The sequence below is a fragment of the Muscardinus avellanarius genome, assembly GCF_963383645.1.
Source record: "Muscardinus avellanarius genome assembly, chromosome: 14".
Classification (NCBI taxonomy): Eukaryota; Metazoa; Chordata; class Mammalia; order Rodentia; family Gliridae; genus Muscardinus; species Muscardinus avellanarius.
Window position 1 is genome coordinate 60499719 of NC_137800.1, and position 576716 is coordinate 61076434.

The window sequence follows — 576716 nt, forward strand, 5'->3', positions numbered from 1 at the left end:
CCCTGAAGGCCCATCCCAGCTGGATGGCAGGGGCGCCTGGAGCCTCGCGGCCAGCTTACCCTGCAAGCCAGTCCTCTTACTCTTCCCCAGCACTTAGAAATCCAGGGCACTGGCAGGGCCAGGCCGGGGCGGGAGGTGGCAGGTGGCAGAGAGATGTCCGTGTCTTCCTCCTCCCTGGGCTGGACGACCTCCTCCCTTTCTTCTCCTCTTCTTCCTCCCCTCTCCTCCTGCCCTCCGCCCTGCTCCCGCCCGCCCTGCCCGGCAGCGGGGGCCTGGGTCGGGGCGGGTCACACGCCGTGCGCGCCCAGGCTGAGCACCGAGAAGGCGGCGCGGTGCTTGCGGAGCAGCAGCCGGATTTTCTCGTCGTCCGAGTCGGGGTCCAGGGGCTTGTTGTACTCGTCGTCCTCGTTCTCCGAGGCGGCGCGGTCGCCGCCCGCCGCCCCCGGGGCCCGGGGTGTGGAGGACGAGGGCTCCAGGGCGCTCTTCTTCCTCCACTTGGTCCTCCGGTTCTGGAACCACACCTGGGGCACAGAGACTCAGAACCACCGCGCCCGCGCGCATGCAGGAGGGACCCTTGTTTTCCTCATGTATTTATTTAGGAACCGAGCATTCTACCTCTGAGCTACACCCCAGTCCTTTTAACATTTTGAAACCGGGTGTTACCACGTTACCAAGGGCCTCGCCAAGTTGCTGAGGTTGGCCTCGAATCTGTGATCCTCTTGTCTCAGTCTCCCCAGGACTGGGCCATACCCCTGCTGTAATCTTTATTTTTGTAGGAAAGTACGTGGCTAAATCTTGGAGCTGACAGCAGTACTCACATTACTTGGGGGGGGGGTTAAAATGTAAGAAGTGAGCCGGCAGCCCTTTCACCCGACCTGCCACCCTTCCCCCCACCCTCCCTGCGGGCTGTGGGCTGGCGCAGGAGAAGAGCCTGCCTAGCCTGGTGTGGCTGCAATCCTAGTGCTTGAGAGGCTGAAACAGGAGGATCACAGGTGTGAGGCCAGCATCAACAGTTTAACTAGACCCTCAGTGACTTAGTAAGACCCTGTTTCAAAATGATATAAATAAAAAATATAAGGCTGGAATCCCCCTGGTTCAACCCCCAGGACAAAATTTAAAAAAATAAAATAAAAATAAGAAAAGTTTCCCAGGGCTGGGGAGAGAAGGGGTAAGCAGCTCATCTGTAGCTGCTTGCCTGGCATGGGCCAGGTCCTGATTTCATCCCGGGATTGCAGAAATAAGTAAGTAAGTAAATAATCATCCTGCTCTTAGGTTCATAACTCACAGAATGTCACGAATAACTTCCCCCAAATTAGAAAAGTGGCAGGTCCATAGCGTAACGGAATGCTGCACACACCCAGAGAGGCAGAGCGTATACGGCCGCCACGTTGCCTCCTTCCTCTGCACCAGGCGGCTCTCAGCCAGCAGAGTGGCATCTGCTGTGAGTGCCACGGAGACTGGTGGCCCCGGATGCAGGGTCCCCACCTGCTCCCGGTCCCTCCAGGGACCTGCTGCCACTCCACTGGGCGGGTGGAGTTCTGGCACAGATAAAGGCTTTCTCCTAGACTGCTCCCACTCGGGCTCGGGAGAGCGCTGGTGTCAAAGTTGAAGTTACCTCCCAGCGTCCAATCAGAGGTGAGTCTCCTGGGGCCCATTCATAAGGCATCCCAAGCTGGGTGGGTGGTGCTTGCTTCTAATGCCAGTATTTGAGAGGCTGAGACAGGATTGTAGGTTCACCACCCACCTAAGTAACTTAGGCCCTCCACAATTTAGTGAGACCCTTTTTTCAAAATAAAAAATAGCTGTGTGTGTTGGCACACGTCTATAATCCCGGTACTTGGGGGGCTGAGACAGGAGGGTTGAGGTCAGCCTCAGCAACTTAGTGAGACCCTGTTTTCGAGCTGGGGGTGTAGCTCAGAGGTAGAACGAGCCTGGTTCCAATCCCCAGCACCACAAAATAATAATAATAATAACAATAAAAAACAGGGATGGGAAGCCAGGCGTGGTGGTGCACACTTGTAATCCCAGTACTTGGGAACCTGAGACAGGAGGATTGCGGTTTGCTGATAGCCTCAGCTACTTAGTGAGACCCTGTTTCAAATTAAAGAATAAAAATAGGGCTGAGGGGGTGTAGCTCAGAGATATAATGCCCCTGGATTCCATCCCCAGTACCACAAAAATAAAAAACAAAAAAACAGGGATAGTATAGCATAGAAGTATAATGCCTCTGGATGAGAGAGAGAGAGAGAGAGAGAGAGAGAGAGAGAGAGAGAGAGAGAGAAAAGAAGAAGAAGAAGAAGAAGAAGAAGAAGAAGGAGGAGGAGGAGGAGGAGGAGGAGGAGGAGGAGAAGAAGAAGAAGAAGAAGAAGAAGAAGAAGAAGAAGAAGAAGAAGAAGAAGAAGAAGAAGAAGAAAGAGGAGGAGGAGGGGGGAGGAGGAGGAGGAGGAGGAGGAGGAGGAGGAGGAGGAGGAGGAGGAGGAGGAGGAGGAGAAGGCTACTGGGTTTATGCTCACCTGCCTAAACCCAGCATTGGCCACTGCCACTGTCTCCTCCTCCTTTTGGTATTGTGCATTGAACTCAGGAATATTCTACCTCTGAGCTATATCCCCAGCCTTTTTAAATTTAAAAACTGTCTCTCTAATTTGCTGAGGGTAGCCTTGAACCCGCAAACCTCTTGTCTCAGGCTTCCCATCCCATCTTCCTTTGGATAGGGACAAGTAGAGAGAGGTATTAGCTCCATTTTAAAGATTGTTAAGCCAAAGCTAGATCCTTTTACTGAATTCTGGATCAAGTAGAATCCAGTTCCAACCTGGCCCAAAGGCCTTGGGACTCCAGGCCAAGAGTAGGGGAAAAGCAAGCGGAGTCCTGTGGATTGCTTTTGTTTCCATAGTACTGGGGATTAAACTCAAGGGCATTCTACCCCTGAGCTACTCCACCAGCCCTTTTATTTTTTTTTTCTTTTGAAACATGGTCTCACTAAATTCCCAATGACCTCACTAAGTTGTAGAGACTGGTCTCAAACCTGTGGTCTTTCTGTTTCAGCCTCCCAGGTACTGGGATTATAGGCATGCACCACCATACCCAGATATGGATTGGGGTTTGAGTCTTACCAGCCAGGAGAGTTGGAAGCAAGAGGCTTAACTGAAGTTTTTTTTTTTTTTTTAAATCTATAAAACTAATTATAAGAGCTGGGTGTGGTGGCACATGCCTATGATCCTAGTAGTTAGAAGTCTGAGATTGGGAGGATGGCAGGTTTGAAGCTAGCCTCAGCAACTTAGCAGGACCGTGTTTTCAAATAAAAAATAAAATTGAGCTGAGGATATATCTTAGAGATAGAATACCCCTGGGTTCAATCCCCAGAACCAAACAAACAAATAATACTGAGCTCAAGATTGCTGTGAAGATCAGGTGAGGCACTACGTATAAAGACTCAGAAGAGGGCTTGGTGGATGACAGACATTTGTGGGGGGTAAATATTATACTCTCGAGGGCCAGATGGGCAAATGGCACCCAAACACCAGGGCAGCCTCCCTCCCACACAGGCGTCCTGTTTTGGCAGAACCTCCCCCCAAGGCTGCCGGCTAGCCCACGCAGACTCACCTTGACCTGTGACTCGGTCATGCCCAGAGAGTATGCCAACCTCGCCCGTTCAGGACCAGCCAAGTACTTGGTCTGCTCAAAGGTTTTCTCCAGGGCAAAGATCTGGTGGCCTGTGAAGGTGGGCCGCGAGTGCTTTTTCTTGTGGAGGCTATCACTCAGGGCATCTGGGGCTGGAGGGGAGAAGGAAGTGGGGTTAGCAGGGTGGGTTGGACCCAGGGCCTGGGTGCTGCTGTGGGTGCCAGCCCTGCCCTGCCTCTCCCACAGGTGGGCTCCTTCCCAGGGAGAAGCCACTGAGCTTGCCAGGGCACTCGGCCACCTACCTCCCGAGCAGCTTTCCTGACATTTGAATGACAGTGACTGCCACCTCTGCCATGTCTGGGTGGGCAGGGCCCTGAGAGGGCAGATGCCCCAGCTTAGAGCTACTTAGCCTCCCCTCTAATGTTCTCACTACTCTATGATGTTGCCTTCTCCCAAGGGACAGTAGAAATTTCCTCTCTGTCCCAAGACACCAAGACGAGGATGTCCCTTCAGGACACCAAGACAGGGATCAGTACCTTCCACAGGCAGTCAGAGCCCCAGGGCTCTATGAATTCTCCCCTAAGCCCCAATTTCCTTGGAAAAGCAAGGAGTGCCAAGCCATGTTACCAGATCTGGACATCACATGGCTACGGTGACACTGGAGAGGCTGGCGTGGAGGCTGGAGGCCCAGCCCCAGCCAGGGCAGCCCACCAGGAGAGCGGGTGGGGACAGCAGGGCTCAAAGGAGGCAGAATCCCCGCCTGTCCACCTTGGGTCAGTGCAGTCCCACAACCCACACCTGGCTCTCGTTGCAGGTGTGGAGATGGGCGCAGAATGTGAGGAGCCTCTGGAGAGGCCTCGCTTCAGCCCACAGGATGTGAGGAGCCTCTCGAGAGGCCTCGCTTCAGCCCTTGCTCCCTTTGGCCACTGGCCCTCTTAGCTACTTTCTTGCCTGTGTGTGTGCAGTCAGGACTGAGGAGCAGGGGCGTGGAGTGGGGTGGGGGAGAAAAATGGAGGGAAGGGCGAGGTAGCTTGAGGCTTAAAGTACGCGCACGCGCGCGCGCACACACACACACACACACACGCACCCCCATGCACCCACACCCCCCCACCCCCAAAAGAGGGTTCCAAAGATGAGGACTTCACCCTCATAAAAGCCTGAGTGTCAGGAGGAGGAAGGGTGGGCTGCCCTGCAGTGTGGCCCAAGCAGTGAGCAGAGGGGAGGTGGCTGAGCTTATGGGTTTCCACGGTTGGCCCCAAACCCTACTGCAAGCGGGCGAGCGGGGGCAGTTTTCCTCCTGGGGGAGCATCTGCCTGCTTCTGGTGAAGGAGTGGTGGCCTGGGCCCCACAGGTGGCGCGGGGTGAGTGGCTAGCTGGACCCCGGGTTGGGTGGGTGGGCTGTGTGACCTGCTCTGGGCCTGCAGGTCTCAGGTCCCTAGGAGGTAACAGAGATGGGAGTGGTAGAGTGGGGTACAGGACACTGTGTTCAAGAAAAGCTGGGGGTGGGGTGGGGTGGAGGGAGCACTTCAGCCCCTCTCAGAGCTGAGGTAAGGGACCCGGGTGTCTGAGCTGGGCTTTGTAATGGCGCCTCACCGTCCCGGTCTGGGCGGTGCGGGCCTGCCAGCCTGGAACTGAGGTGTGTCTAATACTTACTGTTGCTGCAGGGCCGCCCGCCTCTCCAGTCCTGGCCCGTGTCGGCCCAGCAGTTCCGGGTCCGGGTGGGATACTCATTTCCAGCCTTGGAAAAATTGCCCACCTGGGGGCCGTAGTAGACCCCCTGGGAGCTGAGTCCCCCAAAGCCTGCCACGTGAGGGTAGCCAGACAGGAGGCCGCTGTTTGGCGTGGCCACAGGCCTGCTTAGGATGTCTGTGATTCCGTGGGGCGTCCCGGCGGCCAGCTGGGGGCCCAGCCCTGGAGGGCTGAGCTTGTAGAAGGAGTTCTGCACCGAGTACTGGCATACGGGGGCCTTCATCTCCGGGAACTGAGCCAGTGGTGCATTGTTCAACAGGAACGTCCCCTGCAGGTTGGACTCCATGCTCTCCAGGTTCCGCGGGGAGAGGTGAGAAGCCTAAAGCCAGGCGCCCTAGAGCCTGAGACCCCAGGTTCCGGCGCAGAATCTCATGGCAGCTTGAGAGAGTCAGTGGCGGGAGCCTCCGACTGCCCTCCACCTAAAGCATCCGGCCCAGCCCTGGCCCAGGGACCAGGCACCCACGTCAGCTGCTCGGAAGTCAGGTGCCACCCGGACAGGTGGGGGCCTTCCCAGCGCTCCTTCCCTCTCTGCTCACCCAGGCTGGACAGGGCGCTCCTCACGCTCAGCGCAGCCCCCTCCTCAGCCTCAGAGTCTGGGGACCCTCCATGAGAAGTTTTAAGTTCAGAGAAGGGACATTTCCCTGATAAAGATAGGCCCCATTAGAATACAGATCGGAGACTGGCTGAGCTGGCAGAGGTGCGCCGCCATTGGTCAGAGCTCACACGGGCCTCACATTGGCTTTTACTAGACAAATTGCACTTTGAAAGATTGACTGTAAAATCAGCCAGGGCGTGTGTGTGCATGTGTGCATGTGTGCGTGCGTGCGTGCGTGCGTGCGTGCGTGTGTGTGTGTGTGTGTGTGTGCAAGGGAGAGAGAAAGGGAATTAGCTCTAGAAGCTCTGTTTATCATCAAAGGCTTCACCTGCCCCCCCTCCAAGTCCAGCATCTAGGAAAAGGTGAGTGTCCAGGACCCCAGAGGCTCCTGAGGCACCCGGGAGTTGCAGTTCCTGAAACTGCTTCCCCTGAAAAGAAGGTCAGACTCAGAGGTCACTGCCCTGAGCTGCCGGCACTCAGGCTTTGCAGAGGAGCACAGCGGCTTCGCTCCGGGAGCTGGGATGGGTAAGCACAGAGGCATGAGGCCTTCTGTCCTGGGGGGAGGCAATTCCCTGTTGAGAGCCTGCTGGGCAGCCTGGGTTGGGGTGGGCAGGCACAGGCTCTCAGGGTGGTGGGCATGTGTCTCTCCCTGTCCTCTCAGGCTGGAGAGAGGGGATGGGCTGCCTGTGTGTTCTCACCCTTCCTCTGGGCAGCCCTCTCATCCCCTCCGAACCTCTCCCTCATTTGTGCCTCTGAGGTAGCAACAGCCACGTTCTATCTGGCTTGGGTCTGGCCTTTTCATCTCCGGTGCTGAGATTACCCTGCTTCAGTATTGGAGCCTGTGCCCAGCACTTGGTGGGGCTCAGTCGATATTTGGTGTGTCGGACTGGATTGAATCTTAGAGTACCCATATGATTTCCTTTCTTTCTTTCTTCCTTCCTTTCTTTCTTTCTTTCTTTCTTTCTTTCTTTCTTTCTTTCTTTCTTCTCCCCCTCCCCCTCTCTCTGGGGCAACCTCTCCAGTTCACAAATGGGGAAACCAAGACTTGAAGGGATCAGAGCTCATTTTCCGGGGTGTAGTGGTGCATGCCTATAATCCCAGGACTTGGGAGGATGAGACAGGAGGATGTAGGTTCAAGGCCAGACTCAGCAACTTAGCAAGACCCTCACTCAGTAACTTAGCAAGACCCTGTTTCAAAATAAAATAATTTAAAAGGGCTGGGGGTATAGCTCAGAGGCAGAATGCCTTTGGGTTCAATTATTGCCCCTCTCCCCCCAAAAGAATAGAAACCAGGAAAAATAGTGACTGCTAGACAGATGGTCTTGTGCCCTGCCTCTGGCCTGGCAGCCCCAGAGCCCTCCTGACCAGGCCATGGGCTGTGTGGACTCTTCCCACCCGTGGCCCGCTCTTGGGGAGGCAGGAGACAAGAAGAGCTCTCTGCTGGCCTCCTGTCTCCAGAGGAAGGTGGAGGCCCCAGGCTGGGGTGGGTCCCTTGTCACACACAACGTGATTCTGAGCCACCCTCTCTGTAGCTCAGGTTGAGGTTAAAGACGACCTTACAAAGGACTTGGAGATTCTCCTACAACTTTGGATTTATTTATTTATTATTTTAATTAATTAATTTATTATTTTATTTATTTATTTATTTATTTATTTATTGCGGGTCTGGGGATAGAACCCAGGGGCATTTGACCTTCGAGCCACATCCCCTGCCTTATTTTTTTTATTCTTTATTTTGAAATAGGGTCTCACTGAGTTGCCGAGGGCCTCACTAAGTAGCTGAGGCTGTCCGCGAACCGCGATCCTCCAGTTTCAGCCTCCCGAATGCTGGGATTCCGAGCGTGCACCACCACGCCCGGCCAACTTTGGATTTAAAACAAGAAAGAAGCTTCTTATTAATCTCAGTTGGCTTTGCTACTAGGCTGTGCGGCAACATCATTTAGGAAACTTTGACTCCAGGTGATGCCATAGGCTCCTCCCTGGCGGCAGCAGCTGTGACTCTGGAGCCCTCTCACACCTTTTTTTTTTTTTTGGTACTGAGGAGTGAACCCAGGGGTATTCTACCTCTGAGCTGTACCCCTATCCTTTTATATTTTTTTGTTGCTGAGGCTGTCCTTGAACCTGTAATCCTGCTGTTTTAGCTTCCTAAGGACTGGGATTATAGGCATACACCACCGTGCCTACCTGAAATCTTTTTTAACAGCCCTCTGGGTCATACAGATGTTTTAGCAATGATTGGCTCATTGGTCTGGGGGGCCTTTCAGAACCAAGAGAGAGCTTGGGGATGGGATGCTATGAAGAAGAAAATCTGTCATGAATAATTTCCTTCCTTTCTTCCCCCTCCCTCCTCTCCCTTTCCCTTTCTTCCTCCCTCTTTCCTTTCTCTTTCTCCTCTTTCTCCTTTCTTTTCTTCTTCTTTCTTTTTTCTTTTATACTGGAAATTTAACCTAGAGGGCATTCTGCCTCTGAAGTACACCCTCAGTCCTTTTTTTTTTAAATTTTGAAACAGGGTTTCCGTAGGTTGCTGAGAGTCTCACTGCTTGCTGAGGCTGTCCTCAAACCTGCGATCCTCCTGTCTCAGCCTCCCAAGTACTGGGATTATAGGCATGAATCACTATGCCTAGCTGGTTCGATTTTTATTTAATGCCAAGGCTGACAATGTCTGGGAATCCCAGAATGACAAATGGAAAAGACTTTAGCAACCATGAATTCATCCCTCCATTTGACAGACAAGAACACTGAGGCTAGTATGGTACCAGCCTTGCATGAAGTCTTAGGAACTAGTTAGGAACAAGGTTATCTCCTCGATAGCAAGGGCTGGTTGTTGGCTGTTTCTTCGGTTGGTACTGGGGATTGGACCCAGGGATGTTCTAACACCAAGTTATACCCTTGGTCCTTTTTAATTTTGAGACAAGGTCTGGCTAAATTGCTCAGGCTGGCCTTGAACTTGCAATGCTGGTGCCTCGGTCTGCTGAGTAGCTGGGCTGACAGATGTTAAGTTCTGGTTCCTGAATGTTAATTGGTATTGGGTATAGGGTTCAGAAGGCTTCATAGGGAGAACTAAGATGCCTGGTGCCTGCCAGCCACGAGCCTGGCCAGGGCCCCAGGCGGCTTGTGGTGTCCCCACATTCGTACGTCCCCCCATCTCATGGCAGCCATTTACCCCTTCTCTGGGGCCGTCTCCCTGGGTGGGCCATCCTAATCACTAGCTGGGCACCGGTGCAGCCCTCTCCTTTGGTCCCACCCACAGACCACACTTCCTACTCCAACCCAGGCTTCACCCCTGCCCCAGCACCTCAAAGCCCCAGGACGGCCAGGAAGCAGAGAGGGAGCCCTGTGCCATGTGTCGGTTTCTTTATTAATTTTGACATTGGTTCAGCTGGTGTAGGATGAATGGTCTATACATCAGAGTGGGCTGGGGACATCCTCTCCCCATAACAGAGCATGAGAGAGTCCAGAAAGGATTCGTTTTCATAACAATTAAAAAATCAAGGTAATTCCAAAACTTCTAAAAAGCGTCTAATGTGCACACTGCAGCATTCTCTAGGCATCGTGTGGAGACCCCAAACTCCTCCCTAACCAGCTCCTACTAGCAGCGGATGCAGCCATGCCGCCGAGGCTGGGGCGGCGGCCAAGCAGCCATGCCGGGCGGGGCGGGAGGTGCCAAAGCCGAGCCGGGGCCGGGCGCTAGGAGGGGCCACGGGGCTGGAGGCGGCGGCCGGGGAGGCCGGGGAGGCCGGGGCGGGCGAGCGGGCCCGGGCCGTCCCGGGACCCCGCGGGGGGCGGCATCTCGCAGCGCCCGGCCGCCCCGCCCGGAGCAGAAGCGCCGCCGCCGCCTCCTCTGTGCTACTGGGAAGGCAGAGTCCGAGGCGCCGGGGGGCGGCGGGGCCGCCGGTCTCTCTCCCGGCCCTGGGGGGCGCCCGCCCGGCTGGACGGGGCCGTTGTGCTGATTCGGGCCTCCCTCGGCCGGAGGAACTTAAGGCTCTGCCCGGGGGGCACCCGGCAGGGGGCGCCGCCCGCCCTGGCCGGAGCTCCACCCTGCGGCTCGGACCCCCGCGGGCCTCCCTGCGCCCGCGGCCCGGTGCGGGCTGCCTGGACTTCGAGCACCAAGTTGGCTCTGGGAGACCTTAGGGTGGTCCTGACGTCTAGGAACTGGCAGGTCCCTCTGCTCGCCCGGCTCCGGCCCTTCCTCGTTGGCCTAGACAGCCCGTGGCTCCTTCTCCCCGGCCTGAAGAAGTCCTCAGGGTCCGAGCTGCTACAGCTTGGTACATACCGCTAAAGTGTTTCTATTGGTTTGCATAGTATTTATTGTTTTTCATATACACAAGGCCGATTACTGTACAGTTTACACTTTGAACACAGACTATGATAGAAGTGCTTGAAGATAATAGAAAACTTCTCTATTAGGACATGCTGGTGTGACCCTGGGCAGCCACCAGCCCTTCTCCAGCCAAGAAGGCCTTTGGATGGGGCACCTGGCTCCCTGAGCCCCTACAGCTAAGCCTGGGGTCCTCGCCTCAGATGCTTAAGTCCCTAACACCAGGGACCCCGAATGCACTCTCAGTGATGATTTCCATTGGAAGATGGTTGATGACTGAAACTGGCAGAGAGAGAGAAAGACAACATAAAACAATTCCAGCCTATCCACAGGAGAGTCCTTACGGCTTCAGAGGTCACAGTAAAACCAGTGTGGAGAGTGAAGGGGAGGCGCGTGTGCGTCCTGGGCATCACAGAGTGTGTTCTGGGAGGCGCAGTCCACAGGCGTGTAGCGGGTTGTCGCAAGTGGAATGGAGGTGTGTGTTAGTGGGGCAGGCTGGCAGATGAGGACAGGGGACGAAGGTACTAAACTGATTTCACGCCCACTTATTTTTTTTTTCCTTTCCAGGAAGCCCACATGATTTCTTACGATAAGGTTGGGGGGAAAAAGTACCCTGTATGAAGTCGAAATCAAAGCAATTTAAAAACACAAAATGAAAAATCATCCCCCGCCACAAAAAAGCCCTTATTTGCTTTTGTACCGGCGTGCTCTCTGCAGAGCATGATTTCTGTCCCTCTCTCTCCTCTCCCCTCTTCTTGTTGCTTTTGCCCTGATTCCGGACAGAGATCCGTAGTCACTAGAGGCAGGATTGGAGACTGTAGGTCATGCGTCTACAGTCAGTCGTTCATGCGAATAGGAGACTAAAGGAAGTCCCTTACAGAGGTCGTTCCGTGGCCTAGAGGAACTTGTACGGCTTCCATCACCCTCCGGTCCAGCTCTCCTGTGTGCATGGCAGAGTGTGTGGAGTTCAGGGGTTGGGTGTTGAGGTGTGATCCTGAAGGACACAGAGAAAGAAGGTGACACTTAGAACCGGAAGGTGCTACTTCCGGCAAAGAACCCCAGACCGAGTTTTGTTCTAGTGCCAGCCCTGAGAGCCAGGAACAAAGCAGGCATATCTTTGGCCTCTGGAGGGCCAGAGGCATGATGGCTTCTCTCTGGCTCTGGTCAGAGATCCCTGGCTCTTCTTGTGCCCTGTGGATGGGCAAACTGCTGCAACAGAGATCTTTGCAAAGCAGGCACATTCTCCCTGGAAGATTGTGTCCCTAAGGCTGGGGAGCAGCGGCTTCCCTGTGGAGCAAAGTCCAGCTCCTGCAGTGGGAGACTGATAGCAAGGCGCCATTCCCGTGCCCCGCCCCCACCCTACCCACAGGGCCTCATCCTCCAGCCTGGCAAGAAAAGTCCCTGTTTCCAACACAGGCTGCGTGAGATTCTTCCTGCAGGGGCCTAGGGACAACTGGGGAGGAGGTGGAGCTCTAAATAAAGAGAAGGTGGTAGTCTCCTGGGTGGGGGAGGAAGTGATGGAGGACAGCAGGAACTCATTCTGAGGCAGGCTGTCCCCGGGCATGGGGCCATGCTGGGCCCAGCAGGTGGCGGAGTCAGGGAGGGCAGCTGGGCCTTCACTCCTGGTGGTTCCCCAGGGAAGAGAGGTGGTGCCAGTGCGAGGTGGGAATGCCAGGCACTTCTGACTGAGCCAGCTGGCCCTTTGAAGGGCAAGACCCTACCCAGCCTGTGCCTCCTGCATGCCACCCTCCGCCCTTGACCCAGCCCCTGGGAGGCTGTGATAGCTGTGGCTCTGAGATGCCCTCCGCCACTGTCTTTTACTTAGAGACACAGCTGGGAGCGTCACCCCAAAGTCCAACTTCTGCCAATCATTTGCTGCCTGACCTCACTTAAGCCACTTACCTGCTCCATGAATCGGTTTCCTCAGCTGTCAGAGGAAGGTAGCAAGTACCAACCTCGTTAGATTGTTGTGATGTTTAAGACTATTATTGGACTCTCTGAAAATGCTATACTGTCATTGCTCTTTCTTTTACACACACACACACACACACACACACGTGCGCGCGTTGCCCTTGTGGTCCTTCCTGTCTCAGCCTCCCAAGTACTGGCGTTACAGGTCTGCACCTCTGCATCCAGCTCCCTGCTTTTGTTTGTTTGTTTTGTACTAGGGTTTGAACCCAGGGCCTTCCAGCTAAATTGCTGAGCCTGGCTATGAACCTGCAATCCTCCTGTCTCAGCCCTTAAGCACTGGAATTACAGGCCTGTTTCACTGTGTCTGGCTCCATATCTTTAAATGAACTACAATCATGGTTCCTTTCAGCTTTTTATCTACTTTATTTATTTATTTATTTTTTATTCATTTATTTTGTGGTACTGGGGTGGAACCCAGGGGCTTTTCCATCTCCGGGCTATACTCCCAGACCTATTTTATATTGATGTTTTTATTTATGTATGTATTTATTTACCTATTTACTTATTTATTTGTGTCAGCTCACTTTTAATTTATTTTTTTATTTTTTATAAGTGGAACATATTGAGAGTGGTGCACATTTACATTGTGCTTCATGCCCTTCCCTCTCCCTTTTCCTCCCCTCCCCCACTAGAGAGTGTTCAGGTTAATCATGTTGTATTTATGCTGTTACACATATTCGTATGTAGCTCCTCCATTGAACAACCTCAGCTTTCTTCCTCTCCTATCCTTCCATTCAAGCTTTGCTGAGATTTCCCCTCCATCATCGGGAGTCCCTCTGGTATTACCACTACTCCCTGGCTTGGACATATTAGAGAAAACATATGTCCCTTCTCTTTCTGTGCTTGACTAATCTCACTTAACATAATGTTCTCTAGTTCCTTCCATCTTCTTGCAAATGATATAATTTTGTTCTTCTTTATAGCTGAATAGAATTCCATTGTGTGTATTTCCCATAGTTTTGCAATCCATTCATCTGTTGATGGAGATCTAGGTTGGTTCCATATTTTGGCTACTACAAACTGTGGTCAGATAACTTTTTAAATGTGAAGTCTACAACTGTGCCACATGCTTCTAGAAGATTTGGGAGGGAGAATCAACACAACTCATAAGCCGGGCATGGTAGTGGTACACGCTTGTAATCCCAGCGCTTGGGAGGCTGAGACAGGAGGATCGCACAGGTTGGAAGCCAGCCTCAGCTACTTAGTGAGGCTCTCAGCAACTTAGTGAGACCCTGTTTCCAAATAAGTATAATATAGGTCTGGGAGTATGGCCCGGAGGTAGAAAAGCCCCTGGGTTCCACCCTCAGTACCACACATACACACACACAAAAAAACTCAGCCAGGCGTGGTGGCACGCGCTTACAATCCCAGCACTTGGGAGGCAGAGACAAGAGGATTGCGCAGGTTTGAAGCCAGCCTCGCTGGCTTAAGAGACCCTGTTTCCAAATAAGAATATATAAAATATCTGTCTCGGAGTGTAGCCCGGAGGTAGAAGGATTTCCAGGAACCCCAGTAACTCGTAATAATCTAATATAAATATATACGTGTGTGTGTGTGTGTGTGTGTGTGTGTGTGTGTGTGTGTGTGTGTAGTAGGGATTAAGCACAGGGGCATTCTACCTCCAAATTAAACCTCTAGCCATTTTGTTGTTGTTACTGGGGACTGAACCCAGGAGCATTCTACCTCCAAGCTACATACCCAGCCCTTTTTATTTTTTATTTTGAAATATGTCTTGATAAGTTGCTGAGGCTGCCCTTGAACCTGTGCCCCTCCTATATCAGCCTCCTAAGTACTGGGATTATAGGCATGCACCACTTCTCCAGGCTTCTGTCTTTCCTTGTAAACATCTGTGTTATTTCCCTGGCTGGACTGTAAACCTCTGAGGGCAGGAGGCCCTTCCTGGTGTCCCTGCCTCCCTCCCGATCCCAGGGCCAAGCGGTCCTCAACCTAGACACCAGTGAGATCTGGAGCCTCACCAAGCCCTCCGCCCATTTTTGGCCCAGGCGCCCACGGGGAGGCGTTTCAAGCCCCAGTCATTCTGGCCTCGCTGCCACTGTGTTTTGGGTAGACTGAGACGAGGGCGGCAGCGCGGGGCTGGGATAAGGACAGGGCTCCAGGCACCGCCCAGGGCTCCACATCACTGCAGCTGCGCCGGAAGTTCCCACCCTTTCCAAGTCCAGAGGCAGCCCGTCTACTCCGAGCGGTCATGCCAGGCAGTTTCTTCTCTCATTTCCTCTGTGCTGTGGCACCTGTTGCCAACCCGACCCACACAAGCCAGCTTGTGGCTCTCTCTTATCTCCCCCAAACCCTGACTTGCAGCAGGTCTTGAACACCACAAAAAGCACCTTGCCTCCCACCCCCTCCATCAAGACTACTGATTCATTTTAAGTAGCTGAGGCTGGCTTCGAACTTGTGTGATCCTCCTGTCTCAGCCTCCCAAGTGCTGGGATTGTAAGCGCGTGCCACCGCACCCGGCCTACTGATTCATTTTAAGCTTATTAAAATATTCCACGGCTAGGGCATTAGCACATCTTGCAATCACACTATCTGAATGGAAGGTGTCCTTAAAAGGGAAAAAAAAAAAAAGCCAGGTGTGGTGGCGCATGTCTGTAATTTCAGCTACTCTGGAGGCTGAGGCGGGAGGATCTCAAGTTTGAGGTCAGCCGCAGCAACTGAGCGACAATCTCAGCAACTTAGCAAGACCTTGTTTCAAAATAACAATAATGAATGTCTGGCATGGCGGCACACGCTTGTTCTTAGCTTATTTTTATTCAGGGGTCTTTTTTTTTTGCGGGTTTGGGGATGGAACCCAGGGGCATTTGACCTCCAAGCTACATTCCCTGCCCTATTTTTTATTCTTTATTTTGAAACGGGGTCTCACTGAGTCGCAGAGGGCCTCACTAAGTAGCTGAGGCTGTCTGCAAACCGCGATCCTCCGGTCTCAGCCTCCCGAATGCTGGCATTACAAGCGTGCGCCACCACACCTGGCTCAGGGGTCTTTTTGGAACTGGGGATCAAACCTAGGGTGCTGTACCTGCAAGCAGGCATTTTGCCACTGAGCTATATCCCAGCCCCTGGCACATGCTCGTAATCTCAGCATTTGAAAGGCTGAGACAGTAGGATCACGGTTTGTGGCCAGCCTCAGCTACTTAGGCCCTTAGCAACTCAGTGAGACTCTGTTTAAAAAATAAAGAATAAAAAGTAGGGCTGGGGGTGTAGCTCAGAGGTAGAATGCCCCTGGGTTCCATCTCCAGTATCGCAATAAATAAGTAAATAAATAAATAAATAAATAAATAAAATAATAAAATCGGGTTTATGGTGTAACTTGGAGGTGGAATGCCCCTGGGTTCCATTCCCGGTGCCACCAAACAAAACAATACAACAACAACAAAAAGGACTGGGGTTACAGTGGTAGAATGCCCCAGGCTCAATCTCCAGTAAAAAAAAAACAAAAAAAAAAAAAACAAAGAACATTGCAAGTTTGAAGCCAACCTCACCAATTTAGTAAAACCCTGCCTCAAAATTGAACATAAAAAGGGCTGGCACTGGTAGAGTGCTCTTGGGATCAATCCGTGGTGCCAAAAGAAAAAGGAAACAGAAACGGCAGTGGCCTTTATCTGCCACAGCTTTCCAGACAGTCCCACAGGCGGACCTACAGGCAGAGCCGCACGTATGCAGCGGTGCCAAGAGCCGGGGCCCTGCCAGGCTCTGGGTGATCGGCGCCCCGCACACCGTCTCCCTAGTGGCACTGGCACCTACTACATGGACCCGAATCCCTGGGCACAAAGCAAACCACCACCTGCTGCGTTAGCCACAGACAACTGTGCCTTAACTAAACAGCTTCTCCAGCAGTGCCGGGAGCTCCCTGGCCCTGCCAGGCCTCGCACGAAAGCCTCCCCATTACTGGCGGGGACGGCGGAGACGAGAGGCTGTGCTCAGTCCTTCTCAGTCCTGCCCTTTGTGTGTGTGTTCTGTATCTTTTTAAAATCATGTTGTAGCTGGGTATTGAACCCAAGGGCGCTCTACCTCTGAGCTACATCCTCAGTCCTTTTTGTTTTGAAACACAGTCTTGCTAACTTGCTGATGCTGTGATCCCCCTGCCTCAGTCTCCCAAGTACTGAGATTACAGGTGTGTTCCATCATGTCCAGCTGGAATACGCTCTGTGTGTGTGTGTGTGTGTGTGTGTGTGTGTGTGTGTTTGTTGCTGGCGATTGAACCCAGAGGGCATACTACCTCTGAGATAAACCTCTAGCCCTGTTTTTCATTCTTTATTTTTATTTTTATTTTTATTTATTTATTTATTTTGCAGGTCTGGGGATGGAACCCAGGGGCATTTGACCTCCGAGCTATACCCCCTGCCCTATTTTTTTATTCTTTATTTTGAAACCGGGTCTCACTGAGTTGCAGAGGGCCTCACTAAGTAGCTGAGGCTGTCCACGAACTGCGATCCTCCAGGTCTCAGCCTCCCGAATGCTGGGATTACAAGCGTGCGCCACCACGCCCGGCTAAATTTATTTTTAATTAATTTATTTTTGGTGGTACTGGGGTTCCTGGAAACTCTTCTATCTCCGGGCTACACTCCCAGACCTATTTTTATACTTTTTTATTTGGAAACAGGGTCTCTTAAGCCATCACACGTGGCTGGCTTCGAACCTGCGCCATCCTCCTGTCTCTGCCTCCCAAGTGCAGGGATTATAAGTGTGCGCCACCACACCCGACCCTTCATTCTTTATTTTATTTTATTATTATTATGATTTTTTGGCGGTACTGGGGTTCCTGGAAGCCCTTCTACCTCCAGGCTACACTCCCATACCTATTTTTATATTTTTATTTGGAAACAGGGTCTCCTAAGCCAGCGCGCGTGGCTGGCTTCGAACCTGCACGATCCTCCTGTCTCCGCCTCCCAAGCGCGGGGATTACAAGCATGCGCCACCACGCCTGGCCTCATTCTTTATTTTAAAACAAGGTCTCACTAAGCCTCACTAAGTAGCTGAGGCTGGCCCTGAACCTGTGATCCTCTTGTCTCAGCCTCCCAAGCACTGGGATTACAAGTGTGTACCACTATGTCCGGCTGAAACCTACATTTTTAATAGACTTTTGCATGGCTGTGATACAGAGATGTACGGCACTCTTTGAGAAAGAGCGCACTGGCACTTGGCAATTTATAAAGCCCTTTCACAAACATGAAGTCATCCAACAGGAATCCTGGAAGGGAAACACTGGTATTACTGCTACCGTATGGCTAAGACCCTGAGACTCAGGAGGGTCACGTGACTTCCCCAAGTGACACTGCTGCCCCTGCTCAGTGCAGAGTCCACGTGTGCTCATTAACTCTCCACATGGCTCTTACAGTTGTTATTTCTAAACTTGCTTTTTTGACGCTGGAATTGACCCCAGGGCCTCGCCCGTGGTAAGCACGCGCTCTGCCACCGAGCTGCATTACTGCCCTGTAAACGTTTTTACTACAGTGTAACACACTTCCAGAAGAATCTGTTTATTTGCACCCCCCATACAGGAGTCTGTAGTCCAGGACAGCTGAGAAGTTCAGGAAGCCTGGACATGCAAGTACTCTCTAGACGGTACATAACAACCTTTTTGTACTTAGAAATGCTAGACAATCAGCTGGTACGGTGCCGCACGCCTGTCACCCTACTACTTGGAAGGCTGAGATCGGAGGATCACGGGTTTGAGGCCAGCCTCAGCAACTTAGTAAGACCCTGTTTCTAAATAAATAAAAAGGACTGGGCGTGTAGCTAAGTGGTAGAATGCCCTGGGTTCAATCAATCCCTAGAACAAAAACAAAACAAAAAAAACCATGAGGCAATCTTTAAACCCTACCCTGGGGGGGACCATTTTAAACAGCAAAATCACTAGTAAAAAGCAGAGGAATACATAAAGCTCGGCACTACATAGACCACAGGAAGGATGCTTGTTGTACCGCGAGAGCTAAAGTGAGCTGGCGTCTCCTTGCTCGACCTTCGCTGGGATAAGCACATCTGGCTACTCAGACTTTCCACCAGTGTGCGCGTCTGTGAACGGCCGCGGACGCACGGTGAGCGCTGGCTTTGGGTGACATTTTAGCAAATGGGTAAATTGGCAAATGAATGCCAAGGATCAGCTGTACATGGCTGTGAGTGTGGTGTAAACATTAAGATCTGGAGCCTGCCGCCCTCACTGTCTTTCTGCAGCCTTTGCTTTCATCGGGAAGGTCTAGTGGTTAGAGCTGCCTCCTTGGTCCTTTGGGACCCAGGCAGGATAGATAGATGATAGACAGACAGACAGACAGATAGATAATAGATAGATAGTACATAGATGATAGATAGATAGTAGATAGATAGATAGACAGATAGGGGCAGTCTACCTCCAAGCCACACCCCCTGCCCTTTTTATTTTTTATTTTAAAACAGGGTCTCTCTAAGCTGCTGAGGTCTCATTAAGTCGCTGAGGTTAGTCTAGATCCTGCTGTCCTCCGGCCTCAGCCTCCCAAGTATGGGGATTACAGGCCTGTGCCACTGGGCCCAGCCGCTGCGTGCCTTACATTGGCAGGGCACCCACATCGCCCTGGAGCCAGCTCCTCAGTGTCCTGACACCGCGCTCAAGTGGTCTGGTCGTCAGTCACCTCTGTGTGTGTGTGTGGGGGGGGGGGGTTAGACTTCTTTATAGATTACTACAGCAAATTTAAAAAAGAAAAAAAATATATACTACTAAGTTCCTCCTTTCCCCTTAGCCTGGCTTCTGAATTGCCTGTCCCCTGTTCAGAAACATTGGTAAAATCTGAGTCAAACAGAATCTCTCATTTAAAGCTGTCACTGTTGCTACCATAAGAAAAGTAAGGCAGAAGAGTATATTTTTACCCCCTCCCCACTCTTCCTCCTTTTTTTTAAGTGCTGGGGAATGAACCCAAGGGCACACTACCTCTGGGCTACACCCCGAGGCCTTTTTATTTTATTTAAAATTATTTATTTTTGTACTGGGGATGAAATCCAGGGACATTCTGCCTTCTAGCTATAATCCAGCCCCATTTTAAAAATTCGTTTGAAGCAGGGTCTTCTAAGTTGCAGACGGCCTTTCCGCACTAAGTAGCCGAGGCTGCCCACAAACCCATGATCCTCGCCTCCACCTCCAAGTTCTGGGATTACAAGATACCAACCTGCCCAGCTTTTTTTTTTTTTTTTTAAACAGTGTTTACCAAAGTTGCTAAGGCTGGCATCAAACCTGCGATCCTCCTGTCTCAGCTTCCAAGCCCTGGGATTATAGGTGTGCGGCACTGCGCACGTCTCTTACTCTCCTATCTAAAATCCTTGGCACCTTTAGGCCAGGTCTCAGCTAACCACAGCCTTTCCAACCAGCAGCACTGGGGTTAACACTGTGACCTCCTTAAGCTGCTGAGGAGTCAGGTCTAACTTTATCCTCTAACTGGATCGGCCAGTCCTCTTTTTGCCCAAGTGCTGAGACGTGACAGGAAGCCCCAAGTCAGCGTTTCTGGTGGAGCAGGAGGCAGAGGGCCCTGCTTTTTGCAGAATGCAGAAGGCCAGCACCCACTTGCGTCCCTGCCCCAGAGCCAGGCCCCGGCGACTTGGACGGCAGCAGCGCAGTTGGTGAGGTGCGGGGGTGGCGACTTCCTAGCTCCCTGTCGGCTCCCACCCCGAAGCATCCTGTACTGAGCTGCCCCGAGCGGGGCACAATGCAGGGCCTCGGGGCAGCTCAGTACAGGATCCTTCAGGGAGGGCGGAGATCGGAGCTGCTGGCCCAGCCCCCAGCACACTGCACACGCACACTGCACAGCACAGGCCCCTTGGTCCCGCATGCGTACCCGCACCATGCACCAGAGCCCGGGCCCAACCCGGGACCCTCCTGGCTTTCGGGGGAGTTGCGCCATCTTCCCCCTTGGGGATGCTAACTTAGTCTCTTTCTAGAAAGCCAGGGAATAGCCGGGGGGCACGAAGCACCCAGGAGGATGGAAGCCTGGGACTGCGCAGGCCTTCAGCTGGGTTCCAGGCCCTGCTCCAAGTCTCTGAGCTCTTCCTGGGCCCACATGAGGAATCGTCACAGCCCAGGTGGGCTCTCCTGCACTCCGTGCCCTGGCCGCACCCTCTTGAGTCCCACTGCTTGGCTTCCAGAAGACAGTGGCTGCCTAGATACACCTGGCACTTTTCACTCATCAAACACTGTTTCAAAACTGTATAGAAGCTGGACTGTGGCTCAGTGACAGGGCATGTGCCTACCATGCTCAAGGCCCCAGGGTCCATCCCCAACACAATAAAACAAAATCAGAGACAAACAAAACCCCAAAACCAGATAGGCATGGTGAGGGCAGGGCGGGGGCTCCCCAGTACCCAAACACACACAAAACATCAAATCCCCCGAACCCCAAGCTTCCAAAACCGCATCTGTGCATGCCCCGAGTCAAGTGGAGGAGACTGTTTTCTTGAGGAGGCTGGGGCTCAGAGACAGTGGGCTGGGGATGGGATCTGGCCTGGGGGCAGGTGGAATGAGCACAGGGAAGCAGGTCGCACAGGCGAGCAAGCAGCGGCCCCGGGAAGCCGGGAAGCCGGGAGGCCGGGCCATGCGGGAAGTACCGAGGGCACCGTTACCTCCCGAGAGGCTACTCCGAGGACGAGGACGCAGGCGAGCTCACTGCTTGCCCCGCTTCAGGCTGGCCCGCTTCACTATCTGAGCCCCCTTCCTGCCCTCTAGCAGGTCCGGCTGCAGGCCACTCCCTCTGAGCTCCACCTGGAGAGAGGCAGAGGCAGAAAGCAGGACAGATGATTCACAGACAGAGAAGACAGGCAAAGGAACAGAAGTGCAGCAGGCGCCGGGGAGAGGTGCTGGACAGAGGTGGCCGCGCTGGCGAGGCGCACGAGCTCCGGGGCGCTCCGGGAGCCTGCAGCCCCCAGTACCTTGGCGTGTTTCATAAAGTAATCTATATCGGCCTCCAGCTCACGAGGGTCCTCCGGGGGCCCCTCCACAATCACCTCTTCGTGCTCCTGGGTGTCGTCGGCGCCAGACGAGTCTATCTGCCGAACAACTTTGCGAACAATCTGGGAGAGAGAGGGAAGGGAAAGGGTGGGTTGGACCTTAAGGACAGGGCTTGAGAAGAGCAGGTCCCCAGGAGGGGGAGCTGAGGCGCTGCGGAGAGCGGCAGGCCTCTGGCTGCCATCACCCCCGCCGTGTGTGGCCTCCATCTCCAGCCCCAGCATTCCTCTGGCGTCCACAGACACCTGTGCCATCCTACTGTCAGGGCCTGAGGGTAGGAGGCACTTCCTTTCCAACGAGAGCAGCTCCACCCACCACCCAGGCCTTCATTCATTCATTCAGTGTTCAGATACCATTTTCTCTGCATCTACTGTGTACTGGGGGCGGGAGAGGAAGCCCTACACAAGGCCTGGCACAGGGAGGGAAGCCGGAAGCGGCCTCGGGCCCCTGCAGCATGAGCCATGCGTGCTGCCGTGTTCTTTCTCCTAGAGGAGGCGCCTGGCAGTCTGGGGATGGCACACTGCTCCTGTGACCGTCTGTTTTAGAGGCCCGGCATCACAGGGCTACGTGTGTGATGTTTCACGGGGTCCGGTCCTCCCGCAACTGGGTAGCAGGAGCCACCCAGGTTGAACTGGAGGCAGAGGCTAAAGCAAAGGCCACATCCTGACTGCCGGGATCGCTCAGCACCTCCACTGTCCCCTTCCAAGCGGCAGGGCAGTGGCCTCCACCAGCCCCTTTACACCGGCACCGCTGTGAGCTCCAGGCCTCTGCCCCGCCTGGCTCTCCCAGCCCAGGGGACTCGGCACCCACCTTCTTGGTGACAATGTTGCCCTGTTCATCTGTGAATTGTTCCTCTGTCACCTGCTCCCCCGGAATATTCTGAAGCTCGTTTCCCTGGAATTAAAGAAAGAGTGAAAAACCCCACCCAGGTTGAGAAATAGGGGCTTGGGAATAAGAGTGGAGGATGAGGAAATAGAGAGTAGTGGTAGCCACATCCAGCCAATGCCCAGCTGTGTCCACACCAGGGCTCTGGAGCGCGGGGGCCCAGCGGGGCCACGGGGCCTGGAGACAGGGCGGCCCGGAGCCCGCAGGGCCTGGCGTGCCCAAGCCCCAAACGAGACCTTATACAAGGCCCTGAGGGAAGAGGGGAGGGAAGAACTGCTTTAGATTTTCACCACACTTTATAGGTTAGAAGTCCTGCCACAGACCTCTGCCTGGAATGCGACTTTCCCACAATGCCAAGCTGGTTGGTGATAGAAACGGTACAAGAGCAAGCCAAGGCTGGGGGCTGAGCGCTCTGGGGCCGTCTCCATGCTAGGCTGGGGGAGGCTCCACGTAGGCCCCAAGGCCACCCCAGGCGCGCTCCCCCACCCCCCCGCAGGGCGTTCCACTTCTGAGCTACAGCCCCAGCCAGGGCCTAAGCTGCTGAGGCCGCCCTCCAACCTGAGAGCCTCACGTCCCTGCCTCCCACGTACTGGGATCACAGGTGCGTGTCACAGCACCCGGCTTCAGGTCCCTCTCTTTTGGCACACCTCCCGGCCTGAGCTGGTACCTTCACCTCAACCCACTGGCGCACATACAGCGGCCCCAGCCCTGGCCTCTGGTGCCCCAGCCCCACCCTGCGCCTGCCTGCGTTACCTTTAGGAGGACCCGCCGCCGCACCACCCTGGTGGAGATGGTCTCCTCGTCTTCACGGAGGCCCTCGCTCTCCCCCAGCTCCTTGTCCAGCTCCTGGTGTATGTGCCTCAGCACGAAGCACAGGGAGCCCTTGACAATGTGCATGACATTCTGACAGCTGACCAGGAAGAAGCCCAGGAGCACCAGGCTGACCAGGAGCTGGGTGACAAAGGTCCACATCCTCACCTCTCGCCAGCTCGGCCCTCCGGCCGCCCCAGGGCCCCACCTCTCATTCTCCTCTTGGATGCCTGAGTCCCCCAACGGCCCCTTCCATGCTCTGTCTCTGGCTCTCGGTCTCTCGCCTTCCCTCTCTCCGAGCAGGAGACCGACCGGAGGGGCCTCTCCCGAATGGCGCCTCAGCTAGAGCAGCCTGGTGAGTGCCCCTCTAGTCCGGGGCCCCGGGCTCTGCCCTCGCTCCAGGGTGACGTCAGGCTTCTATAATTTTAGCTCCCTGCCCAGTTGCTGGAGCTGTCCAACTGGGCTAGAAGGAAGCCGGCAGGTGCTGCGTCCCGCACACTGAAAATGCGCGTCGAGGCGCTGCCCAGCGGAACGAGGGGCGCCCACTTGTCTTTCTGCCTGTCTCTCCCTGGGAACAGAGGGAAGTTTGCTCCAGGAAAGTTTCTCAGTCAGGGACTCCAGAAAAAGACATTTTGAGAATGTGGCTAGTCATATATCTCCTTGGGCTGCTGTTGCAGCGATTAGAATGATGTATGCCCAGCCTGGCGTGATGGCACACGCCTGCAATCTCAGCACTTAAGAGGCTGAGACGGGAGGATGGCAGGGTCGAGGCCAGCCTTGGCAACTTAGCGAGGCCCTCAGCAATTTAGCAAGATCTTGTTTCAGAATAAAAAATTTAAAAAGACGGGGGTATAGCTCATCAGTAGCATGGCCCTGGGTCCCAGTCCCCCAACAAAACAAAACCAAAAACTGAACAAATAATGATGATGTATGCTGTGCTGGAGGGCTGGGACCAGCTGATACCCCTGCGAGGGCTGATTTCAAAAATAGCCCCAAGGGTGAGTAATTTGTTCAAGTCCAGCCAAATGAGCAGGCAGCTGTCCAGTTCCAATGGCGAAGCCACCTGGAAGCGGGTCCGTAATTACCGGCGTCAGTCCCTTCCTTGACAGACACAGCAACCTAAGCTCTCGTGTGGAACCGGTGTGTCTATTTAAGGTCTGTCCTTGAGGGCTCTTCCCGTGCTAGGCTGCTGGTGCCCAGTGGGCAGGAGCCACACCCTACACTCGCGCTCAGAGTCAGATTCACAAGTGCAGCTGCCCTGTGTGGCTGGAAGGGATTTTGCTTTCTGGGTCAGGCTGTTCCCCTTAAGTAGAAGCCCCGTCTGCAGAAAGAACGAAGCCCCAGGACACCCTGCAACTCACACCGTGGGCACCAAAGGGAACCAGGTGCCTCCTCTGTGTCTGGTTCCCTCGTCCATCAAGTGGGGGTTCGAGAGCTCTACCCCCACGTCTCACGGCTTCTGTGGGCCCACACAGTTTGTGAACCTGCCGCTCTGGTGGTGGCCAGCTCTTGGGACGGGCGCCCGCCCTGGCCTTGCTCTGGGCTCGCTCCTCAAGGCTCCTCAAGAACCCGGTTACACTTCCGCAGCGGGGCTCAGGCATGGCTCGGCGCACAGCACGTGCCCGGCGCGCGTGGAGGCCCTCTGCTCAATTCTAGCATTGCAAAAACAAAGCAGAGACCTCGCCGACACCCTATCAAGGAAGCCTTTAATTTTTCCCGTTTGACATAAAGGAGCCGGGAAAGAGAATTTAAGTAACTTGCCTCAGTTGAAAAAGCAAATGAAGAGTCCGATTTCAAGTTCCTGTCAGCCCTCAGCACAGTCCACTTCTTTTTTTCTTTTCTTTTTTCTATAGTACCTGGGATGAAACCCAGGGGCCTTCTACCTCCAAACTACACCCCCAGCCCTATTTGTTATTTTTATTTTGAAACAGGGCCTCACTAAGTAGCTGAGGCTGGCCTTGAACCTGCGATCCTCCTGTCTCAGCCTCTAAGTACTGGGATTACAGGTGTGTACCACGACACCCGGCTGGAACAGCCTCATTTTCAACAAGACAATGCCTGGAAAATGAAAGCTCAGCCCGTGCGAAAGAGCTGGTCATGGGGGAGATCTAGTTTCAGCTCATTTAAGAAGAATCCACGGGTAGTGCGTGTGTGCTCGTGGGTGCACACACGCGCACGGCTCAGGGGTTAGCACTTGCCTGGCATGCATGAGGCCCTGGGTTCCATCCTTGGACACACACACACACACACACACACACACACACACACACAGAGAGATATTTCCACCCAAGTCTCCAGGAGAATGAGCAGGTCACAGTCAGTTCAGCCCACCTCCCAAGCCCACACCACAAGCATCTTCTCTCTATCACTGTTTTCAGAGCTTCAACAGAAATACTAGTAAACAAAAGCTTTACAGACTGCCATCTTCAATGTGGCCTCACTTCACACTCCGGGGGCCTGTAGGGTGGCAGAGGCCAGAAGTCACCAGCAGTTCCCAGGCCAGGAAGGTGGGGGCCCATTTCTGGGCTGGGTGTGGGCCCCATACACAGGCAGCCCAGACGGCCGGCTCAGGTGCTGGCTCACTGTGCCTGAGACAGCCCCGGCTATCTGGGCCTGCACCTCTTCACTCCTTTGCTTTAGGGGCTGAGGACTGAACCCCGGGGCGTTCTGCCTCTGAGCTACATCCAGCCCTTTCCATTCTCTATTTAAAACAGTCTCCAGGCCCGGCGTGGTGGCGCACGCTTGTAATTCCCGCTTGGGAGGCGGAGACAGGAGGATTGTGCAGGTTCGAAGCCACCCTGTTCCCCCCACCAAAAAAAAAAAAAAAAAAAAAAAAATATATATATATATATATAGATAGATAGACAGATAGATATAAATAGATATAGATAGATAGGTAGATAGATAGATAGATAGGTAGGTAGGTCTGGGAGTGTAGCCCGGAGAAGGGTTTCCAGGAACCCCAGTACCACTAAAACGGGGTCCCGCTAAGTTGTTGAGAGTCTTGCTACGGTGTCACTGCCCCTCCTATCGCAGCCCTCCTAGTCCTGGACCACAGGGGTGCGCACTGCCTCCGCTGATTTCCTCATTGGTAGCCTGGGGGCTGGGTGGACGGCCTAGACGCCTTCTCTCTGACTCCCCTCCTGCTCTGAGGCCTGACACAGAGGGACAGTGGAACACGAGGCCCCGCCTTCCTTCTGAGCGCTGGGGGGCACTGGGGGACACTTCCTCCTGAGCTCTGAGTGGAACACGAGGCCCCGCCTTCCTTCTCTTTTCCTGGGGACCCAGAACAGACCCAATCAGGATCCACCTGCCTCCTGGGCGGGGCGGAGGCAGGAACGCGCAGTGCAGTGTCTTCAGGCTAAAAATGGACACAGCCGCCTGTCCGGTGGGAGCACACATTCTTGGCAGAGAAGCTTTCTAAATAAAACTCTATTTAATCCTAACAGTTCATTATAGCCAGCAGCTCAGAACCTCTGTAGTGTCAGCCTAGCCCTGGAGTCCTCAGGCATGCTCTGGCCAGGGCCAAGGTTAAGGGAGGAAAGAGGGGAAAGAAAGAAAGAGGGGAAGGGGAGGCCTGGGAACCGTCCAGGGGAGGACGTGGGGCTGGGGGAAGAGCAAGTGTCAGGGAGGCCTGGGCCACGTCTGTACACACATGCTAACAGTGTGTGCTGACAGGGGGCACGTGGCACACACCTGCAATCCCAGTACTGGGGAGACTGAGGCAAGAGGATTGTAGCAATTTAACCAAACCCTTTGCAACTTGGAGAGGCCCTTAAAAAGAAAGAAAGAAAAAGGATGTATCTTGGAGGTAGAAAGGCCCTGGGTTCAATTACTAGTACCAAAATAATATGATAATAATAAAAAATATGTACAGAACAGCAATGCACATTTTATAAGAACGTAAATCACCAGACGTGGTAGCACACACCTGTAATCCCAATACTTGGGAGGCTGAGACAGGAGGATCACAGGTTTGAGGCCAGCCTCAGCAACTTAAGTTAGCCCCTCTGCAATTTAGTGAGACCCTGTTTCAAAATAAATAATAATAATAATAATAATAATAATAATAATAATAATAATAAAATAGGGCTGGGGGGTATATCTCGAAGGTAGAATGGCCCTGGGTTCCATACCCAGTAACTCAAAAAATTAAATTTTAATAAAAGAGCTGGGGGGTGTAGCTTGCAGTAGAACATCCCTGGGTCTGATCCCCAGTACGAAGAAAAAAAAATATAAAAGACATACGTTAGTAAAATATTTAGGATTTGTTCAAATTAGTATGTGAGGGCAGGGGGTGGGGGTCCAGGTGAGATCCGAGGAGCCATGAGTGGGGAGTGGTGGAATGTGGGAACAGGAGGGAGGACCAACGCAAAGGAATGGGGGCGACGGGGAGCATGCAAAAACAGGTGGGGATGTGGGCATGGTGGCACATGCTTGTCATCCCAGCATTCGGGAGGCCGAGACTGGAGGATCGCGGTTCGCAGCCAGCCTCATCTACCTAGCGAGGCCCTCTGCAACTTAGTGAGACCCTGTTTCAAAATAAAGAATAAAAATAGGGCTGGAGGTGTAGCTCAGAGGTAGAAGGCCCCTGGGTTCTATCCCCAGTACCCCCCCCACACACACACACACGTGGGGGAGAAGGGCGGGGAGGGAGAGGCCAGGGGTAGAAGAGCTGCTGCTGTCCTGCTGCCTCCCACCCAGAAGCCTCCCAAGGACGCAGGGTTCCAGCCCCATGCGCTCGCAGTGCCCTCCTCACACCCGGTGAGGACGCCGAGCCGGGAGCAGACCAGAGGCACCCGGACTAGTCAGCCCAATGCCCAATTCTCAGGGACAGGATGGACAAGGAGCGCGCACAGAGCCGCGGCCTAGCTGGGCGTGAGGCCCTGGCTGCGGGACCGCGGTGGCAGGTGGATGGTAGCAGCCACGCTCAAGCCCTCCTTCCTCCCTCGGAGGCCAAGGGGAGACTGCGACCTTGCTCCTAGAGAAAGTGAGCCCCAGTGCGGCTGGGAGAGGAAGGAAGGAAGCTGGCTCAGGCTGTGCAGGGTCTCCCTGCGCTCACCTGTGTGGCCGTGGAGAGGATGCTCTCGGCCGCCCGAACGTGCTCTCTGTGGGCTCGGCCCCGCTCCCTGGCTGCCTGGGGGCGCTCGGCCTCGGGCTGTTCCGTCCCCCAGTGCTCAGAGGCAGACACCAGCACCTTCTCATAGTCCTGTGACCTGCTGGGCTCCCGCCCTGAGACAGTGGTGACGGTCCTCTGGAGTGAGTGCGGGCCTCGTGTGATCTCCTCCTTCCAGGAGCTCTGAGCGGCAACTTGCGGGTGTGAGACCGTGGAGCCTTCTCTATCCCATTCCTGTGGTCTGGGGTCCACAGAGGTGGCAGATGGCAGGAGAGAGAAAGGACAACTGTCACTCTCGGTCTCTGCGCTCCTAGATGTCCCCGTGTGGGGCTCATCCAGACACAGCCTGCACAGTCCTTTACCCTCGGGGCGGGGGTAAGAGGAAGCTCTTGCTGCGTGCCTGGCAGGGCTGTGGACACCAGCGTGCCGGCCCCTCCTTGAAGTGCACCACCGCTCAGGGCGAGGGTCTCCATGTCCCTGCCTCACATCCTCAGGCTGCCCGCACCCCGCCCTGGGGGCTCCACTCCTACTTGACCGTCCTGACCCCACAAGGCCAGCGGTCTAGAACACACTGCCTGGCTAGCGTGCTCCCCTCTAGCTGCTCCTTCTCATTGGCTTTTGCTGGTTTCTCCTAGTTTCCTGGGTTTTTTATTTTCTTCTTCTTTTTTTTTTTTTTGGTACTGGGGATTGAACCCAGAGGTGTTTTACCTCTGACCCTAGCCCCCCTTTTTTGGTGGTACTGGGGTTCCTGGAAACCCTTCTACCTCCAGGCTACACTCCCAGACACCTATTTCTTATATTTTTATTTGGAAACAGGGTCTCTTAAGCCAGCAAGTCTGGCTTTGAACCTGCTCGATCCTCCTGTCTCCGCCTCCCAAGCACGGGGACTACAAGCGTGCGCCACCATGCCCGGCCACCCTAGCGCTTTTTATGTGGAAAAGGATTTAAGTTGCTGAGGGCCTTGCTAAGTTGTTGAGGCTGTCCTCAAACCTGCGATCCTCCTGTCTCAGCTTCCCAAGCACGGGGATTATAGGTGTGCATCACCATGCCTGGCTGCACCCAGGCACTTTCTAATAGGTGCCTGTTACACAGTAGGTGCTCAATAAGATATTTTTGGGTGAGTGAATGAAATTCGCCTGTCCACACTCGATGGCTGGCCCAGGTCACAGAGCCAGAAGTGTACAACGAGGCCCAGGACACAGGCTTCCCAGCTCTCCAGTCAGTGACCCTGCTGTATACTTGCAGCTGTGAGCACACAGTAGGTGCTCAATACATGTGCATGGAAAGAATGGCCTTCCTGGGCTGCTGGGATGGCTCCCTGTGCCAGCCTTTCACGGGGCACTTGAGGCCTTGGTCTGCCCAACCTCTGCCCCTCGCGGCCGGATTCGTCTGGGAGGCAACGCCCATTCTTGCCGCTTCATCGTTCGGTGACCATCCTGTCCTTCACTGCCGTCCACACTGCAGGGGGCCCCCGGGAACAGCTCAGACAACCCGAGCTCTGAGCGGCCCAGGAGAAACGTGGAGCAGGAGGATGTGGGGACATCCCGGCTCCTCGAGTGGCCACGGCCTTCTGTGGGGAAGGCTTGGGAGGCCTGGAGGAAGGCGCCTCCAGCCTTCACATCCTATGCCAGGCCAGGGAGGCCAAAGCTACAGCCGGCTCCGCCTGCCTCCCTCATCTCTGCCACCCAGGGCGCTGTCACCTCCCAGCCTCGTGTGCCTGCTGCCGGGACACGGGAGTTGAAGGGTGCCCCAGCCCTGGGCCGGAGCCCTGCTGCTCGAGTTGTCAAGCAGCGACAAGCACGGGCTGCCTCTGCGCTCAGTTTTGCCCAGATAAGCCCCAGCCTCTTTCTCGGAGGGATGAACAGAAAGGCCACCGTTATCAGCTCCGTCACTTGTGGGCTGTTGACCGTGACCACAGGCAGATAACTCCAGGTGTTTAAACATGGCGTTGGCCAGAGGCCCCAGAGCCACGGGCCTCCCCAGCCTCATGAGCTGGTCCCAGCACACTCTCTCTTGTCCAGAGCCCCTCGGCTACTCCTGCTGGCCACGCCCAAGGGGTGACCTGGCAGAGATGGGGCCTCTGCAGCTCTCGGCATTCCTGAATGGTGATTTTGGAACAAGCTGCATAATGCCTGTTCAGGGCATTCAGAACACACGGTCAAGGCGCAGCAGCACCTGAGCCTTGCCTCTGCTCGCTGCCGCGCGCAGCCTTATCCAGAAGCCCGGGAGAGACAAAAGGGACCCGGCCCCACCCCGCGGCCCTTACCTGTCCAGGCTCCGCTCCAGCACCCGACTCACGCCGGGCGAGTGTGTGATCCGGGCTTGCGCCCTCTGCTGGCCTGAAACAAGACACACCTCACTCTCTGAATCCCGCCCTGCACCTGCGCAGTCCTCCTGCCTCTCAGAACCTGGCGGCTGCTCTTCTGACCTCTGACCTTCCTCCTGGTCAAGAATATCGATAAGGCCATTTGTGGCATCTGAATCCACTGTGTCGTCCTCCACGAGGTCCAGAGAGCCCCGCTCGGGGCCCTGCGGCTCCTCTGAGAGCGCCCCCTCCAACTTCCACTCGGGGCCTGTGGCGTCAGAGTCCTCGGCCTTGCTGCACTCCAGAGAGGAGTCCTCAGCAGTGACCAGGGAGGGCGTGAGGCCCGCGGACCACACCTGCATGTCAGACATCTCCAGCATGGCGTCATGCTCCGTGGCCGCCAAGGGGATGGCGTCTATGACGGCCACCTCGTTCCAGTACTGGTCTGCGCGCAGCGGAGAGGGGAGCGCGTACTGCAGGGAGGCGGGGGACAGCAGCTCGTCCTGCAGCGCGGAGTAACCTGGATGGGCAGACAGAGGGCGACATGCTCCAGAAGCGATTTAGGTCACACACGCTCACGTGCAAGGCCACTCGCACGTGCAAGTCCACGCGCACGCACACACAGGCACGGCCACAGAGACGCATGCACATTCCGGGGCAGGGCCGGTCCAAGCTCCGAGTCCAGCGGCCGGGCCTTGTGGCTGCTGCTTGGACCCTGGGCCGGAGGAGCCAGGCTCGGAGCTGGGAGGGAGCAGCCAGGGATGGGCGGAGAAGGGGGCTCCTTTGTGGCATGGCAAAGAACAGAGATGGGAATTTGTTTTTATCCAGTTCAGAGCACTAGATAAAGGCGGCTTTATCCAAAGGACCCAGCCTGCGATCTGCTCCCATCACATGGGTCCCCCTCTCTCCCCCGATGGGCAGGAGTAAATGTTGTTCTTTGCTCAGAACCTTATGTTAGCGCAGTCCTTAGGGTCCTGCTTGGGGGGTACAGCCCACCCAGGACCCGGACTGGTAACTGGGCCCTCTTGGAGGGGTCTCACGGGCTCACTGAACAGCCACAGACCTCAGCGCAGTGGTCAAAGGGGAAACAGCCTCTGGTTTGGCATGGAGTGACTTCCTCACAGTGCACATGGGTTCCCAAGACTCTGAATGACCTACAGTGGCACGAGTGGGAGTTCTAAGGGTTCAAAAGTGGGGCAAGGCCCGAGGACACCCCAGCGGCAGGTGTGTCTGCGCCGGAGCTTCCTGTCTGTGCCCTGGCGGTCTGTGCAGTCACCTGCTGCGGCGGAGCAGCTAGCGCCTGCCTTGAGTGCATCCTGCAGCCGGTTCACACACCTGCCCTTGCTCATGGGCGCCAGGGTCCTTGACAGCGCTCTGGCTGGCCTTGCTCATGGGACTGATGTTTAGAAGGGACTAGGGCGTGGAGCGAAGGGCAGGCCTCCACGTGCAGCCGTTTACTGGAGGGGTGGGTGTCAGTGCACCTCCAGGGCCTCCTCAGCCCCCTCCAGCCAGGAGTCAAAGAGGACCTCTCAGAGCAGGTGCCAACGTGTGGGAAGAAGAGACTAGAAGACAAGAGACTCCACGAGGCTCAGCTTGTCTGGGGAGCTGGGGAGCAGGCGTGCGCCTGCAGCCACTGACAATCCAGCAGAAGGAAAGAGGTCCCTGCCATGGGGGCTGGGCCCCTACAGAGTACAGGGAGCTTCCTGCTGCCCTGGCCGCCCAGCCTCGGCCTGAACCCGTCCATCTGCCAGCCACACCTCTCACCCCGCGCCCAGCCACTCCCAGGCTGGATCTTCCTCCAGTTCATCCCAGCCACACAGCCTCCTCCCACCCAGAGTGAGATTCCCTGCTCTCAGCTCCCAGCTCCAGGCTCGGCTCCCCCACCACCTCTCCTTCTGTTGGTACCATCTCCACGTGTCCCCATTTATCCACTAGCTCAAACACAAAACATTTGCTGATGTCCGATTCCGTGCCAGGCGCTACGCTGAAGGGTTGGGAATTATACACACACACACACACACACACACACACACACACACACACACACACGGCCTGTCTTAACGGTGCACTTTATTTTTTTGAACTGGGGGTTAAACGCAGGGCCATTTTACTTCCAGGCCATACCCCTTTTTATTTTTCAATTTGAAACAGGGCATTCTAACTTTGAGTGATCTAGCCCTATTTTTTATTCTTTATTTTGAAATGGGTCTCACTGAGTTGCAAAGGGTGTTACTAAGTAGCCGAGGCTGTCTGCAAACTGTGATACTCTTGTCTCAGCCTCCCAAATGCTGGGATTACAGGCATGCGCCACCAAACGCTTGGCCCTTCATATTTTTTATTTTAAAACCAGGTGTCACTAATCGGGTATAGTAGCACACGCCTGAAATAGGAGGATCGCAGGTTCATGGTCAGCTGGCCAGCCTCAGCAACTTGTGAGGCCCTCTGTAACTTAGTGAGACGCTGTTTCAAAATAAAGAATAAAAAAAAAAAAATACAGGGTTGGGGCATAGCTTGGAGGTAGAATGCTCCTGAGTTCAATCTCCAGCACCCCCAAATAAATAAACAAATAATAAATACATATAAATAAATAAAACAGGGTCTCACTAAGTTGCAGAGGGTCTCAAACCTCAAACTTGTGATTCTCCTGTCTCAGCTTCCTAAGTACTGGTATTATAAGTGTGTGCCACCGTGCCTGGCTCTAACATATTATTTTATAAGTCACAACAACCCTACAAGAAAAATAATATTTCTACATTATAGACTAGGGAGTTAGAGGTCTAGCAACTTGCTTAATGTTACATCACTAGTAGGTATAGTCTTTTTATTTGGTTTTGCCATTAAGCAGTCTCCCTCCCTCCCCCCCTCCCTCTTTCCATACTGGGGATTGAACCCGGAGGCATTCTACCTCCAAGTCTGATTTTATTTCTTATTTGGAAACAGTCTCACTAGGTTGCTAAGAGCCTCGCTAAGTTGCTGAGGCTGGCTTTGAACCTGTGATCCTCCTGTCTCAGCCTCCCCAATACTGGGGTTACAAGCATGTGCCACTACACCCAGCTCCATGAATCTCTCTTAAAAATAGCGCTACTGGGTATAGTTGAATACAATTATGTGCATATTTATTTATTTATTTATTTATTTTGGCGGTGCTGGGGGTGGAACCCAGAGGCTTTCTACCTCCGGGCTATACTCCCAGACCTATTTTATATTTTGTTTGGAAATAGGGTCTCACTAAGTTGCTGAGAGGTAACCTCACTAAGTAGCTGAGGCTGGCTTCAAACCTGCGCGATCCTCCTGTCTCAGCCTCTCAAGCGCGGGGATTACAAGCGTGCGCCACCACGATGTGCATATTTAAAGTGGATAATGAGATAAGTTTGAACACGTGAATAACCCCACAAAGCCGCCTATATGAGCCGGTAGGACACTCCCAGCCTGGGAAGGCTTCCTTGTAATCCCCCCTCCCTGCCGTCCCACTCGAGTAACTGCTGGACGACCGCTCACTGGCTCCTTCACTCTTCATCAGTCCGCACTCCCCGAGTCTCGCCCAGGTGGAATCATTCAGTCTCTACGCTGTGGGCCTGGCTTCTCGCGCTCGGCCGAGTTACCTGGCTTTCATCCATGCATGCTGTGGTCATTTCAGGAATTCGTCCATATTTGTTGGGGAGCCACACCCCACTGGATGGCTAGAGCAGAGCCTGTGCACACTTACCTGCTAAAGTTATTACAACTAACCTGAGAACCCATAATTTTTTTTTTTTTAATGTGAGAAAACAGCTTGGAGTGGAGCGGCTGGATCACAGGTAGGCTGTATGCTTCGCTTTTTGAAGAAGGACCAAGTATTTCCCAAGGTAGTGGTGTCGTTTTACACGCCCACGTCCTCATGCACACTTGGTGTGGTAAGTCTTTCACTTCTTCCATACCGCTTTCGTGGTACTGGGATTTGAAGGCAGTCTCACTCCTTGCTGAGGCTGTCTCTGAACCTGCAATCCTCCTGTCTCAGCCTCCCAAGTACTGGAATTACGGGCTTGCCACTTCCCTGGCTCTAGCTTTTGTCATTGGTATAGATGTATAATTGTATCTCCTTGTAGCATTTTTTACTCCTTTTCTTCTTCATTGGGGAATTGAACTCAGGACCTTGTGCATGCCAGGCAAGCGCTCTGCCTCTGAGCTACAGACCATTCTTCCTTACAGTTGCAATCTGTATTTCCGTAAAGACTAATGATGCCACACATCTTCTCCTGTGCTTCCTGGTCATCTGTATAGATTCTGGGCTAAATGTTCAAACCCTTTGTCCGTTTTAAACATTGAAGGCGGGCATGACAGCGTACTGGAGTGCACTGGGAATTTTAGAAGGATTGCAGGTTTCAGGTAAGCCTAAAAAAAAAGGCCTCCCAGCATTCGGGAGGCAGAGACTGGAGGATTGCGGTTCGCGGACAGCCTCAGCTACTTAACAAGGCCCTTTGCAACTCAGTGAGACCCCATTTCAAAAAATAAAAAGACTAAAAAATAGGGCTGGGGTGTAGTTTGAAGGTACAATGCCCCTGAGTTCCATCCCCAGTACCAAAAAAAAAAAAAAAAAAAAAAAAAGTCTTGGGGTATAGCTTTGAGGTAGAATGCCCCTGGATTCATCTCTAGTACAAAGAAAAAAAGTAGTTTTCTTTTTGCGTTTTAAGAACTCTTTATGTATTCTGAATATGTCCTAAAATATCAGATTATATCCTAAAAATAAATCAGATAATTATTTGCTAATATTTTTCCCACTCTGTAGCTTATCTTTTCATTTTAAGTATGTTTCAAAGAACAGAAATTCTTAATTTTACCAAGTCCAATGTATCAAGTTGTTCTCCTATGCAATGCACTTTTCATGTTGTTTTCAAGAAATCTTTGCCTCACCCAAGGTTTCCAAGGCTTATTATGCTTTCCTCATGAAATTTTAAAGTTTTACGTGGTTTTGTTTGTTTGTTTGTTTGTTTGTTTTTTTGTTTTTTGGTGGTACTGGCGTTCCTGGAAGCCCTTCTACCTCCAGGGCTATGCTCCCAGACCTATTTTATACTTTTTTATATTTGGAAACAGGGTCTCTTAAGCCAGCATGTCTGGCTTTGAACCTGCACGATCCTCCTGTCTCAGCCTCCCAAGTGCAGGGATTACAAGCATGCGCCACCACGCCTGGCAAGTTTTAAGTTTTATGTTTAATGCACAATCCATTTTGAGTTAAGTTTGGCATGTAGTCCAAGATATGAATCCAGATTAATTTTAGTTTTGATTTTTCATAAATGTTCATAAAGGACATTGGCCTGTAGTTTCTTTTTCTTGTTTTTTTTTTTTTTTTTTTTTTTTTTTTCCAGTATGAGGGTAATGCTGGCCTCACACAATTAGCAGAGTATTATCTCACTTCCAAATTTCTATATAAGTTGTCTCTTCCTAAAATGTTTAGTAGAATTCACCAGTGAAGCCACCTGGGCTTGTAATTTTCTTCATGGACATATTTAAAGCTATAGATTTAATTTCTTTCATATATATGAGGCTACTAAGTTTATTTCTTCCTAAGTTTTGGTAGTTTGTGTATCTGAATGAATTTGTCAGTTCATCCAGGGTTTTTTTTTTTTTTTTTTTTTTTTTGAGGGTCTGGGGATGGAACACAGGGGCATTCTACCTCCGAGCTACACCTCCAGCCCTATTGTCTAGTATTTTTTATTTTTGAAACAGGGTCTTACTGAGTTGCAAAGGGCCTCGCTAAGTAGCTGAGGTTGTCCGCGAACCGCGATCCTCCGGTCTCAGCCTCCCAAATGCTGGGATTACAAGCGTGTGCCACCACACCCGGCTGACATTGGTAATTTTTGTCTTTTTTTTTTTCCTGACCAGTCTGGTTATCAGTTTTATCAATCTTTTCAAAGCACTAGCTTTTGGTCTCACTGATTTTCTCCATGGCTTCTCTTTCAATTTCACTGGTTTCCACCCTGGTCTTCATTCTTTCTTTCTTTCTACTATCTTAGGGCTTAATTTCCTCTTCTTTTTATTTTCTTAATTTCTTGAGGTGGAAAGTTGAGGTCATTGATTGGAGAACTTTTCTCTTTTCTCATATAGACATTTAGTGCTTTATATGTCTCTCGAGCTGGGAATGGTGGCACACACCTGTAAACCCAATCAGTACGAGACAGAGGATCGAAAGTTCAAGAACAGCCGCAGCAGAGAGAGGCTCTCAACAAACCAGTGAGACCCTGTTTCTGAACAAAAAATAAAAAGGGCTGGAATTACAGATTAGAAGTAGAATGCCCCTGGTTTCCTCACCATGCACACACAAAAATGTCCTTCAAGTATTATTTTGGGGCATCGCACAAATTTTGGTGTTTTGTGTTTTTATTTTCACTCAGATAAAAATAGTCTAATTTCCTTTCTGCTTTATTTTTTGACTTCTGGATTACTTAGAAATATATTATTTAGTTTCTAAATATTTAGGATTTTCTAAATATTCTGGTGTTGATTTCTAATTCATTACACTGGGGTAAAAATATGATGTGTATGACGTCAATCCTTTTAGATTTATTGAGACCTATTTTATCTGTTTTGATGTATTATTGGCTATATTTTTTGTGACTTTAGTGGTTGCTTTAGGATTTAAAGTGTATACACTTAATCTATCACAGTCTACTACATAGCTATCATCTATCTATCACAGATTGATAAATATTATACCAGTTGGCATATAGAATAAGAAGCTTACCATAGCATACTTATATTTTTCTCTCCTAATTTTTATGTTACCATTTTCATGCATTTTGCCTTTTTATGTGTTTAAAAAATCTTGTACTGCATTATTATTTTATTTAAATATTCAGTTGCCAAGACATCCTGCTGCCTCGGCATCTATGTGTTGAGACCCCCACTCCACATAGTTTATCGGCAGAACGCCCCGAGAAAGAGGTATCGTCTCTGGCCAAAATATCCCCCACTTTTACCCTTCATGACTATTAATATTTCCTTTAACTTTCTACACGAATTGCTCCAGTGATGTGAAATTAGGACTATAAATAGAAACTGAGTCTGTGGAAATAAAACCTCTAATAATTTGCCTAAACGTCCTTGGCTTTGTTCAATAATAATAAAAACTGGCCAGAATTCAGATGCTGTGATAAGCATTCCAGCTGCAGCAATTACAAAGGGTCTCTGACCCTCACTATCACTAACTTAGGTTAAGCTATTAACTCAGGTAAGGTAGTTCAGTTTAAGGAAACTTTGTTTACCCTTGAGATCCTGCCTAGAGACAGAGAAGATAAAAACCTTGTGTGTGACCTTAAAGCAATTTAGTTGATAAACAACTTAGTTGCCCAAATACAATAGACTCAAGGAGAAAGATTGGTGACTTTTACGCCCAGTGTAAATATTCCTGAAGACAGAGAGGCTGACCTCATGGTTAATGAATATGACAAAATAAAGGACAGACGTTCTAAATATATATGTATGAAGGAAAGGAAATACCATGTAAGAGTAAGAAAAGCATTTTTGCATGAAGAAGAGCTTATCATAAGAAAGTCCCAACTGGGAAAGAAAGGAATTAGAAAGTTAGAAGCAGGTTGCAGAGGGTTTGTGACAGAGAAATGGATTATTAAAGATGGTTAGACTTTTAATAGGCTTATTGTCTAAAGAAGAGTGTTCAGCAGTTAAGGAAATATATCTGACAATTAAAACCAAGAACTTTGTGGTGTTGTTTGTGGTATTTTGTCTGCAAAACTGTGTTGTGAGTTTGCTTAAGCTTTCAGATTTAGGAGATAAAATGCCAACACCTGGAGAAACTTTATCACATCCACCTGAATCACCACGTCTCCCCACACTTGCTGTATGAACTGAGCCCAAAAGATGGAAAGTTCCAAGAAAGCCAAAGAAGATTCCCCGAGAAACCCCCAAGCCTTGGCCATGCTTGTTTATTTTGGGAAGTGGCCCCCTGGGACTGCTTATCTGCAAAGACCTTGGAAAAGAATCAGGAGTCAGGAGTCAATCTCTCGAAGATCAACAGCCAGCTGAAGGACTAGTTTTATTACCTTTGTTTACATGTCATTCATTATTACTTCACAATGATTACACCCACCTCCCTCTCCTCTTACTATTAACTTTACTGGTGAAAGGTATAAATTTCTTGGAGTTTTTGTAATAAAGTGTCATTGGCTCAAGAAGCCTTTGTCCACCTCAAATTCTTTCCCAAGCGCCGTACCTAAAAACTTAGGGAATTCATAGAGGGGAAGGAATTGCTGCAGATAAGTTTCTGCAGAACTCCACCTGCCTTTTGTCCCATCTTTCTGAGGATTTGACCGGGAGCTGACAATAACGACCCAACTGAGATTAGTCGGCGACATTCAGTTATCTGTGTGTGACTCTGTGTGTGTGTGTGTGTGTGTGTGTGTGTGTGTGTGTGTGTGTGTGTGTGAAAGAGAGAGAGAGAGAGAGAGAGAGAGACAGAGACAGACAGACAGACAGACAGACAGACAGACAGACACTGGGGATTGCGCATAGAGGCATTCTACCTCTGAACTATATACCCAGCCCTTTTTATGTTTGATTTTGAAACAGGATCTCCCTAAGTTGCTGAGGCTGGCTTAAAACCTGTGATTCTCCTGTCTCAGTCTCTCAAGTACTGGGGTTACAGGTATGAACCACCATGTCCAGATCCTAAATATTAAACTAACTTTAGAGATTTTTTTCTTTTTACTTTTTTTTGTGGTACTGGGAATTGAACACAGAGGTATTCTACCTCTGAGTTACATCCTCATACCAATTTTATTTATTTATTTTTTTTGTGGGTCTGGGGATGGAACCCAGGGGCATTTGACCTCCGAGCTATACCCCCTGCCCTATTTTTTATTCTTTATTTGAAACCGGGTCTCACTGAATTGCAGAGGGCCTCACTAAGTAGCCGAGGCTGTCCACAAATTGCGATCCTCCAGGTCTCAGCCTCCCAAATGCTGGGATTACAAGCGTGTGCCACCATGCCCGGCTCAATTTTATTTCTTATTTGGAAACAAGAGTTTCACTAGGTTGCCAAGAGCCTCATTAAATTAAATGCTGAGGCTGTCCTTTAACCTGTGATCCTCCAGTCTCAGCTTCCCAAGTACTGGAATTACATGCGCCACCACCCCCCCTCCGACTTAGAGATTTAAATAATGAGAAAATAAGTCTTTCATGTAGATCCACATTTCTGTCCAATATTATTTTCCTTTGGTCTGTTTATATTATTATTATTATTATTATTATTATTATTATTATTATTATTGTTGGTGGGGTACTGGGGTTCCTGGAAACCCTTCTACTGCTGGGCTACACTCCCAGACCTATTTTATATTTTTATTTGGAAACAGGGTCTCTTAAGCCAGGGAGGCCGGCTTTGAACCTGCGTGATCCTCCTGTCTCTGCCTCCCAAGCACGGGGATTACAGCGTGCGCCATCACGCCTGGCACAGGACTTTAAAAAAAAAAAAAAACAAACACAGCTTATAGCATAGGTCTCCTGGTAATAATTTCAGATTTTTTTAATGTCTGGAAAAGTCTTTGTCATCATTTTGAAAGTCTAGGCTACATTAGAGATGCTTGGTCTTTCCTTCTTCTCTTTCTTCTTTTTCTTTGGTGCTGGGGATGAAAACCAGGGTCATGCACATGCTAGGGAAGCATACTGCCACACAGATACACCCTATCCTTATTATTTTCTTTAAATATGTAGTCTATTTTAAATCTACAACTTTTTGTTTGTATTGTTTTCAGGAAGACATCTGCTGTCATCCTTATTTTTGTTCCCACATACAAGACACATCTTTTTTCCTCCCTCTTTGGTTGTTTTATTATTATTATTTTTTGTTATTTACTTTTTTTTTTTTTTTTTTTTTTAGTGGTACTGGGGATGGAACCCAGGGGCATTCTACCTCCGAGCAATATCCCCAGCCCTATTTTTTATTCTTTATTTTGAAACAGTCTCACTGAGTTGCAAAGGGCCTCAGTAAGTAGCTGAGGCTGGCTTCGAACCTGCACAACCCTCCTGTTTCAGCCTCCCAAATGCTGGGATTACAAGTGTGTGCCATCATGCCCGGCTGTTATTTACTTTTTATGGTATTGGCAATTCTACCTCTGAGCTCCACTACCAGCCCCCCTCCTTTTTGGTATTGTAGTTTTAACTGAGTGGCATTCTACTACTGAGCTATACCTCCAGCCCCGTTTTATTCTTTTTTTTTTTTTTTTTTTGAAACAGGGTGTCACTAAGTTGCAGAGTGAATCACTAAGTAGCTGCGCTTGGCCACAAACCTGCGATCCTCCTGTCTCAGTCTTCCATGCACTGGGATTACAAGTGTGTGCCACCGCACCCGGCTTACTTCCAGCCCTTTTTATTTTTTGTTTTTGAAATAGGGAATTCCTAGGTTGCTGAGAGCCTTGCTACTTGCTGAGGCTGTCTTCGATCCTCCCATTTCAGCTTCCCAAGTACTGGGATTACAGGTGTGTGCTACCACATCCGGCTGACTATTCCCATTTCTGAGGCACTAACCGATGTCTGTGAATGTTTAGTTTTTGACTACTGGGTCAGTACTTAGCAGAGACGTTTGGAGGATGCTCTGCAGGTCTCCACAGTGCTCTGCAGCTGTCACCTCTCTGGTCCTGTGCCATGGGAGCTCGAGTCACCTCAGTGGGCCTGGTCTCAGTAACTTCTCAATCAGGCAGTGAGCCAGACAACGGGAGGGGTCGCGTCGTTTGTTTCCCAGGCCACGTGGGTCACTGTCTTTTGCTGATTGCTATCCAATGTCCTGACAGCTATGGTTTCATATATTTCGCCCATTTTCTGGTTGGCCATACATAATGTGCATTTTAAACAGCTCCTCAGATACAGCTGGACGGCCATTCTCTCACTCACGGAGTCTCAGCAAGAGCCGGGGAGAGCTGGGAGAATGCAGGTCTGCTGCCATCTCCGCAACACCTGAGTGCTCTGCCTGGGTATCCTTTGCAGCGCTGTCTCCTCGAAACCTCCTTGGCATCCATTTTCATGGGATTTTACCCAAATTAAAATGTGTGGGTGAAGAGTGCCACACAGTCCCCGTTGGGAAGCCCTCCTTCTCAGAGCCCGCATCCCCTCTGTGGTGGCATCTTGGGGTGCATTCTTGGCCTCCCCCTCCACTCCTAGGAGACACACCCACCTACATGGGCATGGATCTGAAGCTCCTGGTCACTGCAGCCCTTGTGCTGGGGATCACTACTACCGAGGTGGAGCAATGCTCACTGCAGCCCAGTACAGCCTTGTGAAAACATCTCACAGGTGTCTGGGCTGGACCAGATGGCAACTAGATCTACTGAGTGTCCTAAGCTGAGCCCAGAAACACTTGTCTTTCTAGGACTCTCACGCAGCCCGTCATACATGGGTTGCCAGTCCATCTCCCACTGTAGAGGCCCCTCATTTCAGTGTTGAGGAAATCGGGTAAAAGGCCACCATACCTACTGTTCAGGCACAGGATGGCCAGGAAGTCCCACCTCTTCACCCTGGTCTCTCAATCAGATGTAGGACTTAGCCTATTTTTGTGTGTGTTTGGGGGGGGACTGAGGGAGGAACCCAGGGGCTTTTCTACCTCCGGGGTACATTCCCAAACCTATTTTATACTTTATTTGGAAACAGGGTCTCACTAAGTTGCTGAGAGCCTCACTAAGCAGCTGAAGCTGGCTTCGAACTTGTGCCATCCTCCTGTCTCAGCCTCCCAGGTGCTGGGATTACAAGTGTGCGCCACCGCCCCTGGCAGGACTTCACCTATCTAAGTTTAGTGCAGACTTGGCCTTGGATAGGAGCCACACTTCACTAGGTGCACGCATTAACAGTGGATATAAAGAAAATTCCTGTTCAATTCATCACTACTAAATGGAGCTGATATGGATGCGAGCTGCCCATTTCTTTTCCTTTTCTTTTGGTACTGGGGATTGAACGCAGGGCCACTCTAACTCCAAGATACACACCTTTCACTTTGAAACAGCGTCTCAGTAGGTTGATAAGGATCTCACTAAGACGCTGAGGCACGCCTCAGACCTGTGACCCTCCTGACTCAGCCTCCCGAATACTGGGATTGCAGGCACGTGCCATTACACCCAGACATTTTTCTTTCTCATATGAGAAGTCAGTTCCATTTTCAGCAGCATGCTTTTTTTGTGCGTGCTTTATGGGCAAGTTTTTCCTTTATGTCTGTTCCTGGGGGGGAATAGACATATACAGTGGTCCCCTCCTGTGCAGAAGCAATTCACTGGCCTTTCAGGTGATCGTGCTTCGGCCAGTGCAGGCAGGTGGGACAAGCACAGCCCTGGTGAGGGGCAGGGAACCTCCCCTCGGGAAGGGTTCCTACTTCCAGACCTTGCTTGCTTTTCTCAGACTGGCATGAAATGCGTCAGGAGTCACCGCCTGGGTGCCCACGGCCTCAGGAGGAGCCTCAGATAAGCTGAGAAATGAGGTAAGGCGGCCATCCACACACAGGGCTGGGCTGCTGCCGGGACAAGCTGTCCCACAGTCCTGCCGGGACAGCCAGGGGCCCAGGAGCTGCCGCTTCCTACTGCGCCTGCGCCCCGCGGCCTCCTCTCCAGGCCAGCGCGCCTAGAGGAGTGGGATGCACAGGTCTGCAACTGTCGTGAGAGTCTGCCTGGGCTGAGGGAGGGTGCACGTGAGGCTAGAGCCCGTGGGGAAGCCAGGAGGAGCAGCGGCAGCAATTCTTTCCTCTTTGTTTGGGACTGGGGGTTGAGTTGGGGGTGTTCTACCTCTAAGCCGAGCTACACCACTTTTCATGCTTTTATTTTGAAATGAGATCTCTCTAAATTGTCCAGACTGGTCTCTAACATCCTATACTCAGCCTCCCAAGCACTGGGATCACAGGCACGCACCACAGTGCCTGGCTGAATCCTTTGGAAGCAATAGTTAGATCCTGTTATTCTTTTGCTCAAAACCCACTGAATAATTGAGCATCTTCAGGATAGCCTTTAGAGCCAGCTCCTGACCCCTCTGGCCTCCTACCTGTCCCTGTCTCCCTTCTTCCCTGTGCTCAGCCTCCCCCCTCACTGTCCTGTGAACAGGCAGTGGCGTGCCTTCTGGAAGGCTGGGCTGTTCCTCCCCAGGTCTCCCTCCTTCCCGCCTTCCTGCTGTTTAAGCCTCACCTCTTATTCCTGGCTCTTTCTCCCTCGCTTACGGTAACCTGCCCACACAGTATATAATCCTCTCTGTGTCAAATCGCCTGCTGGCTCTCCCGATGTGGAAGGCGGAGTGCCTTGAAGGGAGAGTTTTGTTTTTGTCTGAGGACTGGCTGGTCTCCCTGGCCCAGCCTGGCATGTGCGTAAGCTGGACAAGCCTTTGCTGACTGGGCTGAATGACTGCAGCAGAGGCTTTCCAGCGGGGACAAAGGTCTGTAGGCTGCCTGCAGCTCTGGATGCAGGGAATTCCAAGAAACCTGATATTTCTGCAGGTATCTAGTTAAGGCACAGAAAACCAGACTCTTGCGTGTTTGACTTGATTGAAATAGACAGCAGGGAGGAACATCCCAGAAGAGCACCATGTTTACTTCTCATGACAGGGAAGGGCCAGAGGGCCTGGGGACAGGGGCGGTGGGCACAGGGATATTAAGATGCTGATGTCACTCAGGAAGGGACCAGGGTTTTGTCAATTGGATTTCTAGAAGTCTGCAGGACTTTTCAACTGCTCTCTTCTCCCTTTCATTTTTTCTCTCCTTTTCTCTCTTCCTTCCTTTCTCTCTCTCTTTCTTAGATTGTCCCCAAGGGTATTCTATCACAGGCTACATCCTAGCCCCTTTTATTTCAAAATAGGGCCTTGCTAAGTTGCTGACGCTGGCCTGGAACCCACGATTCTCCTGCCTCAGCCTCCCAAGTACTAGGCCTACAGATGTGCACCACCCTGCCCAGCTCCCCTCCTGTCTAAACAGTCACTGGTCTACTTTGGTCCTGCGCCGCTCCCTCCTGGGCCCTCAGGGGAGCAGGTGCCATCCCTGCAGGGCTGGGTGCTCTCCAGCCCTTGGTGGCGAATCTGAAGTGAGCGGAGCACATGCAGTCGCAGCACTATCAGGCGACACAAATGCCTGGCCGTGCACACGCCTGCACACACGTGCCCATGGAGACAGCCATGGGGGAGGGCTGGGAGTGGCTATCCATGCCTCTGGGGGAAGGGGCAGCTCTCACAACTGGTCCAGGGAGAGACAGTGGACAGGAAGAACAAGAGAATGAGGAGCCAGAGGTCAGGATGAGGTCAGAGGTGGGAGGGAGCAGAAGGGGCGTGATGACAGACCATGAGCCCACTCCTGGCTACACTAGATGGCGTGTTTCAGTTGACGCGGGAAGCGGGAGAGAGTCTGGGGTGGGCTGGGCATGCTGGAGGCCCATACCTGGCCTCCACCTTGGAGACACAGGTCCCACGCGGCCAGCATATGGATGGCCCTGGACACCAGGAGTTGGGGAGCACTGACATGGCCGTGCAGCCTTCAGGGGTGGCGTGTCAGGCACCCGGGGAGGGAGATGCACCGCAGAGTTACATTTATTTTCCAGGTCTGTAGGACCTTAGGGATCTAAGACAACTGGCTGATCTTAAAGGACAGAGGTGCTGGGCCACATGGGGGGGGGCAAGGACCTGGGGCTTCTGCGTGGTGGCCCAGCTAGGGAAGGGAAGGCATGGGGGGCCTGAGGCCTGCTCCCCCACGGTGGTACGGGGCAAAGGCGGGGCCTCCGTGGGCAGGGTCACCTTGGGCTCCCTGCCATGCTGAGCCTCACCACAGGGTGAGGGCTGCAGATGGGATGAGGAGAAAGGGAAAGAGAGTGGCGAGGAGGGAGACTGGGCTCAAAGGCAAGGACCACCTGGCCTCCCCGGCCACCCGCGGCTGGCCGGCCTCCTCCTTCCTCACTTTCTTTCTCTCTTCTTTTTCTTTGTGTGTGTAGTACTTGAGATTGAACCCGGGGCCATTCTATCTCTGAGCCACATCCCAGCCCTTTTTAAAGATTTTAAATTTTGAAGCGTGGTCTTGCTAAACTGTAGAGGCTGACCTCAAACATGTACTCTTCCTGTCTCAGTCTCCCAAGTACTGGGATTACAGGTTTGTGCTACTGCGCTTGACTAACCACAGGATTTCTTTCTTTCTTTCTTTCTTTCTTTCTTTCTTTCTTTCTTTCTTTCTTTCTTTCTCTCTTTCTTTCTCTCTCTCTCTCTCTCTCTCTCTCTCTCTCTCTCTCTCTCTCTCGTTCATTCGTGGTACTGGAGATAGAACCAAGGGGCATTCTACCTCCAAGCTACACCCCTAGCCCTATTTTTTATTATTTATTTTGAAACAGGGTCTCATTAAGTTGCAAAGGGTCTCACTAAGTAGCTGAGGCTGTTCTCGAACTGTGATCCTCCTGTCTCAGCCTCCCAAATGCTTGGATTACAAGCGTGCGCAACCATGCCCAGCTACAGGATTTCTTAGTGAATTCTGTCCGGCTAATTCACTGGGACATTGGGCCAGAACCCTCTGCCCTTTGATGTTCTATAGATAGGGACACTGAGGCCCCTAGGGGGCCGCGTCTTGCCAAGAGCTATACAGAACATTTGTGCATTGTAGGGTGAGGAACTGGCCAGCTACTACTACAGGCAAGCTCTTTCCCACCCAACCAGGCCTTGCTGGGGGTGAGTCCTGGGGGCTGCTGTGTGTGGTCACAGAGGCAGGAGACCTGTGGGATGCTCACCTGCACAGGAGCAACCCCCCATCTCTCTTGCCTGCCTCTGTTCTCCCTGCAGGAGTTCAGGGTTGACAAGCTGACCTTCTGCCAAGGAGCGATGGCTTTGAGGGGCCAAGTGTCCCAGGAGGGGCCAGGAGAGCTGGGCCAGGCACCTGCCACAGTCAGAGGACACTCACCATTCATCTGGAAGGGTGACAGCGAGTAGTCCCGGTCTGCGTGGCGCCGCTCAGGCTTCAGGTTGCGGCTCTGCCTGCCCGAGCCCTCCAGCATGTTCATCATCTCGCTCCGGTCAATGTTACGCAGGGCCATGTACAGATTTTCCACTGATGGGGGAAGAGAAGGTGTGCTGAAGGAGCGAATCCTAATGATGCCCGAGAGGCCCGGCATGCTGTGCTGGCCTGAGGGCTGGGCCACGAGGAACCCAGGGAGGGGAGGAGGACCACATTTCTAGAATGTGGGGCCTCCTTTTGTCAGAATCTAGCCCAGATGCCTCTTGGGGGAATTTCTTCAATGCTACAACAGATCTTTAAGGGAAAAAAATGAATAGTGGCCTTTTCTTGTACTTCGGTGCTGGGGACTGAACCCTTGGCCTCCTATATACTACCACTGAGCTACAGCCCAGGCACCTCAGTGGCCAGTTTAGAAGTAAAGCATAGAAAGGCTGGATTTTTTTAAACCTTATTTTTGTAATCTAAGAGGAATACTACAAAAAAAAAATGGAGATAAGAATGGCTGGGTTTTCACTGGACATGACGGTGCACACCCATAATCCTAGTACTCGGGAAGCTGGGATAGAAGGATCATAGATTTGAGGCCAGTGCAGAGTAACTTAGTGAGACTCTGTTTCAAAATACAAAATAAAATAGGGCTGAGGGTGTAGCTCAGTGGTAGAGAGTTCTGGATTCAAACCCCAGTTTCAATAAATAAATAAACCATGCATAAATAAAATAAAAATAAAAATGTTTTTATTTTTGTCCTTATAAAATTCTGAGTTCTAGCGCCGGGCGCGGTGGCACACGCTTGTAATTCCCCGCGCTTGGGAGGCGGAGACAGGAGGATCGCGCAGGTTCGAGCCAGCCGCGCTGGCGTAAGAGACCCTGTTTCCAAAAAACAAAAATAGGTCTGGGAGTGTAGCCCCGAGGTAGAAGGGCTTCCAGGAACCCCAGTACCACACACACACACACACAAAAAAAAAAAAATTCTGAGTTTTTACCAGTTAATTTGAGATACAAATATAAACATTCAACTTCTTCTTAGTGTTGTTGAGAAAAGAAACTCGGTTGAGGAGGTACTGAAAGAGTGAGACCCATCCCTGTAATCACAGCGCTTGGGAGGCGGAGACAGGAGGATCGCAGGTTCAAAGCCCAGCTTAGCAACTTAGCAAAACCCTGTTTCAAAATAAAATTTAAAAGGCTGGGGTGTAGGTCATAGGTAGAATGCTCCTGGATTCAAGCCCTAGTATTAAAATAAATAAAACAATTAATTAATTTAAAAAGCTGGGTATGGTGGCTCACACTTGTAACCCAATACTTGGGAGGCTGAGACAGGAAGATTGCAGGTTCAAAGCCAGCCTCAGCTACTTAGTGAGACCCTCTGCAACTTAGTGAGTCTTTGTTTTAAAATAAAAAAAATAAAAAGTAGGGCTGGGGGTGTAACTTGGAGGCAGAATGCCTCTGGGTTCAATTCCTAATACCACAAAAAAATTAAATGAAAAGGGCTAGGGGTGTTGATGGGCGTGGTGGCGCACGCTGGTAATTCCTGCGCTTGGGAGGCAGAGACAGGAGGATCACGCAGGTTCGAAGCCAGCCTCGTTAGCTTAAGAGACCCTGTTTCCAAATAAAATATAAAATAGGTCTGGGAATGTATCCGGAAGGTAGAAGGGTTCTATCTCCAGTACTACCACCAAAAAAAAAAAAAAGGGCTGGGGGTGTAGCTTGGCAGTGGAATGCCTCTGGATTCAATCCCAATACCAGAGAGAGAAATTTTCCCTCTGGGTTGAAGAAAGAGATTCCTGGGGGAGGGGATGAGAACTGCTGCAAACTGCACCCACATTTTTTTTTTTTTTTTGGTGGTACTGGGGTGGAACCCAGAGGCTTTCTACCTCCTGTCTATACTCCCAGACCTATTTTATATTTTATTTGGAAACAGGGTCTCACTAAGTTGCTGAGAGCCTCAGTAGCTGAGACTGGCTTCGAACCTGTGCTATCCTCCTGTCTCAGCCTCCCAAGAGCAGGGATTATAAGTGTGCGCCACCACACCCGGCTGGCCACCCACATTCTGCCCAGCGATGCCAACACTCCTTTGGATGAGAAATTCAACAGAAAGACTTTGAAGATGTTAGCCACACATCCTGCATAGATGCTCTCATCCAGCAGCCCTGGTACAATTTTTCTCTGTACCAGAGATGGAATAAAGACTATGGCCAAGATTCAGTGGTGATGTGTTCTAGCAGGATGGCTTGGAAGACCTACTATGAGAGGTGTGTAAGTGTGTTTGTGTGTGTGTGTGGTTTGTATAAGGTGTGCCCCTTGGAAGAGCTCATGTATTTGGCAATGCAAAAATGTTCAGAGTGAAATAATGCAATCAAGAGGGTTCTAGTGTCATCAGTGGCTAACTCCAGTGATGGGCTGATGATTTGAGTGGATTTGCTGGGTGGTAACACAGGAAGGAGGGGCATGGCTGGAGGAGGCGTGTCATGGGGGCATGGCCTTGGGGACTATATATATGTGTCTCTGGCCCCTCCTCTCTGCTTCTGCCCTCCATGATGTGAGAGCAGTGTCCCCCCATGTACCCTGCCACCACCACCACCATTTATGTTTGGGGCCGGCCCTGTGGACTGGAACCTCTGAAATCACGAGCCCCAATGAACCTTTCCTCCTCTAAGTTGTGGCTGTCAGGTATTTAGGTTACCATGGTGAGAATGCTGACTGAAAGTCCGTGTATGTGTGTGTGTGTGTGTGTGTGTGTGTGTGTGTGTGTGTGTGTGAGAGAGAGAGAGAGAGAGAGAGAGAGAGAGTGTGAGGGGGAGGGGGAGAGGGAGAGGGAGAGAGAGAGAGAGAGGGAGAGAGAGAGAGAGAGAGAGAGAGAGAGGAAAAAGGCCAATATCACAGGTGGGATTTGAAGGGAGAATGTGTTGGCGAGGAGCAGGTCATAGCCAGGCTGTGGAAAGAGGCTTTCTCGGCCTTACGGTACTGACTCTTTGCATTTTCGCCTTCCCGGGCAATCCAGAGGTTCAGCAGGGCCGTGCTCTGCTCCAGCAGGGAGTTGGGGTTTTCCACCCGGATCCTGTTGATGTCCTCCACGCTGAACTGCAGCTCCCGGGCCAGTTCTACAAGCAAAGAGCCGAGAGCAGGTGTGAGCCCAGGGCATCACGGCGATCTCCCTTTGCGGCTGGCACTTCTCCTTGCCAGGGGATGCCCAGCGGCACACGAGGGGATCCAGCTTTGTATCCCTGGGAAGCCGGGCACTGGAATGAGTGAGCAAGGGAGCCAGCAATGCCCCGTGTTTCCTTCAGGGCTACAGGCAGGAGAAGATGAGAATGAACTTCTCAGCCAGGCCAGCAGCTTCTCCAAGACCACAGGGCAAGGGAATGCTGCGCGAGGAGGGAGCGGAGGCTGCCGGCCCCACTGCGGCCTGGACTGCACCCGAGGCCACGCGCGCCCTCCAGGGCCAGTGTGACCAGCGGCTCTGTCACTAGCTAGTTATACTGCCAGGTCACTCTGCTGAGCTGGGTCTCAGTGCTCCCAGTTGTAAAATAAGGTGAACTAGATAAATCCTAAGATCTCTTGGGCTGCCAAGAGTTAATCCTTTTATTATTATTATTATTATTATTATTACTATTATTATTATTACTATTATTATTATTACTACTAGTAGTAGTAGTAGTAGTGCTGGGGGATTGAACCTAGGGACATTCTATCTCCATCCTATACCCCCAGCCCTTTTTACTTTTTATTTTGAAACAGGGTCTTGCAAGTTGCTGAGGCTGGCCTTAAACCTGCACTCCTCCTGTCTCAGCCTCCCGAGTAGACTTCTGCTTTTCACTGGGATCCCACGGTGTGGGCTGGCAAAGGGCCCTGACTGGGAAAACCATCACATACACAGAGGCTGATGAGACTGGGCTGGATGCACTTCCCTGCTGACCTCTAAGGAGGACAGAATGGAGGGACGAGACCCAGTGTTTTCCACCCCAATCCTTAGCTCACCTGCCCAGCTGAGGCCGAGGTGCTCTGATATGATAGCCAACTTCATATCTGCCCGGTCTGTCCCACTGAGGAAACCTGGAGAGATGCGTGAAACCTTGTTCAGGGCTCAGCAGGCACGAGCACGGGCTTCTGGTGGGTGCCATCACACGGTGGGCTGCGGTATGTGTTGGCTGATGGTCGAGTCTATGGGGAGCACAGGCTCCCCATGCCGCAGACAGGGCGGGCTGAAGAGATGGAGAGCCTTGCCAGGGTGAGTGGACACGAGCCCACTCACAACCTTCTTAAGAGGCAGCAAGCAAGCCAGGGGCAGCGGCACCACCTGGAATCCCAGCTACTCAGGAGGCTGAGACTGGAGGATCACAAGTTTGAAGCCAGACCGGGCAATTTAGCAAGGCTCTGTCTCAAAATAAAAAATAAAGAGGGCTGGGAATATAGCTCAGTGGTAGAGCGCCCCCGGGTTCCATCCCCAGTACTACCAAGAAAAAAAAAAAGAAAGGAGGGGAAGGGGGAGCACACATCACAGGGAGGTCCATACTCGGTGTTGATTCGCTGAGGATGCTGTATCTCAGGGCCAGGGGTGTCAAGGTCCTCCTCCTGTCCTCAGTTCCACTCCCCTGCAGCAGAAAGACAAAGAAAGGGTGCTCTGGGTTTTGGGCAGACTCCTCTTAGAGAAGGTGCCTGGTGCCCTCATGCTTCGGTATGGAATGATGCCCCCGTCCTGGTAACAGTAAAGTAGCTCCATTCCTTTGGAGGCTCAATGCAGAAAAGTATGGGAAGAGCTGGGAGTGCAAGGAAGTGATGAAACCCATGTATTTATTAATAATAAAGAGAGCTGGGCGTGGTATGCATGTCTCTGATCCCAGTACTTGGGAAGCTGAGACAGAAGGATCACAGGTTCAAGGCTAGCCTCAGCAACTTAGTGAGACCCTCAGCAACTTAGCAAGACCCTGTTTCAAAATAAAATTTTTAAAAAGGGCTGGGGGTGTAGCTCAGGGGTAGAATGCCCCTGGATCAAATGCTCAAATTCCAGAATAGCAGTAATAATAATGATGATGATGGCAAATTCATGTGGCCCTTATCAGGTACAAGAAGCTATTTAGTGCTCACGACAGGCTATGAGATTGTTGCTGTTGTTATCCCATTTCGCCAATGAGGAGACTGAGGCCTACAAAGGCTAAGCAACTTGCCCAAGGTCACCTAGCGAGTGAGCTGTGGAGCCAGGGTTTGAACTTAACACCACGCTGGTCTCTCTGGATTCCTTTCTGCTCAACGACACTGGCCTCGGGTTTAACATGGGGCTGAAGGAAATCTCTTTGGAGAGAAGCTGGTTCACCCTCATCCCCAGAGTAAAAGTGAGTTACAGGGCATGTGAATGTGGCCTTGCCTCTTTCTGGTTTAGCATGAAAGGCTAATGATTAAAACAACAACAACGACGACGGCAAAACAACACCAACGAGGACCATGGAGACACCCTGGAGACAGATGATCGCTCCGAGGCCCCTAGCAAAAGGCGGTGACTGGGGAACTCTGACAGGTATCGAGAAATGAACATACTTGCTCATGACTCCTTTGCTGAGCCCCAAAACCTGGGTGTTTGCAGTGGCTGAGGACACCAGGAGTCCCTTCTTTGAGGGCCTAGCACCCTGGGGAAGATAAGCAAGTAAATGAAAAAGAGGCCCAGTGACAGCTGCCCGTGGCTGGGTGACCTTGGACAACTCGCTCAGCTCTAAGCCTCCGATGCGGCCACGAGGGGAGCCGAAGCCCATCACCCTCCGGCCTGACACCTGTCCCTCGAGTCACATGACCAAAGCCGGCCGACTCTGCAGAGAGGGCCAGAGCGCGCTTCCCCTACCAGGCCCCAAACACATGTCCAGAGGTGCGCGAAGGCGGCCTTCAGCAGGACGAGGCCGGGCCGGTCCCGGGCGGTCTGTCCGGGGAGCTCTGGGCACCTGCCCGGTGCTTCCTGGGCGCCGGCTCACCTTGGTGCAGGGGGGCATGGTGATGGTGAGGTGGCACAGGATGTGCTGGCTGTCCTCGTACTTCATCGCTTTGCGCAGAAACGACAAGAATCCTCCTGGCTCGCGACTGCTATCTCTCACCTGAATCCAAACACAAAAGCAGAGTGCGCGGCCGGTCAGCGCCCAGGGCGGCTGCCCCCAGTGTCCCCGCCTCCCGAGCTCTCTAGACCCCGGCCAAGGCGGGCGTGAGGCGGCGGCACCTTCACAGGTATGGCCAGCCGGTTCTCCCGGAAGGACTGGAAGTGGAAGCTCCGTTGCTGGGCAGCTTTTTTGACAGGTACTAGGTTTCCAGAAAGTTCCGCAAAAAGGGGCATTCCTTCCAAAACCTGTAGGAAAGGAAGAGCAAGCGTAGCTCGTCAGGTGGAAATGCCCACAGCCTTGCCTTCCGCTTTGGCTGTTCCCTCCCTGACTCAGGCCCTGCTGCCAGGACCCCCCGCAGGGGCGCATTCTGAGAAACTCCACTGTCTGTTTTGGAAAAGGCTTTATTTGCAGGGTTATGATGAATGAGTAATGCTTCCTTACTCTAAAGGGTTTTATAGTAAGCAGGACTTTTCATACATCCTGGAGTAGGGCATTGGGGTTGCTGCCAAATCCTGCAGGACTCCACCAGGAAATCACACAGCTGAAAACATCCTGGGCCTGATTTCACATCTGTCTAAAGATGTGGGGTTCGTGAAAAGTGCTAGAGAGACCATGGCCGTGTTTATGTCACCTATAAGGCTCTCTTCTGTGGACATTCTCAGGAACCCACTTGATAGCTGAGGAAATCAAGGGCCAAAGAGAAAACTACTTTGCCCAGGGAGTGTGCGTGCGGCTTCAGCACCCAGCAGCGGAGTCCCAGCGCTGTGCTTTTGCTGCTGGGCCTTCAGCCTTTTCTGAGAAGATTCGGCTCTGGCTCTACGACCCGATCCTGCCTTGTTACACTCCCCAAACAAGTGGGTACACTGGGATCAGTCCCAGGTTTAAATCTGGTTGCCATGACAACCTGTATCCTTTTCCTACCAATCATTCCTGCCTCCCATCCGCTACCAAAATCCAGCAGTGCAGGTACAAATGTAGGCTCTGGGTCAGACAACTTGGACACACCTACTCAGCTGTGTGGCCTTGGGTGAGTTGTTTAACATCTCTTTCCCAGGCTCAGGTTTTCTTTTTTCTTTTTGAAAGGTGGGTGGTACTGGGGATTGGATACAAGAGCATTCTTCCTCTGTGCTACACCCCCAACCTTTTTTATATTTATGTATTTATTTTTGTGGTGTTGGGGATTGAACCCAGGGACAGTCTATCTCCGAGCTACATCCTCAGCCTGGATTTTTTTTTGTGTGTGTAGTACTGGGGGTGGAACCCAGGGGGTTTTTCTACCTCCAGGCTATACTCCCAGACCTATTTTTACTTTATTTGGAACCCGTACCTGGAATCCCAGTACTTGGAGGCTGACATAAGAGGATCACAGGTTCAAAAACAGCCTCAGCAACTTAGCAAGACCCTTTTTTCAAATAAAAAATAAGGCGGGTATGGTGGTGCATGCTTATAATCCCAGCACTTAGGAGGTTGAGGCAGGAAGATCCAGGTTCTTGGCCAGCCTCAGATACTTAATGAGGCCCTCTGCAACTTAGTGAGACCCTGTTTCAAAATAAAGAATAAAATATCGGCTGAGAGCCAGGCATGGTGGCACACACTTGTAATCCCAGCACTTGGGAGGCTGAGACAGGAGGCTCGTGCAGGTTCGAAGCCAGTCTCAGCTGCCTAGTGAGGCTCTCAGCAACTTAGTGAGACCCTGTTTCCAAATAAAATATAAAATAGGTCTGAGAGTATAGCCCAGAAGTAGAAAAGCCCCTGGGTTCCACTCCCAGTACCACACACACACACACACACACACACACACACACACACACACGGACGTCAATGAATGTCACCTCCTATCACGAGTAATCAAGGTAGTTGTCGGCTGCCCCTGAGCTATGCATGCGGGTGTCCCACATATTTGCCGTGTCGTACCTACGATGCTTCTCAAGAGACAGCCTAGGAGCCCCTCCCCTCCATGAAGGGAGGACTTCCTGGCTGCCCTGAGCCATCAGTGTTAAGGTTTGGACCTAGAACATCACCCAGAGCCTCGTATTTTGAGGGCTTGGTCCCCAGAGGTGGGGCTTTGGGGAAGTAGCTGCATCGTGAGGGTCTGACCCTGTCAGTGGATTAACCCATCAATGGGCCAATGATCTGACACATTATTGGGAGGTGACACATTATTGAAGTCTGACTGGAGGAAGTGGGTCTTTCTGAGAGTGAGCCCTGGAAAGGTGTACTTATCCCTGGCCTACCTCCTTCCTTCTCTCTCTCTCTTTCTCTTTCTGTTTCTTGGTTCTGTTGTATCCACCCACTCCCTGCCATGACGTTCTTCCTCACAACAGGCCCAAAGCACCGGAGCCCAGTGCCTATGGATGGAACCTCTGAAACGATGAGTCACAAGAAATCTTTCCTCCTTTAAGTATCTTTTCTTGGGTATTTTGTCATAGCAACAAAAAAATCAATACAATCATGTCCCAGAAGCCAGCCATGGGTGCCCCACCCTAGCTCCAGGGCTTTGTCTCCTGTGCGAAAGGCCCTTCCAGGGTGCATCATCAAGGGACCCGGAGCCGTACCTCTATGTCCCTGCTGCGGGCCACCTCTACAAAATTCTCATGCTGCTCCAGGGTCTTGTCCACTTTATCGTCTGTCATGCAGTAGCAGCGCAGACGGCCTTCCCTGGGGTCATTCATCTTGGCAAAAATGACAAACTTGGCCATGTAGGGCACTGCAGTAAGCTCTTTGTATAACAGGGTGGCAAAGTTCACGGCTTCAGCGGTCCGGGGACAGTCAGACAGCCAAAACCTTAGGAAAGAGGGTGAGTTACAAGTGCATCCCTGATGCCGCTGCAGAGCGATCCGCCCTGCCAGGCTGTGGGCAGGGCTTCAGCGTGGAGGGGAAGCCAGCGAGGCAAGCCTGGGAGGCCGGCAGGTGGGCACGAGGGCCCAGCCTCACCTGGCAGAGACGTTGGTGGTGAAGTTTGCACACTCGTTGGCATACACCAGCTTGGTTGTTCCCGTTATATCTTCCCACTGGGCCTGGTCGGTTCCGCCTGCAACACCGGCAGAAGAGGGGCTGGGGGACACGCTGCTGGACGTGAACGTGGAGCTTACCAAAGCGTAAGGTCCCAGCGTGTGCAGGCGGAGGTGGCCCTTGTAGGTGGCACCTCTTGGCTGGTGGCACCGCGCCCACCTGTTCTCAAACTCTCCCGAGGGACCTGCAGCACCCCCTCTCCCAGGCCTGGAAGCCTCTTCCATGGGACCACAGACTTTCATTCAGATGCATTCAGCTCTTGGAAGAGCACCCCCGCCCTCTAGCACGTTCTAGAAGGAGGTCAGAGGGTGGCGGGGCCACCTCTCACCAATGACACTGCAGAGTAGGCGCAGGCTGGTGGTGTCGCCCTCCCCACTGTCCCTTGGGTTGTCTGTCCAGGAAGGAGGCAGCGGGATCCGAAGCCCGATGGGGCGGTGGAACTTCCGGCGCCTTGGCTCCACGGTGACAATGGGGCTGAACGTGGCCTGGTTGCCCAGGAGCTTGGTGACCAGCTCGTCTGGGACAGGCTGGGCCTGGAAGTGCCAAAGAGGGGGGCGGTGAGCCCAGGGGAGCCGAGGGCTCCTGCTGGCCCACCCGGCAGGGCGGGGCCTCATCACCTGCAGAGCCAACTTCACTTTCTTGGTGACAGCGTTCTCGGGGAACGTCGCCTGCACCAGGGGCACCAGCTTGCTCTTCAGAGAGCCCCCTTCAGGGCCAATGGTGTCGTAGTCCTGGCAGAGCCGCGACATGATCACGAAGTACAAGGGGAAGTCGGTGGTGATGATGCGGCAGACCCTCTTCTTCTCCAGCTCCTCCAGGCTGCCCAGCTCTGCAACGACCGGGCACAGGGCGCGCCGTGCTGAGGCCTGGCCTGGCCACCGAGGCGCCGTCTCTAGGGCACAGCACGCGCCCTCCCCACACCTGGCGGGGAGGTGTCCTGGAGGGAGGTGCGCGGGGCCAGAGGCCCAGCAGAAGCAGCGCAGGCAGAGAGCAGGGCTGAACTCCCTTCCCTCTATCCTGGGGACCCAGAGCGTGGCCGCAGGAGGCCATTCCTGGTCACTTGTGACCTCTCAAACTCCAGCAGCCCAGGCAGCCCACCCCAAATGCACAACCTGGAACCCCATCTTCCAGAAGAGGGGCACCGGCTCTGGGGTCCTAGGGCCCTGATACCTTCGTCCATGCCATTCAGGATCTGATCCAGGTATCTCTCCCCATAGCGGCTCTTGTGTTCCTTCCACACGGAGCCATTTTCGCTCCTCAGAACCACGAGCTCACGGTCCCCACGGCCATGGGAGGCAAAGTGGGGTATCTCCACAATCACAGGGCTGCGGAAGGGACAGAGCAGCTGGTGGGCAGGTGGCTGGGACGGGGATGGAGGGGCAGTGGAAGGGGCCCAGGGCCACAGTGAAGCCCGCGGCGGCAGGCCGGGAGCAATGCGGGCGGGGCCGGGCGGGATGGTGGCTCTCCTGCTCTGGCACACAGCTGAGCGCAACCAAACCATCAGGCCCTTGCACCTGATTTCAAACCCAACTAACACTCTAGACAGATGACCGAGCCTTGCTGGGCCTCGTCGTCCTTGTCCATCAAATGGACATAACACTTCCTCCAGAGGGAGGATTTAAGGGCTTTTTATTTCTGGTAGTGGGATTGAACCCAGGGATGCTTTACCTCTGAGCTAGACCCCCAGCCCTTTTTATTTATTTAATTTTGTTGTTGTTTTGAAACAGTCTGGTTAAATTGCTGAGGGCCTCGCTAAGTTGCTGAGGCTGTCCTTGAGTATGCAATCCTCCTGCCTCAGCCTCCCAAGTACTGGATTACAGATAAGTGCCGCCATGCCTGGTTTTAAGGGCTACATTTAAAGAAGAAACCAACGAGGAGTCTTTGCAAGTGGCAGGGGACAGGGGGTGGGTGAGGATGGGAAGAGGGGTTTGTCCCAATATTACACCCCAGGGCTGAGGGACAACCAGGATCTACGCAGGCCCCGGCCTGCTCCAGCAAAGGTGAGGAGTTTTCCTAAGGTGGTCCTTAGGGATAGCACTGTGGTGGCCTTCCTGTGTCACCATCACAGCCTACTAATTAAACTGGGGGCCCTCAGAGTCCTTCTCCATTCCCTTCTCTACTGTCACAGCAAGATTTGAGTCAAGCTCCACCATGGCTACAAGGCTCCTTAGGTATGGAGAGGTGGCAGAGAAATGAGAGGCCTGGGCTCTGGGGGCCGTGCTGGAGTTGGCGGAGCAGGCTGAGCAGGCAGGAGCAGCTAGGAGCCCTGCCCCACGCACGGGCTGAGGAGGGAGCGGGGGCTCCTCACCTCAGGAACTGGGCCCCCGTGGGCCCCAGCGCAATGATCCTGCTGGCCAGGCCTTCCTCCTCTGCCAGCGGGGGCGGCGTGCTCAGCTTCTGCGGCTTCACCAGGCGGCAGGTGATGCGCGTGGGCGCCGCGCAGGTCCGCGGCGGGATCACCACCCGCAGGCCGTTGTGGCGACTTCCTCTCATAGAGCCTCCCCGTGCGTCCACCATGAAGCTCACCAGGAACCTAGAGGTGCAGGCAGAGCCACGTTGGCCACCCACGCCCCTGGGGTCAGAGAGCGGGCCCCTGGGTCCTGTGCTCTCACCCTGTGTGGACGGGGCTGGCCACCGGGCTGATGTTGTCTGAGGTCTCCGTGGCTGGGCTGCTGGGAATGAGCGAGTCTTCATCGTATTCCTTGGATGCCTGTGGAGGAGAGCAAGGTCCTGTATCCTTTCTCACAACCCCCTGGGCACTAGAACAGGGCGCCAGGCCCTCTGGAGTACAGGAGGCGAGCATCAGGCCCTCCTGGGCCTTGAAAGGGGGACATTCCTGGCCTCACAGTCATGTGGCAGGTACAGGGACCCAGGCTGCCCTGTAACAGGCTCTTGACCATTGCAGAGACCATTGACTCAAGAGAAACAGAGTCCATCTGGCCCCTGTGACTTCCAGATAGATTCTCAGCTCTGTGCTCATTCATTCTTGCCCTGGTCTCGAACACCCTCGCCAGGCCTTGCCTGGCCCAATCGGATCTGTTTTCCATGTCTTACCCCTCTGGAGCCTTCCCTGGGCTCAAGGCTCCCCTCCCGGCACCCAGGGCTACCTGGTCTCCTGTGACCCAGTCCGCACTTCCCTGGAGGACAGCAGCCGCTTGGGAGCAGAAGTCTACAGTCCTCCTACCTACAGCCCTAAATAGGAAGCCAGCAAACTGCTACTAGCTTGAGTTTATGACTTAAGCAAAGTGTTGGAGAGGCTGGAGCCGCAGCCCAGTGGCACAGCACGTGAGCCTTAGCACCCCACTTGCTCCCCCAAAAAACGGAGTTGAAGAGAATGGGCGGTTTGGGGGACCACAGGACCCAGGCCCGCGTTGCTGGTTTTCTGCTGCTGTCTCTGGCACCACAGTATCGGTATCATCTCTCAAATGCCACTGTCAGCATGCACTTAGCATCATGACACCCTCTACCACAGGGCCCTTGAGTGGACAGCAGAGGCTGCCTTATCCCTGTGCACCACTTTTGGGTACAGGGCTATGGCTGCTGCTTTCAGACACACACCCCTGAGTGGGCAGCGGGAGATGCCAGTTTTGGCTAGAAAACGGACATGACTGCTTCTGCCATCAGGCCCAGGGCAGCGACGGTCAGCCTTAAGGACAAGACCATTTTCCTTTTTTCCTAGGAAATCCCCTTGCTCTGGAAACAAGTGCCACAAACCCTGGCACCCTAATAACACCAGCCTGGGAGCAGCTCTCTGGGCTCTCTTCCGGTCTATGTTGGAGTCTGGGCTCCCCATACTCCCTGGAGGAAGGCTAGACAAGATGTCCCCTCTCGTGAGGGACAGGAACAGTGTTCTGTGACTTGAGAGCTTCTGTGACTTGGTTGTGCCCCCAGCCAGTGCGCGGTGGTTTAGGCGTGAACAGGGCCTGGGTCTAGAACTGTAGTGTCAGTCTCAGCCACACTCATCATGGGACTGTCACGATGGTGTATCGCACACCCAGGAGCCCTCAGCATTTGTGTCTGGGATAACAAGAATGTGGAGGACACAGGCCCCAGGGCACGGGGACTTGCAGATGTGATGTGCCTCCAAGCACAAGCTTTCCAGCGCTGGTGTCCAAGGTCGCCTCAAAACAAGCACTGTCACATTTTCTTTAAAGAACAAAGTTGCCGGGCGTGGGAGGCAGAGACAAGAGGATCGCGCAGGTTCGAAGCCAGCAGCGCACGTTGGCTTAGGAGACCCTGTTTCCAAATAAAAATGTAAAAATAGGTCTGGGAGTGTAGCCCAGAGGTAGAAGGGCTTCCAGGAACCCCAGTACCACCAAAAAAAAAAAAAAAAAAGAACAGATTAGCTAGGCTTGGCGGTACCTGCCTATAATCCCAGGATTTTTTTTTATGGTATTGGGGATAAACCCTTCTACCTCTGGGCTACACTCCCAGAACTATTTTATATTTTTTATTTGGAAACAGGGTCTCTTAAGCCAGCGCGGCTGGCTTCGAACCTGCATGATCCTCCTGTCTCTGCCTCCCAAGTGCGGGGATTACAAGTGTGTGCCACCACGCCCGGCTAACCCCAGGATTTGGAAGGAGGATCTCAGGTTTGAGGCTAGCCTCGGCAACTTAGTGAGACCCTGTTTCAAAATAAAAAATAAAATAGGGCTGGGGGTGTAGCTCAGAGGCAAAATGCCTCTGGGTTCAATTCCAAGTACCCTCCCCCCAAAAAAAAATCAAAGAAGAAGGAGAAGGAGGAGGAGGAGGAGGAGGAGGAGGAGGAGGAGGAGGAGGAGGAGGAGAAAGGGGAGAAGGAAGAGAAGGAGCAGACAAAACGATGTCATCTGCAAAAAACTGTAGAATATTATGCTAAGTAGATTAGCCAGTTTCAGAAGGTCAAGGGTCATGTTTTCTTTCATATGGAGATGGAGGGAAAATAGGAAACCAAAGGGACCTCAGATGAGTGAGGAGAGGGGCGGGGAGAAGAGTGGAGGGGACTGGGGAGGCGCTGGGGAGGAGACAGTTACAGGAGGGAGACAGACCAACTCTCTTAGGTCCTCACGAAGGTCTGGCTGCACTCTGACGGGACGGGCAGGGCGCGCGGGGGACGGGCGCAGAGGGAAACCCCCCAGGTGCTGTGCGCATGTTTCTTTCAACCTCACTCAATGTGTAATTACAAAGTACCAGTTAAAGCATACAAAAGCAAAGCCGAACAAGCGCCACTCCGGGTGCAGGTCCTCACGCTGCAGACGGGGACGAGAGACGCGGCGCTTCTCACCTGCTCTGGCTCTTCAGATCTGATGATCACCGTCTCGGGCGTGACGCACGGGATCCTGGGGATGGCTGGAGACTCCACGCTGCGCGCAGGAACAGTGGGCAGTCAGAAGATGAGTCCCTCAAGAGCTCCCACTTCTCCCCGGAGACCTGGGTGAGAGGCCTCGGGACCCGCGTGGTGACTGAACCCCCTCGCCCCACGTGCACCTGCGGCGCGACCGCGCTGCCTCCCGTTCACCAGCCTGGTCCCTGAACCCCAGAGCCTCTCCTGCCCTGTGCCTTGCTAAGGGCCCCTCTCCTCCGGGAAGCCCTCCTGGCTCGCCCAGCCCACACGCAGAACCCTTCTCCGCAGCTGTCTAGCGTCTATTAGACTCTTACTCTGGCCTTACTATACCATTCTGCATTGCACTGCAAATACTCTACGTGGGTTTTGTCCTGCCAAACAAATCTGTAAGTTCTTTATGGCCAGGGGCTGAGTTCCCTCTTTCTTTCTTTCTTTTTCTTTTTTTTTGAGGGAAGGCGAGTGGTACTGAAGATTGAAACCAGGGGAATTGTACCCTGAGCTACACCCTCAGCCCTTTTTTTTTTTTTTTAGAAACAGGGTCTGGCTAAGTTGCTGAGGCTGGCCTCAAACCTGCAATCCTCCTGTCTCGGCCTCCTAAGGACTGGGATTATAGGCGTATGCTGCTGAGCCGAGATGGGTTATCCTTTGTAGTATCATTTATCCTCCCCCTTTTATTTTTGGTTAAATATTCTTGTTGACGCCCTTTCTAAAATATATGAGGCTGCTTTTGGTATGGTACAAAATGAACACTCTTGCAGGGTCTCCGGTCTTTCTGGGCACTGGGCTTTCTCCTGGCCACAGCCTTCCACCCCACTGGCAGCAAACCTGCGGCCCGGCCCTCTTGTTGCCCCGCGCTGCCGCCCTCCCCTGGTTTCAGGGCTCCGCCTTGCCGCGCGGTGACCCCCAGCGAGCTCTTCCTTACACTTGGTCTAGCTTTGGCATGAAATCCAACAGCTCTCTCTCTTCGTCCACATCCCTGGAGTCCTGCTTCTCAGCCTTGGAGCCAACAAGTTCCTCCCCTGAAACAACACAAGCTCAAGTGAGAGACGGGCTGGAGATGGATTTTGTCTTTTTCTTCTTAAAAAAGAAGTTGCTCCCCAGTCTGCCTCTCCATGCTTCCTTCTAGCGAGTGAGGGGAAGACCAGATGCCCAGGGGACTGATGGCAACGTCTGCCTGTCGTGCACCATTCTCGCACCTGGGGTACAGGGCAGAACAGCCACCTCTTTTCATATTTGGACTGGAGCTTGAACTTGGGGGCACTCTACCTCCAAGCTACATCCCAGCCTCTTTTAAAAAATTTTTTGAAACAGGGTCTCACTAGGTTGCTGAGAGTCTCGATAAGTGGCTGAGGCTGGTCCTGAACCTGTGATCCTCCTGTCTCAGCCTCCCAACTACTGGGATTGCAGATGTGCACCACCGTACCTGGCTCAGTTCTTAATCTCTTAGCCTGTACCAGGCTTTGTAGGAGGGACAGCAACACAGCCAGAAATGTTCCCCTGCAGGACGGCCCTTTTAGGGTGTGAGGCAACACCAGGTTGTTATTGTTCTTTCTCACTGGGCCAAGACAGAGGAACGACTACACAGCAACAGAACCCACTCGTTTCAGAGGGCCAGAGGGGCATTTCGTAGCCACGGGCCCCAAACCTCCTTAGTTCCAAAGCTCATTGCAAAGTTCAAGTCGCAGCTGGGTCGGGGGTACCTGCCCCGCACACCGTTCCTCTCTCCCTCGCCTCCCCCAGAACTAGACTTGGCCTGGCCCTGGCCTCGTGATCTGGAGCCGACAGGATGGAGTCACAACCGCTCATGCAGGCATGGCCACAGACAGTGACGTGAGCACAGAGAGGGAGATGGACCGGCGGGAGCCCGGCACGGCCTCATGGGTGGGATGTCCTGACTAGTCAGGCCATCGGAAGATGGAAAGCAGGAATGGATTAGCAGCCTGCACGGCTCGGGTGGGATGTGCTCTGGTGAAGAGACCACAGGGGACAGAAAGCGTTTCATACCCATTATAGTTATGTGAGCGGTTCCTGGAAGGCAAAGGAGAGCCACGTTGAAGGAGGTTAGAGCACGGCACCTTATCAAGGCACACGGGGGACGTGACTGTCTAGTGGACAGGGCGTGATCACTGAGCTGCACGCGGGAGGGCAGAGCAAACCCGGCCCACCGCCACTGCTGCGCGTGGCAAGGGTCTCCTCACACTTGGGCGAGGAGACGAGGCTCACTGAGGGAGGGATAATCGGGAAAGCGCACCGTGGCCCACGGAGTTGGAGCCGTAGCACTTCACAGTAACGAGTGGCACCGAGGCCCACGTGGGATCAGAAGGGCAGCTTGTTAAATGCATTCTCACAGATTCTGAACAACCTGCTTGGTATTTATTCAAGGCGCAAGGAAAGCACCAGGTAGAACGTCAGTGCAGATCTGAACCGATCTGCACAGAATCGCCTCCCTCCTATCCACACGCGTCTCATCTGCAAACACGGCGCACCAGAGACACCACGGGCTCTAATGCCCGGGCTGTCAACTCTCCACCACCTAAGACTATAGGAGGGCGTCTTCTTGGCGATAGCATTTGTAAAAGGCGGGTGTTCCTGGTTTCAGTGGCTTCTGCAGAACCCGGGTGGCTGTGAGGGCCCCCGGGTACAGCCTGGCAGATGACAGGGAGGCACTCGGGGCTCGGCGACCCTCGGTCCCCTCAGGGTGGGCTCGGCCCCTCCCGCCACTTTACCTTCGTCTTCAGAGACATCGAGGATCTCATCCACCGTCTCGGGGTAACTCATGCGGTGTTTGTCACTGACTAACTGAAAGGAGAAGCGGGGATTCAACCAAGCAGCGAGCGCTGACCCAGCCCAGCAGTTTACCTGGCCATCATGAGGCAGGAGGGGAGGTGGGACAGGAGGTTTGTGCCCAGTGCAGAAAGTCAGACCTGGGGGCGCTTGTCTTGGGAGCCGGAGGTATGGGCTCCAGCGCCGGGCCACCCCTGCCTTCCAAGCCCACCCGCCTTGCTGCCCCTGCCCAGGTCTGGCCGCCACGGCAATTCCTCCAGCCACTAGGTGGCAGTGCCGCCCGCCCAGCCGGTGGCTGCTGTCCCTGCGCGGGCGCCGGGTCCCCAGTCCCCGGCTGGGCTGCGGTGGTGCCGCGGGGCGGGCGCACGTACCACTGCGCTGCTCTCGTCCGTGACGACCTTGAGCACATCTGTGACGGAAATGTAGCCCAGACGCTTGGCTATGGCCAGAGGTGTGGTTCCATTCTGGAAAACAGGGTAGCAGGAACGCGCAGTCAGACCGGGGAGGACAGTCCACCCCTCGTGTAGCGGGTCCCTGCTTCCCCTAGCATGGTTCAGAAGGGTGGGGCGGGCAAGAGCAAGGTGGCTGCTCCTGTGTGAGCACCCAGGGCCCTCCCTCGGGGCAGGGGCCATGGCACTGGCCTCCATAGAGCTGAGTGTGGGGCCTTGGAACGTGGGTAGGGAGCGAGGCCAGGGCAAGGCCAGCACTGCCCAGGAGGGCCACCCCAAAAGAGGAGGGCTGGGCATGGTGGCCACTCTTGCAACCCTGCATCCGGGAGGCTGAGACAGGAGGTTCGCAGTTCCCGGACAGCCTCAGCTACTTAGCGAGGCCCTTTGCAAGTCAGTGAGACCCTGCCTAAAAAAAAAAAAAAAGACTTAAAAAATAGGGCTGGGGTTGTATCTCAGAGGTACAATGCCCCTGGGTTCCATCCTTAGTACTGAGGGAAAAGAAAAGGTCTGTCCAGAAGTCACCACGTGCTGTTTGGGAATGGAGCTACTAGCAATGAGCACAGCTCTAAAGTTCATTCTTTGAGTGTCAGTAACTGAGCGTGCAACAGTTAAAGCCGTCCCTATACTGCAACTAACTACCAGGCCAGTCAGAATCCACCTATCACCAGGGGTAAGGTAGGGACATATTTTTAGTTTGTTTTTTAAAGAAGGAGCTAAGTGAAAATCACCTGAGACGGAGCTATTATTCTCTGAGGTTCTCTACTCCTGGGATGTGACCCAGGTTCCATCCATACTCAGCCACAAGGCAGTTACAATTTCAGAAGCCATGACTGTAGTCAAGGGTCCACACGCAGCTCCCAGAGCTGGGAATGGCCACCCAAGTAACGAAACCTCATGCTGTTAGATGAGGTTGGTTCTTACTGAGCCATGATTGCTGTGGCCGCCAAGAGTAACCCAGGCCCTGAAAGACCAAGCACCCCATACCCAAGACAGTTTCGTCTATCTTATAAGAGCTGCCAACACGAGTATTTAACAAAAAACGAAAAGGGTAAATTCTACATCAAAGGATAACCTTCAGTCAGCACTGAGAAACGATCACAACACCCCGTGCCTGCAGCCCGGGAAAGCCCCAGGTGCGCGCCCTGACCGCCATGGGTGAGGGGTCTTTCTGAGGGCCGCTGCCCAGGCGGAGTAGTTTCTGAGTCAGGACAGGGTGTGTACTCACCGAGCTGACCTCGTTGGGGGAAGCACCATTTTTCAGCAGCAGAGTCACTATGTCGGTATGTCCTTGTTGAGCCGCCTGGTGCAAGGGGCTGTATCCCAGCTATAAAGCAAGGTGGATATTTTGGCAGAATCAGCTGGCTATTACAGAAAGAACAGTGCAGCTATCCCAGAGCCCATGAGCTTTCTATATGTCACATAGAAAATGTATTTATGGTCTGGGTTTGGCGTGTCCCCCCAAAGACACATGTGTTGTGAGCGTGTCCCCAGTGCAGCAATATTCCGAGGTGGAATCTCTGAACCGGGCTCTACTCTCACCAGGGGGCAAATCACTGAAGGTTTAATAACTCAAGTGGATTTACTGGGTGGTCACCCGGGCAGGTGGAGCGTGGTGGGAAGAGGTGGGTCATGGACACGCGGCCTGGGCGCTCTGTCCTGGTCACTTCCCGCTCCTCTCCCTGCTACCAGCCCCCAGTGAGTTGAGCTCGGCCTTCCTGCGCCACACTGTGCCGCCATGATGCCTGCCGTGGTGCTGGCCAGCGGCGGGCTGTACCCAAGCCGTGGGCCAAATCAGCCTTTCCTACCCCGTGATGTCCACGTCAGGTATTTCGGTCGGAGTGTCAGAAGGGTGGACTAAAACAGGGCCCAGCTTAGAGTGGTGCTGGAGACCCTGGTGTGTGCAAAGGAGTCCTGGCCGCGTCCTAACAGGAGACATAAGGAGCCAGTGCGCGAGTCGGGTCTCGGCGCCCTCTACCTTGGTCTTGGCATTGACGTCAGCCTGGTGCTGGAGCAGAAACTTCACCAGCTTGATGTTTCCGTAGTGACTGGCCACATGGAGTGGAGTGTAGCCCATCTGAAAGGCAAGAGAAGAGCCTGGGTGACGAGCAGACCGAGAGCCACCAGGAGCTGCGCTCTAGTGGAATCCTTACAGGAGCAGCTGGTTAGCAGGTAATGAATGGGGAAGCCTTCTGGAAGGTCGGCAGCCGCTATGAAGTCTCACTGTTGCCAGACCCCCCTGGCCTGGGAAAGACAGGTTCAGGGTCAGGCAAGGGAAGGCTGAGATGCTTGCGAGTGAGCCAAACAGAAGATGGAGGGGCAGCCGGAAAGCTGAGGCTGAACCTGCCAGGAGTGTGAGGCTGGGTCAGCGCCAGCCCGCGGGGTGCATGAGGACACCGGAGATAAAGTGGAGGGGGACACAGTGGGGCCTGAGGACCGCAGCAACACTTAGAGACAGTCAGAAAAGAGGTTGGGTGCAGGGGACAGCTGTGTACCAGAACCCAAGAGGATGCTAAGAGCAGACGGCCTCGTGGGATCGCGCTGACCCTGGAGACAGCAGACTCATTTCTACTAGAAAGGTGAAATCCTATAGTAAAACCCCCCAGAGTCATCCAGAGTCATAGCATAGTGTCACTGCTTGAAATTAGTGGGCTGTGGTTTCTTATTCATGTTCCTTTGGCCTGTGAAGGTGCTAATTTATTATTATTATTATTATTATTATTATTGTTATTATTATTATTATTATTTATTTTATTTTATTTTTGGTACCGGAGATTGAACCCGGAGGTATTCTAACTCTGAGCTATAGCCCCACCTCTTTTATTTATTTTATCTTGAAACAGGGCCTTGCTAAGTTGCTGAAGGTCTCATTAAGTTGATGAAAGCTGGCCTTGAACCTATCCTCCTGTCTCAGCCTCCCAAGGACCGGGATTATAGGCTTGCAATGTCACACCCGGCAAGGAGCTAGTTTTCCAGGAATTGGTTCTATTGAATATTTTTGTTTTTGGTGCTGGGGAGGGAACTCAGGGTCTCATGCATGCTGTTCCAGCTTTCCACCACAGAGCTGTTTCCCTGGCCCGTGGAAGAGTATGCACGAGGAACTTTCTAGTCCCAAGTGCCCCCAGGGAGCCAGAGCCAAATCCCAGAGACTGTCTCAACACAGACCCAGTGGGCCCCACCCTCAGGTGACAGGCTGCCTTGGGGATCCTAGAGGCAGTGCTAACCCATAGAATAGGGTTCCTCAGGTCAAGACCCTAAAATACTAAACTGGGTCCATGAGAGAAGTTCCAAAGACCCAGGATATTCCTGGGCTTTTAGCAGATCCTGCTGTAGACAGTTGGAGAAAAAGAGCGGGTTCCAGGTTCTCCTAAGGGTGCGTCAGCATAGCAGTGCTGGCTGGTGCTCCAGGGGCTCTGGAAGGCCTGGGTGGGTGGGCCTGTCACTCTGTCCTTTCCTTTTAGTACAGATGCATTGTAACAAAAGGGGTAAGACGCCTTTCTTTCACAAAGCATCCTCCTCCCCGGCTGGGAGCGCCCTGTCCCCCGGGCTCCTCGCTGCCCTCACACCATAGACCACATTTCTGGTCCTTCCTGTCTCTTGAATCGCCTCCACACCAAACTGCCAATGCCAGAGGCCCGCCTCCAAGCACGACAAAGAGGGTCTCCTCACACCACCTCTCAGAGCTCCGTCCACACAAGGGGCTCCAAGAAAGTCAAGCTGGGTTCCACTAAACGCTGGACTAGAAGGGGCTGGGTTTTTGAGTGGCTCCGAGGAAGGCTGCTATTTTGACTTGCTTGCTACTCATCAGGGAGAGTCTTAGAATAATGATTGAACTTTGAAGAAATTGCTTCAGAGGCTCAAAGGTCTAGCACACTTTAAAAAATTCTGAACAATTCTCAAAAGAAGAGATACAAATGGCCAGAAAATATATAAAAAAATGTTCCGTGTCATTAGAAATCAGGGAAATGCAAATCAAAGTTACACTGAGATTCCATCTAACTCCAATTAGAATGGCAATCATCAGTGATACCAACAGTAAGATGCTGGAGAGGATGTGGGGAAATAGGAACCCTTATATACAGTTTGTGGGGGTGTAAATTAGTGCAACCACTATGGAGATCAGTACTGAGGGTCATCAAAAGGCTTAGAGTGGAACCACCATACGAGCCAGCCAGACCACTTTATTTATTTATGTGTTTGTTTGTTTATTCATTTATTTGCGGTACTGGGGATTGAACCCAGGGGCATTTTAACTCCAAGCTACACCCCCAGCCCTATTTTTTTTTTTTTTTTGGTGGTACTGGGGATGGAACCCTGGGACATTCTACCTCTGAGATACACCCCCAGCTCTATTTCTTATTCTTTATTTTGAAACAGAAACAGGTCTCGCTAAGTTGTGAAGGGCCTCACTAAGTAGCTAAGGCTGGCTGCGAACCTGCGATCTTCCTGTCTCAGTCTCCCAAGTACTGAAATTACAAGGATGCGCCACCACGCCCGGCTATGCCACTCCTTTTTATCTTTCCAGAAGAATTAAAGTCAGAATACTAAAGTGATACATGTTTACCCATGTTTATAGCAGCATAATTCACAATAGCGAAATTATGGAAACAACGTATGAATGGATAAATAAAATGTGAGATATACACACAATTGAGTTTTACTCGGCCTTAAAGAACAAAATTATGTCATTTTCAGGAAACTGGATGGAGCTAGAGAATGCCAGGCTAAGTGAGAGCGGCCAAGGGTGGTATTCCTTCCCTACATGGAAGCTAGAGAGAAAACAGAAATGGATCTTCAGGTAAATGAGGAGAAGGGCCAGTAGGGAGTGGAAGGGGCCAGGGGCAGGAGGTCAGAAGGGGAAAAAGGTGACCAGGGAAGAAAACAGTTCAAATAATGTTACATCCATATACGGCGGTATCACTACCAATCTCTCTAACATGCATGGGGAGGGAAGAGGAGAATGGGGCGGGAGGAGGAAGGAAACAGCAGATGTGCGCATGCAAGTTTGTATCCCTCTGAGTCCCACAGGATGTATAACTACATGCACCAATAAAAGTAATGAGAGAGATTCCCAATGGAAAGCGAGGTCGTCAGGATGGTGCCTTTGAACTCCCACCAGCAGCCCCAGGAAGTGGCAGGGAGGGGAGTTTCTCCAGGTTCTAAGGATTCTGTCTTGGGGAAGAGGGGGTTCTGGGCAGGACCGTCAGGCGCATGGGGGCAGGGAGGGGAGAGGATGTGGACGGAGCTCGGGGTACCCGCCTTACCCGGGTGGTGGCATCCACTGTGACGCCATGTTTGATCAGCACATCTGCCACTGGAACGTGGCCTTCCTGTGCCACCAGATGGAGAGGAGTAAGTCCACTCTGGAAAGAAAAAGATGATGATATCTTAGGGCCAGGAAGGAATTCTAGGCTCCACCAATGGAGCTCTGAGGTTTGGGAAGCTGACCTGACTCCATAGTCATCAGCCCCTATTTGACCAGCTGTTTGGCAAAATGCTTACCCAGGTGGTGGCATCCACTGTGATGCCATTTTTGATCAGCACATCTGCCAATGGAACGTGGCTTTCCTGTGCCACCAGATGGAGAGGAGTCAGTCCCTGAGTATAAATTCCTTATCTAAAAAGCAAGGTGGCTACAGGAGTTCAAGGGTGGCAACTATTTCTGCTCAGGGCCAGATTGTCAATAGCTTAGACCCATGTCTCTGTAGCACATAACTAACTTTGCTGGTTGTGGTAACAAAGTAGTACTGCTAACATGTGTTCTTGAGTCCCAATAAAGCTTTATTTACACAAACATGCGGAGGGCCAGATCTGACCCATGGGTCATAGATGAACTTTACAGTTCCTTCCAACTGTAGCACTTCCTGTTTCCATGGTAAATTTCAGAGCCCTGGTTTCCTAATCTGGAATATTTGAATTAACAGTGACCTATGTCAAGACGAATTGAAGAGCATTTGAGAGAGCGCAGAGCACGTGCAATCACTTCAAGAAGCACAAGGTGCCATTTAAACATAGCGTACTATCATGGCATCCCAGCCAGCATGGCCCTGTGAGGGAGGATCCCACCGGCCGTGACTTCTGGACTTCTCATGAGGCTGGTGATGTGTCAGAGATCGTGTCTGCTGCATGGGCATTGACATGTCAGAATGTTCTCTCCCTGTCCCTCACTCAAATCTGTGGTAACGGCAGGATGAACGGGGCAGATTCCTCTAGTCACGGGCAGTGTCCACACCACTGTTCCCATGTGTCCTCCTCCATCTGCGCCTGCCCAAGGCTTGCCAGAGGACGTGAGAACTGTGGGTGCTCACTCCAGTCACTGTTCCACCACTGGCTTCTCAGACAGGTGCGTGGCCTGCTTCTCAGGGTCACGCCAAGAATTTGCCTTGAGGGTCGCATGAGTGAGAATGTTTCCAAAACAGAGACCCAGCACCACTGTTACTGTCTCTTACGTTAATTGCTTTATCTGGGACAAGGAAAACACCCAGAAAGCTTGAAACATAATGGTCCCACTATGACAGTTCTCTCTTTGGGGGTCACCTGTTCAAACCTATATGAAAAGAGCCAGTGGGTCTAGAGATTTTTAGGAAATCTGAAATTACCATCAAGGTGCTCGCCTTCCTGAAAACACTATGAAATTTATCATCTAAGGAAATAGTTCTTCATATTGTATAATTCCATTTATAGGAAATGTCCAGAACAGGCAAATTCATAGAGACAGATTGGTGGTTGTACAGAGCTAGGGTTTTGTGGGGAATGGGAAGTGGGTGTTAATGGACATGAGGTTTCCTTTTGCGGTGATGAAAGTGTTCTAAAGTTAGACAGCAGACGTGATGGCTTCCCAATTTTGCAAATATACTAAAAACCACTGAACTGTATAATTTAAAGGGTGGATTTTTTTGTGGATTATATTTCAATGCAATTGTTGTTTTAAGAAGTGATTCTTAGTCGTTCTTGGTCCTGAATTCCTTTGGGAGGCTGAGGAAACACGAACACATCTTACCAAGAAAAACGTTCATGTGCCCACCTCCCCAAAGTCTTGTGTAAAATGATTTTTCTGCAGTACTGAGGATGGAACGCAGGGGCACTCTACCTCCAAGCTATACCCCAGCCTTATTTTTTATTCTTTATTTTGAAACAAGGTCTCACTAAGTTGCAGAGGGCTTCACTAAGTAGTTGAGGCTCGCTGTGCGCCTGTGATCCTCCTGTTTCAGCTTCCCAAGTACTGGGATTACAAGTGTGTGCCACCATGCCTGGTTTAAAATAAAAAAATTTAACATACTTTATTATTACTATTTTTTTGTGCTAGGGATTGAACTCGGGGGCATTCTACCTCTGAGCTATAGCCTCAGCCTTTATTTTTTTCGTTTGACTCAGGCTCTTACTAAGTTGCTGAGGCTGACCTTGAACCTGTGGTCCTCCTGTCTCAGCTTCCCAAGTATTGGGATTACAGGTGTCTGCCACCATGCCTACCTTGTTGTATAAAAATTTAGGAAGCTTTGTGCTCACAGACCCATAATCTCTGGATTTTGAACTCCTAGTCTAATGCATAGGTTAGTATTTTTTAATCATCTCCCAAATGAACTGGACATATAATATTAAATTATTGAATACACTCTGAATGTGGACAATGGCCTATCTTTAGGACAGGGTACTCTGGATTTTCAAATCGCCCTTCTTTCTATGCTTGAGTGAATCTGTCTAGAAAGACAGCGTGGACAGGAGAATTGGCAAAGGCTTTGGTGTTGGATGGGCTTACAGTCCTGAAACCTTGGGAACAATCAACTTCTATGCTTATTCACTTATAAAACTTATTCACTTACAAGACATAAAACTTACACAGAATATTTATAAAGTTTAGATGTGGAATGCCCCTCAGAAAACTTCCTGTTGGCAGTGCAGCAAGGTTCAAAGGGCGGTGTGTGCCTGGAGGAGGTGGGGCCTGGGGGCGTGGCCTGGAAAGCCCGGCTTCCTCCTCTGGATGCCATGGGTTGAACGGCTTTCCTCTGCCATGCCTTGCTGCCATCATGTCCCTGCCTTGGAGCCAGCCAACCACGGACTGACTGTCCGAAACGGTGAGCCAAAATAAAACCTCCCTCCTCTGAGTCGGTGTCAGGCATTTTGGTTGCAGGGACAAAAAAGCGAATGCACACATCCGTAACCAACTCAGAAGCTGGGCACACAGTAGGTGCCCCTGAGGACACTGACACCTAGTGAGACAACACCGCCCTACAGAGATGGCGGGCTGAATCGCGTGTGCTGCGCCTACCTTGTTCCCCAGGTTGCCGTTGGCTTGCTTTGTGAGGAGCAGAGCGACCATCTCCGCATGACCCTCCTGGGCAGCCAGGTGAAGGGGAGTCACGCCTTGCACCGACTCTGCGTTCGCAGAGGCCCCGTACTGCAGCAGGCTGCGGGCCACCTCCAGCTGGTTCTGCTTGGCGGCGATGTGCAAAGGGGTGTAGCCGTTCTGAAACGGGAGAAGCCACCGAGGTTGGCAATGAGAGCGCTGAGTCCACGTTAGTGCAAGAAGGCGGGCTGGGCCCTGAGCGGGCGTGTCACCCAGGAGAGCAACTGAAGTAAAGCAGCAAGCTAAATCCATCTGCTCTGCAGGTGGCTCTCCAGCTTCCACAGCCAGCAGCTGTCCTGCCCTCTTTCACCATCTATTCCATGTTATCCTGTTCAAACTGCTGGGCGGGAAGTGCTCTGTCCCGAGCACAGCCAGGATTCCACCAGGCAGCCTGTGGATCAACCAGAAGGCCAGGCGGATAAACAAAGATTCCCGCTTCAGCAGCAGAATGCTCCAAAGCCCCCAACTTTTCATCAAGGAGCAGAAACAGCAGCCTTTTTGCTTTTCCTGGCCCCCGAGGCTGTGGGCCTCAGGCGGGGCGACCTGAGTGGCTGAAGGGGGCTGGGTGGTGTGCGGGAGCCATGCCAGGGGAGGGCACGAGGATGCTGGAGCCAGCCAGCGCCGCCCTCCACCTTAGCAGAGTAGCCTGGGCGAGGCTCCCCCTGCACTGCCTTTGAAAGCAGATAGCAGCGCCTACCTGGTTCACTTCTCAAAGTTTTTAAGTGGATCAAGTGTGATAATGTACCGGAATGGGCTTTCCAAAATTAAGATACAGAAGTGAAGAAAGCTTTGTGCCCGGTTTTGCAGTGCACTGCTTTGCAAGACATTGTAAGTTTAAGACCAGATGGAGGAGCCTAGGTCAGTAAAGCACTTTGGTCACCATGTTCTGCTCATTCAGCCGCCTTTTTTTTTTTTTTTGGTAACAAAACTCTCTCCATGAATGAAGCTGCACATGGGAAGGCTCCTTATCCCACTGCATACAGGTGAAAGCCTACAGAAAACTGCATTTATTTATTTATTTATTTATTTATTTATTTATTTATTTATTTTGGTGGAGGATGTTGGCATCAACTAGAAATTGCTTTTACCTCTGTTATTTCCTTGAGCTTCACCATGACCATGGGGCAAGCATTTTTATTATTATCCGACATTATGAATAGAGAAGTCAATTCTCTGGGGCCAAGTGCCTTATCTAAGGTCATACAGAAGACAGGACAACGGATAAGCCAAAGCTGGGTTCTCTCCACGGCAGCAGAGCTTACCACACTTTGATGCACACGCAAATCCCTTCGGACCTTGTTCAAACAAAGATTCAAATTTAGAAGTGTGGAGAGGCCTCAGGATGCTACATTCTCAAACAGCGCCCAGATAGTGTTGATGTTGCTGGTCCAGGGACCACACTTTGAATAGCAAGGCCCTGGAGCTTTGGGGCTGCTGGGCCTAAGGATTCATTTCCTGGACTTATGTCCTCCTAGCCCCAGAGCATAAGGCTACCAATGTGCTGCTGTTTCTAGAGCATTCCTGGCTGGACCTGAGGACCGGTTCCCCTTCCAGACCCTGCCTTAGGATGGCAACTAACATCTCTGACTCTGCCAGGATCACAGCAAGGAGAGGGTAAGGGAACAGAAGGGGCCGGCCAGTAGAGTTAAATCCAGTTATACCAGGACGAGGGCCATGGAAGAGGAGAGCAAGGTTGGTCTGAAAAGTAGCTTTTATGGGGTAATTCAAAAGCTGTAATTTACCCTCCAATTAAACCGGATTAAAAACTTATTCTCTCTGCAGAATGATGTTTTTCTTGAATTCTTCCTCTTAAATTGGATGAGGCTAGGAGAAAACATGGGATTGTCCTCTGGAGCTTGTGCTCACATAACAAGATCGGCATTTGGGTTATAATAAAAATTAATAAAGCAGAATGATTTTTGTTCTGTATCAAAAGAAAAGAAAGGAGATGTTCCACAGGTCAAGCCTGAGATGGAGCCACTTCCAAATGTCACGTCTGACGTAAGCACTAAAGAGTGTCTCCCCGACACTATCTCAAGGAAATAGGATGCGATGGGAGCTCGGCCGGTGCTGGCCCAGGGCAGGGTTCTCCAGGGGAAGCGGACAATTGGGACTGCTTTTAATGTCCAAAGGGTGCCCACGGGGGCACGCTCAAGTATCCCGGAGCCCCTGGCCACCTGTGCAGCTGTGGGCATCCATGCCGGCAGGAACAATTTCCTGTCCTGGCCAAGTGGGGCTTGCCCTATGGATGTCGAAGTCTGCCGGGTCATCTCAGGCCAAGATGGAGGACGAGAGCTACTGACCATCTCTGAACATGGACTGCCCACTGGGCTTCCCCCAGGCCAGGACTGAGGTCATGTTGGTCTGCTAGGGGTGACTAGGACCAGGGTCAACTGGGCCAGAGTCAGGGTGTGGGTAGGCAGAGACATGTGCCAGGCAAAGGCTTTTTCTTCGGAGGAAATGAGCTTATCCAGAAAGCAGGGAGGGAGGGCTGTGTCTAAGTGTTCCAACATTAGCCTCAAATTAGGAGAGTGGGGTTGAGTTTGGGTGCAGAGGGATTTGGATGTGAAATTTTACAAAATTGCCAGACTACTTTGTAAACTATTTTTTGCTGTGGAAACAAAGCCCATCTGTACAGGGTTTGTGCTCGCATTTAGCTCTCTTTAAATATCACGAACCTGGCTCTGTTTCCTTTTATATAAGCAGGAGAGTGGGGAGGAGGAGGAGAGGAGGAGGGGAGTCCAGCCTTTTATTTTTAGAGGCAGGAGTAAGTCTTAGCACAGCCCGTATTCCCCCTGCGTGGTGACGTGGGCTGGTCAGCACGGTCGCAGGGACAGAAGCCAGGGAGATGCTGCGTCAGCAGAAAGGGATGCTGTGGGGCGCGGACGTGCGCCCTGCTGAGCAGGGAAGTCTGAGGCCTGTCCTGATTTTCTCCTGCTCAGGTGCATCCAAGTCCTCTGGTGTCAGCCAGAATCCCACAGGAACCCACGTGGCCTCGTCAGCCGCACTGAGACTCCACTAACAGCCATTTGCCTCGGGCTGCCTGTCAGACCACAAGCTACTCTCCTGGCCACAGCCCGCCCACCCGACACACCTTCCCACCGGGGCAACCCGCGCCCCAAGGCGGTGCCCAGCCTGGCCGCCCTGCCCCCTCCCTTGCTGTGTTCCCTGGGGGCCACGGACTCTGCTTACTGAGCAGTTGATTTCAGAGGCTGGCCCCCTGGATGCATGGCTACTCGTGAAGTATAGCCATACATGAGGTGGGCCTCACGAAAGAAAGAGGAAGGAAGGAAGGAAGGAAGGGAGGGAGGGGCACCGTCAAACTCATGAGAGAAATGAATTTTGGGGTAATCAGTCACATTCAGAAAAGGCTCTTCCCTTCCAGGTTCCAGCGAGCTCCCCCGGAGGAGCCCCGGGTGTTTATCCAAGTGGGTCCATCTCCCGATGGCCCGATGGCGGGCCATAGGGAGCGGGCGGCAAGCTTCTCAAGCCCTGGTCTTGCTGAGCGGGACCTCACGAGTCTGCTTCAAGCTGACCTTTCTTTCTTCTTGGTGCTGGGGATTGAACCCAGGGGCATTCCATCTCTGAGCTATGCCCTCAGCCATTGTTGTTGTTTTTTTTGTGTGTGTGGTACTGGGGGTGGAACCCAGAGGCTTTCTACCTCCGGGCTATACTCCCAGACCTTTTTGTATATTTTATTTGGAAACAGGGTCTCACTAAGTTGCTGAGAGCCTCACTAAGTAGCTGAGGCTGGCTTCGAACCCGTGCGATCCTCCTGTCTCAGCCTCCCAAGCGCGGGGATTACAAGCGTGCGCCACCACGCCCGGCATCAGCCCTTGTATTTTGAAACAAGGTCTCAATAATTTGCCGAAGATCTCCCTAAGTTGCGAAAGCTCAAACCTGTGATCCTCCTGGCTCAGCCTCCCAGGTACTAGGATTTGTGTGCCTGGCTCAAACTGACCTTTGACGGCCAGTTCATAACACTCGGCCTCCACGGGAGCACGGCTGGGTGTGAACACCCAGGCAGGGTGGGGGCTGCTGCAGAGAAGAGTCCTCACTTCCCATCCCACCCGGGCCCGCAGGTCCCCGAGCAGCGGCAGCCACCCTGCGGGGAACGTTTGGGAAGGTGGGTGAGATGCCTGCGGTAACATAACAAGAAGACACAAAGCCCTCGGTGCTCGAAGCCACCCTCCACGGCGGCTCAGCCTCCCATCTAGAGGTGGGGGCGCCTTACCCAGGCCGGGCTGTGCGGGGAGCCGCCCCGGGGAAGTAGCAGCTTCACGATGTCCAGGTTGTTGTGATGGACGGCCACGTGCAGGGGGGTCAAGCCGTTCTGCAGAGGGCAAACCAGAGGGAAGGGGGCGGGCATCACCCCAGTGCCATTCCACGGGAGTCCTCTAGGCATACACAAGCTATTTTTGGGTCCATAACACTGGTTTTTTGTTTGTTTGTTTGTTTTTTGTTTTTGTTTGTTTGTTGGCCCTGGTATTGAACACAGGGGCATTCTACTTCTGCACCCACAGGCCTTTTTATTTTTTGGTTGGAAACAGAGTCTTGCTGGGTTGCTGAGGGTCTCTCTAAATTGCCGAGGCTGGCCTCTAACCTGTAATCCTCCTGTCTCAGCTTCCCAAGTACTGGGAATACAGGTATATGTTACCATGCCCAGCAAAGCACCTATTTTCTATGGGTAAAACTGGCTTAAAAATCCACCAAAAGCCAGGCCAGGCTGTAGCTCAGTGGCAGAGCCCCAGCATGCCTGAGACCCTGGGTTCCATTCCCAGCACTACACACAGGGTTTTCCGGTGGTGAGGTGATGAGGCTTGCCTTCCCCCTTCCGTCACCCCGGGAGGGGAGAGGGTCAACCCACCTTCCCGGCTGCATTGGGATGCGCGTCGCGTTCCAGTAGCACCTCCGCCACCCTGACCTTCCCGTACTTGGCTGCCACGTGGAGAGGGGTAAATCCTTTCTGAGGAGAAACACAGGCCGTGAGGACTGAGGAGGCTGGGCTGCCTCCGGGGGCCTCTGGAGGGCAGAGGCCAGCCTTCCTGCTCTGGACACCGCAGACCCCGCCCGTGAGTCCTGTGAGTGGTCTAGAGCAAGTGCCCAACGCAACTGCCCCCTAGTGACGAGGGGCTCAGGGAGCGGTCCTTCCAGCTGCCTGCGGCCCCTGATCCGCACAGAGCATCCAACGGGAGGCCCCAGCCCAGCCCCAGCCCCAGCCTGCGGCTTCTTAAAAACCTGAGCGCGTCGCTTAGGTTGGCCTGGAAGCCTCTGCCTCGTCCTCCCAAGGAGCTGGGGCTACGGGCGGGCGGGCGCCGAGCAGCCAGCCTCTCGCTGCTAAGAACGGGAGCGGCATACCTTGGTCATGCAGGCCTGGGACGCTTCCTTTTCTAGGAGGGCCAGGGCCGTTTCCACGTGGCCCTCCCGCGCCGCCGTGTGCAGGGGTGTGTGCCCGGCGGTGGTGGCCAGGTTGGGGCTGGCGTTATTTTCTAGCAAGAGCTTGACCATGCTTGTGTGGCCGATGCGAGCTGCACAGTGAAGAGGGGTCTGGTCATCCTTGACCACGAAGTGAAAACAAAGGGACAAAACAGGAGATGTTAATCTTACCCAATCCAATCTCTGGGCATCAGAGGCCCAGAGAGGCTACGTGACCTGCTCGAGGTCGCACAGCCGCATAAGAGGCTGGGATGTCGAGCGCCTGAGTCACAGAAGCTGACGTAGGCTGTCTTATTTAATCCTTACAACTCTTCAATTAGTTGTTCTTTTTACTCCACCCCGAGGCTTGGAGCTCCCATTATAAAGTGGGAATAATATATCCGCCTCATAGGGCCAGGGTTAGGATGGAGCAGATCACGTAGAGAGCGCCACGCAGTGCCGGGCGCTCGGCACTCAGCAGCGTGGGAAGCCATCGTCTGGATGTGCCCGTGTCCCCCTCTGATCTTTCCTCTGGTTTTCTCTGTGCCGGGGTCATGGGAGAGTCTCAGTGGCTAAAGGGGGGAGATGATGCCTCTGCCGCACGCCTGCCTGATTCCTCCCGCGGCTGACGGCACAGGTCTCCGACCTCACCGGGCCCAGCCATCGGGGTGGCTCACACAGTCACCGTGGGGGCCTTCTGCCGCCCACAGTTAGGAGGCCTGATCTTTGCCCAGGGACTTGCAAGCCCAGCTGCTATTTTTATCGGTCCCCTTATGGTCTGCAACCCAGGGGACCCGTGTTTTCAGACCAGGAGATTCTTGACTGCTTTTCACTAGTGATAGTTTTCAAAGAGTTGCTTTCGTCCTTCTGCCATGACTAGTCATCAGCCCAGCATACACTGCTGGCCAGCCATGCTCCTCGGGCTTTCATTCCTTCTAGAGAAACGTGGCTTTAAGGCAGAAATGCCCGGGCCTTCTCAGAACCCCTGCAAAGCAGAATCTGAGCTTTCAGTGTGACCTAAATGAAGGGACCAGTGACCACTGAGCCAGAGACGCTGCCGCGCGGCCCTCCACACAAGCAGTCCCCTCACCCCGCGCTCCTAGTTCCCAGGACCCTGTCCTCCCTCCCGGGACTCACCTTGGCCTTAGCATTGACTTTGGCTTTGTTCTGGAGCAAATATTTGGCGACTTCTGTGTGCCCGGCTCTAGCCGCCATGTGCAGTGGGGTTTCCACTTTCTGTAAAATAGCAGAATAACAGAACTGTAGAGACACACTGGGTTTACAAAAGGGGACACACATAGCTTCCTAACGCCAGCCTGAAGCACTCTGGTGGGCTTTTGTCCAGGAAGTGGGCTTGCTTCAGCAAGCAGCCCTTCAGTCTGGGGTGTGTGTGCGGGTGTGTGTGTATTTGTAGGTATACTTAAAAAAATCCAGATATAATGAATATTCAAAAAATGTAAGTGAAGCCAAGCATAGTGGTGCACGCCGGTACTTGGGAGGCTGAGACAGGAGGCGCACAGGCTGAAGGTCAGTCTCAACAACTTAGTGAGACTGTTTCAGCAATATGTAAAAAGGGCTGGGAATATAGCTCAGAGGTAGAATGCCCTTGGCCTCAAGCCCCAATATCCCCCATCCCCCTCAAAAAGTAAAAGATTTACAGAGAACATTCATGCAAGTTCCACAATATTATCCAAAATAAAATCCCAAAGTATTACAGATTCGTAAGTAACAAATTTAACTGGGCGAGTGCTATGGTTTGTGTTTAGAATGTCCCTCAGACCTCATGTGGTAGGCAAGGCAGCCATGCTGGAGGTGGGACGTGGCTGCTGGGGAAGGGTCTCTGGGGTGTGGCCTCTAAAGGCGGGGCATAGCTGGAGGTGTGGCTTGGGAACCATATATGTCCCCCAGCCCTTCCCCTTGTTCTCTCTGCTCCTGGCTATAAGGCTGTGAGGACCTCCAGCCTGGCTCCCAAGCCAGCTTAGCATAGGCTACAACCTCCAGAGCTGTGAGCAAGTAACTCTATCTCCCTCCGCGTGTGCTCGTCCTGTTTGGGTTACAGCGGTGAGAATGCTCCCTGAAACGGAGGGCGCCAGCATACAGGGGTATTCTCCCCACATCTGGAGCCTTCGTGACCCCAGAATCCCACCTCTGTCCCCAGAGAGGAGACTTCAAACACCCACCAAAGGCACCCCGGAGCCCCCGCAGGACCAAGGGCTTACCACGTTGGAGACATTGGGCGAAGCCCCCCGCTGCAGGAGGTTCTTTACTATGGGAAGGTGTCCCATGAAGGAGGCCACGTGGAGAGGCGTCAGGCCGGACTAGAAGAGACAAGAGTGGAGATCGCTGAGTGGCCCCAGAGAAGTGCCGGGTGGCATCTATTACTTCTAGGTGTTCAGCAAACAGATTCCCAAGAAGTGGGAGTGAAATGAGATAAGTTTACTTTCAGGAAAATGGCCAGAAGAAAATCACTGTAGGGCAAGTACTGCCCACTTTTACCACTCAAAATAGTGCTCCTCGACTCCAGGCCCAGGCCCCTGGTGTCAGTCACCCGCCTCACAGCTTTGCGCGGTTGACTTGCACCCCCACACACACACACGCGCGCACACACATACCTGCAGCCACACGGGAGCAAGAGCAACTAGCTCCCAGAGAGCACAAGGGGTGGACGGCAGGCGGAGCCGGCTCCACGTGCTTCTCCTACCTCAGTGACCGCGTCGATGGAGGCTCCGGTCTTCAGCAGCAGCTCCATGACCCGGATGTGGTTCTTCTTGCAGGCGATGTGTAAGGGGGTAAAGCCATTCTGCACCGGCACAAAGGGAGACGAAGGCCAGAGGCTTAGGCGCTGGCAGCGAGCACCTGGCTGCTGGAGGCAGCCCGCCACCCGCTGGTGCCCCAGACCAACGAGTGAGCTCGCGGCCACCCTTAACCTGGTGACAACGGCGCAAATCACACCAGACTAGGCGGCTCTTAGTTTATGCACTAAGCTTGCTCCTGAGTACACTGTGTAGAAACATCTTTTAAAAGCTTCCTTCATGTTTCTGTGCTAAAAGAGCCTGTTTCATAAAAGCTCCTTTAAGGGCAAATTTACAACAAAGAGTGATCTGGGGAGCACGTTGTGTTCCCGACTGCGGCTCTAGGGTGAAGTAGTCGCAGGCCCCTAGCATGACATCCGGGGATGGCGCCGCGGGGGGCTCTGACTTGTCTGCCTGGCCTTCTAGTGCTGTGCCCCTGGGGCAGTGGCTCTCAAACCTGGGGAGGTGGTGGAGGGTGGTTTGCACTCTCTCAGTCCATGGCCCGGTCTGGACACTCTTAGGGGGCAGAGGCCAGAGATGATACTGACCGTCCTACAATGTACAGGACAACAAACACCAGCCCAAGTGCCCACAGCAGCAAGGCCGAGGTGCCCGCGACCCTAGGCCGATGGTCAGGGGTCAGTGGAGACGCATCTGGATGAATGAACCACCTTCTGCTGTCCCTGAAAGATGCCCCCTCAGTTCTCCTCCTCTGGAATTGCCAAGGGGCATGCCGGGGAATGGGCTGCAGCCCACCTGCCCAGGTCACTGGACTGACCTGAGAGGCCCTGGCCTGGGAGGAGGGAGAGGAAGCTTGGCCATGGGCGGCCCCTCCCTCAGGCCTACGCTCCCACCACAGGGAAGACCAGGCAGAGGGAGGATGCTGAGCTCAGCTGCTGTGCCCTCCCCAAAGCCGGTCAACAGCCAGGCCTCTCTGAGGCATGGGCACCTGGCCAGGGCTGAGTGGCACTCGACCCGTATGCACCAGGACACTGCTTCTGAGGTCAGAAACCCAGCCCAGGCCCCAAGGACCGGGGCGCTGCTCGGCGGGAGGGTGAAGGCCAGCAGGCAGAATCCCAGGCCTTGCAGGCCGTGACCCGGCTACTCCAGATGCTCGGGTCCCTCCGCCCCGCCCGCCCCCACGGCACCGGCTCCAGCAGCGGCCACTCACTAGAGCTCTGGAGTTCGGTTTGGCTCCTTTATCCAAAAGGACTTTGGCCACCCTGTGGTGGCCGCAGTGGGCTGCCACGTGGAGCGGGGTCAGGTGGTCCAGGGTGATGTCATCTATCTCCGCGTTGTATTGCAGCAGCAGCCGCACACAGTCGAGGTGGTCGCCCTGAGCTGCCATGTGAATTGGGGACAAGCCGTTCTGGGTGAAGAGGAAGAAACAAGCAATCGCAAATCCTTCTGGATGGAGCCAGGGCACTGTGGACTGTGCCGCCAAGCGCTCTCCTAGCACGCCTAGCCACTCTCCATGCACGCCTAGCGGGCCGCCTCCTCCACACAGCTGTCCCTGATTAGTGGCTGTGCCAATGTTTCTTTCTTTTCTTTTCTTGTTTGTTTGTTTGTTTGTTTGTGGTATGGGGATTGAACCCAGGGGCATTCTACCTCTGAGCCACACCCCCAGCCCTATTTTGTTTTTTATTTTGGAAACAAGGTTTCACTAAGTTGTTTAGGCTGACCTTGAACCTGTGATCCTGTCTCAGCCTCTAGAGTACTGGGATTACAGGCATGGGTTACCGTGCCCAGCCTTAATGTTTCCTTCCTTCCTTCCTTCCTTCCTCTCTTCCTTTTTTCTTTTCTTTTCCTTTTTTTGTGTGGCACTGGAGATTAAAACCCAGGTCATTCTACCTTTGAGCTACACCCGTAGCCCTGTTTTTTTTTTTTTTTTATTTTGACACAGGGTCTCACTAAATTGTGGAAGGCCTTGCTCAGCTGCTGAGCCTGGGCATGTTCCTGTCTTGGCCTTATAAGTGTCTGAAGCCACACCTGGCTCTAATATTATTTACATGTCCTGGTAAATGCGTGCCTGGTCAATGCGTGTGACATACAGTGGTCCTTGCTCCACGTGGTTTTGAGTGAATGAAGGATGGCAAACTAGAACCTGCGTCGAATGCCTGTTTTTGGCCCCTAACAAACGCACCTCAGGGGCTGTAGATGAGTCTGGCTTCTGCCTAGCTTTGCTCCGACACACCCTCTAAATTCAACCTGAAGAGCAGGGTGGAGGGCCTGCAGGTGCAGAGGCAGCTCCGTGTGGCAAACAGCTTGCCCCTCTGACAGACCCAACCCTCCCACTGGAACCTGGAAATGGGATTTTGTTCTGGCTCTGGTGGCGCTGGAAAAGAACAATCTTCCTTTCTTTTTAACTTCACTCCTAACTGACCCAGGCTCTGAAGACTTCTAGAAATCTTAGCTCCTGTCTTTCTCAAACTAGGATGGAAGAGACAGGGACTAATTTAGAGCAGGAGTAGGCAAACTACAGCCTGTGGGCCAAATCTGGCCTGTAACCTAATTTGCAAATTAAGTTTCACTGGAATGTGACCACTAGGCTGCGCACTCCTGTGGATGCTTTTACCTCCTTGTCGTTCAGATAAGATGCTTGTGGACCTCGATCTGAGGTCATTAGAACCTTCTGTGAGATGGGCGTGGCTTGAGCGCCGCATGCCCACACTCGCGGTTAGCTGTAGCTGTACCTCTATTTTGCAGAAGCGGGTCCGGTCCAGGTCAGGCCGGCTGACCTGGAGCCCTTCCTGGAAGGAGGCACGCACCTTGGTTTTGGCTTGGATGGGCGCCCCGTGGTCCAGCAGGATCTCTGAGACTCGCACATGCCCGTTCCGAGCTGCGCAGTGGAGAGGCGTCAACTCGTCCTTTACATGACAGAGTGGAGAACAGAAAGCCGGAAAGGCACCCTCAGAGGCCACCCGGAGAGAAGGCTGCCTGAAGCACAGAGCCCCTGAGAGGTGCTGCTGGCCTCCCCTTCGGGGCCGGCACAGTCTTACTATGGGCTTCAGCTGCGCCCTGGCAAAGCCGCAGGCTCCCTAACCGGGACTCCAAGAGCTCTGGAGGGCAGACCTCCCTCCGCCCTGCCGGGAAGGCTGCGAGCACCCACCTTGGTCCTCGTTTCTATCTGGGCCCCCCGGTCCAGCAGGAGCCGCACCATGATGACATTCCCCCTGCGAGAGGCGATGTGCAGTGGCGTGATGCCATTCTGTGGGCAGAGAGCGGGACTATCAGGACACGGCACCCGAGTCCTTGGCCGACTCAGCTGTGCGCACCCCCTCCCCAGGCCCCATCCCACAACCGCCACAGCACCGCAGGGGTCAGGGTGCTTCTCCCCTGGAAAGATTTTTAGACCTACAAAGACCCGATGGCATGGTGGTTAACCCCTCTTTGGCCAAGCCCAGGGACAATGCAACAGACAGAAAGCAAGCTGGCTGCTGGGAACCGTCCCCGCCTCCAGACTGCCCACGCGACGAATGAGTGAACGTGTCTTAGAGCATTCTCAAGACAACACAGGTGCAGCCATTAGGGACCAGCCAGGAAGCGGCAGAGAGATGCCAGGCGGCTTTATCATGCCGGCATTTCTGCAACACGGTTACTCCTGTGGTGCCAGAGCGAGAGACAGGACGCTTGGTTCAGAGACCCCGAGTCCCGGGCAGCGTGGGGGTTACCTGTGGTGTGAAGTTCACACTGGCGCCCCTGTTGAGGAGCAGCTGGGCCACGTTGAGGTTTTCGTAGTGAGCTGCGATGTGGAGGGGGGTAAACCCCGTCTGCGGCACCAACAGAGGGGTACAAGAGCTGTCATATGCTGGCATCGCCAACCAGAATCAGCCTGGGAAGCTGAAGAGGTTGGTACCAGATACCAGAGGACCCAGTACGCAGGCAGATTTTGCCAGGTGCAACATCATGGAGGGGCCGGGGCACCCGGCGGCCGGTGGTGCTCCAAGGCCGCGCCCCGGAGTGCGCCCTCCATTCTCGCCCACGCCCACCAGGGACTAGAGCCACCTTGCCCTCTGCATGGCACGCTGAGTGATTGTTATGAGGATTTAATTCACGAACACGGAAGAGTCCACGGCCTTTTATTTTGTACTGGGGACTGAACCCAGGAGCATTCTACCTCCAAGCTACACCCCAGCCCTTTTATTTTATCTTGAAACAGGGGCTCCTTAAGTTGCTGAGTATCCTGCTGAGCTGCTGAGGCTGGCCAGTGATCCTTCTGTCTCAGCCACCACATCTGGCGTGGAGCCTATGATCTTAATTCTAGGGATCAACTGATTCAGCCCTCTAAAAGGGCCTACCATTCAGCTAGGTGGCCAAAGACAGACCTTTGGCCCCTAGGTGGGTCTGTGGTGGTGGCCCTGGCCCCGCCTGGCGCACTCACCTTGGAAAGCACATCTGGGTTGGGGTCATTCTGCAGGAGCACGGCGGCCGTCCGTGTGTCGTCGTTGCGGGCTGCGATGTGCAGGGCCGGCAGGCGCACCTTGCCCTTCGTCCCATAGTTGATGAGGTGCGCCACTACATTCTCATGGCCCTGCTGCAGGGCCACAGCCAGAGGGGTGAAGCCGTCCTGGCCAAGAGGGAAAGCTGGGGTATTCTATCGGACCACTCACCGTCCTCCAGATGGGACACCAGCTGCGTTGCTTTATTTTATTTTATTTTATTTTATTTTATTTTTTGTATGGGGGTTTGGACCTAGGAGCATTCTACCTCTAAGCTACACGTCTAGCCCCATTTTATTCTTTATTTTGAAACAGGGTCTCACTAAGTTGCTGAGGCTGGCTTCAAACCTGTGATCCTCCTGTTTCAGCCTCCTAAGTACTGGGATTACAAGTGTGTGCCACCACTCTCAGCTTACATTTTTCTCTTTTGATACTACAGATCAAACCCAGGAGCATTTTACCTCAAGCTACATTCTTAGCTTTTTTTTTTTTTAAGTTTTGAAACAGGGTCTCGCTTAATTGCTGAGAGTCTCACTAAATTGCTGAGGCTGGCCTTGAACTTGCAATCTTCCGGTTTCAGCCTCCCAAGTACTAGAACAACAGGCATGTGCTGCCATACCTGACTCTTTACTGCCTTTTGATTCTATGCCTACCCTCCCTGTGAGCTAATGTCAGGGTCCTGCCTTGAACATGGCAGAATATCACCGACCACCTACCAGATGTTAGAAACCAGGCCGGGCCATGTGCATTCATCCGTGAGGTACTGGTACCTCGGTTGTGTGCTGAGGGCACAGGCCCACACAGCGGGGAAGCACAGTAGCAGTCATGTGGTCCCTGAGTCACTCACTCTCAACAGTCAGGAGCCTCAGCCCCATCTAGTCCCGTCTCCCCATCTCACCAACCAAAGTCTCGGATCTGCAGTGACTCACCCAAGGGTGTACCATGGGTTGGCCACAGAGCCTTTCCCATAAAGCCCAAGAAGGCAGACCTGTCAACCAGATCCTGCCAGCGCTCGGTGCTGGCGGTCATGGGCAAGACACCCTTGAGTTCAGTACCATTTATTTGCTCTGTCTCTGGGAACTCTCAAAACCCATGGCTCTGAGTCTCACTTCCCTGCAGAACGAGGGCCCTGGAGCCGCGCAGAGACCTGAAGAGGGCTCCGTGGCGCTCTGTGTCAATCGTGACTGGACATGCCCGGGCCACAGCCCAGGAAGGTCTGGCCCGCGGGATGTCACACACCTAGGACACTGCTGAGCACGTTCCCCAGGGTACTTACTTCTGTGGCCACGTTCTGATTAGCTCCATTTTCCAGCAAAAACTTGACCACTTCGAGATGATTCTCTTGTGCTGCCATGTAGAGAGGTGTAAAGCCTTTCTGTAAACCCAAAGAAGAGGCCATGAAACTCCCCACTGTAGTGAGGACGCGGCAGGCCCTGGGAACCGGAGGCCCGCTGTCTCTTCACTCCACTTTCACGCACCCGGGGAGGCTTCCCACAGTGAACACTCACTGTTACTTCCAACCAGTGGAATTATTACAAAAAGCATGACTCCCACGGAGGTCTCTGTCACTCACACCAGCACCGTCTACCCACCTCCTCAGCCCACGCAGTCTCTCCCGGGTTTTATTAGTTTTTAGTACTGGGGGTTGAACTCAGGGGCTTTTTACTTCTGAGTTAAAGAAGTATAGGGCCCTTTTTATTTTTTATTTTGAAGTACAGTCTTGGTAAATTGCTGAAGCTGGCCTCAAACTGGTGATCCTCCTGTTTCAGCCTCCCAAGTACTTTAATCACCGGTATGCACCACCACACGTGGCTGGTCTCTGTCGTTACTCCCTTCTGGATGAACTGCAGGCTATTTCCCTCCCTGCTCCCCACACGGTTTCTCCCTCAGCGAGCCAGGACTAAATACATTATTTGACCATTTTACTCACCAGAGGTGGGGTCTGCAATGGCTCAGCCCTATCACACTTAGTGTAGTCTAACTATGAAAAAATAATATCTCTGCTTGCATCCGTGTTGCTATTAAGTCTAGACTCAGCTACAGCACACATATGTATTAAGACAGTAGCCACTGTGCCCACTATGCATAGAAAAGAGGAGTGACCAGCAACCAGAGAGGACCATCACCTGTGACTGGGCGTTGACGTTGGCGCCATAGTTGACCAGCTCCCGGACCACCTCGTCCTGACCAGCCAGGGCCGCGATGTGCAGAGCTGTGTTCCCTTTCTGAAACACAGGGGGGCAGAGGAGGTTTCCTGGGCCTGCGTAAGTGACCGTCACTGGCAGGAGAGTGGGTACAGGATGTGAGGCCCAGTGGACCTTGTTCATGGTCAAAACAGGTAGAAAATGGACATGTGTCTTGGGTTGTTACATATGTTAAAATAGTATCAAAAGTACGGGGAAAGCTCCCGTGGTGACGCACGCTTGTAATCCTGGTACTTGGGAGGTTGAGACAGGAGGATCACAGGTTCTCAGCTAGCCTCAGCAACTTGTGAGGCCCTCCAAAACTTAGTGAGACCCTGCTCCAAAGTAAAGAATAAAATAGGGCTGGGGGTGTAGCTTGGAGGTAGAATGTGAATGCCCCTAGGCTCAATCTCTAGTAACACACACACACACACACACACACACACACACACACACACACGAGAAAAGAAAATCCTTGTTCTTTTTGGTGCTAGGGATTGAATCCAGGGGAGTTTTACCTCTAAGCTACACCCCCAGCCCTATTTTATTTTACTATATTTATTAATTTATTTATTTTTGGTGGTACTGGGGGTGGAACCCAGAGGCTTTCTACCTCCGGGTTATACTCACAGGCCTATTTTATATTTTATTTAGAAATAGGGTCTCACTAAGTTGCTGAGAGCCTCACTAAGTAGCTGAGGCTGGCTTCAAACTTGTGCGATCCTCCTGTCTCAGCCTCCCAAGCGCGGGGATTACAAGCATGCACCACCATGCCCGGCATTACTATTTTTATTTTTAAACAGGGTCTTGCTAAGTTGCTGAGGCTGGCCTCGAAACCGTGATGCTCCTGTCTCAAACTCCCAAGTGCTAGGATCACAGGCACACACCACTGCCCCTGCCTGGCTGCATCCTGTTCTTTATGAGAAGAAACGCTGATAGTAAACACCCTCAGGTGCATGCGTACACACCTGCACGTACAACTCCTCAGAACCTGAATGTGGCGCAGTGCCTTGTCAAGGATGAGAGTCGCCACTCTCACGACGTGCACTGAAAGGCTGCGGGCAAGCTGGCCTTCCCTGGACTCAACCAGGAGCGTAGAGAAGGAGCCGCAGATGCCCCACCTGACACCTGAAGCCCAAAGCTGGACTGAGGGACGTAGGCAGCACGAGGATAAAAGGGCAAGCACCGAATAGAAAAGCTGAGAGTGACACGACCCCCACACGCGTGGGGAGAAAGAAAGTTCGAACATAAACGGGACGGCGAGAGAATAACATCTGGCCAGAGAAAGCACAGAGTACTCAAAGTGTTAGTACGCAAGCTCTCACCAGGTAAGAAAGGAGAAAGGCCAAGGAGATAAACCCTGGGAGAAAACAAGGCCCACAGTTGTTTTCAAGGTTTTTTGTTTGTTTGTTTGTTTGTTTTGCGGGTCTGGGAATGGAACCCAGGGGCATTCAACCTCCAAGCTACATCCCCTGCCTTACTTTTTATTCTTTATTTTGAAACAGAGTCTCACTGAGTTGCAGAGGGCCTCACTAAGTAGCTGAGGCTGTCCGCGAACCGCGATCCTCCAGTCTCAGCCTCCCGAATGCTGGGATTACAAGCATGAGCCACCACGCCTGGCTGTTTTCAAACTTTTAAAAGATAAAAGCCAATAGCAGAGAAGCTGGGCATGGTGGTACGCACCAGTAATTTCAATACTTGGGAGGCTGAGATAGGAGGATTGCAGGTTCAAGCTCAGCCTTGGCAACTTGGTGAGATTCTCAGCAACTTCATGAGACCCTGTTTCAAAAAAAAAAATTAAAAAAAAGAACTGGGGGCCGGGGTGGTGGTGCACACTTGTAATCCCCGCACTTGGGAGGTGGAGACAGGAGGATCTCACAGGTTCGAAGCCAGCCGCCCTGGCTTAAGAGACCCTGTTTCCAAATAAAAAAATATAAAATAGGTCTGGGAGTGTAGCCCGGAAGTAGAAGGGTTCCATCCCTATACACACACACACACACACACACACACACACACACACACACACAGGCCGGGTGTGGGGGCGCACGCTTATAATCCCCGCGCTTGGGAGGCTGAGACAGAAGGATCGCACAGGTTCGAAGCCAGCCGCAGCTACTCAGTGAGGCTCTCAGCAACTTAGTGAGACCCTGTTTCCAAATAAAATATAAAATGGGTCTGGGAGTATAGCCCAGAGGTAGAAAGCCTCTGGGTTCCACCCCCAGTACCACAAAAAGAAAGAAAGAAAGAAAGAAAGAAAGAAAGAAAGAAAGAAAGAAAGAAAGATAAAAAGAACTGGGGATGTAGCTAGATGTAGCTAGGAGGTTGAACACCCAGCCTCACAACCCCCAGCACCACAAAAAAAGTTATTAAAAAAGGAAAAGAACCAATAACAGAGAGTAGAAAATGAGGCTGTTTCCAAGGATATGAATTTAAGGTGCACTCAGGGTTTCTGGTCGGAATCTGCTCCAGATACTGAACAGCAACCCCAGCAGGAAGGCTGGGCCGGCAGCGGTGGCTGTGTCTGGACGCTGCCCTCCGCTCCCTCCCTGCCGGGCTCCTCTGACTCCTGAGCCGGGGCAGAAAGCCAGTGGGCCTGCTCAGGGACATTGCGGGGACAGGCTCCAAGCCACACGGTAGTGCGTGTGAGTAACGGGACCACACTGGGCGTCCCCTCTGCCCCCTGAGTGGGGAGGGCAGTGAGCGCATTTCCCCAGCTCACCTCCCTTCATATCCCGGAGTTCCTCGTCCGTAGAGTCAACCAGCCTCAAATTGAAAACATTAGGAGGAAAAAACTGTACCCTACTTAATACGTACAGGCTTTTTACTTATGATTCCCTAAGCCATACAGAAGAGCAGCTATCTTCTGGCATCTATAACATGCTAGCTGGCATAAACCATCTAGAGATGGTCTGCAGTCTGCGGGGGCTGTCACTGGTGAATGCTTCAGCATTCTCTTAGGGACCTGAGCATCCGCAGGTCTTGGTATCTGTAGAGAACATGGTGTGAGTGTGTGTGTGTGTGTGTGTGTGTGTGTGATTGGAGATAAAAGCCAAGAGTGTTCTACCTTTGAGCTATGTCCCCAGCTCTGTTTTATTTTGAAACAGGGTCTTGTTAAATTGCTGCGGCTAGCCTCTAACCTGCAAGCCTCCTCTCTCAGCCTCCTAAGTACTGGGATTACAGGCATGTACCATCACGCCTGGCTTCTCTGCTCTTTATCAGCTTAGGTGCTGAGCTCAGGCCTCTAGGGGTGGAAGAAGGGAGGTAGGGAGCGAGCACATTTGCTTTACGCTGTTCAATTTCTATGCACAGCTTAGGAGCCCAGATTGGTTTTGGCTTCTTGCTTTATTTTATTTTTAATCTTTCTCAGGCTTGGGAGACCCATTACAATTCCACAATCTGTTGCGAGTCTTTCTTAGCCCACGGTTTGAGTTTCACCTCCCCCCCACCCCCCGGCGTGGCATTCGAAAACCACACTGGCTTATAAAATTTCTATATATAAAAAAGACACAGCAAGTGTTCATTGCAAAATAACAATCAAAGGGGGGAATCTGGAAAGAGCAAAAGCGCTGAAGCATAATGTTTTCATAGCTCCTGGGGAAACGCCAGGGAGGAGCGGCTGCCCCAGCCCACTCGGAAGCTGTCAGATGGTGTGCGCTCACAGCCAGTACTGAGAGCGCCAGAAAAAAATAAAAAAAGCCGGTAGTCCCAGCACAGCAGCAGGCAATAGGGACGAAGGTTCGAGGCCAGCCTCAGCAACTTAGCAAGACCTTTTTAAAATATAAAAGGCTGGGGACTTAACTTGGAGGAAGAATGCCCCTGGGCTCAACCCTCAGTACCTATAACAACACGCCTTTACCCACAGAAGGAGCAGGCTGGAAACACTCGATGACCACAATGGCTTATCAATGCTGTTCGTTATGAGGTCAGAAAAGAAAATGCCCCTGTACAGCCAGAACAAGCAACCCCGTTCATTTCACCAGAGCGCAGCGAGATCTTCTCATGTTGGGGAAGTGACATGAAAATTACAGAATCCTACAAGAGACACGTCTACCTTCATAATATTTTGGTCGTTCACATCACACCCATAGATTATATCTGTTCTCAACACACTGTGCTCTGTGCTCTCTGCCTGACAGGCGGCAAAGTGTCTGCTGCAGGGAGCTGGAGTTGAGGCCGTGTGAGAACCTACTTAGTATATCACAGATGCGAACAAGAGGCGGGGGAGGCTATGAGCGCGGCGGCGGCACGGCCGGAGGAGGAGCGGGCGAGGAGACCGCGCTTCAGCTCGCACGTGCGGATGCTTTATCTTGTTTAGTTCTGGTTTTAATTTTTAATCTTAATTTACTTTAATTTTGGTTTTATTTTTAAGTGCTGGGGATTGGACGCAGGGGCACCGTACTTCCCAGCTACACCCCGAGCCCTTTTTATTTTGAAACAGCGTCTTGCTAAGTTTTTGAGGTTGACCTTGACTCTGCAATCCTGTCTCAGCTTCCCAATATTGAGATTATAGGCATAGACCATATACTACCATGCCCAACTTAGCTTTTTTTTTTAAATACTAGCTTTATCTTGCTTAATACATAATTTATTTGGGGGACCGAGGGTATAGCACGTGCTTAGCCTGCACAAGGCCCTTGGTTCTATCCTTAGCATTATGAAAACTATGCGTACATAGATAGGTAGATATAATGTATGTATCTTTTAATCTTTATCTTTTTTCAACTTATAGATGTATAGGAATAGATGTAGCTCTACGCCAAACACCTCCTCATAAGAGAGAATGCTGCTTTAAGTCAATGGCAAGGAGAGGACATCAGTTTGGGGGGACACAGGCGATCTGCCAGAGAAGCACGTAGGAGAGGAGTCCAGACGTCCCCGCCGTCAATCACGACAGGCACTGGTATCCACGGATCCCTCCCTGTACTCCACGCAGCGTATGTACTAGATGTTATAACCCCCAGTTACAGTGGAGGAACGGGGCTTCCTGTCCTGGGGTCTGAGTGCCCTGCCTACCGTCTCAGGCACGAGGCCTCTCGGCTGAGTTTGAACCCAGGGCTCTGCAAGAGTCAAGGTCCCTGAGAGGCTATGAAGCCACCCTGAAAAGAGGGTTGTGTGTGTGTGTGTGTGTGTGTGTGTGTGTGTGTGTGTTACTGGGGGTGGAACCCAGGGACATTCTACCTCTGAGCTACACCCCACTCCTATTTTTTATTCTTTATTTTGAAACAGGGTCTCACTAAGTTGTGGAGGCCCTCACTAAGTAGCTGAGGCTAACTTTGAACCTGTGCGATCCTCCTGTCTCAGCCTCCCAAGTACTGGGAATACAAATGTGCGCCACCACGCCCGGCTAAAAGAGTCGGTTTTTATCTAGAACCAGTGATCTGGATGAAGTGGAGGTCCCCTGACCACTGACTCCTCCTGGACGCGGGAAGGTTTCTGTGTCCAGGTGGCTTTAGGAAGTGACTAGAAGGACAAGAAGAATTCAGAAACGGGCCTGGGTTTCGCTCCTGAAGGGCAGCTTTCTAGGACAGGGCCCTGTGACCTGGAATTCTGGATGAGAACCTCCCATCCCCAAGGAGATGACGTACCTTGGTTGTTGTTTCTAGAATGATTTCTTTGTGCAGAAGCTCTACCACCATCTTCACGTGGCCTTCTTTAGAGGCCAGGTGCAAGCCATTCAACCCGTTCTGGAAGAGCAGAGGGAAGGAAGGCGTGGTTAGTGTGCATCCCAGGCCTGAGGCGTGCTGAGGAGTTCATGGAGGACCCAGAGGGACCCGCCCCAGCCTCCCTCAGGTCCTCATCGGTAGGAGCGTCAAGACCAGGAAATCAAGCAAAGGCAGGGTGAGAACAGGACCGCCATTCCCTGGACGGAGCTCTCCCCACACCAGTGGGGGCCTTCAAAATGAGATCACGGGCAGGCTGTAGGCGTTGCTACGGCTTGAGGTGTCCCCCACAGGCCCAGGTGTTGGAGCCCGTGGTGCCTTTGGGAATGGTAAAACCTTTAAGAGGTGGAGGCCATCAGGAAAAAGTCAGGTGGCTGGGCGTGCCCTGGAAGGGATCTCAAGATGCAGTTCTCTTACTTCCAATCTTCTGCTTCCCAGCTGCCAAGAGGTGAGCACCCTCCCCTGCCACACTCCTGCCATGATGGGCTGTGCTGCCACAGGCCCAAAGCAATGTGGCCCAGTGATCGTGGACTGAAATCTCAGGAACTGTGAGCCAAGATAAGCCTTTCTCTTTATTAATTTGATTTTCTCAGACATTTTGTCACAGTAACAGAAAGTTGACTGACATGAGCATCCTCTCCTACCTTTTTTCCTTTTGGTAATAGAGATTCATCCTAGGGGCATTCTACCTCCGAGCTATATCCGCAGCCCCTTTGTTTTGCTAGCTTGCTTCGGGTCTGAGTTGCTGAAGCTGGCCTAGAATCTGCGGTCCTCCTGACTCAGCCTCCTGAGCACTGAGATTACAGGCTTGTGCCGCCACACAGGGCCTGGGTATCCCACTTAATTGAAAGGATTGTTAGATCTGACTGAATTCCCACAGCAGCAACCAGGAAACCAAAGAGCTAATACCAGAGCACCCTCAACATTTGTAGAGACACAGGTGCATCTACCGAGGTGATGAACCTTACAATAAAGTCACATGAGAAGGAGTAGCACCCACCCAGCTTCGTAATTTCTTCGACAGAAAAATCGGCATTAAAATAGCACTTTTGACAGCCTTCCATTTCAAATGTAGCCAAAGAAGACTGCCTGTCTAGTTAAGTTGTAGGAAAGGCAAAGGAAAACAAAACATATTCTTTGTGCCCAGCTGTCCTCTCACAAAAGCAGAACTCTGGAGAACCAATGCGAATTCCAGGCTGGCTGGTGGGCCTACCTTGCAGAGCTCGTGGCCTGGCTCGGGATGGGCCTGAGTGTCAACTCACCTGCTCCCTGGGCTTCTGGCCTTTGCACCGAAAGGAGGTGAAACTGTTTGGCAAAAGCTGATATGAAAAGCTGCTCAGAGTGACAAATAATTCCAACAGCATGGTGGAGAGAAAGCCCAGTTCCAGTGGATGGGCAGATCTTGGCTCAGTTCAGAAAATGATGTTGGTCAGCGAGAGAGCTCCATCCATGCCTTTTTATTTTCTTCTTCACCTCCTTCCTCCCTGACAGTCAGTCTCCTCTCCTCTCCCACTCCTTCAAGGCTCTCTCGCTCTCTCTCTCTCTCTCTCTCTCTCTCTCTCTCTCTCCCTCTCTCTCTCTTTCTTTTTTTCTCTCTCTCTTTTTGGTATGGGAGATTAAACTCAGAAACATTCTACCCCCCAAGCCATACCCCCAGCCCTTTCTTTTTTATTTATGAAACAGGGTGTCAGTAAGTTGCTGAGGCTGGCATCAAAGTCACATCCTTCTGTCTCAGAATCCCGAGTACTGGGGTCACTGGCGTGCAGCCCAGCCTAGCTCCTGTTTTGATCGCCTTTTTCCTAGTACCTTTCCAAGGGTTGCCTCAGCCGCTGCAAGCTCTGGTTAATAAAAACACTCTCATGAGCAAGATGGGGGCTCCTGACACGTGATGGGTGCTCCCTGACCTGCTGTCCCCTGCACCTCCGTAGCGCCTCCCTAAGTCCCTACAGGGAGATTCTCATTAAAGCATCAATTTCCTACCTGGAAGTGGCAGGGCACATACCCAGGAGTGGACTAGCCCTATGGCTCTGCCACTGCCAGCCCCGGAACGTCACTTGAAGCCACACAGGAGAGAGGAAGGTGGACAAAACTCTCCACTCCAGAGCCTGGGTCAGGACAAGTGTAACAGTGGTGAAGGAGGGAGGGGGCCGCAGCAGGAACAGCCTGCGTCCTGTTTAGAGCACCTCAGCGGGCCACATCTCTGCCCAGCAGCTCGGTGCTCCAGGGTTCCAGTGTGTGCACGCGGCGGGTACGCGGCACAGGTGGGCAGGTGTGTGGGCCGAGGGGAGGCCCCTTCGCCAGGTACCCTCGTGGAAATGCCCGACGACAATTACCAGCCCTTCCCTCCTCCTGCAGAGTGCACACAGTGGGAGGTAGGATCCGAAGCTGTGGGCATGCCTCGCACATGAGCGAGTTTTTCAGCTCAAGGAGAGGCTGGGCAGCCGCGGTGTGAGAACAGGGAGCTGGGGGAGGCGGGAGAGCAGAGGCACCGCCCACCCCTCCCAACTCAACCCGCAAAACTCAAGTTCACAGAAGAGAAATCTGTCAGGAGAGGGTGCTCTGGAGCCAAAGCTCTCTCCGCAGCCGCAGCCGCACCTCCACCAGGGCCAGGGGGCAGGTCTCACCGAGGAGTCCCTGATCCTTCTCCAGCACTTCTGTCTGTTGCAAGTCTCAAGCCTAGAAGGTTCCAGCCCCGCAGAGCTGGGGTTACCTGGGAACTGCCAGAGTCTGCGGCTCTGGGGACTGTTACAGTCCATGTACCATAGGAGGTGCCTCTCGCTGGCAGGGAAGGGGCCGAGGAGCAGACCTGGGGTTCTGGTGCTTCCTGGGCCGCACGGTCACGTGATGGGCGTCCCTTGGTCCCGAATACCTCAAAGCCGGGGAGCTGGCAAGCCCAGGAGGAAACACCTAATGCTCATCACTGACACTCAGTGGCTCCTCTGTGCCCCTCCCTCTCCCTCTCTCATAACAGGGATTGAACCCAGTGGGCATTCTACTTCTGCACTACCCTCGGCCCCTTTTTTATTTTTAGTTTGAAACACAATCTCACTAAGTTGCTGAGACTGGCCTGGAGCCCGCAATCCTCCTGTCTTAGCCTCCCAAGCACAGGGATCACAGGCGTGTGCCATCAAGCCCAGCACAGTCCCCGTTCTTCGGAGCCAGTGTCCAGATCTCAATTGAGAGAGAGTCTAGATACTCTGTCTGACCGGGGAATGCTGGAGTCCAAGGGATATTTAACATCCTCAAATTCTCCCTCCATCTGCAGCTGAGGAGATCAAGGCTCAGAATAGTCCAATGATGTAGTCGCCGTCACGGTCGCCCAGTCTGTCTAGGGAACAGATGCGCACAGATCCAGCAGCACCTGCACCTCTCAGTCTGACTGAGGACGCTCCATCCCAGACCCTGGCTCAGCGATCTCTTCCTCTGTACGACTCTTTCTTCATCTTTCTTATTTTATTTTATTTATTTATTTTTGTAGTACTGGGAATTAAACCCAGGGGTGTCTTACCTCTTAAACGAATTCCTCAGCCCTTTAAATTTTTTTTTTTTAATTTTGTGGGTCTGGGGATAGAACTCAGAGACATTTGAACTCTGAGCTACATTCCCTGCCCTATTTTGTATTCTTTATTTTGAAACAGGGTCTTATTAAGTTGCGAAGGGCCTCACTAAGTAGCTGAGGCTGTCCGCGAACCGCGATCCTCCAGTCTCCGCCTCCTGAATGCTGGGATTACAAGCGTGCGCCACCACGCCTGGCTTTTTTCTTTCTTTTAAACAGGGTCTCGCTAAGTTGCTGAGGGGCTCACTGAGCTGCTGAGGCTAGCCTTGAACCTGAAATCCTCCTGTCTTTGCCTCTCAAGTACTGTGGTTACAGCCGTGCGCCACCATGCCTGGATTCTCACGTTACTTTAACTGAGTTGTGCTTAACACAATCTCTAAGTTACTTCCCATCGGTCACTGCAGTGATCGGAATCCAATGTCCTCATGATCCAGAAAACCAGACTCCATTAGGCTCAGCTAATGAGGGTGTACAAGAAGACCAGGACTTGAATGCACAGCAAGAATCACTTGTGCAACAGGACCACACATACACTCGTCTCAACCTCAGTACAGTCACGGCTGCCACCTAATGTTGAGTATTTACTTAATCCAATCGAGCGAACACTTAATCCAGCACCCACTGTGCCTGGCAGTGCACTGCAGACCAATCAAACATAATTCCTTTCCCTCGAAGAACAGGTTTTTTTGTGGAAAGTAGATAAGCAGATGCATGCAAAACACAGAATCATGCAAAAACAAAACAAAAGCTCAAACACAATAACAAACCACTTAAAATGGCACGAGAAAAACTAGCAGTGGGACTTCCGGGAAGATGGCGACTGAGAAAAGCGGGGCTTAAGAGCCCTGTTAACAACAAATCTCCATTACCACAAAATCAGCGCCTTTCATAGCCAGAAAACACCATCACCAGTGAAACAAAAAATCACCAGGCTCCAGAGAGAAAGCGGATTGAGAACAGAGCCACAGAGGAGATACACCGGCCTCGCGCCCGAGGTCGCGGCAGACGTGGCAGCAGCGCCATACTGCCAGAGGCACCAGCGAATTCACGGGACGGCTACAGCAAGCCGAGGTGAACCACTGCGGAACAGCTAGGCGGGATTTCTCCGCGCAGAGAGCATCTAAAGCTCCCAGTGGCCGAGCTCAGCACACGCGGCAGGGATTCAGAGTAGAAATCAAAACCAAGTAGAAAAACGCCAGCCCCACAGCCGAGGGCGTAGCAGCGGTGCCATATTGCCACCGGTGGCAGCAGCAGCGAATTCAGCGAGGCCAGTACAGCCACATCTGCGTACTCAAGAACAGTGATTCAAATTGCGGGCCACAGAGGAGAAATCCCAGTACTGTACTCCCTGGGACTTGACCCAGTGGGGGAGGGGCGGTGGCAGAGATATCACACCATAGGAGAACGTGCAACCTGGCACCCCCCACAGTCTAAAGCAGCCTCTATCGACTCTCTGAGTCGGAGACTCTGTGATAAAACCCAGTAAAGGAGTAGTGGGGTCCGAGATACTACTGACTCGAGATCCAGAACACCTTAAGGGAAGTCATAGTGACCCAAGGGAAGAACCCAGAGAAGGCACAAACATCGGAAATCATGGGAAAGAGGAATAATACTGGAGCAATTAATGCCCACAACCCCACAACATCAGAACCCGATAAAACAGAAAATCAGAGATTTCTAGAAGATCAAATCAGGAAAATAACTGTAGAAATAATAGAGGTGCTTCGAAAAGAACTCAGAGAGAGCCAAAAAGAGATAAAGGATGCAATTAATGAAGTAAAGGCCTCAATTCAAAGCACAAACAACAGATTAGAACACATGGAGAATAGAATCTCACTCTTAGAAGATGAGCAATCCAAAAATGAACTCATAGTTTCTAATCTAGGAAAAAATATCTGACAGCAGGAATCTGATATTGAAGAAATATTGGCCCATTTTAAGAGAGCTAACCTAAGAATAATTGGAATAGAGGAGGGAAAAGAAAGTGAAACCAAAGGGATCAACAATCTCTTCAAGGAAGTAATAGCAGAAAATTTTCCAAACATAGAGCAAGAGGTTGATACAAAGGTCCAGGAAACTTATAGAACTCCCTTTAGACAGGATCGGAGAAGAGGATCCCCACGCCACATAATTGTCAAAATGACCAATGTGGAAGCCAAGCAGAGAATCTTAAAGGCAACAAAAGCAAAGGGCCAAGTGACATTCAGAGGCAAACCAATTAGAATCACTCCAGACTTCCCAAACCAAGTTATGAGAGCCAGAAGGGCTTGGAGTAACATATTCCAAACTCTGAAAGAAAACAACTTCCAGCCAAAAATTTCCTACCCAGCAAAACTTTCTATCAAATTAGATGGAGAAATAAGAAGCTTCCATGACAAACAGAAACTGAAGGAATTTATGTCTTCAAAACCAGCACTAGAGAAAATACTCAAAGAGATTAACTACAAAGAAGAAATAGGTAACACACACCAGAACCAGAGAAACAAGAGTTTCCATCCAACAGACAATTAAGATCTGTGGAGATTCATTATTTATGTTAGTCTTTTACCTATCTCTAAATGGTATTGTTTGCCTTTATTGTTGTTAATTTTTAGGATTTCTAGTTGGAATATTAATATACCTTCAGATATAGCAATTGGAAATATTTTATCCCATTCTATTAGTAACTGTTAACTCTGTTTACATTGTCTTTGGATATACAATTTTTTTATTTTTTTATTTTTTAGGGAGTCTGTATACTCTTCTGTTGCCTGTGTCATTGAAATCATAACCAAGAAATCACTGCCAATTTCAATGTTGTGAGGTTTTATGACCCAGATTTTCTCCTAAAAGTTTATAGTCTTAAGATTTATATTTAGGTCTATTATCTATTTTGAGTTAATATTTGTATATGGGATTAGGTAAGGGTCCAATTTTATTCTTTTCCATGTAATTATTATTTTTTAACAATATTTAGTTAAAAGATTATCATTTCTACCACCAAATGTTCGTGGAAACCTTGTCAAAAATAACTTGACAATATAGGGAAGAATTTAGGTCTAGGCTTTTATTTAACTCCAATGGTTTATATATCTGCCTTTAGAATAGTACTACACTGTTTCAATTATTGTAGCTTTATATGCTTTGAAATCAGAAAATATATATCTTCTAGCTTTGTTCTTTTTCAAGATCGTTTTGGGTACCTAGAGTCCATATTCCATATTAGGATAGATTTTTTTCTGAAAAATAAATATATAAATATATGATAGTTTCACCTAAAAAATAGAAAAAAATATTCTCTGGTAAGAAAGAAAGCAAAAAGAAATATTGAAATGTTATCTTTAAGTCATCAAAAGCTTGGTATCAGACAAATGAAACTGTTATGTGAGATTATCATTTTTAATTTTAGATAAATTGCCATAATACTAGATGTCAACTACTAAGCCAAGCATGGGAGGGAGGGATAGGGAGAGAATGGGGTGGGGATTGGGTGGGGGCTGACTGGGAAAAGTGTGCATGTATGTCTACAAAAGTATGTATCCTACTATGATGTATGAATACAGTGCACCAATAAAAAAAATAATAATAAAAAAAATAAAAAAAAAAACCTAGCAGTGGCACAGAAGAGAAAAGAGGCGGTTATTAAGGAGGCCAGAGCGCTCCCCAAAGGCTCCATGGCCCCACGGCACCACACTGCCAGTTCACCAGCCACCGCAGGGTGAGAAGCCATGTCTGGCCTGAGCTTCTAAACCCAGATGCTGACGTCCTCCCTGTGTGTTTACTTATTTGGGTACTGGGGATTGGACCTAGGGTCATTCAATCTCTAAGCTACACCCCCAGCCCTATTTTATTTTTTATTTTTGAAACAGGGTCTCACTAAGTTGCAGAGGCTGGCCTCAAACCCACAATCCTCCTGTCTCAGCCTCTCAAGTACTGGGATTCCAGGCATGTACTCCTGTGCCCAGCTACCACAAGCCCACATTTTAGAGACCATGTTCCCAGCTCTTCTTGTCCAGGGCATCTGAATTGGGCACAGGCAGGAACATCCAGTCTCAGTGGGGACTGTCCCCAGCAAGTGGCCGCCTTAGGTAGACGATTGGCCGGTGGCTACAAGTATCCTCGTCCAGTCACTGACGCTGTTGGATGCCTGAAAACCAACTTCCTGCCCATTCACACCGAGGAGCACGCACCTTGTCTCACAAGAGAGCTAGTTTGCTGCGGTCTGGATATAGAATGTTCCCTGGAAGAGCAGTGGTCAGAGGCGAGACGACTGGATCATAAGGACTCTGGTCTCATCAGTGCGTGAGTTCATTAGTGGACTAAGGAAGATACCGCGTGGTAAGGTCGGCAGGTGGGGTGTGACTAGAGGGGTGGGTCACTGGGGGTGTGGCCATGGAAACTGTGTGTGTGTGTGTGTGTGTGTGTGTGTGTGTGTGTGTGTGTGTGTGATGTATATACGGTCTCTCTCTGCTCCCCACTGCCACCCCCTGAGCTCTGCAGACCTGACCTGGACGGAAACCTCTGAAATCTCCACCACTGTGAACAATAAATCTTCCCCTAGGTTGTGGCCATCGGTCACTCTGAGTGCCAGGAGTGAGACCGCTGACTGAAAGCCTGTTCAGGGCCACCTCCCACATCTGAAGAGGGGCCTCACACACAGCACTTTATGGCTTCCTCTCCCTTATTGGAACACATTTCCCTTACTGCTCAAGCGAGAAAGGGGAGGAGCACAAGTACTGTGCACTTGTTCTTAGCTATGACTACGGGCAGAGATGAACTGTAATTTACGCCCCTTCAAAGCCAGGAACCATATGTTTCATGTTAGTTCAATCGAGTGCAGTTGGCTGCCAAAAGCCAAAGGCAGACTGCTGAATCTCGCCAAGTCTTCCCAGCTACTCCATCCGACCTGCGCAGACGCCTCTCCTGATAACCAACGCCAGACAGCTATTCAAGGGGATGATGAGCCGGACAAACCCCATTTTTCTTCTGTCAAGGGCGTGGTGGCGCACGCTTGTAATCCCGCGCTTGGGAGGCGGAGACAGGAGGATCGCACAGGTTAGAAGCCAGCCATGCTGGCTTAAGGGACCCTGGTTCCAAATAAAAAGTATAAAATAGGTCTGGGAGTGTAGCTCGGAGGTAGAAGGGCTTCCAGGAACCCCAGTACCACCAAAAAAAAAAAAAAAAAAAAAAAAAAAAAAAAAGAACAAGGTGCAGTGGATAAGCAAAAATGAAGTGACTACAGAGGAGGGGAAGCTTTCGTGGAATCAGAAGCTGGGACGCAGTGAGTACTCCTGGCCAGTCTCACCTGCGAAGCTCTCCAGGGCAGCAGCAGCATGCACTCTTCCCCGGCCCCCTCTGGACCCACTGCACGCGTCAGGCCGCGGTGTGGTCCACGGCTCTCGGCGGCTCTGTTGTGTTTTCCTTCCTCCCTCCATTCAGGTGACGTTATCTACCAGTCAGTCAGTCAGTCAGTCAGTCTGTCTGTCTGTCTGTCTGTCTATCTCCATCTCCCTCTCTATCTTCTTTCCCCTATTGCATTGGGGCTACATCAGAATGACAGCTCCAGCCCTTTTTATTTTTTATTTTGGAACAGGGTCTTGCTAAGTTGCTGAAGCACTTGCGATCTTCCCGTCCCGGCCTCCCAAGTACTGGGATTAAAGGTGTGGGCCACTGTGTTGGCAACTGAAGTCATTTCTCTTAGGGTATCTTCACGTTCTTTGATTCTCTTCTCAGCCGTATCCAGGGTACAGATCAACCCACTGAAGAAACTCACCACTGAGTTTTAAATGTTTACCATTTCATTTCACTCTTTCTTAAAGTTTCCATTATCTGATGAAATTCTCCATCAGCCCATGAATGTGGTTCACTTTCACTATGCAATACTTTAAAAATTTTTTCCTTTTTAAAAAATTTTCTTGTGGTACGGGGAAATGAACTTGGGGACATTCTATCACTAAGCGACACCGCCAGCCCTTTTTATTTTTATTTTGAAACAGGCTCTCACTAAGTTACCACGCACTAGCCTCAAACCTACGATCCTCTTGCCTCAGCCTCCCAAGTACGAGGACCCCAGGTCAACCTTCAGCATCTTAATCATAGTTATTTAAATGCACTGGAGAGCGAGGTGCGGTGGGACCCACACCGGTAATCTCAGTACTTGGGAAGCTGAGACAAGAGGATCACAGGTTCAAGGCCAGCCTCAGCAGCTTAAAATCCATCAGACAGTTCCAACATCTTGGTCATCTCTTAGTCTGCCTGTGCTCATCTGCTTTGTCTCTTGGTAATGGTTTGTTTTCTCCTGACTGGTGTGTGTTATAATTTTTAATCGAATGTTTTCATGTGTAAAGAGCAGGAGAGATGGGGTACACAGGGTCGTTTCTTCATCAGTCCCTAGCGGGGGCTGGAGAGAGAGCCATGATGAGCCAGAGTCCTCAGCACCTCAGCACACCACTGCCTGAACGTTGCTCTAGAGGCAGGCTGCTGCTGTCCTGAGCCCGGCAGGGCAGCCACAGCTCCAGAGGTTCCCAGGCCCCGAGCTCCCTTAGCTCTCAGCTGCCCCGGCCCCCAGCGCTGTGCTCCCGACCAGGCTGGTGGCAGTGGGAAAGCGCTTTCTGTTCTAGTCCAGTCTCCAGTAGGCTATACATACCTCAACCTCAAAGGTGGATTTAAAAAATATATTATCTGGACACGGTAGTGCATGTCTGTAATCCCACTGCTTGAGAGGCTGAGACATGAGAATCACAGGTTTGAGGCCAGCCTCAGCAACTGAGTGAGGCCCTCAGAAATTTAGTGAGAACATCTGCAACTCACCGAGACCCTGCTTCAGAATAAAAAATAAAAAGGGCTAGAGGTGTAGTTCAGAGGTAGAATGCCCCTAGGTTCCATCCTCAGTATCAAAATAAATACATAAATCTAAAAAATTCTTCTTCTTTTTAAATAGTCAGCCCTCCCCCTCTTCTCCATGGCTGCAAGCCCCGCCTGTTCGTACTGGTCTGGAACTTCCTGCCCATCCTCCAGCTGTAGCAGACCTCTGCTTGTTAACGGGGCAGGATCCGGGCTCACTATGTGCCCCGGCCTTCCTCAGAAGGAAGGAGCTCCGGCTTCATCTCTCCTGGAGCAGGGACTGACCTATGGCCAGAATGCCTTCCCTGGACCAGAGGTGGTCTTTTTTTTTTTTTTTTTTTGGTGGTACTGGGGGTGGAACCCAGGGGCTTTTCTACCTCCGGGCTATACTCCCAGACCTATTTTTTACTTTATTTGGAAAGAGAGTCTCACTGAGTTGCTGAGAATCTTGCTCAGTAGCTGAAGCTGGCTTCAAACCTGTGCGATCCTCCTGTCTCATTCTCCCAAATTCTGGGATTACAAGTGTGCGCCACCACGCCCGGATCCAGGTAGTCTGTTTCTAACCGTCCCCCAGGAGAACCTATTTCTGTGCATGGTGTGAAAGGCAGGTCTGGTTTTTGATCACAGGTAGAAAGAGCGTGGGGGCTTAGCATCTGGTCCTCATCACCTTCCCTGTCTGATAGGGGAGGCCTGGGATGAAAGCTCCCTCCAGACACACCGGCCTGCGCTTGGCCTCCAGGAGTTTCTAAGACTGTGTACACAGCTGCCTCTCCCTCCTATATGATGCTGAAGCTGAGGGAGTCTGTGTGACCCTCCCCCCGCCGGGCTTGGCCCCTCTGAAGTTTAGTTTACTTGATTACCCTGCTGCCTTAGTCCTCAGATGACCTCAGGAAAGAAAATTATAATTTCGCAGATTGTGCAGCTTTTTTCTTGTTTATAAGCTGTGCTAGTCAGCTTTTTGTCACTGTGACCAAAATATCTGACAAAACATAAAGGAGAAAAAAATTTATTCGGGCTCATGGGTTCGGGGTTCAGTCCATGGTTGGCAAGCTCTAAGGCAGAACATCCTGGCAGAAGAATGTGGTGGAGGAAAGCCGCTCAGCTCATGGCAGCTGGGGGGCAGAGAGAGCAAGAGAGGAAGGGGTTAGGGACAAGACAAGCCCTTCGAGAACACGCCTCCAGTGACATACTTCCTCCATCTCCCCACCTCCCAGCAGCCCATCCACCTGTCAATGGATTAGTCCCGATGACATCAGAGCTCATGACCTAATCATCGCCTAAAAGTCCCGCCTCTGAACTGTGCACACTGGGCCACGTTTTGAACACACGAGCTTTGGGGACTGTTCCAAAGTCAAACCATAACAGAGGGTGGGAGCAACTCTCTTCAAAGCTGCCTGCATTCTACATAACCCACAGAAAGGGCCTCTGAGGACACTGGCACCGTGTGATCTCATGCTATGTGGTCCCAAATTAGAGGATCACCTTTTCTAGGCCCTTCTTTGGCAAAAATATTTATGCTAAGCACTCACATCTGGACATTTTCATCGGCCTTTGCTCTTTTCAAGTAAAATGTCAATTTAGAGGAGCCCAATCTGTCTACAGGGAGGGGACAGAGATCTCAGCCAGGCTGTGTTTCTTTTACCATTTTTAAGAAGAAGAAAGAAAAAGCCATATTCAGCCTGAATGATTTAATTTGAAGGGTTTTTTTTTTTCCTGTACCAACTGTGAGAAATTCCATTGGCAAAATACACAATTCCAGACATTTGCTCTCAGTAAATTAGTCCTGTTTAGCTCCTCTGATTGCCCCAATTACACTAATTTATTTCCAAATGTACCAATACAGTAGACATATCATAGGAAATTCAACAAATTCCTCTGTCAAAAGCAGAGGAAAGGTTTCAAACAGAATGGCCTCACTGTCCCAAGGATCACATCTCATTGGAAATCCCAAGGATGTCTCGGAAGCAGCCTCTGGGCCCCTGCTCTAGTCTCAGCACATTCGCTTCCTTATCGCACAGCTGTTTGTCTCACCTGCCTGCACAGGGCAGGCTGCCTCAAGCTCCGTCCCTATGTCCCGGGACTGCAGACCTCAAGGACCACCCTGCCCCCCCAACCCTCCTGCCCCATATCTGCTAAAGCTCCTTCTTCCCACTCCCATTTCTTCTTTGAGCTAAGCAGTGGCCTTGGACCACGTGCGAATGCAGTGTCCAGGAAGTATGACCTTCTCATTCATCAAACTAGTTGTTCGCCATCAGGCCAGGCACAGAGGCAAGGGGACACTGTTTGGGGAGGTTCTGATGGGGAAGGAAGAGCTGGGAATACCAGGATAAATAGCCCATAGCACCGGCTGAGGAGACTGAGCAGGAAGAGAGACTTCTAGATGATGTGATCTTGGCATAACACTCCCTTTTACCTATGTGGTCAGTAAAGACCAGTCTGAAGATCCTGCCCATGATAAAGACTGGGATGTCTACACATGGAGTTATATACCGAGGTTTCTATGTTTAACAGCCCATTTTCCTGTTCGGTCTGGATTCTCTGTTGATAATAAGCAATGGGCATATCAAGAGGGAAGATTTTGGTGTCTAACTACCATCTGCCACTAGTGGAAATCACTGGATAAATGGCTGACCCAGGGCTGGGACAGGAAAAGTGCAAAATGAGCCCCGAAAGCATGGAAATACTCGGGAATGACGGGGATATATCAAAGGACGAAGAAGGCAATGTATCAAAAGGGCTCGTATTGCCCTAATTTATATTTGAACATTAAATTGTGGTCATCAGGTTTAAAGCCCATTGCACAGAATAGGAATCTACAAGTGTGGACACATGGAACAAACAATGAAAAAACAAGGAAGTGGGAGAAGAAGAATTTAACACCCAGCAGAAATCCAGCTAACGGATGCAGAAGAAATGGTGAAAATGTCCGTTTGCTCTTGGAACCTGCCCTGCAGAGCGGGAACGGACACAGGCGCAGTCATCAGCAGATACCAAGGCTCGAAGTTTGATAAGAAACAAACATCAACATCATATCAGAACATTGCCTTCCCCCATCTGAACATGAACCAACTGCAAAGGAAACAGGGACGATTTTAAAATAGAAAACTGTGGCGGCACCATCTTTACCTGGTGGTAAAGCATCATCAGGGATGGGGCGGGAGCATGGTTTGTGCATTTCTCCTGTCAGGAGGCAATGCCCGAGTCCTGCCGTAAGAAGTGCCAGACAGACAGAAATATGTTCAAAGTGCGTGATGGACTGTCGTCCAAACCCCGAGACAGGCAAAGCCTGAGGAACTGTTCCAAACTGAAAGAGACGGATGAGACAGGACACCTAACGCTAAGTGTATTCCTGGAAAGAATCCTGGAACGGAGGAAGGGAGTGTAAAAAAGGGTGGGGGTGGGAGCGAAAGAGGAGAAAAGGGAAAGAGAGATGGGGGAACAGACAGCAGGGAGATGTTGTCAGAGGAGTGTAATGGAGTCCCCGGGTGGGGTAGCCTGCTGTATCACTGTGGATTTCCTGGTTGAGAAGTGTGCGGGGTGGTTATGGGGAAAGCATCCTTACGTGTGAATGGTAAGGACGGCTGATAGAGAACTACATCATTTGTGTGATATATGATATGTAGACGGAGGGATAGACAAGTGGATGGATAGATAGAAAGGCTGGGCAGGGGTGCTGTAAAATGGCCACAGGGGCTATGGAAGAGGAAAATGCAGGAATGCTTCGTAGTTTACTGGCGACTTCTCCATAGTCTGAAACTACTACCAATTTTTAAAAAGAAACCTGGAGGAGCAGGACATGGGGCACATGTGTATGATTCCAGTACTTGAGAAGCTGAAACAGGAGGATTACAAGTTCAAGGTCAACCTCAGCAACATAAAATTTAAAAAAGGGCCACAGGTACATCTCAGAGGTAGAATACCCCTGGGTTCAATCTTCAGTACCAAGAAGGAAGGAAAGAAGGAAGGAAGGAAAAGAGGAGGCCAGAAGAAACTGCAGTGAGGGCTCAAAGAAGTGGGTGGAGGGGAGTCAGCAGTGCTGTGGGTAGTTCCTGGCTCTGGCTATGGTGTGGAGGACAGTGGTCTGCTGGGGTTTCTGCAGGTCCAGGGGTTCCCAGCCAATGTGAAGATGCGACCATATCTATCCATCCTAGTCCTCCTCCTCCTCTTCCTCCCTCCCTAGGGATTGAACCCAGGGGCATTCTATCTCTGAGCTATACCCTCCCCCACTCAGCCCTTTTTATTTTCAAACAGGACCTTGCTATGTTGCTGAAGCTGGCCTTGAATTTGCGATCCTCCTGTCTCAGCCTCTCAAGTACTGGGATTACAGGTGTGCAACACTGCATCCATCCTATTTCTAAATGGCCCTGGGAGTGCAGCCTTGACCCAAGTTCTGGTATTAGTCCAGGTTGAGTTTAACCCATCCACACTGTTCTCAACCCCAGCACGCCAGGCAGGATGGACACCTCTTTCCGAGGACGCGCCACAGGTGCGCCAGCACCAGCCCACCCAGGGCCTTTTTATTTTACTTGTGAGTTGGTGGCTCTTCAGAGGCCATTTGGTGGGAAAGATCTAAGCATATATGACCCTGGAATCCAATGAATTCCAGGCCAGAGAGAGGGGAAGCAACTGTCACAGTCCTGGTGGGCATCGCCCTCTCCTCCTTTGCAAACCCGTCTCTTCCATAAAGACAGGGAAGAGAGCCTAAGAGAAGGGCCCGGGAGGGCGGCCCCAAACCAGAGCCGCAGCCAGATGGGAAGGAGCGGCCTCTCTGAGCAGCTCCCGTCTTCACTTTATTACGATCTAAATTTAGCTCGGTACCCAGGTAGCTCTTAAGATTCATAGTTTACTAGACACTCGCGAGAAGGAAAAACACTCTCATTCTTTTCATTATCTGAAAAAAAGAGAGAGAGAAAGAGGCACCCACAATGATTTCAGAGCTCTGCTGGGACGAGGCAACCTCAGATTACCTCCCCTGTGCTCCCCACTGCACGGAGCTCGCAGCAGCTCCCCGCTCTGCAGTCCTGTGGCTCAGCAGCAAATCCACTGCAGAGCGGAGCTTGCAGGGCCCTGGGGAGCCGAGGAGGAGGAAATGTAAGTTCCAGTTAATGAGAGACCAGGGCTCCGAAATTAAGCTCAGCAGCTGAGAATGTTTCCTGTGAACTAGAAAAACTCTACGTCCGAGATGGTGGCATTTCTCTAAAGAAATAAAATTAAATTAAAATAAAAAGAACAAGCCAGGTACAATGGCCCATGCCAATAATCTCAGGACCTGGGATGCTGAGACAGGAGGTCTGCAGGTTTGAGGCCAGTTTTGGCAACTTAGTGAATGTTAGCAACTTATTAAGACCCTGTTTCAAACTAAAAGATAAAATGGGCTGAGGATTTAGTTCAGTGCTAGAATGCTCCTGGGTACAATCCCTAGTCTGTCTGTCTGTCTGTCTCACACACACACCAAAAACCAACAACAAAAAAGTTTCGATTGAAGAATTTTCAATCAAATATAAACAATTTCAGGCCAATTCGCTTTCACGGTCTGTTCCTTCCGATCAGGAGCAGGATTGCGCTCAGCCTTTTCTCCATCAACTGAGGAGTCTTGCCCAGGACCCACATCAGGGGTCATCTTTTTTGGTGGCTCTCCCTGCCCCCCCCTTTTTTTTGCAAAATCAGACCCTATTTCCTGCCCTGCAAAAGTGAACTGCTCTGTGTGCAGATCCTGTGAAACTCAGTGATAACTCCCTCAACGCCCCATCACGTAAACCTGTATGTATTCACCTGTCTGCCCCTGAGGCCGGGTTCCCTGAGGCCCTGTGTTTTTTTTGGCAATCAGTTCTGACAGAGTGTTTTCCACAAGTCTGCAGAATTGAAGGCACCTTCATGCAACCTGCCACAAACACAGACCTCTTAATTTTTCCTTAGTCTCCTGAGTAAGAGACTTGCATCCAATGTTCGCACTGTAAATCCACAGCCATCCACCTGTACAGCAGAGTCGGGAGAAAGTGCTTTCTTTGCAATATGTTCCAGATCTTTCCTGAGGACACTAGCCTCCCTTTTCCTAGTCCCTAGGATCCTGTTGTCATGACAAACGGACACCTTTATGTAACAGAACCAGTCAACTAACTCTTCCTTTACTGCAAGGGAAAAGAGGAGGAACCCAGCCCAGGGGCAGATGGCTAAGAGGAATGGCAGTCTCTGCTGTGCAATTTCAAACCCATCTGTGCAGGGCTGGGACGCAGGCTGGAGGGCAGGGTGCTGATCTTTGCAGCAGAAAGGCTCTGCACCTGTCCTAGCCTCGCCTGTCAAGCACCTGCTCTGCCCAGCTCAGGAGGGTGAAGCAGGCATTCACAGTGGTCCTGGCTGGGGAGGGCTGTGGACAACCAGGCACCCTAGGACTGCAGGCCACGATGACCAAACTCAGTGGGTCATTCTGTTGCATGGCGAGGGATCGAATGGCTTTACACCTGCCAATGGAGCGTGTTTATTTATTTATTTTGGTACTGGGGATTGAACCCAGGGATTTTTCTTCCTATGAACTATACCCCAGCCATTTTCATTTTTATTAGTTCATTTTATTTACAGTTATTATTTTTCAGAGGGGGAGTACTAGGGATTAAGCCCGGGGGTGTTCTACCTCCGAGGGGTGTTACACCCACAGCCTTATTTTATTTTGCATTTTGAAACAGACGTGCACCTGCTCCATGCATCTGCCAGATCCCCTGCACAGGCCCCCACTGCACACTGTACCCCGCTACCACCCGCTGCACAAACCCAGCCGAGGGCCTGTCTTCATCCTGCTCTGCCCTGGTTCCTCGCCCAGGCCTGGGGGCTTTGCTCCACCTCCACAGCCACAACTCTCACCCAAGCCACTTGGATTTTTCTCCTGGCACCGCAGCAGTGTCATGGCTGGCCTCCCTGAAGACGCCCGCACCCCTCCAGATGTTTTCTAGGGTAGTCAGTGTGAGCCCTTAAAGTGCAGACTGCTCGTGGCCCTCCAGTGCTGGATCCTGTGATTCACTTTCCTCTTCTCCCAGGATAAGGATTGGAATCCTTAAAATGACTCTTGCAAGCCCGGCATGGTGTCTCACGCCTGTCATCTCAGTAGTTGGGGGGCTGAGATAAGAAAGTCACAGGGTTGAGCCATTTAGGGAGACTCTCCGCAACTCAGTGAAACCCTGTTTCAAAATAAAAAATAAAGAGCTGTGCCAAGATGAAGCTGAATATCTCCTTCCACCACTGGCTGCTAGAAACTCATTGAAGTGGACGATGAACACAAACTTCATGCTCTTTACGAGACGCGTCGGGGTGAAGATGGAAGGGTCATGCGGTCCGAGTCAGTGGTGGGAACGACCCACGAGGTTTCCCCGTGAAGCAGGTATCTTGACCCACGGCCGTGTTCCCCACTACTGAGGAAGGGGCCCTCCTATCATAGACCAAGAAGAGCTGGAGAGGGAAAGCGCAATCTGTTCGGGGTTGCACTGTGGATGCCAACCTGGGCATTCTCAATATGGTTATTGTAAAAAAAAAAAAAAAAAAAAAAGAAAGAAAGAAAAAGTAGAGAAGGATATTCCTGGACTGTCCGATACCACGGTGCCTCATAGCCTGGGGCCCCAAAGAATAGCAGAATCCAAAATCTTTTCAATCTCTCCGAAGAAAATGATGTCCACCAATACGTAGTCAGAAAGCCCTTTAACAAGGAAGGTAAGAAACGCAGGACAGAGCACCCGAGATTCAGCATCTTGTTACTCCACATGTCCTGCAGCACAAACCCCAGCACGTTACTCTAAAGAAAGGGCGTGCTCAGAAAAACACGGAAGAGGCTGCAGAACACGCTAAACTTCTGGCCAAGAGAATGAAGGAAGTTAAAGAAAAACGCCAGGAACAGATTGCCAAGAGATGTAGGCTGTCCCCCCGAGAGCTTCTACTTCTGAGTCCAGTCAAAAATAAGATTTTTTAAGCGTGACACATAAATAAGATCAGACCTTAAAAAAATAAAATAAAATAAAAAGGGTTGGGGGGATAGTACACCAAAGGTAGAACACCCCTGGGTTCAAACACAGTATCCCCCAAAAATGACTTTTGCAAGCAGGGAAGGAGTGTGCTAAGTAGGACAAGTAGGGCGCACGAGCACAGCTGCACTGACCGCTCACGGGCTTGGCGGCCTTGGCCTCAAGCTCCTGGGAAGCCCGCACACCTGCTGTCCTGGCCGCTCTGTCCTCTCCGCCAGACCCCGTCACCTCCGTGGGCAACTCCAGCCTGGCCGACAGGAGCCCACGCACACCCCCCAGGCCCTCGCACGCTGTCACAGCTGTTGAATGTGGCGCTCCCTCCCTTGAGGCCCAGCTCCCCGCTTCCCCGCCCACCCGCTCTCTGCTCGCCCCATGCTGGCCTCCCTGGAGCTCTGCCCTGTCTTCTCCTCAGGCACCCTGTCTCTTGCTCCCTGCAGCCTTCTCCAACCTGCAACTTGCGGCCAGGCCTCTTATGTTTCAGAATAGCCCTCTCCCGGGAGGCGGGAGCACAAGGGAGCAGGAGGAGTCTCTGCATGGGCAGTGGAGGCCTTGGCAGGAGGTCTGAGCTGGGAACTTAGATGGGGGTCCAGCCCAGACAAACACGGGAGGAAGTCAGAGGCAACACGGGAGGAAGTCAGAGGCAGGCGCTGGCCGAGGCCCCCAGGGGCGGGAGGCCTGCAGGGTGTGACCCACAGCTGTCCACGGCACACCTGCTTCATGCCAGGTTTTCTTCTAGGCGCTGAATACTCTAAGCTGTATTTCTTCATGACACCTAACTTGGTTCTTGGGTTGCCTATCAATCTGTTTGACTATTTGATTAACAGCCCTCACTGCCCAAGAATTAAGAAAGGCTACGCTTCGAGAGAACTATGAACTGTTTTTGCTCTATTAGTGCTGCCCTAGAGCCCAGCACTCCACATTCACACAGAAAGGTCCAGGAGACACCAGGAGCCGGCATCTGACGCTCTAACGATGCTCGGGTCAAGAACAGAACTAGAGGTTCCTTTAAAGACAGCTGCGTATGTGTGTTCTTAGGTAGGAACTTCTTTTCTATAAAGCAAATAACAGTGACAAGAATAAAAACTAATAGACACAATCTCTGAGCTAAGGAAAGTGCCCGGAATCCGCAGATGTCCCTTACATAAGCCGGGAGCTCTTTCCACACCACCAGAGCGGCTGCCTCCTGTGACTGAGGCCCGCTCTTCCCCACGCCAGATCAGAAAGTACGGCTTGCGGCTTACAGGAGGAGGAGCACCCGCTGTGCTGCTGCTGTCCGTCTACTGGCTCAGAACATCCCAGCAAAAGCAGTTCCCCGGGAGCGACTCCAGGACAGGGGCCTGTTTTCACCTTCCAACAGTGGCTGTCCCTTTCCTTTCCTAGTTCCTCCCTGGCTCCACGTACAAGGAAAGCACAGGCCCTGCGCTCTCCCGCCGCTGTCCTCTAGGTCCAGCCTTCGGGGAGGGCGGGGCAGGGAGGAGGTTGCGGAGGGACACTGGTCAGTAATATTCCGTCCATCTGTGAAGGTATTACTAACAACCTTACCAGCATGTCCAGGGAGGGAACCACAGCAAGAGATGTGTGCCTGTGTGAACGTATCCCTGTAAACCTCACTCTGATGCATAATTACATCACACACAAAAATGCAAAGAAAGAAAGAAAATGCTGGATATGTGTGCTCATCAGAGGAGAAAGCTCTAGTACCATTAGGGCTCCAGCCCTGTGCACATCATAAAGAAGTGGCATCTTCCTGATGGGGTGCTAATGTGCTTAATGAGGGCGAAGGTTCTGCTTTTCCAGCCCCACCCCTCCCAGCCCCATCCTCTCCCTTCAAAAGCAGAAACCAAACACCCAGCAGGTCACGGTGGTGTATACCTGTCATCCCAGGACTTGGGAGGCAGAGACAGGAGGATCACAAGTTCCAGGCCAGCCACAGCAACTTAATGAGACCCTGTCTCAAAGTTGAAAAATAAGAAGGTCTGGAAGTATAACTCAGAGATAGAATGCCCCTGGGTTTATTCAGAGAAAGGAAGAAAGAAAGAAGGAAGGAAAGGAGGAAGTAGAAAACAAGGAAGGAAAGACATTCAACACACAGGGCAAGGCTCAGATGATACAACCAGCTCCTTTCGGGGTCCAGCCTGCCTGCAGCCACCAGTCACCACACAGTCACTAGCCAGAGACGCAGGCCAGCAGGGCCCTGGATCTGGGGAGCAGGGTGAGACGGCCCTGGGCCTTTGCACTGTGGCAGACGCTTCTTTTGTTTGTTTGTTTGGTTCTGGGGATTGAACCCAGAGGGAATCTTTTGTTTTGAGACAGGGTCTCACTACGTTGCTGAGACTGTCCTCAAACCTGCAACCTTCTGGTCTCACACTCCTAAGTACCGGGATTACAGGCGTGCGCCCCCATGCCTGGCTACACTCTTCTTTGAAAGAAAGAGGCTGGTGGAGCCAGTGGCCCTCCCTGTGCTCTCCACAGGGAGAGCTGCAGCTGTCTCCTGGGACCAGCGGATGGTGTCAGCAAGGTGCAATAACGCCTGTGCGCCCACTGCCCCCTGAGCCCGGAGTGGGCGAGGCAAGTGCTCTGAGCAAGGGAGCAGAGGGATCCGGGTGGCACCCAGTGGGAGCACGCAGGGTGCAGGCGTTCCCGGATGTCATCAAAATCTTCCAATTTCACACAGGAAATGAGCCTGGCTCAAGTCTTAGCAGCGTTGTCCCCAATTCGGCTGAGTGGATTCCTCTGAGAATCATTAACCCTTACACAGCGTCTGCCTCCACCACCAGGGCTGCAGAAAAGCCCAGCAGGGAGGAAGAAAGCCCCAGCACTCCGCAGAGCCCACACCTGGCCATGGATGAAGGGGAGGGAGCAGCCCTTCCCGGGGGCTTGCGCACGCTCCCACCCAGGACGCCCCTATCCTCACACTTCCCTCCTGGCACCTCTGCACGCCAAGGCACAGGATTCCATCTCCATCCGCTACCCAAAGGCCTACCTCAGCCCTCGTGGGGCGTGGTAAGAAGCTCAACAGAACCTTGGGGCCTGTGGATGGAGGTTGGAGGGCGTTGGCCTTGGGGAGCCCGGTAGCAGGGGAGGGCTTGCTTCCCCTCACGCAGCCTTATCCGCCTCCGCTCCCCCTGCTGGGCTAGCTTCAGCCCCACCCCTCCTCCATGTCCTGTCACAGGCCCCTCTGTCCCCCCTGATCCTTTAGCTGTGAATTTGGGTCACCAGGAGACAGACTGGATCCAAGTGGAGCCTTAGCCTTGGGAACAAGAGAGTAGTCTTGTGCGTTTCTGGCAGAGCCAGGAGGGACAGGGAGAGAGAGGGACAGGGGACAGAGGCCCATTGCCCAGGGAAAGCAACCTCATTCAGCTGTGGATTTGTCCCTGTTGGAGGAGTGGCGCATGCCTGTGATCCCAGTACTTAGGAGGCTGAGACGGGAGGATCGCAGGCTCAAGCAACATACTGAGAGTCTGCTTTAAAAAATAAAAATGCAAAAGCTGGGGATGTCGCTGAGAGGTAGAATGCCCCTGGGTTCAAACCCCAGCACTAGAAAAAAAGAAGTCAAGGAAGGCTCTGTAACAGATGAACCAGGAGGTGCAGGCCTGGAGACACGGCCAGCCAGAGGGTGAGCGTGTGGGAGAAAGACGGCCTTTCCAACAAACGGTACACATCTGAAGAAGAATGGAATGAAATCCTCTTTCTCAGCCTGCACAAGAATCAACTTGAGACGGAGCGTGACCTAAGAAATCAGACCAGAAACTTTGCAGATACTAGAAGAAAACACAGGACCAAGCCAGGTATGGGGGCGCATACTTGTAATGCCAGTATTGGGAGCTGAGACAGTGAGGCCCTCCACAACTTAGTCAGAATCTGTTTCAAAATAAATAATAAAAAAATAGGGCTGGGGGTATAGCTTGGAGGTAAAATGTCCCTGGGTTCAATCCCCAGTATGAAAAAACAAAACAAAACAAAAAACAAGACAGAACCAGCTCTCCAACACAGACACTGGCAGACGCTTCCTCGAAGTCTCTAAACCCCTAAAGCTCAGAAAGGAAAACCACGATCAATAAACGGGATGGCACGGATTAAAAGAGCTTCCTTGCAGCAAAGGAAACAGTCAGGAGTTTCAAGAGAGAGCCTACAGAATGGGAGAAAGTCCTCGCCAACTGCTCCTCTGACAACATCTAGAGTATGTAAAGAACTCAAGAAACCTGGTCAGAATCAAAGCGATCAGACGTGGTGGCGCACGCTTGTCATCCCCGCGCCTGGGAGGCGGAGACAGGAGGATGGCGCAGGTTCGAAGCCAGCCGCACGCGCTGGCTTAGGAGACCCTGTTTCCAAATAAAAATGTTAAAATAGGTCTGGGAGTGTAGCCCGGAGGTAGAAGGGCTTCCAGGAACCCCAGTACCACCAAAAAAAAAAAAAAAAAAAAAAAAATCAAAGGAGCAGGAAGGGCGGCTGCGGGAGGCTGCGGGGTGGGGAGAACAGGGAGTGTCTGTGGGGACTGTGGGGACGGAGTGTGTTTGCTGAGTTGTGGGGTTCTGGGGAGGTGGGAGCTCACAGCAATGTGTTTTTAACACGACCAAGCCACACACTTCAACACGGCAAAGACAGTAGATTTCACTTATGTGTATTTTGCAGCAACTCAAAGCGATTTTTAAAATAATTAAGATGGTTTAAAAAAGAGAAAAGTCACCATTTTTCAATTTTGTGTGTCTGTGGTACTAGGGATTGAATGGAGGGACATCCTGCCTCTAAGCTATACCCCCATCTCTTTTCATTTCTTTTTAAATTTTATTTATTCATTTGTTTATTTTAGTACTATGGATTGAACCAAGGGGCATTCTACCTCCGAGCTATACTCTCAGCCCTATTTTATTTATTTATTTATTTATTTATTTATTTATTTATTTTTACTTTGAAACAGGATCTCACTAGGTTGATGAGAACCTCACTACTTGCCGATGCTGTCCTCGAACCTTTCAATCCTTCTGTCTCAGCCTCCCAAGTACTGGGATTACAAGTGTGTGCCACCATGCCCGGCTCTTTTTAAAATTTTAAGACAGAGTCTCGCTAAGTTGCTGAGGCTGGCCTCAAACCTGAGATCTTCCTGTCTCAGCCTCCCAGGTACTGGAATTACAAATGTGTGTCACCATGCTCAGCTACCATTTGTCAAATTATTTTAAATTAGAAATTGAATTTATGCTTATTTGTAAACAATGGCAAACACCAACAGACCTAAAACTCAAACCAGCCACCCATCCACAAGCCTGAGCCACACAGCAGTTCTCTTCCTGGGGGTTATTCCTCCTCTCTTCAGTCAGGTCCTTGGACCAACACCGCGGCTCCAGCCTACGGCCCTCCAGCCGGCCACAGCACATTGGGTTTCCTCGGCAGTCCTGCCCAGCAGGCCGAGCTGCCACTGCTCAGCTTCAGAGCCTGTACAGTGGCCGCGCCATCCCCCGCCCGCAGGCTCGCCTCACACCAACAGTCAAATCACGTGCTTTCTTCTCCACCCAGCTGAGAACCCCCAGAGCGGCTGGTGGACAGAGGAGACTGAAGTTCTCAGACACTGGCCCCTCAGAGGCCCTTCCTCCTCCACTGCAAAGGCCACGGGTTCTGAGCCAACGACAGGGCCTAGGGCACCTTCTAAGGAAAGCAACCCTTCTCCCTGGGCCCCGGCCTCCGACCCCTGCTGCAAGGTAAACTCGACCTCAGCAGCAGGCAAGCCCCTGCGGATCTTGAAGCCTCTGGGAACCGACAAACAGAGGTGGATTTAAAGCCCTTGGGAACTGGCACCGGCAGGAGGCGGTCTTCCATCTCTGTCCCACTTACCTGGTTGCAGGTGTTAATGTCCACCCCATTCCGCAGGTGATCCAGAGCTTTGTCCAGGTTACCAGCTCTCGCTGCCCTCAGGAAGCTGGTCGCAGCATCGGCCTGTGGGAGAGGGCACAGCCTGTGAGTGGCCCCTGCCTGCTAGTGATCTCATGCTCCGCTGGCCTGAGCCCTGGCAGCCACCCCACCTGCCCACCCAGGTGCCCAGATCTTTGGCTGGACACTGCGTTCTCCCCTCCAGTTGGTCCCAAGCACGTTAAAATTCCCATGTCAGTCCCAAGCAACAGTCCAGGTGTGGCACCTCAGTACCTGTTCTGAGGCCCAAATATGAGGCCGCCTTGGATATCAGGCCTCCCATCTTGGATATATATATATATATATATATATATATATATATATATATATATATTATTAAGGAATGAACTCAGGGGCATCCTATCTCCAAGCTGCATCCCAGGCCTTTTTGTTGAGGCTGGCCTTTAACTTGAGCTCCTCTTGTCTTAGCCACCCAAGTACTAGGATCGCAGGTGCATCACCACGCCTGGCCTGGGGGGAGAGGGGGGTCCTAGGCAGGCACTCTTGGCTGGGGGCCAGCTTCGAGGGCGGTCTCATTCCAATGATAAGTGCTCAGCATGGCGTGGGGTTCGCTGCTCTGATGTTTCGGGGCTCCGTGTTCTTGCTGAGAGCCTATGGTACCACACAGGTCCCCGCTCCATGCTCCAGCCATTCATGAGAGCAGGCATCAGAGGAAGCAAGCACCTGCTCTCTGGGCTGTTTCATGGTTTTTTTTTGTTTGTTTGTTTGTTTGTTTGTTTGTTTTTTAAGTAAATGGCTCAGAGCACTTACTAGGTGCTAAGAACCATTATCAGCACTTGTGTATATTTTTATATCCATGCACATACACACATATGCGTCTCCTCTTCACTTCAGAAACCCATTTAGAACCATTGCATTGAGGTTACTGAGGCACAGAGAGTGGAAGGGACCTGTATGGGTCCCACAGGATGCCTGAAATCCATGGGTTGACCTACCTCCGCTGCTCCCGACACGCAGCTCCCCCTCCCCATCCAATTTCTGATTCTTTATGGTTTTTTTAAATTTCTTCTGCCCCTCAGCTGTTGCCCAGCCACCTACCCAGCACAGCAAGCAAGACCCTGCTGCAGCGAGCATTGATTTGCCTTACGATGAAGGACAGCTCGAGTATGAGCTGGGGCCAGGAAAGAAGTCAGCTAATGCAAGACAGATGGAGTGCAGAGGGCAGGACTGAAGAGCAGCTCCCGCCCTGGCAGAGGCCCCAGGGCACTTAGCCTCCCTGAGCTCCTATATTCCCATCTGTGAGCTGGGAGGGGCGAGCTTTCTCACACCCTTGTCCTGCCTCCAGAAAAGAACACACTGCCGGGCACGGTGGCACGCACCTGTCATCCAGTTACTTGGGAGACTGAGGCAGGAGGATTGCAGGCTTGAGGCCAGCCTCTGCAACCTAGCAAAACCCTCTCTCAAAATAAAATATAAAAAGGGCTGGGGGGTGTAGTTCAGTGGGAGAGTGCTCCTGAGTTCGATCCTCAGTACCGCGAAGAAAAGAAGGAGGAAGGGAAAGGAAAAGAAAGGAAGAATAACATACTCTATCAATTTCTAGCACCTGGGCTAAGTTTACGAGGCAAGGGTGTGGCCGTGAGAGGCCATGGAGGCCATGGGGAGGCCTCTGGTACCGTCATCCCCGCATCCTCAGCCTTCCTCCCGCTGGGCAGGTCTGTCTACTCCTCCATTCCTGTCCTCGGAGGACTTGCTCTGGGGAACTGCATGGTGCTCCCCAGGGGTCTTCTGCACCCTGCAAATGTGCCCTCAACTGGAAAAAGTCCTGCAGGTAAAATTATGTCGCGGCTCCTGAGATGAGATCATCCTTCACTCCCCCGCCTGGCCCTAAATCCAAGGAGAAGTGTCCTCAGAAAAGACAGAAGAGGAGACACACAGGGAATAAGCGACTGAGGGTGTGATGACGTCGGAGAGAAGCCGCCGCACGCTGACTGGCAGGAAAGTACTCGAAGGCCAGAGGCAGGAAGGGCATGGCGCAGCCAGAGCTCGCCTTTGACCTCAGACCTGCGGCCTCTGGGCCGGGAGAGGATGCGTTTGTTTCTGTGGTTTAAAGCCACCAGGTCCATGTAAGTGGTCACAGCAGCCACATGAAATCATCCTACACAGGCGACATCTACAGCCAGCCCCCAGAAACAGGACCCTGCAATGAATTCTGATCACTGCGCCCCAAGAGGAGCCTGTACACTTGGCCACCAAACAGTGATTCTGAACCTGGGAGACAGAGACAGGAGGACTGCAGGTTTGAGGGCAGCCTCAGGAACTTAGCAAAACTCCTAGCAATCTAGGGAGACCCTGTTTCAAACAGAAACTAGAAGGGCTGGGGTGTAGCTTGGAGGTAGAATGCCCTGAATCCCATTCCCAGTACCAAAAAGGAAAAAGAAAAGAAAAAGAAAAAAAGCCCACTAGTGAACCCATGGTGGAAGGAAAGTCATCATCAGCAATAGGGTCTTCTCTGAAGCCTAATTTCTGGCCAGTCCTCCCTCTTGCAGGACCCACGTGAGTCCCTTATTATGTAAGTTTGAACCCAAGTACACAGACTCAGATCTAACTGCCTGCAGCAACACGTTTGGGGGTCCTCTCTTTCTTGCCCGCCCCCCGTGGGATGCCATGTTTTACCCCTCCTGGCCTGTCTCCATCACTCCCAGGACCCTGAAGCTCTACCTCCTCCTGAAGCTCCCTCATTGAAGGCCCCTCCTTCAAGGCCTGCTGGGATCCTGCCCTGACCTGATGCTGCCCTGGGGTACTCAGGACTTAACAAACCTGGATTTTCCTTTAAAGCTTGATTTTCAAAATGCACTTTAAACATGGCTTTCTCTAGTTACTGAATTTATGCAAGTCTTGTCTCCCCTAACAAATTATTTGCTTCTTGGGGCAGGAACCAAATCTTCTATTTTATTTTATTGGGGCCGCAGATTGAACCCAAGGGCATTCTACCTCCAAGCTACACGCCAGCCCTTTTTATTTTTCATTTTGAAACAGGGTCTCGCTAAGCTGCTGAGGCTGTCCATGAACACACAATCCTTCTGTCTCATCTTCCCAAGTACTGGAATTACAGGTGTGTGCCACCATGCCTGGCTTCTATCGCTTTTAAATTCTCCAAAGCGCTAATGTCTGCAAGGTCAAGAACACATGGAACCCCTGGCTCTGGGCTCTCAGCAAACATCTGCAGTGGAGGAAATAGCTCAGTAATGACACGGCTGGTTCCCCATACGTGAGCTGGGGTCCCAGAGAAATCAGACTCAAGACCTGTGCCTGTGTTCAACTTGGAGGAAAAGTACACTTATTTCTCAAGAATGAGCACGTTTCAGACACATTTCTCCCACCAATTAACTGTCTTCTGCAACACAATAATAAGATTCAGGATAAAATATCTGAGAATGAGCTGGGCGTGGTGGTGCGCACTTGCGATCCCAGTACTTGGGAGGCTGAGACGGGAGGATCAAAGGTTTGCTGCCAGCCTCAGCTACTAAGTGAGGTTTTTCTGCAACCTGGTGAGACTCTGTTTCAAAATAAAGAGCTGGGAGTTGTGATGCACGCTTGTAACCCCAGTACTTAGGAAACTAGACAAGAGGATCGCAGGTTCCCGGCCAGCCTCAGCTACTTAGTGTGGCCCTCCCCAACTTAGCCAGACCCTGTTTAAACATAAAGAATAAAAAATAGGGCTCGGAGGTAGAATGCCTCTGGGTTCAATCTCCAGTACTACAAAAAATGAAATGAAATAAAATAAGGCTGGGAGTGTAGCTGAGAGGTAGAATGCCCCTGGGTTCAATCCTCAGAAACCTGAGAACTGGTAGAAACAACCAAACAGAATGTCAGTGAGTGACACTGTTTGACTGGTCAAGGCTTTGACTCTAGGACGCAAAGCAGAATGTCGGACAGACAAGCAGAGACACGAGGCCAAGGAAAGACAACCAAGACTCGACATGGGGAGCCCGAACAGTTTCTGTGATTTCTATAATAAAATTGTTAAGTTATACTAGCAGTCACTAAGTCAAGCACATACAGCAAGTGTGTGTTTACATATATACACAAACATATGTGTATATATATGTAAATCCATACACACACGGTTGTTTGTTTGTTTGTTTGTTTGCAGTACTAGGGACGGAGCCCAGAGACACAGGTATGCTACGCAAGCACCCTACCACTGAGCTATACCCCGGCAGTAGGTGTAGTTGATATTCCAATTTTAAAGTTGGTGAAACTGAGGTTTGGAGTGGTTCATGATCTATCTGCCCAAGTTCTGCAGCTCGTTAACACTCGAGGACTCGGCCAGGCGGACCGCCTGAAGCCGATGAGCTCGAAGGGCACTCTCCGTCACTGCGCCTGAGGACGGCCATCAGACAGCCCTGCCAGGCTCGGGGCCGGGCGGGGGCTGCAGTTAACCCACAAGGAAGCTGAGTGTCTGGCCAGCCTCTTCGTTCAGACCAACACAGGTCTCCAGAAAGGAATCAGCTAGCTCCTGACCTTCCTTTTGCTATGATGAAATGGAGGCCCAGGGAAGTGCTGTGCCTGACCAAGGCCACTCAGGTCCTTAGAAGTGAATCCCACTTGCTAAGGCTCGTCACTTTTCCCCGGGTCTTCTGCAGGCACTGAGTAGGCAGGACAGCACGGTCCCCAGGGTGTCCTAGACTGACTGCAGATGGACCGCTCCCACTGGCTACCGCGCCTCTCATTTTAGCTCTACAGTGTACTCACTGAAGTCCTATTTCAAGTCCAGTATCCTGCTAAGGTAAAGAGAGAGAGAACAGAAAACCAGAATGTAGGTCCTCGCTCTCGTGATTTGAAAACTGAAGTGGCTGAGTTGTACGGGGGTCATTCACGCACACGGCACCTATGACACGTGCTACAAGCGCCGCCGAGGATCCCGAGGTGCCAGGTGGTGCCCAGCCTCAGAGACTCTGCTTCTTGCTTACTCTTCAGCCTCAACTGTCCATCCATTTAGCTCGACTACTCCAATCCGATTAATCCCCTATGCTGGGTGCACCAGAACAATAAGTAATCCAAAGGGCAGGCGGAGGCCAAAAGGATCCAGATGTAAGAATATTTAACAGAGCAAATATAAGCAGAACAACACACTAGCCATACTATCTCTGGGCTGTGACAAACGGGAGGGAAGTTACCAGTCCTCTCTGAGCCCCATCTCAAAAGGCTGTTGAGAGAGAGGAGACCAGGAACCTAAAGAAGGCCAGCTCTCGCTGCATAAAGAAAGTTAATCCACAGCCATACGCCCAGGCCACAGCACCGAGTGCTCACCACTCCACGGGCCCCGCCAGGCTGCCCTCCAGTCTCCATCCAGTCCTCACGCTCAGCTTCCTTTCATTTAATTCCACCAGTGTGTGCATGTCTGTGCGTGCTGGGCTCCACAACACACCTTTTGCTACATCCCTGGGCCATAACCCTGAAGATGGCTCCACGTGGTATCTCCAAGCATCCTTTCAAACCAAAAGGTTACTTTAAGCCAGGCATGGTGGCACATGCCTGTAATCCCAGTACTTGGGAGGCTGAGACAGCAGGTCACGGACTCAAGGCCAGCCTTGGCAGTTAGTGAGACCTTCGGCAACTTAGCAAGACCTTATTTCAAGATAAAAACAAAATAGGGCTGGAGTCTAGCTTGGAGCTGGAATGTCCCTGGGTTCGATCCCCAGTATCAAAAGAAACAGAAGAAAAAGTTTACCTTTCACAAGAGTCTTACTATATATATGTGGTACTGGGGTTCCTGTAAGCCCTTCTACCTCCGGGCTACGCTCCCAGACCTATTTTATACTTTTTTTTTTTTTTTAATTTGGAAACAGAGTCTCTTAAGCCAGCGCGGCTGGCTTCGAACTGAGCAATCCTGTCTCCGCCTCCCAAGCGCGGGGATTATAAGCGTGCGCCACCACGCCCGGCCTTACTATATTTTAAGCACTCTGCATGGATTAATTCATTTGCTCCTCTCACGAGTCCCATGAGGAAGGTATCTTTACCATCTGTTTGCAGACGAGGCACCTGGTCACAGAGAAGCCAAGTAACTTGCCCAAAGTCGCATAGCCAGCCCACGGGCAGCCAGGACCTGGAGCTGGTAGTGTACCTCTAAGGGCTTACTCTTTTTTTTTTTTTTTTTTGGTAGTACTGGGGATGGAACCCTTCTCTGGACTATACTCCCAGACCTATTTTTTTTAATATTTTTATCTGGAAACAGAGTCTCTTAAGACAGAGGCTGGCTTCAAACCTGCGCCATCCTCCTGTCTCCGCCTCCCAAGCACGGGGATTACAAGCGTGCGCCACCGCGCCCGGCTAAGGTCTTACTCTTAACCATCGTGTTGTCCTTTGCAAGCACTCCTTGGGTTTCTCTCAAGTTCAGCTCTGATGGAGGGTCCCAAATTTATTTGGCTTGCCGCCCTTCCTTTACAGAAAAAAAGTCACTCAGTGCCCACCTAGAAGTCTACCTTCTTTGAGGGGATAAACAAAAAAGTGCAGTGACAAAATTGTGTTTTTATGTATCTATATTTCATTCCAGTGCCCGGGGTGGGGGTGGCACAGCCCACTTTGGGAACCTATGTATGGGTCGCTGGACTCTCAGCTACCCCCAATGCCAGCAGTACTGCCCTGGAGAGGACACTGGACCCAGGGGGTGGTAGTAGCCCCTGGTGCAACTGGGAGTCATGGAAAAATAAGGGGGTGGTGGGAGCACCCAGGCTGCTGAGTTAACCTTTTTTCTGTAAAGGGGGTAGGAAGCCAGGAAGTTTGGTAACCTATGCCTTCGCCTGCCTTCAGAGGCTGAGTGAACAGGGAGAGACCGGCAGGAATAAGATTCCTCCTGGGACTCAGCTCTATCTGGGCTGCTCTGAACGGGGGTGAACCCTGGTTACCTGAGACACCCGGACTATTATTAACTTTGCACTTCCTGAGTGGAGGGATACTAATATAGTGACAGACAGGCGAGAAGTGGAAGGGGACCAGGGTCCGGGGAGGCAGAAGCCGGAAGCCACCACTAAATGTCAGCATGCTGGTAACACAGGCGCAGCCAGCCGTCTAAAGCACTTAGAGGCCGGTTGCAGTGGCGCCCACCAGGAATCCCAGTACTTGAGAGGCTGAGACAGGAGGACCACAGGCCAGCCAGTCTCAGCTACTTCATCAGACTCTGTTTCAAAATACAGACTACGAAATAAAAAAACAGGAGCTGGGCGTGGTGGCACCTGCTTGTAACCCCAGCACTTGGGTGGCAGGAGGATCTCAGGTTCATGGCCAGCCTCAGCAACTTGTGAGGCCCTCCACAACTTAGTGAGACCCTGTTTCAAAATAAAGAATAAAATAGGGCTGAGGGTATAGCGTGGAGGTAGAATGCTTCTGGGTTCCATCCCCAGTACTGGGGGGAGGGGGGGCAAAAACGGGGCTGGGGGAATAGTTCAGGGGTAGACCGCCCCTGGGTTCGATCCTTGGGATCACAAACATAAACAAAGCCATCAGAGGCCAAGCCAGTCAGATATCCCAGGCCATTCAATCTTCTCTGGGGCTTGAGGCCGCCACCATTTCCCTATCCCAGACGGGCTGGCTTTCTCCCTGTCTTTAGTATACAACCCCACCTCAGAGATGGTGAATGGCAGCTCAGCCACCATCAGCATCTGTGAGCAGCTTTAAGGCAAGCTCTCTTTCCCCGGCATCCTTTTTGGGCATAACGGGCTCAGGCAGAGTCATGGTCGGCAGTGCTGGGAGAGTGGCGGTCCCCGGGGGGGACGCAGCGGGCTGAGGACCGAGCCCCGCAGCCCCCGCCCCGGCGGCCGGGCAGGTGGTCGGGGTCCTGGGGCGGCCTCGGGGCTGGGGTACTAAGTGCGGCGCTTCCCTTACTCCTCTGATTATGCGGAAGCAGAAGTGAAAGCCGGGCCGCCGCGACTGTGTCTTTCATTAGGTTTCTTTTTAGAAAGTTGGTCCAGCATCCCCATAAGACTGCCATTGGCAAAGATGAGCGGACTGGAGCGGCCGCCGCGCAAGCCGGGTCTCGGGCTCTCCTCCTGCGCCAGCGCCGCGGCGGGCTGGGGAGCCCCTCGGGTCCCGGTGCGGTCCGCGGCCCCAGCCTCAGTTTCCCCGCCGCGCCCTCCCGCCCCGCACTCACCGCCATGGCCCGCGCCGCTCCGGCTCGGCCCGTCCGCAGCGGCCGCCGCTAGCCCGCCCGCGCCATGGCCGCCCGCCGCCCAGCCGGCTCGGCGGGACCTGCGGCGGCTGCAGGCGCGGCCGCGGGCGGCGGGGGGCGCCCCAGCCCGCAGGCCGAGCCGCGGGTCGCCCGGCTCCCGGTCCCCGCCGCTCCAGATCCTCCCCAGGGCCGCGCCGGCTGTGCTCCCGGGCCGAGCCCGCCGACTCCTGAGCTCATTTCGGGGGCGCATGCCAAAGGGCTGGCAAAGAGGAGGGGGCCCGGGGCCTGCCGAGGCAGACTTAGCTCTGAGCGAGCAGAAATGGTGAGTAAAAGCTGTGTCCGGGCCGGCCCCAGCGCACCTCTGCTCCGGCCACAGATGATTTTTGTATCCGGGCTTTGTGCTGTCTTCAAATACCAGTCTAGCGGGGCCCGGTGGCTGAACCTGTAATCCCAGCGCTTGGGAGGCTGAGACAGGATGATTGCAGGTTTGAGGTCAGCCTCTACAAGTTAGTGAGACCCTCACAATTTAGTAAGGCCTTGTTTCAAAATAATAAAATAAAATAAGAAGAGCTGGTGGTGTAGCTCAGAGGTAGGCTGGCTCTGGGTTCAACCCCCAGTACCAAATGATGCAATACCAAATACTCTTCCCGACCCTCAGGCCGCCAGCGAGGTGGAGTGGACGGTGGAGTGGACGTGGGGCCATGTGGACGAAGACACTGAGCCTGAGGGCGGGAGAGGCCAGGGGCATCTCTAGGGAACAGTGGGCCACACTGACCCCAAGTGCTTCCACAATGGCACACCGAGGCTCCTAACAGAGGGTCCAGTGACGGGAAGAGAGGGTGCGCAGGCCCTGCCCAAGGGCCAGAAAAAATTACCAGGCTGGGCTGCAGGAAGCCCTCCCCAGAGCCATGCGGCGGCTGGGGAGTCCCAGAGGAGCGGGAAACGGAGCATCAAGGTGAAAGGCCGGGCCTGGCGCTCACTTGTAATCCCAGCATGTGGAGGCAGAGACCGGATGATCTCCGTTCTGGGCAGCCTCGGCTGCCTAGTGAGGCCTTTCACTACTCAGTGAGACCGTTCCAAAAAATAAAAACAAAAAAGGACCTAAAAAATAGGGCTGGGAGTGTAGCTCAGAGGTACAATCCCCCTGGGTTCCATCCCAGTACAGGAAGGAGGAGGAGGAGGAGGAGGAGGAGGAAGAGGAGGAGGAGGAGGAGGGAAAGAGAAAGAAAGAAAGAAAGAAAGAAAGAAAGAAAGAAAGAAAGAAAGAAAGAAAGAAAGAAAGGTAGGTGAAGAGGTCACTGAGATCTGCAATGGACTCCTGGCTGTGTGGGTGAAAAGATTATTTGAATACGGCAGCCCCAGGCTTCTCAAGGCCCTCAAGGCCACTGGAGACTGAAGCTGGGGACAGGCAGGCTCTGGAAGGCCCCTGGGAAATGCCCACCTGGCTGTGCTAAATGGCAGGTGTCAGTCACGGAGCCCTTGCCCCTTCCCACTGGTTGAGGAGACACAGGTCATCCACAGGCCTCTTGCTGGAGGCCTCTTAAAACTGCCTCCAGAGGTGTTCGCATGCCCTGTGCTGAGTTTCCATTAATAAATGATGGTTACTGGAACAGCCCTGGTTTCATCCCTCAAGGGATTCTAAAGCACTGTTCCAACATTAATATTTAGAGTATGTCCTAAACAAATGGAAGGCGAAGAATATGTGTGATACTTTCAAAACACAAGTGCAACTGACCCACACAAAGAACCGACAAATAGACTTTCTCAGCTATTTGAGGTAAAAATCAACATATTATGAATTGTGTGTTTAAGATGTGTGATCTGGGCCCTAATCATTTCCATGCAACCATCAGCACAATCAAGACAGCGAACATATCCATCGCCTGCAAGGGTCCTGCTCTGGCCAGCTGGCCGACATCCTTGCCAACACTTGGAATGGTCAATCTTAGGTTAGACATCCTAACACATACAGAGTAGAATCTCATTGTGTTTTAATTTGCATTTCCCTAACAACTAATGTCTTTGCAGATTTTTTTTTTTTTTTTTTTTTTTTTTGGTGGTACTGGGGTTCCTGGAAGCCCTTCTTCCTCCGGGCTACACTCCCAGACCTATTTTATATTTTTGAAACAGGGTCTCTTACGCCAGCACGGCTGGCTTCGAACCTGCGCGATCCTCCTGTCTCCGCCTCCCAAGCGCGGGGATTACAAGCGTGCGCCACCACGCCCGGCTACTTTGCAGATTTTTATCTGCTGTTCCTGTATCTTCTTTAGCAATGTGTCTCTTTGCATCTTTTGCCCAATTTAATTGGATTGTTTCCTTTCTTGTCATTGAATTCTGAGAGTTCCTGTGTTCAGAATATCAGTCTCAAAGATGAGATAAACTAAAATCTTACAAATGAAATGTTTTAAAGTTCAAAAGCTAAAAATCCCAGTCCAGTTTCGGTACCCAGTTTTTATAACTCTTAAACCCAGTGTTATTTATGTATTATACAGGGCTATAGATTGCATACAATCTCAAGGAAAAAGATGAGATAGCCATATAGACCAGAAGCCGAAGACAACCCACAACACTGTGAATGGAACAGGGAAACCACTGAGGTATCATCAAAGACCACTAGTGCTCAGGACTGCCAAGAACTCTTGACATTAGCCGTGACCCCATTACAGTTGAGGCTTCGGGACTTAGATTTGCAAGAAGTCAAGAAGAGGAGAAGGAAACAGTTGTAGGCCTGTTGCTTAGTAAGTCCTGCGGTTAAAGGAATTGAGATGATCCACACTAAATAAGAGAAGTCTAGCCAGGCGTGGTGGCGCACGCTTGTAATCCCAGTACTTGGGAGGCTGAGACAGGAGGATGGCAGGTTCAAAATCAGCCTCGGCAACTTAGCAAGGTTCTCAGCAACCTAGTGAGATCATGTTTCCAAATAAATAAAATTGGGCTGGGTCTGGGTCTGGCTTGGAATCCCTCTGGGTTCAAACCCCAGGAGGGAGGAAGAGGAAGAGGAGGAGGAGAAGGAGGAGGAGGAGGAGCAGGAGGAGGTGGCAGTGGCAGAGGCTAGAGGATATAGCCCTTAAAATGTACGCTCCTTAGCTGGGCATGTTGGCAGGTTTGGCAGGTTGGTAGGAGGATCATAGGCTTAAAGCCAGCCTCAGCAACTTAGCAAGACCCTCCGCAATTTAGAGAGATCCTGTTTCAAAATAAAAAATAAAGTAAGGTTGGGGGTTTGGCTCAGAGGTAGAGTGCCCCTAAGTTCAATCCCTAGTACCATTAAAAAAAAAAGTATGCTCCTCCAGGGCCTGGAGCCCCCAGAAAGGCCTTCATTCCAAGGTGCCTGGCACCAGGACTGGCTCTCCACTCCTCACAGCAGAGCAGCTGCTGCCAGCTCTGGAGTCCAGTCTTCCTCTCCTGCCTTCCCTGCCTAGCCCCCTGCGTGACCAGCCCTGGTTACAATGCATGGTGTAGGATGTCAAACCAGACTTCCCTAGTCACCAGGATTCAAATTGATGTAGAAAAGTTTTCAATTGGACAGAAAAAACTTTCAGCTCTAAAGAATAGAAGACTTAATAGAACTCATTATTCAGAAAGGGGTGTTTCTAAGCCTGGCGTGGTGGTGCACACTTGTAATCCCAGTACTTGGGAGGCTGAGACAGGAGGATCGCAGGTTCACTGATAGCCTCAGCTACTTAGTGAGGCTCTCTGCAACTTAGTGAGACCCTGTTTCAAAATAAAGAATAAAAAATAGGGCTGGGGTGTAGCTCAGAGGTAGAATGCCCCTGAGTTCCATCCCCAGTGTTGATGTGGCAATTTGGAAGTAGTGCATAAATTAAACAACTTGGGAGTTTCTCTTCGGGCCTTGGGGGTTCATAAAGACGAGCCATGATTTAAACTGACTGCACTCCCAGCCTTTCATTGCTACTACCCTCAGACACCAGTAAACATCCTGCTCCTCCTCTGCCTCATATTTTATTGTTGTTTTGTTTGTTTGTTTGGGGGAGCACAGAGGATTGAACCCAGGGGCCGTCTTTTTCTGAGCTATACCCCCAGCCCTATTTTATTTTTTATTTTAAAATACTATTTATTTATTTGTGTGTGTGTGTGTGTGTGTGTGTGTGTGTGTGTGTGTGTAGTACTGGGGATGAAACCCCACGATATTCTACCTCTGAGCTAATACCCTAGCCCTATTTTATTCTTTATTTTGAAACAGGGTCTCACTAAATTGCAGAAGGCCTAAGTAGCTGAGGCTGGCCGAGAACCTGCGATCCTCCTATCTCAACCTCCCAAGTATTGGGATTACAAGCGTGTGCCACCACACCTGGCTTTCTTTTTCATTTTGAAACACTGTCCTGCTGAATTGCTGAGGCTGGCCTCTAACCTGTAATCTTCCTGTCTCAGCCCTTTTTATAAAAACAAAACAAAACAAAACAGGGTCTCACTGAGTTGCTGATAGCCTCACTAAATTGCTTAGGCTTGCCTTGAATCTGCAATCTGATCCTCCTGTTTCAGCCTCCCAAGTACTGGGATTATAATAGGCTACACATTAGGCTTTCTCTTTTCTTTTCTTTATTTTTTCTTTTTTTTGGGTCTGGGAATGGAACCCAGGGACATTCGACCTCCGAGCTATACTGTCCGCCCTATTTTTTATTCTTTATTTTGAAACAGGGTCTCACTAAGTTGCAGAGGGCCTCACTAAGTAGCTGAGGCTGTCTGCCAACCACGATCCAAATGCTGGGATTACAAGCGGGCACCACCATGCCTGGTTTAAGGCTGCACTTCTTTTTTTTTTTTTTTTTTTTGTGGTCCTGGGGATGGAACCCAGGAGCCTCTACCTCCTGGCTACACCCCAACCTATTTTATATTATTTATTTATTTATTTATTTATTTATTTATTGAATTTGGTGGTACTGGGGTTCCTGGAAACCCTTCTATCCCCAGGCTACGCTCCCAGACCTATCTTATATTTTTTATTTGGAAACAGGGTCTCTTAAGCCAGCGAGGCTGGCTTCAAACCTGCCCAATCCTCCTGTCTCCGCCTCCCAAGTGTGGGATTACAAATGTGCGCCACCGCGCCCAGCTATATTTTATTTTGAAACAGGTTCTCACTAAGTTGCTGAGAACCTCAGTAAGTAGCTGAAGCTGGCTTTGAACCTGTGTGATCCTCCTGTCTCAGCCTCCCAAGTACTGGGATTACAAGCATTGCAGGTATTTAGCAGGCCCAGGAGATCTGCCAATGACAGTCACCACAAACACACAAACCGAGGGAACAGAATTGATGGGCTAAGAGAAAGCCTGAGGCTCCCAGCAAAGGCACCAGGCTGCACGTTCCAGCCCACAACTTTGCAGACCCTGTGGGGTTTTCCACGCTCGCTGAATACTGTACCCACGATCTCTCTGCAGCTCCCGCAGCCTAGGAGTACAATGACTGCCGGGGCTCTGGCTGTGGAGTTCTGTCCTGTAAGCCACATTAGGCTCTGTCAGGAAGAGGCCATGAGGGGTGGAGAAAGGGAAGAAACTTACTGGAGGACACCTAAACCATCTGCTCACTCCTGCCTTGATGAGACGGGCTGTCCCTGGAGGGTGGGGACCTGGGAATGGCGGAGAGAGCCAGGGGCCTGAGGCATTCTTCGGCTGGTCCATAAACCAGGAGAACATGCATGTTTTTTGTTTGGTTGGTTGCTCAAATGCCTGGAAGGAAGAATCCCCAGTGAGCAGGGTTTCCAGATGACTATCTCCCAGGATACTTTGGGGGAATGGTGGCCAGTCTGGTCCATGAGGGGACTTTTCTCTGAAGGGACCTCAGAGCTAAGATTCGGGGCAAACCCAGAGCTGCAGAAAAGGGTGTCCTGGGACCTCAGCGGTATGGCTAAAGCTGTTGGAAACTGCCCATGAGATCAACTCAAACTGGGATCTTAAACCTAACTCAAACCAAACTTAATAGCGACAGCACAATCTGCCTTTCTGCCAGGTTCTTAGAATACCTGCCCTTAGTAGGTCGACGCAGTTGAACTGTGTGCCTTTCCATTGAGCGCTGGCTTCCACATCGTAAAGCAAAAAGAACTCCACCTACTTCTCCAAGCATGGGGAGAACGTCACGTAAACATGCCTAGCTCTGCTTCTGGTGCATATTAGGGACTCAATCCATGACAGTCGACGCTCCTCCCTCTCCTTCCCAACTACAGCTTTGGCTAAATGTCTCCCCCAGAGGTACAGGCCGTTACTGATCTTGCTCCTCCCCTGGAAGGTTAGCCCCTAGTTATGGCTTATCCAGGGCCTGACACCCATGGTGGAAAGAGGACCTCTAGATGCCCCAAAGCTCACGGGAGCAGCTAGGGCTCTGGCGCTTCCAGCTCAGTTCCATTTTCCCTTCACAGAAGAAAAGATGTCAAGTTGTGTGTCCAGTGGAAGCTGGATTACTAAGCCCACGTCTGCCAGGTCTCCAAAGCAGCCCCGCTGCATCACGGCCTGAAGACAAGAGCAGCCGGGCTCCTGACCCGTCTATCTGCCGCGTCTCCTGCACACACAGGGAGTCACCCTGCTCCTGCAGGCTCTGGTGCCCCTGATAAGGGTGGGAACAGGCGCTCCACCCTTTACTGAGAAAGGCGGGCTTTTATCAACACTTGGGAGCTAGCCATGAGCCACCCTGGGGAGTGAGTGACCCACCAAGGGCATTGCTCTAGGAAGCTGTCCTTCCTCTCACACATACACCCGTACTGTCCCTCTCTCCCCTTCTCCCCAATCAATTATGAAATGTTCCATAAGACCGGAGGATTGCAGGTTTGAGCCCAGCCTCCACCACTTAGCAAGGCCCTGTTTCCAAATAAAAACTAAAAGGTCTGGTGGTGTTGCTCAGTGGTAGAGTGCCCCTGGGTTCAACCTCCAGTACTGAGGGGAAAAAAGTTCTGTTGAGGATCCTCGGGTGCAATTCACTGGTTCAGTATGTGCACACCCCCAGCACCAAATAAACAAACATTAGGTTGAATTGAGTAAGAAACACAGCCTGACCCCATTAAACTGTTGTTTTGTCTTAATGTTTATAGGACAGAAGAAAAAGAACAGAATCTCAGTTGTTTTCTATTTGCCAGTGTGGGTTACAGTCCTGGTGGTCAACCAGGTGACCCTGGGCTTCAGGCCTCCCTGGACGGCGGGACGGCAGGTGCGGGGGTCTATTTAGGGAGCAAGCAGAGTTGGTATCAGGCCCCTGGCACTGGCAGTAATCTCCACCATGCTCCTTTTAAGAGGGTTGGCAGCCCTGGAGTCTATTTTTAACCTATGAGAAAGGTGCTACATGGATTCTAGAGAGAGCCAGCGTTCAACCAGGATCAGGATCACTGTGGGGGTGGGGGCTGAATCTAGGGTTTTCTCTTCATGTGCACGGGAGATTCCCCTCATTCCTGGGATCAGACATTGGCTGCCCTTCCAAAGGGATCAGCTTCAGCTACAGGCCACTGGCACAGGGTGCAGTGGTGTGTGTGTGTGTGTGTGTGTGTGTGTGTGTGTGTGTGTACTTAAGATTGAACCCATGGGGTTTCTACTTCAAGCTACACCCCCAGCTGTATTTTATTTTTTATTTTGTAATGGAGTTTTGCTAAGTTGCTGAGGCTGGCCTTGAACCTGTGATCTTCTGTCTCAGCATCCCAAGTGCCAGAATTACAGGCATGGGCCACTGTGCCTGGCTCCATGGGTCTCTTATGCATCTGTCCCATCATGTTTTAGAACACTCACCCTTTCAGCACCACAGAGCTCACGGTCAAAAGCTGGCCAGCGGGAGACACCATGACAAGGCTTCCTGATGGTTGGAGCCCCACTCCAGTCCTGAGCTGGAGAGGAGGGTGAGAGGGGACCCCAACAGCAAGCATGCAGAAGGTAGGATTATTTCCCCAACAGGAAATAAACGGGCATCCAAATATCACTGAGTTCATCAAACAGCCGGATGAAGGGGAGAGAACGTTTTACGTTCAATAACAAATCTTAGCTTCAGTATCCATCTCTCTTCTTGGGTAAGAAAGAACTGAATTTTCTTCCTGGGGGCCCTAGGGCTTGAGCCAAGGGATATTCTACCTCCAAGCCACACCCCCAGTCCTATTTTATTTTTTATTTTGAAATAGGGTCTCGCTCAGTGGTTGAGGGCCTAAGTTGCTAAGGCTAGCCTTGGTCTTGTGAGCCTCCTGTCTCATACTCCAAGTACTGGGATTATAGGTGTCATTACCACACCTGGCTCAAGAACTATATTTTCTAAAGAACTTATCACCTGGAAAACAAGCAGGTGCTGTGCTGAGTGGCGTGTGTTCACTGGGGAAGAAAGCGTGGGGCGTCTTCTCAGCCCGTCCATTTGGAATCGGAGAAGCACTCCACGTGGGCTTTTGCGGTTGAAGACCACCACGTTGAGTTGCTCAGCCCAACCTAATGGGAGATCCTGCCAGGCTTAGACCAGACACAGACGTCAGTCTTGGTATGACGCCGGCCACACGGCAGAGACTCTACAAATGCTGGATGAAGAGGAATCTCAGTGAGCCCGGCCTCTTCTGTTTTAAAATGAGCCGCATCAGTGAAAGGGGGAATGGCCAGATGTCCCTGTGGGCGGCGACAGTGTCCACTTCCCGGTGAGCTGTCGGCCCTGGGGAAGCAGCCTGAGTCCCCCTGCAGAGAAAGGACCGACCCCTGGGCAGCCCAGGCCGAGAGCCACCCTGCGGCCTCGCTCTCCGCCATGAAGCCCAGGTTCTTCCCCTCCCGGCTGCGGGGACGCGAGCCTGCCAGACGCAGTTCTAAGGTACTTGAGGAACTGGCCGCATTTAGAACTGACATTTCCAAACACATTGCTGACTGGGGGACCCAGGCTTCGGGGAAATAACACGTGTTTTGGAAAACATGCATGAACTGCACTGCCAGAAAGATCCCATCTCCTGAACTCTCCAGAGCCTCCAACCTCACGGAAGCCTGACTGCCCTGGCTGGAGTGAGAGGAGACAGCGAGCGTTAGAGAAGCCCCCCGGCTAACCTCACCTCCATGGCGCTGATACGGAAACTTCTTTGTTTGCTGAATGAGCTTGAGGACTGGCAATGAATTCCACGGTCCCAGGGTTTCTGAAGGATCCTTAAGGGTCCCCAGACAGACCTGAGGGTGGCATGCTCACCCGGAGCAAGCCACGGGCCCACCCTTCCTGAGAAATGCAATCCTGCTGGGCCTGGTGGCGCATGCTTGTAATGCCAGCACTTGGGAGGCTGAGACGGGAGGATCGTCGAGGACAGCCTCAGCTAGTACTTGATGAGGCCCTTTGCAACTCAGTGAGGCCCTGTTTCAAAATAATTAAAAGTAGGGCTGAGGATGTAGCTTGGAGGTAGAACACCCCTGAGTTCCATCCTCAGTACCACAAAAAAAAAGAAGAGAGAGAGAGAGAGAGAGAGAGAGAGAGAGAGAGAGAGAGAGAGAGAGAGAAGAAAGAAAGAAAGAAAGAAAGAAAGAAAGAAAGAAAGAAAGGCAGTCCTGCCTTAGGGAACCATCATCACAGCAGGTAGTGCTGACAGATGACCCACTCGTCTCCTCTGGTTTTGAACGATTTTCCCTGAAGGGAAAGAGTCAGAATGGATGGTCCATTGCCATCCAGAGATTCCAGAGGGGCCCAGTACAGGAGGCTGAGACAGGAGGATCACAAGTGTGAGGATAGCCTTAGTGGTATAACAAGACTCTCAGAAACTTAGATCCTGTTTCAAAATAAAAAATAAAAAAGGCTGGGGAGTGTAGCTTGGAGGTAGAATAGCCCTGGATTCTAAAACCAATCACACACACACACACACACACACACACACGCACGCACGCACGCACGCACATGCACACACGCACACACCTGTGTCCCCAGCATTTGCCCAGCCTCTGGAGCAAAGCTTTTCCAGCTTGGGGAGGCAGTCTCAGGTCACCCATTAGGAATTAGGCCTGGGAGCACCATGCGTTGACACCCTCCCCAGGTCTCTGGCCCGGGAGAATTCACTGTAGTGACAACAGGGTTCAGGAAGAGGAGCAGGAAGGAGGCAGGCTTTGCAAAGAAGAACAAGTACAGTTTACCAGCCGGGCATCGCCCTAGGCACCTCAGACACCTCACACACTGAATTCTCACCTCCACCCGGCCAGGTGGCTACTCTTATCATCCCCACTTTTGAGCAGCAGCAGCTAAGGCACAAAGAAAATTGTAAAAAAAAAAAATTTAAAAATCGGCCTAAGTCACCCACAGGTACTGTGGTGCTCTGGGTGGTGTCTGAAACAAAGGAAAGGGAGCTTCTCTGGGTTTCCTCTTACATGAGCCTATGGTGTTTTGAAGATAAGCGAGAAAGTAGATTTCAAAATTCTTCAGTAAGAATTGCTCTTACTAAAGAATTACTTACTGAAGAATGCTCTTACCCTGTGCATGCTGTAACCCCGGGACTTGGGAGGCTGAGACAGGAGGATCACAGGTTTGAGGCCAGCCTCAGCAACTTAGCGAGACCCTTGGCAATACAGCAAGACCCTGTTTCAAAATTTAAGAAAGGGGGGAAGGGGAGGGTATAGCTCAGAGGTAGAATGTCCCCGGGTTCAATCCCCTGTACAAAAAAAAATTGTTCAGTCTTAGAAATTTTAGTACAACCAGGGCATCTTTTTTTTTTTTTTTTCAGTACCAGAAATGGAACCCAGGGGCACTGCACCTCGGGCTACACCCACAGCCCTATTTTTTAGTCTTTTTATTTATTTTTTTATTTTTTTAATTTTTGTAGTACTGGGGATGGGATTCAGGGCACTGTACCTCTGAGCTATACCCCCAGCCCTGTCTTTTTAGTCTTTTTATTTATTTTTAATATTTATTTATTTGTTGCAGTACTGGGGGTGGAACCCAGGGGCATTCTACCTCCGAGCTACATTCCAGCCCTGTTTTTTTTTTTTTTTTTAATTCTTTATTTTGAAACAAGCCCTCACTGAGTTGCAAAGATCCTCACTAAGTAGCTGAGGCTGTCTGCAAACCACTACCCTCCTGTCTCAACCTCCCGAATGCTGGGATTACAAGCGTGCGCCACCACGCCCGGCTAGTCTTTTTATTTTTGTGACAGGGTCTCACTGAGTTGCAGAGGGCCTCACTAAGTAGCTGAGGATGTCTGCGAACCTCAATCCTCCTGTCTCAGCCTCCTGAAAGCTGGGATTACAAGCGTGTGCCACCACGCCCGGCCAACCAGGGCATCTTTATTAGTCTTTATTCTCTGTATTCAGAAAGGCCCCAGGTACTGCATGTCCACTGCAGAAGGGCCTGGCCACTGTTTACATGCAGCTGGCCCTCGGGGGCTGGAGGAGAGATGGCTAACCAGAACTGGTCCCTTCCGAGATCAGCAGAAACAGAGGCTCTTGGGTCAGGTCAGTCCTGTCCTTTCAGCCACACACCTTCCCAGCCAGGTGGAAGAGGTTCCAGGAGGCAGGCGCTAGCCTTCCCGGGGGCCCTGAGCCCTCCACCCTGAGAAGGCAGAGGAGCCCCTCCCCTCATCTGAGCCCCAAAGATCGCGCTCATCCATTGGCCAAGTGCTGACTGCAGAGGTTTCCTCTCCATTTCTGAAGCCAGAACATCGCAAAGCAGTTAAGTGGAACTAATCACCGGCCAGCCTGCCTACTGCCTCCTGGATTTTGCCATCCTCTCCACTTAACAGGGAGATGGCTTTTTCCTTCAAGAACCTCTTAAGCTCCTTTCAACAGGGGCTTAACAGCTACCACTAGAAAATGCCTCGGCGTCCTCCTTCTGCTTCCCGGTCCTATTTTCTCTTTATCACCACGGCAGGGAGAGCAGGTGCCACACGTAACATTTCACATGGGACCCATCAGATTATTCTTAATAATTGAATCAAGACCATTATCTTTCTATTTAATCCTCTTGTGAATTCTGTCTGGCTCGTTTTCTAGCTATCTTTTCGTACAATATTTTTATCACCCCTTTTTCAGTGATTTAAAGGTGAGGAAATAACTCATCCATCACAGCTCCGCCCGCACTTCTCTCAGTCCTGCTCAACTGCAGAAACCCATCCACGCGGAGGAGTCCTGAGGGCCTCGCTGACTGGCACACTTCTCACCCGCGCTGCCTGCAGCATGTCTAGATGGTCCTTTTTCAGACCTTGGCTTCAGATTGTCTAAAAGTAATAAAAATGAGCCAGGCATGGTGGGGCACGACTGTAATCCCAGTGCTTGGGAGACAGAGACAGAAGGATCGCAGGTTTGAACAACTGAACAAGACCCTGTTTCAAAATAACAAATATAAAAAGGCTGGGATACAGCTCAGAAGTAGAAAGTCTGGGCTTCGATCTCCAGTCCCCTCTACCCCTCAAAAAAAATTTAAAAAGTAATATAATGTTAGAGCTGTTCGATATTCTTCCCATCTCTAAAGTTCTACGACTTTACAAAGTGAAAACCTTGCTTCTACTCCAAAACCAATCTTGAAGCCCACTTCCATAAGCTGCTCTTCAAAATGACCTCGCCCAGCAACCCTGACCTTGACCTCCTATGGGAAAGGAATGTCACAAATAGAAAAAGAGTGGGTAAATCAAGAATCACTAAAACAAAAAAGGCAACCAGCAAAACCCCAAACAATGACCATTCTGGAACAACCAAGCTGGTTCTTTGTCTGCAGAGAGAAACAGTAACAGGATTTCTAAAACAAGACGCCACGATGCCAATCCACGTTTCCAGAGGAAAATCACGGCCGATATCCGCAAAGTCTTTAGTCCCTCAAACGCTTTTAGGACGGGGGTAACGGAGCTGCTTGTCAATTCGAGAACTCAGGGAGCTCAGTGGTTACGCCTGTCCTGGTCTGACTGTTCTTTGATTCACATGTCAGCTGAGCCGTGGAGATTCTTCTGGAAGTATCTACATTCAGCGTTCCCATCCTTGGGAAGGTCGCAAACTGGCACAGATGAAAGATGTAAGGCTATCCGAAAGAAGTAGAACAATAACAATACCCAGTAAGACTACAACTAAATGCCAAATAAAGGTTGCAAGAAGGGGGTTCCGGAATTCAAAGGATAGACTGATGTGAGAGAAAGCCGCGGCGCTTGTGGGGGCAGGATCTTCTGTGGAGCAGTGAGGTTTGGATAGAATCTTTTTTGTTGCTGTTGTTTTTTATTTTAGACTGCAGATTAAATCCAGGGGATTCTACCTCCAAGCCCACCCCCTTTTATTTTGAAACAGCTTGCTAAGTTGCTGAGTCTTGCTAAGTTGATGAGGCTGGCCTTGAACCTGCGATCTTCCTGTCTCAGCCTCCCAAATATTGTGATTACAGGCTTTTCCCATCACTCCAAGCTGAATGGAATCTTAAACGTCTACCAGGTATTAGAAAGTTGTGGAGACCAATATGGAGCCCCCTGTAGTTCTGGTGCTTGGTTCTAGAACCAAGCTTCCTGACCTCCCGGGAAGAACACGTGGCCCAGAAGCAAACAGCTGTAAATTAAAATATTTAGGCAACTAGATAAATTTGTCTACTTTAGAAAAGAGTGTGAATGCTATGCAAAAGATTAACTAATTCCTAATAACTTTCAGGGGTTTCAATGTCTCCTGTCCTGAGGCTGCCCTTCTAGCCCTCACAAAGACTTTACACAAGCCGGGTGTGGTGGCACATGCCTGTAATCCATGTACTTGGGAGACTGAGACAGGAAGACTGCAGGTTCAAGGCCAGCCTCAGCAACTTAGAAAGATTCTGTTTCAAATTTTTAAAAAATTAGGGCTGGAGTATATAGCACAGAGTTAAAAGGACATGGGTTAAAGCCCTACTGCCAAAAAATAAAAATAAAAAAAGACTACATGAGGAAAAAATGAGATGATAATTTTCAGACTCATTCTTTTTTTTTTTTTTTTTTTTTTTTTTTTTGTGGTCCTGGGGATAGAACCCAGGACCTCAAAACCCAGGGACCTCTACCTCCGGGCTACACCCCCGACCTATTTTTTTATATGTATTTTATTTGGGGTTTTTTTTTTTTTTTGGTGGTTCTGGGGTTCCTGGAAGCCCCTCTACCTCTGGGCTACACTCCCAGACCTATTTATATATATTTTTATTTGGAAACAGGGTCTCTTAAGCCAGCGCGGCTGGCTTCGAACCTGCGCAATCCTCCTGTCTCCGCCTCCCAAACTCGGAGATTATAAGCATGCGCCACCATGCCCGGCTATATGTATTTTATTTGGAAACATGGTCTCAACTGAGTTGCTGGGAGCCTCACTAAGTAGCTGAGGCTGGCTTTGAACCTGTGTGATCCTCCTGTCTCAGCCTCCCAAGCGCTGTGCTGGGATTACAAGCGTGCACCACCACACCCGGCTTGACTCATTCATTTAAAACATATGTCTGCACCTGCCGGGAGCCAGGCACTGTGGAGAGTCCACACTAAGGAAACAGGCTCCTGCTCCAGGCCAGCTGGGGGGTGGGGGCAGAGAGGCCTGACCTGTGGGACGTGGCAGGTGACATAGGAACAATGCGGGGGAGGCCTGTGGGACCTGGATGGGCAGAGCCTGTGAGAGGCCGGCCTGGCAGTCCTGGGCACTGCAGGCGCCGCACACCTCTCCTCCTTCCCCGAGGGCTTTCTTCATCTGGAGTGCCCTTCTCTGTACCAGTAGATGTAGATTCTTTTTTTTTTTTTTTTTTTTTGTACTGGAGATTGAACCGAGGGGCATTCTACCTCCAACCTACATCCCCAGCCCTTTTAAAATTTTTATTGATTGATTGATTGATTGATTGATTGATACTGGGGATGGAACCCAGGGGCGTTCTACCTCCACGTTACACCTACAGCACCCTTTTATTCTTTATTTTGAAACAGGATCTCACTAAGTTGCCGAGGCTGGCTGCAAACCTGTCTCAGCCTCCCAAGTACTGGGAGTACAAGTGGCGCCACCACGCCCAGCTCTATATATTTATTATTTTTATGCCCATGGGACAAGAAGCAAGGGTGGCGATGGAGGAACCCAAGGAAGAAGAAGAGGGTAAGAGCAAATATTTGGGGGTGCAAGGCGCTGTTCCAGGCGCTTCGGAAGAGGGAACTCAGCCTTCGCAGCTCTATAAGGGAGGTTTTCCACTAAGCCTTATTTTACAAATGGAAAGCAGAGGCACAGGTAAAGAAACCTTCCCAAAACCACAGAGCAGAGAAACAGCAGGACTAGGCCCTGAGCAGTGGCCGGGGCCACGCCAGCCGCGGGAAGCTTCCTGCTCTAGCGCTTCAAAGATGTGGAGGCGAGACCACGAGGATAGAGAGCTCAGGGACTCGGGAAGTCGGGGTAAAAGGCAGTTGGAAAGGTCTCTGCTCCTCAGCGGCTGCACAGCGGGGCCTCCAGGCCCCGTCCCCACCGCACTGGAGCTGAGGGCAGAGGTCCAAGGCAAAGAGACTGTCCGAGGACCACCGGCCAGGCCTGCAGATGGAGGCCAGCGTTCCCCTCGCCGCACCTTGAACCCGTCACTGCCGATGATTTCTGCTTAGACTCCCACGGAGCTCATGAATAGCATTAGCATTCTCCAAAGGCAGTAGGAGTTTGTTGAGTTAACCTGAGTGACTCATTATCACAGTATCCAGCTCACTTTCCTCCCCCAAAGGGGATGAGACAGCCTCCTCCTCGGGGGAGGGACTCTCTTCTCAGTAAACTTTCACCGCCATGAATGGGTTTCTGCTGTGTGTGTGTGTGTGTGTGTGTGTGTGTGTGTGTGTGTGTGTGTGTTCAGGGCAACTTTGGACAAGGAGACCCAGTGCCAGGCACTCTGGGGCTGGGATGCGGAGGGAGGGTAGAGCCATGGCTTGCTGGACAAACTACTTAAAGGGGCAGGCAGAAAGTAGTGAGGAGAGAATACATTTAAAAAAAAACCCTCAAGAACAGTTTTGTCTTTGAACTTCTTATTTTTCTCTCTAGAAAAGGTGTCGCCAGGTGTATGTTGGGGTTGGGTACTGGGGATACCAGGGCATTTTATCTCTGAACTACATCCCCAGCTCTTTTTAATTTTGTTTGGTACTGGGTACATGTCCAATCCCTTTTTAATTTTTATTTTTGAAACAGGGTCTTTCTAAGTTGCCAGGGCTAGCCTCGAACCTGTGATCATTCTGTCATAGCCTCCCAGGTACCGGGATTATAGGCATGAGCCACCACAGGATTTAAATACCTTGAGCCAGGCACGGTAGCCCAGGCTTGTAATCCCAGTACTTGGGAGGCTGAGATAGGAAGATCACAAGTTCGTGGCCAGCCTCAGCTACTTAGTGAGGCCCTCCACAACCTAGTGAGACTGTTTCAAAATAAAGAATAAAAAATAGGGCTGAGGGTGTAGCGTGGAGGTAGAATGCCCCTGGGTTCAATTCCCAGTACCGCAAAAATAAATAAATAAATACCTTGGCTTCTGAACGGCCATAGGCATGAACCAGGAGCCCAGTAACTGCCGGCCAAGCTTTCAGTTGAGGGAGGGTGGATAAATGCCCTACACCAGTTTCGTCTCACCTGGCACTTGCCTCCGGGCCCCAAGAGCCCTTCAGCGAGGGGCCCAGCCCGGCCTGCCCTGTCCCAGGACAACGCGGGTGATGCTCGCCCCCCAGCCCATGCTCAGTTCTGGGAAAGCCCAGCCTCTCTGCGGGCCGCCCAATGGACAAAGGAGCTGAGCTCTGTCCACCCAGACGCGCGCGCTCTGCCGCAGGGTGGAAGCAGGTTGGGTGTGTTGTAGAGAAGCCCCCCTGTGCAGGTGGGGCATGCGTGCCATTTTTTTGGTGGGTATTTCAAATGGGGACGTGAAGCTGCTATCCTCCAGGGCCCCGTGTTGCTGCCCACCTGTCACTTTTTATCTGTTTGCCACTGAATTCTGCTCCCATTTCCACCTCCATATATAAGTCCTTAGTTTCCAGAGGAAGACTCGGAGTGAGTGACTGGTCCCCAGCCAGCACATCCTCAGAGGGACGGCGACGCCCGGCTACAGCCATCGGGTGACGTCCTCGGCTTCCTGGTGAATCAATCTCTAAGCACTTTGTCTGAATCAAAATAAACCACGCTGCATAAATTAATTCTCATTTCATCTCCCACATTTGGGAACGGAAACTCTGCGATCACTCGCCCCAATCTGAGTAAACGAGGTGCAAATCCGGATCCCAAATTAGATGAAGAATTCCACCCGGCACAGCTTAGAACGTTCCAGGCATCTCGCCGACTTGATCATTAGACCCCGGCTCACCGGAGAGTCCCAGGAGTCCTGACCGCTGTATCTAGATGGTACCCACGCTTCCGAAACACCCACAGCAGGAGCAGCTCCCTTGTTTGTTTCAATCCATTTCACCCGAGTCAGTGGGTTTCTCGTTGCTTCCGAGAGCTGTTTAGCCACCCATGCAAGTCATGGAAACCGCAGGCCGGGGAAGGAGGAGAGCAGACTGCCCAGTGAGCAGTGAGAGAAGCCCCTCCACTGAGAGCCGCTGTCTGTCTTTTCTGTCCCATAATCAAGTCATCCAGGGGGTCGTTCTTGAAGAGGCCACTCCTGGCACACGCACCTGTCCCTCCCCAGATGCCTGCGGGCCCCTGAGCAAGTACCCACTTTTTTTTTTTTTTAATCGGTACTGAGGATGGAACCCAGGGGCATCCGACCTCCACATGACACCCACCTCCAGCCCTATTTTTTTTTTTTGTATTCTTTACTTCGAAACAGGGTCTCACTGAGTTGCAAAGGGCCTCACTAAGTAGCTGAGGCTGTCCATGAACCATGAACCACAATCCTCCTGTCTTAGCCTCCCAAATGCTGGGATTACAAGCATGCACTACCATGCCCAGGAGAGAATTCTTTTTGTTGTGTTTTGTTTGTTTTGGGACTGGGGATTGAACCTAGGACATTCTACCTCTGAGTTAGACCCCCAGTCCTTTTCTTAATATTTTTTTTGGAAACAGGTTCTCCCTAAGTTGCTGAGTGTATCACTTAGTGAGGCTGGCCTCAAACCTGCGATCCTCCTGTCTCAGCTTCTCAAGTACTGAGATTACAGGTGTGCACCACCAACCTAGGCTTCCACTGGAGATCTGTAACTCTTAGAACATTCTTTTTCACCGAAAGCCGGCACCTGCTTTCCTGTGGACCCCCGCCCTTCCTCTGCTGCCCCTTCCCTGGTCCTCTCCTGGGAACACCACAGCGCAACTGGGTAACAACTGGGAATTTTCTTCAGCCTCTTCTGTTTCTTCAAAATTGCTCCCAGGCATGGTTCTAGGCCCTTTCCTCTTCCTTTTATTTCATTTTCTCTTTTTGGTGCTGGATATTGAAGCCAGTTCTCTCTCTCAGCTGCACCCCCAGCCCTTTTTATCTTTGAAACAGTCTTGCTAGACTGCCGAGGTTCTGCTAAGTCACTCTGTGCTGGCCTCCCGCCTCAGCCTCCCAAGTGCTGGCATTACAGGCGCGCGCCGCAGTGCCCAGCCTCCAGGCCCTTTTCTTTGCTGATTATCTGCCTACCTACTGCTCCAGTGATGAAAGCCTGCCCTAGATGAAACCTGACGCCTTCTGTCACTGGAGCCTGGCCGTGTGTCTCCCCAGGAACCCCGTGGCCTGCCGCCCACCGAGCTGAGGGTGCGGGCCTTGTCTTTAGAAGTCACCTGACGAGGACGCATTGTAAAGCGCGAGGGGCCTTGGAGACACATGATTAACAGCATGAAGCCAGCGTCCCCCAGAGACTGGCTCTTCACAGTGCTCCGCGTGACACGCTTTGGGGAAGGCCGGACACTTTCTGTCCTGCAGCTAGCGGGTCTTCAGGATGTTCTCCTGACCCTCTCCTTCATCCTTCCCCCACCCACACCCCAGCTCTGGCCTCCGGGCCCCCAGAGACCCCAAAACGAAGAGCTTAGCCTGCCGTGGAGGCACATGCCACGTACCTGGGAGGCTGAGACAGAAGGGTCACAGGTTCAAGGCCAGCCTCAGCAACTTAGCAAGCCCCTCAGCAACTTAGTGAGACTCCGATTCCAGGTTAAAAAATGGGAGCTGGAACTGTGGCTTAGAGGCAGAATGCACACCCCTGCTTTCAATCCCCAGTACAAAAAACCAAAACAACAAACAGCTTATGCAATAGCTAACTGTATTTATTTAATTAATTAATTTACTTTTTTGCGGTACTGGGGATGGAACCCAGGGATATTCTATCTCCGGGCTACACTCTCAGACCTAGTTTTTATATTTTATTTGGAGCAGGGTCTCTTAAGCCAGCGGAGGCTGGCTTTGAACCTGCGCAATCCTCCTGTCTCAGCCTCCCAAGCACAGGGATTACAAGCGTGCGCCACCACGCCCGGTTTAGCTAACTGTATTTAGAAGATTCCTTCTGAGAGCAGAACATCCTTTTGAGATATAATTAATCAATCCTCTAATTTTTCTATTTTGTACATGTGAACTTAAATATATTAAATTTTCATCTCTTCAGTAAGACCTGCAATGCAATTCAGAACTACCACCCAGCAGAGGATCTGTTTTAGGTGATGCGTGTCTCCATTCGATTCATGAACGATTCGGAAGGCAGGCGGAGCCTGGAGACACCTGCAGATGCCCTCTGCCGTGTGTATCTAGCTCCTCAGAGCACTTTGTGCTCCTACAAAGTTTTTATGTACAGCATTTTTCATGTGCACTTAAGAACTGACTACTTTAAAAAGTCCCATGGTGACACTTTGGCAAATTAAATAAGCATGCTGGAGCATGCTGTGTGTTTTTTAGAGAGGAGAGCTCTGTGTGTAGTGGGTCCATCATATCAGGATGTGTGAAAGGAACGAGCAGGGGGGTCCTGCCCTGCCCGCCGCGGCCCTGCCTGGGGCCCAGCTCTTTCACCAAGCCGTTGGCATTCGGCCTGTGGGCTCTGGGGGCTCCTGGGGAGATGCCACCCTGTGACCGGGGTGAGCGGCACTGGCCCCTCCCCCCAGCAGCCCTGTTACTTTTTTTTTGGGGGGGGGGCGGAGGCTCCAGTTCCTGCCCGTTCTCACACAGAAGCCAAACAGAATCGGTGCAGGTTATGATCCTGGCTCAGAGGCCCGCCACTCACCAGCTGTGCAGCCTTGAGCCAGTTAGCCGACAGAAACTCACTCACGGGGCCCTCTCACAGGAGAAATGAGTGGGCCATGCGGGGCTCAAGAGCGGGTCCCCCAGGGCTCCCCCTGCTCTGATAACTGTCCTCAACCGCCGCTGTCCACTCTGACTGCCCATACCTAGGACAGGCTCTTCATCTCTGGACGCCCAGTAGCTCGCCAGGCCCAGGACCCAGCCCAGAGCCCTCGACGACTCCCTCCTCTCCTCCTCCGGGCCTCCAGCTGCTCCGGACCCCCAAGCCTGCTGGGGACTCTTTCCTCCCGCTGCTCTCCCCCGGACCCCCACCCCTCCATTCTCCAGAGTCTGCACCCGGTCTGTCCCTGAGGACCAACTCGCAGCTGCCCTCTCAGTGGGACTTGCCTCGACTGCCCGGCGCTCAGGACTCTCTCTGCTGAGTCCCCGAAGCATCCTGCCCCTCGTTGCGGTCTGTGTGCCCGTCTCCTCTTCCCCACTGCCTCTAAGTGCTTCAAGAGATGCCACTGCCAGCAGGCGTGGCACACACCTGTAATTCCAGTACTTGGGAGGCTGAGACAGGAGGATCACAGCTTCAAAGGACAGCCTCAGCAGCTTAGTGAGACTCTCAGTAATCGGTGGAGAGCCTGTCTCCAAACAAAAATAATTTAAAAAAAGGTGTGGGGGCATAGCTTGGAGGTAGACTCTGCCTGGGTTCAATCAGGCCACACACAAAAAAGAGCTGCTTGCCACCACCACTGGCTGCTTCTATCTGTGCCCCACACGGCCTTGCCCATCTGGGGCACTCACTCGCTCAGTGATCGCTCAGCAGCTCAGAAAATGCCATGATGCAAGACTCTGAAGGAACAAGAAAGAGAACATTCTGGAACATTCCAGAAGGGTCCTCAGTGAGTGGCAGGTTGGACGAGGAGGGCATCTTTGGGCAGCCCTGAAAGAAGTGCCTGGAGAGGGCTCACCGAACAGGGGACCCGCTTTGTTCACAGTTGTCGGAATGTTTCTGAGCAGGGTGCATCCTTACTCTAAACAAACATGTAAAATTAGGTGCTGATAAGGACCCGGTGCCACTTGCTCTGAAAACATCTGTGCATTCAACAGCTAGAGGCCAAGCGCCTGCTGCCGGCGGTGAAGGGGTGGACGGAGAGGAGGGGCTGGGCGCAGCTGCCATGCCCTGAGCATCTGTTTATTTCACTTATTTACTTATTAGTTCAGGAGACTGAACCCTCTGAGCTACACCCTCGGACCGTTGTTATGTTTTGTTTGAACAGAGTCTGGCTAAGCTGCCCAGGCTGGCCTGCATCTGTGCAGACATCGCCCTCTCCAGGCAGGAACAGGGCTCTGGGCCTGCGCAGTGCTCCACACCAGCCCTCTTGCCGGGAGTGCCGCACGCTAGGATCTCTGCTTCTCATGTGGAGAAATGGGGTCGTTGGAGGTGACGAGATTTGTTCAAAACCTCAAGGGAAGTCAATCTACATGGAGATGAAGATCCAGAGTTCTCGATTTAGTGCATTATTCCATTTGCAGATGTCTTTTTTTTTTTTTTTTTTTTTTTTGCGGTACTAGGGATGAAACCCAGGGGCATTCTACCTCCGAGCTACACCCCCAGTCCTATTTTTCAGTCTTTATATTTTTTGAAACAGGGTCTCACTGAGTTGCAGAGGGCCTCACTAAGTAGCCGAGGCTGTCTGTGAACCGCGATCCTCCAGTCTCCACCTCCCGAATGCTGGGATTACAAGCGTGCGCCACCACGCTCAGCCTGCCAGATGTCTTTTTAACCAAATCTGATGACTGCCATACTAATAAAAGGCTATTTCTGTGGAAGATTCCAGACAGAGAAGAATAAAGGTGGTGGGGACCAAGTTCCACTTCGTGAATTCTTCATTTTGGCCATGAAGGATTATGTATGAACATATTTCATACACACAAAGCCACTGCTGCTCGTCGGGGTCTTTTGTTTTGGCTCTACGTGTATTTACATACTGTGGTACTAGGATTGCACCCGGGGGCATTCCATCCCTGAGCCACGCGTGAGGAGGCTGGATTGGAAAGCTCTGTGCTGACGGTCCAAACGGCAATCCACAGGCATTTGGCAGAAGGATCACAGGCCTCGGAGAAGACAGACCTGGCACTCGCCTGCTGTCTGATCCCCTGTCAGCCCCCGTCCTCAACCCGACGAGGTGGGAGGAGCTGGGAAGGTGTGGTGGAATGCCATCTTCTGACAGCTGAGCCGCCAAGGAGACAGGAGACATGGAACCAGTCGGCACCCGGTGTCCCTGAAAGGCGCTGTCTCTCCCATAACCAGCACCTGGCTCATCTGATTAAGAACAAACTCAAGGAGACAGAAAGAAGAAAAGGGAAACCAATAATGGCCCAGAAATGGCTCCTAGAACATGACCGCCATGACACCCAGCCTGCGCCATCAGACCCAGCAGCGGCCGTGTCACGGCGCCTCGTCCCCGAGCCTCCGGCCTCAGTCCTTCTCCACGCGGCACCGGGCAGCTGCTCAGCTGGGCTGGCGCTGACACCCCACCGCGACTCGTTTTTGGTTCTAATGTTGAATCAGCAGCTTGTAACACATGCGGCACTCCCAGCTGTCCGGCTGTGGGCAGACTCATCGGGCGCCAATCTTGATGACATGTTCTTCAAGACGGCCTCCCTCCCGCTCCTCTGCCTGCACACTTACCAGGACAGCCTCTCACGACTGCGCAGCTCAGATTCTTTCCTTCCTTCCTTTCTTTTTCTTTCTTTCTTTCCTTCCTCATCATCGTGTGTGTGTGTGTGTGTGTGTGTGTGTGTGTGTGTGTGTGTTACTGGGGACTGAACCCAAGGGCATTCTAACTCTGAGCTACACCCTCATCCCTATTTTACTTTTTGTTTTGAAACAGGGCCTCACTAAATTGCTGGGGGTCTGGTTGTGTTGTCGAGGCTGGCCTTGAATCTGCAATCCTCCTGTCTCAGCCTCCCAAGTACTGGAATCACAGGCATTTGCCACCATACCCAGCTGCCATGGAGATTTTCTGAATGAGACAGTTCCTTGACTAAAGAACACAGGTAATCAAGAACAGAAAAGAACACTAGACACCAGCCGTATTTCTCAGTGTAACGTGCTCCCCGCGTGGCAAGTTGACAGGAGTGCAGGGCACCAGGACTCCTCCTGGTACTTAGTCAGTCCCCAATCTGTGATGCTCTTGTTGTGCCTCAAAATCCAACTCCTGGGACTAGATTCCAGACCAGAGAACCCCGTAGAGGCCGCGGGCCAATCCCCCAGGGACACTAATCTTATTTCATCGCCCATCGAAATGGCTGGCAGACTGGGTTTCCTCATCTCTAATGCAGGCAGGAACTCAGTAAGTGGCTGTGTGAATATTATATGAACTAAAAATCTGGGTGTGGTGCGCACGCCTGTGATCCCAGTATTTGGGAGGTTGAGACCGGAGGGTTTCAGGTTTGAGGCCAGCCTCAGCTACTTGACAAGATCCAGAACAACTTAGCAAGATTCTGTTTCAAAATAAAAAAATAGAAAGGGCTGGGGGCTTCCGAGGGGGGATGCCCCTACCAAACAAGAAAGAGCAAGCTGAGCGGAGCTACTGAGGCAGGCGGCATCAAAACCCCTGGGTTTTGGACCTCGCTGGGTCTCACCTGGAGACGGCACTGTTTTCTAATTGGTTTTCACGCCAGTGGCTCTTTTTCTCAACCCCACCAGAGTGAGCTTTCTGAAATGCAAATCAGATCTTGGCGTTTTCCTAGTCAAGCACCTTTGCTGGCTCCCCAGTGCTGGCGCCACAGAATAAAGACCAAAGCCCTAAGCTGACATCAGAAACTCACAGTCAAGCCCCTGTTGTCTCCCCACCCCCATCTCCCGATGCCCCCCACCTGGTCACACACCTTCCCCACACATGGTCTCTGCTTCAAGAGTTCCCACGGGTTCCCCGAGGCGCCCAAAGCGCTCTTCCCCTGAGAATCCTCCCTGGAGAATCCCCGTGCTCCCCGCGCGGCACAATTGGCACTTCCCCACGCAGGTCCCCTCACGCTTGTTTTAATCCACTAAGAGCATTTTCCGCTTGCCGCAGGTCAGGGATGGCGCTGTTTATTGTTGTGCCCTACTCAATACATTCTGTTGACCTGAACCAAAGATAGGTAAAGTCACTGAGCCAGAAAAGACCTCACAATTCAAAACATAACAGTCACACTGAGCCAGGCACGTACCAGTACGTGGGAGGCTGAGACAGGAGGAGAGCAGGTCGGGGACCAGCCTTGGCAACATACTGAGAGCCTCGGGAATTCAGGGAGACCCTGTTTCAAAACAAAACAGGGCTGGGGAGGTAACTCAGAGGTAGAACGTCCCTGGCTTCAATCTCTAGTGCCAGAAAAAATAAAAATAAAAAAGAAGGAAATAAAGAAAGCGTGGCCGGGCGTGGTGGTGCACGCTTGTAATCTCAGCATTCGGGAGGCTGAGATCGGAGGATCGCAGTTCGCGGACAGCCTCAGCTACTTAGTAAGACCCTCTGCAACTCAGTCCCACGGCTGGCCCCCGTTTCCACTCTAATGCCAACATCGCTCATCAAACTGCACAGCCCATATGGTGGCAGGTCAGACTGTTGGGGACCCAGGTCTTAGGCTGTGTGGGTGTCTAGGGAGGAGGCTGAGGCGCAGCAGAGAAGGGAGCCTTCCCGCCTGTTCCTCTGGTCCTGCATCTCTTCATCCTGCTCTCAACTCCTCTCTCTGCTTGTGTATTATCAGTCCCGGAGTGGCGCACGCTTGTAATCCCAGCATTTGGGAGGTTGAGACAGGAGGGTCGTGGTTCGAGGCCAGCCTCAGCTACTTAGTGAGGCCCTCTGCAACTCAGTGAGAGTCTGTTTCAAAAAAAAATAATAATAAAAGAATAAAAAAATAGGGCTGGGGGTGTAGCTCGAAGGTAGAATGCCCCTAGGTTCAAAAAAAAAAAGAGCCCTGTGGTGGCACACTCCTGTAATCTCAGTACTTGGGAGGCTGAGATGGGGATCGTAGGTTCACGGTCACGGTCACCTCGGCAACTTAGTGAGATCCTGTTTCAAAATAAAAACTGGGGTGAATGGAGTTGAATGCAATCCCCAGTACTAAAAAATAAAAAAATAAAATAAAATGTTTAAGTGACTCGAGTGTCTGCATGTGGTAGATGACTGTGGAGGCCCCTTTAAGAACCCAGGGAAGGCGCCCCTGTGCTGGGTGGAGACGCGATCCTGGGATGTGGAGATCTGCTGGCACCTTCGAGTCACAGCCACAGTGTGCGGACAGAAACACTGGGATTTCGAACAAATGTCAGCTGTTACACAGAGGCTGGGAGAACGGTCTTCAGCCATTCCCTCCCTCCGGAGCAAAAGGGAACCAGGGTCTACACCCCTGCGGGTCTACACCCCTGCAGCGGGGTGGGCGCGTGGTGCAAGGATCGGCCTCCTTGGGGGCTTCTGAGTAGCTGCTCTGTTGATCACCAGGGCCTTGATTAGTGGGGGAGCTCGAGGGGCTGGAGCAGGCTCTCCACTGCTTCACAACCCCGTCTGGAGTCTGGAGGGGCAGGGCGAGGACCACTCCCCTCTCACTAGACCCTAACTGGCTGTCACCGCCTGTCCGAGGAGAAGGGTGGAGCAGGCTGGCACAGGCCGCGGCCCGGGCCAGGGCGCCCTGAACCTGGGCTGCTGGGCGGCTGGGACCTTGGCTCCTTAGGCTGTGGCCGCGGGTCTGCCCGAGTTATTTTCCAAGTAACAGCCCAGTGTGGCCCCAACAGCCGACGCTCACAACTCAGAGGAGTGACTCAGGGAAGCCAGAACCAGACTCACTCGCCGGTGGTAAATGAATTCATTTAACAAATGGACGTCTCCGTCCACGTTCAGGACCCTGGTGGATGGTAGAAAAGACGAGGAAGTGACTCCAGGGTGAGTCAGCCACGCCGCCGCCCTCTGCCAGCCCAGCTCCGGGAGGGAGAGACACCGAAGTGCGAAAGTGCCAAGGGGAGAAGGGAGGGAGCCCTGGGGAGGCTCCAGGTAGGAGCGGCCAGAGTCCACCAAGGAGAAGTTGCTGGGGATGTTTTTAGGTCCCCAAAGCAAAGAGTCTAAGGAGTCACAGAGACACCCGGACAGGCGATCTGAGCGGCAGGTCCGCAGCCGGCCGGCCACAGCCCTGGCTTGTGCAGAGTCTGGCAAGCAAGTGTCCGCTTGTTCGCTGGCCGCAGCGGTGATTAAGAGCGGCTCCTCTGTGCCCAGCACCCGGGAAGGCCAAGGCCAAGGCCGCTGCCTGAGCTGCGGGGAACCTCCCGTGAACGTCGATGGCAGCCTGAGGGGCAACGACAGAGGGAGGCCAGAGCGGGAGGCCGGGCTGGGGAGCGGACTCTGTCCTCAGGACGTGGCGAGGCCCCTCTCGCCAGGGCCGACTAAACCTGGCGAGACCGGTCGCTTTGGTCGTGTGTGAAGAGCGCACGGAAGCCAGGTTGGGTGGTGCGCCCTTGTCTCCCAATACTTGGAGACAGGAGGATCACAGGTTCAAGGCCAGCCTCAACAACCTAAGGAGACCCTGTTTCAAAAATAAAAAATAGCTGGCGTGGATGCGCACGCTTGTAATCCCCGCGCTTGGGAGGCGGAGACAGGAGGATCGCGGAGGTTCGAAGCCAGCCTCGCTGGCTTAAGAGACTCTGTTTCCAAATTTAAAAAATATATTAAAAAAAAATAGGTCTGGGAGTGTAGCCCGGAGGTAGAAGGGCTTCCAGGAACCCCAGTACCACCAAAAAATAAAAAATAAAATAAAATAAAAAATAAAAAAGGGCTAGGGTATGGCTGGGAGGAGAATGGCCCTGGGTTCAATTCCCAGCACAGGGGGAAAAAATAAAAGAATGAAGGCAAAAGAGGCAGGAGGCGTGGCTCAGGGGTAGAGCGTGTGCTCAGCGTTGTGAGGCCCTAGCTTCAGCACCATGAAAAGAAAGAAAGAAATATTAAAAGGATTGAGGGGAACCAGACCACTTGAAGGAAGACTTCTTTTTGGTGTATATGTGTTACTGGGGATTGAAACAGGGACATTCTACCTTCAGGCTACATCCCTAGCCCTTTTTCTTTATTTTATTTATTTTTTATTTTGGGGCAGTACTGGGGATGCCCAGGGGCATTCTACTTCTGAGCGATACCCCCAGCTCTATTTTTATTTTTTGTTTTGAAACAGGGTCTCACTGAGTTGCAGAGGGCCTCACTAAGTAGCCGAGGCTGTCCTCGTACCAAGATCCTCCAGTCTCAGCCTCCCAAATGCTGGAATTACAAGCGTGCGCCACCACACCCGGATTTTTTTTTTTTTTTTTTTGAAACAGGGTCTAAGTTCTGAGCATCTCACTAAGTTGCTGAGGCTGGCCTTGAACCTGTGGTTCCCCCATCTCAGCTTCTAAGTACTGGAATTACAGGAGCCAGTGCGCCCAGCAGAACTTGCTATTTTTTGAAATGTGGAAGCCAAGTGTCCTCTCCTGCAGCAGCTCTCCTCTCAGAGCCTCCATCTGCCTTGCCCATACCCGGTTCAGAGACCCAAGGGTCATCCGGGCCATGATTGCAACTCACTGTGCGACATACAGCCTGTGATTTGCTAGTGGCTTCTGTCTCTTTAAATTTTACCAGGAGCCATTCCTTATACAAGGAGCACCTGTGGCCCTGCTTATCTTCTCATTTCCTTGTAGGATGCAAAGGAGAAGGGGGTTACCAGCGCCCAGACTGTGGACACACGTCAGGCATAACTACGTTGACAGCCCCCTGCGGGGCTGGCCGCAGCGGGGTTTGCCAGTCCTGTCAGGTGGTTCCCTCGGGTACCATTCCTAGGAGCCTGGTTATGAGGGTGTCAGGAAGCTACGGGCAGAAGTCGCATCAAGCTGTCTCATACCAAAACCGTCTAGAGCCTCTTGTCTCGAGGTGAAAATAACATCCTCACAATAATACACAAAGCCCTCGACTTCCTGTACCTGCTCCTCTGCCCCAGTTTCTCCTTTTTGCCACCCCCCCACCTTGCTCCCCCTCCTCATTGCTCCAGCCACACTGGCCTCTTGGTTACTTGCACGGCACACGCCTGCCCCAGGGTCTTTGCACGTGTGGCTTCCTCTGCCTCTCCTTCCTGCGCTAGCGTGGCTCTTTTCCGCACCTCCTTTAATTACTGCTGCTCAGTGGCCCCTCGCTGAGGCCCCTCTGAGGGCCCCACTGCTCCCCGCTCCTCATTCCCCTGGCTGCCCCCACACTGTGCTCGCACTTTACCTGTGTGTGCAGTAATGGGACTTGAACCAGGTCTGTCTTAGATGCCACTGAGCTGCACCCCAGCCTTCTGACAGGTGCGCGCGCTCCTTTCCTAGCGCGCAGTCTGTCCCCACCCCTGCTGGAGGGTGGCGCTCCCAGGCGGCTCTGCACTCCGCGGAGTCGCTGTGGTGGAAGGACCTGCAGGCTCGAGGCGGAGGCGTCTGTCCCTCGCTCTTAGAAAGAGCTCCCTTCCTTTCTCTCTTATTTTCTGCCCATAACAACAAAAACCCGCCTCTCTAAACACGCCTCCCCTGGACTACTCTCTCAGAAAGCAGCTGACTGCGAAGATGCTGGCCAGGCCTTTGGGAGTGAGCCGTAAAGCCTGGGGCCAGCTGACCCTGGCGACACGCACCTTCCCTCCCCCCTCCCTCCCTTCCTTTCCTTCTTCCTCCCTTCCTTTCCTTCCTTCCTCTCTTTCTTCCTCCCTCCCCTTCCTTCCTTCCTTCTTTTCTTTCTTTCTCTCTCTTTCTTTCTTTCTTTCTCTCTCATGCTGGGGATTGAACCCAGAGTCATTCATACCTCCGAGCTACATCCTCAGCCCTTTTTGTGTGTGTGTGGTACTAGGGGTGGAACCCAGGGGCTTTTCTACCTCTGGGCTACACTCCAGACCTATTTTATACTTTATTTGGAAACAGGGTCTCACTAAGTTGCTGAGAGCCTCACTAAGTAGCTGAGGTTGGCTTTGAACCTGTGTGATCCTCCTGTCTCAGCCTCCCAAGCGCTGGGATTACAAGCGTGCGCCACCACGCCCGTCTATCCTCAGCCCTTTTTATCTTTTGTTTTGAAATAGGGTCTCACCAGGTTTCTGAGAGCCTCACTAGGTTGCTGAGGCTGTCCTCAAACGTGTGATCCTCTTGTCTCAGCCTTCGAACTACAGGGATTACAGGGATTGCCAGGCCTGGCTTCTAGCTCCCTTTTCAAATGTGTTTATAGCCTGTTACCTGACTTCAGCCTCACAGCCAGTCCTTATTCCCCAAAATCCGGGGCTTGTGTTTGTGCGGGGGACAGTCCACCTGCTCCAGGCCTCACACACACCCCCCCCCCCCCCCCGGCTTCCCACAGTCAATGAGAGCAGGCCTCCAAGCCTGCTGGAACCAGGGCCCAGGTGCTGCCGCAGCAGGAAAAGAGCCAGATGAATGGATGGGGCAGGGCTGCAGTGGCCATCCCTCCCGCCCCTCAGAGCCATCCCACCTTGGGAAAGGAAGCAGTGTGAAAAGGGAAGCCTTGGCAAAGTCAGCCACACACACACACACACACACACACACCATGCCCAAGGCTTCAGCACGTCAAGAGTGGCCTTCTCCTGGCTGCCACAGTCCCTTTCATCACCATCCTCTGAGCATGTGGCCCAAGTTTTGGGCGCCGAACCCATCACCCAAAAAGCCAGGAATCTTTCTCAGACAGACATTAGACACTTCGGGAGGGCCTGCAGGACTGCTGCTGGGCAAAGATAGGTCCTATCTTCGCAGGGAGAGCCGCCCGCCAGTGGTACCCCAACACCCCATTATCACCTTACAAATTTCTCAGACCCTATCGCCCAGAACCACCCTGGCACTTTTTTTCTCTGCTCCTTTTTTTCTTTTTGGTACTGGGGATTGAACCCAAGAGGCAGTCTACCTCTAAGCTATACTTCCAGCCTTCTTTTTAAATTCTGAAATGGGATCTCACTAAGTTAGTGCGGCTGGCCTTGAACCTGTGATCCTCCGGTCTCAGCCTCCCGAGTGCTAAGATTACAGGTTCTCTTCCTTCTTAGACCTCTCTCCTGAGAGTTAGTCATATAAATCCAAAGTTAAGCATTTCAGAAATAAAGACAGAATGAGCCCAGGGTTGGTTACTGGTCTTTGTGGGTCCTTAAGAAAATACACAAGCCCTCTGCCAAAAGGGGGTGACAGGTGGCAACAGGTTTGGAAAGGTGCCTTATCTTCCTGGGACCAGGGACCACAGGTGTGGCCACACGCAAACACACTGCTTGGCAAGTCTAGGAAAGCTTCTAGAATCTCAATAGGTTTGGAGCATAGTCTAAAACATCCTGCCAGCCACTAAGGCAGAGAGAACAGAATTCAGAGACCCAGGCAGGCGCGACTCTGCGACAGCCAGGCTTTCTGTAAAAAGAGAGACAGGGGGAGGAGAGGGAGACAGCGGGGGCCAGGGGCGCCCTCCCTCCCTCGCGGGCCCAGATGGCTCCCGTACTCACTTTACAGAAGCCCATCATGCCGGTCCTGCGCCCGGGATTCCCTGGAGCAACAGCCGAGCTGCCGCCGGAGCCCTACGGCCCGCGGAGCCTTATCGCCCGCCCAGCGCGCTCCGCGGGCGGCCAGGGCGGCGCCCGCCTGCGCCCGCAGATTACGGGGCGCCCCACCCACCGGCCTGGGAGGGGGCCGCAGGACCCACCTCTGCCTGCTCTCCCCCTCTCACTGGGGGCCTCTTGTGGCTTACTGCCCCATTTGTAGGGAACTGGGCGACATTTTGGGGGTGCTGGAGGGGAAACCCAGAGACATTCTATCTCTGAGCTACACCCCAGCCCTTTAAAAAAAATTTTTTTTTTATTATCAAACAGGATCTCATTAAGTTGCCCAGGGTCTAAATTACTGAAAATAACCTCAAACCTGCAATTCTTCTGTCTCCGCATCTCAAGTCAGATGATGATGATGATGATGATGATGATGATTATTATTATTATTATTATTATTATTATTGCTAGTAGTAGTAGTAGTAGTAGTAGTAGTAGTGATTGAACGCAGGGGTCGGGGGTATTCTACCTCTGAGCTACACCCCTAGCCTTTTTTTATTTTTTACTTTGAAACAGGTTTTTGCCCAGTTGCTGAGGGGCTCGTCCAGTTGCTGAGGCTGGCCTTGAACGTGTGATCCTCCTGCCTCAGCCTCCCAAATGCTGGGATTACAGCCGTGTGCCACCAGACCCAGCTCAGGCACAATCTTCATGACATCAGGGCCCAAAATAACACGGTTTCCGGGACCAGAGGTGAGTCACCAGCAGAGCAGCTAGGAGGGAGGGGTCAGGCAGCGCCTGTACAGGAGGGGGCTCCCGGCCAGGAGGTGGGGTCCATTCAAGGCCAGGCAGGCCTGGCTTGGCAAGGGTTTTACTTTTTTGCCTTTTGTTTTTTAAAATATCCTTCCAATCTGAGAGAAAGATGAAGTGGCATCTGCCCAGGTTGGCATTATCCGGTGAGAATTTGGTGCCCTAAAGTAGCAGTTGGTGACTGGCACTGGGGATAAATGGCCCAAAGGCACGGGGCAGGGAGGCCGGGAGCTCGCGGTTCTGGTTCTGGTTCGCTGGAGCCTGGGTGGCAGCCCCTTGTGTGTGATGGCTCATGGATCTTTCTCTTGAGATGCATTGACACCGGGCAGGGGCCGCGGTGCAGTCCCTCCTGAGAAGGGTCTTTCCCGCCCTCTTCCCATGACTTTCAGCCTCCCTCCTGCCAGGCGGAGGCTGGGCCAGGTCCCCTGTGAGGCAGCCATCTGGCTTCGGAGCTTTGCTGGGAACCAAAGGGGCCTCGCTGCTGGGCACAGCTGCCGTGGAAAGCCGCCGGTACCTCGCGGTGACCCCTCTGGTTTCCGCCACCGCTGGAGACCCCCCACAGGGAGGCCAGGCTGCCTCCAAGCAGATCAGCACCTGATAGGCAGGGGAGGGCCGAGAAGTCCAGGCCACGTCTGGACTAAAAATAACCACGGCAGTCATTACAGCAGGCCTCTGTACACCTGTGTCTTTGGAAGCGCCACTCAAAGGAATGGCATTGTCGCCTCCTTTTTTAGAAGGGAGCCAGAAAGCCAAAGCATGTAAAAGAAGTAAGTCCTCTTAGATAGGATTTGGAATAAGTCTACCAAAAGAAAGAGGATAGAAGAAATAAAAGAAAGGAGAGCCAGGCATGGTAGCACATGCCTGTAATCTCAGTACTAGGAAGACTGAGACAGGAGGATTGCAGGTTTGAGGCCAGCCTCAGCAATTTGGTGAGACTCTGCTTCGAAATAAAAATGTTTTTAAAAGTCTGGGGATGGGAGCTGGGGATGGTGGAACACGCTTGTAATCCCGGTTCTTGGGAAGCTGAGACGGGAGGATCACGGTTCGCAGACAGCCTTAGCTACTTAGTGAGGTCCTCTGCAACTTAGTGAGACCTTATTTCAAAACAAAGAATATAAAATAGGGCTGGGGTGTAGCTTGGAGGTAGAATGCCCCTAGGTTCCATCCCCGGTACTGCAAAAACAAATAAATAAATAATATATGAAAACCTTTGGTCAAATTCCCCAATCCCTACTCCTTAGCCAGGCCTGTTACCCCCAGGCTTCTGGGGGAAATTTTAAGTCTTTAATAACTGCCCCGGGCACTGCTGATGATCCTGTACTGATCAGACAACAGAGACCACACAAAAGACCCAGAAGAGTGGCCACGATGGAAACTCACTCACTTACATAAAACCTTGAATTGTCAATTATCCAACCAACGATAGGGAAGCAGGGGAGGTGTCTATTGGTCAGACGACAGAGGTCACATAAAAGAGAATTCCCTTGGGCACCGCCACCCACCCACCTGCGATGGTTTAAACAGAGGAGCCTTGGCACTGTTAGCGTCCCTGGACAGTCTAAACAAGAGAGATGCCTGTTGAGAGACCGTGAAGCCCCCACCAGGCCCCAGCAGATGAGTGAACACCCTAAACCATCCTGCAGCTACCAAACTGAAGTCATCCCCCCCTCCTCCTGCCCGACCCTCACCGAAGTCTCCCACAGTAGAAGAGCTGTGGACCCCCAATGCGCCCCTCCCTCAGGAGCTGGCCGCGTCCTCCCTGGGGTGTGGACCCTTGCTTTCCTAAATGGGTCTCCATCCGTGTCTCTGGCTGGCGTGTCCTGGAATTCTCTTCCATCACCCAAGCCAAGCGCCGCGCCGTCCAGAGTCTCCGTCCCCCGCTGGGAGCTGCTTTGGAGTCGGTCCTCCCCATGACAGACATCCCTGCTCTTCCTCGGCCACGTATGGAGCGAGGCCATCGGCACTGGGAGAGGGCTGCCTGAGCCCCGCTCAGGTGCAGGCGCGAGCTGGGCGCAGCGTGGCCTGGTACCAGGGCGCGCGACACGGAGCTCTGATGTTCACCCACGGTCGGTACCAGTGAGAGAGGACAGCAAGAAGCCACGCCGCCATGCAGGGAAGAGAGACCAGTGCCTTCCTCTCAGGAGCTCCCAAGCGCCGAGGTCCGGACACTAGTAGAAGGCCGCCATGATGTACAAAATGCCTGGGGAGTATGGGCTGGGACTCCTGGCCTCAGGCCTCATCCCATCAGGCCCTTGTGCTTTGGGTGTGGGTTCCACACAGCCCCTTACAGGCCACTCAGCATCACCCGGAGCCGGGTCACCTCAGCATAAACACACCCCCTCCCCCAGCCCAGACAACATAAGACCTTCCCATGGGTACACGGCCAGACGTCCTGGGGCACCCAGCCCACCACACTAAGGTGGGTACATCAGGCACAGCTTGGGTTCCAGGAACCAATCCCAGTTCCACCCCAGCAAACCCCTAGAAGCAGCGCCCCTCCCGTCACAGACTTTATTTATCAAATGCATATATAGACCTTGCTAGGTGCCAGCAAGCCCTGTTTTAAGCACTGTATAAAATATTAACTCGCCAGGCGCCGTGGGCACGCTTGTCATCCCCGCGCTGGGGAGGCGGAGACAGGAGGATCGCGCAGGTTCGAAGCCAGCCGCGTGCACTGGCTTAGGAGACCCTGTTTCCAAATAAAAATATAAAATAGGTCTGGGAGTGTAGCCCGGAGGTAAAAGGGCTTCCAGGAACCCCAGTACCACCACCAAAAAACAAAAACAAACAATAAAATATTAACCCACGTGATTTTTCTTTTTTGGGGGGATACTGGGATTGAACTCAGGGGTATTCTACCTCTGAGCTCTACTCCCCAGTCCTTTTAATTTTGAAATAGGGTTTGCTACATTGCTGAGGCTGGTCTCAAACCTTCCTTCCTCCTTTGTCAGCCTCCCAAGTACTGGGGTTACAGGCGCGCATCACCACGCCCGGCTTCAGACACTCTTTAAAATGTCTGGGAGGTATTCACTATCAGCATGCCTCGTTCACGTTCACACGGGGGACACTGAGGCCCTGAGAGGTCAAGGATTCTACTCAGTGGACTAAGCGCGGCGCAGCCGTGAGCACTGGCCTCGCGGGTGTGAGGCCCCAGGTTCAATCCCCAGAAACACTAAAGACAGGCAGCCAAACCAAAGCAAGACGTCTCCTCAGAAGGGGCAGCGCCTGGGGTCCGCTCTCGGCAGTCTGGCTGGGGTCTAGAGGCACGGCTGCCACTCGGCTTTAAGACGACACTTCAGCCCACCGCTGGCCAATATGCTTTCCCTAATGAGTCTAGCGAGTCACGTTGAGCGCTTCAAGGTTTCTCGTCTTAGTGTCCCATTTTTAGGAAGTGACAAATAATTTGAAAGAGCCTGGGCAGGATGGCGCACGCCTGTAATCCCAACACTTGGGAGGCTAATACAGGAGGACCCCAGGTATGAGGCCAGCCTCAGCAACGTAGCGAGACCCTATTTCAAAGTAAGAAAAAGGAGCCGGGCGTGGTGGCGCACGCTTGTAATCCCCACGCTTGGAAAGCGGAGACGGGAGGATCGCGCGGGTTTGATTATTAAGATACCCTGTTTCCAAATATTAAAAAGTATAAAATAGGTCTGAGAGTGTAGCCTGGAGGTAGAAGAGTTTCCAGGAACCCCAGTACCACCTAAAAAGAAAAAAGAAAAAGGGGTGAAGGCATAGTCTGGAATAAAATTTCCTGGGGTTCAATACCCAGTACCCCCTCAACACACACTTGAAAGAAGAGGTTTTAATAATTTTTTAATTGCAAAAGTAATAATGAGCCAGGCGTGGTGGCGCACGCTTATAATCTCAGCATTTGGGAGGCTGAGACAGGAGGATGGCAGTACGCGGACAGCCTCAGCTACTTAGTGAGGCCCTCTGCAACTTAGTGAGAACCTGTTTCAAAATAAAGAATAAAAAATAGGGCAGGAGTGTAGCTCAGATGTCAAGTGCCCCTGGGTTCCATCCCCAGACCCGCAAAAAAAAAAGAAAGAAAAAAAAAAGAAAAGAAAAGTAACAATGAGTAATAAGATATCCTCAATGAAAGCAACTTGAACTGTGGCCAGCGGGCGTCTGCGGGCGTCTGGTTTCAGTTTCCCGGTGCCCCTGACACACCACAGCCAGCAGTCAATCTATTTCCCCTCTCATGTCGGCGCACATTTGTACTTTATTATATTATTTTGATGAAATGTTTCAAATGAAAAGAAAATGGTAGATAATATCTGCATGCATCCTCCTGTGTCCACTTTTTATCTTCATTAAATTTTGCAACTCATGTCAGATATTTTAAGAAATAAAATTTTATGGAGACGATAATGTAATGTACCTGCATCCTATCTCCCGCTGTCAGAGAGAAAGCGGACCTGGATGTGGTGTTTATTAGTCCCATGAGGTTCTAAAATTTGTTTTTATGCTGGAAATTGAACCCAAAGGTGTGACACCTCTGAGCTACACTCTTGGACAATTTTATTTTCTTATTTTGAAACACACTGTGCCACTAAGTTGCTGAGGACTCTCACGCTATTGCTGATCGGACCTCAAACCTGTGACCCTCCTGTCTCGGCCTCCCAAGGCCTGGGATTATAGGCACCACCACACCCAGCTGTCCCAGGAGTTCACAGCACAAAATAAAAATCTATTAGTCTTGCTACGTTGCTGAAGCTGTCCTCACTCCTGTGATCCTCTTGTCTCCGCCTCCCAGAACTGATATCCCAGGCCTGCGCCGGAGGGGCCCAGCAAAGCCATTTCTTTTTTCTTTTTCTTTTCTTTTCTTTTTTTTTTTTTTTGGTGGTACTGGGGGTGGAACCCAGAGGCTTTCTACCTCTGGGCTATCCTCCCAGACCTATTTTATATTTTATTTAGAAACAGAGTCTCACTAAGTTGCTGAGAGCCTCACTCAGTAGCTGAGGCTGGCTCCGAACCTGTGCGATCCTCCCGTCTTGGCCTCCCAAGCGCGGGGATTACAAGCGTGCGCCACCGCGCCCGGCCCAGCAAAGCCATTTCTGATGCAATGTTATGTTCCCGAGAACGTATTCAGCCGATGGTTTATTAATTTGCACAGCTCCATCGTATTCCATGGTGGGAAAATACCACTCGCTACTTAGCAATTTTACTGCTCTTGGGATCTGAGCTACTTTCTACGGTTTTTTTTTCAGTACTGAGGATGGGACCCAGCGATAGTCTACCTCCGAGCTACACCCCCAGCCCTATTTTTTATTCTTTATTTTGACACAGGGTCTCCCTGAGTTGCAGAGGGCCTCCTGAATTCTGGGATTACAAGCGTGCGCCACCACGCCCGCCTTAAACATTATTGCTAAAGCAAGTGTCCTGGTGCACATGTGTAAGTAAGGTCTGCCTGGGGTGTGTGCTGGCGGGGGTAGAATCCCTGAGTTGTACACATGCCTTCAGCGTTATTAGATATTGGCTCGTGTTTTGTTGTTTTTGAAGGTGGCTTCTCCAATCGACAGTCCCAACAGCAGGTATGAAGTTGCTGGTTGACCGTTGTTAATGTCAGAGGTCGAAGCTTTGCTACCCTGGTGGGTGGAGAATGCGAGGCCCTAGAGCTTAATCTGGTGAGGCTGGGCATCTTTTCGTGTGTTTTTCAGCCATCCAGGTTTCTTTGCACACTTTTCTGTTGTACTGTTTGTGTCTCTCTTATTGAGACGCAGGAGTTCTCTACCTAGTCCACATACAAATCACTTCTTAGTTATATGCATTGACGATATCTTCTCCCTGCCTGTGGCCCATCTTTGCACTTTTTCCGCTGGTGTCTTTCGATGACCAGAAGTTGATTTTAATGTAGTCAAATGTATCGATTAGACTGAGTGCAATTGTACACACCTGGTAGTCCCAGTACCTGGGAGGCTGAGACAGGAGGATCACAAGTTCCAGGCCAGCCTCAGCCACTTCAAGAGACCTTCAGTAACTAAGCCAGACCCTGTTTCAAAATACAAAGGGGGAGGCCTAGAGGTGTAGTTCAAAGATAGGATATCCTTGGGCCTAAACCCAACAAAAAACCCCAACAAAAAAGTATTGGAGGTTCTCTGGAGCCTTTACTCTTCTGTGCTAGTTTAGAAAAATACACACACACACACACACACACACACACACACACACAGACACACACACACACACGCCTCCGTAAGACATTCTGATTATATTACTAAGAATATATTTATCAACTTCAAGAGAACCAACAATTTTGTATTATTCAGTCTTTCACGTACATGGCACACCACTCTGCTCTTAGGCAGGCCTTCTTGTATATTACTGATTAATGTTAATTTCCCCATAAAAGTTCCTGCTCATTTTATTAGGTTTATTCTATTTATTTATGTATTTATTGTGATATTGAGGATTGAACACAGGGAGCATCTACCTCTAAGCCCCCTCCTTTTATTATTTATTTATTTATTTATTTATTTATTTATTTATTTATTTGCAACAAGGTCTCACTAGGGTGCCGAGTCTCTTAAGTTGCGGAGGCTGGTCTCACACCTGCGATCCCAAGTACCGGGACTATACCTTCTATGGTATGTGCCCCTCCACCCCACTCAATTATGAATAAGGGTTGAAATTAACATGTTTTGTTCTAGTTTCCTGTGAAGGTGGTGCGTTGCATTAATGGATTTTTCTAACCCTAAATTATTCTTGCATTCCTGGGTCAAGCCTTTCCTGGCTAGATATATTATTATTATTATTATTATTATTATTATTATCATTATTATTATATGTAGGTACTGGGGATTGAACTCAGGAGCATTTTACCTCCAAGCTACAACCCCATTTTTTTTTACCTTGAAACAGGGTCTTGTTAGGTTGTTGAGAGTCTTGCTAAGTTGCTGAGGCTGGCCTCAAAACGGCAATCCTCCTGGTTCAGCCTCTCAAGGACCCAGATTACAGGCACATTCCACCATGCCTGGCTAATGTATTATTTTAAGTAGAGAATCACTGAATTAGAGTTGTAAAGCTTTCTATAGGATTTGTCATCTATATTCGTAAGCGATACTGGTTGTATTAACTTGCTACTGCTGAATAAAAAACGACCCCCATATTTTAGTAACTGAAAACACACACACATTTTTTTTTTGGGGGGGTACTGAGGATTGAACCTCTGAGTTATACTCCAGCCTTATTTTATTTTACTTTATTTTATTTTTATGTGTTTTTTTGTTTGTTTTTTGTTTTTGTTTTGTTTTGTTTTGTTTTTTGGTGGTACTGGGGTTCCTGGAAGCCCTTCTACCTCCGGGCTACACTCCCACGGGCTACACTCCCAGACCTATTTTTTACTTTTTTGTTTATGTGGAAACAGGGTCTCTTAAGCCAGCGAGGCTGGCTCTGAACCAGCGCGATCCTCCTGTCTCAGCCTCCCAAGCGCGGGGATTACAAGCGTGCGCCACCATGCCCGGCAATTTTATTTTGTTTTGAAACAGGGTCTCACCAAGTTGTGGAGGGCCTCACTAAGTAGCTGAGGCTGCTTGTGAACCTGTGATCCTCCTGTCTCAGTCTCCCAAGCACTCGGGTTGTGAGCGTGTGCACCACACTCAGCCAAACCTTTCTTATTGTACAGCTTCTGTCACAGGGTCAGGACTCGGGAGCAGCTTTACTGGGTGGTTCGGGCCAGGGACCCTCATGAAGCTTCAGCTGACGCCAGGCAGAGTCCCAGTCATCGGAAAGCACAACTGGCGCTGGCACCCCGGGACCATTCCACCGCCAGATCCTCAAGTGGCTTCCGGTGGGAGGTCCCAGTGCCATCGCTGCCCGAGTGCCCTCGTGGCGTGGCAGCTGGCCTCCCCAGAGTGACTCCAGAAAGGACAGCAGGGGCCACAGCCTCCCAGACACCTGCTCAGGATGCCGCGTGTCCGCACCTCGACTGTACCCCGCGCTAGCACCCATCACTAAATCCAGGCCGCGCTCAGAGGGGAACTGCCAGGGCGAGTGCACCAGAGAATCTCTGCAGAGATTTTCTAAATCACCACATTATCTGTTATTTCCTTTTCCTATCTTATTTTCCCTTTTCTTATCACAACATACTAAACTCATAAAAATGAGTTGGCTGGCTTTTCCTCTTTTTCTCTTCTCTGCATAGATTTGCTGTGCGTGATATTAATTGTTCCCTGCAAAATAATGTGGTCTCAGTGGCCTTTCCAAAGAAGGGGGGACTAGGTGGAAAGGTAGTTGTTAATTTGCCCTTTTTTTTTTTTTGGTATTGAGGTTCCTGGAAACCCTTCTACCTCCGGGCTACACTCCCAGACCTATTTTATATTTTTTTTATTTCGGAAACAGGGTCTCTTAAGCCAGAGTGCTGGCTTCGAACCTGGGTGATCCTCCTGTCTCTGCCTCCCAGGCGCGGGGATTACAAGCGTGCGCCACCACGCCCGGCGATTTGCCTTTTTTAAATGTTATATGTTTATTCCGCCTATACATTTAATAAGAGATCGATATTTCTAAAATGTATTCCAGCCTCTGAAAACCTTACCCTGGTTACCTTACACCCATGTATCTCCATCTGCTCAGCACTAGCTTGGATTCAGGCAGAATGCGCTAAAATAGAGAAGTCGCCTCAGGCATCCAGAGAAGTACTTCCCCTGAGAAGCCTGGGATTCCAAGGCCAAGGGGATGAGCAGCAGCACATCTCTGTGGCTGATAACACTCACTGCCGACTTCTACCAGCCCTGGTCAGTTTAGACTTGTGGATCCCAACCTTTTTAGTCTGCAGACCACTTACCATTCTTAAATACAAATACAGGCATGGGGGCGTATGCCTATAATCTCAGAACTTGGGAGGCTAAGGAAGGAGGATCATGATTTGAAGCCAGCCTCAGGAATTTAGCAAGATCCTGTTTCAAAATAAAAACTAAAACAGCTGAACGTTATAGCCAGCAGTAGAAGCCCCTAGGTTCAATCCCTGTACCACCACCAGACGACGAAAGAAAACAAAAGCGAGAACCCCAGAGAACTTTCTCTTAAGTGTGGTAAACGTACCAACGTTTACCATGTTAGCAATTAAAATGGAGACTTAAAAGAAAACAAGTACAAGGTGGGTATAGTGGCCCATGCCTGTAGTCTTAGTGCTTGGGAGTCTGAGACAGGAAGATCATAGGTTCAAGACCAACCACAGCAACTTAGTGACACTAAGAATCTAGTGAGACCCTGTTTCAAAAGAAAAAATAAAATAGGGCTGGGAGTGTAGCTCGGAGATAGAGTGCCCCTGAGTTCAATCCCCAGTATCAAAAGAAAACACATATTTATTAATTGAACATGGCATAATAAACTCATTTCATAATAAAAAGATAACATATTTTCATGAAAATAACTATATTTTCCAAATAAAAATTTTAGCAGTAAGAGGGTGACTGTTTTGCATGCAAATGATCTATTTAATGCCCAACTTAAGAAAAGACATGTATTCTCACATCAATTTCTGCATTCAGTGAGTCTTCATATGTTATTTTGGTTGCGCTATATGAAGAAGAAATGACCCCACCCCGCTTGGACACATAGTTAAACAAGGAAGCTGCTTTCTTGGCGTCTCTCTCTCCTCTCCGCTCCTCTCTCTCCTCTCTCTCCCTCTCTCTCTCTCTTTTCCCTCTCTTCTCTCTCTCCCTCCCTCCTCTCTCTCCCTCTCCTCCTCCTCCTCTTCTTCTTCTTCGTCTTCTTCTCTCTCTCTCCTCTCTCCTCTCCTCTCCCCTCTCCCCTCCCCTCTCTCTCTCCTCTCTCCTCTCTCTCCCTCTCTCTCCCTCTCTCTCTCTTTTCTCCCTCTCTTCTCTCTCTCCCTCCCTCCTTTTCTCTCTCCCTCTCCTCCTCCTCTTCTTCTTCTTTGTCTTCTTCTCTCTCTCTCCCTCTCTTTCCTTCTCTCTCTCTCCCTCTCTCTCTCCTCTCCTCTCCCCTCTCCTCTTCCCTCTCCCCTCCCCCCCTCTCCTCTCTCCCTCTCTCCCCTCTCTCCTCTCTCCTCTCTCTCTCTCCTCCCTCTCTCTCCTCTCTCTCTGTCTCTCTCTCCTATCTCTCTCTCTGTCTGTCTCTGTCTCTGTCTCTCTCTCTGTGTCTCTCTCCCCTCTCCTCTCTCCTCTCTCTCTCTGTCTCTCTCTCCTCTCTCTCCTGTCTGTCTGTCTGTCTGTCTGTCTCTCTCTCTCTCTCCCTCTCTCCCCTCTCTCCTCTCTCCTCTCTCTGTCTCTCTCCTCCCTCTCTCCTCTCTCTCTGTCTCTCTCCTCCCTCTCTCCTCTCTCTCTGTCTCTCTCCCCTCTCCTCTCTCCTCTCTCTGTCTCTCTCTCCTCTCTCTCCTGTCTGTCTGTCTGTCTGTCTGTCTGTCTGTCTGTCTGTCTCTGTCTCTCTCTCTCTCTCTGTGTCTCTCTCCCCTCTCCTCTCTCCTCTCTCTGTCTCTCTCTCCTCTCTCTCCTGTCTGTCTGTCTGTCTCTCTCTCTCTCTCTCCTCTCTCTCCTGGGGTTCGGCCCCAGAGGCATTCTACTTCTGAGCCCTTTTCCCCAGTTGCAGAGCTCCTCTCTAAGTCTGCGCCGGGCCGGGCCGGGCCGCGGCGTTTAGCAGGGCTTTCTGTTCATTGTGACATTGTCATCAAGCTCAGCCCCAGCAACTTCGTGAGACTAGACACCCAAATTCACCAAGTGGGCATTTCTTAAGGTTGTTGCAGTGTGGAATCTCAAAGAATATCAGTGAGCTTCTCACAGTCACTACACGTGAGAGACTGAGGGTGTCACCGGCAAATCACATCTTAGCATCATGGAGACAGGCTTCCCTTGGGTTCTCCAGAAAGGGTCTGGGAGACTCCAGGCTGCATGCGGGTCCCCGGACCGCGCTTTGATCCTGCACACTGGGTTCCTCAAATACTCTGTGACCTTGAGCTAGCAGAGAGAAAGACACGGAGCTGAGGGATGGTGCTGACGAAGCCAGGACAGGCTTCATTCTGACAGCAAAGTGTCGCCCAGGAAGACAACAGGATTTGTCCAGGAGTCTTGTGGGAAAGTCTTACGAGTCCCCTGGTTTTTTGTTTGTTTGTTTTTTGTTTTTCCCTCGTACTGGATTAAAAGAAAGCAGCAAGATAAAACAAAACAAAAACCAAAAAGGAGAAGGAAAAAGATAATATAGAGACAGCATGCTGTTCAGAGACAGCAGACTGACCGACGACACTCCCCCACCTCTCTTTGGTGTGTGGGTGGACGCAGTCCTGGGGGCTGAATCCAGGAGCTTTCTACCCCTGAGATATACCTCTAGTTCTTTTTATTTATTGTTGATTGATTGATTGATTGATTGATTGATTGATTGAAATAAGGTCTAAGTTGCTGAGGGTCTTGCTAAATTGCTGAGGCTGGCCTCAAACCTGCATTCTCCTGTCTCAGCCCTCCAAGTACTGGGATTGCAGGCATACACCACTGCACCTGGCTCTGGGCTGTCTTATGTGATGATTTTCTAAATTACACATTTTCAGGCCCTTCTTCTCCTTGAAGTCCCCATTCCGCCTGCATTTGACCATTGTCTTACTGAGAATAGTGTCACTATCTATAGATGTGAGAAAAAGAAATAAAAACCAAGTCAGTGAAACTGTACCTTTTATCCTTATAAGGCAAAGCATGGAAGAATTAAATAATCATAGTATTTGCTGTATAGTAAGCGCATACCATGTGCCTGTTTGTTTCTTTGTTCGTTCTTTTATTCAGTTTCTCTCTTAATATTTACCAGGCACCTACTATGGGCCCGTCACAGTACCGGACAAGCAACCGTAAAGAAAACACACGCAGACTAAATTTTTGTAGCTGTTACTCACTTACTGTTCTAACAAGCTGATGGGGCTGAAACTGTGGCAACCCCATTTTACTGATAAGGAAACTGAGGCGGGAGAGGTACTTAGAGGGGTCACAGAACTAAGTCCGGCGCTCGCCTGCAGCAGCCATTTTCAGCCACGTTGCCGTCTCCAAAAGGACAGCATCGCATGACTTCGAATCAGCTGTGGATCTGTATCGGGATTTATTTCCTTCAAAAGCAGCAGGAACACAGAGGGCCGGCTTTGCCCTGTCTCTTTTGACCCAGCCTGGTGCCCTCCCTCCAGCAGCAGTGGCATCCCTACTAGCGTGTGACGGGAAGAGGGGCTGAGGATGGGTGGTGCCCATGGGGTGGCAGCGTGCCGCTGGCTGGACCACTGTTCCCCTGGACTTCTGGGGATCTTAGGCCACTCATTTTCTATTATTTGTAAATTTGGGGGGAATTCTGGTGTTCAAGAGACTCTGGTTTAGTACAACCACTGTGGGGGTCAGTATAGAGGTTCCTCGAAAGACTAGGAATGGAGCCACCGTATGAGCCAACTATACCAAGCCTCAGAATCTTTCCAGAAGAAGAATTAAGGTCAGAATACTATCGTGATAAGTGTATGCCCAATGTCTACAGCAGCACAATTCATAATAGCCAAGTTATGGGATCGCCCCAGGCGCCTATCGACAGATGAACGGTAAAGAAGATGTATATACACACACAGGGGAATTCTGCTCGGCCATAAACAAGGATGGAATGATGTCATCTGTAGAAAAATGGATGGACCTTGAGAACATGCTGAGTGAGATCAACCAGTCTCAGAAAGTCAAGGGCCACAGGCTTTCTCTCTCATGTGGAAGCTGGAAAGAAATTATGAAACAAAAGGGGCTTCACATAAATAAGGAGAAAGACCAGCAGGACGGTGGGAGTGGACTGGGGAGGGAGGAGGGCTAAGGAGGGAACAGGTCAAGTTGTGCTGTGTCCCTACCTGAGGCGTCACTACGGCCTCTCACAGGCCCGGGAGGGAGGCGGTGGGGGGTCCAGAGGGCATCACACCAAGCGCTCTGTGTGTATGAAGGTATAACTTTGAGTCTCACTATGTTGTGCAGTTACAAATAAAATTACGTAAAAGAGAGAGAGAGAAACACTGGCTGAAGCCAGCCAGACTCATGTCCCTGAAGCCTGCTCGTCCACAAGTGTGGACAAGGCCGGAGAGAAGGGAGGTGGGGACTGACTTTCTCTCTACCAGGGGAGGAGAAGCAAGTGGATTATTTTCCCGGAGAAATAAGTTATTTGGCCAGCCCCCATGACAGCAGCTCTCTGACCCCTAAGAGTGTCCTGTGCTGGAGAGAGAGTGCCTGTGGGACACCCCAGGCCCCACCACCCAGCACTCTGGCTACCTGAGCCCCATGCAGACAACTCTGCAAACCCACCATGCAACTGCTGGCCCCGACTCCCACGGGCCGCTCAGTTCTAGAACGGTCCCACGGGCCGCTCAGTTCTAGAACGGTGCTGCTGGGAAATCCCCCAGCAAGAGAAATGTGTTTTCAGGGACACAGTGATGTGTGTCCAAAATCCCAGTACTTGGGAGGCTGAGATAGGATCACAGATGTGAGGCCAGCCTCAACAACTTAGCGAGACTCTGATTCAAAACAAAAAATAAAATAGGGCTGGAGGTATAGTTCAGAGGTAGAACATCCCAGGGTTCAATTCCCAGTAGGCAAGAGAGAGGGAGAGGGAGAGGGAGAGGGAGAGGGAGAGGGAGAGGGAGAGGGAGAGGGAGAGGGAGAAGGAGAGGGAAAGGGAGAGAGGGAGAGAGAGAGGAGAGAGAGGAGAGGGGAGAGAGGGAGAGGGAGAGAGGAGAGAGGAGAGAGGGAGAGGGGGAGGGAGGGAGGGAGGGAGGGGAAGGGAGAGGAGAGGAGAGGAGAGGAGAGGAGAGGAGAGGAGAGGAGAGGAGAGGAGAGGAGAAAGACATATGCAGAGGTACACTGAACCAGACTTACCAGGTCTAGCAGAAACCCCCCACTTAAGGCTGTGGGGCCGAGGCCGTGCTGCTCACGCTTTCCTGGCCTTCGGTCACTGGACTGTACAATGGCCACACAAAGCCAGATGCCCACTTGGGCACTGTGAGGGGGATTACAATCACAGGCTGATCTATAAGCACCTTGTTATTAACCGCCATGACACCAGGAGTCGCCTCTGGACACCCTGCTGGAGTGATGAACACCCTGGTTTGATTCTTTCTCTGTTCCTAACAGTCTCATGTTAGACGTGTAACTCAGAGGGCCGGGAGCCCCTCCTCGGGCCTCCATAGCTTACCTAGAGCGGCCTTCCCATCCTACCCAACTGGGAACACCATTGATTAAGCTCACAGGGAAAGTGAGTTTATCACAAGGGAAAAGGCTGGGCATGGCGGCACCCTGTAAACCCAATACTTTGGAGGCTGAGACAGGAGGATCGCAGGTTCAAGGTCAACCTCAGCAACTTATTGAGGTCTTCAGCAACTTAGCAAGACCCTATTTCAAAATGAAAAAAAGGGCTGGGGATGTAGCTCAGAGGCAGATTGCCCCTGGGTTCAATCCCTAGGACCAATAAAGGAATGAATGAATAAATAAAATCAGATAATGGTTGGGGATGTAATTCAGTAGCAGTGCATTTGCTAACATGTGTGTCGTCTGGGTAGGATCCCCAGCGCCAAACAAATAAGATAAAATAAAATAAAATCAGGGAACTTAAGAATAACAAAATAACTTGTACCCTTACTCCTTGAATTACCACCCAGGGCATCGCTGGAAGGTTGTGCTGCAAGAGGGTGATGAGCCTGGTCCTCTCCTCAGAGGCTGTGACCTCTGCGCTCGTGCCTGAGCTCTCTGAGCCCCTGTGTTACCTTTGTAGACAAGAGTGCAGTGCTTGCTTCAGGGGGCTGTGGAGAGTCCTTCCCCACAGGAAGTGACAACAGATGTAAGCAGGCACAGAGTCAGGCGTGGTGGTGCAAGCTTGTAATCCCAGTACTTGGGAGGCAGAGACAGGAGAATCATGGGTTCAAAGGCCAGCCTCAGCAACTTAGCAAGGCTCTGTTCCAAAATAAAAATAAGAAGGGCTGGGGTGTAGCTTGGAGGTAGAATGCCCCTGGGTTTAATCCCCAGTACCACAAAAATTAACAAATTAAAAATTAAAAATAATCATCTTTAGCTCAATAGAAAAGCAAGAGCTCAGCATAAGTCAGGACCTTGATTCAACTCTCAGCACAAAGAAAAGAAAAAAGAAAGGAAAGGAAAGGAAAAGAAAAAAGAAAGATCTTTCCCACATATTTGTATACTGACTGGCTGAAGTCAAAGAGTACGAACAGTCTTGTGGCTTTAGCCGGGCATTGTTGATTTCCCTCCAGAAAATGTGAGTAACTTGGTCTCGGTGTGCAGGGTGGGGTACAGGACGTGGGACCTCCTCACCACGTCAGGACTTGGCATGGCCCCAGAAGCCCTGTGTTGGAGGCCTGGCCCCAGCCAGCGGGGGGGAGGGGGAGGAACCCTGAGGAGGGGGCCGAGGGGAGGAAGTCAGGTTGCTGGCCACGGTCTGGGAAGGAGCAGGAGCGTTGGGACCCAGGCCCCTCCTGGTCTCTGGTTCCCTTTCTGCCACCATGGAGGGTGAGCGGCTCCCTTCCCCACACCCTCCCGCCATGATGTCCTGCCTCTGCAAAGGCAAGTAGCCTCAGACTGAAACTGTGGGCCAGAACGAAGCTTTCTTCCTTCTGGGTGGATTCTTGTAGGTATTTTGAGATAGCCAGTGGCGGAAAGTGGGCTAACATAGTCCTAAAATCTCTAAATGTCCAGTTGTAAACTGGAAGTAACGATGGCGTCCACCTCACGCGCCCCTGTGAGGCCACACTGAGAAGGATTCTGTGGTGCTCGACACGGCACCACAGATGGGATGGGTCACTGTTCTCATGTCTTCTCTGTATAAGTCAGCACCTGCAGGCTGCTTCTAGGACCCTCCACAGATGCTGAAATCTGGGGCTGCTCAGCCCTCATGTAAGATGTAGTGTTGCATAAGACCTGTACACACCCTTCCATGAGCTTTACTTATTTGTTTTTGTACTGGGGGTGGAACCCAGGGGCATTCTACCTCCAAGCCCTTTTTGTTTTTTATTTTAAAACGGGGTCTTGCTAAATCTCCTAGGCTAGCCTTGAACTTGCCACCCTTGGGCCTCAGCCTCCTGAGGTGCTGGGATTACAGGTGCACCTGGCTTTTTTTTTTTTTTTCTATTTTCAGTCTTGGTTGGTTGACCACGTGTCTGAGGATACAGAGGGCTGACGGCTTACATACTTCAGTCATCTGTGTTTCTCCAGGTCTTTCGGAATTCCGATGAACTTTTCTGGATATGTTCGAACACAGTTATCTCTGGTCCTCTGAGTACATGTACCTCCCCACAGTGAGCTGAATGTGCTTGCTGTGTTTGCAGGCTGCTGTAAGCGGGAATGTCAGTCAGCGTGCTGAGGAGGTGCCGTGCAGCCCCGGGTTTCCCTCCGCGTGGACGCCGTCAGTGGGCAGAACACTTTGAGTACGGCCGTCTCACTGGTTCCAAAGCACCTACCATCACCCCAACAAACATCCTTTCCTCATTTTATCTGTGAGGATGAACAAAGAAAGCCAACAGAAAAGGCTTACATGGCAGAGATAGCTGGCGGGCCTGCATCTGCTTTTGGTGGGAAAAGAGGACTATTGGCTAAGCAGGATGGGAGAAAGCAGATAATAAATTCTTTTTAAAAATGTTGTTATGTGTTCAGAGACTTCAGTGTCTTACTCTCCAGGCACTCCAGGCACTCTGACGTGGTGCTTTGATGGTTCTGTCCCTTCTTTCTACCTCTGTAATAATAAGACTTCGCTTAAGCTCGCAGCAGTGTAGTTCCAGCTATTTTTCCTAAACTAGCTAAGAACAAGAACCCACGATGACATCCCATATCATTACACCTGGGTCCAATCCCTAGTACCAAACCACATACAAACAAATAAAAATAGATAGAGATAGATAGACAGACAGACAGACAGACAGACAGATAGAAGTTCTAAGGCTCTTTCCAAACCTAAAGTCACGGTCTCAGGACTGGGGTCCGCATCCCCGCGGTGGTCTCCTCTGCTGAATCCTGCTCTTATTTGTTTTTATTGCTTTGTGAAACTTGGGAAATACTGTATTTTATTATAGTTATTTGTGTACACTCCCTTTATTAAAAGGAAGCCTCTTTGGAGGCAGAGACGGCAATGTACTCATCGCCGGGTGTCATTCAATCCCAGGGGCTGCACAGCAGGCTCGGTGGCCCCCAGGTGAGCCACGCGTGTGCACAGGAATGCCGGGCTTTCCATCCACTAACATGCCGCAGCCGAGCTTCGGAGAGAGTGAGCTCAGCTGTGCGTGACTCGCTTCTGATGAACCCAAGGACCTCTCTCTTCCCCCCCTTAACTGGCCATAAATCATTTAATAGTCAGTTTTAAGCCAGGTGAGGTACTGCACACTTGTAATCCCAGTACTTGGGAGACTGAGACAGGAGGATTGCAGGTTTGAGGCCAACCTCAGCAACTTGTTTCAAAACAAGAAATAAAAAGGGCTGGGGTGTAGCTCAGAGGTAGAATGCCCCAGTGTTCAGCTCCAGTAAAACACACACACACACACACACACACACACACACACACACACACATTGTAAGTTTTTTTTGGAAAAAATTTACTTTATTAAATCTGCTTTTTTAAAAAATAGGATACCTACCTGTCCCCGGTTTTCCCCTCCAATTTGTCATATTTTTTCCAGCCTCCCTAAGAGTGACGTTGTGACCATATGTCCAAGATGGCTCAGAACCAAGAAAGATACAGCACTGTGCTATGGGGCCTGTTCTCACTCAGCACCGTACTGATGGCTGATTGGGACCAAGGGCGGTTGCATCGACAGAGTGGGCTTTGTATCGTCTCTAAACTTTCTTTTTTATTTGATTTATAAACATATTTATATTGCAGTGCTGGGGATTGAACCCAGGGCCTCATCCATATTATGCAAACAACCATCAGGCCATACCACCAGCCTTCCTCTTGAGACTTTTATTTATGTATTCATTTTTACTTTTTGGTACTGGTAATTTAGACCAGGGATGTTTTACCTCTAAGCTATTCCCATAGACTTTTTTTTTTTTTTTTTTTTTTTTTTTTTGGTGGTACTGGGGTTCCTGGAAGCCCTTCTACCTCCGGGCTACACTCCCAGACCTATTTTTACATTTTTATTTTGGAAACAGGGTCTCCTAAGCCAGCGCGCGCGGCTGGCTTCGAACCTGCGCGATCCTCCTGTCTCTGCCTCCCAAGCGCGGGGATTACAAGCGTGCGCCACCACGCCCGGCTCCCATAGACCTTTTAAATTTTTATTTTGAAATAGAATCTTTCTAAATTGCTGAGGGCCTTGATAAGTTGCTGAGGCTGGCCTCAAGCCTGCAATCCTCCTGTCTCTGCCTCCCAAGTACTGGGATTACAGGCATGTGCCAATGTACCCAGATCGCTCTAAAATTTTTTAGGTACTAGGGGTCAAACTCAGAGCTGTTCCACCTCTACTCTCACCCTTATTTGTGGTGCTTGGGATGAAACCCAGGGGCCTTTTAACCCCAGGCTACATTCCCAGACCTGTTTTATATTTTATTTGGAAACAGGGTCTCATTAAGTTGCTGAGAGCCTCACTAAGATGCTGAGGCTGACTTCGAACCTGCGTGATTCTCCAATTTCAGCCTCCCAAGCATTGGGATTACAAGCATGTGCCACCATGCCTGGCTCCACCCTTATATATATATATATATATATATATATATATATATATATATATTTATATTTTTGTGGTACTGGGTATGGAACCCAGGGACTTTCTACCTCCAGGCTATATTCCCAGACCTATCTTATATTTTATTTGGAAACAGGGTCTCACTAAGTTGCTGAGAGCCTCACTAAGTAGCTGAGGTTGGCTTCGATCCTCCTGTCTCAGCTCCCAAGTGCTGGGATTACAAGCGTGCGCCACCGCGCCCGGCTATTTACTTACATTTTAATCTGATTTTTTAATCTTTGAAGCAGGGTCTTTCTAAGTCACTGAGGCTCTTGTTTGGTTGCTCAGTCCTCTTAATAAAAATAGCTGGGGCTGTGCGCATTTACAACCACCTGCCTGTATCAATGTGATACGTACATTGTAAAACACACAACAAGACTTCCGGGAGGATGGCGACCGAGAAAAGCGGGGCTGAAGAGCCCCGCTAACAACCAATCTCCATTACCACAAAATCAGCGCCTTTCATAGCCAGAAAACACCATCACCAGAGAAACAAAAAAATCACCAGGCTCCAGAGAGAAAGCGGACTGAGAACAGAGCTCAGAACCACAGAGGAGATACACTGGCCTCACGCCCGAAAATGCGGCAGCAGCGGCGAGTTCACCGGACGGCTACAGCAAGCCGAGGTGAGCCGCTGCGGAACAGCCAGGCAGGATTTCTCAGTGCAGGGAGCGTCTAAAGCTCCCAGTGGCTGAGCTCAGCACACGCTGTAGGGATTCAGAGTGGAACTCAAAACCAAGAAGAAATACGCCAGCCTCACGGCCGAGGGCGTAGCAGTGGTGCCATATTGCCACCGGCTGCAGCAGCAGCGAATTCACCGAGTCCAGTACAGCTACATCTGTGTACTCAAAAACAGTGAGTCAAACTGCGGGCCACAGAGGAGAAATCCCAGTACTGTACTCCCTGGGACTTGACCCAGTGGGGGAGGGGCGGTGGCAGAGATATCACACCATAGGAGAACGTGCAACCTGGCACCCCCCACAGTCTAAAGCAGCCTCTATCGACTCTCTGGGTCAGAGACTCTGTGATACAACCCAGTAAAGGAGTAGTGGGGTCTGAGATACTACTGACTCGAGATCCAGAGCACCTTAAGTGAAGTCATAGTGACCCAAGCGAAGGACACAGAGAAGGCACAAACTTCCGAAATCATGGGAAAGAGGAATAACAATGGAGCAATGAATGCCCACAACCCCACAACATCAGAACCCGATAAAACAGAAAATCAGAGATTTCTAGAAGATCAAATCAGGAAAATAACTGTAGAAATAATAGAGGTGCTTCAAAAAGAACTCAGAGAGAGCCAAAAAGAGATAAAGGATGCAATTAATGAAGTAAAGGCCTCAATTCAAAGCACAAACAACCGATCAGACCACATGGAGAACAGAATCTCGCTCTTAGTAGATGATCATTCCAAAAATGAACGCATAGTTTCTAATCTAGAAAAAAATATCCGACAGCAGGAATCTGATATTGAAGAAATATGGGCCCATTTTAAGAGAGCTAACCTAAGAATAATTGGAATAGAGGAGGGAAAAGGAAGTGAAACCAAAGGGATCAACAATCTCTTCAAGGAAGTAATAGCAGAAAATTTTCCAAACATAGAGCAAGAGGTTGATACACAGGTCCAGGAAACTTACAGACCTCCCTTTAGACAGGATCGGAAAAGAGGATCCCCACGCCACATAATTGTCAAAATGACCAATGTGGAAGCCAAGCAGAGAATCTTAAAGGCAACAAAAACAAAGGGCCAAGTGACATTCAGAGGCAAACCAATTAGAATCACTCCAGACTTCCCAAACCAAGTCATGAGAGCCAGAAGGGCCTGGAGTAACATATTCCAAACTCTGAAAGAAAATAACTTTCAGCCAAAATTTCCTACCCAGCAAAACTTTCTATCAAATTAGATGGAGAAATAAGAAGCTTCCATGACAAACAGAAACTGAAGGAATTTATGTCTTCAAAACCAGCGCTAGAGAAAATACTCAAAGAGATTAACTATAAAGAAGAAATAGGTAACACACACCAGAACCAGAGAAACAAGATTTTCCATCCAACAGACAACTAAGATTGGTTATCTGTGGAGATTCATTATTTATGTTAGTCTTTTACCTATCTCTAAATGGTATTGTTTGCCTTTATTGTTGTTAATTTTTAGGATTTCTAGTTGGAATATTAATATACCTTCAGAAATAGCATTTGGAAATATTTTATCCCATTCTATTAGTAACTTTTAACCCTGTTTACATTGTCTTTGGATATACAATTTTTTTTTATTTTTTAGGGAGTTTGTATACTCTTCTGTTGCCTGTGCCATTGAAATCATATCCAAGAAATCACTGCCAATCTCATTGTTGTGAGGTTTTATGACCCAGATTTTCTTCTAAAAGTTTATAGTCTTAAGATTTATATTTAAGTCTTTTATCTATTTTGAGTTAATATTTGTATATGGGATTAGGTAAGGGTCCAATTTTATTCTTTTCCATGTAATTATTATTTTTCAACAATATTTAGTTAAAAGATTATTATTTCCTCCACCAAATGTTCGTGGAAACCTTGTCAAAAATAACTTGACAATATAGGGAAGAATTTAGCTCTAGGCTTTTATTTAACTCCAATGGTTTATATATCTGCCTTTAGAATAGTACTACACTGTTTCAATTATTGTAGCTTTATATGCTTTGAAATCAGAAAATATATATCTTCTAGCTTTGTTCTTTTTCAAGATCGTTTTGGGTATCTAGAGTCCATATTCCATATTAGGATAGATTTTTTTTCTGAAAAATAAATATATAAATATATGATAGTTTCACCTAAAAAAATAGAAAAAAAATATTCTCTGGTAAGAAAGAAAGTAAAAAGAAATATTGAAATGTTATCTTTAAGTCATCAAAAGCTTGGTATCAGACAAATGAAACTGTTATGAGAGATTATCATTTTTAATTTTGGATAAATTGCTATAATACTAGATGTCAACCACTAAGCCAAGCATGGGAGGGAGGGATGGGGAGAGAATGGGGTGGGGATCGGGTGGGGGCTGACTGGGTGATGTGTGCATGTATGTCTACAAAAGTTTGTATCCCACTATGATGTATGAATACAGTGCACCAATAAAAAAAAAACATAGATAAAGTGGGTTTCTTATGCAAAAAAAAAAACACACACAACAAAATAGAAATTGGTAACACGTGAGGTGATTTTCATTCTAGATTAAAAGCAGCTCTAATATCTCTTTCCTGCGTTTTCTTGCCACCCGCACAGAAACACAAACCCTGCTTTGGAGACCACAGAACTAGCACTTACTATGAGGATGAGGAGCTGGACCCCTGGGAACCAGCGGGCCTCTGGACCCCAGATCCACTGTCTCTTCTGCCTTACCCTCCAGAGACCTCACAAACACGGCCGGAGTGCACGGGGCTGACAGGCCGCGCCACGGCGCAGTCCGCACCCCTGCACCAGAGCCAGGGCCGGGGAGGGCCGCTTGGTGTGAGCGCAGTTCTGCACAGGCTGGTTTAGGGGTGCCTCCCCTTGTGCACCTCGTTCAGTGCACCAGCCCAGCTCCTCCGTACAGCAGGAAGCTGCGGATTCTGAGGCCACAGGGTGGACGCGGGCTGGCGTCCATGCGATCCCACCTGTACACGCTGCGCCTGCGCTTCCCTGCAGTGGGTGGCTTCTGCAAGAGACTAAGCTGGGCTCAGTACAAAGAACACGAAGTCAAGACAATAACAAGGAAAAGGGAAGGAAGGAAGGAGGGAGGGAGAGAGGGAAGGAGGGAAAAGAAGGGAGAGAAGAGGAGTTGCTTCGACCTCTTCTACAGCCTCCACATTGACGCAAGACACATCTTTCTTCTAGGCAGCCGAAAATATAATTACTTAAAATGCTGGAAGGGATGATCTGGGGTACCAGAGTGGTTGGTGTAGATAACAAAGGGTGTGGGAGTTAATAAGCTGCAGGAAAAGAAAGCGCCCCATTTAGGGAAGAAGCAGACATACTCTACTTTCCTGCCCTCTGCTCCCCCCACCAAGCTATCTTTCTTTATGTCTGGTTTTTTTTTTTTTTTTTTTTTTTTTTTTTTTTTTTTTTTTTGTACTAGGAATTGAACCCAAGGGTGCTCCACTGCTGGGCTACATCCCCAGCCCTTTGGGGGCAGGGGGATGGAACCCAGGGGCATTCGACCTCTGAGCTGCACCACCAGCCCTATTTTTTATTCTTTATTTTGAAACAGGGTCTCACTGAGTTGCAAAGGGCCTCACTAAGTAGCTGAGGCTGTCCGCGAACCATTAGGCAGAGCAGTAACCGACAATGGCAATTGAAATTGGAGGAGTTATTTCCTGGAGCTGTCCCCAGAGAAGGCAGGCTGAGCACCTCCTGTTTCAGCCTCCCGAATGCTGGGATTACAAGCATGCGCCATCATGCCCGGCTTCCTCAGCCCTTTCTACATTTTTTATTTTGAAGCAAGTTTTCACTAAGTTGCTGAGGTTGGCCTCAAACCTGCAAACTTCCTGTCTCAGCCTCCCAGGTACAAGGATTACAGCTGTGAACCACACCATGGTTGGAGGAAGCAACCCGTGTATTGGAGATATTTTTTTCAGTGTAGCTGTTTGTATTGTATGATGTTTAAAACATACCAAAAAGATAAAGAAAAATACAACACAGATATCCACCACTTAACTCAAGAACCTGTTAGAAGCACAGTTTCTAACTTTGCACTCCCTCCCCCATAACCTCCCTCCCAGCCCAACAGTGATATTCATCATTCCACATAGGCTGGCCTCAAACCTTCACCATCCCTCTGGACCGATTCCCACAAAAACCCCACTGTCCACCATTAGGCAGAGCAGTAACCGACAACGCAATTGAAATTGGAGGAGTTACTTCCTGGAGCTGTCCCCAGAGAAGGCAGGCTGAGCACCTCCTAAGATGGGGCTTAGCCCGAGCCGCCTTTGTGACAGCAGAGTTCAAAGTGGCGTGGCATTCTTTCTCTGTCTCTCTCCCTCTTACTGGGGATTGAACCCAGGGGTGCTCTCCCTCCGAGCTACACCCCAAGCCCTTTTGATCTTGCCAAGTTGTTAAGGGTTTTGCTAATTTGCTGAGGCTGGCCTGGAAGCTGCAATCCTCCTTCCTGCCTCCTAAGGACTGGGATTACAGGCGTGCATCACCACACCCGGCTTGCTCTCTTTTCTCTGCATATGAATACCACATTTTTTTTTTTCAAAACCAGAATTATACCACATAAAAGATTTTGCATCCACCCTGCAGTTTCGAGTCTCACTGTGTAGACACCCGTGTTTTTGCCCCAGCAAGCCCCGCCCATTCCCTGACCTCCCTAAATCTAAACCTTCTCCTACCTTTACCGTTTTGTCCCGCACAGCTCGGCCTAGTCATGCTCATCTGTGTTAATTTTGTTCCAGTCAATACAGCCTCTGTGACATGACTGCGTACTCCACTGCTTGATTTATTGTCTTGATTTTTTCTAATAAATTTGAGAATTGGTCTCGTGTTCCTGGCTATAGTAGAAGCCCTACGGATCAGCACCCGGCCTTACCAGATGCTCAGTAAACAGGCAGCGGGTGTTTGTTTGTTTGTTTGTTTTATGGTGCTGGGAATTGAGCCCAGGGGTATTCTACCTCTGAGCTCCACCCCCAGTCCATCTTTTAATGCTTTATTTTGAAACAGGGTCTCACTAAGTTACAGAGAGCCTCACAAAGCTGAGGCTGGTCTCGAACCTGCAATCCTCCTGTCTCAGCCTCCCCAGTGCTGGGATTACAAGCCTGAGCCACCACGCCAGGATTTTGTAGGCACCGGTTTTCTGACAGTTTCACATGATTTGAAGTCCAGTCTTCTCTCTGCTGGCACTTCTGTATAAATGTGGATACTCTCAGACTCCGGACTGTGAGAAGCTGGGACTCATCACCAGTCTCACAGCACTGGCTGGAGATCATCCTAGGAAGATGCAGGGCCCCACCTTATATCTTCTTGACTGAGCCCTTTTGCTGCCGTAGGAGATGTCTTCCTTACCTAGGGTAGTCGCTAAGATGTGCTGATGCCTGGAAGAAAGCCCTTGGCTCCACCAAGGGCCGGAGTAATTCTAGCATCAAAGAAGTAATGAGGTGAAAATTCTCCTTTGCATACTCTCTTCACAACCTTAATATCAAATGGCCTTTAAAATAAAACTTAGGTTAGACAGGATTACAAATTAACCACATATATTTTCTTTCTTTCTCTCCCCCCCCCTTTTTTTTCAGTACTGGGAATGGAACCCAGGGGCATTCTAATTCTGAGCTATTTTTTATTCTTTTTTTTTTTAAACAGTCTCACTGAGTTGCAAAGGGCCTCACTAAGTAGCTGAGGCTGGCTGCGAACCACGATCTTCCCGTCTCAGCCTCCCAAATGCTGGGATTACAAGTGTGCGCCACCACACCTGGCACTCCTCTTCTCTCTTTCTTTTTTCCTTTCCTCTTATTATTTTTTTTCTGTACCGGGCACTAAACCCAGGGGCATCTTACTTCCAAGCTACACCTCTAGCAGCCTTTATTTTTTAATTTATTTCTTATTTTTTAATTTATTTTATTTTATTGGTGGTACTGGGGATGGAACCCTTCTCTGGGCTACACTCCCAGACCCCAAAATATATATATATATATATATATATATATATATATATATATATTTTTTTTTTTTTTTTTTTTTTTTTTTTTTTAATTTGGAAACAGGGTCTCTTAAACCAGCGAGGCTGGCTTTGAACCTGCGCGATCCTCCTGTCTCCACCTCCCAAGCGAGGGGATTACAAGAGTGTGCCACCACGCCCAGATTGATTTATTTATTTATTTATTTATTTATTTATTTATTTATGTGGGGGTGGGGGGGTCTAGGGATGGCAGCCAGGGTCGTTCAACCTCCGAGCTACAACCCCTGCCTTGTTTTTTTTATTCTTTATTTTTAAACAGGGTCTCACTAAGTTGCGGAGGGCCTCACTAAGTAGCTGAAGCCGTCTGTGAACCGCCGTCCTCTGGTCTCAGCCTCCCCAATGCTGGGATTACGCCACCACGCCCAGCTATTTTTTAGAATTTTGAAATAGGGTCTCACTAAGCTCCTATGGTTCTCTCTAAACTGCTGGGGCTCGGCTCAAATCTTCGATCTTCCTATCTCAGCATCCCAAGTATTGAAATTACAGGCATGCCAGCAATACCTATTTTCTAACATTAAAATAATAAGAGAGAAGCTGGGCGTGGTGGCGCACGCTTGTAATCCCAGCACTTGGGAGGCTGAGACAGGAGGATCGAGGTTCGTGGACAGCCTCAGCTACTTAGTGAGGCCCTCTGCAATTTAGTGAAAACCTGTTTCAAAATAAAGAATAAAAAATAGGGCAGGGGGTGTAGGTCGAATGCCCCTGGGTTTCATCCCCAGACCCACAAAAAAATAATAAGAGAAGCATTTTTTCTGACCCTGTTTTAAAGGGTTATTCTTTCTGTTCCCAAACACAAGTACACACACACACACACACACACACACACACACCCCACGGACACTCTGTGCCATTCATCTGTTGTTAACAACAGACTGAAGCTTTCATGAGCCTCACCTCCTGCTTAATGTTTGATTTCCTATTGAAGGCTGGGATCCCTAGATCCTCTCAGAGCCGCATCCGCCCGCCCCCTGCAGTCCAGACCCCGCACTTGCTCCGCTGTGCACCTCCCTGTCTGGACTCTCCCTCTCGGGAACTCTCCCTGCCTGAGGGCCCAGGGCCTCGCACTCCGTGGGCTTTCTTTCCCGTCTCTGTGATGTGCCGTTCTGAGGTGTGTGCCGAGGTCAAGGCAATGACCTCCATCTACAGTCGACCGCCAGCCCCCACCTCTCGCCTGGCCCTTTGCCCGGCACTAAAACGGCCTGGAACCGGCTCCCTTCCCTGGAGCCTCCACCCTCACAGCCAGGCAAAGGGGATTTCTTGTCTACTCTCCATGGCTGATAAACCAAGGCCTTTTATGTCTTTGAAATGGTGGCACTAAAACACTCCCGGTTGCAACCGCTGTGCAACCGCTAATTGGATTGTTCTGGTTCACAGCACGGTGCCAGGGCCACAGAGAGCCGGGGAGGCCATGGGCACGGTTTCTCCTCTGTGCCTCCCAGCCCTTTACAGCGGTGTGGGGGCACCTCCAGAACCTTGCTGCAGGTCCAGCTCACGCACAGCCTGCCCCTCCTCAGATGAGGGCCCTGCTCACCCATGACTGCCTGTGAGTTGGCTTTAAATTTTTGTTTGTTTGTTTTTTGGTACTGGGGATTGAACCCAGGGACAGTCTATCACTGAGCTGCAAACCCGACCCTTTTTAATTGTATTTATTTAATTATTTATTTTACTTTGAAACAGGGTCTTGCTAAGTTGCCAAGGCTGGCTTCAGACACGCGGTCTTCCGGTCTCAGCCTCCCTCCTGGGATCACAGGCATGTGTCAGCAAGCCCAGTTGGTTTTTAGAAGCTTCTTCCAAAAGGCTTCAAAGGGGAGCTTTGATTTGGCCTTTCCTAGAAAATAAAAAAATCTGAGTTTTCTTCTTGCAATTTGATGATCTTAGTGTTGCTGTTGGAACAGAGTGAAGGTCTTGACAGCCATTGGCCACCTCGCTGATGTTTGGGCCTGAGGTGTGTGGCTGGATTCTCGCTTGTCACGGTTTGGATGTAGCATGTGTCCTGGAAAAGCCCCTGTGTTGGCAATGCAAGATCATTGGGAGGTGGAGTAATGGAACCATGAGGGTTCTAATCTCACCTGTGGATAAATCCATCACTGGATTAGTAATTGAATGGGTTTGTGGGTGGTACCCTAGGCAGGCAGGGAGTGGCTGGAGGAGGCAGGTCACTGGGGGTGTGGCCTTGGGGACCACATCTGTCCCTTGCCCCTCCTCCCTCTGTCTCTGCTTCTGGCCTCCATGATGTGAGAGCAGCATCCTTCTGTGCACCATGCAGCCACCGCCGCCATTTACGCTTTGAGCCAGGCCTCTGGACTGAAAACTCCAAAACCATGAGCCCCAATAAACCTTTCCTCCTCTAAGTTGTGATTGTTAGTTATTTATAACACTGCAGCGAGCATGCTGACCGAAGCGCTGCTGCATTCCTAGGAGGGGCACTGTTACCCCCAGCTGCAGCTGTAGAAACTGGGCTCAGAAGAGCCAAGTGCTTGCTCGAGACTGCCCAGGCAGCGGGTGGGGCTGGGTATGTGCCCAGGTCCCCTGGGCAGCACACTCTCTCACCCAGCTAAGCCCACTCGGGAAGATCTGGCCTTTGCACGTCCCTAGGACATAGTGAAGAGCCTTCCAAAACTCTGACTCTCTTTTTGATGTTCCATGGGTATTAGGGGATGTCATTGTTTAAGGGACTGTTGTCAGCCAGGTATGGTGGTGCATCCTGTAATCCCAGTACAGAAGGATCCGCAGGTTCATAACCAGCCTCAGCAACCTAATGAGATCCTATTTTAAAACAAAAAATAGGCCGGGCGTGGTGGGCACGCTTGTCATCCCCGCGCTCGGGAGGCGGAGACAGGAGACAGGAGGATCGCGCAGGTTCGAAGCCAGCCGCGCGCGCTGGCTTAGGAGACCCTGTTTCCAAATAAAAATGTAAAAATAGGTCTGGGAGTGTAGCCCGGAGGTAGAAGGGCTCCAGGAACCCCAGTACCACCAAAAAAATAAATAAATAAAAAGGGCTGGTGGTGTAGCTCAGAAGTAGACTGCCCCTGGGCTTAATTCCCAGTATCACAAAAAAGATAAATATAAATAAAATAAAAGACCTTTATCAGCCAGACACAGTGGCACACACCTGTAATCCCATTACATGGGAGGCTGAGTGAGATAATAGGATCTTAGGATCCAGGCTAGCCTGGGCAACTTAGTGAGACCCTGTTCCAAAATAAAAAATAAAAAAGCATGAGAATGTATCTCAGTAGTGGACTGGCCCTCTATACAAATCCCTAGTTTCCCAGTCCCCCCACACACACACATGTACACACATATACACATAAATAAGTGGAGTAAAAATCCTTACAATAGAAGAGTGTGTGGAGACCAGAGTCACATCCTGACACAGTACTTGTCCCGGTGAGCTCAAGTCCTGGAGAGAATCTGCTGGTCTTGGTTCCCTGGTGAGGCGGTCAGGCCCCCGTCGGTGCCCAGATGAGGAACCTGCCCCACCCTGGGCCCTGGAAAGTTTAAGCAGCCTTTTTCCTCATGCCTGCCAGGGAGTTTATGCCCGCCATAATATGTTGTAAATCCTTTTATTCTTGACAAGAAGTATATAGAACTCTGAAGAGCAAATAGAAGATTGCTCTCCCCTTACTGCCTTTAAAAAAGAAACCTGACTTGGCAGCCCGTTTCGTTTCTTTGTTTTGTTTTGCTGTCTTGAGGATCAAACCCAGGCCCTTGTGTGGGGTAGGCCAGGGGCTGCTACTGGGCCACACCCCCAGCCCAGAATGCTTAATTTATAAGTGAAGATCTCCTTTATACACTTGTGTTTCGTCTGGATAATATCACTAAAGCATGTAGCACCTTTTGCCCGGCACATAGAGAGTGCTAAATAACTATTTGTTGAATCTCATTTTGTGCCTGTGGGAATCCATTTGAAAACATACACAGCCCCTGTTGGCTTCTCATCTGCCTGAGGAGCCCTGTGGCCCTGAGCGGGAGGGACCACTCGGGCTCCACGTGCATCTCCTTACAGGCTTCCGGGGAAGGCTACCCACCAAACATCTGAGGCTCCTCTCCCCTTTAAAATGCACTAATTTCGCCGGGCGTGGTGGCGCACGCTTGTAATCCCTGCGCTTGGGAGGCAGAGACAGGAGGATCGCGCAGGTTCGAAGTCAGCCGCGCGCGCTGGCTTAGGAGACCCTGTTTCCAAATAAAAATGTAAAAATAGGTCTGGGAGTGTAGCCCGGAGGTAGAAGGGCTTCCAGGAACCCCAGTACCACCAAAAAAAAAAAAAAAAAAAAAAAAAGCACTAATTTCGACAAAATGCACAGGCGTCCAGATAAGCACATAGCTCCCTCTGCGGTCATCTGTTCCTATGAAGCTTATTATAATAGGAAACTTTTTTTTTCTTTCTTTTTTGGTACTGAGAATTGAATCCAGGGGCATTCGAGCTCCAAGCATTAATGTTATTAGAAACTCTCGGGACTTGCTTTCCACCATGGTGGTGGGTCCCATGGTCTGCCCCCCCCCCCACACACACACACATATCTTTTTATTTTGAAAAGGTTTCCTTAAGTTGCTGACGCTGGCGCTGAACCTGCGATTCTCCTGTCTCGCCCTCCCAAGTGCTGGGATTATAGGTGGTGCCCTGAGCCTCTGCATCAGTTAATGAGGAATGCGACCCAAAGAATAGCTCGTGGAGTGAACCGAGTGGTGTGTGTGGGCACAGCCGCACTGGAGGACTGAGCCCGTCCCCCAGGGGTCCACTGTGCCACAGGCGCGGCCCCCGGGGAGCATGAGAGCTGGTGGCGTTCACGGAGGCCCTCTTCCAGGGCCCATTGCAGCAGCACCCTCCCGAGGCCGGTTCTAGCGGGGCTGGCAGGCCGGTGCTCTGGGTGCTTCCCTCCGCCCTGGCTGTCTGCTCTTCCTCGCTCAGCTCCGAGTGCCTTCCCTTAAGACCTGTCATTTGGGACCTGTCCCTGAAAGTCCTAGCCACACTGCCTTCATCTGCTTCTTGCTTTGAGGCCAGCCTTGGAAACTTAACAAGGCTCACAGTGCCTTAGCGAGACCGTTTCAAAATAAAAAAGAAAATAGGGTTAGGGTGTAGCTCAGAGGTAGAATGCCCCTAGGTTCAATCCTCAGGACAGAAAAGGGAGGGAGGGAGGGACACTCCCTGGGAATCATGGCTTTAGCAAGATTCTAGCTTTTGAAGGTGTCAATGGAGGGTTAATTGTTCCCACGCGGTCACTCCTATTTGGTCGCCCTCTTTGGAGCAAGTTGATGGGATCTTATTAACGGTGAAAGCAGCCATACCAGAGTGAGGAATACTGCTGATTGATGGTTTGCCTTAAAAATAGCTTCCTATTCTGTAATCCCAGTACTTGGGACACTGAGACAGGAGGATCACAGGCTTGGGGCCAGCCTCGGCAACTTAGCCAGTCTCTGTTTCAAAATAAAAAACAAAATAGGGCTTGGGATGTAGCTCAGAGGTAAATGACCCTGGGTCAATTGCCAGTGCAAACAATACCAAACAACAACAACAAAACAAAACAAAAAACAAAAAACCTAATGGGCGTAGTGGCACACGCCTGTAATTCCAGTACTTGGGAGGCTGAGACAGGTTCAGCAACTTAGCAAGACCCTGTTACAAAATAAAATAGGGCTGGGGTGTACCTCAGAGGTAGAACCCCGCTGGGCTCTATCGCCAGTAAAAAGGGGGGGGTAGCAGGAATGAATTTTTTTTTTTTTTTTTTTTGGTGGTACTGGGGTTCCTGGAAGCCCTTCTACCTCCGGGCTACACTCCCAGACCTATTTTATATTTTTATTTGGAAACAGGGTCTCTTAAGCCAGCGCGGCTGGCTTCGAACCTGCGCGATCCTCCTGTCTCCGCCTCCCAAGCGCGGGGATTACAAGCGTGCGCCACCACGCCCGGCTAGCAGGAATGAATTTTAAGAGCAGACAGATCTCTTCTCTCTCTTGATTGAGGTGCTGGAACACAGTTCTGTGTACTTGTCAAAACCCATGGGACAGAACAGAAAGAGAGGTGAATTCTATTGTAGGTGAATTGAAGGCAGAAAGGTTTAAATCGTTTTTAAAACACACATTCCCTAAGACCTAAAGAATAAGCACTCACTTGGAGGGAAGGGGCAGGGACCCACTCCCCACTGCCACGCCCACTGCTCAGGACTCCACCAGGGCTGGAGCCAGAAAGGAGGAAGTAGGCGGAGCCATTAACATTAACCCTCCCTTGTCTGCCTTCCAGCCAGTGTCAACTGGCAGGACCCTTCCCCCCACCAGGCTGGCTGAGACCCCAAGATTCAAAAAAGCATAGCCAAGAGGAACATTTGGTGATGGAATGACAGAATGACCACACCCGACACGGGGATTTCGCCATCAGTGTTGCCAGAGAAATACAGGATGCCCAACCCATTTGAATTTCAGATAAGCTACACATAAGCCAGGCTCACACCTATAATCACAGCAGTTAAGAGGCCAAGGCAGGAGGATCACAGTTTTGAGGCCAGCCTCAGCAACTTAGGGACACCCTGTATCAAAATTAAATATAAAAAGGGCTGGAGATGTAGTTCATAGGTAGAATACCCCTGGATTCACTCTCCAGTGCCACACATTAACCACAAATATGGTTATAAATATGTCCTGTGCAACACATGTATGTATTTTTATTTGCTAAATGTGGCAACCCACACCCCCCTTGCCCAACCAGAGGGGTAATGGCCTCACCCCCACCAGGAGGCAGCTGCTACACCCCAGTAGACCTGGATCTATGCACCCGTCTTGGTTGGTGTCCAATGATGGGCAGAGTGGGGAGGGAGGGCAGAGTGAGGGCACAGCGTGTGCGTCCACACAGGGTAAGCCTGCCCAGGATCGCTGTGCTTGCGCTGCGGTCGTGGAGATGACAGGACCACTGGGGCGCAGGCAGCACCCGCGGGGCTGGGCCCCGGCAGAGCAGGTGGCGGGAGTGGACAGAGGAGGATGGCAGGGGCCGGACGGGCTGCCCGGAGGCCATGTCTGACCTGCCTTGCCACCCCATAGGGTGTGTGCCTAGACGGGGACAGTGGGGCCCTGCCTCTTCTCTTTCTGCCCCCTAGGGGGGCACTCATCCCAACACACACTCCTGCCGTGCCGTGTGTCCTCCACCCACCAGAGGCAAGTCCACCAAGACACAGCTGGAACCACCAAGACTGTGAGCCAAGTGAACCTTTCCTCTTCACAAACTGATCACCTCGGGTACTTGTTACAGTAAAGGAAAGCTGACTGACACTGAGCCTTAAAGGAGAAGTGGAGGTGAACCGCAGGCAGACTGCAGCGTGGCTTCCCAAGCAGAGCCCTTGTCAGGACCCAGACCTGGAGGACAGAGGCGCTGGGACGCGCCACAGCAGCCCGCCGGAGGTGGGGAGCGGCAAGAGGCAGGACTGGAGGTTCCGGGGAGCCTGGGGTAAGCGGTGTCCAGCGGCTCTGAGCACTGGGGGCCACGGGGCCTGGGGAGAGCTGAGTGGAGGCACCTGCTCAGGAGGGCTCCAGGCTCAGGCTGCAGGGAGACGGGGGCTCGGGAACATCCTTAGGTGATGCCAGCAGGTGTGGGAGGCGAGGCAGAGGCAGGAGGAAGTCAGCTCTGGGTTTCCAACACGTCCCCTGGCTGGGATCCAGCTAACGATGTGACTATGGTGTCAGGGGCAGGGCTGTGGTTTCAATTTTGCAAAGTCCTGGTACACACCCAAGCCCTGCCTGACCAGCCGAACCCCAACACAGCCTGGTATGGTGGTGAGCACCTGTAATCCCAGTACATAAGAGGCTGGGACAGGAGGATTACAGGTTCGAGACCAGTCTCAGCAACTTAGATCTTGTTTCAAAACAAAATATAAAAAAGGCTGGGGGTATAGCTCAGATGTAGAATTCCCCATTGTTCACTCCCTAGTACCCAAAATAAATAAACTAATTAGATAAATAAATAAAATTAAAAGGGCCAAGTGTGTGTGCCACAGATGTAGAATGCCCCTAGGTACCCAAACCAAAAAAACAAAAAACAAAAAGAAAGAAAAAATTAATCTAGCTTGATATAATACAAGTGCTCTAAATATTATTATATAAATTAAAACTTATAAACCTAATCATATTTTAAAGCACTACAGGACAACTACATAAAGGGAAAAAAGTTTTAGCTGAGAATGATGGCACATGTCTGTAATTCCAGTACTTGGGAGGCTGAGACAGGAGGATCACGGGTTTGAGGCTAGCCTCAGCAACTCAATGAGTCCCTCAGAACTTAGTGAAAACTCAGAACCTCAGAACTTAATTTCAAAATGAAAAAGAAAAGAGAAAAAAAGGGGGCTGGGAGTGTAGCTCAGATGTAGAATGCCTCTGGATTCAATACCCAGTATCAAAGACAAGACAACCAAACAAAAAACCCAAGCATACACGGCAGAGCTGCCCTAAGCCTGCAGCCTGCCCCAGGCTCCAGCCCACCAGTTCAGCCATAGTTATGTAGCTGTGTTGGACCTGAAGCTGGAGAAAAGGTCATGGGGTTCAGAAATGACTTTTAGTGGTCACCATGGCAGTGTCTTTAAGCCATGAAGGAGCTCACAGGCAAATGTGGCCCCAGCCTTGGTTGAGCACCCCACCCACCCCCACCCCCGCCTCTCTGTAGCCCAGCACCCTGCGTGTCCTGCAGGTGAAGCTGGCAGGCCTCCCGGGTCTGGGCTGACAGCCGCCTGCTGGACATGCCAAGCAGCTCTGAGCCTCCCAGGCCCAGGAGCACCTCCTCCTTCCCATCCTGCCCCAGGGTGCTGCCAACTCAGGAGCCCGCAGCACCCAACAAGGCTTCCTTACAACTTCATGTCTGAATTGACGCCAGCAAGGAGAATCGGGTCACAGCAGCTCCAAGGGGTGTAGCTAGAAGGCCACGGGAGTCTAGAGCCCCGAGGGCCCCATGGCCGCTGGTGGCTTTCCTGCATCCAGCTGCAAGAGTTTCTGGCCAGATAATCACCCATCACAGGGGCCCTGGCAGAAGAAATTCCTGGTTCGCAAGTAAAGGAGGGAGAACAAGGAATAGTTCAGAAACAGCTGAACTACCACCATGGGCCAGGTCCAAGCCACTGACTTTCTGTACAACCCACACGAAGAATGATGCGTTAATCCGCTTTCTGTTACTGTAACAAAATGCCCAAGGTCATTAACGTAGTATGAGGAAAGGTTTATGTAGCTCACCGTGCTGGAGGTTTTGGTCCACGGTGGGTCGATCTTGTTGCTTTGGGCCTGTTGCGCTGCTGACGTGGGTCAGGCAGCGCATCGCGAGGTGGGGGGCATGAGGGGAGCAGAGCTGCGGCCCTCACGGTGGCGGAAGTGAAAGGAAGGAGGAGGAGGGTGCTGGTGTCAGTGTCCCCTTCGAGCCCCCCTCCCATGAATGAACTGACTTCCTTCCATAGCCCCACCTCCTGAGGGTTCCTCCTCCCGGCAGTGCTGTGGGCTGGGGACCAAGCCTTCGACACACGGGCCTCCGGGGACATTCAGGAGAACCATAGCAAATGGGTTTTACATTTTTTTTTTTTTTTTTTTTGGTGGTACTGGGGTTCCTGGAAGCCCTTCTACCTCTGGGCTACACTCCCAGACCTATTTTTATATTTTTATTTAGAAACAGGGTTTCCTAAGCCAGCGCGCGTGGCTGGCTTCGAACCTGCGCGATCCTCCTGTCTCCGCCTCCCAAGCGCGGGGATTACAAGCGTGCGCCACCACGCCCGGCGGGTTTTACATTTTTAAGTGGTTGGGGGAAAAAAACCCAAAGGAAGAATAACAGTCGTGACAGACCAGGTGGTCAACAAAGTGTGGCACACCCACCGGCCTTTCACAGAGGTGCGGAGTCCTGGCCGGGGGTGGCTGAGGCTCCCGGTGTCTGAGAAGTTACTTCAGAGGTTAGGATTCCCTCACCACCCAGGTGGACCCTCACAGCCAGCATGAGGGTCCCCAAGGCTACCCAGAGAACCCCCACCACGCAAAGGGAGAGGATGGGGAGGAGACGCCAGGTGCCCCAGGCCCGCGCCCAGCACGGCCGCCCAGGTGGGGCCGGTGGTCACTTGGTTACCAAGCGTCAGGGACACTCAGCTGTTCTGATAGAGACCGAATCTGCCATAACCTCCCCCACGCCCAGGATAGCTCCCAGGACTTCTCAAAATGACCTCTTTTTGTGCTGCAAATCTCATCTTGACAAAGAAAACTTGCTGGCCATTCAGTTTTTCTTGTTAACAATCACATTTAAAAAGAAGGAAAAACCCACCCCAGTTCTTGCTCTCTGAGCAGAGAGGACGCCATCTGCAGCATGCCGTAACGTGCTGGAGGTGAGGTTTTCATCCTCCAGTGGTTTCTTGCCTACATTAGCAGATTCCATGTGATTAAAGAACAAGAACTTCTGAGCTGGCACAGTTGGGGTGTGTCTATGATCCCAGCACTTGGGAGGCCAAGACAGGAGGACCACAGGTTCAAGGCCAGCCTCAGCAACTCAGAGAAATCATCAGCAATTTAATGAGACCTTGTTTCAAAATATAAGAGGTTGAGGGTGGGGGTGCAGCTCGGAGGTACAATGCCCCTGGGTTCAATCCTCAGTGGACGAAGGAAGGAAGGAAGGAAGGAAGGAAGGAAGGAAGGAAGGAAATGAATGCCTAATGGTGCCAGTCACTGCTGTGGGCTCACCCGGGTTGGCGCCGTAGACCATCAGTGGAGCAGCAGGGCTTCTGTCTTGCCCCTGGCAGCCACGAGCTTGGGTTGGAGGCCCCCGAGGGTCCTGGGTGTCAGGTGAGCTTCCATTTCTCAGAGCTCTGCCTTCCAACTGGGGCCAGATCAGCCTGGGACAAGGGCTCGAGTGCAGGAGCCGCCACAGTGAAGGCACGAGCTGGTGGGGAGCTAGGGTCTGCATGAGGAGGTCGTGGGCCTGGGCTACCATCAGCACTGGGGATGTTTCCCCAAAGACAACGCGCATGGATGAAGTGAGATAATAAGACGGCGCAGCGGCCACACCTGGGATCCCAGGACTCAGAGGCTGAGATAGGAAGATCCCAGGGGGGAGGCCAGCCTCAGCAACCTAGCAAGACTCTGTTTCAAAAGGGCTAGGGATAGCCGGGCGTGGTGGCCCACACTTGTAATCCCTGTGCTTGGGAGGCAGAGACAGGAGGATTGTGCAGGTTCGAAGCCAACCTCAGCTGGCTTAAGAGACCCTGTTTCCAAATAAAATATAAAAACTAGGTCTGGGAGCCAGGCGTGGTGGCACACTCTCATAAGCCCCGCGCTTGGGAGGCAGAGACAGGAGGATCGTGCAGGTTCAAAGTCAGCCGTGCTGGCTTAAGAGACCCTGTTTCCAAATAAAAATTATAAAATAGGTCTGGGAGTGTAGCCTGGAGGTAGAAGGCCCCTGGGTTCCATCCCCAGTACCACCACCAAAAAAAAAAAAAAGGGCTACAGATGTTGCTTGGAGGTAGAAAACCCTAGATTCAACCCCCAGTATGAGAGAGAGAGAGAGAGAGAGAGAGAGAGAGAGAGAGAGATAGAGGAGTTGGCAAAAGGGCCTCAATTAATGTTCAAATCCCCTACTTCCACATAAGTCTTAAAATGGAGATCATATCAAGTCCCTTCTGAGTGGTTGAAGGCTTGCATGAGATAAGGACCAGGAGCTGTGGAGCGATCTGTCATCACGCATCCGCTGAGTTCGTATCTGGGAACCCTTGCGAGGCGCCACTGCCAGCCAGCTCTGGGGGGAAGGCGAATGCCCTGGTGTGCCTGGAGTGAACTCTTCCTAAGCATAGCTGCGTGTTTTTATTACAGGAGTGCATGATGCTTTTGCTCAAGACTTAAAGGAAAACATATTGACACGTGGGGTTCCTATTCCGCTGTTTATAGCCCCGGGACCCAAGGATGGCTACTCAAACCTTCACTTCTCTACCTGTAAAATGGGATAATATGTGTGTAAATTAAATGACTAAAGACTGCGGCTACAGGGGAGACTCAGGCAACCTGAGTCCTCGGGGAGGGAGGCCAGGCCCCCTCCTGCACCCCACCCCACCCTCCCACCAAATAGCAAGTCATCCTTCCCTGAGCACCAACCACAGCTTCCACAAAGACCGTGCTCCTGGGTAACTTCAGAAGATGAACTCCAGCTGGGAGCGGTGGTGCTCCCACGTCATTCCGCTACTTGGGAGGCTGAGTTAGGGGAAGGTTGAGGCTAGCCTCAGCAACTTAGTGAGACTGTCAGGAACCAGTAAGACTCTGTTTCAAAACAAAAACTAAAAAGGGCTGGGGTGTAGCTCGAAGGTAGATGCCCCTGGTTCTGTCCCCAGTGCCCCCACATGCTGTCACCATCGTCGTCCTCCCTGCCCTTCCTTGAGCACTCACTACACACCAGGCACCCATTACTTAATCAGTCTCTTCTTCTTCTTCTGCTTCTTCTTCTTCTTCTTCTTCTTCTTCTTCTTCTTCTTCTTCTTCTTCTTTTGGTGGTACTGGGGATCCTGGAAGCCCTTCTACCTCCGGGCTACACTCTCAGTCCTATTTTTACATTTTTTTATTTGGAAACAGGGTCTCCTAAGCCAGCACACGCAGCTGGCTTCGAACCTGCGCGATCCTCCTGTCTCTGCCTCCCAAGTGCGGGGATTACAAGCGTGCGCCACCACTCCCGGCCCATCAATTTCTTCTTACAGATAGGAGCATGAGGCCAGAGAGGCTCAGTACATGGCTCAAGATGGCAGAGCTGGCATTCAGAGCAGCCAGGATTCAGACTCTAGCCTCTCAGTGCAGAGCTGAGTGCCCTGGGTGGGCCTGGGAGGGCATGAGCCCAAGCCTGTAAAGCACCTGTATGTGTAAAGCTCACACTCAGTGGGCACTTACTCTGCGGCGCGCGCGCACACACACACACACACACACACACACACACACACATTGCGTCTTAAAGGAGCTGCTCAAAATACAGCAACCAAACTGGATGCAGTGCACATGCCTATCATCCCAGCACTTGGAAGGCCGAGACAGGAGGATGGAAGCTTTCAGGCCAGCCTCAGAAACATAACAAGACCCTAAGCAACTCAGGAGACCCTGTTTCAAAATAAAAATTAAGATAAGGGTGTGGATGTAGCTCAGTGGTAGAGTACCAAAAAAAAAAAAAGAACTGTCAAGATTGGGTCATTAACTATAACAAATGTAGCACACTAAAGTAAAATGTTACACATAAGGGAAACTGGCTGTGGGGTACATGAGAACTTTCTGTATTATCTTTACCATTTCCTCCTCCTCCTCCTCTTTCTTGAACTCAGTGACATTCTACCTCTGAGCTACACCCTCAGCCCTTTTTTTATTTTTATTTTTTTAAATAGGGTCTCACTATCTTAATGCATGCTAGCCTCAAACCTGTAATACTCCTGTCTCAGCCTCCCAAGCACTAAAATTATATGCACCACAGTGCCTGGATCTTTGCAATTTTTCTATAAATTTAAAAATAAAATTTCTTATAAAATATATATACTCCACGAATCTCCTCTTTTTCTTCCTTGGCAGTGCCTGGAGCCCCGCACCCCGTCTTCGTCTCCGGCGTCTTTCTCTGGCTTCCTGGGTGACCTGGCTCCTGGTCAGCGTGGTGCTTTCTTGCTTCCAGGTAGCCTGTGGATACCTCAGCTCCAGCACCAAGAGTGGCCTCTCGCCTGCTCAGGCTCCTGGCCAGCAGTGACCACTGGAGCCGTGGGAGGCAAAGACAGGTCGGCTGGGGTTCCCTGCGCCCAGGTGACGTGCGACTGGGGGCCTCACTCCAGGGGAGGGGCTGGTGGATACTAACTTGTTCCCGAGCCCTGGAACAGCAGAGTGGATGTGAAAGGTGTGAATTTGGGACAGATGTATAGCAGCTTATAAATGTGTGTGGCCTGTTAACCTAAGATATGGTACGGGCTGGAGATCAGAGAGGCAGGTGGGAAAGCATTTCTATAAACCTTCAGTGAGGAGCTACGCAACTGTCTCTGAGGGGAAGCCAAGATGGCTGGGGCATGTCCCTGCCCTTTTTGCTTTTTTTTTTTTTTTACTAATTGGCATGTAATAATCGTACTTATTTATGGAGCGGAATGTAACCTTGGAGCTTTTGCAATTAAAATTTTGGCAGATAGCTGCACCTAGTCCCTGTCCAATCTCCAAGACAAGCAGGCCTGGGTACCTGCTCAGATGGATCCATTGTAAACTGCGGCCTTGCCCGGGTTTAGTAAGGACGGCCAGAGACAATGTGACATTGGAGCCGTGGCATCTGGTAGGCCCAGGTCAGAAAAGTAATGGACAGGTGCACAGAGCTCGGCACTGGCCCCACCCCACCAGACACGGGCACACGCGTGGGCTCCGCACACCCCAGGCTATGCGCGGCGGGTGGGGGCAGCCCAGGAGGTGGAGCGGAGGCTCTGGCGGCCTCTCCACCTGCCACCAGCAGGATCCTGGGCGGCCTTGAACCGCCTCCAAAGATGCGCCAACAAACGGGGAAAGTCTCTCAAGAGCTTGGTGAACTGCGATCGATCGGTGTATAAACGCCGCTGCTTTTGTTCTTACTGAAGTGGTTGGTTCTGCTTTGGGCCATGTGAGGTGTCTCCTGATGCAACGAGATAAGAATGAGGCGTGAGAGCTGGGAGAGGAAGAGTGAGGTGGAAGGCGCCGCGGGGCTCTCTGGGAGAGCTTCCCGGCCCCCCTGTGCCTCCGTCGGCGACTGGGCGTGCATTGCCCTGGGACCGCAAGGAGGAAAGGCATCTTTTTTTGAGGGTGGATGGGTACTGGGGACTGAACCCAGGAACAGTCAACCTCTAAGCAACATCCCTAGCCCTTATTAATTTTTCTTTTGAAACAGGGTCTCACTAAGTTCAAAGGCTGGTCTTGAACCTGCAATCCTCCTGTCTCAGCCTCCCAAAGACAGGAAATAAAGGTGTGTACCACAGGTGTGCCTGGTTGGGAAAAGGTGTCTTGACTCAGCTCATCCACCAAGTTCATCTTTATTTTGAAAAAGACATGCCTCTGAAAGCAGCAGGGCAGCAGATCTTACTGAGCGAAGATCCGGGTTTCTGAACTGGCTGGCCAGCCGTGTCTTCTTTTACATTTCTTGTGTCCCCAATGACCTCCGGGCAAGGCACCTGTGTCACAGAAGGGTCTTCGTCCGCAGGCCACATGGCAGTGACATGTATGCGCAAGAGGGTCCAGGGCTTGAGGTAGTGGGAGCTGTAAAACTGTGAGTCATTTCTTCCTTCCGGGCTGTGTTTTACCCACTCCATTAGTTGGGACAGGAGAAATGATTAACTCCAGGAAACTGGCTCATTTGCATAAATGTACATAAATTATGCCTTTCAACAAAATTATCTGACCCAGAGTAAAAGCAAAAGGAAGTACGTCTTTCAGTTCTTCCTCTCCATCTGTTTTGCTCCTTTCCCTCAGCTACTTAAGCACGCTGAAGTGATTTTAAGTTTCCACGCGCAAGGAAAGTCCGAGCTGGTGCACACATTCTAGGAGATGCACGGAATGCTTCCATGTTGGGTCGCCCCGTCCCTTCCATCTCCCCCTCAACCTTCCCTCCAGGCTTATTCTTTTTTTTTTTTTTTTTTTTTTTTTTGGTGGTACTGGGGTTCCTGGAAGCCCTTCTACCTCTGGGCTATACTCCCAGACCTAGACCTATTTTTACATTTTTTAATTTAGAAACAGGGTCTCCTAAGCCAGCGCGCGCGGCTGGCTTCGAACCTGCGCGATCCTCCTGTCTCTGCCTCCCAAGCGCGGGGATTACAAGCGTGCGCCACCACACCCGGCCAGGCTTATTCTTTCCACTCTTTTCTCTGAAAAATGGAAGGCTTCAGACTTCACCACTCACCATCACAGAGCCAAAGGATTCTCCAGCTGAAAGAGGACATAATCATCAGCTGCCTGGAAGGTCTCAGAGGCTGAGATGCTACCTGCCCTGCACCGGCCCCAGGGTCTGTGGCTGCACAGGCGAGCCTCCGTTTACAGACCATCTTACGGGGGACAGGACTGAGGCCCAGCGTATGGCTGCCAGGCTGCCGGCCCTAGGGCCACACTGGCTGACGTGTCAACGCACTTGCCTTTGTGCCCTGTGGAGCCTGGTGGCAGATGAGCAGGCCTGGAGCAAGCAGACATCTGCCAAGGCCTCGGTGGCGGTGGTGCTAGCAGGAGCAGGTCACCTGTCCCCCTCAAGCTCTGACAGCTCCCAGAGGCTGGCATTCATCCCAGGAGCAGGGGCCAAGGGCAGAGCGCTCCTTAATTACTGCTTACGGTGCAAGCCTTTGTGTTTGCCTGGGCAATGGCCAGTCCCCCAGACACACGAGTACCTTATCAGCCTGCAGCGAATTGATCCTGGGAATTGATCCTTGCCCAATCTATGGATTTTATTGCAACTGGAGAAGTGGTGGAAACCATCCCTAGCCACAGCTCCTCTCTGTAGCTGTAGGATGTGGGCAGACCCTCCTCCCAACGCCCCGCCAGCCCACCCTTCAGATAGTCCTCTGCTAGAGGCCCAGGGCCTGAGGGGCTGGGAGGGGAGGCCCCCCACCATGCCCCTTAGCTGTCACACCATCTGCCTGTCATGGACTTCCACCAACAGCCTGCGAGGCAGGCAAGAGAGCCAAGTCATGTGACTTTCCCACCTTCCAGTGAAGAAGCTGAGACAGAACCACAGACTCAGAGCCTAGACACGACACCACGGTAGTGAATGAATGTACCCTGCGTCGGCAGCAGAGGCCCAGATCCCAGCTGCCCAGCACAGCAGCCTCACGCGGGCCCGGCTCTCCTGGGAGCTGCCCTCCCAGTGGACACTGGGGAATGGCGCCGGTGCCTCCCTGCCAGCTTGAGGAGAAAGGCGAGGGGGGCTTGATGACCGTGTCCCAAACAGCCTGCCTCACTCCTGCACACCTGCCACCTGCCAGAACTGAGCTCATGACTGTGGACTGCAAAGGAGACTGGGCAATGCAGTCCTCCCCTGGAACCAGGCAAGGGTCCTCCCTGATGCAGAGGGGACAGGGACACTGGCGCCACGGATGAAGTTCTGTGTGGCAAGCACGGTGCTGGAGGCTGTCTGAGCATCCTCTCCCTCAGTCCCCAGGGCAGCTCACTGGGCATGGCTCACTTCCTCTCACCCCACAGGAGACTGGGAGAACCCCGTGCTCAGGTCCAAGCCCCTCTTCTACCAAAGAAGCACATCTCCTCGTGAAAAATTAAAATATGACTCAGAAGACTGAACTTCTTGATCATCCTGCCTTCTATCCCCGATCCCCAGTTCACCAGTGTCAGTCTGGCACGCATCCCTTTAGATCTTTATATACACGCACTCATGGTGATTACACAATTGACTTGTTATTTTCTTTAACAGAACCATAAACTGGGTGTGGTGGTGCATGCTTATAATCCCAGCATTTGGGAGGCTGAGACAGGAGGATCGGTTTGCAGCCAGACTCAGCTACTTAGTGAGGCCCTTTGCAACTCAGTGAGACCCTGTTTCAAAACAAAGAATAAAAATCAGGGCTAGGGGTGTAGCTTGGAGGTAGAATGCCCCTGAGATCCATCGCCATTACTGCAAAAAAAAAAAAAATTAGAACTATAGAGCAGATATAGTGGTGCACACCTATAATTTCAGTACTCGGGAGGCTGAGAAAGGAAGACCACAGATTTGAGGCCAGCCTTAGCAACTTAGTGAGACTTTGTCTCAAAATAAAAAATAAAAAGGGCTGGGGGTATAGCTCAGTTGTATAACACCCCTGGGTTCAATCCTCAGAACTGCAAATGATAATTAAAATAATAAGTAGAACTATACAATGCCCATTATTCTGCACAAACATCTCACACATACCAATTTCTAAAGCATCCGGTGTTTTTTTGGCTGGATCACGCGGTCCCCCAATTCCTTGAGGTCGGGCGCTGTATCCAGAAGGTCTTGACTGACATGCAAACGTCACAAAGGAAGCGGGGAGCACGCGGCGTTCACGGCTAAATGTGCTGGCTCAGATCGTTAGCCACTGCAGAGCCGGCTCCAGGGGCGGGCACAGGCTGAGGCTGTACCTCTCTTCTCCAGCAGTTGGCCCTGGGTCCACTGCCTAGTTTGGGGACATGCTCATCTGTGTCCTGAGACTGTCCCTGTGGACAATCTCTCATCAAAACCACTTGTGATATACTGGGAGTCAGAAGTGGGGATTAATGATCCCCATGAGGGTAAAGAAAAAATTATTGCATCCTTTTTAAAAGTAGGACTAGACTGCACCAACTTGAAGACAGCCCCAAACCTGGACAACTGAACATACGCTCTCCCAGGGTCATTGCATGACACTGGCTTCCCGGATGCTGCTTGCACAAAGCCCCTGTTGCCACCCCCACCCACCTGGACTCCCCAAGCCCAAGGGGCGCATTGCTCGGGCTGCCCCTCAGGAGCCTCCCTTTCCAAGCCAGTCAGGGCCTAGGACAGACCCTGTCTCCAGGTCCTGAGTGGGGCTTGCGCTAACATCACTCCCCCCAGGGCTTCGTTGATGGGGCGTCTACTCTCTGGAGCCCGAAAGAGCACCAGGACTTGAGCCATGCCTTTAAGCAACTTGAAAATCGTGGAATTGAACTTCATTTTGTTGACTTCTGAGCTATACCCCAGACGTACTTTATGCTTTACTTTGAAATGAGTTTTCACTAAGCTGCTGAGGCTAGCCTTGAAGCTGCAATCCATAGGTCTCAGCCTCCCAAGTACTAGGATTACAGGCATGCACTGTCATACCCGGTACCAGGTGGAATTTTTTTTGTGTGTGTGTGGTACTGGGGTTCCTGGAAACCCTTCTACCTCCAGGCTACACTCCCAGACCTATTTTTTAATATATACTTTTTTTTTTGGTGGTACTGGGGTTCCTGGAAGCCCTTCTACATCTGGGCTACACTCCCAGACCTATTTTTACATTTTTATTTGGAAACAGGGTCTCCTAAGCCAGCGCGCGCGGCTGGCTTCGAACCTACACGATCCTCCTGTCTCTGCCTCCCAAGCATGGGGATTACAAGCGTGCACCACCACGCCCGGCTATATATACTTATTTAGAAACAGGGTCTCTTAAACCAGTGCAGCTGGCTTCAAACCTGTGCGATCCTCATCTCCGCCTCCCAAGAGCAGGGATTATAAGCGTGAGCCACCACGCCCGGCAACCAGGTGGAAATTTGAGCAAATGTATTCATCATCTTCATCTTGACCATCATCTGGTGAGTAGCTGCTCCTGGCCAGGCACTGTGCTACCCACAGTTACCATGGCAACAGTTTGACAAGCTCCTTCGTCCATCATGACGATCTGCCCACCATCGCCGCAGTGTCTCCTTGAGTCCTCCCAACAGCCCTATGACTGCTTGTGCATACGTGTTCCCACTCCCCTAAGGCACAGTGCTAGGCACACTGAAAATACCCCTCCACTCCTCTCTACAGCCCTGGACAGTGGGTGGGGACTTCCCACTTCACAGGTGAATAAACTGAGGCCTGGAGAGATTACAGGACCCACCTAACCAACTGGCTACAGGACACTCAAATTGTACAGTCTACTGGCTAAACATTCTGCCCAGATGTGGAATAACTGCTGAAGCTCAGTAATGGCTAAGAGAGAAGACGGTAAAGACTCTCCTGTGTATATTTGACAGTTTTCATAAGAATTTTTTTTTTTTTTTGGTGATTCTGGGGATGGATCCCTTCTACCTCCGGGCTACACTCCCAGACCTATTTTATATTTTATTTGGAAACAGGGTCTCTTAAGCCAGCGAGGCTGGCTTCGAACCTGTGTGATCCTCCTGTCTCCACCTCCCAAGCGCAGGGATTACAAGCGTGCGCCACCACACCCAGCTTTAAGAAATGTTTAAAGAAAAAGCTACTTCTTCCAGCAAGGGGGGAAAAAATAGAGTGTTACTAAAACAGGTACCAGGTCTGCTCACTAGTATACAGTAGGTGTCCAATAAAAACTATTGAGTGAAAAACAAATGAATGAGAAGATTAAACAATATCTAGGTTCCTCCAGTAGTAAGAGGCTGCGCTGGGAGCTCAGGAGCCTCGCTGCACAGCCCCTACACATCACCAAGCCAAACTGCCTTCTCTTTCTTGGGGAGGGGGACCACTGGGAGTTCTTAAAGGAGGTTTCGGCGATCTCTGAGGGTCCCTGCTCAATGGTTCTGCTGCACCCCCTGCTCGGCATTCACTGCGGTGCCTGGGCTGGCTGGCTCATCTGGCTTGGACAGGCACAGGCCCTCCTCTTTGACTGTGGTGCTTAGAGTTTGATCTGGAGCTGCGGAGTTCACAGAAAAATCAATGAGGTCTCCATCAATATTAATAGTGCAGCATGGGCACCGGCCACCCCGGCCACTTCTCACTCCAGCTGTCTCCCTCTCTCTTTTTCTCTCAGAATGCTTCCCCGGCCCTGAGAACAGGCGAGCCACGGAGCGATAGCCCAGTGTTGGCATGGGGGCCACCAGAGCCCCTGGCCACACCAGATCTGGGCCTCCTACGCCTAGACCCGGGCTCTCTGGAGATGGCATCAATGCCAAGGCCTGCGTTGGCCACCGGACAGAGGGAGTGCTTGCAGGGCGGGCCCCTCTCCACCCGATGGCAGCCTCACCTTCACTCCACCTCCACAGATGCTCCCGCACTTCCAAGGGCAGAGTCCGGCAACCTGAGAATGTGCTCACCTGAGCTGCTCAGAGTAACCCAACACGAGGTGCTTCCTGTCCACTATCTTCTTCTTCAGAATGTCAGCAGCCAGGTTCCATCACCCCATTTCACAGCTGAGACAACTGAGGCTTTAGAATGGAAAATAGTATCACAAGATCATACCCCTAGTAGTGACTCAGTTTTGTTACAATTTGGACCTTAAATGTTATTAAAGGCCACTTGTAGAGTGTTGGCTGCCAGCCACTGTGTGCCACCAGAGGGGGAAGGGACCTTTAGGGGCGGGGCCTAGTGGGAGGAAGGTAGGTCACTGGGGGCGTGGCTTGGGAGGGTGCTGATTGCCCAGCCCTTGCCCTCTGTTTTTGCTTCCTGGCTCCATGAGGAGAACAGTTTTCTCTGTCATGTGTTCCCACCATGATGTCCTGGGCTGCGGGAGGCCCCAAAGCAACAGGGCCCAGTGACCATGGACTGAAACCTCCAAAACCATGAACCCGAATAAACCTTTCTTCCTTATAAGTTGATATCCTCAGGTACTTTGTTACCTCAATGGAGAGCTGACTAACACAAGCCTGGACACTGAGGTGGAAGGGAAAATCTAGGGACAGAGGGGAGCCACATAGGACGTGAGCTTTGAAGGGGAAGCAGGAGGCACGGGGAGTCCTGGGAAGAGGAAGGGTTGTGGGACAGAGGGCCAAGGCTGCACCGGCCATGAAATGGATTTTGCTGAACCCTTGGATTCTGCCCATCTGGTTGCTTATGGGAAGGGCCTGGAGCCAGAAGCTTGGCGTTGAAACTCAGTGGCAATTGTGACATCCTGGCATCGTCACCTGCCTCGGCCGCACTGACAGACACGCGAGCCGCCAAGTCATTCTCCACACACCTGATGGAAAGGATCGGGACCTGCGCAGAACATAGGCACACGCTGAGGGCACAGGAGCGGGGCCAGGAGTGAAGAGGTGGGAGAAATCGCAGGCTCCGCGCCCTCTCGCCAAGCGTGACACTTATTGAGTAGCCGCTCTTTGCCGGCACGATCTGGTTTTATCCCTCCAGCAGCTTCTAAGGAAACATTCGCCTTAGCACAGAGCGGAGGAACTTGGCTCCCTGGTCGCTTGGCTCATCTAGAGTGACAGCTGGTTGGTGACAGTCAAGAATCAAACCCAGGTCAGTGTGGCCCAGGCTGCAAGGTCCCCACCCCATCCACGAGGATTTGCCATCCCTGGAGGTCGGTGGTGGAGACGCTGCTCGACTCTTCCCTGCATCTGGGCCTGACTCGCAAACACCCTCCCCAAGCCTCAGCCCCTGATAGGACAGACTGTCCTGCCTCCCTTCCTTCTGTCCACAGGGGGTCCCCGCTTGAAGAAAACACAACACATGAAAATCTGCACTTGCAAAGTTTTAAAATGCAAACCAAATGAGGAGGGAACGTGTTCACTTTACCAAAGGCATCTGTGTTTTCACAGCCGTGGGATTTCCCTAGTGCGCTCCAGAATGAGACTCGATTTCCAAAATTTCACTTGACACTCCGCTTTTCAGGAACAAGACTATCGTCAGTTGGTGAGAGAACAGAACAGTTCTTTCCTGGCTTTCCTCCTGGTGCTGACATGCCAAAGAGAGTCAGGGTTTTCTGAAAAATGATTTGCTCTACAGAAATGTTCTGGCAACTTTGCTTACAATGTCTTTTTAGCGAACTGTTCAAATAAACTTTCAAAGTTTCTGCATCGCAAAGGCAAAACAGCAAAGAAAAAAATAGCAAACTCAAAAATACTCCAACATGATCAATGAAATATGCTTTAGACTTTTCTTTCTTCTGGGAGTCTGAACACTCCCTGTTTTTCTCCCTTGTGATAATTTTGCAAATTGAATTTTTGTTATTGATTTTACGCTAGGCTTTATTGATGCATCGCTTCTTTCAAAAATCAAATTTGTCTTAATTTTTATAGACTGCTTCCTGACTTCTCTGAGCTCCATATTCCCTCACACCCACCCTCAGCACCCAGTGCCCGATGCCGCAGTCCGGGGGCTACAGCACCCAGGTGCTGTCCCTAGGGATAGGATTTCATTGGCTAGTGAAGGACGACTCTGATGAGCATAGGCTCAGTGTCCATCATGCTTATCTCCCCATAAAAGACAGAAAGGCTTTCTCCTTCTTATTCGGCCAGCATAGTCTTTATTCATTGATGGTGGATGAAAGTACTTGTCTATTAGTTATGGCTTCCAATCCCCCTGATCAGTTAAACGGCAAAGCCACATTTCCCTGCAGTGGACTGACTGATGATCCTCCTGGGCAGCCCCAGGGCTCTGGCCACTCTTGGGAGACAGAGAGCATCTTTATGGGAAAGGTCACAAGAAATAGGAAGGGAGGGAGTTCAGCCTATGAATCGCCTGCTCTAGCTGCAAATCTAGATTAAACCCTGAACCTCGGTTGTCTGTCTAGTTTGGCTTCACCCGTTCCTGCTGAGCCAGACTTGGGATCAAATAATTTCAGTGGAGCCAACTATATTGTCTGATCATCTGGAGAGCCAAAGGAGATACGCTGCAAGGACATTCTGTGTGTACCTTCTGCTCTCCTGAAGTGCATTTATACATGCCAACCCACTGCTTCCTCTCAACAACGCTGAGGTAATAAGGGAGTGTGGTGAGCACCTTCTAGCCACTTGCTCCTCAGTGTGTGGTCTTCAAGCTAGAGGTCTCTGCACCGGAATGACAAAAATTAGCAGCACCTGTAAGCATTGTTAAAATGCGGCATGTTGGGCCCTCCTCTGCCAAAGATCTTCAAAGTTACTGGCTTACTGCCTCCTTTTCAGAAAAAAAAATTACTCAGTAACACCTGGGCGCTTCCAACACCCCCTTATTTTTATTCAATACCCCTTCCCCACCAATTGCATCCAAGGCTACTACCAATCTCCCCTCCCGTCCTGACTTTGACAATCTAAGCACTGTTTCTCAAAAGTTGCATTTAATAAGATTCTCTGCATGTAAATATCAAGACACACTGCTCTGGGACCCAGAACTCAGAGACTAGGCCCTGTTTATCTCTGGATTCCCAACTGCAATGTCAGTTAAATAGCTGATACCCTTAAGAATGTTGACTGAGGGGAAACAAGAACTCTTATACACTGTTGGTGGGGTTGTAAATTAGTACAACCACTGTGGAGATCAGTATGAAGGTTCCACAAAAGACTAGAACTGGAACCGTCATATAACCCAGTTTGGTCTCTTTCCAAAAGAATTAAAGTCAGAATATTATAGTAATCATGAATACTCATGTTTGTATAGAAACACGATTCACAATAGGCAAACTACGGGGTCAGCCTAGGTATTCATTAGCAGATGAATGGAGAGAGAAAATATGGTGTATACACACAACAGAATTCTACTCGCTCATGAAGAAGAACAAAATTATGCCACTTGCAGGAAAATGGTGAAACTAGAGAATATTATACTAAATGAAATTGGGCAGTCTCAGAAAGTCAAGAGGCACATGTTCTTTCTCACATGTGGAAGACAGAGAAAAGGTAAGAAACTTAAGGGAGTTTAATGTAGCCGGAGATCCGTAGAGCAGGGGAAGAGGACTGGGGAAGGGAGTTAGAGAGAGGGTGGACTGAAAAAGAAAACAACTTAAATAATGCTGTGGAAATATGTGAAGGTGTTACAACCAGTTTCAATAACATTGGTGAGAGGAAGATGTGGGGAGCGGGGCAAGATGTACAGGAAACACACCAAGGATTGTGCACATGTGTGTGTGTTTTTATCACATTGAACCTCACTATGATGTAGAATTACAATGCACTAATAAAAGAATTTCTAGAAAGATATGTTGGCTGAACAGATAAGAGAGGATAGATGAGTGTATAAATAGATGAATAGACAGAGGCATAAACAATTGAATAAACTAATGAGACATGCTAAAACAGGACATAAAAATGTTATGTGACCAAAGTAAAAAAGGTATGAACCAGGCTGGGGGCAGTGGTGCACACCTGTGACCCCAGTACTCGGGAGGCTGACACAGAAGGCTCACAGGTTTGCAGCCAACCTCAGCAACTTAGAAAAACCTTGTTTCCAAATAAAAAGTACAATAGGGCTGGAGGTGTAGCTCAGAGGTGTGCCCCTGGGTTCAGTCTCCAGCACCACGCACACATGAAATAAGAAGGTGCAGACTAGCCAGAATCCAGGTCACCTCTAGACCCACCCACTTCCCACGTTTTACTAGAAGATGAAGAGCAGGGCTGCGAAGGCCCGAGTGGGTCTTTCCTCTTAGAACGTGCCTGGTTGGAGCACAACAGGCCTGCAGCCACCACGGAGGCCAGCCGTCCTCCCTCGGTCAGCACTGCAGACCACCAGGTCATGTTCAGAGAGTAACTTTCACAGATCAACTCGATTAAGGAAGCCTCTTTATGTATAGAGGAGCCAAAAAGTCAACTGGGATGTGTCTGTTCCATGTTGGAAATCAAATCATCCTGTGGAAGGTCTCTACCTGGCTGAGGTAACCCACTCCATCTTCATCAGTGTGAGCCCAACCCTTGGGCTATCTGGCTGTGAGGCCTTTGCCCGGAGTGTGCCCTGGGTCTGCGTGCAGCCTCCTCCTCCTCTCCCCAGCATCAGCAAGAATGCTGGAACACATTAACCTATGAGGGCAGGGCCTCATGCAGATCCTGCCCTTGCCAAATGGAAAATCCTACAGCTCCTGGCTTCTGAACCATCTTCTCTGTCACATCCAATTCATCACCCAGAGGAGGACCAGCCTAGAGACTGCAGTCCCCGCGGACTTAGAGCCAAGGCATTCTAAACCTGCGCATCCGGGGGCACTCGGGGATCTGACTCCTGCCCGCTCCTCAGCACTTGATTTTGATGCCCTTAGAAGTCTACAGTGAGCCAGGCATGGTGCACACACCTGTCATCTTAGCACTTGAAAGGCTGAGACACAGAACCACAGGCTCTGGTCCAGCCTCTGCAACTTAGCAAGACCCTAAAATTAAAAAATAAGCTGGGCATGGTATATACATGTAATCCCAGTACTTGGTAGGCTGAGACAGGAGGATTGCAAGTTAAAAGCCACCTTCCAACTTAGCAAAACCCTATTTCCAAATAAAAAATAAAATAGGGCTGAGTTTGTAGCTCAGAAGCAGAATGTCCCCAGAACCATTAAATTAATTAATTAATTAGTTACTTAATTAATTAGATAATAAAACACACTAGGGATATAGCTCAAACGTAGAAACTCTTGGGTTCAGTTCTCAGTACCAATAAAACAAGGTCAATGGATGAAATTTCCTTGGGAATTTGATTTCTGCTTCTCTAAATTGGAAATCCTTAAATTCTGTTTTGTTTTTGACTCCTGAATATTGTTGAGAGGTCGACGATTCCTCTCTCTCCTAGGGAAAATGCACAGAGGCACATTTTTTGGGTTTCAATTTCAAGGGAACTTCTTCAGAGTTATTTATAGCATCTCTAGGGTCCAGAATTCTAGGTTAATAATCACTGACAGAAAAGCAAGCTGTAAGCCTTTCATCTGGTCCTCTCAACACAACTGTACTGTGTGTGAGTGTGCTGGTGGTGGTGGTGGTGGTGGTGGTGGTGGTGGTGGTGGTGGTGGTGGTGGTGTGTGTGTGTGTGTGTGTGTGTGTGTGTGTGTTACTGGGGTTTATCTATTTATTTATTTATTTATTTATTTATTTATTTATTTATTTATTTTGGTGGTACTGGGATTCCTGGAAGCCCTTCTACCTCCGGGCTATATTCCCAGACCTATTTTCTATTTTTTTATTTGGAAACAGGGTCTCTTAAGCCAGCGAGGCTGGCTCCAAACCAGCGCGGTCCTCCTATCTCAGCCTTCCAAGCGCGGGGATTACAAGTGTGCACCACTACGCCCGGCTTTTACTGGGGTTTAAACCCAGGAAGATAGTACTTCTCAGCTACATCCCCAGCCCTATTTTATTTTTTATTGTGAGATAGAATCTCATTAAATTGCTTAGGCTGTCCTCGAACCTGCTATTCTCCTGTTTCAGTCTCCTAAGAATTGGGATTACAAGCTACCATGATCAGTGACTTCATCTAACAACAAATAAGTTGTTTTAAATTTTCTGCCTAAATGCGACCCATATATGAGAATCATGCAGAACAGGAATGGTATGCTTACAATTAGAAAAATGTGGGCCGGGCGTGGTGGCGCACGCTTGTAATCCCCGCGCTTGGGAGGCTGAGACAGGAGGATCGCACGGATTTGAAGCCAGCCTCGGCTACTTAGTGAGGCTCTCAGCAACTTAGTGAGACCCTGTTTCCAAATAAAATATTTTTTTTAAAAAAAAGGTCTGGGAGTATATCCCGAAGGTAGAAAGCCTCTGGGTTCCACCCCCAGTACCACCAAAATAAATAAATTAATAAATAAATTAATTAATTAAAAAATAGAAAAATGTGAGTTTGAATCCCCATTCTTCATTTAATAGCTCTGTGTCCTTAAAAAAAACTGTTTAATCTCTCAGAAACTCTGTTTCTCACCTAAAAAATCTGGGAAGGCTAATGGCACCTCATATAGCTTTGAGGTGATGCATAGAGAGTGGCTGGTGCACACTGGGCCATGGTGCTCAGTAAATGTCATTTCGCTGCCCCTCCCTTTATTATTAATGCGAAGGCAATCAAGAAAGCCTCTCACCCTGAAATACTTTGACCCTCTTTCTAACTCATTCCTTTGCATGAAGGGCTTGGTGGACTCTGTTGAAAGTCCACCCGAGCCAAGAGAGGGTTAGGGTTTGAGTATGGAACGTCCCTCATGAAAGCTCACCTGTGGGAAACGCAAAATGTTCAGAGGTGAACTAATTGGATCAGGGCTCAGACCTCATCAGTGGGTCAATCCATTGATGGATCAACAATCTGAGTGAACTCACTGGGTGGCAAGTGGAGGCAGGTAGGCTGTGGCTGAAGTGGAAGGCACTGGGTGTGGCCTTCGGGACTACATCCGTCCCTGCCCCAGCCCACCTCTGCCTCCTGGTTGCCAGGAGCCATGAGCTTTACCCGCCATGCCCTGCCGTCATGATGTCTGCCTTGGAGCCAGCCGACCTTGGACGGAACCTCTGGAACCAGGACCCTAAATAAAGCTTTCCTCCTCCAGATTGTTCTGCTTGGGTATTTTGGTCACAGCTCTGAAGAAGCTGACACAAAGGATGGATACCCAAATCATTTGCCAAGAAGCCCACGCTGAGCCTGTCTCCCTGAGCATGCCGCCCAGGGGAGGCAAGCTGTTTTGTGCCCCCTTGGAGAGGTGAACATGACTACACAAAATAACTATGCCAGGTGCAGGTGGTCCATGCCTGTGGTCCCAGTACTTGGGAGGCTGAGCCAGGAGGGCTGCAGATTCAAGGCTAGCCTTAGTAACTTAGTGAGATCCTGTTTCAAATTTAAAAAAAAAAAGTGGATGGAGGTGTAGCTCAGAGGCAGAATGCCCCTGGGATCAACCTCCAGCCCCTCCCTGCAAAGAAAAGAAGACACAACCATGACCTAGACCATGAGTGTGGCCGTCTGAGGGCTCAGTGACAAGGGCTGGACTCAGACAGCAGGCAGATCAGGGTCCTTCTGCTTCTCACTTATAAAATACAAGCCAGGTTTATCTTAGTCTCCTTTTCTGGGAAAACCAAAAAACCAAAATGGTACAATGCACTCTGCCTCGGAGGCTGTCCCAGGGATGTGCGACTCACTGATGCTGAAGTGCCCAGCACAGGCCACGGCCCCGGGAACAGCACCCATGCCACCATCTCACTACCTGTGTGGGCACAGCTCTGGAGGTGGCTTTCCAGAGGGGAGTGCAGGCAGGCACTGCTGGTGCAGAGAACTCCACCTAGGAAGGAAGGTAAACCAAGGCGGGAGGAGCGGGCTGCCATCCGCATTGCCCACGGTCAGTCCTTGGCACCACCATGTTTGTGGGTTAGTGCCCTGGATAGCAGGTCCTAAGGAACAGGATCCTGAACAGGGAGCAATGGGCTTCTCCATCCCAAGAGAAGATCTTGACGCCCCAAGATGCAGCAGGAGAACCTGGAACCCAGGAGCAGGAACCAGAGTCCAGTGGGAAGAGAAGCCCCTTGGACTGGTGGATGGGAGGGCACAGAGGCCCAGACGCACCTTCAGGAATTTTCCCTGGGTTTGGCCCTCTAACAAGAGTCTCAAATCCATATTGCTTTAATGGCCTTTTTTTCCCCTTCTTCTTCTTTTTGACAGTGACAGATTGTGTGCTCAATAAATTTTTATCGATTGATTGATTTCTTCCTTGGCTAATGTTGCCAGGAATGAAACTGTTTGGGCAGTTAGGGTTAGGAAAGGCTGTCTTCTAAGCCTCTGACCCCAGTGCTTAGAAGGCTGAGACAGGAGGATTACAGGCTCAAGGCCAGACACAGCAACTTAGCAGGACTGTCAGCAACCTAGTGAGATCTTGTTTCAAAATAAAAAATAAAATAGGGTTGGCAGTGTGGCTTGGAGATAGAATACCCCTGGGTTCAAGCCCCAGTAAAATACACACACACACACACACACACACACACACACACACATACACACGAAAGACCTGTCTTTGCCCTGCCCCACTCTGAGGCCTGGAGACTCAGAAGGCCAAGGAGGAGCATTGTGCTCGCTGCTACAATAAAAGGCAGGTTGACAGCTGATCCTTGTCCTGGTCAGCCAGAAAAATCCATGCGCCTGCCATCTGAATTCTCTAGAAAATTGCCAATCCTCTGTTGACCTCTGCCATGAAGGGCTGGCTCTCCCTAAGGGAGGGAAAACGAGGAGGTAGACATGGCCAGAGAGAAGGCTCTGGACCAAGGACATCTCCCTCCCAACCCTATCGTCAGCAAATAAGACAGGACATTCTACAGACTGAATCTGCTCAGACATTTATGAAAAGAGAGAGAGGATCGGGGCAGGGGTGGGAGGGTGAGCCTCCGTTCTAGATGGACATTTTAAAATTCCACTAAATCTCCAAAGCCCAGAGGAGCCAGATCATTAAAATCTTGTCTTTGTGGGCCAAGAATAGCTCGAGATTTATGCTCCGCACTGGCGGTTCTTCTACGCTGGACACTGCCTCTGAGCAAGCAGTGCAGGCTTGGCCTGGCCCAGACCAGCTCCCTGGCTGGCGTTCCCAAGCAAGGACACACTAATTTAGAAAGAGGGGTTGGATGTGCCAATCCAAGCATGCAATGATCAAGGGTCAGCCATGGCCAAGGCTAACACCCCTCGTAAAAACAAAAACAAAAACAAAACAAACAACAACAACAACAACAACAACCCAGCTAGGACTGAGCAATCAAACCCCAAGGGTATGCTAGGAGAGGCTCAGATGCCGGCTGGGCTCTGCTCAAGGCCCTGGCCTGCAGTGGAAACGTGGGCTCTAGCCAGGACACCTGAGCAGGTTACTTCACCTCTCAGAACCTCAGTCTCCTTATCTGAAAATGGCGGTAGTGACAGAACCTAGCTCATAGGGCTGTGCCAAGGACTGGTGTGGAAGCCTAGGACTGAAGATGCATTCAACCTGGAAAGCTACGTTTATTTGTTAATTTTTTTTTTTTTTTTTTGGCAGTGTCTAACTAAGTTGCTAAGGCCATCCTTGAACCTGTAATCCTCCTGTCCCAGCCTCCCAAGTACTGGGATTGCAGGAGTGCACGCCCATACCTGATTGAAATACCATTTTAAAGTCAGCATCCCCCCCCCAACACACACACACACACACACACACACACACACACACACACACACACACACCTGGGAAGAGCAGCAGGTGAAGTTTGCAGAACATGCCCAGGAGAGGGCCCCTTAGGACGGCAGCCAGGGAGGTCAAGTGTGAAACTGCTGGAGGCCTCGCAGGCCCTGGAGCACCTCTCCTGACTGCCCTGCGCACCACCAAGAGCAAGCAAACCTGTTCCCCGCCTAACCACGGGGCCCCAAAACACTCAGCCCAGTGCTGGTGGACAGCCAAGTGCTGCTTCCCCAAAGCCTGCCATCTCAACTCAGAAATGCCTCCGCCCAGGAAACGCAGGCCTGGTGATCAAAACCAGCAGGGCCCTGAGCCCGTGGGTCAGCAGGAAAACCAACAGAGACAAGGGCTGCACATGGGAGCCGAGGAGGAGGAGCTGGCTGCACTCGGAGGGACCGGCTGACAGGACCAGCCCCAGGTGGATGGACTCTCAACAATGAGAACAAGGACACCAGGAAGCCCTCCTTCAATTCAGGCAGCGCCCAAGGAACAAGTTTACCAGTCATTGTCGGGACCCTAGAGAGTAGCCTCTCCCAAAGTGTGTCCTACAATGTGCCCACTGTCAACGGGTTTCCTAATCAGAGGTGTGTGGGAAGACTGCAGAATACACCCTCTATGCACATCTGCAGTGTGCAGAGTACACGCTCCCAAGGGCAATGCAGTAAAGAGTGCCAAACTCAGCCGGGGCAGTGGCACACACTTGTAATTCCAGTATTTGGGAGGCTCAGATGGGAGGATTGCAGGTTCAAGGCCAGCCTCGGCAACTTAGCAAGACCCTGTTTCAAAATAAAAAATGACAAGGGCTGGGTGTGTAGCTCAGAGGTAGAATGCCTCAAGTTCAATCCCTCGTACCAAAAAAAAAAATTTTTTTTAAAGTTAGGAAACTTATCTAAGCGTGGAACTGCAGTTTGCTTTTTGGTGAAACACCATGGTGTGGTGGCACAGATGTAGGTTGAAAAAAAAATTTTTAAAGAAAGAGAAAAGGCTTTATTTTTATAGTAGTCATTTTATTTATTTTAAGAAGCATTTCACTTTTATTATAAAACATAACAATTTATTAAGAATCATCTCAGGGAAAAGGGAAGTGAGTTTTCTGAGAAAAATAGTCTGTGGTTTCTCCCAGGCAGGGCCTCTCTACTGGAAGCTGCGTGGAGAAGCCCATGGCCATTGGCAGGTGGAGTGGGTCATGCAGTTGCTGAGTCCACTCTGGCCAAGACAGAATCCAGGAAGTTGGTTTCCACCTCATCTCCCTGGTCTTTCTGGAGCAATTCTGTTGCTCAATAGTCCGGGGCACCTCTGTCCCCCTATCTGGAAGGGCCAGCACACAGCAGCAACAGGTGTGGGTGAGGCAGGTGGCATTCCTCCTGGTGACCCACCTCCAGCCCTTTCTGTCATCCCGGGTCCTGGAGGTGGGCCCACAATGGGGTTGCCAGGTGCTGGCCTGGCGGGCCTCAGGGCCATGCTGGGGGGCTGTGCTGGGAGTGGGGATCCTCTTCGCCAGGCAGCACAAGGGCATGGCAGGCAGGCTGTCTCTTCTGCTCCTCTGCCTCGACTGTGAGTCCTCCTTAGAGGACAGGAAACATAAGGCTCTTAGGTCAGGCTGGCTGGCTCTCCTCTTGGGCAGCAGAGGGGAGGCGGAAGGATCTGATGAGGATGGAGGTGGCAGACACATGAGACCTCAGGCCCAGCTGGAAGGTGCCCCCTGCCCCCGCCACTCACACGGCGCTGGATCAGCAGGTATGTGGCCATTGCGTTGTCAAGCATCCTGTCCACCACTGACAGCCAGGTCTGGTGAGGGCCATAACCCAGGCAGCACATGACTTTCAGGATTGCAGGGCTCAGGCCTTTGGGGAGGAGCTCCCTGGGAGGAGGAGAATGATCCTGACCCGGTCTCGGTCACCAGTGCTTCAGGATTTTGTCAATGGTGGCCTCATTTTGGGATTAACAGTCAGTAAACAGTTGAGGATGAATGTGGCTGGATGGTGATGTGAGGGACACTAAGTACCTTTCCTGCTGCATCTTCTCCTGCAGCTCCCAGGTGGTGCTGATGAAGGAAGGGTAGCCTATGAGCATAAAGTAGAAGCTGACCCAAGGCTCCAGAGGTCTACCTCAGGGCCATATCCCTGGCCCTTGTGGACCTCTGGGCTCAGTAGGCAGGAGTGCTACAGGCAGTGGTCAGCTCGTGCCCAGCCTTCAAGTGGCAGCTCAGCCCAAAGTCAATGACTTTGGCGTGCCCTTCCAAGTCCAGGAGGATGCTGTGTGGCTTCAGGTCCCTATGCAGGATGCCTCTCTTGTGGAAGTAGCACATCACACTCACAACCTGCTGGACCACCCTCCAGGCCTCCTCCAAGCAACCAGACTCCCTGACCTGGTGCGGCACCCACCCACACTCCATGACCAGGTAGGTAAAGTTAGCCCATCTATGATCTCCAACAGCTAGACAACGTTTGGACACTCCACTGCCCTCATGATAGCAATTTCAGATTGAACCGAGGAGTTGTCCCTAAATGAAGGCAAGGCCTTCACAGTCATCTCAGTCCCAGTGAGGATATGTCAGGCTAGTTTGACCCAGGCAAAACCACCCTTGCCAATGTCCCTCAGGACCATGTAATTGTCCATGAGACCATCCTTACAGGGAGAGCTGGCCGTGAGGCCTGGCCTGGCCTGTCTACTCTCTCTCCTCACACTATCCATTGAAAGCTGCAATAGCAACTAACAATGCTAGATAACAACAACAACAACAACAACAACAACAACAACAACAACAACAACAAATAAAAGTACAGAAAAGTTACAAACCAAAACAAATGCACACACTAAAGAACAAAGCCAAAGGCCCAAACCTACAAATCAGATCTGAAGCCACTAGTCCACCAAAATCACTAACTACCTTGGAGTCCAACAGGTTAACAACAAGAAACCAACAAGGACCATTGCAAAGACTCCTTCTGAGACTACATGGATGGGTCACAGCTGTGTGTGACCCACTGTGGCTGTCTCACTTTTGGGCCTCCAGAAATTTTCCATTTTAATAAGAAGAATAAAAAGAATCCTAGAAAATGTTTGCTTTGGTGGGTTATGGAGGCTAATGTTTACTTGTTTATAATTAAAATGTGTAGGATGTGTCAATGGTCTTTTTATTTTGAGTCCCAAAAATCTAATAATTTTTGTCTTTTAAAGACTTCATCTTATCTACACTCAAGGAATTCAATTTCTTTATCTTTCAATCTGAAATGGTTAGTGTCAAAAGAATGGTAGCAGGTCACTCACATCATGATAACAAAACACTCTGTTCCCTAAGACACAAAGGGGCATGTTATTGACATCTATGGGGCTGAGAAAAAGGGAGCTTTCATCCTAATAGCCCCATAAGGTCATTATCACATGTCATTCATTTAATTATTTTTAAAAATTTATTTTAGCCAGGCATGGTACCTTGTAATTATACATAACAGTGAGGTTCGAAGTGATACATGCCAATAAAAGTTTGTGTGTGTGTGACACCAGGGATTGAGCCCAGAGCCATTCTATCTCCGAGCTACATACCAATGGCCACAAGCCTGGGATCCTCCTCTCTCAGCCTTCCAAGTAGTAGGATTTAAAAGTGTATGCCACACACCGTACTTGGTGGGCTTTCCCTTGGCTTCCTCCCCATCTCCACCTTCCCCATACAGAGTACTGAGATTGACCCTGGTATTTCCACATATGTACATAAATCCGATGATACTAATTCCTTTGTTGACCCTCACTCTCCCACCTTCCTTTCCCCTAGACCACCTTTCTGGCTCCACTGAGGCTTCTCCTCCATTATCTGGAGTCTCCCTGGAATCTCAATGACCAATTATCCTAGCTTCTGCATTTTAGAAAAAATATATGACCCTTCACTTTCTAATTTTTTGTGTGTGGGGGGGGGTACTGGGGTTCCTGGAAACCCTTCTATCTCCAGGCTACACTCCCAGACCTATTTTATGTTTTTATTTGGAAACAGGGTCTCTTAAGCCAGCGCGGCTGTTCACTTTCTAATCTTACTTAACATAATGTTCTCCAGGTCCTTCCATTTCCCTGCAAATGACATAATTTTGTTCTTCATTGCTGAGTAGAATTTCATTGTGTGAGTATCTTATAATTTTCTAATCCATTCATCTGTTGATGGACACCTAGACTGGTTCCATAATTTGGCTAGTGTGAATTGTGCTGCTATGAACACGGTCATGCATACGTTACTGTAGTTCTCTTATTTCAGTCCCTTTGGGAAGATACCCAGGAGTGGTATAGCGAGATCATATGGTGGATCCCTTCCCAGTTTTCTGAGATATCTCTACACTGATTTTCATAGTGGCTGCACTAATTTTCAATGCCAACAGCGTAGAAGAGTTCTAATTTTCCCATATCTCACCAACACTTATTGTTATTTGACTTCTTGATGATTGTCTTTCTCATTGGGGTAAGATGGAGTCTCAGTGTAGTTCTGATTTGTATCTCCCATCCTGTAGGCTATCTCTTTCAACTCTTGATAGTTTCCTTTGAAATTTTTTAGTTTAATGCCATCTCATTTATTAATTTTTGTTTTAATTTCCTAATGTATGGAGGTCTTGTTAAGGAAGTTTCCACCTTTGCCCATATGTTGGAGTATTGGACCTATGCCTTCCTCTAGCAGCTTCAAAGTCTCTGGTCTAATTTCCAGGTCTTTGATCCATCTGTAGTTGACTTTTATGCAGAGTGAGAGGTAAGGATTTAGTTTAATTTTTCTACAGCTAAATAACCAGTTTTCTTAACACCATTTGTTTTGAAAAGGCTATCTTTTCTCCAACATGTTTGGCACTTTTGTTGAAAGTCCTTGGCTATAGTGTATAGATTTGTTTCTGTATCTTCTCTTCTGTTTCACCGGTCTATGTATCTGTTTTTGTGCCAATATAATGCTTTTTAATTACTATAGCTCTGTCGTATAACTTGAAGTCAGGAATTGTGATGTCTCCTGCATGGTTTTTATTGCTGAGAATTGCTTTGGCTATTTTGGGTCTTTTGCTTCTCCATATGAAATTTGCGTGTGTGTGTGTGTGTGTGTGTGTGTGTGTGTGTGTGTGGTAGAACCCAGGGACTTTTCTACCTCTGGGCTATACTCTCAGACCCATTTTATACTTTAGAAACAGGGTCTCACTAAGTTGCTGAGAGCCTTACACAGTAGCTGATGCTGGCTTTGAACCTGTGCGATCTTCCTGTCTCAGCCTCCCAAGTGCTGGGATTATAAGCGTGCACCACCATGCCCAGATTCTTCATATGAAATTTGTAATTATTTTTTTTTAGATCTGTGAAGAATGACACTGGTATTTTGATGGAGATCGCACTGACTCTGTAGACCACTTTTGGTAGGATGGCCATTTTGATGATATTTGTTCTGCCCATCCAAGAGCAAGGGAGCTCTTCCCATTTCCTAAGGTCTTCATCAATTTCTGTCTTTAGTGTTTTATAATTTTCATTATAATATTTTGGAGGTATTTTACCTCCTTGGCATTCCTAGGATTTTTTTGGTTTTGAGGTTATTGTGAATGGTATGGTTTCCTGGATTTCTTTTTCAGTGAATTCATGGTTGGCATATAAAAAAGCTATGGTTTGGGGTTTTTTTTTAAGATTTATTTTGTATTCCTCTACTTTGCTGAATTTGTTAATCAGCTTTAGTAATTTTTTGGTTGAGTTTTTTTTTTAGTCTTCTAAATATAGGATCATTTCATCTGCAAACAGAGATAATTTTAGATCTTCTTTTTCTATTTGAATTACTTTGATATCCTTCTCTTATTGCTGTGGCAAGAGTCTCAAGGACAATATTGAAAAGGAGTGGTGACAGGGGGCATCCTTGACTTGTTTCTGATTTTAAAATTTTAAATTTTAAAGGAAAAATTCCTGCAGTTTTCCTCCATTGAATATGATATTGGCTTCAATATGATACTGGGTTTCTTGTATATTGCCTTAATAATGTTGAGGTAAGCTCCTTCTATCCTGTTTTTCTGCAGTGTTTTTAACATGAATGGGTGTTGGATTTTGTCAAATGGTTTTCCAGCATCTATTGAGATGATCATGTTATTTTTGTCCTTAGTTCTATTTATGTGGTGAATAACATATAATGATTTGCATATGCTGAGCCAGAATTGCATTCCTGGGATGAAACCAACTTGGTCATGGTGTACAATTTTCTTGATGTGGTTCTGAATGTGCGTGGCTAGTATTTTGTTCAGAATTTTTGCACTATGTTGATCCATAATATTGGTCTGTAATTTTATTTTCTTGAGGGATTTTTATTTGATTTTGATATTAGATTTAATTTTTTATATTAGATTTGATTTTATCATAGAAGGAATTTGGAAGGTTTCCATCTCTTTTGATTTCATGGAATAAGTTGAGAAGTATTGGGTTTAGTTCTTCTGTAAAGGTTTTATAGAATTCAGCTGGGAATCCATCTGAATCTGGACTTTTTTATTTTTTTATTGGTGCATTATATTCATACATCCTATTGGGGTAAAAAAAAACTTGTGTGAAATCTAGACTTTTCTTTGATGGAAAGATTTTTATTATTGTTTTTATCTCTTTGCTTGCTATTGGTTGGTTGAAGTTTTCTATATCTTCTTGGTTCACCTTAGGTAAGGCGTATGTGTCTAGAAATCTGATTTCTTCCATGTCTTCCAGTTTATTGGTATATAAATTTCCAAAATAGTTTCCGATGAGCCTCTGGATTTCCCCACTGTCTGTGGTGATGTCTCCTTTTTCATTTCTGATTTTAATAATTTGGATTGATTCTTTCTTTTGGTTAGGTTGGCTAAGGGTTTGTCAATCTTGTTCATCTTTTTAAAGAACCAGTTTCTTGTTTTGTTGATCCTTTTAAATTTTTTGTTCTCTTTTCATTGATTTCTATACAGATTTTTTGTGGTACTGTGGATGGAACCCAGGGGCATTGTACCTCCAAGCTACACCCCCAGCCCTAGTTTTTAGTCTTTTTTTAAAATTTTTAAACAGGGTCTCGCTGAGTTGCAAAGGGTCTCCCTAAGTAGCTGAGACTGTCCGTGAACCATGATCCTCCTGTCTCAGCCTTCTGAATGCTGAGATTACAAGCATAGGCCACCACACCCAGCTTCAGATTTTTATTAATAGGAAAGCATTTTCATTTTCATGAGTGCTGGGGTGGCAAGCCCTGGATGCTACTGCACAACTGTCCCCCTACGCATGAGGGGTGGGGTGATAGAGGCAAGCCCTGGGGACAGTGGCAAGACTGTTCACAAGTCAGCTGAAGCAGAGGGAGGCGCACTCTGCAGCCCTTTCTGCTGAGCCTCACCACGGGTTCTCTGGGTTTTCTTTGTCTGGGCCCCTCAACATGAAAGGGCTGCATTATATTGTTTATGATCAGGACAAGTCCTTGAAGTTGTAACACAGCAGGTGGGACTTGCTAGTGCCAGTGGTCAGCAACTATTCTCAGGACTCTCTGGCCTCCCCCTCAAGGGTAAGCAAGGCACCACTCACAAAGCACTTCGTACCCACACCATGTCAGAGCCTGCTGGGGAAGCAGCACCTCTGGCTTGGGAAGCTGTGCAGCAGCTAAGCTTTGCTCTTAGTTCTCATGCCAGGGCTCCATCTTCTCATCTCCAGGGCTCCAGGCACCACGGCCGTGGGATTTCACCATGTCTTTCAAAAATAGCCGGGCCTACACCATGCCCTGCTGCAGGAGCCATCCCCACCCTCACATTAGAAGAGCTGCCAAGGCTGGTGCTGGAGGACCAGAGGCCAAGCTAGCGCTCCGCCTCGCCCTGGACCTCTCTGCACTTACTAAATCTGTGTGTGTGTGTGTGTGTGTGTGTGTGTGTGTGTGTGTGTGTGTAGGTATGTATGTATGTGTTTGGTACTGGGGATCAAATCCACAGGGATTCTACCTCTGAGCTACACCTCTAGCCCTTGTTTTATTTATTTATGTTTTTTATTTTGAGACAGGGTCTAAGTTGCTAAGTTTCTCAATAAGTTAGTTGCCGAGGCTAGCTACAAACCTGGGATCCTCCCGTCTCAGCTTCCCAAGTACTGGGATTACAAGTGTGCACCACTATGCCTGATTTTATTTTGAAATAGGATCTCACTAAGTTGTTGAGCACCTCACTAAGTTGCTGAGGCTGACTATGAATCTGTGATCCTGGTGTCTCAGCCTCCCAAGTGCTGGAATTACAAATGTATACCACCATACCTGATTTTTTATAGTTATCATTTTATTTTAAAACAGTATCTCACTAAGTTGCTGAGGCTGACCTTGAACCTGCAACCCTCCTGTCTCAGCCTCCCAAGTACTGGGATTATGGGTGTACAACACCACATCTGGCTCCAGTTTTTGAAAGCCAAAAAGCTGGGAACATGATTATTTATCTCTAATAAAAATGACTTAAAATTAAAAAGGGGCCGGGCGTGGTGGCACACGCTTGTAATCCCCGTGCTTGGGAGGCAGAGACAGGAGGATCGCGCAGGTTCAAAGCCAGCCGCATGTGCTGGCTTAGGAGACCCTGTTTCCAAATAAAAATGTAAAAATAGGTCTGGGAGTGTAGTCCGGAGATAGAAGGGCTTCCAGGAACCCCAGTACCACCAAAAAAAAAAAAAAAAAAAAAAAAAAAAAAAAAAAAAAAAATTAAAAAGGGGAACAATGATAGAGAAAGGGGAGAAGATGGAAAAAACCTAAACAAGTTCTGATAATGGAGTGGGCAGAAAAAAAAACACAAAAAGTCATTCTATCTGTCAAACTATAAAGGTCACTTGGTTTAAAATATTAAGGTAATTTGTTTCCATTATAGATAAGTTAGAAGTTACATGTAAACAGAGAGAAAGAAAAGTAAAAAATCATCATTATTGCCTCTGCTAAAGGTAATTTTGAAATGCATTTCTAGGCATTTTTTTGGCATGTAAATTTTTGGGGGGTGCTCGGGATTGAACCCAGGGGCATTCTACCTCTGAGATACACCCCCAGCCCAATTTTTTAGTCTTTTTTTTTTTTTTTGGGCGGGTCTGGGGATGGAACCCAGGGGCATTCAACCTCCAAGCTACACCCCTTGGCCTATTTTTTATTTTGAAATAAGTCTCAAAAAGTAGCTACATAGCTGAGGCTGGCCTCAAACCTGGATCCCTCTGTCTCAGCCTCCCAAGTACTAGAATTGCAGGCATGTGCCTCCATGCCCAGCTAAGAGTTTTTGACTAAAGCAAAATGCTACATGTACTGCTTAGTAACTCACTTTTTCTCCAAAATACTAGAAATGAGCATCAATATGATTTGCCTTTGATTAGGCTCCTAGAATAGTAGCTTTCAGCTGGTTAGAGCCGTAGCTGGACTGGTTGATAAATGTTGTGACGCTGCCCTCATTGGTAAGGTGCTTTCAACCCCGTTTGCAGATGAAGCAACTGGGACCAGCAAGATGCCCTAAAAATGTCACACAAACCGAAAGAGGCTCTGGACGGGGACCTAGAACAGAGGCCTCCCAGCTCCTGGAATAGCAAGTACCGGGCTGCTCTTAGGAGCGACAGGGTCTTCTGAGCGCTGAAGGTTAGGTCCCATTTGTTCTTATTATGTAACACAAGGTGCAGTGCCTACATCTGCTTCCTGTTCAAATTCCTCCTTTGTCCAAAGTACCGTTTCCTCCAGAGGCCCCCATCTTGCCCAATGGGATATTATTTCTCCCGTTGGATTATTTATAAAAAAAAAATCCAGAGTTAGGTTTCTTTATTTAAACACCCAGGACACTTGTCAGTGACCATATGGGACGGTGGAGCATCTCTCCTGCAGGAGCAGCCAGCCATTGTGGCTCAGCCCAGAGCAGCCAAGCTTCCGCCACCCTCCAGCCTTGGCTCCCCCAGTCAGCCCCAGCGATGGCACAGGGTTTCCTGTCCAGTAACCCACTTGGGCTTTGTTGTAAACAGCAGCAAACTGCAGCCATGTCTGCTACAGAAATTGCATCATAAATAAAATAAGTGGAAGGATCTGAGGAAAATGAAGCCCTGCAGAGAGATTAGCAGGAAGACAGGGAAGCTGGAAGGGGAGGATCAGGTTGACTGTCTCGTCAACATGACTGCCCTCATAACCATCATTGCTCCTGGACTCCACGGTGCTCCCAGGCCCCAAAGAAACAGCACGCCTGCCTCATCTCCTCCCAGGGCTCCCGCCAAAGCTGCATGCGCATTGCACCAAACAGCTGGAATTTTAGAAAGCCTTTCCTATTTGGCTGTATTTTTAGAAAGCTTTCCCTTCCTATCAGCCTTTTGCAACCCAAGCAACTTGGTTTCTTCCCCAGAATAGAAGAATGGAAGGCTCACAGAGATGACTGGCCTGCTAACAGCAATGGGCAACGTCTTAGCTGCCTGGCCACTCGCAGGGACCTGGGAGGCCACCTGCGTCCTGCACATCCAACTGCACTGGGTCTGGGAGCCTCCACGCTGCCCTCAGGGTGCCTCCTGAGAGCCTGATCAGGTCCGTGGGTTCAGATAGTGATTCATCTAGGGAGTCTGGGTTCCTGAGCGTAGCTATCCGACTCGCAAGCAGCGAATGGGGCACACTTCCTGCCTGAGTTCTGGCAGGAAAGCTCCCGGGGCGACTGAATGCTGTGCTAGTGAGTCTTTGCCAATTTCACTCTCAGGCGTGTTGCAGGAAAACCTTGGCTGAGAGCCCTGGAGAATTTCCTCTTCTAGAGGAACAGTGAACATCCTGAAGGAGCCACTGAGCAAGTTGCCATAAACCCCACATTTGCAAAAGTTCTGTTAACTCCACCTGTGCCCAGCGCTGCCTTAAAGTAACTGTTTCAGCAGATGGTCTCATAGAAATAATAATTTGGCCGGCACCTGCTTGGTCGTGAGCCGGGCTTCTTCCCATCTCGACGCCTTGCAAGTACCAAGCCTACGTGAGACTGTCAACAGAACTCACAGCTAAAGGAAACCTGCACTGCGGAACAGTGTGGCTCTCAGGCCGGAGCTTAGGCAACACCTGGACTCAGCAGCCGCCGGCCTCCTCACTTGTTCCAGCTGCTCCCTGGTTCCCGACTTTGAGTCCCTGCTCAGCCCCGCTCCTTCCCTGATCCACACGACCCCGCGGCTCAGAACTTTCTTTCTCCCTCTGCCTGCCCACTGGACTCCGAGGAGCCCTACAGATACCCCTGTGGCAGGGAAACTGGAGCCTGCTCTCTCTTTTCTTTCTTTTTCTGTTGTACTAGGGATTAAACCCAGGAGTGTTCTATACTGAGCTATACCCCAGACCTAATGCTAATTTTTTTTAAAAAGAAGAGTCTCACTAATTTGCTAAGGGTCTTATTAATTTGCTGAGGCTGGCCTTGAACCTGTGATCTTCCTGCCATGGCCTCCCAAGTACTGGAGTTACAGTCTAGCACTGTGCCATCTCGCCCGGCTCCTGCCCTCTTTTCTCAGATTTCCTTTTTAGATACTTTGGCCTATGTCCTGGCCCACCCCTGATAGGTTTTTTTTTGTTTGTTTGTTTGGTTTGGTTCGGGTTTGGTTTTTTGTCTTAGAATGATTTGCTTTCATCTTTTCCCAAAGGGAATTTTCTTTAAATATATATATATATATGTTGGGCGTGGTGGTGCACACTTGTAATCCTAGCATTTGCAACTCAGTGAGACCCTGTTTCAAAATAAAGAATAAAAAATTGGGCTGGGGGTGTAGCTTGGAGGTAAAAGGCCCCAGGGTTCCATCCCCAGTACCGCAAAAAAAAAAAAAAAAATTATGATAAAATACATAGAATTTCAAACTTCCCCTCTTCACCATTTTTAAATGCGCAGTGCAGTGGTGTTCAGTGAAGTCGTGCTGTTGTGCAGCCATCACTACCAAGTGTGCACTGAGCTCTTCTAGTCTTGAAAGCAAGGTGCAGGTGCACTGAGAAGCCTGACCTTCCAGGACAGGAGTGCCTGAGAGCGTGAGGAGGCCTCAGTCCTGGTGGCACTCCAGTTCCAGGCCTTGTGACGGTGACAAAGGCTGGGCCCAATGTTGGGGGTGGGGCTGGGGGTGTGGTGGGGTACTGTGAGAGGAGAGGGCATGCCCTCAGCCCCTAGGAGGCCACTTGAAGGCCAAGCGGAAGGACTCAGGCCCAGCTGATAACTCAGCACCGACAAAACTCTCTTTGAATGCTGTAACCCTCTTAAAACCCCCACGAAGGGGGATCCTGGGCTGGAAAACCCTTGCCGAGCTCTACACTCTGGCCACAAGGGGTGACTCACAGGCCCAGGCTGGCAAGCCCTCTCCTTTATCCTGCAGCTTCTGCCCCCACCCCAACAGCCGCCCTTCAGCCTCCCATTTATGCTGAGGATTCTAGCCAAGCATCACTTCCTGAAGCCTCAGAACCCCAAGCTTGGTTCAGCCTCCTCTGTGCTCCAAGAGGCTCTGCATGCCTCTATCCCTGCACACTTGGTGTACTTTTTCTTTTCTTTTCTTTTTTTGTGGTACTGAGGATGGTACAGGGGCATTCTACCTCTGAGCTACACCCCCAGCCCTATTTTTTATTCTTTATTTTAAAACAGGGTCTCACTAAGTTGTGGAGGGCCTCACTAAGTAGCTGAGGCAGGCCCTGAACCTGAGATTACAAGTACTGAGATTACAAGTGTGAGCCACCATGCCCGGCATGGGTGCTTTTTAAAATCTCCCTTCTGGGAGATTAAAATGACAGTTTCTCATCTCTGTGCTCAGATCCCTGGCACAGGATAGGGCCTATAAACATCTAACAGAAGGCCTATAAATATTTTTAGATGGGTAGATAATATTAATTTTTTTTATTTTGGTACTGGAGATTGAACCCAGAGGCAATGCATCTCCAAGCTAAATCCCCAGCCATTTTTTATTTGAAAATGGGTTCTGCCGGGTGTGGTGGCGCACACTTAAAATCCCCACACTTGGGAGGCAGAAACAGAAGGATCACACAGGTTCGAAGCCAGCCTTGCTGGCTTAAGAGACCCTGTTCCCAAATTAAATAAAATAAAAAAATAGGTCTGGGAGTATAGCCCAGAAGTAGAAGGATTTCCAGGAACCCCAGTACCACCAAAAGAAGAAGAAGGAAGAGGAGGAGGAGGAGGAAGAGGAAGAGGAGGAGGAGGAGGAGGGAGGAAGAGGAGGAGGAGGAGGAAGAAGGAGGAGGGAGGAGGAGGAGGAAGGAAGAGGAAGAGGAGGAAGAAGGAGGAGGAGGAAGGAGGAAGAGGAGGGGAGGAGAAGGAGAAGGAACAAGAAGAAGAAGGAGGGGGAGGAGGAGGAAGGAAGAGGAGGAGGAGGAAGAAGGAGGAGGGGAGGAGGAGGGAGGAGGAGGAGGAAGGAAGAGGAAGAGGAGGAAGGAGGAGGAGGAGGAGGAGAAGGAACAAGAAGAAGAAGAAGGAGGAGGAGGAAGGAGGAAGAGGAGGGGAGGAGGAGGAGAAGGAACAAGAAGAAGGAGGAGGGGGAGGAGGAGGAACAAGAAGAAGAAGGAGGGGGAGGAGGAGGAGGAGGAGAAAACGGAGCCGGGTGTGGTGGCTCGCACTTGCAATCCCAGCATTTGGGAGGCTGAGACCAGAGAATCGTGGTTCGCGGACAGCCTCAGCTACTTAGTGAAGCCCTTCGAAACTCAGTGAGACCTGTTTCAAAATAAAGAATAAAAAATTGGGCAGGGGTTGTAGCTAGGAGGTCAAATGCCTCTGGGTTCCATCCCAGACCTGCAAAAAGAAAAAAAAAAAAGAAAAAAAAAAGAAAATGCGTTCTCACTAAGTTGCTGAGATTGGTCTCAAAACTATATTCTTCCTACTTAACCTCCCAAGTTCCAGGATTATTCATGCATTACCATACCCAGCCTCAGTAGATAATATTTCTAACTGGGAGTGGTGGTGCACGCTTGTAATCCCTGCGTTGGGAGGCGGAGACAGGAGGATTGCGCAGGTTCGTAGTCAGACTTGCTGGCTTAAGAGACCCTGTTTCCAAGTAAATAAAAAATATAAAATAGGTCTGGGAGTGTAGCCCGGAGGTAGAAGGGCTTCCAGGAACCCCAGTACCACCAAAATATATACATATAGATAGATAGGTAGGTAGATAGATAGATAGATAGATGATAGATAGATAGATAGATAGATAGATAGATAGATAGTCAGGTCTTGATGACAGTACCATCAGTTGGAGTATCAAAACAGATTTTCCCAACCTGGTTGCCATTGACATTTGGGGCAAGAAAATTTCTTGTTGGCGTGGGGAGGGGGGCTAGTCCGGATGTTAGCGGTGTTACTGTTCTCTACTTACTAGAGGTAACACCCTTTTTTTTTCCCCCATTGGGACAACATAAATATTTCTGGACTTTGTGAACTGTCCCCTGGCACAGGCAAGGGGGGGAAACAAAATCACTCCAGGTCAGAACTATTGTGCCAAGATGATGTGCAATTTCTTAGGCAGGGTTTGTCCTCTTAAAGACCTTCTAAAATAGTAAGACCTGAATGCAGATCCCAGACAATGTAGGAAATCTCAACAGGAATATTCACAACACTTATTATCATCTTATGAATTATTTATCACTTTGTATATCTTGTGAATAATTAAGAAATGTGCCTGGGAATGTCTTCCAACAGATCTTCTGGCAGAAATCTTAAATCATTTGCCATAAAATATTGACCCTGATCTGATTCATCATTTATAAAGCTCACTGAAGCCGGGGATGAGAAAATACTGCATCAAAACTTTTTAAAAATCTTTTTTTAAAAGAACTTAGAAATGTTGGGGCTTGGAGAGCAAAGAACAGAAGTGTATGCTGTAGTTTGCATCTCCAGTATCCCCTGAAAGGCCCCATCTTATAAAACTGTGGTGGTGCCACTGGAGGTGGTGGGACCTTTAAGAGGCGGGGCATAGAGGGATGTATTTAGATTATTGGGGGCCTGTCCTTGGAGGGAGGAGTGGACTCCAGCCCCTTGTTCATTCCCTTTCACTTTCTGACCCTCAATGAAAGAAGAACACTCAGAATTTGAACAGTTAGGAAAAGTCTGTCCTATCGGAAATGGGAATGGAGAAAATATTCACCTGAAAGCATTTCCTGTTCTTTGGAGAGATTAAATGGGGAAGAGTGCAGTGCGCAGTACAGCTGTCACTTACAGGAGAAGCCTGGGAAGTAACGGTCCCTGTGCCTCATGAAGCTTTCTGTGCTGAGAAAGAAAGGCAAGAGTCGAGTCTCCACAGTGGGGGGTATTAGGAAATGAGTCTTTCCCACTCTCTAAAGCAGAGTGGTTGGACTAGAGCACCCCTATCCCTCCGTCTCTGATGCTGTGACTCAGTTCCCACTGATGCCCCAACCCACCAGCCTTAGGTCTCAGGCAGGGAGAGAAACTGGATCCTGAACTTTTCTGTGTGGAAGAACCACTGCGGAGCATGCTCAAAATACAAATGTGTGTGTTTGTGTAGTGCTATGGTCGAGCCCAGGCAGTCTACCTCCAAGTAGCCTTCCAGTATTTCTTCACTTTTTATTTTGAAACAGGATCTTGATAAGTTGTGGAGGGTCTCAGTAAGTTGCTGGGACCTGAACCTGTGACCCTCCTGTCTCAGCCTCCCCAGTGCTAGGGTTACGGGCTCCACCCCGTGCCAGCTGCTTTCTTTCTCACTGTGCTTTTTGGTGGGTGGCACCAGGCCCTTCCTGGCCCTCATCACTGTGTTACCTCTGGGAGTCCCCAAAGCACACCCTTGTGCAGTGCCTGTGTGCACAGGTTCACGCCTGCACAGTGGCCTGGCAGCCCAGAGCCTCTGCAACCCACCACACCTCGTGCCTCCTTTCCAAATATAGAAACCGGTTTCCTCTCCCCCAAGCTCAGAAGCCCAGTGGTGAAGAGCTGAGTTGCTCCAGCCCAGGGCTGGCCACCTCCTGTTTCCCTGCTGTGTCCTGGGGCTGGCCTTTCCGGTCCTGTCCTGGAACTTGGTCTGGGTCCAGACCCCACCCATAGAAAGGGCTGACATTGATTGTGTGCTGGGGGTGGAACACTTAATTAAACCCTCAAGCCTCCTGGCCACAAAGGGCCAGGGCCAAGGGGATTGATTACCTGTTTTCCAGGTAAGAAAACTGAGGCTCAGGCCAGATAGGCAGAGCCCAAGGTTGGAGCAGCGAGCACCTGCTGTAGAGCTGGGATGCCAGCACAGGGCCAGCTTCACACCTGTGCACCTTCTCGCACACCTAGGGTCAACTTTCAACCTGGGGCTGGCAAGCAAGGGGAGCCCTCTCAAATGCCTTTACCTGGCTGAGCGTGGTGGCGCATGCTTGTAATCCCAGTACTAGGGAGGCTGAGACAGAAGGATTTTAGGTTTGAGGCCAGCCAAAAATAAAAATAAAAAATAGGGCTGAGGGTAGAGTTCAGAGGTAGAATCCCCTGGGTTCAATCCCTAATAACACACACACACACACACACACACACACACACACACACACACACCCTTCATGTGGTCCCTATTGGGTGCATCAGAGATTTGGGGTAACTGTCCATCCCTCACCTCTGGTACCATGTTGAACTTTTCCTAGTAGTTTTGCATATAGTTGTCTCACATGTGCTGAACCAGCCATTAGGGGATCAGATGGATTATGGATTTCCTGAAATTGTTCTTGTTGATAAGAACCACTCAGTGTAAAACTAAGTATAGTTTTAACATAGGGAGTCATATTTAAAACTTGCAAATCAAAATAATTTATATGCGCTGGGTGTGGCAGTGCACACCTGTGGTCCTAGTACTTGGGAGGCCAAGATAGGATTGTAGATTCAAGACCAGCCTCAGCAACTTAGCGAGATCCTGTTTTGAAATAAAAAATTAAAAGGCCTGGGGTGTTGATTGAAGGTAGAATGCTTCTGGGTTCAAGCCCTAGTATTACTACTACTAATGCGTGGACTCATTCAAACCCTGTTTCCTGAGACAGTGGCATGTCATCCCTATGCTCTGAAGCCTCAGTCTGTCCACCCACAAAATGGGGCAGCTGGTGCCTAACTTGCAGGGTTGTGGTGAGCACTCATCCCTTGGTTCAATATATACTTAGTACCTACTGTGTGCCACACACTCTTCTAGACTGTGGAAATAGAATGAACAATATGGAAAAAAATCCCAGTTCTCACGCACTTTATTTTTTTAATTCAGGGAGGGGGAGATAGATAATGAACCAGAAGGAGATAGAGGAGTTCCAGGTGATGGAGAAAATTGAACAGGACAGTGTGACAGAGTGGGTGGGTCGTGGGTTGGTGGGGACTGAGGGGCAAGGGGACTCCTTCAGAGCAAGTGGTCTGAGAAGCCTTTTTTTTAAGGAGTGGCATTTAAGTGGAGACAAAAAGGACCTGGCCTGGGGGAGCAGGACAGGTGGAGGGGTGGGCAACGCAAGGGAGAGGACAGAGACAAATAGGCTGGGCGCTTAGTGGGGACACCTGGCACCCAGCCAGTGGCCACCAACATGTGGCTGCTGGTGTTCCTGGTGAAACAGCCAACTAAAAGCGCATCCATGAGCTGGGTACAGTGATGTGTGCCTGTAATCCCAACACTTGGGAGGCTGAGACAGGAGGATCGCAGGTTCAAAGCCAGCCTCAGCAACTTAGTGAGATCCTGTTTTAAAATAAAATATAAAATAGGACTGGGGGTATAGCTCAGAGGTAGAATGCTCCTGGATTTAATACCCAGTACCCCTCCCCCCAAATAAAAACACATCCATGAACATTTTGAAAGCTGGTAGAGTCCTCCCACTGGGAGAAGAAGGGAGAGAAAGCCCTCTGGATATCCCAGCTGCCATGGCCAAGTCCAAATACACTCAAGGTTAATTGCATAGAAAGTAAAAATGCTGGCCCACAAGGACCATCTTACAGCCAGGACTGGCTACATAATTTGTGTGGTCCAAAGAGAAATGAAAATTTAGAACCCCTTATTTAAAAGAAAATGATGTGTAATTTCAATATGGTTACAGCCAAGTGTTAAACCCAGCCACTGCCCATTCATGAAGCTGGGCTCTCCTACAGCTCAGTAAGTCAATCAATGAAAGGTCAGGGTGTTTAAAACACATCACCACTCAGTGGGATCTGCAGAGAACTCAGGACTGTGTCTTGTCCCCAACTCATCGCCCCAGCCCTTGGTTCCCCAGGGCAGAGACACGGGCCTGGGGCACTGCACGGAGGCCTGCTGCCCTGTGAGCTCTAGTGAGAGACAGAGGAGGGGAGAGCACGAGCGGAGGCGCTGCACCCATTAGGGGGTAATACAATTCACCCAAACCAGGCCGCACTCTTGGCTTGCTGAAGACATCGACATTTCCCAGCAATCAAGTCAAATTAACATAGTTCCAACAAACCATCTCAGCCGTGTGCAACAATTCTGCTCAGCAGAGCACACACTGCTGCCGCCTCTCGTCCCAGGCGTGTTTGTCAGGGAGGTGGAGAAGGGAGCTGGCGCACTGGACATAGGACTTCCATCCAGGCAGGCATCGCATCACTTTGTTCTACTCAAAGTCCGGGACCCCAGGGTGTCAGAGACCACCACCACACAACAATGTAAACAACAGGAAGGGGTTTATTGGGGAACTAGCTGGAGCTAGGGTCCGAGTCTCATCCAACACATTGGAGTCTTTGTTCCAAGCAGTTTTATACATTTCAGTCACTCGGGCTGTGATTTACAAAGGAGTTATCTTTAAACCAAAAGGAATTTTTACCACTGTTATCACAAACAACAGACAGGATACTTGGTGCCTCCCATTTGGTTCGTGCCTCCTGGGGTTGGTTGGGAGTTTTTCACCCTGGCCCAGGTACCAAAACTGGCACTTAACTGTTAGTTGTATTCCTGGGAAACTGAAACTTAGGCCTAGCGTGTTTGCTGTATGGATGAAGCCTGTCATGGCTCCACTTTGGTCCTACAACTTCTCTTCTCAAAACCAAACACGGATCCTGGGTAGCAGCCATTGAGTCAGCAACTGAGCCAGCCTGTGGTTCAGCTCCTCAGTGCCTCCTGCTGTTGGGGCACCATGACCAGGGCGACTGGCTGGATTGCAAATTAGAGTCTTTGTGTTCTGCCAGCAGGCCAGTCCATTGGCCCCAGTTTTTCTGTCTATACGGAGCAATAATGCCTATTCTGCCTACTAGCCTCAAAGGATTGAAGAAGGACCGAAAGAACTAAAGATGATTTTTCTGTATACCTGTGTTTAATGCAAATCACCAGATTCATTCATTCAACCAACAGGTTCTGCAAAGATAATCATGATGTTGCTTCTACGCGTGGTCCAGCGAGGCGAATGAGCAGTCAGGATCTGCAAGCTGTACCCACCGGCCAGCTCCAGTGCGCAGCCAGCATTTGCCTAGCACATAAACTAAAGATAGCTTTTATATTCTAAATACTTGGAGGAAAATGAATCACATTTTGTGAACTGTACAAATAATATTTGAATGTCAGGTTGTGTTAATAAAGTTGTATTAAACCAGGCACAACGCCGGGCGTGGTGGCACACGCTTGTAATCCCCGCGCTTGGGAGGCAGAGACAGGAGGATCCCGCAGGTTCGAAGCCAGGTGCGCGCTGGCTTAGGAGACCCTGTTTCCAAAATGAAAATGTAAAAATAGGTCTGGGAGTGTAGCCCGGAGGTAGAAGGGCTTCCAGGAACCCAGTACCACCAAAAAATAAAATAAAATAAAATAAACCAGGCACAGTGACACACACTTGTAACCTTAGTGCTTGGGAAGCTGAGACAGGAGGATCCACAGTTCAAGTCTAGCCTCAGTAATTTTATGAGTCTCTGTTACAAAATAAAAAATAAAATGGCTGGGGGTGTAGACCAGTGGTAGAGCACTTTTGGGTTCAATTCCCTGTACCACAAAAATAAATAAGTAAATAAATTTTTATTGGATCTCAGCCAGCTTGTTTGTGCTATCTGTGGCTGTTTTCGTTGTGTGAAGGCACAGTTGAGTACTTACAACAGAGACCACAATGGGTGCTCCCTGCTCCTTCACAGTAAAAGCTCACCAACCCCTGATTTAAACAAACAAAACCACCAGCCCTAAAATGGACGGATTAGCAGCGCTCACAGAATGCAAAAGAAAAGGCAGTGATGTCTCCAGGATGAAGGCAGGGAGGTTTCCTAGAACAGAGGTATTATTTTCTCTAGACTTCCACGCTCAGTTCTGAGTCTCAGTAAGTTTTAGGGCCTGGCCTGGGCCTTCCCTGTAGAAAGAGCAGGTTGTGTGTGAACTGAGGGGCTGTTTTGCTATTAGGTCCTGCAGTAGTCCACGTGCCCTAGGGCGGAATGTACACAGCAAACTGAACATCCACAGCAGGCCGGGCGGCCGCTCGCTACCCTCCGAACACAGCCCAGCTGCCGTCTCTCCAGGGCACACCTCCTTTCACCAGGCCCCGGAGAGGGCTCAGGCTTCTGCACCCAAACTCCAGCTCCATGGCAGCCTCTGCCTTGCACTGGCGCCTGGCGGGGCCTGAATAATTTAGCACCTTGTACCAGTAGCATAGATGAGCGCATCCATTTTCTACAGCCTCTGCATTTTGCCGCTTCTACCTGGCAGGCCTGTTCCCTTGTGCACCAAAGAACAGAGAGGCCCCTCTCCTTCTCGGAGCTCCTCCTTCCATATTGTACTCAGAGCACTGTTGCTCCTAAGAGCTTGGATTTCTCACCAGAGCACAGGAGATTGGGGCCTATTGCCTGCATGGCCACCAAAAATAGGTGTGTGATCCAGGCAAGCCATTTCCTCTCTCCACACAAGTTTCCCCTCAGAAGAGATGGGTGTGAGATCCCCGAGGTCTCTCCCGAGATGCTATGTCACCTAGTGCAGCAGGGCTCTTCATTCTGCAGGTGAGAAAAAGAGGCCCAGAGGGTGGAGAGATTTTCCCAAGGTCACCCAGTCACTGCCCGAGGGGCAGAGTCAGGACCAGCATCTTTAGCTCCTAATGTCTCATTCTAAGTATGTGTGTATCTATGTATGTGTATAGGCATACATATATCTATGTACATGTCTCTATGTCTCATATATATATACCCCCTCTATATATGTATATATTCATATCTGTACTTACATATACATCCGAGGCTATCTCTATAGGTTCTTTTTTTTTTTTTTTTTTTTTTTTTTTTTGGTGGTACTGGGGCTCCTGGAAGCCCTTCTACCTCCGGGCTACACTCCCAGACCTATTTTATATTTTTATTTGGAAACGGGGTCTCCTAAGCCAGCGCCCGCGGCTGGCTTTGAACCTGTGCGATCCTCCTGTCTCCGCCTCCCAAGCGCGGGGATTACAAGCATGCACCACCACACCCGGCCTATAGGTTCTTTTTTAGGGGAAAACATGCCTTCCCTCCCTGAGTGATTTGGAGACGTTTTATCTCATAGTCAAGGGAACTGATTCACAGAATTCACATTAAGGTCTGGACTTTGTGTGCCAGGCCTGGTGGCACACACTCTTAATACTAGCACTTGGGAGACTGAGATAGGAGGATCACAGGTTTAAAGCCAGTCTCAGCAACTTAATGAGACCCTGTTTCAGTATAAAAAATAAAAAGGGCTGGGGTTGTAGCTCAGAGGTAGAATACCCCTGGGTCCAAACCCCTGCACCAAAACTAAAAAAATAAAATATAAGAGGAGTGTGGTAATGCATACCTGTGATATGAGCTCTTGGGAGGCTGAGGCAGGAGGATTATAGCTTCAAGGCCAGCCTCAGCATCTGAGCGATACCCTTAGCACCTTAGTGAGACTCTGTTTCAAAATATAAAGTAAAAAGGGGCTGGGGAAATAGCTCAGAGGTAGAATTTCCCTGGGTTCAATCCTCAATACCACACACACAAAAAAATCTAGTCCCTGTGTTAAATGCTTTGAAAACCTCCTCAGTGCTGAGCTCAGCCCCTACTCTCTCCTCTCCCACTTTATCTCATCTCATTTGCTCCTCACAGTGGCGCAGGAAGCCCTAAGGCAAAGATTTTAAAATCAGCAGCCAGGAGCCCCAGCACTGGCTCTGATTCGCCAGTGACCTTGGGGGAGTTATGTAACTTTCCAGAGCCGCTGGAGGCCCTCAGCTGCGGAGCAGCCGCTGTTCCCAGGCACCTGCCTTGGCGCCGGGAGGCCAGGTGGGCTTGGTAGAGCCTGCCCTTCCCCGCTCTCCTCAGCGAGGAGAACGTCGGCCACAGCTGGCCTGGAGGGGCTTCCTGCTAGAGGCCAGGTAGGCGGTTGGCAGACAAGGGAAACAGAAAGGCAAAATTCTAGTCCACAAAGCCCGACAGGCACTACTGTCTGCTTGTAATAAACCAGGACTCTGGAGAGAGAGACAGCCCAAGCTTCATCCCAGCCCTGCGGCTTACCAAGGGTATGACAGGCACTCCATCTTCTGCAAAATAGGAAATACGACACCTTCGCCTCCACGGGGACTGTTAACACTGCGCCAGAGGCCCCGGGGGTCACTGAGCTCTGTGCAGCCAGGGCTCTGTCCTGGCGTGGCCCCTGCTCCAAGCTCTCCTGGATGCCAGGGAGGGCCTGGCTCTGCAGCCTCCCCCACCTGGCCAGCACCTGGTGGGAACCATTCGCTCCTGCCTCAGCCACATAGCCACTGGATAAAATGTGAGAGGTTTTCAGCACTTGGGTTCCTGAGGCAGAAACTGGTATCAAAAAGAACTTCAGGCTGGCACTATGGCACATACCTATAATCCTACTGGGTAGGCTGAGACAAAAGGTTCAAGGCCAGCCTCAGCAGTTTACTAAAGAGCCTCAGCAACTTAGAGAAAACCTGTTTCAAAAATAATTTTAAAAACAAATTCAGTTAGTGTTAAAATGGGGCTCTGACTTCTCCTGAAGACACTAAGACTTCTTAGAAACTCAAAGTGAAAAAGCTGGGATTTGCAAAAAAAAAAAAAAAAAAATCATTCCCCTGTGCTATGGTCAGGATGTTGAATGCCCCCAAAGGCCCTTATGTTGAAGGCTGGGCTCCCAGGGTGACACTAGTGGGAGGTGGAATCTCGGCCCAGTGAGATGGCCTTAGGTCTGGGGGTTTGCCCCTAAGGGGTGTTTTGGGGTCCCAGCCCATCCAGTTTATCTCTCCTGCTGCCTGGCTCCAAGATGTGGGCCATGTGCCCCTCAAGTTCTCCCTACCATTGCCATCCACTGTCCCTCCAGAGCACAGAGCATAAGGTCTGCCAGAGTTTGTACTCATACCTTTGAAATTGTAAGCCAAAATCTTTTTTTTTTAATTTTTTTATTTTTTTTATTTTTTTATTTTTTGAGGCCCTGAGGATGGAACCAAGGGGCATTCTACCTCCAAGCTACATCCCCAGCCTATTTTTTATTCTTTATTTTGAAACGGGGTCTCACTGAGTTGCAAAGGGCCTCACTACCTCACTAAGTAGCTGAGGCTGTCCACAAACTGCAATCCTCCTGTCTCAGCCTCCCAAATGCTGAGATTACAAGCGTGTGCCACCACTCCCGGCCCTCTTTTTTTCTTTTTAAGTTAATTACCTCAGGTATCTCATTATAGCAATGTGAACCTGACTAACAACTCCAAAGAAGGAAAGCGTCTAAAAAGCCAGGACTGTCTGGCAAACTGCGTCGTGTGCCCCATAGAACAATGCCAAGTCCGCTTCCCAGAAAACAGGCAGCTGGAGCTGCTCAACACCCCTGCCCTGGAGTCACGGCCTCCAACTCTCCTCAGAGCTTCTCAGGAAAAGGCTCCCTCTGCTCATGACCTTGAAAATGACCCAGTCACCTTGCTCTGAAAATAGCAGGTGCTGTCCACCTGAGGCAGGTGCTCTCTGCCCTCTCAGAGGTTACTTGATACAAATATAGAAGAAAGAGGCACCTGGCTGGCCTCTGCCAGCAGAGTCACGGGGGAGCCTGATTATACAGGCTCAATGAGAGGCAAAGTTTTCAGAAACATACGCCAAAGGACCCGGTCTGTTATCCATGACCTTCCAACAGTCCAGGTGGCCCTGGGCACTTTGCCAGCTTGTCCTCCACTCCCATTCTTGCCCACAATAGTGCCAGTGTTCTGAAAATGAGCCACACCTGTGCAGGGTGGTCTTTTGTACTTTAATACCATCCATATGCCTTGCAGTCTGAAACCTTCCACAGCTGGACCAGACACAGGACAGCATCATCCTTCTCGATTTCCTGTCAATCACACTGTCATGGTCTGGACTTTAAGTGCCCCCTCAGTCCTGAATGGGTGGCATAGTCCTATAATCCCAATACTTGGGAGGGTGAGGTAGGAGGATCACAGGTTCAAGGCCAAGCTCAGCAACTTATCAAAACCCTCAGCAACTTAGTGAAAGCCTGATGAAAGAAAAGCGTAGCCCCTGAGTTCAATTTCCAGTGCCACAAAAATGTCCCCCTAAAACCTCATATATGAGTGGACATGGCTGGAGGAGGTGGATCCCTTGGGGACTGTTTGTCCTAGGTTACTGCTTCCTTTCTCCCCTCTCCTCCCTCCTTCCCCCTATCATGACTTAAGCATGGTTTTTTTCTACTCTACCATGCACTAAAGTCCTGCTACCAACCTGTTCTGCTGCCATGAGTAGCCAACCTTGGACTAATCACTGAAACCTCTACAACTGTGAACCAAAAAATCCTTCTCCCTCTAAATTTTACTTCTCAAGTTTTTTTTTGTTTTGTTTTGTTTTGTTTTGTTTTTTTTTTGTTTTTGTTTTTTTTTTGTCACAGCAATGAAATACCTGACTATAACACACTCCGTAGTTCAGAGTAAGCCAACTGGCAACTGGGAACCATTGTTTTCCTGTGGCCTTATCAGTTTACATTGATAAGTAACAGGCCACCCAGGAGAGTCTCAAATCCCTCTAAGCCAATCCTCTTATTTTAGAGGTAGGAAAACTGAGACTCAAAGAAGTGTCCAAAGCTACAGGAGAGAGGCCCCCAGCTCTCTCGTGCCCAGGGCCAGTGCTCGCACAGAAGCACGTGGCCGACGTTTATGACCTGGGAGGGCATGGAAGGCGAAGAGGCTCGCAGGACCCAGGCTACACTGGGCTCAGCTAATTGAGATGCACCAGGCAATGTGCTTGTTACATTTTCTGACCTCGAGCATGATCATTGTGTCGCCTCAGGACTTGGTTATGGTTGCTGTTAGTGTTAAAAGGCCTGGGAACCTGCTGGCCCACTGAAAGGAGCTGACTGGGATGGGATCCTGCTCACTAGCTTACCTACCTCTTTTGGGCCAGGCATAGCTTCTACAGCTTTGTGGACCAGGCTTGGGAGCACTTCTTAGAGGAAGCTGGGCCTTAAGGGGCAGTAGGAAGGGGTTGGGGTGCCACAGGGGTCAGGCAGAGAACACATGCAGTTTGAGAAGCCTGGGAGCCATACAGGGTCAGACCCCAGTGCCTGCAGGTCACCAAGGGCTTGATCCCCAGGGAAACAGTTTTTACTTCATCCTAGAGGCAGTGGGGTGTAACTGGAAAGTTTAATGAAGGGAAGTGACAATTATCAAATTTTTCTCTTTTTTGTGGCACTGGAGATTGAACCACCCTGAGCTACATCTTTAGCCCAATTTTATGTTTTCTTTTTTTTTTTTTTTTTTTTTTTTTGTGTGTGTGTGTGTGTGTGTGTGTGGTACTGGGGATGGAACTCAGGCATTCTATCTTCAAGCTACACCCCCATTCCTATTCTTTATTCTTTATTTTGAAACCGGGTCTCACTGAGTTGCAAAAGGCCTCACTAAGTAACTGAGGCTGGCCACGAACCATGATCCTTCGGTCTCAGCCTCCCAAATGCTGGGATTACAAACGTGCACCACCATTCCCGGCTATGTTTTATTTTAAAACAGGATCTCACTTAACTGCAGAGGGCCTCACTATGTAGCTGAGGCCAGCCGTGAACCTGTAATCCTCCTGTCTTGGCCTCCCAAGTACTGGGATTACAAGCGTGCACTACCACGCCCAGCTGACAATTATCAATTTTATACTTGAAAAAAAAAAGTGACTGTATCTGCAAGATGAATACCGACCTGGAAATGCCAGAGTGCAGCAGCCTCTCGGCAGGGGCAGTGGAGACAAAGGTGGGGCCTCCAAGGCCCTATCCTGTCTGCTTGTTTTTGTGGTAATGGGGATTGAACCCAAGGGGCTTCTACCACTGGGATGCACCCTCAATGCCTTTGTAAAATTCTGAAACAAGGTCTCTCTCACTAAATTGCCAAGGCTGGCCTCTAAGCCATGATCTTCCTGTCTCAGCCTCCCAAATACTGGAATTTTAGATGTGCACATAAGGCCTTGGCCTCAGTGGTGACATGCTTAACAGTCCTTCCTCACTGGGCGTGGTGGCCACGCTTGTGATCCCCGTGCTTGGGAGGCGGAGACAGGAGGATCTCGCAGGTTCGAAGCCAGCCGCGCTGGCTTAAGAGACTTGTTTCCAAATAAAAAAGTATAAAAATAGGTCTGAGAGTGTAGCCCAGAAGTAGAAGGGTTTCCAGAAACCCCAGTACCACCAAAAAAAAAAAAAAAAAAAAAAGTCCTTCCTGAGGAATCAAATGGTAATATGTCTGTTCCCTGGCTATAGAACCATCTGCCTCTTTAAGTCCTGTGTGAGAGTAATGTTGGCCCCTGGGTTTGAAGTGCTAATTCAGGACTGGGGTACAGTTCAGGGTAGAGTGCTCACCTAGCCAGAATGAGGCCTTGGGTTCCATCCTCAGCACTGAAGTAGGTAAACTAATCAATCAATAGCTGCTGAAGTTCAACCACACCACATGCTGTTCAGATGTCCTGCAAATAGGGATCTGTTTGAGAATGAAATTCAAAGGCTACTGAGGGTACACAGAACAAGCAGGAAAACAATGTTAAAAACAAACAAACAAAAAAAGCCAGATGTGGCAGCACATACCTGTCATTGTAGTGCTTGGGAGATCAAGACAGGAAGATCACAGGTTGGAGGCCAGCCTCAGCATCTTAGTGGAACCCTTAGCAACTTAGTGAAACCCTATTTAAATATTAAAATAATAATAATAACAGGGCTGAGCTTGGAGGTAGAAAACTCCTGAATTCAATCCCTAGTACCACAAAAATAAAATATAAAAATAAAAAGACAATTATGTTCCAGAACAGTTCAAATAATGTTATGTCCATAAATGAAAGTAACACTACCATTACGGCTAACGTGTTCAGGGGAGGGAGAGCCGGGTGGGATGGGGAGGGAAACACGCCACGTGCTGTGTGCACGTCCGTCGGTATCACTTTGAACCTTGCTACCTTGCTATGATGTATAATTACAATGCACAAATAAAAGTACAGAAATAAAACAAATACGAGCTGAGTGTGGCTGGCTGTACCCCAGCAGATAGAGCACATTTCCTCAGGCGTTCTGCAGTGATAACATGGCTCCCAAGACCTTGCTAGGCATCTGCAGTAGACAGTGCCCCTTCCACGGTGTGCTCCCGCCCTCCTGAACCAGGAGTCTGGCTTGCCAAATCCATCAGTGCCTGTCCCTGCCCCAGACAGCGGCTCGGGCGAGGAAAGGCCTTCGCGCCCACCAGCATCAAGCAAGCTGAGCTGAGAGGGACACGGTCCCATTTCCAGGCTTGTCAGTTGTAGAAACCCACACTGCTCTTTCAAATGGCACTAGCATGAGTTTGCCAGATTCCTGTGCCAAGGGAGACCCGCCGCCTGTAAACTCGAGTACTCTGCAGACATCCCCACCTGTGGAGCTCTTCTGACTCAGGCGGCTTTCCCCCCTTTGCTTTCACTGCAGTTGTGGAGCAGGTTCACGTTTCTCAAAGTCTCTCCTAATTTGTTTAAGAAACTGGCGGCAATACCAGACGAGTACTATCAACCTTGGAGCTGACCTTTATGACTGTCTCTGGAATAGAATGCCCTATATTTAAGTTATATGCACAGGCTGGGCACGGCGGCAAACAGCTATAATCCTGGTACTTGGGAGGCTGAGACAGGAGCATCATAGGTCTGAGGTCTGCTTTGGCAACTCAGCCAGACCCTTAGCAACCTAGTGAGATCTCAGCAATTTAGCAAAACCCTGTTTCAAAATAAAAAATAAAAGGGCTGGGGGTGTAGCTCAGAGGTAAATTACCCCTGGGTTCAATCCCCAGTACTGATAAATAAATTATACACATGGTGGGAATTTAGCCAAGGACTAGACTTGTACCTTTTATTTCCAAGGCGTACTTTTTTTTTTTTTTTTTTTTTTTTTTTTTTTGGTGGTACTGGGGTTCCTGGAAGCCCTTCTACCTCTGGGCTACACTCCCAGAATTTTTATATTCTTATTTGGAAGCAGGGTCTCTTCGAACCTGCGCAATCCTCCTGTCTCCGCCTCCCAAGCGCGGGGATTACAAGCGTGCGCCACCACGCCCGGCCAGGGGTTACGTTTTTGAACCGTGTTATAAACGAGTGAGGACACATACCCTTCAGGGCTCACGCACAGGCATGCGGTTTTCTTGGCTCCCGGAACCTGTCCATGCCCGTGCCTGCTCCTGACCTAGGCTGTATTGGCTTCCCCGGGGAGGAAAGTGTTGTGAGTGGGATCTGAGGCACTGGGCCAACATTTATTAAGTGCTTACTGTATTCCAGATGCTTTCCATATAGTAAGTTCCTCGCTCCTTCTGATGATCCTGCAGGGTGGTGAAGCAGCCATTACTCTCTCCTTGTTATATATGTGGCAGATTGAGACTCAGAGAGCAAGGGAGCAATATTGCCAGTCACCCAGCGAGCCAAGGCCGGCCTCCACCCGGCCCCACATCTCTTCATTACTGCTTCATCCAGTCAACGATGGCCTCTGACACAGAGACCTTACCAACAAGCACACTGGAATGATGCAGGCAGGGCAGCCTCTCCTCATCTAAGACTTACGAGGTGATGTTTCAACTGACTTCTAATGGAGAAGTTGGCCTTAGCGGTTGAGGCCAAAAGTCAGAGCGCAGAAGGACCTAAAGTCGAGGGAAAGCACATACCCCAAAGCACTAACGTCCTGGGTGCAGCCCAGGCAGCATGCAGGGAGGCTAGGACAGGGCTGGGTGAAGCAGCCTGGGGCCCAGGAAGCCAGAGACACGCCCGGACTTTATTCTCAGGGCAATTGGGAACACGGAAGGATTCAAAGGAGGGAGCATGGAGATCCGATTTGCATTTCTGGAAGATCACCCTGGCTGCAGAATGGAGTTTTAGGCCCAACACACGTTTTCAAGTTGGTTTACAATGGATGGCCTCACGTGCCAAGACCCAGCCACCCAGACTCTTTGGGACCACGGTCCAGCTCCACTTAGAGCCAGGACATTCTGTTACCTACTTGGCTCTAGTCCACATCACCTTGGAATTCTTAATTGGGGTGTGATGTCATCTATAAATTCCAGCCTTCATCTCCAGAAAACACAGGCTGGGAAAGCCTGGCTACCTGCCCTCTGACACAAGCAAGGCGCCTCTGGTCTCTTCTTCTCTTTCTGTCTCAATAACATGTATTGCTTATTTTTTAAAAAATCTGTTTGATACCCTGGTTTCAATATTTTGCCTTTCACCACAGATTTCCATGGAAATGAACAACTATGAATCTTAAACCAGTTATGTGGGGGGGTACTGGGGATTTAACCTGGGAACATTCAACCTCTGAGGTATACCCCAATTAAAATAAATATTTATTTATTTTAATTTTGAAACAGGATCTCATTAAGTTGTGGAGGGCCTTACTAAGTTGCTGAGGCTTGCTGTGAACTTATGATCCTCCTGTTTCAGCCTCCCAAGTACTAGGATTACAAGTGTGTACACCATGCCTGGTTTAAACCAATTTTTTGAGTTCTTGTTTTGCCAAGGCCATCTATACTCTTAAAAGTAAGGAAGGCTTAAGCCAGGCATGGTGGTGCACACTTTTAATACCTGTGCTTGGGAGGCTGAGACAGGAAGATCGCACAGGTTCGAAGCCAGCCTCAGCTACTTAGCGAGGCTCTCAGCAACTTAGTGAGACCCTGTTTCCAAATAAATATAAAATAGGTCTGGGAGTATAGTCCAGAGATAGAAAACCTCTGGGTTCCACCCCAAGTACCACACCAAAAAAAAAAAAAAAAAAGTAAGGCTTAAGCCAGGCTTGGTGGTACATACCTGTAATCCCAATACTTGGGAGGCTGAGATAGGAAAATTACAAGTTTGAGGATAGCCTCAACAACATAGTAAGAATCAGCCACCTAGCAAGACTCTGTTTCAAAAACAAAAAAATAAAATTGAACTGCGGTGTAGCTCAGAGGTAGAATGTTCCTGAGTTCAATCCTCAGTAACACACAACACACACACACACACACACACACACACACACACACACACACACTAACAATAAATAAAAATTTATACGAATACAAAAAAATAAAACAAAAATAAATTTTAGCCAAGTACTTGGGAGGCTGAGACAGGAGGATTGATTGCAGGTTCAAGGCCTTAAAACTTTTTTTTTTTTTTTGTTTTTTTTGTGGTACTGGGGTTCCTGGAAGCCCTTCTACCTCCGGGCTACGCTCCCAGACCTATTTTATATTTTTGAAACAGGGTCTCTTACGCCAGCGCGGCTGGCTTCAAACCTGCGCGATCCTCCTGTCTCCGCCTCCCAAGCGCGGGGATTACAAGCGTGCGCCACCACGCCCGGCTAGGCCTTAAAACTTATAATGGGACCCTTAGCAACTTCATGAGACCTTGTTTCAAAAAAAAAAAAAGTAAAAAAGAACTGGAGGTATAACTCAAAGGTAGAATGTCCTGAGTTCAATCCCCAGTACCCAAAATACTAAAAAAATAAAAATAAACTTCATCACCCAGGAACACACACATCAAAGAACCACTGTAAACCTTCTGTGTATAGTGTTTCCTCGTGTAACTCTGTTCTCAGTCACTATGATCCGCAGTTTCCTGATCTGTTGAGTTTGTGATTTATACAAGTTAACATTGTATCCATTTAAAGTCAACATTACATCAGAAGCATGTTCTTACTTTTTTGTAATGAAATACATTTTTAAGAATACACAGCCAGGCATCTTGGCACACTCCTGTAGTCTTAGGTCCTGGGGAGGCTGAGCCAGGAGGATTACTTGAGCCCGGGAGTTCAAGGCCACTGTGGGCAATCCAGCAAGATGCTGTCTCCTTTAAAAAGAAATTCTTTCAAGTACTGTTTTTATTGAGTGCACTAAAGGAATGTCACTATAGGAATGGTGATGGTGTCCAAGCCCCTTCATCATCTTCTTCATCATCACCATCCTAATTATTGTTATTATTATTATTATTTTGGTGCTGGGGATTGAATCCAGCAGCATGTTACCTTGACCTATACCTCCAGCCCTTTTAATTTTGAAGTGAGCTCTTGCTAAGTTACTGAGGGTCTAAGTTTCAGAGGCTGGCTTCTAATGTGTGGTCCTCCCATCTTAGCCTCCCAAGTACTGGTATTACTTACAGGCATGTGCCAGCATGCTGGCTTCAAGCCTTTCTTTGAGGATGAATTGGTCCCACCTGTTCCAATCCACCTCAGGCCACCTGGGCTTGTTCCTCAGCAGGTCTGAATGTCCACCATTCAGACTCCTTCCTCCTCGTGACACCTGTCAGCTTTGTCAGCACATGCACCATATTAAGTCAAACACTCAGAATGCCTGCATCCCGGGGCCTCCCCAGGCCCTCAGCACTAAGTGGCGGCCCACACCTGTCTACTGTGGGCCAACAAGTCCCCACCGTATTTAGGAATGACCTCCCAAGCTCTCCCTCTGCCAACTGAGAGCCCCAGAAAGCTACCTACCAATGGGTTCTAAAACAGGGGCTCATTGTTTTCTTCCCAACCTGCTCCCTCTCCTCTTCTGAGATCACTGAAAGGCGTTGCCAGCTAACTCTGCAACACTGAGTCTGTGAGTGAGACACACACTCACACACCGTTACATATGCAAATGCATATGCAAATATGTTGACCTATAGCCAAGGTGACTTCAGCGTCATCGTAGACTACCCCAGCACGCGCGCCGCGATGCTCACACAGGCCGCCAGGTTGTCAGCGTCTTCCGCTCCTACTCCCTGGCACCCTGGCTTTGGCCAGCCCAGCTCCAGCCCTTGACACTCCTTCAGAGTTCTACCACCAGCACACATCTGCACCAAATGCTGAGAGAGCTTCTAGCCCTCTGCCCACTGCAAAATGTGCCCCAGCCCCTCTCCAGGGCTCCCAGCCTGCTCTCCTGGCCCCTGCTGCTGGGCCACCTCCTCCTCCAGACCCCAGTCCTCACCTCCACCGTGCTACTCCCTTAGCTAAATGCACCTGGACCCTAGGGGCCCACAAAGACCCAGCCCAGCCGTCACCCCTGTGCCCTAAGAAGCCTCCCGGCTCCTCTGCCAGGCTGGGTCCAGGCTCTCGCACTCCTCCATGCACCACCCACTGAGTTAAAGTCAACTCTTTAGTGGTTGTACTAATTTACAATCCCACCAACAGTGTATATTATTAGTATGACTACTATGGAGATCAGTATGGAGGCTTCTCAATAGACTAGGAAAGGAACCACCTTATCATCCAGCTAGCTCAGTATCTTTCCAAAAGAATTCAATTTAGAATACTATAGCGGTATTCCACTATGATGTATGAATACAGTGCACCAATAAAAAAATAGAATACTATAGCAATATGTGCATAGCCATGTTCATAGCAGCACAGGTCACAATAGCCAAATTATGGAACCAGCCTAGATATCTGTCAACAGATGAATGGATAAAGGAAATGTGGTATATACACAACGGATTTTCACTCAGCTGTAAAGAAGAACAAAGTTATGTCATTTGTAGAAAAAGGATGGAACTTGAGAAATACGCTAAGTGAGTCGGCCAGTCTCAGGAAGTCAAGGGTCATACGTGGAGCTAGAGAGAAATGGGAAACAAGGAACTTCAGGTAAGTGGGGGAGAGGCTGGTGGACTAGCAGAAGGGGACTGGGAAAGGAATGAGAAAGGAAACCGCTCAAATAATGCTCTGCCCATCCATGAAGCCATCACTACCAGCCTCACAAGCATGCACAGAGGGGAGGAGCAGGAAGGGCGGCGGTGGAGGGAAACACACCAAGGGCTGTCTGTCTGACTTTGAGCCTCACTATGATGTGCATTGACGATGTCCCAGTAAAAGTATAAGACGCGTCAACTCTACTCGCCCGCTTCCTTAGGGACATGGTGAGCCCTGCTCTTCCCTCCTTCCTCATTGCCCGGTCTCGTCTCCCCAGTCCACGCGGTCCACTCGCTTGCACTGTAGATCTGCTCCGCTGGTGGCTGTGATCTCCAGCTTGGCTTGTACAGGCTCCACTCGTGGGGCACGTGCCGGCGCACAGGTGCCTGGCCCCAGCCAGCCTCCAGAGTCAGACTCACGAGTGTGAGATGGTGGTGAGCCCTCTCTCCACAAAGTGTTTGCGATTCCAGCCGAGTGGAGAGGGCCCTGGACCACTCGCTCTCTCCCTGCTTTTCCCAGAGTCTCAGCCTGTGGCCTGGCTGCCCCTTGACTCTCAGGGTTAGCTTTAAGAGCCATGGCTTATGCATGCAGTGGTGGTAAACTCCTATAATCCTAATTCTTGGGAGTCTGAGACAGGAGGAGCATAGATTTATGTCCAGCCTCAGCAACTTAGCTAGCCCCTGTTTCAAAATAAAAAAGGGATTGGGGAGTGTTTCTCAGAGGTAGAATCCTCCTGGGTTCAATCCCCAGTACCCCCCCCCAAAAAAAAAACAATTAGACGTCACTTTTATGTCTCCCTTATGATATATAGCTACAAATGCCATGCAGGACACTATATGTTTGAAAATATCCAAACTGATCTCAAAGTTATAGACTAGACCCACAGAGATGCCTGAGTAGGTCTGTGATAATAAATCTTGTCCAAATAGGAACTTCAAGCTGGGTATGGTGGCACACTCCTGTAATACTAGTACTTGGGAGGCTGAGACAGGAGGATCTCAGATTGGAGGACAGCCTCAGCAATGTAGCAAGGCTCTCAGCAGCAACCTAGTGAGACCCTGTTTCAAAACAAAAATAAAAAAGGGCTGGGGACATAGTGCCAAAGTAGAATGTCCCTTGGTTCAATTCCCAGTACAAAAAAAAAAAAACCTGAAAACAAAATGAAGATATGATTTAAAGTATCTTTTCTCATTTGCCAGCACTGAAATAATCATGTGCCAGCCTTCCCAGACAGACAATGAAGTTTCACACCACCGGCAGAAGGGCACATAATTTACCAGAAAGTAGAATTTAGTTAACAAGCATTGTGACAGTCAGCCTTCCATCGCTATAACATATACTCAAGAAAATCAACTTATAAAGAAAAAAGGTTTATTTCGTCTCACAGGTTCGGAGGTTGCCGTCCACGGTCACTTGACCCTGTTGCTTTTGGCCTGTGGTGGCAGTATCATGGCAAGGAGTACATAGTGGAGCAAAGTCCAAGACACAAAAGAGAGGAAGAGGAAGGGGCCAGGGTAAGGGATGGCTATCAAGGCCATGCCCCAAGGATCTAACTTTCTTTTGCTTGGCCCTACCTCTTTTTTTTTCTAAGTACTAGGGATTGAACTCAGGGACATTCTACCTCCGAACTATACCCTCAGCTCAATTTTTTTTAATTTATTTATTTTGGTAGTACTGGGGGTGGAACCCAGGGGCTTTTCTACCTCCAGGCTATACTCCCAGAGCTATTTTATATTTTCTTTGGAAACAGGGTCTCACTAAGTTGCTGAGAGCCTCACTAAGTAGCTGAGGCTGGCTTCGAACCTGTGCGATCCTCCTGTCTCAGCCTCCCAAGTGTGAGGATTACAAGCGTGCATCACCACGCCCAGCTTATTTATTATTTATTTTTAAACAGGATTTCATTAAGTTGCTGAGAGCCTCACTAAGTACCTGAGGCTGTCCATGAACCTGCGATCTTCCTGTCTCAGCCTCAAGTACTGGGATTACAAGCGTGTGCCATCACGCCTGGCTGGCCCTGCCTCTTAAAGGTCCTGGCACCTAACAAAGGCCTCACAGTCTGGGGGAAAGTCCTCAATACATAAGTCTTTGGAGGACATTTCAAATCCAAATTATAGCAATCATCACATTATTAACTGTATCATTGTCCATGATTCCTAACATGGACAAGTATTATGTGTTAATTTGAAAGAATTAAATTTAAATTAGAAGTTTTATCCTATTGAGAGGACAGAAGCAGAAGAGGAGAGCAGGCCGCCTTTGCTGGAGAGAGCAAGAGAAACAGAGGCCCCGGGCCTGGCCTTTGGTCTCCTTCCCAGAGATGCCACTAGCTCCAGGTTCTGAAATTTAGCTACTGCCCCCCACCTTGAAGGGTAACTGCAGGGAACAAAGAAAGTGCAGACCTTACAGTTCTGGACAGAACAGGTGTAGCATCTTCTCTGCCCACAAGGTCTGGTCCAGCTTATGGCGGGAAGCACAGGAGCTCCCAGGGAACAAACCCCTTCATCACCCCCTTTCTGGCAGGGGAAGGAGGAGCTGGCTTGACAAATAGACACGAGGCAGGCTGGGAGAATCCCCACATCGAACCTCCCAGGGCGTGAGACAGGCATGGCCACTTCCATTTCTTGAAGCTCCCCATGTACTAAAATAAGAAGAAACGCTAGAGCAGCGGTACTGACGCTGTCGGTTCATTTGAAAGGCTTGCACTAATAAACTAATGCTTTCAACAGTTCACACACAGTGCAAAGTAATTGTGCTCTTCAAAAGCCAAACAGACTTTATATACAAATACCAACTCATAACAATATATCACAATGAAGCAGTTTAGCAACAGGATCCAGCTTTAAAGATGGAATCGAGCTGGGCATGGTGGTACACGTCTGTGATTCCAGTACTTGAGAGGCTGAGACAGGAGGATCACAGGTTTGAGGCCAGCCTCAGTAACTTAGCGAGATCCTCGGCAAGTTAGTGATACCCTGCTTCAAAATAAAAATAAAACCTGGGTGGCCGGGCGTGGTGGCGCACGCTTGTAATCCCCGCGCTTGGGAGGCGGAGACAGGAGGATCGCGCAGGTTCGAAGCCAGCCGCGCTGGCTTAAGAGACCCTGTTTCCAAATAAAATATAAAATAGGTCTGGGAGTGTAGCCCGGAGGTAGAAAGGTTCCATCCCTAGTACCACTAAAAAAGGGGGGGGGCTAGGGTGTGGCTACAGGTAAAATGCCCCTGGGTTCAATCCCTGGAACCTCCCCACAACACACACACACACACACACACACGCAAGATATGGTCAACGTCATTCTCTTTCAGCGTGGTTGGTTAGCTCTTATTGAACTGATAACCCCATTCAGAGATAAGAGCAGAAGTTTGGATTTGGGAGTCGTGAGCAATGCGAGTCCTGCTTCGCTTTCTGTTCTCCATCCTGCTCCTGCTCCCATCCCCCTCATCCTCTGCTCATCCCTGTGCTAAGTCCTAGCCACAACTACCCCAGTGTCGGGCAGGTCCCCCCTAAATCTTCCCTGAGGTTCCAATTACTGGATCAAGCAAAGCGATCTCTGCAGGGCCTCCCCCACGGTGATGGAGGAGGGCCGAAAGCTCGCATGCTGTGAAGACTGGAGGGCGTCCCACCCCTGGTGCGGCTTTGCCTTTTGCCCCCTGCATCCTCCTCCATCCCTGTGTAAGGCGGTGGCTCCGTGGGACCTTGCCCAAACACTGCCGGTATTCCAAATGGCCCCAACCACTTGACATTTAGTGCAGCCGAGACCCTGCGAAGAGCTAACTGCGTGCTCGGTGGTAGAATTCACTGCAAAAGATTAGGTAGTTCCACTGGCTGCCTGTGAATTGCTATTGCTTTGCAAATGATTAGAAAAGAGAGAAATATTCCACTTTCTTTGGATGCCCCCAAAAGGCAGTCAAAGAGTTTACTGCTCACCCAAACACATGCCCTCAACCGAGACACTATCTAGGCAAGCAGAGACAGACATAGGTTAGTGCGCTCATCCAACACTAACTCCACAAACACCCACTGCAGCCCCTGCGTGTCCATTACTGAGCTGGGTGTTGCAGACACAGCTGTAAACAGGCTCCGACCTTTTCCTTCATCAGGATGAGAAGAGGATGGACAGAATGAGGGATACGGAGGAAACTCGGTGTATGCTTGCAAGGCACTCACAGGTATTGGGGTAGGGCACTTAGCTAATCCTGCACATAGGGCTGAAAAGTCAGCCCCGTCTTTCCTCCTCTGTCTTCCCCCCTTCATCCACTGCTCTTTCCTTGAATCAGGCCCCTCATCCATGCTCTGCCTCACTGTCCCTCCAGTCTCCCTGTCCTCCTCTCCTCCTAACCCCAAGCTCTGGAAAAACATAAAAGGCAGCCCTAGAAAGCTGTGGCTCTTAATGCAAACCCCTGCTTTACCCATGCTTTGGGTTCTTCCTGCCGCAACCATCAGAAGCAGAAAGATACCAGAAAATATCATACATGCTAGGTTTTCTTTAAAAAAAAAAAAAAAAAGCCCGCAACTATAAACAGCAAGCTCCTGCCGAGGATGTGTGCTACACAAACTGAAAACTGAATGGAGCCCCATAAGAAAGCAACCACATTTAGAGCTCCTGAGTTTAAGCTCAATTCCCGTGTCGAGGTGGCTTCTATCTGTGCCAGTCAAATGAGTCACAACATCAGCCCCCTGCATCCCCCGGGGCACGGCACCCCTCAGCAAGCGCCTCCCACACGGCATCACCAGCTGTGAAGCTGCAGCCCTGCTCAAGTTACAACCATGAGGATTCTATAGCTGACGGGGTTCTGTTTAGTTTGCCCAGGTTAAGTAGGTTACCACGGGATAAACGCCTTTCCTTCCAGTAAATTCAGAACGCCCTTGGCTCAGATAAACATTCCTGTGAAGTGCCAGGGCACTGGAATAAGTGTTCATTTGCATGTAGAAAACTCTTTCTATGTGCTGATATGAGGAAAAAGGAGCGTGGTTCCAAAGCCACCCTGTTGTCTGTGTGATCAACTGGAAAGTCCTCGGCTTTGCCTTGAGAAATTACTTCCCTGATGAAAAATAAGACTTCACCTTATATGAACCTTTGAGTTAGTGCCCAGCCCTCTTCGTAACCAGTCCCTATGTGAAATTCCTCCAAATTCTCCTTTTGTGCTGAAAGTGTGTCTGAGCGGTAGAGCACTTGCTTAATATCCACAAGGCCCTGGGTTCTATTTCCAACACCACAGAACAGATAGACGCCTCTCTGCACTACCCCGCTTCCCTTCCCTTCTTCGGCCTCCCATCTTCTTGTGATCTTACATCTTGCTATAAATATTAAACCTAGTATCTGACATGGCTGTCAAGATCATCCAATGGCTTCAAGAACTCACAAGCATTATGAAATATAAACACAAAGGAACCCTACATTTCCACGCCAAACTCCCACATCCAAATAAGCCCCCCCCAAGAGGTTATGTCACTGCCATCACTTTGAATTAAGATTTCCTTATGGTTATATCAATCACAACACCCAGATACTGCAAAAAAAAAATAATAACAAAAACCCATATGGAGGATTCTGAGCGGTTACTGACGCAGTATGCCGTGACCAGCTTATAAGACACAATCACACAATTCCAAGGGAGGGGTCACTATGATCACCCAACCCTAAGAAATGGAAATAAAGCTTTTAGATAATGTAAAGATTAAGACCAAAGAAGTAAAAAGATATTGAAATCACCGCTTTTATGAGCATATTCTGTGCAGTCAGAATTCAGAGTTCTATTAGAGGAAGTTTCAGAGAAGAAAAAAGAATAGAAACAGAGTTTTGTTTTGATGATTGCTTAAAAAAAGATTATTTACAGTCTCAGGAGTATATAGGAGGAAACTAGAGAGCAATAAGTAGGCTAAAACAGTGAGCGAACAGTTTTGGAGCGGATTGGGATTGCCTTGGCTCCAAAAGCAAAAGGCAGGGGTGGAAATACAGAGCGCGCCTTCCAAATGAGAAGTTTATGCTGTTGCCAAGAAAGTGGGTGAACCTGTCACTTAGAACCAGACTCCCCTCTCTGACTCACAGGATGGGCCCTGGTATTTTAGACTCTAACAGGGGCCCCCGGATGGGATTCTCTCACAATGGCACCAGTCCAAACTCTGATTCAACACTGGTTTGGGGAGGCCTCTTTCCAATCTCACCAAAGGGGTGGTGCCTTGGTGCAACTACTATTTACACACAAGATGGTAATCTTTCTCGAGAGAGGCAGGCAGCTGTCTTTTGGAGGAGCTTAGGGAAGCTGAAAGTGCTGGTTACTTCTGATAAAATCACAGAATACCTCCACTCTTGCGAACTCATCTCTAGGAAGTGGCTGGACCCCTTGGTGAGTGGTGTGTGACCCCCAGGCAGCCCATCCCCCACGCTCTGCCATCAGCTGCAGGCCCCAAATTTCTTTCTCAGAATGAGACCATTTTATGAGGAAAAAAATGCTTCCTTCTTTAAGGCAGTGCCTCTGCCCTGGAGCGCGGAGGGGCTCATTCTCTGGACAGGATACTTGCAGGGTCGAGTCCCATACCAACTTCTTCAGTTAAAGTAGCTCTCAGGAGCTGGGTCCCAGCTCTGTCCTCAAATCCCAGAATCAGGTCCCTGCAGCCTGGCCTGCAAGTCTCTCCGACCTGGGGCCCTGAGCTGCTGCTTGCCGGAGCTTGCTGCCTGTGCGCCTTCACATGGGGATGTACATTAAACACTGGTGCTTCTAACCTAAGGTCGTCCTAAAGATGCCTTGCTCAGGTGCCAGGAGCCCCAGAGCCTGAGAGGAAGGGCTGGACACAGCAACAGTTGACCTTAGGGGCCTGGGTCAATGTGGGGCATGATTTCTCCACCTCCCTCCACAACGAGAGTGCCCGGTCCCACTGATGGGCAGAGTCGCTCTCGCACCAGGCCTTGGGGCCAAGCTAGACAGCACCCGCGCCGGGCTTCCAAAGGACTATCCCCTCCTTGCCATCAGCGGCTCCTCTAGCCACCCTAGGATAAGGTGTTGCCGAGAGCCCGGGCCTGGGGCCTCCTTCCTCCCCGCCCTCCGGGCCCACAGTCAGTAAAGGCGATGCCTGGCTGCGAAGGGGCAGGGAAGGGCGGGCGACCTGGAAGGACGCTCCCTGCGCCGGAGAGGGAGCGGGCACCGCCGCAGAGCTGGGCAGCGCTGCCTCGGGCTCCGGAGACGACTCTGCCCGACAGGTCTGGGAGCGGGCAGCGGCGCCGGCACCTGTCCGCGGTGCTGAAAGGTCCGCGCCGCCGCCGGGCGCCCCGCCCCACCCCGCGGCCCCTCGCGCGCCCGGTCACCTTCTTCTTGCGGTCGCGGGAGCGGTTCCTGCGCTTCCTGCTGGACTCCTCCTTCTCCTTCTGCTCCTGGAGGGCCTGCGCCTCGATGTCTTTGATTTTCTTCAGCTGTTTGGCCGCTTGAGCCATGGCGGGCCGGGCGCGCGGACCCGCCTCCCGGGCCGACCCGGCGGCGACACCCCCAGGGGAAGCGCGTCCCGCGGCGGGGGCCGGGGCGGGGGCCGGGGGCGCTGCCCGCCGCGGCCCGAGCTGCTGGGGCCCCGGGACGGGCGCGGCTGGCCGGCTCCCTCCTCCGGCCGGCTCTCCTGCGGCGGCGCGGGCGGGGCGGGGCGCTGCGGCGGGCGGGGCGGGCGGGGCGGCCCGCAGCTCGCGCGGGAGGGCGCGGGGCCGGCGGGGCGCTGCGGCGCGGGCCACCGCGGGGCCGGGCGGGCGGGGGGCGCGGGCCGGGGGCGGCCGGGACGGCGGGGCGGGCGCCGGCCCCCGCCCGCCCGCTGCCGGGCTTGCCCCTTCCCGAGCAGGTGGGCCTTCGCCGGTGCATATTTACCAGTTACAGGTAGACAGCGGTCAGGTAGCCAGTGAGCCGGCTGCCTCTGCTGACGCGTGGACCTGGTTATCTGCACCGTCCTCCCCCATGTGCACGCGCGTGTGCACACACACGCACACGCACACGCACACCAGGCAGCAGCACGCCTGTGCTCAGCTGCAAAAAAGCTACACCTGGCAGCCCGGGTCACGTCTCCGGCGACCGGGGCCTGAACCTCCTCTCACCACCCGTCACGTGTCAGGAGGGGAAACTGAGGCCCCGATTTGAAAACGTTTGCCCCTTCGGTCTAGTGTGGTCCCAACCTACTCCCTCGCCATCCAGTGGGACACAGTTCTTCTCTTACACAGTTTGGAGGAGCGGAGTTGTGAAAAACAGTCTTTAAGACACAGAGAAGCTGGTGTGGTGGGGCACTCCTGTAATCCCAGTACTTGGGAGGCTGAGGCAGGAGGATCACAAGTTTGACAGCCTTAGGCAACTTATTGAGGCTCTCCACAACTTAGTGAGACCCTGTTTCAAAATAATAGAAGAGGCGGGGGGGTGTAACTCTGGTAGAATGAATGTCCCTGTATTAAATCCCCAGTGAGAAAAGAAAGAAAGAAGGAAGGAAGGAAGGAAGGAAGGGAAAAAAAGAAAGAGGAAGGGAGGGACAGATGGATGGATGAGGAGGAAGGGAGAAAAGGGGAGAGATGGAGAGAGAGAGAGAGAGAGAGAGAGAGAGAGAGAGAGAGAGAGAGAGAGAGAGAGAGAGATGGAGAAGCCCGGCAGACACAGTGATCCATACCTGTAATCCCAGTACTTGGGAGGACAAGATAGGAAGAGCACAGGTTCAAGGCCAGACTCAGCAATTTAGCAAGACCTTGTTTCATGATTTAAGAAATAAAAATAAAAAGGTTTGAGGGTATAGTTCAAAGGTAGAAAAGAAAGAAATGAAAAAAGTTCTCATGAAATAGCTTCCCCCCTCCCTCCTGGGAGGGAGCTGGTGTAGACATGTAAGTAGCTACATACAAGCTTCTAGGAAACAGCAGTTGGTTACACCATGGAGAAATGAGTTCAGTCTTGCCCTGTTAGCTCTCACCTACCTCCACAGCCTGTGTGTCCTTCCTGGGGCCTCCTGTCCACATCCCTCCCTCCAGTGTCCCCTCCATCTGCTCACCTGCCTTGCATCCTCTCTGATAGACACTGGCCAGTGACTAAGGCCCTGGACCCTCTCCTCTTCTCTTCTCTTCTCCCTCCAGGCATAAATGAGTCATAAATCCCATGTGTCATTTAAATGATCAAGTGGCCTCATTTAAAAAAAATTAAAGAAACTGGTAAGATTAATTTAATAACAATTCAATATATCTGTAATACTTTTATTTCAATAGGCAACAGATATTAAACCATTACTGAGGTGTTTTACATTCTTATCACTGAGTCCTCAGGATCCAGTCTACATGTTACACTCACAGCACATTTTAATAGTTCAACAGTCACATGTTGCAGGTGACACTGTACTGGACAGCACAACTCCAGGCTATCACCAAGGCCAGCTCTCTGGTGACCTTGGCTGTAATCAGCCTGCCGCAATGCACACACTTTATCCCTGGCACTTCTGAACTCGTCTCTGAGCCCAGATGCTTATTCCCTGGACCCCTCAACCACCCAAGAGCTGTGCCTATATTCCCTCTTGCCACCCGCCACATTGTCCCCACACTGTAGTCATGATGATCTTTCCACAACACAGACCTGAGCAGGGCGTGGTGGCACACACCTGTAATCCCAGTGCTTAGGAGGTTGAGACAGGAGGATTGCAGGTTCAAGGTCAGCCTCACCAATTTAGCAAGACTTGCAACATCCTAGTGAAACCCTGTTTTTAAACAAAAAAATAAAATAAAATAACAAGGGCTGAGGGTACAGATGGGAGGTAGAATGCCTCTGTACCCCATACACACACACACACATACACACACACACACACACACACACACACCCTTCCTTTTTGTTGTGCAGACATAAGTGTCTGGCCCCAGCTGCCCACCCACTTCTCATCCAGACCTGGCAGCCTCTGAAGGGGTCAGTGGGTCTTCCACAGGCCTGTGCTGCTGCTGCCCCTGCCCAGGCTGCACGGTCTCCACTCTACTTCTAGCCTCTTCCAGTCCTAGTCTAATCAAGTCCAGCATGCTCATCAGACCCTGAAGCCCCAAGGCTGGCCCCAGATGGACTCTGCTGTCTTATTGTAACACCCAGTGTCCCTCTTTGGTCACAGGTGCCATGAGTGACGTTTTACCTTAGTGACTGATTGGAGTTGATGCACATCTGCCCCACTAGACTTTCACCTCTGGAAGGGAAGGGGTCTGTCTGCTTTTCCTCACTTTTTCTGTGTCTTCAGCACCTTGGACAGTGTCTGGCATATTGTAGACACTGGATAAATGTGTTGAAGAAATCAAGTCAACTGGCCTAACAAAAAGAAAAATAGCAACATTCCACTGCACCAAGCATAAGCATCATTTTACAGATGGGGGAGTGAGGAACAGAGAGGTAAAGTAAATGAATCAAGGTCACACAGCTAGTAAATAATGGAGCCAGAACTTGAAACCTAGCAGTCTGGCTACAGAGTCTATAGTCTTTACCATCCCACTCCACTAAACCACTCAATTCCTTATCTATAAACAGGGAGACTGATAATTTCTCCTTCAAAGGACTGTCAGGAGCAATGGGTGATAGAATTGTTCCAGTAAAATATAAAGGGCTCCACTGAGCTCAGCTTCCCAGGGTGGGGAGGAAAGAGGTTGCACTAGCTGCTGTCTCAAGCCCCTTTCAGCTCCAGGATATAAAACCCTCTGAGCCAAGATCAGTGGGGCCACATTGCATGTGGGGCACACATGCAATTTCATCATCCTTGGGAGGATGAGACAGTAGGATCACAGGTTTGAGACTCTTAGCAACTTAGCAAGACCCTGTCTTAAAATAAAAAGTGCAAAATGGCTAGGGGTGTAGCTCAAAGGCAGAATGGCCCTAGGTCCAACTGCCAGCAACAATAAATAAATAAATACAGGTGAGACTTGGAGGGAGGCATCAGCAAGAAACTGGTTCCCCTCAAATTACCACTGAGAGTGGAGGCCCTGGCCCTGGGTTCCAACCGCTCCAGTAGGAGCAAGACAACAGTGCTGTGCATGTCCAGGGTCCACTTGCAACATGGAGCCCATCACAGATGTGGAAGATTCCAGGTGGAGGCAGGGGGACTGTCCCAGCAGAAGCCCTTTGCTCCCACTGATCTGGATCTAGAGGGAGTGATGGAGAGCTGGTAGGCACTCTCCTGAGCTCCTGCAGATGAGGATGGGGCAAGGCCAGCCTCACAGATACGAGAGGGGTGTCCTGCCCACCCCTTGCAACAACCTTGCTCTTGGCCACAGGCCTGACAGCATGACAGTATAGCCCTCCTACTCACTCCCATGGCAACAGACCATTCTGCCACTGATGGAGCTGACCCCTTACTACACCCTAGGCACTGCTAATCACTCATAATTAAAGTATCCCTGCCTGTGTCATCCACATGGGGAAGCTGGGGCTGAGCTGTTTAATGAATTCTTGGGGGTCACAGGCCACCAACGCCTAGTGGGAATCCAGATCCAAGCTGGCTAACTAAGGCAAGGCCAGCCTGAGAGATCCCATCGGTGGAAGGTAAGAAGGAAAAGTTAGTGACTGATTTAGATACATAAAACAGTATGCCCAGCCAGGAGACCAAAGGGCCAACTAGCCCTTTCACATTGCAGGCAAGGGACCCACAGAACATGAAGACTGAAGAGACCGCCCTGCGGCAGTCACCTGAGGGCTACCTCATCCTACACACATCTGGTAACAGGGCTCCTGGCTGACATCCAATGAGGACATCCATCCTCAGGCTCCTCCCTCTGTTCCTAAGGAGCCACAGTGCCCTGCCTGCACCCACGCCATGACACATGTCACTTATTCCTGGGCAAGGGCAGTCACTCACTCAAATGTAAAGGAAGTGTCGTGGGAAGCAAGTTTGAATTCCAGCACAGGCCAGGCATGGGGCACATACCTATAATCCCAGCACTGGGGAGGCTGAGACAGGAGGATCACAGGTTCAGGGCCAGCCTCAGCAACTTAATGAGACCCTGTTTCAAAATAAAAAACACAAAAGGGGCTGGGGGGTATAGATCGGAGGTAGAATTCCTGAGTTTAATCCCCAACATCAAATAAATAAATACATTTCAAAGCTGAGCAGGGTGACACATGCCTGTAATCCTAATACTTGGGAGGTGGAGAAATAAGATGATCTCAGGTTTGAAGCCAGCCTCAGCAACTTCAACCCCCAGCACACACACACACACACACACACACACACACACACACACACACACACACAATTCCAGCCAGGCATGGTGGCGCATGCTTGTAATCCCCGCAGTTGGGAGGCGGAGACAGGAGGATCACGCAGGTTTGAAGCCAGCCGTGCTGGCTTAAGAGACCCTGTTTCCAAATTTTAAAAAAGATTATAAAATAGGTCTGGGAGTGTAGCCTGGAGGTAGAAGGGCTTCCAGGAACCCCAGTACCACACACACAAAAAAATTCCAGCACAGGGAAAAACCATAGAAGCCCCTCTTTTGTTCTCATTTGCTTATTACTCAAACAAATCCTATACTTCAGAGGGGACTTTTCATTTAGATGGTTAATAAAGGGAAGGGAAATCCATTTTTTATATTTTTGCCTTCTTCCCTAAGATTCCCAACTGGTCTCCCCAACCCCATTCTTTACATATGTGGTTTATGCAACCAGAGTGGTTTTTGTTTTTAAAGGAAACATTATTAATAAATAATAAGGCTTCCCAAGATAAAAGCTGCTTCTTCAACTAAATAATAAAAATAGCTGAAACATATCATTTGTGCCAGACATTCCTCTGAACAAATTTAACCCTAAACTGGTTGTTGTGACACAGGCCTATAATCTTAGTACTTGGGAGGCTTGGATGGCAGGATTGCAGGTTCAAAGCCAGCCTTAGTAACTTAGTGGGACCCTGTTTCAAAAAAAAAAAAGAGCTGGAAGCATAGCTCAGGGGCAAAATGCCTCTGGATTCAACCCTCAATACCCCCAAAAAATCAGCCCTAATAATGACTATATTATCATCATCATTACAGGTGGAGAGGAGAAATAACGTATTCAAGATCAATAAGTTAATGGTTAGTCTGTGCTTTCACTGCTATGTCAGAAGTAACATCTCAGGTGAGGTTGGGCCTGGTAAGTCTTTCTCTTTTGGTACTGGATATTAAACCCAGGGGCATTCTCTCTCCAAGCTACACCTTCAGTCCTTTTTTATTATTTGAAATAGGGTCTCGCTAAATTACGGAGGCTGGCCTCCAACATGTGATCTTCCTGTCTCAGCCTCCCAGTTATAGCTGTATGCCACCACACCCAGCTCTGGAAGGTCTCTTCTACCCTACCCCTGAATCCTTTTTCCTTTTAGAAAAGAAGAACCCAATGAGCATCTATCAGTCCTGAGCCCTTGGGGGGCAGAAACGTAGCCTGCTCCCTGTGGGATCAGGTAGTAGTAGTCTGCTTTCCATTGCTATAACAACAACCAAAAAAAACCCTGAAGCCTTAGTAATACAAAGAAAAGCTCATCATTTTGGAAGCATACAGACCAAGCTCGAGAGGCCCCATTATTTCAGCCCGTGGCTGGTCACCACATGGCAGATGTCACTGTTGTGGGAAGAAGTTCACGTGGCTAGACCAGAAGCCATAGAGGGTAGAACCAGGCTCTCTCTCTTCAGTCACACTCATGGGGGGAACTAACATGGGTCTCAGGAGAACTACATTAGTGCCCAGCGACTAGGCACCTTGCATTAAACCTGTCTCTTACAGGTCTATCACCTCTTTTATTTTTAGACTTTTTTTAGTGCACTGTAATTACACATTATAGTGCGATTCAAAGTGATACATCTATACATGCACACCGTGCTTGGTGTGTATCCTTCGGCACCCAGTCCCTCCTTCCATCCCCCTACATGTTAGTGAGACTGGTAGTGATCTCTTCATATATGGACACGACATTATTTGAACTATTTCCTTCCTCGATCCTCTTTTTCCCTTTCTTACCTCCCTACCCCAGTCCTCTTCTAATATTCTACTATTTTTCATTTATCCGAAGTCCCTTTTCTATCTATTTTCTCTCTAGCTTCCATATATGAGAGAAAACATGTGACTCTTGGCTTCTGAGACTGGCTGATCTCACTTAGCATAGTTCCAGCCATTTTCCAGTTTTCTAGTTCCATGACATTTTGTTCTTCTCATGGCTGAGTAAAACTCCATTTGTGTGTGTGTGTGTGTGTGTGTGTGTGTGTGTGTGTGTGTGTTCTTTATCCATACATCTGTTGATGGTCACCTAGACTGATTTCATAATTTGGCTGTTGTGAATGATGCTGCTATGGACATGGGTATACATTTATCGCTATAGCATTCTGACTTTAATTCTGTCACCTCTTAATACCTTCACACTGGAGACCAAGCTTCCAAAACATGAGCCCCTGTGTACACACTCAAACCATAGGACAGGGTTTCAACCATTCATCCAAGAGCCACACATGCCCTGTGGGTGTTCTGCTCAAGTTCTTGCCAGGAAAAGCCATCCAGGAAGGCTGCAGAGAGGTGGCATAAAGAGGCAATGGAAAAATCAGATTTGGAATTGGAAGAGATTGGAGGCCCCTCTGCTCACTCTGGTGGTCCCAGGCCAGATCCCAAGGCAGCCACCACGCCCTTGAGGCCCTCCCTGCTCCACACTGGGTCAGAGCATCGCCCTGCACACGCACCAGCCCCACTCTGCCCTAGCACTGACACTACACAATCCTTCCTCTGTGTAATTGCCCTTCAAATATTTGAGGAGAGCTTTTACTCCCTGCCCCCCATGCTGTCCAAAGTAATGTCAGGAGTTCATAGAAAAGGTGAACATTGAGCTCAAGAATTCCTAATTTCCTGCCTGAGGTTTACAGACGAAGGCAATATGTTATTTTAACAATTCCATTTTCAAAGGTGGAATTTGAACAGATCAAAGAGTATATAAGCCAAGGCAGAGAAAACAAAAAAATAGGAAAATGTTTTATATCCTAAAAATTCTGGAATAAATGTAATTTATTTATTCAACCTGAGCTGAGCCCTTGGAGCCTGTGGATAATGCTTCTGGTTCCTCTTGTGTCTGCAATTTTAATCCTCACCTGCCCTCCTCTCTCCTCTGCCACTGTCCATGATGCCATTGCCATCTACTTCCTAGAAGAAATGGAAGCCACCACGTGGAGTGTCTCTGACCTCCTTCCTGTCCCCAACACCCCTGTCACAACTTTTCCTTTGGTTTATCCTTGGGACCCCAGGGCCCTCTTACCCTCTTAGAGGACAGGGTCATTAGGGATGTGGATGCAGATCAGCAGAAGAGTGCCTGCCCAGCATACACGAGGTCCTGGATTCAATCCCCAACATTGCAATGGAAGGAAGGAAAGGAGGAAGGAAGGAACAGGACACGCCTGTAATCCCAGTACTTGGAAGGCTGAGACAGGAGGATTGCAGGTTTGAAGCCAACCTCAGCTGAACTTAGCAAGACCCTTAGCAACTTAGCAAGGCCCTGTTTCGAAATAAAAGAGAAAAAAAAAAGGAGCTGGGGGTATAGCTCAGAGGTAGAATGCCCCTAGGTTCAATCCCCAGTACTAAAAAAAAAAAACCAACAACAAGATATAGTCATAAGAGCTTAGGGCCCATGTTAGTGATCTTGTCTCAATTTGCTCATCAGCAAAGACCGTTTTCCCATACAATATCGCTATATAATAGACACCCCCAGGCCATGTTTACAGGTGTGGGGTGGAGTGGAGTGGTTAAGATGGTACCATCTCTCAAGGCATGGATCAACCATAACACTCACTTCTGTCTTTTATTGTAAAACCTTTAGTGCTTGCCTCCTCTCAAATGAAACAGAAGCCCCTCTGGTGGCACTGTCCCCAAACCTCACAGCACTAGTCGTCCCATTATTCAGAGTTCTAAGTTTGGAAGGCCCTGCACTGTGTCATGGGTAGTGATAACCTTCCCCGAGGCTCGGAGACTGTCATAGTGTGGGTCTGGAATGTTCCCCAAAGCTCATGTGTTGAAAGCATTGGCCCCAATGCAGCCAGGTTCAGGGGTGGTACTTCGAGGCATGGGTGGATTATGGGGATTGTGATGTCATCGGCAGAATGATCCACTGATAGCTGTATGGACTACTGAGCAGCGATCCTCGTTGGAGGAAGTATGGGGCATGCCCTGGGAGGGTTTGTCTTCTCCCACTGCTCGCTCTCTTCCTCTCTCTGACCTTCCTGGCTGCCATGAGCTGGGCAGCTTTCCCCCAACATGTCCTTCTGCCACAATGTTGGGCCTCACTTGAGGCCCAGCGCAATGGAGTTGGCCTACCATGAACTGAACCTCTAAAATCAGAAGCCACAAGAAGCCTCTCCTCCTCTAAATTGTTCTTGTCAGGTATTTTGGTTACAGCAATGAAAAGCTGACTCCCACAGAGGGCCTCGAGCTTAGGCAGCATTGCTAGGACTTCCATCCCAAAGCCACCGGTGGCTCTGGCCACCTCCCCCCATGCCCTGGCTACTCTGGTCTCAGAACAAGCACCCTGGCTTGTTTGCACTCCACGAAGCATTGTAGGCCATCCCGGGTCTGCTATAGGCATCTGTGGTGCTTGCTCTCACTGTATCCTCGTGTGTACCCAAAGAACAGGAAATTGTAGCATGAAATTAAGTGACCAGACCCATTGTTACTCCAGGAAGCCTGAGCCCTGGTGCTTGGTTTGTGTCACTACAAAACTCTTTGCATATGGTCTAGGAATGCAGAGACCACTAGCTGGGGACAGTTTGAGGAGGATGAGGGAGATGGGCCAGCAGGACTGGAGCAGACACAGCTGCTAGAGCTGGGTCAAGTGGCTCACTGGTAGGGAGCAGGATGAAGGGCTGAGGACCCAGAGGAGCAGATACTGAGGTCTCTGTATCCCAGCATGTCAGATGTGCGTATGGAATGTGTGTCCAGAAGGACCTGCTGAACAGGCAGCAGGGAGGGGCTGAAGGAGGGAGGGAGCCAAAGATCCTCTGTGGCCCAAAAGCAACAGGCCGGCTCTTATAGACCCTCGAGCTCTTCCACACTCCTATAGCTGGCTCTTGGCCTTAGCGGCCTCCACTCTCTTGTGACTGTCTGCTAATTGGGCTTTCACCCCATTGCTCCAGGGTCACCTACAGGTCCCATCAAACTCTGGGGTGCTTCAGTAGCCATGGGAAGCTACAGTGGCCCTGGCATCTCCACTCAGGGCTCTGCAGTTCCAAGATGCCACCCATCCGGTTTTCTTCTGACATTTCTGGCTGCTGCTTCTCATCCTTTTTTTCTCTTTTTCTTTTCCTCCTTCCTCCCTCCCTCCTTTTCTTCTTCTTTCTTTCTTTTTTTTTCTTTCTTTTGTGGTACTGGGAATTGAAGCCAGGGACATTCTATCACTTAACTACATCCCAGACCTTTTTATTTTTATTTTATTTTTTTGTGATATCAGGGATGGAACTCAAGGGCTTTCTACCTCCAAGCTACACCCCCAGCCCTATTCTTTATCTTTATTTTTGAAACAGGGTTTCACTGAGCTGCACGGGACCTAAGTATTAGCTGAGGCTGTCCGCAAACTGCAATCCTCCTGTCTGTCTCCCGAATGCTGCGATTACAAGCGTGTGCCACCACACCCGGAACCCTTTTTATTTTATCTCAAAATAACGTCTTGCTAAGTTTCTGAGGCTGTTCTTGAACCTATGATCCTCCTGTCTCAGCCTCCCAAGAGCTGGATTCAGGCATGGGCCGCTTGCCTGGCTCAGTCCTCTATCTTGCGGGTGATCCTGCCACAATGCCATCTACCATGTCCTGAGGCAGCCACATGGCTCTCACTAGAGGCCAAACTGACCTCACACTTCCAGCCTTCAAAACTGTGGACTAAATCAATCTCTTTTCTCTATAAAGACTCCAGTCTTGGGTATTTTGTTACAGCAACAGACAATGGTCAGCGAGATTCTCTGACTCTCCTTGCTCCTCTGCTTCAGCCACATGGGACAAACACCTGCCTCAGAGCCATTGCACCTAGTAACCCCCCATACCCAAATACTCATCTGCTGGCTCATTCCTGGCTTTCTTCTGATCTTTACTTAAAAGCTATTTTCTCATGAATACTTTGTATTAGTTTGCTATGGCTGCTATAAAGCACCACAGAATGGGGAACTTAAACAGTAGGACTTAATTTTCTCAGTTGGATACTAGAAGTTCAGGTCTCCTGAGGCCCCTCTCCTGGGCTTGCAGACAGCTGCCCTTCCCCGTGTCTCCACAGGGTCCTCCCTCTGCAGGCCCATGTCCTCATCTCTTCTCACATGGACACCAGTCCTATTGGATTAGGAGCCACTCTGATGACCTCTTTCTAGACCCTGTCTCCCAGTGCAGTCACACCCAGCAGTACTGGGGTTAGGATTTGGGGGTGGGACAGGATTGGCACCTAAAGTCTCCCTAACCAGGCCATCTGCAGTCCTTCTGCTCCTTGGCACCTATCTCCATCAGTCACAGGGTGTTCTGATTCTGCGTGGAATTTCTCACCTGCGTCCCACCACTGGAAGCCCCTGAGAGCAGGGATCTGTGTTCCCTTTACTGCTTTATCCCGGCACCTCTAACAGAGCCTGGTACCTAGCAAGTGCCAGGTTTATATGCTATAATTGACATATGTAGTTCCTCCACACTGGCTTATCCAACTAAAGCCATACACAACTGTTTTTGTAAGGCCTCCCCCGTGATCCTTTTTTTTTTTCAGTACTGGGAATTGAATCCAGGGGCATTTTACCTCCAAGCTACACCCCAGCCTTATTTTTTATTCTTTATTTTGAAACAAGACCTCTCTAAGTAGCGGAGGGCCTCACTAAATAGCTGAGGCTGGTCGTAAAATGGCAATACTCCTGTCTCTGCCTTCCAAGTACTGGGATTACAAGCATGGCCACCACACCCCGCTTAAGAGATTTTTTAATTTTTTTGTACTAGGGATTGAAGCCAAGGCATTCTACCTCCAGCTATACTCCAGCCTTTTTATTAAAATAGAAATTATTTATTTAAAAAACTGTCTAAGTTGCTGAGAACTTCACTAAATTGCTGAGGCGGGCCTTGAATTTGTGATCCTCTTGCCTCAGCCTTCCAAGTAGCTAGGATTACAGGTGTGCACCCCAGCAGTGAGCTGCAGTTTGAATACTACTACTACTACTACTACTACTACTACTACTACTACTACTACTACTACTTTTTGTACTAGAGATTGAACCCAGGGAAATTCTACCTCAGATCTACACTCCCAGCTCTTTATATTTTGTAGTTTAAAACAGAGTCTCAATATGTTGCTGAGGCTAGCCTCATACCTGTGGTCCCCCATCTCAGCCTCCCAAATACTGGGATCCCAGCACCCAGTTGCAGATTGGATGATGATGATGATGATGATGATGATGATGATGATGATGATGGTTTGGGTACTGAGGATTGAAACCAGGGGCATTCTACTATTGATCTACACCCCCAGCACTTTTAATTTTTTACTTTGAAACAGTCTTGTTAAGTTACTAAGCTGGCCTTGAACCTGTGGTCATTCTGTCTCAGCCTTCCAAGTGCTGGGATTATTAGGTGTGCACCACACACCTGGTTTAGATAGAGCATTTCTTTGATAATAGGCCCAGAAATACTTTTGGGCTTTTTTTCCTTGGTCTTTTAATTTTTTCCTCCTGGAGAGGGGAGGGGGAGAGAAAGGGAGAGAGGGAGAGAGGGAGAAAGGGAGAGAGGGAAAGAGGGAGGGAGGAGGAGAGAGAGAGAGAGAGAGAGAGAGAGAGAGAGAGAGAGAGAGAGAGAGGAGAGAGGAGAGAGGAGAGAGGAGAGAGGAGAGAGGAGAGAGGAGAGAGGAGAGAGGAGAGAGGAGAGAGGAGAGAGAGGAGAGAGAGGAGACAGAGAGTGTTTATGTACGAGGGGATATTGTGGCTTGAACCCAGTTATCTGCAAGGTATATCCTCCCGTTCTATTTTACTCTTTATTTTGAAACAGGGTCTCACTAAGTTGCAGAGGGCTTCTCCTGAAATTCTGAGTGGCTGCTCTGGGCTCCCCAATTTGTATTTACAGGTTTCTGTGCACACAAGGCAGCAGGAGAGTGGTTTGGGGGTCACACTGGGGAGTCCGGAAAGGGAGGACACTTTCTCCCAGATGAGTGGCCTGGGACTGTGTACCCACCCATGAGAACACTTCTGCTCCCCAGTTTCCTCTGATTTCAGCTGTGCCAGTGAAAGGGTAAAAGGCACAGCACAGAGATAATTTCAGACAGTCCTCTCTCCCCTCCGAGGACAGGGCAAAAGCAAGTCTCAAGATGGCCCTGGCTCTCTCCCCCAGTTCCACACGGACCTTCACCGGACAACTGTCAGGGTATCTTCACTGCTTGCCCCATCCAGCCAGGGACAGGCTGCCTCCTGCAGTCTGGGCCAGCCATGGGGCTCTCTTATGAATTATTATTTGGTCGCTAACTGGACTTATTGGATCTTCCTCTTCATTAAAAAATTATATAGCACATACATGACATAAATGTTTACCTTTTTAATTTGATTAAGTGTATAGTTCAATGACAATGACTACAGTGGCACTCACACAGTACCACCACCTATCTCCAGAATGTTTGCATCCTCCCAAGTGGAAAATCTGTATTAGCCACCTACTCCCTCAAAATGACACATGTTGTAGCAGGTGTCAAAATTTCTCTCCTTTTTTTTTCCTGGTACTGGGAATTGAGCCAAGGGATGTTCTACCTCTGAGTTACACCCCCCTGGCCCCCCTTTTTTAAACTTTGAAACAGGGTCCCACTAGGTTGCTGAGGCTGGTCTCCAATCTGCCATCTTCCTGTCTTAGAGTACCGTGTACAAAAATTATGGATGTGCACCACCAAACCTGGCTACTTTCCCTCTTCTTTAAGGCAGAATAATGCTTCATTGTGTGTGTGCCACACACAATGGACATGTGGGCTGCTTTCCCCTTTCAGCTAATGTGAATAATAAAGCATGGCTGCACAAATACCTGAATGAATCACTGAGGCCAGGAGGCAAAATAAATAAACTTTTCCAACTTTTAACTTGATCATCTTAGGTGTTTGTCACAGTAACAGAAATCTGAGTAGCACACCATCGCTACCTTCCCCCCAAGGTTTCCAGGATGGGCTCTTAACTGTCCCTGTGTCCACATGACCCAAGTGACCCTTCTCAGATGTAGGACAGATAACGCCATTCCTCTGCTCAAAATCCTCTGACTGTCCCTCCCCCTCCCAAGGTGTTTCCAGGACCTCTGTCACTGCACCAACTGGCAAAGAAACCACCCAACACTCAGCTGCATGCACAAAAGCTTCTCTGCGCCCTTGGCCAGCAGGTACACTGTGGATGGCATGGTGCAAGCCAGCTAAGGAAAGCAGCCCTGCATCTGCTGCAGACAGGCCAGGCTTGGGGACCAGGCTGGAAGACAAGGCAGAAGGAATGCACAGGGCCTCAAGCATGCCTCAAGCCTAGGCATACATCATGCCCGCTCATGTCACATTGGCCAAAGCAAGGCACAGGCTGAGGCTAACATGGAGAGGGTAGAGAAGTATAGTCTGTCCATAGAGGGAGGTCGAGAAGAGTATTTGCTCTTTAAAACAAATTATTGCATATGCCCACCAGGCCTGTGGCGATCCACAAAAATATACTTTTTAATCTGGTGACCATACAATATATAGGAACTTATATCAAATCTGATAATATATTAAAAATGCTATATACACAAAGAGTTTGTGTATAAAGAACTTATAAGACCCTGTTTCAACTTTTAATTTACATATAGAATAATAAATGTTTATGGTCTTTCCCCTCAAGGTTCTGCATGCAAGAGATTTCTGTTTGTGTTTTTCCCTCTTAAAATAAGACTAAAAAGTTAAAATAAGATAAAGCTATTTTCAAAAAAATGCCAGGTATAGTGGCCCATGCTTATAATCTCAGGATTTGGGAGGTTGAGACAGGAGGATCATGGGTTTGAGGACAGCCTCAGTTACTTACTGAGATCCTCTGCAACTTTGTGAGACCCTGTTTCAAAATAAAGAGTTAAAAATAGGACTGGGGGTATAGCTCAAAAGTAGAATGTCCCTGAATTTAATCCCCAATACTGCAAAGAAGGAAGGAAGGAAGGAAGGAAGGAAGGAAGGAAGGAAGGAAGGAAGGAGAAAGAAGAAAGAAAGAAAAAGAAAATTACAACATACAGCTTTGGCTTATATAAATATAATTCATAACAGAATTTAGTTGTTTTTAAATGACTTTTTAAAACTTTAACATTAAAAAACTTCAGCATTTTCAAATGCGGAGACAATAGTATACTAAACTCACATGTACTCACAATAGTATACTAAACTCACATGTACTCACTAGCATAAAAACTCAGCTCAGCTGAGCATGGCGGCGCACACCTGTAATCCCAGTACTTGGGAGGCCAGGACAAGAAGATTGAGGGCTTAAAGCCAGCCTCAGCAATTTAGTGACACTCACAGGAACTTAGGAAGACCCTGTATCAAAATTAAAAATAAAGTCTGGGATAGAAAGTCTTAGGGGTAGAATGCCCCTTGGTTCAATCCCCATTACTAAAATAAAAATTCAACAATGAACCGATAATTATTAAAATAATAATCATTTATATTAGTGCTGAATTATTTTTGAAGCAAATCTCAGGCAGCATAATCTATAATACTTCCACATTTAACTCTAAAAGAAAAGGACTTATGTTTTTGTGGAACTGGGGATGGAACTCGGGGGCATTTGACTTCTGAGATACACCCCCTGCCCTATTTTTTAAATTTATTTATTTTTTTATTGGTGAACTGTATTCATACATCATAATGGGATAAAAAAAAAAACTTGTGTAGACATACATGCACACATCGTCCACTTAGCCCCAACCCCACACCATTCCCTCCCCCTCCCTCCTTCCCATGCTTGGCTTAATGGTTGACATCTAATATTATAGCAATTTATCCAAAATTAACAATGATAATCTCACATAACAGATTCATTTGTCTGATATCAAACTTTTGATCACTTAGAGATAACATTTCAATATTTCATTTTGCTTTCTGTCTTACCAGAGGATATTTTTTTCCTTTTTTTTAAGGTGAAACTATCATACATTTTTTTCCATAAAAAATCAATCCTAACATGAAATATGAACTCTAAATACCCAAAACAATCTTGAAAAAGAACAAAGCTAGAAGATATACATTTTCTGATTTCAAACCTTATAAAGCCACATTAATTGAAACAGTGTAGTACTGCTATAAAGGCAGATATATACACTAGTGGAGTAAAATAAAAAGCGTAGAAATAAATATTTCCATATATGGTCAAGTTATTTTTGACAAGGTTTCCAAGAACATTTGGTGAAGGAAATAATGATCCTTTCACTAAATATTGTTGAAAAATAATAATTACATGAAAAAGAATAAAGTTGGACCCTTACCTAACACCATATACAAATATTAACTCAAAATAGATAAAAGACCTAAATGTAAATCTTAAGACTATAAACTTTTAGAAGAAAACGTGGGTCATAACACTTCACAACATTGAAATTGGCAGTGATTTCTTGGATATGATTTCAAAGGCACAGGCAACAACAGAATAAACAAACAAACTTCCTAAAAAATAAAAAAATATTGTATATCCAAAGACAATGTAAACAGTTAAAAGTTACTGATAGAATGGGGTAAAATATTTCCAAATGCTGCCGGGCGTGGTGGTGCACGCTTGTAATCCCCGCGCTTGGGAGGCAGAGACAGGAGGATCGCGCAGGTTCGAAGCCAGCCACGCGCGCTGGCTTAGGAGACCCTGTTTCCAAATAAAAATGTAAAAATAGGTCTGGGAGTGTAGCCCGGAGGAAGAAGGGCTTCCAGGAACCCCAGTACCACCAAAAAAATATATATATTTCCAAATGCTATACCTGAAGGTATATTAATATTCCAAATAGAAATCCTAAAAATTAGCAACAATAAAAGCAAACGATACAATTTAGAAATAGGTAAAAGACCAAATAATCCAAAGATTTTAACCAATAAACACATGAATATATTCTTCTTTGCTTAGTTGTCTGCTGGATGGAAAATCTTGTTTCTCTGGTTCTGATGTGTATTACCTATTTCTTGTTTGTAGTTAATCTCTTTGAGTATTTTCTCTAGTGCTGGTTTTGAAGACAAAAATTCCTTCAGTTTCTGTTTGTCATGGAAGCTTCTTATTTCCCCATCTAATTTTTAAAAATTTTTATTGGTGTATTATATTCATACATCATATTGTGGTTAAAAAAAAAACTTGTGTGTACAAACATGTACACATTATTGATTTAACCCCTACCCAATTCCCACCCCATTCCCTCCCCATCCCTCCTTCCCTTGCTTGGCTTAGTGGTTGACTTCAATATGTTTAAGTACATTGTGTGTTTTAGAGATTTTCCTCTTCCCCCCTCCTTTCTCCTCCTTTAGGTTGCCTTGTTTGCTTCTCTATAGGATTTCCTTTTTCATCTAGAGTTCCTCCTATGACCCATTTCTCCCTAACTCTCACATACTAGGGAAAGCATCTGATTTCTTATTTTTTGTGACTGACTAATCTCACTTAGCATAATGTCCTCCAGTTCTGTCCATTTCCCTGAAAATGATGTAATTGAGTTTTTTAAATGGCTGAGTAAAATTCCATTGTGTACATATCCCACAGTTTTGTAATCCATTCATCTGTTGATGGACATCTTGGCTGGTTCCATAGTTTGGCTATGGTGAATTGGGCAGCTATGAACATAGATACACATGCATTAGTTTGGTAGTTTGGTTTCTTTTCTTTTGGGTAGATACCCAACAGTGGTATTGCTGGATCAAATGTTAGATTTGTTCCCGTTCTTCTGAGGATTCTCCATACTGTTTTCCAAAGTGGTTGCACTAATTTGCAATCCCACCAACAATGTCTTAGAGTTCCCACTTCTCCACATTCTCTCCAGCATCTGTTGTTGTTTGTGTTTTGAATGATTGCCATTCTAGTTGGAGTTAGGTGAAATCTCAGGGTAGTTTTGATTTGCATCTCTCTGATTGCCAGTGATGTTGAGCATTTTTTCATGCATTTATTGGCCATTTGAATTTCTTCTTTTGTGAAGTGTCTATTTAGTTCGTTTGCCCATTTTGTTATTGGATGCTTTGTTTTCTTAGTGTTGAGTTTCTTGAGTTCTCTGTATATTTTAGATATTAGTCCTCTATCGGAGGTGTAGGTGACAAAAATCTTCTCCCATTCTGTTGGCTCTCAACTAAGGTTCTTGACAGTTTCCTTTGCTGAACAGAAGCTCTTCAGTTTTATGCAATCCCATGTATTGAGTCACCTTTTAATTTGTTGTGCCTTTGGGGTCTTGTTGAGAAAGTGTTTATCTGTTCCTATGTGTTGCAGTGTTGGACCTATGCCCTCTTCAAGGTGCTTCAAGGTCTCTGGTTTGATTTCCAAGTCATTGATCCATCTTGAGTTGACTTTTGTACAGGGTGAGAAAGTGGGATTAATATCCAATTTTCTGCATATGGTTAACCAGTTTTGCCAACACCATTTGTTGAAGAGGCTATCTTTTTTCCAGTGTATGTTTTTGGCCCCTTTGTCAAAAATCAATTGGCTGAAAGTGTGTGGACTTGTTTCTGGGTCTTCTATTCTGCTCCACTGGTCTATGTATCTGGGTTTTTTTGGTTTTTTTTTTTTTTTTGCCAGTACCATGCTGTTTTTATTACAATGGCTTTGTAGTATAGTTTAAAGTCAGGTATTGTGATTCCTCCTGCACAGTTTTTGTTGCTGAGAACGACCTTAGCTATTTTGGGCTTTTTGTTATTCCAGATAAATATAAGGACTAATTTTTCTATGTCTGTGAGGAATGATCTTGGTAGTTTAATGGGCACTGTGTTAAATCTGTAGATCACTTTTGGGAGGATGGCCATTTTAATGATATTTATTCTGCCAATCCATGAACATGGAAGATCCTTCCATCTTCTAAGATCTTCTTCAATTTCTTTTTTCAGTGTTTTATAATTTTCTTTGTAGAGATTTTTACCTCCTTGGTTAAGTTTATTCCTAAGTATTTTATTTTTTTGTGGGAGATCCTGAGTGGAAGTGTCTTCTGAATCTCTTTTTCAGTGGATTTATCGTTGGTGTACAGGAAAGCTTCTGATTTTTTAATATTGATTTTGTATCCAGATACTTTGCTGAATTTGTTGATCAGTTCTATAAGCCTTTTGGTTGAGTTTGTTGGGTTTTCTAAATATAGTATCATGTCATCTGCAAATAGTGAAAGTTTGAGTTCTTCTTTTCCTATTTGTACACCTTTGATTTCCTTTTCTTGCCTTATTGCTCTGGCTAGAGTCTCTAGTACTATATTGAAGAGAAGTGGTGATAATGGACATCCTTGTCTCGTTCCAGTTTTTAGGGGGAATCTTGAAGTTTTTCCCCATTTAATATGATGTTGACAGTGGGCTTATTGTAGATTGTCTTAATAATGTTGAGATATGTTCCTTCTATTCCAATTCTCTGCAGTGTTTTTATCATAAATGTATGTTGAATTTTATCAAATGCTTTTTCAGCATCTATTGAAATGATCATGTGATTTTTGTCTTTGATTCTGTTTATATGATGAATCACATGGATTGATTTTCATATATTGAACCAGCCTTGCATCCCTGGGATGAACCCTACCTGGTCATGGTGTATGATTTTCTTGATGTGGTTTTGAATGCGTCTTGCTAGTATTTTGTTTAATAATTTTGCATCCAAGTTCATCAGAGATGTAGGCCTGTAGTTTTCCTTCCTTGAACTGTCTTTATTCGGTTTGGGTATTAGTGTGATGTTGGCTTCATAGAATGTATTTGGAAGAGTCCCGTTTTTTTCTATTTCACGAAATAGTTTGAGGAGTATTGGGGTTAGCTCTTCTATAAAGGTTTTATAGAATTCACTTGGGAAACCATCTAGTCCTGGGCTTTTCTTTGATGGTAAGCTCTTTATTGCTGTTTCAATCTCTTTTATTGTTATTGGTTGATTTAAGTGTTCTATATCTTCTTGACTCAGTTTAGGAAGGTTGTATTTATCTAGGAAGTTTTCGATTTCCTCCAGATTTTCCATTTTGTTGGAGTATAGTTTTTCAAAGTAGTTTCTGATAATCCTCTGGATTTCTACACTGTCAGTAGTAATTTCTCCTTTTTCATCCCTTATCTTCATAATTTGGGTTGATTCTCTCTTTTTTTTAAATTAGGTTGGCTAGTGGTTTATCTTGTTAATTTTTTTCAAGAAACCAGCTTTTGATTTTGTTGATTTTCTGTATTGTTTTTTATTCTCTATTTTGTTAATTTCTGCTCTAATTTTAATAATTTCCTGTCTTCTGCTGGCTTTGGGGTTCAATTGTTCCTACTTTTCAAGGGCTTTGAGGTGTGTCGTTAGGTTATTTATTTGAAGATTTTCTGTTTTTCTTATGTGAGCCCTCAGTGCTATAAATTTTCCTCTTAATACTGCCTTCAAAGTGTCCTAGAGGTTTTGATATGTTGTATCTTTATTTTCATTTGTTTCTAGAAATTTCTTGATTTCACCTCTTAAATCTTCTATGACCCATTTTTCATTCAGAAGTGTGGTGTTCAGTCTCCAGATGTTTATGTTTTTCCAAATGTTTTTCTGGGTCTTCTTATAGTTGATTTCTAGTTTCATTCCATTATGGTCTGAAATGACACAGGGAAGTATGTAACATTTTTTAAATTTGCTGGTGCTCATTTTGTGTCCCAGGATGTGATCTATTTTGGAGAAGGTTCCGTGAGCAGCTGAGAAAAATGTAAACTCTGCTGTAGTTGGGTGAAATATTCTATATGTGTCCAACAGGTCCATTTGATTAATGGTGTTCTTTAGTTCTGAGGCATCTTTACTGACCCTTTGTCTGGAAGATCAGTCTAGTGTTGTGAGAGGTGTGTTGAAGGCTCCCAGTATTATTGTGTTGGGATTTATGTGTGACTTCATGTCACAGAGTTTGATTTATGAAAGTAGCTGCACCTATGTTTGGGGCATAGATGTTGATTATTGTTATTTCCTCTTGCTGGATTATACCTTTTACCAGTAAAATATGACCTTCTTTGTCTCTTCTAATAAGTTTGGGTTTGAAGTCTAACTTGTCTGATATCATAGTTGCTACTCCTGCTTGTCTTCGAGTTCCATTAGCATGGATTACCTTGCTCGAGCCCTTTACCTTTTATACCTGGATTATACCTTTTACCAGTAAAATATGACCTTCTTTGTCTCTTCTAATAAGTTTGGGTTTGAAGTCTAACTTGTCTGATATCATAGTTGCTACTCCTGCTTGTCTTCGAGTTCCATTACCAAGGATTACCTTGCTCGAGCCCTTTGAGTTTGTTCCTATCTTTACTTGTACGGTGTGTTTCTTATAAGCAGCAGATGGATGGATTCTGGTTTTTTTTTTTTTTTTTTTTTTTTTTTGGTGGTGGTACTGGGGTTCCTGGAAGCCCTTCTACCTCTGGGCTACACTCCCAGACCTATTTTATATTTTTGAAACAGGGTCTCTTAAACCAGCATGGCTGGCTACAAACCTGCGCGATCCTCCTGTCTCTGCCTCCCAAGCGCGGGGATTACAAGCGTGCGCCACCATGCCCGGCTGGATTCTGGTTTTTAATCCATTTTGCCACTTTATGTCTTTTTATTGGGGAGTTGAGGCCATTTACATTCAGTGTGATTATAGAGAGATAATTTTTAATTCCTAACATGTTAAGATTTTATTTCTGTTTGAAATACTGTTTATTCTTCTTTGTTTAGTTGTCTTCTGGATGGGAAATCTTGTTTCTTTGGTTCTGGAGTGTATTACCTATTTCTTCTTTGCAGTTAATCTCCTTGAGTATTTTCTCTAGCACTGGTTTTGAAGACATAAATTCCTTCAGTTTCTGTTTGTCATGGAAGCTTCTTATTTCCCCATCTAATTTGATAGATAGTTGTGCTGGGTAGGAAATTTTTGGCTGGAAATTGTTTTCTTTCAGAGTTTGGAATATGTTACTCCATGCCCTTCTGGCTTTCATGACTTGGTTTGGGAAGTCTGGAGTGATTCTAATTGGTTTGCCTCTGAATGTCACTTGTCCTTTTGTTTTTGTTGCCTTTAAGATTCTCTCCTTGGCTTCCACATTAGTCATTTTGACAATTATGTGGCATGGGGATCCTCTTCTCTGATCCTGTCTAAAGGGAGTTCTATAAGTTTCCTGGACATGTGTATTGACATCTTGCTCTATGTTTGGAAAATTTTCTGCTATTACTTCCTTGAAGAGATTATTGATCCCTTTGGTTTCACCTTCTTTTCCCTACTCTATTCCAATTATTCTTAGGTTAGCTCTCTTAAAATGAGCCCATATTTTTTCAATGTCAGATTCCTGCTGTCGGATTTTTTTTTTCTAAATTAGAAACTATGCATTCATTTTTGGAGTGATCATCTTCTAGAAGCGAGATTCTATTCTCCATGTGGTCTAATCGGTTGTTTGTACTTTGAATTGAGGCCTTTACTTCACTGATTGCATCCTTTATCTCTTTTTGACCCTCTCTGAATTCTTTTCGAAAGTCCTCTATTATTTCTAAAGTTATTTTTCTGATTTGATCTTCTAGAGGTCTCTGGATTTCTGTTTTATCAGGTTCTGATGTTGTGGGGTTGTGGGCATTCATTGCTCCATTGTTATTTCTCTTTCCCATGATTTCAGAAGTTTGTGCCTTCTCTGAGTTCTTCCCTGGGTCACTACGACTTCACTTAGGGTGCTCTGGATCTCGAGTCTGTGGTATCTCAGTCACCACTACTCCTTTACTGGGTTGTATAGCAAAGTCTCAGACCCAGGGAGTCAATTGAGGCTTCTTTAGGCCATGGGGGATGCCATGTTGGGCATTCTCCTGCGGTGAGTTGTGACTATGGTGTGATATATCTGTCACCGCCACTCCCCCACTGGGTTGGACTGCAAAAATCTCTGACCCAGGGAGACCCTTTTGTTTTTGTTGCCTTTAAGTTGCACAAGTCCCTGGGAGTGCAGTACTGGGATTTCTCCTATAGGGGCTGCAATTTGAGTCACTGTTGTTGAGTGCGCTGATGGAGCTATAGTGGACTCGGTGAACTCGCTGCTGCCACCGCTGGCAATATGGTTCCGTTGTCACACCCTCGACCGTGGGGCTGGTGTATTTCTTCTCTGGTTTTGAGCTCTGCTCTGAGTCCCTGCAGGGTGTGCTGAGCCCGGCCCCTGGGAGCTTTAGACGCTCCCTGTGCCGAAAAAACTGCTGATATCCGCCCGACTTTTCCACAGCTGCTCACCTTAGCTCACTGTCCGCCCCTCCTCTCTGGAGCCTGGTGGGTTGTTGAGTGCTTTGGTCTGGAGCCATCTGGTGAATTCGCCGCTGCCGCCGGCACTAAGGCGCTGCTGCCGTGTCCTCGGGTGTGAGGTTGGTGTATCTCCTCTCTGGTTCTGAGCTCTGTTCTGAGTCCCCCTCCTCTCTGTGGCCTGGTGCTGTGAGGGAAGATGGCACCCACACGGCTCCGAGCCATGGCTCCAGCCACAGCACTGCAGGCTGGTTTCTTTCTGGTGTCTCATTTTTCCAGCCCTCTTTTTCTCTGTCCCTTGTATTTACCATTTTTGTTTCTCTATTGATGGTGTTTTCTGGCTATGAAAGGCACTGATTTTGTGGTAGTAGAGATAGATTGTTAGCCAGACTCGTAAATTCTGCTTTTCTCCGTTGCCATCTTCCCGGAAGTTCCCCATCTAATTTGATAGATAGTTGTGCTGGGTAGGAAATTTTTGGCTGGAAGTTGTTTTCTTTCAGTTTGGAATATGTTACCCCAATCCCTTCTGGCTTTCATGACTTGGTTTGGGAAGTCTGGAGTGATTCTATTTGGTTTGCCTCTGAATGTCACTTGTTCTTTTGTTTTTGTTGCCTTTAAAGATTCTCTGCTTGGCTTCCACATTGGTCATTTTGACAATTATATGGCGTGGGGAATCTCTTCTCTGATCCTGTCTAAAGGGAGTTCTATAAGTTTCCTGGACCTGTGTATCGACCTCTTGCTCTATGTTTGGAAAATTTTCTGCTATTACTTCCTTGAAGAGATTATTGACCCTTTGGTTTCACCTTCTTTTCCCTACTCTATTCCAATTATTCTTAGGTTAGCTCTCTTAAAATGGGCCCATATTTCTTCAATGTCAGATTCCTTCTGTATGATTTTTTTTCCTAAGTTATAAATTATGCATTTGTTTTTGGAGTGATCCTCTTCTAGGAGCAAGATTCTATTCTCCATGTGGTCTAATCGATTGTTTATACTTTGAATTGAGGCCTTTACCTCAATGATTTCATCATTTATGTCTTTTAGACTCTCTCTAAATTCTTTTCAAAGGTCCTGTATTATTTCTATAGTTATATTCCTGATTTGATCTTCTGGAGATCTCTGAATTTCTGTGTTATCAGGTTCTGATAATATGGGGTTGTGGGCATTCATTGCTCTATTGTTGTTTTCTTTCCCATGATTTCAGAAGTCTGTGCCTTCCCTGGATTACTACGACTCCACTTAGGGTGCTCTGTATCTCGAGTCTGTGGTAATCTCAGCCGCCACTACTCCTTTACTGGGTTGTATTGCAAAGTCTCAGACCCAGGAAGTTAATCACCGTTGGGGGTGCTGGGCTAGGTGTTTTCCCATGGGGAGCTGCGACTAAGGTGTGGTATCTCTGCCATGACTACTCCTTCACTGGGTTGGACTGCAAAATCTCAGACCCAGGGAGATTATCAAAGTCCCTGGGCGTGCAGTACAGGAATTTCTCCTTTAGGGGCCACAATTTCACTCATGGGTATTCTGCGTGTTGATCAGGAGCTGTCGAAGGCGCGGTGAACTTGCTGTCACTGCTGGCAATATGGCGTTGCTGCCACGCCCTTGGCCATGAGGCTGATGCTGCTGGCAATATGGGCTGCTGCCACGCCCTTGGCTGTGAGGCTGGCGTATTTCTTTTCTGGTTTTGAGTTCTGTTCTGAGTCCCTGGAAGGCGTGATGAGCTTGACCACTGGGAGTTTTAGACATTCTTTGCACTGAAAGAACTGCTAAATTACACCCGAATGATTCGCAGCTGCTCACTTCAGCTCCTTGTTTACCTTTTCTCTCTGGATCCTGGTGCTGTGAGGGAAGATGGTGCTGGAGCGGCCCTGCTGCTGCATGGCAGGCTTGATTTCTGGTCTCTGGCTTGTTCTTCTAGTCTTTTTTCCCTGTCCCTTGTTTTTACATTTTTTATTTCCCTGCTGATGGCGTTTTCTGGCTATGAAAAGCACTGATTTTGTGGCAATAGAGATCAAGTTTTAGCAGGGCTCATAAACGCTGCTTTTCTTGGTCGCCATCTTCCCGGAAGTCCCCCTGCCCTATTTTTTCTTTATTTTGAAACAGGGTCTCACTATGTTGTGGAGGGCCTCACTAAGCAGCTGAGGCTGACCACAAACCACAATCCTCCGGTCTCAGCCTCCCAAATGCTGGGATTACAAGCGTGTGCCACCACACCCAGCTACCCTTTTATTTTATTTATTAATTTTATTTACTTATTTATTTTTGGTGCTGCGGATTGAACCCAGAGGTGTTCTACCTCTAAACTATACCCTCAGCCCTTTTATTTATTCTTTATTTTAAAATAGGGCCTAAGTTGCTGAGGCTGTCCTTGAATCTGTAATCCTCCTGTCTTAGGCTCCCAAGTACTGGGATTATAGGCGTGTACCACCTTGCTTGGCTCCACAAACATTTTTAAGTTAGCGCCTCAGAATTGGGATTCCTTTCATTCACGTATCTCTCCAGTGTCTTCCTCTACAAACCCTCCCCTTCACCCCCTGCTCTTTCTCTGTCATTCACCCTATAAAGTTTCTCATGTTCCAGATTTGGTTGATGATAGCCTTAGGATGGTGTTTAATATGTTCTTCTATCTCTTGTATTTTCTGTAAACTGATACATTGAAGCTCATTCAGAATCAGATCAACTTTTCTGGAGGGAATGGCTCCACAGGTGCACAAATGCTATATGGTAACTTGAGTACCTCTCTGTGATGCTGGCATCAATGGATAATCTTTGCCTAGATACACTATTTCACTGGATTACAAATAATTTAGCTCAAAATGCTTAATGTCTATATTTTTGGTTCACAAATTATTTAAAAGTATATTTTTTAGCCAGGCATAGTGATGCATACGTGTAATCCCAATACTTGGGAGGCTGAAACAGGAGAATCACAGGCTCAAGGCCAGGCTCACCAGCTTAATACCTTGTTTCAAAATAAAAAATAAAATAGGGCTGTGGCTATGGCTTGGAGGTAGAATCCTCTGGGTTCAATCCCGTGTGTGTGTGTGTGTGTGTGTGTGTGTGTGTGTGTGTATTAAAGTATATTTCTTAATTTCTAAACATTTAGCATTTTTTAGTTATCCTTTTTATAGGTTTCTAGTATAATCACATAATACTCAGAAAATGTTCTATGCATGTTTTTAATCCTTTGATATCTACTGCAATATGCTTTATTGCTTTAGTATTTGGCAAATATTTAAGAATATTGCATATTCTATTTTTGTGTGCTATTTCATATGTGGTCATTGGGGAAATTTTAAAAATCTTATTAAATTCTTTAATATCATGATGACTTCTATCTACTAATTTTATCATTTACCTAGAAAAGGGTGTGTGTGTGTGTGTGTGTGTGTGTGTGTGTGTGTCGCATGTGCACGCGTGCACACATGCATGTGTTACTGGGGATTGAACCCAGGGGCATTCTACCTCCAAGATATACCTCTAGCCCTATTTTGTTATTTTTATTTTTTTGAAACAGGGTCTCGCTGGGTTAATGAGAGCCTCACTACTTACTGAGGCTATCCTTGAATCTGCAATCTTACGGTCTCAGCTTTTCAAGTACTGGGATTACAGGAATATATCACCATGCCTGGCTTAGAACAGGTTTTTAGGCTCTCTCACTTTCCTATGTAATCACAATTGGAATTCTGAGAATTAGAAGTTAAAAAATACATTACTATTTACATTAGCACCCCAAACTGAAATACTTAGGTATAAAAATCTCACAAAATATGTAACAAGGTCTATATAAGGAAAACTACCCAAGTTCTAATAAAAGAAATAATAGAAGAACTAAATAAGTGGAGAAGCATCCTATATTCATTAAGAGAAAGCTTCAATATTGTCAAGATATCAATTCTTCTCTACCTGATCTATAGATTCAGTGCAATCCCCATCAGAATCCCCCCAAATTATTTTGTGGACTATCAACAAACTAATTCTAAAACTTATAAGCAAAAGATCCAGAATTAACAACTCAATATTGAAGAAGCACAGAGTCAGGTGACTGACACTATCTGACTTTAAGATTTACTGTAAAGCAGTGGCAAAAAAAAAAGTGTGGTATCAGTAAAAGTATAGACAGATAATGGAACATGTCAATGGGACAAATTCAGCCTTCTTCTTCTCCTACTCTTCCTTTCTAGCTTTGCTGAGGTTTCCCCTCCATTATCTGGAGTCCCTCTGATATTCCTAATACTTCCTATTTTGGGCATATTAGAGAAAACATATGTCCCTTCTCTTTATGTGCTTCGCTGATCTCACTTAATGTTCTCCAGGTCTTTCCATCTTGTTGCAAATGACATGATTTTGTTCTTCATTACTGAGTAGAATTTCATTGTCTGTACTTCCCATAATTTTGCAATCCATTCATCTGTTGATGGAGACCTAGGGTGGTTTCATATTTTGGCTACTGCAAAATGTGCTGCTACGAACATGGTTAGGCATATGTTATTGTAGTTCTCTGATTTCAAGCCCTGAGCCCTATTTTATTTACCCCAGCGCTATTTTATTTTTATTTTGAAAAAGTCTTGGTAGGTTGATGAGAGGCTCACTACTTGCTGAGGTTGTCTTTGAACTACAATCCTCCTGTCTTAGCCTCCCAAGTACTGCAATTCCAAGTGCTATCATGCTCAACTTTTTTTTTTTTTTTTTGGTACTGGAAATTGAACAAAAGATGTTCTTCCTCTGAGCTATATCTCCAGCCCTTTTTATTTTTTATATTGAAACAGAATCTTGCTAAGCTATGAAGGGTCTCACTAAGTTTCTGAGGCTGGTTTTGAACTTGTAATCCTCCTGTCTCAGCTTCTCAAGTACTGGGATTACAGGTATGTACCACCACACAAGGCTATATCTTTAATTTCTCGATAGCTAATATTAATATTATGCACATGCAAGGATTAAAATACTTCGACTCAATTTGTCCTCTTATAACAAATGAAATTATCTTGTATTTAATAATGCATATGTGAGTATATAGTCATTTAGGCTTACCCATATATTTCCCTGCATGTTGGTTTCACATTAGAAAAGCTATCAATGCTTTGGCCACATTCACAGGTTCTAGGAGAAAAAAATCAGATAAAGCATTTGACAAAATTCAATGTCCTTTCATAATAAATGCTCTTAAAAAATAAGGAATTGAATGGATCTTCTTTCATCTACAGGTATGCCTGCTCTCATCATTTCTTTTCAACACTGTAACAATGTCTAATGCAGTTTCATAAGGCCAAAAAGAAAAAAAAGGAATTATAAATTGGAAAAGAAGAAATAAAATTCTTGTTTTTTGGATAACTATATAGGAAAAAATCTAAAAGAACTGGAGAGTAAATGACTAGAAATACTAGTGAGTTTAACAAGATTACTGGATACAAGGTCAAAATACAAAAGTCACTTCTATATACCAAAAATAACCCCAAATAATTTTTATAGTTTCAAAAGTAGTAAGTATGCATAAATCCCACATAGAAATAATAAAATATTGATAGAAATTAAAGAAGTATTAAATCAATACAGAGGTTTGCCACATGCAAGACATGGAAGAATCAGTAGTTAACATATTAATTTTTATCAAGTTTATATTTAGAATAAATGCAATCATAATAAATGTCAATAGGATTTTAAAAATATATGATAAGCTAGCCAGGTGTGATGACTCATACCTGTAATCACAGTACTTGGGAGGCTGAGACAGGAGGATCACAGGCTTGAAGCCAGCTTCAGCAAGTTAGTACGGTCCTGTTTCCAAATAAAATAGATCTGGGAGTGTAGCTTAGAGGTCGAACACCCCTAGGTTCAATTTCTAGCAAAACACACACACACACACACACACACACACACACACACACACACACACAGAAACACACATACACCTGATAAGCTAACCCTAAAAATATATGGATACACAAGAGATCTAGAAGAATCAATCACTGAGGTCTTGTTTTATTCAATATGGTTTATTTTAAAGCTACAGAAATGAAAAGGATACACATATAGATCAATGAAACAAAATAAATAGTCTAGAACTAGACCTGTGTGTATACAGACATCATGAGGAGCAGTGGTTAAAGAATAAATAATGTAAGGATGATGCATACATTTGGGGGAAATGAAACAAGTCCCTACTTCATACTGTGAACAAAAATCAATTCCAGATATATTAAAGATTTAATTATGTAAGCAAAACAATGAAGCTGTTAGAAATTACAGAGAAATGCTGGGCGTGGTGGCGCACGCTTGTAATCCCCGTGCTTGGGAGGCAGAGACAGGAGGATCACGCAGGTTCCTAGTCAGCCTTGCTGGCTTAATAGGTCTGGGAGTATGGCCCGGAGGTAGAAGGGCTTTCAGGAACCCCAGTACCACCACCAAAAAAAAAAAAAGAAAGAAAGAAATCACAGAGAATAATGTTATAAACTCAGGGTAGGGGTTAAAAAAAGGCACTGGGTACCCATAAAGGAAGACATTGAACTGGAATATATTAAGAACCTTATGTTCATCAAAAGTCACCATTGAGCCGGGTGTGGTGGCGCACGCTTGTAATCCCCGCACTTGGGAGGCTGAGACAGGAGGATCGCACAGGTTCGAAGCCAGCCTCAGCTACTTAGTGAGGCTTTCAGCAACTTAATGAGATCCTGTTTCCAAATAAAATATAAAAAAGGTCTGGGAGTATAGCCCGGAGGTAGAAAGCCTCTGGGTTCCATCCCCAGTACCACCAAAAAAAAAAAAAAAAAAAGACACCATTGAGTGGGAGGAGATAGTTTGACATATCTGACAAAAGACTCTTACTCAAAATATATAAAGTGCTTCTACAAATCAATAAGAAAAAGACAATGCAATCATTCAAAAACTTGACCAAACACTTTACAAAAGAGGAATTTTGCATAACCGGTAAGAGTATGAAAAGATGTTCAACCTTATCAGGAATAAAGGCTATGCAAAAGAAAAACAGAGGTTCCACAGCACATGCACCAGGGGTAGAATTAAAATGGCTGAAAATATCAAGTATTGAAGAGAATGTGGAGTAACTGGAATGCTCACAGACTGCTGAGGTTCAGAAAAGTAACAAAAGGTGTGGCTACTTCTGAAAATGATTTGGCATTGTCTAGCACAGGTAAAATTCTACCCTATTTTTTAGAAATATACCTGAGAGGAAAGTCTGCAAATGTGCAACCAGGGACCCATATGGGATTAAACAGTATTAAGCAGTATTAATTGTAATAACCTGAACTGCTGAGAACCTAAACAGTTGCCAACTCTAGAATGTACAAATACATTCTGTGTAACTGTGAGACAGAATAATATAAACCAGTAAAATAAATGAACTACAGCCATGTTCAACATCATAAAGAAATCTTAAAATCATGTTGAGGAATACTAGATGCAAAATGCATGATTCCATTTCTATGAAATCCAAAACAAGGCAAGATGAAAAGAAGCTATGGTGTTTAACAATGCACACATAGGCAGTAACATTTAAGGAAGTATTTACCACCTAAGTTTGGGTGGTGATATATTTGGAGAGAAGGCTGGGAGTAGAAAGCGGTCCTCTTGAGTCAGGACAGGGCGGGGGGTTGCCTAGGCTGCTAGTGTTTGGAACTGGCTTGCTTTTATATTTTATACAAGTTCATTTGGCTGTATATGCTTTTTGGACTCTTCTGTATATGCTTTATTTTCCCAATTTAAAAAGGGGGGTTTAAGAAAAAGATATGAGCTGGATGTGGTGGCACACGCTTGTAATCCCTGCGTTTGGGAGGCAGAGACAGGAGAATGGAGCAGGCTCAAAACCAGCCTTGCTGGCATAAGAGACCCTGTTTCAAAATAAAAATATAAAATAGGTTTGGGAGTGTTGCCTGGAGGTAGAAGGGTTCCATCCCCAGTAACACACGCACACACAAAAAAGTGAAGGAACAAAGTCCCTCTTTTTTCTCTGGGGCATTTTCCTGTTTTCATGTGATACCTGAAACTGCAGAGGAAGAAGCTTAGACAGAGCAGCCAGCTGAAGACAAAGGGAGGAGGAGGGATTGAGATGCACAAAGGTAGATGACTGTGGCTAGTCTGTTTTGCTTTGTTAATCTTTGTACTTTTAACAATTACTTCCTTGACTCGTTTAATGCCTTTCTCACCCCAGTTCTTATTATTCAGCTTTCAGAAGCACACCTTTCTGACCAAGAACAGATTGGAAATGCCATTAGTTCTAGTCAATTCTAGCTAAAACTTCCTTGAAATTGTGCAATTATCCTATATTAGAAGAGGTCCTTTCCTCTAAAAAAGCCTTCATCACTATCTCCTTGCCAACATGGTCTTCACTTTTTTTTTTTAAAAGAAAACTATGTTCAAATTCAACCATTTTGAAATAATTGACAACTGTTCCACTAACCTTCATTTAGAAAGAAAATTAAATCATGAATTTTATTAAATGTGATAAATCAAACAGTTAAGACTTGTTTGTGCATGGGGTAGACTTAGTTCTACCAAAGTAGTTCTATGTATGAATGTTTTTCTTTGCCCACAACAGACTTTATTTTAGGGGTTGGGGATACTTGGAATTGAATCCAGGGACATTCTGCCTCTAAGCCACACCCTTAGGCCTTTTTATTTTCAATTTTGAAACAGGGTTTCACTAAATTGCTGAGGCTGACCTTAAACCTTCAATCTTGTCTCAGTCTCCCAAGTACTGGAATTACAGGCCTGTGCCACAGTGCCCAGAGAAACTGAGGATACCAATCTAAAGGTTTTATAGAAAATTTTCAGAAACAGATTTGGGGTCTCAAAAAGCTCTTTAAGGCCAAGCGTGGTGGTGCACGCTTGTAATCTCAGCATTCGGGAGGCTGAGACTGGAGGATTGCGGTTCGCGGACAGCCTCAGCTACTTAGTGAGGCCTTCTGTGACTTAGTGAGACCCTGTTTCAAAATAAAGAATAAAAAAAAAAAAAACAGGTTAGGGGGTGTAGCTTGGAGGTCAAATGCCCCTGGGTTTCATCCCCAGACCCGCAAAAAAAAAAAGATATATATATATATATATATATACACACACACACACACATACATGAGAGGTGATCTGAATCCAACATTAAGTGGATGTAAACTTTTTCATGCATATTAATAAAAGGGCTGATTAATGACACTAGTACTATAGTTAGTATAGTTAGTATGCTCCAAGTTCAGCAATTCTGTTTATCCTGCTTGTCTGCTTCTCATCTTTGTGTAGTCTGAACTGAAAATGGTTGGTTGAAAATTGACATATCATTCCAAAGAGCATGCCAAAGTTCTTTGAATATGGCATAAATATGACTTTCAGAATTGTCTGTTTGTAGAGAGCCAAATGCTAAAGCATCTCTTCATTAAAATAACCAAAAAGTATATTTCATGCTCAGAAGTGTTTATTGATATTAGCTATGGGAAAATTATTTGCTATAGATATATTTAGCATTCTAAAAATTTTCAATTAACCAAATCCTTATAATAAAAGACCTTAATAATCCAAAAATCCATCATACCTTTGGGCATCCCCTATTTTAGGTAAAAATTATAGTTGTCACCATTTTGAGCCTTTATGTAACCTGTATACCAGTATTTAGGCCTCTTGTTAAGATAGCAAGGAATTTCCATTAAGTCCAATTTGTAGCTGTCACTCTGGGTGTGTGTGTGGGGGAAATTCATGGGTCTGTGCTGCATTATGTAACTACACACACTAACTTACATAACCCATCTGCCCTTTAACAGAAATGTATTAATAAACGGGTTGGGTTTTGTTTTTAATTGGATGACCATGCCCAAAAATTCTAGACATTTGACAACATTAAAGATGTTACGCTAAATGGTCTTTTGTTTACAGAAGTGCTTTACATGGGTTTTGGATTTATTTAAAGTCACACTGAGGACAAAGTAGAGCTCTTTTCTCCCCCATTGTCTTGAGTGCTACATACTCTGTTCTGCCAACAAGGGCAGTTATTTTTCTCATTTTTCTTCCTTTCTATTGCCATCATTATTGACCCATATCTAGTACATTACAAAGAGTAGGAGAATAATGACAAAAATCACCATGGACTACCCAAACTAATAATTCAGAGACTCTAAAATAATAATTCTCACCTAACAACTAGAAAATGTCAGCCTGTCAAGGCTCCAGCTTTCAGCAAATACATGCACTTGTTACCATGCCATGAAGGGAGCCTGCACTATCTGAGATATCCAGGGACTTCAGGAATATGATTTCTGGCCCTCATGTTACCAGCTGCATGTAAACAGCTGTAGTAAGTATCATGTGCACTAAGTATCACACTCCTCCGTCACCTACCTCTGAAGAGTTAAAAGTCAGTGGGTAGGCCATAAGGAAAAGTGAGCCTCTTCTCTGCTCACAGATCACTTGAGTTTGCTATGAATAGGACTGCACAATTTCAATTACATTTAAACGCAATATATAGTGGAGAGTGTGCTAAAAAAAAAAAGTGCCGACAACACACTTTGGTCATGATATCTTTTGTAGAAAATTCATAATTGGCTAGGCATGGTGGCGCACGATTATAATCCCAGTACTTTGGAGGCAGAGACAGGAGGATCGCAGGTTGCCTGGCCAGCCTCAGCTTAGTGAGGCCCCCTGCAACTTAGTGAGACCCTATTTCAAAACAAAAAATAAAAAATAGGGTTAGGAATGTAGCTTGGAGATAGAGTACCTCTGGGTTCCATCCCTAGTACCGAAAAAAAAAAAAAATCAGAATTGAGTTCAATTTGAGTGGATAGTTTATAGCAATGACAACCCTCAAGTGACTGCACTGGAAGGAACAGGCCTGTATCCACAATATGGTTATTAGAAAAGTGAAGAAATCAAGACACAAGTCACTTCTTTTCTGGAGATGACATGACTGTACTGTGTGACTTCAATGGCATTGAGGTTTAGAACAAATGTCTGCTATAGAAATGTCATGCTGCTTCCTGAATTCCTGACCATGAAAGGGCAAGAAAAGTGTGGTGGCAACTATGACTTGTATCTACCTCACCCCTCTCCCACAAGAAACTAAGGCCAATTTCCAAAAGCTACATCTGTCTTGAATCTTTCTGACATCCCAAATCCTAAACAACGAGACAGGCACTGTAAGAGAAAACACCATAGGATAGCACTGGTATTTGGGACCTTAATTTCTACAAGAGGGGAATGACAAATTTCCTCAATTACAATCAGGTAAGCTGAGGGGGAATGCCCCAATGTTCCCCTGTAAGAATACTGAATACCATTATAAAATAATATCAATAAAACCTCCTTTAATTGTTTTGAAATTTAAGAGGTACTTGTTTTCCCAACTGTTTCCTTCCTTTGGTTGGATGAATCACAATCTCCTTCGGTTTTCAAATAGATTTCCCTATAAAACCCAAAGTTATTACTTTCTCTAGAAAAGGGAAAAAAACCATCATTACTTTTATCCTTCAAATACACACAAGTGAAAACTGGAATTCTGAAGCCAAGGCCATGAGCTTATCCTTTCTATAATAAAAATGAATATGAAAGCTAGTATTTGTAGGTCTCTTGTGTATGTGAAAAAAGAACAAGAGAGTCTGAGAGTATTGGGAGAAAAATTCCACACGCAAGACAGACATCCAAAATGGCTCAACATAATTTATTTTTTTATGTTAAAATGTACAGAGTTCTTTTGAAAGTACTTGCTAGAAAGGGGAAAAAAAGATATTCCATACAAGGAGAGGAAGGGAGGCCCGCTGGCCCAGGAGCACGTGACGTGGAGGAGTACAAAGGCGTACGGGCACCTTCCCCCTGGCTTACAAGTCACCATGAACAAAGTACAAAGAGGCTACAAAACAGGAAACGCAAATATAAACAGACAGGAATAGACAGCTTCATTTGTACATGCGGCTTTTAGAGGCATCTGGAGCTCTATTCACACACTCTAGAGATCTCTTTAAAGAGAATTTTTATCTTTCTTAAAATAGTTTTTAATATTCTACAACAAAGATAAAAAATTTTAAAGATGGAATGAAATGAAAAAGCTTTTATTTTAAAAGGCATCAAAGTCACTAACAGTGAGTTTTAAATTTCTTTTTTAGAAGATTACCCAAGTTATCTTGCTAAAAATACATTTTTTAAAACAGAAGTGAAAAAATGACAGGTACCAATATTACTGTGTTGGATAATTTTCTCTTATAATATAGAAAAGAACATTTTTTTCTACAATAGTTCTATAGTCACAAAGAGGCTTGTGGAAAAGGGAGCTGCCCGATTGAATTTTTTTTTTTCAAGGAAACAAAACTAAACACAACCGCAAACCAACAAAAACTGAATTCACGGCCGGCCCATCGTTTCAACAGCTTCTCCTTCTGCCTTGACCCACCCTCCTCCCAACAAACCTCCCTCCCCTCCCTGGCCCGCCCCGCCCCATCCCCACCCCATCCCGTCCAGGAAGCAATGACAGAGCTGAAGATGTAGGGAGAGGGCAGCAAGGTGCACTTTCTACACAGATGACGGGACTGGGAGAGTATATACAGAGAAACGGGGTCCTACACAGCCTCACATGCTCAGAGTTGACAGTGGTAAGGTGTGGAAGTCTGCCTTGTTCTAGCTAACGCACTTAATTGAGAAAGTCAATTAAAGTGTATAAAAAAACCAACAAACCTGTGCATTTGAAAAAGTTTAATGCCTAATTAGAACTTTAAAATTTTATCTATATAAAATGTACAAATAAAGGAGAGAATTTATGCTTACAGGTATTTCTTTAAGCAGTACTTCCCCCTTTTGGATATTTGACTGCACATACCAAGTGGTATAATAGTCTCCATCTTCTAATGATGGAATATATATATATATATATAATTTTTTTTACCTATCCCTGGAGCAAGTAATAGGAAGAGAATGGGAAAACTGGTTGCACGAGAGAAAAAGGAATGGGCTGGGAGCAACGTGTGGACTTGCTAAAATCCTGCTGTCCAGATGTGCTATACTGTGCTGGTGGTGGGTCTAGTCTCTCTTCTTACCAGCCCCTTACAGGGAGAGGGCTTTGCACTCTGATTCACAGGGGACGAACTGAGGATCTCCAAAGACAAATGACAACCAGAGGTATGTATCATCAAGTAGCTATAAAACACACCACAACCTCCCTTTGGACACATACTCTGCATCATCTCTTCCAATGTAAAATGAACAGCATCAAAGGTTGGTCTGGTATTTCTAAATCACTGCAGCGCACTGTCATTCACCAAGGCTGGATGAAAGACCTTCTGAGGCAAGTCACAGTGAGCTGCCCTTCTGAGTTTGTTATCAGAGTCAAAGGCTCAAGAATCAAGACCCTTAGTTAACATTTCAAAGTACATACTGAAATCAAGAGGCTGGGTGGGATGTGTGTGTTATGGCTGATTCACCAGGTGGTAAAAAAAACAAGAGGTTCATTTCCTCTTTTTTTTTTTTTTTGATTGTTAATTGACCATCTCTTTTCCTCCAAAGGCTGGATTAGGATTGCAAACAGCTTTCCTCTGAGATTCTGCTGTTAAGTGAGACTTACAGTATTTTTGTGTCTCTGAGTGCTGAGTGGGAATATTTTAAAAAAAGGAAAGAAAAGGTTATATTACACTTGATTCAAGAAAAACAAAGATTTCAATGGCGTCTGTCTATAAAGAAACATTCCTGGGGAAAAGTTTCAAGAGGTGTGTGTGTGTGTGTGTGTGTGTGTGTGTGTGTGTGTAGAGGGAGTGGAGGGGATTTTAAAAAGGAGAAGCATTTTCCTGCCTCACTTTATTAATAATAATAATAATAATAATAATAACAATAATATTAACAATAACAATAAGTTTAAGGAGCTTGGGTTGTTCTCCATGTCCCCATCCGAGTCTCCCTTTAAGTGCCTCCTGCTGGAATGAAGTAGGAAATGAAAGGTTGGGTTTGGAGGAAAAGGTCTGGTTAACCCTCGAGATGTATATATAACATTTAAAAATGACAACATTGGGAGCTGCAAACAGTGAGGGGAAAACATACATTTTAAAAATAAAATCAAGATAATTCACTTTTACACAAATTCTGTCCGTGTGGTGTGTAAAGAAAGTAAGGCTCCTTTTAATTATGAAAAGGTTTTGTGCATGTTTCCCCTATCCCAAAATCCATTTTTCAGATGAGTTCTACTGTAAAATGTTCAAGATCATGAAGAAAACCAAAACCTGGAACAACATGAACCCCCCCCCCAAAAAAAAAGAGAAGATCAGGTTTTCTAAAAAATAAAATAAACCAAAGAAAAATTCCTCTAAGTCTACAGCAATATTTAAACTGGAAAAAAAGGTCCATTTTTCTCTGGTTTGTCAGTATAAAAGGTTCCTTTATTTATATATATTTAAGTTTTAACTGCAAGTATGCCTTGCTCATCTTCTCATGTAAGGTCCATTGAGTGACTGCTTGGGTACACCTGCGGCGTTCATGTAGCTGTGGTGGGAGGGGCCAGTGTACATCATGTTTCCATGAGGGTTTGGCTGCATAGGCTGCTGGGTATAGGCCTGGCTTCCCATCATCCCCATTTGCATCTGCATAGGATACTGTGCTGTCTGGTTCATGTAGGCAGGGTTACTATGATAACTGCTGTTCATCATGGGCTGTGTCATTCGATAGCTATTCATGGCATTCAACGTGTTCATGTTCATGGAGTTGACATTATAGGCGGGAGTTGGCATTAAATTAACCCCCATGTTCATGCCACGCTGAACAGCCAGTGCTCGAGGGCCAGCCTGCATGGCAACCGCTGGTGGGCTGCGGCCGTATAGCTGTTGCTGGTGGGCAGCTGCAGAGGGCAGTGGTGCAGACTTGGAGCGGATGGAAATGTGCCCCTTGACCGGCATTTGCCCCTGCAACCTCTGCGTGTGAGGAATGCCGATGTTGGCGGCGGACATGTTGCACTGCAGTAGGGGGGACGTGAGGTTCATGGTAGTGGACGCCAGGTTGGGTGGTGGCGTCATGGTGGCTTGTGCTTGAGGCGTCCCGGCCAGTGGATGTGATGGAGCCAGCTGAGCCAGTCCTGTGTTAGATAAGGAAACACTGGTTGCATAGGAAGTCACGGCAGGAGAATGGCTGTAAGGCATGGCATGAGGGTCCATGATGGTGTTGGTGAGCTGCTGCAACTTGGCTAAACTGAAGGTGGCTGATGGTTGAGAGTAGCTGCCGGCACCAAAGTCCCCTGGAATCCTCTCATAGATGCTTATATTCCCAGTGCTTCCAGATTCTGGGATCTCCATGATCATAGGAGCTGCAGTGAAGCTGTTGTTCATACTGCACTGTGACAGTGGAGTCTGCTGCTGGGGCGGGGGCTGTGGCTGTGGCTGGGGTTGTGGAGGCTGTGGTGCTGGCTGTGACTGCGGCTGAGGCTGCTGCTGCTGCTGCGACTGCTGCTGTTGTGGCTGCTGCTGTGGCTGCTGCTGTGGCTGCTGCTGTGGTGGTGGTGGAGGTGGCGGTGGTGGCGGCGGTGGCTGCTGGTTGCTGGGAGGCCTGTCCACCACACAGCTCTGAGGTGACTTGATATTGCAGTTGGCAGCAGGCTGGACAGCACTCTGTTGCATCATGCTGCAGCTGCTGCCCATGTTCGCCATTTGCTGAGTGACGACACAACTGTTCTGGGTGAGACTACCAGAGGACGACAGGCCACCGTAGGAGCAGCTGCTCTGGGAGGAGTTATTTCCGCAAATGCTGCCACCCATTGTGGAATCATAGCTACTGGGGTTCTCATAGTTTTCTGTGGTGCTCTCAATGCTGCCCAGGTCACTGAAACCACTGTCCACCACCTGTTGAGAGTGGTCTGATACAGAAGGCACATCCATCATGGGGCTGGTCTCCATGTTCTGCATAGAGGGTGCGGACAGGGATCCTTGTTCTGGGCTGATCTGTGTGTAGCCACTCTCCAAAGTGGGCACACTGGGGCTGCTGACTGAGCGGACTGACTGGCTGGGGTGGGACTGGACAGAGGAGATTGGGCTATTATGTTCTGATGTGTGACAGTCTTCTACCATGGACATCTGAGGGTCTTCATCAGCCTGGGTGTAACTCTGAAGAGTCTGACATGCTGCTAGTGTCTCTTCACAGTCCTGGTAGGCACCCTCATGCTCATTGCTTTCTTCTTGAGTCAAAGACTGCACTGCTTGCACAGTTTCCAGATCCAGTTCACTGTGAGGAAGCTCCTCTTCCTCCTTTAATGCAATCAGTTCTTCCTTAGTGCTGGAATCTTCTTCATGGTCGTCCTCAGACCCAGGCATTTGCTCTGATACCACAGAGGTGTCATGGGAAGGCTGTTCCTCTTCAGAATCTGGCTCAGTTTCATCTTTATCCTTTGCGTTCTCCCTGCTGCTTTGCAGATTAGCATCTAAAAAAGGCTCCTGACTGCCAGGCTCTTCCTTGACATCTTCTCTTATGGGCTGCTCCTCTGGCTCCGGCTTCTTCATAGACTCTAGGTGGCCATCGTCTTCATCATCAGCATCATGGTCTTCATTCTGATTCGTCTCCATGGCCACTTCACCATCTTCCCCTTGCTCCTGCTCCTCCAGCTCTTGTGGCTCTTCCTCTGACTGCCGCAGCTCTTCTATGGCTCGAGGTTTCTCCTCCTCTTCCTCCTCAGCCTCAGGTTCCTTCATTTCAGGCTCTGGGCTGTTGCTGCTATCCACTGGAGAGGCAGCTCTCACGTCGCTGCTGGCTGTGTCCTCCTCCTCGGCCTCATCCACCTCTTCTGCTTCCACGTGCAGCTCCTCTTCCTTCCTTTCTTCTGACAATGACAAGTCTTCTTTTGGCTCCAAAGTTTCTTCATTCTCTTGGGGTTTGGGTTTCCGTCCAGGTTTAGGAATGGAAACCATGGGCTCAATGATGTGTTCTTGGGTAGAAAGGGCCATGATTTCTCGGTTCAACTTAAACCCTGGCTTTCGACCAGGTCTTTTCTTCCAGTGGACTGGCTTGCGACTCTTGCCTTTAGGCCATCCTTTTTTCTTCTTCAGAGGTGTGGATGTATCTGGCTCAAGGGAAGAATTGTTCACATCACATTTTCGCAAGAGAGATACTGGCTTTAGGACAGGAGTGTCTGTACAGAAGGGATAAAAATAATAAAGATACATTACAAGACATTATACTTCTACTGCCTTTTTCTGAGACCACCAGCATGTGACTATCAATCATTACTTTTATTAATCGAATCAGTTTTCTTCATTTTAACATCAAGACTCTAAAGTATAAAACTAATTAATGACATCTTCTAAAGCCATACAGTGAATCAGAAGAAAATCAAAGAATCCTGGTCAACATTATTTTACCATCCACTAGTTAAAACTAGTTCAAGTTCATCGTGACTGGCTGTATGGCTATAGAAAGTTACTCTCAGTTTCGTTTGTAAAATGGAAGTAAGTTTTATATGCAAATAACAAATAGCAAGCAGCATTCCATCATGTCTACTGTCTAAGTTACAAATCGACTTATTCTTTTTTTTCTTTCCTTTCCTATTTGCTATTCATGTTATCTCTCTAGTATTTTTAGTTTCCACAAAATCATTACTGCAGACTGAATCATGAACTAATTACTACAGACCATGACTGAGCCATCCTATGTGAATAACTGTTCAATCAACACTGTGTTTATATGGGAATAGCTGCAAGGCATTTAGTTGTAGACAAATAAGATGATAAAATACCAATAATATTCAGTAGAAATATACTGATATTTTTTCTAAACTGTGGTAAAATATACATGACATAAAACTTATTTTAACTTATTTTTAGTTCAGTGGAATTAACTATATTCACAATCTCTGTTAATTTTTAAAGGCAAAGAGCACTAAGATATTGGGATTTAGGAAGAGCTAAAAAGGCACAGTTAATGGAAGAAACTTGAAAGTAAACAAAGGAAATGGATACAACAGAAAAAACTGTCCAAGCCAACAAGAACTTAAACAGGGCACACTAGTGTAGTGTGCCATAATCCAAAATATAATATAAAGTGCTAAATTCATTTAGTTTCTTAGTTATATATCTCAAAATATAGCATGAATAAAACTTTGGAGAGTGATTCACAATCAAGAAAAATATTCAGATCACTATAAAAATAAAAGAAAAAGCAGGGCATGGTGGCTCATGCTTGTAATAACAGGACTGTGGTTCGAGGACAGCCTCAACTACTTAGTGACTCCCTTTGCAACTCAGTGAGACCCTGTTTCAAAATAAAGAATTAAAAATAGGGCTGATGGTGTTGCTCGGAGGTAGAGTGCCCCTGGGGTTCCATCCCCAGTACTGCAAAAATAAATAAGTAAATAAAAAAAGATCACTACAGTGTACAAGTATTATTATATAAAAACATAAGAATTAAAAAATGCAAGTTATTTACTAGCTTTAAAATCAAGATTCCAAAAAGTAGAATAAAAAGCTCAACTGATTAATGCACAGAAGATAAAGGTTTATGGTCGGGCGTGGTGGCACAAGCTTGTAATCCAAGCATTCTGGTTTGCGGACAGCCTCAGCTACTTAGTGAGGCCCTCTGCAACTTAGTGAGACTCTGTTTCAAAATAAAGAATAAAAAATAGGGCAGGAGGTGTAGCTGGGAGCTCAAATGCCCCTGGGTTCCATCCCTAGACCCACACACACAAAAAAAAAGATAAAAGTTTATGTATAACAGGTGGACAATCAGATTTCTTTAAATTCACTCAGCAAAGTATATAAGCTCAGTTTGACTTCATGCACAGCAGACATACCACAGGTGGGCAGCAAGATACACTGGTAAAAACTTCAGGCTAGAATGCAAAAGCCTAGTTTTGACTCAACTCATATTAAAAACACTGTGTCTTTTTTTTTGGGGGGGGTGGTACTGGGGATGGAACTCTTCTACCTTGGGGGTATACTCCCAGACCTATTTTTAAAAAATATTTTTATTTGGAAACAGGGTCTCTTAAGCCAGCGAGGCTGGCTTCAAACCTGCGCGATCCTCCTGTTTCTGTCTTCCAAGTGCAGGGATTACAAGTGTGCACCACCACGCCCGGCTAGCACTGTGTCTTTAAAGAGGAATGAAAAAGGGCTGGGATGTAGCTCAGTGGCAAAGCACTTGCCTGGCAAGTGCACAGCTCTGGGTTCGATCCCCAGTCCAAAAAAAAAAAAGACCCCCCTTAAAGAGGAATGAAAACAAAATTATTTAGAAGTAAACAACTGAGCTGGGCAGGGCAGCACACACCTGTATTCTAACATTTGGGAGGCTGAGATAGGAAGATCCCAGGCTCAAAACCAGCCATTTAGCAACTTAATGAGACCATGTTTCGAAATAAAAAATAAAATAAAATAGGGCTGAGGTATATAGCTTAGAAGTAGAATGCCCCTGGGTTAAATCCCTAGCACTACATATTCACACAATAAAAAAGTAAACAATTGGAGCCTGGCACAGTGGCACACACTTGTTGCAATCCCAGTACTTGGGAGGCTAAAGAAGAAGAATCACCACTTTCAAGACCAGTGCATAAGCCGGGCATGGTGGCGCATGCTTGTAAACTCAGTACTTGGGGGGCCAAAACAGGAGGACTGTGCAAGTTCAAAGCCAGTCTTAAGCTACTTAGTGATACTCTCAGCAACTTAGTGAGACCCTGTTTCCAAATAAAATGCAAAATATATCTGGGAATGTAACCCAGAGGTAGAAGACCCCTGGGTTCCATCCCCAGTACCAAAAAAACCCAACCAACCAAACAAAAAAACAACAGTGCATAATAACTTATTGTTTCACAGAGAAAAGAAAAAAAGGGGCTTGATGTGTAGCTCAGTAGTAAGTACCTCTGGGCTCAACCTCAGTACAAAAAAAGGGGTAAACAACTGGATATATTTTATCTACATTGTAAAACTTAGACATGATTCAAGAAGAGATCCTTAACAGAGCTAAAGTAAGTTCCAATTTATATGAAACTGCTCTATTATAATTGTCTTCTTAGCATTTACTCAATTATTAACAAGATTTACAGCAATGAAGAAAACGAGCTTGCCAGGCGTGGTGGTGCACACTTGTAATCCCAGCATTCAGGAGGCTGAGACAGGAGGATCGTGGTTCGCGGACAGCCTCAGCTACTTAGGCCCTTTGCAACTCAGTGAGACTCTGTTTGAAAGTGAAGAATAAAAAATCAGGCTGGGGGTGGAGCTTGGAGGTAGAATGGCCCTGGGGTCCACCACCAGTACTGCAAAAAATAAAATAAAGAAAACTAAGAATAAAAATAAGGTTGGGAGCCGGGCGTAGTGGCGCATGCTTGTAATTCCAGCATTCCGAAGGCTGAGACCCAGAGGATCGTGGTTCGCAGACAGCCTCCACTGCTCAGTGAGGCCCCTCTGCAACTCAGTGAGACCCGGTTTCAAAATAAAGAATAAAAAGCCAGGCATGATGGCGCACACTTTGTAATCCCCACACTTGGAAGGCTGAGACAGGAGGATCGCACAGGTTCGAAGCCAGCCGCGCTGGCTTAAGAGACCCTGTTTCCAAATTAAAAAAGCATAAAAATGGGTCTGGTAGTGTAGCCTAGAGGTAGAAGGGTTTCCAGGAACCCCAGTACCAGCAAAATAATAATAATAATAATAATAATAATAATAATAATAATAAATAAAACTTAGGGCAAGGAGTGTAGCTCAGAGGTCAAATGCCCCTGGGTTTCATCCCCAGACCTGAAAAAAAAAAAAAAAAAAAAAAAAAAAAAGCTGGGAGTATATTTCAGAGGTAGAATGTGTGTGTTCAATTCCTAGTACTGGGAAATAGAACAAAGTCCAAAAAGTACACATTGTAGTAAAGGGTTATTCCATCTTCCCAATGCTTAATCCAATTCACCCATTAAGTAAAGATTCAGAAATAGATTGAGAAGGGATTAAGCAAACAAACAAACAGCATTTTAACAGTAAGATATTTGCTGCCAAGGCAAAATATGTTATGAGTTAAAGGGGAAACTAATGCAAAAATAAGCCTGGATATACTTGACACAAATTTTACAGATTGAGATATCTTTCTCTTTTTTTTTTTTGGCGTAATGGGTTGTGCTCATTTTCAACCTTTTGTTGATGGGTTTGCAGCTATTACTGCTGTGTAAAGATAATAAAACTGTAGTAAGAAACAGTTCTGTAAAACATACCATCGGCATCATCTGACTCTTCATCTTCCTCTTCATCTTTAGACTTTCTCTTAGAAGAGGATCGACACCTGAGAACATCCTGTGAGGACAAGCGATGGAAGTATCTTCTGTGGAAGAGTTCGTTTTCATCCTCTTCCTCCTCCTCTTCATCAATCTCATAAGTGGGTTCTAGCCTTGGCATTGGCCTCTCAGAGTCAGAGTCTTCAAAAGGCTCATCTAACACTTCTGTGGTCTCAGAAATAGTTTCTGTGACTACACTGCTATTGTGGTGTTTGCGCTTTCGGACTCTCCTTCTTCGGTGAAGAATTGGTTTCTATTTAATAGAGAAAGAAATATTTTACTTATATTATACTATCTTTTCTACTAATATCATGAAAGGTTTTTGAAACATAGCAGAATTAGCACATATAAAATGAGGACACTATTTGCCAAAAGATTTTTAAAATATTATTTCAAAATACAAAAGTACTACACTGGGCGTGGTGGCGCACACTTGTAATCCTCGCGCTTGGGAAGCAGACTGGAGGATCGCGCAGGTTCAAAGCCAGCCTTGCTGGCTTAAGAGACCCTGTTTCCAAATAAAAAATATAAAATAGGTCTGGGAGTGTAGCCCAGAGGCAGAAGGGTTCTATCCCCAATACCATCAAAAAAAGAAAAAGAAGAAAAAGAAAGTACTGAATATGAAGTATTAAGGATACAAAGATATTAGATAATTGAATACAACTTTGTAAAATAATAGGGAGACACATCCATAAACAGATATTATAATTATCTTCTTAGTAGTTCTGTTAAATTTAACACCCCTAAACTGGGCATGGTAGCTCATGCTTGTAATCCTAGCATCTGAGAGGCTGAAACAAGAGGATAGAGGTTTGTGGCCAGCCTCAACTACTTAGTGAGGCCCTTTGCAACTTTATTTTGTTTCAAAATATAGAATAAAAAACAGAACTTGGGGTGTTGCTCGGAGGTAGAATGTCCCTGGGTTCCATCTCTAGCACCATAAAAAATAAATAAATAAATAAAAAATAAAAACAAATTTAACACCCTAGGAAGTTACCTCATTAAACAGCAAAATAACCCAGAAGCTAGTCCCTTAATTTCTCATTTTCTCAAGAACAATTTGTCTCATATATGACTATGAAGGTTAGCAGGTGAGTAAAGCTACATGCAATTTTCATTAACTATTCATGAAAAGTTGCAGTGGAATGTAGATCTATAAAACACCACGTAAATATATCCTGGTATTAGTGGTGTATTTTCCAAAGTCAAATAGACCTGTCACTGAAATTTGGCACACTCGGCACTTTTTGCACTGGTTTAACCTAGTATCTTGAATTACAAAAGTAACAGAGATAATGCCCTACAGATAGTCTAATCCAATCCCCTCATTCTATAGTGGCAAGAAAGGTATACGACTTGTTCAAGGACATATATTTGGTACAGAAATAGCTGAAAAATAGTCTCTGATTTCAAGTTACCTGAATTTCTTCAAGAGTGTCAAAAGTAATTCACACATTATCTTACTGTCTGTTACAATACTTTTTTTACACAAAGAAGTAATATGTTTGCTTTACTTTATATAAACAGGCAAGATAAACCCTAAGATGGTCAAGATACATTCTTCATGACCATGCAACCAATAGTGAAGTTATTAAAAACTCAACTTGTTTCTACTTCAAATCTACAAATCCTAACTGAGAATATAATTCTCAAATTAGATTAAAAATGGCCCTACTTCTTGGAGAAATAGCTGATTCTAGGATTGAGGCAGGGAATATATAAGATAAACCTGGAGGACTTTTTCGTGCCAAAAAGTAAGAAAGTGCTCAAAACAAACAATCCCATAATGATGAGAGCAGCATACCTAGGCTATATAGGCTGCCCAGGTTTGAGTCACTTAGCCATCTCGGTTACCAGGTGGACTGTCCTGGTATCAGAGTATTGTATCCAAGTAACCCTTATTTTACTTAGCAATGGTCCCAAAGCATAAGAGTAGAGATGCTGGCAATTTAAACATACAAGGAAATGCCATTAGGTGCTGCTTTTAAGTGAAAAGGTACAGTAAGATTTTCAGAGACCTCATTCACCTAAGTTTTATGACAGTATACTGCCATAATTGTTCTATTTTATGTATCATTTTCTCTTACTGTGTCTGATGTGAACATCAGACAAGTGAGCTAAAATGTTTGCCCTTAAATAAACCATGACTCCTAATTCCCATGACTGAAGAAGTCATATACACATTTTAAACATTCCCTGAGAAGATCATAAATATGATAATAAATTGGGGTTTAAAATTTAAAAAATAGCGGGAAGATGGCAACCGAGAAAAGCGGGGCTTAAGATCCCCGCTAAAAACCAATCTCTATTACCACAAAATCAGCACCTTTCATAGCCAGAAAATACCATCACCAGAGAAACAAAAATATCACCAGCCCCAGAGAGGAGGGGGAGTCTCAGAACGGAGCTCAGAGCCATAGAGGAGATACACCGGCCTCACGGCCGAGGACGCAGCAGCAGCGCCTTAATACCGGCGGCAGCGGCAAATTCACCAGACGGCTACGGTTACAGACCAATGCACTCAACAGCCCACCAGGCTCCAGAGAGGAGCAGCGGACAGTGAGCCGAGGTGAGCCGCTGCGGATCAGCCTGGCGGGATTCAGCAGATTTTTCGGCGCAGGGAGTGTCTAAAGCTCCCAGTGGCTGGGCTCAGCACACACTGCAGGGACTCAGAGCGGAGCTCAAAACCAGAGGAGAAATACGCCAGCCTCACGGCCGAGGGTGTGGCAGTGGCGCCATATTGCCACCGGCAGCAGCAGCAGCGAATTCACCGAGTCCACTACAGTTCCATCTGCGTACTCAACAACAGTGAATCAAATTGCGGGCCCCAGAGGAGAAATCCCAGTACTGACTCCCAGGGACTTGACCCAGTGGGGGAGTGGCCGTGGCAAAGATATTACACCATAGGAGAATGCGCAACTTCGCACCCCCCATGCTCTAAAGCAGCCTCTATTGACTCCCTGGGTCTGAGACTCTGTGATACAACCCAGTAAAGGAGTAGTGGGGTCTGAAATACCACAGACTCGAGATCCAGAGCACCTTAAGTGAAGTCGTAGTGACCCAATGGAAGAACCCAGAGAAGGCACAAACTTCCGAAATCATGGGAAAGAGGAATAACAATGGAGCAATGAATACCCACAACCCCACAACATCAGAACCCGATAAAACAAATTCAGAGATTTCTAGAAGATCAAATCAGGAAAATAACTGTAGAAATAATAGAGGTGTTTAGAAAAAAATTCAGAGAGAGCCAAAAAGAGATAAAGGATGCAATTAATGAAGTAAAGGCCTCAATTCAAAGTACAAACAACCGATTAGACCACATGGAGAATAGAATCTTGCTTTTAGAAGATGAGCAATCCAAAAATGAACGCATAGTTTCTAATCTAGAAAAAAATATCTGACAGCAGGAATCTGACATTGAAGAAATATGGGCTCATTTTAAGAGAGCTAACCTAAGAATAATTGGAATAGAGGAGGGAAAAGAAGGTGAAACTAAAGGGATCAACAATCTCTTCAAGGAAGTAATAGAAAATTTTCCAAACATAGAGCAAGAGGTTGATACACAGGTCCAGGAAACTTATAGAACTCCCTTTAGACAGGATCGGAGAAGAGGATCCCCACGCCACATAATTGTCAAAATGACCAATGTGGAAGCCAAGCAGAGAATCTTAAAGGCAACAAAATCAAAGGGCCAAGTGACATTCAGAGGCAAACCAATTAGAATCACTCCAGACTTCCCAAACCAAGTCATGAGAGCCAGAAGGGCCTGGAGTAACATATTCCAAACTCTGAAAGAAAACAACTTCCAGCCAAAAATTTCCTACCCAGCAAAACTTTCTATCAAATTAGATGGAGAAATAAGAGGCTTCCATGACAAACAGAAACTGAAGGAATTTATGTCTTCAAAACCAGTGCTAGAGAAAATACTCAAAGAGATTAACTACAAAGAAGAAATAGGTAACACACACCAGAACCAGAGAAACAAGATTTTCCATCCAACAGACAACTAAGATTAGTTATCTGTGGAGATTCATTATTTATGTTAGTCTTATACCTATCTCTAAATTGTATTGTTTGCTTTTATTGTTGTTAATTTTTAGGATTTCTAGTTGGGATATTAATATACCTTCAGATATAGCATTTGGAAATATTTTATTCCATTCTATCAGTAACTTTTAACTCTGTTTACATTGTCTTTGGATATACAATATTTTATTTTTTAGGGAGTTTGTATACTCTTCTGTTGCCTGTGCCATTGAAATCATATCCAAGAAATCACTGCCAATCTCAATGTTGTGAGGTTTTATGACCCAGATTTTCTTCTAAAAGTTTATAGTCTTAAGATTTATATTTAGGTCTTTTTATCTATTTTGAGTTAATATTTGTATATGGGATTAGGTAAGGGTCCAACTTTATTCTTTTTCATGTAATTATTATTTTTCAACAATATTTAGTTAAAAGATTATTATTTCCTCCACCAAATGTTCGTGGAAACCTTGTCAAAAATAACTTGACAATATATGGAAGAATGTATCTCTAGGCTTTTATTTAACTTCAATGGTTTATATATCTGCCTTTAGAACAGTACTACACTGTTTCAATTATTGTAGCTTTATATGGTCTGAAATCAGAAAATATATATCTTCTAGCTTTGTTCTTTTTCGAGATCGTTTTGGGTATCTAGAGTCCATATTCCATATTAGGATAGATTTTTTTCTGAAAATAAATATATAAATAAATGTAAAATAAAATAAAATAAATGTATAAATATATGATAGTTTCACCTAAAAAAAGAAAAAAATATTCTCTGATAGAAAGCAAAAAGAAATATTGAAATGTTATCTTTAAGTTATCAAAAGCTTGGTATCAGACAAATGAAACTGGTATGTGAGTTTTTTTTTTTTTTTTTTTTTTTTTTTGGTGGTACTGGGGTTTCTGGAAGCCCTTCTACCTCTGGGCTACACTCCCAGACCTATTTTTACATTTTTATTTGGAAACAGGGTCTCCTAAGCCAGCGTGCGTGGCTGGCTTCAAACCTGCGCGATCCTCCTGTCTCTGCCTCCCAATGCGGAGATTACAAGTGTTCGCCACCACGCCCGGCAGATTATCATTTTTAATTTTGGATAAATTGCTATAATACTAGATGTCAACCACTAAGCCAAGCATGGGAAGAAGAGATGGGGAGGGAATAGGGTGGGGATCGGGTGGGGGCTGACTGGTCGATGTGTGCATGTATGTCTACAAAAGTTTTTTTGTATCCCACTATGATGTATGAATACAGTGCACCAATAAAAAATAAAAAATAAAATAAAATAAAATAAAATTTAAAAAACAACACATTAGGAATTTCTTCCATTACTCTTTCAGAAGTGTAGGAAAAAATAAATACAAACAATAAACTGCCCTTGGAGGGAGAAAAAGAAACGTAAGGAAATGCATTACCTTTCGCTTTAGAGTGGGTTTTGTGAGGATTGGTGGTGAGTTTGACCGAGGACTTTCCGGCTCTTCCTCCTCCTCACTGCTCTCACTGAAGCCCCTGAGGAGGGCCCTGTCACCATCACTATAGCAGCGAGGCAGTCTATCATTAGCTTCTGGTAACCTGCACTTGGGAGCCTCAGGGCTTGTCTTCAGCTGTCCTCGCCACATCTCAACCCCCTCACTTGGTCGTCTTTTCGGAATCTCTGGCTTCCCATCCTGGCCTGGCTGCTCCTGAGAGGCTGGTAGCTGCTCTTCACTTTCAGTGTACTGTTCTTGGGAGGTTTCTGATTTTCCCTCACATTCTCCATATTGTTCCTGAGTAGCTGAAGATGTCTCTTCCAAGAGCAGTTTAGAATCTTTGTCACTGAAACGGTCCTGGGTTCTTCTGTTCTTCCTCCCCCAGCGGCCCCTCCGAGATGGCTGACTATTTGCAGGAAGACTATCACGGGGAAGGACCTGTTTGTTTGAACGTGTAGAACTGGCTGGAGTCGTAACTTCTGGTTTCTTTTCATTTTCTACTGAAGAATAAGAATCCTGTTCTTTGTTCTCCCGAGATAAAGACTTTCCCATCTGATTTTGGAAAATAAAACAATGCTGGTTAATTTTTTAGTCCTATTTGGTTACATGTACCTATTCTGATCTTTAAAATACTGAGATAAGGCTGGGTGTGGTGGTGCACTCCTACAGTCTCAGTACTTGGAAAGCTGAGACGAGAGGATCACAGGTTCAAAGCCAGCCTTAGCTAAGAACGTAGTGAGGCTTTCAGTAACTTAGTGAGACCGTGTTTACAAACAAAAAATTAAAAAATAGGGCTAGGAGTGTAGCTCAGAGGTAGAATGCTCCTAGGTTCAAATCCCCAGCACCATATACACACAAAACAAACAGAGATAAGGGAACAGAGCTTTAAAAAGAAAATTATTTCACAGATAACATGACTACTTCCTATGTTCTAGGCACTGTTTTTGGTGGTGTTTTTTTTTCTTTTTTTCTTTTTTTTTTTTTTTGGTGGTACTGGGTTTCCTGGAAACCCTTCCACCTCCAGGCTACACTCCCACACCTAGTTTATGCTTTTTTACTTTTGGAAACAGGGTCTCTTAAGCCAGTGCGGCTGGCTCCGAACCTGCGCGATCCCCGTCTCCGCCTTCCAAGCGCGGGGATTACAAGCATGCACCACCACGCCTGGCTAGGCACTGTTTTAAATGCACCAAAAACCTCAAGTGAACTGCCCCAGTCATGGATGATAAATGAAGGAGGAACACAACAAGCCCAAGCACGCTGACTCTAGAGCTTATGCTCTTTTTTTTTTTTTTTTGTGGTACTGAAGGTGGAACCCAGGGGCTTTTCTACCTCCGGGTTATACTCCCTGACCTATTTTATACTTTATATGGAAATAGGGTCTCACTAAGTTGCTGAGAGCCTCACTAAATAGCTGAGGCTGGCTTTGAACCTGTGAGATCCTCCTGTCTCAGCCTGCCAAGTGTGGGGATTACAAGCGTGCACCACCACGCCTGGCTTGAGCTTATGCTCTTAACTACTGTGAATATCATCTTCAACAATGTGAATATCATCCTTAGAAATGTTAAATAAAATTATTTGTAAAAACTTTCAGAAATAAAAATTCAAAAACAAGGAAGAATATGGGGAGAGCATGGACAAGAAAAAGGCAGACACTAGAGAAATACAAAAGAAACCTTCTGAATTTATTTTAGTTTTACTCTGACAATTAAATTGCACTAAAGAGGGGCATGAGATACTTTTACATCTATCAAAAAAAGGCGTAAAGCAGCAGAGCATGATGGTGCACGCTTGTAATCACAGCATTCAGGAGGCAGAGACCAGAGGATCGCAGTTCTCGGACAGCCTCAGCTACTTAGTGAGGTCCTTTGCAACTCAGTGAGACCCTGTTTCAAAAATAAAGAATAAAAAATTGGGGCTGGGGGTGTTGCTTAGAGGTAGAACCCCTGGGTTCCATCCCCAGTATCGCCAAAAAAAAAAAAAAAAAAAAAAAAAAAAAGGCATAAAGCCAGGCATGTGACGCATGCCTATAACTGCAGTACTTGAGAGGCCAAAACAGCAGGATCGCAGGTTTGTGGCCAGCCTCAGCGACCTTAGTGAGGCCCTTCCACAATTTAGTGACAGCCTGTTTCAAAATAAATTATTAAAAAAAGGGCTGGAGGTGTAGCTCAGATTTAGAATGTCCCTGGGTTTAATCCCCGGTACTTCTGAGAGAGAGAGAGCTCAGAGAGAGAGAGACAGACAGACAGAGACAGACAGACAGACAGAGAACAAATATAAAAGATGAAAACATTGCTTAAAAAAAAAGGAAGGTATACATTTCATGAAGAAAAATACTGAAAACCATACAATGTCACCAACCTTTCATTGGTTAAAGACATCTGTGTGTCCTCTGAACTTTCCAGTGCTCTACTGAAACCATATGCATGTTTATATTATTTCCTTAATGTTCCATTTTAAGGAAAATGTATCTTCATCTCATTTAACAATTATCAGGTTTAGATTCCATTCAGATTCCTCAATTACCATACAGCTTAAAATCTAGTTTCTTATTGGTACTCTGATAAATATTTAGTCACAATTGACACAATGTATGAAATCTAATGTATGGTCTCCTAATGGTCTAAGGCTTAAAAAGTACATAAATAGGAAATAAGATCCAGTCTTCCTAAAATTTCTAATATTAAAACTGAAATTCTAGTGTGACTTAACTTTATTGGTAAGATAATGTAACATATATATAACAAACACTCATGAAAACCAAAAACCTATCTTCTGTCATCAATAACAAAGACTATTCGTGCTCTTACACTGATCTCTAATTCTCTCTCCTGGCACAGTGGCTCTTCATTTTCTCCTTCATCAGCCTCCTCTTCTTCCTCTTCTGAGACAACAGAGTTGGAAACTATGACAGGAGTCCAGCGCAAACATTCTGGATCTACATCCACAGGTCGTAGATTAAGCTGAAGTTTTGCCATGTGATCCTGGATAAGTTTTTCCCGGCGGATAATCACAAATCTGGAACCAGAGAAAAGTTTATAGCAATCCACAATGTACATGATGCACATAAAAATGAATATGGAGACACAACCCATAAAAAACCCAGAGATGACAAGGGTGAATGTTTGGGAAGGTGAAATACGAAAATCTCACGTGCCACTACACGAGACAGCTAAGAAATATGAAGCTGGGAAAATATCTCACACCTACAGCAATGGGTTAAGTTATTTAGCCACTTACTGACTCATATTTCCCTCATTTGCAATTCCTCCTGCCCCCTGAGTTTGCTTCCTGGTCTCTATTTGTGAAGCTCGAATGCCTCCTCTCTCTGCGACCTTTTCACTCTAGGCAGAGAAGAACTATCTGTTCTTCCTTTCAATGTGTACCATTTATATAAAATTAATCAGCTGGGCGTGGTGGCGCACGCTTGTAATCCCCGCGCTTGGGAGGCGGAGACAGGAGGATCTCGCAGGTTCAAAGCCAGCCACACTGGCGTAAGAGACCCTGTTTCCAAATAAACATATAAAAATAGGTCTGGGAGTGTCACCCGGAGGTAGAAGGGCTTCCAGGAACCCCAGGACCACCAAAAAATTAAAAAAAAAAAATTAATCATGGACATTTTACTTAGTGGCATTATTTCCAAAATTATTGCTTCTTAAAAGAGAGGAAGAGCTCCTAATACTACAAGATAAAAAAAATTCAGTGGCTTAGATACAAAAGTTTGGGGGGGAAAGAAGATATAAAAAAGTCATTAAAAACAGTCATTAGAATCAAATATCATAGGAATAAAAATGATAAAATGATGTCTGAGTACCTCTTAGTTACTGCCCTTTCATTTACAGTCTGGTTGCCTAATCCAAAAACTTTCACATAATTGCCTTTCAAAGGTGTGCAAAAGGATGTGATACTCACTGGTCACTACGGAAGTCCAGCATTCTTAAATGGTGGAGTGTGGAAGTAATGTCTTGAGGGCAGATGCCAGTCAACTTGCTTAACTTTTTAATGCTGATTTGTTTGTCATTTTGGTGATAAAGGCACTCCAATATTACACTTTTCCAATAGGCCATGTAGGATAGACGACCTAAATCTGACAATGGTTTTTCTGGAGACCCTGCTTGGCCTTCACGCTTTGATAATAAGTAACCTAAAGACACAAATATTGTCAGAGACTCTAAAAAAGTTTGATTCCCCATACTAACAGTGCTCTTTCCCCAACCAATCCAAATATTGTAGGCAATAATAATTTCATATGTAAATTTCTTCAAATATAGTGGGGAAATTTGCAGAAATATTTTAAATTTACAGGGAGAACTGGGCGTGGTGGCGCACGCTTGTAATCCCTGCACTTGGGAGGCTGAGACAGGAGGATCGCACAGGTTCAAAACCAGCCTCAGCTACTTAGTGAGGCTCTCAGCAACTTAGTGAGACCCTGTTTCCAAATAAAATATAAAATAGGTCTGGGAATATAGCCCGAAGGTAGAAGGCCCCTGGGTTTCATCCCCAGTACCACAAAACAATAAATAAATAAATAAATAAAATAAATTTATAGGGAGATTAGACAATTTTTATGTATTGAACATTAGGTTAATATTGTCTATAGTTGATATAAATCACTTCAAAAACGTTTAAGCTCTTAAAAATCACGATTTCTATCAACAGGCTGTATTAATAAGATTACGACAAATAGTTTTTATTTCAATGTACTATGTGAGAGGAGGGAAAACATCGCCCTTTTTTTTTTTTTGGTGGTACTGGGGTTCCTGGAAGCCCTTCTACCTCCGGGCTACACTCCCAGACCTATTTTTACATTTTCATTTTTGGAAACAGGGTCTCCTAAGCCAGCGCGCGCGGCTGGCTTCGAACCTGCGCGATCCTCCTGTCTCCGCCTCCCAAGCGCGGGGATTACAAGCGTGCGCCACCACGCCCGGCAAGACATCGCCTTTTAAAAGTTTTACTTGTACCACTAGATGGCGATGCTATAGCTGAACTGAGAAATACAAACAAATGCCTTGATTTTGGTATAATTCTATTAAGACTGCAGTTATTATGTGAGCAAAGTAGACACTCACTTCAACCAAAGCTTTCCTTACACTACAAGCAAGACTGCCAGCATGAGTGTGTTACTGTGAGTATATGGTGATATCTCTGTCCTCTTGTCTACTTCTTTTGTTGGTGGTGGTGGTACTGGGGATTAGACACAGGGGCATTCTACTCTGAGTCATACCCTAGCTCTTTTTATTTTTAAATAGGGTTTTGTTAAATTACTCATATTCTCACTAAGTTGCTGGCACTGGCCTCAAACATGCAATCTTTCTGTCACAATATCGGGATTATAGACATATGCCAAGACCCCAGTCCTCTTGTTTAATTCTCGACTCTCAAGAATTGGAAAAAGAGGCCAGGCATGGTGGCCCACGCTTGTAATCCCAGCATTTGGTTGGCTGAAACCAGAGGATCATGGTTCTTGAATAGCTTCAGCTATTTAGTGAGGCCCCCTTGCAACTCAGTGAGACATAGTTTCAAAATAAAGAATAAAAAATGGGGCTGGGGGTGTAGCTCGGAGGTAGAATGCCCCTGTGTTCCATCCTCAGTACCAAAAAAAAAAAGAAAGAAAGAAAGAAAAAAGAATTGGAAAAATAAAGAAGAAACATAGTTTTGTTATTTAAGAAAACTTAAAAGCAATCCAATAATGGCCATTTGGAAAAATAAAAATAAGTAATGTCAGCCGGGTGTGGTGGCGCACGCTTGTAATCCCTGCACTTGGGAGGTGGAGACAGGAGGATCGCCCAGTTTCAAATCTAGCCTCACTGGCTTAAGAGACCCTGTTTCCAAATTTAAAAAAATATATAAAATAGGTCTGGGAGTGTAGCCCGGAGGTAGAAGGGTTTCCAGGAACCCCAGTACCACAAAAAACAACAACAAAAATCAATGTCCTCATACACATTTTGGAACTTCAAAAAATATAACCCATTGGGTGTGGTGGCGCATGTTTGTAATTCCTGTGCTTGGGAGACGCAGGTTCGAAGCCAGCGGTGCTTGCTTAAGAGACCCTGTTTCCAAATAAAAAAGTACAAAAATAGGTCTGGGAGTGTAGCCCAGAGGTAGAAGTACCACCAAAAAAAACCACAATAAATTGAAAAAAAAAACCCACATATATATATATATCCCAGAAATATTAATCACCGTAAATAAAATATTTTACCTAATGTTATCTACTTAATGGCATGCTTGTATATTAATAATAATAATAATAATAATAATAATAATAATAATATGATGATGATGATGATGATGATTTTGGTGGTACTGGGGATTGAACCCAGAGGCATTCTACTTTTGAGCTACACCCCCAGCCCGATTTTATTTATTATTTGGAAACAGGTCTCATCTTATTAAGTTGATTAGAGTCTCAGTATTTGCTGAGGCTGTCCTTGAACTTTCCATCCTCCTGTCTCAGCCTCCCAAGTACTGGGATTACAAGTTTGCATCACCACACCCGGCTACTTAACTGTATCTAAGACGATCTATCATGAATCCTACTTCACAGCAATATATTAATATTGAAGAAGACAATCTGAGTTCTACCCCATACTGCTAATCAGGAGACCAAGAAAACGGACAAAATAACTAGTAGCATATTTCAAGTAAAATACGGTCAGAAATAGTCAAGGAGAATCCTTAACTGGTCCAGACAAGAATTACCTTTTCAAGCTAGAACCAAAATCCTTTGTTTGAACCATTATCTCAGCATATATACCCTTAAATGCCATTTTATAGCAATACCTGGTTGGGGGGGATATTCCCTTGAATCACTGTTTTATAATCACAAAATTTAATGCAAATACACATGTAACTTTCTAAGCAAAATTATCTATGTGTAAAACAGAAGGCAAGTTGCACAGTGACTTCCAAATTGTTAGCTTATATTATTGCCTGCATCATTTACTTTTTAGAATTTTAAAGTTGTGTTGCATATTTTTAACCACTAGGTAGGGCCTATATCTAAAAAACACACACACACATTCTCTCAGATAATGTGGAGTAATAAGAATAGGGCAGGCGCCATACTTCTTGTTAGCAGTTGATTTTCCCATCCTTCTTGTTATCAATGACTTAAGTAGTTACACAATGCTTTTAGCATTGCTGTATTATTGTATAAAACTAATTTCCATTGTCAATGAAAAATATTCACTATTGATCAAACAAAATTATATTCAACATTGGCTATTTAAAAATATTGTATCTACCAAGGGAAGAGGATTTGTAGCTTTAAATTTTAAAGACCTATGCAAAGCCAGGCGTGGTGGTACACGCTTGTAATCCTGCGCTTGGGAGGCAGAGACAGGAGGATCATGCAGGTTCGAAGTTAGCCGCGCTGGCTTAAGAGACCCTGTGTCTAAATAAAAATATAAAAATGGGTCTGGGAGTGTAGCCCGGAGGTAGAAGGGTTTCCAGGAACCCCAGTACCACCACCAAAAAAAAAAAAAAAAACTATGCAAAAATACAAAAGATACCAAGAGTCCATACATCATTACAAATCTTTAAATATATATCCAGAAGGCCCACAGGAAGAGACAATGAGAACATATGTTAATATAATCCTTACTGAAATCAATGAGAAACCTGCCATAGCCCTTGCGCTGGTATTGGGGAAGAATCATTATACAGGAAACGTTGTATTTCTGTTGGCAGTGCTTTTCCTGGTGGAGAAAATAGAAGCCAAGTTTTAAAACAACAGGCTGGTAGAACCAAATAGTAATTCTAATTACTAAGAAACAAAGACTAACAACTGAAACCACAGCCTTAGTCCTTTGGGAACAACAATGTATGTTGAGAAAACACCCCACTGGGAGAAGAAAGGACAGGGTTAAGTCACTATCATTACTCACAAGGCAATCATCCTGGGAGAGTAAAAACATAAAATACAGTGATGCCATCCAACACTACCTGCACTTAAAACAGCATATTAATGCCCACTATCAAGAGAAGCATCTGAGTCCCATAATCTGCAGTGCTACAAACGATGAGTCAGTGCAGCACTCCAAAAGTGCTAAGACTCATCCATGTTTCCAAAGTTCTCCTATTTCTTGCTCTGACACTACATAGGGCAATCCCACTCCTTATTAGCTGTACTTAACTTTACATAAAATAGTCCTGAATGTGGGGCACAAATACATTTTTACAAATTAGTCAATATATTTTAAATCACATATAGTGAAGTAGCCCTTAAAAGAACTCTTATAGCCGGGCATGGTAGCGCACGCTTGTAATCTCTGCGCTTGGGAGGCAGAGACAGGAGGATCGCGCGGGTTCGAAGCCAGCCGCGCGCGCTGGCTTAGGAGACCCTGTTTCCAAATAAAAATGTAAAAATAGGTCTGGGAGTGTAGCCCGGAGGTAGAAGGGCTTCAGGAACCCCAGTACCACCCAAAAAAAAAAAAAAAAAAAAAAAAGAAAGAAAAAAGAAAAAAGAACTCTTATAAAGCAACTACTTTCCTCTGAACTGCTTTATACACTTGGGTTATACTTGCTTACATTAAACCACATTGTTGTTATTTGACTAGAAACTTTCTCCCCCTAAGGAACTGGAAGTCTAAGGAAGAGGAAAATATAGTTTAGTAAAAATGACCTCTTGCTTTTACTTCTATGCCTAAAACTTCAAACTAGGAAGAGATAATTTAAGCTGAGAAAGAACTCAAAGAGGTAATGGCCATGTTTATTTCACAAGTTCTATCCGTGATCACCATGGGAATAGGAGTCATTTGAAAACTTGTCCTCTTGTGTATTACCAGTTGGCTCATATTCCTAAGAGAATATAGCCTGTTGAATGTTACTAAGCACCTTCTTACAATTGGTAAGTTTCTGAATATTCCTTCTATTTCCTTTTCCAAAACTTTCATGACACCTCTAAGGTGCTGCATCCTGTCATGTCTAATAAGAACTAGCAAAGATTGTCCTGGATTTCCATAAGAATTCAAACATTTTATACTGACACATACTTACTTTAGAAAAGTAGCCAACAAGATGGCAGCCCTTGACATCATTCTGTGTTAGCACATAAAAAAGAAATGGCTCCACATCATAATAGAGTGTTTTGTGGTCGAGAAACAACTTTGCCAAGAGACACAGGTTTTGACAATAAATGGTACTCACATTCCCATCAACCTAGAGAAGAAAAAACACACACACACACACACACACAATAGAATAAAATGGTTAGTAGAATGTCCCTTTAGTTCTAAAACAATGCACATCAGTTACAAGCATCTCTAGGTACCTACAGGCTGGCCTAAGAGATGCTGTTAGCTGAGTGTGGTGGTGACACTTGTAATCACATGCTTATACTTGTGAGGTTGAGACAGGAGGATAGCAAGTTTGAAGCCAGCTTCAGCAACTTAGTGTGGCCATCTGCAAACTACTGAGACCCTGTTCCTAAATAAAAGAATAAAATAAGTCTGCAGGGCGTAGCTTGGTGGAAGAACTTCCCTGGGTTCCATCCCCAGTACCACCAAAAAAAAAAAAAAGAGAGAGAGAGAGAGACAGACAGACACACAGTCAGTGCTCCAAATGCACCAGAACCTGGAAACTATCCTTTGAGATGGCAGCATTACGGTACCTACTGCAACAAAATATATAAAATACTGTAATTCAACAAAGCAGGAATAGCTAAATATGATGATGATCTAGGTTTGTTTGTTTGTTTGTTTGTTTTTGGCAGTACTGGGGATGGATACCAGGGGCATTCTACCTCCCAGGGGCATTCTACCTCTGAGCTATACCCGCAGCCCATTTTTTATTCTTTATTTTGAAACAGGATCTAACAGAGTTGCAGAGGACCTCACTAAGTAGCTGAGGCTGGCCAAGAACCATGATCCCCCTGTCTCAGCCTCCCAAATGCTGGGATTACAAGCGTGTGCCACCACGCCTAGCTGATGATCTAGTTTTAAAATGGCTTTTTTTTCTTTATAAAAAGATTAACTGCAGGAATACTACGGGTGGCAGGCTTCATGTCCAAAAGTGCTTAAGTCAATAAAAGATCCAAATATAAGCTCTTCTAAAATATACTTACTAGGTAAAACATGATGTACCTTACATCTACCAGTAGCTTGAGGCAATGTGGTCGGCATGCCATGATCAGTATAACCCACAAATACATGAGTATTAACTGCCACCTCTCAGATATACCAACCAGGTTTCTAGGTAAGAACCTAAAATATGACACTTTAGGTTGGCCAGGATCAGGGGCACTATACATGACTGCTCCTGACCCTGCTGTGACCTTGAGTTGCCAGAGCTGGCTCTTTTATGAAGATGTGGGTGGGTGCCACATTAGCTCCCAAGACACTTCTGGCATACTACCTTAACTCTTTAACAATATAAATAACCTAATATTACTTCTTTTAAAACACATACCAATACAGGCTTAAGCTGAGAAGCAATTTGCTTCTGGGTATTCTAAAAGAATATATGCCACATCCAATGCTGTCTACTCCCAAGGTAAAAAACTCCTCTATTGACCAACTAAAATGAAGTCTTAGTTAGCTGGGAATGGTGGCACATGCCTGTAATCCTGGTACTTGGGAGGAACACAGATTTGAGGCCAGCCGTAGCAAATTAGTGAGACCCTGTGTCAAAAAAAAAGGGGTCTGGGGGTATCATTTAGAGGTAGAATATCCCTGGGTTCAACCCCAAGTACTAAAAATAAAATAACTTTCTTAGTCTTAAGGAAGACCAAAAAAGTGAGAGACTGAGTGGATCGAGATAATCTGAAATTGTTATATTAATTAACAGGACTGAAAACATAGCAAGCACTCAATAGTTGGCCTCAAATTATATAACTGAGGATCAAGACATTAAATAATGCTAATTAACAACAATACACACAGGTATAAGTTATATTATCATGATAAAGATGTACCCATGATACTGAATATCTCTCTATAGGATATTCCTTTTAGTCTAATTTCTAGGTCTTAGATCCATCTTGAGTGAAGAACAGAGGTCTAATTTCATTCTTCTAACATATGACTATCCAGTTTTCCCAGCACAATTTGTTGAAAAGGTTCTCTTTTCCCCTGCATATATTTTGGGACCTTTGTCAAAAATCAGCTGGATAAAGTATGATTATTTGTCTCTGTTCTATTCCACCGCTCTATGTGTCTGTTTTTATCCCAATGCCATGCTATTTTTGTTAATACAGCTCTGTAGTATCATTTGAAATCATGTATTGTGATGCCTCCAGTATGGTTGTTATTGTTCAGAATAACACTGGTTATTCTGGGTTCTTTTTCTTCCATAAGAATTTTAGGCCATTTTTTTCTAGCTCTGTGAAGAATGATATTGGTATTTTGATAGGAATTACACTGAGTCTGTACATCACTTTGGTAGTATGGCCATTTTGACTATTTATTCTGCCTATCCAAGAACATGGAGGTCTTTCCAACTTCTAATGTCTTCAACTTCCTTCTTTAGTATTCTCTAATTTTCATTATAGAGTGTGAGATGGGGAGGAACACACAGCAAGTGATGTGTGCATATATATTTGTATCACTCTGAATCTCACTACGATGTGTAATGCACTGATAAAAGTATAAAAAGACACCCCTTTTAAGTAACAGAAATATTTTCGGTTTTTATTTACTTATATTTCAGTACTGAGGATGGAACCCAGGAGCATTCTACCTCCGAGCTGTACCCCCGTTCTATTTTTTAATCTTTGTTTTGAAACAGGGTCCCACTAAGTTGCTAGGGCTGGCCACAAACCTGCGATCCTCCCATCTCAGCCTCCCAAGTACTGGGATTACAAGCATTCGCCACTACACCCGGTGTTCTTTTCATTTAAATAACACATTCCATCGATTTTAAGCTGCACTATTATTACATCTTTTTTGTTTTGTTTTGGTATTGGGAATTAAACCCAGAGGCATTTACCTCTGAGCTAATCTGTCAGCCCTATTTTATTTTTTATTTTGAAAAAGAGTCTTACTAAGTTGTTGAGGCTAGCTTTGAACCTGTGATCCTCCTGTCTCAGCCTCCCAAGTACTGGGATAACAGGCATGTATCACACCACCCAGCTTACATATCTTGCATCTTACATATGCAACACTGGCTGGTATTTTATCAAATGGCATCTTAAAAATTATAATTAGCAGTGTTTTTTCCTTTTTAGAGACACATAAAATAGTAAGATATATTATCATTGATGTATCATTCAATAAAATACTGAGTAATTTATTTTGAGGTCAAGCTTGTAAGCTTGGTACCATTTGGATTAGTCTAATTTTGTTTCTCCCATAGCTGAATTTTCTCAGTTGTGAGTGAAAAACAGTAAAAAACAAAAAAACATTTCCCAACCCCAAAATTAAACTGCACAATTAGAATGTAGAATACAGATGACACTTGTTTTTGAAATGAATAGAAAGAAATGTACTAAACATCTACTTTACCTCAAAGACAGAAATATTATTCTTTCGATAAATCTCATTAGCAGGAGGATGGAACCAACCACATTTCTTCATGTGCTGCTGTAGAATAGTTCTACTTTTCATATACTTTAGACAGAATTCACAAAGATACAATTTAGGCAGCCTGTAGATAATAATTAAAAAAAGGGTTTTACATTTCAAACTTGCATAACTCTTACCTTTCTGTCTCTCATTACTATGCACATTAAAAAAGCAGAGAATGTATCATTGCCTCCAATAAAGGAGGGAGGGAAGAAGGAAGGAAGCAACTTTTTAGATAATAGCAGCCAATTATTTCATAGCAGGAGGGCAAGGATGAGAAATCAAGACATCCAGTTCAGTGCCCTTCCTATTAAACTAATAATTCTCAGCCTTTTAAAGTTACATAATTAACAGACGTGAAAAATCTCACATTTTTTTCTTCATTGGGACTCTCTAATACACAGAATAAAGTCTCCCTTCCAAACACACAAATAAGATGACTTGGCTGAGCTATAGAATCTTTGTTGTTTATTTCATATATCCATTAATTTCTAGAACTAAATATCTCTTGAATACTTAGCACAGGGGGTATATCAGGTATATATGTAGTGCTAAATAAAATATTATCCTACATAATGTCCCTTTTGGGGGGTAGCTTGGCAATAAACGTAAATGATTACATCAGTTCATGAGGTAATGAAAGAAACATAATCTAAATAAAAAATTAGTGGCTTTCCTACCAATTTAAATCAGAATCCATAAGGCAACTTGTCTCTTCTGTTGTAAAATACACACCCCTGCTATCCTCAGCACAAAGTTGGCTTCCCTATATCCTGACCTAGACCCACAATTGTTATGCCTTGATAATTTGAAATCTGACACCATCTGTAAAAATGATGTGTGTGAACATACTGGCTAGTAAAATGACAAAATATATGATTCAAATAAATTACTATATCTTGTCTCATATTTTAAGTATGAGATAGAGGAAAATTAAAAAATCTCATTAATTTAGTTGCTATCAGTTTAGACTTATACTTAAAAGATTACCTCATAATTTATTTTTTTTATTATTATTATTATTTTTGGTGGTACTGGGGTGGAACCCAGAGGCTTTCTATCTCTGGGCTACACTCCCAGACCTATTTTATACTTTATTTAGAAACAGGGTCTCACTAAGTTGCTGAGAGCCTCACTGAGTAGCTGAGGCTGGCTTCAAACCTGTGGGATCCTCCTGTCTCAGCCTCCCAAGCGCTGGGATTACAAGTGTGCGCCACCATGCCCAGATGATTACCTTATAACTTAAAAAATATGTTTAATTTACTAAAGTTTAAAGACCACACTATTTTTTCTAGTTCCCACTTTGGAAGCAGATTTTGAAGCATAATTTCAATTTACCTGAAAACACAACATTCTACTAAAGCCTTTCTTGCACTGTATTTATGGCATACTAGCCCTATATACACTAAGTATATCATGCTCCAATAGATGTTGGAAAGATCACGTGATTATTTTTCTTTCTCTCTTGGGAATTACAATGTGTATTAATTCTTCCCATAAAACCACAAAGTCTAATTTTTTTAAACTGCCACTGAATACACTGAAAACTTCCAAGAGTGTCATGGTCTAATAGTTCTAACTGTCTGTAATATGCAATATTTTCAGAATTTCTAATATTAGTTATAGCAACATAACTTGAAATCATAATGTAAAAATCACTCCAAAATACAGAGTGAAACAAATAATGACTGACATAAAATTAAAGTCAAGAAGTAGGAGCCAAGAGTACAGAAATAAAGCATGTCTTAGAGGCTATTTTGCTTATTTCCTTTACATGCTAACTGAAACCCCACTATTCAGAAGAGCAATGGCAGTGCGCTAAATAGCTTTTTCTTTCTTTACCACCAGAGCTCCACATCTCAAAATGAAATGGCGTTAACTGTAATGTTCAGCATCTAATTGGGCATTAGATTTCTTAACTAAATGTCAATGGTGAGCCACAACTCTCACACTGTTTTTCTGAACATCTGGATTTTGAATAACTTCTCCTTAAAGAGAATGTGAATGACACCACCAATTGTCTACTACTTACCTTTATTTACCCATGCTAAGCTGTCTAAAAGCCTTCAAAATTGTCACAAGAGAAAGATGCAGAAGTAACACGATTGTACCTGAGTAAAATTTCACTTTGAGAGCTGAGCATGGTGGCACATGCTTGTAATCCCAGCATTTGGGAGGCTGAGACAGGAGAGTCGCAGTGCAAAGACAGCCTCGGCTACTTAGTGAGGCTCTTTGCAACTCAGTGAGACCTGGTTTCAAAATAAAGAATAAAAAATAGGAATGGAAGTATAGCTCAGAAGTAGAATGCCCCTGGGTTCCATCCCCAGTACCACACACACACACACACACACACACACACACACAATCACTTTCAAGGCTAAATATTACAACTAAATATCTCTAAAATGTATGTCTGAGAAATCTAAACATAATTCAGTGCTTTAGAAAGAAAAAAAGTATAAGATCACCTAAGTTTTCAAAATTATGGTAAAGATAAATGCCAACTTTAAAAGCATCAAATCAGGCCGGGCGTGGTGGCGCACGCTTGTAATCCCCGCGCTTGGGAGGCGGAGACGGGAGGATCGCGCAGGTTCGCAGGTTCGAAGCCAGCCGCGCTGGCGTAAGAGACCCTGTTTCAGAAATATAAAAAAATAGGTCTGGGAGTGTAGCCCGGAGGTAGAAGGGCTTCCAGGAACCCCAGTACCACCAAATAAATAAATAAATAAATAAATAAATAAATAAATAAATAAATAAAAGCATCAAATCCAACTGTTTTAGGTCTTAGTACAGAGACAAGAAAATAAAGCACTATTTATGCTAATTAGCTCTATCATATCACTCTACAATGTCTACATATTTTAAAACATCATGTTGTACATGAAAAATAATTTGTCAACTAAAAACAGTAAATATTCTTAAAATGCTCATTACTTTTCAGCAAACACCTAAAAAAGAAAGTATAATTTATTTTCTGTGGTTTGTGAAAGGTCAAATTTTTCTAAAGTTCTAGCAGCAACCAAATTGCTCAAAAAGATACAGAGGACATTCGGTATTGGGAGGGAGAGAAAAAGGGAAGGGGGGAGGGCACCAAGTACTGTGTGAATATATGCCATTGTCACTGAGCCACATTATGATATGAGACTATAGTGCAGCAATAAAATAAAATTAAAAAATAATAATACAGCCAGGCGTGGTGGCACATGCTTGTAATCCCCGCACTTGGGAGGCGGAGACAGAAGGATCGCCCAGGTTCGAAGCCAGCCTCACTGGCTTAAGAGACCCTGTTTCCAAATAAAAATACAAAATAGGTCTGGAAGTATAGCCCGGAGGTAGAAGGGTTTCCAGCATCACCAAAAAAATAAATTAAATAATAATAATACAAGAAATGATATCTCTGAGAAAATTACTTCCAAGTCTTGTCTGGTAAATTATGAGTCCACGACATTACCTTAGAATAGCAAGCTATCGAACATTTATAAATGAAAAAAAACCTTTAATGAGTCTTATTACATGAAAATTTGTAAAGTATAAGCAAGCATTATGATCTCTTATTCCAATCTATTACTTGCTAAAAACATTTGAAAAGCCCTAAATTTATTAAAATCAAGCCCAATGGGATAATATTGTTAATCTCTAGGAAATGACCTGAAAAACACTAGAAAAACAAAAGGTATCTTTTACTTAAGTACAAATAGCTGTAGTACTCTCATTAAAAAAAAATATATATATGATATTAAAATATATATACATACTATCTAGAACACGGCGTGAAATGAAGTGCAGTTATGAAGATTATGTATACTCCTGGCCCTAGAGAATACTGTGGGGGATGCTTTTGGGGACCCTCTTCCTGACAGTATTTTGTTCTGCTTACTCTATACTGGAAGTTAACCCTAAAGCCTGCCAATATGCCGATGCCCCAGCCTGTGAAATCAGGGCTGGATTGCAGCTGTGTGTAATTACTACCTCTAGAATGATGCAAATATTCTTCCCAGAGTTCCTACAGGACCTCTGGCTTTTCCATGCTGCCCAAAACAGCAGCAGTCTTATGTGGCTTTTTTTTTTTTTGCTTTTTTTTTTAAATGGTACTGGGGTTCCTGGAAACCCTTCTACCTCCGGGCTACACTCCCAGACCTATTTTATACTTTTTATTTGGAAACAGGGTCTCTTAAGCCAGCACAGCTTCAAACCTGTGTGATTATCCTGTATCCGCCTCCCAAGCACGGGGATTACAAGCGTGCACCACCACGCCAGACATAATTATGTGGCCTTTGTCAACTGTAGTAAAATTCTAATGTAACAAAATTACATCAAATATTACTTAAATCAAAGATTATGGTACAAGCCAAGAAAGCTGAATCACATAATATGTAAAGCAGCACAAGCACCATAGTTAAAGGTTACGGCCACGTAGTAAGGGAGGAGTGGGGTTAAATCCCAGTTTTGCCTCTTAAAAACTATTACTGTCTTGCCTGGCATGGTGGTACACACTCATAATCCCAGTACTTGAGAGGCAGAGACAGGAAGATCCAGGTTTGCGCCCAGCCTCAGCTACTTAGTGAGGCCCTCGCAACTTAGTGAGACTCTGTTTCAAAAATAAAGAATAAAAAATAGGGCTGGGGGTATAGCTTGGAGGTAGAATGCCCCTGAGTTTAATCCCCAGTACCGTACAAACAAACAAACAAACAATTACTCTCTTGAATATGTCCACTAGGCACTGGTCTGTAAAACAAAGGCAGAACTATCCAGCTCAGAAAATTATTCCAGAGATGCTTATTCTAGTACCAAGGTCAATAAAAGGCAACTGTAGCTGCTATTATTTACAATTATAGTTTTGTTCTCCTTTTATCCATTTCACTTCATCATTTAATAGCCAAAGGCATTATGGATTCTGTTGGTTTCTTCTTTAGTAACAGGGATGAGAAAAAAATCAAACTGGGTTGTACTGACAAACTCACAACCTATATGTCAGATCATGTCAGGAAAGAATCTAAGAGAAGAAACTTTTAAGTTACTCTGTTATGTGGGAATCTGCATTGTTAAGACCTTGAAATAATCTCATAGTCAAGATGTAATTCTGAAGCCAAGAAATGACAATATCTCTTGCATTCAGCCCATGTATGCCATGTTATTAATGATAGAGTAGGGTTCTCCATGAATTTTTCTCTGCCGTGTTGAAAATCACATGGCCCTGGTGGGGAAACTTATGGTAAAACTGTTTTATTCCCTTCGATGTCTGACAATCAGACTGCTGAAAATGAAATGTACTTCTTTGCTCTTATTTTTTTTAAAGCCAGGGATAAAAGATTGCTTAATATACAATGCACATAGAAATATATGGATACTGTGAGATACTCCCTAAGGTACAATCCTACTTCCCAAAAGGTTTTGCCTCAGGTGATCTTTTCTGTTTGCTCCAATTGCCCTGTTTCTGCATGCTTTGGGATTTTGGATTCTCCAAAAGTGTTAAAAGTATTTAGAAATAAGAAGATAATTTAGTACAGAATAATAAGTAGATATTAACAAAATTAGGGTAGAGGTTTATGATTTGGAAATTTTAAGTTGTTTGTTTGTTTGTTTGTGGCACTGGGGATTGAATCCAGAGGCATTCTACCTCTGAGCTATACTCCTAGCCCTATTTTTTATTCTTTATTTTGAAACAGGGTCTCACTAAGTTGCAAGGGCCTAAGTAGCTGAGGTTATCTGAGAACCCAGATCCCTCCTGTCTCAGCCTCCCAAATACTGGGATTACAAGCATATGCCACCATGCCTGGCTAAACTATAACCTCTTTGAATAATTTGGCCAATCCGAGTTTAATAGAACTTAGAGGTAAAACAGCCCAAACTCATTTAAATAGATATACGTGGTGTGCACACACACACACACACACACACACACACACACACACACACACACGGCAAGAGAACACAGCAAAAAGGAAAAATTCATTATTACTACAGACACTATTAAATTATCAAATATTTTCTAATGAAAGACAAATCAAGGAACCTTGAAACATAAGAAAATACATAGAAAATGTCTAAACTCCTCCTTGAAGGAAGTTAAAACTTTACAACCTATTCTATTTTGCCTTATGATTTCTATTTCTGTTACACTTTTGTGTTCACTGCTGGTAAATTCCCTAATAACCAGTTCTCATTTGTGTTTCCTGAGCCTGTGTGTTGGTTCCTTCAGTTTTGTTTTTGCCTTTCTTTTTATTGTTGTTACTTCTTTGCCCACCAAGGTCAGGATCTGTAATCCCTTCTTGCTCCTAGTTTTCTACCACTTCTATAGACTTGGAAACCACACCAACAAGTTATTACATTGTACGGGGGTGGGGAGGGATGCTTACTTTTAGTGGAAGAACTTTTTTTTTTTTTTTTTTTTTTGCGGTACTGGGGATGGAACCCAGGAACATTCTAACTCTGAGATATACCTCCAAGCCCTGATTTTTATTCTTTATTTGAAAACAGGGTCTCACTGAGTTGTAGAGGGCCTCACTAAGTAGCTGAGGCTGTCTGCGAACTGCGATCCTCCTGTCTCAGCCACCCGAATGCTGGGATTGTAAGCGTGCGCCACCACACCCAGCTGGAAGAACCTTTAAAAAACTATTCTAACCTATTAGCTTCTCAGAAATAAGCCATGTTATAGCATTCTACATATTACAAAGCACTAAGTAAATGTTGTTACAGATTAGCCCACAGAGTACCATAATTTGTTATTCCTTATGACAGGAGCTAAATGGGAAATGGTAACTTCACATATTAGGAAACGTTAATGTGACTGCTGTACATCACTGATAAACTAGTGTTTAATTTTTATTGCATCTTACTTCACTGCTTTTCATTTCAACCCTAAAGAAAAAAGACATTATTGAGCACTTATCACTGTAACTCATTTAAAGCTCACAATAGTTCTAATGCATCAGGTACTATTAGTGTCCCCATTTTACAGATGAGAAAACTAGGGCAGGTAGCTGATAACTTCTAAAGTTGTACTGCTTATAAATGTTAGAGCTGAGTCATAAAGCCAAATTGGTTCCACTATGCATGCTGCATCATCCCCAAAACCTGTAACCAGTTTACATATGTGGAAACCCAAGCTAGTTAAATTTAATATTGTGCTATTCCATTTGTACATTTAATCCTGGAAAAACACATCATCCACTAAATTTGTTACATTATAAAAATTTAGATCAAAGACTACTCAAGTCAAACTTTGTACTTATTATAACTAAATATGAGTCTCCCCTTTTTCCATTTTTAAAAATTTTTTAGTCAGGCATGGTGGTACATGCCTATAATTCCAGTACTTGGAAGGCAGAGACAAAAGGCACAGGCGTGAGAACAACCTCAGTAATTTAGAAAGGCTCTCAGCAACTTACCTTATTTCAAAAAGAAAAAAAAAAAGAAATATATATACATACATATACATATACATACATATATATATATTAGGGCTGGGGATATAGCCGAGAGGTAGAATGTCCCTGGATCCAATCCCTGGTACCAATATACACACATGTAAACATACATACATAAAGTTATTTTTAGGGTAAAGAACAAAGGGAAATTTCCCTTAAATAAAAGTTTTCCTCTTTCATTCTGACCATGTATAAAGTTTCTAATTATAGACAGCTTTTGAACAGACTACAGAAGAAAAACCCTAAAGCACAGTGGGATGCAATGGCTCTCAAACAATTCTGCTTGTATGGAAAATAAAAAGCCCCTGTTTCCTCAAATGTAAAAAAATGAACTAGACTAAAACACCTTCAGATACATGCTAGTCCTAGAGTCCTAGGAAACTAAAAACAGAGATTAAAGTTTCTCTCAAAACATAAAACATACCTTGAGTATTCTTGAGGATACGGGGAGGAGTACCAGGTGTGAATTTCATACTTCCCAAACTCAATGACAGAAGGACAGCGGACTTGTGGGTCAGGGGGACCAGTCACTCCAACTTTCTGTGTAGTCAAGAAATATATTACAAAAGTTAGATTATTTAGATACACTGACATAACAAAAAAATCTAGATAAAAATGTCTTCTCAGAGTTCCACAGGAGAGCAGCAACAAAAAGAAAAAGCCAACAATTCTTGAAATAAATTGCATTATTCTTTAAAAAGAATACTCAAAGATTAAAAATGCAAATAAATCTTAGAATAAAATGCAGTTGGTGTCACCATATTTTCTATCTTTAAAAACATTAAGAATACTTTTCCTAACTAACTTAATTATTAAAATAAACTCTAGCATTTAAGGATAGAAGATAAAGAATAATTTGGGCCGGCTTGGTGGCGCACGCTTGTAATCCCAGCATTCGGGAGGCTGAGACTGGAGGATCGCGGCTCGCGGACAGCCTCAGCTACTTAGTGAGGCCCTCTGCAACTCAGTGAGAACCGGTTTCAAAATAAAGAATAAAAAAATAGGGCAGGGGGTGTAGCTCAGAGGTAGAATGCCCCTGGGTTCCATCCCCAGACCCACACACACAAAAAAAAGAATAATTTGGGGGGAGAGTGTGTTACCTCAGCTGACAACAATGGAAGTGAACAACTGAACATGTGAGCACACACAGGAAAGGACATTCTGATTAGCGTAAATACTTAATAACAATACAAAAAGATGAGAAATCAAGTATCAAAAAACTCCATCTCACACTGTACCTCAAATTAGTTCTGTGCAGATATGACCAAAGAAAACCATACTTTGTTATACAATGTCTTCCTTTTTTCTGCCCTGTTTATAATAAAACCAATCTCTCTGCCTTCCACATTCCTGCAATAATCTGAACAACTACATCATCCAAGAAAAGAGTGACTTGCTTGACTTCAATAGTAGCAATTCCAACATTAGCCAATGCTAAAGACAACAAAAATCAGGTTTTAGAACCCTAAATTCAAGGGTAATTTGATTTGGTCTGTATCCAATATAGCAACAGATTAACACATACATGATACTGTATAAATACTGACTTAAGAAAAAGAGCTAGAATTTAGCCTAATCAAATACAAATATTAATAAACTCTTCCAAAGAACAACCAAAATTACGTTTTAACCCTATGCTTTAAAGTTGAGAGAGACTATTTCTTTGTTTGAGCCCAGAGATGTATTTTACAAAAACAAAAGTCTCAAAGACTTATATTCATTGGTTTTCTATCAATTCATTTATAAGCATGAAGCCTCTTCACCACAACTCATTTGAGAACTCTCTCTGGTCTTCCTAACCGTTCCTTCAGATAAAAGGCCAAGGGATTTATTTGTCTCAGGTTTCATACTGGAAAACAGCCAAGAGAGACCTAGAGCTCTTCCTCAGACACCTCAAAACAAAGGACAACCATCTTCTACTGGATGGAAAAGTTGTTTTAACACCAGCAACTACTGGGGCTCCTCTAAATTAAAAAACAACATAGAAATACACAAAACAAGGTTAAAATAAAATTTCTTCCATTTCTCAAAACCCCAAATAGAGCTTTGTAAAAGGGGGTTTGAAAGGCTGTTCTTTTAGATTCCAGAATCAGTATTTCTAATTCACAAAGTAGGATCTTTTCATCTATCTTTGCAGCTCCAAATAACAAGAGTAGTACAAGAAAACAATCAGAATAACCAGAAACCAGAAAATGAATCTAACTTCTGGAGCCAAAGATGAGACAGGAAGAACAGAAGCTGAACGCCCGTACCTGCTGCAGCACAGCCTGCTGCTGGAGTGCTTTGCCATCAGCTGCCCGGCGCTCTTCCAGGCGGATGCCCCATGTGAAGGAGGATAACCAGTTCCAGTATAACTGTTTGCACATCACCGCAACCAAGAGTCTGTACAGAGCTAGATGGGTGGCAGTCTGCCCACACCTGCCTCAACCTTGGTGCTATGAAACACCTCAGCACATGCGCTCTTACATGAGTCCTCCTCCCCTCCCAATTCCCTTATGCAAGCCTCTGGAGCAAAAGGGCTTCCATTCACCAAGGTTTAGAAGTGAGCCTGGCTCTACTTAAAGAGGGAGCAATGCTCATTAACCCAGTCCCTGCCCAAATCAAACTGTCACATATGAACTACCACAAAGTCACCTTTGTGGGGTCATTTAAAATTTCAGCCAGGATAATGATCCATTAAATCTGTGACCTTCCAAAGTGGCAGGTATCTAATATAATCAGGAGCTCAAAACATGTTTTTTTCCCCCCAGACCTGGAGATCGAACCCAAGGGTAGTCTACCTCTGAGCTAAATACACCCCCAGCCCTATCTTATTCCTTATTTTGAAACAGAGTCTCACTAAGTTGCAAAGAGCCTAAATAGCTGAGGCTGGCTGGGAACCTGTGATCCTCCAGTCTCAGCCTCCTAAGTACTGGGATTATAGGCCGGCTAAAAATGTTTCTTAAGAACTTTTTTTCTTTTTTGGTTGTACTGGGGTTCCTGGAAACCCTTCTACCTACGGATAACATTCTACATAATGTTCTACTACTTCATGGCCTTCTCATTTAAATATGCCAAATTCTATAAAAAATGACATATACTCCAGGCCATAATTAACCTTTCTTTTGAAACGACTAAGTGAAATATTAAATGCACTAACAATTGTCTAAATCAAAAGGAAACTTTAAATATGCCTTCTAAACAGTGAAGTTTTTATTACTAGCAATTTATAAGAAAAACTATTACTCTTCTACAAAAACTCAGCTCTCATTATATGACTATCTAATTCCAATTTCCAATAAAGAGATGCTGTTCCTACAGTAGTCCAACCCTAGATATACTATGGAATTACAAGTTATGTAATACTGCCCTGCACCTTTCCCCTGTCTCTCCACAGCTCTACCTGAACCTACCTTCCTTTTCCACTCCCTAGGGGGAAGCAACATTTGGAGGTGAGAGTAGAGGGCAGGGCTGCTTCCTTATCAATTTGAAGTGGGAATGCAGAGAAGAGATATCTTTCTGGTATTTGAATACTTTTCCCATAGGAGGACTATAGCAGGTGATCCCATTCATTGGGGATTAAAAGTTACATGATGAAAGAGGTATGTAAGAATGAGTCTACATGCTCCAAAATACTGCACTCCCACACACACCACAATAAAGAGACATACATGCACACAGTTCTTGGTGAGCTTCCCCCAGTTCCCACCAACTTTCTCCCTTCCCCTTACATGGTATTGAGCCTGGCACTGTTAATTTTGTGTATGTACACAGTGTCAACTAGAGTTTCCTTCATCAAGTCCCCCCATTCCGCTCCCTCTCCTAGACTCTTTCCAATTAATTTTTTTTTTCTTTCTGTGATACTGGGGATGAAACCCAGGGGCATTCTACCTCTGAGGTACACCTCCAGCCCTATTTTTTTATTCTTTATTTTGAAACAGGGTCTCAATGAGTTGAAAAGGGCCTAAGTAGCTGAGACTGGCTGCGAATCACGATCCTGTCTCAGCCTCCCAAATGCTGGGATTGCAAGTGTGCACCAACACACCTGGCTTCCCCTTCCAATTAATTATTTTAAAAATTTTTCAGGACTCTGAATATCAGATGTGGGTAAGGGTTGTGGCCTGTCTCAAGAGTGATATTGGACTAAGCCACAAAAGCTCGACACTGATTCACGAACTACCTCTTTTCCTAAGCCTTTCTGTTCTATACTCAGCTATCTCTTTTCTCATCTCCTTTGTATGCCACTGTTGACATGATTTGCATTTTGATGTGAGACTATAATGTGCTAATAAAAGCACATCATAAAAAAAGGAAGTAGGAGGAGGAGGAGAGGAGAGGGAGGAAGAGGAAGAGAGAAAGGGGAACTCTCAAAACACAGTTGGTGGGAATGTATATTTATGCAGCCATGGAAAATAGTATAGAGGTTCCTCAAAAAAACTAAGGGAACTGCCATACAATATAGCAATCCCACTACAGGATGTATATCCAAAGAAAAGTTAATCAGTAAGTCAAAGAAGCATCTATACCGCTATGTTCTTTGGAGTACTATTTACAAAAGCCAACATATGGAACTAACCAAGATGTCATCAGTGGATGACTGGATAGAGAAAATGCATAAAAACATGATGGAATATTATTTGCTCATAAAAAGAACAAAATCCGGTCATTTGTGGCAGTATGAATGATCCTGGAGGGCATTATGTTAACTGAAATACGTCAGACAGAAAGACAAATAACATGTTCTCATTTATATGGAAAGCTTCAAATCACTTCCTTTTATTACATTAATTCCCATAACCTGGGGCTCTTCTTTGATAACCTCTTACTTCTCAAACTATACACCAAATCTATCAACAAGTTCTGCCGATTTTATCTCTAAAATATATTCTAAACCCACCCTTTTCCCTCCCATTTCCACTGTCATCTCTCTAGTGCAAGCACTATCTTTCTCTGTCCAGCTCTCTGCCAAGTGGCTGCCTAGCTTCCATTCAGGCTTAATTCTAATTCATCCTTCAATGGTGACCAAGAAAAAGCAAGCTTTAATGTAAATCTAACCCTACTATTGCTTTTCTAAAATACATTTCATGGCTTCCTATTATGACTAAGGTAAAAACCCAAATCCCAAGTTCTGGCCTATGTATATCTTTGCAGCTTCATCTTATGTGATTCCTATTCACTATACTCTAGTTACACTGGACTTTAGTTCCTCGAATTTACCAAATGCTTGCATGACTCAAGACATTTACACAGGCAGTCTCCTTGTGCCACTCTTTTCTCCAGCTCTTTGCCTTTATGATTTTCCATATCGTTTAAATCACTGCACAATTACTTCCTCTAAAAAGCCTCCCCTTTTCACATATCCTCTAGCAAACAAGATCAGGAGGCCCTGTTATAATCTGTCACTGCATTCTTATTTTCTTCCTACTGCCTATCAGTCTATGATTCAACTTCACTTTTATGATTCTTCACTGTATGTCTCACTTATGAAACCAAAATATGAAACCAAAAACCTAACAAGGCAGAGTCAGCCTGCACCTACAGCCCTGGTACCAAGCTAGGCAGACAAATAAATAAATGAATGGGCCTCATGACAAAATATCACCATCAGAATTTCAGAGCACTACCAGTTTAATAAGCATGAATTAAGCCAGGCATGGTGGTACACAGCTGTAACCCCTGCCATTCAAGAGGCTGGGGCAGGAGAATTCAGTTTGAGGCTAACCTAAGCAACTTAGAATAGAATAGGATAAGGACTGCAGATGCAGATGTAGATTAGTGGTAGAGCACTTGCTTGGCATGTGTGAAGCCCTGGGTTTAATCCTCAGTAATGGGGTAGGGAGGACACAAAATGGACTTCTAGTATCTAGCTGTTTATTTTTTTGACACCATACCAGATACATAAGTGGAATATTATGAGTTTAATAAAATGCTGAAACATATAATTAACCATATTATTATCAATATGTTTGTTTTCCACTGTCTTCAGCAAGGCTCAATACCCCCCATTTAACTCTCTCTAGACATTGTTCTCTCTACATTCCTATTATGCCAACTCATGTTCCATTTGTCTCAGCAGAAATTTCACTCAAATATCTACCCATTAAACAAATATTTGCTGAGCCTTTATTATAGTCCAAGCACTCAGTATATAGCAGTGACCAAAGAGAAAATTTTGGCTCTTAAAGCACTTACAGTCTGTAAATAAATATTTAAACCCTAGAGGTGGTAAGTGCTCTGTGGCAAAAGCAAGCAGGCAAGGAGGAGTGACACAATGGGGGTAAAAGTGGCTAGCTAAGGCTTCTGTTAGCATGTCATAAGACCAGAGACCCAAAGGGATGAGCAGTGAGCCAGCCAAGTGTGAGACCACAGGAAAGGTAACACAGATGGGGAAGTGGCAAGCACCTGGCTCCAGGCAGCAGTGAGCTGGGCCTACACTAAAGGAGCCAGTGGCAAACATGGAAGGAGAACAGTCAAGAAGGGAGGAAGGCCTTACAGATGAGAGGAAACATCTGGGTTTTTAAAAATTCCAAACAAAGCCATGCATGATGGCACACGCTTCTAATCCTGGTACTTGGGAGGCTGAGACAGGAGGATTACAGGTTCATGGCCAGCTTCAGCTACTTAGTAAGGCCCTCTGCAACTTAAGTGAAATTCTGTTTAAAATTAAAGAATAAAAAATATGGCTGGGGGTGTAGCTCAGAGGTAGAATGCCCCTGGGTTCAATTCCCAGTACCGCCCCCCCCCCAATAATAATAAAAAATAAACAAGACTGAAAGGAGTTTTCTGAGAAGAGGAATGGCATGATCCAATTTGTGTTTGAAAAGAATTACTTTTGTCCTTGACTAACGAACTAGAGACTGGGGTGGGGGACAAAAGTAGAAGAACGAAGATTAGTCTGTAGCCCAAGTCAGAAATGAGAGAGGCTTCAAAGCCTAAGAAGGAGAAACATTAGGATTTGCTGCTGAACTAGATTTGGAATGTGAAAGAGAAAGCAAGAGTCAAAGATAACACTTCTTTGGGCAAAGATGGGATAACTCTTAAGGTATGGCTCTTAAATATCTTCCAAAAGCAATGTGTAAAGGCTTGGTTCCCAAGTGGTATTACTGTGATATAGTGGACCCTTAGGAGCTGGGGCCTAGTAGAAGAAAGTTAGGTCACTGGAGTATGTCCTTAAAGAGAGCATTGAGCCATGTGTTGTTGTGCATGCCTGTAATCCTAGTACTTGGGAGGTTGAGACAGGAGGATCATAGGTTCAAGGACAGCTTCAGCAAGTAGTGAGACTCTCATCAACCTAGCAAGACCCTGTTTCCAAATATGAAATAAAATTGGGCTGGGGGTGTAGCTTGAAGGTAGAATGCTTCTGGGTTCAATCCCCAGCACCATAAAAAAAAAAGCTCAAGAGGATATTGGGCCCCTGTCCCCTCCCTCTGAGTCCTGGCAGCCATAAGGTGAGCAGTTCCCTTCCCCCTCGTACTCCCACCATGATGTACTGTGCTGCCACAGGCCCAAAGCAATGTGCCAAGTGACCAAGGACAGAAATCTCAGAAACTGTGAGCCAAAAGAAATCTTCCCTTCTCTAGAGGTGATTATCTTAGGTATTCAGTCACAGCAGTAGACAGCTAATATAATTACCATTTACTCCCACTATCCACTAATAGGAATGAGAGAACTACACTAAAACAGTAAGAGCCTAACTAAATAAAAATGATGAGATCCGTCAAAAGGCCCTAAGAACCAGCCCTGCTCAAACTTGAAACAATTTAAGGATCAAAATAAGTATTAATAGCAACAAATTATACAACCCATAAAATAATCTGAGTCTAAATAAAACAAGTATATGGGAAATGAGAAAAACCTTTTCCTTTTAGTAGAGTACCAGTTCATAAATGTAAAAGAAATAGAATTAGAAATGCTTACCTTATTCTCCCAAAAGGACTATACAATTCTACAATCACAATTTTCACACTAATGAGGTTCTTTCTTTCTTTCTTTTTATTTTTATTTTTGGGTGGTACTGGGGTTCCTGGAAGCCCTTCTACCTCCGGGCTATACTCCCAGACCTAACTTTATTCTTTTTTTATTTGGAAACAGGGTCTCTTAAGCCAGTATGGCTGGCTTCGAACCTGCATGATCCTCCTGTCTCAGCCTCCCAAGCGCGGAGATTACAAGCGTGCGCCACCACGCCTGGCTTAATGAGATTTTTATTTACAAATCTCCTCTAGACTATACTTGAAGAAACTTATTTTCTCATTCACTTTGGCATCTCCAGCACCTGACACAAAACCAGGCGCTTTGTCTATATATTTATAGCTTGTCATATGACACAAATTAAGATAGAAGCATTTAACAAATATTTCTTCAACTAATGAATATGGGTGCTTTATTAGTTATAAGAAACTGGGTGGGGGCAGGCAGGGGAGAGAGAGACAGACAGACAGACAGGGAATTGAACCCAGGGGCATCCTACCTCCAAGTTCAACCCTAGCCCTATTTTTTTATTCTTTATTTTGAAACAGGGTCTCTCTAAGTTGCAGAGGGCCTCACTAAGTAACTGAGGCTGGCAGTGAGCCTGCAATCCTCCTGTCTCAGCCTCCCAAATACTAGAATTACAAGCATGCACAGCTTAAGAAACTTTTTATTTTCTGGTCAAATCCCAAACTCTTCTTCACACAAGAGAGTAAATAAATAAGAGTAAATAAACAAAGCTCATTTAATATTGGTAAATCAAAGTAATATGTTTATCTGCAAAATCAAAGCATTTATGGGTTTGAAAGGAATACCCTAACCAGCAGAACTATATAAACACACAAACCACATCTATTCTCAGAACAGATGGGTAAGCTTTACCTACAATATAATTAGTTCTGTTTTTCATCCATGAACAAGCTGCTTCACTGTCTAGCCTGAACATCCACCTTTACCTGGAGTGCTTGTTCTTGGATATCACGAAATAATTCCATATCTTTCTCAGTCATGATTTCCTGGCTCCCAAAAAGTCGCTCCTCGTTTTCTTGTTTGCCATCCCAGCCGTCCTGATTGTCTGCACATAAAGAAAGGGCTCAGGTGTTACTTGCACTATTGTTAATATATGAATTTTCTATTTGAAGACATTAATATTATATAACAAAGGACAGTATTAAGCTGGCTTCTAGAAAGACAGTACTCACTAAAGAATCTTTATGTAATTATATCTGCCTTTTAGTGAACATCCTGAGTAGTCCTAAAGCTTCCAAAAATATGACATAACCAAATTTAAACATCATTAAAGGAGATTACATTTTAGTAGGCAGAACAAGAAAAGGGCATAGGGAATATAAAAGTTATTTTGAAATAGTATGAATATGGCATTTTTAATGTGTCAACATTTAAAAGGATAATCTTCAAAGTAGCTACCTTAACTGCTATCAGGAAGTACTAACTCCCCTCACATTCAGGGTGCCCTATTAAAGCACAAACTCCACAAACCTGAGGACCACAGATGATAATCCTCTGGGTAAGTATGAAAAATTATGATAATCATCCACTAAATGATGGCTCTTCCTCAACTGGGCAAAAAAATTAGTGAAGGGAGTATTTGGGGTTATGCAGATCATTATCCTTTGCATTTGAAGATGACACTGCTGATGGCCTCATTTCCTCTTTGTATGAGTGTGGCTGAAAAGACCAATCAGTGACAGTTCTTTTCAAATCGAATGTACATACAGGCTGTCTGTAATTCACTTAGTACAAGAAGAAAAAGGACAAAGACTCAATGTTGATAAATTTCCCAAAGTGAATAAGAGTACAATCTAAAGGTACTATGTAACTTTATCGCCCCCTAGTGAACGACACAATACAAATGTATGAAGGCAGCACTATATGAGATCATGTACAAGTTGTTCCCTAAAGTCTACAATTCATAAAGAAAGTGATACAGCCCATTACAACAAGCACAACAATGCCTAAGATCCGATGTGAGTTCTCCATATACCTTATACATTTGCTCTAACAATTTCTATTTCTAAAACTTTACAGTAGACTCTTTTAGTAATCAATTTCCAGTGCAAAATGGTTAATGTGAATAGTACCTTTCATTAGAATTTGCTTTGTGACTTTTTCCTTCTAAGTCCAACCTAAATGGATTACATATTTTCTTATAAACATGTACTCAAACTGAAACTCTAGAGTCTATACAGCTGGTAAAAGACATGAAAAGTCTTGAATGCTTAGAAAGTTATTGGCTGATTGCCACTCTGGTAAAAAATCAATCAATAAATCAGAGAAGGGGAGCCTGATGAGGAGGAGGATATTGTCTCCTGTACCAGGTATGTGAGTGTGGGTGAGTTTATTTTGAAACAGGGTCTTACTAAGTTGTGGAGGGCTTCATGTTGCTGAGGCTGGCTTCAAACCTGTGATCCTCTTGTCTCAGCCTCCCAATCAATCACTTATAAAAAGTAGGAATGAAGTAGTGACTATACTTACCAAAAGGATATTAGGGAGAAGGAATCAAAGTTAAGAAATTCTCTCCAGTAAGTGAAACATTGTAACTTTGACTCTTGTGCCCCAAGAGCTCATTCTCTTTAATCTACTTTCCTCCAAGCCCTCCTTTCTACTTCCTTCACTAGTTTCCGTTGGTTTTCTAAACTCGAGGCTCAGTGATGAAGTTATTTTAAGCTTTAATTATGTGGTCAGCTAATCAAATTCTTCTCTGACTTGAATTATCTGCTATACTATTAAGTCCTCTCCACAATTGTTTTCTACTCTAAAAATTAGAAAACCCAGCCTAATATATAGGCAAATAGTCTGTAGCCATGGTTTTCTCTCCCTTTCTCTCACTTCATAAAATCTTACAAATATATTCCCAAGATCTGAAATTAAAAATCCAATGAGTTTATCATATTTACACATATTTTAATATTTTCTGTATGCTTAGTTCGCAGTTTGGCCACTTCTAGTTTTCCCCATTATCCTTTGCATTTGAAGATAACATTGCTGATGTCCTCATTTCCTCTTTGACTGAGTGTGGCTGAAAAGTCTAATCAATAACGGGTTTTTTTTGTTTTGTTTTAAAACAGGGTCTCACTAGATTGCTGAGTCTCATTACATTGCTGAGGCTGTTGTTGAACCTGTTGTCCTGTCTTTGTCTTTCAAGTGACCTCCGGCTTGGACAGTCATCAATTCAAGAAGACACCCCAAAATTCTGCAGGCAGGTTCTTTGTGCTTCCACCAAATCCATCTTCATTTCACCTAAGAGCTCCAACTGGTCTACTCTACAACTCCATCTCTTGCCTCTAATCCCTGCTATGGTATCATGTAAGTATGTATCTTCAATACAGTCATATTTCACAATCAATTTTTTATAATCAAGTATAAATCTATTTGAGATAACTAGAATTGTTCCAAATAACACACTTTGAAATAATTTTGTTTCTAAGTTAGTTTGAAACTTTTACCTGTGGGCCAATCTGAAGTGCTTGATTTTCGGTTGCCCTTTTTCCTGATTCTGTATTGCTCAGAGTAGTCTACCACTTCCCCTCGAGCTTTTCGCCCATCAGGGGAAGGGGTGAAGAATTTGGTAAGGCCATCAATGAGCCCTTTGGTTTTCTTGTTGAATTTCAAGGAGACATTGCTATCTCTGCAGAAGTCCAAGCCATCTATTCGCTCTAAATATCCTTCTTCTGAGGATGATGCTGACTGGCTGGAAAGAGTGATTTTACGTTTCCGACCCCTTCCAGGGCCAGTTCGAACTTTGCTGAAGGGACCTTTTGATCTAAAGAATCAAACAGGGGGAAAACACATCTATTAAAAAACCGTTTTAAGGTTTTTATTTAATATACATAAAACACATACTAAGAAAATAACTTAGTTTTATAAAAAAGTATGTTAAGAAATTTCTATAAACAGTATACAAATGATAATATTATCATTAGAAATATCTATTTCTAATAAATACCTAGTTATTTATAGTGAAAAGAATCCTAAGCCAGAAGCCATAATTCTACAATTTACTAGCTGCACATCTTAAACAAATCATATTCTCTCTAAATATTAGTGTCTTCATCAGTGGACTGAGAGTTGGACCAGAGAACAACTAACATCCCTCCAAGTAAAAAAGGCCTATAATTCTGTGGTATTTGAACCAATTCAAAGTTTGTGTTTACCTCTAAATACAAAGATGGGTTAGTCACTGGAATTCAGAAACAAAACAATCAATAATTCTAGTTCTATATATTTCATGTTACTAATGTCCATTTTTTAATTATAGAAAAGAAGCAGAGAAAATATTTTAGAGTATAAAGATGGGTTTACAGGCATAAACATATTTTACATATCATCAAAGGTAATTGCTGTAAAAGTTGTACATGTTGCCGGGCGTGGTAGCACACGCTTGTAATCCCCGCGCTTGGGAGGCGGAGACAGGAGGATCGCGCTGGTTCGGAGCCAGCCCCGCTGGCTTAAGAGACTCTGTTTCCACATAAAAATGTTAAAAAAAAAATAGGTCTGGGAGTGTAGCCCGTGGGAGTGTATACCAGAGGTAGAAGGGCTTCCAGGAACCCCAGTACCAACACCAAAAAAAAAAAAAAGTGGTACATGTTTGTGTGTCTTACCTGGGGACTGAACAAAGGAGCATTCTACCTCTGAGCTATATCCACAGCCCTATTTTTTTATTTAGAAACAGGAGCTTGCTAAGTTGCCACCTGCTGGCCTCAAACCTGCAGTCCTCCTTGCCTCAGCGCCCCAAGTACTGGGATTACAAGTGTGTATCACCGTGCCTGGCTAGTTGTTTTTTTTTTTTTTTTTTTTTTTTTTTTGTGGTACTGGGAGTGGAACCCAGGGGGGCTTTTCTATCTCCGGGCTATACTCCCAGACCTATTTTATCCTTTATTTGGAAACAGGGTCTCACTAAGTTGCTGAGATCCTCACAAGTAGCTGAGGCTGGCTTCAAACCTGTGCAATCCTCCTGTCTCAGCCTCCCAAGCACTGAAGTTGCAAGCGTGAGCCACCACGGCCGGTTTTTTTTTTTTTTTTTTTTTTGCTGTTGTTGTTGTTTTGTGTTTTTTTTTTGTTTGTTTGTTTGGTTTTTTGCGGGTCTGGGGATGGAACCCAGGGGCATTTGACCTCCGAGCTACACCCCCTGACCTATTTTTTATTCTTTATTTTGAAACCGAGTCTCACTGAGTTGCAGAGGGCCTAAGTAGCTGAGGCTGTCTGCAAACCGCGAACCACGATCCTCCAGGTCTCAGACTCCTTAATGCTGGGATTACAAGCGTGCGCCACCACGCCCGGCTCCGGCTTCTTTTTTTTTTTTTTTTTTTTTTTTTAAGATACTAAGGATTGAACTCAGGGGGATTCTACCTCTGAGCTACACTCCCACACTCCCAGCCCTATTTGTTTTTTCTTTATTTTGAAACAGGGTCCCACTAAGTTGTGGAGGGCCTAAGTAACTGAGGCTGGCTGTGAACCTGTTGTCCTCCTGTCTCAGTCTCCCACTGAACTGGGATTACAAGGGTGCACCACCACACCAGCTGTGATTTTTTTTTTTTAAATTGGTGCATTGTAGTCATATAGCTTAATGTACAAGATGGTAGAGGCATATAGGCACACATCACTCATTTAGCCCTTCCCCCTGTGTTTTTTAAATAACAGATTAATTACTGAATCTTGTCCCACCTCCTCCAGACAGACCATTTTCCTAGTCCAAAATTTCTGTTAATAGATGAAAAAGACATCAGAAAAAAAAAAAAAAATGGAGCACAGCTATCACCTCAATAGGAAGAAGCCATGCAGTGAATTTTACGTCTAATAGACATAAACAACTGTGATCAAAAGAGAAACCTATAACATGCTACAATAACAAATTATTCTTTGCTGTTTTTTTATATTGAGGAGCAACATATTGCCTGTATAGGTAATGGCTAAGGATCACACTTTGGTGCCATACTACTTCCTTAAAACAGAAGCTATATATCATTGGGTTTTGAGAAAATTAAATGATTTAATATATGTAAAGCACTCAGAACAGTGCCTGGCATTTTATTATAGATTCAATAAGTGTTATTATATAAAAATGCCAATTCTAACAGTGGAAATTTTTTTCATAAAGAAAATAAGTGAATCCTACACTATAGATAAGGCCCTATCCTTTTCTCCCCTCACCTTGCCACAAGTACAACTTACACCGTGTTTTGTTTCTTTAACCTGTTTTTTGGACGTCCTATTGGATTAGCATAGCGCCGTTTTATCTGTGCTGCCTTCTTTTGTAGAAGTTTTCGTCCTTTTTTCCTAGGTCGACATATTTGACATATCCACATTCCTATGAAAAAATAAAATTACACAAAAATATGATAGACATAAATATACTGAAAGATTTCAGAGTGCCCAACTCAAGATCCTAACCTCTTTCACATCAAGGACTAACATTTGAAAACCTGATAAAAGCCCCCCAGAAAAACATTAAACTGCATACACATACAATTCTATAATAAGTGGAAGGGATTTGCATATACCTCGCAAAGCTTGCAAATTAACAAAATCCACTAATTCTCAGTTAAAAATCTGCTCTTACAGATTTTTTGTATTGTATTTTTTTGTATTGTATAAAGACACCAGGTCTTCTATTGAGTAATGGTTGATTCCAGGGCAGGGAAAATACAAGATAAACTGGTAGTCTATATAGTGCCAAAAAAAAGAAAGAAATGTTCAAAAAGTGATAAAGCCATGTCAAAAGGACACAGGAGCCAATTTGAAGGCATTTCTGATAGCCAAATCTGGAACAACTTGAGCACAAAAATAATTGGAACAATGGATAACCCACAGAATGAAATAAATAGTCCTAGGTCCATAATGATATTAATAACTAAATAAATAAACCTGAGAAAAGGATGGCTCCTCCTTATAGCAGAAATAATAACTAAATGTAAAAATAATAATAGAAACAAAATCATCATTATTTAAGCAACACAGTAATAAATTGTACAGGCATTACTGACAGATGCTACAGTTGGTAAGCAAAAGGGAAAAGCATGAACTGTGTCAGGTTTTCCTACCCTCCCTCCTTCTCTTTCTTTTTGGTGATGGTGGTGGTAATTGTGTGTTCATTAGTTACTGGGGATGTAATTCAGAGGCATTCTATGTCTGAGCTACATTCCCAGCCCTCTTTTTATTTTTTGTTTTGAACAGGTCTTGCTAGGTTGCTGAGAGTCTCACTAAGTTATTGCAGCTGGTCTTGAAACTGCAATCACCTTTCTCATTCTCCCAAGTACTAGGATTACAGGTATGCATCACCATATCCAGGCCCCAGCCCTATCTTATTTTAAAAGTTCTTGCTAAGTTAATGGCACACTGGCCTTGAACCTGCAATCTTCCTGTCTCAGGCTCCTAAACACTGGGAAATATGCTACTGCCACTGGCTTCTATCAGGTTTCTTTACTGTAATCAAGTGATCAAAATTTACACTACAGGTGGGCATGGTAACCTTTAATCCCAGTATTTGGTAGGCTGAGAAAGGAGGACTGTGGGTTCAAGGTCAGTCTAAGCAATTTAGCAAGGTTCTTAGAAATTTGGTGGGACCCTATTTCAAAATAAAAAATAGAATAGGGCTTGAGCCACAGTATAAACAAACAAACAGACAATTAGGCTGGACATGGTGACACTTGCCTGTAATCCCAGTACTTGGGAGGCTGAAATAGGTGGATTATAGGCTTAGCAATATAGCAAGACTCTTGGCAATCTAGCCAGACCCCATTTCAAAACAAAAACCAAAAACGATCTGGACATGTAACTCAGAGGTAGAATGCCCCTAGGTTCAATCCCCAATACCAAAAAATTCCTAACTTCAGTCTAATCATGAGAAAACAACAAACCAACCCAAACTGAGAGACTTTCTATGAAACAACTAACCAGTACCCTTCAAAAAGTGTCAAGAAAAACAAAGTCTGAGGAAGTATCACAGACTGAATAAGTCTAAAGTAATATGAGAACTACATGTAATGTGAGATTCTTGATTGGATCCTGGACAAGAAATGCTACGAGACCTATAGATTAGTTAATCATATCATATCAACATTAATTCCTTGCTTTCAATAATTATAGTGTGGTTTCATAAGATGATAACCTTAGGGAAAGCTAGGTAAAGGATATGAGAGCTCTCTATACTACTTTGCCACTTTTCCTTGGTCTCAAAAAAATTCTCAAAATAAGTTGTTGAAAAATATTTAAATTGTTATAAAGCCTCTTTTTTTCTTTCTTTTTCTTTTCTTTTTTTTGTAGTACTGGGGGTGGAACCCAGAGGCTTTCTACCTCTCTACCTCTGGGCTACACTCCAGACTTATTTTATATTTTATTTGGAAACAGGGTCTCACTAAGTCGCTGAGAGCCTCACTAAGTAGCTGAGGCTGGCTTCGAACCTGTGTGATCCTCCTGTCTCAGCCTCCCAAGCGCGGGGATTACAAGCATGCGCCACCACGCCCGGCTAAAGCCTCTTTTGTTAGAGGTCAAATACAAAGGACAAAAGTCCTAAGAAAATCCTTCCCCCCCCCCCCCCCAGTACTGGAGCATTGACCTCTGAGCTACATCCTCAGCCTAGCCTTATTTTTTAATCTTTATTTTGAAACAGGGTCTCACAGAGTTGCAAAAGGCCAAAGTAGCTGAGGCTATCTGCGAACCGGGATCAGCCTGTATCAGCCTCCCAAATGCCAGGATTACAAGTGTGCACCACCATGCTAGACTAATCCTCCTTATCTTGAAGGATTCTCAGAAGGCCTCTTGCCAAGACTTTTAAAATAAATGAAAAGGCTAGGAAAGGAGATATTTGTTCTTCTATTATGCAAAAATTTAAGACTTTTCAAAAGGTCAATAGAATCGCCTCAGATTCAAGTAAGATCCTCAAGTGGGTGACTTGGCAATAACCTAAGGTTGACTCCTTTGCCATCAACAGGGAAACTTTCTCCAGGCATTATTAAATACCATATAAGCATTTTACTTAAGAAAATCACAAAATCAGAGCTGAAATGTGACAGAACACATTTCTCTTTTAAAGAAACTATATACATATAAGATGGAATTCATGGAAGTTCAAACAAAAGACAATTATATCCCAAAAAATATATTTCAGAAGAAACAGAAGAAAAAAAATAGAATAACATCAGCCAGGTGTGGTGGCACACACTTGCAATTTCAGTATTCGGGAGGCTGAGATAGGGACTGCGGTTCGCAGACAGCCTCAGCTACTTAATGAAGCCCTTTACTACTCAGTGAGACCCTGTTTCAAATTAAAGAATAAAAAAATGAGAGCCGGGCATAGTGGTGCACGCTTGTAATCCCAGCCTTCGGGAGGCTGAGACCAGAGGATCGCGGTTAGCAGACAGCCTCAGCTACTTAGTAAGGCCCTCTGCAACTTAGTGAGACCCTGTTTCAAAATAAAGAATAAAAAATAGGGCAGGGGGTGTAGCTCAGAGGTCAAATGCCCCTGGGTTCCATCCCCAAACCTGCAAAAAAAAAAGGGGGGGGGTGTAACTCAGAGGTAGAATGTCCATGAGTTCCATCCCCAGTACCGCAAGAAAAAAAAAGAAAAAAGAATATTAAACTGAACCCTTATGATTTGGACACTTAGTTGTTTATAATTATTTTAGAAAAAGGATTTTGTTGTTGTTTTTAACTTTTGTCATACTGGGGATGGAACCCAGGGACATTCTACCTCTAAGCTACACCCCTAGTCCTATTTTATTTTTTTATTTTGAAACAGGGTCCCAGTAAATTGCAGAGGCTGGCTGTAAACCTGCAATTCTCCTATTTTTTGCCCCCCCCCCCCCCGAGATTACAAGTGTGTGCCACCCTGCCTGGCTTTTTTTTTTTAAATAACTTTTGAATAGGCCAGATCTCAATAGCTCTAGGTCCCTCAAAGTGCTAGAGAGTGATACAATCAACATATCCTTAATACAATTTCATTTCCTCCTTAAAAAAAATGTTTCAGAATACTACATAAAACATGTATTTTTGACTACTTAGTGAGGTCCTTTGCAACTCAGTGAGATCCTGTTTCAAAACAAAGAGTAAAAAACAGGCCTGGGGGTATAGCTTGTAGATAGAAGGTCCCTGGGTTCCACCCCCAGTATAGCAAAAAGAAAAAAGAAAAAAGAAAAAGAAAGAAAAAAAGTATTTTGGCTCTTAAGCTATTCCTACCTTTAAGGTACAGCTCTCTTCCTACTTATACAACCCCCAAAGAATCAATTTTCTTTCATTTTGCTGTAAATAAAATATATTTTCACTAATGTATTACTTTATATTCTCAGTTTCATTTAGAAAGTATTTCTCACCTTTTGGCATCCGTGTGAGTGGTGGATCACAACATTCCATGTGAAAACCTCGGTCACATGAGTCACAAAAGAGCATATTATCCTTAAAAAGAGAAAAAAGAAAGGAAAAGATAGTTCTGCTTAACCCTATGCAATAGAAACTTATCAGGATCATGACTTCATAAAACCTAGGAAGTTTCCGTAATACTAAAGTCCTTTAATTTGTGTTACCAAAATGAAGTCTACATTAGCAAAAAGTTTCTTTTTTTTTTTTTTTTTTAAGAAAACCTATAGTTGCATTATTTTCCAGTATCCAATCGGCAGGAAAAAGATAACTCTGGCCTGTTTTAGTAAAAAAGAAAAGTTGCTGGGCACAGTGGCACATGCTTATAATTCCAGGACTTTGAAGGCTGATGCAGGAGGATCACAGGTTCAAGGCCAGCCTCACGCAACTTAGCAAGACCCAGTTTTTAAATAAAATATAAAAAATAGGGTTGGGAGTATAGATCAGAGGTAGAAGGGCCCTAGATTCAATCTCCAGTACCTCCACCACCACCCCCCAAAAAAGAAGAAAAGGACAATCTGTAATTAGGAAATGAACATTCCTAACTGAATGCCTCCATATTACTCCAAGAAATTTGAGGAATATTTCCTTAAGGTAGCTTTCTCTGCCTGTTATAATTAAGGTGTTTTACAAATTACCTAGAAATATCCTAAGACTAAAACAGCAAGTAATCTGAACTAATGCCATGTAATTTAAAGAGGCTACTGTTCTAAATTCTACTGGATCAAGAAACTGAAAAATAACTGACCACATCTGAAATGGAAAGGCCAGTTTCACATTCTGCTTCTAAGTGAAATGCACACCCTGGAAGGCAAAGGTACTCACTGCATTTTTGCCCTGGTCTCGACAAGAGCTGCATGTTTTACACTCGATGCACTGCCATCGTAAGGCCTTCACTCTAACCGTTAGTTCAGGGGAAAACTTTAAACAGGATGGATGACCTAGTAAGAGGGAGGAAAATTCATGAATGAAACAATCAAGAACTGCATTGTAAGTGTACTAAAGAAATAATATAGAAAACACAATTATCGTAAACACAAAATATCAAATAAAACAAGATACTCCCAGAAGCTTGCCATATAATGTCTTATCAGGAGTTGGCACTGGATTCAGTTGTATTAATATTAAATAGGATTTAGATCAACTTTCTCCAATATGAGTATGAAAAACTCGGTACACTCCAACTTCATTGACTGCATTAAAGCATTGTCTATATAAATGCTGGCATGTATGAGTACACATATGCCCAGGCTATTTACACTGAGAGCATACTAGAAAATGGAGCTATAAACACTTTGAAGGAGAAAGATTTTACATTTTGCTTTGTACCTTTTTGTGCTTTCATTTTTTTAAATGATAATGGTAACATATTACTTTTGTATTTTAAAAACACCTAACAAAAAACTCATTATGTGAGTTATTTGGTCACAATTTGATTGTTAGGCCAAAGCTAAAATCAAAGCAATATTTCTACTTGGATCAAATTTAAAAGCAACAGAAAAAAAACAACTCCTCTTCCAGGAGTTAGTATTAGTTTGATTCTTAAAAACTAAAGGTAGCCAATTTGTCCTCAATTCTGAAAAGATTTGTCCCTCTAAAATCTAAAGATTTATGTCTTTAAAGGCTGACATGTTGAGCTGGGCATGGTGGCGCACACTTGTAATCCCCGCGCTTGGGAGGCTGAAACAGGAAGATCGCATAGGTTGGAAGCCAGCCTCAGCTACTTAGTGAGGCTCTCAGCAACTTAGTGAGACCCTGTTTCCAAATAAAATATAAAATAGGTTAGGGAGTATAGCCCGGAGATAGAAAGCCCCTGGGTTCCACACCCAGTACCACCACAAACAAAAAAGTTGGCATGTTTCTTTGCAAAAACAAAAGGCTAATTAAATCATCTTTTCTTTCCTCTTTTCTATTTCCTAAAGAATATTTTATTTTATAAAGTAGTAAGTTAATCACCAAATCATCACTAACAGCTGGGCATGATGGTACATGGCTATAATCCCAGTGGCTTGGGAAACCGAGGTAGGAGAATCTCATGCTTTCAAGGCCAGCTTGGGCCTTGAATTTTGGCAAGAACTGTCTCAAAATAATACATGGGCTGGGGAATGTAGCTCCGTGGTGGAGTGCTTCTTCAGCATGCTTAAGACACTGAGTTAAAAAAAAAAAAGAACTGAAGAAAAACAGGAAAAGGCAAGGGCACTCCATCCATAATATCATCATCCTGGAATAATAGCCATTTTCGTGTTCTATGTTTCCTTTTTAAACTAGCTGAAAGCCCTTACATGGTTGTACGTAAGTACAGAATATGTAATTTTGTTTTCCCTTTCTTCAAGTAAACTTTATACTTATAGTCCGTAAACTGATCATATTGATTTGATACACCATAACCTATCTGACCATTTTTCTATCATTAAGGAGATTAGACTATTACATGTAATAAGTAAATAACAAAGAACACTCTAATGAATTATTTCATGTTTATAAACTCCTTGCTCCTTTTAAATTAACTCCTTACAGAAGCTGGGTGTGGTGGCAAGTGCCTGTAATCCAAGTACTTGGGAGGCTAAGACAGAAGGATCATAGGTTCAAGGATAGCCTCAGCAAGTAGTAAGGTTCATCAACCCAAAGAATGTTTCAAAAAAATAGGGCAAAGAGTGTAGCCTGAGGTAAAATGCCCCTGGGTTCAATCCCAACAACAAAAAAATTAACTCCTAGCCAGGTGTGGTGGCGCACCCTTGTAATCCCCACACTTGGGAGGTGGAGACAGGAGGATCATGCAGGTTCAAGGTTCAAAGCCAGCCGTGCTGGCTTAAGAGACCCTGTTTCCAAACAAAAATATAAAATAGGTCTGGGAGTGTAGCCCGGAGGTAGAAGGGCTTCCAGGAGCCCCAGTACCACCAAAAAAATAAAAAAATAAAAAAATTAACTCCTTAGAATAAATGTCTGAAAATGAAACTGGTAAGTGAAATAAATTAAACTTTCTGACAGCTTGACAGGTTGAGATGCACTACCAAAACATTTTCCAAAAGCAATATCCAGTGCTACCAGTAAAGAACAAATCTTTTACCATTATTTCTTCAGTTCTAGATTGGAACTGTGTTATCTTTCAATTTTTACTATTATAAAAACCGTAAAATGATCTCTTAATGCTGCTTTGCTGTGCATTCCTGTTATTGTTTAGGCAACACTTTCTTCATAAGCTCAACAATTAGTTTTCTCTCTCATATAAACGGCCTGTCATTGGCTTTCTCACTTTGGACTTTATGCTTAGAAATGTAAGCATGCTCTGAACTTACATATAGCATCTGCCATATTTAATCCAATTATTTTCCCCAAACCATTCTTGCTTTTTAAATTTGCGGTAAATTAACTTTCAATTTAGAAAAGATCAATTTTCAAATATATGACTATGCCTATGCTTTTCTTCCTTCGTCGTTATGATGACCAGTTTCCAAGCCTCCCTCCTTGGACAAATCATTGCTTCCTTGTATAACTCTTTTCCCACACTTAATAGAATATTGCTGAAATGAGAGTGTGGCTTCTAAGGTTGGGTTATTAAGAATATTAGATTCCACCTAGCACTCTCTTAGACACTTGCCCAGGGAAATCAGTTGCCATCCCATGGACATTCATGTAGCCCTTTACAGAGGTCCACATGTTAAAGAACAGAGTCTTCTTGTCAACAGGCAGTAGCATCAACCTGCCAGTCAGGTAAGTGAGCCACCATGGATGTTTTCAGGTATCGCAGCACCTATTAACAATGGTTGGAGTGTAGCTCAGTGGTAGAATACTCTTGCCTACCATGTGTGAGGCCCTAGGTTTAAACCTGAGCAACACACACACACACACACACACACACACACACACACACACACACAATTAGTTGAAACTTCATGAAGGATACCAAATAAAAACCACCCAGCTGCCGGGCGTGGTGGCGCACACTTGTAATCCCTGAGCTTGGGAGGTGGAGACAGGATGTTCATGCGCAGGTTCCAAGCCAGCCTTGCTGGCTTAAGAGACCCTATTTCCAAATAAAAACATAAAAAAATAGGTGTCTGGGAGTGTAGCCCAGAGGTAGAAGTGATTCAAGGAACCCCAGTACCACACACACACACACACACACACACACACACACACACACACACACACAGAAAACCTTACCCAGCTAAAAGAAACAATATGAAGGTTTAGAAATTTTATTAAATCATTAAGCTGTTAATTTTTTTACAAAAGACTTTACACACACACCCCCTTTGTGGTGCTGGGGATTAAACCCAGGGCATTCTACCTCTGAGCTACACTTCCAGCTCGATTTTTTATTCCTTTTTTTTTTTTTTTTTTTGGTGGTAGGGGATGGAACCTAGGGGCACTGTACCTCCGAGCCACACCCCCAGTCCTATTTTTCGGTCTTTTTTATTTTTTTTATTTTTTTATTTTTATTTTTGAAACAGGGTCTCACTAAGTTGCAAAGGGCCTCACTAAGTAGCTGAGACTGTCCATGAACCACGATCCTCAGGTCTCAGAAGCCTCCCAAATGCTGGGATTACAAGCATCACCACACCCAGCTCAAAGTGCCTTATTTTTATAGCAATAGATAACTTTTTTTTTAAGTGGCACTGGGGTTCCTAGAAACCCTTCTACCTCCAGGCTACATTCCCAGACACCTATTTTTTTATATTTTTATTTGGAAACAGGGTCTCTTAAGCCAGCTGAGGCTGGCTTCGAACCTGCGCGATCCTCCTGTCTCAGCCTCCCAAGCGTGGGGATTAAAAGCGTGAGCCACCATGCCTGGCACAATAGATAACTTTTATTATCTTATTTGTTTAAAAGTTACTTCTATAGCTGGGCATGGTGGCGCATGCTTGTAATCCCCGTGCTTGGAAGGCTGAGACAAAAGGATCGCGCAGGTTCGAAGCCAGCCTCAGCTGGCTTAAGAGACCCTGTTTCCAAATAAAATATAAAATAGATTTGGGAGTATAACCCGGAGGTAGAAGGCCCCTGAGTTCCATCCCCAGTACCACCAAAAAAAAAAAAAAAAAAGTTACCTCTATAGCTAGGCATGGTGGCACATGCATGACATGCTTATAATCCCAATACTTGGGAGGCTGAGATAAGGATTTTGAGTTTGAGGACAGCCTGAGCTACTTAGTGAGGCCTGTAACTTAATGAGACTCTTTCTTACTTTGATTCTTTTCCAAATAAAAAAATTGGGCTGAAGTAGCTTAGAGGTAGAATGCCCCTGGATTCCATTGGAGGGAGGGAGGGAGGAAAGGAGGGAGGGAGGGAGGGAGAAGAGAGAGAAGAGAGGAGAGAAACAGAGAGAGAGTGTGCGCGCGACACACACACACACCATGCACATGCACACACACACTTGGAGATATAGCTCAGAGACAGAAGGCCCCTGGGTTCAATCCCTAGTTCCACCAAAAAAAAAAAAAAAAAAAAAAGGTTATCTCTACAGTAATTGTTTACAAATTATGCTCTTTCATAGCTTAGAGAGACTCAAACACCTCCACAAATATACTTCTTCTTAGGTAAAGAATACTCTGCCATCCCCATTTTATCCCTACCTCAATGAGAACAGTCTTATGTTTTATATATCAAAATTCCCATGAAACTGCATTTGGGGAAAAGGTTCTACAACTAAAATAGTTTGTAAATACTATATTGTATGGCATTCCCATATATCTATTCTTTTATGATTTTATGGTTTATATTTAAGAAATCCATCCAGTTTCATTTTGGTTTGGGATATTACATTGGATATGGTCACCTGGCACCCAAGAGTTATTCCCACCTTCTTCTAATGCCTCCATACAGAAGAAATGAAAAGCTAAAATCTATGCTTCCTAAACACCTTGGCAGCTAGACTCCACATAAGAATTGAGTCCTGCTAACTGGATGTATTCAAGGAATATCTGAAAGACAGAAATGAAGCAAAGATCATCCTCCTTCTCACTGTTTTCTATGGTAAAGCCATGAAAACAACAGTATCCACTCTCCCTCTTCATAGCTATTCAGAGGCAGTTGTGGTGATGGCCATATTTAGCATCTTAGCACCCAGCTACAGAACTCAATAGTTCTGTGTTGGCCTCCTCCTCCCAATTCTCCCAGACAGAAGCAAACATGGTGACTCCTCTGGTGTCTCAGTTTCTTCAGTGGCCCAGGAGTCTTAAAAGGCCAACCTACAACAGCCTCTTGAACTCTTCCAACCATTTCACAAAATCTAATTCCATTATTAAATGCCTTTCCTCTTAAAGTATCCATACTGTGCCTTTGTTTTCTGGACCAAATATCAAATACTACTGATTAAAAAAAAAAAAAACTGAAAATTAAGCCAATGATCAGAGACAATGCTAGTTTACTAAAACCTTCCTGTAAGATCTTGTGAGTTATTAAAATGTAGAGCAAACTATCTTTGGAACTGACAAATTAGTTAGATGACTCTGCAAAATCTCTCATAGGGCTCAGAATTTCACATTGCTCACTAAACTGCAGCATCAACACTCTGTGTCCTGATGTGACACAAATTAAGTTTCCATCGAAAAAAAGCAAATTGTTCTCATCCTGGAACTATGAATTAAGCCTCAAGCATAAATCAAGAAAGATAAGTAGCTATTAAAGAAACCAGTAATAAATTCAAACTGATTGCTATTATTTATGATGTTAAATAATAAAATATATGGGTCAACAGAAAAAAGTTCACAAAAAGTTTTTTAATTAAAAAAAAAAAAACAAGCTAAGACTCAATTTAAGTTAATGAATCAGCCAGGCGTGGTGGCACACACTTGTAATCCCAGCACTTGGGAGGCTGAGACAGGAGGGTTACACATGTTCGAAACCAGCCTCAGCTACTTAGTAAGGCTCTCAGCAACTTAGTGAGACCCTGTTTCCAAACAAAATATAAAATAGGTCTGGGAGTAGAAAGCCCCTGGGTTCCATCCCTAGTATCACAAAATTAATTAATAATAAGTTAATGAATCAAACACTTCAGCTACTCAAATTTTCCCAAGTATAGACCTTCATCTCAGAATCACACTGAAATATTAATTTCATTAAGGATAGAGGATATCAATGCAGGTAAACACTTTCCTCTTTCTTGCCAAGTGTGTTAAAAGGTAAAGGGGAAATGACATACCACTGTTGCCACAATCTGCACAGGAGATGAGTTCCTCTGGCTTCTTTTCCCGGTTTTGTTCTTTTGTACCAAGACAGAAACTACAGATGGGGATTGGTTCAGCAACCGGCTGTAAAGAAAAACACAATTCATTCCCATGCTAGTACATTTCTTTTTAGTATTAATATAAAGAGAGTTTTAAATTCTAGTAAGAGTTCTATGTAATTTTGGAACAATTAGATCAACTCTCCTAAAATTTCAACTAAGTAGGTAAGCTTTTACAAAACCTGCTATAAGTCTAGTCCAAAAAAAAAGTATATTTGTCATTTAGTAACTAAAAGGTAGTGTGGATTAAACAAAGAAAGAAGTGGTTTGGAAGATGGGAAGACTACATAGACTAAGGGATGGCAGGAAGCTAATCCAAGGACAATTGTGTTAGAAGGAAATTTATATCTGTGATTCCCTATGGTACTGCTTCCCCCTATGAGTGATGGAGAGAAAGATAATACAAGGATGATCTCAGGTGTACAGCCTGCTAAAGCCAGTACTTGAGGAATATGGCTTCTGTGATGGTAGAGAGAGAAAAAAGCTAAATCACTTTTTGTGAAAACTTCCACTGAACACCTTGTTAAAAAGTTGGACTTTCAAAATCAACAAAATGTATACATTAAATATTTTCTATTTGTATATACCCAATATGCATAAATTAAGCTTAAGACATAAATAAAAATTTCTGGCTGAAAATAAAAATTTGGACCTTATTTTGCAGGCCAAAGAAAAGCAACAGAGGATTACTGACCCAGTAGACAACCAACTGTAGTTAAGAAAAATAATTCCAATGACAATATAAAGACAAATGGGAAGAGCCTATATATAAGTAAAACATTTTAACAATGACTGAAATAGCCTAGATCACAGCTAGAGAAATGAAATAGAATTATAATGGGCTTCAAAACTATAGATATGGGAATAGTAGAAAAGAAAGTGAGTTAAACATGACTAGGGTAACTCAAAAGATGGTGATGTCAAAAACTATAAAGAGGGTGTGGAGAAAAGCAGTGTTAAGTTCAGTTTTAAATGTGTTTAGTTGGAGGTACTCTCAGTCAACTTTTCTATTTTTATTTTCACAGTGGAAGGAATTGAACACAGGGCCTCATGTATGCTAAATAAGCACTCTTCCACAGTGCTATACTGAACTACTTTCACTAGGTCTTATGCAGGATGGCAACAGAAAGTTCCTGAGATGCTTTCAGTCTAGGAGGGTGAACAGATAAAGTACAAGATGTAGGTTGCCGGGATGGACTGTTAACCATGGGAAACACAGGAGGAAATGCTCAAGTAGGGAAAAAGGTGTAGGGAAAAGCTTCACAGAAGTAGCAATGACTCCAAATCTTCTAGAAGTATGTGATAGGACACCAAAAAAAAAGAAAAAAAAAAGTAGTAAATATACAGCTGGATTTGGCAGAAAGAACAACACTTTAGGACTTACTGAGCTTAAAATGAAATACCTGTGGACACTAACCAGTAATATGGAGTCCACAAGAGAGGCTAGCTTGAAGATAAAAATCTAGAAGTCATATACATACAAAATGATATTAAAGCCATCAGATCTAATGAATTCCCATGGGGAATAGTAGAAAGAAGACAGCTGGGGATAGAGTATCAATATTTAAGTGGCTGGTGGGGGGAAAAAATAACCTAAAAAAATATATTGAGAGTTGGATAGAATATAAAAATGTTCAAAACAAAACAAAAAAAACTTTTAAAGCCCAACACAAACAAGCTAAGAGCAATGTCCAGCTGAGCTGAAATGAGAGAAGAATGGCTACATCCCCCAACCCTGCACGCAGTACTAGAAATAAAATCCAGGGGCATTCCACCCACCCAGCTACACCCCAGTCCCCCCCCCCTTTGGGGCGGAACTAGAGATTCTACCTCCAAGTTATATCTCCTGCCTGATTGTTTCTCTCTCGCGCTCTTTCCTTCCCTCCCTCCCTTCCTGCCTCCCTCCCTCCCTACCTCTCTCTTTCTCTTTCTTTTGTGGTGCCGAGGATTGAACCCAAGGGCATTCTACCTCCAAGCTACACCTCCAACCCTATTTTTTATTTTTTATTTTAAAACAGGGTTTAAGTTGCAGAGGGCCTCACTAAGTAGCTGAGGCTGGCTGAGAACCTGGATCCTCCTGTCTCAACCTCCCAAGTACTGAGATTACAAGTATGTGCCAACATACTTGGCTCAATTTTATTTCTTATTTGGAAATAGGGTCTCACTAAGTTGCTAAGGCTAGCTTTGAACTTGTCATCCTCCTGTCTCTGCCTTCCAAGTTGTTGCAATTATAGGCTCCCAGCACCATGCCTGACTATAAATTATCTTAATTAATCGATTATTATGTGGTAAAGACTACAAATTCTTTTCCTTGAAAAGGAATATAAAAAAGGACTGGAAAAGAAAGACAGGAAAGCCCTCATGCAGAAATGGAAACTTACAAGCAAACCCCAAAGAAAGCCTAAAAGAAGGTAGAATGCAGGTCATGAGATGCTAGCTCTACGCTGAATCCTCTAATCTACCACTAGAAGATTTTAAGTAGAGACCAAAGTTTAAAGTTTATAAAAATGATTCTGTAAGCAGCTAAAGATGAACTGATGGAGATATGATCTAAAACCAAGCTGTGAGAAATGAGAGTCTTTATTCAGATGCTAGCCAAAAGATAAATAAGGGATATTTAGAAAAATAAAACTGACACAACACGATGGCTAAGTGTTTGGGCCAGAAGCACAATAAGAAAGATAAATGACTTAGATACTGCTGAGAAAATTAAAAGACAAGCCACAGAATATAAGATATTAATATTCTTATCTAACAAAAAGTGGCTCATATCCAGAACACAGTTGTCTCCACAGAGGATGGGTTCCAGGATACCACCCCACCCATGATACCCAAGTCTGATGTTCAAGTCCATTACATAAAATGGTGCAGTATTGTGGGGCGTGGTGGCGCATGTTTGTAATCCCAGCATTTGGGAGGCTGAGACAGGAGGATCATGGTTCGCGGACAGCCTCAGCTACTTAGTGAGGCCCTGTGCAACTCAGTGAGACCTGGTTTCAAAATAAAGAATAAAAAATAGAGCTGAGGGTGTAGCTCAGAGGTAGAATGCCCCTGAGTTCCATCCCCAGTAGCACACACAAAAAAAGGTGCAGAATTTGCACATAATCTAGGCATATACTGCAATATACTTTAAATCATCTGTAGATAATACTTAATACCAAAATTTTAAAAACCTATATATTTTATGTAAATAGTTGTTATACTGTATCATTTTGGGAATGATGACAAAGGAAAAAGTCTATACATGCTATGTATGGACACAACCTCTCTTTCTCAAATATATATGTGGTCCTGGGGTTCCTGGAAGCCCTTCTACCTCTGGGCTACACTGCCAGAGCTATTTTATACTTTTTTATTTGGAAACAGGGTCTCTTAAGCCAGCACAGCTGTCTTTGAACCTGCGCAACCCTCCTGTCTCTGCCTCCCAAGTGCGGGGATTACAAGCATGCGCCACCATGCCCGGCCTTTTCTCAAATATTTTTGATCAATAGTTGGTTGAATCTGCAGACATGAAACTGGCAGATATAGAAAACCAACTCAATATATATTAAGAACTCTTACAACAGGGAAAAGGCAGACAACAGAAACGATGGCAAGGATTCACATAGTACTTCCCTACAGAAAATACATGAATAACAAATAACATATTAGCCTGGTGTGGTGGCACACGCTTGTAATCCCAGCATTCGGGAGGCTGAGACCAGAGGATTGAGGTTCGCGGACAGCGTCAAGCTACTTAGTGAGGCCCTCTGCAACTTAGTGAGACCCTGTTCCATAATAAAGAATAAAAAATAGGGCAGGGGGTGTAGCTCAGAGGTCAAATGCCCCTCGGTTCCATCCCCAGACCCCCCCCCCAAAAAAAAATATATATATATAGCTAAAACACAAAAGTTATTTGATCTCAGTAGTCATCAAGGAACTAGACTTTCACAAATAGTTGAAATTATAGACATTAGCACTATTATGTGTCAACAAGACAGTGAAACAACTAATACACTGCTTACAGAAATTTAAGTATAAACTGCAAAACCACTTTGAGAACTATTTGACATTATTTACTAAAATTGAACATAAGAGTACCACATGACCCAGCTCTTCAAATCCTACCTAAATATCCAACTAAAGTACATCCATGCATACATATGTAATAAATCATACATAAAAATGTTCTGAGCATTATTTTTAACAAATTGTACTAAAAAATTATCCAAATAATTAGCAATGGCTGAACAGATAAACTATGCTGTACCTATATTGTAGGGTATTACATAGTCATGAAAATAAGTTATTCAACATTTATGAATAACAATAAACAATATTGAATTAACAGACACAAAAGAATATAATAATGTATGAATTTATATAAGTAATGTTCAAATGCAATTCTATATTGTTATGTCAAGACAGTGGTTATAAGCAGGAAGGAAGAAGTACTAAATTTAAAAAGACTCCTCAGTGCTGATAACATTCTTTTTCATGACCTGAGGATGGCTTCATGGATGTTGATTAAGTAATAATTAAAAAGTGTATTCATAGTGTGTGTGATTTTTCTTTATATTTTAATTAGAAAGTTAAAATTTAAATGAATGAATAAATAAGACGTAGGACTGTGGTCCCTCTGAAGCACTCAAAGAAATAGCAATGGTTATTTAGACACTGAAATTCAGTTCTTAGAAGAGAGAATAGGCAAGAGATAAACTCAGAAGCTATCAATATGCAGGTAGTAAGTGACAGTAATCAGTGAGAAGGCAGAGCAGGTAAATAAGGGTGGAGAGTGAGTACAGAAGAACGGAGAAGCAGGATGAAGTCAGAGGTAGAGAAATACCAATATTTAGGCATATCAGAAGAAAAGAGGTAACCAAAAAGGACCAGGCTAAGAGAAAACAGAACCAAGAGAAGCAATGGCACAAGAATTTTAAGAAGCAGAAAGTAATCAACTACCAGTTTTGGATAAATAAAGTTTCTACTGCATTCTGCATTTGAAAAATAATAGGAGACCTCACTACAAAACTGTACTTTTCAGTGATAGGATGAGAACCAAAGTCACAGAAAATAACAGACTGCCATGAAGAAACAGTGTGCAGACAAGTGACAGGTTTTAATATACTCTAAGTGTTTAAGATGGGAAAGGCTTACTCTGCTTAAATTCAGAAGAGAAGACAAATGTGGCCAAAGATTTTCAGGAAACAAAAAGAATTAAGACATATGAAGTGATTCAGGTGTAAAGGATATACTGCTCAGTATAGTTGCTGCACAATGTGGTATTTAAATTAATTATGTTTAAGCCAGGTGTAGTGGTGCACACCTGTAATCCCAGCTCCTTTCTCAGCGTTGAAAGCTGAGAAAGGAGGATCGCAGGTTCATGGTCAAGCTCAGCAACCTAACAATGCCCTCTGAACTCAGTGAGACTGTTTCAAAATAAAAATAAAAGAAAGCTGTGGAGTGTAGCTCAGAGGTAGAATGCCCCTAGATTCAATTCACAGACACACACACACACACACACACACACACACACACTCACACACACAAAACAATTTTTTAAATTACGTTTACATTTCCTCAGCCTCATTCCAAGTACCTGATAATCGTATGTAGTTAGTGGCTGACAGTACTGGACAGATGAATACAGACTAACTTCACAGAGAAGTTCTACTGTATAGCACTGCTTTAGAAAAGTGAGTGGACTCTACCACATGAGTGAAAAGACTGACTTTTTTATTATGGAGTGACATACAGACATACTGTTCAGAAATAGAATAGTGAAGATGGGGAAAACTTGTAGGTATCATTTCTATTATTTCTGGAAAATAGGAAATAAAGCACCTGTTTAAAAGTGGGCTAGGGGTTGGCTAGATAGAATATAAGAAAAGTGATAGTTAATGGAGGAAACTGAGGTGTAGATTGACTGGGCCCAAAAGAAGACAAGGAAAGCATTCACTATCAAAATGGAAAGTGAACACACATGCCTCCATCAAATATAACCAGAAATGCCTATGTTAACAGAGAGAATAAATTCAAAATACAGGAGAGGAAGGCTGAGAGATCCCCTGCAAAATGGTCTCAACCTATTCTCTACAACAGAAGGCAATATCACGTGTTTAAAAAAATAAGTACAGATTTAGGCATTTAGAGAGCAGAAAAGTTCTGCAAGTCTGTGTGTGGAAGGTGTCAGGGAATCAATTAGTGATGGGAAATAAAACTATTAGTCAAAGAATGTAGCAAATCCAACCAAAATGGCTATACAACCTTCTTAGCACCTCTGAAGCTTTGGGTGGACAAAATATAGAGAGCTGGAGATTGACAAGGTAAGTCAAGAGGTACAGGCCACTAAAACAAAAATGCAAGCATGTCTAACACAGTGGATCACACAGCTGAGACTGGACATTATAAACAAAACAGGGCTGGAAAACTGCAAGTACAATGAGATAAACTGCCAGATGAAACTAGCAAAGGCTCAGTAGGGGTTGAAAGAATTAGAAGACTAAAAGGACTGACAATTATGATCATCAGAAGAGCTTCAGAGTTTGTGATTTACTAAGTATATAATTCTAGCTAATGAAGGAATCCCCAAATGGCAAATGTGCATATATTCCTTAATGTTTAGTAAGGATTGTTATAGATACCTAGAGTAACAATGGTGAATCAGGCAGACAAAGCCCTCTTGGGGAGCTATTTCATAACTGAGTACTAAAAAACACAATGGAATTATAAAGTCAAGGAGATGAGAAGGCACGGTTTTAGAAGAATCATCTAAATGTGTTCAAGTCAGCAAAATGATGACTGCCCAAAATAGAAAAGGCAAGTTTTACAAAGATAATTTTAGAGAAAATATTGGTAAATAACAGTCCAACCCCCCCATACACACAAGGAGAGATCATGTTATTACAAGATGGGAAAGAATTTCCGCTCTAGAAAAATCTGTTTCAATGAGGAACAACAATTACCTGAAAGATAACTAAGACAAAGTTATGTCTCTTCCTCTGGGGTCTCTTTCTACCACTACCCTCTTTTTAAAACAGGTTATAAGAGTGGAGAAAAGCAACTCTCTTAGGGAGATATGGGCCAATTCAACACAATAACCTACTAGTAGTAGGTCGGAATACCTCAGCTCAAAAATATGCAAATTGGGTCACTTTAGCAGTCTGGTTAAAAATAGCTGGGTATACAGGTCATGATGGTGCACACCTGTAATCCTAGTACTTGGGAAGTTGAGACAGGAAGACTGCACGTTTGAGGACAGCTTCAGCAACATAGGGAGACCTTCAACAACCTAGTGAGACCTTATTTCAAAACAAAAAATAAGGCCAGGCGTGGTGGCGCACGCTTGTAATCCCCGCGCTTGGGAGGCAGAGACAGGAGGATCACGCAGGTTCGAAGCCAGCCGCGCGCGCTGGCTTAGGAGACCCTGTTTCCAAATATAAAATGTAAAAAGAGGTCTGGGAGTGTAGCCCGGAGGTAGAAGGGCTTCCAGGAACCCCAGTACCACCAAAAAAAATAATAATAATAATAAGCTCAGCATGGTGGTGCATGCTTCTAATCCTAGTACTTGAAAAGCTGAAACAAGAGGATCACAGGTTCAAGAACAGCCTGACAACAAGACTCAGCAACCTAGTGAGACCCTTATTTCAAAATAAAATAAAATAGGGCTGGAGTGTGGCTCAAAGGTAGAAATTCCCTGAGTTCAATTCCCAGTACTAAAAAAAAAAAAAAAAAAGAAAAGAAAAGAAAAGAAAGAAAGAAAAGAAAGAAAAGAAAAAGAAAAAAATTTTTTTAAAAAAGTAAAAGAGGCTAGGAGTTTACCTTGAAAGTAGAATGCCCCTCAGTCCAATCCCCAATACAAAAAGAAAAACGGAGGTGAGCTGGGTTCAGATAAAGAACCTTGTGTAATTTGCAATCAATACAGAGTTGTAGAAGCCTATGTTAGGATAAGAAACCACGGGGCAGGCTGGGAACAGTACTGCAACTCAAACTAAGTTATTATAACTAACCATATTTAAGGATAGCAAAGTACGCATTTTACCTCCAAGTTACACCCCAACCCTTTTTTGTTTTGTTTTGTTTTTTGAAACAAAAAAAAAAATTTTGTGGGTAGCCAAGGTCTAAGATTATGATTGCTGATAGTCTTGCTACGTTGCTGAGACTGGTCTCAAACCTATGACTCTCCTTTCTCAGCCCCCTCCCTCGACAAGTACTACGATTTATAGGCATGTGTCACCATGCCCAACTATCAACCACCACTTCTGAAGGATAGATCATTTTACTACATAAGAAAACAAACAGAAGGATACAGAAAAAGTCTGAAAAGCAGATCACTGTTGTTCTTCAGCATAGGAAGTACAGTCTTAAAAAATTTAGAGTATGTAGTAATCTACATCTTTCAAACATGCTGTCAATGAAATATTATTTAACTATAAAAAGAATGGAATTGTGTAATTTGCAGCAATATAGATGGAACTGAAAGACATTATGTTAAATGAAATAAGTCAGGCACAGGCAGCCAAATACTCCTCATTCTCACTTGGAAGCAAAAACACTAATTTCATAGAAGTAGAATAGAATGGTGGTTACCAGAGCCTGGAAAGGGTGTGGGATGGGGAGAGGACTATTAACAAGTTCAGGAGTGCAGATGGATAAAAGGAGTAACTCTATATAGTACAGTAAGGTAACTATGATCGACAACAGTTAATTTTGCACTTCAAATAGCTAGTAGAGAAGATTCTGGATGTTATCAACACAGAGAAATGATAAATGTTTGAGGTGATGTATATGCCAGTTACCCTGATCTGATCATTATACATTGTATAAAAATGTGTAATGTGGCATATGCCACACTACACCCCATAAATATGTACAATACTGTTATTGAAAAATAAGAACGCTGGGCGTGGTGGTGGCGCACACTTGTAATCCATGCGCTTGGGAGGTGGAGACAGGAGGATCGCAAGGTTTGAAGCCAGTCTTGCTGGCTTAAGAGACCCTGTTTCTAAATAAAAAATATATAAAAATAGGTCTGGGAGTATAGGCTGGAGGTAGAAGGGTTCCATCCCCAGTACCACCAAAAAAAAAAAAAAAAAAAGGAAAAGAAAAATAAGAACTACTCAGGTGTGATAGCGCACACTTGTAATCTGAGACTGGAGGATCACAGTTCGGGGACAGCCTCAGCTACTTAGTGAGGCCCTCTACAACCTAGTGAGACACTGTTCCATAATAAAGAATAAAAAATAGGGCAGGGGGTGTAGCTCGGAGGTCGAATGCCCCTGGGTTCCATCTCCAGACCTGCCAAAAAAAAAAAAAAAAAAAAAAAGAAAAGAAAGAAAAAAAGAAAAATAAGAATTAAGCCAGGCATGGTGGCATATGCTTATAATCCTAGTTCTTGGGAGGCTGAGTCAGGAGGATCACAGGTTCTCAGCCAACCTCAGCTACTTTGTGAGTCCCTCTGCAACTTAGTGAGTCCCTGATTCAAAATAAAAAATAAGCTGATCCAGGCGTGGTGGTGCACGCCTATAATCCCTACGCTTGGGAGGCTGAGACAGAAGGATCACGGGGGTTCAAAGCCAGCCTCAGCTGGTTTAAGAGACCCTGTTTCCAAATAAAATATAAAATAGGTCTGGGAGTGTAGCCCGGAGGCAGAAGGCCCCTGGGTTCCATCCCCAGTACTAAATAAATAAATAAATAAATAAATAAATAAATAAGCAAGCAAGCAAGCAAGCAAGCAGGGCATGGTGGCACATACTTGTAATCCCAGCACTTGGTAGGCTGAGAAAGGAGGATCACGGTTTGCAGACAGCCTCAGCTACTTAGTGAGGCCTTTGGAACTCAGTGAGACCCCATTTCAAAATAAAGAATAAAAAATAGGGCTGGGGTGTAACTCGGAGGTAGAATGCCCCTGAGTTCCACCCCCAGTACTGGGGGGGGGGGGAGACAAAGAATTAAAAAAAACAGTTCGGCATGTAGCTCAGAGTAGAATACCCAGAACCAGGTTCAATCCCTAGTACCACAAAAGAAAAATAACTCTATTTTTATACTTTTGTTGATGCATGCACTCTAATTATATATCATGATGGGATTCAAAGTGATACAAACACACACTAGCATATCACTTGGTGTGTTTCTCTCCACATTTCCCTCAATCAAGTTATTCTCACACTTATCAAGTGATCAGTCTTAGACCTTGGCTACCCACTCAACACAACAATTTTCTGATTAGTCTCAGTAATAACAATTTAAGTTTAAATAGCACTGATATTTATACTGTAAAAATAAGGCAGAAAAGCAATTTATTAACTCAAAGTCATTGGTCCAAAAATACTGAAATGCTATAGAAACAGTCTTCAGTGATATGGCATTGCACCCATAACTTCCTTAAACTACACACTTCCTATTGAAAATTATTCTTTGACACCACAGAACCAAGTAAGATAGTGATAAATATTTTGGTTACCAAAACAAAATTAACCATAGAAAAATACTACCACTAATAATGATTACGAAATTTTTAATTAAGTGATAGATTGCTTGATTTTCTTGTTAAGTGCAATTTAGAAAAAGAGTAAAGTAACCATACTTCAGGGGATGGTTCTTTTAGCTGATTAGCAACAAGTGAAAAATAGTTTAAATAAATCATGTAGATTAAGGCCTAATATGTTTTCTTTAATTTACTGATCAAACAGAACTGCTAATCTCTACACAGTGATTTATTTCAGAATACTAAGAATTATATTGGTAAGGGCATAAAATTAAATCTCATCCTAGCCATGGTGGTCTACACCTGTAATCACAGTTCTTGGGAGACTGAGAAAGGAGAACCTCAGGCTTAAGAGTGATTCTTGTCAACTTAACAAGGTTCCTCAGCAACTTAGCAAGACCCTGTTTCAAAATACAATACGGCTGGGGGTATAACTCACAGGTAGAATACCACTAGGTTTAATCTCCAGTAATAAAAAAGAAAAATAAGGCTAGGCATGGTGGTGCATGCTTGTAATCCCCGCATTTGGGAGGCGGAGACAGGAGGATCGGATCGCGCAGATTCAAAGCCAGCCTCGCTGGCTTAAGAGACCCTGTTTCCAAATAAACATATAAAAATAGGTCTGAGAGTGTAGCCCAGGGGTAGAAGGGGTTTCCAGGAACCCCAGTACCACACACACACACACACACAAAAAAAAAAAAATTAAACCTTGGTGTTATTCTTATCCCCAAACTATGAACATAAAAGCCAATAAGGATTAAAACTACATTGAGTTTTCTGTTAGATTTGAGCCTGAAACTTACTGAGGTCTTACAGAACAGATGGAAAATTTATATAATATTTTCCAAGTAAAACACTATACAGTGATTTCAATTATCCTATGTCACAAAGACAAGAACAATTTATAATCTGTAAAGACAACTTTTAAACGTATGTGTAAAGACAGACAATATGCCATATAAGTACTGCTCCCAGGGATTATATACAACTGATCTCAGTCTACTGCTTGGACTACAACTTATCCAAGCTTAGTCCTGATGCCTTATTGTTTCCATGACCTATAAAAAGTAAACCTATTCCTACAGCCAATAAAACAAGAAGAAAGGCTACAGCAAATAACTTTACACACCATTAAGCCAGCCAGGGGGAACCTGGTAAACGGTTCATCAAAGCATGTCAACTGGCCGCTCCAAACCCTCCAGGTCCAATGGCTTGCATCTCGGATTAAATGCCACATGAACTATGAACTACAAGGCCATCTGTGACCTGTATCTGCAAGTGCACATGCACACAGAGATACCCACACCCCTAACTCTCTAACCTCATCTGCTGTTGTTCTTACTCCCCCACATCCTACACTAGCTCCCTCAATTCTGTTTTCATCAATAAGTTAGCCATTCCAGGTACAGGGTGTCTCTGCATCAATGTAGAATGTTCTTTCCCAGAACCTTCAGATTTCTATTCAATAGTCACTTCCCAGTAAGGCTTTCTCTAAAAATCCCATCTTAACATTTCAAATCAACCCAACCACCACATACAGCATAGCCCTCTTCTTGCTTTATTTTTCCCATTAACACTTTTCACTAATTCACATGTATGTTTATCTAATTGAATATTTGTCCTTAACTAAATATAAATTCTATGAAGGTTCTGATTTCTATCTGTTTAGGAATGTATTACCAGTACTGAGAATAGTGTCTCGCCTATAGCAGGCATTACATATGTATTACTGAATAATTAAATCAATTACTATATAGAACTAGAAATTATTTTTTAAAAGACAATATCCTATATGGAAAGAATAATGAGTTTGGTAAGAGCCTGATAAAGTTATGTGCAGCTCAAAAAATAACCATAATAATAAATGTAGGTTTCTATGTAAACAGTGGAGCAAAGTGATTTCACGGCCTCAGTAACTAAATAAGACCACTGCCACAGCAGCCTATCTCTAATCAATTCCTCAAAAGTAGGGGAGGAGTCGGGTGTGGTGGTGCACACTTGTAATCCCAGCATTCAGGAGGCTGAGACTGGAGAATCCCGATTCGCAGACATCCTCAGCTACTTAGTGAGGCCCTCCACAATTTAGTGAGAACCTGTTTCAAATTAAAGACTAAAAAACAGGGCAGGTGGTGTAGCTTGGAGGCAGAATGCCCTTGGGTTCCATCCCCAGACCTGCAAAAGAAAAATAGGGGAGGACTTGCAGATACCAGCAAAAGCCACGCTCTCTCGGCATCTGCATTTTCGCAGTTAAATAGGCAAAATTTCAAAGTGAGAAATAAGCCCCGAGAGAAGGTGTGCTCGCTGGCCAAAAGCATCTTTCCAGTTTTAGATATTCTTGCATAACTATTATTCTTCTAGTATTCTTTTAACTCTCTACACGAATTGCTCCGGTGATGTGAGAACAGGACTATGAAAGAAATTGAGTCTGAGGAAATAAATTCTCTAATAATTTGTCTAAACGTCCTTGGCTCTGCTCAATAATAATAAAAACTGGCCAGAACTCAGATGCTGTGATAAGCACTCCAGCTGCAGCAATCACAAATGGCCTCCAACCCTCATTCCAATCACTAATTTAGGTTAAGCTATTAACTCCGGTAAGGTAGCTCAGTTTAAGGTAACTCTGTTTACCCTTGAGATCCTGCCTAGAGACAGAGAAGATAAAAACCTTGTGTGTGACCGTAAAGCAATTTAGTTGATAAACAACTTAGTTGCCCAAATACAATAGACTCAAGGAGAAAGATTGTTGACTTTTACCTCAGTATGAGCATTCATGGAGACAGAGACTGACCGCAGGGTTAGAAATAAATATGACTAAATAAAGGACAGACGTTCTAAATATATATGTATGAAGGAAAGGAAATACCGTGTAAGAGTAAGAAAAGCATTTTTGCATGAAGAAGAGCTTATCATAAGAACGTCCCAACTGGGAAAGAAAGGAATTAGAAAGTTAGAAGCAGGTTGCAGAGGGTTTGTGACAGAGAAATGGATTATTAAAGATGAGTAGGCTTTTAATAGGCTTATTGTCTAAAGAAGAGTGCTCAGCAGTTAAGGAAATACATCTGACAATTAAAACCAAGAACTTTGTGCTGTTGTTTGTGGTATTTTGTCTGCAAAACTGTGTTGTGAGTTTGCTTAAGCTTTCAGATTTAGAAGATAAGATGCCAACACCTGAAGAAACTCCATCACATCCACCTGAATCACCACATCTCCCCACACTTGCTATATGAACTGAGCCCAAAAAGATGGAAAGTTCCAAGAAAGTTAAAGAAGATTCCCCAAGAAGCCCCCAAGCCTTGGGCATGCCTGTTTGGAACTGCTTATCTGCAAAACCTGAGAAAGAATCCGGAGGGAGTTAATCTCTCGAAGGCCAACAGCCAGCTGAAGGACTAGTTTTATTACCTTTGTTTACATGTCATTCATTATTATTTCACAATGATTACACCCACCTCCCTTTTCTCTTATTATTAACTTTACTGATGAAGGGTATAAATTTCTTGGAGTTTTTGTAATAAAGTGTCATTGGCTCAAGAAGCCTTTGTCCGCCTCAGATTCTTTCCCAAACGTCGTACCTAAAAACTTAAGGAATTCATAGAGGGGAAAGAATCGCTGCAGATAAGTTTCTGCAGAACTCCACCTGCCTTTTGCCCCATCTTTCTGAGGCTCCCGGCCGCGAGTGGACTTGCCCCCCCCACAAGGACTGAGCTCATCGGTAACAAGGACTTGTGGCTGAGGGCACTGAGGTTTGTGCCTTGTGTCATGTGGCCCTGCACCACTTTGAGCACCATGTTGTGTTCTCCATAATAATCACCAGATGGCAGCATTAAGGCATATAAGTGGCAGATCCTCTTAAAAGTAAATATTCTGGCTTGAGCTTTTGGAAATGAAAAACTAGATTTCCATTATTTGAGGTTTCTATCATGAATTTTTCTTTTTTGTGGTACTGGGGATGGAACCCAGGGGCATTCTACCTGTGAGCCATACTCCCAGCCCTAATTTGTATTCTTTAGTTGGAAACAGGGTCTCACTGAGTTGCTAAGAACCTCAGTAAGTAGCCGAGGCTGGCTTCCAACCTATGCAATCCTGTCTCAGCCTCCCAAGTACTGGGATTACAAGTGTGCACCACCACGCCTGGCATGAAATATTTTTTTACATACAATTATTTAGCATATCCTAAATAAAAAATTTTTCTGGATACAAAGATACATTTAAAATGGGTTTTTTTTCCCCCTTTTTGTGGTACTGGGGATTCAACCAAGGGGCATACTACCTCTGAGCTACACCTCCAGTTCTTTTTTTTCCCCAGTACTGGGAGTGGAACCCAGGAGCATTCTACCTGAGCTATACTCCCAAACCTAATTTTTATACTTTTTATTTTTTAAAACAGGGTATCACTGCATTACAAAAGGCCTCACTAAGTAGCTGAGGCTGTCCATGAACTGCAATCCTCCTGTCTCAGCCTCCCAAATGCTGGAATTACAAGCGTGTGCTGCCACACAAGGCAATATTTTATTTTTACTTTTTGGGGAAAAAAGTCTCCCTAGGTTAATGAAAGTCTCACTATTTGCTGAGGCTATCCTGAATCCTGCCATCTTCCTGTCAGCCTCCCAAGTGTGTGTGCCATCATACCCTGGTAAATGTTTTATTTTTAATTTTTAAAAAGCCATTATAAATTTATCATTGTCTCCATTTTCTAATGTCTTCTGGAGAACTCAAGTCCACATTTATTTTGTTTCTATTCTTAAACATTGAAAGGACAGTAAAAAACCTGTATTAATGTAATTACTTCTACTTCTTTCAAGAGAGAAGTAAATGATGAATTCTCAAATCTGTCACCACCAGAATTTTTAAGAAAAAAAATTGTTTTATAAACTCAGACTAGGACTTCAGAAACTTCTGAGAGATCATTTCATAAAATTTTGAGTAATAAAGATACAGGTTAGCCAGGCATGGTGGCAGATACTTGTAACCTCAATACTTGGGAGGCTGAGACAGGAGAATCCAGGTTCATAGCCAGCCTCAACTACTTAGCAAGGACCTCAACAACTTAATGAGACACTGTTTCAAAATAAAAAGTAAAAATAAAAAATTGGGCTGGAGTTGTAGCTTGAAGGTAGAATGCCCCTGGGCCTGGGTTCAATCCCAGCACCCCCCCCCCAAAAAAAAAAAAAAAAAAGATACAGGTTTGAGTATCTATACCTGAAAACCTGAAATGCTCCAAAATCCAAAACTTTTTGTGTGATGACATGAAGCATAAGATTCCACACCTAATCCTTATAATGATCAAAACAATGCCGGGCATGGTAGCACATTCATGAAATCCCAATACTTGGGAGGCTGAGAAGAATGGCAGGTAGGAGGCCAGCCTCAGCAACTTTAATGAAACCCTGTTTCAAAATAAAAAATAAAATAGGATGGGGGAGGAAAGGAGCTCAGAGGTAGAATGCCCCTGGGTTCAATCCTTAGTTACACGCACACAAACAAAATATAAAATAAAGGCACACTAAAAATACTGTATAAAAATTACCTTTGCTTATGTATATAAATTATAAATGAAACAACTAAATGAATTTAGTGTTTGGGTATAGGTTCCATGCCGGAGATATCTCATTTATACAGCAAATATTCCAAAGTCTAAAAAAAATCCTATAGCCAGGTGTAATGGTGCACGCTTGTAATCCCAGCATTTGGGAGGATGAAACAGGAGGATTGCAGTTCGAGACAGGCCTCAGCTACTTAGTGAAGCCCTCTGCAACTTATTGAGACCCTGTTTCAAAATAAAGAATAAAAAATAGGGAAGGGAGTGTAGCTCGGAGGTCAAATACCCTTCAGTTCCATCCCAGACTTGGGGGGAAATTTTTTTTCTTTTTTCTTTCTTTCTTTTTTTTTTTTTTTTTTTTTTGCGATATGGGGATGGAATCCAGGGGCATTCTACCTCCAAGCTACACCGCCTGCCCTATTTTTTATTCTTTATTTTAAAACAGAATCTCGCTGAGTGGCAAAGGACCTCACTAAGTAGCTGAGGCTGTCCCTGAACTTCAATCCTCCTGTCTCAGCCTCCCAAATGCTGGGATTACAAGTGTGCAACACCATGTCTGGCCTCCAAAACACTTTCTGATCTAGCATTTCAGATAAAGGAAACTCAGCCCATATGTGACTTCTTAAAAGCTATAAAATAGTGTGGTGGTTTATGCCTGTAATCTTGGTACTTGGGGGGCTGAGACAGGAGGATCTCAGGTGTGAGGCAATTTAGTGAGGTCCTCCACAATTTAGCAAGACCAAATAAGAAATAAATTATAAGCTTGGTATGATGTTGCATACTTGTAATCCCAGTACTTGGAAGGCTGAGACAGGATTGTGTAGGTTCAAAAGCCTCAGCTACTTAGGTTCTCAGCAGCTTAGTAATACCCTGTTTCCAAACAAATATAAAATAGGTGTGGGAGTATAGCCCAGAGGTAGAAGAAAGGCCCTGGGTTCCATCCCCAGTACCACCCAAAAAAAAAAAAAAAAAAAAAAGGAGAGAAAAGGGGAGAGAAGGGAAGGGAAGGGAAGGGGAGGGGAAGGGGAGGGGGGGAGGGAGGGAGGGAGGGAGGGAGGGAGGGAGGGAGGGAGGAAACAGAGCTGGGTTGTTTGATTTTGTTGGTTTTTTTTTTTTTTTGGCTTAAAATTGTCCAAGTATTTAAACAAAGAGAAATCAGAGAATTGGGGATAGTCAATAATAAGATTCTCTATAACACCTAAACACGTACTTAGGCAATAAACAAATAGCAGGTATATCATTCTTCCATAGACTTAAATAAAAGCTACAAGGCAGATACAAAATTTATGTGCAACTCATACTTTAATCAGTCATAAACCATAAAGGACACATACTTTTTTAAATTTGGGGGCAGTACTAAGGATGGAACCCAAGGGCATTCTACCTCTGAGCTACACCCCTAGCCCTATTTTTTATTTTGAAACAGGGTCTCACTGAGTTGCAAAGGGCCTCAATAAATAGCTGAGTCTCTCCAAAAACTATGTTCCTCCTGTCTCAGCCTCCCAAATGCTGGGATTACAAGCGTGCACCGCCATGCCTGGCTTAGAACACATACTATCTGATTCCACTTTATGAGGTACCTAGAATAGGCAAACTCATGGAGACAGAAAGCATAGAGATTACCACAGTCTGAGAAAGTAGGGGAGGAGAATGAGAAGTTATTGTTTAGTGGGTAGAAACTGAGATGAAAATGTTTTAGTAGATAGTAGTAGCCAATCGTGGTGGCACACACTTGTAATCCTAGCATTCAGGAGGCTAAAGAATAAAAAACAGGGCAGGCGGTGTAGCTTGGAGAATGCCCCTTGGTCCCATCCCCAGACCCACAAAAAAAAAAAAGAAAAGAAAAGAAAAGAAAAAAAAAGATAGTAGTGATGGTTTTACAACATGGAGAATTTACTTACTGAATTGCATATGTAGAATGGCTAAAATGGTAATTTTTTGGTAAATTTTACCACATTGAAAAAATAAAATCAAGTGGTACATTGTTCACATTTTCATAATTTACATGATTTAAGGTAAAAATTCATTTAGAGGCCAGGCATGGTGGTACACATCTGTAATCCCAGTATCATAGAGGCTTGGAAAAGAGGATCACGGGTTCCAGGACAACCGCAGTAATTTAGCAAGACTCTAAGCAACCTAGTGAGACCCTGTTTCAAAAGCAGAAAACTAAAAAGGGCTAGGGAGTGTAATGTAGCTAAGAGGTAGAATGCCCCGGGGTGCAATTTCCAGAACCACCCCTGCCCAAAACAAAATTCATGCAGAGAGAATATAATTTGTTTTCACCTTGAAGCCTCTACTTTTAACTGTTTCTGTGGAACCCCTTAATATATTAACCCTGTGTGCACAAACTAAATTTAGAAACATAGTTGTAGCTTCCAAAAATCAATGTGTATGTGTTGGGGGTGAGGAGTGGGGAGGTTATTAGAGATTGAACCCAGGATTATTCTACCACTGAGCTACACCCAGCCCTTTTTAGTTTATATTTTGAAATAAGTTCATGCTAAACTGCTGAGGCTGTCCTCAAATTTGGCAATCCTTCTGTCTCAGCCTTTCAAGTACTGAGATTACAGTCAAGTGCCACCACACCTGGCTTTTTAATAAATCAATTAGTAACAAATTTTGGCTACTTAATTTAAGTGTTAACCATTTTATTCTTACTGTACCCATATAGCAGTTGGTTATCTTTTAACCAGTTACATAAAAATAACTCACCTTTATACCTTAACAATTTTCTTAGAATACAAGTCTAAGAATTCAAAGCTTTCCATCAAGCACTTCTCAGTCTCAAACCCAAAACTCTTTCTGACCGCCATCTATTTTACCTAGCCAGATTACTCTATGCATGCCACCACAAACTCCTCTCAAATCTACCCCATCAAGCCACAGCTCATTACCTCTTGAAATCTTTTTTTTTTTTTTTTTTTGGTAGTGCTGGGAATTAAACCAGGGGCAATCTACCTCTGAGCTACACCCCCAGCCCAAGTTTTTATTCTTTATTTTGAAACAGGGTCTCACTAAGTTGCAGAGGGCCTCCCTAAATAGCTGATGGTGGCCACAAACCTGCAACCCTCCTTTTCTCAGCCTCCCAAAGTACTGGGATTACAAGTACTGTGATGCCGGCCTCCTCTTTGAATCTTCTAGCATTTTCAGGTGTTTGCTGACCCTGTCCCTTTCTTCTCCCATAATTACAACTGAGTAAATTTAACTCCAAAGTAACTTCCCTTAATGGATATTTATTTCACAGAAATTTAAACTTAATTTTAGGTAGAGACATCATACACAGTATTAACTGCTGAAACATTTTATTATAAATATAAATAAATAAAAGATTAAGGGCCAAGAGTGATGGCACACGCTTGTAATCCCAATATTTGGGAGGCTGAGACAGGAGGATCCTGGTTCTCGGACAGCCTCAGGTACTTAGACCCTTTGCAAATCAGTGAAACCGTTTCAAAATAAAGAATAAAAAATAGGGCTGGGGTGTAGCTCCGAGGTAGAATACCTACCCCCGGGTTACATCCCCAGTACAAATAAATAAATAAATAAATAAATAAATAAATAAATAAATAAATAAGATAGAATAAGTCTTAGGATAGCAGGAAAATGGACTACTACTAATACTAGGCATGGTATTATAAAGGAAACCAAAATAATGCTCATCAACTGAGCACTAGGAAAACAAGTATTGCTGGATTTGCAAAATATCCAATGCATAATAAATATTACCAATATTACTGTTTGGTCCAGGAGTGGTGACACACGCTTGTAATCCCAGCTTTCGGGAGGCTGAGACAGGAGGATTGCAGTTCGAGGAAAGCCTCAGCTACTTAGGGAGGCCCTTTACAACTCAGACTCTGTTTCAAAAATAAAGAATAAAAAATAGGGCTGAGGGTGTAGCATGGAGGTCCCCAGTACTGAAAAATAAAATATAAAAATCAAATATTCATGTTTGGTAAGCAATATAATGTAACAAAAGTTTAAGACCAAAGAAGAGGCATTACTCACATTTTCAAATAATTATAAACCAATATGGTACTATTCACATTATCCACTTACACACCAAAAATTCCCAAAGTACATAAACCTTTGGAAAAACTACATAGTTCATTAGTTCCAATATTTTAAGAGAAATAAACTGGTACATAGAGTTGACTTTAAGAAATTTGTACTTTATAGAAAGGTGTTGATACTTTGTTGAGAAAGATGAACATCACATTTCGGCATTACCATACTCTCCATCCTTCACTACTGTGAGTCTCTGATGAACTGCAGCGCTTCCCAAATCCTTTCTGACCGCTTAGAATTTCTTTCTTCTTTTCCAGAAAGACAGTCCTAGGTAAGCAGAAATCACCCTAGTGCCTTGCACAGTATGTACTAAATAAGCACTTGTTAAAATTAAAATGCAGTGCCACAAACCCATACTTAGCTCCAAACAGGTTTATCAGTTACTCAAACCCTCTCCTCCTAGACCCTATAATACTGTAGGGCACTGTACTTAGGTACAATTTTATCTTTTTAAATTCCTCAGCATCTCATATATTATAAATCACTCCATGGCTACTAGATATTTTTTAGATAAGCCTCTTCCTTAAACGTATACAGATGCTGGGCGTGGTGGCACATACTTATAATCCCAGTACTTGGGAGGCTGAGACTGGAAGATCCCAGGTTCGCAGCTAGCCTCAGCTACTCAGTGAGGCCCTCCACACTTCGTGAGACCCTGTCTCAAAATTAAGAATAAAAGGGGAGGGAGGCTGCAGGTAGAGCTTGGAGGTAGAATGTCCCTGGATTCAATCCCCAGTCCTGCCAAAAAAAAGAAAAAAGGAAAAGAGAGAGAGAGAGGAGAGGAGAGAAGGAGAGGAGAGGAGAGAGGAGAGAAAGAAGAGTGAGGAGAGAGATAGCCGTGAGTGGTTTGTGTATGTGTGTGGCACACACTTGTAATCCCAGTACTTGGGAGGCTGAGAGAGGAGGATCACAGGTTCAAAGCCAGCCTCAGCAACTTAGTGAGACCCTGTTTCTAAATAAAAAATAAAATTGGACTAGGGGTGTAGCTCAGAAGTAAAATGTCCCTGTGTTCAATCCCAGCAACACACACACACACACACACACACACACACACACACACACACACAGTTTTTTAGAAAAACACAAATGGCCTGAGTCCATTTTCCATTATGTATAGTCTATAATAAGATAACTGTATAATTTTAATCAGTTCCAGCATAATCCATTAGCCATTACAAAGCTTTAATAGAGGTCCTAAACTGAATTCATTTTATAATCACAAGTTCATTCAATGACTTCTACAGTTAGACATATTATTATTAGGGAAAAAATAATGTTATAGCAATAATACTTTCAACTTATGGTTTTACTATGTATGCAGTCAGTGTAAATTTAGGTGAAAATGCAATTGTATAATACTATAACAATTTTCTATTTCTTCATCAGGGATGATATAAAAATAACAATATACCTACTTGTGTGTGTGTGTGTGTGTGTGTGTGTGTGTGTGTGTGTGTGTGTGTTTTACTGGGATTGACCCCTGGGACATTCTACCTCTGAGGTCCACCACCAGCCCTATTTTTTTTTTAATTCTTTATTTTTTGAAACAGGGCCTCACTAAGTAGCTGTGGCTGGCCACGAACCTACAATCTTCCTTCTCAGCCTCTCAAGTACTGGGATTACAAAGCGCCACCACACCTGGCTCTGAACTTAAATTCTACCCTAAAAAACTGTGACTTATCCTACTTTCACATGTTTAGTGGTTATTTGAGAGTTCACTTTCCGTTTGCCAGTGACCTTTGTTTTCTCACTCATCCTAATAGGAATATTATTCTTATCAATTCTTATTGTCTCTTCCTTCTTTTGTAGTCCTTTTTACTTTAGTTTCTTTTCCGAGCCTGTAGGCCCTCAGAAGCCTAATGCCATGGGCCACCTCCTGCATGGAGTTAACTCCCTCCAGTCTTTCTTTACTGGACCTTTAGCAAGTTAACCCTCCTACAATACTGTTTCTATCAATCACTCACCTGGCTCAAAATTTACACATTTTATCCCAACTGTCAATTCCTATTGGCTGGTATTCAATTCCTTTCTCCATTTACCCACCTATCTTTCTCACTCTATCTTCATCTACTCCCAATCTTTTCATTTGTATTCAGAGGTATATACTTCATGCTCTTTCTCCACATTATTCTATTCCTTCCTCAGAGCCCTTTGTATCCTGATATAGTAGTATAAGTGCCCTGATTTCCAGAACCTTTTCGGATATTTAAGATATCCCTCAAAGCTTGTTTTTGTTAACTACTTGATGGTGTTACTTCTTAGGGCAAGGTTTTTTTCAATTTCTCCAAATAGAAAAGGTAATTAAAATTTCCTATGGACTAATAAAACTTCTCTATGTTACTTGTTTATACAATGGCATGGCACATTTTTTTTTTTTTTTTTTTTTTACTCCCAGAGGAATTCTACCTCCGAGCTACACCCCCAGCCCTATTATTTTTTATTCTTTATTTTGAAACGGGGTCTTACCGAGTTGCAAAGGGCCTCACTAAGTAGCTGAGGCTGTCTGTGAACTGTGATCCTTTTGTCTCAGCCTCCCACATGCAGGGATTACAAGCATGTGCCTGCCACCATGCCCGGTGCATGAAGACTTTTGAAGTTTTCTTATACACATATATTTACCATAATGTAAATTACCCAGTTTAAAAAAACATTCTTAGTTGGGTGTGGTGACACATGCTTATAATCCCAGTACTTGGAAGGCTGAAAACAGGAGGATCATAGGTTCACAGGCAGCTTCAGCAACCTGTGAGGCCCTCTGCAACTTAGTGGGGTCCCTGTTCCAAAATAAAGAATAAAAAATAAGGCTGGAAGTGGAACTCAGAGATAGAATGCCCCTGGGATCCATCCCCATTACAAAAATAAATAAATAAATAAATAAATAAATAAACAAACAAATAATATTCATGATACTTGAGTGCAACTTAGCAAAAGAATATTTTCTACACTAAGATATGTAAACATTGGTAATCCCTTAGAACAAAATGTTCAGAAAGACTTTCATGTTTATTACTTTTTTAAAAAGTGTACTTGTAAGCATTTATTCCAATCAATTTAAAGTTTAAGATAAATAACACTGGCTACATAGACTAATGGAGCAGAACAGAAGACCCAGAAACAAGTTCACACACTTTCAGCCAGTTGATTTTTGACAAAGGGACCAAAAACATACAATGGAAGAAAAATAGCCTGTTCAACAAATGGCGTTGGCAAAACTGGTTAACCATATGCAGAAAATTGGAAATTAATCCCACTTTCTCACCCTGCACAAGAGTCAATTCAAGATGGATCAAAGACTTAGAAATTAAATCAGAGACCTTGAAAGCTCCTTGAAGAGGGCATAGGCCCAACACTGCAACACATAGGAACAGATAAACACTTTCTCAACAAGACCCCAAAGGCACAACAAATTAAAAGGCAAATCAATATGTGGGATTGCATGAAACTAAAGAGCTTCTGTTCAGCAAAGGAAACTGTCAAGAACCTCAATCGAGAGCCAACAGAATGGGAGAAGATTTTTGCCACCTACACCTCCAATAGAGGACTAATATCTAGAATATACAGAGAACTCAAGAAACTCAACACTAAAAAAAAAAAAATCATCCAATAACAAAATGGGCAAGCGAACTAAATAGACACTTTACGAAAGAAGAAATTCAAATGGCCGATAAATGCATAAAAAAATGCTCAACATCACTGGCAATCAAAGACATGCAAATCAAAACTACCCTGAGATTTTACCTAACTAGAATGACAATCATTCAAAACACAAACAACAACAGATGCTGGCAAGGATGTGGAGAAGTAGGAACTCTAAGACATTGTTGGTGGGATTGCAAATTAGGGCAACCACTTTGGAAGACAGTATAGAGAATCCTCAGAAGAATGGGAACACATTTACCATTTAATCCAGCAATACCACTTCTGGGTATCTACCCAAAAGAAAGGATACCAAACTAATGCATGTGTATCTATGTTCATAGCTGCACAATTCACCATAGCCAAACTATGGAACCAGCCAAGATGTCCATCAACAGATGAATGGATTACAAAGCTGTGGGATATGTACAGAATGAAATTTTACTCAGCTATTTAAAAAAACTCAATTACATCATTTTCAGGGAAATGGATGGAACTGGAGGACGTTATGCTAAGTGAGATTAGTCAGTCACAAAAAATAAGGAATCAGATGCTTTCCCTAATATGTGAAAGTTAAGGAGAAATGGGTCATAGGAGGAACTCTAGATGAAAAAGGAAATCCTACAGAGGAGCAAACAAGACAACCTAAATGAGGGGATGGGAGGAGAGAAGAAGGAAATTCTCTAAAACACGCAATGTACTTAAACATATCGAAGTCAACCACTAAGCCAAGCAAGGGAAGGAGGGATGGGGAGGGAATGGGGTGGGAATTGGGTAGGGGCTAAATGGGTGATGTGTACATGTATATTCACACAAGTTTTTTACCCCAATATGATGTATGAATATAAGGCACCAATAAAAAAATTTAAAAAAGATAACACTGAACAAACTGGCAAATAGCATAATTTCCCTCAAAATCTACCAAAAATAATAATGGATACATATCTGATAGGATGAATTGTTCTGTACTATTAGAATCATGGTGTTTGGAACCAGAAGGGATTCTCAAAAGTCATTATTCATTCCTCATTTTTACCAATGTTGAAACCGTTACGAGAAACTATACAAATGATTAAAGTGGTGTTCAGAGCCAAGTAGATACTCTGACTCCAAGTTCATAACTCTAAATATATCACTCAGAAACATTCTATGGATAAAAAAAAAAGTCTTTCCTAGTACAGTAAAGGAAGGATAGACCAAATTCTACAGGTTGAAGATGTTGCGTTTCCATTATTGGAAATATTGATACTAAATAATATGTTGTGGCATGATTTAAACTTCAATGATCAAGCCTGGACTTTGTTATTTGAAAACAGGGTCTCTCCTAGGTTGATGAGAGTCTCTACTTGCTAAGGCTGTCCTCAAAATTGCAATCCTCCTATCTAGGCCTCTCAAGTACAGACATTACAGGTATGTGTCTCCATGCCCAGCTTATTCTTTTGTTTCTTTTAAAGAGGGGTCTTAGTAGGTTGCTGAGAGTTTTGCTAGATTGCTGAGGCTAGTCCTGAGCCTCCAATCCTCCTGCTTCATCCTCCTAAGTACTAGAATTATAGGTGTGGGCTATAGGTAACCTCTAGAGTCTAGCTTCTTTGACTAAGCACAGTGTATCTGGTATTCCCTGGTGTTGATAGCTGAATCCAGTTTTGTTTGTTTTTGCTGCTAGTAAACTTCCATTGTATGGAGAGACCACGATCCACTTACCCATTCCTTAGTTGAGGAATATTAAGAGTTGCTTACAAAGTTTGATTCTTAAGAGTAAAGGCACTATACACATTAACATTAAAAATCAGTGCTTTCAGCCGGGCATGGTGGCACACCCTTGTAATTCCGGCATTTGGAGGCTTAGACAGGAGGATTATGCATTTGCAGCCAGCCTCAGCTACTTAGTGAGGCCCTCCACAACTTAATGAGACCCTGTTTCAAAATAAAGAAAAAAAAAAATCGGGCTGAGAGTAGAGCTTGGAGGTAGAATGCCCCTGGGTTCAATCCCTAGTACGACACCAAAAAAAAAAAAAAAAAAAAAAAAAAAAAATTCAGTACTTTCAGCACTACCTTCAAAGTCCTTAAGGAAGCTATTTCTCTTCCGGAAGAGCAGAAAGATATGCTTTAAAAAGCAATCTTAAGTCGGGCATGGTGGCCCACACTTGTAATACCCAAGCTTGGGAGGCAGAGACAGGAGGATCGCACAAGTTTGAAGCCAGCCTCGCTGGCTTAAGAGACCCTGTTTCAAAAAAAAAAAAAAAATAGGTCTGGGAGTGTAGCCCGGAGATAGAAGGGTTCCATCCCCAGTACCACCAAAAAATTAAAAAAAGCAATCTTAAAATTTCAGGTAGTTACCAGTACATATAAGCATGCTCTATGTCAATATTACATCAAATTAAAATTTCTCCTTCAGCTGGGCATGGTGGCGCCTGCTTGTAATCCCCGCACTTGGGAGGCTGAGAAAGGAGGATCATGCAGGTTCGAAGCCTGCCTCAGCTACTGAGTGAGGCTCTCAGCAACTTAAGTGAGACCCTGTTTCCAAATAAAATATAAAATGGGTCTGGAAGTATAGCCCGGAGGTAGAAAGCCTCTGGGTTCCACCTCTAGTACCACAAATAAAATAAAATAAAATTAAATTAAATTAAATTAAATTAAAAAAAATAAAATTTCTCCTTCAGACTTGAATGTATTTCATCTTCAGTACTACCTCCATAACATTAAAAAGTTTGAAAGAAGCCTGAGGACCTGGCTTTTCAAAGACAAGACAGCATGATTTGGGTGGAGAACACAGTGACATAATGCTTCAGAAGGAAGGCCCTGACAAGTACTGACTACACACACACAATGAGATCAGGGAAGTGAGGTTGAAGCAGCCAGCTTGGTTTCATGCTGCAAATTTTTGGCAGACATTCAATTCCTTCTGCTGTTTTTCTACCAGATCATTTATCCATGTAATGTCACCAGATCTAGGGAGGGAGTAAGGTTGAAAGGAGGGGGAAGGAGAAAAACTGTTATACAGGCTGCCAACCCCTCCACACATGCTGTTACTATACAAAGATGTCTAGAAAGCCAATGTGCTGTACATATTCAAATGTAGCAAGCAAGCAAGGATCCACCCAAAGAACAACTGCAGAAAAGGGAACTGCCTCTGGAAAGAAGAAAAGCCTATAATTAAAGTCTAGATTCACAAGCAGAGATTCTCTTCTGAAACTGATTTCAGTTCTTAGGGGAAGGGTTGAGGATTCTAACCTTAAGGGGAAATCATTTTTGTAAAAATACCTGACCTGGTCTGGTCTGTACCAACTATAAGCATATGTTACCACAGAAATAAAACAATGCTGCTGAGTACCAAGATTATTCTATCAAAAATATGATTACCTTATAAATACATAATGTCCATCTACCACTTCACTAAAGACCGAGGGAAACAAAAATGAATTTTAAAAACCAGCCCTAGAAAGCCGGGAGTGGTGGCGCGTGCTTGTAATCCCAGCATTCGGGAGGCTGAGACTAGAGGATCACACTTTGCAGACAGCCTCAGCTACTTAGTGAAGCCCTTTGCATCTCAGTGAGACCTGTTTCAAAATAAATAATATAAACCGGGTGTGGTGGCATATGCTTGTAATCCCAGTTCTTGGGAGGCTGAGACAGGAGGGTCATGCAGGTTCGAAGCCAGCCTCAGCAGCTTTAGTGAGGTTCTCAGCAACTTAGTGAGACCCTGTTTCCAAATAAAATATAAAATAGGTCTGGGGGTGTAGCTCAGAGGTAGAATGCCCCTGGGTTCCATCTCCAGTATTGAAAAAATAAATAAATAAAATAAATTTAGAGATCAGAATTCATAACTCATAAAAAAATCAGGTTTATTAATTTCTATCAAATATAATAGGTGAAAATACAAACCTGAAGTATTTATTTAAACTAAGAAACTAGGCTATATATATAGAGTGGGGGGGGGGTACTGGGGATGGAACCCAGGGGCATTCTACCTCCAAGCTACAACCCTATTTTTTTTATCATTATTTTGAAACAGAGTCTCATGGAGGTGCAGAGGGCCTCACTAAGTAGCTGAGGCTGTCCACAAACTGCGATCCTCCTGTCTCAGCTTCCCAAATGCTGGGATTATAAGCATGGGCCACCATGCCCGGCTTTAGGCAATTTATAAAAGTCTAAAAGCAAAAATATTTTTCTAAGATTCTAATACTGTTATCTCCAAAACAGCATGCAATCTGCCCCTATGACTGTGTCATAAGAAACAAACAGGAAATATCCTGTGTTAAAATCAGGAGCTATAAATAATCTTCATTTTATATTGCCAAAGTTCATACATACATCATAATAGCATCAACACAGAGTAGTGTATAGAACTCTTTCAGATTCACCTACCACTTAGTCAAGAAAATACCCTCAGAGAAGGCTGGTTGTCTAGTCTTAGTTGTGAGGTATAACTTAGCCTGTCAAGATTCTTCATTTGTAAAATGAAAAAATACCTGATATAATTATCTTTAAACTCTTTTAGTTCTTAGTTTGTAAAAGTATACATGTTTTAAATATAGAAATATAGAATAGGATTTCCTACTTCCAAAGCACTCACAATCATGTTAAAAGTAATCATAATGGACAATCATAAGTAATCATAACTAGCTAGTCATGGTTGCATGCTTATAATCCCAGCATTTGGGAGGCTGAGACAGGAGGATCATGGTTCGCGAACAGCCTCAGCTACTTAGTGAGGCCCTTTGTGACTTTTAAGACCCTGTTTCAAAATAAAGAATAAAAAACAGGACAGAGGGTGTAGCTCTGAGGTAGAATGCCCCTGGGTTACATTCCCAGTATTGCAAAAAATAAAAAAGTAATCATAAATGAATTAGCAAATAATGAAAGACAGTAACTGGTCTAGAGTCACTACTTAACAATTATGTGGACTAATCTAGGAAGAACTATACCATGCTTCAATGGCTTCATTTAAAAGGAGGAGAGCCAAATTTCAGAGAGTTCCTAAATAGCTAATATTCCTCCTCGGACTAGAAGAATCGTTAGGATTTGAACTGTTAACTTCACAGCCCCCAATCAATTAGTTCAAATGCTCATGTAGTATCTCATTATCCTCATTTTATTGATAAAGAACAGATATTAAGCATTAAGGCCTTTAACTACATAAAATAAACATTTGCAAGGTCTATTCTGCCCAAAATACCCATTATACTAGTATGACTGATTTATACAGAGCCAGAGAGACTAATAAAAGGTTGAGCCAAGTGTGACCAAGCAGGCTTAATCCACAGTGAGTAAATCACAAAGCTGTCCTCATTAGGATACATTTCAACTCTGAAAATCCCAAAGCCTAATAAATGAAAAAATCCTGTCCTCAAGTAGTATTTTCTTTAATACTGTTTTTAAGAAAGTGCTACCTGACAGAACCTTGTAGGATAATGACATGCTCTGTGTCAGTACTATTCAATACGGTAACCACTAGCCACACACATGTCAGTGGGTCCTTGAAACATGGCTAATGGCTATCATTAATTTGTTGTAAGTAGCTACATGTGGCTAACAGGAACTATTGACACAGGTCTACAAAATCTGTGTAGATGGAAGAAATCTTAAAATTTAATTTTATAGTTGAAGAATAAAGCAATATAAACAAGGACTACAACGATGTTTACATAGCCACTTTTTACCTTGACAATCACTTTTTTATGTAAATTCCACAGTATATGAATGAACATATGACACTCACCCTTTGCAAGGTTGGCTTTTAAAACAAGAGCCTCACATGTTATATCATCCTTTACCTTACTTTATGGTATAGAAGAATGAACACTGAACCCAGGGGCATTCTACCTCAGAGCTACACACCCAGCCCTATTTTTAATTCTTTATTCTTGAAATTGGGTCTAAGTTGCTGAGACCCTCACTAAGTAGCTGAAGCTGACTAAAAATCTGTGATCCTCCTGTCTCAGTCTCCCAAGTACTGAGATGACAAGTTTGTACCACCATGCCTGATTATCCTTCACCTTTTAATATAAAGTTCTCAGATTTTTTATTAACCATTTACTGAGAGTACATTAGTGAGATCATTGCAATATAAGTCACTACAAAACTGAGAAGATCCTCGGTCACTTTCCTTGTCCATAAAATGGAGATAACAGTAACTAATCTGCTTAGCTTAATTTAAAAGAAATAAAATGGGAATCAAAAAGAATTTGAACTAAAACATAAAAAGGCATTGCTATTATTCAGTATAGGAATAAAGTTCTTAAATATATTAATACTATTATTTTCAGAAATTTCACAATAACTGAATTCTCACTAACAACTACATACAGAATTGTGCAAGGTGCAGACAAAGAGTTTAAAAGTAATAGTAGTGCCAGGTAATGGTGCCAGGTAATAGTAGTGAATGCCTGTAATCCCCGTATTAGGGTGCTGAGACAGGAGAACCACAGGTTCAAGGACAGCCTCAGGAACTTAAGACTCAGCAACCTAGTGAGAACCTGTTTCAAAAAAAAGAAGGTAGGTTGGGAGAATGGAGATGTAACTCACAGGTAGAATCCTCTTGAGTTCAATCTACAGTACACTCCCCTCCCCAAAAAAGAGAGAGAGAGAGAGAGAAAAGGCTACATGAAAAGTCTAAACAATGCCTTCAATGTCTTCACAAGGAGAAGTGGCACATAGCTGTAATCCCAGCAATTTGGGAAGTTGAGGTAGGATGATCAAAAGTAGTTCAATAAGCTTACCTTATAGAATCAATCTTTCTATGTATTGCTATATCTACTAATCTCAATCACAATGTTCCTATTAACAGTTCCCAAATTAGAAGCTAAAAACTGGTGACAAAATTCTATGGCAGGCATATATTTGTATATAAAATTTTGTCCTTAGGCCAGGGGTGGTGGCGCTCACTTGTAATCCCAGCATTTGGGAGGAGGGGACCGGAGGATCCAGGTTTGCGGACAGCCTCAGCTACTTAGTGAGGCCCTTCACAATTTAGTAAGACCCTGTTTCAAAAAAATAAAGACTCAAAAATAGGGCCAGGGGTGTAGCTCAGAGATACAATGCCCCTGGGTTCCATCCCTAGTACCACACACACACAAAAAAAAAATTGTTTTCTTCCTTATTTAAAGGTTCAACTTTGCTTTGTACAAGACTTAAAATTTAATCTTAAAACCCTATCTTTCCAACCTACTCTCAAATGTGTACTGCTATTATCTATAGAATAAACTGGCAGGAATATATGAACTTATCTGGGAAAATCTTTCAACACTAGTGCAAAAAACACTCATAACCAGTAATAGGTCAAAGTTCTGTACTCATTTACTGAGCATTATATCAAAGCATAATACTAGTTTCTTATGAAAAAAAAAAAAACATTATTACACATTTCTAGGATTTCAACCTGATCCATATGGCAACTGGAGTTAATTAGGGCAGAGATACAGAAAACCTGGCTTGCCTCAAATGGATTTAAGAAAGCCCCAAGCTCTGCTTTGCTTGGCTTCTTCCTCTACACACAAGCAAGTCTCTTCAGCCCCAAGCCTTCAGCCTCCAAGCACCCTATCCTGTAACAACTCTGATTATCACCTCCCCAGAAATGTGTGAGTGACAGCTCAGACTTACACCTGTTCTCCCGGCACTCCCTTTCATCTGACAAGGGATCTGGTTTGTATGAAAAATTGTACAATGATAGTAACCTTCCCTAACTCAGCAGTCATTTGTAGTAAGCTTTACAAACCATTTGTGCTCTTCTAAGTACCCAACCATTCTTGACACCAAATTCCTCTCAAAAGGAAAGTGTCAGAATGGAACAAGAAGCTAAACAAATCCCTGAGGATAAACAAAAATAGAGCAATCTGTAAATGAATGTTATTACTAACACTCTAAAACAGCTGGTTGACTAATACATTTCTCAGCTCACCCCACTAAAAAGCCAGAGAGAACTGCACTAATTAATAGCCAGGCTCTACTGGCTTAGTTTTAGAGTAGTACCTGTGGATTTCTCCTAAGAGATGCTTTCTATTCAAACAAAAGTATATCAATAAGTATAATAATACAGAAGAAAAGGGTTATAAAGAACTCAAGGAAGAACAAAAGAGGACTCATTTTCTGGCTTTTTTAAAGGAATTAATGTATGGATATGGAGAAAACCATGAGAAAAGACATAGGTTTGTTTTGTTCACAATAATTTTGAGTTGATATTCAAGCAGTTCAGGGTGATTAAGGATCTACATGTGACTTCATTCTAAGATAAAAGCAGTCCTTCCCCAAGGGCTCTCGATGCTAAATTTATACAAAAGATCCCCTTTTCCCCCCTGGGGCTGCTATGATGGAGAGATAAGAACCATAAGACACCTATAACTATGATCCCAATCATTTGGAAAAAACCTGTCTGAGACAGGAGACAGTGTAATCAATTCAAAGAAAGAACAAAGAAGAGAGGAGAGAGTCCAGGCAAGACAGTAGCCCCCCCCTTATCCAAGGCTCCACTTCCCTTAGTTTCAGTTACCCATAATCAACTGCAGCCCAAATATATTAAATGAAAAATTCCAGAAATACACTCAAATTTCAATAATAACTTTCATTACATTATACTGTTAGTTGCTCTATTTTATTATTAATTATTATTAATTATGGTGTGTGTGTGTGTGTGTTCGTTACTAGGGACTGAACTAAGGGGTGTTCTACTTTGAGCTACACTTTCAGACATATTTTATTTCTTACTTTAAAACAGGCTCTAAGTTGCTAAAACTGCTCTCAAACCTGTGACCTTCCTGTTTCCACCTCCCAAGTACTAGGACTATGGGTGTGTGCCACCATATCTAGCTATTGTTACTTACTGTGCATAACTAATAAAATGTTACCATAGATATGTATATATGGGGGAAACCGTGTGTGTGTGTGTGTGTGTGTGTGTGTGTGTGTGTGTGTGTGTGTGTGTGAGAGAGAGAGAGAGAGAGAGAGAGAGAGTGTGTGTGTGTGTGTGTGTGTGTGTGTGTGTGTGTCCAGTTTCAGAAATCTACTGGGAATCTTCATCTCCACCATTCCTGAAGAGTTGATCATATGCACTAACAATCATCAAGGCTTTCGGTCACTTGTAAGCCCAGACCCAACTGACACTCTCACTACATGCAAATTTAGATTTTATTTCCTTTATGAGTAAACCTATCAGAACCAAAAGAACTTAAGTCTGATATATTCACTTTTAGAAACTGAAAAAGGGAACAAGTTTGTAGCAAGGAAATATGAGACATATCAAGATTACAAAAGCACAAACATCGCCCTTATTCACTGGGACCCAAGGGTAATTTTGGGGACAAGAAAGGTGCAAAAGAAAAATAAAAAATGAACAACAAAGAAAAATATTTGAACAGATACTTTGCAAAGAAGATATGATACTCCACACAACTGACCACAAAGGAAATTAAAATCAAAATACTACAAAAAATCTATTAGAATGTCTTTTTTTTTAAATGATAATACACCTTATCCAAAATGCATGCCTGTGCCATGCATGGTGGTGCATGCTTGTAATCCCAGCATTTGGGAGGCTGAGACAGGAGGATCATGGCTCACTCACAGCCAGCCCCAGCTACTTAGTGAAGTCCTTTGTAACTCACTAAGACCCTGTTTCAAAATAAAGAATAAAAACAAAAAGGGCTAGGGGTGTAGCTCAGAGGTAGAATGCTCCTGGGTTCAACCTACAGTACCACAAAAAAAATAAAAATAAAAACGCATACCTATAATCCCAGTACTCAGGAGGCTAAGAACGGAGGACTGCAGGTTTGCAATTTAGAGAGGACTCCAGCAATTTAGTGATACCCTATAAAAACAATAAAATAAGCTGGGCGTGATGGCATATACTTGTGCTCCCAGCATTTGGGAGGCTGAGACAGGAGGATCGCAGTTTGCAAACAGCCTCAGCTACTTAGTGAGGCCCTGTTTCAAAATAAAGAATAAAAAATAGGACTGGGGTAGAATGCCCCTGGGTTCCATCCCCAGTACTGCAAAAATTAATAATAATAAAAAATAAAATACAGGGCTGGTGGGGTAGCTCAAAGAAGGTCCTGAGTTAAATGCCAACCAAAAAAAAAAAAAAAAAAAAAAGGCTTGGAGAATAAGTGTTTCAGATTTCAGGTTTTAGGAATTTTGGAATATTTGTCTATAAATATATAATGAGATGTCTTGAGAATGGAAGCCAAGTCTAAAGACAAAGTTCACTGTTTCTCATATATACCATATATATAACCTACATATAATTTTACAGTATTTGTAGTGTACCTGTATAGGAAGTTGTGTCAAATGTTCCACTTACAGTACAATGTTAGTATATAAAACTCAGATTTCAGACCATTTCAGATTCTGGATTTTCAGATTAGGGATGCTCAACCTATTCTAAGCACCAGTGAGGATGCAGAGCAAATAAAACTCTTAAACCCCAAGTATAGGGGGAAAAAAAAAAGCAAAACAGCCAGGCCTGGTGGCACAAGCTTGTAATCCCAACATTTTGGAGGCTGAGACAGGAGGTTTGTGACAAGCCTCTACTTAATGAGGCCCTTTGCAACTCAGTGAGACCCTGTTTCAAAATAAAGAATAAAAAAATAGGGTTGGGGGTATAGCTTGGAGGTAGAATGCCCCCGGGTTCCATCTCTGGTACCTCATACACACACACACATACACATACACACACACACACACACACACACACACACACACACACACGAATGTAAAACAATACAGTTACTATGCAAAGTTTGGAGTTTTCTCATAAAGTTAAATCCTTAATCATACAACTGAGCTATATAGCTCTCTAAGTATTCCCTCAAGTGAAATGAAATCCTAATACATGCCATCTATATGATTTATTTGGAAAAAGGAATCTGTGCTAGATATGAGATTATATTAAGGAACTGAAGATTGGGAGATTATTTTGGATTATCAAACTGGCCCTATATACCATCACAAGTGTCCTTAGAGAAGCAGAGTGTATCTTAGACAGAATGTTCTTAGACAGACATAGAGACACATAAGGTATGAAGTGAAAACTGAAGCAGACATTGGAAGGGTGCTGCTGGCCGCAAGCTAAGGAATGCCAGGAGTCCTTTGAAGCTAGAAAGGCCTGCAGAGGGAATGTGCCCCTGCCAACACCTTGATGTCAGCCTCCTCGCCTCCAGAACAATGAAAGAACACATTTCTTTTGTTTTAAAGCCATCCAGTTTGACTGCCAGGCGCTTGGGAGGCGGAGACAGGAGGATTCCGCAGGTTTGAAGCCAGCCTCTCAGGCTTAAGAGACCCTGTCTCCAAATAAAATATAAAATAGATCTGGGAGTGTAACACAGAGGTAGAAGGGTTCCATCCTCAGTACCACCAAAATAATAATAATAATAATAATAATAATAATAATAATAATAATAAATAATAATAATAATGCCATCCAGTTTGACAATTTGTGATAGCAACCACAGAAAACTCATGTACCTATGTTCACACAAAACCCTGTTTATGAATGTTTATAACTGAATGTAAACCAATGTTTATGAATGTTTGTAACTGGCAAACAATGAAACCAAATGTCCCTCAACGGAGGAATAGGTAAACTATAATACATCCTTATTATTGAGTACTACTCAGTAATAAAAAGGGACAATCTACTGACATATGCATCAACATGGATTAATCTCAAACACATTACGTGAACTGAAAGAAACTGGACTCAAAAGGCTACATAGGGTCCATTTATACCACAGTCTGAAAAAAGCGGTACGAGAAGGAGAAAATAGCTCAGTAGTTTGCCAGAGTTCAGGTGGGCAGAGAGGCTTGAAAGCCGGGTGCCTTTTTTTTTTTTTTTTTTTTTTTTTGGCGGGTCTTGGGATGGAACCCAGGGGCATTTGATCTCGGAACTACACCCCCTGCCCTATTTTTTTTTAATTCTTTATTTTGAAACCGGGTCTCACTGAGTTGCAGAGGGCCTCACTAAGTAGCTGAAGCTGTCCGCGAATCGTGATCCTCAGGTTTCAGCCTCCCGAATGCTGGGATTACAAGCGTGCGCCACCATGGCCGGCTGGAATTTTTCGATTTTTAAAAAACAATGTTCACACACCTATCTATAGTCACTCCTTTATTTAATAAACATTTAAACACCAAATATGTGAGTCATTGCTTCTATCTTCATCAGTCAGTCCTTTTGTAACTTTCATTCAAACTATTAAGATAAACATTAACCCTATTTTATCTAAACAGAGGGGCCTGGAAAGGGAAAGATTTTTAAACAGTATGGTGGCCTTTCCAACCTCTTACAACACTTGCCCCCCTGCCACAAACTAGGTAACGATTAGTCATAGACTTTGAATTAGCACAAATCATGCATAAATGACATTCTGAACAATTTAATAACCTTCCAGCACTTTGTCAACATGCACTAAAAATAAGTCCAACTTGTAATACTAAAGTGAATTCACATGGATGCGCCATTTTCTTCTCTCCCCTCCATATTTGCCTTTCACATCCAACACAAACTCAATCACTAAAAACGCACTAAAGAAAACAATCAAATCCCTCTTCTGCCTTTTTCATAAGTAAACCTCCACCTACAATCTAATTTTGTTCAAAAGTCTGTTTGTGCCGGGCGTGGTGGTGCATGCTTGTAATCCCAGCATTTAGGAGGCTGAGACAGGAGTAACGTGGTTCGCAGACAGCCTCAGCTACTACTTAGTGAGGTCTTGTGCAACTCAGTGAAATCCTATTTCAAATAAAGAATAAAAAATAGGGCTGGGGGGGTGTAGCTAGGAGGTAGAATGCTCCTGGGTTCCATCCCTGGTATTACAAAAAAAAAAAAAAGTCTAAATCCATTGTTCATAGCTTGGAACAAAACACCTCAATGTAAAATATTCTAAAAAAGTTGATTAAGCCTTAAAAAGTAATAAAATACAATGTTACTGAAATAGTTTTATCTCCAACTACTGTTTTAAGGAACCCAGGTATAGTGGTTCACACCTGTAATCCCAGTACTTGGGAGGCCGAGACATGAGAATCACAGGTTCATAATCAGCCTTAGCAATTTAGCAAGGCCCTCCACAACTGAGACGCTGTTCAAAATTTATGTATATTTTATATAAAATTATGTATATATACTACATATATGTATATGTGTGTATATAAAATAAGTAGCTCAGAGGTAAAATATTCCTGGGTTTCAATCACCAGTAACACCCAAAGATAAGACACAAAGGAAGTCTGAATTCCAGCTCACAAATCCCACCCCCTAGAAAATAAGGCAGGAGAAATTCAAAAGCACCAGGAATTTGTTAACTACATCATGACAAAATAGCTGTGATCTGTTGAGCATTTAACTATATACTAGTAGCTTATGTGCATAATTTTATTAAATCATTACAAAAACCCTGTAACTATCAATTTCTCAAAAAAGACTTGGAGAAGATAATTTGCCTATGGTATCACAGAAGAGAGAATAAAAATATTTCTAAAAACTTGTGTAGCCAGTGTGGTGGAACATGCCTATAATCCCAGTATTTGAAGGACTGAGACTAGAGGATTACAGGTTCAAGGCCAGCCTCAGCAATTTAGCAAGACCCTGTCTCAAAATTTAAAAAAATAAAATAAAAAGTCTGGGGGTATAGCTTGGCGACAGAATGCCCCTAGGTTCAAATTCTCCAGTACCAAAAAAAAAAAAAAAAAAGTTGTGCATTATATACACACTGAGGAAATAAGCAGGGATCTAAAATAAAAAAGGCGTGGTGGCGCAGCACCAAGCACATGGGAGATGCATTAAGAAGTTAATGCATCATTCTACGTCTTACATGTTCTGATTCTAAACTTCTATTATTTATGAAAACCACCCCAGAGAAGTCTCCTTCCACCACAGAAACAACCCAGAGGGTATTTCTTAAGTTAGAGGTTAAGCAAAGTTTCTTTTTGTAGATCAGAAAGTAGTTTACACTTTGCAGACCATATAAGATCTTTATCATCTAGACCATATATTGGGTTTTTGTAACCTTTTAAAAATATAAAATTGGCTTAACAGCCATATAAAAGTAGGCCTTGGACAGGATTTGGCCCACAGTCTGAGTCTAATTTGCTGACTGCTACTCTTAATTGTTTTAAAAACATTTTGACACAGGAAAAGGAAGAGAAGCAGCTGAGGGAGGACATTTTGGGTAAACTTCCTCATGGCCATTACTATTTAGAAGAGGGATGTCCTAGATATTGGCACTGACAATCCAGGAAGTTCGCCGAGTTACATAGTCTATGCTTTTTCTATTCTCTTCTCCCTTTAATCACTCCCCAATTTCATTTTTTATTCATAACTAACTACAGATTAGTACCCATTTGATCTAAATAGAAATAAAATCTTGTTAAAGATAAGTAGTAACACTGAGCCTCCTCTTTTGTTTCCAAATTTATTGCTAAGTAGTCTATTTCTTGCTAAGAGGCGGTAAATATATGCAAGGATAAGGATGATATAAAGAATAAGTCTGAGCCGGGCATGGTAGCACACACTTATAATCTCAGCATTTGGGATGCTGAGATGGAAGGATCTCAGTTCGAGGCCAGCCTCAGCTACTTAGTGAGGCTCACTGCAACTCAGACCCTGTTTCAAAGACTAAAAAATAGGACTGGGAGTGTAGCTTGGAGGTAGAATACTCCCTAGGTTCCATCCCCAGTACCACACCAAAAAAAAAAAAAAGAAAAAGGAAAAAGGAAAAAAAAAAAGAAGTCTGGGAATGATCAACTCAGATTAAGTCATCTCATAAAAACTCAGCACCTGATCCTTCGGCGACCCTCTCCCCACCCGGAAGGACCCTGTGGTCCAGGCCCCTTGCCCCGACCCTGGGCAGGTGGGCAGGCGCTGGCCAGGGAACCCCTAGGCAACTCCCTCCCCACCCGGAAGGACCCTGTGGTCCTGGCCCATGGCCCCGACCCTGGGCGGGTGGGCAGGCGCTGGCAGGGCAACCTTCGGCGACCCCCTCTCCACCCGTCCCGGCCTCTGGCCCCAACCCTGGGCGGGTGGGCAGGCATTGGTGGGGCACCCCTAGGCGAACCCCTTTCCACCCGGAAGGACCCTGTAAAAAAGGAAAAGAAAAAGAAAAAAGGAAAATATCGGAGAGGGGTCAAGGAGGTGGCAGATGCCAGGATACTAGAGATGCAGACAAAACTTATCCAAATGAACTGGAATTATTGGAAAAATTCCCCGCTAAGGAGGACTGCTTCTTCTCTACATTGTTAAGAATCTTGGACATCACCTGTAAGGAGACTTTAGCGGAGACCAAGGAGAAAGGCGGTGCTGAAAGTGGTCTGTCTCTGCGTTGGCGGTAGAGACTTGTATTCAGGAGAAGCAGAAATAGGAGCCTACCAACCTTTTTTTTTTTGGGAGAAATTACACCAAAGGTTGAATGCTACCGTCGCGCATGCTTAGGAAGACTGGACAACATTCAGAGTGGAAAAAGAGCTTGAGAAAGATTTGAAATGGTGGAGGCAGTGGCAATGGCAGTGGCCAGTACTCAGGGGAGGCAGAGATCTGATGCATCACACCTGGAACCTTTGAAGTAATGACCCCAGAGGCAGAATGCTACCACCATACACCCTCGAGAACGTGGGACAAATGCTTGGGCGAAGAGGGTGCTCGGATTAGAGCCTGCTGAGGGGTGAGGCCGGCGACGGACACAGCAAAGCTGGGATTGGAGCCTGTCGTGAGGCAAGGCCGGTGCTGGAGCCTCCGAGGTTGGGATCGGAGCCTGCCGAGTGGTTAGGCCAGTGCTGGGGCCAGTGAAGCCGGGATCGGATCATGCCGTGAGGCAAACCCGCTGTTGGGGCCTTCGAGGCCGGGATCGGAGCCTGCCGAGGGGTTAGGCTGGTACCAGGGCCAATGGCCAGCATTGTAGCCAGCTGTGAGGCAAGGCCGCTACTCGGACCTCCGAGGCCAGGATCAGAGCCTGCCGAGGGGTTAGGGCAGTGCCAGGGCCAACGACCAGCATTGGAGCCAGCCGTAAGGCAAGGCTGGTGCTGGGGCCTCCAAGGCCAGGATCGGAGCCTGCCGAGGGGTTAGGCCAGTGCCGGGGCCAACAGCCAGCATCAGAGCATTCTGTGAGGCAAGGCCGCTATTGAGGTCTCAAGGCTGGGATCGGAGCCTGCCGAGGGGTTAGGCCGGTGCTGGGGCCAGCGAGGCTGGGATCGAAGCCTGCCGCGAGGCAAGGCCGGTGCTGGGGCCTCCGAGGCCGGGATCAGAGCCTGCTGAGGGGTTAGGCCGGTGCCGGGGCCACTGGCCGGCATCGGAGCCTTCCGTGAGGTAAGGCCACTATTGAGACCTCCGAGGTCGGGATCGGAGCCTGCCGAGGGGTTAGGCCGATGCCGGGGCCAGCGAGGCCGGGATCAGAGCCTGCCATGAGGCAAGGCTGCTACTGAGGCCTGGATCGGAGTCTGCCGAGGGGTTAGGCCGGTGCTGGGGCCAGCGAGGCCGGGATCGGAGCCTGCCGTGTGGCAAGGCCCATGCTGGGGCCTCCGAGGCCGGGATCAGAGCCTGCCGAGGGGTTAGGCCGGTGCCAGGGCCAGCGTGGCCGTGATCGGCGCCTGCCGTGAGGCAAGGCCGGTGGTGGGGCCTCCGAGGCCGGGACCAGAGCCTGCTGAGGGGTTAGGGCAGTGCCGGGGCCAGCGGCCGGCATCGGAGCCTTCCGTGAGGCAAGGCCGCTATTGAGGCCTCCAAGGCCAGGATCGCTGCTTGAGCCAGCGAGGTCTGGATCAGTCCACCAGGTAGCCAGGCCACAACTGGGGCCGTCAATAGTGGGATTGGTATTTGCAACGCAGCATGCACAGAGAAATATCGCAGAAAATTAAAACCAGATGCTTCCCCTAATCAGCAATAACTAGGAGGAAAGGGGCAACAGGAAGTGGTCAAGCTATAGAAAGGGCCCTAAGTGAAGCAATTAAGGTGACCAATCAGAGGGTATGGAATAAGGGAGGATGAAGCCTCTTTAAAAAGCAGGAGGTACATAAACATATGTATCAAAGTTAATCACCAAACAAGCATGGGATCAAGGGAGGGGGAGGGAATGGGATGGGGACTGGATGAGGGCTAATTGGATGATGTGTGCTTGTATATCCTCTCAAGTCTTGTATTCCAATGTGATATATGATTACAATGCACCAATAAAATAAATTTAAAAAAAGTAACAACAACAAAAAAAAAAAAAAAAACTCAGCACCCATTATATACACACTGAGGAAATAAGCAGGGATCTAAAATAAAAAAGCCAGCCAGGCGTGGTGGCGCAGCACCAGCACTTGGGAGGCTACGAGGGAGGATCGGAGGTTTGCAGCCAACCTCAGCTACTTAATGAGGCTCTCAGCAATTTAGTGAGGTCTTGTTTCAAAGTAAAGAATTAAAAAATAGGGCTGGGAGTGTAGCTCAGAGATAGAATGTCCCTGGGTTCAATTCCCAGCATCACAAAAAATTAATTTAATTAAAAGCCCTCTCAGAGTTTACTTTTTAGTGGAAGAAGACAAAAACAAATCAAATACGTAGTACATCTAATGGCAATAAGTGCTATATACAAAAATAACATGGGAAATAACTATAAGGACTTCCAGGAGTGATGGTAGGGCTGAAATTTTATACAGGACAGTCATGGAAAGAGGTGAGAAAAACTAGCCATGCACATATTTACTATGGAAACTCTGGAGTTCTCTGCACACGTCATCTCATTCATGAAATCCCTCTAACTTTTTCCACTGCATTTATCCATTGTGTATCATTTGTTTTTTCACAATATTATAAAATTTATTGTTTGCTCTCTCAGGAAAATGTATTCCCTCAGATAACAGTAAATACAAAATGCAGAGGAAGGACATACCTAAGAAAAACATAAAAAAGCCACCATGGCCCATGAGGACAGTACAGAAAGGTAAGAATAGTCATGTCCATGCATGTGACAGTTAAAGGGTTTGGAAGGATTTCACACTATTTAGAGAAGCCAGCAAACTACAACCCGCAGGACAAATCTAGCATGTCACTTGTTTTTTATAAAAACAAAATGTTTTATCAGATCACGGCCACATCCATTTGTTCTCATATAGCTATGTCTGCTCTCACACGAAAATAAACTTGGATAGTTACAACTGAGAAATGTAATGGAAATGTCTGTCAATGGCTTTATAGACCATTATGAAAACTTCAAAAATTTTTTTCAGTGCTGAGGATGAAACCCAGGAGCATTCTACCTTTGAACTACACCCCCAGCCCTATTTTTTATTCTTTATTTTGTTGAAATAGGGTCTCACTGAGTTGCAAAGGGCCTAAGTAAATGAGGCTGTCCTGCTTCAGCTTCCCAAATGCTGGGCTTACAAGCATGTGCCACCACGCCCAGCTAAGACTTCAAATTTTTACTCTCTCCTTCCTCCCTCTCTTTCTCTCTCCCTTCCTTCCTCCCTCCCTCCCTCTGTCTTTTCTTCCTTCCTTCCTTCCTTTCCTGCACTGGGGATGGAACCCAGGTCATTCTACTTCAGAACCCATTCTACTTATGAACCCAGGTCATAAGCTATACCTTTAGCCCATTTTATTTTTGATACTGGGAATTGAACACAGGGGCATTCTACCTCTGAGCTACATCCCCAGATCTATTTAATTTTTTGTTTTGAAATAGGGTCTTGCTAGGTTGCCAAAAGTATCACTACTTGCTGAGGTGGCCAGGAACCTATGATCCTCCTGTCTCAGCCTCCCAAGTACTGGGATTACAGGCGTTTGCCACCACACCCAGCTTCTTTTACTTTTTATTTTGAAACAGGGTCTCACTCAACTGCTAGGGCTGGCCTTGATCCTCCTGTCTCAGCCTCCCAAACACAGATATGTGCCACCACACCAGCTAACTAATTTTCACAGTTATTCTGAGCAAGAGAATTTTAAGCAAAATTTTGGGTTTTAAGCAAAGCAGTGAGTGACAAGTCTGGTTTACCATTTTTCTTTCTTTTGGGGGTGGTGGTGGTGGGCATTCACCTCCAAGCTACACTCCCAGCCCCCTATTTTTTATTCTTTTTATTTTGAAACAGGGTCTCACTGAGTTGCAAAGGACTTAAGTAGCTGAGGATGTCCACAAACCACAATTCTCCTGTCTTAGCCTCTCAAATGCTTAGGTAACAAGCATGCACCACCACACCTAGCTATGTGTGTGTGTGTGTGTGTGTGTGTGTGTGTGTGTGTGTGTGAGAGAGAGAGAGAGAGAGAGAGAGAGAGACCGACCGACCGGGCTACGTGTGTGTGTGTGTGTGTGTGTGTGTGTGTGTGTGTGTGTGTTACTTGGGATGGAACCCAGGGGTGTTCTACCTCTAAGCTATATTCCTAGTGCTATTTTATTTTTTATTTTGAAACAGGATCTCACTAAGTTGCAGAGGGCCTAAGTTTCTGAGCTGGATATGAACAAGTGGATTACAAGTGTGTACCACCACACTCAGCTGGTTTACCTTTTTAAAAAGGGGGAATGGAGGAGAATAAGTACAAAAGCAAGGAGCTCAATTAGGAGGCAAAGAGGCATGATTTAGTCAAGAAATTTGAATCAGACAGCAATGGTAAAGGAAGTAAGAAGTGGGTGGATTCTGGATATATTCTAGAGCAAGGTTTGGTGAACTTTTTCTGTAAAGCAACAAAGAGTAAATAAGCTTTGCAGCTCTTAAGGTCTCTGCTGCAACTACTCAATTCTGCTGTTGTGGCATCAAAGACGCCATCGACAATACAAAAACAAGTATGACTGTGCCGCAATAAAAACGTATATTTTGTGGACACCGAAATTTGAGTTACATAAAATTTTCACAAGTGTAGAATATTTTTATTTTCTCCAAACATCTAAACTATTAAAAAAAAAAAATACTCTTAGTTCATGGACTGTACAAAAAGAAGTGAGGACCAGATTTGGCTTCAGGGGCCATAATTTGTCAAAACCTGCTACTCTAAGAGCAGAACAAAAAGGATTTGCTAGAATATTTGATGTCAAGGAAAAAAAGTCAGATATGCTATTATAGTTTATTTAAGTTTTATTATAGTTAATCTTCCTACCAAACTGCCCCCTATACAATACAAAGCAAACCAATTTCTGGACCATAATTCTGTAATCAGCTATTTTAGGCAATTAACAATTGCCTATATCCACACTTTAGCTATCCAAGGCCAAACTACCTAGAAAAAACAATTAAAGGCAATATACCATAGAACTGAACCAAATTTTTAACTTGAGATTTGTTGGGGTGTGTGCATACAGCGCCTAAAGAGATGCAGCCTCCCTCGGCCTGAGCAGCCTGCAGGCTTAGCCTTAGGTAAAGTTTAAGAACTTCCGCAGAAAAGGGGCTAAGGCAGAAAAGGGGCTAAGACGGTGCCTGGAGGAAGTTACGAAGGCGTGGTTTCCCCATTCATTATGGGTGGGGAGACTGAGTAGTTTTTCCCTTTTTACCTTTAAAGGAGCTTCCGCACACATGAATGGCTTGTGTACTGGCCTGGGATTGGCTGCAAGCTACATGCTGGGTCCGTGAAGAGGTGACCTTTATCCCGATAGGCCAGGCTATTTCCTCACTGGAAATTCCCCTTGTGGTTTTGTGCTATACATATATATATATATATATATATATATATATATATATATATATATATATATATATATATGTTGCTTGAAGAAGAATAAACGAGCTCTTGTTTGTCTCAGCTCCCGGCTCCGTGTGTGGTACTGTTGTTTGGGGCCGTCGGCACTCAACCTTCTGCTTAGCCCCACCGCTGACGGGCTAGACCCGTCAGAGATTAGGGGCTATGCTTGTTGTTTGGGTTTGTTGTTGTTTCTGCTATACTGGGGATGAAACTCGGGGACATTCTACCTCTGAGCTATACCCCCTGCCCTATTTTTTATTCTTGATTTTGAGACAGGGTCTCACTAAGCTGTGGAGGGCCTCACTAAGTAGCTGAAGCTGACCGCAAACCAAGATCCTCCTGTCTCAGCCTTCCATGTATTAGGATTCCTCCCATGTATTAGGATTACAAGCATGTACTACCATGCCCAGCTGCATGCTCCTTAAATCACACACACATAGTAACCCATTTTTAATATATAATCAAGTAATGACAGGAAGTAATCACAATAGGAAGGCAAGGACAGATTGAGGATCAAAAAAAGGAAGAAAAAAATGTAAGAAAAAATAGCTAAAATAGGGCAGGGAAGACAGCAGACTAGCAGTTTTGTTTTAGTTGTTTGTTTTGGTTTTATGTGTGGTGCTGGGGACTGAACCCAGGGCCATTCTACCTCAAAACTACACCACCAACCCGATTTTTTTTTTTTTTTAATTTTGAAACAGGGTCTAAGTTTCAGAGTGCCTTACTAACCCTGTCTCAAGCTCCCAAATGCTGAGATTACAAGCATGCACCACCATGCCTGGCTAGCAGATTTTTAAAAAGGAAGAAATCCAGAGGTATTAAATCAATTAGGAGAAGCAACCTCATATACGAGGGAGAAAGAAACTGAAACAAGCTCATACAGTGTGTGATCCAATAAAACACTTTGGTGGCCGGGCGTGGTGGCGCACGCCTGTAATCCCCGCGCTTGGGAGGCAGAGACAGGAGGATTGCGCAGGTTCGAAGCCAGCCGCGCGCGCTGGCTTAGGAGACCCTGTTTCCAAATAAAAATATAAAATAGGTCTGGGAGTGTAGCCCGGAGGTAGAAGGGCTTCCAGGAACCCCAGTACCACCAAAAAATATATATAATATATTTTCAACACCATTTGGATACTTAGCAGAGACTGTTATTTTCCATAAATATATATCTAATAAAAAGGACAGTCTGTTGTGAAATTAAGAAAATTGCTAACCTTACTGTTGAGTCATCTGAGGATAGGTTCTCTATTTCTATTACCTGTCATACACTAATTAGCACTCCACAAATTCAAAGGATTATTCAATGAGCACCCAATATTCAATGAGACAGTGGACATTTGGAGCCATTCATTTGTTTGATAAATATTTCAAAACCATTACAAGCCAGGCCTCTTGACAGAAATTGAGAAATAAAACAAAAGGCTTTTAACCCTATGAGTGTTCTATTACTAGATAAATATACAGACTACTAGACAGGTACAGTGGTGCATACCTGTAATCCCAAGAGGCTGAAGCATGAGGCTCTTGAGTTAAGAGTCCATTCTGGGCAACACATAGAGACCCTGGTCTCTTATAAAAAGGCAATAATAATAAACAGACTGTCATAATACAAGGAGAAAAATATCATCCATCAGATTGCCTAGTGTTCCATGAGAATACTTATTTCTTTATAAAAGAAGAGTCAGAGAAGAGGTAGTGGGTAAATCAAGAAGGCTTAAAAGATGAGTACAGTAATCCCTTAGTATCTGCATGGGATTGGTTCCAGGAGACCCCCAGAGATCAAAATTCAAGAATGCTTTAGTCAAGAGCATATAAAATCACACAGTATTTGCATTTAACCTGTCTACATCCTCCTATAAAATTGTGAATTGCTGGGTGTGGTAGCACATGCCTGTAATCCCAGTAGTTGGAGAAGCTGAGACAGGAGATTGCAGGTTGGCAGCCAGCCTCAGCAACTTAGTGGCCCTGTTATCAAATAAAAAATAAAACAGGGCTGGATGTGTAGCTCAGAGGTAGAATGCATCTAGGTTCAATCCCCACACACACACACACAGCAACCTTTGCTAAAAGCAGATATGCTTAGGCTAGGAGATGACCAACCAAACAGCAGGAGTAAATCTTGCCACCTCTGCCTTAATTCTGTATTTGTCTTCGGGCCCCTGCTCAGCCCTACTCACAGGCATGTTAATGATTTTGGAAGTGTTCATCTAAAAACTAGCAATACAGCTGGGTGTAGTGGTGCATGCCTTGGGAGGCTGAGACAAGAGAATCTCAGGTTTGAGGGCATCAATCTAGCGAGACCCTATTTTCTTTATCTTTTTTTTTTTTGGGGGGGGGGTACTGGGGTTCCTGGAAACCCTTTTACCTTCAGGCTACACTCCAAGACCTATCTTTTTTATTTTTTTTTTTTAATTTGGAAACAGGGTCTCTTAAGCCAGCAAGGCTGACTTCGAACCTGCGTGATCCTCCTGTCTCTGCCTCCCATGCACAGAGATTACAAGAGTGTGCCACCACGTCCAGCCAAGACCCTGTTTTCAAATAAATAAAATCAGGCTGGGGGTATAGCTCAAAGGCAGAATGTTTCTGAGCTCAATTCCCAGTATCACAAAAAAAAATTTTAAATAAAAATTAGCAATACAAGCTTATTAGTCCTAAATCTATTTAACTTATCTCATCCTCCTTCAAAATTGAGACTAGATTTGCAGGGACATTGACTGTCACCTTTTATACCCTAGAGTAGGACCTAGGTCTCCAGTCACTGCCCCCCACCCATCACAAGTCCATAGATAAACATTTGAGTAACAAAATAACTTCTCTGAAGCCACTTCACAGAACTAGAACTGAAAAATTGATCAACCAGACTATAGCTGAACTAAGATTGCCTAATTATACTTATCTCTCACCTCTTGCCCCCACCCCTATCATTCGTGTGTGTGTGTGTGTGTGTGTGTGTGTGTGTGTGTGTGTGTAAATATACTAGTAGGGATGGAACCTAGGGGCATTATACCTCCAATCTATACCCTCATCCCAGTTTTATTCTTTTATTTTGAAACAGGGTCTCACTATGTTGCAGAGGGTCTAAATTGCTGAGACTGGCAGCAAACCTGCCATCCTCCTATCTCCGCCTCACAAGTACTGGGATTATAAGCATGCACTATCATGCCCTGCTCACTCCTCTATTTAAACCTAAGGCTCCTGACTGCACCCCAAAGACAGGGCTGAGGTGCTGGATCTCGCTTTGCCTTCCCAATATAGCCATATTGATTAAAGTTCCTTTCTTGCTCTTCACCAGAACTTTTTCTGTTTGGTGTTTGGAGCAAGTGGTCTGAACAGTTTTACTGGGACACACAGTGTTGGGCCTCTGGCCTAAATCAGATTCTAATAACAAGGACACACCACCCCAAAATATGACTGTAGGAAACCATAATGTGCCACCCCAAAATAGACTTCTTTGGCATGTTTTGAGCTAGTTATTTTGAGAAACTGCAGACAATGGAGTAGCTCTGAAAAGCTGTCCCTCTATAAAAACATTTACGTCTAAGGGAAATTTACATTGTAAAGTAACTGTATCAGGAAGCATGTTTTGAGATAACTGCTATTAGGCATAGCAAGCAGCCTTAGATCACTGTGCATTTACTCCCTTACCTAGTAGCTTGCCCAGGTGACTGGTCACCTGGGCCCCATCCCTTTTGGTAGCTCACAAAGATACATATACTTGAATTACCTGATCTTTCTTCAAGTCTCATGTTTTGTGGGACTACCACACATATGCACTTAACTGAAATGGTTTTCTTCCTGTTAGTTTGTTAAACTGACAATATAGACTGTTTACTTCACAGACTCAAATATGAGAGCCCTCAAAAGGAAGAAAGTTCACTTTTCTATAAGACTAACAGTATTATCAATTTTAAGCTCTGCAAAAAAAAAAAATAAATACAAGTTAGTTTACTATAAGGAGCTACAAAAATGTCACAGAAAATTGTTCCTAATAGCAATATTTAAAAAATTAAATTTATTTAACTTATAGTCAGGACTATGTATAGTCACTTTCCATCTCTGTTGTTGTCAGAAAATTATGATTTAACATAAAAAAGTGTTCACAATATGTAGAGCAACCTATTATGTGCTTATACTGAAACAGATGAATTTAGCTTAGAGATAAATTCCTAATCAAGAGGCAGTAACATCTGGTTGTTCACGGATGTTAGAGAATCTCCTTGTCTACATAAAAGATAATACATAAACATTTAGGGTAAATCATTTCATCTCTTCTATAAAAATAAGGGTTTTGCCGGGCATGGTGGCGCACGCTTGTAATCCCTGCGCTTGGGAGGCGGAGACAGGAGGATCGCGCAGGTTCGAAGCCAGCCGTGCTGGCGTAAGAGACCCTGTTTCAAAAAAATATAAAAAAATAGGTCTGGGAGTGTAGCCCAGAGGTAGAAGGGCTCCCAGGAACCCCAGTACCACAAAAAAATAAAAATAAAAAATAAAAAATAAAAATAAGGGTTTTAATTTAAAGAAGTCTTAAGTATTTTAGTTCTATATTTAACTGTAGAACCTATTTGAGATAGTGTCTCTACTGAAGGCCTTAGCTTATTTGAGACAGTTTTTCTACTGAAGGCCTTAGCTTAAAAAATATTCCTCTTTGAGCTGGGCATGGTGGCGCAGGCTTGCAATCCCAACATTTGAGAGGCTGAGACAGGAGGACTGAGGTTTGAGGACAGCCTCAGATACTTAGTGAGGCACTCCACAACTTAGTGAGACCCTGTTTCAAATAAAGAATAAAAAATAGGGCAGGGGGCGTAGCTTGGAGGCTAAATGCCTCCGGATTCCATCCTCTTTTACTATTGTATACCTCCAAGAAAATTGTAAGATTCTTATATGTCAGGAACATTTCCTGTTTCCTTCAGTGTATTAATAAACCACTAAGGCTGACAAAAAGATCATCCATCTACAGAGGGTTTACTATATACCACGGCTAAGTGCTAACCAATAAAATGCTTCATATAATCTTCAAAATTGTGCACAGAATCATTATCGTATGAAAAAACTAAGGGCAGAGAGGTAAAATACTCTGCTAAAGTTCACACGATGGGTTAAATGGTGAAAACAAAAACAAACTAGCAGCCCAAATTCTATTCACCACCTTAAGTGATGGTAACTGATTGAGTACCCAGTAATGTCCTCTTCTGATCAGGGAAGTACATACCTTTCATAATTGTCTAAAAAAACAATTTACAAAAATGCTTCCATTGCATTCCTATGTTGAGATTCTGTAACTCCCTCTCCCTGTCACAACTTCTTTCCTCCATAAAATATAAGGGAAAAGCCGGGCATGGTTGTGCAAGCTTGTAATCCCAACATTTAGGAGACTGAGACAGGAGGATCACGGTTTGTGGACAGCCTCAGCTACTTAGTGAGGCCCTTTGCAATTCAGTGAGACCCTGTTTCAAAATAAAGAATAAAAAAATAAGGCTGGGGGTATAGCTTGGAGATAGAATGCCCCTGGGTTCCATCCCCAATACCACAAGGAAAAATAAACACACACACACACACACACACACACACACACACACACACACACAGAGATGTAGTTTTTAGGCAGGTTAACTAAAATTCTAGAGTGGTAGGTCCTAACCTTCTTTCTTCCCAGTGACATAAACGGTGAATGACAGTCACATGTGGGATATATTCTCAGGGGTATCCCTAGGTATATTAACAATTCATGTTCCAAGATAGCATATTATAATGTAAATGAAGCAATGATGTTCTTATAGACGTAACCACCTTAATTTATTAAGTACGTCATTCCTTAGATATACTCAATACATCTAAAGTTGAGTGTAATACACTGCTATTCTAGAGCTGGGTGGGCTAAAGCTAGCCATTCATTGCCTGTTTAGTAAGTCCCACTGGAATGCACCCTCAGTCATTATTATACACTACCTAGGGTTGCTTTGACAAGTGTAGTTAGGTCAGAGACTGTATGGCAGAGAAGCCTCAAGTATTTCCTATCTGGGCCTTTATTTACAGAAAAAGTTTGCCAACAACTTATACCAGTAAAAAACAACAAAAAAAGGTTAAATGCCTGTAGTAGCCTCAGTATTTGGAGACTGAGACAAGAAGGTTGCAAATTCAAGACCAGCCTCAGCAACTTAGCAAGATTCTCAACAACTTATCAAGACTCTGTTTCAAAACAAAAAATAAAAGGGCTGAGAGTATAGCTCAGAGGAAGAATCACCCTGGGTTTAATCCCCAGCCCAAAGAAAAGAAGCAATTTTTGTCCTAAGATTCTCAGAACTCTGTGAACTTCCCTATCATCACTTACACTTTCTTGTTATTTCCTTGGCTTCCTCACTTAAATGAAAGAATATCTACCTATTTGAATCTCAATACCTAGCATAGTGCTTGGGGCACACATTCAGTAGAAACCTGCTAAATAATGTCTAAAACTAGGCATATAATTTAATGAATGTCTAAAAATAAGCATATGATTTAAGAGAAAAAGTACAAGCCAGGCGTGGTAGTGCATACTTGTAATCCCGGTACTTAGGAGGCTGAGACAGAAGGATCACAGACTCCAAACCAGCCTCAACTACTTAGTGAGGCCCTCCACAACTTAGTGAGACCCTGTTTCAAACTGAAGAATAAAAAATAGGACTGGGGGTGTAGCTTGGAGGCAGAATGCCCCAGGATCCCATCCCCAGTACCACAAAAAGAGAGGGGAGTGGAAGGAGGGAGGGAGGGAGGGGGAGAGGGAGAGAGGAGAGAGAGAGGAGAGAGAACGAGAGAGGGGGGGGAGGGAGGGAGGGAGGGAGGGAGGGAGGGAGGGAGGGAGAGAGAGAGAGAGAGAGAGAGAGAGAGAGAGAGAGAGAGAGAGAGAGAGAAACACGAGAACAAAGTCTACAGCAAAAACAGAGATTCAGGCCTACAGAAACATTACTCCAAAGAGTGTTTTGTGAAGTGGAATGCTTGAAAGCATGTTAAAAAAGCAAAAATCTTGTTCTTTACCAAAAATTACATTTCTATCATGATCTCCAAATGACAATCTGAAAATAGTACTATACGACAGGGTGCTCAACTATATTAAACCCATTCGTTTTGATTTTTAATACAAGCCACTCTGCATGGAGGAGAGTAGCTTTGTGACTTTATCCTTACCCTAATTTTGAGTTTAATAATATAAAAACAAAGATCTATTTTAACAACTTCAACAAAGGAAGACTCTGCTTGCTTATATGGAAGTTTTTCAGTTTTGCTCTTTTATTGGGAAGATACTGTTACTTCCAAATAATAAGATTTGGAGCCAAACTGAGACAAAGGGTGTTGTTAAAATATTTTGCCTTTTCCACAGGAATATTGCCAGAGTGCATCATCCCAATTTAAATAATTGCAGAACATGTGACAAATGTTTTAATCTAGATATCTATTTCTATAAAAATTTTATGTTCATGAAATTTTCAAATGCTTTTCAAAATATCAGATTTTGTGGGCAAATAACCTGATTTTTTGTTTTACTGGAGAAAAGAGAAAAAAGTGAGTACTACTTCCTGCTATTTATTTTGAAAACGAAAGCCAAACTCACCAGAATTATGACCTGCTCAGGCTAAAAACAATCTTTAAATGGTAGCTGTTTTAGCCAGGTGTGATGGCACATACCTGTAATCCCAGTAGTTGAGACACTGAGACAGAAGGATCACAGGTTCCAGGCTAGTCTCAGAAACTTAGCGAGACTCTCATTAACTCAGTAAAACTGAAAATATGAAGGGCTGGGGTGTGGTTCGAAGGCAGAATGCTTCTGGGTTCAATCCCCCATACCAAAAAAAAAAAAAAAAAAAAAAAAAAACCATTCTAGAAGTACTTTCCACTACTGTATTAGTTTAAAAGATTTTCAATATACAGAAACTCTGAACTGGTTAAAAAAAAATTCCTCTTTGACAACTCCACTATCCTCTATATTCTAACAAGCTACACTTCAACAAGGTACACTTCAATTAAACCTTGGGCAAATCATTTAAACTTCCATGAGTCTTTGTTTCATCTATAAAATAGACACCCTTCCTCAAGGATTGTCGTGACCTAAATATAGTATCCAATCAAAATCACACAGGTTATATAAGAATTATATAATGTGCACTCAAAAAGACTGATAAGCCACAACATATCAAATAGGAATTCTCACCATCAGTAGAAAAGTAACAGGCTAAGACTTTTACTCTGTTGGGGGGATAGGGATCATCATTCTACAGATTTAAAAAAAAAAAACTATTCAATATAGGTCACTGCTTATGTAATACCTAGCAAGAAGACTTAAGATATTCCTGTAGCTAAAGTTTAAAGAAAAAATCCCATAAATTTCTAATTACCTATAAGAATTGAACATTTTTAAAGAATCAAGTTTAAAACAGCCTCATATTAGAAGCCAGGCGTGGTGGCGCATGCTTGTAATCCCAGCATTCAGGAGGCTGAGACTGGAGGATAGCAATTTGGGGACAGCCTCAGCTACTTAATGAGGTCCTTTGCAACTCTGTGAGACCATTTCAAAAATAAAAAGACTAAAAATAGGGCTGGGGATGTTGCTCAGAGGTACAGTGCCCCTGGTTCCATCCCCAGTACCACAGAAAGAAAGAAAGAAAGAAAGAAAGAAAGAAAGAAAGAAAGAAAGAAAGAAAGAAAGAGAGAGAGAGAGAGAGAGAAAGAAAGAAAGAAAGAAAGAAAGAAAGAAAGAAAGAAATCAAATGCAGATTTTACTCAATGAGAGTAAAAGTATAAAGTCAAGCTGGATGCAGTGACTCATGCCTGTAGGCCCAGTATTTGGGAAGCTAAAACAGGAGGATTGCAGATTTGAGGCCAACCTCAGAAACTTAGCCAGATCCTGTTGCAAAAAAGGCTGAGGGTACAACTTAAAGGTAGAGTGCCCCTGAGTTCAATCCCCAGTACAAAAAAAAAAGTCCAAAATGGGTAATAATTGGCACACTCCTTTAGTTCTGGCTACTCAGGAAGCTGAGACAGGAGAATTGCCAAGTTCAAGGTCAGCCTGAGCAACATATCAAGATTTTGTCTCAAAGTAATGTGTGCAAAGCCCTGGGTTCAATCCACAAAATGGGGGAGAGGGAAGAGTGTAATGTGAGTAATAATTTTTTACTTACTAAATTGTCAGAGAGAGAGAGAGAGAGAATGTGTGTGTGTGTGTGTGTGTGTGTGTGTGTGTGTGTGTGTGTGTGTTAGTTACTGGGGACTAGACCCCGAGGCAATCTACCTCCAAGCTACATCCCCACTCCTTTTTTTTTTTTTTTGCGGGGGCGGGGGGGGGGGGTTGCTGGGGGTGGAACCCAGGGCCCTTTTCTACTTCCGGGCTATACTCCCAGGCCTATTTTATACTTTATTTGAAAACAGGGTCTAAGATGCACAGAGCCTCACTAAGTAGCTGAGGCTGGCTTTGAACCTGTGCGATCCTCCTGTCTCAGCCTCCCAAGAGCTGAGATTATAAGCATGCGCCACCACGCCCGGCTCCTTTTTGGTTTTGGTGTTTTTTGTTTTTTTTAATACAATCTTGCTAAGGTTGCTGAGTCTTGCTAAATTGCTGAGGCTGGCCTCGACCCTCAAGTAATCCTCAAGTACTAGGATTACAGGTGCACACCACTGAAACACGGGTATTTCCTCTTATTAGGGTTCTTGTCCCGTGGATTTCAACAAATGAAGTCCAAGGACTAGTATAGAAATATGAAAGTTTTAAGTTAGAGAAAGATCGAGAACAAAGCAGCCCTCCCTTGGAGGGGTTCTAGAATGAGAGTATCTAGAAACCCTTTGGGCAGGGGAATGGGATTTAAAGCCTTCTTGAGGTTTTCTTTCTATTCTTTTATGATTGGTCAGAATTGGGTCTTGGACCAAGGCCTTTTGCACAATTTCATTCCTTAATTTGAATGATTATCTGTGGCAAGGGCCCCAATTCCCTGGCACCCATCAGCCTCTTCCCTTTCTGCTCACCTCCCCAACCTCACAGAAAGGGGGATGCAGATGGCTACTTTCATTCTTCCTGTTCCCAGGTCCTCTGCCCTGCTTAACCACACCCAGCTCAAAAATTTTATACTACATTGCAAAGTTGTAGGGAAAAAAGTACTCTCCATACTACTGATGAAAAGCTTAGAAACTGTAGTGTCAAAATTACCAAGACATTATATTCTTTGACTAATAATTCTACTCAGAAACTTCTAAGTGAAATAATGTACAAATAAGACTACTTAATGCAACAATCTATAAGCATAAAAGATTGGAAACAAATGTCCACTAACAAGGGACTAGTTACATAAATTATGCTACACCAATTCAAAGAAACACCACCAAGCTTTGTGTACCAATATGGAACACTTATATAAAATGATTACAAGCCCGGCATGGTGGTGCACACTTGTAATCTGAGACAGGATGATCACAGGTTTAAAACCATCAGCCTTGGCAACTTAGCAATACCCTATTTCAACATAAAAAATGAAAATCAGGCTAAATCAGAGGTAGAATGCCCTGGTTTCAATCCCCAGTACCACACAATCAATCAATAAACAAATAAACAATTAATGACCACTTATAAATACACAGAATCTCTTTGGAAGATGAAAAGAAATATAAAACTTACTGGCTGCTTCCCAGGAAAGGAACCAGGTAGCTAGAGAATAGAAGTTAGAAGACTATCACAGAATACACTTTATTTTTAAATTTTTACATATTGATTTGTGTATTATCTATTAAGAAAACAATTATTTTTAACTTTTAAAAAAATACCACATAGGTAAAAGAGTAAGTATTGCCTGGAAGAAAGTAACAAGTGTTACTTTTCAGCTGTGGTATCAAATATTTTTGGCAAACATCTGAAACTATCTTTAACCTATAAAAGATATAAACTTTTGAGAGGGTAATGCTTCAGCATCTAAATTTACTAAATGAAATGGGCATGGTGGCACACACTTGTAATCCCAGTACTTGGAAGGCTGAGACAGGAGGACTGAAGCCTCAGCAAATTAGTGAGACTCATTAATCTAATAAGACCCTGTTCAAAAAAAAAAAAAAACAAAACAGGGCTGCAGTGTAGCTCAGAGGTAGAATGCCCCTGGGTTCAATTTCCAGTCACACACACACACACACACACACACACACACACACACACACTAAGTAAACTAAATAATATATTTCAAATTAATCCAATTTCTATCATTACAAATTCAAAGCCAATGGTTTTAAATTGAAAAAGATTTTACAGAGGGCTTGGAAAGATTTTATGGCCAGGAGCTATACATGAAGAGTATATCTGTGATTCCATAATGATTTACCCAGGTGCGTGTAACAAATGCTAAAGGAGCATGCATATTTTTTAATCTTGTTTTCATGACAAGCGGCAACCTGATGTGTCTGAAGGAATACTAAATGTAAAGGTCCCGAGTTCTAACTCCACGTACTCCCTCTACTGCATGATTTTGCATAAGCAAAACAACCCATAACAGCACACAGACTCCCTACCTTACTATAAAAGTGTTGTCAAACAAAAATATATGTGAATATAAAATTATTTATAGTGCTGGGTGTGGTGGCACATGCTTGTAATCCCAATGCTTGGGAGGCTGAAACAGGAGGATCACACAGGTTCCAAGCCAATCTCAGCTACTTAGGCTCTCAGCAACTTAATAACACCCTGTTTCCAAATAAAGCATAAAATAGGTCTGAGAGTATAGCCCAGAAGTAGAAAAGTCCCTGGGTTACACTCCCAGTACCACAAAAAAAAAAAAATTTATAATCTGAAATATTTTAGAAACATGACATTCCCATCCACACCAAATTTTAGTGGGAAAGATTTTACTTCCCTTTCCTCTAGGTTTGTTCTGCTTAGCTGGCATCAGAAACAAAACTACTTGTATCAGTCTTCTTTCAAAGTTATATAGCACTTAGCTGGGCGTAGTGGTGCATGCTTGTTATGCCAGTGCTTGGGAGGCTGAGAGAGATCACACAAGTTTGAAGCCAGCCCCAGCTACTTAGTGAGGCTCTCAGCAACTTAGTGAGACCCTGTTTCCAAATAAAGTATAAAACAGGTCTGGGAGAATAGCCAAGAGGTAGAAAAGCCCCTGGATTCCACCCTCAGTATCACGTAAAGAAAAAAGTTCATAGCACTTATAAAGCATTCAAAGAAAGGAAAAGAAAAGTTATTACCGAAAATTAAAAAGTTCCTAACACTCCAAGGCAGATATTATACCACAAACTAAGAGCCGGAACTTGCACAGTGCCTTGTCACTCTTACAAGGTAGCATCCCTGTGAAACGAGCCAATGCAGAGTAGGGCTACAAAAGTGACAACAGGGCCGGGTGTGGTGGCACACGCTTGTAATCCCCTCTCTTGGGAAGCGGAGTCAGGAGGAGACAGGTTCGAAGCCAGCCTCTCTGGCTTAAGAGACCCTGTTTCCAAATTTTAAAAAATATTAAAAAATAGGTGTCTGGGAGTGTAGCCAGAGGTAGAAGGGTTTCCAGGAACCCCAGTACCAGCAAAAAAAAAAAAAAAAAAAAAAAAGTGACAACAGGCCAGGTGTGGTGGCTTAAGGGAGGCTAAGATAAGAGGATGGAGGTTCGCACACAGCCTCAGCTACTTAGTGAGACCCTCTGCAACTTAGTGAGACCTTGTTTCAAAATAAAGAATAAAAAATAGGGCTGAGGGTGTAGCTGAGATAGAATGCCCCTGAGTTCCATCTCCATTACTGCCCAAAAAAAAAACAAAGTAACAACAATTATTGTCTGCATGCTGGCTGTCTTTCAAGCCTCCTTAAATGATATGCTCTCTCAATATTTTAGGTTTAAAGATGCATGTTTAGAATCTTGGTCTACTATTATGCCCTTTTGCCACCACTGATGTGTTCTTCGCCCAAAAGAAAATTTGTCCGGTAAAACTAATGCTTTCTGTGGGTGAGTGGGGCTTTAAAAGGCAAACCAACAGTAGCAGTTCATTCCTGTAATCACAGCAACTAGAGAGACTTAGAGCAGAACCATGCAAAGTTACAGATCAGCCTGAGCAATTTGGCAAGACCCCATTTCATTTTTGTTTTGTTTTGAGTACTAGAGGTTGAACTCAGAGGCATTCTGGCATTCCACCTCTGAGCTACACCCCAGCCCTGTTTTATTTTTTAATTTGAAACAGGATCTCACTAAGTTGCTGAGCCTGGCCTTAAACCTATGATCCTCCCCTGTCTCAGTCTCACAAATACTGGAATTACAGGCATCCACCACTCAGCCTGGTGAGACCCTGTTTCAAAATGAAAAATAAAATGGCCTGGGAATGTAGCTCTGTGGTTAAAGTACCCTGGATTCAATTCCCAGTACCAGGGGAAGGAAAACACACACACACACACACACACACACACACACATATATACACACACACATATATACACACATCCTAGTTTGGAAGTTACCCTATCACACCTTAAATACCAGCTCAAAGAAAGCATTGTATCGAGTATAAAAGCTGCTTTAAAAATACAAAATATATAAAATGCAATGTTTACTGGGAAGGGTGGCAACTTTTAAATCAAGATCTAAAAGATCTGGAATTTTTTAAATTCATATTCCTTAAATATTATGTCCTACAATGTTTTGCTTCTAGATCTTTGTACATGCTGTTCCCTCTGCAGGAACCACATTCTCTTTCCCACCCCACCCACTTGCCTCCCCACTTCACCAACGGCTCATGTGACTTCCTCAGAGAAAACTTTCCCAACCTTCCCCATCCCTCCTGTGTTGCCACAGCACTGTTTTATTCCATCAGAGCACTTTCTCCCTGTTTGTGTTAATTACAAAGATTGTATCCTCTTCTCCCAGGACTCAATCATGATTGCACCTGATAGATGCTCAATAAATAGCTGCAAAGCAACCAGACACTGTACTAGATAGATGGGTTCCCCACGATGAAAACAAGGTCCTAAATTCACTAATAGTGGATACGCTATAACAATACAATGTACAAAGGGCTATGATAGAGGTGTGTACAGGATACCAGATGCATGAAGAGCTCTAAGTCAGCCTGGCAGCAGGGTGGGTGATACGGAGGCAAGAAACAGAGAGTGCCTAAACTAAGTTTGCAAAGTTAAATAAGAGATAACCGATGATGAGACAGAAGAAAAATACAAATGCAAAATAAAACAAGGTAGACTTAAGGAACTGCAAAGAGTCTGATATGGTGCAGCAGTTTCTCAAACTTTGGGATGTACCAGAATCACCTGGTGGCTTATCACTCAGGTTGTAGGGTCCAGCCCCAGTTTCTGATTCAGTAGGCCTGGAATATGGCTCAAGAATTTGCATCTGGGGCTGGGCACATTGTTGCACACTTGTAACCCTGGGACCTGGGAGGCTGAGACAGGAAGATGGCAGCCTCAAGGCCAGCCTCCACAACTCAAAAAGACAGTTTAAAAAATATATATAGGAGAAGAAAAGGCTGGGGATATAGCTCAGGGGTAAATGCCCAAGGTTCAATTTCTGGTACCACAAAAAATCTTTTTTTAAAAAATAATTTGCAGCCAGGCGTGGTGGCGCACACTTGTAATCCCAGCACCTGGGAAACTGAGACAGGAAGATTGTGTATGGTTCCTGGACAGCCTCAGCTACTACTTAGTGAGGCCCTTTGCAACTCAATGAGACCCTGTTTCCAAAAAGAAAAAGAAAAAAATAGAGCCGAGGGTGTAGCTCTGAGGTAGAATACCCCTGGGGTTCCATCTCCAGTACCGCAAAAATAAATAAATTCATTAATAATAATTTATATTTGGGGGTCGGGGTAGTAGCTCAGATGTGTGAGACCCTTTAGTTTACTCTCCAACATAACCACCAAAAAAAGGGGAAAAAAGGAATGAAAATAAAAGATATGTATTCCAAACGATTTTTCAGGGGACACTACTGCTGGTGCTGGTCTGAGGACTACATTTTGAGAATCTCTGGTAGAGCAGAACACAGATGGCATATGAAGAAACAGCAGTAGACAAGTCTTGAGCAATTCAGGGCAGGGGGTTATAAGTCATATATACCATACCACAGAATTTGGTACTGGAAGATTTAAAGCAGAGGAGTAAGTTTAAGTTTAGACAGATGGCAGTAATAGTTAATATTTATAGAGCACTTTTTCCAGTCTAAGAACTTTTTATATCCTATACTGTCCAGTACAATAGCTCTTACCCATATGTAGTTATTTCAATTGAATTACAAACAAGTAAAACTAAAAATACAGGTCTTCAGTTAACTAACCACATATTGGGAGCTCCATAGCTAGCTCTATTTTGGCTATGGCTACTGTAGAGGAAAACACAGAATACTTTTATCACTACACAGAGTTCTATAAGACCTCACTGATGTATATTAACTCATTAAGTCTTTACAACTTCATTATGAGTACTTCATTATCCCCATTTTATTTTTTTTTATTGGTGCACTGTATTCATACATCATAGTGGGATACAAAAACTTTTGTAGACATACATGCACACATTGCCCAGTCAGCCCCCACCTAATCCCCACCCCATTCCCTCCCCATCCCTCCTTCCCATGCTTGGCTTAGTGGTTGACATCTAGTATTATAGCAATTTATCCAAAATTAAAAATGATAATCTCACATAACAGTTTCATTTGTCTGATACCAAGCTTTTGATGACTTAAACATTTTAATATTTCTTTTTGCTTTCTTTCTTACCAGAGAATATTTTTTTCTTTTTTTTTTTAGGTGAAACAATCATATATTTATATATTTATTTTTCAGGAAAAAAATCTATCCTAATATGGAATATGGACTCTAGATACCCATAACGATCTCAAAAAAGAACAAAGCTAGAAGATATATATTTTCTGATTTCAGACCATATAAAGCTGCAATAATTGAAACAGTGTAGTACTATTCTAAAGGCAGATATATATACCATTGGAGTTAAATAAAAGCCTAGAGATACATTCTTCCATATATTGTCAAGTTATTTTTGACAAGGTTTCCACGAACATTTGGTGGAGGAAATAATAATCTTTTAACTAAATATTGTTGAAAAATAATAATTACATGAAAAAGAATAAAATTGGACCCTTACCTAATCTCTTATACAAATATTAACTCAAAATAGATAAAAGACCTAAATATAAATATTAAGACTATAAACTTTTAGAAGAAAATCTGGGTCATAAAACCTCACAACATCGAAATTGGCAGTGATCTCTTGGATATGATTTCAATGGCACAGGCAACAAAAGGGTATACAAACTCCCTAAAAAATAAAAGATATTGTATATCCAAAGACAATGTAAACAGAGTTAAAAGTTACTGATAGAATGGGATAAAATATTTCCAAATGCTATATCTGAAGGTATATTAATATTCCAACTAGAAATCCTAAAAATTAACAACAATAAAGGCAATACCATTTAGAGATAGGTAAAAGACTAACATAAATAATGAATCTCCAGAGATAACCAATCTTAGTTGTCTGTTGGATGGAAAATCTTGTTTCTCTGGTTCTGGTGTGTGTTACCTATTTCTTCTTTGTAGTTAATCTCTTTGAGTATTTTCTCTAGTGCTGGTTTTGAAGACATAAATTCCTTCAGTTTCTGTTTGTCATGGAAGCTTCTTATTTCTCCATCTAATTTGATAGAAAGTTTTGCTGGGTAGGAAATTTTTGGCTGGAAGTTGTTTTCTTTCAGAGTTTGGAATATGTTACTCCAAGCCCTTCTGGCTCTCATGACTTGGTTTGGGAAGTCTGGGGTGATTCTAATTGGTTTGCCTCTGAATGTCACTTGGCCCTTTGTTTTTGTTGCCTTTAAGATTCTCTGCTTGGCTTCCACATTGGTCATTTTGACAATTATGTGGCGTGGGGATCCTCTTCTCCGATCCTGTCTAAAGGGAGTTCTGTAAGTTTCCTGGACCTGTGTATCAACCTCTTGCTCTATGTTTGGAAAATTTTCTGCTATTATTTCCTTGAAGAGATTGTTGATCCCTTTGGTTTCACCTTCTTTTCCCTCCTCTATTCCAATTATTCTTAGGTTAGCTCTCTTAAAATGGGCCCATATTTCTTCAATGTCAGATTCCTGCTGTCAGATATTTTTTTCTAGATTAGAAACTATGTGTTCATTTTTGGATTGCTCATCTTCTAAAAGCAAGATTCTATTCTCCATGTGGTCTAATCGGTTGTTTGTACTTTGAATTGAGGCCTTTACTTCATTAATTGCATCCTTTATCTCTTTTTGGCTCTCTCTGAATTCTTTTCTAAACACCTCTATTATTTCTACAGTTATTTTCCTGATTTGATCTTCTAGAAATCTCTGAATTTCTGTTTTATCGGGTTCTGATGTTGTGGGATTGTGGGCATTCATTGCTCCATTGTTATTCCTCTTTCCCATGATTTCGGGACTTTGTGCCTTCTCTGGGTTCTTCCCTTGGGTCACTATGACTTCACTTAAGGTGCTCTGGATCTCGAGTCTGTGGTATCTCAGTCACCACTACTCCTTTACTGGGTTGTATTGCAAAGTCTCAGACCCAGGGAGTCAATAGAAGCTGCTTTAGACTATGGGGGGTGCCAGGTTGCGCGTTCTCCTATGGTGTGATATCTCTGCCACCGCCACTCCCCCACTGGGTCAAGTCCCTGGGAGTCAGTACTGGGATTTCTCCTCTGGGGCCTGCAATTTGACTCACTGTTGTTGAATACGCAGATGGAGCTGTAGTGGACTCGGTGAATTCACTGCTGCTGCTGCTGCTGCTGCTGCCGCTGCCGCTGGTGGCAATATGGCACCGCTGCCACGCCCTCGGTCGTGAGGCTGGCGTATTTCTTCTCTGTTTTTGAACTCCACTCTGAGTCTTTGCAGCGTGTGCTGAGCCCAGCCACTGGGAGCTTTAGATGCTCCCTGTGCCGAAAAATCTGCCGAGTCCCGCCGGGCTCTTCCGCAGCGGCTCACGTCGGCTCGCTGTCCGGGCTCTTCCACAGTGGCTCACCTCGGCTCGCTGTCCGGGCTCTTCCGCAGCAGCTCACCTCGGCTCGCTGTCCGCCGCTCCTCTCTGGAGCCTGGTGGGCTGTTGAGTGCATTGGTCTGTAGCCGTAGCTGTCCGGTGAGCTCGCTGCTGCCGCCGGCAATAAGGCGCTGCTACCGCGTCCTCGGCCGTGAGGCTGGCGTATCTCCTCTGTGGCTCTGAGTTCTGTTATGGGACCCCCTCCTCTCTGGGGCTGGTGATTTTTTTGTTTCTCTGGTGATGGTGTTTTCTGGCTATGAAAGGCGCTGATTTTGTGGTAATAGAGATTGGTTGTTAGTGGGGCTCTTAAGCGCCGCTTTTTTCTCATTATCCCCATTTTATAGAAGGAAATGTGGCAAAGAAAGATTAAACAAATTACCTACGTCCTAACACAAATAGTGCATGTGGCAAAAACCCAGATGGTTTGGTCCTTGAGCCTACGTTGTTAATCACTTCTTAATAAGCCCATTTTGGGCAATAATGTGGACAGGAGGGAGAAGATGCTGGCAGAAGAAAAACCAATGAGGAAACTTGCTGAGAGAAATGATGAGGACCTGGTTCTAAGAGAACAGCTGCTGGAATGTAGATGAGATTAACTAATGGTTGTTTAAAAAGCAAGAGAGATGGGGCAGATAGAATTGAATCCAAAAGACATACAAGTAAGGTGTGGAAAATGATGCCAACGTTTCTGTTTTAAGCACTGAAGTCAATGGCAGTTCCTCTTACTGCACTAAGAAATCAAAAGAGCAAGTTGAGGGGAAGTGATAAAATTCCATCTGGGTCATGAATGTGAAGTGATGGAAATAAAACACTACACAGAGGGATATACAAGTCCAGAGCTCAGAAGACAGATTTGGAGCCAGGCATAGTTGCATACTCCTGTAATCCCAGTACTTGGGAGGCTTAGTCAGGAGTATCACAAGTTCAAGGACAGCTTCCACAAGTAGTGAGACTCTTATCAACCTAGTGAGCCCCTAATTCAAAAATAAAATGAGCCGGGCGTGGTGGCTCACACTTCTAATCCCAGCATTAGGGAGGCTGAGACAAGAGGATTGTGGTTCACTGACAGCCTCAGCTACTTAGTAAGGCCCTCTGCATGCAACTTAGGGAGACCCTGTTTCAAAATAAAAAATAAAAAATAGGGCTGGGGGTAGAATGCCCCTGGGTTCTATCTCCAATACCAAAAATATAAAAAAAATTTTAAAAAAATAAAATGAACTAGGGCTGTCCACATTTCAAACAGTCCTCTAGAACTACTGAAAAAACAAGACTGCAGCAGACCCAGAATGAATATATATATTTTTTTAAAGAAGTTTAAAATGAATGAAAGGAGACAATATAGAGATAGAAGAATCTGGAGAGGGTTTTTGTTTTTCCTCTGATGGAAAAGACTACCCAGGCTAAGAAGTGAAAAACCAAAAGATGGTACAATCAAAAAGAGGAAATATTTGTAATAGGATAGGCCTAGAGGCTGGAGAGAATAGAATTCTGCACATAAATGAAAAAAATGGCCTTTTGACACTTTCTACTGTCCTCTGAGAAGGTAGCAAGGGGATAAAAATAAGTAGAACTATATTTGGTTGGCAGGAGATAAGTATAAACAGAATGAGTACACATGGGCTGAAAGATTCTATTCTCTCTATGAAGAAGCATATGAGGACACCTGCTGAACATGAGAAAGACAAAAGGGTTGGAAGAAACTACGAACTGCTAGAGATACATTCTCAAGCAGAAGATAAAGCCACAAATCTTTAATATCCCACTACACAGTGTGTGACTTTCTCCAAAACAAAAAGCAGACCCATATAGGAGCAGGAAAAGAAAATGGTTGGCTTGATTTTAGCTAAAGGTTTGCTAACTGGACACCAGGAGTATAGGGAGTTGATTATGGAAGAGCCCTAAAACCAAGCAATTAGAAGGACAGGTAAGAGTATTAGCACCATCAGAATCACAAATGGAACTGTCTCCAACACAAATGGAACTGTCTCCAACTTACATGTTGTGCAAGACCCTGATGAGATAAAACAGCGGGAACTGTGGGAGCAAGGAGAAGAGAGAAGAGGAGGAATGAGATGAAACAAAATTTAGGTATCCAGAACTACACTTTCCTGGATCCACAATGCATTCATGAGACAGGGTGTGAGGTATGTTATTTTGTATGCTTGAACCTCAATTACTAAATAAAAATTACATGCTTCTTTTTGTCCCTGCCTTCCTCAGCTAGTTCCCACTCCAGAGACGTTGCTCTTAAGCATTAGAGCAGTGTTCTGAACCCTGGCTACACATTACATACATACATATATTTTTTTTTGGGGGGGGCAGGTCTGGGGATGGAACTCAGGGGCATTTAACCTCCAAGCTACACCCCCAGCCCTATTTTTTATTCTTTATTTTGAAACAGGGTCTCACTGAGTTGCGGAGAACCTCACGAACTAACTGAGGGCCTCGCTAAGTAGCTGAGGCTAGCCCTGGCCATGAACCACAATCCTTCTGTATCAGCCTCCCAAATGCTGAGATTACAAGGGTGAGTCACCACGCCCAGCTTTAAATATATTCTTCAAAAACACAGACATACCTGAAACCTAGATATACCACTGCTAGAGTCTAATTTAATTGTTGTGTATTTTCTTTTTCTTGTGGCATTAGGGATGAAACCCAAGGGGATTCTACCTCTGAGCTATACCCCCAGCCCACTTTTTATTCTTTATTTTGAAACAGGGTCTCACTGAGTTGCAGAGGGCCTCACCAAGTACCTGAAGCTGTCCGTAAACTGCAATCCTCCTGGTCTTAGTCTCCCAAATGCTAGGATTACAAGCATGCACCACCATGCCCAACCTGGTGTGTATTTTTTAAAGCTCCTTGGGTAATTCTAAAGTGGACTTAAGGGTTAAGAATCCTGTGGGGGTTTTTTGTTTATTTGTTTGTTTTGTACTGGGGATGGAACCCAGGGGCTTTCTACCTCTGGGCTATATTCCCAAGCCTATTTTATATTTTATTTGGAAACAGGGCCTAAGTAGCTGAGGCTGGCTTCGAACCTGTGCGGTCCTCCTGTCTCAGTCTCCCAAGGGCCGGGATTACAAGAGTCCAGCACCACACCTGGCTAAGAATCCTGTTTTAAAAAGAATAGGGCTTTAGAATGTTACAGAATTAAAGAAAAACTGAGTGGTATGAAATTATGTAAATAAGACAGAAAAAAAATAGTGGAAGAGGATATAAACAGGAAATCAAACATTTAAAGATTCCCAGAATAGAAACTTCTGAAGCACATCATCACATTCAACACACATAGTGATGGTGCTGAGAGTTTTACTACAAGTTCTAGAAAACTCTGGAATTCAATACTACAATGATACTAAGCCGAAAGAACTGAAAACCAGCATTTAGCGGCAGCTCTCCAGGTCAACTGCAGTTCTCTACTCCCTGGAGGAAAATAGCAGCCCTACAGATATGGAATCTACCCGCTCTACACAAAAGGTAGTCAGCATAAGAGTCAACTGTCTTCAGACAGCAAAATCTTTTACAAAGATTTTATTTTCAGCCCCCGGATTTTCTTTCTATATCAGTTATTTTCTCCTCAATAAATTATACCAATAATCTTAAAAGACACCCAATTATTTTATACATAACTGTCCTTAACCTTTATTTAACATTATTAGAATAAACTTGCTAAGTTTTACAACAAAGAAGAAATTATATAAAGATGAACTGTTAGTCAAAAAGACCAATGAAAACAGAAAAGACTTACAGATGACTGTTATCTTCTGTATGTGATCTTTTTACTGATAACATTACAAATCTCTCAGTGTCTACTCATACTTAATGCCCATGATGAAAATTACTTCATTCATTAGTAGAAAGGCTTGTACTTTTCTAGGCTGGGCATGGTGGCACACACTTGTAATCCCAGCATTTGTGAGACTGAAGAAGGAGGATCAGAGTTTGCAGGCAGCCTCAGCTATTTAGTGAGCCCTTTACAACTCAGTGAGATCCTGTTTCAAAATAAAGAATAAAAAATGGGGCTGAGGGTACAGCTCAGAGGTAGAATGCCCCTGGATTCCATCCCAGTACCACAAAAAAAAAAAAAAAAAGAAAAAGGAAGGAAGGAAGGCTGGCTCGTACTTTTCTCTATCTCAGTCCCAAGAACTTTAAATTCTAACCAATTTTCCAAGTGACTCATAGTCTTCTGTGTTGAAGACCTACTGAAAATGACATGGTTTTTTTGACACTAGGTATTTAATTCTAGGGTGTTCTACCTCTGAGCTACACCCCCAGCCTTTTAACTTTTTAATTGCTGAGGGTCTCTCAACGTTGCTAGGGCTGGCCTTGAACCTGAGATCCTCCCATCTCAACCTCTCAAAAACTGGGATTGGGGACTTCCGGGAAGATGGCGACCAAGAAAAGCGGGGCTTAAGAGCCCCGCTAACAACCAATCTCCATTACCACAAAATCAGCGCCTTTCATAGCCAGAAAACACCATCACCAGAGAAACAAAAAAAATCACCAGGCTCCAGAGAGAAAGCGGACTGAGAAAAGAGCTCAGAGCCACAGAGGAGATACACCAGCCTCACGCCCGAGGACGCGGCAGCAGCGCCATACTGCTGGCGGCAGCGGCGAGTTCACCGGACGGCTACAGCAAGCCGAGGTGAGCCGCTGTGGAACAGCCAGGCGGGATCTCTCAGCGCAGGGAGCATCTAAAGCTCCCAGTGGCTGAGCTCAGCACATACTGCAGGGACTCAGAGTGGAACTCAAAACCAGAGAAGAAAAAATACGTCAGCCTCATGGCCAAGGGCGTGGCAGCGGCGCCATATTGCCACTGGCAGCGGAAGCAGCAGTGAATTCACCGAGTCCAGTACAGCTACATCTGCGTACTTAAGAACGGTGAGTCAAATTGCGGGCCACAGAGGAGAAATCCCAGTACTGTACTCCCTGGGACTTGACCAGTGGGGGAGTGGTGGTGGCAGAGATATCACACCATAGGAGAACGTGCAACCTGGCACCCCCCACAGTCTAAAGCAGCCTCTATCGACTCTCTGGGTCAGAGACTCTGTGATACAACCCAGTAAAGGAGTAGTGAGGTCAGAGATACTACAGACTCGAGATCCAGAGCACCTTAAGCGAAGTCATAGTGACCCAAGGGAAGAACCCAGAGAAGGCACAAACTTCCAAAATCATGGGAAAGAGGAATAACACTGGAGCAATGAATGCCCACAACCCCACATCAGAACCCGATAAAACAGAAAATCAGAGATTTCTAGAAGATCAAATCAGGAAAATAACTGTAGAAATAATAGAGGTGCTTCGAAAAGAATTCAGAGAGAGCCAAAAAGAGATAAAGGATGCAATTAATGAAGGCCTCAATTCAAAGCATGAACAACCGATTAGACCACATGGAGAACAGAATCTCGCTCTTAGAAGATGATCATTCCAAAAATGAACACATAGTTTCTAATCTAGAAAAAAATATCTGACAGCAGGAATCTGACATTGAGGAAATATGGGCCCATTTTAAGAGAGCTAATCTAAGAATAATTGGAATAGAGGAGGGAAAAGAAGGTGAAACCAAAGGGATCAACAATCTCTTCAAGGAAATAATAGCAGAAAATTTTCCAAACATAGAGCAAGAGGTTGATACACAGGTCCAGGAAACTTACAGAACTCCCTTTAGACAGGATCGGAGAAGAGGATCCCCACGCCACATAATTGTCAAAATGACCAATGTGGAAGCCAAGCAGAGAATCTTAAAGGCAACAAAAACAAAGGGCCAAGTGACATTCAGAGGCAAACCAATTAGAATCACCCCAGACTTCCCAAACCAAGTCATGAGAGCCAGAAGGGCTTGGAGTAACATATTCCAAACTCTGAAAGAAAACAACTTCCAGCCAAAAATTTCCTACCCAGCAAAACTTTCTATCAAATTAGATGGAGAAATAAGAAGCTTTCATGACAAACAGAAACTGAAGGAATTTATGTCTTCAAAACCAGCACTAGAGAAAATACTCAAAGAGATTAACTACAAAGAAGAAATAGGTAACACACACCAGAACCAGAGAAACAAGATTTTCCATCCAACAGACAACTAAGATTGGTTATCTCTGGAGATTCATTATTTATGTTAGTCTTTTACCTATCTCTAAATGGTATTGCCTTTATTGTTGTTAATTTTTAGGATTTCTAGTTGGAATATTAATATACCTTCAGATATAGCATTTGGAAATATTTTATCCCATTCTATTAGTAACTGTTAACTCTGTTTACATTGTCTTTAGATATACAATATCTTTTATTTTTTAGGGAGTTTGTATACCCTTTTGTTGCCTGTGCCATTGAAATCATATCTAAGAGATCACTGCCAATTTCAATGTTGTGAGGTTTTATGACCCAGATTTTTTTCTAAAAGTTTATAGTCTTAATATTTATATTTAGGTCTTTTATCTATTTTGAGTTAATATTTGTATAAGAGATTAGGTAAGGATCCAATTTTATTCTTTTCCATGTAAGTATTATTTTTCAACAATATTTAGTTAAAAGATTATTATTTCCTCCACCAAATGTTCGTGGAAACCTTGTCAAAAATAACTTGACAATATAGGGAAGAATTTAGCTCTAGGCTTGTATTTAACTCCAATGGTATATATATCTGCCTTTAGAATAGTACTACACTGTTTCAATTATTGCAGCTTTATATGGTCTGAAATCAGAAAATATATATCTTCTAGCTTTGTTCTTTTTTGAGATCGTTATGGGTATCTAGAGTCCATATTCCATATTAGGATAGATTTTTTTCTGAAAAATAAATATATAAATATCTGATAGTTTCACCTAAAAAAAATAGAAAAAAAATATTCTCTGGTAAGAAAGAAAGCAAAAAGAAATATTGAAATGGTATCTTTAAGTCATCAAAAGCTTGGTATCAGACAAATGAAACTGTTATGTGAGATTATCATTTTTAATTTTGGATAAATTGCTATAATACTAGATGTCAACCACTAAGCCAAGCATGGGAAGGAGTTGATGGGGAGAGAATGGGGTGGGGATTGGGTGGGGGCTGACTGGGCGATATGTGCATGTATGTCTACAAAAGTTTGTATCCCACTATGATGTATGAATACAATGCACCAATAAAAAAATAAAAAAAAAACAAAAAACCTGGGTTTGCAGGCATGTGCCACCATGCCTGGCTCAAACTTTTTTTTTTTTTTTTTTGGTGGTACTGGGGTTTCTGGAAACCCTTCTACCTCCAGGCTACACTCTCAGACCTATTTTTTATATTTTTATTTGGAAACAGGATCTCTTAAGCCAGCAAGGCTGACTTCGAACCTGCGAGATCCTCCTGTCTCTGCCTCCGAAACGTGGGGATTACAAGCATGCGCCACCACACCTGGCTCTCAAACTTATCTTTAAGTAGACATTTTCCAAAGTCAGGTGCAAGCTTGTAATCCCAGTATTTGGGAGGCTGAGACAGGAAGATCACAGGTTCACAGCCAGCCTCAGCTACTTAATGAGGCCCTCCACTACTTTAGTAGACCCTGTTTCAAACAAAAGAATTTAACAGGACTGACAGTGTAGCTGAGGTAAAAATCCTCTGGGTTCAATCCCAATATTGCAAAAAAATAAAAGATAAACTGGGCATGGTGGCGCATACTTGTAATCTCAGCATTTGGGAAGCTGAGTCAGGAGGATCACGGTTCAAGGACAGCCTCAGCTACTTTGTGAGGCCCTTTGCAACTCAGTGAGACCCTGTTTCAAAATAAAGGTTAAAAAGTAGGACTGGGGGTGTAGCTCAGAGGTAGAATGCCCCTGGGCTCCATCCCTAGTATGGCAAAAATAAATTAATTTTAAAAAAAAGTCAAGGAGCACATTTTCTTCCAGCATTAAGATCAGAAAACTTTCTAATTCCTTTAATTTGGACCATAAAAACTCAAATCTTAGCCGGGTGTGGTGGCACACGCTTGTAATCCCAGTGCTTGGGAGGCTGAGACAGGAGGATCCTACAGGTTTAAAGCCAACCTCAGCCACTGAGTGTGCCTCTTAGCAACTTAGTGAGACCCTGTTTCCAAATAAAGTATAAAAATAGGTCTGGGAGTATAGCCTGGAGGTAGAAATCACACTTAGTACCACCAAAAAAAAGATCAGTCTTTCCAAAAAAAAAATTTGTTCCAAATTTTCAAACACCAACCAGATTTACCTATTTGTGGTTTATAGAACCACCATAATTCTCTATATCAGGTTTATTCTATGGTTTCCACTAAGGGAGAGAACTCTAATAGTATATAAATTGTTTTCTAATACTATAAGCATTACTAAAGCATACTAGAAAAAGCACAAGAACCAAAAGGCCCTGACCAATTCTCCCAGATGTTATTAATTTGCTGTGACACTGCACAAGACACCTCTCTCTGGCTCTCCATTTCCCTACTTGTGAAAGAAGATTAGAATCACTGATCCAAGTTTGTTACTGGCTCAAAATTCTACAAAATGCAGAAGAATCTATTCTTTTTTTCTAAGAACATTTCTATACTTTATAAATATAATTCAACTGTGAAATATACCTCAATCGACACAACCTTTCATTTTTATTAGCATTTTTCCTCCACTGTTGGCAGTTACAATTTTGACCCAGAACAGCATTCTTCAAATCTAAATGCTATATTGCTATACATTCTCTATGCTTAATTTCAACCATTAACAAAACACTGCCATACTCAGAACTGTTTCTTCACCTGTTTCCTAAAGAAGTTGAAAGTAATTCCTTGGCCTTGAATTTACACAGTTATGTACAGGGCTGATGAAAACCATCTGTTGGGAGCCCTGACTTTCCTACCAAAAGAAAGCAGAAGGAACAGCCTTCGCTTTCCTGGGAACCAGCTGCAGCTGGATGAGGCCTAACCCTGCTCCAGCTGGGATAAGCAGAAGGGTGAAGTTGCTGCTAGTTTAATTCACCTGCTCAGATTCTTCGGGAAATTACTCCACCCTGCAGTAGTCAACTGGTAAACAACTTTATCAAAATGAAGCCCTCAATAATTCTTAGATAGCACATATTTGTCTCTTTTAAGGAGTTTGAATCAAAGCATAAAACGCGTTCAGTATTGTAATTTTACCTAAACCAGCAAATCTGACACCTGGATTCAATCCTCTTAAATAGGTAACAACCAAGACACAGTATAGATAGATATATATATTTTTTTTTTTTCCCTTGCGGTACTGGGGATGGAACCCAGGGGGCATTGACTACACCCCCAGTCCTATTTTTTATTCTTTATTTTGAAACAAGGTCTCACTGAATTGCAAAGGGCCTCACTAAGTAATAGCTGAGGCTGTCCTCTAACCATGATCCTCCTGTCTCAGCCTCCCAAATGCTGGGATTACAAGCATGCGCCACCACGCTCAGCTCTTAGAAATGTATTTTCTCTTAAATTATAGAGAGGGGGAAAAAACCTAAAAGATGTGAATGACAGACATTCTTAAATGCCAAGAGGTCTGAAATGATGTAATTTCTTCCCCACCCCACCCAGATTCCTTCCACAACTCCTGTTATGTACTTGGATTCATAATATTCATCATAAGGGTAATGTAAAAAAAAAAAAAAAAACTGATCCCATATGTCCAAGCTGAGCTCAATAAAAAAAGGAGGCAGCGAGGAAATTCAGTAAATTTTGCATTTTCTTTATATTCATTTTCCATATGGTTTTTAGTGAGAAGCCATAATGCAAAATTGCATTATTAAATACTACTAGCTAAGGCCGGGCGTGGTGGCACACCCTTGTAACCCTTGTAATCCCCGGTGCTTGGGAGGCAGAGACAGGAGGATCGCGAAGCCAGCCCAGCACGCTGGCTTAGGAGACCCTGTTTCCAAATTTTAAAAAAGTATAAAAAATAGGTCTGGGAGTGTAGCCCAGAGGTAGAAGGGCTTCCAGGAACCCCAGTACCACCAAAAATTAAAAAAAAAAAAAAATACTATTAGCTACAATACAAATTATACCTACAAAGCTTAATCTAAAGTTCTTTTGAAACTGTAGTAGGAAAGCACATGTTAAAGCACTTAGAACAGTGCTCAATGCATCACTGGCCCTTAACAAATGTTAGCTATTAATAGTTTTCTTCTATAAGCAACTGTTTATATTCCCTCAGCCTAATAGATAAGGACAAAGAAAAAAGAAGAGGCCAAGATGGTGAGATCCTCTAGATATTTCTGAAGAACTTGTGGGATCTGTAAATTTTTAAAAAGGAGTTAGGCTGTGCACATTGGTTGGGCATAGAAGTTTTTATTAATTATGGCAAACCCAAGCTGAGTGTGGTAGCACATGCTTGTAATCCCAGTACTTGTAAGGCTGAGAAAGGAGGAGTGAAGGTTCGTGGCCAGCCTCAGCTATTTCACGAGGCTCACCATAACTTAGTGAGACTGTTTTAAAAAATTATAACAATAATAGCTTGGACATAGAATGTCCCTTGGTTCAATCCCCAGCACTGCAGAAAAAAAAATAATACTAATAATGGCTAACCCAAGTTTTACTAGCTTATTTCTTTTAAGGAGTATCACAGACTGAAAAGTACTACAAATCACTAAGCTCATGCACTAAATACTAGAAAAAAATTCTTGGTTCACTTGATTATATTTAATAAACATAGTTTGTTTAAACAATAAATTTAAGCATAACAAATATTTAAACAAATACTGGCTCCACCTGAGTTGTTTTTAAGTTTCTGAGTTAGTTTTTGTGTTTGTTTGTTTGCAGACCTGGGGATTAAAACTAAGATACTCTTTCACCAAGATACAACCCCAGCCCTTTTCTTTTTCTTTTTTTTTTTTTTTTTTTGAAACAGGGTCTAAGTTGTCCAGGCTGTTCTTGAACTTGTGATCCTGTCTCAGCTTCCCAAAGTCACTGGGATTTAAGATCATAGTGCCCAATCTTTGAGTTGTTTTTCTGTTTGTTTTTTGTACTGGGGTGGAACCCAGGGGTATTTTTCCTCAGAATCATACCACCAGCCCTATCTTATTCTTTTATTTAGGTTTTTTTTATTTGTTTTGTTGTTTTTGTTTTTTAATGATACTGGGGATTGAACCCAGAGGCATTCTACCTTAAAGCTACACCCCAGCCTGATTTTATTTTATTTTATTTTATTTATTTATTTATTTTATTGGGGGGGATGGTTCTGGAGATGGAACCCTTCTACCTCTGGGCTACACTCCCAGACCTATTTTTTAAATTTTTTTTATTTAGAAACAGGGTCTCTTAAACCAGCAAGAATGGCTTCGAACCTGTACACTCCTCCTATCTCTGCTTCCCAAGCACTGAGACTACAAGTGTGTGCCACCATGCCCAACTAGATTTTATTTCTTATTTAGAAACAGTTATGTTAGGTTGCTTACAGTCTCACTTCTACTTACTGAGGTGTCCTTGAATCTGTGATCCTCCTCTCTCAGCCTCCCAAGTACTGGATAACAAGTGTGTGCACACAGCACACCACCACCACACCCAGCAGATTTGTTTTTTGGCTAGGGTTTGTTTTTTTCATGAGGGGTGGGGGGGACTGGGGATTAAGCCTAGGGGCATTCTACCTCCATGCTACAAGCCCTTTTTAATTTTTTGTTTGGAAACTAGGTCTGGGTAGGTGGCTAAAAGCCACACTTCATTGCTAAGGCTGTCCTCACACCTGTGAGCCTTCCTGTGTCCTCAAACCTCCTAAGAATTAGAATTACATGTGTGCACCACCACACCTGGCTGAGTTTTTAACATTTTTAAAGAACAAGTCAGCTGAGATCTGCCTCAATGATGTAAACAACGATGTAAGACCTATATTATATTTTTTAAAAAATTGTTGAAATCAATATGTTTCAAATTTGGTAAACCGGGCATAGTGGTGCACGCTTGTAATCCCAGCATTGGGGATGCTGAGACTGGAGGATCACAGTTTGCTGACAACCAGAGCTACTTAGTGAGGCCCTCCACAACTCAGTGAGACCCTGTTTCAAAATAAAAGAATAAAAAATAGGGCTGGGGGTATAACTAGGAAGTATGATGCTCCTGGGTTTCATCCCCAGTACCACAAAAAATAAGTTTCAAACTTGGTAACATTACAAAATCTACATGTCACTATATACATGTCACTATATCCTCACCTTTTTTGTAGCATCTTTTGCTTTCAGAAGATTGTTTTTATTTTTTAAGTAAGCAATCATTCTGTCAAGGACTCCACATATCCCTGAATTTAAATGCATGGACAACTATTATTAATTGCCTTTTTTTTTTTTTTTTTTTGCAGTACTTGGGATGGAACCCAGGGGCCATCTACCTCCGAGCTACACCCCCAGCCCTATTTTTATTCTTCATTTGGATACAGGATCTCACCAAGTTGCTGAGAGCCTCACTATGTAGTTAATTGCCTTTTTAATACAGTATCATAACAGGATATCTGACACTGAAATTACCAAGCTTACATTGATAAACGGTCTTCTCCCATAACACTTTTTTTTTTTTTTTTTTTTTTTTTTGGTGGTACTGGGGTTCCTGGAAACCCTTCTACCTCCGGGCTACACTCCCAGACCTTTTTTATTTGGAAACAGGGTCTCTTAAGCCAGAGGCTGACTTCGAACCTGCACAACCCTCCTGTCTCTGCCTCCCAAGCGCAGGGATTACAAGCATGTGCCACCATGGCCGGTGATAATACCACTATTCTAACATAAAAAAATGTGAAACAAGCCAGGTGTGTTGGCGCACGCTTGTAATCCCAGCATTCAGGAGGCTGAGACGGGAGGATCACAGTTGCACACAGCCTCAGCTACTTAGTGAGGCCCTCCTAACTTAGTGAGACCTTGTTTCATGATAAAGAATAAAAAATAGGGCAGGTGGTGTGGCTTGGGGGTAGAATGCTCCTGGGTTCCATCCCCAGACACCCCCCCAAAAAAGTTAAATAATTTTTACTATAAAGGCCATTTCCAAATAGCTAAATCAAAACTATTATCATTCTTTACTCAGTAATTTGAAAGCATATCCCACTCTAATCATTATCTTCACTTTAAAAATCTAACTTCCTGTCAAAACCCTAATTGACTATAAATTTAAAATACAAATTCCAGAGCCAGGCATGGTGATGCATGCTTGTAATCCCAGTACTTGGGAGGCTGAGCAGGAAGATCACAGGTTCGAAGCCAGCCTCAGCATCTTAGTGAGGCCCTCCACAACTTAGTGAGACCTTGTTTCCAAAAAAATATTTTAAAAATAGGTCTGGAGCCAGGCGTGGTGGTGCACACTTGTAATCCCCGTTCTTGGGAGGCTGAGACAGGAGGATCGCACAGGTTCAAAGCCAGCCTCAGCTACTTAGTGAGGCTCTCAGCAACTTAGTGAGACCCTGTTTCCAAATAAAAATATAAAATAGGTCTGGGAGTATAGCCCAGAGGTAGAAGGCCTCTGGGTTCCACCCCCCAGTACCACAAAAAAAAAAAAAAAAAAAAAAAAAAATAGGTCTGGAGGGTGTAGCCTGGAGGTAGAGGGTCCCTGGGTTCCATCCCCAGTACCACCAAATAAATAAATAATAAAATACAAATTCCAGTAAGAGATTACTACATTGAGATATAACTTAAGAGTAGAAGAGATTTATCAGTCTTTCTATACCAGATTATCTAGCTGAGTAATAACCTGAACACTAACATTATCTGACAATACCTTTTCTCTTTCCAACAGGATGTTTTAGTAAATTATAATAAAGTATTACTCCACAGAATAACATTTTAATAATTCTGGATGATTATTATAAAGAACATGCTTCTCTAGACTAGTAATATGGAACATAAGCTTCATATATTCAAGTAAATTATTCTAAGTGTGTAAAATAAACCCAGAAGTTTGAAATCAAGATGAAAATTATCTCCAAAAGTAACATAAATCCTTCCAAGACTCATGTACAAAACATTTATTTAATGGACCAACACAATCTCAAGTAATACTAAGCTTACCCAAAAAACCATCCACTGTTTTGCTTTCTGCTGTTTCAGTTACCTCAATGTCAAGCATAGTCCAAAAATATTAAATAGAAAATTACAATTCATAAATTTTAAATAACCTTTACTACAGTATATACAGTTATAATTGTTCAGTTGTATTACTGTTGTTGTTAATCTCTTACTATGCCTAATTTATAAATCAACCCTTATAGGCATATACAAAAAATCTACAATTGGATTAAGTCCCAGTAAACCCCTGTATATTTAAATGCCATAAAATGAAAATGAATTTATTGTATCTAACCTACCAAACATGATGGCTTAGCAGCACATTACACTGCAGAGTAGCTTTCCCACTTGATCACCAGGCTGGCTGAGAGCTTGGGCTCCCTGCCACTGGCCAGCATCATAAGAGTCTCATATCCCATGGCCCAGAAAAAGATAAAAATTCTGAATACACTATCTGCTGAATATAACACTTAAATGACATTGTAAATGTAGAAAAATCTTAAGTCAATCCATGGTGAGTTGGGGACCATCTGTGTAGAGTTCAATACTATCTATGGCTTCAGGCATCTAACTTAAGGGTACTGGAATGTATCCCTTGTGAATAAGGGGAACTGTAGTCTAGCATTAAATTAATATCAGCTGGGCATGGTGGCGCACACTTGTAATCCCAGCACTCAGGATGAACCAGAGGATCCTGGTTCCCGGACAGCTTCAGCTACTTAGGCCCTCTGCAACTAAGTGAGACCTGGTTTCAAAATAAAGAATAAAAAATAGGGCAGGGGGTGTAGCTCGAAGGTAGAATGCCCCTGGGTTCCATTCCATCCCTAGATCCGCAAAAAATAAAAATAAAAAATAAAATTAAGAATAAAATATAGGGCTGGGGGTGTAGCTCAGAGGTACAATGTCCCTGGGTTCCACCACTAGTACCCCAAAAAAATAAAAAAAAATTAAATTAATTAATTAATTAATACCTGGAAAGCCAGGCATGGTGGTGCACGCTTGTGATTCCAGCATTTGGGAGCCTGGGACAGGAAAATCACAGTTCACAAACAGCCTCAGCTACTTAGTGAGGCCCTTTGTAACTCAGTGAGACCCTGTTTCAAAATAAATAAAAAAACAGCGATGGATATGTAGCTCAGAGGTAGAATGCCCCTGGGTTTTATCTTAGTACCACACACCAAAAAATATTAATACCAGGACATGGTAAACATTTGTTTTTTGTTGTTTTTGTGTGTGTGTGACACTGGGGATAGAACCCAAGGGTATTTTACCTCTGAGCTACACCCCCAGCCCTAATTTTTTTTTATTCTTTATTTTGAAACAGGGTCTAAGTTGCAAAGGACCTCACTCACTAAGTAGCTGAGGCTGTCCTCAAACTTTGATCCTTCTGTCTCAGCCTCCGAAATGCTGGGATTACAAACATGTGCCACCATGCCGAGCTGTAAACACTTGTTTAAATTTTTTAAATAAATAAATTCACTAAAGCAAGCTCGAAAATTTCCTATATGACACTGATAAAACTTCTATCACAATATCCCACAGGTTCTCCTCACTACTTTTCTATGTAAAAATAACACATTGCACTTTGACTTCATAGCATCTCTTAAAAATAGTTCTAAAGCGGGCATGGTGGTGCATGCTTATAATCCCAGCATTTGGGATGCTGAGACCGGAGGATCGCAGTTCGTGGACAGCCTCAGCTTTAAGGCGAGGCCCTTCGCACGCAGCTCAGTGAGACCCTATTTTAAAAAATAAAAAGACTAAAAAAATTGCGCTAAGGATGTATAATGGGGGTACAATGCCCCTGGGTTCCATCCCCAGTACCCCCCAAAAAAAAATTAAGTAAAAAGGAGTCAAGTGTGGTGTATGCTTGTCATCTCAGACTTGGGAGGCTGAGACTGAAGGATCGCAGGTTCGCCCAGCCTCAGCTACTTCATGAGGCCCTCCACAATTTAGTGAGTCCCTGTTTCAAAATAAAGAAAAAATAGGACTGGGGGTGTAGCCTAGAAGTAGAATGCCCTTGGTTCAATCTCCCAATACAAAAAAAAAAAAAAAAAAAAAAAGTAAAGAGAAACTGGGCCAGGCATGTTGGGGCACCTTTGTAATCCCGGCACTTGGGAGGCTGAGACAGGAGGATTGCACAGGTTCGCAGCCAGCCTCAGCTACTTAGTGAGTCTCTCAACAACTTAGTGAGAACCTGTTTCCAAATAAAGTATAAAAAATAGGTCTGGGAGTGTAGCCCGGAGGCAGAAAAGCCCCTGGGTTCCACCCCCAGTACCACAAAAAAAAGAAAAAAAAAAGAGAAGCTGGGAGTGGTGGCACATGCCTGTAATCCCAGTACTTGGGAGGCTGAGACACAAATATTCCAGGTTCAAGGACAGCCTCAGCAAATAGTGAAGACTCTGAACCTAACAAGACCCTAATTCAAAATAAAAATTAAAAATAGGGCTGGGAGTATAGCTCAGAGGTAGGATGACCCAGGGTTCTATCCAGTACCACAAGAAAAAAGAAAAAAGAAAAAAAGTAAAGAAGAATTTGCTGAGATCACTCCACATAGTCCTGAATTTCATCTGTTTCCCCACTGCTGACCAGGGCAAGAGATTATCAACATTCAAAGCAGAGTGTCCACAGTAGATGCCCAATAACTATCTGCTCAATTAATTAATGCCTAAAAGTGAAACTACTTCTAGCTTGTACCTTCCTTTCTCTAGCACTGCCAATCAATTCTACATAAGAATTGACTGGATAGTTTCCAGGAGAGGAAGGAAAGCAGTTAAACCAAATAAAGGAGCAGACAAATAATTTGTTCAAAGGATTTAATTCCCCACCCACTGTATTTTTATTCTGAATGTGGGCTTTTCATATCTTTGGGAAACTCGCTCAGGAAATTCACTACTGAAAATAAGGCTTCACTAAAAAATACAGAACAGAGCCAGGCATGGTGGCACACACTTGAAATCACAGTACTTGGGAAACTGACAGAAAGATCACAGGTTCAAGGACAGCCTCAGCAAGTAGTGAGATTCTCATCAACCTAGTGAGACCATTTCAATTTTTTTTTTTTTTTTTTTTTTTTGTGTGTGTGTGTGTGTGTGTGTGTGTGTGGTACTGGGGGTGGAGGCTTTTCTACCTCCGGGCTATACTCCCAGACCTATTTTATACTTTATTTGGAAACAGGGTCTCACTAAGTTGCTGAGAGCCTAAGTAGCTGAGGCTGGCTGCGAACCTGTGCAATCCTCCTGTCTCAGCCTCCCAAGCGCCGATATTACTAGCGTGCGCCACCACGCCCGGCTAAAATAAAAAAATTTTTTAAATAGACTTGGGAGGCCAGGCATGGTGGCACACAATTGTAATCCCAACATTCGGAGGTGGAAACCAGAGGATCATGGTTCCCAGATAGCCTCAGCTACTTAGTGAGGCCCCTTGCAATTCAGTGAGACACTGTTTCAAAAAATAAAGAATAAAAAATTAGAGCTGGGGGTGTCACTCAGACTTTATAATGCCCAATTCAGAGATATGGCAGTGAATTCATTTGTTAATAAGTTCCTGTTTCCATGCAGTTAACCCTTTAGACCTAATGAATCAAATCATTGTATTTTGTGTAACTGCAGCCATGTAATCAAGAAACAGTAGAGTTATTACATAATGAATTACATAATAGAACTTTAGTTAATTGTTCACCTTAATTTTTGATATACTCTTTAAAAATTTTCAATGACACAGAACCATTCTGTGAATGGGGTTCTCTATTCATGATTCTATGAGAATTGGGTTAAAGGTATAACACAGGCTGAGTACCACTTATCAAAAACACTTGGAGCCCAGCATGGTGGCACTGGCCTATAATCCTAGTACTTGGGAGGCTGAGATAGGAGAATTGATCACAGGTTCAAGGACAGCCTCAACAAGTAGTGAGAGACTCACTAACCTAGCAAAAGCGTTTCAAATTAAAAAATTTTAAAAAAGAAATAGGAGCAAGGGATGGTGGCGCACACTTGTAATCCTAGCATTTGGAAGGCTGAGACAGGATTGCAGTTTGCAGACAGCCTCAGCTACTTATGAGGACCTTTGCAACTCAGCGAGACCCTGTTTCAGAAATAGTTAAAAGATAGGGCAGGGGGTGTAGCTCAGAGGTAGAATGCTCCTGGATTCCATCCCCAGTACTGAAAAAAAATTAAAAATAAGTGCTGGGAATGTAGCTCAGAGGTAGAATAAGCCCAGGTTCAGGTTCAATCCCTAGTACCACACAAAAACAAAACAAAACAAGAAAACATTTGGGACCAAAACCTTTCAGAATCAGAGTCCTCTGGATTTTGGAATATGTGCATAGACTTTCGCAACTGGGCATTCTCAAACCTGAAAAAACAAAATCCAAAATTTTCCAAAAATCCAAAACCTCGGTGCATTTTGAAGAATTAAGCTTTAGAGCATTTGCCTGTCACTCAAAAAGATTTGAGATTTGGGAGCATTTTGGATTTTCAGATTAGGGATGCTCAAGCTGTAACAGTGTGTTTTCTATTTCAAAGGGAAAAATCAACAGCTAAAACAGATCTCAGGCAGGCATGATGGCCCACACCTGTAATCCCAATACTTGGAAGGATGAGAGAGGAGGACTGCAGATTCCAAGACATCCTCAGCAAACAGTGAGACTCTCATTAACCTAACAAGACCATTCCAAAATAAAATAGTGAGCCGGGTGTGGTGGCGCACGCTTGTAATCCCAGTACTTGGGAGGCTGAGACAGGAGGATCCCAGGTTTGCAGCCAGCCTCAGCTACTTAGTGAGGCCCTCGGCAACTTAGTGAGACACTGTTTCAAAATAAAGAATAAAAACTAGGGCTGGGATGTAGCTTGGAGGTAAAATATCTGTGGGTTTGATCCCCCGATACCACAAAAAAATAAAATTAAAATAATAAAATAAAATAGGGCTGGGTATATAACTCAGAGGTAGAATGCCTCTAGGTTCAATCCTCAATACCACAAAAAAAAAAAAAAAAAAAAAAAATCCCCTAAACTAGGAGAGGTGGTACACACCTGTAATCCCAGTTCTTGTAAGGCTGAAACAGGTTGGTTGCAAGTTTGAGGCTGGCTTTGGCAACTTGACAAAGCCCTCCACCACTTAGACGCTGTTTTCTTTTTTTTTTGGTGGTACTGGGGTTCCTGGAAGCCCTTCTATCTCCGGACTACACTCCCCAGACCTATTTTTACATTTTTATTTGGAAACAGGGTCTCCTAAGCCAGCGTGTGCGGCTGGCTTCGAACCTGCGCGATCCTCCTGTCTCTGCCTCCCAAGCGCGGGGATTACAAGCGTGCGCCACCACGCCCGGCTTAGACGCTGTTTTCAAAATAAGAAATAAAATCGGAGCTGGCAAGGCGGATGTAGTGGCGCCATGCTTGTAATCCCACCATTTAAGAGGCTGAGACAGGAGGATCTCACAGTTTGAGGCCAGTCTCAGCTACTCAGTGAGGTCCTTTGAGACCTCAGGGTCTCAGTGAGACCCTGTTTCAAAATAAAAACTAGGGCTGAGGATGCAGCTCCAAGGAAGATGCCCCTGAGTTCCATCCCCAGTGCCCCCCCAAAAAAATAAAGGAAGAAAGAAAATAGGGCTGGGGGTATAACTTGGAAGTAGAAGAATGCCTCTGGGTTCAATCTCCAGTACAAACAAATAAATATGCAAATAAACAAATAGGGTGGGATATAGCTCAGAGGTAGAATGCCCCTGGGTTCTAGGGTTCAAAGCCCATTACTAAAAAATATTGCTTATCATCAACTGTTATTTGAACAGAAATCCACATGTAGTATCTCAAGATATATTTTTACATACATTCTGTTAACTTTACAATCTTATCCTAGAAGTAGCCTCCATGATTTAAGCAAAATGAAGATAATTTTACTAATATGTACAAAGATGCAACAATGTAATGCACTCCCAGTCTCCAAGAACAATTCAAGAGATGCTAAGATACTAGATCAATGTAAAAAAAAAAAAAAGCTAGCAAAATTCTCTTTATCCCAAATAACTACTCAGCGGCTAAAAACTACTATTAAGACATACTTTGAATTGCACAAAATAACAAATAACAGCATAACACCCACCAGCTTAAGGTATACCACTTGTGCATCAAAACTGCCAATTCTACAGAACTTTCCTAATGCAGGATACTGTATTTGCATCCCATATAACTATAGCTGTCATAAATGTTTAGGACTTCATCATATACATGGCAGAAAGTTACAATATAAACAAGAGAAAAAGAATTACTAAATTTTAAGCCAGGCCTTATATTTGTACACCACAAAATAAAAAGGAAACAGGTAAGTTTGCTTAGCTTGTCTAACCTGCAAAAAAGATGCTCAGAGTCATGTTTCTTCAAACTTGTCTCCAACATTTGGCTGCTCATGAGTTGAAAGTTTTAAGGTTGTATACCATTTTTTAATTCTTTACCTAAATATGTTCTTTTAGGTATATCTACACTTTAAGTAGTCTACACCTTGAATGGAGGCTTCAAGTATTTCAAAGTACCAGAATGATTAGCACCTATGAAGTTTTCACAGCTAGAACTCACCAATGAAAAACCAAAAGGGTCACTCCACAAAAGTCCCCAAACACAAAAATTGAATGTAACTTTGATATAATTCCCAGAAATGCAAATTTGTGCCATCCAATAATCATAAGCTCTCTGAACACAGATGCATACACCTGCCTTACCTTATCCTTTTCATGTGGAAGCAGTGACACTGGAGGTAAAGAGGAAAGAGATTCGCAACTCTCTTTCCCATCAGCACTGGTGGCCTTAGTGTTGAGCCGATAAAGAGGTCCATCTTTGAGGAGTCGGCCATGGCCAATGGCACGCTTGATAGCCAATCGAAACTGCTGGTGAAAGCCAGAGGCAGCATTGCCTCCAAACAATGCAGACACATCCTTCTGACCTTTCAAAAAGCGTTCAATACTTTTCAAAGTTGAGCCACCTGACTCTGCCAAGCCCTCAAATGCCCGTTTGATCAGTTTATTCCAATCCACGTTTTGTTTATTATCCAACTTTCCATGGTTTCGAGGTTTTGGAAGTGCTATTCGCCCAGGATTATCAGGATCTTTATAGGAATTGAGTCCTTTGTTTGAAACTTTTAAAATTGTTCCATCTTTAACACTCAATTCCAACTGTTCTAACACAGTTTTCCGATCTAAGCCATGGGATGAAGATACTGCATTGCATATCCTTTCTTCTGAAGGGCGTTGTTTCTGCTTCTTCACTTTTTTGATGGCCTCCAAAATCCACTCCGTATACAGCGGGTTAGCGAGTTTTACCATGGTGAAGGATTCTGTATATCCATAGAGTCGTTATCCCTTATCCTGATGCTGAGTAAGTTTTACACCATGGAAAACAAGATTCTCGGAGGCAGGGAACCAGTTAACCATAGCATACAAGTTTTCTGGCCAGAGTCCTTTCTCCTTCCACAAATTAGAATGCCTTTCCACTTTTACTGTAGAAACTGAAACAACCAGTTATTTGAAATGTCTTCAAACTTCCCAATAACTTTCTCAATAGCACCACACATGGATCTCTTCATAAAGTTGTAGAACTCCATACATCTCATTCCCAACTTCAGGGCAGACAATGTCTATCTTATGCCTGAAAAACAATGAAAACAATGTCAGTTTTCCATCAAGTCCTATTCGGTAAATGAGCTATAATTGAATGGCCCTAGTCCTTTAAAGCAATCAAAGAGCAAAGTGTTATTGAGCACTCCTAAGACTTTAACACACTTCTGTTAACATTCCAAACAAACATGTAAGTAAACCATTGGGATAAAAAGAAAACAAAACTAAAAAGAGATGAGTAATTAAGATACAATGAGGAAACAAATGAGATGTTCTATGAATGACCTTAGGCTACAACTAACCAGAGGGGTGCTGGCTATTCTGTATTCCGCCACCTCTGCTCAGCAGTCTATGAATTTCAACTCTTCCTTGACATTTCCCCAAGAAACTATTCCGCACTTCAACAAGTGTCTGGATTAGTAGAAAGAATCCTGTAATGAAAGTAAGAGTAAATCTTTCATCTTTCAAAATTCAACATTCAGAGTGGATAAAACAGTAAGATAGGCAGAAAACCAGAAAAGACGTTAACTTCCTTATATACTTAAAAAAATAAGAAATCCAAGTTTCACAGACTGAATTCAAAAGTACAATATTACCTTCCATATAGAAACACACTGAAAATAGCCTAGTGTCAAAGTATTTAAAGTATTTTTACATCACCCAATTTTATCCAAATTGTAATAAATACAGTATGACAGGCTCTTCAAACCAAGATACTAATATCTGCATACTATTCTGGAAGAGAGTGACTATTTCAAACTGTCGATAAACTAAACTGAAGATAAACTAAAAAGAAAGGCCCAGAACCATGGGGGTCAAATGCATATATTGCATATCAAGTGTACAGAATAAAAAAAAAAAGCATTAAGTATTTGTGGGTCTAGAGATAAATCTGACAACTACATAAATTCAAGACTGCTGTCTTAAAATGAACATGAATGACTAAAACAAAAATATATTGTCTCTCTGGGACAAAGTCAATATTCTTTCACACAAGAGAATCTGGCAGGCACAGATTTAAGTCACTAAAATCATGAATTACTTGCTGAAAGAACAAACTCCTTTGCCTCAAAACTATAACTTTAGTTGTTCTTTAGAACTTCTTATTCCAGGGAGCATTTACGTTACCACACAAATAGAAAAATGGCTCCGACAGCAACTATCCTTAACAGTGACACTAAAATCAGAAGAAAAACTAATAAGGATTGGAAAAGTGACCGTACTATTAATTCTGAGAGAAAAGCAGAAGCTGAAGCAGAACCCCCGAACATAAGCTCAGGCTGGCTTTCAAGGTAGCCGTGCTCGGTTCTGGTGAGGGTCTCAGGAGGGGACAGAAACCGGTCTGCAGCACCGTTACCCCAAGAAAGTTCTTCACACGCACATTAACGCCAAGTTAAATGAGCAGCTACAAACTCAAGCGTCCCGGCTGACTGGGCTCACGGGTGGGCGGAGGACTGACAGCCGCTCGCCGTCCTCCCGCCCGGGATCCCACCAGGCTCCGGTGCGCAGAAAGTCGCCGCCGCGCTCGCACCTCAACCGGGGAGAGCGCGGCGCGGCCGAGCGGAGGCGCGCCCGCCCGGCGCCGGTCCCTCCCGCCCGCTCCCACCCCCGGCGCCTCTGCGCGCTCTCTTTCAAAGAGCGAGAAACTTTAAAAACTTGCACCGGCCGGCTCCCTGCGGCTCGCCGCCGGGCCGCGTCGCCGTGCCGCTCGCCGGGAACAGAACCGAGGACTAAGTTAACAATGAAATCACGTGCAGCCAGCCCGGCCCCGTCCCGCTCCTCCACGCGAGCCCCGGCCGGCGGGCGGGCGGCGGGCGGGCGGCGGGTTGACAGCGGCCGCCGCCTCCCGGGCCGCGCTGACAGCCGGCCCGCGCCCACACGTGCGGCCGCCTCCGCGCCACAACACGGCCGCTGTCACCGGGCGCCGCGCGGGCCGGGCTGGGGGCGGCGGCGGCGGGCGCAGGTGGCCGCGGTGGGCGCGCCCCGAGGGAGAGCGGCTCGCCGCGCAGCCCAGCCCGAGGCCCCGCGGCCTGGCCGCCCGCCGCCGCCGCCGCCGCCGGGGCTCGGCCGCGGGCCCGGGGCGCCGGCCGGGGCGGGCGCGGGGCGGCGCGGGCCGCGGGAGCCGGCGCCGGGCGGGCGGGCGGCGGCGCGAGGGGGCGGCCCCGGCGCCCCGGCCCGAGGCCTGGCGCAGAGCGGCGGGAGGCGGCGCAGGCCGCGGCGGGGCCTGCACCGGCCGCCAGCCCCGCGAGGCGGCGGAGCGGGCCGGGAGCGGCTCGGCCGCAGGCTCGGCGGCCGGGGGCGGCCGGGGGCAGCCGCTCTGCTACTTACCGGGGGCGCGGAGAGCCGGGAGCCCGGGGCCCCGGGCCGGACCGCGGAGATGCCCCAAACTGACACGGCCGCCATCTTGGAGACAGTGAGCTCCGGCCGGGGGAGGGGGCCAGGCGGCGGAACAGCCGCGGCGGGAGGGGCGCGCGCAGGGAACGGCGCGGGAGGGGCCGGAACAGCCGCGCGGGGCGGGGCGGGCCGAGCGGGAAGAGCGCGGCCGCGCGGGGCAGGGCGGGAGGGCCGGCGGCCGCGGGGACCAGCGGCGGGTCACGTGGGGCGGTACAAACGCCGGCGCCGCGCGGGCGGGAGTCGGCGCCCCGCCGGCTTCCCTCGCTGCGCGCCGGCCGCCGGGGCCCGGGCGGCGTCCTCTGGGCGCAGCTGGGGAAACTGAGGGCGGGCGGGGCGCTCGCCCGCCCGCGGCGCTGCCCCCGCCGCAGCCCCTAGCGGGGAAGGTTCCCCAGCGCGGCTCCGGCTGAGCGGGCGCCGCTCCGGCCCGGCTGGCGGCCGCGCCCTGCGCAGACGGGCTCGGCTGTGGCTGAGCCGCGCAGGGCACCTTTCCAGGGCCCGGGTGTCCTCTGCGGTCTGCCTGCGTGCTTCTTTGTCTTGTCTCTCGTCTGCTTGAAACTGGGAAGCAGAGATTTGAGTCAGGCTTTTTCCTTTTTTTCCAGCACCCAGGGAAGGCGGTAAACGGCGAGTGAAGAGGCATAAGTGATGCCTAAGTTTCCCGTGGAAGTGCATTCCTGCTGCCGGGCCTCCAGCCACTCTGGGCCCCTGCCTAGACTCCTCCCAACACCACCTTTTTTCTCGTTTTGTCTCAGCTTTAACTTTGATGTTGAGTTCCTTTTCGGAACTTCTGTAATATTGATCACTTGCTCTATTCATTTTGTATCTCCTATGTGGTCTTTATATATGTTTCGTGAATTTCCCAGGTAAATGCTCTTCTTTGATGTCGCTTTACACCTTCCGTTTCTAGCATAATGTTGCACAGGTGGGAAGGGATTGAAACAATGTCTGGTGAAAAAATCGTTTTTGTTTTGGTACTGGGGATAGAACACAGGGGCGTTCAAGCTCCAAGCTACACTCTCATCCCCTTTTATTTTTTATTTTGAAACGGTCTCAGTAAAGTTGCTGAGAATGACCTCAAACCTTTGATCCTTCTGTCAGCCTCTGAAGTACTGGGACTACAGGCATCAGCCTTAACGCCCACCTGAAATTTTTAACCACTAAGAAAGAGTTTATGCACACCTATAATACTGATACTCGGGAGGCAGACAGATGGATTGTAAATTCAATGCCAGCTGAGTAACTTAGTGAGACACCTGTTTTCTCTTTTTTTTTTTTTTTCTTTTTTTTTTTCCAGTACTAGGATGAACCCAGGGGCATTCTACCTACTAACTATACCCCAGCCCTATCTTTTATTTATTTTGTGGGGGGGGGGTACTGGGGGTGGAACCTAGGGGCTTTTCTGCCTGCGGGCTATACTCCCAGTCCTATTTTATACTTTATTTCACTAAGTAGCTGAGGCTGGCTTTGAACCTGTGCGATCCTCCTGTCTCAGCCTCCCAAGCACTGGGATTACAAGTATGTGCCACTACTCCCGGCCTATTCTTTATATTGAAGCAGGGTCTCACTGAGATGCAAAGGGCCTAACTAGCTGAGGCTAGCCACGAACCAGTATCCTCTTGTCTCAGCCTCCCAGATGTTGGGATTACAGGCGTGTGCCACCACGCCAGGATTGAGACCCTGTTTTTGTTGTTGTGTTTTTTGCAAGTCTGGGGATGGAACCCAGAGGCATTCTACCTCCGAGCTACATCCCCTGCCCTATTTTTTATTCTTTATTTTGAAACAGCATCTCACTAAGTTGTGGAGTGCCTAAGCAGCTGAGGTTATCCGAGAACTGCGATCTTCCGCGGTCCACCAAAAAAAAAAAAAAAAAAAAAGCTCTGGGTGTAGGTCAGAGGTAGAGCATCCCTAGGTTCAACCCCAGGTACCAGAAAAGGGCGTCATGAAGCTGCTGAAGCTGTCTGCAAACCACGATCCTCCTTTCTCAGCCTCCCAAATGCTGAGATTTCAAGCATATGCCACCACACCCAGCTGGAAAAAAAGTTTTCACCCTGCCTCATGCCATGTATTATTATACCTCAACCCATACTTTCCTATCTCCATAGCCCTTCTCCACTCTAATTCTTAGCCTAATAGTTGTATGCCAGACTATAGGAGCCACTCAATAATAGTAACAACATGTTTTAGTCCATGTTCCCATGCTGTGACCAAAACATGAACATCGAGGAGGAAAGGTATATTTAGAATTATGGTTTCCGAGGTACAGTCCATAGTTAGCATGCCCCAAGGCGGACGTCATGGCTGTGCATGCTGAGGCAGAGGACCCTCTCATGGCAGCAGGAAAGCAGAGCCAAATGGAGACCCTGGACAGATACAGTCCTGGGCCCCAGTGACCCACCTCCTCCTACTGTGCCCACCTGCCTAAATTACCACACAGTAAATCCATTCAGGTTGTTAATTCTTCAGTGGGTTTATCCACTGATGATATTAGAGGCCTGATTCAATTATTTCGCCTCTGAACATTTTTGCATTGCCAATACAGGAGATTTTCCAGAAGACATTCTCTATTCAAACCATAACACACCATAAAAAGTTATTTTCAAATGATCAGCTCCCAACTCAATATCCTAATGCTGACATTGTTAATATGAGTGGTGTGGTTAGGTTTATTGAATCCCCCTTTATCACCTACTTCCAAGTCCCAACTCCAATTAGAAGAAAAACTGGGGGATACAAGATAGTCTACTAGGAAAGATATTTTTAATCTTAGATGAATCAGACAGAGCATTCTTAGGTAAAATGGGGCCTCTTGTAAAGAAAAGACATCCAAGGAAAAAAAGACATTATTTTTTAGGAGAACAAGGAAAGTTTCCTAATTCCCAAAAAGGACAGATAAAATATTAATAGCCAGGCATGGTCGCACATGCCAATAATCACAAATACTTAAGAGGCTGAGATAGGAGGATCGTAGTTTCAAGAGTAGCTTCAGCAATTTAGTGATACCCTGCTTCAAAATAAAAAAAATACAGTACTGGATGTGTAGCTAGGAGATATAGAATGCCCCTGGATTCACTCTCTAGTGCTACACACACATACACACAAAAATCATTTTAATAGAAATTAAGCTCTTCACGTGCAATTAGCGTATGTTGTGAGTTGTGTTTGCTTTTGGATAATTTTGGGAGAAAACTAACCATTGCCATCCCAAAGCCCAGAAGGGGCCAGGTGTGGTGGCACATGCTTGTAATCCCAGTGCTTGGGAGGCTGAGACAGGAGGATTGCAGTTCAAGGCCAGCCTTGGCTACTGAGTGAGGCCCTCCACTTAGACCTTATTTCAAAATAGAGAATTAAAAATAGGGCTGGGGATGTAGCTTGGAGGTAGGACAGGCACACAGTAGCAATAATTTGAAACAATTTACTTCAACAAAGCATAATTGAGCTTTTCCCTTTTTTACCCCTTTTTTTGTGGCACTGGGAATTGAACCCAAGGACTTTCTATCTCCAAGTTATACCCCCAGCCCTAATTTTTATTCTCTATTTTGAAAAAGGATCTCACTAAATTGTGGAGAGCCTCACTAAATACCTAAAGCTGGCCGCAAAACTGCAGTCCTCCTGTCTCAGCCTCCCAAGTACTGGGATTACAATCATGTAATTACAATCACCATACTGGGCTTTGGTAACTGTTTTTTGCTTTGTTTTGTTTTGTTTTGTTTTTTGGTGGTACTGGGGTTCCTGGAAGCCCTTCTACCTCCGGGCTACACTCCCAGACCTATTTTATATTTTTGAAACAGGGTCTCTTAGGCCAGCGCGGCTGGCTTCGAACCTGCACAATCCTCCTGTCTCCACCTCCCAAGAGCAAGGATTACAAGCGTGCGCCACCACGCCTGGCGTTGGTAACTGTTTTATGTAAAGTCCAGGTCAAATAAAATTCAAGCAGTGCTCTATCCTGGTTTCAACTGAAATTATTTTAGTTCACTTACTTTTTCTTTTCTTTTTTTTTTTTTTTTTTTTTTTTTGCAGTGCTGGGATTACACTGTGTGCCACCACGCCCAGCTCCTGTTTCATTTTTAATCTGGAAACATGGTCTCGCTGCTAAATTGATGAGAGCCTTAGTACTTGCTAAGGCTGTCCTCAAACCTGTGATTCTCCTGTCTCTCCTGTCTCAGCCTCCCAAGGACTAAGAATAGAAGGATTTGCCGCCATATCCTGCTGCTTTATTTTGGAATAGAGTCTGAGTTGGCAGGGGGTGGGGCTCACTAAGTAGCTGACACTGGCATTGAACCTGTGATCCTCCCTTTTCAGCCTCACAAGTACTGGGATTACAAGCTTGCACCACCATGCCCAGCTTTATTTTTTATTTTGAAACAGGGTATCATTGATTTGCTGAGGGCCTTACTGAGTTCTTGAAGCTGCCCTCAAATCTGCAATCCTCCTGCCTCTGCCTCTCAAGTACTGGGATTACAGGCAAGTGCCACCACACCCAGCTTCTTGCCCAGTAATTATTAGCAGAATGCCACACGATGAGTATGAAAAACTGTACAGGATGTGAATAGTATTATCTTCAGGAAAAGCTAGCCCTGTCATTTGCAAGGCAGTTGGAGTGAGAACTAGTGGTCCAGGAGTTCCAACTGAGATTCTTGCCTGTTCTCTGGAATCCTCCATCCCTCTCAAATCCTTGCTTCTTCCAAACCATGAAACCACCACAAACTGCACTGCTTTTCAAGCCCTTTGCATTAGAGCCTTAGCTTTCTGCCTTGAGCATCGTCAGAACTGGTAGATGATATGAGGGAAATTGGCGGTATATTGGGCTCAGATACTCCCCTTGCCTTTCTCGCTAAGAGTCTGGTCTGGGCTGGTCTGGTCTGGTCTGGCTCTGCTGACCTGACAATTTTTCTTGCTGGTGTCTTTGTCTCCTAAGGCCTCTTTCTGTATTTAGCACCAAAGCTCAGACTCTGGACCTATGCCCAGAGTTTCCCCGAGGGACAGAGGTACTGCTGAATATCCTCTCCCCTCTGTGTCCATTTGCCCTTCTCCGAGACTGTCTTTCTAAGCCATAGTTGTCTCAACAGCTCAGTGATGCCTTGCAACAGATGGTTTGTATTTTATCTCGCTCTCTTAATTGTTTTCAGCTGGATCATTGGTTGACTGTAAGGACCCCATCATTCTTAGAACCAGGAAGTGTTTTTTTTTTTTTAATTAAAAGCTTTGGAGACTTCCGGGAAGATGGCGACCGAGAAAAGCGGGGCTTAAGAGCCCCGCTAACAACAAATCTCCATTACCACAAAATCAGCGCCTTTCATAGCCAGAAAACACCATCACCAGTGAAACAAAAAATCTCCAGGCTCCAGAGAGAAAGCGGACTGAGAACAGAGCCACAGAGGAGATACACCGGCCTCGCGCCCGAGGACGCGGCAGACGCGGCAGCAGCGCCATACTGCCGGAGGCACCGGCGAATTCACGGGACGGCTACAGCAAGCCGAGGTGAGCCACTGCGGAACAGCCAGGTGGGATTTCTCCGTGCAGAGAGCATCTAAAGCTCCCAGTGGCCGAGCTCAGCACACGCTGCAGGGATTCAGAGTACAAATCAAAATCAAGAAGAAAAACGCCAGCCCCATAGCCGAGGGTGTAGCAGCGGCGCCATATTGCCACCGGCGGCAGCAGCAGCGAATTCAGCGAGGCCAGTACAGCTACATCTGCGCACTCAAGAACAGTGAGTCAAATTGCGGGCCACAGAGGAGAAATCCCAGTACTGTACTCCCTGGGACTTGACCCAGTGGAGGAGGGGCGGTGGCAGAGATATCACACCATAGGAGAACGTGCAACCTGGCACCCCCCCACAGTCTAAAGCAGCCTCTATCGACTCTCTGGGTCGGAGACTCTGTGATAAAACCCAGTAAAGGAGTAGTGGGGTCTGAGATACTACTGACTCGAGATCCAGAGCACCTTAAGTGAAGTCATAGTGACCCAAGGGAAGAACCCAGAGAAGGCACAAACATCGGAAATCATGGGAAAGAGGAATAATACTGGAGCAATTAATGCCCACAACCCCACAACATCAGAACCCGATAAAACAGAAAATCAGAGATTTCTAGAAGATCAAATCAGGAAAATAACTGTAGAAATAATAGAGGTGCTTCGAAAAGAACTCAGAGAGAGCCAAAAGGAGATAAAGGATGCAATTAATGAAGTAAAGGCCTCAATTCAAAGCACAAACAACCGATTAGAACACATGGAGAACAGAATCTCGCTCTTAGAAGATGAGCAATCCAAAAATGAACTCATACTTTATAATCTAGGAAAAAATATCCGACAGCAGGAATCTGATATTGAAGAAATATGGGCCCATTTTAAGAGAGCTAACCTAAGAATAATTGGAATAGAGGAGGGAAAAGAAAGTGAAACCAAAGGGATCAACAATCTCTTCAAAGAAGTAATAGCAGAAAATTTTCCAAACATAGAGCAAGAGGTTGATACAAAGGTCCAGGAAACTTATAGAACTCCCTTTAGACAGGATCGGAGAAGAGGATCCCCACGCCACATAATTGTCAAAATGACCAATGTGGAAGCCAAGCAGAGAATCTTAAAGGCAACAAAAACAAAGGGCCAAGTGACATTCAGAGGCAAACCAATTAGAATCACTCCAGACTTCCCAAACCAAGTCATGAGAGCCAGAAGGGCTTGGAGTAACATATTCCAAACTCTGAAAGAAAACAACTTCCAGCCAAAAATTTCCTACCCAGCAAAACTTTCTATCAAATTAGATGGAAAAATAAGAAGCTTCCATGACAAACAGAAACTGAAGGAATTTATGTCTTCAAAACCAGCACTAGAGAAAATACTCAAAGAGATTAACTACAAAGAAGAAAAAGGTAGCACACACCAGAACCAGAGAAACAAGAGTTTCCATCCAACAGACAACTAAGATTGGTTATCTGTGGAGATTCATTACTTATGTTAGTCTTTTACCTATCTCTAAATGGTATTGTTTGCCTTTATTGTTGTTAATTTTTAGGATTTCTAGTTGGAATATTAATATACCTTTAGATATAGAATTTGGAAATATTTTATCCCATTCTATTAGTAACTGTTAACTCTGTTTACATTGTCTTCGGATATACAATTTTTTTATTTTTTTATTTTTTAGGGAGTCTGTATACTCCTCTGTTGCCTGTGCCATTGAAATCATAACCAAGAAATCACTGCCAATTTCAATGTTGTGAGGTTTTATGACCCAGATTTTCTCCTAAAAGTTTATAGTCTTAAGATTTATATTTAGGTCTATTATCTATTTTGAGTTAATATTTGTATATGGGATTAGGTAAGGGTCCAATTTTATTCTTTTCCATGTAATTATTATTTTTTAACAATATTTAGTTAAAAGATTATCATTTCCACCACCAAATGTTCGTGGAAACCTTGTCAAAAATAACTTGACAATATAGGGAAGAATTTAGCTCTAGGCTTTTATTTAACTCCAGTGGTTTATATATCTGCCTTTAGAATAGTACTACACTGTTTCAATTATTGTAGCTTTATATGGTTTGAAATCAGAGAATATATATCTTCTGGCTTTGTTCTTTTTCAAGATCGTTTTGGGTACCTAGACTCCATATTCCATATTAGGATAGATTTTTTTCTGAAAAATAAATACATAAATATATGATAGTTTCACCTAAAAAATAGAAAAAAATATTCTCTGGTAAGAAAGCAAAAAGAAATATTGAAATGTTATCTTTAAGTCATCAAAAGCTTGGTATCAGACAAATGAAACTGTTATGTGAGATTATCATTTTTAATTTTAGATAAGTTGCCATAATACTAGATGTCAACTACTAAGCCAAGCATGGGAGGGAGGGATAGGGAGAGAATGGGGTGGGGATTGGGTGGGGGCTGACTGGGAAAAGTGTGCATGTATGTCTACAAAAGTATGTATCCTACTATGATGTATGAATACAGTGCACCAATTAAAAAAAAAAAAAAAAAAAAAAGCTTTGGAGCCGGGTGTGGTGGCGCACACCTGTAATCGAGTAGTATGGAGGCTGAGACAGGAGGATCACAGGGCTCTGGCCAGCCTCAGTGATTTAGCAAGACCCTGTTTCTTCTTTCTTTTTTATTAGTTGGGGATTGAAGGTAGAGGCATTCTACCTCCAAGCTACACCTCTAGCCCTATTTTATTTTTAAACAGAGTCTTGCTAGGTTGATGAGAGTCTCACTACTTGCTGAGGCTGTTCTCAAGCCTGTGATCCTCCTCAGTTTCCCAAGTACTAGGATTATAGGTATGCATCACCATGCCCAGAAAGACCTTGTTTCAAAATAAAAACAAGCCGGGCATGGTGGTGCACGCTTGTAATCTCAGCATTTGGGAGGCTGAGACAGGAAGATCCGGGTTCTCGGACAGCTTCAGATACTTAGTGAGGCCCTTTGCAATCCATTGAGACCCTGTTTCAAAATAAAGAATTAAAAATAGGGGTGGGGGTTAAGCTTGGAGGTAGAATGCCCCTGGGTTCCATCCCCAGTACCGTAAAAATAAATAAATAATAAATAAAAACAAAATAGGGTTGGGGTATAGCTCAGAGGGAGAATGCCCCTGGGTTTCCCTAGTCCCCTCCAAAATAAAAAGGTTGGCCTTCTTTCCTTTATAATAGAAAAATGTCTGAACAAGGCTCTGCCTGAGGTATCAAGATAGTTTCCCACACTGCCTGTGTATCAGAACTACCTGAGTATTATTTATTTATTTATTTTTACAGTGCTGAAGATTGAACCCAGGGGCATTCTACCTTCAAACTACACCCAACCCTTTTATTCTTTTATTTTAAATAGGATCTCACTACATTGTGGAGGCCCTCACTAAATAGCTGAGACTCTCCACAAACAAACCTGCAATCCTCTTGTCTCAGCCTCCCAAGTGCTGGGATTACAAGTGTGCAACACGATGCCCAGATCTGAGTACTTTTTAGTAAGAGTTCAGAATTCCATACCAGACACTGAAGAACTCAATTTCTTTTTTTTTAATCTTAATTATTGAGGCTCAGTTTATTTCTACCCTGCTATATTATCACAGATGATCTATAGACCAGATTTTTTCCTGCTGATGATAGAACTAATTATATTCCACTGTATAGAATAAAATATTTTAAAGCAAAAGTTTAAATCACTACAATATAAAATGTAATCGCCTGCCACACAGAGAGAAGTGCTATTTAATAGGATTTCCACAAACAAAATAAATATTGTAGGAAGAGCCATAAGGTAACATAATTTATTATAAAAGAACAGCAAGAATATGTAGATTGCAGAATAATCCTATAAGTAATGTCAAAGAATCACCTTCATGAGCTAACTAATTAGCTCATTAAAGCATCCCATCTCCCCGAGAAGCTGAAGAACTCAATTTCTAAAAGTGAGTTAATTTTTACTCTGTGTTCTTAAAATCTTCAGGTAAAAACATCTGCTCTGACCATGACTGAGTAACCAGGACTGCATTTATTCTACCCTCTTAACTGGAAAACCTAGCAAAATATATAAAATGAACGTTTATTTCATAAACCATAATGGTTGATGGGAGAAGAGAAGGCCCAGCTCAGCAGAAGCCTGCCCTGGCCAGCACCCTGAGAGTCCCCAGCCCCAGGACAGGAAGCAAGGGAATCAGGGGTGCAGGAGTGTCGCTCCCTTGAAGATATAAGTTTCAGGATTCAGGGAGGCCAGTGTAGCTAACATGTGCAAGGCACAGAACTATAAGATAAGGACTCCAGATATCTACAGAAGGGTCTTCTTGAGAGTACTGATTTGCACGTTTGAGAAGACACTAATTGAGAGCTGGGCGTGGTACACCTGTAATTGGGAGGCTGCGATAGGAGGATTGAGGCCTCACAGGGTTGAGGCCAGCCTCTGCAGCTTAGCAAAACTCTGTTCCAAAATAATAAATAAAAGGGCTGGGAGTATAGTTCAGAAGTAGACTGTCTCATCAACCTCCAGTGCAAAAAAAGGTATAGACATTTCTCAAAGGATTTAAAATACAAATGCCATAAGAACCAGCAATTCATACACACATACACACACACACACACACACACACACACACACATATATACAGAAGAATTGAGAGCGGGGTATTGATGAGATTTACATACTCATGTTCATAGAAGCAATATTCACACTAGTCAAGAGGTAAAAGGAGTCCAAATGTCTATTAATGGATGAATAAATAACCAAAATGTGGTATATGGTATATACATATAGTGGAATGTTATTTGCCTGTGAAAGGGAAGGAAATATGACATAGCATGGATGAAGCATGAGGACCTTGTGCTAAATATGGCAGTTTTAAAAAAACAAACACTAGCCAGGTGTGGTGGCGCACGCTTGTAATTCCAGCATTCGAGAGGCTGAGACAATAGGATCGTGGTTCACGGACAGCCTCAGCTACATAGTGAGGCCTTTTGCAATTCATTGAGACCCTGTTTCAAAATAAAAAACAAAAAATAGGCCTGGAGGTATAGTTCAGAAGTAGAATGCCCCTAAATTCCATCCCCAGTACTGCAAAAATATTTTTAATAAATAAATAAATAAACACTGTATGATTCCACTTATTTAAGGCATTTAAACAGTTTCACAGAAGTAGAAACTAGAATGCTGGTTACTAGGGTCAGAGAAGAAATGATGAGTTGTTGTTTAATGGGTGCAGTGATTTGTTTTTGCAAGATGAAGAGTTCTGGAGATGGATGTGGTCACTAGCTACACATAGGAATGAACTTGCTAGCACTAAACTGTACACTTTAAATTGATTCAGATGGTAAATTTTATGTTATATGTATTTTGTGTGTGTGTGTGTGTGTGTGTGTGTGTGGTGTGTGTGTGTGTATGGTACTGAGAATTTAACCCAGGGACATTCTACCTCTGCGCTACAGCCCCAGCCCTACCTTATTTTTTATTTTGAAAACAGGATCTCAGCCGGGCATAGTGGTACATGCTTGTAATTCCAGCATTTGGGAGGCTGAGACAGAAGGATCGTAGTTTGTAGACAGCCTCAGCTACTTAGGCCTTCCGCAACTTAGTGAAACCCTGTTTCAAATTAAAGAATAAAAAATAGGGTAGGGGGTATAGCTTGGAGGTTGACTGCCCTTGGGTTCCATCTCCAGACCCTAAAAAAAAAAAAAAAAAAAAAAAAAACAGGGTCTCACTAAGTTATGGAGGGCCTCACTAAGTTGCTGAGGCTGGCTGTAAACCTGTGATTCTCCTAGCTCAGCTTCCCAAATACTGGGATAACAGGCATGTGCCACCATGTCCAGTTGGGAAAGCTCACCTGCTGTTATGGTTTGGGACTGGAATGTCACCCAAAGTGCTCATGTGTTAGCACATCCCTACACAGCAGGTTCAGAGGTGAGGCGTAGCTGGAGAAGGTGGGTCACTGGGGAAGGGGCCTTGAGAACTATGCATGTCCCTGGCCCCTTGCACTGGCTCCTTCTGCTTCCAACCACCATGAGGTGAGCAGCTCTCCTCCACCACGCTCTGTCACCATTATGTTTCTGGCTTGGAGTCAGCGCACCATGAACCAACTCTCTGAAAGCATGAGCCAGAATAAACTTTTCCTCCTCTAAGCTGTTCTCATCAGGTATTTTGGTCACAGTAACACAGAAGCTAATAAATATTCTTGCTCACCCCCTTTTCTTGCCCTCTCCATTTTTTGCCTTCCTCAGTTACCTTCAGTGCCTCAGATATGTCATGCTTTCTCCATATCTACATGCTTATGCATGTGCAATTCCACTGACTGGAAAAATTTTTCCTCCTCTATCTGACTGAGGAAGTAAACAATGACATTATTGTTTCTGCCTGGCAATAATAGGTCATTCCATACAGACAGCTAACTACTGTTGGGTGATTTAGTACATGGTAAGATTGGGTGATTTAGTACATGGTAAGATTGATGCCTCCTGAGATAATGATCCCATTACCTTTCTTTTTTTAGTGTGGACTGGTTTTCTAAGAAGTAATGTTATGGAGAGTACTCTAACATATAGTGTCCTCTAAGTCTTTAGATGGTGGTGCTAGAAAGAGGTGCAACAGGCAAAGGGACAAAGAGTTCAGAATAAGTATGAGAGAGTGTATGGCTGCCCCTTCATGAAGAGGTCAGAGGTATGTAATCAACCTACTACCACTTGACTGCTGACTCCTCTAGGAAGTGGCTCCATGTTGAGGACCCAGGATTGATGGCTGCTGCTGCTGCTGGCACATGGCCATTGGCCCATGATACACAGGTTAGCATTGGTGAGTGGAAGTCTTTAGTGGTCACTGGATAAGCACTGAGGAGGCTGAACAAGAACTGGTATCTACAGCAGAAGTCATCTGGTGGAGCTGAGTCCTGAGTCTTCTCTGTAGTGTAGGACTGTTGGTGAACATCTGCCTGGGCACAAGTGACTATATACTCTTAGCCCATTCTGAAACGTCTGTCCTCAAACCTCTGCCCAAAAGCACCTTGTCAGCAGTCTCTCAGTTATGGTCATCCAAACTTGCCCATCACCCAGTGAACCATTAGCCTTTGCCATGAACTGATTTAGGGTTTGTGTGTGAGGAGGTAGTGGGAATTGAGGCCCTGTGTATATATGTATGTATACATAAATATATATGGGGATTACTGGGGATAAAACGCAGGGGTGTTCTACCTCTGAACTATACTCCTAGCCCTACATATATATTTGTGTGTGTGTGTGTGTGTGTGTGTGTGTGTGTGTGTGTGTATATATGTATTTTTTTGTTTGTTTGTTAAAACAGGGTCTCCAGCTGGGCGTGGTAGTGCACGCTTGTAATCCCCGTGCTTGGGAGGCAGAGACAGGAGGATCGTGCAGCAGGTTCGAAGCCAGCCGCACTGGCTTAAGAGACCCTGTTTCCAAATAAAAAAGTATAAAAATAGGTCTGGGAGTGTAGCCCAGTGGTAGAAGGGTTTCCAGGAACCCCAGTACCACCAAAATAAATAAATAAATAAATAAATAAATAAATAAATAAATAAATAAATAAATATAATAAAAAATAAAACAGGGTCTCCAGTCAGGTGTGGTGGCACACACCTGTAATCCTAGTATTTGGGAGGCTGAGACAGGAGGATTTCAGGTTTAAGGTCTGTACCAGCAACTTAATGAGGTTCTCAGAAATTTAGTGAGACCCTATTTCCAAATAAAAATAAAATAGGAGAGTCAAGTGTGGTAGCATACACTTGTAATCCTAGCATTTGGGAGGCTGAGACAGGAGAATTGTGGTTTGTACCCAGCCTCAACTACTTAGTGAGGCCCTATGAACTCAATGAGATCTGTTTCAAAATAAAGAATAAGCTGGGTGTGGTGGTGCATGCTGAGATAGGATCATGGTTCACAGATGACCTCAGCTACTTAGGCCCTTTGGAACTCAGTGAGCCCCTGTTTCAAAATAAAGAATAAAAAATAGGGCTGGGGGATGTAGCTTGGAGGTAGAATGCCCCTGGGTTCTATCCCCAGTACAGAAAAAAAAAAAAGAAAGAAAGAAAAAGAAAGAAAGAAAGAAAGAAAGAAAAAAGAAAGAAAGAAAGGAAGGAAGGAAGGAAGGAAGGAAGGAAGGAAGGAAGGAAGGAAATAGGACTGGGGAGTATAACTCAGAGGTAGAATGCCCCTGGGTTTCAGCCCCTGTACCGCATAAATATATGCAGTACATGCTTGTAATTCTAGTATACTTGCATGGCTGAGACAGGAGGATCACAGGTTTGCGGCCTGCCTCAGCTATTTACTGAGGCCCTTTGCAACTCAGTGAGACCCTTTTTCAAAACAAAGAATAAAAAATAGGGCTGGGGTGTAGCTCAAAGGTAGAATGCTCCTGGATTCAATCCCTAGTACCAAAAAATAAATAAATAAAATAGGGCTGGGGTATAATAAAATAAAATAGCCCAGAGGTAGAATGCCCCTAGATTCAATCCTCAGTACCAAAAAAAAAAAAAAAGGAGAAAAAGGAGGAGGAGGAGGAGGAGGAGGAGGAGGAGGAGGAAGAAAGGAAAGGAACAGGATCTCATTAAGTTGCAGAGGGCTTCACTAAGCTGCTGAGGCTGGCCTTGAACCTGAGACTTTCCTGTCCCAGCATCCCAAGTACTGGTATTACAGGCATGCACTTCCACGCCCAGCTTTGTACTTCATTTTGAGACGGGGACTGAGTTGCTGAGGGTTTCCCTACATTGCTGAGGCTGGCCAGGAAGCTGCGATCCTAATGTCTCAACCTCCCAAGTACTCTGATTACAGGCTGGGCCGCCATACACAGCCTAATGCAAGTTCTTAGTTCAGACTCCTCTCTTCTTCTGAAAGTGCTGAACAAGGGGATGTGCTGCTAATGTGCTCCTGTAGGGAGGATTTCTCTCCTTCACTGTCCTTCACTCAACAACCTCTGTGGGAAAACAACTTCTGAGCAAGGCCACACTGCCACAAGCACTATCTATAAACCAGGCTCAGAATAGCTCCCTCTCAGTCAACTGGATGTGACACATGTAGTAGCCATGTTTGAGCAGAGGCTGGAGTATGCCATGTGTGGACACAATGCCGATATAAAGCATCTGCTCTTGAAAACAGTTGTCTTTTGGAACCTGTTCAGGAATCACCCTTTACTATGCATGCCTATTTTTTATTTTATTTTATTGGTCTTGGGAATTGAACCCAGGAGCATTCTACCTTTGAGCTATACCCCCAGCCCTTTTATTTTTTATTTTGAAGTAGGGTCTCACTAAATTGCTGAGGTTGGCCTTGAACTTGTGATCTCCTGTCTCAGCCTCCAAAGTAATGGGATTATGGGCAAGTGCCACCATGCCTGGCTGCATACCTCCTTACTAGTTGTGATGTTGTAGTACCTGTGAGCAAGACCCCTGTAATGGCCAATTGGATCCACTGACTGGATACTTGTAAGGTAGCTTAGGTTACATGGTGTCTTGTCTAGTGGCTAGGCATTCAGTCCCTAGCAAAGCCCAGTGGCAAACCAAGAGCTATTTTGGGGAAAAAAAAAAAAAAAGTATGTACCTGCACATGCTTGGTCTTGGTCCAGACTTGCTCAAGAGCTCCCTGCAGCACAGGGTTTTTTCAGCACACAGTGCCCTTCACAATCTGGTGTTGGTGTGCCTCTATGGATGTATGTCCTGCACTCTGTTACACTATTTATCCACCCAACAATATTTATTTATTTATTTTGTGGTGTTAGGGATTGAACCCAAGGGCATTCTACCTCCGAACTATACTCCTGGCCTGATTTTTTCTTCTTTATTTTGAAACAGGGTCTCACTAAGTTGCAGAGGTTGAGCATGAACCTGTGATCCTCCTGTCTCAGCCTCCCAAGTATTAGGATTACAAGCGTGCGCCACCATACCTGGCTAACCATCCAACAATATTTAAAAATGAACTTTCAAAGGATCACTGAAATTCCTTGAGGGGAAAAAAAATGCTTTAAATTAGGCTGCCAGGATCTATAAAGCCTTGATTAAAGGAAAAGAATTTTTAAGTAAAATTGCCAGTGGTTTTGCTTAATCTCTTTTAAATTGTTCTCATAAAACATAGCAGACCCACAGATGTAACACAGGAAAATATATAAAAATGTGAATTTACAGACTGATGGTACAGCGAGTGTGCACAGAGCCCTACACAGACGTGCCACAAACAAGTTAATAAATAGACTCATGCCCTTGATATTTGCTCTCCAAATTGCATTGCTCTTCATTTCTTCTTTGACAACTTCCAGGCGACTGTGAACATCATCCTATTTAATTCTTTCTCTGATTTCTGAGCTTTCCATCTATGTTTCTATTCCTAAACAAAATAATGTTTTGTTTTGTGGTACTGGAGATTGAACCCAGAGGCATTCTACCTCTGAGCTGTACCCCAGACTTTTTTTTTTTTTTTTTTTTTTGAGACAAAGTCTCACTAAATTGCCATGTTTGGCCTGGGACAGGAGATCTTCCTGTCTCATCCTCCCAAGTATTGGTATTACAGGCATAGGCCACCACATCAAGATTGATATAATCTGTTTATTTTCTTAACAGAGGAAGTAAGGGCCGATTTGTGTTCCATGAGGGTCAATGGGTAAGTCCTTCAGTGAACCTGGGTGTCATAGGACTTGTACTTGTCAGGCACCAGGCAATGCTAGAATGCCGGATGCAGCAGTCACATGCACGGCGTGAATATATAAGTTTCTCTTTTATGCTTCTGTGCTTATGTCCTACACACTTTTACTGCTCATGAATCGGTTGGAGCAGGACACTCTGCAGGGTAAAGTAAATGTCCTCAGGTGATTCACGATGGAGGGCATAGAGAGAAGAGCAGGAATTCATTTAAATGTCCTCAGGTGATTCACGATGGAGGGCATAGAGAGAAGAGCAGGAATTCATTATCATATGGGTAAGCCAAGGCTGGAGAAGGGTCAGACCAGACTCATTCTCTACAGTGAAGAGCACCATACAGCCAGGCGTGGTGGTGCCCCCCTAATCCCAGTACTGAGACAGAGGATCTCAGGTTCCAGGACAGCCTCAGCAAGTAAGAAGACTTTTACCAATCTAGCAAGACCCTGTTTCAAAATAAAAATTAAAAAATAGAGCTGGGTGTGGTGGTACATGCTTGTAATCCCAGCCTCCCAAATGTTGGGACTACAAGCATGTGCCACCAAGCCCTGCTCTTGTATGTATGTATGTATGTATGTATGTATGTATGTATGTATTTAGCAGCACTGGGGATTGAACCCAGGGGCATTCTACCTCCGAGCCACACCCCCAACCCTTTTTTTGATTCTTTATATTTGAGACAGGTTCTCACTAAGTTGTGGAGGGCCTCACTAACTAGTTATGGCTGGCCAAGAACCTCCATCCTCTTGTCTCAGCCTCCCAAGTACTGGGATTATAAACGTGCTCCACCAATCCCCAGCTTTTAATTTTTTATTTTGAAACAGGGTCTTGCTAAGTTGTTGAGGGTCTCACTAATTTGCTGAGGCTAGCCTCAAGCCTGTGATCCTCTTGTCTCAGCCCCTCCCCCCAAGTACTGGGACTATGGGTGTACAAAATAAAAAATAAAAAATAGGGCTGGCTGTGTGGCTCTAAGATAGAATGCCCCTGAGTCTAATCCCCAGTTTGGGGCAGGGATGGGTGTGGAGACAGAAACAAAGGAAACGAAAAGCATAGTACAATGTTAACAAAGACCCTGAAAATTATGATTCCAATATGCTGCTCATTTAAGTGCACTGGACAAAACGCCGTCTACATCTGTGGTGTGGCGAGGATTCTAGGCCCTCCCTCTAGAATCTTATCTTTACTCACATCTTTCCCATTTTTGACAAGATTTTTTTTAAGGCCTGAAAATATTTTAATCTATCTTCAAACATACATAAATACTTTTAATCTATCTTTATGTGAGGGTGATATAAAACAAAATTAGAAGAAAATTTGCCTTCAGAATTGTAACATCAGTTTCTAGAGTTTTTGCTTTTAAGCTTTCAGTTTCTTTCTTTCTTTCTTTTTTTCTTTCTCTCTCTTTCTCTTTCTTTCTTTCTTTCTTTCTTTCTTTCTTTCTTTCTTTCTTTCTTTCTTTCTGCAGGTCTGGGGATGGAACTCAGGGGCATTCGACCTCCGAGCTACACCCCCAGTCCTATTTTTTATTCTTTATTTTGAAACAGGGTCTCACTGAGTTGCAAAAGGCCTCACTAAGTAGCTGAGGCTGTCCATGAACCTAGATCCTCCAGTCTCAGCCTCCCAAATGCTGGGATTACAAGTGTGCACCACCACACCCGGCTTCTTTCTTTCATTTCTTCCTTCCTCTCTTTTCTTTTTTTTTTTTTTTTTCTTCATGGAACTGAGTATTGAACCGAGAGGCTTCCCCTGAGCTATACCCCCAGCCCTAATTTTTATTCTTTTCTTCGTGTGTGTGTGTGTGTGTGTGTGTGTGTGTGTGTGTGTGTGGTACTAGGGATGGAACCCAGGGGTACTCTGTCTCTGAGCTACACTCCCAGCCCTATTTTTTTTAATTATTATTTACTTTGAAACAGGGTCTCACTGAGTTGCAAGAGACCTCACTAAGTAGCTGAGTATGAGCCACCATGCCTGGCTTTTTCTTTTTTTTTTTCTTTTAGTAGTAGTAGTATTGGAGATTGAACCCAGGGGCATTCTATCTCTGAGTTGCACCCTCAGCACTTTTCATCTTTTATTTTGAAACAGGATCTCACTAAGTTGCTGAGGCTGACCCTGTCTCAACCTCCCTAACACTGGGATTGTAGGCATGGGCCACCACACCCAGCTACTTTCAAAGTTTCTAAGAAAATATTCAAAACCATTCAGGTGCTTCTCCTTTTTACAACTTGTATTTTCCCTGTTTTTAGAAGCTTGTAGAACCTTTTGTCTAAATGTTCTAACAGTGATGTACTTTATTTGTGGGTTTTGTTTTGTTTTGCATAGTATCATATTTTTTGTTTTGAAATAGGGTGTCTCTAGGTTGCTGAAAGTCTTATTAATTGCTGAGGCTATCTCTGAACCTGGAATCCTCCTGTCTCAGCCTTTCAAGTACTGGGATTATGGTGTGTGCCACCATACCCAATTAGTGATGTACTTTATTTTTATTTATTTGTGTGTGTATGGTACTGGGGGTGGAACCCAGGGGCCTTCTAACTCCAGGTTACACTCCCAAACCTTTCTTTCTTTCTTTTTTATTCTTTTTTTTTTTTTTTTTTTTTCAGTACTGGGAATGGAACCCAGGGGCATTCTACTTACAAGTGACACGAGCCCTATTTTTATTTTTTATTTTGAAACAGAGTCTCACTGAGTTGCAAAGGTCCTCACTAAGTAGTAGCTGAATGAGGCTGTCCTTAAATCATGATCCTCCTCTCTTGGCCTCCCAAATGCTGGGATTACAAGCATGTGCCACCACGCCCGGCTCCTTTTTTATTTTTTGAATGAGTGTCTCACTGAGTTGCTGAGGCTGGCCTCAAACTTGAGATTCTTCTGTCTTAGCCTCCCAAGTAGTGGGCTTATAGATGTGTACCACTTCAGCCTGGCCTGAAACTTTCTTTTTATTTTTAATTTTTTTTTTGTGTGTGTGGTACTGAGGATGGAACCCAGGGGCTTTTCTAGCTCTGTGCTATACTTTATTTGGAAACAAGATCTCACTAAGTTGCTGAGAGCCTCACTAAGTAGCTGAGGCTGGCTTTGAACCTGTGAGATCCTCCTGTCTCAGCCTCCCAAGCGCGGGGATTACAAGCCTGCGCCACCACACTGGGCTTGTTCTTTATTTTGAAACAGTGTCTCCCTAGTTGTGGAGGACCTCACTAAGTAGCTGAGACTGTCTGCAAACCCAGATCCTCCTGTCTCAGCCTCCCAAATGCTGGAATTATAGGTGTGCACCACCACACCTGGCAAGTCATACCACTTTTAATTATTATTATTATTATTGTTATTATTATTATTATTATTATTATTATTATTATTATTATTATTGCTGTACTGAAGGTGGGACCCAGGGACATTCTACCTCTGAGCTACACCCCAACCCTATTTTTATATTTATTTATTTATTTATTTATTTATTTATTTATTTATTTATTTATTTATTTTTGGTGGTACTGGGGTTCCTGGAAACCCTTCTACCTCCTGGCTACACTCCCAGACCTATTTGAAAACAGGATCTCTTAAGCCAGCAAGGCTGGCTTCAAACCAGCATGATCCTCCTGTCTCCACCTCCCAAGCACTGGGATTACAAGCCTGCGCCACCACGCCCGACTTTATTCTTTATTTTGAAACAGGGTCTCACTAGTTGTGAAAGGCCTCATTAAGTAGCTGAGGCTGGCCTCGAACCACGATCCTCCTGTCGCAGTCTCCCAAATGCTGGAATTACAGGCATGGGCCACCCCACATGGCTTCTCATACCACATTTCTTTCAACATGTCTTCCTGTTTTCAGTATACAAGTCATACACCTTTTTTTGTTTATACCCAAATACTTAATTTTTTATGCTGTTAAAATGGAATTGATTTCCTAATTTCAATTTTGGAATGTTCATCACTAGTGTAAAAAATACAACTGATTTTTGTAATATTAATTCTTTTTTTTTTTTTTTATGGTACCGGGGATGGAACCCAGGTGCTTTCTACCTCCGGGCTACACTCCCAGACCTATTCTTTTTTAATATTTTATTTGGAAACAGGGTCTCTTAAGCTAGCAAGGCTGGCTTCAAACCTGCGTGATCCTCCTGTCTCCGCCTCCCAAGCACGAGGATTACAAGCATGCGCCACCACGCCCGGCTTGTAATATTAATTCTGTATCCTGCAACCTTGCTCAACTCATTTATAAGCTCTAATGGCTTTTCATTGATTCTGTAAGATTTTCTGTGTATGAGATGTTGTCATTCATAAATGGAGACAGTTTTAACTTCTTTTTCAGCCCAGATGATCTTTACTTCTTGCCCTGCTGGAACCCTTCAGCACAGGGTCACAGAGAAGAAGTGAGAATAAACATCCTCATCCTGTTCGTCATCTCCAGGGAAAACATCCATCTCTCACCATTAAGTATGACAGTTGTGGGATTTATGTGGAATTTGCAGCTGCTCTTTTTTTTTTTTTTTTTTTTCAGTACTAGGGATGGAACCCACAGGCATTCGACCTCTGAGCTACCCAGCTGTATTTTTTATTATTTTGAAACAGGGTCTCACTAAGTTTCGGAGGGCCTCACTGAGTAGCTGAGGCTGGCCGTGAACTATCTTGGCCTCCTGAGTACTAGTATCACAAGTGTGAGCCACCATGCCTGGCTTATTTATTTTTTAATTTGGAAACAAGGTATCATTAAATTATTGAGGCTGACCACAAATCTGCAATCCTCCTGTCTCGGCCTCCCAAATACTGGGGTTACAAGCTTGTGCCATCACACCGGGCTGTACCATGTTCTTATGTTTTAACTGTGGCTACTATCATTGATGATGAGGATAGTGATGGTGATGATGGTGATGATGGTGATGATGGTGACTGATGCTGGGGTCCAGCTCAGGGCCTCAAGATGCTAAGCACATGCAATACCACTGTGCTGTACCCCCATTCCTTTTTTGTGTGTGTGTGTGTGTGGAATTGGGGATGGAACCCAGGGGTCTTCTACCTCTGGGCTATACTCTCAAACCTATTTTCTATTTTATTTGGAAACAGGGTCTCACTAAGTTGCTGAGAGCCTCACGAAGCTACTGAGGCTGGCTTCTCAAACCTACATGATCCCCCTCTCTCAGCCTCCCAAGTACTGAGATTACAAGATTACAATCCAATCGTTCACCACCATACCCGGCTCCCTTATATATGTATGTATGTATGTATGTATGTATGTATGTATGTATGTATGTATTTATTATTTATGTACTATAAATTGAATCCAGGAGCATTCTCACTCTTAGCTATGCCCTCAGCCCTTGTTGTTTATTTGTTTGTTTGTTTTTGTGGTATTGGGGATGAATCCCAGGGGCATTTTACCTTTAAGCTACACCCCCAGCCTTATTTTTTTATTCTTTTATTTTGTTAATTTTTTTGTGGTAGTGGGGGTAGAACCCAGAGGCTTTTCTACCTCTGGGCTATACTCCCAGACCTATTTTATACTTTATTTGGAAACAGGGTTTCACTAAGTTGCTGAGAGCCTCACTAAGTAGCTGAGGCTGGCTTCGAACCTGTGAGATCCTCCTGTCTCAGCCTCCCAAGCACTGGGATTATAAGCATATGCCACCATGCCCGGCTTATTCTTTTATTTTGAAACAGGGTCTCACTGAGTTGCAAAGGGCCTCACTAAGTAGTAGCTGAGACTATCCTTAAACCGTGATCCTCCTGTCTCTCAGTCTCCCAAATTCTGGGATTACAAGCATGCACCACCATGACCAACTTTATATGTTTTATTTTTTGAAACTGGGTCTCATTAAGTTGCTGAGGCTGGCCTCAAACCTGTTATCTTTCTGCATCAACCTCCCACATACCATCATGCCCAGGGTATCTACTTTTTTTTTATTTTGAGATACTGAGGATGGAACACAGAGGCATTGTACCTCTGAGCTACACCCCTTGCCCTACTTTTTATTCTTTATTTTGAAACAAGGTCTCACTAAGTAGCAGAGGCTGACTGTGAACCTGCGATCCTCCTGTCTCAGCCTCCCAAGTACTGGGATATCAAGTGTGTGCCACCACACCCGGCTTAGGTATCTACTTTTATACCATGTGGACCCCCAGAAAAAGATTAGTTTCTTCCAGTAGGATAGAAATCTGAAAGAAATATTGCTGTTTTGTTTTATTTTGTTTTAAAGATCTTAGCTATCAGGATCTATGTGGTTTAAATCCCTGTGTTGAACAACACCTGAAGCAAAGCTTTGTAAAATCCAAGGATTTTTTTCATGAATCAGTAACACAGGTTTCTAGTAATAAGGCTGAAGATCTAAAAAGATCTAAAAGATCTAAAAAGTCAACCAAAATATTAAAACCATTCACTTAAGTAAATGGCTGCATCTGAAGAATTCAGGTGGAATTCCTTTGATGCCAGCAAAGTGCGGGGATGTAAAGTGGCACTGCAGCTGTGCCATAGTGATATTGCGCCTCTGTCCCAGGGCGCCAGGTGCAGAGCTCCTCGCTCCCCAGCACTAGGAAGCAGGTTCAGCAATACAATGTGCTGTGTGTGTGTGTGTGTGTGTGTGTGTGTGTGTGTGTGTGTGTATGGTACTGGGGATGGAACCCAGGGGCATTCTGCCTCCAAGCTACACCTCCAGCCCTATTTTTTATTCTTTATTTTGAAACAGGGTCTCACTGAGGTGCAAAGGGCCTAAGTAGATGAGGCTGTCCATGAACCACGATCCTCCTGTCTCAGCCTCCCAAATGCTGGGATTACAAGCGTGCACTACCACGCCTGCCTTGTTTTTGGTTTTGATACTGGAAATAAAGCCAGGAGCATTCTACCTCCAAGCTGCACCCCAGCCTATTTGTTTTATTTTGAAACAGGGCCTCACTAAGTTGTTGAGAATCTTTGTTGCAGAGGCTGGCCTCAAAACTTTGACCCTCCTGTCTCAACCTCTCAAGTACTACGATTACGGATGGATACCACCACACCTGACTTTGAGGAAAAGAATGAATTAGTACAATACATGCCCAGAAGAGGCTGGCTGCAATAAAAATTGTTTCCAGATTGTCTTTGGGCAGAAGTTTTTTTTTAAAAGAAAGGAAAATATTCCCCTGATATTTTATTTTATGGCTGCTGGCCTTTTCTTTTCTTTCTTTCTTTCTTTCTTTTTTTTTGGGGGGGGCAGGTCTGGGGATGAAACATAGGGGCAATCAACCTCCGAGCAACACCCCCTGACCTATTTTTTTATTCTTTATTTCTTTTTGTAGGTCTGGAGATGGAACCCAGGGGCATTTTACCTCCAAGCTACACCCCCTGCCCTATTTTTTGTTCTTTATTTTGAAACAGGGTCTCACTAAGTTACAGAGGGCCTCACTAAATAGCTGAGGCTGTTTGCGAACCGTGATCCTCCAGTCTCAGCCTCCCAATGCTAGGATTACAAGTGTGCGCCACCACGCCCGGTTCTTATTCTTTATTTTGAAACAGGGTCTCACTAAATTATGGAGGGCCTCACTAAGTAGCTGTGGCTGTCGGCGAACCATAATCCTCTGGTCTCAGCCTCCCAAATACTGGGATTACAAGCATGTGTCACCACGCTTGGCTTGACTGCTGGCCTTTTTGAAAGTTTCTGGCCCAAATTTTTACTCTTAGAACTTTAGCTTAAAGTGGACCTGTTTAGGGTTGGAGCTTAGTGGTAGAGCTTAGAGTGTGAAATATAAGTCAGGTGTGGTGGTGCACGCTTGTAATCCTAGCATTCGAGAAGCTGACACAGGAGGATCACAGTTCACGGCCAGCCTCAGCTACTTAGTGAGGCCCTTTGCAACTCAGTGAGACCCTGTTTCAAAATGAAGAATTAAAAGAAAAATCAGGCTGCAAGTGTAGCTTGGAGGTTGAATGGATCATAGGTTTGAGAATAGCCTTAGCAACTGAGTTGAGACCCTCAATAGCAAAGAGACCTGATAAGTAAAATAAAAAATTAATGCGAGTAAAGTAAAAATAATGTGAGTAAGGCGGAGTGTGAAAAACACGAGAGAGGTCCGGTACACGTGGCATGTAATGTTTTAATGGCACGACTCTCCCGGGGATCGGGGCGAGGCACCGTGGGGCCCGCGCGCCTGTCCGAAGCTAGAGGACGCAGGCTCTCCTTTTAAAGGCATGCATCTCGCGAGATGGAGGTTTTACTCGTGGGAACGCCCAATTCTCGCGGGGGTTTCAGCCCCTCCCTTGCCCTGCAGAGGTCTTGTGACACAAAGTCACATGAGTGCAGGACCCAACTTAACATTCCGGCCTTTTGATGGTAGGGATAATGGATGACGATTGGACCCTCTAGCTTCTTCCTGCTGTCAAGGGGCGTCGTCAGGGGCCCCAGGCCGGGAGGAGTCGGGAGTCCAGTCCCCCAGAAGGGGGTGCAGGTGGGTGCATAGCTGCAGTGCGAATTGGAGGTTACCCTGGACAGCTTAGTGATGTGCGCTTGAGGAGGTTTGAACAGGCAAGGGCTATTAAAGAAAAAATCAAATCATGAGATTGAGCAGGCGACCAAAAAGGAGACTGGCTTACTCAGTACCTGGAGAGCTACCCTGAGCTGGCAAAGAGGATGGAGGTTGAGGGATCCAGGAGCCATCAGTCTTCAGCCAGGCTGAGTAGGGCCAGCGGCGGGGCCTGGTCTGGAAAGGTGCTCCCCCTGTGTTGAGGCACCTGCGGCTCACCCTTTTCCAAGGGCACTGTTCCAGTGGCCCTCCTGGCCACACGCCGAGCAGTCTGATTGGTAGGCGTGGCTTTGCCCCACTTGAGGCAGGCTCCTGGAGGTAGTTGTTGTTGCAGTCCTCCACACCTAGGTGGCGCTCCAGGGGGCTGAGCCGCCACCGCCAGCGGAAGGGCAGCTACCAGGGATCTGCTTTTTGGCAAAGTCGGAGTGTATGCTCCATTTCCGCCTGTTTCTCTCTGGAATTAAAACTTAGATGCCATGTTAAGGTTCTGTCAGCTGTGACGGACCTATACTCACAAAGAGCGCGTCCCGGGGCTGGTGTCCGGCAAGAATGGCAACGCAGACTCCCCACGGGCAGAGGGTGTCGCCCCAGCCCCGGCGTTTCCCACAGCACCTAGGGCGCGCCCGAGCGGGCCACCCAGCAAAATTGCAGTCTGGCGCAGGCCAAGATGGTGACTGTGACATCACCAGGCAGTGACTACGTGCCATCACAAAATGGCAGCTGGTGGGAAAATAAATGGAAGCTGATGGGGGAGAGCATTTGGAGGGATACCAGACCGCTTATAAAAGTTCCTAACTATTCCTGGGCCACCACAACCCATTTCCCAACTCGTATCAAGGCAGACAGGCTCTCAGGGCATCTGCTAGTATAAAGGTTCGACTTCCCATAATTGGTTCGCGGGCGGAAACGAAGAACAGGAAATGTGCGTCCCCGATTTCCCTGCTCAATCGTTCGGAAACAGAGGTTAAGAGATAGGGAAGAACATCTTCATTCCTTCTCAAAACCGGAGGATGACCTGGTCATCCGCAGGGTGGTCCCAGTGGACCGGGGGACAATGGGTCACCAAGCGCTTGGATTTTTGGGTCCCAGTGGACCGGAAGACCCAAGTCCGGAACCCGCTAACCAAGGGAAGGAGGCAGTTTACCGGAGTGAAGTGTTGTCAGCCAGCGCTGGCTGCGACAGAAGCGCTGAGAAGCTGCTGGGAGCGTGGTGGAGCTGGGGCGCATGGATGCCGGTGGCTGGTGTGGACGGCACTGGCAGCTGGCGCAGGCAGGATCAGTGGGGGTGAGCAGGCGGCATGGCTTGCCGGGTCCGCGGCGTGGAGACAAAATGGCTTCCAGGCACGTGGCAGTCACTGAGGCTGGGCCCCGAGGAGCACCGCCAGTGAGCCTGGCTTGGGCGGGTGAAACGGAGCAGCAGCAGCAAGTAGAGCTACGCCTGGCGCGGGTGACTGTGTCGGACACCGAAGCCGGCTGTGCGCCGCCCAATGAGCCTGGCTTGGGGTGGGCGGGGCAAATCGGCCAGAGGTCCTGGTGGTGCCCGGAGAACCAAGCTGGAACAGTGCTTTAGGAGGTACAAGCGGCAGGCAGAGGTCCTGGCCCGCGCAGGCGGTTGGCAGGCAGAGCAAGTGCCAAGCTGCCTGGCTCGGGCCGGAAAGATGGCCGCCGACTCCTAGGATTGGTTAGGAGTGGAAAGTGGGAGGGATTAAAGATTGTGAGGCCTCCAGTGAGGCCATGAGGTGGGAGGGGTTAAGGATGGCGAGGCCTCCAGTGAGGCCATGAGGTGGGAGGGGTTAAGGATGGCGAGGCCTCCAGTGAGGCCATGAGGTGGGAGGGGTTAAAGATGGTGGGGCCAAGATGGCGGCCCCCCAGTGATTCCACGTGTCCAAGATGGCGGGCCAAAGCTGGCGACCCCCCCCCCCAGTAATTTCATGTGGCTGCTTACCGGAATGGCCAGGCCCAGGCAGCAGGGGTGGGCAGGCACAGGGTGAAGGGCGCCAGGGCGGAAGTCCGAGTGGAGGAACCAGCTGGAGCGCGGGCTGGACTTGGCGGGCTGGGGGCTGTTTAGCAGAGTGGCGGCCACCTAGATGGAGGAGGCAGGCGGCCCCGGCAGGCGGGTCTAAGCAACGCCAGGCGCGGAGAAGACATAGGCGCGCGGTGTGGCGCAGTCCGCGGGCGTCGCGGTCCCATTCCAGCGGCAGGCAGCGTGGGCAGGTGGGAACGGCGGTTTTAGGAGGTCCAAGCGGCAGGCAGGAGCAGAGCAGGTGCCAGCATCACCCAAGGAGCCTAGCTCCGGGCGGGTGGAACTGGCAGCCTGGCGGCCAGCGTAGCCTGCACGCCCCGGCAGTGGTGGCTGCGGCCGCAGTGGCAGTGGAAGATTGCCATCGGCACTCCAGAAGAGAGCACGTGGGCAGGAAAAGATGGCCACTGGCTCTCAGCAGAGCACAGGGCTGGAATGATGGCCGCAGACTCTCAGCAGAGTGCGGGATCAGAAAGATGGCCACCGGCTCTCAGCAGAGTGCGGGGCCGGAAAGATGGCCGCGAGCTCTCAGCAGAACTCGGGGCTGGAAAGATGGCCACCGGCTCTCAGCAGAGCGCAGGGCCGGAATGATGGCTGCAGACTCTCAGCAGAGTGCGGGATCAGAAAGATGGCCACCGGCTCTCAGCAGAGCGCGGGGCTGGAAAGATGGCCACCGGCTCTCAGCAGAGCGTGGGGCCGAAAAGATGGCCGCGAGCTCTCAGCAGAGCTCGGGGCTGGAAAGATGGCCGTGAGCTCTCAGCAGAGCTCGGGGCTGGAAAGATGGCCACGGACTCTCAGCAGAGCCCGGGGCGGGAAGAAGGCCGCCGGCTCTCCCGGAGAGCGCGGGGCTGGGGAAGAAGGCTTACGGTCCAGGCAGGCACGGGGCAGCAGTGGCGGCAGTGGCGGGAGCAACGCCTGCAAGCGGAGCGCTGGTGTGGGACCTCACAGTCGAGCTGCTGGCGGGTCAGAGAGTCCGGGGCTCAAAAAGAGAGTAAAAATAAAAAGAGAAAACAGAAAAAAAAGAGGAAAAAAATGGGGAGGGACCCAAGAGTTCTCCCGGTTTGGCACCAAATGATAAGTAAAATAAAAAATTAATGCGAGTAAAGTAAAAATAATGTGAGTAAGGCGGAGTGTGAAAAACACGAGAGAGGTCCGGTACACGTGGCATGTAATGTTTTAATGGCACGACTCTCCCGGGGATCAGGGCGAGGCACCGTGGGGCCCGCGCGCCTGTCCGAAGCTAGAGGACGCAGGCTCTCCTTTTAAAGGCATGCATCTCGCGAGATGGGGGTTTTACTCGTGGGAACGCCCAATTCTCGCGGGGGTTTCAGCCCCTCCCTTGCCCTGCAGAGGTCTTGTGACACAAAGTCACATGAGTGCAGGACCCAACTTAACAAGACCCTGTTGTAAAATTAAGAAAAATAGGAGTGGGGGGTATAACTCAAAGGCAGAATGCCTTTGGGTTCAATACACACACACACACACACACACACACACACACACACACACACACGATCTTAGGACCCAGCCCAGAACTACCAAATCATTTTTTTTTCTTTCTTTACTTTGTGTGTGTGGGGGGGGGGTCTGGGGATGGAACCCAGGGGCATTCTACCTCTGAGCTACACCCCCTGCCCTATTTTTTTATTTTGAAACAGGGTCTCACTGAGTTGCAGAGGGCCTCACTAAATAGCTGAGGCTGGCTGCAAACCGCGATCCTCCACTCTCAGCGTCCCAAATGCTGGGATTACAAGCGTGTGTCACCACACCCAGCTTCCAAATCATAATTTTTTGCAGAACCAAGGAATTGGCGCAGGGCAAGCTCCTGGGTGAATCCAGAGCAGTCAGGTGGATGTGGACCCTCCCTGTGTTGTTTCTCACTAGTGTGTCCCCACACACCCCAGCTCACCCCAGCTTGGTTTGCTCGACTTTTGTGTGTATGTATGTGGTACTGGGAATTGAATGGGGTTCCTACCTCCGAACTATATCCCCAGCCCCCCACCTTTTTGCGGTACTGGGGATGGAACCCAGGGACATTCTACCTTGAAGCTACACCCCCAGCCTTACTTTTTATTCTTTTTATTCGTGTGTGTATTTGTGGTTCTTTTGTTTTGTTTTGTTTTGTTTTGTTGGTACTGGGGTTAGAACCCAGAGGCTTTTCTTTTCTACCTCCGGGCTATACTCCCAGATGTATTTTATATTTTATTTGGAAACAGGGTTTCACTAAGTTGCTGAGAGCCTCACTAAATAGCTGAGGCTGGCTTCAAACCTGTTTGATCCTCCTGTCTCAGCCTCCCAAATGCTGTAATACAAGTGTGTAATACAAGTGTGGGCCACCACACCCAGCTTCTTCTTTTTATTTTTTTGGGGGGTGGTACTGGGGTTCCTGGAAGCCCTTCTACCTCTGGGCTACACTCCCAGACCTACTTTTATATTTTTATTTGGAAACAGGGTCTCTTAAGCCAGCGTGGCTGGCTTCGAACCTGTGCCATACTCCTGTCTCTGCCTCTCTCCCAAGTGCGGGGGATTATAAACCTGCGCTGCCACGCTGGCCTTTTTATTTTTGAAACAGAGTTTCACTGAGTTGCAAAGGGCCTCACTAAGTAGCTGAGGCTGGCTGCGAACCACGATCCTCCTGTCTCAGCCTTCTAAGGGCTGGGATTACAAGCATGAGCCACCACATCCGGCACCTCCAGCCTTTTGTATGTATGTATGTATGTATGTATGTATGTATGTATGTATGTATTTTGTGGAACTGGGGGTGGAACCCAGGGGCTTTTCTACCTCCGGGCTATATTCCCAGACCTATTTTATACTTTATTTGGAAACAAGGTCTCACTAAGTAGCTGAAGCTGGCTTTGAACCTGTGTGATCCTCCTGTCTCAGCCTCCCATGCACTAAGATTACAAGTGTGCGCCACCACGCCAGGCTTAATTTTTTGTTTTGAACAGGGTCTTACTAGGTTGCTGATAATCTCACTAAGTTGCTGAGACTGGGCTCAAACCTGGATGCTCCTGTCTCAGTAGGTCAAGTACTAAGATGACGGGCGTACACCACCACTACTCAGCTTTGCTTGTCTCCTCCTCCTCCTCCTCCTCCTCCTCCTCCTCCTCCTCCTTCTTCCTTCTTCCTTCTTCCTTTATTGTTGTTTACTGGGGATGGAACCCAGGGGCATTCTACCTCTGAGCTACACTCCCAGTCTTTTTTACTCTTTTATTTTATTTTTGTGGTACTTAGGGTGGAACCCAGGGGCTTTTCTACCTCCGGGCTATACTCCCAGACCTATTTTGTACTTTATTTGGAAACAGGGTCGCACTAAGTTGCTGAGAGCCTCACTAAGTAGCTGAGGCTGGCTTTGAACCTGTGCAATCCTCCTGTCTTAGCCTCCCAAGCACTGGGATTACCAAACCCAGTTTATTCTTTATTTTGAAACAGAGTCTCACTGAGTTGCAAAGGGACTCACTAAGTAGTAACTGAGGCTGGTCGTGAACCACAGTCCTCCTGTCTCAGCTTCCCAAATGCTGGAATTACAAGAATATGCCACCATGCCTGGCTTGCTTGACTTCTTAACAGTATTTTTTTAGGGGGAGGGGTGCTGGGGATGGAACCCAGGGGCATTTTACCTCGAAGCTACACCCCCAGCCCTATTTTTTATTCTTTATTTTGGAACAGGGTCTCACTGAGTTGCAAAGGGCCTCACTAAGTAGCTGAGGCTGTCTGCATTCCACAATCTTCCTGTCTCAGCCTCCCCAATTCTGGGCTTACAAATGTGCTCCATCACACCTGGCTTCTTAACAGTTTTTAACAAACTCATTTATAAATTTATTTGCCCTCCAGAACATCATACTCTACTCTTGGGTTTTCTCCCTTCTTTTAGATTTTCCCTCTGTCTGTCTTTGTAGTCTCTGCACTTCTGGCCACTTCTTAAATTTAGCACCCCCACACCCTCATTTCCAACTTCAGTCTCTTCTTGCTTTAAACCCTGCATTTGGTGATCTCATCCACACCCATGGATCTAATTACTGTTTATATATGAGTGACTTCTAAACTGGTATTTCTAGACTCCCTCTTAGCCACCGGATGTACAAGTCCACATATGAGGAATTGCCAGTCAAATATCACTTATGTCCCGTGACTCAGTAGGCCCATGATGGAATTCACAATTTTCCCCAACAACCTGCTCCCAGGTTTGGCTTCCTACATGTATTAGTTAGCTTGGGCTGCTGTAACAGACTGCCAGCTTAAAATACAAAAATCTGTTTTCTCACAATTCTGGTGATTGGAAAGGAAATATGGGTTCCAGTTGTAGGTGTGGTTGGGTTCCTGGATTGCAGTCTTCAAACAGAGAGAGAGAGAGAGAGAGAGAGAGAGAGAGAGAGAGAGAGAGAATGTGTGGTATATGTGTGTTACTAAGGCTTGAACCCTGGAGCATTCTAACCCCTGCCGCCGCCTTATTATTACTATTATTATTATTATTATTATTATTATTATTATTATTATTGCAGTACTGGGAATGGAACCCGGGGGCATTGTACCTCTAAGCTATACCCCCAGTCCTATTTTTTAGTCTCTCTCTCTCTCTCTCTCTCTCTCTTTTGTGGTATTGGGAATGGGAATGGAACCCAGGGGCATTGTACCACCGAGCTACAGCCCCAGCCTTATTTTTTAGTCTCTTTATTTCTTTATTGCTTTTTATTTCTTTATTTATTTTTGGTGGTACTGGGGGTGGAACCCAGGGGCTTTTTCCTAGACCTGTTTTATGCTTTATTTGGAAACAGGCTCTAACTAAGTTGCTGAGAGCCTCCCTAAGTAGCTGAGGCTGGCTTCGAACCTGTGCGATCCTCCTGTCTCAGCCTCCCAAGCGTGGGGATTACAAGCGTGCGCCACCACACCCAGTTTTAGTCTCTTTATTTTTTAAACAGGGTCTCATAAGTTGCAAAGGGCCTCCTCAAGTAGCTGAGGCTGTCCATGAACTGCAATCCTCCTGTGTCTGCCTCTCGAATGCTGGGATTACAAGCGTGCACCACCATGCCCGTCCTCCCAGCCTTATTTTTGTTCTTTTCATTTTGAAATATGGTCTCACTGTTGCAAAGGTCCTCACTGAGTTCCTGAGGCTGTACTTGAACCTGCGATCCTACTGTCTCAGCTTCCCAAATGCTGGGATTACAGGCATGCCCCACCATGCCCAGCTAAGAGAATTTTTTTTTTTTTTTTTGGTGTGGGAGATTGAACTCGGATGTATTCTAATTCTGAGCTACACTCCCAGACCTTTTTTTAAATTTGGAAACAGGGTTTCACTAAGTTGCAGAGAGCCTCACTAAGTAACTGAGGCTGGCCTTGAACCTGTGATCCTCCTGTCTCAGCCTCCCAAGTACTGGTATTACAAGCGTGCGCCACCACACCTGGCTCTCCATATGATTTAAAGTCCTTTTTTTTTTTTTTTTCCTCTAGCTTTCACATATGAAAGAAAACATACTATCCTTGACTTTCTGGGACTAGCTAATCACACAGCATAGTATTCTCTGGTTCCATCCATTTTCCTGCAAATGATATAATTTTGTTGTTCTTTATTGCCAAATAAAACTCTATTTGTGTATAAACCATATTTTCTTTATCCATTTATCTGTTGACAGACATCTAGGTTGGTTCCATAGTTTGACTACTGGCTGCTGTGATTATGCTGCTGTGAACAATTAGTGCATGTCTCACCGCAGTGTTCTGACCTCTGTGCTTTGGGGAAGATACCAAGGAGTGGTACTGCTGGGTCCATGGTGGTTCCATTCCTCGGCTATGCACTGATCCCCACATCCTTACCAGCATTTGTTATTGTTTGTATTCTTGTTGTTAATGCATCTGTCTGTCTGTCTGTCTGTCTGTCTGTCTGTCTGTCTGTCTGTCTCTGTGTGTAACTGAGAATTTAACTATTTAACTTAGGGGTGTCTTCCCACTAAAATACATCCTTAGCCCTTTTTATTTTTTTCTTTTGAAACAGAGTCTTGCTAGGATGCTGCGTGTCTCACTACATTGCTAAGACTGGCGTCAAACCTGTGATCCTCCCGTCTCAGCTTCCCGAGTAATGAAAGTACAGACATGCACCACCATGCCCAGCCCAAGAATATTACTTTTTTTTTTTTTTTTTTTTTTTTTTTTGCCAGGACATGCTAGGAACCTAGATGGAGATGACAAGAGGCCTGCCCCACCTAGGTGCCCCTTGAATGTACCACAGTGCTTCCAGCCTGGGGCTCTGAGATACACCGTGTGCGTGTGTCCAACACCAACCTTCCTGTGCCAGCACCCAGGACCTCACCCCAGGGACAGAAGTGAGCAGCAGTCTTGGGGGTGGCGGAGGCCTATGGGCTGGGGGAGGAGCAGGAGCACGTCTCAGGGATGGGGGCAGGGGGTAGGTGGCAGGATGGTACGCAACCTGAACCTCTGAACCCCAAACACAGGCTCCATTATTCCTCAGAACATTACTGACCAATGTAAACACAAAGATAAAGGTATTAAGAATTTCAAGCCAGCCATGGTGGCACACATCTATAATCCCAGTACCTGGGAGGCTAAGACAGAAGGATGGCAGGTATGAGGCCAGTCTCAGCGATTCAGCAAGACCCTCACCAATGTAGAGAGACCCTGTTTCAAATAAAAAATAAAAAGGGCTGTGGATGTAGCTTGCAGATAGAATGCCCTGGGTTCGATCTCCAGTACCAATAAATAAATAATCACAAGAAAAAGGATATCTTTCATGAACATGACCAGCTGGGTTTACCCTAGGGATGAAAGTCAGGTTTAACATTTGAAGATCAATGTGATTCCTCACCTTAATAGATTTAAAAAATAAGTCAAGCTGGGAATGGTGACGCACATCTGTAATCCCAGTACTTGGGAGTCTGAGACAGAAGAATCACAGGTTTGATCCTTGAGGCTAGAAGTGAGCAGTAACTTTTGAGACCCTGTTTCCACATAAAAAATTAAATAGGACTGGGAGTATAGCTCAGAGGTAGAATGCCATGTGTTCAATTTCCTGTACTACAGTAGTAGTAGTCATAGTATTATTATTATTATTATTATTATTATTATTATTATTATTATGCTCACCGTCTGCTATGGGGTAGGAGTGTGCACTCATGAGAAGAAGCATGCCTAACTAGTCTTTTTTTTTTCCTGGGGAGATTCTGGGGATTAAACTCAGAGCCTCGGGCATGCTAGGCAAATGCTCTGCAGCTGAGCGTATCCCTACCTAGCTCTCTTTATTTTATTTCGAGACAGAGTCTCTCTAAGTTGCCCAGGCTGAGTTAGCATACGCCTGTAATTTCAGTACTTACGAAGTTGAGAGATGAGGTTTGCAGGTTCAAGGCCACTCTCACCGACCTAAAGATACTCTGTTTTATTTATTTTTATTTTTGGTGGTACTGGGGGTGGAACCCAGAGGCTTTCTACCTCTGGGCTATACTCCCAGACCTTCTTTATACTTTATTTGGAAACAGGGTCTCACTTAGTTGCTGAGAGCCTCACTAAGTAGCTGAGGCTGGCTTCGAACCTGTGAGATCCTCCTGTCTCAGCCTCCCAAGTGCGGGGATTACAAGCGTGTGCCACCACGCCCAGCTAGGATACACTGTTTTAAAATAAAAAGTGAGCCAGGTGGTGGCGCATGCTTGTAATTCTAGTACTTGGGAGGCTGAGACAGGAGGATCGCAGGTTCGCGGCAGCCTCAGCTACTCAGTGAGTGTGTAAAGGTGAAAGATGCCAGCTAAAAACTTCCCCTGTGCTCCTTCTGAAGCCGCATGTTGTCCACATCGCCTGCTGGATGCTTGGATGAGTCCCAGGTTTTACAGTGAAAGCGCAGCTGACTCAGGCGCTGCCTGACGCTCTCCACGCAGGCACCCAGGCCCTTGCTAAGCTGCTGACACTCGGTCACTGCTCCACTCTACCAGCTCGCAAAGCGCGCGCCCACTCCCTTCCCGTTCTCCAGCCTGGCTATTGTCCTACCTGCCTCGGAAATCTCTTCATCCATCCCATCCCATCTGCTGAAGTCCTGCCTCCATTATGAGGGCTTTGGTTTGGTTGGTTTGATCCTGGGGACTGAACTCAGGGTATTCTGAACCACATACACCCCTAGCCCTTTTTATTTTGATTTATTTATTGTTTTGAAATAAGGCCTCACAAGTTATACACTGGTCTTGAACCTGCAATCCTCCTGTCTCAGCATCCTGAGTACCGGGGCTATAGGGTCTGCCTCTATTTTTAGTTTGTTAAACAAACATTTCAGTAGCATTACTATGCATCAAATACTGTTTATGTGCTTTACATATATTAACTCCTCTGCACCACAGTCCTGTGACATGAGGACTGTTTTGCATTTCCAACTTAGAGAAGAAATCAACCAACTGCTCCAGGGCACAAAACTAGAATCTGAACCCAAACCTCTGCTGAGCTGCGTCCTGGCTCTCCCATGGCAGGCCTGCCACACTGCCCAGCTGGCACCCCGCTCCAGGCCTCGCTCCACCCTTGCTCACCTGTTCATGCCTAAACCGTCTTGTTGCACCGGGCGTGGTGGCGCACGCTTGTAATTCCAGCATCTGGGAGGCTGAAACAAGAGGATCATAGTTCTCTGCCAGCCTCAGCTACTCAGTGAGGCCTGTTGCAACTCAGTGAGGCCCTGTTTCAAAATAAAGAATAAAAAATAGGGAAAGGCCGGGCGTGGTGGCGCACGCTTGTAATCCCCGCGCTTGGGAGGCAGAGACAGGAGGATCGTGCAGGTTCAAAGCCAGCCACGCGCGCTGGCTTAGGAGACCCTGTTTCCAAATTTTAAAAAAATGTAAAAATAGGTCTGGGAGTGTAGCCCAGAGGTAGAAAGGCTTCCAGGAACTCCAGTACCACCAAAAAAAAAAAAAAAAAAAAAAAAAAGGGAAAGGAGTGTAGCTCGGAGGTTGAATGCCCCTGGGCTTCATCCCCAGCACCACAAAAGCAAGCAACAACAACAAAACAAAATGTCTGTTGCCAGTTATTTCGTGTAAGTCACAAAAGGCTCCTATCATCCTCTCCTTACTTTCTGTACATCTTTATTTCTTGCATCTTAAATTCCTTGGAGCCAGTGTGTTATATCTGATTCTAAATGCAGGTTGCAGACATTTTTGTGAGTAAAAATGGTAGCACCCTGAAATCCCAGTACTTGGGAGGCAGAGACAGGACCGCAGGTTTGAGGCCAGCCTCAGCAATTTAGAAAGACCCTCAGCAACCTAGTGAGAATTTACTTCAAAATTAAAAATAAACCGGGCAGCCAGGTGTGGTGACACACACTTGTAATCCCAGCATTTGAGAGGCTGAGACAGGAGGATTGCACAGGTTCGAAGCCAGTCTTGGCTACTTAGTGAGGTTCTCAGCAACTTAGTGAGACCTTGTTTCCAAATAAAGTATAAAATAGGTCTGGGAGACTTCAAACTATACTATAGATCAATAGTAGTAAAAACAGCATGGTACTGGCACAATAACAGGTACACTGACCAGTGGAACAGAATAGAAGATACAGAAACAAACCCACACACCTACAGCCAATTAATCTTTGACAAAGGGGCCAACCTCATACGCTGGAGAAAAGACAGCCTTTTCAACAAATGGTGCTGGGAAAACTGGCTATCCATTTGTAGAAAGATGGAATTAAATCCTTACCTCTCACCATGCACAAGAATCAACTCGAGATGGATCAAAGACTTAGAAATTAGACCTGAGACTGTGAAGTTAGTAGAGGAGAGCATAGGCTCATCACTACAACATATAGACACAGGCAGTAACTTTCTCAATAAAACCTCCAAAGCTCAGGAAATTAAAGCAAGAATTAACAAGTGGAATAGCATCAAACTAAAAAGCTTCTTCTCGTCAAAGGAAACCATCAAGAACCTAAAGAGGAAGCCTACAGAATGGGAGAAGATCTTTACCAGTCACCACTCCGATAGGGGGCTACTATCCAGAATATACAAAGAGCTCAAAAGACTCTTCACCAGCAAAACAAACAACCCAATCAAGAAATGGGCAACTGAAATGAATAGACACTTCACAAAAAAAAAAAAGATACAAATGGCCAATAGATACATGAAAAGATGTTCTACATCATTAGCCATCAGGGAGATGTAAATCAAAAGTACACTGAGATTCCATCTAACCCCAGTCAGAGTGGCAAGCATAAAGTAATCATAACAACAAATGCTGGCGAGGATGTGGGGAAAGAGGAACCCTTTTACATTGTTGGTGGGAATGCAAACTAGTTCAGCCACTATGGAGGTCTGTGTAGAGATTCCTTAGAAAACTGGGAATGGATCCACCATATGATCCAGCTCTACCACTCCTGGGTATTTTTCCAAAGGGGTTGAAAACAGAGAATTACAGTAACATATGCATACCTATGTTCATAGCAACACAATTTGTAATAGCCAAAATATGGAAACAACCTAGGTCCCCATCAACAGATGAATGATTTGCAAAATTATGGGAAATACACACAATGGAATTCTATTCAGCTATAAAGAAGAACAAAATTATGTCATTTGTAAGAAGATGGAAAGTGCTGGAAAGCATTATGTTAAGTGAGACCAGCCAAGTACAGAAAGAGAAGGGACATATGTTTCCTCTAATATGCCCAAACTAGGGATCATTGGGGATACCAGAGGGACTCCAGATAATGGAGGGGAAATCTCAGTAAAGTTTGAATGGAAAGCTAAGAGAGGAAGGAGGCTGAACTTGATTGCTGAGGGGCTACTTCCAAATAGGTGTAAAAGGCTGGGCGTGGTGGTGCACGCTTGTAATCCCAGCATTCGGGAGGCTGAGACTGGAGGATCGCGGTTCGCAGACAGCCTCAGCTACTTAGTGAGGCCCTCTGCAACTCAGTGAGACCCTGTTTCAAAATAAAGAATAAAAAATGGGCAGGGGGTGTAGCTTGGAGGTCAAATGCCCCTGGGTTCCATCCCCAGACCCGCAAAAACAAAACAAAACAAAAATACCCAAATAGGTGTAAAAGTATGAATATAGCAAGGTTAGCCTGGGTATTGATTGTCGGGAGGGGGGAAGGGAAAATGGGGGGGCACCAAATACAGATTAAATGTATAACATTTACTTTCAATAAAAACAAACAAATAAATAAAAATAGGTCTGGGAGTATAGCCCTGAGGTAGAATGCCCCTGTGTTCCATCCCCAGACCTACAAAAATAAATAAATAAATAAATAAATAAGCCAGGCATGGTGACGCACGCTTGTAATGCCAGTACTTGGGAGGCTGAGACCGAAGGATCATGCAGTTTGGAAGCCAGCCTCAGCTACTTAGTGAGGCTCTCAGTAATTTATTGAGATCATGTTTCCAAATAAAATATAAAATAGGTCTGGGAGTATAGCCTGGAGGTAGAAAGCCCCTGGGTTCCACACCCAGTACCACACGCAAAAAAAAAACCCAAAAAAATAAAATCAATAAAATAAAAGAGGACTGGGGGTGTAACTAAGTGGTAGAATACCCCTGGATTCAATCCCCAGCACCACAAAACAGGAAGGATAGAAGGCAGGTAAGAAAGAAGGAAGAAAGGAAGGAAGGAAGGAAGGAAGGAAGGAAGGAAAGAAGGAAGAAAGGAAGGAGAGATACGATTGTAGAGATGCCTGGAAACCCAGCCACTCGGCAGCTTGAGGCCAGTTTGGGGAATTTAGTGAAGCCCTGTCTCAAAAAATAAAAAGGGCTAAGTTTAGTGGTCAAGTTTAATCCACAACACTGTGGAAAAAAAAAAAAAAGAGGAACACAGAAATACACAGGAGCTTCATACTCCACATGGCTCATTAGTACAAAATGACATCTTACGTGTTTTTCACTGGAGGGCTCCTGTGGGATCCGTTCACTGGTGCCGTGCCCATCAGCGTCCAGAAGCAGGTTAGACACTACTCAGGGCATCTCAAGCAGCAGAGGAATCTAATCCATGGCATTAGGCTCTTCGAAAATTGTTTGAGCTGGTCATGGTGGCATACACCAAGTTTTGGGAGGCTGAGACAGGAGGATTGTAGGTTCAAGGTGAGCCTCAGCAATTTAGTGGGACACTGTTTCAAAATAAAATATAAGCCAGGTGTGGGGGTGCACATTTGTAATCTCAGAACTTGGGTGGCTGAGACAGGAGGATCATAGGTTCGCAGCTTGGAGGGATCAATCCCCAGTACCACAGAATAAATAAATAAATAAGTAAATAAAATAAATAAATAAAATAAATAAGTAAATAAAATAATTCAATGAAGGACTGGGAATATGGCTCAGAAATAGAATGCCCATGGGATCAGTCCTCAATACCATAAAAATTAGTCAACCAGCCAGGCATGGTAGCACATGCTTCTAATTCCAGTACTTGGGAGGCTGAGACAGGCGGAAAACAGGTTCGAGTCCAGCCTCAGCTACTTAATGTTGCCCTCTGCAACTTAGTGAGACCCTGTTTCAAAAATAAAGGCTAAAAAAATAGGACTGAGGGTGTAGTTTAGAGGTAAAATTCCCCTGGATTCAATCCCCAGGGCCATAAAACAAACAAACAAACTCACAAAGTAAAGAATAAAAAAATAGAGCTAGAGGTTTATCTCAGCGGTAGAATGTCCCTGGGTTCAATCCTCAGCACCACAAACAAACAGAAATTCGTTAACTAATCAATTAATTAATTAAAACAAAACCTTTGCCGGGCGTGGTGGCGCATGCTTGTAATCCCCCGCGCTTGGGAGGCAGAGACAGGAGGATCATGCAGATTCGAAGCCAGCCGCGCTGGCTTAAGAGACCCTGTTTCCAAATTTTAAAAAATATAAAAAATAAGTCTGGGAGCATAGCCCAGAGGTAGAAGGGCTTCCAGGAACCCCAGTACCACAAATAATAAATAAATAAATAAAACAAAACCTTTATACAGAGGCAAAACCACTTTAACTGCTGTAAACCTTCAAAAGTTAACAGAAGTGAGATCATACTGGTTTGCTCTTTTTTATTTTTTGCTACTGAGGATTGAACCCCGGGATGTTCTACTCCTGAGCTACATTCCTACCCCTTTTCATTTTTTATCCTGAAACAGGTTTTATTATGTTGCTGAAGGTCTTATTAAATTGCTGAGGCTGGCCTTGAAACTGTGATCTCCTGTCTCAGCCTCCCAAGTAGTGGTTGTTTTTTATTTTGTTTTTTGTTTTTTGTTTTTTGGGTTTTTTTTCTTTTTTTTTTTTCTTTTTTTTTTTTTGGTGGTACTGGGGGTGGAACCCAGAGGCTTTATACCTCTGGGCTATACTCCCAGACCTTTTTTATATTTTATTTGGAAACAGGGTCTCACTAAGTTGCTGAGAGCCTCACTAAGTAGCTGAGGCTGGCTTCAAACCCGTGTGATCCTCCTGTCTCAGCCTCCCAAGCGCGGGGATTACAAGCGTGCGCCACCACGCCCAGCTTGTTTTTTTTTTTTTTTTTTTTTTTTTACTGGAGAAAAATTAAGTTGCTGCATTTCACAGTCACCTGCTTTTTGTTGTTGTTTGCTTGTTTTTTGTTTTTGGTGGTACTATGGGTGGAACCCAGAGGCTTTCTACCTCTGGACTATACTCCCAGAATTATTTTATATTTTATTTGGAAACAGGGTCTCACTAAGTTGCTGAGAGCCTCACTAAGTAGCTGAGGCTGGCTTTGAACCTGTGAGATCCTCCTGTCTCAGCCTCCCAAGTGCGGGGATTACAGGTGTGCACCGCCACACCCGGCTGTTTGCTTGTTTTTAAAAACTAGAAAACCTTGTTCAAATAAATTATGGAGGCTGGGTGTAGTGTCACATGCCTATAATTCCAGTATTAGGAGGCTGAGACAGGAGGATCTGAGTTTTGAGACCAGCTTCAGAATATAATGTGACCCTAGTAACCTAGTGAGACCCTGTTTCACAACAAAAACATAAAAAGGGCGGGGAGAGGGGGAGAGGTATAGCTTGGAGGTAGAATGCCCCTGAGTTTGATCCCCAGTCCCAAAAGAAACCCAAGAAAGAAAGAAATTAAAGACCTGAGTATATGAAAAGAATACTATGTTCATGGATTGGAACAACAATTTTTTTATTTTTGTTATTTATTTATTTTGTGGTACTGAGGATGGAATCCAGGGGCATTGTACCTTTGAGCTACACCCTCAGCCATATTTTTTAGTCTTTTTATTTTTGAAACAGTGTCCCACTGAATTTCGAAGGGCCTCACTAAGTAACTCAGGCTGTCTGTTAACTGCAATCCTCTGGTCTCTGCCTCCTGAATGCTGGGATTACAAGCGTGTGTCACCACGCCCGGACCTATTTTTCATTCTTTATTTTGAAACAGGGTCTCACTGAGTTGCAAAGAGCCTCACTAAGTAGCTAAGGCTGTCTGCAAACCACGATCCTCCCAAATGCTGGGATTACAAGCGTGTGCCACCATGCCTGGCTGGAACACTGAAAAAAAAATTTTTTTTTTCAGTACTGAGGATGGAACCCAGGGACATTCTACCTCTGAGCTACACCTCCAGCCCTATTTATTATTTATTTATTTATTTATTTAGTTAGTTAGTTAGTTTTGGTGGTACTGGAGTTCCTGGAAACCCTTCTACCTCTGGGCTACACTCCCAGACCTATTTTTATATTTTTTATTTGGAAACAGGGTCTCTTAAGCCAGCAAGGCTGGCTTTGAACCTGCACAATCCTCCTGTCTCTGCCTTCCAAGCGCGGGGATTACAAGCATGGGCCACCATACCCGGCTATTCTTTATTTTGAAACAGGGACTCACCGAGTTGCAAAGGTAGCTGAGGCTGTCTGTGAACCATGATCCTCCAATTTCAGTATTTTTAAATGACAATACTCTCCAAATTGACCTATACGTTTAATGCAAACCCTATTAAAGTTTCAGCTGATTTTTTTGGGCAAAATTTGGCAAATGGATCCTAAAATACATAGAATTGCAATGGACTTAGAATTATAACAAGTGTGTGTGTGTCTGTGTGTGTGTGTGTGTGTGTGTGTGTGTGTGTGTGTGTGTGATACTGAAGATGGAACCCCAGGGCATCATACCTCTAAGCTACACACCCAGCGTTCTTTTTATATTTTTATTTTGATACATGGTCTCATTAAATTACTACATGCTGGCCTCAAACTTTCAATCCCCCGTCTCAGCCTCCCAAATACTGGGGTTACAGGTGTGCACCACTACGCTCACCCAAAAGATTGCTTTTTTGTGTGATTTCTGTCCTCTACCCAACAGATATCGATTCTGCTTAACTATTTCTAGATTTGATATTTAACAGTTTGAGGTATTTTTGTGAGTGAATTTCCAATATGGCATTTGGCCATTTTTACTTCCAGATTTTTTGTGTTTGTTGTTTGAGCAATAGACAACCTCTGAGAATAATCAACAGTGCTCAAAGTAATTTGTAAAGACTTGTAAATTCCCCAGAAACCTGGGACTAACAGGCCTGGCTGGGGAGTAATGGTGTTGAGGAACTTTGCCATAGGCTTCCATATTAAAGTCACATTTCCCCCAGTTCTGACTATTTTTCTGAATTCCCTTAACTGAATACCATACCACCTCCTTCTTCTATGTGGCTTGGCATCTCTGGAGTGCTGCCCTACCACACTCATCACCACTGTGTAAGCATAAGACTCTACGAGTTAGAGGAAGTCATCACAGGCAGACTGGCCCTTACTTCAGCCAGTAGCCACAAGTGGCGTTCCCAGGACACTCACCATTCTGATTGGCTATAAACTTAGGGTTCTCATAATCCTCTATAGGTTCAATAACTCAATGAAATGGCACAGAAATCACTGAAAGTGTTGTACTTTCTATTACAGTTTTACTCTAAAGGACACATAGGTTTTGGGGATTTGGAGGTTTGGAGGGAGGGTTTCATGGCACAAATACAGGTTGGGAAAGAATTGCAGAGACAGCCGGGCATGGTGGCGCATGCTTGTAATCCCAGCATTCGGGAGGCTGAGACCTGGAGGATCGCGGTTCGCGGACAGCCTCAGCTACTTAGTGAGGCCCTCTGCAACTCAGTAAGACCCGGTTTCAAAAATAAAGAATAAAAAATAGGGCAGGAGGTGTAGCTCGGAGATCAAATGCCCCTGGGTTCCATCCCCAGACCTGAAAAAAAAAAAAAAAAAAAAAAAAAAAAGAATTTCAGAGACAAAGAGTACAGCTACAAACAGGTTTCTGCAGGGGAAACAGAAATATGCATTCAGGAGAGAATGTGGTCCATCTCCTGAGTGCAAGAGAGACCAGCAGGGACAGAGCTGGAGACGGAGAGGCAGAGACACACAGTGTCTGTGTGGGGGCATGGCTATTCTTTTGCAGGAGACTCTGGACATGGTGGAATCATGTTGGGGGCACAGAGTTGAGGGCGGGGGTGGTCTAGCGCTTCCCAGAATCTTTAGACTGGCGTTTATCTGATTGTTACAGGGCGATGTTAAAAAGGGATTTTAGGGAAGTCACAAGTAAAAACTCATAAAATGAAAAGTAACTTGGCAAAGCAATTTACTTCTGCATAGAAGAGTGCAAATGCCACTGTAAATTGGAGTAATACCCCGTGCGGGCGGTCCACACAGCTTTTATTCCCGTAACACAGGCCACCGTGGTCCCCCATTGGCTGGAATAAGACTTCACAATCTCATCTGGTTGGCTGGCCTGCCCTGGGCAGATTTTATAAAAGGAGAAACATGGTTTCAGCACAGCTGGGAGTGGAGCTACAGACACGAATACAGAAGTTAGAAAATGGAGACCTAAGTTATAGCTACAAAATGGAAGTCTGACAGTTTCTATGTGATTTTGTAATTTTTTTATGGTACTGGGGATGGAACCCAGGGGCATTTGACCTCCAAGCTACACCCCCTGCCCTATTTTTTTTTATTTTGAAACAGGGTCTCACTAAGTTGTGGAGGGCCTCACTAAGTAGCTGAGGCTGTTCGTGAACCGTGATCCACCAGTCTCAGCCTCCCAAATGCTGGGATTACAAGTGTGTTCCACCACGCCTGACCCTATTTTTTATTCTTCATTTTGAAACAGCATCTCACTGAGGTGCAAAGGGCCTCACTAAGTTGCCGGAGCCAGCCGGCAAAAGTACGGGTTCCGAAGAGAGGAGTGAGGATGAAATAATATAACTCTTAAAAATTAAATTCCAAATATGATTTATCCTTAAGCATGGAAGGATCGCCAGTCAACTCCCGGGTCGATCTCTCTACTGGCCGACACTGGGGCTTCTTCTCTAGTGGTATTTATAGTTTTTTGCTTTAGGTTACCCTGGAGGGAAAATTCCAATGGCCTGGCAGGTCAAACAATACCCTGATGCAACACAAACCTAGTCTTAGCTCAGACAGAACAATATCATCATTAGCATTAGTAACCTTGAAGCTTTCAAGACCCCAAACCTTGTGGACTCTGGGCGAGGTCAGTCAGAAGTATGTTTTTAGTAAAGATAAGGGGAAAACCTTAATGGTTCCCCACACTTAAGTAGCTGAGCTGGCCGTGAACCTGTGGTCCTCCTGTCTCAGCCTCCCAAATGCTGGGATTGAAAGCGTGTGCCACCAGGCCCGGCTGATCTTGTCATTTTGGTTGAAAAGATTGCTTTCTTTTCTTAGTGGGATAATCTTTCCTAGATATAAGTATTATAGGGCAGGGAGCTGTCTTCCTCCGTTCTTGCTTCTGAGAAAAAGATTTCAAATGGAAAGCACGGATAGGGAAATATAAGAGGGATTTGGGAGGAATGCAGGGAAGTGGGGGCACGGCTTAAGAGAAGACTGTGATAAGGGGCACATTGCAGAGAAAGGGTCTGGAACTGTTCATTTCCAGAAGTGGAAACCATTCAGAGTTCTCCATAGGGCGGAGAATCCAGTTCGACACCTTCCCCTTATATTTTTTATTTGGAAACAGGGTCTCTTAAACCGGTGCGGCTGTCTTTGAACCTGCGCGATCCTCCTGTCTCAGCCTCCCAAGCGTGGGGATTACAAGCGTGCGCCACCACGCCCGGCTCACTATTTTCTTTCTTCGAGCTCCTGTGCCATTTCTGCCACATCAGAAATTTTTTCCAGATGCCTAAGGGAAGTGTGTGTATGTGCGTGCGTGCGTGCGTGCGTGCGTGCATGTGTGTGTGTGTGTGTGTGTTCCTGAAGTGGCAACAGCGTCAGGGAGGGGAATCTCCGCCTTTCCTCACAAGGGCTGGCTGCATCCTCTGTCTCATTTCTCCCCTGCCCTGCTCATCCTACCTCACAGTTGATGTGTCACACTTGGACTATACCCATACCATTGGGCTTTGAGCAATGTCTTTCTTTAGACTTCTATTATTTTGCTGAAAATATATTCTCTAAGTTAGCAAAGTATATAGGCAACAATTAAGTGGACTGAGCTTTACTGGACCTTTTAAGAATTCAGGCTGGAGGGAAACCAGGCTCTCAGAGTGAAGGGGAGGGTGATCATGGGGTCTTTCGATTTAAAGCTACAGTCTCTTTCCTTCCCCACGTGTCCCCTTTTCACCTATTTCTTTGATTTCTTCTAGTCTATCCCCCCTTGATACGTGGCACACAGTTCCCCTTCCCACACCTAGGCAAGGACTACAGAGGCAAAGCTCCTCGGAGCAGTCTGTGTGGAGCCAGGGCGTGGCAACTTCCTGGCACATCTGTGTGTCCAGTAGTCAGGAAATTCCTCTAAACCTTTGTGACCATGGTCTTGATTGATTGGTGATCACCTGGCCCTAAATTTTTCGACTGAACTCAATCTCCAGTTACCATTCCCTCTACTGACACAAACCTGGCCATAAGTTCCAACTCTGTAATCACATGGTGGGTCCTTCTGGAGCAACCCCCATCTAGAAGTCACCTAGGAGGTCCCCAGGCATCACCTCATTAGCAGAACAAGACCTCCCATCTCCATCGCTTGGGAAACCCCAGTAGGTTTTTTTTTTTTGTTTTTTTTTGAGGTACTGGAGATGAAACCCAGGGGCATTCTACCTCCCAGCTACACCCCCAGCCCTATTTTTTATTCTTTTCTTTTCTTTTCTTTTCTTTTCTTTTAGGATCTGGGGATGGAACCCAGGGGCATTCAACCTCTGAGCTACAGCCCCTGCCCTATTTTTTTATTCTTTATTTTGAAACCGGGTCTCACTGAGTTGCAGAGGGCCTCACTAAGTAGCTGAGGCTGTCCGTGAACCACGATCCTCCAGTCTCAGCCTCCCTAATGCTGGGCTCCCGAACGCTAGGATTACAAGCGTGCGCCACCACGCCCAGCTTTATTCTTTTATTTTGAAACAGGATCTCACTGAGTTGAAAAGGGCCTCACTAAGTAGCTGAGGCTGTCCGCAAACTGTGATTCTCCAGTCTCAGCCTCCCAAAAGCTGGGATTACAAGCGTGTGCCACCACGCCTGGCTCCAGCAGGTTTTGAAGGTCTGTGCCAGAAACCCAAGTCAGACTATTTGATTCATATTTTTATGTAAATTATATTTTAATATATTTGGATATATTATACTATTCAAAAGCCCCATTTGAATCCCAGTACTTGGGAGGCTGAGACAGGAGAACAGAAGCCAGTCTCAGCTATCTTAGTGAGACAAGTTACCTCAGCTAACTTAGTGAGACCCTGTTTCAAAAAATAAATAAATAAATAAATAAATAAATAAATAAATAAATAAAATAGGGATGGTAGTGTATTCAGTTCAGAGGTAGAATTCCCTAGGTTTAACCTCCAATCTCCAGTACAACAACAAAAAAGAAAAGTTAACTTGAAGGCATCTTGAAATTTAACTTGTCCGAGACCATATTTCACTCCTCTTCATTTAGTAAAGAGTAGCAATCTCATTCTTTCCAGGTATTCAACTAGCAATTTTTTTTTTTTTTTTAGTGGTACTGGGGATGGAACCCAGAGCTTTCTACCTTCAGGCTATCCTCCCAGATCTATTTTATACTTTATTTGGAAACAGGGTCTCACTAAGTTGCTGAGAGCCTCACTAAGTAGCTGCGGCTGGCTTTGAACCTGTGCGATCCTCAGGTCTCAGCCTCCCAAGTGTGGGGGTTACAAGCGTGCACTATCATGCCTGGCTGCAATTTTTAGTGTGTATGTGGTACTGGGGGGTGGAACCTAGGGGCTTTCTACCTCTGGGTTACACCCCCAACCCTATTTTTTTTTCATAATTTATTTCAAAACAGGGTCTCAGTAAGTTGCTGAGAGCCTCAACTAAGTAGCTGAGGCTGGCTGCGAACCTGTGCGATCCTCCTGTCTCAGCCTCCCATGCGCTGGGATTACAAGCTTGCGCCACCACGCCCGGCTTTTTTTTTTTTTTTTTTTGCGGCTCTGGGGATGGAACCCAGGGGCATTTAACCTCTGAGCTACACCCCCTGCCCTATTTTTTTTATTATTTATTTTGAAACCGGATCTCACTGAGTTGCAGAGGGCCTCACTAAGTAGCTGAGACTGTCCGCGAATCGCGATCCTCCAGGTCTCAGCCTCCCGAATGCTGGGATTACAAGGGTGCGCCACCACGCCCGGCTTCATTATTTTTTAGAAAGCCTGAAAAATAAATAGCCCATTGTGTGGATAATGCATTTTGTTTCTCTGCTCACTCATTCTTGAACATCTACAAATTGTTTCTAGTTTGTTAGTTGCTACCTTGAATAATGCTGCTATGAATGCTCATGAACAGGCTTTTTGGTAGAGATGGTTTTCATGCTCTCGTGTATGTACCTAGACATGAGCCTGCTGGATCATTTGAGGACTCAGAGCTCAGCATTTTGAGGCGCAGCTGTTTTCCATTTCTGCCAGCAGTGGAGCAGGAGATAAAGATGCCTGCAGCCTAGAAAAGCAAAGGAGATCCCAACTGAAAACATAAAAATACTTCAAGGAAAAGCAGAACATTTCTTCATAATTATTCTATGTTAAAATATTTTAATAATGACATGAATACAATAAAACAAGTTCAAAGATGAGATTGAAGAGGAGAATGTGGAACTAAGGAGCAGCTGAAGCCGGGCATGATGGCGCACGCTTGTAATCCCAGCCCTTGGGAGGCTGAGGCAGGACGATCGCACAGGTTCGAAGCCAGCCTCGGCTACTTAGTGAGGCTCTCAGCAACTTAGTGAGACCCTGTTTCCAAATAAAGTATAAAATAGGTCTGGGAGTATAGCCCGGAGTTAGGAAAGCCCTTGGAAAGTAAGAAAGAAAGAAAGAATTAAAAAAAATGGGGCTGAACGTGCATGGTGGGGCATGCTTGTAATCCCAGTATGTGGGAGGCTGAGACAGGAGGATCACTGTTCTCAGACAGCCTCAGCTACTACCTAGTGAGGCTCTTTGCAACTCAAGTGAGACCCTGTTTCAAAATAAAGGTTAAAAAATAAGACTAGGGGTGTAGCTCGGAGGTAAAGTGCCTTTGTGTTCCATCCCCAGTACCGCAAAAAAAAAAAAAAAAAAAAAAGCAGCAAAAGAAACTCAAGTCCATATCATTACAGAATTAATAAATTAAAAAGAAGGCCAGATATGGTGGCACATGTTTGTAATCCCAGCACTTGGGAGGCTGAGACAAGAGGATTGAAGGTTCAAGGTTAGCCTCAGCAATTTAGCAAGACCCTCAGCAACTCAGCAATACCCTGTTTGAAAATAAAGAATAAAAACTGGGGCTGAGGATGTAGCTCCGTGGTAGAATGCCCCTGGGTTCAATCCCCAGTACCAAACAAAAACAAAAAAACAAAACAACAACTGAAGCCCAAATCAACATCATTACAAAATTAATAAATTAAAAAGGCCAGATATGGTGATATTTGTAATCCCAGCACTTGGGAGGTTGAGACATAACTATTGAAGGTTCAAGGTCAGCCTCAGCAATTTATCAAGACCCTCAGCAACTTAGCAATACCCTGTTTGAAAATAAAAATTAAAGGGTATAGCTCAGAGATAGAACACACCTGGGTTCAATCTCCAGTACTGAAAGAGAAAGAAAGAAAGAAAGAAAGAAAGAAAGAAAGAAAGAAAGAAAGAAAGAAAGAAAGAAAGAGTAAAATAAAGCAAGAATCAAGCCAGGCATGGTGCCTCACGCTTGTAATCCTAGCATTTGGGAGGCTGAGACTGGAAGATCCCGGTTCACAGCCAGCATCAGTCACTTAGTGAAGACCTTGCAATTCAGTGAGGCCCTGTTTCAAAATAAAGAATAACTGGGCGTGGTGGGCCACTCTTGAGACTAGAGGATCTCAATTTTTTTTTTCTAGAACTGGGACTGAACCCAGGGGCATTCTACCTCTGAGCTCTATTTTTTATTCTTTGTTTTGAAACAGTGTCTTACTAAGTTGCAGAAGGTCTCACTAAGTAGCTGAGGCCGGCTGCAAACCTGCTATCCTCTTGTCTCAGCCTCCCAAGTACTGGGATTTCAAGTGTGCACCACCACCGCTAAGGATCTCAGTTTTGAGACCAGTCTCAGCAACTTAGTGAGACTCTCAGTAACCTAGCAAAGACCCTGTTTTAAAATAAAAAAAATTAAGCCAGGCATGGTGGCACACACTTGTCATTCCAGGATTCAGGAGGTGGAGACTGGAGGATGGTGGTTCGCTGACAGCCTCAGCTACTTAACCAGGCCCTTTGCAACTCAGTGAGACCTTGTTTCAAAAAATAAAAAGACACCGGGCATAGTGGCGCACGCTTGTAGTCCCTGTGCTTGGGAGGCGGAGACAGGAGGATCGTGCAGGTTCGAAGCCAGCCGCGCTGGCTTAAGAGACCCTGTTTCTAAATAAAAGAATATATAAAATAGGTCTGGGAGTGTAGCCCTAAGATAGAAGGGCTTCCAGAAACCCCAGTACCACCAAAAAAAAAAAATTTAAAAAAATAAAATAACATTAAAAATAAAATAAAATAAAAAGACTAAGCCGGGCGTGGTGGTGCACACTTGTAATCCCAGGGCTTGGGAGGCTGAGACAGGACAATTGCACAGTTTCGAAGCCAGCCTCAGCTACTCAGTGTGGCTCTCAGCAATTTAGTGAGACTCTGTTTCCAAATAAAATATAAAATAGATCTGTGAGGATAGCCTGGAGATAGAAAGGCTCTGGGTTCTATCCCTAGTACTACCAAAAATAAATAATCTCTCTCTCTCTCTCTCTCTCTCTCTCTCTCTCTCTCTCTCTCTCTCTCACACACACACACACACACACACACACACACACACACACACACACACACTAAAGAAAGAATTCTCCAAACATTTAGGCATAAAATGAAATTACCTGTTGCAAGCAACAGCTGCAAGGTCCTAAGACCAACAAGTCATGTCACACATGATTTGTGTCTTTCCATAAGGTTTATTCAACATTTAAAGGTTACAGCACACAGAAAATTATTAGGAAATTCTCTAAAAAAGTTAAGCTAGTTTTTAATGCTGAGCACTGCTTTCCCAAAGCCAATTAATTATGATCAACTGATACATTTCACACTAATAATTCTAACAATTTAGCTCGAACAAGTATACCAAACAATATAAAGCCCTATCATTAGAGCACTTCAAATAATTAGCAAATAACATGCCACAAACAAACTGAGAAATAACAAACCAAGTCCAGGAACAGAAGAAGAGGTTTCAGAGTTGATCGGAGTGGCTTACGAGTCGCACCGAGCCTTGGCCAATGAAGAACATGGCCAGAGGAGAGTCGCTGGAGTGGAGATGCACGTTAGAGTCGTCATGGACTCATTGTGGTGTAAGCAATAGCTCAGCCCGCTGCAGGCTGAAAAAGCTCTTCTTTGATACGGTTTCTGTAGGTGCTGTCAGTGTCCTTAGCGAGCTTATCTAACCTTACCAGACACTTGTCAGTAACCACAAATGTATTGACACAAGTCTCTCGGATGCAGGAAGAGATTTATGGTCCAAGGGTCCGTTGTCAACTGCAGCACAGGTATGTTGGTCTGAGCCATGGGCTGGCATGTCCAAACAAATTGCATTATGAGTTCCTGAGGTGGTTTATGCCCCCATGCTGTATACAATTCATGTCTGAGCAAGTTGTTTAGGAATTCTGAAGCTGTCTTACGTCCCATGCTCTACGCATGACCCAAAATGAGAAGCTTAGGTGACCCCTCCAAGTCAAGGGAGCAATAGCTAGAGAAGATTCTCGCCAATAAAATGGTGACTCAAAGCTGGGTGTCATGGCGCGTGCCTGTAATCCCAGTATCTGGAAGGCCCGAAATAGGGCGGTCCAAAGTCCGGGACAGCGTCAGCAATTTAGCAAGACCCTGTTTTCAAATATGAAAATAAAGTAGGGCTGGGATTGTATCCCAGAGGCAGAATACCCCCGGGGTTTAATTGCCAGCACCACAGGAAAAAAAAGAAAAAAAAGTAGCATCTTTGTGGGAGAGAAAATGGTTTATCTTTTCTCTTTTTCTACTGGAAGTTATTGAATTACCTTTCCAATTTCTTCTACAATAATGAACTCTTCAGATTTTCCATTTTTTCTTGAGTGACTAGTAAGTTATATTCTACCCAGGAGTTATCCTTATATCTACATCTTCAGCGGAGCGTCTGGTATCAGCCAGTGGCCTCCGGATGCACTAACTCAGACCTGCTCAGCCAGCTTTTGGCAAGTTACCAAAAAGTTCAGCGGTAGAAGGCTCCAGGCCCATCCCAGGTTGTCTCTCTTCCCAAGACATAAATTATAATAAGAAATATGATTATCTGCCCGTCCCAACTCTGAGTCTCAGACCCAACATTAACCACTTGCGACTCTCTTAGCCTTGTTCCAGTATTATATTTTCATATGCTTCTACTACTCTAGCTCATCTTTTTCTTTTACTTTATCCATGGAGTTTTCTATCTTTTAGCCCTTCTGATCATTCTCCTTCCCTGTCATAGTTGAGTTTATCACAGTTAATGCTAAATTATTATTCAGTACTCATTTATATCAATTCATCAAATATTGATTAGCACATACTATGTGGCAAGTGTTATTATAAGTGCAGGAGACTCATTAGTAATCAAAACAAAGTCCAGTGTTGATAATGTTTTTAACGATTAGTTAAAACATGTTCAGTGATGAGCCAGGTGATATAGTATGATGATCATTTTTTGATGCTATTCTACTTTCTGTTTTACCTGAAGCTGGTAAATACTTTTGTTTGCTCAGGTTTCTATGTACTAGATCATTCTTCATTTCACTCTTAAATAAAACTATCTAGTTTCTCTCCATCATTTCCCATCTGGTCAAATGTACCAGGTAACCTATCAATTCTTCTCTTCTTTTATTTTTTCTTTATATTTTAAAAATAAAAGTCCATATAGGTTCTAGATATTTTTCTTTTTTTGCTTTATTTTTGTTTGTTTGTTTGTTTTTTTTACTGGGGGTGGAACCCAGGGGCATTCTAACTCTTGGCTACACTACCGGACCTAACATATATATATATATATATGTTTTTTTTGAGGGGGTCTTGGATGAAACCCAGAGGCATTCTACCTCCAAGCTACACCCCTGCCTTATTTTTATTCTTTATTTGAAACAGGGTCTCACTAAGTTGCAGAGGGTTTCACTAAGTAGCTGAAGTTAGCTTCAAACCTGCACGATCCTCCTATCTCAGCCTCCCAAGTATTGGGGTTACAAGTGTGCCCACCACACCCTGATAGATATTTTTCTCACTGTGAATTGGTTTTCATTCTTTGACCTGGGCAGTCAATGATTTCTTTCAATTTAAATATTGAATGAAGCTGGGCGTGAAGGCTGAGATAGGAGGATCACGATTCGTGGACAGCCTCCTCTAATTAGTGAGGCCCTTTGCAACTCAGAGAGACCCTGTTTCAAAATAAAGAATAAAAAATAGGGCTGGAGGTGCAGCTCAGAGGTAGAATACACCTGGGTTCCATCCCTAGTAACACACACACACACACACACACACACACACACACACACACACACACACACAGAGTAAATAAACGAATAAAGCCAGGTGTGGTGGCAGATGCTTTTATTTTATTTTTTATTGTCCTGGGGGTGAAACCCAGAGGCTTTCCTACCACCAGGCTATATTCCAAGACCTAGTTTATATTTTATTTGGAAACAGGGTCTCACAAAGTTGCTGAGAGCCTCACTAAGTAGCTGAGGCTGGCTTTGAACCTGTGTTATCCTCCTGTCTCCGCCTCACAAGCACTAGGATTACAAGCGTGCGCCACCACACTTGGCTTGGCGGATGCTTTTAATCCCAGTATTTGGGAGGCTGAGACAGGATGATCCCCTGGGTTCGAAGCCAGCCTCAGCTACTTAGTGAGGCTCTCAGCAACTTAGTGTGACCCTGTTTCCAAATAAAATATAAAATAGGTCTGGGGATGTGGCCCGGAGGTAGAAAGCCCCTGGGTTCCATCTCGAGTACCACAAAAATAAAATAAAATGAATTAGAAATGAGTAGGTAAATAAATATTGAATGAGCCAGGCGTGGTAGTGCACACTTGTAATCCCAGCATTTGGGAGGCTGAGACAGGAGGATTGCAGTTTGTGGACAGCCTCAGCTACTTAGTGAGGCCCTTTTCAACTCAGTGAGATCCTGTTTCAAAATAAAGAATAAAAATAAATAAATAAATAAATAAATAAATAAATAAATATTGAATGATAGCCAGGCATGGTGATGTATACCTATAATCCCAGTACTTGGGAGGCTGAGACAGGAGCATTGCAGGTTTGAGGACAGCCTCAGCAAAGTAGACTTTCATCAACTTAGTGAAATCCTGTTTTAAAATAAAAATAAAATAGGACTGAGGATGTAACTTGGAGGTAGACTCTTCCTGGGTTCAATTCTTAGTACCACAATAATAATAAATAAATAAATAAATAAATAAATAAATAAATAAATAAATATTGAATGATATCTTTCCCTTCAGTAACGGAAACTTTACTAGATTACAAAATAAGTTCCTTTGCCTATTTTATCTATTAATAAAATGTTAGACTTCCTGGATTGCTCTTCTATTTTTCTCTTCTGTTTTCAATATCTTTGTCTTTTGTTCCCTATATTTTCTGGGAGACTTTCTAGACTTACCTTTCCAAATGTTTTATTAAATTTTTAAGTAGATAACTAATTATTTTTATTTTTATTTATTTATTTATTTATTTATTTATTATTTATTTATTTTTGGTAGTGGGGATTGAACCCAGGGGCATTCTACCTCTGAGCCTCAGCCCTTTATTTTTACGTTGTAACAAGGTCTTGCTAAGTTGTTGAGGCTGACCTCAGACCTGCATCCTCCTGTCTCAGCCTTTCAAGTACTAGGATTACAAGCATGCACCATACATCTGGATAGCTAACCATATTTAAACTACAAAAACTTTTTTTATGCTGAGTATTGAACTCAGGGGCATTCTGCCTCTAGGCTACATACCCAGCCCTTTAAAAATTAAATTAAATTAATTATTAATTAATCCATACTGGAGTTTGAACTCATGGACATTCACCTTCTGAGCTACACTCCCAGCTCTACATTATTTTTTATTTTAAAAGGATCTAACTTGTGGAAGCCCTCATTAAGTTGCTGAGAATGACCACAAACCTGCAACCCTCCTGTCTCTGCCATCCAAGTAGTAGGATTGTAGACCTGTGCCACCATGCCCAGCTAAACCTTTTTTTTTTTTTAATATTTATTGTTTTGGTTCTGGGGATTGAACCCAAAGGCATTCTAATACCCCCAGTCCTATTTAATTTTTTCTGTTTTGAAACAAGGTCTCAGCCTGGTGTAATGGTACACACCTGTAAATCCTAATACCTCGGAGACTGAGACAGTAGGATTGTAGGTTCAAGGCCACTCTCAGCAACCTAGTGAGACCCTGTTTCAAAAACAAAAAAATAACCCGGGCATGGTGGCACACGCTTGTAATCCCAGTACTTGAGAGGCTGAGACAGGAGGATTGCAGGTTCGCTGGAGTTCAGCTACTTAATGAGGTCCTCTGCAACTTAGTGAAACCCTATTTCAAAAATAAAGAATAAAAAATAGGGCTGGTAGTGTAGCTCGGAGGTAGAATGGTCCTGGATTCAAGCCCTAGAACCGAAAAAAAAAAAAATCAAATAGGAAAGGAGAACATTCTGCTCTTGCATATTATTAATGTTATTACCATTCACTGACAATTCAAGAATAATCCCAAACCGGCCAGTGGCGCACACCTGTAATCTCAGCACTCAGGATACTGAGACAGGAGCGTCACAGGTTGGAGGACAGTCTCAGCAAGCAGTGAGCCTTAATTACTCAGAGAAACTGTGCTTCAAAATTTGTTCAAAAAAGTAAAGAGCTAGAGTGCAGCTGGGAGATGAAATGATGCTGGGTTCAACCCTCAGTTATGAATACATACATACTGAAAATTATTTTATTAGAAAATGTCTAAGTGTTTTCTCCAAAGTGTTTTTAAGCCTTAGGAAGATACCACTAAAATTGCTATAGCTTCTGAATCCCATCCTGTATTTTTTATTATTCATAGAGTCCTTATAGACCTTTTTGTGACTGGGGATTGAACCCAGGGCCATTCTACCTCTGAGCTATACTCCTAGCCTTTTTTATGTATTATTTTGAAAAAGGATGTTGCTAAATTGCTGAAGGTCTCAATACTTTTCTGAAGCTGGCCTGGAACCTGCGATCCTCCTGTCTCAGCCTTCCAAGTACTGAGATTATATATGTGTGCGTCACCATGCCTGGCTATAATTTTTCTTTTCTTCTTCTTCTCCTTCTCCTTCTTCTTCTTTTCTTTTCTTTTTTTTTTTTTTTTCTTTTGGTGGTACTGGGGGTAGAACCCAGAGGTTTTCTACCTCCAGGCTATACTCCCAGACCAATTTTACATTTTATTTGGAAACAGGGTCTCACTAAGTTGCTGAGAGCCTCACTAAGTAGCTGAGGCTGGCTTCGAACCTGTGCGATCCTCCTGTCTCAGCCTCCCAAGCTCAGGGATTACAAGTGTGCGCCACCACTCCTGGCTTCTCCCCCCTCCCTTCCGTACAGGGCTTAAATACATGGTCATTCTACCTCTGGTCTAAGCACTCAACTCCTTTTTAATTTTAATTAACTAATTAATTAATTTTTGTGGTACTGGAGATTGGAGCTAGGGGGGTTCAAGCTATACCCCCACCCTGATTTTATTTCTTTTTTGGAAACAGGGTCTTGCTAGGTTGATGAGAGTCTCACTACTTGCTAAGGCTGTCCTCGAACCTGTAATCCTCCTGTTTCACCCTCCCAAGTACTGGAATTATAGGCAAAGGCCACCACAATTGGCTCCCTTATGATCTTAATTAAGGCTTTTTGCTTTTTCAGGTTTTTTTTTTTGGAGGGCGTGCCGCCACGCCCAGCGGGGGTGTGGGGTGCATGTTTTTAAATGAAAAATTCTAGCCAGGCATGGCATGCTTGTAATCCCTGCGCTTGGGAAGCTGATTCAGGAAGATCGTGCAGGTTCGAAGCCAGCCTCAGCTACTGAGCGAGGCTCTCAGCAACTTAGTGAGACCCTGTTTCCAGATAAAGTATAAAATAGGTCTGGGCGTATAGCCCGGAGGTAGAAAAGCCCCTGGGTTCCACCCCCAGTACCACAAAATAAATAAAGGAATAAAGAAAAATATAAATGAGAAATTCTAATATTTCTTCAAAAATATCTCTTTTGCTTTTTCAAAAATGGAAAAAAAAAAAAACAATAGCAGGGCGTGGTGGTGCACACTTGTAATCCCAGTACTTGGGAGGCTGAAACAAGAAGATCTAGGTTCTCAGCCAGCCTCAGCTACTTAGGCCCACCACAACTTAGTGAGGCCCTGTTTCAAATTAAAGAATAAAAAGCATGCTGGAGATGTAGCTCGGAGGTAGAATGCCCCTGGGATGAATCCCCAGTACCACACACACGCACAAAGAGAGAGAGAGAGAATGAGTGAGAGGAGAGAAAGAGAGAGAAAGAGAGAGAGAGAGAGAGAGAGGAGCTTTTCAATCAGAATCTAACTTTTCCAACATGATTCAATTTCAAACATTCAGAAAATTTGAGAAAGAGGTAAGTGTCCCCATCTCTGCCACCTGGATTCTGTGATTAGAGTTTAATCTAATCACCCAGCATTACTATTTGCTTACACTTGTCAGCAATGCTGAATAGAGTGATCCTGGCACCATAATTACACGGACGGACTCTTCTTACTGGTAAGTCCGGTGCTTCATTAGAGTTCTGTACTGTGGCCAGCATCATGACTGCTTTCAACAAGCCAACACAGGTCAGCTATTAGCTGGGTGGAGGAGTTTCTAGAGAATTCTTCCCAGCTTAAAAAAACAGAATTTCACAGTCGTCTGGCTTGCTGCCTAAACACACCTCGCCTTTGGCTCTTGGAGGCAGGTGATGTCCACTGGCACACACTTAGGCTCTTCTGGGCGTGTGGGAAGGTAGCTACTGCCACTGCTCCCTCCGAGAAGGAGAGACGACTGGGACTCCTGGTCCTTCAACATATTTTTCTGAGCGTCCTACTCTGAGATTGGTGGAAATACCTCCGGGCAGCACAGCACTCTTTTCTCATACTCTCTCCTGCAAATTCACAGAACCTTCTCTATTTTCCCGTGCCATCAGAGATTTTAAAATGGGCACACCAATCAGGAGCAGTGGTGCGCGCCAATGATTCCAGTACTTGGGAGGTTGATACAGGAGGATTGTGAGTTCAAGGACAGTCTCAGCAACTTAGCAAGACCCTCAACAACTTAGCAACACCCTCTTTTAAAATTAAGTATAAAAGGAGCTGGGGACATAGCTGGGAGGTAGAACACCCTGGGTTCAATCCTTAATACCCATGACGATAATAATGATAATAATGATAAAATAAAAGGGGAACCGATTCCTTAAAATCTAAGGAACACTGCAGCAGTCTAATTGGCTCTAATTTTGTTCCAACTACCATAGATGATATCACAAGCTCGACGTTCTGAATCACTGTAATTGCTTCATTTTGGCACAGCGTTATCTGTCCTTGGCTTCTTTCTTCCCTAGAAGGTTTCTGGTTAATAATAACATTCAGAGCAAAGGGTGTGTGCTCACCAACAACATAGCTTCTTCTCGAAGGAAAGACAGATAGCAAGGAGGGCTTGTGGCTGAAGAAAGCCTGAGGTTCTCAGGCTAAAGGCCAGCCTTAGGGAACCTTGTTTCAAAATAAAAAGTAAAATAGGGCTGGGGGTGTAGATTGCTCCTGAGCTCAATCCCCAGTACGCCCCGTCCAAATATATTTCTCAATGCTAAACTCTGGGAATGTTACTGAATATATAATTTTTTAACAGGAATGAAATTAATTGGGTGAACATGAAAATAACACTTTTCGGGGCGGGGAGGGCACTGTGTGAATGTATGCCATTTCAGTATGATCCAAATAAAAATAAAAATATAAAATAAAGAAAAAAATCAACGCTTTTATTAGCGAGGCCCTTTGCAACTCAGTGAGACCCTGTTTCAAAATAAAGAATAAAAAAATAGGGCTGGGGGAATAGGTCAGAGGTAGAATGCCCCTGGGTTCCATCCCCAGCACTGCAAAAACAAACAAAAACACTTTTAGACTGGGGATTTTTATTTTTGTATATGTGGTACTGGGGATGATACCCAGGGGCATTCTCCTCCGAGCTACAACCCCAGCCCTATTTTATTATTTTGAAACCGGGCCTCACTAACTTGCTAAGGCTGGCTGTGAACCAGCAATCCTTCTGTCTCAAGTACTGGAATTACAGGTGTGGACTACCACACCTGGCTAAGACTGGGGATGGCATTTTAAAATTTTAAAAGTCTGCTGGGCGTGGTGGCACACACTTGTAATCCCTGCACTTGGGAGGCGGAGACAGGAGGATCGCGCTGGTTCAAAGCCAGCCCTGCTGGCTTAAGAGACCCTGTTTCCAAATATAAAAAGTGTAAAATAGGTCTGGGAGTGTAGCTCAGAGGTAGAAGGGCTTCCAGGAACCCCAGTACAACAACAACAACAACAAACAACAAATTTTAAAAGTCCTTTCCTCTTTTTTTTTTTTTTTTTGTGGTGCTGTGGAAAGAACCCAGGGGCATTCTACCTCTGAGCTACACCCCCAGCTCAATTTTTTTTTTTAATCAGGGTCTCACTAAGTTGCAAGAGCCTCACTAAGTAGCTGAGGCTGGCTACAAACCAGGATCCTCTTGTCTCAGCCTCCCAAGTACTGGGATGACAAGCGTGTGCCACCACGCCCGGCTTAAAAGTCCTTTCCTTTTTTGTCTTTCTGGAGCACACTGCGAGCGCTGTAGATGAAGGATCTGCACACACTTTTGTGAAAATTGGATAGTAAATGTTGTGGATGTTGGAGGCCATATGGTCTGTGTCACAAGTACTCAGCTTAGCCATGGTAGCACAGAAAAAGCTGTAGACAATACATAAATGAATGAGCATGGCTGTGTTCCAATAAAACTTTATTTGTGGACACTGACGTGGATGACATTAGTAATAAGCAAAACAAAGATGTCATGTTTACTCTGCACTACCAAGCTGTAATGTGTTAAGATATACAGACCCTCCACTCTATCAAAAACTCAAATATTGAGCCAGGCATGGTGGTGCATGCCTGTAATCCCAGAATTTGGGAGGCTGAGACAGGAGGATTGTGGTTCGTGGACAGTATCAGCTACACAGTGAGGCCCTTTGCAACTCAGTGAGACCCTGTTTCAAAATAAAGAATAAAAAATAGGGCTTGAGGTGTAGCTCAGAGGTAGAATGTCCCTGGGTTCCATCTCCAAAAACAAAACAAAATCTCAAATATCCTCTAGTTCTCAATCTTAAACTACCTTTTACTCAATTTGTGAAAACATAGGATTAGGATGAGTCATATGCAGCCTGGATTTTTACAACAATTTAAAAAGTAATAAGCTGGGTGTGGTGGCGCATGCTTGCAATCTCAGCATTTGGGAGGCTGAGGTAGGAGGATCCAGGTTCGCAGACAACCTCAGTTTCTTAGTGAGGCCCTTTGCAACTCAGTGAGACCCTGCTTCAAAATGAAGATTTAAAAAATAGGGCTGGGGGTTTAGCTCAAAAATAGAACGCCCCTGGGTTCCATCCCCAGCATAGAAAAAAAAAAAAAAAAAAAGTAATAGGCAAGCCAGGCATGGTGGCCCAGGCTTGTAATCCCAGTACTTGGGAGGCTGAGACAGAAGGATCACAGGTTTGAGTCCAGCCTCAGATACTTAGTGAGGCCCTCCCACTTAGACCCTATTTCAAAATTAAGAGTTAAAGCCGGGCGTGGTGGCGTACCCTTGTAACCACAGCATTCAGATAATCGCAGTTCCTGTTCCCAGACAGCCTCAGCTGCTTAGTGAGACCCTGTTTAAAAATAATGCATACAAAATTGGGCAAGGGGTGTAACTCAGAGGTTGAATGTCCCTGGGTTCCATCCCCAGACCCACAAAAAAGAAAAGAAAAGAAAAGAAAAGAAAGAATAAAACAATAAGGCTGGGGGTGTAGTCTTGGAGGTCGAATGTCCCTGGATTCCATGCCGCAAAAATAAAAAATAAAAATAAAAATAAAAAAAAATAAGCCAGGCATGGTGGTGCACGCTTGTAATCCCCGCGCTTGGGAGGCAGAGACAGGAGGATCGCGCAGGTTCAAAGCCAGCCGCGCTGGCCTAAGAGACCCTGTTTCCAAATAAAAATATAAAAAATAGGTGTCTGGGAGTGTAGCCCGGAGGTAGAAGGGTTTCCAGGAACCCCAGTGCCACCAAAATAATAATAATAAATAATAATAATAATAATTAATAATAATAATGTAATAAATTACCGAGGCTCTTGCTAAGCTGCTGAGGCTGGCCTTAAACTTGCCATTCTCCTGTCTCAGCCTCCCAAATACTGGGATCACAGTTTCATGCCACTCCCCCTGGCTGCAGTTTTCGTAGCTGTGTGGTATCAGGTGAACTGAAGAACATTGCTACGTGTTTTTTTCATCTGTAAGACGGGCAAAGTTTGTCTTGAAGATTAGAGAATGTATATCAAGCTGTTGACGCTGTTCAGTGAGGCACACTGTAAATGTGACAGAGGTAACTCACTCTCCATGTTCAGTTAGTTGTTGATACATAAATGATTTTTATCTGATACAAAGATCATCTATGACAGGGTTCAAAAGTCCATTATTTTACTGATTATATATCATTTTGTAATCAGAAAAATCGCCCTAGGAGGATGTCATATTTGCTTAACTTGGGGTCCTTGTGGTTAATGTGATACACTGTAGTTTGCATCTGGAGTGCCTGTCACGCTCATATATCGTTTTGAAAAGCAATTCCAAGTCAAAGAGTAGAGCGCTAAGGACTATTTTAGGAAAATATCTTCGTGTATTTAGGAAGGCAGGCGGCGCACAGGTGGGGGACGCGGGCCTCCACGCCGTGTGCGGCCCCCGTCCTAGACTCCCCTGAGCGGGGCAGGGGGAGGCGTGAGGCCCACCTCAGGCCAGTCGGCACAGTGGCCAGGGGCTCTGGTCGCCGCCTGGTCCTGACGGGGACACGCTGGGCTCTGGTATTTAGTGACGCAGCTGCGGCTTGGAATTGGACATGTCTTGGAAGTTGCAACACGACAGGTGGGCTCATGGGGTTTGCGGCGGGAACACTAATTCTGGGGGTTCCTGAAGCCTCCCTGGCCACCTCTCCCAAAGACCTTGTGTTCAAAGCTTGTTCGCTGGCCTGTGGTGCCATTTGGGGGTGCGGCCCAGTGGGAGGAAGTCAGGCCATGGGGGCCATGCTCTTGAAGGGGACCTGGGACCCCAGAAGCTCCCATCGCTGTCTTTGCTCCCCGGCGGGCATGGGGTGAGCCCCTCCCTTTACACACACGCCTGCCGTGATGTACTGTGCCGCCATGGCCCAGAGGCCACCAGGCCAGCAACCAGGACTGGCCCAAATCCACCGATGCCATGAGCCAGAGGAAGCCCTCCTCCTCAGGCACACAGGAACCGGTCTCAGCCCTGGGAAGCTAGTGGGCTCCTCAGACGCCTCCTCCTGGAGGTGTGTCTTTCCTCCCTCACGCCCTCCCCCTTTTTTTTTGTGGTACTGGGGAAGGAGCTCCGGGGCCTTCTACCTCTGGGCTACACCCCCAGACCTATTTTATTTTTTATTTGGAAACAGGGTCTCATTAAATTGCTGTGAACCACACTAAGTTGCTGAGGCTGGCAGTGAACCTGTGATCCTTGTGTCTCAGCCTCCTGTTCTGAAATTATAAGTGTGTGCCACCATGCCCGGCTCCTTCCTTCCTTCTTTCCAGGATACTAGGGATTGAGCTCAGGGACATTCTACCTCTGAGCTATACCTCCAAGCCCCATTTTATTTTTTATTTTGAAACAAGGTCTCACTAAGTTGCTGAGGGTCTAAGTTGCTGAGACTGGCCTTGAAACCTGTGATCCTCCTGTCTCAGCTTCCTAAGTGCTGGGATTACAGAAGTACACCACCAGACCCTGCTTGAGGGTGTGTGTGTGTGTGTGTGTGTTGGCTATATTTATTTATTTATTTTGCGGGTCTGGATGGGCATTCGACCCCTAAGCTACACCCTGTCTTCTTTTTTTATTCTTTATTTTGAAACAGGGTCTCACTGAGTAGCTGAGTTGCGTAGGGCCTCACTAAGTAGCTGAGGCTGTCCACGAACTGTGATCCTCCCGTCTCAGCCTCTCAAATGCTCCACCATGCCCAGCGACCATGTACTTCCAGGCTATACTCCCAGACCTATTTTATACTTTATTTGGAAACAGGGTCTCACTAAATTGCTGAGAGCCTCACTAAGTAGCTGAGGCTGGCTTCGAACCTGCGCGATCCTCCTGTCTCAGCCTCCCAAGCGCTGGGATTACAAGCATGGGCCACCATGCCCAGCCAAATAAATGCAATTTTAAGCCAGGTATGGTGAGGCATGCCTATAATCCCAGGATTTGGGAGGCTGAGACGGGAGATTTGCAGGTTCGAGGTCAGACTCAGGAATTAGGCAAGGCCATTTTTTCAAAATAAAAAATTTAAATGGCTAAGAGTGTAGCTCAGAGGTAGAATCCCCCTGGGTTCAATCTCCAGGGGCAAAATAACAAATACCCCCAGCTTAAAGGTTTTTTTTTTTTTTTTTTTTTTGCGGGTCTGGGGATGGAACCCAGGGGCATTCTACCTCCGAGTTACACCCCCTGCCCTATTTTTTTATTCTTTATTTTGAAACCGGGTCTCACTGAGTTGCAGAGGGCCTCACTAAGTAGCTGAGGCTGTCCACGAACCGCGATCCTCCAGGTCTCAGCCTCCTGAATGCTGGGATTACAAGCGTGCGCCACCACGCCCGGCCTTTAAAAGGTATTTTTTAAGGTTTTCTTAACAGCAGGCAATACATAGTGTATATGGTAAAACTCAGAAGTTATGAGAGATGAAACGGTGAAGGTTTTCTTCATTTCCTCCACTCCCTGATCCAGACTCAGTTACCCTGCAAAGAAGCACCCGGTTTCTGAGATGAGACGCGCACACACACAGGGACACGGTTTACACGTTTACACCTTACTTTAAATATATCGGAAAATGTCCCTATCTCTGCACACAGAATTGCTTGTTTGTTTTTAGTACTGGGGACTGAGCCCAGGGGCGTTCTACCTCTGAGCTACAGTCCCAGCCCTTTTCATTTTGAAACAGGGTCTCTAAGTGTGCCGCAAACTTGGATGCGCGCGCAGCTCCCAGTGCCGGCCCGCAGAGGTTCGAGCCCGCCCTCCGCACGCAGCCCCGGGCGTCCCCGACCGCGGGCTCTCAGTGGCCGCGGGGCCCTCGGAGCCCTCTCCACTCCGCGGTCCCGCCCCGCCCCTGCCCTGCTCGCCGAGCCTCTCGGCACCTCACTACAGACCTTGGGCGGGCGCTCCCGCTCGGCCCGGAATCGCGGCGACTCGGGTGCCCGGCCTTGGCCGCCCGCCCCACAATGGTCCTTTATGCCCCGCCGTCGCCATGGCAACCACCTGGCCTCGCGTCCCTGGCCGCCCCTCCCGCTCGTGCCCGGCGGCCGCAGGGGCGCCCGCGCCTTGCCGGGTGCAGGAGCTGCGGGAGCGCGGCCAGGGGACGCCGCAGGTGAGAAGGCGGCCGGGTGGGCGGGCCTCGGTATCCTCGGGCTTGTTTTCTTTAAACGTTGCCCATAAATTCTCCTTTCTTTAACGCTTTTTAAATTGGTGCATTGTAACCAGACATCAGGGTGAAGTTCAGAGAGACAGAGACACGCGTAGGAGCACTTGGTGATCTTCCCGCGCCGCTCCTCCTCCCTATTTTAGGACTTTCCTGGCAGCTGAACTTTCTGACTAAAACAAAAAAAAAAGCAGAACTTTTAGCACTGTTTTTTTTCTTTTTTCTTTTTGTAGTAGGGATTGAACCCACGGATGCCCGACCACTGAGCTACACCCCCAGCACTGTGTGTATATGTATATGTATACATTTTTAATTTTGAGGCAAATTCTTGCTAAGTTGCTTAGGGTCTAAATTGCTGATGCCGGCCTTGAACCTGCAGTTTAACTACACCTAGTTTATTACCATCATATCTTTTAAAGTTTTGTATTCTAACTTTGCTGAAGTCCTAAATATTACTTACTTTTTTTTGTTTGTGGAAGAACTTTAGACAAATCACATTTTATAATATCAGAAAATAAATCTTCAGCTTTCCATGCCCCTGGGTGTTTGGGAGAAAAGAGAGCCCCTGCACCTGTACTCTACCCCGGGATCCTATAATTAGAACAGATTTTTTTTTTTTTTTTTTTTTTTTGCAGTACTGGGGATGGAACCCAGGGGTACTGTACCTCTGAGCAACACCCCCAGCCCTATTTTTTTAGTCTTTTTAATTTTGAAACAGGCTCTCACTGAGTTGCAAAGGGCCTCGCTAAGTAGCTGAGGCTGTCTGGGAACCGTGATCCTCCAGTCTCAGCCTCCCAAATGCTAGGATTACAAGCGTGGACCACCACACCCGGCTCAGATACTGTTTTGAAACTTACAGGACGCTGGGTCCCGGGCGGGGGTTGCACGGGGCACGCCGGACCCCCGGAAGAACCGGGCCCCAGGTTGCAAGGCCCTGGGCCCCGGGCGGGGGTCGCACAGGGCATGCAGAATCCCCGGAAGAACTGGGTCCCAGGCCGCAGTGCTACAGAGTGCCTGATCCCACAACCTCCTCAAACCACAGATACTGTCTTCTCTTATTAAAAAAAAAAAAGAAAAAGAAAAAGAAAAAGAAAAAGAAAAAGAAAACAGAAAAGAAAAATATCGGAGAGGGGTGAAGTTGGCCATGGCGGCTGCTAGGATACTGGAGATGCAGACAAAACTTATCCAACTGAACTGGAACTTTGGAAAAATTCCCCGTGAAGGAGGACTGCTTCTTTATATCCTCAAGAATCCTGGACATCACCTCTAAGAAGAGAGTTTAGTGGAGACCTAGGAGGAAGGCAGTATTGGAAGCGGTCGCCGCGATGGCAGTGGAGACTTGTATTCGGGAGAGGCAGAAATCTGATCCTACCAACCTTATCTTATGGAGAAATTACCCCAAACATCGAATGCTACCATCGCGCATGCTTAGGAACACTGGACAACATGCAGAGTGGAAAAAGAGCTTGGGAGAGATTTGAAATGGAGGAGGCAGTAATAGGGATTGTAATAGGGATTGAACCCTATTCAATGGCAGTGGCCAGTACTCAGGGGAGGCAGAGATCTGATGCATTACACCTGGAACTTTTCACATCATAACCCCAGAGGCAGAGTGCCACCACCACGCACCCTCAGGAATATGGGACAATGTGCTGGGTGAAGAGGGTGCTCAGATCGGAGCCTGCCGAGGGGTGAGGACGGGGACAGCGAAGCCGGGATAGGAGCCTGCCGTGAGGCAAGGCTGGTGCTGGGGCCTCCAAGGCCGGGATCGGAGCCTGCTGAGGGGTTAAGCCGGTGCCGGGGCCAGCGAGGCCGGGATCGGAGCCTGCCATGAGGCAAGGCCTCTACTGAAGCCTCCGAGGCCGGGATCGGAGCCTGCTGAGGGGTAAGGCCCATGCTGGGGCCAGTGAGGTTGGAATCAGAGCCTGCTGTGAGGCAAGGCCGCTAATGAAGTCTCCAAGGCCGGGATCGGAGCCAGCCAAGGGGTTAGGTCGGTGCCGGGGCCAGTGAGGCCGGGATTAGAGCCTGCCATGAGGCAAAACTGCTACTGAGGCCTCCGAGGCTGGGATTGGAGCTGGCCGAGGGGTTAGGCCGGTGCCGGGGTCAGCGAGGCTGGGATCAGAGCCTGCCTTGAGGCAAGGCTGGTGTTGGGGCCTCCGAGGCCGGGATCAGAGCTTGCCGAGGGGTTAGGCCGGTGCCAGGGCCAGCGAGGCTGGGATTGGAGCCTGTCGTAAGGCAGTGTCGGTGCTGGGGCCTCTGAGGCCTGGATTGGAGCCTGCCGAGGGGTAAGGCCAGTGCCGGGGCCAGTGAGGCCAGGATTGGAGCCTGCCGTGAGGCAAGGCCGAGGCTGGGGCCTCTGAGGCCAGAATAGGAGCCTGCTGAGGGGTAGGTTTGTGCCGGGGCCAGCGAGGCCGAGATCGGAGCCTGCCGTGAGGCAAGGCCGGTGCTGGGGCCTCCGAGGCCGGGATCGGAGACTGCCAAGGGGTTAGGCCGGTGCCAGGGCCAGCGAGGCTGGGATTGGAGCCTGTCGTGAGGCAGTGCCGGTGCTGGGGCCTCTGAGGCCTGGATTGGAGCCTGCCAAGGGGTAAGGCCAGTGCTGGGGCCAGTGAGGCCTGGTTCAGAGCCTGCCGTGAGGCAAGGCTGCTATTGAGGCCTCCGAGGCCGGGATCGGAGCCTGCTGAAAGGTTAGGCTGGTGCCGGGGCCAGTGAGGCCATGATTGGAGCCTGTCGTGACACAAGGCCTGTGCTGGGGCCCCCGAGGCTGGGATCGGAGCCTGCTGAGGGGTAAGGCCGGTGCCAGTGCCAGCTAGGCCGGATTGGAGCCTGCCTTGAGGCAAGGCCGGGATTGGGGCCTGCTGAGGGGTTAGGCCGGTGCCGGGGCCAGCGAGGCCGGGATTGGAGCCGGCTATAAGGAAAGGCCAGTGCTGCAACTTCCAAGGCCGGGATCGGAGCCTGTCAAGGGGTTATGCTGGTGCCGGGCCAGTGAGGCTGGGATTGGAGCCTGCCGTGAGGCAAGGCCAGTGCTGGGGCCTCCGAGGCCAGGATCAGAGCCTGCTAAGGGGTTAGGCTGCTTCTGGGGCCAGTGAGACAGTGTTTGCAGCCTGCTGTGAGGCAAGGACGGTGCTGGGGTCTCTGAGGCCTGGATTGGAGCCTGCCAAGGTGTAAGGCAGGTGCCAGGGCCAGCGAGGCCGGGATCGGAGCCCGCCGTGAGGCAAGGCCGGAGCTGGGGCCTCTGAGGCTAGGATAGGAGCCTGCCGAGGGGCTAGGCTGGTGCCAGGGTCAGCGAGGCTGGGATCGGAGCCTGCGTTGAGGCAAGGCCAGTGCTGGGGCCTCCGAGGCCCAGATCAGAGCCAGCTGAGGGGTTAGGCCAGTGCAGGGGCCAGCTTGGCCAGAATCGGGGCCTCCCATGAGGCAAGGCCGGTGCTGGAGCCAGCGAGATCGGGATCAGATTCCTCCTCCAGGCTACTTTTGGGGCTGTCAAGAGTGGGATCTGAACTTTCAATGGGGCATGCACAGAGAAATATCACAGAAAATAAAAACCAGATGCTTCCCCTAATTAGCAAAAACTAGGAGGAAAGGGGTAACAGGAGGAAGCAATTAAGGTGACCAATTGGAGGGGAGGGGATGGTGGAATGTCTTTAAAACTCAGGAGGTACATAAACAAATGTATCAAAGATAATCACCAATCAAGCATGGGATCAAGGGAGAGGGAGAGAATGGGATGGGGGCTGGATGAGGGCTAATTGAATGATGTGTGCTTGTATATCCTCTCAAGTCTTGTATTCCAATGTGATATATGATTACAATGCACCAATAAAAATATTTAAAAAATTTAAAAAATTTAATTACCCAATGATAATAAGTACATTTTAATTTAATTTTTTGTGGAACTGGAGATTGAACCTAGGAACATTCTACCTTCGAGCTACACCCTAAGCCCTATGTTTTTTTATTCTTTGAAATGGGGTCTGACTAAGTTGCAGAGGGCCTCACTAAGTAGCTTTGTCTTTGAGCCCTTAGTGCCCAAGACGTTGCACACTCTCCATGGAGCCTGACTTTAACAGATGATCAAATGTCCACATGATATTGTGATGTACATTCTATTGTTTCATGAAGGGTTTGTCACCCAGTTACAGTGATCAGATACATAGCAGAGTGTCAGTAGCTATGGAGGTTACAAAGGGCTTCAGAATGTTATTTTTCTGTTGTAGGGGGGACTGAACCAGGGGAGTTCTCTCTGAGTTACACCCAGCCCTATTTTACTTGTTATTTTGAAACAGGGTCTTGCTAAGTTGCCAGGGATCTTGTTAGGTTGCCAAGGCCTTGAACCTGGGACTTTCCTGTCTCAGCCTTTCAAGTATTGGAACTATATGTTTGCATCACTGCACTCAGCTTCAAAATGTTATTTGATCACAAATCAGGGAGAGAGGACTTCCACTGTGGATGTATCCATCTTTTTTTTTTTTTCTGCGGGTCTGGAGATGGAACTCAGAGGCATTTGCCCTCCGAGCTACACCCCCTGCCCTATTTTTATTCTTTATTTTTGAAACAGGGTCTCATTAAGTTGCAGAGGGCCTAAGTAGCTGAGGCTGTCCGTGAACCACGATCCTCCAGTCTCCGCCTCCCGGATGCTGGGATTACAAGCGTGCATCACCAGCCCGGCTTAGAGTTGGCTTTTTATGGTAGAAAAGTTTCTCAGCTTGAGAGATGTTAAACACTTGGAATAATTTATCAGTGGCAGCTTTAAGAAACCTTTCCCAAGTGGACATGGTGGAATATGCCTATAATCTCAGTATTTGGGAGGCTGAGACAGGAGGGTGGCAAGTTTGAGGACAGCCCCAACAACTTGGCAAGACCTTGTTTCAAGATAAAGGGCTGGGGATGTAGCTCAGAGGTAGAATGACACTGGGTTCAATCCCCAGCACTGAAAAGAAAGAAAAAAAATTTAGAGCTGGGCTTGGTGGTGCACACCTATAATCCTAGTACTTGAGACGTTGAGACAGAAGGATCACAGGTTCATGACCAGCCACAGCAACTGAGTGAGGTTGTTAGCAACTTAGTGAGACTTTGTTTCAAAAATAGATAAATAAATAAATAAAAACAAAATAGGGCTGAGGGTATAATGACTCTGAGTTCCATCCCTAGCATCATAAAAAAAAATCTTTTCATAGAAATTCTTTTTCTTTTGTACTAGGGATGGAACTCAGAAGTACTCTATTTCCCAGCTACGCCCCAGTCCTATTTTATTTTGAAATAGAGTCTTCTTAAGTTTCTGAGGGCTGGTCTTGAACTGCTATTATCCTCCCAAGTACTGGGATTACAGGTGTGTACCATCAGGCCTGGTTCCCTAGAGATTTTTTTTTTTTTTTTTGTGGTACTAGGGATTGAACCCAGGCACATTCTATTTTGAGCTACATTCCACCCTAGTCCTATTTTTTTATTCTTTATTATGAAACACGGTCTCACTAAGTTGCAGAGGGCCATACTAAGCAGTTGAGGCTGGCTGAGAACCTGTGATCCTTCTGTCTCAGTCTCACAAGTACTGGGATTACAAGCGTGCGCCATTATGCCTGGCTCCCTAGAGATTTTTTGTTTTTTATTTTTTTGTGGTTCTGAGGATAGTACCCAGGGGCATTGTGCCTCTGAGCTACACCCCCAGCTCTCTTTCTTTTTTTAGTGTTTTTTTTTTTGAAACAGGGTCTCACTGAGTTGAGAAGGGCCTTGCTAAGTAGCTGAGGCTATCTGCGAACAGTGATCCTCTGATCTCAGCCTCCCAAATGTGTGTACCACACGTCCAGCCTCCCTAGAGAATATTATGCATAAAATTAATGATTTGCTAATGATTTGCTGATGATTTCTTGTGTCTGCTCTTAAGATTATGGTAATGTAGCTGGATGTAGTGGTGCACACCTGTAATCCCAGTACTTGGGAGGCTGAGACAGCAGGATCGCAGGTTCACGGCCAGCCTCGGCTATTTAGTGAGGCCTTGTACAACTTTGTGGGATCCTATTTCAAAATAAAGAATAAAAATATATAGCTGGAGATATAGCTCGGAGGTAGAATGCCTCTGGGTTCAATCCCCAGTCCTGCAACAAAAAGAAAAAAATTATGGTAATGTGTTAAATAAGCTTACACATTGAATTAACTACAATTCAACAAATACTCAATTCCCAACTAGACTCAGAGCACACGGGCCAGAGCCCCTGTGCTTACACAGTGCCACATCTTTCAGGCATCTTGCTATTGAGGTTATTTCATAATTAACCAATTCCTCCCTTCCACCAAAAATTAGCCAATCACTTGCCCTTATGTATGGGAAAGAGCAACCCACACCATCTTCAAAGAAGGTCTCGTGTACAGAAGAGATGCCACCTACAATCCATTTTACCAAAGTAGAAATTAAAGCCCAGGGAAGGCGAAAGCCTCTGGCATCGCCACAGGTTGTCATTTTATTCGCCAACACTTACAGGCAGCCAGGCAAGCCCTTAACAGTCCCATTATTTAATGCCTTACTTTGAGCTTAAAGTAATAAGTTGAATCCTGTCTTGTGACGTCTACTCCACACTTCTCCAAATCAGTGCTTGGAACTACTTACATTTAAGGTAGTCTCAAAGTCAGCGCTCCAAACAGCTGGAGGGAGACCTGCCCAACTCCTCCGGTTTTCAGACCTAGGTACCGAGATCCTGAGCCTCGTAGTGCTGGGTCCAAGGCGAGGCAGGTGGACTTGGGCGGGAGGGGCCTCCGGGCTGGGCGAGGGGCTGTGGGCCAGTCACGCACAGGTGGCGCAGGACACGGGTGAAAAGGCGTGTCTTTTTAAATGCATTTACTTAATGGAAGGTAGTTATTGCAGGTCACGACTTACCCACGATGTGCTATTAGACGAACCGCCCTGGAACTCACCGGCGCCTTTCCCGCACAAGCACTCCGCAGCCTCCCGTCCGCGGCGCGTGACCGAGGAGACCGCGCAGCTGGACAGCGACGTCCTGCCGGGCCGCCCTTCCAATCCGGGCTCTCGAGATCATCGGACTCTTATCACGGGCCAATTGGGGTCTCGGGCCTGAGGAGACGCGATGAGTGACCAATCAGAGGAGAGGGGAGGCTCGCCGGCGCCCAATCAGCGGCCCCCAGGGCTCCGTCCCGGTCGGTGCAAGGCCGCGGGCCGGCCAATCAAAGTGCGTGAGGGGCGGGGCCTGCCGGCGGCGCAGCGGAGGGCGCCGCTCCGCGCGGGGGCCGAGTGCGGCGGCGCGGTCCTGGCGGTGGGTTTAGGGCGCGCGGGGCTGGGGCCGAAGGCTGGGCGTCGCCGGACCGACAGAGCCTCGGAGCTGCGGCTTTCTGCAGCGCGAGGTGAGAGAGCGAGCTTCGGGAGGTGGTCGGCTCTGGCTGATGCGGGGAGGGGGAGGAGAGGACACTGTTGCCGTGGCAACGCACGTGCGCGCTCCGCTAGGCCCTGCAGCCTTCCCGCCCCCGCAGAGCGGGACCTCGGGCCCCCTTGGCCCCCGCCGTCCAGCTCCCGGTGGGCCTCAGCCGGCTCGCGGCTGCACCAGGAGTATCCGCTCCGGCCGCTCTCCTCCACAGCCTGGCTCTCCCCTCCCTCCCGCCGCCTAGCCCGGGCAGAGGGATTAAGATCGCCCCGGGGTCCTTGGTACCGCAGGCCTTCGCGATGGAACCGCCTGGGCCCGGCTGCAGTCGCTTCCCGGAACGGCCACAGCTGGGGTACAGCGTGACCACTCGTCCAAGAGATCGGCACCGTGGAGATGGGTTGTGCCCTGGAGGCATTATTTTGAAAGGCACTGCACGCAGAGCCTTGTGCATAGCAAGTACTCAGAGAATGGGTCTGACGGAATGAATGAAGACTGCTTTGGCAGCTTTCCATGCCACGGCCGGCTCTATGCAAGAGAAGTGTAAAGCAAATCACATGTGTAATTACGCATCTTCTAGTAGCCATATTAAAGTTTAATTTAAAACAGGCTAAATTAATTTTAATGCATCCTCTATGATCCAATATGTTCAAAATATAACATAATTAGTATTAAATTATTGGTTAGATATTTGAGATCTGTTTTATTCATACAAAGCCTTCCAAATCATTTGTATCTCTTAACAGCAAATTGACTGCCATCCGAGTGGAAAGTATGCTCATTGGCTCCCGTATATATTTATTTAGGGGCCGTGTGGCTTGCATCCAGGGCCTCGGGAATTAGGCCTTGAGCTTCACCCCCAGCCCCTCCTGGTTACCAGGTTGAGCTGCACTTTTATTGTATATGTGTGAGTTGTGGCCAAAACATATGGAGTCACCGATACTGTTCAAAACCTTCCGCATGCAAGGAGGTATGGGGCAGCGAGGCAGTGAGAGCCGCGAGGCACCGTCCTTTCCCTCAAGGAGCTTCCAGTCTAGTTAGAAAAAGAGATACCCAAAGATTGAGTAGCTTTTTAACTGGACACACTTGGAGTAGGGGCGGGGATGGGATGTAGCTCAGTGGTAGAGTATGTGCTTAGCATTTGAAAAGATCTGGCAGGAGGGGAAAAAACCCAGAAAGAGAGCTGGAAGTACAGGATTGACTGAGAAGGAGGTGGCCAGTACTCACCCGTAGGCATTCGGGAGGATGCTTTGGGCTTGTGCAGTAGGCAACAACTTCATCCTGGTCGCAAGAGATGGTCAAGACTTGGGCTGCTTGAAAGGATGGGGAGGATGTTCTGTTTGAATGGAACTGAATATAGTTTCTTTTTGTTTTAGGGTTGAAAATTTTCAGGATTCCGAGGCTTTCCAACTGACAGAGGCTTTCCTGTTCCCCTGAAAGTCTGCACCATGATTCACAGTCTTTTCTTGATCAACTCCTCTGGAGATATTTTTCTGGAGAAACACTGGAAGAGTGTGGTCAGCCGTTCTGTTTGCGATTACTTTTTTGAGGCTCAGGAGAGAGCCACTGAGGCAGAAAATGTGCCTCCAGTTATCCCTACCCCTCACCACTATCTCCTAAGCGTTTATCGCCACAAGATCTTTTTTGTGGCTGTGATTCAGACGGAGGTCCCACCGCTGTTTGTCATTGAGTTTCTTCACCGAGTAGTGGACACATTTCAGGTTGGTGAATGTGAGAAGGTTCACATCTGTAAACTGTCGTCTTTACAGTCCCGCTTCCATTGTAATCAGCCTGGGTTAAGAAAATGTTTATGAAATCAAAACTCTGGTGGTGTTCACTTCTCATCCAATTAGGATTCTTATTTCTATTTATTAAGGTGTTTGCACTTCAAAACGACCAGTTGCAGGAGAAACCTACCCTGCTTGATTTGACCATGTGACGTGTTTTTAGTTCTGGTCCTTCATTTTGCTCACAAATTAGAGTTTAGATTTTTTGTGTGTAGTGGTCTTGATTTTTTTTTTTTTTTTTTATTATACTGGGGATGGAACCCAGGGGCCTTCTACCTCCGGGCTACACTCCCAGACCTATTTTTTTTTTAATATATTTTTATTTGGAAACAGGGTCTCTTAAGCCAGCTGAGGCTGGCTTTGAACCTACACCATACTCCTGTTTCAGCCTCCCAACTGCGGGGATTATAAATGTGCACCACCACGCCCAGCATATGGACTTGATTCTGACTGTTGTTATCTATGTTGCTTTTAGTTGCATCAAAGTGGTGAAGGAGAATCCCTCAGCTTGTAACTGTTATTGTTATTTGCATAAATCAAATGATAAATTAGAAGCAAAGGCCCATTGGGTGTGGTCGTGCATGCCTGTAATTTCAGTACTTGGAAGGCTAAGACAAGAGGATTGCAAGTAAGCCGGGCGTGGTGGCGCAAGCTTGTAATCCCGGCACTAGGGAAGCGGAGACGGGAGGAGCACGCAGGTTCGAAGCCAGCCGCGCTGGCTTAAGAGACCCTGTTAACAATTAAAAAATAAAAAATAGGTCTGGGAGTGTATCCTGGAGGTAGAAGAGTTTCCAGGAACCCCAGTACCACCAAAAAAAAAAAAAAAAAAGGAGGATTACAAGTTCAAGGCCAGTCTCAGCAATTTAGCAAGAGCCTCAGCAGCTTGGTGAGACCCTGTTTCAAAGTAAAAAGGGCTAGGGGTATAGCTCAGAGGTAGCATGCCCCTGTATTCAATCCCCAGTACCAGACAGCAACAAAAAGAAGCAAAGGCCCTTTTTTTTAACTTCTGTGTCATATGAAATCTGGAATTAGTCACATGAATATGGGAATTGTGAAACTAGAGGAGAGAGTGAGGTCCCCGACATTATGGCAAATTAAAAGGCGAATCAAAGAATCCTTTCATTTACATTCCTTTCTCCATCACATGCTTAGAGCTACTTTTATTCCCAAGAGAATTGTGTGTGTGTGTGTGTGTGTGTGTGTGGTTATTTGGGGGTGGTGTGTGCTAGGAATGGAACCCAGAGGCATTCTACCTCTGAGCTATAAAGCCCTATTTTATTTCTTATTTTGGTGGTACTGGGGGTGGAACCCAGAGGCTTTCTACCTCCGGGCTATACTCCCAGACCTTTTTTTTTTTTTTTGAAACAGGGTCTCACTAAGTTGCTGAAAGCCTCACTAAGTAGCTGCGGCTGGCTTTGAACCTGTGCGATCCTCCTGTCTCAGCCTCCCAAGCGCAGGGATTACAAGCATGCGCCACCACACCCAGCTATTTCTTATTTTGAAACAGTGTCTCTCTAAGTTGATGAGGCTAGTGATAAACCTGTAATCCTTCAGTCTCAGCCCCCCAAGTACTGGGATTACAAGCATGTACCACCACACCCAACTTAAAATATATGTTATGAATTTTTTCCTATACATACTGATTGATAATGCTGTTATGAGATTTCAGTTCTCATGCATCATACTAGTTCCCTTGTACAGTGAAAATCTAAGGATTATAGGCTTGGGGATGTAGGTTAGTGGTAGAGCACTTGTCTAACCTTGATTTTGATCCCCAGCACCACAAAAAAAAAACCCTAAGAATGATAAGATTCAGCATCTGAAGGAACTAGAAGTAAGGCCAACAGTTATGCTCTTAAACTATTCTGTCTTGTTATGATTTCCACCTATTCTGAGACTTAACAGTCCTATTGGTGAAACTCGGCAGCCACTGGCTATCACCACACCAATATTACATAACGTATTAATGGTGGTAGTAAGAAAAGTTGTGAATTAGTTCAAACCGCAAGCTGGGTGTGGTGGTGCCTGCTGAAATTCACAGCATTTGGGAGGCTGAGACAGGAGGATCACAGTTTGGGGACAAATCTCAGCGAGACCCTGCTTCAAAATAAAGAATAAAAATTAGGGCTGGGGGTGAAGCTCGGAGGTAGAAGGCCCCTAGGTTCCATCCCAGTACCACACACAAAAAAAACCCCAAAAAACAATAAACAAAAACAACAAAACAGGAACTTGGGAAAACAGTAAAGTTGCTAATTTGGAAGTCTGGAACTTGCAAACTTGTCATTTTTGAAACATTTTGAAGCAGTTGTTAAATGTATATATCCCAGTACTTTAATATTGACATTCGCCCTCTCTGGCAGCATTTTCTGGTACTAGAATATGATGGAAGAGTTCCAGATATATATGTATGGAATTTTCAGGCATTTTTGCTGTAGAACTTTGTTATATTGCAAGTCTTCTTTCCAACTGCTCATTTTTATGGTTGGTTTATAAAACCTAGTAAAATTGCACCAGGCATGGTGGCGCACGCTTGTAATCCCAGCATTTGGGAGGCTGAGATGGGAGGATCGCAGTTCGCAGACAGCCTCGGCTACTTAGTGAAGCCCTCTGCAACTCAGTGAGACCCTGTTTCATTTTTTATTTATTTTTATTTTTTGCAGTACTGGAGATGGAATCCAGGGGCATTCTGCCTTCGAGCTACACCCCCAGCCCTATTTTTTTATTCTTTATTTTGAAACAGGGTCTCATTGAGTTGCAGAGGGCTTCACTAAGTAGCTGAGGCTGTCTGCAAACTGCAATCCTCCTGTCTCAGCCTCCCAAATGCTGGGATTACAAGTGTGTGCCACCATGCAGCATGAGACCCTGTTTCAAAATAAAGAATAAAAAATAGAGATGGGGATATAGCTCAGAGATAGAATGCCCCTGGGTTCCATCCCCAGTACCAAAAAAAAAAAAAAAAAAAAAAAAAGTTGAAGGCTCCATCGGAGGTGACATGTGTTTGAAGTAATCAGATGACCTATACAGGAGATCTAATTATTTAATTGGCCTGTTTGTGGTCAGATAAGGTGAAAGTGGACTCTGGATCTGGACTTTTAAGCATGGCTACTCTTGTCCCTCTTATCTGCTTTTTCCTATTCTTATGTCTGTGTGCTGCCTCAGGACTGCAGGTGTGTGGCACCCTGTGTACCTTTTGAATGAAAGGATGAAGAGTTCTTAAAATTGTAGCATTAGAAGCCGGGTGTGGTGGCACATGCTTGTAATCCCAGCATTCTGGAGGCTGAGACCAGAGGATCATGGTTCGCGGACAGCCTCAGCTACTTAGGCTCGCTGCAACTCAGTGAGACCCTGTTTCAAAATAAAGAATAAAAAATAGGGCAGGGGATGTAGCTCGGAGGGCAAATGCCCCTGGGTTCCATCCCTAGACCTGCAAAAAAAAAAAAAAAAAAAAAAAATAGCACAGGTGGAGTTAAAAAGATTTTCATGTAAAATTCTATATCATATATAAAATGCTATAACTTCAAGTTGGGTGTGGTGATGCACACCTGTAATCCTAGTACTTGGGAAGCTTGCAGGTTCAAGGTCAGCCTGGGCAACTTAGTGAGACCCTGTCTCAAAATAAAGAGTTGAAGGTGTAGCTCAGTGGTAGAAGGCCCCTGGGTTCAATCCTCAGTACCACACATGTGAAAAGAAAAAGTTAAAATTTTGCACAATTCAGATTCTTGTTCCTAAGTTCATGTAATGATCTGGATTCCGTTTTATATTGTATATGTCATATTGAGGAAATTGTTGGGCATGGTGGTGTACCTATAATCCCAGTATTTGGGAGGCTGAGACAGGAGAATCACAGTTTTCAAGTTAGCCTCAGCAATTTAGTGAGACCATTTCAAAATAAAATATAAAATAGGGCTGGGAGTGTATCTCTAAGTAGAATGCTCCTGGGTTCCATCCCCAGTGCCACCAAAAGAGAAGAAAAAGAAGTTGAGGAAGCCAATCCAAAGAGGTCAGATGGCCCTCCAGTCTATAGGAAAATCTACCTCTGACAGTAGTAGCCTCAGCCAGTCCAGTGTTCCCTTTCCCAAACGTGGTATGCACTGTTCCTCAGTGCAGAGGAGTGCCCTAGAAACCCTGAGACCAGATCTCCACTTTTTAGGAACATTATTTAGCTTGCTTTTACAGTCTCTAGGTGGTAAGTGTGTATATTATTTCTTTATCAGGATTATTTTGGAGTCTGTTCAGAGCCAGTAATCAAAGACAATGTGGTTGTGGTTTACGAGGTACTGGAAGAGATGCTTGACAACGGGTTTCCCTTGGCTACCGAGTCCAACATCCTCAAAGAGCTGATAAAGCCGCCCACTATCCTTCGGACAGTTGTCAACACCATAACAGGTAGGGGTGGGCCAACAGAAAGCCAGATAAGGCTTAGTTTTATGTATGCTTTTTTCTTTTTTGAGTGGGAATCTCAAGTGTTGGAGTGTTTTATTTTGTGTGTGGGACTAGGTATTAAACTTAGGGGCATTATACTTCTAAGTTTACCCTTAGCCCTGTCTTAATTTTTATTTGGAAACAAGGTCTTGCTAAATTGCTGACAGCCTCACAAAGTTGCTGAGGTTGGCCCCAAACCTGTGCTCCTCCTATTTAAGGCTTCCAAATATTGGGGTTACAAGTGTGTGCTACCATGCCCAGCTCTGCGTGCTTTAAATTGGTCTTTATGTCTTTTGTTTGTTTGTTTTTATTTTTTTGTATTTTTTTGGTGGTGGTGGGGGTTGGACCCAGGGGCTTTCTACCTCCGGGCTACACTCCCAGACCTATTTTCTATTTTATTTGGAAACAGGGTCTCACTAAGTTGCTGAGAGCCTCACTAAGTAGCTGAGGCTGACTTTGAACCTGTGCGATCCTCCTGTCTCAGCCCCCCAAGCGCGGGGATTACAAGCGTGCGCCACCACGCCCGGCGTCTTTATGTCTTTAGTTTCAGTGACAAGATGAAGCATTCAGAGGGTTGGGATGTAGCTCAGTAGTGGAGCGTGTACAAAGCCCTAGACTGAGCCACAGCATCTGTTAATCTATTAAAAAAAAAAATGTTATATTTAACAACATTTTTTTCTGATTACAGAAGAAAATCGGGTTTTTTGTTTGTTTGTTTGTTTGTTTACGGTACTGGGGATGGAACCCAGGGACATCTACCTCCGAGTGACACCCCCAGCCCTATATTTTAATTCTTTATTTTGAAACAGTGTCTCACTGAGTTGCAAAGGGCCTCACTAAGTAGCTGTGGTTGTCCATGAACCGAGATCCTCCTGTCTCAGCTTCGCAAATGCTGGGGTTACAAGCTTGTGCCACTACGCCCAGCTGATAAATATGAAACTTCAGAAATACAGAAAAGCCCAAAGAACATAAAAATCTTTAATCCCATTATACTTTTAACACTTGGTGTATATATTTCTCTGTGTGTGTGTGTGTGTGTGTGTGTGTGTGTGTGTGTGTGTGTGTGTTGCTGGGGCTTGGACAACCAGGGGCATTCTAAGTGTGAACTATACCCCTAGCCCTATTTTAATTTTTTAATTTGAAACAGGGTCTCGCCTAAGTTCCAGAGGGCCATGCTAAGTGGATGAAACTGGCCCCAAACCTGAAATTCTCCTGTCTCAGCCTCCCAAGTACTGGCATTACAGACATGTGCCACCATGCCTGGCTTCATCTTTTGGAGATAAAAGAATGATAGATAAGACAGGCGTGGTGGTGTGACAAGTCTGTAATCCCAGTATTTGGGAGGCTGAGTTAAGAGGATCACGGGTTGGAGGCTAGCCTCAACAATTGAGCAAGAGCCTCAGTAACTCAGTGAGACTCTGTTTCAAATAAGAAATAAAAAGGGCAGGGGTATTGCTCAAATGTAGAATGCCCCAGTACCAAAAACAAACAAAAAGTATGATGGATGAATTTTTTTTTTTTTTTTCAGTATGGGGAATGAAAACCAGGGGCATTTTACCTCTGAGAAACACCCCCAGCCCTGTTTTTTATTCTTTATTTTGAAACAGGGTCTCACTGAGTTGCAAAGGGCCTCACTAAGTAGCTGAGGCTGGGTGTGAACCTGCGATCCTCTTGTCTCAGCCTCCTGAATGCTGGGATTACAAGCGTGCGCCACCACACCGGGCTTACTTTTTATTTTTAAACAGGGTCTAAGTTCCTGAGGGACTAAGTTGCTAAGACTGGCCTCGCTCCTTGATCATCTAGTCTCAGCCTCCCAAGTACTGCGATTCTGGGCATATGCCACTGTGCCTAGCTACTCTTTGGGTCTTATTTAATGCATCAACAAAAGTCTCATCAAATTCGACATAACTAGTGGAAAAATGCACCTTAAAAAGTGTAAATATGATGCCGGGCGTGGTGGCGCACGCTTGTAATCCCCGCGCTTGGGAGGTGGAGACAGGAGGATTACGCAGGTTCGAAGCCAGCCGCGCTGGCGTAAGAGACCCTGTTTTAAAAATATAAAATAGGTCTGGGAGTGTAGCCCGGAGGTAGAAGGGCTTCCAGGAACCCCAGTACCACCAAAAAAAAAAAAAGTGTAAATATGAAGAGTAGCCAGGGCAGTTTTGAAAAAGAATCATGAGGGAAGCCTAAGGATCTGGCCTGTCGAATGTGAAGACACGGCTGGCATGGTGATGCATCATCATCCAGCACTTGGGAGGTTGAGAATGGAATATCACAGGTTTCAGCATAATCTAAGCAACTTAGCAAGACCTTCTTTCAAAATAAAATTGGGCTCGGGGTGGCTGGGCGTGGTGGCGCACTCTTGTAATCCCCGCGCTTGGGAGGCTGAGACAGGAGGATTGCACAGGTTCAAAGCCAGCCTCAGCTACTTAGTGGGGCTCTCAGCTACTTAGTGAGACCCTGTTTCCAAGTAAAGTATAAAACAAGTCCAGGAGCATAACCTGGAGGTAGAAAAGCCCCTAGGTTCAAAAAAAAAAAAAAAAAAAATGGGCTCGAGGTGTAGCTCCCAGTACCAAAAAACAAAAAAGTAAAGACAGTTTGGAAAATAAATTTTTAAAAAAGAATGAGAGAAGCGAGACCCTGTTTCAAAATAAAGAATAAAATATAGGGATGAGGTATAGCTGGAGGTAGAGTGCACCTGGGTTCTATCCCCAGTACCACAAAAAACAGAGAGAGAGAGAGAGAGAGAGAGGGAGAGAGAGAGAGAGAGAGAAAAAGAAAAAGAAACAGAGAGGGGGGGGGAGTGAGGGAAAGGGAAAGCACGAACATGTGTCTCACTGAATATAAGATATATTATGAAGTTTTGATAACTTAGAAAATGTGGTTATTGACCCAACAATAAATATACTAACTTTTTCAATATTCCGAGTTTGTTTTGATCCTTCAGAGTTTTTGTAAGTACCTGAATATTTATGGATATTACGAATTTACTAAGCTAGCAACTCAAACCAAAAAAAAAAGCTGAAATGTTTTATAAACATGCTGAATATGTATATGTTCATGTTTCTTTCTTTAGAGTAGAAAGATGTAGGCAGTGAAAATAGATTTTAAGTTTTAGCATTTCATTCTTTCAATATAAGGTCTTTGAATTAAAAAAATTTTTTTTCAAGCCATGTGTGGTGGTGCATGCTTGTAATTTCAGTACCTGGGAGGCTGAGAAAGGAGGATCGCAGGGTTGTGGCCAGCCTCAGCAACTTAATGAGACTCTCAGCAATTTAGCAAGACCCTTTTTTCATATAAAAAAGAAAATAGAGCTAGGGGTATAGCCCAGAAGTAGAAGGCCCTTGGGCTTTATCCCCAGTACAAAAACAAAATCAACAACAATAATAAATAAAGAATAAAAAATAGGGCTGGGGATGTAGCTTGGAAGTAGAATGCCTCTGGGTTCAATCTCTGGTCACACACACACACACACACACACACACACACACACACACACACACACAGACACAATGCCTTTTGGGGAAAAAACAAGTCTAAGAATTGATCTTCAACTCTTATAGACAAGTAAGGATCTAATTGATGTTTTTTCCCCCTAAGTTTCAGTATTGGTACAAGATAGATCATGTTGATATATACCTTTTAATACCTGTCATTACTGTACCTAAGAACCAAACTCAAACTGCAGGACTGTTTTTACCCATGAAAATTTTATGTCAATATGTAGATACCAACCCTACTGAAAGCCAATACATTATTTAAGATTCGGGCTATGATGGAATTTGAGACACTAAGTTCATGTTACTTTCAGAACCAAAATATGATATCTGTTTCTCAGGTAGCCTTTTTTTTTAACCTTTCTTCAGCTTGAGGAGGCAGACCAGATGGTGACAGTTTTAAAAATAGACTAAGTTGCCCTATATAGAGGCTGGGGAAATGCTCGTTTTCTGTTTGATAGTGTATGAATAGCAGGAGCAGAGAAACCTCTAGGAACGTGTTTGCTGGTTATTAGAATGGAATTGGCAGGAAAGTTCAAATGAATTCTAAAAGCATGAACATGAACTGTCTCAGGAAGTACCAACGTGGGTGACCAGCTTCCGACGGGGCAGCTGTCGGTGGTGCCGTGGCGGCGGACAGGCGTGAAATACACCAACAACGAGGCCTATTTCGATGTGATTGAAGAGATCGATGCCATAATTGATAAGTCAGGTGTGTGCTCCTAAGATGTTCTCGGAGATTTGAAAATAGGAGGACTTTGCATATAATCTTTGGTGGTGCCAGAATTATCCCCCATTCGGTTTGATTTATTAACTACTTGTGTGGAGCACTGTGCTGGTTTTGTTTTGTTTTTCAGTACCGGGAATTGAACTCAAGGACATTCTACCACTGTGCTATAACCCCAGCCCTCCCCCCTTTTAAAAGTCTTTATTTTGAAATGGGTCTCACTTAAGTTTCAGAGGGCCTAAGTAGCTGAGGCTGGCCACAAACCTGTGGTCCTCTTGTCTCAGCCTCCCAAGTACTGGCATTACAAGCGTGCACCACCACGCCTGGCTGGCTTTCATGTTTTGATGCAGACCAATGTCTTATTTATTTATTTATTGGTGGTACTGGGGTTCCTGGAAGCCCTTCTACCTCCGGGCTATACTCCCAGACCTATATTTTATTTTTTGGAAACAGGGTCTCTCAAGCCCACACGGCTGGCTTCGAACTCGCGCTATCCTCTTGTCTCCGCCTCCCAAGCGCAGGGAGTACAAGCGTGCGTCACCACGCCCAACCAGACCAGTGTTTTACTTGTATAGATCCTGTTTTTTTTTTTTTTTTTTTTTTTTTTTTGGTATTGGAGATTGAACCCAGAGGTATCCTATCTCTGAGCTACATTCCTGGTTCTTTTTATTTTATTTTATTTTATTTTTTTTTGTGTGGTACTGGGGATGGAAGTCAGGGCCAGTCTACCTCTGAGCTACATACACCTCCAGCCCTATTTTATTCTTTTTTTTTTTTTTTTTTTTTTTTTTGAAACAAGGTCTCACTAAGTTGCTGAGGCTGACCTTGAACTTTCGATCTTTCTGTTTCTGCCTCCCAAGTACTGGGATTATAGGCATGTACCACCATGCCCCATTTATTTTTTATTTGGAGACAAGGTCTTGCTAAGTTATTGAGGCTGACCTCAAACCTGTAATCCTCCTATCTCATCCTCCTAAGTTCTGGGAATACAGGTGTTCGCCACCATGCCTGGCTGATGAGTTTATTTTTGACATGTGGAGTTTGCCCCAGTGACTTTCTGGTGGAGTGTCCATTAGTGAAGAGTGAGACTGACCTTCAAAACAGAGCCGCTGGCATGGTGGGCTATATCTGTAATGCTGGTAGGTGGGAAGCTGAGACATGGTCACAAGCTCAAGGTCAGCTTCAGCAACTTAGCGAGACCCTGTGTCAAAATAAAAAATACAAAGGGCTGGGGGTGTGGCTCAGAGGTAGAATGCTTCTTGATTCAATCCCCAGTATCTCCAGAACAAAAAAACAGAAAACAATTGACCACAAATGGAGGTTGAAGCCTTGATAGGAGATAGAGCGACCTGAGGAGAGTGTGTAGAGTGGAAGGGAGGCTGTTCGGGGTGGTGGGAAGCATGGACAGCTAAGGGGTGTGCACGAAGCTGCGCAGGACACTGAGAGGAGCCGGCAGCACAGAAGAGCCGAGGGGGCTGGACAGAGGAGCACTCTGAAGGGAGGAAGAGGTCTGCAGTGACAGCTGTTGCAGAGAGGGACGCAGGGCAGAGGCTGTGAGGGTCCCTTTGGTTTCGCAGCAGAGCTCTCCGATGGCCTCAGGGAGGGCGGTTGCCAATGACCTGTTCCCTGACCTGTTGGTTAAGGCAGTGATGCTCTGTGCTGATGCCAGTCCTAGAATGGAAACTCCTGTAAGCTAATCTGTCTCATCCATCCTGTTGTCCCCAGACGTCACCAGAGTGATCTGCGATTGCTAAATGTTTGGATGCATGGGTCGGATAAATGAATTGGATGGCTAGGCAGAAGGAAAGAAGAAATGGAGAGAGGGAAGAAGGATGAAAGGGAGGCAGAGAGAGGAGGAGGGAGGGACGAGCTGGGAAGCACGGAGCCGTGCTCACAACTTCTGCCTTCTGTCCATTCCATCTCAGGTTCCACGGTTACTGCTGAGATCCAGGGGGTGGTCGATGCCTGCGTCAAACTGACCGGGATGCCAGACCTCACACTTTCCTTCATGGTAAACCCTGGCCCAGAGCACGCATTCTGGGACGAGAGATTAAATACTCCTGCAAGGAGAGTGGTGAGAGTGGAGTAGAACAAGGAGAAATGCATGGATTTTGCCACGCTTGACTTTCCTATGAGTACCAGAGTTTCTGTGTGTGTGTGTCTTTTAGTAAAGACTTCATCTCACTTTTTCTTGAGAAAAACGTGGGTGTGTAATCCCTGCTTCTTGCCTTCCTTTGCCTGTCTGCAACTAGAACCCCAGGCTGTTGGATGACGTCAGCTTCCACCCTTGTGTTCGCTTCAAGCGCTGGGAGTCGGAGCGGATTCTCTCGTTCATCCCGCCCGATGGGAGCTTCCGCCTGCTCTCCTACCATGTCAGTGCACAGAAGTAAGCAGCTCCTTCCCCCCAGTGGAATCTGTGTCTGTGGTGTGTATGGAAACTGGCTGTAGTGATTAGGAACCGGGGCGCTACAGTTCCCTGGTTCAGGTTCCAGCACGTACTTGCTAATTGTGTCTCCTCAGGTGAGTTGCTTTCCTCCTGTGTGTTTTCTTGTCTGAAAATAATAAAAGTGCCTTTGTGTGAGGATTGAGTAAGAGTCTAAAGCTGCTCATGGCTCCTGCCTGTGATCCTAGTCCTGGGAGGCTGAGACAGGAGGATCACAGGCTCATGGCCAGTCTTAGCAACCTAGCAAGATCCTGTTCCAAAATAAAAAGGACCAGAGCCGGCGTGGTGGCACACGCTTGTAATCCCCGCGCTTGGGAGGCTGAGACCGGAGGGTCGCACAGGTTCGAATCCAGCCTCAGCTACTCAGTGAGGCTCTCAGCAACTTAGTGAGACCCTGTTTCCAAATAAAATATAAAATAGGTCTGGGAGTATAGCCCAGAGGTAGGAAAGCCCCTGGGTTTCACTCCCAGTAACACACACACACACACACACACACACACACACAAATAAAAAGGACCAGGAGTGTAGTTCTGAGGAAGAAAACCCCAGGTTCCATTTAACCTCCCAAAAGTGTAAGTTATGCTACAAGAAGGTGTAAGATGAGTGATTTTTGGTCTGGAACATTCTCTTCAATTTGGAGGCCTTGGGAAACAGTGTTGTATAGAAGGTATGTGGGCCAGGAGCTAGGGAGCCTTGGTGACCAGTACCTTCCTGTGAAATTATGAAACATCCTGAGGTATGAGTGTTACTCTCTCCAGTGTAAATAATTTGTTTGTAAATAATTAAATGTTTGTTAATTTGTGTCACAAATTAAAACAGAAATATAGGGCTTTATTTTGGCTTGTTAGGCTTTTCTCGTGATGGGCTTAATGTATTCTTTGGTTTTGTTTATATTATTCAAAGAGGTTTCAGAAGACTTAGTTTTATTAGACAGATGTTAGTTTATCAAATGGAAAAAATAATGACTACCAGAATTACAGACCTTTGCTACCATGCCAGGCTCAATTTATTATTATTATTATTTTTTATGGTACTGGGGATGGAACCCAGAGGCATTCTACCTCTAAGCCACACACCCCCCAAGCCCTATTTTTTATTCTTTATTTTGAAACAGGGTCTCTCTTGAGTTGCAGAGGGCCTCACTAAGTAGCTGAGGCTGTCTGTGAACTGCGATCCTCCGGTCTCACAGGCTCAATTTCTTGATGGGGCTCTTCTCCAATTTCATCTGATCATCACAAAAACTCTTAACAGGTAGGGTAGGGTGTCATGATTTGACAGGATATAAAACAGACTTAGAAAAGCCACCAAATAATCTTAGCATAATAATAGTTTCTGACTGTATTTTTCTGTGTTTATTTTTATTTATTTGCTTTTGTGAATTTTTATTTATTTGATTTTGTGAATACCCAAGGACATTCCTCTGAGCTACACCACCAGCCCTATTTTATTATTTTATTTTAAAGCAGGGTCTCACTAAGTTGCAGTGAGCCTCATTAATCGCTGAGGCTGGCTGCAAACCTGTGATCCTCCTATCTCAGTCCCCCAGGTTTTGGGATTACAAGCGTGTGCCACTACACCTGGCTCTGTGTGTGTTTGTGTGTGTTATTTTGAAGCAGGGTCTCACTAAGTTGCTGGCCAGGAACCTGTGATCCTCCTGTCTCAGCCTTCCAAGTACTGGGATTACATGGTTGAGCTGCCAATAGGCAAGAAAAGTATAATGTGAAAAGGGAAGTGATACCATTTTGCAGCACATTAATAAAATGGGCTCTTTGTATCTTTTCCAGTCTGGTTGCGATTCCAGTGTACGTCAAACACAGCATCAGTTTCCGGGACAGCAGCTCACTGGGACGCTTTGAAATAACAGTGGGACCCAAGCAGACCATGGGGAAGACCATAGAGGGAGTGATAGTCATCAGCCAGATGCCCAAAGGAGTCCTGAACATGAGCCTCACTCCATCCCAGGGGACGCACACGTTTGACCCAGTGACAAAGGTAGGGAGCACAGGCCACTCTGAACTCTCGATGTCAAGTAGGAGCTCTCCACCAACTCGATACCTTAGAAGGCGAGATTAATCAAGGAGACACTGTTGTCTTCCTTGAGATAACTCACAGTGATGATTTTCTCTACTAGAAAACTCCCTAGAGAAGCCGGGTGTGGTGGCTCACGCTTGTAATCCCGGCATCTGGGAGGCTGAAACAGGAAGATCATGGTTCCTGGACAGCCTCAGCTACTTAGGCCCTTTGCAACTCAGCGAGACTGTTTCAAAACAAAGAATAAAAAGTAAGGCTGGAGTTGTAGCTTGGAAGTAGAATGTCCCTGGGTTCCATCTCCAGTACTGCAAAAGAAAGGAAGGAAGAAAAGAAGGAAGGAAGGAAGGAAGGAAGGAGACTCCCTAGAGGCACTTAGGATGCTGTGAGCCATTCCCACAGGGTAAAGTTTGTGCTATACTTCATTACCTTATTGTAAAGACCACTTATCCTTTATTATTTGTTTGAAGATGCTGTCTTGGGATGTAGGAAAAATAAATCCTCAGAAGCTACCAAGTTTGAAAGGGACCATGAGTCTTCAGACTGGAGCTTCTAAACCGGATGAGAATCCTACAATTAACCTGCAATTTAAGATCCAGCAGCTGGCCATTTCTGGTAAGAGGATTTTGAAGGGAGTAAGGTGGCCTCCCTCCCTCCCCAGGCGCACAGGTGCCGGGAAGCCCACCCATAGCTCCTGCTCCTGAGGCTTGGTTTTGCCACCTGGTACGTCTTCAGTAACATCTCTTCCAGTACATTTCTGGGGAACTTTACAGTCCTTACTTTGAAGTGGGCCTAAATGACCTGAATAAAAATGCCTGAGACACAAATGAGAAGGAAGCACTATTGGTTCAGGGGGTGTTCCCAGGCTGTTGCTGGGTCATCCTAGGGCTGTTCATCGGAGGTTCCCAGGGCTTCAGAAGGCGAATGCATCTGCATTCTTAGCTAGGAAGGAAAAGGAACAATTTCTGCTCCTTCCTCCCAATATCAGAAGACTCTCAGGTTTGCTTCTGGTTTCATTTGGAACACTGGGCCTGTCCGGCCAGTCTGCTTTGTCCTGGACTTGCCTTAGGTGAGGGGGGGATGAGCAGGTGCCACCTCTTGGGCACCTGTGATTGCTGGGTGCTCTCTTAAGCTCTTTTCATATGTTTTCTTATTTATTTCTTAGACCAACCCTATGATCTCAAACGGAAATTACTTTAGCTTTATATGATGCTCCTATTCCTATTTTTATTTACTAAAAGACCTTGTCTAATCAAGTGATTAGAATTTAGTTGTTAGCCAGGCATGGTGGTACATACTTGTAATCCCAGACTTGGGAGGCTGTGACAGGAGGATTGCAGGTTCACCATCAGCCTCAGCTACTTAGTGAGACTCTCTGCAACTTAGTGAGACTCTATTTCATACTAAAGAACAAAAAATAGGGCTGTATTATAGCTCAGAGGTAGAATACACAGTTCAATCCCCAGTACCACAAAAAAATAGTTAAGTTATAAGCTGTTTCATCTTAAAATATTTAATAAACTGGGCACCGTGGCACACACCTGTAATTCCAGTGCTTGAGAAGCTGAGACAGGAGGACTGCAGGTTTGAGGATAGCCTTAGCACCTTAGTGAGACCCTACTTCAAACTTGTAAAAAATTACAAGTTGGGTGTGGTGGTATACACCTGTAATTTTCAGTACTCAAGAGACTGAGACGAGGATCAGAGGTTCAAGGCCAGCCTCAGCAACTTAGTGAGATCCTCTGCAATTTAGACCTTTTTTCAAATTTTCAAACCCTTTAAAAAAGCCGGGTATGGTGGTGCATGCTTGTAATCCCAGCATTTGGGAGGAGCTACTTAGTGAGGTCCTTCACAACTTAATGAGACCCTGTTACAAAACCAAGGTGTAGCTTGGAGGTACCATGGCCCTGGCTTCTATCCCCAGTACTATTAAAAAAAAAAACCCACTTTAAAAAGAGCTGTGATATAGTTTGGAGGTATAATGCCTCTGGGTTCAATATTTCCAGTACTAAAAAAAAAAAAAGAAAAAAGAAAAACCACTTAACTATCATGCTGTTGGGCATGGTGGTGCATGCTGGGAATCTCAGTACTTGGAAGACTGAGACAGGTTCTTGGCCAGCCTCAGCAACTTGTGAGGCCCTCCACAACTTAGTGAGACCCTGTTTCAAAATAAAGAATAAAAAATAGGGCTAGCTAGGCGTGGTGGTGCACGCTTGTAATCCTAGTACTTGGGAGGCTGAGACAGGAGGATCCGGGTTCGTGGCCAGCCTCAGCTACTTGTGAGGCCCTCCAAAAATTAGTGAGACCTTGTTTCAAAATAAAGAATAAAAGATACGGCTGGGGGTGTAGCGTGGAGGTACAGTGCCCCTGGGTTCAATCCCCAGTACTACAAAAAAAAAAAAAATAGGGCTAGGGGTGTAGCTCAGAGGTACAATACCTCTGGATTCAATTCCCAGTTCCACAAAAACAAAAAACAAACAAAACTATCATGCTATATATAATATAAATTTTTTTTGCCTAGTATCATGAAAATACTTAGCATCCACTGAGTAGGTCATTGTTGTTATTATTAGTCAACTTAGGTTCTCTTTTTCTTCTTTCTTTCTGGATTGAACCCAGGGGCATTCTCTCTCTGAGCTATACCCCAGCCCTTTTTATTCTATTTTGAGTGTCTTGCTTGGTTGCCGAGGTTCTCACTAAATATTTGAGGCTGGCCTCAAATCTGTTCCTCTTGTCTGAGCCTTCCAAGTACTGGGATTTAGAGGCATGGACCACCACACCTGGCTTATTTCTTATTTCATTATTAATTCATTGGTTTTTGTCATTATTAAGTCATTCATTGATTCCAGTAGCTTAGGCAGGATGTACAGCGCCCTGCTCTGTCCCTACTCTTCTGTGCCTAGGCTTAGCTTTCTGCCGTCCACCTGAAGCGAGCTCCTCGTGGAGCCCTGTGCGCGCGCTCTCCTCCCGTGGGTGCACCGGGCGGGGAGCGCCCAGCTTTGTGGCTCGTCCTCACAGCAGCTTCTCTCCCGCTGCTCCTGCAGTGAAGTGAATGCAAACGTTGCTCTGCCTGCATCTTCTGAATAACACTCATATCTTATCTCTTCTCCCAGGACTCAAAGTGAATCGTCTGGATATGTACGGAGAAAAGTACAAGCCCTTTAAGGGCATAAAATACATGACCAAAGCCGGCAAGTTCCAAGTTCGAACCTGAAGGGAGTTTTGTAGAGGGAACAGTTACAACACCTTTTCATTTCTTACTTGTCTAAAAGTAAATCTATCAGCCTGTCTCTTAGGTCAGCCCCCTCCAGGCCCGCCCACTCTCTTCCTTAGCCTTCAGTGCCATGGAACTAATCAAGGGAGAAGAGGCCGCCAGGAGAACGGCGCAGAACCGAAGCAGTCACTCCAACTCAGAGCTGAAGGAGAGAGGTGTGAGGGGCGTGGTGGTATGCAACACCGTATTTTTGACATGGTTACCATAGAAAAAGACCAACATTTGTTGCTTCCTTGGCTTTAATTATCTAAAGCCAATAAAAGATAATCATTTTTTTTTTAAGGTAGAAAAATTCTAGAAAGAAAAATCAGAAGAAAAATGAATGTTAGTAAAAGAAAGGCCAAAAAAGATCTGATCTATGGGGCTGGGGATGTAGCCCAGTGGTAGAGTGCTTGCCTAGCACATGTACAAGGCCCTGGCTTCAGTTTCCATCAGCACACAGAACACACAAAAAGATCTGATCTGAGGCAAGGGGTGTAGCGCAGTGGTGGAGCACTTACCTGGCCCTGGGTTCAGTTCCCAGCACAAAAAAGAAAGACCTGATATTTGGAGAAGAAAGAAGAAATATTGAAGAGTTATGAGGAGACAGAGAAGTGAAAGACTGGCCAGAGAAGTGACCACACTCTGCATTGAGGAGGGTTAGGAAGGACAGAGTTGAGTTGGCTTCTTCCTGATCCCTCTAATATGTAAACATTGTATTACTACAAGTGAACTGGAAACTTCTAAAGTTCAGGTTCCCCACTGACAGGAAAGCACAGTGGCATCAGACTTTTCCTTAGAGACTGAAGCCGTCAAACTGGCTTCCAGTTTGCAAACGGTTGCTTTTCTTGAGCCCTCGGTCTGCCGTCTTTAGTGAGAAGGTGGCCTGCCTTCTTCCCAAAACAGTTCTGCTCACTTCTCTTGACAGAATTCACTGCCTTTTTCTTATTACCTGAGCTTTCCTCGGGGTTCTCAAAACGTAGGGGAGTTCCGTGGGGCCAGGTTTCCTGAGCGTGGCAGGCCCGCGCTGCCTGCTCACCGTGGAGGTGAAGCAGAAGGATTCCGTGCTTAGGGCTCACTCGGCCGAGGCCGGCTGGGGCCTTTCTGCCGGAAGCCGTCCCTCAGTGGCCCCAGTGCAGCCGGCCCTACTGAGGTGTGCTGGACCCTTGAAGCTGCCTAGTGAAGGTGTCGGCTCCTCACATCTTTCATTTCATACTCTATTAGCCACAGATAGGCCAAAAGAATCCCTTAGATCTTTGAATAAAATCAATGAGGCAGGAAGATGGACCCTGCTGATCATATGTAACTAACCCAGCTGAAGAAACGTGGCAGCTGAGAGGAATACTTACGGCTTTTTCCATGGGCGTTTTCTATTCCACTTCCATGTGTCCATTCCCCACTTAAATATCTATATAAAAGACAGGTCTTTCTGTTTTTATTCTTTTAAGATGCATTGTGCCCTGCATTGTTTTATAGAGGAAAAGGTAGTCCTGTGCAGTCCACACTGTGTCTCTTCTATGAAGTCCTGTTTCCAAATACTTATGCAATTGCAATCTTTTTTTTTTTTTCTTTTCCCTACTTGCTTAATCTTGCTGCTTCCAGGACTTTCTGCTGCAGAGTAATGTTTACTTGTGGTTTTCCTCTGGGGTAAACTGTGCTGTGTACAGCCAGATGTGTTTTGTAGTCCACTGTTGAAGAATTTGTCTTGGATCCCCACAGCCTGTGCACACACCTGCTGCGGTAGGGCGACGGCCTGCAGACTCCAGAATACTCAGAATCACTCTCCTGAGGGTGCCAGAGGACTCAAGGTTTCCTAGATCAGAGGAAGCAACTGATCTTGGCCCCTGAGCACTTTTAGTCTTCTCTGTGCAGCTGTTTTATTTCCTCTAGGGCAGTGCATTCTATTTCAAGGGATGTACCTAAGAAGAAATAAAATCTAGAGTGTGGGACCTACAGACATAAGTAAGCATATGGGAAATGGCCGTCGTCCTGGGTGTGGCAGCCCAAGAGCACAGCCGAGCTCACTGCCGGCACCTCAGCGGAGCTGTTCAGTTCACGTGTGCTGATACAGAGGTTGGTTCTCTGTTAAAATAAATCTTAATAAAGTTGGGTTTTATCCGTCTTCTGTGGCTGAAGTGGGGTTTTTTTTGTTTTGTTTTGTTTTTTTGTCACTAGAACTAGCAACAAAGCCCTGCCATATAGTCCTCAGTGGAAGCAGTAAGGAATTTATTCAGGAAGGTCTTACCTGCTTCTGTTCTCAGCTAGCATGTGTGTAGCTTGGCATCCCTAGTCTCTGGAAAATAGGGCATGTTGGTGTTAGTGTCATTTTTAGGGCTGTGACACTAAGGTCCAGATCAATCATTACGTTCTCCTCGGGCATCAAGAGACCCATAGGAGCTGCAGTGTCTACTCTAGTGCTGCCCCCGACCTGCTTCTCCGGTTGGTAGGTTCAGGTGTGAGGCAGGGCTGCAGGTACGGAGTCTGTTGTAGAGGGTTCCTGGCCAGGAAGGCGCAGATGCTAACGTCCCTGCCTGCGCTGCTATTCCGGGTTAACTAGCCGCAGTACTAGTGTTGGTGAATGTTCAGCTTCTTCCCTTTTGCCATTCTTTAGTGCCCTCCCCCTTAGCTGCAGTCTTGCTTTTCCCAGTTTCAGTTGCCAGAAGTCCACTGCAGTCTGAAAATACTAAATGGGAAGTTTCAAATGTAAACAGTTCTCATATTTCAATTTAAATTTTGAAAGCTGGCAGGCAGAAAGCAAGGGAGAGTTTGAGAAGAGGTGTGTGTGTGTGTGTGTGTGTGTGTGTGTGTGTGTGTGTGTGTGTGTGTTGATATGGGGATGGACCCAGGGGCATTCTACCTCTGAGCCACACCTCCAGACCTATTTTTTTTTTATTATTTATTCATTTATTTATTTTGCTTTACTGGGGATGGAACCCAGGGAATTCTACCTCCGAGCTACACCCCTAGCCCTATTTTTTATTCTTTATTTTGAAATAAGGTCTCCACTAAGTTGTAGAGGGCCTCACAAAGTAGCCGAGGCTGGCCATGAACCTGTGATCCTCCTGTCTCAGCCTCCCAAGTACTGAGATTACAAGCGTGCCCACCATGCCCGGCTGAGCTGTATGTTTTAAATTATGCACCATTCTGAGTAGCTTGATGAAACCCACTGTCCTCCTCTGTCCTGGCCCACTTTGATTTGTGCCACCCTGTCCTGGACGCAGTCGTCCGCTTGCCCAGCATACCCACACGGTTGGCTCCACTGCCTGGTGGCCGCCATCGGCTGTCAGACCCACTACTGTGGTATCGTGGTGCTCGCATTTGGCCTCATTCTACTTACTCCCAAACGGATTATGCCACAAAGAAGCTACAAGGCACTTCCTTCAAGTGAAATGGTGCAAGTTCCATACTTAAAGGGAGAAAAAGATACACCGAGCTTGCTGAGATCTACAATAAGAGTGGAACATCTACCTGAAGTCATAAAGAAAAAGGAAGTTGTACTAGTTTTGCTCTCCCGCCACCCAATGTAAACATTCTGCCAGTGTGTTAGGATGCACCTGTAATCTCAGTTCTGGGGGTCCTCACAGGCGGATTCCAGGCCCAGGGCCAGTGCATAGTGACTTAAACCCTGATTCAAAATATAAAATGGGCTGGGGGTGTAGCTCAGGTAGAATGTCCCTGGGTTCAATCCCCGGTACTTCAAGGAGAAAAAATCTGTGTTTGGGGCACATACCTTTAATCCCAGTATTTGGGAGAATGAGACAAGGATCTCAGGTTCTAAGCTAGCCTCTGTAACATAGTGAGACCCTCAGTACTTGGCAAGATCCTGTTTCAAACTGAAAAATAAATCCTGGTGCAGTGGCCCATGTCTGTAATTCCATACTTGCATACTTGGGAGGCTGAGGTAGGAGGATCGCCAAGTTTTAGACCAGCCTTAACAACTTACTGAGGCCTTCCTTGATTTCAAATTAAATAAACCAAAAAGGCTGGGGGTAGTCAGATGTGGTGGCACTTTTGTAACCCCAGTACTTGGGAGACTGAGACAGGAAGGTCACAGGTTTGAAGATAGCCTCAGAAGCAGTGAGACTAATCAACCTAGCAGGACCCTGTTCCAAAATTTAAAAAATGACAAAAGGGTGGGGGGCAGAACTGGAGTGTAACTTGGAGATATACTGCCTCTGGGTTCAATCCCCAATTACACACACACACACACACACACACACACACACACACACAGTGTTGTGGTGTAGCTTGGAGGTAGAACACCTGTGGGTTCAAACCTCAATACCAAAAGTGATGGGAAAGCATCAATTCAGGGTGGGAGACATGAAAAGAGAACGTGTTGTGGACTCTGCGTTGCACCAGAAAGCACCACACCTCGATGGAGACGGAGATGGGGAGAGAGCCCTGGAACCACAGCAACCGCCACGGGAGGAAATGAGAGGGGCGCGGACTGCGTGCACGGAACTCGTGCAACGGTGCATTGATATAATTGTTCTGTTTTAATATTGGCTATTGTCCATGTCTTACTGTGCCTAATTTATAAAATTAAACTTTATTATAGGTATCTATAGACAGGAAAAGATAGTATATCTAAGGTACAGTACTCTCCAGGTTCAGGCATCCACCAGATCTCATTATATATTTGTAATTTCTTCTGTGGCCAGTAGGTGGTGACTTGGCGCCACTAATATTAATGTCTACAATTTTTAGAATCGTACTTACTCATTTATTTTTATTATTTATTTATTTTAGTTTAGTTTAGTTTTTGGTACTAGGGATTGAATCCAGAGGTATTAGAACTACATCCCCAGCCCTAATTTTTATTTTGGTACTTGGGATTAAGCCCAGGGACATTCTACCTTCTAGCCATACCCTCAGATCTTTTTTTTTTTTTTTTTTTTTTTTTTTTTTTTGTGGTACTGGGAATTGAACCCAGAGGCATTCATTCTAACTTTGAGCTACACTCCCAGCCCTATATTTTATTCTTTATTTTGGAACAGGGTCTCATTAAATTGCAGATGGCCTCACTAAGTAGCTGAGACTGGCTAAGAACTTGAAATCCTCCTGCCTCCAAGTACTGGGATTACAAGTGTACACCACCATGCCAAGCCCTTTTAAAATTTATTTTTATTTATTTATTTGGTGGTACTGGGGTTTCTGGAAGCCCTTCTACCTACAGGCTACACTCCCAGACCTATTTTTATACTTTTTTATTTGGAAACAGGGTCTCTTAAGCCAGCGCAGCTGGCTTCGAACCTGCATGATCCTCCTGTCTCCGCCTCCCAAGCGTGGGGATTACAAGCGTGTGCCACCATGCCCAGCCCTTTTTAATTTTTATTATTTATTTATTTATTTATTTATTTTGCGGGTCTGGAGATGGAACCCAGGGGCATTCGACCTCTGAGCTACACCCCCTGCCCTATTTTTTATTCTTTATTTTGAAACCTGGTATCACTGAATTGCAGAGGGCCTCACTAAGTAGCTGAGGTTGTCCGCGAACTGCGATCCCCAGATCTCAGCCTCCTGAATACTGGGATTACAAGCATGCGCCACCACGCCTGGCCCTTTTTAATTTTTATTTATTTATTTATTTTATTTTATTTTATATTTTGGTGGTACTGCAGGTGGAACCCAGGGGCTTTTCTACCTCCGAGCTATACTCATAGACCTATTTTATATTTTATTTGGAAACAGGGTCTCACTAAATTGCTGAGAGCCTCACTAAAGTAGCTGAGGCTGACTTCTAACCTATGTGATCCTCCTGTCTCAGCTTCCCAAGCATGGGGATTACAAGCCTGCGCCACCATGCCCGGCTCTTTTTTATTTTGAAGCAGGGTCTCACTGAGTTGTTGAGGGCCTGGCTTATTTTTATTTTGAAATAAGGTCTCTCTAGGAAGCTGAGAGTCTCGCTAAATCCTTGAATCTGTGATCCTCCTGTCTAAGCCTTCCAAGTACTGTTGTTACAGATGTGTATGTCTGTGCCCAGATTAATTTTTATAAACAGGGTCCCACTAAATTTCGGAGTCTCACTAAATTTCGGAGGCTGCTTTTGAACCTGTAATCCTACTGTCTCAGTCTCCCAAGTACTGAGATTACAGGTGTGCACCACCACTGCCTGGCTAAAAAGATTTTTAAAATAGGAAAAAGATCACACAGATACAATGAGGAAAGAATTTCTCTCCATGTCTAGTCCTGACTCTAGCAAGCAGCAAAACACTCCCATCAGAATTGCAAGAACTAAAAAGGCCAGCATCTCCTTAAGTTTGTTGTGGAGAACTCTGGGCCCAGTTCAGGTCCCAGACTACCAGCCTGGAGCCTTCTCCTTTGTGGCCTGCTTTGGGCCTGCAAGACTTCTCAACACTTTTAGAAAGGGAATTTAATTTGAAACTCAGACTTCCTCTAAGATCATAAGTACTGGAGGTTGTCTTTTTTTTTTTTTTTTTTTTGCGGGTCTGGGGATGGAACCCAGGGGTATTCGATCTCTGAGCTACACCCACTGCCCTATTTTTATTCTTTACTTTGAAACAGGCTCTCACTAAGTTGCGGAGGGCCTGGCTAAGTAGCTGAGGCTGTCCGCAAACCACGATCCTCCTGTCTCAGCCTCCTGAATACTGGGATTACAAGCGTGCGCCACCACGCCCAGCTGGGGATTGTCTCTTTAGAATTTTTTTTTTTTTGGGGGGGCGGGTCTGGGGATGGAACCCAGGGGCATTCGACCTACAAGCTATACTCCAGCTCTATTTCTTATTCTTTATTTTGAAACAGGGTCTCACTGAGTTGTGGAAGGCCTCAGTGAGTAGCTGAGGCTGTCCGCGAACCGCGATCCTCAGGTCTCAGCCTCCCGAATGCTGGGATTACAAGTGTGTGCCACCACGCCCCGGCTCTCTTTTTAGCTTTTGACGTTAAATGTGGAACCAAAAGCTGACACTTTATTTATTTATTTATTTATTTATTTATTTATTTTGCGGGTCTGGGGATGGAACCCAGGGGCTTTTGACCCCTGAGCTATACCCCCTGCCCTATTTTTTATTCTTTATTTTGAAACCGGGTCTCACTGAGTTGCAGAGGGCCTCACTAAGTAGCTGAGGCTATCCGCGAACCGCGATCCTCCAGGTCTCAGCCTCCCGAATGCTGGGATTACAAGCGTGGCGCCACCACGCCCGGCTAAAAACTGACACTTTAATGAAGAGCATGAGGGGCTGCAGAAGGACGGTAGTTTTAACCACATAAGTTCCTCTAGGTCTTTGTTACAAGCAACGGCACAATTCCCTGGGACTCGTTCTTGTTCTTCGGGTCTGTTAGCATCTATTTGTTTCACTTATCCGTCAGATATAATGAAGAAATAATAATGAGTGTCCTATTATGCCCATTTTCCCCCTGACAAGTTCCAGCCATTTTATCTTGAATATTTTAAGATTGGGTGCGTTGTCGTTTTATATCATTTTGGAATGCAGAATGTCAGAAACATACATGTACACGGTTCTTGCTGCCCTCTAACCGGGTCCCCTCCACCCTCACCCAGCAAACCTCTGATACGGGAATTGGAGTTTTGTATACACTCATAGCTGTATCTCAGCTGTTACGCTCTGTGACTTAGCCCCCACCCTCTCAGTCGCTCCCTGCAGTCTCTGCTCGTCGATCTCACTCTCTGCTGTCACTCTTATTTCCAAATGTCTCTTTAGTTTTACCTACAAGAGAGAACACGCATCCTGAAGTTTCTAACCCGCGGGGCTAGCCCATCTGTTGCTCTCTGCTATTGAGTGTAGAAGCCAGTGACTCCGCCTGCCTGGGCCGGGCAGGGCCTCCTTTGACAATTGTGTCCATCTGGCCTGGGGTCTCCGGGACTCCACGCAGGAATGCTGGGGTCTTTGAGAGTGCTTCCACCCCAGGAAGCTTTATGCTTCAGTTCATTTCACTAAACTGTGTGAAGGAAAGCTCGGGGAGCAACTGAACCAGCTGTACTTCAGCCAGAGATGTAAACGTTTGCTGCCATTCTCAAGCAGTGCTTTTTGGAAACATCTGAGATGTGCCATCTGTCTAAACTAAGATCTTAGAGCTTATAAAGCAAGTTATATGAGGTCAAGAAATCTGCAGCTTAAGTCCCTTGCATTAATTGGCCTAGAGAGTCAGTATTTGAGGGGCCCTCTTCTCCCCACACCCCGTCAAACACTCAGACTTAAGAAAATTGAATTTAAGCTACTTTTCTTCCAAGGACGTCCACACTGGGCAGTTCAGACAACCCTCAAGAGATCAAGACCTTTCTCCTCCCCTAAGAAACAGTATTGCCTGGCGTGGTGGCACATGCCCGGGATCCAGTATGTGGGAGGCTGAGAGAGGAGGATTGTAGGTTAAAGGCCAACCTTAGCAATTCAGTGAGAGCCTCAGTAACTTAGATCATGTTTTAAAATTTTACAAAAGTTAAAAAGGGCTGGGGGTGTAGGTCAGAAGTAGAACGCTCCTGGGTTCCATCCCCAGTGCAAAAAAGAAAGGATGTCAGTGGATGCCCCTTGGTGGACTCATTCTTGGAACTGGGTATCAGTGATGGAAATGGAGGCGGCACCAGGAATGTAAGTGGTGTTGCAGGAGTGGAAGAGAGTGACCTAAGAGGAACAGAAAGCAGCTGTGCTTGTGCTGACGGCCGGGGAGTCAGTCTCTCTGAGGGAGGATGTCATGCAGGATGCAGACAGTGGTCCTGACGCCGCTGCTGGTCTGAGTGACAGTAGAGCGGCTGCTCTGCAGTGGCTCACGGTCGAGTTCATTTCCCTCTGGGCTGCTCCTGGTACTCAGCATGACTGCCCATCTCCAGTCCCCTGTTGCGAGCTTCCCTGAGGCCGCTGGGTCTTCACCGCCGGGAGCAGCATACGCAGCAGCTCCCTGTTGCCTACTGAACTAAATCCAAGCTCTATTTGACATGCAGAGGCCCATAATCTGAATTCCAGTCTACAGGCCCCTCGTCACCTCCGCCGTGCCGCCTTTCCTTTGGCCTTCAGGTACCGTATTTTCATCTACTGATTTTTTTTGTGGTCTCCAGATTGCCTTTTCTGTGCCTGTCTACCAATCCAGATCTCACCCAGTCTGAGAAAGCCCTCTACTCCAATTCTGATTTTTTTTTTTTTTTTTTTTTTGCAGTACTGGGGTTCCTGGAAGCCCTTCTACCTTGGGGCTACCCTCCCAGACCTATTTTATATTTTTTACTTGAAAACAGGGTCTCTTAAACCAGCGAGGCTGGCTCCGAACCAGCGCAATCCTCCTGTCTCCGCCTCCCAAGCGCAGGGATTACAAGCGTGCGCCACCACGCCCGGCTTCCAATTCTGTTTTTAATTTAAGATTTCCCTAATCCCTCCTGCAAGTGAATTCCAGTGAAAGCTTCCACCAGCTGGGCATGGTGGTGTATGCCTCTAATGTCAGTACTTGGGAGGCCGAGACAGGAGGATCACAGGTTCAAGGCCATTCTCAGCAGCATAGCAAGACCTTATTTGAAAATAAAAATAAAAAAAGCTCAGAAGCAGAATGCCCCTGGGTTCAATTCCTAGTACAAAAAATAAAAGCTGTCATCCTGCAGCCTTTCTCCAGTTCCCCTGGTTGTTTCTGTCCCTGTGGCACCCGGCTGTCCTGCCATCCCCACGCCTACCACCCACAGCACCCAGCATGCTCCCTGGTAGGCACCAGGGGTTCTGGACTATTTAAAATGGTTGAAAAATGTGAACATGAGAAAGTCAGCCATGGACCAAAACATGTAACAAAACCATTCCACTCTGATTGGAGAAAAATATACCTGAGTTTATTACTTAGGGCAATATAATACAAGGTGTGGCAAGAGAAAGTAAAAACTAAGATGGGTTGATATAAATATGCTAAAGCCTAGTTCATCCTTTATTAAAATGATACAATTCTCCTGTATACCTATAAAGTTTACAAAGAAAGATTTACACTATACACAAAAGAAATACCTCTCCAAGGTCATGGAGTGGAGAGGAAGGAGAGTGCTTGGTTTCAAAGATGGTTTGGGGGAACATGGTCTGGCCAGCCACCCATCGCTTTCTTCTGGGGCTCTCCTGTGATATAAATGCACATTCTCTCCAATGCAGTCCTCGCCCCCGGAGGATCTAGTTTTTGTTTGTTTCTTGTTTTGATTACTATCGAGTTTCCAAAGCTTCCCACACGCAACTGGAGTCTGGGCTTCTGTTGAACCTCTCATCTGCTCTAGACTGCAGGATCCCAGGATGGGTTGGCGCTTACTGTCTTCTCGTCTAACAGAGTAAATTCTGGTCAGACTTTAACCCCTAATAACTTCCAAAATGTACGTATTAAAAATATATACTTTCAACTGGACAGAGTGGCATACTCCCGTAATCCCAGTACTTGGGAGGCTGAGATAAGAGGATCTCAGGTTTGAGGACAGCCTCACCAACTTAGTGAGACACTCAGGAACCCAGGGAGAACCTGTTTCAAAAAAAAAAGATAATACAGAGGGCTAGGGGTGTAGCTTGGTGGTAGAACTCCCCGGGTCCAATCCCCAGTACCAAAAAGAATAAAACATATATACTTCATTCTCTTCTTTCCATTTTCCTCCCTGCCACTGTGATAGTTTTTGGGGAAATCAGCATAAAGAGGCATGTGGTCTTTGCAGTGCCTTCAAAGAAGGAAGAAATCAGGATCTCCTTTGATTTCATGGAGCCGGGTTTTCTTGGTCATGGCCGCATGTTATCTCGAATCCAGCCTAGGTAGTTAGTGACCTTGGTGTAGACACCTGGAACGTCCTTCTGCCCACAGCCAAGGCCCCAGCTGATGATGCCAACCAGAGTCATACGCTTGTCCTTCTCACACACCAAGGGGCCTCCCGAGTCACCCTGTGGAAGACAGGACAGGCAGTGTGCAGATGGCAGAAGTCTGGGAGAAAGTTAGGGTTACTATTTGTGGTGTTAAGATTGTATTATTATTATTATTATTACCTTAAGGGTTGAACCCAGGGGAGTCCTACCTCTAAGCTACACCCCCAGCCCTTTTTATATTTTTTATGTTGAAATAGGGTTTCACTAAGTTGCTGAGGTTGATTGACTTTGAACCTGCAATCCTTGTGTCTCAGCCTCCCATGTACTGGGATTATAGGTGTATAGGTGTGCACCTAGTTTAATAGTTTTACTTTTTAAATTTTATATTATTATTATTATTATTATTAATTTATTTTTTTTGCAGTACTGGGGATTGAACCCAGGGGCATTCTATTTTTTTTCTTTCTTTCTTTCTTTCTTTATTTATTTATTTTTGTGGATCTGGGGATGGAACTCGGGAGCATTTGACCTCCAAGCTATACCCCTTGCCCTAATTTATTTATTCTTTAATTTGAAACTGGGTCTCACTAAGTTGCGGAGGGCCTCACTAAGTAGCTGAGGCTGTCTGCGAACCGCGATCCTCCGGTCTCCACCTCCCGAATGTTTTTTTTTTTTTTTATTTTGAAAGAGAGTCTCACTAAGTTTCAGAGGGCCTCACTAAGAAGCTGAGGCTGGCTGTGATCCTCTGGTCTCAGCCTCCTAAGTACTGGGATTAAGAGCATGTGCCACCACATGGGGCTATTGTTTTTACTTTTTATGCAATTTTTTTTTTGACTGTGAGTAGGTGGTTCAATTGAGGCTTCTGAAAAGCTGTTCAAAAAGAAACCAAACACTTAGCCAGGTGTGGTGGCACACACTTGTAATCCTAGTACTTGGGAGGCTAAGACAGGAGGATCATGGTTCATGGCCAGCCTCAGCTACTTAGTGAGGCCCTCTGCAACTTAGTGAGACTTTGCTTCAAAATAAAGAATATAAAATAGGGCTGGGCTGTAGCTCAGAGGTAGAATGCCCCTGGATTCCGTCCCCAGTACCGGAAAAAGAAAAAAGAAAAGAAACCAAGCACCTAGGAAGCAAGGAAAACTGTTGATGTTTTACCCCCTAAGGACTCTGGAGTCTCCAGAGTGAGGGCCTGACTGGCTCCCCATATCCTCACCAGCCCCGGCCTCTAGTGGAGACCCTGGCGAGCCCAGAAATGTCTTGGCAACTCCCTGGCTATGTTCAGATCTTAATACCAGCAGGTTGGTCTGTCCCAGTATCTCTTTAAATCACTAAATATAACTATTAACTCTGAGAAAGATCCCAACACCGAGAATCTAAAGTAGTTTGCTTCTCAGCCGGGCATGGTGGCGCACGCTTGGAATCCCAACATTTGGGAGGCTGAGACCGAAGGATCACGGTTCGAGGACAGCCTCAGCTACTTAGTGAGCCCTCTGCAACTCAGTGAGACCTGGTTTCAAAATAAAGAATAAAAAATAGGGCAGGGGCTGTAGATCGGAGGTCAAATGCCCTGGGTTCCACCCCCAGACCCACAAAAACAACAACAGCATTAAAGTAGTTTGTTCCCAGGGTATCAGGGCTAAAGCTGAGATATGGGTTTATTCGCTTGTTGTTTTGGTATTAGGGATTGAACCCAGGGGCATTCTTTTTTTATTTTTTATTTTTTTGCAGTACTGGGGATGGAACCCTGGGGCATTCTACCTCTGAGCTACATCTCAACCCTATTTTTTATTCTTTTTGAAACAGGGTTTCACTGAGTTGCGGAGGGCCTCATTAAGTAGCTGAGGCTGCCTACGAACCACGATCCTCCTGTCTCAGCCTCCCAAATGCTGGGATTACAAGCGTGCGCCACCACGCCCGGCTTGAACCCAGGGGCATTCTACCATTAAGCTACATGCCCCACCCTGTTTTTATTTTTATTTTGAAACAGGGTCTCGCTAAGTTGCTGAGGCTGGCTTCAAACCCGTGATCCTCCCGTCTCAGCCTCCCAAGTATTGGAATAACGGCATGTGCCATCACACCTGGCAATGATTTCTTATTTAAGTTGCTTTACCCACCACTTCATAGTCAATGAACTGCTGGGGTTTACAGGAAGTCCTGTAGCAGGTGGAGTTTCCTGTGTAGAAACTGGGGAAATTTCCTGCAGCTTAGATTTCTTAAGTTTAGGTAACTTTGATCTTTCTCCAATTGCTTTATTCTCAAGGCCGGCAGCTAGAATCCCTAAAAGCGCAACCGTGTGAAATCACTCTGGCTCTGCCTTCTTCCCTTGGTAAAGAGCCTGTTAGCCAAGAACACTTTTATTCATGGGTGGTCCCACGTACGCAGGGACACTGGTGTTTACCTGGCAAGCATCATGCAGGTTGTCCTGGTTCCCTCCACTCCGGGTGTCCCCAGCACACAACATGTTGTTTGTGACAGTTTTATTAGACAAATATTGGGACGTGCAGCGGCTGGGTGGGTAGAGTCTGACGTGAGCCTCTTTTAGCCGTTCAGAATAGAAAGGAGAAGCTGAAAGAGAGGAAGGAAAAATCTCTGATGATTTTATAGAAAGTTATTTTGGAAGGAGAAAGTCACATTTTCCAGTGCCAACCCACATCTGTCAAACGTTTACACAGATCAGGTTGAATCCTGTAATACTGCCAATATTTTATTTTGACGTACAAAAGCTGCAATTTTATAGGGCTCAATCTGGGTTTCTCCATGGGGCCAGATGGCTCCTGGTTATGGGGTTTCTCCTAGGCAAGGCAGATGTTTGGAGTGTCCCAGGCTGTTCTACTAACTGCCAAAGTCAACCTTCAGCCCGAGATGCACCCTAAGATGGCCCTAGACACTGGAAAATGTTTTATGGGTGGCAGAATCTCCTCAGCTGAGAACTACCAGTTGACTCAACTACTAGTTAATTCAAATAATCAAATTGGGAGCTAGTTCTGTTTATTTATTTAGTGGAACTAGGGATTGAACCCAGGGAAGTTCTACCTCTGAGCCTTTTTTATTTATTTTACTTTTATTTATTTTATTTATTCATTTATTTATTTTTTGTGGTACTGGGGATTAAACCCAGGGGTGCTCTATCTCTGAGCTATGTCCCCAGCCCTATTTTATTTTTTATTTTGTTTATTTATTTATTTATTGTCCTGGGGATGGGACCCAGGGGCCTCTACCTCCAGGCCACACCCCTGGTCTATTTTATATTTTATTTTGAAACAGGGTCTCACTACGTTGCTGAGATCAGTAAGTAGCTGAGGCTTCTTTGAACCTGTGTGATCCTCCTGTCTCAGCCTCCTAAGTGCTGGGATTACAAGTGTGCACCACCACGCCTGGCTTATTTTTTTATTTTGAAACAGGGTCTCACTAAGTTGTGGAGGGCCTAAGTAGCTGAAGCTGGCCATGAACCCAGATCCTCCTGTCTCAGCCTCCCAAATACTGGGATTATAAGTATGTGCCACCATGCCCAGTTTATTTTTTATTTCAAAATAGGCTCTTGCTAATTTGCTATGGCTGGCCTTGAACCTACCTCAGCCTCCCAAGTACTGGGACTACAGGTGTGCTCTCTTATGCCCAGCTAGGGAGCCAGTTCTGTCTCCACTTTAGCAGTGAGGAAGCAGGCTTGGAGTAGCCAGGCTTGGTGGTGCATGCCAATAACCCCAGCTACTTGGGAAGTCGAAGCAGGAGGATTGCAAGTTCAAGGCCAATCTGTGCAATTTTAAAAGACCCTGTCTCCAATAAAATAAGTAAATATCATATCTAGTGCTCTAATTTAGATCTGGAATGTCCCCCAAGGCCCATATGTTGAAAGCCTGCGATGCCATTGGGAGGCAGTCAAACCCTGAGAGGAAGGGCAGAGTGGAAGCGGTCCATCGAGTGGGGGCCTAGAAGGGATGCCGAGGGCCAGGCTCCTCTTTTTGTTTGCTAGTGGCTGCGAGGTGAGCAGCCTTCTCTACTACCAGCCCCCACCATCATGATCTGCCGCACCGCAAGCCCTGAAACAGTGCAACTGACCATGGACGGGACTCTGACACCATGTGCCCAAATCAACCTTCCCTTTTCTTCTTTTTTTATTTTTTGGTACTGGGGATTGAACCCAGGGACCATTCTATCTCTGGGTATACCCCCAGCCCTATTTTTATTCTTTATTTCAAAACAGGGTCTCATACAAGTTGCTGAGGCTGGTCACAAACCTGTGATCCTCCTGTCTCAGCCTCCCACAACCTTCCCTCTTTTTTTATTTTATTTTTTTGCAGTACTGGGGAAAGAACCCAGGGGCATAGGGGCATTATTCTACCTCCAAGGTACACCCCCAGCCCTATTTTTTATTCTTTATTTTGAAACAGGGTCTCACTGAGTTGCAGAGGGCCTCACTAAGTAGCTGAGGCTGGCTGCGAACCCGGATCTTCCTGTATCAGCCTCTTCCCTCTTCTTGACTTGTCTCAGTTATCTGTTATGTTAACACAAAGCTGACTGACACATTCACGGTCCCGAAGCTAAGCAGATACAGATCTGTGATTTGAAGTCTGGCCCACACAGCTCCGGCATCCAAGAACCCACCCCGACCATGGCACTGCGCTGCCTCCAGAACCTCCGTGGAACCTTCAACTCTTTAAAGCCCTGTGCTCTTCAGACCTCCCTGGACCCGCAGTGACACTGACTGAGGCAGAGAAATCAGAGGGTAGCTTTCACTCTCCTGGAGGGCAGGGCCTTACCCACATCTGCTTAGCAGTAGTGCAACTGGGACTAGAACCCAGCTCTCAGGGCCACTTTATTTTTGTACTGGGGATTGAAACTCAGGACATTCTACCTCTGAGCTACAGCCCCAGGCCCTTTGAGTCTTCATTTTAAAACGAAGTCTCACTGAGCTGCTGAGTCTCCCTAAGTTGCTCAGGCTGGACTTGAACCCGTGACCCTCCTGTCTCAGCCTCCCAGGTATGCAGCACCATGTCCAACTTCACTACTGTTTTCCTCTGTCTGCTCAAAGGCCACGTCCTCTGCTGTCCTGCAGATGGACAGGGTGGGGCTGAGACTTCCTGCCACTTACAGGCCTCGTGCCTGCCGTAGCCCGACAGCTCACACTCCATCCAGTCAGGCAGCTTCAGGTCCGCGTCGGGGAGACAGACGGTGCCAACAGAGTTGCTGTCCTGGGCACAGTGTGACAAATCTGATTTCAGCTGTAGCAGCGCTGGGAGGAAGAGAGAATGATAATAAGCCGAGTGCGATGGAGCGCCTCTTCCAGTTCCAGGGGTGGGATGAGCAGGAAGGGCCAGGGTTTGAAAAGAGGAGGGATATGTGTGACCAGAGTCATCTGAACATGTACGTTGTGCAAGTTCTCTCTGAAGCAGAGAAAAATGCCGTCTGTGTGTTGGGGGGTCTGGGGGTGAACCCAAGGGCATTCTACCTCCAAGTCATATTTTTTAGTTTTTGTTTTGAAACATGGCCTCATGAAGTTGCTGAGGGTCTTGTTAAGTTGCCGAGGCTGGCCTTGGACCAATGATCCTCCTGCCTCAGCCTCCCCCACCCCCCAAAGCACTGGGATGACAGGTGTGCACCACGACGCCTGGCTGGATAGTACCATCTCACCAATGTCATTGTCGTAAGTGTCATCATCAAACTCCTTATGCACGATGTATTTTTCTACTTCGAATTTCTGCTCCTCTTCTCCAGGTTTCACCCGGTACGTCCTGCCCAAGACCACCTTAAGTTGGTGGGGAGGAAACCTAATGGAAAAAGGCTTCAGCGTGCCATCTGCTGCGTGATTCGCTGCAGTAGGCCTGCTTTCAAGGCCCCCTGAGAGTAGACCTAGCGGGTTTCCAAGCCCCTACCTCTCCAGGAAGCAGTGCGCAGCAGACAGGACCCAGCAAGAGCTGATCAGCACTCCCCCGCACAGAAACCTCTCTCCTGGCGACCTCCTGTTCTTGACAAAGATGGCAGCCTGCCAAGGATGTGCGGTAATGTCAGCGAAGAGTCCTCCTTTGATGCGGAACTGAGGCTGGGAGCTCTGTCTCAGGCCACAGGTGGCTGGGAGAGGAGAGGATGGAGTGGGAGGTCAGACCTGCAGTGCTGGCCCGGGCCTGAGGACCTTCAGCTTCTTCTCTGGGAACCCTCCATTCCTTTGACAGGTGGGGACACCATGATACACAGCCTTGCTGGTGAAGGCACCACACTCCCCCGTGTTCCCTCATCACTCCCCATATGAAGTTCAGGGTCTGATGAGCCTCTGCCCAAGGCCACACTGAGGTCTGGATCAGGACCCAGGCCTGCTGACCCCACGCTGGAGGGGTTTCTGCTCAGCTTTGTCCCGTCAAGCTTCCCTGAAGCCACTTCTTGTCTACCCGCTTCTTGTCCTTGACTCAGCTGACCCATGTCCCAGGCTCGGGTAGTGATGGCTCCTGGAGCACGTCAGCGCCCCAGCCACTGAGGCTGAGCGGTCTGGTGTGCGGCTCCAGGACGCAGCCCAAGGTCCCTGGCTGGTGGCTGACAGGCTACGTCTTGCCTTCCCGGTTACACTCACTCTGTTACTTGAGGGACGCTCTAGTTCATTTGCATGTTTTCAGATTGTGTGTCTACTGAATAATCTTTCAGCCCACAACTCCCAAAGTAGAGGGTTTTTCTTAAGGGGGGTGTACTGGGAGTTGAACCAAAAGGGTATTCTACCTCTGAGCTATGCCTTCAGCCCCTTTTAATTTTAAAATTAAACTCAGGGGCATCCTACCTCCAAGTTACACCCCCAGCCCTATCCAAATGCTGGGATTACAAGCATGCACCACCATGCCTAGCTATTTGATTGATTGATTGATTGTGTGTAGTACTGGAGATGGAACCCAGGAGCAATCTACCTCCAAGCTACACCCCCAGTCCTATTTTATCCTTTTATTTTGAAACAGGGTCTCACTTAGTTGCTGAAGCTGGCTGCAAAGCTGCAATCCTGCTGTTTCAGCCCCCGAAGTACTGGGATTACAAGCATGCGCCACTATGACCGGCCCTTTTTATCTTTTCTTTTGAAACAGGGTCTTACTAAGTTGCTATGGTTGGTCTTGAACCTATGATTCTCCTGTCTCAGCCTCCAAGTACTGGAATTACAGGTGTATGTCATCACACCCTGCCCTTTTTAATTTTTACTTTGAAATAGGTCTCACTAAGTTGTTGAAGTCTAAGTTGCTGAGGCTGGCGAACCTGCAACCCTCCTGTCTCAGCCTGGCGAGCACTGGGATCACAGGTGTGCACCGCCATGCCTGGCTTTGAGGAGGCACGTACTCCTCATACTTAGCACTTCCTCTATGTTGAGGGCTCCCTGAGACTTAGAGAAATGGGGTGCTCTCTTCTTTGTCTTGGTCTCCCCCAAAACCCTCGCATGAAGTGAAGCACGCCCTTATCAAGAGCATGCCCGCCACTGCTTCAGGCCCAGCAGCCCTCCCCGGGCCGGCACGGTGGGAACTAGAGGCTGTGAAGGCAGAAGGAGCGGGCGGCTCTTACAGCACTGCGGCACGTCACAGTACTCCCACGTCAGCTTGCCGTCCTTCCGCACGTGGCACCAGGGTTTGGCGTCCGCATCCGGATTCCTGCGTGACAAGGGATGTAAGGTTTGCAGTCACGTCCTCGGTCACAGCACAGGCCACAGAAGCGTGAATGAGTGAATAAGCGGCAGAAATACTGACCGGAGGGAGGACATCACGTTCAATTTATCAATTTGGAAATGAACTCCCTGAAACTGCGTTTTGCTCTCAGTACTGTTCTAATCTCACAGGGAGTCACGCATGGTGGCACACATTTGTAATCCCAGTACTTTGGAGGCTGAGACAGGAGGGTTGCAGGTTCAAGTCCAGCCTCAGAAATTTAGTGAAACTCTCAGCAACTTAGTGAAACCCTCTTTCAAACTAAAAAGAGCTGGGGGTATAAGCTCAAAGAGAATGCCCCTGGGTTCCATTCCCAGTACAATATATAAATAATAATAAAAATAATAAAAAGGGCTGGGGGTATAGTTCAGAGGTAGAATGTCTCTGGGTTCAAACCCTAGTACCAAAATAAACAAATGAACAAATAAATAAAACCATACAAATCCAAGAAAACATTATTCTAGCAAAAGAATAGGTTGGGCTGGACATATCCAAGCATCCTTCCACCGACTGGATGGTTCAAAGAACCTGGAGCATCAGGTCCCCGCCCACCCCACACCGGTTCTCCTTTCTGCTGAGACCTAGCCCCGCGGGCTCTGGGCTGCGTACCGGCAGTGGTTATGTCTCCCCAGGCCAAGCGCCTGCGAGTCGCTCCTCCACGCTGTGTAACTCTTGCCTATGAGGATCATGGAGCCCCACGAGAGGCAGGTGGCACCGGATGTGGTGACGCTGTGGGTGCCTCGGTATGCCAGCCCTTGTCCGACATAGCAGTCCTCGTTTTTTCCTGAAACAGAAGCAATCTCAAGCTGACATATAACCCATTAAATGGTGAAGCAGGCAAGTTGGAATTTGACATGGACATGCTGGCCAGTCTAGCGTAAAGAAGGGGTATCTCCAACTTCTCCTTTTTCCTTTTCTTTAAGGCTTTTTACATAGAGATGGCAAAGGGTAGTATGGAGTAGGAATGTCCCCTGAAGGCCCATGTGTTAAAAGCCTTCATCGCCAGCTTGGCACTATTGGATGGTGTTGGAACCTTTAAGAGGTGGAGCCTAGTGGGAGGTCATGAGGTCACCAGGGGCGTGGCCTGCAAGGGGATTGGGGGACCCTGGTCTCTTCCCTTCTTCTTTCACTTGGCAATGGTAAATTGAGTTTTGCTCTACCACATAGTTCTGCCATAATGTGCCACAGTAGTCCCAAGGCATGGACTAAAACCTCTAAAATGGAACCAAAATGAACCTTTTCTCTTAAATTGATCATCTCAGATATTTGTTATAGTAATGTGAAGCTTACTAACACAGATTTCATCTCATGTATCAACTTCTATCAACTGGATGTGGCTTCCTAGAGTGACGTGTGCAGAGAGATTCTAAGGGTCTCTGGGCACAGCAGAGAAGGGTGGCTGCACCCCACCCTTTTGTTTTGGTGCTGGGGATTGGACTCCGGCCATTCCACCTCCAAGCTGTCCCCAGCCCTTTTTAATTTTATTTTGAAATGGGTCTCACTCAGTTGCTGAGGGTCTTGTCAAGTTGCTGAGGCTGGTCTCAAACCCGCCATCTTCCTGTCCCATCCTCCCAAGTACTTACAGCACCCAGCTGCAAGTCTATATTTAGAACTTTAAAAAACTTTCATACTGTTGTGATAAATAACATAATTATTTGTGAAAACATTGGATTCATAGTGCCTTTTTGTAACCTAATATTAGACAGAGAGAGAAAGGGAGGAGGGTAACCCATTAATTCAAAAAGAGAATTTCTATTCATTCTCAAGTACAGACAACCATTGATTGAGCCCCGTTCTTTCCTGTGTAGATGAGGCGGCTGACAGAGGGGTAAAGAGATCAGCTCAAGGTCAGACAGCTAAAGGCCAGGCTCCAGGGCCTGGGGTTTGTCTTCCTCCACTTTTCCAGGGGCACAGAGTGTGGGGCTGTTGTCGCTCACCCCTGGGGCAGGCTGGCGTGTTGCAGAACTCCGAGGTGTACTTTCCTGCCTTGAAGACATAGCACCAGGGCTTTGAATCTTGGTCTGGGTTTCTGAAAATAAATCAGCCAAGGAGGGCCAGGAAAAGTTAAAGCCTGCCCTCTCTGACCAGAGGGCTTGGTGCGTGCTCCCTGGAGAGAGAGCATTTTGGGTCAAACACCGGATACTCATGTTGTTAGAAACGTGATTTCATTAGTGACTTTATTTTCTTTTTGGGGTGTGTGTGTGGGGGGGTTGAACCCAGGGGCATTCTAGCTCTGAGCTACACACCCAGCTCTTTTTACTTTTTTTTTTTTTTTTTGGTAATACTGGGGGTGGAACCCAGAGGCTTTCTACCTCCAGGCTATACTCCCAGACCTATTTTTTTATATTTTATTTGGAAACAGGGTCTCACTAAGTTGCTGAGAGCCTCACTAAGTAGCTGAGGCTGGCTTCGAACCTGTGCGATCCTCCCGTCTCAGCCTCCCAAGTGCTGGGATTCTTTATACTTTTTAATTCTGAAATGGGCTGAGTTGTTGAGGCTGGCCTTGAATCTGGGATCCTCCTGTCTCGGCCTCCCAAGTACTGGGATCACAGGCCTGTGGCACCACATCCAACTTATTATATGGTCTTTATTTGGAAACTGAGTATGGTTTAAGGAAATGAATGTGGGTCCCAAGCTGACAATGAGAGGAAAATGATCATCTTATGTGTCAACAGGTACTGAATCAGTCCTCTGGGCACTGCCATGGGATTTTTGTAGCAGTTGACCGTAAGATTATCCTGGAATGTGGGGGTGGGCCTCATCAAGTCAGTCGAAGAGCTAAAGGGCAAAAAAAGAACAAATATGCCCTGAAGACTACATACAACAGCAAATCCCAAGTTTCTGTGCTGCTTGGACCTGCAGTGCTCAGGCTCGCTGGTTCCCACAAGCAGTGGTGTAGACCACTGCTTGAACTGTCTATCCTGGCCCCTACCTGGCGCTGGCTCGGTTCTCCAGACAGCCCTCCCCGTGTGGGGCGTCTCCGCCCGCCGGCAGCGGCTCACCTGCAGTAGTTGTGGTTCCCCAGGCCCAGCCTGGTGGCGTCGGGCCTGCGCGCGCTGAAGGGCTTCCGGGCCAGCGCGCTGCTGTTCCAGCTCACGCAGTGGGCGCCACTCTGGGATGTGCCCCAGGTGCCCCTGTAGGTGACGCCCCGGCCCTCGTAGCACGTGGCGCTGGTGTCTGGTGGAGGGCAGGACACCTTAGCGCTCCGGCCCCCAGAGCCCTGCGGGGTCCGCTGTCACCGGCCCCGCCCGGGTCACCCAGCGGCAGTGGCCGAGCTGAGCCCTGGCACTGCCCAGTGCACCGGCCCCGCCCACCACCTAGGCCACGCCCGCCAATCCCCGCTTATTCAATAAGGCCCCGCCCACCACCCATGAAGCCCCGTCCATACACCCGGCCACCCGCCCAGGCTTCCACCCACCCAGCCAGGCCCCGCCCACCTCACCCTGGGGGCCCGCCCCGCCCACCTCAGGCCCCGCCCACCTCAGGCCCCGCCCACCTATATCACAGAGCTTCCCCGCGAATCCTTCCGGGCACTGGCAGACAAAGTGCGAGGAGTACAGCGCCTGCCGGCAGGTCCCGCCGTTGAAGCACCGCGGCTCGCTGCAACCTGCCGGCGACACGGCGCCGGTCACCTGCGGCCCCTCCCGGGCTCAAGGCCGCCCCAGCCCGTCCTCCCGGGCCCAGCGGGGCCTACACGCCGCCCCTCCCACCCACCGGGCGCCGCACGTACCCTGCACCGGCACCGAGTGGCAGCGCGCGCGGCCGCCCTCGCAGCGGCAGAACTCCACCCGGCCGCCCCGCAGCGCCGGCCGCAGCCATGCCTCCAGCGCCGCGTGCGCGGTCCGCGTCTGCTCGTCCCTGCAGCCCGCTGGAACACAAGGCAGGGTGGCTTTTGAGAATATGGATTCAAAAAGACCCATCACCGAGGACCCTGTTGAGAAAAACGGGCCCACTGCATCCGCTGGTTCTGCAAACCCGACTCAACCACCCGTGGGTGGCCATGTCCTTAGCCTACAGTGGCTGTGACTGTGTGAACAGATACGGACTTTAATCTTGTGATCCCCTAAACGACGCAGTATAGCAGTTATTTACAATGATAATCAGTAACGTAGCGTTATATTAGGTATTATAGGTAATCTACAGCTGATTTAAGTACACAGGAAGTTGATGTGCTGGCCCACACCTGTGAGCCCAGAACTTAGGAGGCAGAAATGCAGGTTCAAGGCCAGCGTCAGTGAGATCCTGTTTCAAAATAAAAAACTAAAAAGGGTTAGGTTATAGCTCAGAGGTGCACACCCTTGGGTTCGACCTCTGGTACCAAAATAAGTCACTGGGAAGTCTTGCAGGCCCAAAGGAAGCAGGTCACGAAAAAGGGAGGAGGAGGCACCAGGCTGGTAGACTGGGACCTGGAGTGGGGCCCAGAGTTCTCCAGAGCAAAGTCAAGACAAGGGGCTGCTGGCTGCTTTTGTTCCTGGAATGTGGTGGGAGTGTGTCGCTGCTTGCTAGAGTCAGCTCTAGACATGGAGAGAAATTCATTCCTCTAGTGCCTGTGAGAGGACCCAGGGTACTTATCCTGACAGGATCTACAGGAAGGACACCCCGAGGTGTTAGAGCCGGTAGGTGAGGGGGCACCGCCCAGGACTGGGTGCCCCCGCCCCCAGTCCAGGAGTATGGCTGGCAGCTGTGTGGCCTAAGGCAACTTGCTCCCTCTGCCTGGGCTCTTTTCTCATCTGTATTAAGGACTGGCAGGCTCCCACCAGCTTTGTGCTCCTCTCAGAACCTGTCCGGCCAGCCTCAGCTGCCCGGTCTTTTAAGCCCCTGAAAAATCCACCTGTAAAAGTAGCAGGCCTTGGGCAGGGAAGTCTGAAGCAGGTGATACTCCTGCAGCAGGTAGTACTTCTCCCTGGCCCCTTCCACCTGGGCTTCCTCTTACCTCGGAAGGACCTGGCTCCTCTTCGGAATCGAGTGTGGATTTCCTGCAGAAAGATGGGTGGAGGGAGGATCAGCACAGGCCAGCCAGAAGCCACCTGCGCAGAAGCGCCCCAGGGCGACCCCCTGGTGGGGTACCCCCCCCCCCCCCCCCCGCTTCCTGAGGTTTTGTCCGTTCTCCGGACGAGGACATTTCCGCCAGTGGAATGTTTCCTGTCAGCGCTGGACACCAATCCCACCTGGCTGCTTAAAATGTGGCATGTGTAACTTGTGAACTGAATTCTCAACAGTATTTATTTGTTTGTTTGTTTGGTACTTGAGGTTGAACCCAGGGGCATTCAATCTCTAAGCTATACCACCAGTCTACTTTAAATTTTATTTTGAGACAGGATCTTAGTTGCTGAGGGTCTCAGGTTGCTGAGGCTGGCCTCAAATCTGTGATCCTCCTATCTGAGCCTCGCAAGTACTGGGATTACAGGAGTGTGCCAGCATGCCTAGCTCTGATTGTATTTAATTTTATTTTAAATTTAAATAGCTGCGTGTGGTTAGTGGCAACCATATTGGACAGTGGAGTTATAGTTCCATGTGGCCATCCCAAGTTCTCCCATCTCTAAAATTCGGTGGCAGAGGTATTTCTCATTTGGCTTTATATGGTATCCTTGTTGCCTGGCATTTTGAAGAGTGTGTGTACAGCTTCCATCCCGACCAGGTAATGAGCAGAATGCAGGCAGCTTGTCTGCTTCTATGGCTCATGGCACTTGCACTGTCTTCTAAATACTTTATGGATTAATTTAAATGCTGTGTGTGTGTATGTGTGTATTTTACAGGGAACTGAACTCAGGGCATTCTACCTCTGAGCTATATCCTCAGCCCAGCTGGCAAACACATTCTTTAAAGCAGTTACACTGGAGGCAGGGGAGGGAATTAAGAATGACTGGCTCAAGTCAGGGTGAGTGTGTGGGCAGGTGCTCTATGGCTGTGCTGCCCCTTTGTCCTTGACCTCTGCACTCTTGGACACCTTTCTCCCCAGGGATGCCTGGGCTGGACGGATGCAGACTCCTGGGTACGCCAAAAAGCACCTGCAGGTACTGCAGCTGGAGGGCAGGGCTCACAGACACTGGCACCCACCTGGCTGGGCAGAGTGCAGGCTGCGCCGCAGAGCAGCAGTGCGCACAGGAGCCCTCTCTGCAGTTCATTCATCTTGTCTTCAGAGCCACCCGCAGATCCTGGAGGGAGAGAAGAGCTTGAGCAGGTGCAGCCGGCCCACACTGACCATGGACCTTTCCAGCATCTGCCTCCACAGACCAAGGTCTGGGAGATGACTGGCTTAGTGTGCGTGTGTGTGTTGCTAATATACACCTAGCATATGATTTAGCACCTTAAGATTTTTGTTGGCACTGAAGATTGAACCCAGAGGCATTCTATATCTGACCTACCCCTCCAGCCATCTTTCTTTCTTTCTTTCTTTCTTTCTTTCTTTCTTTCTTTCTTTCTTTCTTTCTTGCTACACCCCTAGCCATATTTTTTTATTTTTTATTTTTTATTTATTTATTTATTTTTTTGGTGGTACTGGGGTTCCTGGAAGCCCTTCTATCTCCGGACTACACTCCCAGACCTATTTTTACATTTTTATTTGGAAACAGGGTTTCCTAAGCCAGCGCGTGCGCGGCTGGCTTCGAACCTGCGCGATCCTCCTGTCTCTGCCTCCCAAGCGCGGGGATTACAAGCGTTCGCCACCACGCCCGGCTTTATTTTTTATTTTTGAAACAGGGTCTTGCTGAATTGCAGAGGGCCTCACTAAGTAGCTGAGGCTGGCTGCAAAACTGCAATCCTCCTGTCTCAGCCTCCCAAATGCTGGGATTACAAGCGTGCACCACCACGCCCAGCCCTTTTTATTTTTCATTTTGAAACAGGGTCTCAGTGAATTGCTGAAAGTTTCCCCTAAGTTGCTGATGCTGGCCTCGAACCTGTGATCTTCCTGTCTCAGCCTCCCAGATACTGGGATTACAGGTGTGTATCACTGCCACCAACTCCACCTTAATCATTTTTAAGTATTCAATCAATGGCATTAAATACATACATTTTGTTATGTTAACCATCACCCCCATCCATCTCCAGAACTGTTTAATCATCATAGACAGAAGTTCTATAGTTATTCAAAAAGTAGGGGATTAGAGCCGGGCATGGTGGCACACGCTTATAGTCCAGCACTTGGGAGGCTGAGACAGGAAGATCGCACAAGTTTGAAGCCAGCCTCAGCTACTTAGTGAGACTCTCTGCAACTTAGTGAGGCCGTTTCCAAATTATATATATGTCTGAGAGTGTAGCCCAGAGGTAGAAGGCCCCTGGGTTTTACCCCAGTACCACACAAAATAAATAAATAAATTAATTAAAAGTAGGGGGCCGGGCGTGGTGGCGCACGCTTGTAATCCCCGCGCTTGGGAGGCAGAGACAGGAGGATCGCGCAGGTTCGAAGCTAGCTGCGCGCGCTGGCTTAGGAGACCCTGTTTCCAAATAAAAATATAAAATAGGTCTGGGAGTGTAGCCCGGAGATAGAAGGGCTTCCAGAAACCCCAGTACCACAAAAAAAAAAAAAAAAAAAAAAAGTAGGGGATTAGTCAGGCCTGGTGGTGCATGCTTGTAATTCCAGCATTTAGGAGGCTGAGACAGGAAGATTGCAGGTTCATGGCCAGCCTCAGTAACTTGGTGTGGCCCTTTGCAATTTAGTGAGACTTTGTTCAAAATAAAGAATAAAATTAGGCTGGGGTTTATCTTAGAGGTAGAATGCCCCTGTTCAATCCCCAGTACCCCCCAAAAAAATAGAAAGAAAAAAGAAAGACTAAGAATGGAAGTACCATACGCCTCAGCCATACCACTCCTCAGTACCTTTTCAAGCCATACCACTCCTCAGTACCTTTTCAAGAGAATTAAAGTAATCATTCTCCAGTGATACGTGCACCCCCATGTTTATAGACGCATAATTCACACTAGCCAGATTATGGAAATAACCTAGGTGTCTTGTCAACAGATGAACGGATAAAGAAAATGTGGCACAGCCACTGCCAAGACATCCTGCTGCCTCGGCATCTATGTGTTGAGAACCCCCACTCCACATAGTTAAATCGGCAAAAACGCCCCGAGAAGAAGGTGTCGTCTCTGGCCAAAGTACCCCCCACTTTTAGATACCCTTCACTATTATTCCTTTTAACTTTCTACATGAATTGCTCCAGTGATGTGAAATTAGGACTATAAAAAGAAACTGAGTCCGTGGAAATAAACTCTCTAATAATTTGTCTAAACGTCCTTGGCTCTGCTCAACAATAATGAGAAACTGGCCAGAATTCAGGTACTGTGATAAGCACCCCAGCTGCAGCAATCACAAATGGCCTCCGACCTTCATCACTATCTATCACTCCGGCAAAAGTAGCTCAGTTCAAAATAATTATTCACCCTTGAAATCCTGCCTAGAGACAGAGAGAAACCTTGTGTGTAACCTTAAAGAAACAACTTAGCTGCTCAAATACAATAGACCCAAAGAAAAAGACTTAACTTTTACCTCAGTGTGAGCATTCCAGGAGATAAAAAAAACTGGCCGCATAATTAGAAATAAATATTACAAAATAAAGGACAGACATTCTAAATATATATGTATGAAGAAAAGGAAATACCGTAAGAGTAAGAAAAGCATTTTTGCATGAAAAAGAGCTTATCATAAAAAAGTCCCAACTGGGAAAGAAAGGAATTAGAAAGATAGAAGCAGGTTGCAGAGAGTTTGTGACAGGGAAGTGGATTCTTTTAATAGGCTTGTTGTTTAAAGAAGAGTGCTCAGCAGTTAAGGAAATACATCTGACAATTAGAACTAAGAACTTTGTGGTGTTATTTGCGGTATTTTGTCTACCAAACTGTGTTGTGAGTATGCTTAAGCTTTCAGATTTAGAAGATAAGATGCCAACACCTAAAGAAACTCCATCACATCCACCTGAATCACCACATCTCCCCACACTTGCTATATGAACTGAGCCCAAAAGATGGAAAGTCCCAGGAAAAGTTCCCGAGCCTTGACTATCCTGGGAGGCTGCCACCTGGAGCTGCTTATCTGCAAGACCTTGGAGAGAAACAGAAGTTAATTCTTCAAAGGCCAACAGCCAGCTGAAAGACACCCGCCCCCCTTTCTCTTAACTTTACTGGTGAAGTGTATAAATTTCTTGGGGTTTTCATAATAAAGTGTCATTGGCTCAAGAAGCCTTTGTCCACCTCAGGTTCTTTTCCAAAGCGTCGTAACTAAAAACTTAAGGAATTCATAGAGGGGAAAGAACCGCTGCAGATAAGGATCTGCAGAACGTCGCCTGCCTTTTGTCCCATCTTTCTGAGGCCCCCGACCGCTAGTGGACTTGCCCCCCACAGGACTGAACCCGCCGGTGACAAGCCACACAGTGGAATTTTACACAGCCACAAAGAACAAGATGATGTCATGTGCAGGGTGGTGGAACTAGAGAACATTATGCTAAGTGAGATCAGCCAGCCTCAGACCATCAGGGTGGTGTGTTCTCTCTCATATGTAGAAAGAAGCTAGAGTGAAAATAGGAAGCAAAACAGACTCCAGATAAATGAGGACAGAAAACAGAATCGTGGGAGACCGGGGAGGGAGGTAGAGGGGGAGGAGCATGGAGGAAGGAAACAGCTCAAGTGCTTGGTGTCCGGGTATCCGAAGGCCTCACACCAATCTACCAACATGTACCGGGAGGGAGGGAGGGAGGGAGGGAGGGGAACCGCGGGGGAAACGCACCAAGTGCTGTGTGCATGTAGGAATAGATGTATAATGACATGCACCAATAAAAGTATAAGAAATTAAATAACAAAACAGCTCCCACCTCTCCCTGGCCCCCGGCAACACCATGCTGCCCTGTCTCTATGACTCCACTTCCCATCTATCACAGGCATAGAATCATACAGTGTTTGTCCTTTGTAACCAGCTTATTTCACTTAGTATAGCATCCTGAAGGTCCACCCATCTTGTGGCATGGGTCAGAGTTTCCTTTCTTTTTAAGGCTGGATGGTATTTCATTGTCTGGATAAAACAGATTTTGTTGACCTGTCATCTGTCAATGGAAGATGATTTTGCCCAGAGACTTCTGTGGTCTAAGGGGCAAAACCATCTCTGGCACTTCTTGGGGCCAGGGACCATGGTACCCCTTGGTTGCCTGGAAAGCAGTTCCTGCCATAGCCAGGTCCCTTCAGCCTGCCTGCCTCAGACAGAGCCTGGCTCCCGCCCTTGTAAGGGAGGTTGGTCTCCTCTTCCATATGCCATGATAGTGAGCTCTGTGTTGAAAGAGAAGCAGCTGGTCTCTGGCCATTAGACTCCCATCTTCCTGGACCCCAAGACCCCAGTTCCCACTTCGTCTCCCCACTTCTTGGTCGCTGAAAGTAGGTTAGTTGGTCGGGTGCTGTTTTGCGGTCTGGCGGTCCTCTCACTCCTTTGGCCACAAGAATTAAAGCCTGGCCTGCCTTCCCCTGACTCATTTCCCCTCAGTCACAACAAAATGCTGGTTCCCACCCCTCCCCCACCTCAAAGACACCCCCCCAGCCTGCTGATTTGGAGGCAGTAGGCTTTTCATCTTCCTGGGTCTGGCTCAGCCTCCTTCCAAGGCTCTTTGAAAGGAACCTGCCTCTAGAAGCACTGCAGCCTCCTCCTGGTGGCCTGAGTGCCCTCCAATTGCCAGGATGAATACAGAAAGGGAGGTTTTGTTGTTGTTGGGGATTGAAACCAGAGTTGGGGACATAGCTCAGAGGTAGAATGCCCCTGGGTTCAATCACCAATACCAAAACGAAACACGAGCCCATGGTAGTATTTTCCAAACAAGGGAAATTCTTCCAGGTTTGTTCTTTATCAGCTTTCCTTGAATTGAATTTCTCCTTCTCAAAATTCCATATAAACTCTCCTACATTTTATCCAATTGCTTATGACCTTTTGAAAACAGATTTTTTTTTTAAACCAGGGATTTTTGGAACCAGGGCCTTTCTACCTCCAAGCTACACTCCCAGCCCTTTTTATTTATTTATTTATTTATTTATTTATTTATTTATTTAAATAGAGTCTGGCTAAGTTGCTGAAGGTCTTGCTATGTTACAGAGGCTGGCCTTAAACTACAATCCTCCTGTCTCAGTCACCCAAGTACTAGGATTATAGGCATGTACCATTGCACATGACTTGAAAACAGATCTTCTAGCCGGGCATGGGTGGTACGTTCTTATAATCCCAGCACTTGGAAGACTGAGACAGGAGGATTGCAGGTTCAAAGTCAGCCTCAGCAACTTAGCGAGGCTCTCAACAACCTAATGAGACCCTGTTTCCAAATAAAAAAATAAATTCAGGCTGGGGGTGTAGCTCAGAGGTAGAATGCCTCTGAGTTCCATCCACAGTACCAATAATGAAAAAAAAAAAAAAAAAAAAAAAGAAAGAAAAGAAAAAAAAAACAGGCCAGGCATGGTGGTGCACCCTTGTAATCCCAGTACTTGGGAGGCTGAGACAGGATTGTATGGGTTTGAAGCCAGCCTCAGCTACTCAGTGAGGCTCTCAGGAACTTGGTAAGACACTGTTTCCAAATAAAATATAAAATAGGTCTGGGAGTGTAGCCTGGAGGTAGAAAGCCCCTGGGTTCCATCATCCCCAGTAACACACACACGAAAGAAAGAAAGAAAGAAAGAAAGAAAGAAAGAAAGAAAGAAAGAAAGAAAGAAAGAAAGAAAGAAAGGAAGGAAGAAAAGGGGAAAAAAAGAAAACCGATCTTAACTGGATCTTCCTCTTTTCCACACACCAAAAAAAAAAAAAAGAAAGAAAAAAGATAAAAAGAAAACCGATCTTCTTGACTGGATCCCCCTGTTTTCTCTGATGGTCCTCTTTCTATGGACTACCCTGTCTGTTCTGAGGTTGGGCAATCTAAGAGCATAGAAGGGCTCTGTACTGTCAGAGCTTCTGAAGGCATCCTGATTAAAAATCAGAATTAGGAGACTGGCCAGGTGTGCATTCCTGTCATCCCAGTACTTGGGAGGCTGGGACAGCCTCAGCAAAGAGTGATTTTCATCAACCTGGTAAGAAGACCCTGAGACCAGAGGATGGCAGTTCGCGGACAGCCTCAGCTATTTAGTGAGCCCTTTGCAACTCAGTGAGACCCTGTTTCAAAATTTAAAATACAAAAAATAGGGCTGGGGGTGTAGCTTGGAGGTACAATGCCCCTGGGTTCTATCCCTAGTACCACACAAAAAAAAATAAATTAAATAAAATAGGGCTGGGGATGTTGCTCAGAGGTAGAATTCCCCTGGGTTCAATCCATTAAAAAAAAAAAAAGGAGAAAAAAACCAATTAGGAGACTGAGTAAATGAACCACCAAGGAAAGAAAAATCCCCTCTGTTTCATCCACACTAAAAAAGTCCCCCAACCTCCTCATCTAGCCAGCCTGAGGCAACTTTTTCTATATGCCCACCATATTCCTGTTACATTTCAAGAATTCAGGTCCCGCTGGGCATGGTGGTGCATGCCTATCATACTAGTACTTGGGAAGCTGAGGTAGGAGGGTCACAGGTTCAACAGATAGGTAGCTAGGTAGGTAGGTAGGTAGGTAGGTAGATAGATGGACAGACAGAGATGATAGATTAAAAAAAGGGCTGGGGATAGAATGCACCTGGATTTAACTCCCAGTACCAAAAATGAAAGAAGAAAAAATTCCAGGTCCTTGTAAATGGAGCAGGACTCTAGATGTGGGACCTTGGATAAGTGGAGGTGAAGCAGGGTCGCCCTTGCTCTCCGGCCTCCTCCGTGGAGTGAGGTAGGCGGGACCTCGGGGGCAACGGGCAGGACCGTGACACGGCTGGTGCGAAGACTCCAGCCCCGTGTCCTGCTGAACCTTCACACACAGCCCTGTGTCCAGCCGGGTGTCCTGTGTGAAGACTCCAGCCCCGTGTCCTGCTGAACCTTTTAGCAATAGAGAATCGCACAAGGGGGACAGAAGTGTGTCTGTGTTTCAAGAGTTTGGGAAAGTTGCAGACTTGTTTCTTATCTCCCCGGGATACTATTGGCCTGCCTGGGCCTGGAGCCCCGTGCAGATGCCTCTCATAAACATGGCAGCAGCTCCCCCCCACCACAGAGGCCAGCTGAGCAGCTGCGTGGGCTCCCCGGGGTAAGAGGATGACAGGGAAATTAGTCACCGGCATGCAGAGAAAAGCACAGTCCAAGAGGAGGGAGAAAGGAGAGGGAGGAGAAATGTGTCCTGTTTCTCTTTTGTTAGAGAAGTGGTGTAATGGTCTGGGGGCAGCGCCTGGACCTACCACAAAGTGAATACCAGAATCGTGGAATCAGCGCTCAGCATGGTGGGGCACGCCTATATCCCAGTACTTGGGGGCTGAGACAAGATTCCAGGTGTGAGGCCAGCCTCTTCTATTTAGGAAGAGCCCCAGCAGTTTAGCAAGACTGTTTCAAAACAAAAACACCAAAAACAAAAACAAAAAACAATAAGCCAGGCAAGGTGTGGTCATGCCTGTAATCCCAATACTTGGGAGGCTGAGACAGGAGGGAGGATCACAGGTTTAAAGCCAGCCTTAGCAATTTAGTGAGACCCTGTTTCCAAATAAAAAACAAGGCTGGGGGTGTAGACTGGGGGTAGAATGCCCCTGGATTTAATCCCCCCTACCAAAATATAAATAAATAAGTAAATAAGGGCGGGGTGGGGGTAGACTACCCTTGGTTTTAATCCCCAGAAGAAAAAATAAAATAAAACAGAGGTCTGTGGGTACAGCTCAAGGTAGAATGCCCCTGGGTTCAATCCTAGTATCCAAAATAAGTAAATAAATAAATAATAAGGAGCTCTACAAATGCAGCCATCCAACTGGTTGGTCTGAGACTTTAGGTAGACCGTGAGGACGCCCAGCCCAGCCGTCTGTGACCGAGGTCTCACTAGCAAGAAGGCAGGAACGCGCGGGGGCAGGGGCAGGGGCAGGCGCTGGCCAGGGAGGGACAGAGCCCAGGATGTGAGCATCACGGTCTGCGTCAGGCGCAGGTTTGCTGCACTGATCTTTGATGAAGGAGACCAGGTTATCACTGCCTTGCAAAACTTTGCTTTGGAAATCTGAGTAAGAGGGAGTCAGCTTCCAAGAATAAGAATAGCATAAAAGTGATTCATGGCTCTAAAGAACTCCCCCGACCCCACCCCACCATAGTCCAGAAAGAAGGCCAACAGACTAGAAAAGAAGTGGTGAGTATAATAAAATGTTAACCCCCACATCTAGGCCTAAACAAACCCTGAAATCCCATGTTAATATGAAAAGATAACTGGTTAAGTAAGCTGTGATGCTGGCTCCTCATACAAACACTGCAACAAGGCACTTAAACCTAACACCTGGTAACTCTCCAGTCTACCTCCAGGTTTCATTATACTCAGTCAAGAAATAATCAATATTGAAGCCGGGTGTGGTGGTGCACGCTTGTAATCCCAGCATTTGGGAGGCTGAGGCCAGAGGATCCCAGTTTACGGACAGCCTCAGCTACTTAGCGAGGCCCTTTGCAACTGAGACCTTGTTTCAAAAATAAAAAAATACAAAAAATAGGACTGGGGGTGTAGCTCAGAGGTACAGTGTCCCTGGGTTTCATCTTCGGTACCACACACAAAAAAATAATAAAAATAGCGCCGGGCGTGGTGGCGCACGCTTGTAATCCCAGTGCTTGGGAGGCGGAGACAGGAGGACCACGCAGGTTCGAAGCCAGCTGTGCTGGCTTAGGAGACCCTGTTTCCAAATAAAAATATAAAAAGTAGGTCTGGGAGTGTAGCCCGGAAGTAGAAGGGTTTCCAGGAACCCCAGTACCACCAAAAAAAAAAAACCCCAAAATTAGTTAAAAAATAAATAAAAAGACTAAAAAAATAGGGCTGGGGGTGTAGCTCAGAGGTACAATGTCCCTGGGTCCCATCCCCAATACTGCAAAAAATAATATAATAATAATAAATAAATAAAATAAAATAATGACTGGAAGCTTTCATGGAATCATTGCACAATTTATCCAAATTTTATTGGCTTTCCATAAAAGTATCATTATAGCACAGAAGAGATTGGTGCAGATTGAAGCCATTCGCTCACCAAGTATCTGAGCACCTGCCCCTTGTCTACCACTGGGTTTACCGAGCTCCTTTACACCCACCGAATCACTTAAGGCAGCTGGGCAGCGGCACACACAGTAATTCCCGTACTTGGGAGACTGAAACAGGAGGGTTGAAGATTCAAGGCAAGCCTCAGCAATTTAGTGAGACCCTGTTTCAAAATAAGAAATAAAAAGATCCTGGGGTGTAGCTTGGAGATAGAATGCCCTGGAGTTCAATCTTCAATAACACACTGCATGTCACTTAAAGCAATAGTACCCTGTTCTTTTTCTTTTGTTTTGTGTGGTACTGAGGAATGGACCTAGGAGCACTCTACCTCCAAGTCATTATTTTTTATTTTGAAACAGTGTCTCACTGAGTTGCTCAGGGCTTTGCTAAGTTGTTGAGGCTGGCAAGAACCTGTTATCCTCCTGTCTCAGCCTCCCAAGTTCTGAAATTACAAGTATGCACCACTACACTCAGCTACCTTTATTTTTTTTTCTTTTTAATTTTTACAAAATTTTTGGCAATACTAGGGATTAATTCCAGGGCACCTTACCACTGAGCTAAACCCCCAGAACTTTGGCTATTTATTTATTTATTTATTGGTACTGGGGATTTGGACCCAGAGACATTCTACCTTCAAGCTACACTGCCAGCTCTATTTTTAATTTTTTGTTTTGAAACAGTCTCATTAGGTTGCTGAGGCTGGTCTCAAACCTGTGATCCTCCTTTCTCAGCCTCCTAAGTACTAGGATTACAAGTGTGTACCACTATGCCCAACTGGCTTTTTATTTTGAAACAGGGTCTCACAAAGCTGTTGAAGCTGGACCCAAACCTGCCTCAGCCTCCCAAGTTCTGGAATTACAGGTGTGTGCCACTATGCCCGGCTTGTGACTTTGTTAATGTGCTCAGAGTTGGTATCTGAGCACAGCATGTCCTCATGCAAGGAACCTGGTCTCTGAACTTTCCACGTGGGATCCTGGCTGCACACAGTCTCTCTGAACCTCAGTTTTCTGGTGGCTGGCCACTTCCATTTTGCTGAGCTGTCCTGATTATCAGGGCAGCAGTGAGAGGCCTGCTCTACGCCTTGTGTGTCATGAGAGGTGGCGGGACACCTGCACCGTCTCCCTGAAACACCTGCTTGAAGCTAGAGGCAGACAGCCCAGCTCCGTGTGGTCCTTGTGTTCAAGGGTTAATACCAGATCCTGTCCCCTAGCTCCTCTGGACATCTCATCATAACCTGTGATAGGATTCTCTGCAGCTGATGCAAACATGTGCCCTTCATCTGTGCTCATAGGACAGTCAGAATAGAAGCCATTATTTGCCAAATTTGGCACCTTGTATCCTATTTTTAATCTGTTTTTAGTTTTTTGTTTGTTTTTTGTTTGTTTGTTTTTGCCTTTCCCAAGCCCATTTACATGACACCTCCTTGGGTTCTCAGAGGAAGCTGGAATTAGCAGCTGAGATACCTGGGAGATCAAATGTCACTACAGATCAGTCGGAGACTGAAGGTAAGGAGGTCTGAAAGCCCAGAGTGTTCCATGAGCAAAATAAGGCACTGGAGTGTCCCAGAGAACAATAAAAATAGCAAAAGTCCATCTTTCTCTTTGCAGCCCAGGTAGCACACACTGGCTCTTGTAACAAACTAGATAGAATAAAAGAAAGCTGGGCATGGGGGCCCATGTTTGTGATCCCAGCATTCGGGAGGCTGTGACAGGAGGATCACAGTTCATGGACAGCCTCAGCTACTTAGTGAGGCCCTTTGCAACTCAGTGAGACCCTGTTTCAAAATAAAAAGAATAAAAAAAAATAAGGCTGGAGGTGTAGCTTGGCGGTAGAATGCCCCTGGGTTCCATCCCCAGTACTGCAAAATACATAAATAAATAAATAAATAAATAAATAAATAAATAAATAAAGTTTCTCTTTTATGAAAGCATAACTCCATCCAGAAGGGCTGGAGCTAACTACTGGCCTTTCTCTTTCAGGTTATGTGTACTATGTTAAAACAACAACAACAACAACAACAACAAGCCAGGCATGGTGGCGCATGTTTTTAATCCCAGCATTCAGGAGGCTGAGACCAGAGGATCACGGTTTGCTGACAGCCTCAGCTACTTAGTGAGGCCCTCCGCAACTTAGTGAAACCCTGTTTCAAAATAAAGAATTAAAAATAGGGCAGAGGGTGTAGCTCGGAGGTCAAATGCCCCTGGGTTCTATCCCCAGACCTGCAAAAATAAAACAACAACAACAACAACAACAACAACAAAAACCCCAAACCTTAATTAGGTTAAGTTTCCCTCCCCAACCCTCCATCCTTGACCTCTGAGAAACTGGAATAGTCTCTCAAAGATACTGAAACGAAGGGGCCTGAAAGCCTCCCAGGGCTCCTATGTGACTCCCACACATAACACACAGCATTCGCCAGACCTCAGGCCCCAGTTCTAATGAATTTCATCTTTCCTAGTACTCACAGGTGACAGCTCACTTACCTGTAAACCCATCATCAAATATTTCCTGAAGCTGGACTTGGTGACGCACACCCATAATTCCAAAACTTAAGAGGCTGAGACAGGAGGAGTGCCGGCTCAAGGCCAACCTCAGCAACTTAGCAAAGCCCTCAGCGACCTAATGAGACCCTGTTTCAAAACATAAATTAGGACCGCTGGGCGTGGTGGCCCATGCTTGTAATCCCAGCATTTGGGAGGCTGAGACAAGAGGATTGTGGTTGGTGGGCAGCCTCAACTACCTAGTGAAGCCATTTGCAACTCAGTGAGACCCCGTTTCAAAATAATAAACTAAAAAATAGGGCTGGGGGTGTAGCTTGGAGGTAGAATACCCCTGGGTTCCATATACAGTACTGCAAAAAAAAAAAAAAAAAAAAAAGTAGAAAAGGCTGAGGCATACGTAGCTTGGAAATAATTTGGTACTGGGCTTAATCCCTATTCCTCCTCTCCTTAAAAAAAAAAAAAATCTATTGAGCTCCAACTAGGCAGGAAGCCCCAGTGATCTAGACAAGCTCTATAATGCTGTTATGGAGTTATACCTCTGTAACTATGAGGTATAATTACATACTTACACATAGAAAAGGCACTTATACAGAGGCTCTAGTATCCGGGGTCAGTCTAGCCTTATAGAGATCATTTCAGAGGCTCCAGATAGAATCGGCTCTTGTACAACAAACCCCATGCAAACTTGTGGAAGCCTTGGGTATATGTGCGTCACTCAGGAGCATTGCCTGGTCTGCCCCTCAAATGGGCCTGCTGGCCCACAGTCCCCCTCCTGATCTTTTTCCTTACTTGGTACCGAGGATTGAACCTAGGGCACTCTATCTTCGACCCCCAGCCCTTTTTATTTTTTATTTGGAAACAGGGTTTGGCTAAGTTGCTGAGGCTGGCCTTGAACCTGTGATCCTCCTGTCTCCCCCTCCCCCCCTGTGGGTCCACCATGTGGGGCTGGGTTTTGTGGGGGGGGCACTGGGGATTGAACCCAGGAGCACTCTACCTCTGAGCTACATCCCCAGCCTATTTTATTTTTGTTTTGAAACAGGGTCTCACTAGCTTGATGACAGTCTCACTGTTCGCTGAGGTGTCCTCAGATGTTTGGGAAAGCAAACTGCTTATGTGAGGCTTTTGTTCATCTGCCAACAGGAAGTTAGCAGTCAGGGGTCCTAGGCGCAGGTGCTGGCTGAGCTCATGGATGAGAATGAACTGGTGCCAGCTTTAGGGCTTCTGAAGTTTCTAGAATGTGTGGGCTGATTTCCATTTCATGGCTGAGGTGGCAATTTGGTGACAATTAATGGAAGTGGGCTCGGCTCCACTCAAAACACAAAATCCATAGCCAGGCTACACTTACAATCCATTACAAGTGGCTACACTTGTAATCCCAGTACTTGAGAGGCTGAGACAGGAAGATCTCAGGTTCAGTGACAGCCTCAGCAACTTCATGAGATTTTATTTCAAATTAAAAAGTAAAGCTGGGCATGGCGGCACACATCTGTAATCCTAGTATTTGGGAGGCTGAGACAGGAGGATTGCAGGTTTAAAGCCTGCCTCAGCAACTTAGTGAGACCCTGTTCTTTTTTTTTTGGAGGTACTGGGGGTGGAACCCAGAGGCTTTCTTGGAAACAGGGTCTCACTAAGTTGCTGAGAGTCTCACTAAGTAGCTGAGGCTGGCTTCGAACCTGTGTGATCCTCCTGTCTCAGCCTCCCAAGCGCGGGGATTACAAGCATGCGCCACCACGCCAGGCATGAGACCCTGTTTTAAAATAAAAAATAAAATAGGACTGGGGGTGTAGCTCAGAGGTATAGTACTCCTGGGTTCAATCCCCAGTACTACAATCAATCAATCAATCAATCAATAAATAAATATAAAAATAAAAAGCAAAACAAGTGCTGGGGTATAGCTCTGAGACAGGGTGCTCATGTGTTCAAACCCCAGTCCCCCAACCCCAGGGTCACACACACACACACATAAGAGCAAGCCCTGCGTCTGGGAGCTTGGAAGGAACAGAAAGGACCTTGCCTGGCTAATAGATTGCCTCAGCCCTGGGACAGAGCAATCCAGAGACAGAGGTTGACAGACATGGGGATAATGACAGGAGACACGCAAGAATCGACCGAGATGTTCTTGGAAAATCCAGGGGTGGCTGTCATGGAGATCTAGAGGCCCCTGGCTGGAATCTCAGGACATTTTAGTCTGCATAAGTGATGGGAGGAGCAGATATTTGGATTTCAACATTCACAATGCCCTACTGCTGCCCCCAATCCAACTTTGTTCTGGGGTGGGGGGCACACAGCCAGATGCCTGCCTCCGCCTGAACTGACTGGGACCAGCCAGGGTCAAGATCCCGAGACCAGCCTTCCTGCCCACCTGTTAGAACTGCGAGGCATTTGTGTTCCGTGGAATTTTACTTACAGTTGTACATGCAGAGTTTCTTCGTGGGACTGCAAAGGCAAACATGAATGGACACACACACACACACACACACACACACACTCACGCTCACGCTCACACACTGCAGGAGGCTGTCACATTAAGATTGGCCATCAGATAAAGCACTGCTAAAAACTGGGTGGTGCGCACGTCTCAGAAGGATCAAAGGTTCGAGGCCAGTCTCAGCAGTTTACTAAAACCCTCAGCAAGTTAGCAAGAAAGACACCGTTTCAAAATTTAAAAAAGGGTTGGGGTAGTGGCACATCTATGGTCTTAGCACTTAGGAGGCTGTGACAGAAGGATCACAGCTTCCAGACCAGCCTTAGCAATTTAGACCCTCAGGAACTTAGACCCTGTTTCAAAATAAAAAATAAAATAGAGCTGGGGGGTGTAGTCAGAGGTAAAATAGTTCTGGGCTCAATCCTCAGCTCCAAAATAAATAAATAAATAAATAATTAAGGCTGGGGGTGTTACTGGTAGAATGCCCCTGGGTTTAATCCCAGCGGGCGATACACACACACACACACACACACACACACACACACACACACAGAAAATCAACCAATAAATCACTGCTACCACATTTCTTTGCGCTTGGGCTGCCCTAAGTTATCTGGGAGCTTGTTTTTCCCGCCTCACTCCCTTCTCCCTCTCCATGAGGCTAAGAAAATACAACAGGCAGGAGAACCTAGAGAGCCTGGCTGTGCTTCTGACGGCAGCAGAGGCCTTTCTCCCGCAACGCACCGCCCTTCATCTCCGCGGGCCGGGAGGGGCCTGGGGGCTGCGGGGCCTCCACCCGGCGAGGTCCCTGGAAGTCACCTGCGTCTCCTTCCCGCACTCCCCGCGCCACGCTCGGCTGCACCCCGGCCTCGGTTTCCCCGCGGCTCTCGAGGGAGGGGCAGCCCGACAGCCCCCTGCCTGCCCCCGCCGACGCGGGTGTGAGCGGCGGGCCCCGCGGCGCCCTCCCCTCGCTCTCGCATCCGTCTGCAGCGGGGACGTCTGCAGGAATCCGGCCGCCGCCCCGTCCCGACCCCTGCAAGCCTCCAGCCTTGCGCCCTCAACTGTCCCCCTGGAGCCGAGCTAGCCCATCCTTAAGATGCCCGAACCCCCAAGTCTGCCCTTCGCGGAGGCATGCCTGCGCCGCTCAGTTTGCCCGAAAGCTTCAAAGCGAAGAGGACCCGCAGCCTACCCGCCGGCGCGCCCGCCTCCGCCGCTCCGCTCCGTCCCCTCAGGCTCCCGCGCCGCAGACCCCGGCGGCCGGCGCGGCCCCCTTTAAGGTTCGGCCGGGGGCGTGGCCGGGGCGTGGCCTGACGGGGCGTGCCCTCCCTCCGAGGATGCCCATTGGACCGGCGCGCGCGGCGGGGCGGGGCGGGCCGGGGAAGCGCGCCCCGGGGCCGCTCCCGGGCTCGGCGCCAGCCCGACTGTTCACAGTCCTGATGTCACCGATCACAGGAATTGGGGACTTGGACCGGGTTTAGGAGTCATCTTCCTTCAGAATCGAGAGGCTGAAAGACGGCTCCCGGGATCCACTGGCTGTAAACCCAGCCCGTCCCGACGAGAAGTGTTCAGGATTAGGAGCCGGGCGGGCGTGGTGGCGCACGCTTGTAATCCCAGTACTTGGGAGGCTGAGACAAGAGGACCGCAGGTTCGAGGCCACCCTCAGATTCTTAGTGAGATCCTCCGCAACTTAGTGAAACCCTGTTTCAAAATAAAGAATAAGAGCCAGGCGTGGTGGCGCACGCTTGTCATCCCCGCGCTTGGGAGGCAGAGACAGGAGGATCGCGCAGGTTCGAAGCCAGCCGCGCGCGCTGGCTTAGGAGACCCTGTTTCCAAATAAAAATGTAAAAATAGGTCTGGGAGTGTAGCCCGGACGTAGAAGGACTTCCAGGAACCCCAGTACCACCAAAAAAAAAAAAAAAAAAAAAAGAATAAGAAACAGAGCTGGGGGTGTAGCTCAGAGGTAAAATACCCCTGGCTTCAATCCCCAGTTCTGGGGTGGGGGGGAGGGGCAGGATGGGGCTCTTCTGGAATCCAAGCAGTAACCATCGCCTGGGGACTGAGGGACCACCAGGTTCCAGGCAGGGAAAGTGCCAGGGCTTTGGAAACCCTTCTTCATTAGGCCCCTGGAGCTTGCAGTCTCTGCCCTGCCACTCCCAGCTCTAGAATTTCCTGGAGAATTATTTTACTTCTCTGTAAGGTGAAGAACTGGGTGCAGTGGCCCTTGAAGTCTGTGGAGTAAAAGCAGGGCCTGGCCGGTGGGTGCTGTGCCCCCAATCCTTCACCTGTAATCTCAGAACTGGGGAGGCTGAGACGGGAATCCCAGCCTCAGGACTCTGTTTCAAAATAGTAAAATAGGGCTGGGGGTGTAGCTCAGAAGTAGAATGCCTCTAGGTTCAATCCCCAGGACCAAAAGAAAAACAAAAACACACCTTCATAACCATGCCTGCAGTACCATGAGAACCCTCTACTCTTGGGCTGGGGAAAGAAGCCTTCCAGGGTGCTAGAACTTGCTGTCAAACAAAAAGCCTCAGCCAGGCACCACGGCACACACTTGTAATCCCAGTGCTTGGGAGGCTGAGAAGGAAGATCCCAGGTGTGAGTTCAGCCTCAACAACTTAGCAAGACCCTGTTCCAAAATAAATAAATAAAAAGGGCTGGGGTGTATAGCTTAGAGAAGAATGTACCTGGAGCTGGGCGTGGTGACGCACGCTTGTCATCCCAGCACTTGGGAGGTTGAGACAGGAGAATCGCCGTTCTCTGACAGCCTCAGCTGCTTAATGAGATCTTTTGGAACTCAGTGAGACCCTGTTTCAAAATAAAGAATAAAAAATAAGACTGGGGGTGTAGTTCAGAGGTAGAATGCCCCTGAATTCCATCCCCAGCACTGGGGAACAAAATGTACCTTTTCTATCCCCATTACAACAAAAGAAAGAGAAAGAAAAGAAAGAAAGAAAGAAAGAAAGAAAGAAAGAAAGAAAGAAAGAAAGAAAGAAAGAAAGAAAGGTGAAAACAACCTGTTTGGCAGGTCGGCGTCTTTTCAGATGGCTGGCTGAGAAATGCTACCTCCTGTAGGAGAAAGTTTTGGGTTTGAGTCCAGTGGTCCAGTGGCCAGCGGTGTGACGGCAGCCACCCTCCAGACCTCAGCTCTGTGAGCCGAGGCTTCCTCATCTGTGGGTCATCAGAGGATTCCGGCCACTCGCACATGTATCGGGCACACAAGGGCGGTGAGCGGTGGCACCTGTTATTCTCGGTTGACGTGTAGCTGAGATGAGATTCTGTGGGTTGGGTGATCCCGCAACCCTGCAGCCCAGGAATGGGGGGTTACTCTCTACAGGAGACTGTTTTCCCTCTGGCAGGCTCCAGGGAAGTCTGAGGAAGAGATAGCTGTGGGGAGACTGGTGGGTGACAATGGGGTCTTTGATTCTGCTCAGGAGTCACTGCTGGGAGCTGAAGGGGAGGGGAGGGGGAGGGGAGGCAGGGAGAGAAAGGGTAAGAAATCTTGGTGATCTCATTCATATCCTGGGAAACTGGCATTAAAGCCTTTTGCTTTCAAGAAAGAGAAATAAAATCCAGGCCCAGATAATGTGGGGAGAGTGGGCAGAGAAACTGAAAGATTTGCTGCAGAGCTTTTCCCAGGCCAGGCCAGGTCCACAGCATCTCCCCCGCACAACTGTGCGTCACCCACGGGCCACTGCCCTTATCAGTGCAGTGGGCGGCAGGCGGGGGCACAGGAACAAAGGCTGCCCTGAGACCCCCATCGGCTGAGTAAGAGTGACGTGAGGTCCGCAAAGCCGGAAGAAGAGGGAAGTGGATGAAAAGCTTAGGGCAGCAGTGGTGGCCAGCCAGGAGGCAGAAACCCTGCCCCAAAGCTAAGCGGCTGGACTTGTCCAGGGTAGGGATGAATGGGACAGTGCCTTTGAAAGCCATGTCACTGTGCTCTAAGTGATCTGGGCCTTCGTTTAGACCCCAGCCTGGCACTCTGGCCAGCGGGAGCAGTGTGTGAGTTGCACACACACCGAGAAACAGTAGATAGGAGGAGACGCTGAAGGTGTCAGGCAAGCCATTAGGAGTGGTGACTCTTGCTAGGATTGTTCACCAGAGCCAGGTACGGTGGTGCAGGATTGTGGGTTTGAAGCCAGACTCAGCAGTTTAGTCAAACTCAGTAACCTAGTGAGACCCTGTTTCCAAACAAAAAGTAAAATAGGGCTGGGGGGTGTGGCTTGGCAGTAGAATGCCTCTGGGTTCAGTTCCCAGTAACACACACACATACACACACACACACACACACACACACACACACACACACTTCACCAGGCTGGACAGGAATTTTCTGTGGTATTCTTGCTACTGTCTGGTAAGTTTGAAATTATTCCAAAATAAAACATTAAAAATTGGGTTATTGTTTTAGAGCTGTAAATGTTTGGAATATTGATTAGTACTGGGAACTGAATTCAGAGGCTCTCTACCTCTGACTGACTGACACCTCCAACCCATTTGGGGGGGTACTGGGAATAGAACCCAGGGGCATTCTATTTCCAAGCAACAGCCCCAGCCCTATTTTTTAGTCTTTATTTTTGACACAAGGTCTCACTGACTTGCAAAGGGCCTCACTAAGTACCTGAGGCTGTCTGCGAACCAATCCTCCTGTCTCAGTCTCCCAAATGCTGGGATTACAAGCGTGCACCACCACGCCCGGCTGTTTGTTTTTATTTTTTGGTACTGAGAATTGAACCCAGGGACATTCTACCTCTGATCTATATACGCAGCTCGCTCTCGCGGTGTCTCTCTCTCTCTCTCTCTCTCTCTCTCTCTCTCTCTCTCTCTCTCTCTCTCTCTCATCATGAAACAGGGTCTTACTAAAATACTGAGGCTGTCCTCAGACCTGAGATCCTTCTGCTCTGGCCTCCCAAGTACTGGGATTCCAGGTGTATGCCACTACACTCAGCTGTTTATTTAGCCCAATGAAATATATTTTAAAATTCCCATACAACATAATAATATTAGATCATCTAAAACATTGTTTTGATGATCTCAAAACTGAAAACAAGTGTCCAAAAGTAGAGGAAAAGTATGAAATGTCAGAAGAGATGTGATGTATTGAGATGCATTGTGATGACTGATAACACATAGACATGTCAAATTGAGTCATAAAATTACCTTGCCCCAAAGTACAAAACATGCATGGATATGTGGATAAAGATTAAAAGAGAAAATTAAGTGTTGAAGCACTAAAATTGTGGGTGAATTTTTTTCAGTTCCTTTTATGACACTTTGTTTTTTGGTGCTGGGGATTGCACCTAGAGGCATTCTATCTCTGAGCGATGCCCCCTACCCCTTTTTAAAATTTTTTATTTTGAAATTGGATCTCATTAAATTGCTGAGGGTCTTGCTAAATTGCTAAGGCTAACCTCAAATCTGCAATCTTCCTTTTCCAGCCTCACAAGTACTGGGATTACAGGCACAGCATGTGCCCCTGTGCTCAGCCTTTTGAGGTGTGTGTGTGTGTGTGTGTGTGTGTGTGTGTGTGTGTGTGTTGTACTGGGGATTTATTTCAGAGGCTTCTGTCTCTTTACTACACTCCCAGCTCTATTTTACTTTTATTTTGAAACAGAGGCTGGCTGTGAACCTACAATCCTCCTGTGTCAGCCTCCCAAAAACAAAGATTACAGATGTGTACCACCAAACCTAGCTTCATGATGCTTTGATAAAGAGACTTCCTGACTTCACACTAGACCCAGGCAAGTTTTTGTGGGTCTATCCCAGAAGTTTTCTAGCTGACGCAGGGCATGGTTGGCAATGAGAGTAGGTCAAAAGCATAGGAATTTTCAGCCAGGCACAGTGGCGCACACCTGTACTCCCAGTACTTGGGAGGCTGAGACAAGAGGATTGCAGATTTGAGGCCAGCTTCAGCAACTTAAAGAGATGTTGTTTCAAAATAGAAAATAAAATAGGGCTGGAGTGTAATTCAGAAGAAGACTCTCCCTGGGTTCTATCCCCAGTTACACACACACAAAACACCATAAACACACACACACAGACACACACAAAGGACAGGAATTTTCCTTAATAACTTATTTTGGAGTTATCCATAAATTTATTAAAATTATTCTCCTCCTCTTCCTCCTCCTCCTCCTTCATAGTAGAGGTTGAACCCAGAGGCATTCTACCTTTGAGCTACACTTCAAGCCCCCCAACCCTTTAAACTGGGTCTTTCTGGCCAGGCATGGTGGCGTATGCCTATAATTCCAGTACTTGGGAGGCTGAGATAGAAGGATCGCAGGTTCAAGGACAACTTCAGCAAGTAGTGAGGTTCTCATCAACCTAGGGAGACCCTGTTTAAAAATAAAATAGGGCTAGGGGTGTAACTTAGAGGTCGAGTGTGCCTGGGTTCAATTTCCAGTACCAAAAATGAAAAAAATAAATAAAAGTAAAAAAGGAAAGAAGGAAGGAAGGAAAGAACTGAGTCTTCCTGCTAAGTTGCTGAGGCTGGTTTGAATCTATAATCCTCCTGTCTCAGCCTCCCAAGTACTGGGATGAGAGGCACGTGCCACCACGCCCAGCTGGAACACACACATCACTTTTTCAATCAATTCATTGGTGGAGGGAATTGAGTTTCTTCGGTTGGTTTCTCTAAATCAGAAAACAGGAGCTCCTGTCCCTGGGCAGGACTTAGGAATGTAAACAAACTTCTCTGTGCCTGGATACACCCCATGGAGCCTTGAGGTCCAGGGGGACACCAGGAAGTTGGCTCTTTCTTCTCTGTGATTACTTACACCACCATGGGCACGTCTGCTTGCCTAGCACCTGGCTTTCACTTCCTTGTGTTTCAGATCAGAGCAAGAAATTCGCAGGATTAATATTTGACTGGAATTAGATATCATGGGAAAGAAAATAGCTTTGATACAAATGTCAAGCCGTCAGTGATTTAATGGCTGAGAGAAGAGAATCACAGGTTCCAGTTCAGCTGCAGCAAGTTAGCAAGGCCCTCAGCAACGAGTAAGACCCTGTTTAAAATAAAAAGGGGGTAAGCGCGGGCGTGGTGGCGAACGCTTGTAATCTCTGCGCTTAGCAGGCGGAGACAGGAGGATCGCGCAGGTTTGAAGCCAGCCACGCTGGCTTAAGAGACCCTGTTTCCAAATAAAATATAAAATAGGTCTGGGAGTGTAGCCCAGAGGTAGAAGGGCTTCCAGAAACTCCAGTACCACGACCAACAGCAAAAATAAGAAATAAAAAATAAAAAGGGGGTAGATGTGGTGGCTGAGAGATGGAACACTCGGGGTTCAAGTACACACACACACACACACACACACACACGGTCATTGAATAACATTTTTAGGGTTGGGTTGCAGCTCAGCACACTACTTGCTAGCGTGGATGATGCCCTGGTTTCCATCCCCAAGACTGAAAAAAACCCAGTTTATTTGCCGCTTTCCCCCTCTCCTCTATGTATTTTCAGGTTGATGAGCCCATAAGGGAAAGCCCTTTTCACTCACTTCGAAGAGATGCTGAATAGGACTTTAAAGAGCACAAATAAAAGGAGTAAATAAATACTGATTTTGAAATTTTATTTGAAAATGCAAGTTATACTCATTTCTAGATGGTATAGTGTGTGTGTGTGTGTGTGTGTGTGTGTGTGTGTGTGTGTGTGTGGTACTAGGGATTGAACCCAGAGGTGTTCTACCTCTGAACCTCACCCCTAGCCCTGGTTTTATATGGAACAGGGTCCTATTAAGCAGCTGAGGCTGGCTGTGAACCTGCGATCCTCCTGTCTCCGCCTCCCAAATGCTGGGATTACAAGCGTGTACCACCATGCTCGGCTGCTCCTTCCTTTTTTTTGTTTTGTTTTGTTTTTGTGGTACTGGAGGTGGAACCCAGGGGCTTTTCTACCTCCAGGCTACACTCCCAGATCTATTTTATATTTTATTTGGAAACAGGGTCTCACTAAGTTGCTGAGAGCCTCACTAAGTAGCCGAGGCTGGCTTCGAACCTGTGTCATCCTCCTGTCTCAGCCTCCCAAGCGCGGGGATTATGAGCATGTACCTCCACGCTCGGCTCCTCCTTCCTTTTAAATAAAGAAAACAGTAATAACCAAAACCAAATTGAGCCAGTTGTAGCGCATGCCTGTACTCCCAGTACTCAGAAGGCTGAGTGAGGCAGGAGGACACAGGTTTGAGGCCAGTCTCAGCAACTTAGCAATTAAAGGATAAAAATAAAAAGGGCTGGTAGTATAGCATGGAAGTAGAATGCCTCGGGTTTCAATTCCCAGTACCACCCCCCAAAATAAACCACAAAAAATCTGGACACAGAAAGCCCAATCACTTGACTCCATGGTGACCCCAAAGCGTCAGTGGCTGCCATGTCTGTGCCAAGCTCTCTGGGGAGACCCCTCTCACCTCGGCAATGAGATCATGCCCGTCTGGCCCGGGAGGGAGGCGGGGCCCTGGTGAGCACAGTGACTCGCAGCAGTTCTGGTCACCGGGGGACTGCACATGTCCCGGTGACAGGAACAGCCTTGTTTACACTGGACCCGCCTTCCCTCGCAGCACTGCGGACGCCCCCTCTGCCCTTCTTCCTGACGCAACCATTTTTGCCTGGTGAGTGTGACTTTAGTGTCGCTTTCCACAGTTTCCCTCTCCGCTGCCTCCCGGGAAGTGCTGTGTGATTTACGGAGGTGCCTTTTACCACCTTCCAGCCGCATCCTACATTTTTCCTCCTCAAGAGTTTGTACCAACCCAACAATCCTGAGATCATGCTTTCCCCAGCCTTCTTCTATCTATGGCTGCAGGGCTCCCTGTCTGAATTTAGTCCAGACTGATGACATCTCAAATGTCCCCTGACCCATCTCGCTGTGTGGGCAGGAACAGCTCAGTCCACAGCTTTTGTTAGGAGAGAGGGGTGAGGAGGGTGGGCGCAGAGCTCAGTGGTTAGCGCCTGCCTCACCTGTGCGAGGCCCCGGCTTCCATCCCCAGCCCGGCTGGTCCCTGCACAGCCCTGACGAACTCCGTGCATCTGCTTTGTTACTCAAAACGCCATGTAGAAGAGGCCCCCCTGGACTGTGCCTGTCACAACACCCATCCATTCTACAGCCAGCGGCGGGTGTGCGGAGCTGTGTTCCAGTTTTGGGGAGAAAAGGTTGATTTTGGCTCATGGTTTCAGAGATTCCAGTTCATGGCTGGCTGCCAGGCTGGTGGAGGAGAACTGCCCAGCTCATGGCAAGCCAGGAAGCAACGCGTGAGAGAGGACAGCTCCAGGGAGGAGTTATACCCTCCAGGTCACAGCCCCAGGGACCCACCTTCTCCAACCCACCTGCCCCCCCCAGGCCCACCTGCCAATAGTCTACAGCTGGGGACCACACCTTCAACACAGGAATTTGGGGGGGACATTTCAGATCTAAACTGTAGATCTGAAATGGATACTGCAGAAGCTCATTTATAATGTGAAGAAATAAATCAGGTCATAGCCCGGCTGGTGGCGCATGCCTGTAATCTCAGTATCTGGGAGGCTAAGACAAAAGGCTTGCAGGTTTCAGGCCAGCCTCAATAAGACCTTATTAAAAAAACAATTTTTTTTTTTTTTTGCAGGTCTGGGGATGGAACCTGGGGCATACACCCTCTGCCCTATTTTTTTTTTTAAATTCTTTATTTTGAAACAGGGCCTCACTAAGTTTCAGAGGGCCTCACTAAGTAGCTGAGGCTGTCTGCGAACCACGATCCTACCACCTGAGCCTCCTGAATGCTGGGATTACAAGTGTGCATCACCACACCTGGCTGAAAAAAATTTTTAAAGGGCTGGAGGTTTAGCTCAGAGGTAGAATGCCCCAGTATCCCATACAGGAATAACAGCTTTCAAGTCTCTGAAAGGTAACCTTAGGTGACTGTTATCACAACCCACAAAATAGAAGTGTCATCTACAGTGCAGGCAGGTGGAGGTGAGTGACATATAGCTCAGGAGGCCTGACCGCCTGATACGTAATGTCAACTAAAAGCAAGTAACCAAGTAGAGGCTCCAAGTCTGAGAAGTGAAACATACACAAGGCGGTCCATGCAAATTGGCCTCCACCAGCTGTGTTCACGGCCTGGTAACCAAGGACATTAGCATTCTGTGCCCCGTGGAGTCTTAGAGACAAAGACCTTATTCTACAGATGGCTGCTCTCTTGAGAATGCCTCCTGGGTCCTGGCTAGATGCTTCTGAGCTGTGAAAGACACACATTAACACTTGTAGTTGTTTTCGGTGTTTTGTTTTTGGTACTGGGGATTGACTCTGAGCCATACCTGTACCAGTATTGGGAATGGCCTAGGAAGTTTTGAGAAAGCTCTGATTATTTCAAAAATTGGTGAAAGGACTTGGTTTCTGCCAAAAAAGCAGGCAACTATTCCAATGTAAATTAACCCAGCTAAAGGTAATTAGCAAGTCAGTAGGAGAGGGGAACTAGGACTTCCTCGTCCTCAATCTAAAGACAGGTTGACATAATAATTGGATACTCTAGCTAGGATGGGAGGAGGGGGTCCACACCATGACCTTCGTGAAAAGAGACCTAGGCAGGAAAGTAAGGGGAGGTACCTCACAGAGCAAGGGAGGAGCTTTACAGGGACCTTTACTACATCAGAGTTACGTGAACAAGATGGAGGGTGTCGTGTATAAAAAGTCTGTTCCGTGTTTTGTACCTCGGTGAATTCATTCGAACCACCCCCTCATGTTACCCTTGGGTACATGAGGCTGTAACTATCTTCTGTATTTCTATCTTTTTAATAAACTTTAAAACTTCAGCAAGAGTCTGGGCTAATGTGTATTCATCCTTAGCTCAGGACAAGAACCCAAGCTTTTTATCTTTTTGTGTGTGTGTTTTGAGGGAAATTGTGTCTGGGACCCTAACAGGGGTCCCCGGGGACAGTTTCCCCAAACTGTAACAATATCCCCAGCCCTATTTTATTTTAATTTTTGTGGTACTGGGGATAGAACCCAGGGGCCTTCTACCTCTGGGCTACACCTGCAGACCTGTATTATTATTTTTTATTTGTAAACAGAGCCTTGCTAAGTTGCGGAGAGCCTCACTTAAATTGCTGAGGCTGACTTTGATCCTCCCGTCTCAGCCTCGCAAATACTGGGATTACAAGCATGCACCCCCATGCATGGCTCTTACTTTATTTTTTATTTTGAAACAAGATCTCACTAAATTTCTGAGGCTGTCCTCAAACTTTCTATCCTTCTGTCTCAGCCTCCCAAATACTAGGATTACAGGCATGTGACACCATGCCCGGCTTGGAACACTACTGTTGACCCCAAAGGGTCAACTGAAATAAAAATCTGGCTCCAGCCACCACAGCACACAACAGAAAGCTATGCTCCTGCAGGCCACCATCAGTGGGCCCCCGGAGAGCCCCGCATCAGCAAGGCAGCTCAGATGCGGGCTGAGCTTGCTGTGCTTTTGTCTCTCTTCCCACCCATAGAGCCTGCACCACAGAACCAGCGGTGGCTTAGGGCTCAAGGGTCCTGCTCGTGGTGGATCCACATGCCAAGTGGGTTCCTGGAGTGCCCCCATCGCTTCACGAGCTCAGTCCTCTAGGTGGAGTGGGCGGCTGGGACTCTTGTTTCTGCAGAATGTTTCCGAGACTTTGAGTAGCATTTCCTGTTGCTTGTCTCACTCACTGATGGGCTTCTTCCTTGCTTGTAATTCTAGTACTTGGGAGGCTGAGATAGGACGATCACAGGTTGGAGGCCAGCTTCAGCCACTGAGCAAGACCTGCTTTAAACTAAAAATAAAAGCCGGGCATGGTGGTGCACCCTTGTAATCCCAGGATTCGGGAGACAGGAGGATTTCAGTTTTGAAGCCAGCCTTGACAACTTGCCTTCCGCAACCTAGTGAGACCCTGTTTCAAAATAAAGAATAAAAAATTGGGCTGGTAATGTATCTCGGAGGTAGAATACCTCTGGGTTCAATCTCCAGTGCCACAGGAAAAAAATAAATAAATAAAAATAAATAGGACTGGAGTTGTGGCTTGGAGGTAGAATGCCCCTGGGTTTAATCCCCATCTCTCTAAAAAAGAAAAAAAAAAGTATCTTCCTTCAGTCCTCTAACTGCAGCCATCTGCTCCTGGCCCCTCTACTCCCACGCAGGGCCCTGCTCAGGCAGAGAAGCCAGTGGTCTCGGTGGCCCCGGCCTCCTGGCCGGGAGAGGCCCTGACTGCAGTAGCTGCACGCCACTTTGCCTCCTACTTGCCCTGCCCTTTCCATCCTCAGAGACCTAGGTCAGGGTCCTCAGGGAAGTCCCTGCAGATGCTGGAGCCACAGTGGCAGTCTGTCAGGACAGACTGTGGGCTCCTCGGGGGAGTGATCCTGCCTGCTGCCACAGGGCGGGCTGGGGGAGCGATAAGCAGGCCCACATCTGGAACACATCTGCCCAGAGGCTCCGACATCCTATGATAACAGAGACACTGTCCAGAACTCAAGCCCTGCCCAAGGTCAAGACACCTCACTTCTTGGAGCCAGTTTCCTTGCCTGTTAACAATTACATGACAGATGCTAGAGAATCAAGTGATAATTTGTGTGACACTGGTATGCAAGCATGCATTAAATTACATTCCCCAAGCCCGGCGAGGTGGTCCATGCCTGTAACCTCAGGAGGAAGGCTGAGACAGGAGGATCACAGATTTGAAGCCAGCTACATCTTAACAAGGCTCTCAGCAACTTAGCAAGACTTTGTCTCAAAATAAAATAGAGCTGGGAATGTAGCTCAGAGGTAGAACACTCCTGGGTTCAGTCCCTAGTACTAAAAAAAAAAGTATGTATTATACACTTATACAGAGAGAGAGTTACACAGTCCCCTGTTTGGGGTGAGGAGTAGTAGAGCACTTGCCTAGCATGTACAAGGCCCTGAGTTCAATCCCCAGAACTATTAAAAAAAAAAAAAAGAATTCGTATTCCCTATTAAAACAGACCAGAAAGGACCATAGGGAGCTGAGAGATTGGGAAGGAAGTATAGCTATATTTTATTTTACTTTGTACTGGAGATTGAACCCAGGGGCGTTCTACCTCTAAGTTACACCTCCAACCCTTTTTATTTTTGTTTTGAAACAGAGTCTCGCCAAAGTTGCTGTTGGCCTCCAACCTGCCATCCTTCTGTCTCACACTTCCAAGTACTGGGATTGCAGGCTTGCTCCACTTTGCCTCACTGTACAGATACCTCTGAACACTCCAGCTGGCAACGCAGCCAGCAAGGATTTTGCTTGGGTCGCTCTGAGGTCATGTGGCTGTGCTGGTGGGGTTGTCGGTGCAGGGGTTCGACAGTGCGGGGCCAAGGGTGACAGAGACCAACTGCAGCATTTCCCTGAAGCACTTCTGCCTCTTAAACAGGAAATGGAGCCTTCATGCTGAATTCCTAGAAATGATTCAGGTAAAGCAATAAACAAAAACCCATCTGAAGTTGTCCTATCCGGCTGGGAGTTGGACAAAAAAGTCTCACACAATTGTTTGTTAATGTACTCAAGCCACCGCCCTCTGGTGCTGCAAGTAGTGCACATTTCAATCAATGCTCCAGACTTCCTCAGTGAGAGGGGAGATGTCAGAGGGCTGGATTTCCCACTGGCGAGCACTGGCAGCCCCACTGGAGAGCTTCCATTTCCCAGAGGTGTCAGGTGCAGGGGTGAGGCCGTGCTGCAGGGTGACTGCTACTGCAAACATGGCTCCTTGGTGCCCTGGGGAGGAAGGCTGCCCTGGGGCTCTGCCTCTGGCTGGAACTAACAGAATGACCTCTGCCACTCCTGTTGTCAAGCTTCACACGTTCTGCCACTCCCAGCTCCCTTAACCTGACTGCGAATGGGAAAAAATAGTTTTATTTATATATTATTTTTGGTGGTACTGGGGGTGTGTACCAGTATTAGGAAATGGCCTAAAAGGACTTGAAAAAAGAAGTTTTGATTATTGAGACATATATATATATGTATATATATATATATATATATATATATATATATACATATATATATATCAGTATATATCGATATATATCAATATATCAGTATATATCAATATCTCTCTCTCTCTCTCTCTATATATATATATATATATATACCAAAAATCAGTTTATAGAAAGTGAAGTTCAGATCTGTAAAAACTGAAAGCAGTTAGGGCCTGGTTACTGCCAGGCACTCAGGTAGCTGTTATAATGCACAGTACCCTCACTAAAAGTAATTAGCAAGTGGATAGAGGAGTTGGAACCTAGGACTTTCACATTCTAAAAACAGGTTTGCATAATAAATAATATCTAGTAAGAAGCTAAGAATTGCTTCTGTTCAGCAAAGGAAACTATCAAGAACCTCAGTCGAAAGCCAACAGAATGGGAGAAGATTTTTGCCACCTACATCACCAATAGAGGACTAATATCTAGAATATACAGAGAACTCAAGAAACTCAACACTAAGAAAACAAAGCATCCAATAACAAAATGGGCACATGAACTAAATAGACACTTCACAAAAGAAGAAATTCAAATGGCCAATAAATGCATGAAAAAATGCTCAACATCACTGGCAATCAGAGAGATGCAAATCAAAACTACCCTGAGATTTCACCTAACTCCAACTAGAATGGCAATCATTCAGAACACAAACAACAACACATGCTGGCGAGGATGTGGAGAAGTGGGAACTCTAAGACATTGTTGGTGGGATTGCAAATTAGTGCAACCACTTTGGAAAACAGTATGGAGAATCCTCAGAAGAACGGGAACAAATCTACCATTTGATCCAGCAATACCACTGTTGGGTATCTACCCAAAAGATAGGAAAACAAACTACCAAACTAATGCATGTGTATCTATGTTCATAGCTGCACAATTCACCATAGCCAAACTATGGAACCAGCCAAGATGTCCATCAACAGATGAATGGATTACAAAACTGTGGGATATGTACATAATGGAATTTTACTGAGCTATTTAAAAAAACTCAATTACACCATTTTCAGGGAAATGGATGGAACTGGAGGACATTATGCTAAGTGAGATTAGTCAGTCACAAAAAATAAGAAATCAGATGCTTCCCCTAATATGTGAGAGTTAGGGAGAAATGGGTCATAGGAGGAACTCTAGATGAAAAAGGAAATCCTATAGAGGAGCAAACAAGGTAACCTAAAGGAGGAGAAAGGAGGGGGAAGAGGAAAATCTCTAAAACACACAATGTACTTAAACATATCGAAGTTAATCACTAAGCCAAGCAAGGGAAGGAGGGACGGGGAGGGAATGGGGTGGGAATTGGGTAGGGGTTAATTAGCGATGTGAACATGTTTGTACACACAAGTTTTTTACCCCAATATGATGTTTGAATATAATGCACCAATAAAAAAATCTTAAAGGGGGAAAAAAAAAGAAGCTAAGAATTCCCTAAGAGTATGGGAGGAGGGTACTGACCTTTGGGAAGGGGGAGTAGATACCACATGGCCCTTGACCTTGTGA

At 46.3% G+C, this 576716-nt stretch overlaps 5 protein-coding genes and 1 pseudogene across 10 annotated transcripts; 2 read left to right on the plus strand and 4 right to left on the minus strand.

Moving 5' to 3' along the window:
- Window positions 1-287: 287 nt before the first annotated feature.
- NKX6-3 (NK6 homeobox 3) lies at window positions 288-5653 on the minus strand (the record flags this gene model as incomplete). The annotated part of the gene is made up of 3 exons (XM_080709775.1): window positions 288-521; window positions 3601-3770; window positions 5272-5653. 3 exons carry the CDS (start codon window positions 5651-5653, stop codon window positions 288-290), a joined length of 786 nt encoding a protein of 261 aa, XP_080565901.1.
- Window positions 5654-11247: 5594 nt separating this feature from the next.
- On the minus strand, window positions 11248-252465 carry ANK1 (ankyrin 1; the record flags this gene model as incomplete). 3 transcript variants are annotated; one of them, XM_080710073.1, is made up of 43 exons in its annotated part: window positions 20887-20985; window positions 21153-21293; window positions 22039-22122; window positions 27986-28280; window positions 30306-30864; window positions 46219-46365; window positions 49239-49370; window positions 50248-50322; window positions 50783-50861; window positions 52227-52346; window positions 52466-52591; window positions 54902-55130; window positions 55281-55377; window positions 55687-55891; window positions 55976-56187; window positions 56529-56683; window positions 57667-57891; window positions 57971-58068; window positions 60622-60700; window positions 61604-61700; window positions 62686-62709; window positions 63408-63480; window positions 63837-63929; window positions 65140-65238; window positions 65890-65988; window positions 69176-69274; window positions 72178-72375; window positions 76490-76588; window positions 77123-77221; window positions 77614-77811; window positions 78808-78906; window positions 79890-79988; window positions 80372-80470; window positions 81634-81831; window positions 83231-83329; window positions 83572-83670; window positions 84134-84232; window positions 84844-85029; window positions 86178-86276; window positions 87028-87126; window positions 92670-92768; window positions 116952-117053; window positions 252340-252465. In XM_080710073.1, 43 exons carry the CDS (start codon window positions 252463-252465, stop codon window positions 20887-20889), a joined length of 5838 nt encoding a protein of 1945 aa, XP_080566199.1. The 3 variants fall into 3 exon arrangements, with proteins under 3 accessions (XP_080566200.1, XP_080566199.1, XP_080566201.1); XM_080710074.1 differs by lacking the exons at window positions 20887-20985; window positions 27986-28280; window positions 30306-30864; ... (36 more) ...; window positions 116952-117053; window positions 252340-252465 and adding exons at window positions 11248-11274; window positions 22867-23085; XM_080710075.1 differs by lacking the exons at window positions 27986-28280; window positions 30306-30864; window positions 46219-46365; ... (35 more) ...; window positions 116952-117053; window positions 252340-252465 and adding an exon at window positions 22867-23085 and having other exon boundaries at window positions 21228-21293.
- On the plus strand, window positions 110327-111063 carry LOC308272998 (small ribosomal subunit protein eS6-like; annotated as a pseudogene). The gene has a single exon. The product of its transcript is annotated as a small ribosomal subunit protein eS6-like (transcript).
- A 37230-nt stretch (window positions 252466-289695) lies between the features above and the next one.
- Window positions 289696-431019, minus strand: KAT6A (lysine acetyltransferase 6A; the record flags this gene model as incomplete). Of its 2 annotated transcripts, none has more annotated exons than XM_080710546.1 (16): window positions 289696-292382; window positions 296430-296742; window positions 301935-302540; window positions 304796-305003; window positions 305898-306129; window positions 309592-309685; window positions 310986-311147; window positions 314429-314570; window positions 322337-322452; window positions 330813-330931; window positions 333324-333640; window positions 336049-336184; window positions 340185-340266; window positions 341053-341168; window positions 347369-347477; window positions 430420-431019. In XM_080710546.1, 16 exons carry the CDS (start codon window positions 431017-431019, stop codon window positions 289696-289698), a joined length of 6039 nt encoding a protein of 2012 aa, XP_080566672.1. The 2 variants fall into 2 exon arrangements, with proteins under 2 accessions (XP_080566672.1, XP_080566671.1); XM_080710545.1 differs by having other exon boundaries at window positions 301935-302531; window positions 304781-305003.
- A 75121-nt stretch (window positions 431020-506140) lies between these two features.
- AP3M2 (adaptor related protein complex 3 subunit mu 2) lies at window positions 506141-522810 on the plus strand (the record flags this gene model as incomplete). Its single annotated transcript, XM_080710547.1, has 8 exons — window positions 506141-506413; window positions 510694-510865; window positions 514973-515110; window positions 517051-517136; window positions 517378-517511; window positions 519353-519560; window positions 520067-520211; window positions 522710-522810. The coding sequence occupies 8 exons, from the start codon at window positions 506141-506143 to the stop codon at window positions 522808-522810; spliced, it is 1257 nt and encodes a 418-aa protein (XP_080566673.1).
- Window positions 522811-533540: 10730 nt separating this feature from the next.
- Window positions 533541-547411, minus strand: PLAT (plasminogen activator, tissue type; the record flags this gene model as incomplete). Of its 2 annotated transcripts, XM_080710933.1 has the most annotated exons (13): window positions 533541-533699; window positions 536020-536186; window positions 538711-538851; window positions 539250-539386; window positions 539492-539687; window positions 541143-541228; window positions 541892-542066; window positions 543220-543311; window positions 544285-544459; window positions 544779-544889; window positions 545013-545150; window positions 546216-546258; window positions 547340-547411. In XM_080710933.1, the coding sequence occupies 13 exons, from the start codon at window positions 547409-547411 to the stop codon at window positions 533541-533543; spliced, it is 1692 nt and encodes a 563-aa protein (XP_080567059.1). The 2 variants fall into 2 exon arrangements, with proteins under 2 accessions (XP_080567059.1, XP_080567060.1); XM_080710934.1 differs by lacking the exon at window positions 545013-545150.
- Window positions 547412-576716: the final 29305 nt, after the last annotated feature.